Source organism: Streptopelia decaocto, assembly GCF_964273445.1.
Source record: "Streptopelia decaocto genome assembly, chromosome: 14".
NCBI classification, from domain to species: Eukaryota; Metazoa; Chordata; class Aves; order Columbiformes; family Columbidae; genus Streptopelia; species Streptopelia decaocto.
The window spans coordinates 6,154,791-6,694,499 of record NC_138669.1 but is presented as its reverse complement, the minus strand read 5'-3'; the positions used below and the strand labels follow the sequence as shown (position 1 = coordinate 6,694,499).

Sequence of the window (539,709 nt, the reverse complement as noted above, 5' to 3'; positions counted from 1 at the left end):
CACGAAGGGCAGCTCAGCACAGGGACGGGGTCTGGCAGGGCTGGAGGAAAGGGGGAGATGGCGTTAACAGGCTGGGAACCCCAAAACGATGAGCTGAGTGAGGGCAGGGAGAGGCAGGAGCTGGGCAGCCCAGCCCAGGGCAGGCAGCAGGGCTGAGATAAAGAATTTGTCCCCAGATTAACATCATTTGGTTTGACCAACGTTGTTCCCCAACCTGGATGAAGGACTGACTTTGCTGCAAAAACAAGCCCTGCAGAAACATGTTGAAATATTCACAGCATTTCACCTGGGCCTTTTTTGGAAGGGAAAGTTTCAGGCTTTGTTTTGGTACAACATTTCCAGACTGCGTCTTTGCACAGACAGTTAGTGGAGGGCTCCAGTAAAATCCTTCAAACCCCCAAACCAAAATGAGCCGCTTTCCTGCCTGTCAGAGAAGGTCTTTTTTAAAATAACAGGGGAGATTTGGGGGTTTTGCAGCCACACAGCTTTGTCACCCCGCAGTGCCCCCATCCTGCCCTGCACCCCTGCATCTCCCCACTGTCCCCACAGGGCTGTGGGTGCCCCAGAGACCCGACCCCGTGACTCAGGGCTGTCCCCCACACCAATACTGCCCTGTAAATAATAAATAGCAGCTTCACGGCTGCCAGGAGCTTCATTTCTATCTGCAGGCAGGAGCATCTTGTCCGCAAACCTTTCCTCTTTGCACTGCAGCCATTTTGCTTTCTTGCCATATCTAAAATTAAATCTGTTACGATTTTCTATTGCTCCTTTTTTTTTTCTTTTTCCCTTTTGCTTATATTTGCTGAGTGCATTCAACCACAGAGAGGAAAAATAAATAAATAAAGAAATGGGAAAAAAGAAGTCATCAGCATAATTCATGGCTCGCACAGTCATCGCGGGCTCCAGTTTCCAATCAGCGGCCCGGCTGCGGGAGGAGGGCTGGGGCTGGGGCTGGGGCTGGCGCGGATGCGGCTTCGCAAACCAGCAGCGATTCCCTCTTTGTTCTGGGATTGCTCTGCTTCAGGCAAACCAGCTACTGCATGGCCCATCCTGCACATCAGAACTGGTCCGAGGGGCTTTGTACCCCCAAAATAACAGAGGATGGAGCAGCCACTGAGCGGGTTTGCAGGCTCTGGACACAGCTGTCACTGTTATCCCAGGATAACGCTCTGGGAGACGTGGAAGTGTTGGGTCCCCCAGCCTGGATCTGGGCATCATGGCTGTGCCCTTTCCATCACCTGCGTGCACTGTCTGTGCAAAGACGCAGTCTGGAAATGTTTTCCTCCTCTTCCTGGGGCCCATATCTATCTAATTTACATGCTTGGACAGCTTCATCCCCCGCTGCCAAGCACCTTCTCAGGTATTCACAGCCGCAGCATGTGCCGAGTTGCCCCTGCTCTGCCTCCTCCTGCTCTGCACTTGGGGACGACAGGGATGCTCAGCACACCTGGTCCTGTGCCCCACGGCAATGTGCTGGTCTGCGAGGATGAGTTCTTGTCCATAACCTGCCCCTGCAACGAAGCTGTGACGCAAGAGGAGACATGATGGTTTCCTGTGAGCATGTGAAGAAAGGCAGCACCGCTGGCCCTGCCACTATTCTTCCTCTTCCTCCTCCTCTTCTTCCTCCTGCCCTTCCCAGCACAGCTCTTCCACACAGTACAGCCCTGTGCATGAAGTAAAGCTCCTCAGCATCTGCCCTACATTTGCTGTTCTTTTCAAGTCCATTCCTTGTCCTCCTCTCCTCCACTCAGCAAGGCCTGAACGTAGCAACTGTGGCTGCCTTTATATTGCATTATTTCCAAGTTTCTGTACCCCAAGCAGCCTGTGGCCAGCTGCTCTCCCAGCCTCTGTGTAACCTCCCGGGTGGCTGGGCTCCCCGGCATCTTCTTCTCACCCTCACCTTCGTCTTCAAGATGCAAAATCACACTTTGCACATACAGAAAATGAACGCCGTGGCACTTCTGCGCATGTGTGTGTGCACACGTGCATGTTCCCCACTGGCCCATGTGCCCGGGGTGGCCATCGAGATGCTGCAGGGACAAGTGAAGGTGACTGGGCACCATTTGCAGCCTTATAGCGAGGAGGTTTTGCAGGCACTGACGACGCTAACAGCCCTGCCAGGCAGCTGCCTTCCTGCCTGCTGCAGGTTGGCCGCTCCCCGGGCAGGCAGCTCGCTGGCTGGGAAGTAAAGCTGCCTCAATATGCCTCATTTTATACAAAGAAGGTGGGTTGTGCCTGTCCCTCCCACCCGCTGATCTCCCTCCGCTCCACCGATAATAATACCTTGCAATTACACAAAGCTTTCCCTGCTCTCCGCAGACATTAATTAAGCTCTTTCCCCGAAATGGAGACAAAGAGGGGAACTGTGGGGAAACTCCAAACTTGGGTTGAGTTTTTTTCACTTTGATTTTTCATGGCCATGCTATGGTGCCTCCTGATTCCCGGTGGCACTGTGTGAGCCACATGCCGGTGATGGTGGTGCAGGGTGGCCCCGACAGCAATGGCCACGCTGGGTTTTGCTCTCAAAATTTGAGATTGGGCAGAATTTGTTTGTTTTTCCATAATTTCCATGCAGTTACAGCCACACGGATGGTGGTGCTGCATGGTGGTGCTGGTTGCTGACACAGCTGTGCATTCCTGATGCAGGTGACTGACTCTGCCCTGTGGCACCTTCCCGGGTGCTGCTGGCTCTGCAGGGGTGACACCCCAAGCCTGGGAGCCAGGAAAACTGGACCGTGCTGCAGGCATCACCCTGGCCTCGCACCCAGCCTTGTCCCCAGGAGCAGCGGTGGCTTCGTAAGGGGACCCACAGCATCCTGGGGTCAGAGGGGGGGTGGATGGGCAGGACACCCTGACTGCACCCGGGAGGGCAGGATGACAGGCAGGATGACAGGCAGGACACTCTGGAGGAGAGGGTCACAAGCAGGAAAACTCGCCTGCATGAGGCACAGGGCAGGATGACAGGCAGGACAACCTGCCTGCAAACTGGAGGGCAGGATGATGGGCAGGACACCATGCGGGGCAGGATGACAGACAGGACACCCTGCCTGTAAACCGCGGTGCAGGACAACAGGCAAGACAACCTGGAGGAGAGGATGGCAGGCAAGAGACCCCGCCTGCCCATGACAGGGGCAAGGCGACAGGCAGGGCGTCCTGCCTGCACCCTGGAGCGCAGGACGATGAGCAGGACACCCTGCCCGCAGCCCGGACGGGCAGAGCAGCCCTGCCCGCCCCTTGGCGAGGTCGCGGGAGCAGACGGGAGGGCTGTGCTGTGCTGTGCTGCCCTGTCCGCACCGGGGACCGGGCAGCCCTGCCCGCACCTGCCCGGGCCGGGTCACACCGGGCCGGGGGGCGCTGCCCGGTCCCGCCCTCCCGGGGCGCTGCCCCCGCCCGCTCTCCCGCCCGGTCCCGGCCCCGTCGGCGGAGCCACGCGAGATCCGCGGGGCGCGGGGCCGGCGCGGGCCGGCGGCGGCGGGGCGGGCCGGGCGGGGCGGGGAGCGCGCATGAGCCGCGGCGGCGGCGGCGGGCGAGCGGGAGCGCGGCAGCGGAGCGCGGCGCCGCCGCGGGTGTGGGCGCGCCGGGGAGCCCCGCACGGCGGCCCGCAGCCGGGGGCGGCGGGCGGCACCGCCTGGCCGGCCGGGGGGCGCCCGGCCCTGCGCGCCCCGCACCGCGGCCCGCCGCCGCCGAGGTAAGCACCGAGCTGCGGCCCGGCCCCGCCGGCACCCCCGGCCCCGCCGCGGCGGGGACCCCCCGCGTCCCGCTCCGCCCGCCGCCGCGTCGCCATTTTGCCGCTCGCTCTTCCCCTCCCGGCGGTGCGGCCGGGCCGGGCCCTCCCCGCCGGCCCTCGCTGGGCCCCGGCCCGCGGGGCTGAGCCCCGGCTGTCTCCCGGGGATGGGGCGGCCGGGCCCGGGGACGCGACAGGCCGCGGGGCGGCCCGGCCGGGTGACAGGCGGCGGGGCGGCCCCCGCTCAGGCCCCGGGAGGTGACAGGCCCGGGCGGCCCTGCCCGCACGGTGATGGGTGGGTGGCAGCAAGGGTGACAGCGAGGTGGGCAAATGAGAGGACAGGGACAGCGGATGGCACAGCCGGGCCCGGGGAGCCGGCAGCAGGACTGGGCAGGGCAGAGCTGTCCGTGTGCGTTCACCCCAGCGATGCCCAGGACAGGGGGACACCCGGTCCCCACCTCAGCACTACGAGGTCTCCTTGTCTGCCAGGCGTGTGCGTGCGCTTCTCCGCTTTGCCTTTGTACCAGGGGACTGGTGAGGGAGGAGGGACTGGAAAACAGGCTTCGGACAAAAACTTTACACCATCAGAAAGCCTCGAACACCATCAAACAGCCTCGCCCGTGCCCAGAGCCACTTGGCCACAGCACGGTGGCCTCACACTGGGGGGCGAGGTGTTCGCCCCAGGAGAACCTCAGCAGAGCGGCCCCCTGCACTGGGTGTCCCTTGGCAGGGCTGCTTGGGACACCCCCAGAGCTGCACAGTCACCGGCCGTGCCTGGAGATGCAGGGACTTGCAGGGCTTCACCCACCATGTGGTTCCCTCAGAGGAAGCCTCCATCAAGGGTGATTCCTCTCCCTCCTGAGGAGGCGTCTCCTGCTGCTTCCTCTTCTTTATTCCCGGGAAGTTTCTCCCAGCTCGCTCGCCTTTTTGGTGTTTTTGGTACTTCATTGAGAAGTGGAGCAGATCGACAGCTGACTGGGCTGGCTGGCACATGGCACGGTGCATCTGTAGCAATGGCACCGGGCAGGAGTCCTGGCAGGAGAATTTGTGGTCAGGACGCACGGGTGACTTTCGACTTTGTAGCCATAAGGACATTGTGGTGCTGAGAAGGTCACAATTGTCCCTTGCTGCGTACGTGCTCCTGCAGACCCCATCCAAGGTCATGAACAAGGCACTTAAGCATGGAATTATTACTTCTTTTCCAGTTTTCACCCAATTTCCAAGCTGTGCCCAGCCCACAGAGCCCTACAGCTCCACAGGAGGGGTCTGTCGTGGAGGGAAGGAGCCTGTCAGGGGACAGGGACATCGCTGTCACTTGTCACACCTTGGTCAGGAGCAGTGCCTTTGGCGTGGGGGATTCCCAGGCTTCTCTCCCCCTTCCCGCAGCCTCGGGCTTCCTCTTCGCCCCCATTCCTGGCTTCAGCAGCTCAGCCTTTGCTCATCCCATGCTGGCTCCAGCGTTGACACAGGCTCTTTTTTTTTTGGAGCTGGAGGCTTTGACAATGCTGCTGTGAATGTCTAAGAAGTTACCTAAAAAGAGCTGGAGGCTTCATCAGCAAAGATGCTGCCAGTGCCAACCGTCCTGCATCGCATCCTTGCCCTGCTCGCCGGCAGGACCTGTCGAAATCTTCTCCCATTGCTAGTTGCAAAAGGGTTCTCGCCAAAAACATAACAAAAGTGTGGAAGGGTACAGGCTTTTGCCTGTTTTCAGCCTGTGTTGCTCAAAAACAAGTGAAAAGTTTGGACACTACAAAAAAAATATAATGGGCTGATTTCTGCTCTTTGGCTCTGGGGTCCCTGGGGTTATGTCAGTGGCCAGGGAGCAGAGTTTGGCTCTCGCTAAGTGGTTTATGGGATTTTTAGTTTTCATTTAGCCAAAAAAATAAGAAGGGGAAAAAAAATTCAAAGAAGTATTTGGTGTGGAAAAACAAAGGATGTTCAAAACCTGCTAAGCTGGCCAGAAAGGATCCCTTTGACGGGACAGACTTGATCCGATTAACCTTTGTGTGGGTGCGAACAACCACAGATGCATCACCAGCCGAATGTGTGCTGGAAGCTCTTGACAGGTCTTCTCGGAGCATCTGAGCTGCACAGTGCCCCTTCGTATGTGGAAAGTCCCTGGGGACACCTTGGAAAGGGCTGTTGGACCCTCATGAGGTGGCGCAGCCAGTGATGCGGGCACATGGGAGATGCTCCCGCGGCCTCCACTGTCCCTCTGGGCATGGGGACAGGTGGGATGAGTCTGGCTGCTCAGGGCATCCACTGTTGAGTTAAACGGTGCCAAATGTGATCCCGTGGAAGGAACTGGGAGCAACAAGTCAAATCTGTGTTTTAAAAAACACCTGTGTGTGGGAGAGAAGCGTTGAGCAAAGGTGAAGAAGGCACCGGTTGGCACGTCCCTTGGTCACACTGCCGGTGTCTGGTTGAGCAGCATCGTGTCATGACCAACGTGTGGAGGCCATGGTGGCCCAGGGGATCCCCCCCAGGGGGTTGATGCTCTTGTTGGGAGGTTTCAGGACTCCTTTCCCTGGCATCTCCTGACGCAGCTCCTGTCTTGGGATGTGCATTTGCTGTCCAGATGGGAGGAAGGTCCTTGAACCCAGGCTGGGAATAGCCCAATGTGTCCTGGCACCACCGAATGAGGGGTGTCCTGCTGCCCGCTTCTGTGGGGAGCGAGACTGGCCCTTCGGTGATAATTCCTGATGTTCATTATTTATAGAGAAGCCAAATTGAATTATTAATACGGAAAATTCAGATAACATTAACAATTCTCAGTTTATAACAGTTTCCCATTAATAAGGAAAATTGGAAATTTATCACTACATCTGTTCATTAAAACTCACTTTTTTTTTTTCCTTTTGGTGTCCTAAAGCTGAGAAATAAACGAAGAGGAAAAGCCATTTATTCGCTACTTCTCTGGGCAAAGTCAACCCAGAATTTTTAATAAAATCTTTGCCGTTATATATGGAGGGGAAACCAGCCTATAACGAAAGCAGCTTTTCACCCATGTCTATGGCGTTGCTTGACTGTAGAACAAATACTCAGGAACACGTCCCACTATTCTCTTTGTGGGAAGCTGCATGATGGTTTTCTGATTTCCCCCTCTCCCCAGCAGCTCTCCTTGCTTTCAGCATGTGTTTCTCCTGGCTCCAAGGAGAGAATTTTAACACCTCCCCTTCTTCTTTCAGAGATGGCGGATCCCTATACCTGTAAAGGTGGAAGGAAAACTGCCGGCTCCAACAAACCCGCTGCCAGCAAAGAAAGCAGGACGGAGACGAGGATAAACCCACCCGCAGAGCTGCCCAAGCTAGGTAAGGAACGGGGTTTTTCTTTCCGTGGAGGTGGATGGGGTGGAAAGGACAAGCTCAGGGGTTGGGGGGCGGCTGCCAAAACACGGGGGTGTGAGTGCATCTGGTCTCGGTGAGCCTTGGCTCCGTGTTTTGGGCCCAAAAGGCCCCAGAACCTTGGAGCTACAGAGAGCCAGTGCCTGGGAGCGGGAGGGGATGGATGGAGACGATCTCTCCCTTCCGAGGGGCGTGCGTCTGGCTTAACGAGATGGGTGTCTCACCGCCTATTTATCGTGTTGGTAGCTAAGTGGTACATCAAAGGCTGGAAAGGTTTAAATGAGTTCAGACCATCTGCTGCTTCCCATGTCGCTGCCCCCGGGATGGAGCCTTGTGAGTGTACAAGCCCCGGGGGACTCACTTGCTAAGGGCTGTCACACTGATAGATAGCTGATTTCTCTATCCGGGAACCTCCAGGCACGAGGAGATTTTTCTCCTGTCTGCTTATGTCGGGCAGGTCGCCCTTGTGAGCACCGACAGCCTTTCACTGAGAGCCCTGGGTGCTGCAGGGTGCCCCAGAGATGTGCCTCAGAGCAGGCACCCAAAATCGGCGGCTTGGCAGGGAAACCCCTATGCCCCAAGTGCTTCCCAAATGTTGCTCTTCCCTTGAGGCAGCTGAAGCCATAATTGCTAACAGAGGGGGAAGGTTATTGCTGAGGGGAATGAACTCCAGCTGTCCACAGTGTGGACGTACCTGAGTTCGGGAGAGTGCTTTTCCCTGCGCCACATCTTATCGGCACCTGTAAAAGTAGAAAAGCCCTTTTTTTCAGCCCTTCCTTTTCGTTTAGGTGGACTGAAAGTGATGGAGTGAAGGGCACTCTGTGATGAAGATATTTTGTTGCTCTCCCTGGGAAAGTGCTGGAGGTAGAAACATCTGCCAGGGTTCACTTCGTTGGGGTGAATTAGGCTTGGTGCAGATTGGGGAGACAGGGACTGCTTGTGCAGTGGCTTTGCTGGCCTCCCTCCAGTGCAGCAGCCTGGTTGGCACAGGGAGCATCCTTCCCAAGTCTGGTCTTGGTCCAGAGAAGCCTTGTGTCCATCAGCAACCCATCCCTGTTTGTAAAGAGCTCACTGTGCAAAGGGGCTGAGGGCTTTCTGTGCTCGACAGCCTGCCCAGGGCCCAGCGTCCTGACTTAGACACAGATTTCTTTTGCTAAGTAGTGTAGTTGTTGAAGGATTTCTTCCAACCCGAACAGAAGGATGGTTTTCCAAAGCAAGCCCAGCTGTGCTGCAACTGCTTGGTGTAAATGAAAGGAGAGGGGCTGGCAAACCTCAGGAGAAGCAGCTGTCTCTGGTGCGGGCATCTGTGGGTTGAATTGCAGGGAGTTGGCTTTGCCTTCCAAAGGGATTCTTCTCCTCACGCAGAGCTAGGGAGTCGGCTGGGCAGCAGCGTTGCTGGCACGGCAGCTCCTCCGGCATGGCTGGCTGGACAGCAGGTGACATGCGCTGTGTCTGTTTGCAGGAAATGCAACCAGTGACAAAACTGAAGGCAGGAAGAAAGGAAGACCCAAGGCTGAGAACCAGGCGCTGAAAGACATCCCTGTAAGACCCCGTGCGCTCTGATCCTGGTGCTGTCCCTGTCTTGCTCCCTCTGATGTGCCCTCTGCATATTGCTACACCGTGCGCTCCAGCCAGCCCTGCTCCGGGGTTAAACCTGCCTTCCCAGTGGTTTAATCATCAGAGCAACCTTGTCTTGGATTCAGTGAGATATTGGCCCTGAATCCCCTCTGTGTCAGCAGCCAAAAGCCTGGTGGGGAACCATACTCACCTTCCAGCCTCCCCTTCTGAGGGCTGTTCCCAGATGAGCTGGATTCTCTCGCAGCCACATCAGGTTTGGCTAATGATCCGGCAGCCCCAGCGAGGGGGTGATTTATTTCCCGCAGAGTTGTGCGGTTTAATTCCAACACAGTAGCGTGGACGACACACAGAGCAGTTTGTCATGAGAACGTGGACAGGGGCGATTTACTGACTAGATGAAATGTGGGGTGGTTAAATCACTCGGGTGACTTCTGGCCTGATTTATTCCCCACCCTGGCCAGGAGCATACATGTGCTCTGGGAGGCATGACAAGGTAAATTCTCAGGAGGAATCATTAGCCTGTAGAGCCTGAAGCGTCTGTTCCAGCAGCTCTTGCTGGAGCGAGCACCGCCGCACTGAAACACAGCCCTGGGGTCCACTTTGCAACTATGCGGTGGGATGGGGTGGACAGGAATGATCGGAGGTCCCACGTGGTCCCCCTGGTCCCTTCGGGATGCATCGGCGCACACCTGGGCATGCGATGCTCTTTGCTCAGCTTTGTCTCTTGTCTCTTCTGTTCCCAGCTGCCCCTGATGAACCAGTGGAAGGACGAATTCAAAGCCCACTCCAGGGTGAAATGTCCAAATTCAGGTTGCTGGCTGGAGTTCCCCAGCATTTATGGCTTGAAGTACCACTATCAGCGCTGCCAAGGGGTAAGGAGACCAGGGTCAACCTCCTCTAGAGTCTTAAGCACCAGGAAAAATGTGAAATTAGAATGGGGAGGGCACAGATGGGCCAGGGACATTTTATGAAGTGCTTATGAGAGGGACAGGGGTTCCTCCAGCTCAGTGTGAGCTCTGGCCTGGGAGGATCATGGACCATTGGTAACTGTTTGGAGTGACAAAAGGGTATTAGACATGATTTGTGTTTATGCCTGTGTCAGAAGAAGCCTGTCCCTTTTGTGGTCTAACACCCATGCCCGCTTGTCTCTCCCTGCTCCGCTCAGGGTGCAATCTCAGAGAAGCTGACCTATTCGTGTTCGTACTGTGAAGCCGCCTTCACCTCCAAAACCCAGCTAGAAAAGCATCGGCTCTGGAATCACTTGGACCGGCCAGTGCCAACCAGCAAAGCAGAAAACAAAGTGCCGAAGGCCATTGGGAAGAGCAGCGGCAAGAAAAGGTACCAGGCTGTGGCTGGGCCGCGGGGTGGCTGTGTAGGGACGGCTGGGAGAAGGGGAACATGCCTGCCCCCATTCCCAGGATCTGGGCTGGTGAGGGGGAAGAGGTGTCAGGACGTTTGTCTAACAACCCCTCATTAAACAAGCCCTCTGTGCTTTGCCCTAGAGCTGCTGAGAGTTCAGCTTGCCCCACCATCCATCCCAAACAGGCAAAGACGGAAAAAACCGTGGCCCGGGACCATGCCGAGAACGGCGAGTGCCTGACAGAGAGCCGGGAGAGCAAAGAGTTCCAGATCGCAGCGGCTGAGGCGATGGCAGCCGCCACCCCCACGGCCAAGTCCTCGAGCGGCAAGGACATGGCGCAGCAGGGGGGCAGCCAGGCCTCGCTGCAGGAGGAAGACCCTGAGAGGATGAAGCACAGTAAGATTAGAGCCCAGGGCTACGCTGGTTCGGGAGCATGGAGAGGGGTGTCCTGTGGGAAGGGAAGGGGCTTGCTCCAGCCAACACCTCTGCAAGTGTCTCTTGGAATATATCCAAGCCTTGTTTCAACATCCTGATAATTTGTCCACCATGTGCTTGCAGCAGTGAGTTCCACTGAGAGTTAAAAACTCCCGGTTAAACACTTATTTCTTTAGGAACTATAGGGTTGAAAATTGATGGAATTCCCAGCGGTGTAGCAAGCTGCAGCGTCAGCCCATCTGTCCTCACCGAGTGTGGCAGTTTAAACCAGGGTGGTTCTGACAAACCCCTTTTTGTGCAGTTTTGGGGCAGGGCTGGGAGGCTCACTCTGTGTGTCACCCCCACGGGGCCGGCAGGCAGGGCCATGATTGTCCCTATCACAGTGTGGCTTTGCACTGCTTGCAGCTCCACAGGGAGCCAGCACCAGCCACCTGGGCTGGGCAAACCTCGTGACTTTTGGGGTTAGACAGAGCCACAACTTCTACCCATTGAATTAACCCTGGATACCGTTATTTCTCCTGTTTTTTCTTGAGTGGGAAGCAGCGTCCTGTTACTGTTCGGTGGGGTGGCTGCTTCATGCAACAGCTCCTGTATTTCACAGTGGTAAAGGCCTCCTTGGGATGATCCCCCTTGCCCTGGGATTACTGAAGCCCCTCGACAGTACAGTTATTTGACCAAATCTCTCTCTCTGTTTCTCTCTTTTGAGTCAGGAAGGAAACAGAAAACTCCTAAGAAGTTTACGGGGGAGCAGCCGTCCATATCAGGGACATTTGGACTGAAAGGTAATATGGGGCTGACGCTGATCAGCTGTAGGGTTGTAGCTTCTCCCTGGGATGTTTCACAGGGAAGCCCCTTCCCCAAAAGCTCTCCCTGTGGTGGAGATAGATGCCTCAGAGCCTGGGGATGTCACACAGGAGGAGCTGGTGCCTTTGAGCATAGGAGTGTTTTAAAGGGAATGAAAGGCAGCAGGAGAGCTGGCACCGATACAACCCTGTCTGCTCTGCTCAGAAGCCTGTTGCTGGGAAATGAGGGAAGAAAAGAAGGGACTCAGGAATATCCAGCCCGTACCACAAGAGTAACGAGGTGCTGACACAAGCGAGACATGAGAAACGTCTCGTCATCCTCCCACCGTGCTGGGATGTCACAGTATTTCCAATTGCGTTGAGAAGGATTTCTGCTGCGTAGAAAGGCCAGGTGACGCACCCATCCCTCAGACTCGTCGCCCACATTTAGCAAAATGAGTTCCAGGGGGAAGAGATGTGTTACTGGGATGTTTTACTGAGAGGAAGCTCAGGAGTTGGCTGCTTCAGGCTGACAAAGCAAGAGCGAGCGGGCGCGTGGTTGCGCTCCATAAATACACTCAGAAAGGAGGGAGGAGACCTGGGGCATCCCTGGCACAAGAGCTGGATTCGGACTGGCTATGAAATGTGTTAAGTCAGGGAAATAAAAAGCAGGTTTCCAGGCACTGCAGGAGGCAGCACCTTCCGGTACAAGAGGGACTCAGGGGAGAGGCATTAATGGCTTTGAAGAAATTAAACACTTACTGAAGAGCAGGCTGGATGTGTTCTCTGCGGTTGCTTGTCCCCTGGCTCCTGGGAAGCTGGAGGTTGTTTCCCTTCCCCACAGAGGCACTGCCATAGACTGCAGTGTCTGCTGGGGGTTCCTCCAGAACAAGCTGGTCCCCTTGGACCAGCAGGAACATCACTTTTATATCCTGAATTTGCTGTTCCAATCCCCCCTTTTAGTTTCATGCAGAATGTCCTTTTGCCTCCCCCCCAGCTTGTCTTCCCCATAATCTGCCTTACTGGAAGCATCCAACCCTGCTTTGTCGTGGTGTTTCTGTAGTTCATAAACTGTCTGGGCTGGGGGAAGAGATTTTGTGTGTAAAACACCACAAGCTGTTATGTTATTGCTTGTCATAATTATGGACCTGGTCCTACACATAAAACCTTGGCAAGACCTACAGCCAACTCAGTGTCCCTGGTTTACAGCTAGAGATTTTTTTATCTGATAAATGCAAGTTGGTCTGATGGTATTAAAGTATTGAATAAAAGTCCCCTGTCCCTCCAGGTCTCGTCAAAGCAGAGGACAAGGCAAAAGCTCATCGAGCTAAGAAGCTGGAGGCAAACACCAACACAGAGGAGCTGAAAAAGAAACCTCTGGGAGCTGGTGTGAAGAAGGAAACAGTTGTGCATCTGCCAGCAGGTGAGGCTGGTACAGGCAGAGTGCAGGTAGAGTGCAGGCAGCAGCTCTGGGTGTAGCTCAGCTGCTCACCAGCTCAATCTTGGGCTCTGCTCCAAGCTGGCACAGTCCCCACCTTCACCCTGCAGTCCCCACCTTCACACCATGTCCCCACCTTCACCCATAGCTTGTGATCCGCGCACCCCTCTGAGTCCAGGGTGAGTTTTCTAGCAGATTTGCAAGCAGAAACAGCATAAAATCCGAGCACACAGCTCCTGCCCTTCCAAGGTTGTAGCCCAGATGTGGGAATGGCCACTGCTCCTATAACATTGGTGCAGCCACAAATGACATCCCAAAAGCATTTCTCTACCCTCGCTTCCCTGCCAGGACAGGCCACTGTGAGTGTTGGCAGTCGATAGCTAAATCCTGGTTCCATTTGGCTTCACTGTGACCACAATTTGGGTCAGCGGCTGGGATGATGGCATTTTTCTAACATCGTCTCCATTAATGACACCGGTGCGTAAGTCTGGGCATGATTATGTCCTTCCCAAGCTGCCAAGGTGCAGCCTATGCCCCAGTGCAGCGTGCTGGGAGCTGTGACAGCAGGAGGAATGCAGGATGTGCGAGATAAACACAGCTGCAATGCCCTGCACTGATTGCAAATACAAATAAATGACTCTCTGATCTCACAGCCAGGCAAAAGCATCCAAATAAACAGAGTTGATGGGTTTTATTCAGACTGGGCTTCCCTTGCTGGAAGACCAGTGCTGTTCTGCTGAGAACATGGTGTGAGCTCTGGACCTGAGAGCAGGTTTTGACCCCATGTATCTCTTTATTTTGGGTGTTTTTTAAAAGCAGTCACAGCCATTCAAATAAACATGCCTGGGAGCCAGCATGCCCCTTACTGCCTCTGTGTCTGCTGGGAAGAGGAGTGCCAGGAAAGCTTTCCAGGCACACGTCTGGATGGAGCCGAGACGCTCACCTTTGTTTCACTCCCGCTAATTGTTTTCTTTGGCAGGGGGAAGTTATTGCACGCAGGGCAAGATGAGGTGGCTGAGGGCATCATCATGTTTTAACTCCGAGTGTGCAGGATCCAGCAGGGTTGGAAAGATGAACCTTTTCCCCATGAAATGTCAGCAGGTCGGATAACTCCACATGAAGTGGCCCAGTGACCTGGTTTACTCAAGCAGCAGCAGGAGCTGCAAGTGCTGCATCATTTGGGTTTTTTTTTTAACATCAGGACTTTTCCCCACTTCAGTGCTTTTCAACGTAGCAAATCAAGGAGTAGACAGGGCCGCTCTCTGCTGAGCAGCCCGCGCAGGCTGTGGTCTCTACACCAAGGTGTAACGCCTCTCTCCTCTCCCTTGCCAGCAAACCCTGAGGACCAGTGGCAGCGGGAGATTAGTGAGAAGGGAGAAGTCTCCTGCCCAACCTGCAGCGTTATCAGCAGGAAAACTGTTGTGGGGCTCAAAAAGCATATGGACGTCTGCCAGAAGGTACGGGCTTGTCTTATTCAGTCATGTACATTGGATTTTGGTGCCTAATACCCCACAATTATGAATCCCTTTGTGGTCTGGGCCACTTCCCCCAGTGTCTCCAGCAGTCTTGGGTATTTCTAGTAGCTAAACAAATAGTTTTAAAGCTGAAGAGATTGTTGGGGTCATCTCTAATCTGGGCTCCTCCGGAGTCTTGGCTGTGGGGTTTCACTGTGTGCTGTCCTTTGCATCAGGCCAGATAAATTGTGGTTAATGAGAGCACGTCTCGGAGAGACACTGAGCTTGGATGTGCTTGGGCAGGCTGGCAGGATGCCGGAGTTCAGTAATGTGCAGTGAAAAATTCTCTCTCTGCCACACTGCCATCCATCAGAGCATGGGATTACGTCGCCATCCGTCACCTGGCACGGTGTGGAGCCGTCGCCACAGAAAGCCAACACGGCATCAATCCCTCCTGCTTTGAAAATATGTGGCTTGGCTTTAATTCCACATTCATTTTCTGTAAATGCCTTCTTAGCTTTTGCCTCACTATTTATACAGTGGTGGGAAGCTACTCTCCCTTTCAAACCCCATTCTACATCAATGCCGGGCAGAATCCTGCCTCCCCTGCCATCCTTCTGGCTCAGCGGATCTCGGCCATTGCTGCTCATCTCCTGTGCTCTGGAGCATCTCCCAGGCCAGGCTGGCTCCATGTGGGCTGCACAACCTGCTGAGCGGGATTCTCCAGGCCTGTCTTTCTCACTAGAAACAGACCGGTGGATGTTCAGCAGAGGAATCAGGACTCCAGCCCTAGGAGTGGGTGTCTTGTCACCCTTTTCACGTGAGGCACAGTCCTTGCTTTGCAGCATCCTTGCCAGAGCAGCCTGTGACCAGAGGGGACAGTCCCCAGCTCTGGGGGTGTGTCCACAGGTCTAGCTCTCAGCAGTTCATCTCCCAGATGAACTTCTAGTGTGTTTAGTGAGACTGTGCTGCTACAGGCACAGAGTTTCCCCACCAGAAGTGACCCTGGGGCACAGGCACCCTCTCAGCTTGGTCTCTGCTTTAATGACTGAAGTACTTCTTAGCTGGACAATGAGACAAGAGTATGCAGGCTCGTGAAACTCTTGTGAAACAAGGGAAATTGGCTTCTCTGTTCCTTGCTTGTCCCTGGGCAGTCTACTGTGTTTCATTCAGTTGGGGAAAGGAAATAAGGGATGGGCATGGATGCAATGTGCCTGAGGCACAAGGAGATGAGGGTGGGTGTATCTTCCCAGCCTCCCAGGTTAGGGCTTTTTGGAGTATGGACATGGCATGTTCTTCAGTGTTAACCATAGGAGGAAACCCCAAATTGGCTGGCATCTGATGAGTCAAGGAGCCTTAAGCATCCACCGTGTTAGGATCAAGCACTTGGGTCTGGAACAAGATCAACTGATGTGAGCACAGGTACCAGTGAGTCACTCCCAGCTGGCTGCAGTAAATTTATTCCTCATTTCTCCAGAGCTCCAGGATGAGGAGGGATTTGCAGCTCCATCTTCATTCCCTCTTCAGCTTCTAGTCCAGATTTGACAGAAGGGGGGAAGTGGTGAAGGTGGAGCAGGAATGGCCACGGCCATCCAGGCACCAGCTCCCTGTTGAGACACCCTGTCTCTCGGTGCCCAGAGAGTTCACCTCAGTCAATATGTTCTGGTACCTGCCCTAGCAAAAGTCATGGTCTGTTTACTCACGTTGCAAGTTCCCTTGTGTGCATTTAATGCATCTCCTCAGTTGCTCAGGAGGCCAAGTTGGGTCAAACAACAGAGCAACATGAGGCGGGAAGTATTCTGCTGTGATTGTGTCCAGCAGTGTCTTAATGTCAAACAGCCCAGGCACTCAGAAAGTGTTTTGTACACCAGCATCTGTCGTAGTTAATAGGGCTGCAGAGCACAGTCCGCTAACAGATTGGTAGATCAAAGCTGCTTCTCCTTTCTAACCGTTTAACAGGAAGACTAAGACACGAGGTCCAGATGTTTCCAGCCAGTGGGGCTTTAAATCTATATCCAAATTGATATATTATCCAAAAGTAGAGGCATGTGGGTTTGATAACAATATCCAGGACAACAGAGAGAAAGCTCGGAGCTGCAGGCCGGGGTTGGATGGGGACAGGGACGCTGCAGTGCGTGCTGGGTCCCACTGCAGGGTCCTGGAGCAGCAGCAGCCCCTGGAAAAATGAATAGTGAACCGTGGCCTCCGTGGTGATTTCCCTCTAATTCCCTCAGCTGCAGGACGCCTTGAAGTGTCAGCACTGCAAAAAGCAGTTCAAGTCCAAAGCTGGGCTGAATTACCACACCATGGCTGAACACGTCAGCAAGGTAAGAGAGCTGGGCTGCTCTCGTCCCACACCTGCTTTCTCAATGCAGAAGACGAAGCAATCGTTTTCTTTGTAAAGGAGGGATTCACAACACTGTCTTTGCAGCATTTCACATACTGCTCAGTCAGGCGTAGCCTTCCCCCTTCCCTGCCCTGCAAAGCTGTTCCTTCCCAGGCAGCTGGACAGGCTCACATTGATCATGGGGAATAGAGGACTGGAAAAATAAAACAAGATTTCAAGTGCTAGAACAAAGGAAGATTTAGTGAGGTGGATTTTGAGTGGCAAAGCTCTGCCTCCAAAACTGTTCTCACAAATCCGGGACTGATGGGTTCTGCCTTGCATGAATCTCAAAATCCTGTCTCTGTCTCTCCACCATGCATGTGAGGAGTAGCCACAAAATTTATCATGAGTAAAATCTGGCAGGCACCAATTTAGATGCTATTCTTAAAAATCCAGTCCCACACATGTCCAAGATACCAGGGCAGGGCATAACTGCATTTGTACATGTCCCATGCTTACCAGTTGTGACTTGTTCTATACCTGTTCATTAATCTCCTGCTCTTCAGTCTGGCTGGTGAATCCTCCGTCCAGGAGCTGCTCCTGGCTTTACCGGCTGGGCCTTTGGGTGCAAACACAGGAAAGGCACGAGCAGATCTGACACATAATGGCGAAGGCATTGGCATGTGGGAAAGCGGTGGGAAATCCAGCTCTCCTAAAGAGAGGTTCCCCCCAGCAAAGGGCAGAGCTTCACCAGCCACTGCTGCCACAGAGGACATGAGTAAATGGTTGACTCTGGTCGCTTCTGTTACTTCCTTGTTTCAAGCCTGTTCCTGTGGAAACCACTGGACTTGGTGAACAGGAGGAGCGGGAAAGGCTGAGGAAAGTGCTAAAGCAGATGGGAAAACTGAAATGCCCCAATGAGGTACGAGAACAATTCCTGTTCCTCATTCTGTGGGAAGGTAGAAGGAGCGAGTCCCAGTGCAGAGGGGGACACGTCCTCTCTGGGCATCCCATGACATATTCTCGACCCTTCTGCCCTAGCTCAGCCATCCCAGTCCCCGCCCCCATCCCCATCCCCGTGGTCCCTTGTGCCCAGTGATGGGCCGTCCTACAGGAGGGTGGACACAGGACTGGGCACGGCCAGCCCTGTCCTGAGTACAGTGCAAAACTAAACTAAACGGCACCAAAAAACAGCCATGAGCTGGTGGCAGACAAGTCATGAACAGGTAACAGCGGCGTGTGGCAGAGGTTTGTCCCCATGGATGCTTTGCTCTCCATGCAAGCAGTGCCTCCCCACCACCGTCCCCTCCCGCTGCCCACCGTGTGTCTGTGTGGGGGGCTCTGTCCGTGTGTCAGGGTGGGTAGTGCTGGGGACAGGGGCTGCTCCCCCCATCCCTCCATGGCCCTGTGGCACCTGTGCACAGTTCTTTGGGGGAGCGATCACCCGACAGTCCCCATCGCTCAGAGGGGACAGGATAGCGGAGAGGGCTCCTCAGGACGTGCTGCTCCCCGGAGCGATGTCACTCGACCATTTCAACGGGGGCACACCAAACCGCAGTCCTCCCCCACCCTCCCCTTCCCTCCATCTCCGCAGGGCTGCGTGGCCAACTTCTCCAGCCTGATGGGCTACCAATACCACCAGAAGCGCTGCGGGAAGCAGCTCCCCGAGGCTGACAAGCCCGTCTTCAGCTGTCCACACTGCGGCAAGAAGTACAAATCCAAGGCCGGCCACGACTACCACGTGCGGTCAGAACATGCGGCCCCGGTGAGCCCCCCGGCCACCCCTGCAGCCCCAGGAGCAGGGCCGCCCCCCCCCGGCAGTGACTGCAGAGCTGCGGAGCCGGTGGGCAGGACAGAGCTGAGCAAGGCAGGTGCAGACATGGGACCGATGTTATTTGCTCCCTCTCATCACGCTTGTGTTGTACGATGTGGTGCTGGGGGAGGGATGGGCTGCAGCCCCCTCTGGAAAACGCGGAGCTGCATTTGTGCGGTCGGCAGTGTTCCCCTTGCTAGTGCCTGTGGGTCTGTGCTCCAGCCCACCCTGCATCCGTGCTCTGCAGGGAAAAAAAGCATTGCTCAGGCTGCTCGCCAGTGCTGGGGTGGCAGGATCCATCCCTGGGGAGCATCCTTTTCTGTTCCGTTGAGCCATACTGACAGTGCATCTGACGCTAATCACTCCATAACTCTAAAAAGCAGAGGCGTTTATACGTGGGGGAGCACAGAAGAATGCAATCAGTGTAATGAACGGCTCTCTGCAGGGCTGGGGATGCCGGGGGTGCTCCCTTGTTCCCTTACTTGGGGACACAAAGCAGATGTGCAAACACAGAACCCAAACCCCAGCATCCCTGTCCTGGGATGGAGAGCTCAAGTCTCCCCCCTCATCACGCCTTTCTAACTGTGTCTCTCTTGCAGCCTCCTGAGGAGCCAGAGGTGAAGCCGGAGCCTGGCCCTGTAGAAGATTTTGAAAGGACCCCGAGCGGCCGCATCCGTCGGACGTCGGCCCAAGTGGCCGTTTTCCACCTTCAGGAGATAGCGGAGGACGAACTGGCCAAGGACTGGACCAAGCGGAGGATGAAGGACGATCTGGTGCCTGAAACAAAGCGGGTGAGAAGCTTTTATTTCTCTTTTTTTTTTTGGTTGCAAAATTTTTATTTCCCCAGTGCGTGGTAGTGGTGGTTTCCAGATGACTTCAGCTGCAGTGCGTTTATAACGTAAAAAAAGTCAAGCCCAAAGTAGCTGTTTCATTTCAAATACGGTGGGAGGAGAGGTGTGGTGCTCTCTTCTCCCTGCTCCCACCTCAGCTCTTGCATTCCTCTGCTCTCCTTGAATCGCTCCCCTTACTCGTGACTTTGGGTGTTTTCTGTTTGATTTGAGGGAGCAGCCAGGGCTCCCAGGTGTGAACAAGGGACCCACATCCAACCTAATGTACAAAAGCAGCGTAAAGGTCTCAGCCACTGGCATAGCTGATCCATGAAATACTGTTTGTAGTGGTGTTGGAGACATTTCTTCTGTTCACAGTCTAATTGTTTAAGTTTAATTGAGCCCTATAGTGGTGCTAAGAAACCGAGAGAATTGCTGCGAGCTTGGCAGGAACATGTTTGCATTGGAGATGAGCAGGGGGGAGTTGGACCGGCTCCCACGTGGCAAAACAAGGCTCTCGGTCTGAAGGACGGGGACCTCGTGCTGCTGTCCCCGGCTGTGCGGACTGTGTGTCACAGGGGGATTTTTTTTGGAGGAGGAGGAGGAGGTCAGTGCAGTGGGCAAATGGAGCTGTAGCTGCGGGTGCGTCTTGCGGTGACTGTCACGTTCCCTTGACAACACTCTCAAATATAGTCTGCTCAGTCTATGATGTTTTTTCTTGATGAGCGGTGCTGGTGGGAGGCAGGTTCTTCCCGGGGAGGCTGCTGGGAGCTGCTGACTCTACTCGCCTTGCGTCACTCAGGGCTGGTCAGTGTTGACAAGTTGCTTCAGTTCAGGGTGTGGAAAAACCTCCAGACTGCAAGTACCCAGTTTGAACCCATTACAGCCCCAAAAAAGCCCTTTCCTCAGACCTGGCTGCAGCTGCGTTCCAGGACAGGTCCGGGTCCAGCCCCAGGCAGCGCGGGAGGCTCGGAGGAGCACGCAGTGTCTCCATGTCCCCATGTGTGGTGGCCGTCCCTCTGAGGGACCTGACAACCTGGAGCAGCAGAAGGATGAACGCCAGAGAACCATGACCGGGACGGTGGGACTGGTGGTTCCCAGAAGAGTGGCAGAGAGGTGAGGTGTTGGCGACAGATCGCGGCTGTTCCTGCAGCGGCTCAGCAAGACGTGGGGATTCCCAGTGTCCTGCAGGGACAGACGCTTCCCAGCTCCCGTCTGTGACCAGAGACAGCTGGGTGCACCCAGACCTGCTGCAGCACGGGACCCACTTGTCCCCAAGCTCTCCAGTTGCCCACCACAGCCCCACCACTCAATGTGGACTTCAAGGGAGCTGATGAAGAAATCCACCCCTCCTCTCCATCACTTCCCCACAAGCAGCTCCTCAGCAAGCCCATAGGACACGGGGCTGCACGGCCCCGCACAGTCCTGTCCTGCCCTCAGGGCCACGTGGCAGCCGCTCCCAGCCAGAGAGGGACGTTGGGGTCAGATCTCGTTGGTGGCCCGCGGTGGGACGCGTTTGCTTTTCCCCAAGAGGATGGATTCCTTCGCACCAAAGCAATGGCATTAGAATAAACGATTGCTGCGCGATCCTAGGCCTTCATTCTGCGCTTAACCAAATCCAGCATTTCTAAATATACACTGGAGTCTTATTTTCTCGCTCCGATCTTTATTTGCCTCTGGATAAGCTGAAACAGATGGGGTGTTTCACAACGGCCGCTTGCTGGGGATGTCAGATGGGGAAGGGCACACCCCTGCTGCTTTTCTGGGAAAAATCCCCTTTCCAGAAGCTCTCTGAAGATGATGCTGATCCTCTGACATTCCTCTGGCCATCGCCAGCCTGTGAGCAGGAGCGAGAAGCCCGCAGGTTCCCAGCTTGGCAGTGGGCTCTAGGGTTGAGGGGATGATGCCCTTAGCCCTTTTGGAAGCTAGACTGAGGAAAACAGCCTCCTTGAGCAGAGGGAGAGGTGTGTAAGAGGTGAGAGGAGAGAAAACACCATGGAAATCCCACAGTTTCATGGTGCAGTGCTTTCCCTGTAGAGCTTGAGGTGATGGAGCTTGTTCCAAGGTGCTGCTGGAGGGCTCCTGCATCCCAGGCGGTCGCTGTGCTGCGCAGCGAGGGGGGCAGAGCACTTTTGTGGGGTGTGGGAGCCCACCCCTCACTCCCCACAGCTCGGGGTTGGGGTGTTACAGCCCCACTGAGGCTGAACATTGCCTCGGAGCCTGGGGGTCCAGAGCTGAGGACTGCCCTAGGCTGGGCATAAAGGAGAAAACCCCATCCTGGAGCCAGGATAAATTCCAAAGCAGAAGAGCCTGGCTTGGTTTGTCCCCCCAAAACAATGGCCCTGCGATCCGTGCAGGAGCCGCGCTGAGCCCTGCGGACTCGTGTCATGAGTGGGCCAATCAGGATCCCAGCTTCCGCTGCACAGCCGGCGGGACTTGCTCTGTCCCTCCTCGTGTTGCCGGGCAGTGCCGTGTCCCCGCTGCCCGCAGGCCCTGGCTGTGTTTTGGCTTCACCTCCCGGCCGGCATCAGCCGCGGTTCCGTTGGGGCGATGGCAGAGCAGCGCTGGGGACCTCGCTGGGGCTTCCAGGGGAGCTCGTTGGCCGGGGCCGAGGCAGCACGCATGGTTCCGATTTACCGCGATATATTTTGGGGAAGGGGAGAGCTGTCTAGGGAGCAGAGAGGATTGAAATATGAAAGTTAATTAAATAAAACTGCCAGTCAAAGAAAACAAGCCTTCCCATCCCAGCATCCTTCGAGTGTTCAGAAGAGATGGGCTGCGGCCAAAACCCAGTTGTAGTCGTTTAATGATCTGGCCATAAAGATTTTCACTTACAGGCTGTTTGAGGAAAATAAATGGAAAAAAATAAAATAAAATATTCCATGCCTGGGGCTGTCTCTTAATAGAGACATAAAGATGACTTTGACATTCCCAGAACCACAGCACCCTGGGCAGAGATGGGGTTTGTGTGTTATTGTGCAGGGATGGAGGGATGTTTCTCCGGAGTGGGAAGCCGGAGCAGCAGAGTCCCCATCTCTGAACATCCCCCCCGTCTCCTCCCCAGGGACACGCTGAGCGAGATGTTGTTGCTTGGGCTGCATGCAGTTACCATTAATGTTCGCTCATGCATGAGGTTGATTGGTTTTTAATTAAGGAGGCTGTTTGGCATCCCCGGCTCTCAGTATCAATGAGAAAAAGGGACTCCTGTGTTCTGCCCCGGAGGTGGCACTGCCTTCCCCGGGCTGGATGCACCATCCCAGCGCTTCAAAGGGCTCCGCTGGCATCTCCGCCGGCCGCCGAGCACAACAAATAGCTGCACGCTGGGGCTCAGGGGATTTTTCACATCCGTCCGTCCCAGCGCTGGCAGTGCTGTTTCGCAAGGCCCTTTGCCCCTCGCGCGGAGCCAGGGCTCCCGTCTCCTCCGGCCATGGGGGCCACGGGGGCTTGTGGATCTCTTAAATTTGGGTGGAAATGAACCGTTGCTGTCTGAGCCCTCAGTGGGAGCTCCCCTTTGCAGGGGGGTTTGTGGGAGCTGGACAAAGGCAAATCCATGGCTTTGTCAGCATGTTCAGGAAAAGTCACAGCTGGAAAAGAAACCCAGCCAGCCGCTTCCCCGCCGTGTCGGAACCACCAGCTCCGGGTTCTGGGGGCATGTTTCGAAATCAGGACTTCATTTTGCACCTCTCTGCATTCTCCCTGGCCAGCGCAGATGCATCGATGCTCAGGGGTGCCCACGGAAGGCAGCACGTGTTGGGGTACCTGTGCCTGTACTGTGCCCTGTGCTCAGGGCAGATCTGGGGCTTGGGACCCAAAGAACATCCACAGGTCCCAGCAGAGCTCACTGGATCGGGCTGGTAGTTGTGCCGAGGTGGTCGTGGGCAGAGCAGCCGCGTATCCCCTGCAGGGGGTGACAGGCAGGGACAGGTAGGGCCAGGGGGGACAGAGATGCTGCAGCCGCTTTTGCTTGTGCTGAACATGCAGAAATGGAGTTGGGCAGGCTGAGCCGCTATGCTAAACCTCAAAGTTGCTAATAAAGTGGTAATTAAAAGCACTTGGAAGGAGCAGCCCTGCCAGGAGGAGAGGCAGAGACACAAGAGCATTTCATTGTTCAGCGGGTTGTGCCCGCTCGCGGTGGACGGCAGCCACGGAGCCTCTTGGCATCCGTTCCCTCTGCCCAACGTCCCGGGTCATATGTTCTCCTGGTTATGAAACGTGGCAGAAGGGCCACGGTGACGTGATGCACTGAAAACGCCGGGTCCAGGCCTTGCTGTGCCATGGGGCACAGTCCCCTCTCCTGATTGCCAGTGCGTCCTGCTGTCACCTCCCAGTGGCACAGCAGCAGGAACAGCCACCTCCCCATTGTGCCATGCCCGGGGGAGGTGGCATCTCCAGGAGAAGCCTCCCAACTAGTTTTCAGCTCCAATTCACTTCTCCGGGGTGTAGGGGACAAGACCCACCAAGGCCCCGACTAGTGTGTGCTGCTCTGCTAATCGTCTTCTATTGTTTGCAGCTCAATTACACCCGACCAGGGCTTCCAAAGCTCAATCCGAGGCTGCTGGAAAACTGGAAGAACGAAGTGAAGGAGAAGGGCCACATCAACTGTCCCAACAACGTAAGCACTGTCTCTGTTTTTCTCCGGGACTACTGGTCTCAGTCTGCAGGAGGAGAGGGGAGTTTTTGGGGCAGAAATCCCCCCAAACCAGGTTCTTGTGCCCAGGACAAAGCCGGCAGTGCTGTTCAGACCCTCGTTTCACCTCCTCTCCCTGGGGTTGCTGCCATGCCTGGTTAAAGCGCATCCCACCTTTGGGACCCTCCTGCTGTGCTCAAGCCACCAGGCTTGGGGACCCGGCCCCCTTCTCCCCAGGTGCCCTCGGGCTGACAGTTCAGCATTGTCCACTTTGGGCTCAGGAGCTGCTTTTGGGAAGCTCGTGAGATCCAGACGCAGCAAAGGCTGCACGCCCTGTGCTCCAGAACCTTTTTGTGCAGAGAATCTGCTTTTCCCGGTGTAAAGCTGGGTCTGGTTTTAAGCCGTTCTTTTTAAAGCCCTGGGACAGGCAGAGACCTCGGGGATGTGGTGTGTGCGCTTCATCTCGCTGTAAAACGCAGCCTTGGCCCGAGCTGGCGGGAGGTGAACTCCACCCTCGCGCTGGGCCCTTGATTTATGGTCTGAGACAAAGCCTTGCTGATGGGAGTCTTGAGCGGGCTGTTAGCCCGAGGCCAGGGCAGGCGGGCTGGCTAATTAATGTCATACACAGGCACTTTGAAAAGACATTGCTCAGAAACTGGCCATGCCGCTGCCTGGGTGATTTCTCTTCTCTGTTAAGCATCTGCTGTGGCTCCAAGAACTCCTGTAGCCCAGCGGGACCTCCCGACTCCTCACAAATGTACATTTTCCACCGAGACATTGAGGGGAGACGTTTTTCAGCCCGTTGCAGAGGGAGGTGGCCACATGACTCCCATTAGCGCTAATAGGAAACGTGTGACCGGAGCCGTCGGCGGCTCGCAGAGCATTAACCTCATGCTGCTTTGCCGGGACCGGTGGCCTTGCTGACACAACGGGCTCCTGGCCCCAGCATGGATGAAGAGGAGGGGGGATCGTGGCAAACCCCGCTTTGTTTCTTCCCACAGTGCTGTGAAGCCATTTACTCCAGCGTCTCGGGGTTGAAAGCTCACCTGGCCAACTGCAACAAGGTAGGTCCCTCCTTTTACAACCTTCAGCTCCGAGGTGGGGTTGGGTTTTGGTTTTCCCTCCTCCCTGAATTGTTGGGAAGCGACAGGCCAAGGGACAATAGCATGGGTTAAAGGATCATGACACTGGGAGGAATGGCAGAGCCATCGAGTTGTCACCGCTCAGCCTGTTGTCACACCGTCGCGGTCTGGCCACTCTCCTCCAGCACCGTTCTCTTGGGCAGGACCAAACCCACAGCCGAGGGCAGCCGAGGGCAGCCGAAGGCAGAGGGGTCGAGCTGGGCAGATGTGACGTTGGGGATTTAGCGACCGCCCCAGCCTTGGAGGAAAGGTCGTGCACGCCAAGGGCCCAGACCTCTCACACACCATGTGCCTCAGGGACGGGGACAGGGGGACAGCAGGATTGAGTCCTGCCCCGCATCCTCCCATCTTGGCATCCCCGTCCTCCAGCAGCCCCTACCCAGCTTGGCCTCTGAGCGTGGCCAGTGCCTTGCACACAGCCGCTTCGAGCCAGGAGCCGGACGTTGGAGGCTGAACGTTCCCCCAGGCAGATGGGGATGCGGAACCTTCCTCCATCGATCTGGGCAGCCCAGCAGCTTCCTCAGCCAGAGGGATGCTGGTGCGGAGCTCCTGGGGCCGGAGCTGGGGCTGGAAGAGGCAGCCGGTCCGTGCGGAGACCCGCGCCCTCTCAGCAGAGCAGCGCTGCCGGCCGCAGCGAGCCCCGGTGGCCTTCGGCTGCCACAGGGGAGGGATCGGGAGCTCAGCGTAGGTCCCTCAGTTGGAACCGAGTAAGAGCTGGGAAAGCTTTATACCCTGAAACATTTCCAGCTGCAGCTTCCATTGAATGGAGCTTCCAGGAGGCAGCTCCAATACATACCCCGTGGTTATTAAAAACACAAACTCCCGCGCTCCTCCAGCATGAGCTGGAACATCAACCGCTAATGAGATCATTTAGAAAATGTGCTGCAGAGATCCGGCAGAAGAAGCTGGGTTTATGCAGGATAAAAGTGCAAACACAGGAGACAAGGGCAGTTCCCTCGCTAGCCTGCAGCACCGTCTCCCAGAGAAAATGGAGCTGTTTTCTGGCTGGTGTTGTGCACAGAAAACAGCTGGGGGTTTGCACAAGTGTTTTCTTTAACCGTAGAGCTGCACCCTCAGGTCCAGTGAGTCCGGTGTAGTATTGGGGTCAGTAATGGGGGAATTTGCTGCTTCACATACCCCCCACGCTGCCATGAGCAGGACTCTCACTCGTAGAGAGGGTTTAATTTCGCAATGGATATGTGTCACCAAACAGGCCATAAATCACACAGCCCCTCCAGAGCTGGCCTGTGATATCTGCTGTAAAATCCTGCAGAACTGATGGAAATACATCAAGCTTTACTGAGAGCAGAGGATGCTCCCAGGCAGCCCCCCATCCTCAGTGGCGATTGATGCACCAAGATGGTTTTTGCATGGGGATTTCTGAAGCCACATCCTGCCTGTCCCCACAGCGAGCGACCTGTCTAATGACTTAGAGCACGGAGCCAGCTATGGAGAAATTCCCAAGGAGCAGATCTATCGCCTGGAGGGGCCCATCCATAAACCCTTCATCAGTAGAGAGCACGTTATCTCCCGTGGGCCGTGAACTGCGGCAGAGCCGGGACATCAGTCATCCCCACAAGGCCCCTGGTGACAGAAATCCAGCAGTCGCTGCGTCTCTTTGACAGCGTAAAAGGAAAATTAGGTGAATCTGTTGGACATAAATTAGCTGGCAGTTCAGTCCCAGGAGGTCACAGATCTGCTGACAGTGAGGAAATGGGCAATCGGCCCCGTCAGCCTCCCGCACCCTCAGGGACACACACGGTGTCAGTGGTAACGAAACAGCCAGTGTTGGGGACGCACAGGCAGCAAAGCCTGTCACTTGCTGCCCTCCCAGCTCATGGGACCCTTTGATGCTGCAGCGGCACAGGTCAAAATTCAGAGCAGAAGATGTGGTTGTGAGTTCCTGGCCTGGGACCAAGGGCTGGCAGACGTCTGGTGGTTTAGAAATGAGCATTCATTTTTGGTTGCTTCAAGCATCAACCTCCCTTCACAGGGGGGAGCAGAGTGGAGGGAGCAGTTTTGGCTCTGCTGGGGGCTGCAGGAGGATGCTCTTATCTTGCAGGGGGACCACTCGGTGGGCAAGTACCGCTGCCTCCTGTGCCAGAAGGAGTTCAGCTCCGAAAGCGGCGTCAAGTACCACATCATCAAGGCTCACTCAGAGGTAAGGACACGGCTGGGGCTGGTCCAGGCTGGTTCCTGCTCCAATGTGCCTTGTCCTGGGGCTGTGAGGAGGGGCTGAGGGACCTGGGGGGTTCAGCTGGAGAACAGGAGCTGAGGGGAGACCGTCTGATCTCTGAACTGCCTGAAAGGAGCTTGGAGCCGGGGGGTCGGGCTCTGCTCCCAGGAACAAGCACCAGGAGCAGAGGAAACGGCCTCAAGTTGTGCTGGGGGAGGTTGAGGTTGGACGTTGGGAACAATTTCTTCCTGGAAAGGGCTGTTGGGCATTGGAACAGGCTGCCCAGGGCAGTGCTGGAGTCACCATCCCTGGAGGGGTTGAACAGACGCGGAGATGAGGTTCTCAGGGACATGGGTAGTGCCAGGGGTGGGGGAATGGTTGGAGTCCATGATCTTAAAGGTCATTTTCAACTAAAACGATTCTATGATTCTATGGTACATCTGTCTGCCGAGAGCAGAGCACAGAGCTCCCAGCAGCATCAGCAGTGCTGTGACACTCTGGGAGGGACCTCCCTGTCCCTCTTTGGGTCCCCAACACCCCAGGCAGTGGCAGCTTCTCAGTTTGACCAGTTTGTCCTTGGGAAGGTGATGCTGACGGGGCGTGGGGCGGTCCAGGCTGGGGCACGGGTTGTGTGTGTTGGTGTCAGTGCCCGGCCCCAGGATGGTCACTAACCCCAATGTCACCCCACGGACACAGAACTGGTTCCGAACCTCTGCAGAGGCCAGCCGGAAAAAGAAAAGCAGGGAACAGCTTTCTTCCAGCAAAGAGGAGAAAAACAAAAGCACAAGTGGGAAGAAAAGAGGGAGGAAACCCAAGGAGAGGCCTCCAGAAGTGTCCCTGAAGGGCAGAGAGAGCGTGGCCGCAAAGACTAATCACAAGAAAACGCTCGAGCACTGGGAAAGCTCCCGAGGCAGCCCCGATGGGGATGAGTGTGTCCCCAAGCCCCCGAGCCAGCGGAAGGGGGGAGCCAGCAAGATGCCCGAGAAATGAGCAGCTCAGAGACTTGTCTCCGAGGATTCGTTTACAGCCCAGGGTAACAGGGTGGGGGTCTCTCCCAGTTTTCTGTCCCCACCCCGTCCCATCTCTCCCCCTCCACCCTCCACTCACCCCCTTTTTACAAAAAAAAAAAAAAAAAGGAAAAAAAAGAGACAGAAAATACCAATTAATTAACCACTTTAAACAAGTCACGGACCTTGTTTCACACTGGAAAACAAACAGGATCGAGCAAGCTGGGCCGTTCTCCACCCCCTGCCCATGTACATACCCCCTGCCCACCCGCCCCAACCCGTGACTCCCCTTGTCCCTCCCTGCGCCAAACTGGGGACGCTTGAGCAAAAGAAAAGTGCAATAGCAGTGGGACCCCCTCAGATGGGGCCTCCCTGCCCCCCGGCAGCACCCGGCGGGTCCAGCACCCGCGTCCCTGCGCCCGGGGAGACGGTTCCAAAGATGTTGGAGGGGGACGGCAGAGGGGGTCTGGTTGTGTTTTCTCCACAGTCTTGGGCGGAGAGGGGCAATATTTTGGCTCTGTGGTGGTTGTGGCCGTGGTTTGTCTGGCAGCGTGAGGGACGAGCAAGGAACGGGGCTGGGGGCGGCTGCGAGAGGGGGGGTGGGAGCTGGGAGCACCGCTGGAAGTCAATGGGAGAGGTGGGGGGGTCAGGTTGGAGGTTTAACAGAAAGTTGTGGGAATGCCGGGAGGACCAGGAGCATCGCGGGGAGACCGCGGGGTGACGGGGCAGCTGTGCCCTGCTGCTCGGGTTGGCTTTGCAAACATAGCTGGATGTGATGGCAGCACCGCGGTGGCAGCGCCGTGGTGGCATCATCGTGGTGGCATCACGGTGATGGCAGCGCTGTGGTGGCATCGCCATGGTGGTGTTGCTGCAGTGGCAGTGCCGGGGTCAGGGTGAGCAGGCAGCCGTGGCGCTGGCAGAAAGGGCGATTCAGGGTCCCTGTCGCGCTCCATCCCAAAGGTGCCAGTTGCCCAGGAAGGACAAATGAGGTTTCGGTCCCCCGGCTGCGGGAGAGGACAGCGGAGCAGCATCAAGTGACAATCACAGTCCTGCTTTTGGGCACTTTGTACCCGCTTTGTCCCTCCAGGCTGGGACCCCCCCCACATGGACCCAAGGGCCCGGCCACCGTCCTGGGGATGGGACCCCCCGCTGTGCCAGCCCTTCCTTGTTCCCCTTCCCCGGTTTCTCTCCGTGTCTGTACTAAATCCATCCTCACACCTCGCTGCGGCCGGAGGGAACCATCCCCAGATCGGGATGCATCCCCAGACAAAAACCAGGCTACCTCGGTCCTTGGGAAACAGGCACATTTTCTCTCAGTAACGGAAAAACATAATTTGATTTCTTTTTCCCCTGTGCAGAGCTGGGAAGGTGCCGTCGAGGGGGTGAGGAGAAGCTTCTGCTTTTACTTTAGTCGATTAAAACCTCAGCCCTCTGTTTCCTTCACTGCTCTTCACCCGCCAGAGGCTCAGTATCGTTTCCCTGCTCCGAGGAGCCGCTCACTGATAATTAACATCGTTGCCCACGGGCCGGTCGTTAGGGTGCAGGGGGGTATGGCCATGGCTGAAGCCGGGGCAGCTTCTCGGTGGGAGCCAATGCTGTGGCCACCACCTGCATCACCCGCGAGCAGGACACGTGTCTGTGGGCAAGGGAACCTGCCCGAGTGCTGCAATTAATGAGAAAGCTTAATTAGCCACTGCAGCTCAGCCTGTTTGCCGCTTGCGCTTCATCCGATCTTTGTTTTGATGGTGTTGGGGGTACCGGTGCTGCCTCCCCACCAGGAACCGTGGGACCCGCGCTCCCCGAGCCGTCTCGGTCTTTGTCACGATGGGGACATGGGGACACCGTCCGGGATCAGGAAAGGGGGAGCAGGCAGAGCTGGGGACCTGGCGCAGGGTTTGGCACTGAAATCTCTGCGAAGGGGCAGAGGGAGCCGCTGGATCCCAAAATCTCACCCCACCGTGGGGGAAAGGCCTCGGCAAAGCTCCCAGCCCAGGGAGGGGGGACCCGGGTGGCCCTGGCTGCTGGTTTGGATGTTAATTGGCTTCTCATTGATTAAATTAACAGGCGGCTCTGTGTAGGGGTGAGCACCGGTGCAGGAGCTGCTCGGGGAGGGGAGACCTGGGGAAGGGCAGTTTTGGGGGGTCTGGGTTGAACCCCATCCTGCTGCCTCAGTAACAAATGTTCCCAAATGAGCGAGGGGCTGGAGCGGGGACAGCCGTGGTGGCCTCGCGAGGGTGACACCGTCCCAGAGGGGACTCTGAGGACGGTCTGGGGGCTCGGGGCAGGCGATGGGCTCAGGGCGGTGGGGATGGCGGTCCCAGTGCTGGGACTGTCCCTGTCACCCCCACCGCTGGAAGAGCTCGTCACGGCAGCGCCTCAGCATCCTGTCCCCTTCTGTCCCCTTACCCCGGGGTTTGGAGACACTCGGGTCCGGCAGCGCGGGCAGGAACTCCCCACGGTGACCGCGCTGTGCTGGTGAGGTTGGCTGTGCTGCGCTGGCTGTCACCGTCACTGTCACCGTCACCGTCACCGATGGAGCTGCCCCATCCCAGAGCGTCACCCGCGAACGTTGGGAGCGTTTTGTTCTTTTCTTTCTCTCCTGGTGCCACCCGTCCCACGGCATATCTGAATGTTTCTCGTCAATGCCAGTTATTAGTGCATAAGTGTATTTTGGGGAAAAAAAAGAAAATGGAAAAAAAATTAAAAAAAGAATTTTCAATTTATCACTTGTAACCATATATATAAATATATAAATATATATATTAAAAAGTGTTTATTTGCAAAAAATAAAATTGTTTTAACAGTAAACTATCTTATAATAAACTCCCAATTTGTGACGATCTGTTCTTTTTGTTAATCATTGACAAATCCTCAGTTGAGAGTACTGTAACAGCAGCTCTGAACAGCCGAGCGCCGCGGAGGGGTAACTCGATGTACTGTATGTATTGAAAACAGCTGTATCGAATAAATGTTTATTGATTTTTTATTATTACTACGATCACTGTTACTCTGCGGTGTGGCGGGAGGGTGGGATGCAGGACGGGCCTGGTTTGTCCATCCTCCCTTGTGGAAGGCTGGTGGGGGCTGAGGAAACATCCCGGGGGGACCCGGCTTTGTGCTGGGGATGGAGCTCGTGAGCTTCCCCCCAAAACCGAGGTGGGGGCCAGGGTAAGAACCCCCAGTGCCCACAGCCCAGTGCCCCCATCCTGCAGCAAAAACCCCCCACATCTGCCTGTCTCCCCAGTGTCTCCCAGCATCAGGGGCCACGTCCAGCTCAGGACCTTCCCCCGGGGGCTCTGCGGGACCCCCCCGGCCACCCCAGCGTGGGAATAAATCCGCCGCTGCTTCCTGATGTGTTTTTTGGCAGGGAACCCAAACAAGCAGCAGATTTACCCGCTCGCCCGTTCCTGACCGTTAACTCTGCGTTTCCCCACGGGCGGCTCGGCTCCCCAGGCTGTGATGGGGACCCCCAAATGTGGCACCACAAACGTCAACCCAGGGGACACCGAGTGAGAGAAGGAGGTGATGTCGAGCAGAACTGGATCCCCGCCGGTGTTGTCCCGGAGCCCCCACAGGGCCAGGGGCCCCCCCAGCCTCCGAGTGACCGTTTCAGAGCCCATGGGTCCCCAGCTCCCCCATCCCTGGCCCTGCAGCAGCTGCGGGTGGGGGTGCTGTGCGTGGCACCCTTGGTTGTTTGGGGTGGGGTGCTCCTGTGTGGCTGCCCCACAGCACCCACCCGTGCCCCAGAGCACCCACACACACCCCACAGCACCCACCCCAACACAAAGCACCCACCTACACCCCCAGCACCCACCTGCACCCCACAGCACCCGTATGCACGCCCTGTGCCCCCATACACCCCCCAGCATATGGAATAATTTAATTTATGTTGTGATTTTCTTATAAATAACAACACTGATGAAATAAACAGTGATTTCATTGGGGCCACAACTTTGCCATTTTGACTAATTTTTGCATCTAAGTAAAACATTATCATTCAGCTTGAATAGTGACGGACAGTTTAAAGAGGAGAGAATTGCCTGTGGCTCCAGCTGAGAGGCAGAAAACTCTCCAGGTCTTTCCAAAGCCTCCTCTTCCATTATAGGTCATGTCAGGAAGCCGCGGTTCCTTTATGGAGCTGAGCTTTATATAGGGAGAGAGTGCCCATCTCCTGATTTTTCCAATTCCAGTTTATAAACGTGCACAGAAGTTGCACAGGCTGGTTGGGGAATGTCCACAGAGCTGATGCGCAGAGAAGCTTTTCCTACTGCGCAGGTGTTTTTTTCTGTGTGAACCTGTTAAAGCTGAAAGAAATCCCTTTGTTTCAAGAATTATAACCCAGAAGCTTAACTTCTGCAAATATGAATCTGGAAATCATATTGCAGGCCATACAGGTGGGAAAGTGAGCTGGCTGTAATATTCTTATTTATTGGTTCTTTTCTGTATAATACAGTAAAACGTACCCCCCAGTGCCTCCATGCACCACTCAGCACCCACCCAAACAGAAAGCACCCACCTGCATCCCCAACACCCATGTGCACCCACAGCACCCACCTGCCCCCCACCGCACCTACCTGCCCCCCACAGCATCCCCCCCAACCCACAGCACCCACCGAAACACAAAGCACCCCCAGCGCCCCCAAACACTCCCCAGCACCCACCCGCACCCCACAGCACCCCCATCCACCCCCCTGCACCCCACAGCACCGCCACCCACCCCCCGCACCCGCTCCCCCGTCCCGGTCCCGCACTACAAGTCCCGGGAAGCCCCGCGGCAGCGCCGCCCTCGCCGCTTCCCCGCCCGCTCCCGCCTCTGCCGGCTCCGCCATGGCCGCGGCCCCGGCGGCCGAGGGGGCTCCGGAGGATCCGCACGACAGGTAACGACCCCCGGGCGCCCCCCGCTACAAACCGCCCCCGGGACGGGAGCGGGGCCGGCGGCTCCGGGGCGGCGCGATCCCGGTCGCGTCCCGCCGTGCCACTTCCGCGAGTGGGCCCGATCCCACCGCTCCTTCCCACCAACGCTTTGCCTTTTCCCATCCCAGCAACCAACGCTGCGGATCCTTCCCATCACGCAACCATTTATCCACTATTTTTACCAAACTGGGTATTATTTCTTGTTTAGCTGGTTTTTGGCTTTGGGTTTTTTTCCCTTCCTCTTCCTCCCTAATTTCACAGCCGATGAACCGCAGAGCCCTTTTGCAAACGCGCTGGCACATGCGTCAGCTCCAGCGACCACGAGGTGCTGGTGGAGTGGAAAACACTATCAAAAAATCCACACTAGATGGGCATTTTTTTCCCCCCACTCAGGTGTTTTCTCTGTTTTCCACTCCCTTTTTCACCACAATCCACAGGTGTGGAGGAGCATGACCGCTCCCAAACAGCAACACCTGGGAATTGGCTCTGGAGAATCACCAGAGTCTGGTTATGGGGTTGCGAGCATCCCTGGTTGTAGGGTACCAGGATCCGAGCATCCTCGCGGCACCAACTGACCCCCGCTCCACCGAAATTGGTGCCAAAACGCCACCTAAATAGGAAGCCGGCAGCTGCCCGTGACAACATTGCCTTTGCCCTTCCTGTGAGTGAGCGGTGGCAGCAGGGAGGATGAGGATGAGGATGAGGATGAGGATGAGGATGAGGCAGGGGAAGAAGGAGCCAGCTGAAGTAACGGGGAGATGAGTAACTGGGTTGTGTAACCAAGCGCCTTCCACCTCTGCGCGGCCTGACCCCGCGGCTCCTCCGCGGCCCTCGCTCAGTATAAATAGCAGCGAGGTAATTGGGTTTGAAGAGGGAAATGTTTGTCCTTTTGTCGTTAGGAATCGTCCTTCGTAGAGCTGAGGAGAGCGAGGGGGGTGTCGAGCTGCCCGTGATGCTCCATCCTGCGCCGGGCGGCTGTGCCCGGGGCAGCTCGGTGACAGAGCTCGGCGTGAGGACGGGGACAAGCGGCTGTGACGTTCCGTGGGTCGGCAGGAGGGACACGGCGCGGGGGGGGCACCCAGGAGCTGCTGGCACTGAGGTGGCAGGAGGGTGCCCCTGTCCCTTGGGTGTGTCCCTGCATCCCCTGGGTGTGTCCCTTGGGTGTGTCCCTGCATCCCCTGGGTGTGTCCCTTGGGTGTGTCCCTGCATCCCCTGGGTGTGTCCCTCTGTCCCTTGCGCGGGTCCTTCCATCCCAAGGCCTTTCCTTGTGCCCTCCCTGCACAAATCCCACCGCCAGCCCGTCTCACTCGCAGGGTGGTGGGATACGGCCCCGTCTCACCCTGGGTGGGGGGTTCCTGGTGCAGGTCCCCAGGATTTTTGCACCAGGCTGTTGCGGTGCAGCCGCATTCGGCTTAAGTTAAAGCTGCTGTAGGACATTAAAAGCCCAGCGGAGGGCTGGCTTATGCAGGTCTGGCCCAACAAAGACAGAGGGAAGCAGGTTTGGCCCATGGGTGCTGCTTGCAGGTGTGGAAGGCGGGAGGGGGACCCTCTCCTGCAGGACCAGGCACCCCTCTGCTGTGGGTTTGCTGTGTCTTGAGCTTTTTAATACAGATCCAGTGACGATATTCAGGTTACGGTGAGGAAACAGGGAAGAGGGACGTGCGATTCAGCTTCTGTCCTTAAGTCCCAAGGAGAACCCACCGAGCAGCTTTCCATCCCTGAAAGGCAAAGGGGACCCCGGCCCTTGTGCCCACTCTCTTGTTCCTCCCAATTTTAAGTCCTGCTCCTGGAGGCTGTGATTACAGAGGAGGGATTTGCGCTTAAAAATCATCTAGAAGGAAAAATAAAGTCCAAAACCCAGGAGTTTCGGCCTCTGCGAGAGCTCCGAAACCGGGAAGGGGATCGGGAAGCGGAAGCGACGTGCGGGGGCTGTGCTGGGCGGCTCGGGGTGCAGAGCGGGCGCAGGTGATTCCCGTCCCACCGGGGAGCTGAGACAGTTGCTTCCCTTGCTTGGACCTTTTAAACAAAGGCAGGAAAAAAGGCACCGGGGAGCGTGCGATAAGGAACAGCGTCGCCTGGGCGAGGGCTCCTCGCCGCCAAGTTCCTTGTCCCTTTTCTTTTTTGCTTCTTCAATGAGAAAGAATAGAAATCGCAGCGGAAGAGGATTTTATTTTTAAACTCCTGAAAGAGCTTTTACAGAGCAAGGGGAGTCCGTGCTGAAATCACAGGATGCAAAATGTTCCTTTGATCGTCGCTCGCTTTGCTGGCGTCGGGGCAGCAGCGCTGGGGACAGGTCACCTCTGAACCCCCCGTTCGGGTGCCAGAGCCTTGTCCCTGGTCTCTAGTAGTGTTGGCATCACTGAGACATGTTTTGGGGTGATGCTCTCCTCTGCTGGTGCCATTGCTGGGCAGGAGCAGGGGGGGCCGGTGCAGCCATGCCCGCTGCCCCCCATGTCTGGGGGTTGCTGAGGATGCAGCATGTGTCCCCCACTTCTGGAACAGCCCTGGTGCTTTGGGGAGGGGGAGGAAGGGCCCTTCTCCCCATCTCTAGCCCCATATCCAGATGTTGCTTGGTGCTGAGTGCAATGGGAGCATCCTCCCTGTCCCCCCGCTGCGGAGGTGGGTGCACTGAAGCCAAGTTCTCATCTCACTGTGCCGGGGGCTAGGGGCTCATTTGGTGATGGCAGGACCTTGTCACAATGAGCCACATCCCTGGCAGATCCTGTTGCTGCCTGCCTGTCCTTTGGGTGTCACCTCCGCCACCCACCCGCTCTCAGCAGCCGGTGCTGGGACGCCCCCACTGCAGTGCCCGGCTGTCCCCCCTGACTGGGCATGCTGCCCTTCAGCTGCCGCCCGTGTCCCCAGGGGTGGCTCGGTGCTGGGTGCCCCGGCTCCCACCCCCCCGGGGATGCTGGCTCTGGGAGAAGAGCTGGAATGGCCAGGGGGGCAGCTGGCGGGGGGGCCGAGCGGGCAGATCGCAGGGCCGAGCAGCCGGCGGGACGTTATTCTTAGCCACCCACAGCCCCGGGGTGTTGAGTTTCACCCACTTGTTTACTCCAGGCCGAGGGGACGGCAAGGGGCAGCTCGTCCCAGGGAAGCTGAGCGCCAGGGGGCTCCCAGCTGGACCCCCCCTCCCCGGCGGCTCCGGGATGGGGACACATCCTGCATCAACAGCCCCGGCACAGCCAGCAGCCCCCGGCCCCAGCCAGCTCCATCCACTGCAGACCCCTCCATCGCGCCCCGGCCCGCTCCCCGCTGGCACCCGGAGCTGCCGGGGCTCGCGGCCGCGCACTTACCGGGTGGTGTGAGAGCTGCTGCCCCGGTGATCCCCGGTGAGCGTCCATGTCCCGGTGAGCCCCCATGTCCCGGGCAGCCGAGCGAGCCCTGTTCTGGGGAACAGAGGTGTGGGGGGGGCCGGTGTTTATTGCCTGTGCAGGGGGGCGGTGAAGGGAGGTGTCACTTCACCTCCCCCAACCCCCCCGCTTTTTCTTTAATCAAGCCAGTGCTATTAATATCAGGTAATGAACGTAATCTCGAGGTTAAGTTATCCTCTTATGCGCGCTGACCGCTCCGCAGCTCCCAGCAAAAGACGCTCCCCCGCCAGCACTCTCCTCACCCTCCTCCATCCTCCCATCCCGAGCCCCCCGTGTCTGCTTGGGGGTCCCCGTCACCCCATCCCTGTGGTCCCCGTGCTGGGGGGACACTCCTGTGCATGGCTCAGAGCAGCGGGGTGTGCCCAGGGACCCCCACTGGCACTGCCCCCCTCTCACCACGGTAGTGACAGGGACAGGGTGACACCCTCTGCCCAGCGTCAGGGGGGAGATGAGCAGCCCCCCGGCCTTCTCCAGCGTCCGCATATCAGGCTGCTGGGCCCTGGGGCCGGATGGCGGGTGAGTTCCTCCTTTGCTGTGGTTTTTGGGTGGGTTTTTTACTTTTTCGTCACCTGTTTGCTTTCAGTCCCCACTTGCTGGAGCAAACCCGCCGTGTTCCCGGTGCCCGGCTGAGGCTGCGAAAGCACCGGCAGCAGCTGCAGGAAGGATCAGTGTCCTGGGGGACAGGGATGGAGCCGCGCGGGTGCCTCTTGGGGCTCAGCGGGTGGATTTTTGGGACTCGGTGGGTGGATTTTCAGGGCTGAGCCCTTGGTTGTGTTATTTACAGGGTGCCGAGGATGAGCTCTCATTTGCTTGCAAGTTCAGGTTTGGGGCTTTGCTGTTTTTCTTGCTGGCTGTGGGGGCTGTTGGGACATTTTGGGGAGCAGACCCCACCACTGGGCATCCCCGTGGGGTCAGGGTTCCTCCTGGCAGACTCCAGCGTGAGCTACAGGGAAGGCAAAGTGTCCCCAAAAGCTGGGGACAGTCTGCAGAGAGCTGGTGGCAGCTGAGTGCTCCAGGAAATGTTGGCATGAGGGGGGTTCCCAAGTCCAGGGTGATGTTTCCCTTCACATTTGCCTTGTGGCATCGCGCTGCTGAAATCCCAGGGTACGCTCTGCTGGGGAGGGCCTGCGTGGGACAAGAACCATCCTTTTGTCACAGCAGTGGCATTAACTTCAGCTATAAATAGAGAATTCCCTTCCTCTGGGTGCTTTACCTGGCAGGTAGGGGCATTGCATGGGCTTTGTCGCTGCCGCAGGGAGGTTTTTAAAAAGTGGCAGGAAGAAGTGGCAGGAGGAGATGGCTGCGAGGTGGCTGGGAGGAAAGTCCCTTCTTGGCAAAGGCAGCCACGGAAAACATCTCCAAAACTTGAAGTGTAACATTAGGAGAAAACGTCTGACCTTTGCAGGACGCTGGGGCAGCCCCAGAGCCCTCCCCACGGCCGTGCTTATCAGAGATAAATCACGGGAAACGCTGGTTTAATAGGTCTAGAATATCCACCTCTTGTGTCGATCCAGATGGTGCAGATAGATGTCTATAGAACCAGGATTTTGGTGAAAGTCTGGAAGTATTTGTCTGAGAAGAGGCGAAGCAGGGCAGCTCTTGGAGCAGGATTAACATGCTGCATCCAAGAGCAGCCCCAAGGGCGCCGGGGGGGGCGACTCTGTCCTGTCCCCACAGCTCCTCAATATGGAGCTGCTGGCTGGGTCCCTCTGGGCCAGCACCTCGGTGTACCCCAGGGTGCAGAGAGGTGACGCAGGGGGACACGGGATGTCACCTGTGGGCACAGCCTGTAATTCTGGGCTCAGCCAGAGATGTCGGGGTCCAAATCTCGTCCCTGCAGGAGCTGGGTTGTATTGATGCTGCACAAAGGTAGGACACCTTGCAGACATCAGCCTCTCGCTCAGGCTCCTCTCCAGCTCCAGAAAACAGAATTTTGCCAAACGCGGAGTCACTTTGGGAATTGTGGCCTCGTTCAGCATCGCAGCGTGCGGATCTTGGGCTGAGGCTGGCGCAGGAGAGCTGGGGTGTGTGCAGCACCGCAGGGCAGAGCATCCAGAACTGCTCGCCTGTCGCACCAGCGCGTATCCCCGGTGGAAAACGGGCTGAGCATCCCTGGGGAACGGCGCTGGCGGCGCGGCTGGCGGGTAACCGCGGCCCCAGGGACACAGATGAAAGGAGCCGTTTTGTTTTCTGGTAAACAACCGTGTCTTTGTCATCTCTTGCTTTTATCAAGCCAAAATGACTTTGTTTATACACCGTCGTGGTCGGCTGATGTCAGCCCCGCTCTGGGAATAGCATGCGGGGGGGTAATTGCTGCTGCAGCATCACTGGTGGGAGAGGAACCTGAAATACCCCATCTGGGTTTGCTTCTTTCCCAGTGGGTCTCACCTCCCAACTTCGCTTTTTAAAAGCAATTCTTAGGGTGTTTGTGGCCCTTGGCGGGCCACAGGCTGGCGTTGCCCGGTGCTGGCCCATGGGCTTGTGCTTTGGGACGGGTTTTGGTGGCTCCAGGCTCTGGTGGGGGGCCTGGGGGTTCGTAGGGCTGGTGTTGGTGTGAGATGTCCCAGTGCAGGGGCAGGAGCTGCACCCGCGTTTTGCTGGGAGGGGTTCGGCAAAGGCGGGTGCTTCGCTGCCTCCCGCTCCGCAGGGATGGGGTGCCGGGGATCCCCCCGTGCTCGGGGGGTTACCAGGTGGCTTTACGTACAGATGGCTGGTCTCAAATTCTGAGTTTTATCTAAAATGGTTCTAAAAAGGGCTGGGGGAGGGGAAGGGAATTAATCTTCATACCAAAACAGCTTAAAATCAACCCAAAATCTGTAAAGCCCTGCAGTTTAAGCCCTTTCAAGAGCAAGAAGAACAACCGAGAGGCAGCAAAGCCTGACCAGCCCAGCTGGGCTGTACCGGATGGTGTCGGGTTTGGGGACTTTGGTGCCCGGGGCTCTCTGAGCTTGCAGAGGTTTTGTTTCCAGCCCGGTGACGGCTGAGGAGGCAGCGTGAGGAGAGCCCTTCGCACGTCCCTCCAGCACAGGGAGGAGCGGGAGCTGGTATAAATAATCCCCGGTCCCCGTGCCGGCGGCTCGGCTGCAGCTTATCTCCTGGCCAGAGGCCACTTATCGCCTCCCAGCCGCTGCTCTCCTGCTGCCAAGCTCAAAAGGGCTCCGGAGCGTGGTTTTTTTTCTCCTCTCTCTCCCCAGGGCTGTGGCGGGAGAGGAGATAAGAGAGAGAATTTAGCAGCTCCCGGGTTTTGCTGTGCTCGGTGCTCGCTCAGCCTGCACGCTGAAGCCAATGTGAAGGGCTCTGGCCAGCTCAAAGGCTTTTCACTGGGGGTTTCAGCCCTCAGGGGTGGGAGATCTAGGGGTTTGGGAGGGAGTGGAGTGCTCAGGGTGGGCAGGGGCTGTGCAGAGGAAAGGGGTTGTGCATGCGGGGATGAGGATGGTCAAGCCATAGCCCGCATGTTTGGCTTCCATCCCCCAGAAATGTCCCTCGGCACGTCAGGGTGGATTATTGCCCATGGTAAAACATCCCTCAGTGCTTTTGAGAGCTTGCTGGGGTATTTATTTAATGTAAACATTCCCCAGGCAGGCAGGCTGTGGGAAGTGATGCTTGTGCTGCACCTTCTTCAGGTAAAACAGCTGGTGGTGCTGCAGCTGGGCTGTGGTTGCCTTACCCCTGCAGCCTGGGACCCCCCTGAGACCCCACTCCCGCACTCTGGGAACACTGGGGAAGGGCTCCCCACCACCAGTAACCCAGCTCCTTCCTCTCTCCATCCCCAGCAACAGCAGCGCCGAGTCCTTGGACCGGCTGTACCCCGCGGTGGGCTCCAGCAAGCCCCCCCGAAAGCGGACCACGAGCCAGTGCAAGTCAGAGCCCCCCCTGCTGCGGACCAGCAAGAGGACCATCTACACGGCTGGCCGGCCACCCTGGTACAACGAGCACGGGACGCAGTCCAAAGAGGCCTTCGTGATAGGTAGGGGATGGCAGCGTGTGTCCAGGCTCTGTCCCACCTCTGCACTTCAGCGGTGATGGGTGGCTTGGGCAGCATTGGTGCTGCCTCCGTGGGGGCTTCCCAGGAGATCTTGGGGGGATTCCTGCCCCACAACCTTCTTGGAAACTCGAGGTTGTCTCCGGGCTGTGGCTGTGAGCTGCTCAGCTCAGACAGGACCAGGGAGGGTCCCTGTGGTTAGTCCAGTGTTGACTGGGTGAGCCGTAGGACCGGGCAGAAGCTGAGGGTTTGCAGATGGGGTGGTGGATTATAGCAGGCACCGCCAGACACAATCTCTGCTTGTTGTTCTCTCAGCTCTTGTACTCATTGCCTGAGTTGTCACGAGTTCCCAGGGATTTAGTCTAGGCTGGTTCTCTTGCCAGCTCTCCCCTTGTTACACAACCATCTAACGAAGGGTTTCCCAGCTTTTGCTGTACACGTTGCTGGCAGTTGTTGTACACAGCGTTTGACATTTTCAAGGATAACATCTCTCTTGTAGAGCCTCCAACTTAGTGAAATAGGGCAGGACCTGGGCTCCAGCTTATGGCTGGACAGGCAGATCCTGGGTTTGGTGGCTTCATCCCCCTTTCCCTGGCAGGCCTAGGAGGAGGCAGCGCCTCTGGGAAGACCACGGTGGCCACCATGATCATTGAGGCTCTTGATGTCCCTTGGGTGGTTCTGCTGTCCATGGACTCCTTCTACAAGGTGAGGACATGCATAGTCCTGGCTCCTTGGGCTGCCATGGCCTTTGGCGTAACCCCATGATGGGGAAACGTGATGTTGATGAAGTGACAACCTCCTGGCTGCCCTGGACCCTTCTGGTGGCTCTTGTGGCAGGAGGATAGGTTTTTGGGCACGGCGGTGGGGAGGGAAGGACTAACCCCTTGTTTGCGGCAGGTGTTGACCAAGCAACAGCAGGAGCAGGCAGCCAGCAACGACTTCAACTTTGACCACCCCGACGCCTTCGACTTTGACCTCATCATCGCCACCCTGAAGAAGCTGAAGCAAGGCAAGAGTGTGAAGATCCCCATCTATGACTTCACCACCCACAGCCGGAAGAAGGAATGGGTATGGGACACAGAGGGACAAGGTGGGGGACTGCCAAGGCAGGAGAGGGGGAGCTGTTTGGGCCCCCCCAGCCCCTGCCTTTTGCAGGCAGACTCGGGCAGTCGCCCTTTGGTCTGTGTCTGGCTCAGGGTGCATATTTCAGGTGAGCAGCACTGCTGACGCAGTCACTGACAACCCAGAGAGATACCCAGGGCTGGGGCAGCTCTGAACACACATTCTGTGCTAACCACATCGATTCTGACTCCACAGAAAACCCTCTATGGCGCCAACGTGATTATCTTTGAAGGCATCATGGCATTCGCAGACAAGGAGCTCCTGAAGGTGAGGAAGGGTTTGGGGTCGGTTCCGGGAAAACCTGTCAGGGATGAGGGCTCCAGCTCCCCCTTCTACAGCCTCAGTCACAGCATGTGGTGAACAAAGAGTCCCGGGTGCCCTGGGGCTCCTGTGCACCACTGGACGGGACCCTGTCCTCCCACGTTGCTTCAGCATCTACAAACCAGCTCTCCATGGGAACAACGTCTGGTTCAGCCTTTCACGCAGCCATTTGTTCCCAGAGCCGAGTGGTGACCTGGTCCCCGGCAGTGCTGGTGTATAAATCTATCTAGAAATAGCCCCCCCTGCATGCTGCAGTGTGCATAGCCAGAAGCACAGTCTGTTGTCCCTCTGCTGCACAAGCCTGGGGTTCCTGGGCTGGACTCATGCAGCACTTCAGGCTTTCTTGGGAATTATTTGGATACATGAGAAGTGCTATAGGAGGGACTGAGCCATGCACAGACTTAGCCAAGCTTGGTCTAGAAAGTTTCCTTCCCTGCTAAGCAAGCGTTTTGGCTGCACTTTCCTGGAGCAATGATGACCTCCAGTGGGCAGCCAGATAAATCCTTCAGAGTTTCCTCTGACATCCCTGTGTCACTGTCACCCACAGGCCATGTCATGCACTGAGCTGCTGTGCCTGGATCCCCTCCAGCGTTAACCCAACAGTGCTCTGGTCTGTGTCACAGACATTAACTTCTCTGGGCTCCTCCTAGCTCTTGAATAACCAGATGTGGATGGGGCTGGGAGGGGCCAGAGAGGGGCCACAGAGATGATCCGAGGACTGGGAAGTTGCCACATGAGGAAAGGCTGAGAGAACGGGGCTTGTTCAGCCTTGAGAAAAGAGGCTGAGTGAAGAGCTCAGCACCGTGTTCAGTATTTACAGGGTGACTAAAGAATAGATGGAGATGCCCTTTTTGCAAGGAGTCCCATGGAAAAGATGAGGGGCAATGGGGACAAGTTGCTCCTGGGGAGGTTCTAATTGACACAAGAGGGAAATTTTTCCCAGTGAAAACAATCAGCCACTGGAATAATTTCCTCAGGGAACTGGTGGATTCCCCAACATTGGACACTTTTCAGATTCAGGACAAGGTGCTGGGCCAGCTTGGCTAGACCAGGCTTTTAACAAGAAAGGTTGGGCCAGGTGATCCTTGCGGTCCCTTCCAACCCAGTAGTCTGTGATCTGTGATCCAGTCAAAGTATTGGGGCTGCTTGGAAGTGGAGACAGTGTCTGGAGGTCTATGGGGACCTCCATACTCTATGGAGGTCTATGGGGACCCTCCTACTAAGGGGCAGGTGGCAGCAAGGGACTCACTATAGCATCTGTGCTGGCTGGCAGGTTCACGTTCAGGGATTGCAGGGGCAAAGTTCCCTCCAGGCCAGAGCCAAGCCGAGCTCTGTTAAACCAGTGCTATGCTGTGCACAGGGCTCAGCCTTCTGGCTGGGGTTGGTGGAGGAGGTCAGTTTGAGGGACACTTCCAACCTGGTGAGGTTTGTTCCTTCCCCTCTCCTTCCAGCTCCTTGATCTGAAGATATTTGTGGACACAGACTCGGACATCCGCTTGGTGCGTCGCCTGCGCAGGGACATCAGCGAGCGTGGCCGTGACATTGAGGGTGTCGTCAAGCAGTACAACAAGTTCGTCAAGCCCGCCTTCGACCAGTACATCCAGCCCACCATGCGGCTGGCTGACATCGTCGTGCCCCGAGGTACCTGCCCAGGGCATCCCCGACCTGCCCGAGGTCCTGAGCAGGACCTGAGAGACCCCGTCCCTCTGTCCCCAGCTCTGCTGGCCAGTCCCACCGCCCTCTGGCTGGCGAGGACAGAAAAGTGGCTGTCCCATGCCAAAGCAAAGGTCGCTCCAGTTGAGCATCCCCAAACACTGGCCATAAGCAGATTCCTCAGGGAAATTCTGAGCTTTTCCCTCAGCCCATCTCCTGCCCTACCAGCTCCTGCAGCTTAGTGATTTAAAAGCCAGAAGTGACCTGTAGATATGCAATAATAGATTACTAAGTAAGAATTGAACAGTAACAGGAATGTCTCCTGCTGGATGATGCTTTGCTAGGGAAGGGATTTTTGAACATAGTGGCAAGCTTGGGCAAGAAGGTTGGACTAGATGGACCTTTGAAGGTCCCTTCTGACCTAAACTATTCTGTGATTTTAAGAAATGTGTTTCAGGCCCTGCTGGCACTGTGGTTCTGACCGGGCTGTCTCTCTCTTTTGCTTTCGGTTCACTCCAGGGAGCGGGAACACGGTGGCTATCGACCTGATCGTGCAGCACGTCCACAGCCAGCTGGAAGAGGTGAGAGCTGCGGGCCCCGCGCGTGTCGCTGTGGGGACAGCTGTGCTGGTGCAGCAGTGGTGTCGCAGGCAGCCGAGCTCTGGGTGCCAGGGTGGCAGTGGCCCCGTGTCCCTCTGTGCTCCAGGCTCTGTGGGGCTGTCCCCATGGGCTCCTCCCAGCCCTGCTCCCTCTGTTTCGGTGAAGGCTGCTGCTCTTTCCCTGTGCCTGGGTAGTACCAGGCTCCTCTGCAAGCTGTGGTCCAGCAGCAGCTGCTTTCCCTGCCTGGGAGAGCAAATCATCTGGGCATAAACCAGCCGTCCTCCAGTGATCTGAGTGACGTGCCCTCCCGGGGCCAGCATCGCCCCAAACCCTGCGGTATTTCGTCTCTCTGGTTTCTCCTCCTCACCCCCGTGCAGGCGCTGCTGCAGGGTCTTTCCGGCCAAGAGCCCACTTTTCTGTGTTGGGTGCAGCCTGTGGATTTCAGAACCCAAAGTCTTGTCACGTTTGATGCCCCACTCCAGGCACAGGCTCCATCGCTTCCCCATCACTGGTTTTAACAAGTTGTCTTTGTGTGTCCTGGGCCAGCCCTGAGCAGTGGTTTGAGCCTGGCACCCTCCAATTGAGTGACACTGTTGCGTGTCACTGTTCCCTGAGCAGCACAGTCTCCTCCTGCCCATTTGTAGCTGTGATAAGTTGTGGAGATGCTCAGAGCAATGTCCTGGGAGGTAGAAGGAGCATGACCTGGAGATGGATGTGCTTGAAAGCCAAGGGCTCAGTTCCCATGGGCTTTTCTGAGCTCCCGGCTGGCAGGAGCTGCTTGGCCCTGGGATGGAGCTGGCACACGGTAGCATCGTGCCTCTTGTGCCCGCTCCGGAACAACTGCTCTGATGCAAAGGCATGATAGAAGTCTGGAAGTTCCCCGCTCTGCACAGTCAGGGCTTTCTGACTGCCCAGATTGGCGGCACTGAGCTCTGGCAGATCAGGAAGCTGGTTCTAAACCAGGAGCGAGGATCAGAGCCCTGGTATCAGCACTGGCACTGGGCTGAGGAGAGCACACAGCCATGGGCACAGGCCAGGAGGGGGAAATGGCTGTTTCTCCCAGGCCCTGGAGAGAATCTGGCCGGGAAAGCTCCTGGCTGGACACGAGCAAACACGGCAGCTCCTCGCCAGAGCACAGTGTGAGCCCGACGAGGTGCTGGCTGGAGGGGGGCTTTCATTACCTGGGGAGGGAAAGAAGGGGAAGAGGCTACGTGTGAATGCAGGGAAAATATTCCTATTTTTCCTTTTCTTTTATCTTGAAACGACCCTGGTGTTGACAATGCTTAATACCGGTTGCATTGTGTCTTTGTGTTGCTGCTGCAGCGTGAACTCAGTGTCAGGTAAGAGCCCCTAACCCTGTCCTGTCTGTGCAGCCCGAGGCATTTCCAATGCCAGGCACTGCTTGGCCTCACCCCGACCCGCAGGCCAGACCCACGGCTCACATAACGCTCGGCCACGTCACGTTCCAAAGCTGGCGAAAGGCCACCTTGTCCTGGCTTTGGGAGCTGTGGGGACAGGGATGTCACCCTTGAGGGTGCCACCAGCTTGAGCACAGAGCCCTGGAGCTGGGGCAGGGACAGGTTTGTTCGCCGGGGCCCCCTGATCTCCGCAAGAGGGGAGGTTTGTGTCCTGGGATTCTCTCGAATTTCCCTCCATAGAATCACAGAATCATTTTGGTTGCAATGGACCCTCAAGATGATCAAGTTACAACCATTCACCCAACCCTGGCACTGACCCATGTCCCTGAGAACCTCATCTGTTCAAGCCCTCCAGGGATGGTGACTCCACCACTGCCCTGGGCAGCCTGTTCCAATGCCCGACAGCCCTTTGGGGAAGAAATTATTGCCCAGATCCAACCTCAACCTCTCCTGGCGCAACTTGAGGCCGTTTCCTCTCATCCTGATGCTTGTTCCTGGGGAGCAGAGCCCGACCCCCCCTGGCTCCAAGCTCCTTTCAGGCAGTTCAGAGATCAGAAGGTCTCCCCTCAGCTGCTGTTCTCCAGCTGAACCCCCCAGGTCCCTCAGCCGCTCCCATCACACTTGTGCTCTGGCCCTTGTAAGACAAATGGTTGTTCAGAGCCACTCTCCATCCCTGATGATGAAACATCATTAAACACCAATTATTAGATTAAGCAAAGCAGCTCAGAAATGGCGAAAGGTACCCCCATTCCTACAGTAAGAAAATACTTATGCCCCATTCTAGTAGGATTTCTGATTTCTCAGTACCTGCACGGGGATGCTGTAGGGTATATATTGATTTACTTCACCTCCTCAGCACGTGGATCCAGGTGTGACTTTAGCTCTCTTGCTCCCATTAAGCAGCCAGAGAAGTTTCCAGGTGTTTTTCTAGGAAGCAAAGGGGATGCAGAACTGCAGATGGGTTTCCATTGAGACTTCTCTCATCAAATGGAGACACTTAACTCAAGTAATGTTACATTTGGCATACAAAAAGCTTTTCAAGTACCTCAGATGAACAGGAAAAGACTCTGCTTTATATATTTCTGTTTAAGCTATTTGTTTCCTAGACTAGGCAACTGAGTGATTTATTTTATTTCTGTTTGCTTGTGTATCACCATGGGGCCTGACATTTCCCTGCACACAGCATCAGCTTCCCCGTGTGTCTGGAGGGCCAGGTGGAAAGGTGCTCTTTAACCTGGAGAGAAGTCTGTTGCTGTAAAAAATTGCAGGAATAACACTAGAAAGTAGACTGATGTGTGCGTGTACATATGGATATATGCCCACATGTATGTGTGTATATATACACATATAACATTTCCTTTCTCTCCAGGGATTCTACTCTTTAATTGAAGTGGCACTTGGTACAAGTGATCTTTTTGTGCACCTTAAAAATCAAGTATTTAATAATATGTCAAGAAAGTATAATGCTAGCAGGTTTGGAAAGGTACCTCTGACCTCCAGAAACATCTCGCTGATAGCCACAACCACAGACATTTTTAGGTTCTGTTTAAGGCTTGTGGTTTCCATTTATGCCTTTGCCAGAAAGCCTGGAAAAAAATTTCCTGCAAAAAAATCTGTTTAGGCTCCTGGAGTCCCTGTGCTTTTCCTGCTGCTGCGGTTCCCATCGGCTCCTCTGCAGCTCTGCGCTCGCAAGAGAGCGAGATGGATGGAGAGATGTGATTCAAGCACAATGCGCTTGGAAAACAGGGCTTTTCACCTAAACCAGTTCTCCACCCTCCTGGCTTGAGCGGCTTCATCTAAATGTCACTGTTGTTGTTCTGATGTCACTGCCTTTTGGTGGCTGTGGGAATGCAGCGAGGCCTTTGTAGCTGGTAGAATCAAAGCTGGGTGCTGAGATCTGGCCCCAGTCCGAGCTGCTTCGCTGGTGCTGGTGCTCCCCGACTCTCAGTTTGTCAAATGGGTGAATTTGGAGGAGTTTAGAGAAAGTGGTGCTAGTTTCTGGACTTGCAAGCCTTGTTTTCGTCCTGTAACTGCTGGCTGCTGAGGGGCAGCGCTGCCTTCCCCTCCACTCCCTCGGAGCGCAGGTCAGACCTCAGCATCCTGCACTCGGGGTGGTTTGTGTCCAGCTCCCCCCGGGTTTGCGGTGTGTGTGCTGGAGATGCAGTTACGCACTGGCACTCTCTTCCCATCCATGCCCAGGTGAGTTTTTCTCCTCCAGCCCAGCAGCAGGAGCTGGACCAAGCCCATTTTCCATCCTGTTTTCCATCCCTTTTGCCACGCTATTTCAGCAACAAGCCCAGCTCTTGGAGCCTGTGCTCTTTTCAGCTCAATTCCCCTCACCAATCAATATTCCCCACCCCCAAGGTCTCGATCAGCTTGCCATGCCCTTTGCCAATTGTGTCTTTAAATATCAACCTGTGGCGCAGTTTAATAGCCCTTGTTTGAAATGTCAGCCATGAAAGCCAGCTGCTGTACGTGTTTGAAATGCCTTGACTGCATTTGCTCCTTTGTAGCTGGATGTCTCTTGTCTGCTTCCCGCTTGATAGCATGCTCAACAAAGAGCTGAGGATGTTCCCTGAAGCCTTCCTGAGAGATGCTCACCCCTTTCTCTCTCTTTTTCTTTCTTTCTTCTACTTTCTTTTTTTTTTTTCCTTTAAAGCTTTTGTTCGGGGGGGGGGGGAAATAAGTTTCCAAAGCGAGACGTTTTTCTTCACGTTCTCATGGCTGCTTGTCTGAATTTTGCACCATGGTCCTACCTGGCAGGGGGAGGGACAGGCAGCATTGCTCTCAGGGTTGGTGACAATGACCCTCTGTCCCTCCTGGCAGTGAAGGGCCATGGTTTCACCGCAGGTGACATCGGGGCGGCTGCCAGAGAGGCCAAACTCCTCTCTCTGCCTCTCCAAGGGCTGGTGATCCCAGGGCAGGTTCAGGTGAGCTCAGGGGAAGGAAGGTCTTCCCAGGAAGTTGTGATGTTTGGTTCAGAGCCGGGTTTCTGCTGCTGTTCCTGGTGTTTTCAGCTTTCCAGGTACTCCAAGGCTTGTGCAGATGCTCTCTCCAGTGTGCCAGGAGATGGGCAGCCCTGTGGGGTGGATGAAGTATTTGCAAGCCTGGCCTTGAGCGCCTGGGATTGTTGTGCTGGGATTGCAGCAGAGCCCTGGGCAAGGGCTGGGCATTTCCAGCTGCAGCAGATGTTGGGGTGTGGTACCACCTGGGACAGAGATGGGACAGTGTCCCTTGCTGTGACTCCAGGCCGGTGAGAGCAGATGGAGCTTGGTGGCATGAAGAGCAGCTGTGGTGTGACTTGATCACCACGGGAGGAGCCCTGGGGTTGGTACGGCCCAGGCACCGGGCAGCTCCAAGAGCCGTAGATCAATTAGGGCTTTTACCCCCCCACTTTGACTAATGATGGTGCTTTTTCCTTTGTTTCATGTGGTGTTTGTCCCACTCCCCTTAAACTCTCGTGTTTCCTGTCTTGTCTCCCTTGAACATCCCTCCCACCTGGTGACCAGAGGAAGCTGCGCTGGGATATGTGAGGAGACAATTCTAACGGCTGTGTTTTGGCTGTGACACTAATGCCGGGGAACGGGGATGAGGGCTGTGCCGTGTAAGCCGCGTTACTAACCCAAGCTGGGGTTTTTTGGGCAGACGGGGTCCTGCTTTGCAGGGGCTGTGCAGACCAAACCAGGGTGGGGGCTTGAGAAAGCATCTTCATCCCAACCCCAAAAATGGGATTTGCTGCTGTTCCCCCAGAAGGCACCTTGGGGACCGTCCCGTGCTGAGCAGCGCTGCAGTCAGACCTCCCCATCCCCACGCTGAGCACCAGCCCCTGCGCGGGTGTCACGGGAAGGTGCGGAAAGCTCGATGACAAAATGCTGACAGCGTTTCCAGGGTCCTGGTGACAGCTCGGTGTGCAGGGGAGGTGTTCCCAGGCACGCGGAGGGGCAGGAGCACTCGGTGGCATCTGTGGCAGGGAGCAGGAGCCGGGTGACACCGCATTCACCTGCAGCACCAGAGACCGGGGCAGGAGAGGGGCTGCCTGTCCCAGTGGTGTGGCGGGATGCTGTGACACGCACCTGGCAGTGACAGTGGGGAGAGGTGGCCGTGACAAGCCCAGGCGTGTGCTGTGGGTGGTGGGAGATGGCCCCCATGGGCTACGAGCCCCCCAGCTCCTCTGATCTGGGGCACAACCGTTTGTCACCTTGGCTCTGTTGGCGGCTGATCTCTGTCCCCCGCAGGAACAGGCGAGCAGACAGCCCTGTGCAGGCAGCAGCGTCTGCCAAAGGTAGAGCTCAGCTCTGTGTCATGAGGGATTAGGCTGGGCTGGTTGGCACCTGTGTCCCCAGGATGTGTCCTAGGTTCTGTCCCCAAGCCAGGTCTGGCAGGAGGAAGGACAGGGGGGCTGTTGGCAGCACAGCCCTGGCGTAGGAGCATCTCTGAAGGCAGCTAACCCGAGTTGCAGTGACTAACAGAGCTCGCTCACTTTACCAACGGCAGATCTGGGGCCTTGGGGGCTGCTTGTCTTAAATGGGCAGTGGGGTCTATGGGATCGCGCTGGGCTTGTCACCAAGCCTGTGATGGGAGCAAAACCTGTCCCACATGCTCTGCATGGCCACGAGCTGTCTCAGCTCTTGGGAGCATTCCCTGCATAGGGGTTTTTGCTGCTACGCAGGACTGGAGCTGGCAAAAGTGAGAAGGAGCCCTTAAGTACCCACAGGCCTTGGGAATGTCTCGTTTGGTGTTGGGTGGCCAAGACCAGGAGATGGCTATGTGGATGGAGGCCTCAAGTCATCTAGTCCTGCCCTCCTCCATTCCTACCCAGTCATCTTCTCTGTCTTCTTCTCCGCTTGTGTGCCTCTGTGTGTGCGTGTGCAATTAATCCAGGTTTCTGCTTGATTTGAGATCTTTATCACCTGGTGCTTTCATTTGTTTGCTCTCTTCTCCCCCTCCCAGCATCTCTCTGATGGGTTGCAGCCACTGGCACGTTTGTGAGCTTTCGAACCCTAGCCCTCCTCCCAGACAAAGTCTCTTGTCCATCCTGCCCAGCCTTGTGGAAGCCAGATAGATGTGACCTTCATCTCATTACTGCCGCTCTCAAAGAGAGAGAGGTGACTAATGGGGCTCCATTGTGCGCTTCCCTGTGAACGGTGTTCCCTTGATCCAAGAATAGCTCCCAGCCCCATTAGTTGTGTGGAGATGAGTCACACAAAGCCAGTCCTGTCCAGCCGTAAAGTCTTGAAGCTGTTCCCAATTTGGTGACGATCCGACTATTTCTGAATCCGACTATCTCGGCAATGGCCTCGTTGCAGCCCTCGCTGGGTGGCACAGCCGTCTCCATGACACTGCCCTGATTGACACGGGCCCGTCCCATTCCTGGTGACCTCTGGCACTTGTAGGACAGAGAAAACCACAGCGACTCCTCCTCACCCCGTGAGTTCAGGATCCATCCCCAGATCAGACTCTCAAGCAGCAGGAGGTTTTAATTTTGTTTTCTACTTTCTTCCCAACCAGAGGAAACTGATATGGGCCAACCGTGGGTTGCTGCCCAGCAGGAATGGCAGGTCCTTGGGCTGCGAGGTCCTCCTGGTCCCACCAACCATGCCCATTCGTGGGAGCAGGGCTGGCTGCTTGCTCGGCTGTGCTGGATGGCCCTGCTGTGCGTTTGCAGTGTGAGGTGACATCTGGGAGGACGGCTCTGGCCAGGTGCTGTGCTCTAGCCTCACCTGGAGACATTCTGACCATGTGTTTGGTTTTCAGGGCTGCCCTGGCCTCTGCCCACCAGTGCCACCCCCTTCCTCAGACGCTCAGCGTGCTGAAGAGCACCCCTCAAGTGCGGGGCATGCACACCATCATCAGGTAAAGCCCCTCCAGGGGTGGGATGGGGCTTGGCTCTCAAACCTCACTTGTGCCCCATCCCTACAGCTTGGGGACATGGGACAGGACAGACAGTGGTGGGCCTCTGGCTACAGGAGCTCTGCTCCATGGTCTTGCCAACAATTGTTCTTCTTTTTACCTGAGCCCCGTGCAAACCAGACCCCAACAGCCAGAGGGGGGCAGAGGCTCCCTCCTCCCCACAGCCCCACACTTCTGCCAGCATCTCCCAGGGCGCATCTTGGTCCAAAGCTCACAGTGGCTTTCTCTCCCCTCTAGAAACAAGGAGACCAGCAGAGATGAGTTCATTTTCTACTCCAAGAGGCTGATGCGGTTGCTGATTGAACACGCGCTCTCCCTGCTCCCCTTCCAGGTAGGTTTGGGTTTGCAGCTGGGAGGATGGGCACCAGGCACTGTGTTTGCTCTCTGATACCTGACCTGTAACTCCCAGGGAGCTTGGACAGTCCTGACACTGCTCCTCCAGCCTTCCCCGTGTACCAGCCCTTTCCTTCTTGGTTAAAATGGGACAGGGCTCCCTTGGGGCATTGAGCACTGACATGCCCCTGGGTGACCATTCTTTGTCCAGCCTCGGTTTCCAAGGGGTCAGAGCAGCCCACAGCTGCTCCCCGGTACCAGGGCTCTGGGAGACACATCACAGCCCTTGGTAATGCTCCTCTCCTGGTTTTTGTAGAGCTGCACAGTCCAGACCCCTCAGGGACAGGACTACGAAGGGAGGACGTACAGCGGGAAGCAAGTAAGTGGAAGCAATTAACTAATTAACCCTGTGCTGTGGGGCTACATTAAAAGGCCTGGCGATGCAGGGGGAGGACACCCCTGTTTTCTTGGGGCGAGGCCTGGGTTTGGTGCCTGCTGTCATGAATACAATACCCTGTATCATCAGGACAGACAGCAGGTCGGTAGCCAGGAATGCCACCAGCAGTGTCACTGTGCCACTGCTGCCCTCCCATTGAGAGAGGCAGCCTGAACTGGGAGCAGCACAACCCTCTTGGAAGGGATGCGCTTCAGGGTTGTCCATCAGGATCCCCCACTGTTGAGGCCCGATGTCACACTGGAGTGGTGTGTACATGTACCGTGCCTTCCCGGTCACCCTCACCGTGTGCTGCAGATCACTGGAGTGTCGATCCTGCGAGCAGGAGAGACGATGGAGCCAGCGCTGCGAGCGGTGTGCAAGGATGTGCGCATCGGGACCATCCTCATCCAGACCAACTGCAACACGGGCGAGCCGGAGGTAAAGACTGAACCCCCCAGGTCCCTCAGCTGCTCCCATCACACTTGTGCTCCAGCCCCTTCCCCAGCTCCTTTCCCTCCTCTGAACTCGCTCCAGCACCTCAAGGCCTTTCTTGGCATGAGGGTCCCAAAACTGACCCCAGGATTCAAGGTTTGACCTCCCTGCCCAGCACAGGACACGGTCACTGCCCTGGGCCTACTGGCCGCACTAGTGCTGGTACAAGCCAGGATGCTGGTGGCCTTTTTTGGCCACCTGGGCACACACTGGCTCACATGATACGTGAAAGTTCCTCCACCCCTCTAAGAGGAGGGTTGGGGTTGCTCCATTTGCCTGCAGCCTCTGAGCTGATCTCTCTCTGTCCTGCCCAGCTCCACTACCTGCGGCTGCCGAAGGACATCAGCGAAGACCACGTCATCCTGATGGACTGCACGGTCTCCACGGGCGCTGCAGCCATGATGGCAGTGCGGGTGCTGCTGGTACGAGGGTGTCGGGCAAGCTGCAGGGGTGGGTGGTTCCCCCCCAGTAACATCCAAAACACCAGCCGTGTCCATGCCAAGGGGCCTTGTGCTGAAACTGTCCCTTCCTTGTGTGGTAACAGCCTGGATTTAGTTGGTCTCTTGGTCCTGTGCCCAGTGATCCCAGTGGGCACAGAGAGGGGAGGAGGGGAAGTGGCTTCAGGAAGGCCCTCACTGGACATGGGCCACAACCTGCCTCAGATACCCTCACCCCAGCTGTCTCTGTGCCTTTCCCGTAGGATCATGATGTCCCAGAAGACAAGATCTTCCTCCTCTCCCTGCTCATGGCAGAGATGGGTGTCCACTCTGTCGCCTATGCTTTCCCCCGCGTGAAGATCATCACCACAGCTGTGGACAAGAAGGTGAACGACCTTTTCCGGATAATCCCCGGCATTGGTGAGTATCTGGGTAGGAACAACCTGTTTCAGGGGAGTTTTTGGTGCTTCTGGCCCACTCACCAAAAGAGGTGAAACCTTGGTTGAAACAGCAGCTTAGGCCTGACCTTATTTTACCTGGGGACCCACTGCCACTGCAGGGTCCTGCTCCCACGTGAGTGTTGAGATCGACATGCCCGCTCCGAGAGCCGTCATGCGGCCATAACCATGTTGGCAGAAGGAGCCATTCCACGTGCCCTGAGCCTCCTCTGGCCCCGGGTGGAGAAGCTGGGCTGGGACAGCTGGAGCAAAAACCTGCGCCCAACTCCTTCCATGAGCCACCACCTTCAACAAGCTCATCTGAAATGAGCTCACCGTGTTCTTCTGTCCTCACCTCCACTGTGTCAGGAAACACCCCTGCCACCGGGTGCTAAAACAGCCTCCGGGCTGCTCCAGTTTTGCTGCCGCATGAGTTTTCATGCTGTTCGAGCTGTCAGATAAAACCTGCTTTTGTTTCCTTGCCTGCTGGGGGGCGGGTGGGTTCCAGGGCTCCCTGCAGAGCTGCACTATGACTGCATCTCTCTTTTTCTCCCTGCAGGGAACTTTGGCGATCGGTACTTTGGGACGGACGCTCCTCCCGACTGGAGCGACGATGAAGATGCTCTCAGCACTTAGCTGGATGTGGAGATGCCACCAGCGCCAGGCAGCTTCAGCACCGCACCTTAACCCCTTCTGTCCATCGCAGAGATTTCACCTTCCTCATCACCAAGCACAGATATTTTTTTCAAATCATACATTGGAGATCTAGGGCATATTTTTTCAAAGAAAAACAAATCCTACTTTGACTTTGCGGACAGTCGTGTGTCCCAGCGTAGAGCGGAGTTAATTTATTTTAATTTAAATATTTGCCTATATAACTTATTGGAGATATTTTATAAAGAAAAATAATAAATTTTTTCTCTTTTTTTTCTGGAATGGAGCCATTCTTTGTCATGCCCCAGAGCTGCCCAGAAGAATTGCCTGGTCCAACCCTTCCTGGCCAAAGCCTGGTCTAGACAAGCTGGCCCAGCACCCTGTCCAGCTGAATCTTAAAAGTGTCCAGTGTCTGGGAACCCACCACTTCCGTGGGGAGATTATTACAGTGGCTGATTATTTTCGTTGGGAATAATGTCCCTCATGTCCAATCAGTATCTCCCCAGGAGCAACTTGTCCCCATCACCGCTCATCTTCTCCATGGGACTCCTTGTACAAAGGCCATCTGCATCTATTCTGTAGCCACCCTGTAAATACTGAACATTGTGGTGAGGTCTCCCCTCAGCCTCTTTTCTCAAGGCTGAACAAACCCTGTTCTCTCAGCCTTTCTTCACGTGGTGGCTTCCCAGTCCTTGGATCATCCTTGTGGCACTTCTCTGGATGCTCCCCAGCCTGTCCACATCTCTTTTGCACACCAGACTCTAAGCCCAAGGGAAGCGTTGGTGCCAGAGGAAGGGCAGCTCTTCATATCTCCAAGGAAGCTGAAGTTCACCTTGGGTCACATAATTCTTTAGCTTGAGAAACACCGAGGCCACTTAAACGCAGCTCAGCCAAACATCAGCTTGCCTGTGCTGAACCAGAGCTGCTCGCACCGTGGGAGGGGCGGGTCTCGTCACGCTCTCCAGGAAGCTGTGAGCAAGGCCAGCGCAACCTCAGCAGAAGAGGAGCTGCCAGCCCTGAGATGAATGTGGTCAGAGGAGGCTGTGACCGCTGGGGCTGAACACTGAGTATTTTCCTTCCCTGCATGACTCAAAGTACAAATGCAACATCCTTGTGCTGGAGGTAAATGGACCAAGAGGAGCAAACCTACCCCTTGGCTGGGCTCGGAGGGGTCAGGCAAGGCAGGCGCTGCCGGCAGCGGGGAGAACACGGCAGGAGGGAGATGTTCTGCCAGGTCCTTTCCGAAATGAGAGTCACCTGGTGTAACTCAGTGTGGGCTCAGGTGCGATGAGCCCAAAATAACTGCCACTGTTCTGCGGCATGTTGTATAAATTCTCAACTAAATTTAAAAGAAAACACACGCCCGAGTTCCTGCAAGCTCTCAGCGAAAGCTTGAGCCCTTGGCTTGAAAGCTGCGCTCAGAGCCAGCGCTGACACTTGATTAAAGTCTGCTAAAAATAGCTCCCTGCGTAGGTGGAAGGAGAGCTCATAAGCACAAACACAGGAGAACAGGCAGACACAGGGTTTTTGGCTGGGGTACCAGGTGAGCAGTGGTGGGACAAGGCACAGCAGCATTGCCAGACCCATGGAGGAGTATGTCTACACCCGGAGTCCTTCCTCGGGGCTGCAGCTGCCAGCGCAGGAGCTCAGTGCTGGAGGGGGGCAGTGTCTTCTTTTCCAGACCATGCTCAAGCCCATGAATGAATGCCGCCATCATCCTTCATGCATAAAGCTCCAGCAGACCATGTTTGAACAGTGTTCTTGGCCTCCTTGAGGAAGACAAGACCACAGGTGGGCCTTGTGCAAGGTTTGCCACCAGGGTCCACCGTGAGGGTGAAGATCCCACAACACTCCTGTGAGGAGAAGAGCCAAAGCCCCTTTTCTCCCCCAGTATCCTTCATCCCTATCCACACACCAAACCTCCTTGGTTGCAGCCTTTTTGTGCTCCAATAACAGCCCTCAATGGGTAACATGGAGGAAGTGTCTCAGGGAGGCATGTGGGCAGAGGAGCACTGGGTGCAGTGGGGTTTTGACCCACCACATCAAACATCAGAGGGTGTCCTGCACCCATGGCCCCAGTGAGCCTGTGACAGGCAAAGAGAGCAGCTGTAGGATACTCGGCCATGGAAGGGAAGACAAAAATTGGGGTGCAAAGGGTGTGGGGAGGAGGAGACATCACCAGAACCTCAGACTGACATGTCTGGTTTTGCAGCACTTCCAGGCTGCTGAAAGCCACCCACGCACCCAGGCAGTCCCCAGCACCCATGGCTGGTGGCTGGCAAACCCATGATGGCACAGCGGGCTGTGGCATGGCTCCCCTTGTCACCACAGGAAGGTCAAGGTGGGCCACACCCTGTCCCATGAGCACGGCCACAGGGACCACAATGCCCACCCAGTGCTCCCCGCATGGAAAAATGTTCCAGAGACCTTTGCATCCAGGACAACTTTAGCTTTTAACTCAGTACGTCAATAAGTTTCTTCAGCAGGTCCACATTTTTTCCTCAAATCCACATTTTTCCTCAGCAGATCTGCATCTTTCCCTAGTACATCCCTATTTTACCTCAGAAGATCTGCACCTTCCCTCAGCAGGTCCACATTTTCACTCAGCACATCCACATTTCACCCCGTCATTTCACCACACCGCCATGTTTTAGCTCGGCAAACTGGCTGTGCACCCACACCAACGCTTCCGCCAGCACGGGCAGTTCCCGCCACTCGAAAACATGGCGCCTTCCCCTCCTTCTCTGCGCCTTGTTTGAGGTGTCGATGGCAAATATAGCAGTGAACACCATGGCAGGCAACGCCCATGCTGGGCGGCCCCGTCCTTGCCGCCATTGCCCTTGTCCCCGGTGCCATCTTGGGTCCCCTCAGCCTCTCATGGCCATTGTCTGGAGGGTGCCCCAGGCTCCTCTCCCCCACCCCGCCATCGCGACGAGACTGAATATCTTTTGTTTGTGACAAACTTGCCCCGTCGGAAACACTGTGTGGGAGGCGGGCGGCTTCCCTCCCGCCTCTGCCTCTCTGCCCTCCCGGCCACGAGGCACGCGCGCTGCCGGGCGCCCGCCATGCTGGCCACTCACAGGCTGGGCTGGTGACGGAGAACAGAAAAAACGCTCTCTTTTTTGGCCAAGATATCAATCTAAGGCTCTCTTAGACACCCCCAGCCATGAGGCTGCATGGCAGCAGGGTGGCCGGTGCTGCAGCCCTCAGCAGCGCTGCTCTCCTCACCAGCACAAAAAGCCCCGCGGTGGTCACGCCATTTTTTTTAAGTGGAAAAAAGAGCAAATGTGGTGGTTTGTTGAGCTCTAGCATGGAGCCAGGCTGCCACGGCCGAGCACGGTGCCCCCCAGACCCTGACAAAGAGAGGTGGCAACCGCCATCACGCATCGCTCCAGCTCCAACACTGACCAGCCCAGCCAGGACCGCGCACAGGGACACCCTGCAGGACAGACACCCTGGGACAAACGCCCCCACTGTCCCCACAGCCCCCCCCCCGAAGCATGGGGATACTGGAGAAAGCGGAGGAAAAATAATAATATCCCTTTTTTCTCCTTATACACCCCAGCAATGCCATACTTGCAGCTCTCCTATTAAAGCAGCCCAAAAAGCTCCCAAAAGCATTCAATTTATTGCAAGCTGCCCCACCGCGGGGGGACCCCGGTCTCAGCAGCGCCTGCAGACCCAGCCCAGCACCAGGACTGGCTTTGCTTGATTTCCTTCCTGCCCAGCGTCCGGAGCGACCCAAACCGCAGCCGATCTGACCGGAGACTCTCAAACACCATCCCCTCACCACTAAAAATAAATCGGATCGGTTAAAAAGGAAAAGAAAAAAAAAAGACAACGAGAACAATATCTGCTTGACCATCAAAGAGAAAATACACTCATTTCAAGGCAGGAGCACCTGAGAGGAGAACTTTCGGGTTGTGTTTTCTCTTTCTGCAGCAGGTGGGCTTGGTTTTCTTTGAAACAGATTAAATATCTCATTGCTGCCAGCCCGAGGGAAACGCCTGAGGCACCTTTGGTGCCAGGTGCTGCCCGTTCATGGGCTTGGTGGGGCTGCAAAGCCACCCAGTGATCAATCAGGTCAGAACAAACGACTCATTTTCTTTCCAGCCTGCTACCTGCTTGTTTCCCATTTGCACAGAAAGAGGCAGAAGTTGTGGGCTGGAACGTGTGCGTTCACCCCACCACTCATCCCAGAACTCGGCAGTTGGTTGCAGGAGTGGGCTGCACGGGGAGCACCTGCAGCGGCCCTGCTGCTGCCTCCCAGCTCTGGACCTGGCAAAAAGGAAAAAAAGCTTAATTTCTATGTATAATAAACGAGGAAATTTGCTGCAAACAAAGGCTGGCGGAGGGGCTTGCATTAAAAACACGGCTCTGCTAACAGAGGTGTTTTTTCAGAAGTCGGTATCAAACAGCAATGGCAAACGGGGTATTTTTGAGCTGTTCTATGAAGAGTATTTGAGCACAGTGATCAGTCGATCACGTTACGCACTAAAGTGTTTACCCGGTGCCACTGGAAACTTTTTTGCCAACACCTTAAGTTAAATTCATGCCGCCTCTTGCCGAAAACAATTCTTGGTCAAGCTCGCTCACCTGTAAAACATCCGTAAAAATCAAAGACATCAAAAACACCCGTAAAAATCAAAGACATTTAAAAGACCTTATTCGACCTCGACAAATGCATGCTGAGGATTCATTTGACCCCAATGGCCCAGAGACTGAATAAATGCAACAAGAAGAGAATGAGCTGGGAAAGAGTTCGATAAAATTATTCAAAGCACAGGAGAAACCCAGGGTCCACGGGTCAAGCTGCCAGCACTCGGGATTTTACGGTGCAGCACTTTGGGAAGCTTCTTGTTTTGGGAAGCTTCTCATTTTGGGAAGCTTCTCCTGGTTTGGGGACTCGCCCACGAGCCCCACGGATGCGGGTGTCCCAGCCCTGTTCTGAGCAGGCTGGGTGCTGCAGAAGTTTGGGTAACGACGGTCACAGTTTTGCACACACACATTCGGCAGCTTTTAGCAGCCAGTCCAAGCTCAACTGCCTTTCTTTTCTCAGCTTTATCCCTAGTGTTTTATACGGTTCATTAGCCATAAAATTATAATGCGCCTTGCAACTTGATGCAACGTCCCTGAAACACGGCAGTGAGGGCTTCAGGAGTTGTTCAGATGCTGTTTCATTTCCCGGTGCCCAGCAAATATGTTTGCAAAGTTGTGATGTTTCATCTATCTTCCTTGCTGCCAGAAATGTTTTAATAGTAATTAATGGGAAATAATAGTGTTATATGTTAAAGATAACGTGCATAGCCTTAGGTACAAAAGCAGCAGCGTGCTTGCACACCGTAGCTGGGAAGGCAGGCAGCTGTTGAGAGAATCACGCTGCTTTACTGACCGTCATTTTTTCCCTCTGTGGCACCAGGAGCTGTGCTGGGGAAGGGCAGGTTCAGCGTGGAGCAGCGTTCCCAGTAGGCAGCAGCAGGTCGGCTGACGCCAAGGACACGGGTCTGTGCTGTGCCAGGATCTGCTGGGTGCATCCACCGCTGCCGAGCTCGGGCACTGCTCAGCGAGGCTCTGGGAAAAGCACAAAAGTTAAAACACAAAGTCAGAGCAGAGAAAGAAATATTGGATCCTGACCATTCCTTCTCTGTTTTTAATAGACTGAAAAAAACCCCAAATAAAGCAACAAAACAAAGAATGTGCAGGTGTCCTCCTCCCTTCCTTTCTCATGCGAACAATAGCTGTGACAAGAGAAAAGGGGGGGTTGAGCAGCGCAGCCATGCTATCGAGTTCGTTTTGGGTACCACCCAGACCCTGAGCAGGCTGAGCTGGGGCAAGTCCTTCACCTGACATGAATGTGGAGGAAAAAGAAAAGCCCCCAGAAGGTGAGACTGTGAGGGCAGAGTGTGTGGGGAAGGAGCTGGGCTCGCAGCCCGCAGACAGCCGTCCCGGGGTCTGCTGCAAGCCAGGGAGGTTTTACAGATGGATCCCACCACAGATAGGGATGCCAAGGCCACAGCCACCTGCCAGCGTTGCAGCTCTGCCCAGGGCTAACACAGTGTTTACACAGAGCTGGGCTGCAGCTCCACATCCCCTCTGTGTCGTGCAGGGTGTCCTGGAAAGGGACACTGAGAAAGGGATGTCCCATCCCAGGCAGCACACCCAACACAGGTCCTTGAGCCATCAGACTCCGCTAGTAACACCGCTCACCCGTTTTGCCCCGTTTCAACTTGGAAAGCAGCACGAGGGGCGTTTGACACGCTCTAAAGCAGGGCCCAGTGCAGAGCAGGATGAGACACGGGCAGCCCAGGGCACTGGTGAGGCCAAGGGAAAAACAGGGGCTGGAGCTGAGCAGGAGTTACTGGAGGCTCTGCAGCAGGCACTGGAAATGCCCTTTGCAGAGCTGTTGGGAATCACAGCTTCCCCCGCGGCTGCATGTCCCACTGTGTGCACAGGCTGCCCCAGCCCCCCCAAACACCCCGTGTCCCTCTGGAGCAAGGGACTCTGCTTCAGATGTGCCAGAGTCCTTTGGCAGTGTCTGTATTGTCATGGCAGGTGGTTTTCCACCTTTTCCTCTGCTCTGCTCTGTTCTACAGCCAAAACAGCTCTGCTGTGCCTGGCGAGGATTAACAAGAGATCAAAATAAATCATTTATCTCCAGATCTGCTCTCTTAGCAAGGGACACAATGACATGCCACAGCCCTCGGTCTGGGCAGGACAGAGCTTTGCCTGGTGCTCTGGCTCCGTTCAGAGAGGCAGCATTTAGGAAACACAGTTTTTTGGTTGGGTTGGGTGCAAATGAGGGTCTTCTCCTTGTTGAAACAGAGAAACGGGAGGTCTCTAGTTCCCAGGGGGGGACGCAGAGCAGCTTCACACCCAGGCTGGACCCGGGTACCAGAGGATGCTCTGCATCCCTCCTCCTCCCCTCTGTCTAACAGCACCGAGGCACTTTCTCATTTTCAAATGACTTGAGGGAACCACTAAAACGCAGAGATGGGTTTTTGTTGTTTTTTTGTTCTTTTTTTTTCTTCATCTCTCTTTGCCGCCCTGTCTGTCCAGCGTGTAATGGAAATTTTACCACCGACGCTCGTGATGAACAAACAGGAAGCCAGCAGAAAAGTGTGGCAATTCGCTGCGGCCCGGCTCCTCAGACTGACAAGAAAGGCCATAAAAGCCAGTGTGGGGGTGGCCGGGTGGGGTAGAGCAGGTGAGAAGGGATGGACAGACAGACAAGCGCTGCCTGGCTGCCCCGGGGACACGGCGGGTTGGCAGGTAAGGCGGGCGCTGCCCTGCACCTTCTCTTACTCCTTTCTGCAGAAATGATTTCTAATTATTCTTGGAAGTCCTCAGTGCATTTCTGCTCAGCTCCTTTTTGCAACGGCGGGAGGTCGGGGGGAGCCTGGCGCTTGTTCATTGCTCTGTCCCAAACTCACTAAAACTTCACTTTGCTCAGAGAAACCAAATCTGTTCGGCTTTTTCTTTGATGCAAAGCTTAAAAAACCCCAGAAGCCGACCACAGCTTTCCAATAGGGCTGTCTGAGAAGCTGAAGCTGTGGCTCTGCAACGCCCTTGGTTTCTGCCTGAAAGATTTCTCTTTCCTTTGCAAATCCAGAGTCGCTCCATTGAAACAGTCTGGGCTGCACGTGGGGCACCTAGAGGTGCAGCCGGCTCAGTCCACACCAGACATGTGCGAACGCGTTAGAAACCAAATTAAGCAAGAAATCAAGAAAGGGGCAGAAAATGGATCATAGATTCCTCTGTGCCTTTTGCTGACAGCTCTTCTAGGCCCACTCACCTCTCGCATGGAGCTTGTCGGTGACAAACTTGAAAAACTCTTCCCTTTCATTTTGTAGCTAGTTCACTCATTTAAACCGATGGGTTTTTAACACTCATTTTTCCACACTTAAGGGCGAATCAATCTGCCATCAGGCTGCCAGAAACAGCAGCCAGAGATCCCCCTTCCCCAGAAAAGTGGTTTCCAGCATCCCATAGTGTTTGGAAGCCCAGTCGGTCCCTTACCTGCAGAGATGGGCAGGAGATTTTTGTGCTGCTGAATTCCAAAATCCAGGGCAGCCCCCACAGAAACCTGCTCCGCCGTCTGCAGCCGCTGGAGATCCACTCCTCCCGGCCTCGAATGCTGATGGCCCAAGGAACCCCAGCAAGGGAAACGTGATTTGGAGATAATGAGGTGCTGGAAGATTTCCTGGGGTGCAGACAGACAATGTTTGCAGGAACAGGCAGCTCTCAACCATGGTTAAGCCAGAGTTAACCCCGCAGCCTGTGCCAAATCCAGACCCCTCCTGAGCTCAGCTTTTTGTCCCCAGCAGCCCTGAGCCCCAGTGTCCCCATTTAGCACCAGCTTTGGGTGATTTCAGCCCCCCAGGCTTCTGGAGCCCAGTGCTCTGCCCCACGCAGCCAGTCGCTCTGCAAGAGAGGAGCCGGGTTGCTCCACAGGCTCCTTCTCTGAGACCATCCCCAACTCATCACATGTGTTGAAATGCAGCCGATGCTTTTTTGAGCAGGTGTGCACCCTTCCCACTCCGTACACCCCCGTCGGGTGCTCACCGAGAGCTGCAGCATGCCAGGTGTGCGCTTCCTGTCTTTTAAAAACAAAAAAAATTCAAAGAAATCCAGCACTGGCTGTTAAACCCAAGGACGTGGCCATTCGGCAGGGCCACGGCTGCACGTCACCAGCCCGGGGACACATCTCCCCTCCAGCGCCCGCTTTGGGATGCTGAGACCAGAAACAGTGCTGGGTGCTGCCGTGAGCCACCCTGGTGATGTGCAATGATGGGAATCAAAATGAAGGGGAAAGCACAGAGGGTTTCAGCTCTGCCAGACACCCCTTTCACAGAATCATAGAGTCATTTTGGTTGGAACAGACCCTCAAGATCATCAAGTCCAATTGTTAACCCAACCCTGGTATTAGCGTGTGTCCCTAAACCTCTGCTGCCCCCCAGCACCGCTTTGGTAAGGAGCTGCTCCACGAGGACCCCCTGGGTCAAGCGGGATGGAGAGGAGCTGAAATGCCGCTCTGGGGGTGCAGAGCCAAGGGGCTGCTTCTCTGCTTTCTCCTCCACATTTCTCAAATGTTGGGGGGGTCTGGAGAAGGACGTGACGCGGGACACAGGACACGTGGCACAGGGTTCGGCGGCTGCCCAAGCGAGAGGCACCTCGAGGACTGTCTAACCTGAGAATGGTGAAATGTAAGGGTCAATCTCAGGTTCGTCAGCCCATGAGACGCCTTCTCCAGAGCGGGACAGGCAGCGCCGGCCCCCACCGACACCGAATACACACTTGAATCCCATCGCAGCTGTTTGCAGCCATGGTGAAGGACCAGGACAGGTGAGAAGCAAAGGGAGGAACGTGGCCGGCAAATCCCACCGGGTCCTTAGGAGAAGCTGCTGGAAGCTCGGCCTTGCTTTGGCACCGATGCTGTCACAGTTGGTGAAGCAGCGTCTGCCGCGTGTAACTCACTGTTCACAAGGCAGAAGGCTCCGAGTGCTAAATGTGCCTAATTAGGAGCCGCTCCGACTCCCACCGGCTGCGAGGCCGCCGGACGCAGCGAGCGCAGCCGAGGGGTGAATTTGGCATCTCTGAAAGCATCATTAACACGTCGCTCCTCACACTCCTGAGTGGAGGCAGAGGCAGTTACGTCCCTAAAAGTGACGATAATGAATCCCCAGGCAGCACACGGGGCCCTTCAGCACTGAATGTGTCAGTAATTTATGAAGGGAGCAGGAAAAAAATAAAATAAAATTCCAAGTTGAGCTTCCTAAACAAAACACAAGTACAAGATGCACTTACTGGATTCACTGTCTTTCCTACAATTACATGACTAATCCTAAAGCAAAATGGTCTAAAGCGTTCCCAGCCCCAGCGCTGACCATGGGGGTGGCAGAGGAACGGAGCGATATCTGCTCGCAGCCATGGGGCTGTCCCTGCCCAGAGCCGCTGCCACCCTCCTCCCAACCCAGAGTGGTCCCTAAAACCCCACAGGTGATGCTCTGGGCATCAGCCCCTCCTGCTGCCGCTCTGCCCCACAGCCCCTGGCCCTCCCTGGTGCTGCTTCTGCAGAGCAGCCGCTGGAGATGGGGCAAGAAAGAGGTTTGCAGAGAGGGCCCAGCCCCACATGGAGGGGAGCAGCTGAAATTGCTGCCACTGGGACATGTGCGTTGTTTTGGTTTCGGTTTTGTTTGTGTTTCTGTTTTTTTTTTTCCTCCTTCTCTTGAAATGTTCATTCCTTCAAGAGAGAATTTTAAGTTTAGAGGCAGCAGCACTTTTGCAAGATGAAGTGATTGCTGAGCTTCGAGTGCCCAATGATGGAAGCTCCAGTGGGGAGGGAGGAAAAGGCAAATGAATCACATGTATGAACCCCAATTTGCACCCAGAGGTGTGTGTCTGTGCTGGGCAACCAGGCCATGCAAAGAACCTGCCTTTTGTGCTCTGCCAAAAAGGAAAAATTGCACTCCAGAAGCACATCTACGCTTCTGAAGTGAAGTTTTCATCTGCATGATGCCAGGAGATGAATCACTCAGAGGAGCTGGGCAACTTCCAGAGGAGCCGCCAGCTCCGGAAGGGAAACTTTCCCTGGGAAATCTGCATTGTCTGATTGTCTCCTCCCCACATACCTCTGTGTCCCCCCAGGCTTTCATCCCTCTCACCCCCACATACCCCATGCACCACCCTAGACTCTCACCCCATGATCCCCTGTGTCCACTCAGACTCACGCCCCACATACCCCTGTGCCCCTCAGACTTTCATCCTCATACCCCCACGATCCCCCATGTCCCCAAAGACTCTCACTCCCGCGTGCCCCCCTGCACCCTCAGATTCTCACCCCTTTCACCCCACATGCCCCCATGCACCCTCAGACTCTCCCCATGATCCCTGTGTCCCCTCAGACTCTCACCCCATGTACTCTCGTGTCCCTCCAAAAACTCTCATCCTCTCACTGACCACATACCCCCACTTCCTCCCCAGACTCTCATCCCACATACCCCCATGTTCACCCCAAACTCTCACCCCACGCACGCCACTGTACCCCCCCCAAACTCTCACCCTCTCACTCCCACGTACCCCCGTGTTCCCCCCAAACTCTCACCCTCTCACTCCCACGTACCCCCGTGTTCCCCCCAAACTCTCACCCTCTCACTCCCACGTACCCTCACTTCCCCCCAGACTCTCACTCCACGCACCCCCATGTTCCCCCCCAAACTCTCACCCCTTTCACCCCGCACATCCCCGTGACCCTCTAAACTCTCACCCCTCGCACCCCACGTACCCCCGTGTCCCTCCGAAACTCTCATCCTCTCACCCCTGTCACCCCAAGACTCTCCCCCACGCACCCTCGTGTCCCCCCCCAAACTCTCACCCCCGTGTCCCCCCCAGACTCTCCCGCACACCCCCGTCCCCCGCTCCCGCTCCGCGGTTTCAGCACCCCGGACAGCTCCCGCCGCCCGGGCCCCGCTCCGGGCCCCGTCACGTGGGTTGGGGGGGCCGGGGGGGCCCGCGCCGCCCGGTATAGCGCGGTCACGTGGGTCCCGCCGCCGCCCCATATAACGCGGTGCCGGGCGGGCGGAGCGGCGGGTCCTGCCGGCGGAGCGGCGGCGAGCGGTGAGCGGGGAACCGGGGCACCCACCCCCGGGAGCCCCGGCACGGGGAGGGGAGTCCCAAGCCCCGGGGTGCGGGGGGTGTCCGGTCCCGAGGACACGGAGGGTCCCGTGGCCGGGGTGGGGGGGGCATCCCATTCCCGGGGACACGGAGGGTCCGAGAACCCGGGGTGTTCGTTTGTCCGTGAGGTCTCGTCCTATGTCCGGGGCACCCGGGTGGGGTTTGGGGGGTCCCAGTCGAGGAGCAGGGTGTCCCGTCCACGGGTGGGGGGTTCCAGCCCCCAAGGGGACCTGTCCCCAAGGGAGGGTCCTGTCCCAGGGGGAGGGGGTCCCCATGTGCAGGGGTGGGGGTCCCATCCCGGGGGTCTCCATCCCCAGGGGGTGTCATACCTGGGGTGGGGGTCTCTCCTGGTGTGAAGCCCCTTGGGTGCCCCCTGACCGCAGTGTGGGGGGATGTGGGGGTCCGGGCTGGGGTGGGGGGGGCTGTTGCAGGTGTCTGGCCCCGGAGTGGCTGCGATGCGGGTCAGGATGATTTCGGCTGCCTCCGTCCTCGTCCTGCTCTTCCTGCCCTCGGAGACCTGCTCACCCCTGCAGTGGCCCCGGGGCCCGTCCCGCAGGCTGACCCTGGCCCCCCAACCCACCTGGGAGCCCTGGCCAGGAGCCCCGCAGCCCCCGGATCCCCCCGCCAGCCCCGTGCCCCAAAGACTGTGCCAGCCTGGTGGGGCAGAGCCCACCCCAGCCTCCCGAACCCCACGAGGGCTGCAAACCGGCAAGAGGCGAGACGGCAAACCCAACTCGCTGGATCTCACCTTCCACCTCCTGCGCGAGTTCCTGGAGATGTCTCGGGAGGAGAGACTGGCCCAGAAGGCGCTCAGCAATAAGCTCTTGCTGCAGAGTATAGGAAAATGAGGGAGGGTCGTGGCAGAAGATGAAGTAGACCAACCCCATGACGAGCAGCCATGGCAGAGCGGAGAAGGGGGGGATGCTGCTGCCCAGCGGGGGGCTGGAGCCGTGCCCAAGGACCCTCCTCCTTGCCCGGCGGGTTCCCCATCGCTGCATCTCGCGTGTTGCTCTCGCTGTTGTACATTAAAGTCACCCTCGTACCTGCCGCGCTACTGTGCTCTTGCGCTTTGCCCCCGTCCTGGAGCTGCTTGGCCTCTATCACCACCCAAACCAGGTCTCCCCCAAAACACCGGAGCAATCCCAGATGCATCCCTGGGTGAAAGGGATGGTGGTCAGTCCTGCAGGAAGGTCTGGAGTTGGTTGGGATGTGGTGTGGGGTGATCGTGTCCCACCGCAGGCCATCAGCAGCCTGGGAGGGATCAGCACCACCCATGAGGGATCACCCTGCGCCCATCGCCATCACCCGAGAGTCGGCAGCATCACCCACACAGCCAGAAACCATCATCCCCAGGGACCCAAAGGTCCCTCCTCCTCCTCCTAGAGCTGTGCAAACAGCAGCTCCAGCACCAGCAACCAAAACTGTCCCAGAGAGCAGTCTTGGGTCCCTCAAACCAAGTTTGATCTCTGGTGGTGACACAGGACAAAGCTGCTCGCACTGCTAATGCACTGTAATCACTTTGTGGGCTGTTTTGTTTTTTTTCTGTAAAGCTACATTTTTCTCCTATTCTGAAAAAGGGTACAGAATACGTAAAAGCAGAAATTACTGCAAGGAAAGGGAGGAACAGTTTGTTAAACCAGAGGCGATCGCACCGCCTGAGGCAGCCGCAGCAGCTCGGAAGCATTTTTAACCCTCCCGGGAATGCTGGGGGGTCTGGAACTCGCTGAGCTGACACCCCCAGACCCAGTGTGAGGAGGAGGAGGAGGATTTGTGCTGCTTGCAGGGTGCTGGGCACCAGCGGCAGCCCCAGGCAGGACACAGGTGGGACAGGCGGGTGTGCGGGTCCGTCCCCAGGGGCTGCAGGGGACATTTCTCTGGGGACAGAGGCTGGGCAGGTGCTGGTGGCTCCTCCAGCCCCGTGAGGGATCCAGCACCGCCTGGGGGTGCAGTCCCGTGTCCTCCGCCTGTGGAGCCCTTCCAGGGCACAGACTATTTCACAGAATCGAGTTTGCTCTGACCCCAGGCTGGGAGCTGCACCCTGATACCCAGCTGGAGCTTTTCCTCCCCCAGCATCTCTGCGAGTGGCTCTGAAAGCCGCTGCTTCCCGGCATCACAGCAATTCTGCGCCTTTTAGTGTCACAGCCTGCAGTTTGGGACAAGGTTTAATGAAACTTGAGCTCAGTGATGCTCAGAGGCAGATGAGCATCCCTGTAAGAGCTTTCCTGACCGTGCACCAGCAGCAGGAGCGTAACAGACCCCCGGGGGGTCCTGGCCCCTCCCTCCTCACGCTGAGTCCTGCACTGGGGCACAGGCCCCCATCGCCTCCATCCCCCCCCCCCCCCAGAAACGCAGCTGCGGGCTCGGGAGCGGCCATTGCCCCGCTGGCTGTGTGACCAGGACACAAGGCTGAACCCGGCTTGGGGAAGGGTCCCAGGCCCCTGCAATGGGTTCGCTCTGCTGTGTCCCCTGGGGGAAGGAGGAAACATGACCCCAAAGCACAGAATCCTCAGTGTCCCCTCTCACCCGGTGGGACAAGGGGCTGGAGCAGGACCAGGGGCAGCCCCAGGGCTTCGCTGAGGCCGTACAGGTGACACTGGGACAAGTCCTGCTGGGGAGCATGTGCTGGGCTGAAACATGAGGGTTCTGTGCTTACCTCCCTCCAGCGCACTTCCATCAAATGCAGAATTAACCTCTCCAGGACTCGATCCCCGGGAAGCCGCGCGGGTCCCCACGGGCACAGGATCAGGTGTGCGCTGCCTCAGGCCCCACCTGGGCTCCCAAGCGAGTCTCGTACCAGCCTTCCTCTCACCTTTGCTTCTGTCTCTCCACCGGCAACACCAGGAGCAAAGCCGGTCTCCGATCATGGGGGCTGCCTGGGAAAGGGATGTTTTAACTGCAGACAGACAGATCTCCACTGTGGCCCCTTCCCCAGCACCCCGCAATCATTTCTCACCGCCTGGTAACACAGCTTGTATTCACACCCCGGGTACCTGCCACGGTAATGCTCAAAAACTGCTGGGGGCTCCTTGGGAGGGGCGGACAGGAACAGCCGCAGGGACCCCGAGCCCACCCGCGCCCCCCGGAGCCACCACGGGCCCCCCAGGGACAGCAGGACAGCGCCCAGGTGCCCCCAGCCCCGCGCAGACCCCGCTGCACCGTGTCCCTCCAACCCTCCTCCCCTCGGGAGATCCAGCAAAGAAGAAGCCGACGCGCGTTTCTGCGTTGAAAACATTTATTTTACAACAGTGGTTTCAGATAACTTAGCAATCTTTATTTTAGTTTATATTCAGACATACAAGACACAAATTACCATGCTAAAACATAAAATAATTCCTTCTGCCCTAACTGCGTGTATGTACAGGAGCTCAGTAGTATCGAGTGTTACAATCCACAGAGTTCAGACAGCCACATCTACTTACATACAATTCAAAGTATGGTCCTTTAGTAACATAACAAAATATATATATGTCTATATTATAATTGCTTTTCAGATGCATTTATACTTCAATTGTGGTTTCTTTTTTTTACCTTTTGTTTCACCCCCCACCCCGAGTTGCAGTACAGTGCAAATGCAAAACGCGGTTCCCTCCCGGCGCCCGCAGCTCCCAAAGGCTTCGTACAGAGGCCAACGCAACCAAACCCCGCCACGAATTACTGAGTTCAGGGCCTTGCTCACATGCAAAATGAATATAAACCGCCTTGGATGTCTGCGATAACACAACCCACCCAGCCCCAGGAAGGCGGGGACAGGCGGAAGGACAGAAGGACGGAATGAGGGTGATCAGCGTCCCGGAGAGGAAACGTCAAGCGTTTGGAACTTGGCAAACCTCAGAGTCCGTCTACCGTGACGGACACAAACAGAACTTAGACACGTCAGCGACAAAGGAATCCCCCAATACTGCCACATTTCTGCCGTGAAGCACAAAAGCCCGTGTTTTGGGTGAAAGGCCTGAGGAGGCTCTGCCCAGGGCAACCAGACACGGTTTGGTGGTACTTACATGTCCCCTGTGCCTGTACACAGATCCTGCCTAACTTCAGCTTTATGACTTGTAGTAACTCCAACTCCTTATGAATCTGACCTGCAAACGCTGTGAATTGAGTCACCGGGTCGTGCAAACAGGACACACCATTTAAGCGTCACCTCACTGGCGCGAGGAGGGCAGAGCTCGGTCACTTTTCCTTTCCCAACAGCATTTCCACCTCTCCTGCCCACTCCTTGATACAACAGGATCCTCCCACCCTTTCTGCCACCAGTGGTTTAACCTGCCAGATGCCGTTGGGGTTTTTCCTGCAGCTGAAAGGAAGCGGCACAATCCTGGACACACAAAACTCACACGTCCGGCTTGTCTGGCTGGGAATTCATAGCAGTACTTGGAGCCACACTTCATGGTTTTGCCACCAAAGGAAAAACAGCAGCAAGTACAAGGTGCACACCTGTTGTATAAATATATACATATGTGCATATATACATACAAACACACACGACGTTGCACCCCAAAGCCACAGCGCGGGTCGGGACCGGGCTCTGGGAGCTCACCGAGTCCCGCTTTGGAGAGCACAACGTGGTGAGAACTACTATCGGGAAAAGAAAAACCCAAATCTACGTGCTCTGTCCCACCTCTAGCGACGAGCGCATCAACCGCCGGTCAAACACCCCACGGAGCAGCCCACGCAAACCCCATTTCTCCAGAGAAAACCCTTGTCCTGCTGCGGAGGAAAGCAGGGCAGGGACAGCCCAGCTCGCACAATTCGAATAATGGCAACATTTTTGGAAAGGTACAACAAGCAACTCCTGCCAGACTGGAGTGAACCCCACGGCTGGCTGTGGGGACAGGGACAAGACACCAGCACTGGAAAATGAATGGCCGTTTTGTACAAGAGCTTCTTCTACACATATACATATATATATATATAAAACCACCAGAAATTCCCAGCAGCTGCCCTTTTAACAGCAAAATCAACTGTGCATGTAACGCTGGCACTGGATTTCCAAACAAAGGTTCGTCCTCCAGATTTATGGCACCTGGTGCGTGCCAACGCCACACACAGCTTCCCTCACACGGTTTCTTCTGGTATAGAGAGCGTCTTCACCCAAGGAAACAGGGATTTTGGTCTTGCCGAGTCCAGACGACACGTGGGCCGCCCAGCCCGGCACAGAGCTCGGTGCTCGCAGGACCGAACACTGAGATGTCCTGCACTTGGTTAGCTACCGGTTATGTTTCTCTCCAGATATTTTAAGCAGTTGTTGGTGTAATGATACAGCTACTAACTAGATGATTTCCACTATGATACAGAGAAGCGGCATCGAATGATTAAGCATGTTAAGTTTATACCGACCTGATGCTATAAACACCTGTACTGGGGCAGGGAGGACGTTTCAGCGCTCTAAGATTAATGCAGATTTAAACAGCATCCAGAATTATTAACACAAGGCGGGGGCTGCAGGAGGCAAATGCCGCCCTGACCTCCTCGCATAGGTCTCCTGTTAAACGTGACGCCGACATCCAGATGCATCAGGTGGGAAAAACCTGCAGCACAACCACATTTCCTAAATTGTCTGGAAATGCCAAGAACACCAAAGGGCACCGGACAGACAAAGGGCACAAACTAGTTGAGAAAAGCGGGTCCCTCTCTCAAGGAGTGCAAGAAATGCTCTGATATAACCCCCCAAAGCACACGGGTGTCCCTCCACACCAGATGACACAACCGCTTTGGGGACAGCAATGTCATTGCTGTCAGGCTCCTGCCCTGGTGACTCCTTCAGCATTCACAGGGTGACACGAAAGGGTCTGAAAACCCAGTTCCCTCCACCTCCCTATTTCTCCGTCCTGCTCGAGCCTTCCCCCTCCTCAGCGGGTCCTTCTGCTCACCCCAACCTCCAACAGCATCACATTTTAACAACACCATGAGCGCTAATATCTAAAGCAGTTTAAAAACATTACAAATATAAAAATAAGACTGAAAAGGTAACATGGTCCTAAAACATCACCGCGTGGGACCGGCAGAGATCTAGACCCTATCAGACGCCACTGAGGTTGACATAAACCCATCTATATACAGATAAATATTTAAGAATTTCCTACAAACACCACTAACAAAATGAAACTGGCATTTACGGGGTGGAACGCCCCTTCCTTCACTGGGAGTGAAGCGGACAACTGGCTGTATGTACTACAGTGCTCGGGGATTCCTCCATCCCCGGGAGGACGAGGGGTCCAGCACCAGCATCTCCTCCTGCCGCGGCTCCCGAGGGACCAACCAGCTCGGGAACGGAGCCAGTGGCCACCGACAGCAGCCAGAAGCTCTCCAGATCGGATCCTCCCCGCCAGGAGAAGCTACGAGTGCCAAGGAAAGTGGTGCTGAAGAGGCTCGATGGGCTGGATGGAGGTGTTCTCAGGCAACCCGTAAAAAAGTGATAGAAATTGTAAGAAACTAAGAAAAAAACCAAAACAAACTGAAAGCTCAAGTTTTAATTCTGGCAACACACTGAACAGAGAGCGACGGGGCCGAGGTTGCACTGCGGAAGGAAACATTCTGCAGGTCAGGCCGTGCTCAGGGCTGCTCGCCGACCTCCACAGGGTCAACCATGGTTTCCAACACAGCTTTGCGCTCGCTAGGCTTTGACTTGGCCATTTCCAAGCGCAACACATGTTATCGCGGGACACTCCTGCGCTTCACCCATGAGAGAACAAAATACGCGGGCAACAACCTGCTTGTCTGCCAATTACACAGGTTTTGGTTTAAAGAAGCAACGTTGAAACTGCCTTCTTACATAGTTCAAGAAAAAACACATTAATACATGATCTTAAATTCAGAGATTCTAGAGTGACGTGGAAAAACTTAAAGAGTTTCAAGCCCCATGAACATTCACCTAACAAAGCGTTTTCCCGTCATTCCTGTACTGGGATCTCAGCGTAGTTTCCCTCGTCGCACGTAACAGAGCACGGAGTCACTTACTGCTCACACACACCCGCAGACACAGCGAGGAGAGCAGTCTGGCTCAAACTCACACCTTGCTAAGCCAAGAACTAAACCAGCAAATTTACCCTTGATAAAAACACAGACAACAGTGTCATCTCTAATCCGCGTGCGCTGCCCGCCTTCCATTCCGATGGCGCGGCATCCCCGGAGCCACAACCTTTCTAGTTCAGTTGAAGCAGCCCAGAGGGGTTAAGAAATAAGATTATTATTCCAAACTTAAGACGGACAACCAGCATCAGGGGTCACAGCTGCTCAGCAGTGGAGCAACACCCGAAACAAGCGGCTTCGTGTCACCCGTCCAGCTGCACACACGGACACAGGAACGACAAACGACAGCACAAGGGAAACGGGCTCTTCCTCATCCCACCAAGTCCCCCGATCAACTGCGCTCATTTACAAAGCCAAAAAAAAAATCCCCTAATATTTATTTTATTTCTTTTTACCAAGAAGATAATTTGCACAGGTAAGGGCAATTTTAACCAGGCAGTTTTATGGGGAGAAAACCCAGACATTTGAGCATATTCCAGGGTGCAATTCAACATCACCAACAGGCTCCAGGCAAAATCTGCCAACATGACACTATTTTTTTTAAGCCTAAAAATTGCTTTTTATTCCAAGGGGTCAAACAAACACTTTAATTAAATAAGGACCTCGAGCCAAATCACACACGACTGTCCTGAAGCCACCCAAGAGACTTTTCCAGACAGGAAAGTTTGGAAAAGCATCTTCCACTAAACCACCAAGTTCCAGGTCTAAAAGGACTATTGATGAGGAAGAAGTGATTTAACTGAAAAAGTAACATTTCTGTTTAAATTTTTGGGACCTGAGGAGGTTTCAGAAGCTCATTTGCAATGAGCTCACGTGCAGGCACCGAACGAGTGCTGGTACTGACAGCTACAGGGAGATCTGATTTTACCAACACCCCTCACTTCTCATTGAGTTCAAAACATTTTCTTCTACCCAGCACGTTTAACACGGTTTCATGTCCGATTTTATGTGCTCCATCATTTCCAGCTCATGCAAAAATAGTGTGAAAATAGATTCAGAGCGGTTCTCTGGCAGAGTCCCCTTCATTTTCCTATGGTTTCCTCACAGATCAACAGTGATTTACCTTCAAAGCAAACACCGGGTGGGAGCTGCAAATAGCCTCACCAAAAATAGGTGAAAAGATACAAAGGACAGTAGAGGCGATGCGATATAAAACCATAAAGATCAAAATCAAACAGGCTGCAATTAACTGCTCAAAGTACCAAGTGTAGGTTCTCTGGTAGCTGTTCTAGATCCTGACTTTGCACCATCCAAAGCAAGATTATTAACAACAAAATGTACCAGCAGCTGCCTCAAACGCGTTTTTAACAGTTACATCTCAACAAACCACGGTCTCCAGAGCAGTGTTCGAACATGATTGGGTTTCAGAGTAGTACAGGAAACCTTCCCCATAGTTGTTCCGAAGGAAAAGAAAAACACTGGTGTAAACAAGTCTAAGTGCAAGACAATGTGCAAATTATACAATATAAACACAAAGGTGTTTTGCTCTTAAAATTCCATTTAAGTACTCCACAAACAAGGTCATGAGAAAAGTAAAGGGCTAGTGTATTATAAAAGCTTTAAAAACAGACATGTAATACCCCACTTGTCTATCAGAACCTCAAATTCTTAGAACAAATTTTTAAAAATCAGTATTTTTTTGGCATTTTGGCTGTTGCCAACTGTCTGCATTTTACTCGCTCAGTGAAAACCAGTTACGCAGTTTGACTTGAGATTCTTGCACATTCAAAAAAAGCTGCACTATTTGGTCGTTTGCATTTCAGGAAAATGACTGAACTCAAAGCAAACCGGAATTGTGCTCGACGTTACAATCCCACCGTCACAACCAAACGAGCCCGTTCACCGTTGGTTTTGCGGCAAACTGCAGTTTGCGGTTACACTGTCACACGTAAAGAGCTGTTCATCGATTCTCTGTTCAAAGATTGGAAACTCTCCCTTTGTCAAGGTAGATTTATTTAAGCTGCAAACCAGCATTAAAGAGAACACCAGCTCTGCAGGACTGGCAGTTTTTGGTTTTTGGCTTTGTAAACTTGCTTAGATAACAACGCAGGAATAGAAGGAGGAATAAAAGAACTGGTTTGTTGCACTCAAATGAAAATCATGAGCTTTTAAAGGTCTCCAACAGCTCAGCTGTAAGAAGAACGGTGGCTTCTGTGAAACTTTTTGGATCTCATTTTTAGGCCAGTACCACTGCTTAAAATGCAGAATGTCTCCATCACACTTATATTGTGACAACTCAATACGTTACACCACAGACATTTAATGTAACTTCATACATGCTATAAAAAAACAGGGGAACGAAAAAAAAAAGGAAACAAATAAGACCGTAGCTAAACTGCTTTAAATACTGCATGCTACAGCACTTCACGTATCGTCAAGATACGACACTGAAAGGTGACAAAAGGCTGAAGGGATTACAAAATATTGTCGGCAGGTTGGAAAGCTGCCTTCTTACTGTGGCAGAATTATTCCCCCTCCCCATTCTCTACTTCTAATGTTCATTATTCTAGTGTTGAGTTGGCCATGTATTTTTTTTTTTTTAATCTGTTCTAATGACAGTGTTTCCTTAATTAAATCCATCGGTGTGGTAGCTGGGGTGCGAGTCAGCTGTGAGCTGGGTCGTCTCTGTGGCTGATGCTGGCTGTATCACAATAGGTGCGTCTGAGGCCTCTGAAAAGCGAAGACAAAAGCCTTAGTGTGCCAAGGATAACAAAAAAAGCATCATATGTTTTGGTAAGTGCAAGTTACATCTTCCTACAACACTCTGATAATACCATTTTACACCCCTCTGAGAGCACAATGTTAATTTACTGTTTTTCAGCCTGCACATGATAGTGTTTTTGTATTTCCTTCTTCACGTAAGAGCAGCTTGTCCTCCCTCACCATTCAGCAACAGCCATTAAAAAAGTGATCACAGCACACACAAGGCTCTACAATTTTTTTAGATTACCAGTTTCATTCTATGGAAATAGCATTCTACCTTCAGGAGGGGTATTCGATACAGCTCCTGGGGCAGCAGTCCTGTCTCCTTTGTGCCTGATGCAGCCACAGCGGCTGCCCGACGCTCCCTGTCCCTTCCGCACCCACACGTCTGTGGCTGGTATGGGACTCAGTGACACGGGAAGGAAGCGCTGTACCACAGCTATTCCCTCTCCACCATCTACAACCCGAGACCTGCGCTGATCTCTGCAAAGCCGGTGCTGCTCCCCAACCAGCGCTGGGTCAGAGAATGATGGTCATTCTAGATACCTCACCACAGTGTTTTTTACCTACCCCTTTCATCTGACTGCAACTGTGCCTCCAAATCCTCTGGCGATACATAGTACTCCTGCTCTTCGCCCTCGGGAGGTTTGGGTTTACACTTCCCGCAGCAGCAGTTACAGCAGCAGCAGAGGCAGCAGCAGCAGTAGCAGCCTGTGATGATCCCGCAGAGCGCAAACAAGGCCTGCAGAGGACAGAGGACAAGGGAACACTCATCACCTGTGCCCACCAGGCCGTGACCACTCAGTCTGAGACCCATGGGAAACCAGAGAGCAAAAATACAGCAACGTAGAGACAGGACTTACTGGCTCCAGTATGATACTCCATCACCGAGACAGATTTAAAAATATGTGCAAAACTGGCTATGGTTCTCAACATTTTACACTGAGGTGAACGCTGCCAACCTGGCTTACTTGAAGAACTTTATGTTTAAGTGGACTATTCTGCTACATCAGGAAGAACATACAGGTCTAAGAAGTGTATCTGTATTAATACCCAGAGGTACGGTAGTTCAGGACAGACTGTAGTGTGTATCAGTGACCCTGGTGAGGATTGACGCCGGCTCTTCGATGTGCAGGTCAGGATGTCCCTGCAGCAGGGCCGGGAGCTGCCCAAGGCTGCAGAGCTCACCGCGCCGGAGCCCGGGTGCCACCCGCACCTGAGCAAGGCGGCTCAAAGCGAGGCGCTTATCACCGGGTGCTTATCGCAGAGACAATGGGCAAAATTTACATTTTCATACAGATCACTGTGTAATTGTTTGAAAAAATATCATTTTAAAATCAGCAAACCAGCACGGTGATAGAACTATTCCCTTACTGGGGGGAATCAAGAGATGGAGACAATGCTGGCAAAGGGTAGAAAAATGAACCCATGAAATGAAATGCCAAGACTGGGAACAGTTTTTAATCAGCCCTAAAGCACCATAAACATCATCATGTCACTAAATAAGTTGCTGCAGCTATGGTTTCCTATTCCAGTTTCCCAGTCACACTGTCTTTTACGTATTATTTTCTGTGCAAGCAGACTGCAAACAGATGAACTCCAAAAGCCTGGACAATTTCAGTATGAGAAATGCGTAACATACAGCCTTTTTGCACTTTTGAGTAAGTGTGGTGATTTAAAACCAAAGACAATTATGAAATGGAGACCTTTAGGAATTTTAAACGCCAATCCAGAGTGACTTCTCTTTGCACTTGTATTTACCTTTGCCCACCAGCTGGACAGCACGAAGTACGTGTTCACATTTTCTTCACCGAACTGCTCTGCTACATACAGACCCAGAGACCCATACTTATCATAAATGTTTCGCTTTGTGGCATCGGTCAATATTGCGTGTGCATTATTGATCTCTTTAAATTTTTCTGCTGCCTCTGGATTATCAGGGTTTTTATCAGGATGATATTTCAACGCAAGTTTCCTGCAGAAAGAATAAAAGATTGTTATAGATTAAAAAATGGGATTTATTTTTTGATTCCACAGCCTGTCAAGTCGAGGGAGACTTTCAAGTCCCAGTTGGTTTCCTTAATCTCTGATTCACCTTCCCTGATGATTCTTCCTTAGATGATAACAAAAGGCTGCAGCACTGTCTACCTTAGTTCACAGGATTGACTTCAGACTGCGGGATTTGGCCCTCAGAAATCCAAGAGAAAAAAGAAAGACATTGAAGAAAAGTACTACTTTTTTACCCCTCTAGCAATTTCCACCAGTAAGTTTTGCTCCTGCTAAAGCAAAGACCAAGCTAACAGGAAAAAAAGACACCACAAGTGTAAGATACAGTACCAAAGAAGAAATAAAAGCAAGCTGCCACAGTGTCTGAGCACAAAAATAGAAGAGACAATCACTTGTGGTTAATTCGCCAATTCCTGTGCAGGAACAAAGAACTTTTCAGTAGAATAGAAAAAGCTTCAGAGTTTCGAGATATCAGGAAATCGCAACATAAGCCCCTAATCATGCCGGATCTCTCACTGTTCACGGTCCCTGGAGGTCTCTGAACGCAGCACCAAAAACCAGATGCAGCATTGATAACTTTGACAGTTCTGACGTGGTCCAGGCTATTTACAGAAATAAATGGCCAAACACCTCCTTATATTAAGAAAAAATACAGTTTTGACATTTGAGCTCCCAAATAGAAAAATCACACAGAAATGTAAGCTAAGAGCTTTGCTCCACCAAAAACGGTGCTTGTCCTCCTACAGAAAACTACCACAAAGTCCGGTATATGACAAATACACCGGAAGCCTGCAGACTTTTACACGACAACTTTGAGGGAGGAAATATTTAGGGAAACATGAAGATTTGTATAAGCCCACATTTGGATGGGCATGCAAGTGTATCCCAGCATTGAAAAAAATAAATGGAGTGTACATTTGAAACACTCAGAGTGTAAATGATGCTGATTGGGGAAATAACGCCTAGGGTTGTTGCTGATGCTGCAGCCTCAGAGACCACTGAAATAATCACAGTTTTTATAATTAGAGAGAAGTCATATAAACCTACAAAGGGCTTAGCTATTATTTCCCAGTTACTAAGACTGGAAGATCACTGATTCAAACTTCCACTTGAAGGTTTTAGGAAGACACAGCTAATTTTTGAGAGTCTGTGGATTCAATTTAGTCAGAGATTTCACCATGTAGTTCCCATCAGTATTAAAATGGGACTTTGAAAGGGAAAAAGTTCTGGTGCATGTTAAAGACTAGAAGTAAAATCTTCCAACAAGAGTATCCTCAAGTACAGATCACTGCTGACCCCTAGTGCCATGTTCAATATATTGCCACTTGTCCAACAGTACAAGATCGTAGCTCATTCTCAGGGTAAAGAAGCAATTGCATTTAAGTAGATTTTGTGGGAATGTGGAAAACAAGCACGTTAAAGGACTCTCTTTTGGTTTCGTTTGGTCAATGCAGAGCCATTTCATACATGTAACGCTAAGAAAATGAAGTAAAAAAAATCGTATTTTAAAATAGAAATTCCGCATAGAATAAGGAGTTTTGAATGAATTTTTAGAAAAAAGTAATTGTTGACACTAGTTTTTGTTGTTATTTGTATCTTTAATCTGTACCTCACTGTGCTAGAACTGGAAATGATGGACAAAAGGGCAACACTGTCCGTGTGTGGTCTCTGTAGGTCAGACATAGGGCTACGTAACAAGAGGATTTTAACTCTGATCACACCATCTCCAAACTCCATTCAACTTCAGATAAAGACCTTTCAGAATGATACTGCATATTGGAGAATTTAACTTGCTAGAGATGAGATGTAAAAATTTAACAGCACTTACATACAACGTCCAGGCAGGTTTTTAAATCAATTTTAGCAAGAAACAACCATGTTTCACCTGTTTTTCTCATGTGATTGTTTTGCAAAAGGTTTAAATAAATCAACTTGAACCTACATGTAAATGTACCTGTTGAAGACAATTGAAGCTATTTGTGCTGTTGGGCACAGGTGTAAAACGTGAACCTTTACCTGTAGGACTTTTTGATATCATCTGAAGTGGCGTTCTTGTCCAAGCCCAGCACGTGGTACAAGGATTCTCCAGAGGTTGAGAGCGAGCGTTGCCTCTGGTCTGCCATGGCGGACTAACCTGAAAGGAGAACCAGCCCCTGCCAAGACAAAATGAACAAGAAATGCTTAAACGAAGAAGAACACAGACCTCACTCATGGAATCGGCCTCAAACTGGAGATTCCATGTGAAAAATCATCTTTTATTAGGTTTAAATGTGCTTTGAAAAGAAAAGGCTCTTAACATATGTAGAAGCTAAAAAGTTACAAAGCTCAGTGATTTACCAGTGAAAACAACGATTCTATTTTCAGCACAGCACTGGGCACTCTGGAATCACTCCTGGACATACTGGACCCCGTTCTTTCCAGAAACCCACGACCAACAGCCCAGGTACAGCTATAGACATGTACTACATACACAGCCCTGAAGCTACTGCATCTTCTTTCTTAGTCTTAACATTAAGATAACTAATTTGTGATAATATCTATATAAACAGTCTGACAACAGATGCCTTGTCATTACCGTGAGGCTGCCTTTTTGCACCACGCTTGCATAGGGGTGACTTACTTGCATTTTGAATTGCAGACATTCACATTTAAAAAAAAAACACACCAAACCTCCAGCACTGCCCAAAATCACAGCCTCCCATCTCATCGCTGACACCAGGTCCAGCAGAATCCTTTAGACAAACCCAGTTTGACTCCACACCCTGCTATGAGCGAGGGAACACCTGCCCACCGCAAGACCTCCCACCTCATAAATTAAAGTCATGGCTCAAACATTTAACACTTGTTTGAGTTAAAAATCACACTACTTGAACACAAATGAACCTCCTGCTCCAAACTGCGATGCGAAGACCACAGGGGCGTCCCCTGGGCCATGGCGGGGGTAGATGCGCTTGTGTCCGTCACGTCCCGAGCAGATTAGTGTTTGCAGAATGGCCGCAAGGATGAGCATCAAAGAGGAGACTATTGGCTATTTTTGGATTATGTCATTACAGTTGGCCTACACCAGATTACGTAGCCTTTGAAAAAGATATTTAAAGCACCAGACTTTTCTAATTTAACCCTTTCTCTTACATAACGATGTTAATAACTCCAAGGCTACCTGACAGAAATACTCTCACACTTGTGCTGCCCGGTTCTTGCTGCAACCTCATAGTGCCACAAAATCACAGTTCCATCGATTGTAGGCAGAAACAGACACAGACTTTACAACTTTCTTGCTCACCGCAGAGCCCACCATCAACTACTTTTCCGCATCTGGCCCCTCCAATTTCATATTAGATTAACGCTGGGCACAGTGTCCAGTTTTGTGGACTGGAATACACCAGCTAATCATCTCATTTCTCTCTTTGGCAGCTCAGGTAAGTTTAATTAAAGGTTACCTGATAAGGAAGCTATAAAGGTATTGCCTCAAACAATGGGGCATTATGAACATTTGTGTTGTTTAAAGGTCTGTAGTTCTATTTAGGCGTAACAAGTTTCCTTTAACACCAGTTCAACAGGCCCCTGGTGCTCAGGTGCTGCAGATCGCAGGTATACACTACGTTCTGCTTTGTAAAAGCTCCACCATAAAATTAGGGCAAATTTGCTTAATAAAAATAAATTCAGTATGATCCAGATGATGTCTGTCAGTCTGCAGGCTGCCTGTCACCAACACAGACAGGCAGAGGAGTAAAATTCCAACCTGCTGCAATCTGTTGTGACTTCAACCTGAACAGTTCAGGGTCTCTGGAGTTCGGTATAATGGGGCGTGTGCATTTACTCTTCAAAACCTGTATGAATGGACAAAACTGGTCTGGGCAAAAGCAGAGAGGACAAGGTGGTCACGGGGATTCATGTGGAAAGTTTCTTACTTAAGGGAACAGAAGAGTCTTATTACTAAGAACACAAACTCCGGCTTTTCAAACGGACAATAAAGGTGCAAGTTATTCAAGCTCAGAGCACTTCAGAAACCAGGACATTATCTACTCTACTGTTTCTGCAGGTGGCTCTAATTCACGGGACTGAAAGCTGCTCTGTATTTTTTAAAGCGGTGTATTCAGCAGCAACAAATCATCTGCTGCGTATTGCACCCAAGCAGGATGCCCCGAGGAGGTTTCTCTCAGAACTCCCAAGAAAGGTAATCCCTGGATTACACAGCACCGCTTTTAACCATCTGTGTCCCAGAAAATCCTGGTCAGCCAGCCTGCCCACAATATGCAATGGTTTTCGGCAGGACCAGGTAACTATAATTGGTACAACCATGATGAAAAGATGTAGATTAAACCCGGTAGGTTCTGTGGAACCCAGCCTTAACATTTTAAACACATTGGTGGTAAACTGGACCTTAGAAAGACAAATTTTCTCTCTAGCTTTCCAAAAGAATCCTATCAAGTTTCATGAAACTGGTGATATCTTGGTTTCTGCCAGGTCTGCTGACCCTTTTATAAGTTGTATTTAACTCATTAAAACGGCAAACTATTATTACAGCCATGAAAAATTAATAGTTCTCTGACATTTTAGGGAATTAAACACTCGCTGGACACCCCAGTGAACCCCAGCAGCAGAAAGGTGAAACAATCTTGCATCAAAATACCACTGCAGCAGTGCATTGGGGTGCAATCTTCAACAGAATTTTCATTTTCTTAATACTTGTTCTGTTCTTAATACTTGTTCTGTATTTTCTGTAAGTATAAGTTACTATATTAAAAAACAGAACCACCCCCTGAACGCACATGCCAACACACAGACCTTTACACACGTGCTGCTCACAACAACCTCAGTGAAGTGTTTTATCTTCAGTGTAGGGAATCTGGATGTTAACAGCTGTTCCAGAAAGTGAATGCCACTGTAATGGACAAAATCCACCACCTCCTGACTGGTAAAGGGTCCTTATCCACTAGACACAGGACAATGGAGAGTCATTACCCTTAACGGATGCTCTCTGTCCAAATTGAACAAGTCTGGTTGAAACCAGAAGAACAAAACAGCTTCTGAGTCCTACTGCACATCATTGGTAATGCAGAGAACTGAGACATCCCCAAAGGGGCAGGTAGGAAACAACGGGAACGAGAAATGGATGTTTCGCCAGCTCTTACAAAAGTTATGTCTAGTTGATGCTTTATTACACAACTTCAGGAAGCACTAGGGTATTTTAGGAAATATTTGCATTCTACAAATCTTTTCTTTTTACTGACTATGGTAAAATACGTCAGTTTAATCTAAGATGACTAGTTTTTCAGAGATTTCCAGTGCAGCAGACTAGCTGCAGGTGTTAAGATAAATTATTCAATCTCAACCAGTATTTACTAGTAAAAGTCTAAATAAAAACACCAAGCCAGAAACACTTTAGTAAATATTGATTTATCCCCAAAACAAAATAGCACCGCTGGCCTCCGCCTCCTGCCCGTGTGTCTCAGATTCATTTAGAGCCATTCTCACAATCTGCTATTTTTCTACAGTGAAAATTATATCCATCGAGAATTATATCCAAGATTGTACTATCAAGAAAAATACGAGGTGTTTTAAGCTTGGTTTTGTGAGGTACTAGAGATGTCTGTAAGAATCTTTGACCTTTGTTTCCTCAGCATTATTTTGTGTTTAAATGAGTGGATTTTATTTGACTTCAAGAAATTAAAAAGTACAGTACTTACCTGGTATCTAGTTCCAATATTCTCAGGCAAGTGGTAACAGCCTCCACACACCTCCAAAACTGAATCTCCTAACGACAAAACAAAAGCAAATAATTTGTTCACCAACTCATCTCTTCAGGGCTCATTGCAAAGTTATCATCCCATTATTTCATTACAATGGTCAGCTGGCATCCCAGAATATTTTTTAAAGTCTGCATTGATGTATTTTCACTATTCTTTCACTCAAATATCCCCTCGACATGAAAGTCCAGAATAAAACAGAAGGATTTTTGCTGTCCGAAATATTTTATACTACAGTAAGTCTCCACAATGTAAACACTTATCTTTAGAATTGATTAGCGGTCAAGGCATGTTACAAGCATCATAAAGAATAGATTCCAGGGCTCTCTGCTTCTATCTGTAGCTTCAGCCTCTTTTCCCAAACCTTTTACCATACAAAAGACCCACTCGTGTCTGAACTCAAGATACCGGTCGCACAGGAACGCTAACAAGCATTATTTAAGACTTCGGCCTTTTTCAGCTGAGGCGTTGGTGAGCTATCTGTACTTAGCACACGAGAAGCGTGTTTGCCAAGGCTGGGTAATCTGTGATGTTGTCAGAGAGGCTCCCAAAGCAGCTTAAGCCGGCGCGGAGCAGCAGGAGCGGCCGTGCGGAACCGCAGCGGCAGGCAGGACAAACCAACGGCGTTTTTAAAGAATTTCAATAGAAAAGCAGTACTGTCCGCACGGTGCCTTTCTTCACAAGGCCTGAACAGCGCTGTCACTGAGATGAAGACGTGCAAGCACGTGGAGCAGCCAAACGTCGCAACACCGTCCCTAACGCCACTCTACCGCGCATCGAAACGCCCGATTTATGGATTTCCACAGATGGAAATCTGGGAATGAAACGGGACAAGAAAGCAAAGTCCAACTGTACTTTGGAGATTTGATTCTACAGACTTGCCTTCAACAAAATGAGGTAAAGTTAGCATGTAACAGAATAAATGAAAATACGATGATGTGTGGATAGAAGCCTCACGTAGTTCAAATACAGTATTCCGGCCCAGGCCTCATCAAAACTCCTAAGAGAAGTCTTTATTTTTTATAGCACACATACACAATTCCCAGCCAAGTACAGAACTCAGAATATACAGAAAAGCATTTTTTTTTATATTAATACGGATGCAAGCAGCAATATTTTCTTCAGTCTCTCAACGATGCCAATGCAGGATTTCACTAACAGCGGAAAGCCTGATTTACACCTGGAGATAACTGAACAAGGCCAAAATAAAATCCAAAGGAAACAGCTACTTAGAAAAAACAAAGCACATGAGAAACCCATGTGTCTATTTGGCGTGACCCAGCACGCCAAACTGGGGTTCTACCCCCTGGTTTCTGGTGCAACTGGGAATTCTGATGTAGTGACTCAGGAATGTTTTGATCTGCCCATCCAATCCCATTATTCAGGCAGATCCACTGACCCAGAGCTCTACAGGACACCCTGCTCGGAACGACAGACAAACATCTCCCTCCTTAGGACAGGATGTTCACAGCACGAAAACAAAGGAGTGAAAAATGGAAGGAGGGATGTTGGAAAAGAAACATTAGCATTTAAAAAATCAGGATGAATGGATATTACCCACTTTCAAAAAACACAACTCAAAGAAAAAATGTCTGGGGGAAGGAAGAAGTAATTGTTTAAGAGGCAGAGAACACACATATAAGTATGAAATCAGAAGAAAAGGTTAAAGAATGACGAAGATAAAAGCATGCACAGCTACACAAATGGAAACTAAACTCAGCAACACATTAAAACGGTGACAAGTTTTGCAACACAAATGAAGAACACGCTTAGGAAGTTTGCCCGTTCCGTCAGTGTTTTGCTTGCACCAGGAACCTCATATGTCCTGCAAACATGGATCTGGTTTGTCCAATATTATATTTCTCTAACCAAAGGATCTAAACTACCTTTTCCTTACAGAAATCAGACATGTTCTCCGATCTATTCTTTTTGATAAAAAGCATTTCTGTTTGTTCAGTCGACCCCAACCTCCTCTGCCCGATGCAGAACCATTTTCATTAACAGTTCTACTGACAGAATTGCCATCATCCTGCAGCTGCTGCTGACAAAGACAAGTATCTTCAGGGCACCTCGCTTCATAATCCAGCTCCACCATACACCTGAGCTATATCATCAAGTACCTAAAGAATTAGTGCTGCAATTAAGGCAAATAGAATAAATAAATAGACAAAACAGAAACTCCCAAGTCTTTATTTCCACACCCTTACTTGCTCATGTCACTCACAAAATGAACCAGTACTGGAGAAATCATGTAAAAACGCTGATGGTAAAGCAAACTGGTTAATAAGTGCTCTCAGAAAACGACTATTTTAAAGTACTTCTCGTGAACATTCCTCTCGCTGTCTTAGGACAGTAATTTTTAACCTGTTAATTGAAGCACTATCACTTACTACTTAAACAAGCACCTAAGAGTGAATGTTTTGGTGTTGCTTTATATCTATCTATCTATCTATCTATCTATATCTATATATACACACATCAGAGCACAAAAGCCTTTTAACTAAATTTTGCTTTTAAGTCTGTGGCCCTTCAGTAAAGGCCACATGAGAAATCTGTCCACACAAACATCCTGTTTAAACACATAAATCCTGATGTAAAGCAAACACAGTATCCAGGGAATTCATTCCAATGCATACATCTTTCTCCCAGAAAAAAGAACTTTACTAAGGCCAAATTCATTTGCCTTGGGAACAGAAGACAGGCCTCCAACAGTGAAGACTGACGTTAAAATCTTCATTAAATTGAGGTTTTTTTTTTTAAAAACAGCAACGCAGAGCTTTTAAATAAATGAAATCTGGGACAACAGAACTTCTCTGCTAAATTCAAGTCTAAATTGCCATAACATCTGTTATTAATGTTCCACTGAAACTTGTGACAAACTTAACTACAGTGATACAGGTGTTGTTTCTCTAATGAGCTTTGCAGATTAAAATTTAGCCATTTAAGTCTGATTGAGCAGCCTGTTGTAAAGGCTTGTGACCTTGTACCCTACACAAGAGTCAGATTCAAACCTGCCAAAGAGGGGTTTCCAGAGTAAAGGAGGAAAAATATATAAAGTATTAGATCTACATTTTCTATCCTTAACCCTGAGTGTTTTAGTGGATTCCATATTGGGATTTCATTGCTCCATTTAATGCGTCACCAAAATTACATTATTGTTTATGGCACTACAGTAGTTTATATGGCGGAGTGAAAGTGTCACCAGCTGCTCACAGCTCTGAAAAACCTGCATCTGCTTCTCAGGTATTTTAAAATGTAGGAAAAACAGCAGCCCCGTTTGCTTGCCTCGTTATTGCTCTTAATTGTTTTTCTATCTAAATCTACGTGGCGTGTGACGGCTGTAACTTCTCATGGCATATCTAAAAATCCATTTTCTTCTAATTGCTCAACTGTATTTCCCCAGTTCTTGTGGACAGCGGGAGGAGATTTCACCATTTTGTTATTTCACTTCTCCACTGAAACTGCCAGAGAAAGGAACATTCTAATTTCCTTCTATAAAGAACAGAAAACGTGGGCTTCTACCACACAAAGACTTATTAGATCATAGAGAAACAAAAGCAAAACCAGCACAACAGATTTGTCTTCTTTTCAGGTACAACTGAACAATAATAAGAAATGGAAAAAAAAAACAACCAACCAAACAAAACCCCATAAAACAACAAACCACAAGGGGATGTTTCGCACCTGCCCCATTCAAATCCCCAGCACAAGGACATGTAGAAGCACAGAGGAAGACTTAAGATCTTCACAATAAAATCTGAACTAACCAGCACAAGCCTGTATAATTCAAACTTTCACTTCTTGTTTTGGCAGGAAAATACAAAAATCCTTTTCTTCTGGAGGGTGGGGAATGCTGGAGGGGTATGTAGCTTTATTGGAAACATTTTTGTTTCATTTTGGGCCAACTAAACCAGAGCCCAGGTCCAGAGTTAAACAAACTCAGCAGAAAGCACCTTGGACAGATGACACATTTATTCCCTAGAGATCAAACCCAGGTTTAAAATAGCAGCGAAGAAAGTCACTACCAATCCACTGCTAATGTCACCATATTCTTCTAGCACACCAAGAATCTACTAACCAGTGTACAACCCATACCTTTGGGTCGCTCTGGATTGCGAGGTGCTCAGGACCCATAACCTCATATCAAGACGCTGTCTCACCCGGCTCCTTTGGCCAGAAACATCCAAATAAATCACAAGGCCGGACTAAAAGCGGTTTTAGTTTAAACTGACATTTTCTTGCAGGAGATAAGCTTGTATTTTCTAACTACACAGTGTGGTTTCACCAACAAAAAGATTTATTTTATACTGCTCTTCCAGAAACACACTGGTATTTATTTCTACTGTTCTCTCCCTCTGCATATGTTTAATCTGCAAACTATGTGATGCAGTATGTTCACAGTTCTGCCATTCAGTCTGGCAATGGTATTTCATGGCTGCTTGGGAGAAAAAAAAGCCCATAATTTAGAAATAATAAGGCAACTGAGAATGGTATTTGTCCTACTGATTTTCCCACTAACTTCCTAGTGATTAACAAGAAAAGACGCAGCTTGAGTTCCAGACTGTAGCCTCGGTTTACAGACCTGGTACTTAAGGAAAACCCATGTTCTAGACTTCAATTGTAACTGAGTTTTCTAACACTATAATTGGGATAAGAAACAGAACATCTAAACACTTATAGATTCTATAAAGCAAGTTTTCAGGCTGGAGTGGCACTTCTGAGGACTTAGAACAACAAGGCCACTGTTACACTGAGGTGTAAATTCAATCACTGCCATTCCCAACGCATGTGCCATTTCCTTTCAGTGTAAAGGACAGAATTATCACATTTTGCCTCTTTTTCTAGCTCAAGCAATAACTGAGGAAGTCAGAAAACCCAGTAGTTTTGTGACTGTGACGCTTTTATTCCTCCCTCTGATCTCAACCAACCCTGGAGCGTGACAGACGTCTCTTCAGTCTGTCTGTACGCACAATGGGACGCTGCCAGTGCAACGGTAAATCCATGTTATTCTTACAGATATTCCCCAAAACATGAGTACATCTTCTGAAGATCCTTAAGGGGAACAGGATTAGCTGCAAAATAGCACCTTTCCTCATCTACACTTATTTTTAAATAATATTTTATACATCTACACATTGGAACAGCCTCAAAACAGCAAGGAAGGAAGAGTGAAAGTCATCACAGATAAATTTTAGCCTGCAAGAGGGACTGACTGGGCTTTATTCAGAAGATGTCAACAGGACAAGTCACTGGAAGAAACGTGGTTTTAAGATAAGATGCAGGAAACTGTGGTAAGGAGCTGCACATCACAGGACAACACAGAAGTTTTCATCATGCAAGACATTTCATTCAACGTATGTTCCATTTCAGGACCCGTAATAAAAAATAAAGTCGATTGTTGACCCTCTTATCCAAACCCCCCAGTGAAACAGTGAGGTCCACTTGGAAAATTATAACCGTGCACCTGCCCAACACCTTTTGATTAACTCCGCTCGCCTCATTTTCCTAAGGTAATTGTGAACAGCAAACATTGTGGCAAAGCAATTTTCAAAAGTGCAACCAGAAATTGGGAGCTTTGTAGGAAAAGAAAGAGTGAAACAGTTATTAAGGAAGATAAATACTTTCACTAATTACCACCCAGGCAACATATTTCTGTTCGATACGCATTTATTTTGCTGTGTGACAAAAACAGGCTATTCCAAGCAAGAACATCCCTCCCAGCATCAACGTTGGGGCCTTCAAAGTACAACTGACCGGTGAGCGATTTGTCAAACCAAACCCCGATGATGACGAAATAGTTTCTAATGAAAAGATACGGCTTATCGTCTATTTTTCTTTCACCACTCAGGTACCAGGATAACTCTGGTCCCTGATGGACCTGAACTAGAGCAGAATTTAAAACAAAATAACGTACTGCTTCAATTCCCTGTGCAGACACCAGATGATTTCACAAGGATCCCGGATGCCCTTTGTAAAGGCACATGAAGACCCATTAATTTTATCTCCCTTCCACCCGCTGTTATTACAGCGCCACGTGTCCGCCCAAAACAAAGTTACCCCGGTACCTGAATGAGATATTAACACCCATTTTGTGCACTGACCGCTCTTCTTGTGCTTCTAAATACTAAAAGCAGGAGCACCAACCTTTGCACTGGCATCATGGCTACACAGGAGAAAAATTCAGACATTTCTTAACATATTTTTTTTCAAATTGCCTTACTTGCATACAACCAACTAACAATAGATGTGACGTGAAATTATAAATATCTCTTTGGTGCAATCTAGTCTTGGCAGAATGAATTTCCTGAACTTGGCATCTTCCAGATTGCTGCAGACACTGTCACTGGGAGCTGCCACAAAAATGTCCAAGTGAGGCCTCCCGAGTCCTCTCCACAAGATCCTTTAAACCTCATTACACTTTTTACAGTCACTGTTCCCAAATCCTCCTGCCACAAGAAGCAGATTCATAAGGAAAATTCATTAATGCCCCACTTCAGGCAAAGGTCTGTATTACACACCGTGCACTGAACCGTCACACAGAACCACAAACTATTGCTGAGCATAAATAAGATTGCTAAGATATCACCACCACAGTAGCAGAAAATCCTGTTCTGATATAAAAATATGTAATGACACATGGAAGGGAAAAGAATATTTTTGTTTGCAACACAGCCAAAAATGTAAAGACATAAAAGGGGAAAAGCAAATGGAAAACCTGTGCAAGTTTGCAACTGAATGTCTGGCTGCTGTAATGACATCAGTAAACTCTGGACTGCAAAACATTAGCAACATATAGTTCCTATATATTTACTTTTCCTACGGATTGTCTTGTAAAAGCCACAAATGTTCTAGGATCCCAGTGCTGCCACCCAACACAACTCAGTAAGAGGCAGATGAAGCCAAGTGAGGATTGAGAAACCCTGGGCAAGACAGCAGGAGCAGGATGGGGTACGTCAGCGCTCCTGAGCTCTTATTACTTTATTTAATTTTATTTAACTTATTTAATTACTTATTTCTGATTTTAGGTATCATACCAACCTGTCCCCACTGGTATCAGGTACTGCCCGGCGCTGCAGTCAGATCTAAGGAACTGGTTACTTGTATCATTCATCTGGCAGAAGCCATCAGCCCACCACAAAAATACCAGTTAATGAAAGCATACTCGTGTCATGTCATAAAAAAATAAAGGTTCCTTAGCACTTCGGTATGAGGCAATTAAAGGCACTGGGTTTTTTGTTTGCTCAACCGTTTACCCCAAAAAGTTGAGATTGTGATACTGAAGGATATTAAAAAGACAAAAATCCCAACAATCTTTCATCGAAAACCTCTGTACTCGTTACAAAATACTTGAGCAGATTATGAAAGAGGAGATGGCAGCTGATAATTTGAATTTCCTTGGGCTCGCGCAGGAGCCGCCGGGCACCACGAACCTTCGGGTTTCTGCTACCGAGGGATGCACAAAAGGACAAAAAACGTGCTGAAATTCTACAGTTGGCCCTACAAGATGCTGGCACTGGAAGCGTCTCAGCGCCACTGAAGAAGGCAGAAAAGGACTCTAAAAAGGCACGTTTGAGTGCAATGCAGATACAAGGTGAGTGCAATTAGGAGAAGTTGCCAGGACATAAGAAATCTGAGCACAAGCCAAAGCCATCTTATTCATGTTCTCCTGAGAAAAACCCGCACACAACAATGCACTAGAAACCCCACAATAATTATTATTATTTAGCTATTCTATGCACACACACAAAGTTGTTACTATGTTGGTAGCTACTATCACTTCATTAAAAATATCTAAACAATGTTTTGAGGAGCGTTTGTTCTGGAATGTGGTTCTTTTATATCAGTTTACTCTGCCTGAAAAGGAAACAAAGTGCCTCCAAAGCTAAAACACGTTCTTTCTACCAACTGTGCTTCGTATGGTTTTATTGCACAAGGAAATACTTTAACTGAACTCCTAAGGAAATGTTATGATATAGAATGCTGGGTGGGATACTGGTGCTCAGCCCCATGTATAAGCTCCGCAGAAAAGTTCTGCCAATCTCTTCCCTCCCTAAACATATAGAAAAAAAATATTTATCTAGTTATTAACATTAATGATACTTTCAATAGAGAAAATACTGATGAAAAGAGGGAAATGCAGCAATCATCATGGGCCAGCTACAGTCCTGTTATCACATGTCATTTAACAGATCTGCAGAACCACCTCCCGTTCTTGAATGGTGCCCACTGCCCCAGAGAGGATATTCCAGCAACTGAAATCATAAATCAAAAAGTCATATCAGCGGCTTTCACATTTAGCCTAAAACATGACTTCTTAGGTAATCCCGTTAGGTTTGCATTAGTATTCCCTATCAAAACACTGAAACACAGGCAAAACCCCTTCCTGAAGCTCACAAAGAGAAGAAATATGATTATTAAGAGAGGAAATATGATGATTAACAGCATCATTGCTGACAGAGAGCACCTCCTAAACAGCATAACCTGCACAGTGGGCCAAAAGGCTCAAAAATCATCAGTCACACCGTTAGGTTCCAAGTCATGTTCTGGTACTGCTCAATTTTCTCCCCAAATACAATGATCCCAGGATCTCCGCTGACCTGCCAGATGCCTCCAGAGGGCACGATCAGAGAAGCTGGTCCGTACCACAGCTGGATTTCCATCGCTGCTCCCATCACGGGCTGCAAAACAAGGGCCTGGAAGGTCCGACCACCTCGGGGAACTTCACAGCCCAAGTCAGGTCGGTGACGGGGCCACCTCGGCCACAAACCACCTCAACTTATTGCAATAGAGCCACAAGACCAGGGACACCGACCAGTGCCCGACCAGGCGGCGGATCGCCGGGCGTTTGGGAAAGATTGAGCGCTTACGCTTTTTGGGAATGGTCAACATGGATATAAGGTCTTCACTAGGAGACAAGACACTGATAAAGATGGTTAAATATAGCACAGGGCTGCACTGTGAGGCTGGGAAACCTCTGCTTGGGTTTCACCAGCACTTTGAGCCTACAGCCTGCAATTTATCAATACATCGAAAATTCACCACGTCGCAGCATCTCCCCTTTCATTTAAATGCCAGGGACAATCACCAAGACGAAATAAAGGAGGGAGGGAAAGAAGCGTTTGTTTACGCTTATAAGAAGCTGTTTGACTGGAAATCTTGTCTCCAAACTCGGGGTTACCCCCAAAGCAGATTCTGCAGGGCCAGCATCATCAAGTTAGAGCACCACAAGAAAACCACAGGAAGCTGCTCAATAACAATAAACTTCTTTTCATCCTACACTCTATATATTAAAGCAAATTTCTCTTGGACTCCAGCTTTTGCTTCCCCTCTTCTCCCTCCCAGAGCACAGCGTACTCGAATTATTAGAGCTAATTCATTAATGCAAATGAATTTGGCATCTACTTATCAGGATCTCTTAGATTAGGACTCTACCATTTTATATCAAAAGAAAACCCAAAACGCAAACTCCGATCCTAAGCGGCCTGAAACCAACAGACGCCTTAGAACTGGAAAAAGCCCCTACCAAAAACATGGTCAAAAGAATAAAATGCACTCAAAGGTGGCTGCTGCTATTCAAGAATTTAAATAGGTACAAGCCTGGCACATTTCGAGAGGAAATCCTTTACGTTCACACACTTGAAAGCTTAATTTACCCAAAGAAAGGGGTGAACCAGCACCCGTCAGCCACTGGGTGAGTGCGGCCTGCAAGTTCTGCTTCAACAGCAGCAAACTCAGATGGTGTTTAAACACACACCGAACATTTCCAGTTTCTTCAGACAAGGCAGCGTGAGGGCACTACGCAGACGTCAGCCAGCAGAACTGTATTACTTCATACCCGTGTAAGATGATGTACCCAATTTATGCCGTTTTTTAAAGCTTTACTGCAGGAGGGAGAATATTAAGCACACACGGCTCTACAGAAGCATCTCGCAGCACATGAAAATGAATACCCCAATAAAAACAAACCGAAAAAAAGATAAAAACGTTTGTCTTTCTGTGTCATACAGATGGCTTTCACCTTGCTCTCCAAGGGAGAATCGGCTCCACCAGTGTAACACGCTCCGGTAATGAAAGTCAGCGGCATTGTGTCACTGTGCGCGTAACACCAGATATTGATAAGGCACAAAAGCAGAGCGAGGCGTTATCAGGGAATTCGCTGTCTCCGTTTCATCCAGTTCCAATCGGTATCACCACAACTGCCTGACTGGAATTCTTAATTCAGGAACCAAAAGACACCGCACAAATAAATAGAATTATGCTGCCTTTGCAAGTTTCCCATTAGAAAGGCTGGATTTACTTCCCTTTGCTAATACGTCAGTCATTAAGCACATCATAATCTGAGCGGGTAGAAATGATTTTTTTTTTTTTTTAATTAAGCAGAAGAACGTAAGGGAAGCAAAACTCATCCCAGATCCCTCCAGCGAAAACCAGTCATGGTGAATCACGGCTCGCACACCACACAAATGACTTTCATTTAGAATTCACCTTTCCAAGCCTTTTCTTTGGGTTTTTTTCCCCCTCAATCTCCACGGCCCCGAGGCCCCTGAACCGCCGCGGAGCAGCCGCGAGTGGGCGGCGGGAGGAGCGGGGCTCCCCGGGCCGGGGCCGGGAGGGGGTCACTGCGGGCGGGCAGGAGCACCGCACCCCCGGGGCTCCCCGCCCGCCTCACCCCAAAACCCCGCTCCGCGCCCCCCGTTCCCCGGTCGCCCCCCCGCCGGCAGCACCAGCTCCATCTTGGCCTCCCCCCGCGGGCCGGGCCCGCTGCGGCCCAGCCCCGCCGGCTCACCTGCGGCCCCGCGGGCGGGCGGGGGCCGGGCAGCCCCGGGGCGGGGGCGGCCCCACGGGGCAGGGCGGCTCCTCCCGGCGTCCAAGCGGCCCCCCAGTCGAGGCGGCCTCGCCTCAGCCGCTGCCACCGCCGCCGCCAGACACCGAGCGGGACCCGGCGACGGGCGGGGGAAGGGCCGGCGCACCGCGCCTGCGCACCGCCGGTACGCACCGCCTCCGCCGCCGCGGCCTGCGGGGACGCGCCCGCAGCGCGGTGCGCGCGTCCGGGGGTGCGCGGAGCGCGCAACGTGGGAGCGGAGGGGGTGGCGCTGGGTTGGCCGAAAGAGCGGGTAGCAAAAATGAGGCTTCCCTGACCGGGAATCGAACCCGGGCCGCGGCGGTGAGAGCGCCGAATCCTAACCACTAGACCACCAGGGAGCGATACATAATGGTGTCGCGCATTGCTCTTCCCGCGCTCTCGCCGGGACGGAACTGCAGCGAAACCAGAGATGAGACCAGTGAACCGTGTCTGAGCTGCAGACACAGAACTATAGAATGTAGAATCGTTTTGGTTGGAAGAGACCCTCAAGATCATCGAGTCCAACCGTTACCCCAGCACTGGCATTAAGCCATGTTCCTGAGAACCTCATCTCTGCGTCTTTTACCTCCTCGCTCTCTGCAACTGCCTGAAAGGAGCTTGGAGCCGGGGGGGTCGGGCTCTGCTCCCCAGGAACAAGCGACAGGATGAGAGGAAACGGCCTCCAGTTGTGCCAGGGGAGGTTGAGGTTGGATCTTGGGAACAATTTCTTCCCCAAAGGGCTGTGGGGCATTGGAACAGGCTGCCCAGGGCAGTGCTGGAGCCACCATCCCTGGAGGGGCTGAACAAACAGAGATGAGGTTCTCAGGGACGTGGGTAGTGCCAGGGTGGGGGTTTGCTGCCTCTCTGGACAGCGTCCAGGGGTGCTCAGTTCCCAGCGCTCATGCACATCGACCCTCGATTTTAAGCCAGGTCTGAGCAGACCTTCACCAGCTGCTCTGTTTCTGGGGGTGCTGCACTGCGTGTCCCGCCTGCTCTTGCATGCCCCAGGAACACGGTGCTGAGCCAGTTCCTTTTAACGAACAAACAAGCGCTTATAATTAGAGGAAAACAGGCTTTTTGAAGCTCAGAGCCTGATTGGTTTTCCCAGTTGCTCAGGTTTCCCGGCCGCTCCCCAGGGAACTCTGCTGTTTCCCACCGGCGGGGACGGGAGCAACGTGACGGTACTTGGGGGACAAATGTGCGTTTGGGACCCGCCAGCCCTCAGCTGAACACAGGTACAGCTCGGGGAACAGCCGACGTTCAGCATCTTGAAGAGGAACCATCAGACTGTAAATATTATGTGGTACATCATGAGAGAGCACCTGGAGAGCCGACAGATAGAACAGGAAGAGCTGCAGCCTCAAGCTGCTGCAGGCAGCTGGAATCCGACAAGTTCATAACAGAAGCAGATTTCAGTACCGTTAGGCAGACCAAGACAAGAACATTCACACGGTTTTCTCCCACAGGAACGCTTTATTGACAAGTTTCCTCAGTCTTTATCTGTAAAGAGAAACAGTTCAACAGCTGAGCTCCAGCAGTCCCCCTCTTGCTGGCTCTGTTCCTCGCAGGGAGGCCAGTTTCAGTCACACCAGTAGCACCAGTAAAGGACACTCTGCACTCCAGCTACTGCCCAGTCCATCCTAACGGCCCATACTGTGTCCCCAGGTCTGCAGGGGGAGGGGAGCAGGGGTGGGAAAACAGAGATTAATCAGCAAATACGTGTCAAAACTTGCTTCTCTATAGAAGGGTCCGGGAGAGTTCAGTCCCTCCAGGGTGATAAACCACTAAAACTACCCAGATATGTACATAAGCAAGTCTAAAGACCTGAGTAAGTCCCACTTCGCCTCTAAGGCATAGAATTGCTCACTCTAGGTATTTCTACGTGGAGGCACCTTGCCTAGAATAAGATCAGGCCTCTAGAAGAAAACTCAGAATTTTTCAGCTCCTGAGCAATGAAGTTGGACATAAAAGAAGTAAAATATCCAGCTCTGGGACTCTCTGTCAGTTTTGTAAATCAAGCTTAGAGTTGGGGCTTTTAACTGAAAAACGTATCCAGTCCCAGTCAGATGTACCGACAGAGAAGAGGGCAGAGCAGAGCCCGTCCAGCATCGTGTCCACGCTGCTGGACACAGCTCTGGCCTTCGGAACCCGGCCCTGCCGCCAGCAGCCCTCAGAAATTCCTCCTCCAAGAACGAAGGCATCAACCGAGAAGGGAGAAGCAAGTTTCATACACTCAGGAAAGGGAGTGCACCACTGAATTTAACACAATAACGGGCTCATAAGCATGCTGTACTACTGTGTGATGCAAACCTCCAGTGCTCAACATCCAGCTCTAGAATCCTTACAGTCTCCTCTATAGAAAAACAAAAAAATTGTAAGCAAGTAAAGCGTAAGGTGATGTAAGGCCTGCAATCCAGTTTCAGAGTTTCAGAGTCCAAAGAAGCGTTTCCCTAACATGATGCCAAAGCTTTTTTTTTCTTTTAAGCTTTATTTCTTTAAAGTTCATTGCATTTAAAAATAAAGATTTTTAGTTTTCTTTAAAGCTAGAGCATTAGTGTAACAACGAGGCAGCTGCTAAGTGAAGTTTCCCTTGTGGGAGCCCAGAAAAAAACCCAACTGTTTACCCCATTTACCAGACAGCTCCCACGAGAGCCAGAGAAACCAGTAACAGGAGAAGCCTGGGAGCTCCCAGCGTGGCGGCGTGACGTGCCCCAAACAGAGAACAGCGCCAGAAGCTGAAATGCCCATGCATGTGCCTTCTCCAATAACTGTCCTACTCATCGCAATTTATCTGTTGCAAGTTACATCAGACAAGGGAAAACTGTTTTCATTTGTACCAGTGGCATTTCTGAGCTACTTTAAGGAAACTCCATCTTACATGCTCTCCCGAAAGGACAGCAGTGATACATTTAATCTACAAACTTTAGTGTAAAATATTATCTGTGTACAAAACTTTGCATTCTCTTTATTTGACTTGGATCCAGCAGCAGTGTCTATGAATGGATGACAGGTCTCTCCAGCCTTGGCTCTCAGCCCCTTCTTGGGTTCATGTGTTGTTGCTGTGGTGAAGGTTGGGAGGGAGAGGGCTCGCTCTGACGGTTGTGCACAGCCGTGCAAAGCCCCAGTGCGGGTCTAGAAAGGAGCGTTGTCTTGTGGAGCTTTGTCTCCAGCCCCCGAGGGGGAGTGGAGGCCGTCAGTGCTGTTTTCCCTGCTGCCCACCACTCTGGACTGAAAGGAGAGAAGAGATTTAGGACAAGAAACCGGCACTCAATACCAAGCCAATTCCTCCTTGTCAATGCCACAAACTGTAGCAAAGACTTCGCGTATCTCAGAGCCCGTTTGACTGAATACTGGTCTACCAGAAAAACATTGCAGATATTCCAGTTACTGCATAAGGCTTCCCACTGTATGTTCACAAGACAAAGCAGGCTGTTACCTTTATGGTCCCAACTCTATCTTCAAATGACTTGAAGGTTGCAGAATTCCTTGAAGAAAGGAAAGAAACAAAGAACAAATCAAAATGAGCTAGTTAACCAAACCAAATCACGCAGTGTGACTGGGCTCTCTGGCTGCGCCCATGCGGTGGCAGCAGCACCCAGAACACCCCCAGCTCCTCACGGCACGAATCTCTCAGGCACACCAGACAAAAACACCCCATACAAACTCCAAAGGAAAACATTTATACCGAGTGCAATCCACACAACTGCTCAAGCCAAAACGTTGAGGGAAACAAGTCCTTGTTCAGCAGGGAAGTAGGGAAGAAACTAGCTTAGCTTTACAAGGCTTCCAACTAAAAACATGCCATCTTAAATAATGGAAAGGAAAAGCTGAAAAGGGTTTAATACAAAGGCTTCAGTTTCCCATATTGTGTCCTGCAGGCAGAAGGGGGAAGGGCCATGTGCCTGCACCTATGGGCAGGTTTATTACCACAGGAGTGATCGTTTGCAGCAGGCAACACTCATAAAAACCACAGTGTAATAAATTAATCAGAGGATTTTGTATTTCCAGCAAAGAAAACCAGGTCAATTGTTTGATAACCTGACAAGCTTCTTTGCTGGCAAATGATTCCAGGGAGCGCCTCTGCACCGAGCGCTCAGCTCAGGCCATTACTCATCCAGAGCTGCTCCCCCGGGCCAGGCTGCGGGAGCACTGGGAGATGACGAGCCTCATCTTGGCTATTTTTGTTCCAAAGAATCACTTTATATTTGCACCTGTAAAACAATCTCTGAGGAATAACCAAGAGGGCTCCTGTGGGCCTTGCCCAGACCTGGCAGGTGTTTCTGCTGCAGGGAGATCACGGTCTGATGCCCCAGAAGGTACGTGAAAAGGGCTCTGAGCTTCCAGGCTGGGGACGGAGGGTTCAGGTTGGGCTCCACCTCGGTATTAGCAGCGGCCATGCCACATGCTGCAAGAGGAGGACGGTAATCCCTGCCCTTCAGGGACCTCTGCAAGCTGCTAAGTTCAATCAGACTTCGGTATCATTGTGATGCCACACTTAGTCCAAGAACAACACAGGTGCTAATAACCATAAAAGGAGACTGATTAAAAAAAAAAACACCCCAAATTGCTCAGATTACCCCATACTCTGAGCAGGGTCTGCTTAAGAAGGGAACCAGTTGTATGAGTCAGAACCAAAACCCCAACAACGACGGAGTCAGCTGCACTCCCACCAACCCCACTCCGGAGATGGGTATTTGCTACGTTACCTCATGGCTGGCATACTTATCGAGTGGCGAATGGAGTAACTGCTACTCGGAAGCATTCAGAATAAGGAGGAAAAGGTTAAATGACAATTTTAGACAGATACCACGCAACAGCAGCGTACCCCTGGCTCTTAAGCCTTTCCTACCCACGTGCAGGCTGCTGGGGACAACCTGAGCGGGAAGATCCAGCCCTCCCCGATTTAACAGCTGCAGCACAGAACTTAGTTTTCCAGACACAGGACAGTAAGCATGAGTATTTAACTGCAAACTGCAACTGTGATACAAAAATCAATTACTGGGTAGTGGTTTGTGGACGGTTTCTCAATTTGTGTCAAAAGTGTAGGCAAGGCTTAAATAATCAGCTTCCCCTTGAAGGGCCTGGCATAGAAACGAGTGCTCTTTTAGCAGCCTGGAGGAGCATCTTACCTAAAAGAGTTGGAGAAGGGGTGAGCCCTGGGAGAAGCCATGTGCAGCAGAGAGAAAAAGGAACCAACAGTCAGACACTTGTGCGGATTAAACACTAAACGCAGAGCAACAGAGCTGGGACACGGTCACAGGATTGTGGGACAACAAAGCTGACTGCCCAGGAGGAAGCCTCTCAGTACAAATTACAGAAGCAAGCAAAACCAAACTCAAATAAGCCAAGCTAAGAGGTTTTTCAGAGGACAGTAACAGGACCTACAGCAACTCAGAGCTGAGGTGCTGGGGAGGGAAAGCAAAATGTTTTACCTACCCCTATCCATGGCCTTCACAGGGAATTGTTTTTTTAGAGCATGTTTTCCTAAACTGAGGCTTTTCCCAAGAGCTAGCGAATTTGGTAAAGACACCTCCTTCCCCCATTTCCCCCCATGAGATCTCATACAAAGCCAGCACTGCCAGGACTTGGCGCTGAGAACTTCTGGAACAGGAACCTGCACCAGATTCCTGCACTTTTCTTGCCAAGCCTGCAGATCCCGGAGTTCCCGCTCAGAGAAACACATCTCAGCATAATAACAAGTATCTAGATAAAGGATATAATGTTTACCCCACAATCTGCTTCACCATTTTTAGGTTTCAGGGCAAACTATCCCCTGCCAGGTGACTAGATTTCCATGCGTGACTTTGCAATGCAGTAGCATCTCAGTAGCCTGAAATAACAGACTGAGGTTCCCTTTTTCTACCAGTAACATTACCATGGTGCTCTAAAGGGGTTTCTCCTACCAGCAGCAGTGTTTTATTCCACTTAAATATAATTTTTGTCTCTGCAGCAGGAAGCAGTCATGGCAAGTTGGATCTGAAGTACTTGGCAAGGAGCACAAGGGCTTTTCCTTGCAGCCTGAGCAAAGACATTCAGCTTTGTGGTTTAATTTCCCCACACATCCAAGTCAGCTCTTCGGCAGGGGAGACTCCTTGTAATGCTGTCTTTGCATGCGAAATAAATTAACTTTCTTCTTACTTTTGCTTAAAGGAGAAGCACACAAATAACACATGTCCATGCACCATGCTACCCCCCATGCAACATGCAAGCACTGGTTCTTTGGTTCAGTACCTTGGCCTGGACCCAGCACCAACCCTATTCCTCCTTTCATAAGGATTTATAGTTTACATAAATTCAGGAATCTGCAGGCACCTTTGGGGCTCAGGCTAACATTTCATAATGAATTTGCTTGTAGTATTATGTACAGCAAACTTCAACATAAGGCATGAAATGTGTCAGGGGCCACAAAACCACAAAGCAAGCCGGTATCAACAGAAAGAACACACTTCCAATTTTGCTGTTTACTGTAAAGCACAGAAACAGAACATCTAAAAGCCAATTTACTTTTTATCTGTAAGTGGAGATAACAGAACAAGCTGAATTGGCCAAGATTTAAATAAATCCCACCCACTAATTAAGCTGCATTTCCTCCCCTCAAGGCAAGTGAAGAGAGCAGCAGCCTTAATATAGTTAGCTCACAGTTACTGCATTAACTTCACAATGTCTCCTTATAATCCACATTTAAACTTATTTTGACCAGAATACAGCAACCCTAAAGATTTAATGCAGGGACACATTACTTATATTTCACAGCATTCTGGTCCAAGTATTTTTAATGGCATTACGACTACATCCTCCCTGTATCAGAGGCGTTTGTCCCATTCATCACGCCTTCCTTGCATTTATCAACTAGCAAGGCTGACTAAACAAGGAAATCCCTTCTGTTATCTAACACTTCCAGTGATGGAAAATAAACCTGCTTTACAAGTAAGTTTGTAGTGTAAGAGGAAAAATGAGAGCACAGTAACAGTGCGGGTTTAACAGAGATCCTCTGGGAACAGAAATCGTCCCCACACGTTCAGAGAAGCGATCACAACAACACAGACTCCACTCGTTATCAGTTCTGATCACATCTCAGAACACGGTTCAGTTTCACCCGGCAAGGGCAGAAAGTGGGACAGTTCCTGCAAAAACTTATGCTCACAGTTAAATCTTACTCGGAATCAGAACTATCAAGACTCGAGTGCAGCACAGGAGACAGAAGTCTGTTCATACACACACAGAAAAACTTAGTCTTAAAAAAAATCATTACTGTGTTCCCCCACAGGGCCACATATGCAAAGCAAATCCTGCTGAAATAACTTTGGCAGGGATTCCCAAGTTGTAAGACTGAAGATGCCTGTATTTCATAATACATCACCCAGTCTATTAGCTATGAAAAGGAATGCAGGTGTTTAAACAGGTGACTAAAGCTGAGCAATTCCATTGCTGCAAAGCTCTGGCTTGAGTCAGCCGGGCCAGCATCCACAGCCAGTTTTCATGATGACTGTGAGCAGGAGCAACGGGCACGTTAATCTCTCAGCCCTGTGTCCCCTCCCTTCACCCAGGATGGCACAACCAGCTCTGCAGCTGCTTGGGGAACTGGATTCTCCCAACCAAAAGACAACAGGCAGGACTGAGCCTGTCAAAACGGCTTCTTCTGGTGGTACCGCAGGAGTTCCCCATTTGGTGCAAAAAGCCCTTTGGCACAACAGCCTGACCGGGCTGCACGCGTCAGGCACCAAGTTTACTTGACTATTGTCATTTTAGCAAAAATCTATTCCCACCACATCTTGTGCCCGTAGCTGTCTCCTGTGATTACATGTAAATCTCTTCTTCTACTAGATTAGGTAGTTTCCAAGAAAGAAAAATTAAGAGTTGAATACTGGAAAGGGTAGGAAGCCAGTGAGTCCTCTGCCAAATTCAGAGCAGTGAGCTACTGGAAACACCAAAAATTACCCTGCAGGAACACAGTAACTAACTCACTAAGGACAGAAATAGAATAAATCAGTACTATGTGATCAGAGGCCAGCCAGTTCTTACCACTTGGATACTCCCAGCCACAGCGGAATAGGAAATTCCCTACAAAGAATGACCCGTTCAATCCACAGTCTGGTACATCACATTACACACAAGTCCTAGGAATTCTTCCTTACTAGCCCAGACAGGTTATACATTCAGAATTAGCTCTCAGTTCCCAAGAAAAGTGTATTCAAGGTATTCAGCATGAAAAACTTGGACATCACCATGAATGGGGAAAGCAATCTTCAGCTGAAATTTTTGAAGATCAGGTAAATCATTGATTCCAACCTTCAACTGTGTGCAGCTGAGAAACTCGGTCTGAAAGAACCTCAGCAGCTTAAGGAATCTAGATGACCACCAACCACAAGATGACATTTTTGATGCTGTTATAATCTTCTGAATCGATTAATACCTCCCAATCTACATGACATAACTGTGCCTGGAACACATGCTGCCCTTCTCCATGGAAAGTTGGCACAGAGGGCTGGACACTGTAGGAAATGTGGCATCCAGAGTTTGCCTCATTTTAAAGCAGAACAGAGCACAGGAGTGATGACCCCTTTCCAATCCTAAACAGTAACACTGAAAAAACACACCTCCATCATCCAGTAATAAATGCAAATAGTAAGCTTTAATACTAGTTTCTTATATATGACATAAAAGCCGCAGTGAAACCATATGACAGTAAAAGAGGGAAGGTTGCTAAAAACGTTCTGTCAGTTCTCCTCAGCCAAATTAAAATTAAATGCCTTATTACAGGTTTTATCCTGTCAACAAGTCTTTAACAAGCATTTAATCTGTCCTAAACTACAACGTACAGGGCCACACAGAAGAGGTTAATCCACCAACAGCAATGTGCTGCCAAACAAGCACAAAAATGGAAAAAAGCCTAGTTATTGTGTAAAGGCTCATTGCTGTCTGAAACCCAGATCAAAGCACCAGAGCGCAAACCAAGAATCTTACCTCATGTCACCAAGTTTCCTGCTGATAACAGAACCCACATTGGAAAGGGCTGCTGAAGTCTTCTGTCCTGCCTGGGAAAGGGTTTCCTGGGTCTTCTTATAACTACATAGGAAAAAAAAAACAACCACATAAATTGAACTCATGAGTAGGATCTGAAAACAAGAAGCATCCCCTCCCCATTTTGGAAAAGGAACCCATATTGAGGGAAAGAAGCTGGGTTAGTGAGCTGCACTGACTTCCCTGATAAAGCCCCTTCCAGTCTTGCATATATTCAAAGACTTGATGTTTTGAAAAAGCCGCAAGTGTAGGATTAACCTTTCCATACGCTCACTTTACCATTTTGACCATACATTCTTAAATCTGACAAAAAAAGAAAACCAAAACCCCAATTTTCCATGTGGAAACTCTAAGACCACAGCATTGTAATCCCATTTGCTCTACAACCACCTTTTGGTTTCCTTTAGACAATAAGTCTAGGAACCTATTCCATAATATCTTTGCAGCCTTGAAGAAGTTACAGCATTTGCTGTAGTGTTAGGTTATAGAGGAAAGAGACAAGAGTGTATAGAGGAGAAATACAGGAATCAGCATTATCTCTCCAACTGCAATTTAGAAATAAATGAGTAGAGAAGTTTCCTATCAGTTACCATTAACCACAACACATATGAAGCCTGACAGTTTGTATTTGTCAGCTGATTACCTTTGAGTTTATACCAGAGCTGGAGAAGACAGAGACTGAAGAACCTTTGTTTCCTTCAGAGGAGACTCATCTCAGGAACAAGGATTCTTTGAGCCACTTTCATTAACTCATCCTCTCTAAGCTATTCCACACCTGGTGACTAATATCTAGATTTACAGCATTCTTCAAAATTATATATTTAAAAAAAAAAAGACTCAGGCAGAAAACCAATTTCAATAATTTAAGCCAAGTTCTCTCATTCCAAATATTTTTTGGTTTTGTTCTCGTTTAAGCCAAATATGTCTGAATCAAGGTACATGAAACTCACACAGAACAGGGCTAAACCACATCAGCTTTAGCTTCCCTCCTCCTGTTCCTGAAAGAAAATTCCTATAAAACTCACATTTTTCAAACCAATTCCTCTCGAATTCAGTGACTCCGGGAGAGCCTGAGCGTGCCCCAACAACAAGGCCTCAATGCAGTTTCTCCACAGCACAATCTTTTGCAAGAAGCTGTCATCTCAGGATGATTTAGGAGTGAGTTGGTCAGCATCACCACTGCCTTCCTGTCGCAACAATGGTGTTAGAACTCCAGGTCAAAGCCGCTTTGGAAGAGGAGGATCTCAATCCCCGCCTTAGCAGCCAGGCTGAGTCCTACCACGGGATTTGATTTACAGCTGCCTGAGAGAAACAACAAATCCTGCTCATCAAAATGTATTGTATTGCCTCTACTTTGCTCTGTACTCAGCTCTCTTAGAGCAGTGATGAGAGGAAAAGTTTACAGACCCAGAGGACACCACCACACCACACACACACTGCAAACTCCAGGTTTTCTGCCTGGCTTCAGCAGATAAAGGCCAGAGATTTCCCAGCTCTATTTTCCACACTTGGCAGCAGGACCGTTAAGACAACCAAAGATCCAGCACCCAAGGGCTGCTCCTTCTGCTTGCGTGTGCTCCTTTGCAATGCCAGCACAACTGCTCGTGATCTAGAGCAAGAAATACCAACTTGAAGAACACAAGAGACAGCAGCAGCCAGGTCAGGTCACCAGCCTAGTCCTGCACACACAGCTCCCCACACATACACCCCTCGACTGCTGCGAAACAGGAGGCAGAGCTGGGGAAACGCAGCTGCAATGAGCAGCTATTTAGCCCAGAACCACCATCGAACACAAGTGTGGAACTGCACCTGTGACACCCAGGTATCAGGTTATACAAGACTTTAATGCAACTTAACTATGCCCAGTCTTGACCTAGAAGCCACAACTGCCCTCCTGCAGGACACACAGCCAGGTCTACCATGGTTTACACTCACAATTGCTCCCTTTCTTCCCATTTATTTGCACCAGTACAAAGTGCAATAAAATAACCCAAATTTGAGATTAACGAATATGAGCTCTGATGAATACCTTGCTCTACTAACAGACAGCTGGCTGCAGCAGACGCTGCAGAAATGATCTCTGCCCTGTGCTGTTTTTCCTGCGGTATTCAAACATTTCATGCATCCCTCTCCTATAAACCCTTGCAGGGAGGAGCCTGACCTGCACCCTCAAATCCTCCTTTATCCATTAATACCAGCTTCCTCTCACTTGCTCTTACCCAGCAATCACCATTTGTGCTGTCTGACTAAGTACACAAACCATGGAAGTCATTGTGCGCCTGGTTACAGTGAAATCAGGGGCTGATTTCTGTCCTCGCTATGCACTGGCTGCAGGGGGCAAGTCTGGGGCTGGAACAGCAGCTGCCGGGAAATCCAGTGCAAAAGCACCACCAGGTCAGGAGTGAGGCCCATTCCCAGCTCAGTCAGGATACTTGTTAGTCATAAGGCAGAGAAGCTCAAACAACAGGAAGGAGAATGCATTTGCATTTAAAAAACCAGTATGAGTAAAACCTCATTCTTGGATTTCTTGAACATGACTGCTCAGATTTACTGACCTTCAGACAAGAAGAAGTAAAAATTGTTTGTTTTCTGAAATGTTGCTGGAATCTTCCCTGTCAAGCCCCCTCGCCTCTCTATTTTAATTAGCGTCTACCTTGCTAGTATGAACTGCCACTGTCTAGTGCCAAAGCAAGCAGGAAAACTAGCGTGCCACAGCTATTGAGGCCTTAAGTGCTCTACAAAAGCACGCTTCCGCCACATCTCTGGCACTTCTTTAGTACAGGGAAACAGAAATAACGCAAAGTTTTCCATGCTAGCAGGCACACCCAGGGAGGAACTCTGATTAGACGCTGCTGGAGTCAGTCACACTGTCAACAAGCGCAAAAAACAAGGTCATTCTATTTCACAAGAGAAATAGTGACAATTTGCATCTTCTTAATCTAGAAAACATACATGGAACACTGAAAGGAGGATGTCCATACTTTCAGGTTTTCTGATACTCTACTGCTCATCTTTCAACCCCTGAAGAAATCCACCTCTTCACACACCGCCAATAAAAAAACAGCTCAAAGGACGGCATTTCATACCCACTCCAGAGAAAAGGAAAAGCTGGCTTACCTAAGCCCTGTCTTAGCACCATTTAAATCAGTTCAGGAAACAATGACACTACCTGCCTGCTCCCACTGCATCATGCTAATGATTCCCCTCTGTCCTGTGGGAAAGACAATGGCCAATTTCCATAATTTAGGCCAGATGAGAATTTAATTTCAGGCATTTAATGAAAACATGGCTACAAGACCTTAACAGTCAAAAACTGCAGTTTAGCAGCTGTGAGGTTTAAGCTGTTCGGGGCCTCAACATGACAGAACAGCTGCCTTGGACCCTCCAGCTCTGTTTGTTCTCATCAGGTACCACAGGAAAAAGCTCCAGCTCCCTGCAGAGCACACTGAGGAAAACACCAAGAGGTCACTCTGGCTACTCCACAGCTTGCCAGCTGAAGTTATGACATGTGGCACACAGGTCTGAGCTGCCCAGTGGCTTCAGCCAGTTCTCCTCTGAGAGCATTTCAAGAGTATCACCTGGACCACAATGAAATAATTTAAATACTGACCTGAGGAAAAGCTCCCTCTCCCAGAAGAGGCATTTATCAGGTTAAAAAAGTGAAAGCTAGAGAAGATAAATGTTGAAATAGATCTAGTCAAAGCAGAGGGCTGGGAGCAGAGGCACAGAGCATTAGTGGCAGCAGACTGTCAGGAAAGCATTTGTTAATGCTGAAGGTTAAAACACTCACGCTTCTGATTGAGTTAATTTTTCATTCCAGTCCTCCAGTGTGCTGCTGGCTGAAAGATATCTACAAACACAATGGAGGTTAGACACGGCGCTGAGATTCACAACGGATGCTTCTTTTGATGCTTTCTACACTATTAATGTCTCTTTACACTTATGGTATCACAAGTTTTATTTCTGCCAGAAGGAAAAGCGCTGCTGTTTGAGGCGGGAAGTCATCTAAGCCCCAGTTTCTTTCTTACTTAAACGCTTTCAAACACTCAGCACAAGGAAACAAAGCCTGCGGTTCAGGTGTCAGGGACTGAAAGACTTTGCATATTCTGCTCTCTTCCTACACACTGTGTGGTGGATAGATACCAAAAATACAGAGCAGCAAACTGAGCCCAAGGCCAAAAGAAATATCTGACTGCCACACCCAAAGCCATGTTTTCCCACTATAGCACAACCTGGATGAACCGTTAAACTTAAGTTCCATTTTCTAATCTTTACAAGTCATGTTTGCCTACATACAAACCAGTACCTTAGGGGTTGTCAGAATTAGCACGGAGGCTACAGAACAAATACAAGTACTACAGAAAGCATCTGCCACCAGACAGCACACAGACGCACTCAGAGGTGACACAGCGCAGGCAGTTCATGTCACCCAGAAGTGTGACTCTCCCCAGTTAGCTCAGTGCCATCTTGCCTAACGATAGGATACTCCCAGTCCACATTTTCCTCTTAATTAAATAATAATCTCCTTCAGCACAAGACATGGGAGAGAATCTTCAGTGCAGAAAAGATTCAAGGTCTCCCTTTTATCTGCTATACAGCAGGAATCAAAATTATTCATGTCTAATATGAATAGAGGTCTAATACAACTAAAGAATATATTCTAGAGACAAAAGTAGTCAGATGTTTTTTGTCCACATTTGTCACCTGCTCGTATATATTGCAGAGACTAAAATTCATGACTTACTAGTGTTGACATCACATACATCAATGCAGAAGAGCCACTGCTTGGTGGCTTTCACCAGCTAATATACAGATTTGCATTTGCAGAGCCTGCATTTCCAGCTACAGCTAAATGCCTTCACGCACCTTTTCTCCCCTTCAGCCGTACAGAAAGGCAACAAACAATCTAACAGATTCCTACCACATCCCATGATAAGAAGAGAAATAGTTTCACAGTAAAGACAGAGGTTCACTAATAAGACATCAATTACAACAGACTAACCTACCAGTGACCAGCTAAATCGAAACTGTTGTTGATTTTTTTTGTTTGTTTAAATAAAATGTGGTCTGGTAACTGATCGGAATTTTTCTTCTGCAATAGCAAGACCATGAGGGAGATGACAGTAGTAACATTTGCTCATCTCCTCAGGAACTGAGGGGTGTTATAGCTGGAAGCCAGATGTGCTGCTGACAACAGTTCTGCCCCAGCAGCTCCCAACAGCCCCTGGCGCCGGCGAGAACAAGCGGCAGCACAGATCGGGGAACGCAGCGAGGAGCAGGGAGGGGGTGCTGAGGAGCCCCAGGCACTCACAAGTCAGACTGTGTCACTTTGTCATTCCACTCTCCAAGTTTCTCAGATGTTTTCACATAACTAGAAACAGAAAGTGTTAATGAATATAATTTAATATTCATTTTTTAAGAAGACAACGACACAGATTTCAGTTAGAAAGGAATAACAATGGGCAGGAGTGTCAGAGGGAAGATGGGGAAAAGGGAAAGAATAAACAAGGAGATGAACAGCTCAACGATCTGGTCTGTAGTAGCACCATCAGTAATGCCAAATCCCAGTTAAGTTACGTGAGACGTTTTAGACTGAACAATATCTCTATGGCCCTGAGAGCTGTTTACATCTGGGCACAACTGCAGGGTCACACTCACCGCTGACTCTCCTTTCTGTGCCGTCAGGCCCTGCAGCGACCGTACCTCTGACGCTGTTCAGGGGCAGTCAGGTTAATATCAGATCTTCTTTAGGCAGAGGGGCTATGCCTAATGTACACTAATATTACAGATTTTTTTCCTAGGAAGTGCAGCCTTTTTAATTTTCTATTACCCAGGAAACAGGTTCTGAACTAACACTACACGGGAGAGCTTTGAAACTTCTTGCACTTCTCTTTGAGCCCAAGTTCAGAACAAGGGAGCAGCTGCCAACGTCTCAAAGAATGAGCAGAAATGGGCAAATTGAACTAAGTGGCAATCTAGATCTCTAACACCATGGGAAAGAGCATCCAGCTACTATTTATCCAGATGGCAGATATGAAAGTTCCATTTATACTGACATAAAGACATGGACACATGAGAGCAATGAAATAAAAAGTGCTTTTACTCTGTACACCCATCAGAGCAAAATCCTCCAGCCCCTTGGAAGAGCCTTGGAATATGCTGCTGGGAAATAATTACTATAGAGTCATTTTACAATAAATGTGCATCACAAGCAACACTTACGCATTGGAGACTTGGACATCATGCCAGCTTTTAGACAGATTTTGCTTTAAGCCATCCAAGGGAGTCAGACCCAGCTTCCTCTTCAGCTCCCCGCAGTGCCGCTCCTTCGCGGCCAGAACTTGCCTGAGAGTACCAATTTCTTCTTCAACCTTAGAGAGAGGAGCAGAGGTTTGTCCTAAATCACACTTCAGTAAAATTCTGAACATTAAGCCAACTTTCTGCCTCACTCAAAACTAGCAAGATTTCATTAACGCGAATTTAAAGAATTGGCAGGAATGTCAGGAACGCACAGAATAATTCAAATGAACATAAAGGATGCTGGAATGGGTGGTCAGCTGATCAGACTTCAAAAGGGAAACATCCATCCAAGTCACTGTACTGGTGACTTAGTCGCCAAAATTAACAGAACTCATTCCTAGCATTGGAACTTCAACAGTAGATGCAAATCAGTTGCCGAATCTTATGAACTAAGGTTTCTGCTTTATGAGTCTTTTCCTCTGATGTCATTAAAGCAAAGAGTTTCTCCTCAGAAATCTTTCTTACATTTTCAAAGTACTCTGGAGTTGTTTCCATAGAGAGGATTCATTTCTACTTTAAGTGCAGCTCACTGAGATCTGTGTGACCACACAGAGGAGCAAAGTCCTCTCTTGCTAAAACTCACAAGTCAAAGAATCACCATAAGATTCTCAAATGAAAGGGCTACAGAAGAACAGCTGCAATTATCTTCAGCTAGAAGAATCTCAAATAGAAATTATAAACTGACCTTTAAACACCCAAAGGTGCCCAAAAATTAGGATGTTACATTACAAACTTTCATCTCTTCAAAGCATACAAGCACCAAAAATATTTACCTATGAAGGGTAATACATATTTAAGAGAAAAAGGTAGAAAAAGAAAGCATACGTGCTCCATTGTTTCAGCTTCCTAAGGAAAAACAAGTTTCTTTTACATACCACTTGCCTAAAGTGCTTTCTTTCCTTCAAATGGAGCTAAAAGCCTAGATTAAACTCACAGCATCAAAAGCCACTTATTTCCTTAGAGCTCTAAATTAAGTACTTCTGGGAAGGAGCACACAAAGTACCACAGTGTTTGAAGTATCTGCCAGCTTTGTGCATTTTAACAATCAGCTGAGAGATCCAAAGGTAACACCAAAGCAAAACTTGTAAGAAAACCCCAAGTCCTGCTCTGGTGGCACCACAGATTTGTGTTTGTTCCCTCCCAGCAGGACAGACCCGCACCCCACTGCCGAAGGCGAGCGCCGCGTTACCTTGGCAAGCTCGGATCTCAACTCCTCCTCCTCAGCCAGAGTCAGCCCTTCGGGCACGCACGTCCTGGCCGCAGCCGTGTTATCCACGGGAACATCTGTCATGGCATCCGACAGCAGACCTTTGTTGGGAGAGTTAAGGTTGATATCTGTCACAGACAAGGAGCAGAGGGCACACAGGATAAGCAGCCAGCAAGCAAAGCGCGTTATGCAAACCTGAGGGGAAAGGTGAAGAAAGGGGCTTCACCCAAAAGAGGAAGAGAAACCTCCAGTGGACTTTCCTCCGTGAGCATCTACCAGAAGTGACAGCGACACCGGGCTCTGCTCGACCCAAACAGCTGCTCTGCCCGGCGGCAGCTGCTCAACAGCCGCAGGGACCCTGCGGGCCCGGGGAGCCGAGCTCTGCGGAGGGGGGACGGGAGGAGCCGCCGGCGCCCTCCGCGGGGCCCCAGAACCGCAGCCCCTGGGCCCCTGTCCCCTCACGGCAGCGGCTCCTCCCGGGCCGCGTCCCCTCCCAGGGTCGCCCCGCCAAGGGCCGTCCCGCCCCCAGGACCCCCGCCAGAATGCGGCCGGAGGCGAAGGCCCGTCCCGCGGTGGAGGCACGGCCGTCCGCTCACCCTGGTTCGCGCTCTCCATGGCGCTGCGGGCCCGCTCCGCCGCCGCCGAAGAAGCCGCCGCCGTCGCCACCGCCCCCCCGTGACGCAATCAGCGCCGCGCCGCCCGCTTCCGGGGAGGGTCGCGGGGAGAGCGCGTCACCCGCCGCGTCGCCACGGCGAGGACGCCACGTTCCCCCTCCCGCCGCCTCCGCCCCCCCGGACCCGCCAGCGGAAACGGCGGCGGTGACGTCATGGGCTGGGTGACGTCACGGGGCGGGGCTCCGCTGTCCCGGGGTCAGCGGGGCCGCGGTGCCGTGTGCCCGGCGGAGGGAAGGGGGCAGCACCGGCACGGCCGCGGGTAGAGCTGGCCCCCGCCCGGCAGCCCCGCGTTCGGGCTCACCCGGGCGGGCAGGGGCCGCTGCTCCTCCCGCTGGGCTCATTAATTAACCCCGATAACTCACCATGATAATGAACCGTGCCGCATTGCCACCCGTCCCACCTATTGCCTTCCGCGGGTTTGGGGCTCCCAGGGTGGCTGCGGTGCCCAGGGCCTCCCCCAGCGCTCCCCGGTGCCCTCCCGCTGGAACAGGGACAGGACATCACCCGCTCCCAGATGTGCCCAAAAACCGGGCTCGCACCAGCTGCCCGCGTGCAGCTGGCAGCAGGGGCACCGAAAGGGGGAAGCGATACCGGGGGGATTCACCTTTCCCTGCTACGGGCTGGCAGAGCTCGGCCCCCACCACAAACGGGCAGCTCTTTGGAGGGGCTGGAAGCGCAGCAGGAGCCAAAACGCCCCGGCGGTGCCGCCTTCGCGTCTGCCTGGGTTTGAGAATCACGGCAGGGCGCAGGGGACCCCGCGCTGCTCCGCTCCCGTCCATTTCCCGACCCGCCGCGCTGGAAACCCCGCTGGGCTGGAGTCTCCTTTCCAGCTACTTTCGTTTTCAGAGCCGTTTCAACTCGGTCTCTGGGTTGCCCAGGATGGGACATGAAAAGGGAACCGAATATAAATGGGGAAATGGGCATGAATTTTTCAGAACCCTTTCCAACAGTTAGTGCCCGACAGCGCTCCTGGAAATGCCCTTTCTGGGGCACTGCCCATCACCGCCATCTGCCCTGGAAAGGATGGAGAGCGTTTTAACAGCTCAGATGTTTTGTGGGGGATTTTTTGAGGGGTTATTGTGAAGTTTGGAGCCTCGGTGCCGGTCTCATTTTGAAGCTGGGCTCGGGGAGCGGCCAAATGCTGCGCCCATGTGAAAAATCTGGATTTTTCCAGGCTCATCAGAGCCCAGAATCTTGAAAATCTGGCCCTGAGAGGTGGCTGCAGCAGGAGGAGCCGGGAGCGCTGCGGCTCGCAGGGAGCTGCGCTGGCCTCTGCCAGCTCTGCCGGGCCTGACCCTGCCAAGCCTAGCCTGGCCAAGCGGGGAGCCGGCTGTGCCTCCTGGGGACACACAGGATCATCCTCCAAAGACCCACCGTTCCAGCGGCTAATTTCGCTCTACCTTTTAATTACATGCATCATGCTGCCAATTTAATAATTCCCTTGAAGGGTGCTGGGAAGCTAGGAGCAATCCTGCATTTGGGGGGGGGGGGGGGAGAGAATTAAAGAAAAAAAAAATCCCCTTTGTGGAGCATCATTTATTTTGTTTGAAACTGCTGCAGCACCGCTGGGCTGGGCAGAAATTTGGGGGCTGCAGAGACGTTCGCTCATCCAGGGAGCTGTAGCTTCTCACCCGCCACGTTCCCCCGAGTTCCCCTTTTGCACCCGCTGGGCTTTTTGCTTGGTTGGGGCTTTTTTGTTTTTCCATTTGCTGGCAAAGACTGAAATGTCAGGCCTGGGGCCGGTTCCCTGCGCTGATCCCCTTCCAGCTGCTCTGTCTCCTGTGTGGAAGCAGCGGAGAGGGAGGGGGCAGCTTTGGCAGCGGGGGAGCACCTCTCTGGGGAGGCAAGTGGCATCTCCCCATGCCCAGCATCACTCTGTGTCCAAAAGCCTCCTGCCCCTGGGCAGCACATTATTTTCCAGCCCTGGCAGAGCCAGAGCTACAAATCTCGCCTGTTTCTCAGCAAAGCGAGGAATTGCGTGAACGGCCACGCAAACAGGAAGCGACACCCATGGGCGTCCTTGGCAGCTCCCAGGTCAGGGATGCTCTGGGTGAGCGCGGATGTTTCCCGGTCGCCGGTTCCCCCCGCCCGCGCCGGGCTCGGGCAGCGCTGCAGCTCAGTGTCTTTGCTCGGGAGCCGAGGTGATCTGGGCTCCGTGCCCCTGGTTACAGCAAGCCCTGACCTAGATTCCGCTGCCCGCTGCGGAGCCTCTGGGCTCTGCTCTCCCCATCGCTCCTCCCTGCACTGGAAAGGGCCCAGGGGAACCATCCTGGCTCCTACTTGTTGGGCCAGTGGCTATTAGAAGCCAGCGGCTATTAGAAGCCAGTGGCTATTAGCCCCCGCAGAACACCGGTGCCTGGGCTGGGACGGGGGGCTCAGCATCGCTGGGGGTGCAGTGGGGAGGGGTCACAGCTGGATGGCCTCCAGCGGAGTGGGGGTACAGACTGATCGTGCTGCCTGATGGCCATCCAGCATTTCGTCCATCCATCTGCCCATCCCTCTGTCTGTCCATCCCTGTGTCCACCCATTTGTGCATCCATCCATCCATCCATCCATCCATCCATTCATCCATCCGTCCAGTACCAAAGGGGACCTACAAGAAAGATGGAGAGGGAATTTTCACAAGGGCACGTAGTGACAGGACAAGGGGTGAGTGCTTCGAACTGACAGAGATTCAGGTGAATTAGGTGAGGTATAAGGAAGAAATTCTTGCTCGTGAGGGTGGTGAGGCCCTGGAACTGGCTGCCCAGAGAAGCTGTGAATGTCCCATCCCTGGTTCAAGGTCAAGTTGGAGGGGGCTCTGAGTAACCAGGTCTGGTGCAAGGTGTCCCTGCCCGTGGCAGGGGCTTTGAACTGGATGATCTTTAAAGGTCCCTCCTAACTCAAACCATTCTGTCATCCATGGCTCCACAGCAGAGGGAAAATGCAGCATTAAAATACAGCATGTACACCAGCCCCCACTCTTTGCTCCTGCTGTCTCAGGACATTGACAAACACAAAGGTGGAAGGTGGGAGCTGGGAGCACCAGGGGGTCCCCCATGAGCATCACTCCCCAGCCATCACCCCAGGGGCTGCTTGAGCCGTCCTTGTGCACCCCAAAAACTCCTTTTACTCTTCAGGTGAGACAGATCCGCTTTCCCTGTCCGCTAGGCAGGTTGGTGTTCCTCTTTCCCTGTCTACCGCCATCCCCTGCGTGCTGCAGGGCATCGCCTGCCTGGTGCTGCCTTCCGCTTTTCTCCAAACCCAAAATATCCCCTGGGTCATAGTGGGGGGACGTGGGGGGCGACGCTTCCTCTTTCGGAGCTGTCACTGGGAAAGGGACAGGGACTCTTGAGTGGGGCTGAACCACAGAGACATGGGTGCAGCTGCTGGAGGACAGATGGCAGGCATGGGGCTGGGGGGCCAGATCTGGATCATCCTCTGTAACCCTGCACCCCCACGTTGCCATCTCCTCGCCGATGCTGATGGTTTGGCACAGACACACTCCGTCCCATGGAGCAGCCAGGGTGGGCTGGGGTCCCAGCATCCCCCAGAGGTCCCCGCCCCCACCTCCCCGCCCTGAGCAAAAAGCCCCACACGCCCACAGGCTGCTCGAGGGCTTCCCACCCCGGTCCCAAACTTCTTCCTTGGAAAGTGTCGGTGACTCCCCAGCTGTGGTTGGGCTTCCACCTCCACAGCCAGAGCCCCCCCTGCTACCACCACAAATACCCTCAGGAGCCGTGGGATCGCTCCTGGCCAGGGCAGGTCGGACTCCTCTCTGCCTCTCCTCTTGGACCCTCCTGTGTCCTTTGGGGCTGGTTTTGGAGCCCATCATTGCACCCCCTGCCTGGAAACAGGTCCCTTAATTTCTCCTTCATTACCCTGGCTCGTTTGGCTGCTCTCAGCTCCGAAGCAGCTCCTGGGGCTGCCTGAGTCTCCCTGCCAGGCACCAGCACTGCCTCCCTGGCCACGACATTCCTCTCCGGTCCCCACCTCATCACCTATTGAACCAGCTCATTTCCACCCTTGTCACCAGGAATTCCCCTGGCAGTGTTTGGGGAAAAGTTGCTCGTCTTTGCACCCACAGTAGAGCCTAGGGGGCAGGAGGGGTCGCCCCACTCCAGCCCCACTGCAGCATCCACTGCCCACGAGCCCCTTTCCCGTGGCCAAGGCCCCCCCAGGGGGATGTGGAGGGGGAAGCCGCTGGTCTTGTGGCTTCCCACGCACTCACAGAACGATGTGCACGCTCATGGGGAGACGTGCTCTCTTGGGGACAGGGGACATGTGCAGCCTAAAGACCAAATGGGTGACAGAGCCGTGTCCCACCCCTTGGGCCCTGAGATCTGCAGCCTGGCTGGGGTCACAGGATGCTTCCCGGGGAGACGTGGGGTGCCAGAGCCGGGCTGTTGCCACAGCAGCTGTGACTGGCTCTGGGTGTCACCGTGGGGTGTCCCCGCTGGCACCCGGCATGCGTGGGAGCTTGGGAAGGATCCGGCCCTCCCGCCCTCGCTCCTGCTCCTGTCCGGAAACGGGCTGGCTGAAAATCCTCCTCCTCTCCACTTCTGACTGATTTTCCCCTGCCCTGCCCAGGGCTGCTCGGGGACCTGCTTCCCACCCTGCTAACCTCACCCTGGGATCCATCCAGCACCATCTGCTGCTTGGAAAAACCCTGTTCCCTAAGCTGCCCTAATCCCCGAATCCTATCTGCGTCCTGCAGACCGTGCGAGCCGCCGGTGAGGAGCATCTCCCCCGGCTCCCACATCTCCCCCGGCTCCCGCAGCCCCCACTCGCTGCCACTCTCCCGGCTTTTCTCTGCCTGTAGGGCCCGGGCTGGTTGGGTGCTGGGCAGCATCCGGCCAGCCCAGCCCCTGCGCTGCGGGAAAAGGCAAAATGCTTAGAGAGAAGAGGGAAGAAAATGAATAAATGATGCCCGACGTTTCTGCTTCCGTGCCCTCCTCTCCGCCTCGGAGAGCGGGACGAGCTCAGCACATTGCAGAGGGCTGGGGTGCAGGATGCAGCCCCGGGATGGGGAGGCAGCTGAGGGGTGAGACCCCCACCCAGGGCTGGGGGGCAGCTGGCAGGAGAAGAAAGGAGCTGGAGAAACATGGGGGAGGAGATGGGGGAATGAGCCAGCGGAGAAAGCGCCGCAGCAGACAGAGCCGGAGGCTCAGGAAGCCGGGGCTGGGGGAGCAGGGGGGCTGGGGGATCTCCCCACTCTCTCCCCGCCGAAGAAGCGCAGGGAAGAGCTTCCCGGAGGATGTGGGGAGCGGGGAGAGAGGAAGTGCCAGAGACAGCTGCACAACATCTGGCAGCAGCGTGGCCCCCCGGGACCCTGAGGCGGCCGAGCACGGGGGGGGGCTGAGCCAGCACGATGCTTCCTGCCACCCCCCCGCTGCCAGATGTGCACCCCGCTCCCCCCGCCAGCTGTGGCCCCCTGCACCCCCACCCTTCCTCCCGCCGGCCCCTTTCCTCCGGGACGTGCCCAACACCTGCTTCCAGTTCAGTCCCAGTTCACCGACACTCCCAGGACCCCGCGGTCCCCACAACGCCCAGGGGACACCCGGCCCTGTCACCTCTGGCGTCCCCATCCCTTGATGGACTTTCCGGCTCCCGCGGGGGGAGCTGGGGGGACCAGCAGCTCGTGTCCCCAAATGGTGAATGCTCCCCTCCGTGGCATAGCGGTGCCCTTGCGCAGTGCCAGGCGCCCACCAGCCCTGTCCCCATGTGGGGACCCGGCAGAACGGGTCAGGGGGTGCATGATCACCCATCACAGCCAGTGCTTCCCACCCAATTCCTCCTGCCCCAACTCCTCCTGGATGCAGACTGCCCCAAGCAGGATCTGCCCATGGCCCGGCCCCGGAAAATAGCTGGGTAAGGTTGAAAAGCGAGACAGGATTAGCCGCGGGCAGGGAAAATAGCCTCTCTCCTCCAAAATAGCTTCCCGGGATTAAAAATAGCCAGAGGTCCCAAAGCTGCCGCTGCGGGGGGATGCAGGCACCAGCTGGGCTGGGCCGCCCATTCTGCTCTGTGGGACAAATTAGGGGCATTATGGGGAGCTTAGGGCTCCTCGGAGCCATCTGGCCGCGGGCAGAGCCCTTCGGTGACGTCCCCGCTGCAGGATCAGGCCCGCTCCGGGTGGCCCCAACGAGCCCCAGGACGGGGACGGTCCCCAAATCCCGGTTACCCCCCTTCCCAGGCTAAGTCCCCAGGGATGCTCTGGGCTGTCCCGGGGCACAGAGCCGGGTTTTCCCCACGGGCAGGATCAGGCCCGGACGGGGACATGCGCAGGTCAAGCCCAACCTGGAGCTTTGGGGGTTGCCGACGCTGGAAACCCCCACCCTGGAACGATGCTGGGACACAGCTGGGACCTCCCGTCCCGGGCAGCCCAGGGAGTTTCTGCCCTGAGTTGCACCCTGCAGACTCGTGTTCCTTTCCCGGGAACTGGGGCAGGGCTGCTTCACCCCGAGACCTCCAGCTGAGCTGGAGTCAAACGGTTCTCCCTTCCCCCTGCTCGGGCAGGAGACCCCCGGCAGCCCCCGGCCGGGACCCACACGGGGCTTTGATCCCCGGGCACAGGGAGGTGGCCGCTGGCATCGCCACCTTGTCGGCTGTCGGAGGCAAAGGTGGCCTCGGTGACGAGGGACCAGGATCAAAAGCCACCAGCGAGCGCCCTGTCCAGCCTCGGGAGGGGAGCGGGAGCTGGGTTTGACATTTTCACCTCCACCTCCTGTTTTCTGCTCTCCTCCCGCCCGGCGCTTGGCAGCGGCTGCTCCGTCTCTCGGTGCTTTATTCCCGTGTTTCCGCTGGCCGGGAGCTCCGCGGAACGTGTCCCCGGGGGAGAAGGAGAGCGGGGACCTCCTCCCACTCGCACGGGGGGCGGGGGAGCGGGGACCGGCGGGGGTCCCCCAGGTAAAAAGATTTTAGCAGGAGCCTTGCAAAGAATAAATCCCCAGCTCCTGGACTCGCGGGAAGCGCAACTCGCCCGGCTCACGTTGCTACAGCAAGGAAGATGTGAGTGGGGGTGGCGAGTGGGGATGGCTGGCAGGGGACGGCAGTGTCCCAACCTCGAGTGGAGACAGCCACCTTTGGGGAGCAGAAAGTTGTGGGGGGCTCTCAGTGCCCCCCGGTTATCTACAGCTCCATCCGCTCCCCAGCCCCCCGCTGTCCCCGCCGGGCTTTAGCCAGCTGATCCCGCTCGCAGCCTCCCTAAGGCACTTACAGGGGTTAAAAACAGCAACTGTCCCAGCCCTGACCCCAGGGGACCCTCACACACTGTCCCCAGCTCCCTCGGGGCGCTGCCCCGCCCCGGCCCCACATGTGTCCCCCTGCGCCAGGAGGGTGATGGGTGTTACCCCCTGCTCACCCCGTCCCCTGCCAGCGGGGGTGCTGGGGGCAGACGTGGAGTGACCCCCCCCCCGCCACATTGCCTCCTCCCTGCACGGGGGAGAGCTGATGGGTGACGATAATAAAGGATGCTGGGCTGGGGAGCCCTGGGGGGGTCTGCTGTCTGACGCAAAGGGGGAGGGACAGAGGGTCCCCCAGCACCCAGTCACTGCTCCCCTCCCCAAGACTTTCTGCCTTCCCTAAAATCCTGCGCGGAGGCAGAGAGATGGAAGCGGGGCTCAGGCTGCCCTGCCTGCCCACATCCTTCCCAGCACATTCCTCTCCCTCCTTCATCTCTCCGGGGGTGCCCGGCCGCGCTCAGCGCCACAGCAGCCCAGGCTGGAGGAGACCTTGGCGTTTTCCCCTCTGTTAAAAATAGCATGAGATTTATTTTCTGGCAGCACGGAAAGCCCCCGGGGCGGCCGAGAGGAAGCAGCCGGGCTGGGGCAGACCGGGGCGGTGCGGGGGGGAGCGCAAAGGGCAGGAAATAACCCCCGGCAGCGGCCCTGGCGAGGGGAAAACGCTCAGATGCGAACAGTGTGTGGTTCATGTGGAAACTCCCAGGGCAGGAGCCACAGTGGCCCTGCGCATCCTGCGCTCCGGCCAAGCTGCCCCTCCGGCAGGGCTCAGCCCCCCCCGAACCTCCCCAGCACCCCGACCCCTCTGTACAAACGCCTGGGTTTGCCCTGACTGCAGTTCCATGACCCCACCACCCCACCTTCGTTACACAGACAGGAGGTGGGATGCTGTGGGAGCAGGAACCGCTGGGATGCTGAGGGAGCCCCTGGGGATGCAGTGGGAGCCCTCAAGATGCTGCAGGAGCCCTCAGGATGCTGCAGGAGACACTGGGATGCTGCGGGAGCCCCAAGATGCTGCAGGAGCCCCTGGGATGCTGTGGGAGTCCCCAGGATGCTGGCAGCTGGCAGGCAGGGGAGAGCAGGAAAGGGCCCTGTCTGCCCTGGAGAGCATTTCGCATCCCACCGCCCCCTGCCTCATCTCTCTTGGGTGCAGCCCAAACTGCTCCTGGACTGCTGGGCAGTTGGTTTCGGTCCCTGTCCCCCTGTCACGACCAAAGCGGGGCCATTCCTGGAGCAGAACAGGCGGCTGCCTGCACATAAACCACCTGGAGCTCTGTGCTGCCCACCTTTCACTCTTGGGGTGTCACCCACGGGCACCCGCCCACCTCCTGAAGATGCTTGCAGTGCCTCTGCCCACAACCACCCCCGCTTTAGGCAGGGGGACCCGGGGCTGGCCCCGTTCCTGGCCAGTGTTTCAGAGCATTCTGCCCTTCCCCTGCCCACACACCCACCCGGGCAGTGCAGGACCCCGGTTCCCCTGTCCCCCTCCCTCGGGATCCACTTTCCGTGCCGCTACCCCCCACAACCTCCTTCTCCTTCCCGGGAGCCGGTTCCTATTTCCTGGGGACATTTTGTTTCTTTTCCCCCTTGCCCAGCCGGGCCGTTATCAGCCTCACTTGATTTCCTCCCTGCCCACCCACCTGCTTATTTTAGCTGCTTCTTCCTTCCTCTCAGCTGCTTTCGGAGCAGAGTCTGGCCCTGCTCACCCCCCGGCACCCCCACCCGGCCCCGCCAGCCCCCTGCCCACCTGCATCCCCCAGCTGCTCCATCCCCTTGACACCCCAACAACCAGCCGCGGGCAGGGCAGCGATGCGGGTGCTGGGTGGGGGTGAAGCATCCGGGGGTGCCAGGCTGCGCTGCCCGTGGGCACAGTTCCCTGCCCACTCTATTTAAGGCAGGATCCTGCCATTGCTTCTTGGCTAATTGAAGCCTGTGGCTGCCCTTCTGGGCTCCTTGGCTCGCTGGCTGGTTTCTCTCCTCCACGCCTGAGCTGTTCGCTGGCATTGCCTGGCCTCTGCCTGAACCCTGCCTGCAGGCTCCGGCTGCCTGCGCCCCTGCCTGCATCGCCTTCTGATGCAAACTGGTTTGCGATGAAGCATCTTTCAGGGTGGGAAAGGGCTGGGTCACATCTCTGTGGCCTGCTTGTGCCTTGCCTGCATCCCCGCACCCTGCCCACATCCCGCATCCATCCCAGCACCCCCAGATAGGCATGGAGGGTTTCTCCCCTGGCCGACCTTCAGCTTTCAAATCCCATTTTCTATGTGAGGTTGTGATGCTCCATCACGGGAGGCTTGAGGAAGGGTTAGCAGCTGATATCAGCCTGCACTGACCCTGCCCAGGACCCCTCAAGACCGCCCCCAGCCCCTTTGGCCTGGCTCTCCCCCGCCCCCAGCTCCCAGCAGCCGCTGTCGCCATTCCCAGCGTGGCTGGGAGTGGGGGGGCCGTGGGGAGGGCTCCCAGCGTGGTGCTGCCAGCAGGGCCGGGAGATGCCGGCAGCTCGTTATTTATTTAAAGCAGCATCTTTGCGGGGAGCGCCTGTCCTGCAGGGAGGGATCCAGCTGCTGGGAGAGCTGCAGCCACCACTGGGGGGCTTTTATCCCCCCATGGGGTTGGGCGATGTCCCCCTGCCCAAGGGGAGGACACAGACCCCTTTGCAGCCACCTCTCCCCCAGCCTGGCACTGACTACCGAGCAGGATGGGGGGACATGCTGCCCAGCACCCCTGCTGTCCCCCTGACCGGTGAGCAGAGCTTGGCCTCGCCACTGCTGTGGCTCAGTCCCTCAGTGGTGACAGGGATGTGTGGCTCGGGCGCCGTTTCCAAGGTAACCCCAGATGAGCTCGGCCTCGGCATCCCTCCGTGCCCCCGCATCCCTCCGTGCCCCCGCACGCCGAGGAGCCTCTCGGGGCCTCGCTGCCGTGGGGACTTGGTGAGGACAGTGGTGGCTCGAGCTGAGGACTGGGACAGGGACAGGGTTGGGGACAGGGAGAGTACCAACCGCAGGGAGGAGGGATGGGAAGGGGAGAGGTGCAGGACATCCCTTCCCGTTCCCAGCACAGCTGTCCCCTGGGCACGCCTGTGTTCAACCCATCCTGGAGACAGGACCCCAGGGACCTCAAGGATCAGGTCAGGGTGTTCCTGTCCTCCCTCCTGGAAAACCTCCCAGGGAGAACACCATAAATAGGAGCTGTGGTTCCCCACCCAGCCGTGGGCACAGGGCCAGGGCCACGGGTGGGAGTGCACCCCGAGTCCTGGGGGGATACCCTGGTCAGAGTCACATCCATTGTCTGGGTGGGATGGGCTGAGTGAGCAGTGCTGGGGATGTGGGTGTTTTGGGGTTCCCACCCTAGGGAGGTGAGGGACAGGATGAGAGACCTGTGGGAAGCTCTGTCTTGTGTTAAACAAATCTTGCAGGGTGGGCAGGTGGGGCTGGAGCAGCCAGGGATGCTCCAGAGGGGATGCAGAGCAGGGTGGGGGCAGGATGCTCCCAAAGGGAAGTGGAGCTGTGGAGGAGATTATGCCAGACCCTTCTCTTCTGCATTGTGAGATCCTGGGGGGCTCAGGGGGCTGTGTGAGCCCAGATCCCCCACCCTGACACACCGGCTGCTGCGAGGAGGGGAAGCGGCTCTGCTGCCAGGACGCTGCCAGCCCCCCCGGCACTGTCTCCATCGCAGCATCCCTGCTCCATCTGCTCCCGCCGGCTCCTCCAGGCCCTCCTGTGCGCAGCCACCAGCAGCAGCTATTTCTTATTACAATGCGTTCCAGTCCATCGCCCCCAAGATCTGCATCCTTGGGACCTGTGTGACCAGGAATTCGATTCCTCCCTGTTAATGAGTTTATGCCAGCAAAGGGCTTTGAAGATGTAAAGCTCCGTGTAGGAGCCGAGCATCATTTTTGTTATTGATTTCACTGCCTGGCCCCTGAGACACAGTCAGAGGACACATACCTCTGGGTAAAGCCCCTCGAGTCCTTGGGGAGGCAGCAGGGAGGGATGTAACCCTGGTTTGGAGCAGAAAGAAATCCCTCCTGTGTAGACACACACCTCCGCAATGCTTCCCTTCCAAGATCAACCCCCCCACATGCAGCTTGCAGGACAGGAACCTTCTCTTTGGGATGAAGAAGCTGTTATGTGGCAAACCCCCACAACAGGGGCCAAGGGAAGTGATCTGAGCCCTGCCTGGCTACTAACAAACAAAAATGTCGTGGCTGGAAACAACAAATGGCTAATTACACTGTCTGCCACCAAGTGAAGATGAGAGAAAATTGCTCCAGGTTTATTATACTTGGCAAATTTCCTCTTTCAGTAAATAATTTCCATAGTCTAACAGGGTTCCTTTTATTAATTGAATTGATTTATTTTTAACTTTTTTTTTTCAAGACTTCAGATGCTTCTTTTCTCAGGAAAGAGTAAATAGCCCCATGCCATGTACCACATGCTGGGTATCTGTAGGAGATTATGCCAAATGGGGATATTCCACCTGTGCAGTGAAACTGAGATGGAGTCAGACCCGAAGGGAGCTGGGGGAGTGAGGCTGCAGAGGGACGAGCTGAAAACCCCCCTGTCCCCGGCTGGGGCCGAGCTCTGCCCTGGGCTGGGACTGTTCTGGGCAGAGTAGATTGAGCCTCCCCTGCAGTGCTGGTCCAGCTCTGGGTCCTCAGCACAGGACACACATGGACCTGCTGGAGAGGGGCCAGAGGAGCCACAGAAATGATCCAAGGCTGGAACAGCTCTGCTGGGAGCACAAGCTGAGAGAGTTGGGGTGTTCAGCCTGGAGAAGAGAAGCTCCAGGGAGACCTTATTGCAGCCTTTCTGTGCTTAAAAGAGGCTGGTAAGAAAGATGGGGACAGAGTTTTCAACAGGGCCCGTTGTGAGAGGACAAGCGGGGATGATTTTAACCTAAAGGAGGGAGATTCAGGCTGTACATGAGGAAGAAATTGTTGCCCCTGAGGGTGGTGAGAGCCTGGCCCAGGTTGCCCAGAGCGGTGGTGGTTGAACCATCCCTGGAGACATCCCAGGCGAGGCTGGATGGGGCTCTGAGCAACCTGAGCTGGTGAAGATGTCCCTGCTCATGGCAGGGGGGGCACTGGAGGAGCTGGAAAGGTCCCTCCAACTCGAACTGTTCTATAATTCTATGATCCCACCAGTGCCTGTGAGCCTGCGGTGGCCTGATGACATCCCACCGCACTGCCCAACCTCAGCCCACCTCAATCTGAGCCCTGGGGTCTGGGCACCACACAGGACCCTGTGCCATGGAGGACCCAGAGTGGTTGAGGTTGGGGTGAGGGTGGGGACCCCCTGCCCACCCCCCCATCACCACCCCAGGTGACAAACCCTGGGAAGGGCAGAGCCTGAAGCTGCTGAGATGCTCTGGGCCCCCCTGGGTTTCGGCAGCCCCAGGGAGGATTTCCTGCGCTGGCAAAGGGCACCGCCGCCCCTTGGCCCCCAGCTCTCCTGGCAATGGGATTTTCGGGAAACGCCTGCCCTGTTCCCCCCTCCTGGGGCCACCCACGGTCATTTCCCGCAGTGGGAGCTGCCCTGGGTGCGGGTCTCACATCTCCTTCCCAGCACTTGGCTGGGGAAACACTGTGTCGAGAGAAATCACCAGGAACGGTGAAGCCAAAGGCTGCGGGAGAATAAACCCCGGCTATGGGTGAGGGAAGGAAATGGGAAGGGCGATGCTGTGTCAGGGCTGGAGGGTGGGGAGAGGAACCAGGCTGCTCCCAGCTCCCCCACCAACTCACCCATAGCCCTGGGAAAAGCCACCTCGGTCCATAATTACGACAGACTAGAAATTGATAACGTGTTTTCAGCAATCACACGGATTGACCAGAGCGATCATCGCGTTTGCGCCGAGCCCTGAATCTCTCCTGACCATCCCCAGGATGGTGTGAAGCCCATCCTCACATACCCAAAATGTGTTGTTTGTTTTACACCATTTTCTACCTTATTGCTCTTGGGTGGAGGAGATGAGGCGGCGCTGCCCGCCTTGGTACCGAAAGTACCCAAAGGTGCTGCCCAGCAGAGCGCCCTTCCCACTGCCCCGATCCTACGGTGCAAACCTGCCGTTCCTCCAGATAAAGCAGGGAAACATGCTCGGATTTTCCCTGGTAGGATCTGACCCTCTGCTCAGCATCCCTCCCTGCCGGGTACCACAGCGGGATGCTTTTGGTGGTCCCAGGGCTACCAAGAGGGACTGGCAGAGATGCCATCATGGTGGTGAGCATGGCGAGGCTGTGCCTGTGATCTAGCATTGGGAAACGAGTAAAAAATGCAAGTTAAAAACAAGAAAAAGAAACCAAGCAAAGCCCCAGTTTTGGTTCCTGTTTTGGGGTCTCCAGCCAGTGCCCCAGGGGTTCGGTTTGGTGCGAAAGGTAAATGTCACCTCGGTGCTGCGGACACATCTCCTGGCGAGCCCCGTTCTCGGAAGGGGGGAGCGGGGGGTGCCCAGTGCTCGCTTGGTGTTTGGGGGATTTTTGGTGGAGTTCCCGTGGGTCCGTTCTCATGGGTTGTGGGCAGAGCTGCAGCCGCAGGCAGCGCAGGCACGGCTGCTCATGGGGTGCTGGGGCACAGCAGAGTTTTGGGGGTGGGGGGTGAACCCTGGCCAGTTCCCACGGGATGAGCATCCTCTCAGGTGCATGGGGGGGCCAGGCACTGCCCCATTTATCAAGGTCACGGCCGTGGGCAGCACAAAGCAGAGGCGATGTGACTATTTCTGAGAGCTGAGGGAACTTCACTGGCCTGATTCCCATAAATAAAACATGCTGGGAACAGCCCCTGTGCTGGCCTATTAATTCTGGACCCCAGAGGCCCGGCTCCGTGTGCAGCCCCCAGCTCAGCATCGCTGCCTCGCTGGAGCCTGCCCGGACTTGGGAAGGTGCAAACGCCCCCGATTTCCATGAAATGTCGCCTGCAGGTGCTTTGAGGGCACTTTATGGAATATTAATTTGTTTTCTGAGACACAGACCAGGTGGGAAGGATGCTGCTGGGGGACAGTGGATGGCCTCGGCTCGCTGCAGCCCCCAGCCCCGCTCCCCCATTTCGAGGAACCGGGGCTGTTTCCACTCATGTCCCAGTGAATCGGTGCTGGTGCCCCCTGGCACCTCCGTGCCCCCAGTGCTGCCAAAGCAGCTGAGCTCAAATCATCTGGTTCCTCCAGCCCCTCACCAAAGGCATTAGCAGAACAAGGGAGTTTAATTATCTGTATTTTCTTCTAGGAGGGCATGAACCCGTCTCTCTGTCGAATTTATCAATTGCTGCTAGATTTTCTCTCTTGCTTTCGATTTGCTTGTGATGGTGTTTTCTGCACCGGGAGCATCATGTCGGCAGCTCCCTCTGTGCACAGCACGGACACAGTAAATGTTCTTGCTCTTCCCTCCGCAGCGCCAGGTCCTGGGTGTTTCCTCTGCCACCACGGCATCCCCTCCAGTGCATCCCCCCACAGCAGCCCCCACACACAACGCTCACGTTGGATTCACATCTATTAACGGTTGTGGCGATGCCCAATACACAGTGGAGCAAAAACTGGAGAGCGGCCAGTGCCAGGGACTCGTGTCACCCCAGGGCTTTGCTGACATCCATGGCCCCACCAGTCATACCCAGAGATGAAGGGCCCCCATTTTCAAGTGACTCAGACTCACCCTTCCTTCCTCAGGAAAACCTGTGATCAGATAAAGCCATCAAACTATCTGCTGAGAATAAACAACTCGCATCTGCGCGGATGCAGGCGATACTCCTTCTCACCCCACACAGAAAGAGGAGGCAACGTGTCTGCTGCCCTCACCCCCTCCTTGGGAGAGACACCCCCAGCCCTGCGGGGAGACGTGGGGTTTGCTCACGTGTGTGCTGGGCTGGGAGCTGCTCTCCTGGTGTAACTGCCCTTGCTGGGGGTTGGGAAAGTCAAATTCCAGCTGGCACTGACACCGGCATTGGCACCGGCGCAGCGTCTCTCCATCGTCCCTTGTGCCACTCAGCTGCAGCCGTGCTGCGCCAGCAATAAATGCACAAAAAAGCAAAGGTGCCTATGAGGGTGGGCAGAGGAGGAGCAGAGGGGGCTGCATGTGGGGAGAAGGGAGGAGGAGGGAGGAAAATGTTTAAAAAACCCCACAACTGCTGGCAGATGGGCAGCTGCCCCCGCGAAGGTGCAGTGCTGGCAGGCAGAGGGGCTGGCGAGGAAAAGAGCAGAGGGAGGTGTGAAGATTCCCCTGCAAATTAAACCAAAACCACACTGCGTCTGCTGCTCGCTAACCCAAGCCCGGGCAGGGAAAACAGAGCAGGTTTGGGGTTTGCTTGCACCCCTAAGGGATCCTGCCCATGCCCAAGGGGTGCCCGGGGGCTCCAGGCCAGGGTGTTCCCACCCCATCTCGGGGTTGGCGTGACCCTGCTGGGACCAGGAGCCCATGTCTGCTGGGGCAGCTCTGCTCCCCTCGCCCCCAAAAACCATCAGAGGTCGGAGATGAAGGATCATGGTGCAGGGATCTGACCAGGGTGCAAGGGGAGGCACAACAGGGCCCTTGCACCATGCTGGGTCCATGCTGGACTGTGTTGGGTCCCGCAGTTGAGGGCAGGAATCAGAGCTTGGGGGTTTTGTGGCAATGCTGGGAGCAGATAATGCATCACAGCAAATAGAGTCCCAGAGGAGAAATAAAAGTGAGTGGGTTGAGTTTAGGAAAGAGCTGAGAAGAGAGCATGGATGTTTTTGGAGGGGTTTGGAACCACTAAATCTGGGGGAAAGGAAAAAAAAAGAAGAGAGCCAGGGTTCTACCAGGGCTGGGGACAGTGGAGGTCCTGCCCTTGCTTGGGAGCATCCCCAAACTGGCACAGCTCTGGCCAGGCCAGGTGTCAGGGCTCATCTGGACAGTGATAATTCTCCCATCTGATGGTTGAAATTGGGTCAGAAGTGATGGGCAGGCAAGGGAGCTCTTGCGTGGGGCTGAGCAGATGCGAGGATGAATGAGAGCAGAGGGGAGGCTGGATCCGTCACAGCTGGTGTCTCTGTACCAGGATCAGGCCCAGTGGGACAGGGACCCCCATCCCCCTTCCTCAGGCTGGACACGAGGAAGGAATTGTTGCCCTTGAGGGTGGTGAGAGTCTGGCCCAGGTTGCCCAGAGAGGTGGTGGATGCCCCATCCCTGGAGACATCCCAGACCAGGCTGGAAGGGGCTCTGAGCAACTGAGCTGGTGAAGATGTCTCTGCCCATGGCAGGGGTGGCACTGGGGGAGCTTTGAAGGTCCCTTCAACCCAAATTGTCCTGTGATTCGATGACTCTCCCCTGGACCCCCACACCCCTCTGGACCCACATCCCACTGGCTGCGGCCCTGAGCTCTGCCTGCCCGGCTGTCCCAGAGAGCCAGAAGAAGACGAAACATCCTCCTGATGTTTCGGGATGGCTCGGGGGGGAATTTCCACCACTGTTTGCCATGTGCTGCTGGAGCCAGCCCAGCCCCTGCTCAGGTGCTGCATCTCCTGGGCTGTAATTCCATCCCTGGGCTCCCACGATGGCTCCGGCCGGGTGACACGAGGGAAGTGACCAGGGCGCAGGTCTGAGCCCCCACCCATAGCTGCATCCGTCCAGCGTTTCCAGCCCAGCCGTATCTGGCGGGTCCCCCTGTGACCCCCCATTTTCCTCCTCTCCCCATCTCTCCCCACCCTGGCGGTGCTTCCTGCACAGGGCCAGGGCTGGGGGCTGTATTACCCCTCCCTGCCCATCCCATAGGAAATCCTGTGGGAGCCGAGGGCTGGGAACCGCGGCAGCACCGGGATTTCGGCTGCAGGTCACATCGCCAGCCAGGCTGCTCCTGGTGGAGGGGAAGAGCTGGGGTGAGCCAGGAGAAACCCGGGAGGAGAGAGCGGCGACCACCGTGACGTGCCCACAGCAGACACCCATCACCTGTACATGTGCCATTTACTCCAATAAGAGTTTTTTTGCACTTAAATGAGCCACTTTGCCGTTGGGAAGTCGGGAAGGGTGGGAGGAGAGGGCAGCCGTGGGCAGCATGGAGGGTTTTGGTCTCTTCTCCCAAGGAACAAGCACCAGGAGGAGAGGAAAAGGCCACAAGTTGCACCAGGGGCGGTTCGGGTGGGATCTTGGGAACAATTTCTTCCCAGAAAGGGCTGTCAGGCATTGGAACAGGCTGCCCAGGGCAGTGGTGGAGTCACCATCCCTGGAGGGGTTGAACAGATGTGGAGATGAGGTTCTCAGGGATGTGGGGTAATGCCAGGGGTGGGGGAACAGTTGGACTCCATGATCTTAAGGGTCTTTTCCAACCAAAATGATTCCATGATTCTGTGATTCAAGGATAAGATGCTGCCCACTGTGATGCTTGGCCACCCACATCACCCCAACAGCTCCCAGGTCTGTGGGAACCAGGACTCAGCACGGCCGCTCGCAGAATGGCTCGGTGATGGCAAATGCCATGAACTGCCTTTGATTAGCTTCTAATATAAACTAATTCATTGGTGGCCTCATCATTCCTCATGACAAGCAATTTAATATAAATTCAAATATCAGGCAAAATGTTTCTTATTTACTTACGAGCATTTTGTGAATGTTTTGCCAGGGTCCTCCTTGTTTTTTCTGTTATTATTTCAGACTGGGAAGCAACCGCAGAGATCTGTCGCTACCCATCCCCAGCTCAGCCCCAGGTGGGACCCCAAAATTTGGGCTCTCTGGGCAAATTCAGGACATGGGAGGTAAAACCAAAAGGAGGCACCAGAGCAGGAGCAAAACCAAGACGAGCTCTCCATCCCTCCTGAGCCGAGGGGGAACGGAGATGTGGTTAATTCACCCAGCCAGAAAGGGCCGGACTGTTCCCGCTGGAGTGTCAGCCCAAGCTCCACATAAATGAGAGCAAAACTCGACTTACCGAATTTAACCCAGCTAAACCCTGAATGCGGTCTGGATCGTCAGGCAAACTACCAATTGCCTGACTAAACCCCAAACCACACTTCCCAGACTTCAGCAGTTATATTTTCCCTGTTGCTTCTGCTTTTTTCAAGCGTAGGTCCGTTACACACGCTATTTATACAGATCGCATGAAACAAAGGACTCGCCTGCAGCCCTGCAATTTCTTTGGGTTCTGAAGAAAACTAAATCTTCGCAAACGGAGGGATATATTCCTGCTAAATCTCTCTCAGAGAGAGAGTAGTTTGAGAAGCTAAAAGGCTGTAAGTTAACTGAGAGCCAAACTGGACTTTGAAGGATGCCGGGACTACAGGAATGTCCCCGTTTGTGTCCATGGAAAAGAGAAATGGGTTTGCCTGTTTTAAAGGGGCGGGTGTGAGCCTCTGGGTAACAACTGGGAGAGGCTGCAGGCATGAAGGACCATGGGTCTGGAGGAAGAAAGATCAAAATTTATTCTAAACATGGTAAAGATGTGCTGTTGGCCTCAGCATGGCCCAGGCACTGGCTCTTCCCAGATGTACAGAGGTGAGTGCCAGAGAAGAGTTACAAAAAGAGTAGATCTGGTTAAAAGGTACCAACCAAAATGCAGAGTGGTGAGCTGCTCCAGATCCGCACCTGGGAAAAGAGGAACCTGCTGGAGGGATGAAGTACTGGAGTACTGTGATATAAAATACAGCAGAAAGTGGCCCCGGGAGGAGCCCAAGCTCACACAAAGGAAAGCAGAGATCCCTTATTGTGGGAGAGGGTGATGTTGGTGGAGCAAAAAGTGATTTGCTTGAGCACCAAAATGATCTGCGTTTCCTGGGTGGGAAACGAAAGGGCCCCAGGTTGGCTCCAGGCTTCCCATGGGGTCTGCAGAGCTGGAATTCGGGTGCTGGGTCACCCCAGCAGGGAGAGCAGGTGAGAGGTGACACAGCCGGGGCAGCACAATGGGGTCAGAGCAGTCAGGAGAAGGTCGGGGGACAGAGGTTGCTGCTGCCCCCGCTACATGCAGCCCCCACACCTTTGGTCCTCACCATTGTCTGCAGCCTCGGGTGAACCCCAATGAGCCCCCAGAGCCACAGGGAGCTGGGAGCGGGGCCCAAATTTGGCAGCCCAGCTGCCCCTCCACTGGAGAGGCTTTGCAAGGGAAGGTATTTTTGGAGCACTAAAGCTCAACTGTTTCTGACCGCGGCCAATCCCCCTCCAGAGCAGCACCAAAGGAGGTCAGTGGGATGCGGCTGCTCAAATATTTTGTCTGTGAACATCATCTCTCACCCCCTCAAGTATTTACAGACCTGAGAGCATTTCCTGCTGTTCCCCCCCATTGAATATTTGGTGTCTCTGCTTTCTCTAGCAGGATGATGCGGTGCGTCTCGGTGCTGAAGATGCGAAGCAGCACAATGTCTTTAGGCACACAAATGGCGGTGGATTTACCCGGGAAGCAGTGAAAGAGCAGCGCACAATAATGAGAAAAACTCTGCGGGGGTTGTGGTGGTGTGGAGATGGGGTGGAAAGAGGGAGTTTTATTCTCCAGGGTTTTTTTCTTGTAATCTTCATTCACCATATTTAGCCGGCTGGTGACTTGCCCTTGCTAGCTCATGGAGAATTCCCCCAAGTGTTTACTCCCACAACCTAGCAAATGCCTCAATACACATCACGGAAAAAATACAATCGACATCTTCACTCCCACTAGAGCAGGAATTCTAACTTGCCAGGCGCAGACTGGGAGTACATGCCTGTGAGAGAGACAAATGCCGCTTCATTAGCTTGCCTCAGATGTGGGTTACTCCTCAAATGACCTGGTCAGGGCCACGCACCCCCTCCCTCCTTCCTGCACCTCCAGAACCGCCTGACCTTTGATCGGAGCTGCAGGGACAGGAATGTGGGTCCCTTAACCCTTTCCTCCGACATCCGCGAGCGGCTCCGACCCGCTTCGCAGAGTTGCTGGTCCCAGGATGTTCCGGGATCCGGAGCTGCCGGAGGGGCAGGAGCAGAGCCCTGCGGGACAGCTTTTGTCCGGCTGTAGCGTGGAAGAACAAGCGCTGGTGATGGAGATCCATGGAAGCAAAACGGGGATTGCTGCAAGCAAAGCTCACAGACCAGAGAGCACTCAGGATTTGTTTTTGGTTTTGCACCTCCAGAGCAAAAAACTTTTGCAAGAAAAAAAAAATAACACTGACCAAAAGAAAATTAGGCCACTTGGGTTTTCTCAACATGCTTCCAAACTGACCACATAACAAGCACACAGAAGAAATCATTTTAATTTATCAAATGCAAAATCTCCTACAACTGAGGGAAGTATAATGTTGAGCAGAGCTGAAAAGAGGAGCCAGGATGAAAATGCTTCAGAATTACATATGATTTTGCAAACGGGACAGGGTATAAATACAACCCAGGCGGTTTTCCTCTCCCGCGGTTCCCCACTCCGGTCCCACCTTCCCCCGGCACAGGGGACAGCAGGACAGTGCCCTCGAGGTCTTTGAGGTTATCCAGCGAGCGATGCAGAGGTGCGGAGATGCAGAGCAGGTGACAAAATTCAGCGACATGCATGCAAGTCCGTGTGCGTTTAATTCGCACAGCCAGTGATGAAGATTGGCCACTGAGCATTGGCACGTGGCTTTGGCTCGGCTGTGCCGGTGACCGCGGGCGCGTATGGTCGCTTGCGTGCTCTTCATAACGAAAGGAAATGTGTCGAGGTGATTCCAAACTCTTGTGCTGCAGGGAAATGACTTTTTCCTGGTTCTCCAGGGGCTAAAAACTCTCAATGGTGTGATTAAAGCCCTCACCTCTGGTGGTCTCTGCCGTGATGAAATCTGTGATATGGTGACGTGCAAAGGACGTCGACTGCAGCTGGATACACGTGGTCTGTAACTCCCGATGTTTCTCCGAAGAGGTGCATCATTATGCACTCAACCTCACCTTTGTGAATCTTGTCTATGGTGCTTTGCACACCAAAAATCACACAAACTACCCTGATTTTTCCCCCAGCTCACCTTTTTTTCCTACTCTCTTTTTCCAAGCTGTTTCTTCTTTATGAAGATAAACCACCTCTCTCCTAAGGACAGGCTGAGCGATTGCAGGATTTACCCAAAACACAACACAAACTTGTAATTAAAGGAGGGAGAAGGCGATTGGCAAAAGAACATTAAACCTTTGCAAGTCTTCTGAAATCCTTTGTGCAGAGCAGCTTTGGGAAGCTGGGCCTGCCGCCACCCTCCCCCTCTCGGCACGTTCCCCAGGGCAGTGCCCAGGCTGCAGCTGCGGCTGCTCTGGGGGAGTCAGCCCTGACACACAAATAAATCCCACAGAAATAAATACTTTCTGCCAACAAAGACCTGAGGAAGAAAACCTGGGTAGGAGGAGGGAAGGGAACCTACGTGCTAAACCTGAGGGGCTCTGGGGTAGCAGGGGGAGCTCGGTCTCAAATACAGACGAGCGAGGAAAGGTATCCTACAGATTTTATGCAAAATAGCTATAGTTGCATAAAGATATACCTCCATTTTCAATCGGCCCCTGTCACCTTCGCATTTCAGTGTGGAGCCTAAAAAAAAAGAGAAAGACTTAAAGCACAGAAGGACTTAACACATGCAGGGAGTGGGGACATCTTCAAGTGAGAACCCGCTTGAGTATTTAGGAGGGAAAAGGGATTTTGGCTGTTTTATTCTGGTGCTCTTCACCCACAGGTGACAGAGACTAGAAAAAGATGTACACAATAAGGCGAATAAGGATCGTGCACGCAGAAAGAGCAGGGGGTAGTGGGAAACCTCGCCTGGTGACGATTTTGTGTTGCTTAAGTCTAAGAAATTGTGTTCTTTGTTGCATTAACAGACAACTTCTGCAAAGTCTTCATTTGCATTTTAATGGGAGTCTTTCTAGGAAGGTGCTGCTTGGACTCTGTCGCAATATAAAATAAAGAGGTAATTAAAAACATGCTGGAGCTAAAAAGACATTTCATTTTCATTAATCAGGTTTATTCATAGTCTTTTCAGAATTAAAGGTATTTAGGGTGTGTAGGAGGAAGTGGTGGGCAGGAAAGCACACGATGGAACATCTGTTTATTTAAATTACAGATTAAAAAGTGGAAAATACACTTTTTGTGCGGGGACATCCTAGAGATTAAAAGCACCTTGTAGAAATGCATTTGAATAAAAAGCAGGCATAAAGGTCAACACTGAGGTTTCAACAGCAGGTCTGCGCACTCGAAAGCCAGAGATGAAGAAAATACATAGGACGAGGGAAAGGAAACCACGAAGGAAATTTTTAAACCTTAGGCATGCAATTATCTGGGCAATTACCGCGATTACACACCTCAGTCAGTTAACTACGCAAACAAACGGCCGGCCCCCGTTTACTCATGTATTTCCTCAATTTTGGGCACAATCAGAGTATGCAAATGTTGATGGACAGTTGGAAAACATTTCATCTGCTGGTCCAGCTCCTGCTCTCACAGCCCAGCAGCCGCACAGATCTGCGGAGCGATTCCCTTGCTCGCCGCAGCCGCCGCTCGATCCGCGCTCCAGACCTATCCTGTCCTGTTAAGCTCCGTCCTTTGAAATATAGGGCAGTTTCTGTCAGATCCTTCAGCGCAACAGCCAAAAGGGCAAAATCCTGCCCTTTGCTGCACCAGAGGTTTTTTCACGCCCGGCTCTGAGGGGACCCCACGAGGAGCAGCTGTGACCCCGGGTTCTCAGTGCAGAACCGCGGTGTCCAGACCTCCGGCCATTAAACCACACGAGCACCCGCTGCCCAGTGAAGTCAAGGGAGCTCTGAAGCCCGCAGAGCTTTTGTATCTATTTTTCCAAGGGGTTGTGTGAAATACAAGTTATTTCTCAACAGAAAAGTCATGTTTTTGTCCCCACAAGGTGCCGGTGAGGCTGCACCGCGGCCCAGCCCCACCGGGAGCACAAAACCCCACGGGGAGCAACGCCCCCGCCCTTCATCCCAGCTGCTCCGCGCCCTGACCCGGGCGTGGCTCCCGGGGAGGCCCCGCGGGGACGCGCCCCTGCGAGGGGACACAACCGGCCGCCGCGGCGCGCACGCTCCCCGAGCCCGGCGCACCTGCCGCCATGTCAAGGGGAGGCAGGAGACGCCCGAATCACCCCGGACGGGCCCGGGACGGCGGCGAGTCCGGAGCGGCACCGAGAGCTGCCGCCGCCATCTCGCCCCCAGCCCCAGCCCTGTCACGGCACCGTCCCGTCGTGCCCCGCGCCCGGGCGCGCGCCCCCGCCCTCCCTCACTTCCGGTGTCCGGCAGTGGCAGAGCCGCCGCCGGCGCCCCCGCTCCCCCGGCGCAAGGGTGGTGGGGGGGGGAAGGGGCGGGGAAAAGGGGCGGTGCTTACGGAGGCCAGTGCCCGCCGCCACCCAATCACCGCCCGCCGCTGGAGGAGAAGGGGCGGGGAAAACGCCGGCACGCGCCGCGCGGTGCCGCCCCCCCGCCCGCCGCGGGCTCGCGCCCCGCGCGCCCGAGGGAGCGGCGGGAGCGCGCCCGGGCGCCCCCCCCCCCCCCCTCCCCGCTCTGCCGGCTTCTCCCCCCCCCTCCCCCTTTCCCCTTCCCTTCCCCACCCGGGAGCAGAGGCACGGAGTGACCGACGGAGCCACAGCTCCGGCCGCTCCGAGACCCCGCTCTCCTCCATGGGGCCCAGGTAAGCTGCGCCGCCCCCCCCGCCCCCTGAGGCGAGCGGGGGGTCGCCATGGCCGCCCGCCCCCTGAGGCGGCAGCGGCGGCAGCGCCGGGGCCGCCCCCATCCCCGCGGCCGCCCTGAGGCGAGGCGGGCAGGGTGGTGGGGAGCTTCCCCCCTCCCCGCTGCTCCCACACCGCCGCCTCATTAATTATCATCGTTATTATCACCCCCCTCCCCGGGCACCCTCCTCCGCCTGGGGCAGCGCCCGCGGGGGGAGCGGGGGCCGATCGCTCCGTGCCCGCGGAGGGGGCACGGTGCCTTCTTTGGGACGCGATGTCTTATTTGGTGTGGGTGGATGGCTTAACTTGGTAAGTGGGGGGGTTTAACCCCCCTCCCCCGGCCCTCCCCTCCCCTCGCTCCTCCGCCCGCCCCCCCCCCACCCCCCCGTAACCTCCAAAAGGGGAATTTTCCAGCTGGTAATTTCTGCTGCGTCAACACCCAGCTCAAGGGAGAGGAGAAGAGACAAGGGGGCATTTTAGCAGCAGCTCCACTTGCGAACAGCCAGCCCTCAATCCCGGCTCCTGCCTCAAACCCTTTCCGCCCCCAAAAAACCGGCATCCGTGCAACTTGGACCAAGAGTTTGTCAGGAGTGTGGTTCAAAACTGCTTGGAAAAAGGGATGAGGTAATAATACTGGTGAAGCATGTTGTATTTCTCTCTTTCTGCCTGTCTCTCTTTTTCTCTCTCTTTTTTTTTTTTTTTTTTTTTCTAAAGCCAGGCCTGTTTTGGGTTATTGTCTCCCCCTAAAGCCAGACATAGATCGCCTGGCCTTGCCTCCATTTTAATTGCAGGCTGAAATGGGGGAAGTGACCCTCTTTTTTTTTTTTAAAAAAAAAAAAAAGAAAAGAAAAAAGAAACCCAACAAACAAAAAACCCCTTGAAAAAATAACGCTGTTCCTTTGGGGGATATAAGTGATTTTTCATAAGGCTGTAAGAAGTGCAAAAGTGGCTGGAAATGTTTTCTGTCACGCTGGGAAACTAGTGGGGTGTCCCCCCCCGCCTCCCCAGAAGCAAGTGTTGGTGAAATTTGGCGGAGGGGAGAGGGAGAGGTGCTGGGAGAGCAGGGCTGGATCGCCTTTGTGTCTCTGTAAATAGACATGTCAGTTCCCAAAGTAATACAAGTAGTGGCTGATAACTCAATCCCAGATGACAAATAGAGAATGGAGCAGATTTTCAGGTCTGTGATAGTGGGAGGATTTTCTCTTCTGAAACGGAGGGGGGAAAAAAGAGCGTTGGTACCTCCTGAGAAGGTTCTTCAGCGGCGCGTTATTGTGAACTGAGCGTTCGGAAGAAATCTGGAGATACAAACCGATATTTATTTATTTTTACACCTGACAGGGGAAAGATAAACAAAGGAGAGTTTAACAGCTCTTTAATGAATTCCTCATGCTTTTTATTTTGCAATCTCAATGATTCATTTGGCAAGCCTTACAGGACCGGATTATTATCAGCATTGTTTAAAGCCATGCTAATTAGGAGATGTGTTTTGCAAACAGTGGTATTGTAGACACCTGTACCAAAGTTCTTGCGTGCATTTTCATTGCATCACTGGTATCATTTTTGCATTTAGTCCCTGTAATACAGATCTAGGGCTCAGTTCTTGAACTCGATCAAGTATTTATGACGTGTGGATTCTCTGTGTACATAGAGCAGCTCTGCTTCTAATGCATTAAATGTATTTGCTCTTAAAGGAGAGGGAGTATTTTTCTTTTTTTCTTTCTTTTCTTGTTTCTTTCTGTGGCAATTAAAAGGAAAAGCTATGTAATAAAGAAGAGTGAGAAAAATGTAATTTTGGGGAAGAAGCTTGCTGTGGCTGGATAGCTCTTCCACTTTTATCAATATCTTGCTTGAACATTTTATGTTTTTATACTACCTTTTAGTTAGAGTTAAAATTTGTCCTAAACTCCGTCTGGCTTCTCTCACTGTTTGTCAGGTTTTATATTTTGAAATCCTAAGTGATGGAAAAAAAAAAATATGGGTGGAGTGTATTATTAGTCACAATATTTTCAACATGTGGTGAGGAATTATCGCTTTAAGGTGTTTTTTTGGAAGTGACAAGAAATGGGTAGAAGAGTCTGCCCCGCTACAGAACAGGATTTAGGGGAGCTCTCAAACGGACGTTCCTGAAAAATGTGACGTGGCTGTGGGAAAATGGTACCAGAAAATCAGCAGGGTTTTTTTATGCAGCCTGTCCAGGAGTGGGAAACTCCCTCCCAGCTGAACTTCTCTTGTATGTTATCTTTGCTGTAATGGGGTCATTTTGGGTCTGGTACCAAAAAATGGGGTATTCTAATAACCATAGCATTAGGTGTTTATTTATATATTCTAAATGCTGCTTCATTCTTGAGCATGTAGGATCGAGCCTTTGCAAACATGACCTGTACACGGGGTTCTTGGAGATGGAAGAAAATGGGCCACGTTCTCCCCGTGGTCTTTGTTTTCTGGGACAGTTGTACAACAGTGGGTATGTTCTTTGCAAAAGGATTTTTTTTTTTAAATATAAGTAGAAGTGATTAGAGAAAAACCAGTTTAGCAGCCCCCCCTCCCCAGCAGTCCTGCATCTGAAGGAGAAATGCCTCATGTTTGAAAGATCTGTTATTTGCTGTTAATATGCCCATGTTTCCCTCGGTAATGTGCTGTGTTGCTGGGAGGTTGAGCATATCCTTTTTGTCTTTGCTATCCACTTGTGTGGATTTTTTTTTCCCTTTAGATATGTGTTTTTGAAGTTTCTAAGCAAAGTTTCCTGTCCTCCCAGCTGCAGGCGAACACCCAATCCAAACCACTGTCGCTTCAGAGCAGGATTATTTCATAAACAGCTCAACCTTTCCCAGGACATTTTTCCCCTTCGTGTTCTTGCCGCTTTTCCTGGCTGCTCCAGAGTGGTCTGTAACGCTCTCTACGCTCCCCCTAAATTGCTAAAAAGCTTTCACAGGGGTTTTCTTTGCTCCTGTGTGCTTAATTTAATGGGCAAACAAAAGGGCAAAGAGAGGGCTTAGCTGAAGTCTTTGAAGAGCTACCTGCAGCGGTAATGGTTATCCCATATGCAGTTATAATTCCCAGGAGCTGACGGTTCGTGGCCATTCCTGGCTGTGAACGTTGCCCTGAAAATTCAGACCCTTTTTGCAGAAAAGGATTAATACCGTGTTTATATTTTCCTTCTGACTCGCGACCGGCTTGAATATTTTTGAGTGTGAGGCTTACCTGTGTTTTATGTTTGTGATATTTGAAACTTGCAGTGTATTAATAGTGAAAGCAGGCGTGCGGTGGGTTGGGTGCAGATAGCAGGGGTCACATTAGGCGAGAGCGCGGGGACCTGCCAGGGCTGTCATTTGCTCTGCGTCAAGTCCTATGATCATGCTCCTCGCCTAAGGATCTCCGGGAGCATTTTTTGGAGACTTTGGTCAAGCACAGTGATGCTGTCAGGACTCCAGTGTTAAAAGTTTGTTGCTTCAAAACTTCGCTTTTATCACCCAGTGAAACGGAAAGTTCTTCTTCAGGACTTTCTATTTCACTAGGTGACACATTTGTGTTACAGCCCCCTTAAAAACAACCTTCAGCAGCTGGTTTTCTCATTCCCTCTAGATCTTTAGTCCTTTAGGCAGGATGAGAAATAAAGGCATGTGTCGCTTGTTGCGGGATTTCTTTCACTTGAGATGCAAGAGGAAAAAACCTCAGATTCGCAAACAGTTCAATAATCTTTTCATGCTGCCCTGGTGTGTTTGGGTGCACGGCCGTGCCCAGTTTGCAGGGGCAGCTGCGGTTCCCATCCCAAAGCCCTTGCACCAATGTGCTGGTGTCGTAACTGCCTTTCCCTTCTGTCAGACAGGGGTGCCAGGATTTACTCAGCTCTTCCAAAACATTTTCTATTATACTGATGAAAAATCATAGTTGTGCTAAAAATGCTTATTCTTCATAAATGCAAACTAGTGCAAAGTCCTCACTGAATTTCCTACGAGATATGGTAGAGTTCAGAGCCTTGTGGGGGGTTTTCTGTCCTTTACCAAGTAGCTGTGGTGCAGTTACTTTCTGAACAGTCTCTTTAACTTTCTTTCATCCCCACATGTTTAAGGAGCATCAGGCAGCTGTTGAAACGCTGGTTTTGAATAGCTTCCGAGTGGCAGGCAGGATGAGCTCCTTGACGGTAATTCTAATTAGATGGAAATGTGTTCCACTTTGCGGTGTTCTGTTGCACTAGGTGAGGATGTCCGTGTGCACTGGAGCAACGTGGCTGACAGAGGAGCAGGAGCTTTGCTGGCCGTCTGACAGGTAGATGCTGAATTAGAGCTGAAACTCACCTTTTCGCTTGGCTTTTTGGGGACGTGGCTTGCTTTTATTCCAGCCCGTACAGTGGTGATCCCTCCTGTCCTGGTGCTTGGCTTGGTATTTACTCAGGGAGAAAAACATTCTGCAGATGTTGCAGCTGCCTGGCGTTCACTTCGTAGCAAAACGGAGTTGGGGGCTCCTGTGATGGAGGGAGGCAACAAGGTGTCAGAAATATTCTACAAACACAGCTCTGTGCTTGTGTGTGGATTAAAATAAACTTGGTAACAAGAATGTCAGTGTGTGCCAGGAACTTGGCAGCTTAAGAACCCTACTTAGAAAAGTGAGTAGGGGTTTAGGTATTAAAGAATATGTTTATACTTAAATACCTGGTTGTCTTTCCTAATTATTTCCTCCTCATGTGTTGAACATACATCTTATTCCATCCAAGCAAGTTTGCTTCCTGGTGTTTCTCACCTTGTGATGAAGAACTGCGCAGAAGTTGATATTTGAGGCGGTTAGCTCGCTGTCTTTGAGGAAAGGGTTAAACAAAATTTGCACCTTTTGCACTAATACCCCATTGGAGGAAATGCCTTCCTGACTAGTGCCCAAATCATGCTCTGAAAGAAAAGAATCAATGGTCTGTATTAGCCATTAGGTGCTTAAAATACCCAAACCTGACACCAACTAGTTGAAGTGCTGATAAATGAAGTAGCCAGGATGCAGCTCCTAAAACTCCTGCCACTGCTGTATTGGGAGAACTAGGTGGTGGCTAAATATAAAATGAGCTTATTGCCTTCCTTCTTATTACCACTGTGGCCTTCTTGGCTTCATTCCACTTCTTTTTTTTCTTTTTCAATAATAGTTGATCAAATCTGGATTATGAGATTTATACTAAAAAATAAAAAGGGATGCTCACCCACAGCACTAAGTGCTTATGCCGCAAATTACACAAGCAAAATTAGATTGTTTGCAGAGCACCTCATATGCTATTTTAGTGTTGTATGGGTTGATTTTTTACTCTTTGATTATCCTGACTGTTTACGTGTCTTTTAGGTGCTCGTTCCCTCGGTTCCTCCCACAGCTACACTGCTCTGCAAAAATTACCTCATGATTCTTCTTCCTTCTTTGGCTCCCTCCCTTTTTACGTTCTGAGTTTGGGAACTTTAGCAAAGATCCCCTAATTAAAAAGCCCCAAACCAATGAGAAAGTTTTTGGGGAACCGTTCTTCGAGGCAGTTCCCAGTGTGATGTGCTTGCAGCTCTTTAATCCTCTTTTGTTTTTCGGCTGCTTTTTATGTTGTTTCTTTGTCTAATAAATGCACAAGAGCAGAGGTGTTTTTGCCTAGATTACTTTTGGGGCTCTGTTTGCTTTTAAGTGGAAGCTTAAGAACTTGCAGGAGTTAATGGCACTTGGACAGGTGTTGTGCTAGCCACAGGCACTGGGATTTTTTCAGGGTTTTTTAAATAAATTCTTGCCTTTTTTTCCCAATATCACCAGGCTTGTCAAGCCTGGTACCCTGTAAGATATTTACTTTTTAAGTGCTGTGTGGCTGTTCCACGTTCTGACTGCGTTCTGCGAGGTCTGTGGGATGGGTGGTGCTGGATCTGTTCTTGGTGCCGCCAGCTGAGAGAGCCGAGAACAAAAAGGGGGGAATGATGCGAGCAACTGTTTCTGTACCAGGATGAAGAGACGGGCACATGGACAGAGGTGGAAATTGTGGGGAAATGAGTGAGTGAAATGCAGAGGAAATACAAGGAAGTCTTACTGCGGGTGAGCATTTTAAACCGGAGCATGCAGCTGGTGCCCTGTAAGGAAAGGTGCATCCTCTTGTATTAGCAAATTGTTGGAATATTGTATTTTGGGCTGCGTCACTTTTACAGGCGTGGAAAATGAAATTTTTGCCTTCTGTTAGGTATCTGCATCTTTTTCTGTATCTTTGTGTGTTTTCTTTTTTTGAAATTTTTAAATTTTGAGGAACAAACTGCTTTACCCAGTACCGTTGTGCACGCTGCTCTGTAAAGTGAGGGTGACAGTGGCTGCCGAAGGCTGCGGTTCATTTGAGTTGGGTGGGAATAGAACTCAGAGATTTTACTTTTGTAGAATGTGGCCACATAATTTTCGTGTAACCTTAGGCAAGTATTTTAGTTTGGAGTCACTGTAACTGTGAGGTTGGATGAATAGTAACTCCATTTACAGTGTGTGCATGGCAGGTGTCACAGAAACATCAGCTGAAACTTTGTGATGTTGACTACGACAAACAATATTTGTTAAAATTGCTTGAAATCCTCATATAAAATATTGTTTTGTTTACAGTGACTTCTTCAAAGCACTTCTGTCTGGAAGCATAGTCAGAAGCTGTTAATGGTCTTAGAATTTGTATGTTAAACTCTTTATTTAGCTCAACATGAAGGCTAAATGATTTTTCCTTTATGCTTAGTTATAGAAATATATCAGAATATTTGTTGTTCAGAATGGCAAACAGGGTTGTAAATGTGCAGTTATTTTAACTGTTGCTTGTAATTATGTGACACTGAAGGTTTTTTGTTAAGTTAAAGTTTAGATATTAATTTCTGCCTCCTTTCTATTCCCAAATACAGGACATCGGATGAACCTTTTGGAGCTTCTTACCAGACACCGTTCTCCTCTATTCATTAAAGCATGCACTATCCAGCTGTGAAACATTGTGAAGTTTATTTTTGCTAACAGGAAACATTTTCAAATATCGGTAAGTTCTCAGCATTTGAAATGTTTTTATGATGTGCTAAGGGAAAGAGAAAGAGTAGCTGGAGATAAGATTGTTGTGAGGGCTTACAGTACTTTGTAAAATTTGACTTAACATTGTTAACAGGCTGGTTTAGAAACCTTACCCAACTGCAGAATTTGAAGAAATACCTCTGGCTGTTCTTTTGCTCCTGCCTTGTGGTCGGCTCTGCCTCCATTCATCACGGTCACTTGGTTCTCCCCTGTTCCATTAGCACAGAAAAACAGGTGCAGAGCTCAGAGCAAGAATTAAAAATGCAGAGAGATGCAAAATAGTTCAGGTCTCAGCTTTACCATTTTTACCAGACTATTCTGGCTCCTTTTGTGACTTCGGGACAGAGGTGTAAATGAGAGTCTTAACAGTAACAGTCCGAAGACTAAGTGAAAATACGTTATTACTTTTACACTTTGCTAACAAGTGATTTCCCACGTGTCTCTGTTGCTCTGTCTCCCTCCCTCACTTTATTTTTTAACTGTCTAAAGAACAGGACTGGAAAGACCTTGCCAAAACAATCGCTATGGAGAAGCAATCAGAATTAGAGAAAGGCAAGACTGGGCAGCCAGAAACAGAACTTGAGAGCAGAGCCACCGGTGTCTGCTTCACTTGGGTCATATTTGTTTGCAAGATTTTCGCAGTTCTGCTGGTTGCCATAAGAATGCTTGGATTTTCCCTATCACTTCGTTTGTTTACTAGATACGTTATTTCACCGTTTATAATGGCGTTAGTTTGAATTGGAAAAGCTTGCTTTATTTTTATCTTCTGATGTTTTCTTTCATAATCTGTTACAGTAGGTCAGTCTTGAAATCAACAGTGTTGATTTAAAGCTTATTTTCACTAAGTTAATCTGTCTATTGGAGGTGTCTGAAATACAGAAATCAGAAATATATGGCAAATACTTTGATGTAGTGACTAAGAGTATATAAACAACATAAAGTTTTTAATACAGTATAGTCAGAAATTTCAGATTAAGTTAAATGTTGCAAGTGTAGGGAATATGCTATTCTGAAGAAAATAAAGTGTTTTGCATAAGAAAAACAGGTGTACAAGATTATAGCAGATGTGCCCTCACAGGTAAAAAATGTTTGTGCTGATGAACTATTCCAATTCTTTATACCTTGTAATAATAAATGCTAATATTTCATCTGAGAAGTCTATCTGTGAAGGTCCCTCACTATACCTAAGTATCTATATTTTAGGCAGAATTTTCAAAATCTTTGGATTGTTCAGTCTCTTCACCAAGAATGCTGTCAGCCAGCAAAACTGGCCGTTAAATGTTTCAAGAGGAATTTTGCTTGAATATTCCATTGCAAACTTGATTTTGTGTTTTTTGAGGAGTTGCGTTGGTCGCTTTTTAACCTTGGTGTTTCATAGGTCAGATAAGGTGAATTAGTGCCCTTCAGGGCCACAAATGTCTCTTTAAAAAGTCATTAAAGTGAGAATGTTTTGAAAAGCTACCAAACAGGAAACACCGTTGTTTCAAGGATCTGTTTGAAGTTTTACTATCTAAAATTAGACTTTTTTTCTTTCCCCCCCCTGCCCCCATACTTTAAGAAGTACCTCTTGCTTGTGTTATCGCAAAAAGGTAACCAGGATTTAATTACCCCCAATGCATTGATGTGCTTTGAATTAACGTTTTGGGGGGTTCATTGTTATAAAAAGGGGTGTTATAACTGAGTTTGGAAGGAAAGCACTTAAATATGGATCACTGTTGTTCGATAGCCTTGTCATTTAATGCTAATAATTTTGTTTTATTGTAGTTCCGTCTTTCTCCCCCAAGAGCTGCCAGCGGTGCTGTGGAAAGGTGCAGAACAGGGCGCTACCTGTGCTGCCCTGGGGCTGTTGATGTCCTCAGCTGTTGTAGGAGAAACACTAGACCTGGAACCCAGTTTGTTACTGGTAAGAAGTAATTGCCCTGGATTGTTTTACATTTATTTTTTGATATTCAAATTTTCATGCTTTCTCTTCAACAAAATCACTAGAAATCTTTTCACTGCTCATTCCTTTAAGAACACTACAGCACAGTGGCCATCTCTTTTTTTTTTTTTCCCCTCCTGTTTTTATCTTTACAGTTTCTAAATTTCTAATTCTAATTGCCATTCTTCCAAAATGTGGCAGCTAACAGTTTTCCCTTTGCTTTCACTCGCAGACCTGGTTTTCTCTTGAAATTCTTCACCAGCTGTCACAGCTAATGAAGGTTAATAAGTTGATTTTTGTAAGATACTTTCAGAAATCCTTTCATTTGGTTGTCCTTCTGCAGCATGCAGCTTCTGCACCTTCTAGCTGGCCCCATAACCTCAGGTGGATGGTTTGACAGGTCAAAGGCCAGAGCCATGTCTCTGGTTTGAATTTCTGGAGTAAAGAGTGAAATGTGTAAGGAAGCTCCCTGTTATTTTATGTTCTGCTTATTGGATTTAGATTTTACTTGTGATTTGTGTTTGGGTTGCAGAAACAAAGCTTTGATATGGAAGACTAGAAGCCTGTAGAATTTTCCGTGTCATTATTTTTGCCAATATTGCCCATTGTTTAATTCCTAATTGCATCCAGATCGATGAATTTTCATGGTAGAAGCAATTGTAAAATGGTGATGTCTTTAATATGTTTCCTGACTAAATCTAACCTGGACAGACAGGGAGTTGAAATCTCTTCACCTGCTCTGGTATCTGTTGGTTCAAGCAAGTGATTTCTGTTCTACTGTGTTCCAGCTGCTGTCGGTGTAATGCTTGACCTGCTGCTGCTGTTTAACTTTGCTCATGGACTTTCTGGTTTGTAGCATGAGATGCTAAAAGGAGGTGTTGCTCTAATGCTCTGACTGGTGGGGTTGTGTTGGCTTGAAATTGGAGAAATTGTAGTGAATCCTCACCAGGCAGATTTTAATGAAATACTGGTAGAGGCTTGTGGTGGTTTCTGTTTTTCCCTACAGTCATTGAGAATTGAGCAGGCCTCTGAAATTGGTAATAAGAGTAAAACTAGGTTGGGTTTTCTTAAGTTCACTGAAAATCATCTGCCTCCCAAATTCTTGCCTGTTCTGTAGTTCTATAGTATTTCTCAACCTGAATGACAACACTTTCATTTTCTTCCTGCGACCCCTCCCCTGTAAGGATGAATGTGCGCTGTCGGGCTGTAATTAACCCTTCTCGGAAAAGCGATGTGCTGGTGTTTTCTGAAACCCTGAGCTGTGAGTCACCGCTTTGGCCCAAGGGTCCAGTTTGGTCTGTTTACAAACACCCGTCTGTTTGTCTTTGAACTCAAAGTCATAGTTGCAATGACCAACTTAAACAATGAATGATGGGTCTTGTGGATCGGAATAGGGTAGAAGAGTTCCCTTGTTTTTTGGCAACCATTCATTTTCACAAAGTGTTACTTGCATCTGCTTTGAACAAGGCTGAACGTACAAATATAATTTTGGGGTACCTAGTATCAAGAAATAAAAGCTCTTCTGTGATTTTGTGCTCTTCTTCCTCAAACACACTTGTAAACAAACACTGAACTTCTGGAGACTCCTACTTGTAACGCTCTTTGCAGGGAGTTGTTACCCATTAATATCCCAAGTCTTCTGCGTTTTCTCTCATTTAGGAGAATTAAGAACAGGTACTGTCCTTTTCGGTTGCTCAGGTTACATTGCGGTTTTTTGTTCTGAATTCTTTTTAGCGCAGGGCATGCGGATGGGAGTAATCCTCTGCATTTCTGTTGGCTTTAATGGGATAAAAGTGAAACTCATGCACACGCTGTGTCTCGTTGTTCAAGGAGGCGTCTCAAGCCCAATCTCACCTTACAGAGCTGCTTTGCAGAGGAATTTAAAAAATGCTGGAATGTCTTGGGAGTGGAGACATGGACGGGGCAGAGGGGAAGCAGAGAAGTGGGGCGTGTTTGTTGGTTTTTTGTATAATAAGCCATTGGAGTGAATTTGAGTTCTTCCTTAATCTGTTTTTAGTTTTCTCTGAAGGGTGAGGGGGAGGAAACAAGGCATTTTTGGTGAAATTCCAGTTGGCATGTTTTCTCTAGGGAGCATAGAGTGGCTGCTGGAGGAGGGCACTAGTGAATATTTTGGTACTCTGTAACTTGTGTCCTTAGTATTAAGTGTGGAAACATGTTTAGGACATTGTAACAGACTAAATGTCATGTAGCTTACATTTTTGGTTCATTTATGTTCTTATTCTGAGAGAGCAAAAAGTGAACAAACCAACCCTATCAGCAACAAAACCCAAAAAAACCCTCCAGCCCTTTTTGTTTGTTTGTTTTCCTTCCGAGCGAGGGGAGTTTATTTTTGTCCCCACTGATTCCCAGGGGACTACACTGCACAGGCTTTCATCTGTGTTCTCCAGTTTTTGTCTGTGGCTTTTTGTCAAAATTCAAATAATGCCCTGAGCTTCAGATGCAACACATCTGTACCCCTTAATTTTACTGGCATTAAGATTTTGGTCTGGAGACTTAGGATGGGTGTGTATTGCGAGGTTGGCTCTGGAAGTGTCGCTGGTTACTCTTTATACACCTGTCCAAGGGTAGATGAAGATTTTGTTTATTTAGACTCTCATTGTGTCATCAGGTGATATTTTCATGTTCAAATAACTGTACGGATAGTGCAAAATAAACAGTTTTCGCAGATGCTGTAGTTGTTGAACCAGGTTCATTCTAGCTAGGCTTAAGGGTTGTATAAATTATTAATGCTGACTTTAAGACCAGGTTTTTGACAACATGAAAAATGAAAAGCTGGCCTGTATCTTGACTGAAGTTTGCATGGAAGTGATTATTAAATCTGCTCGTTTTGTTCTTTTTGCTGTTACATGCCAGTGTTGTTTGTTTAAGCACAATTTTTTAGGGTTTTTTTTTTTGGAAAAGTAATAGACTTGAATCACTGTACTGTTTGCAAATTGACTTATGAAGAAAGCCTGATCTGCAACAATTTACTTTGTGTGGAACCCACCGATGATATTCCATGTGCTGTGGCCACGTGCTGCCATCGCAGGCCCAGGCCTAAAGGATTGGAGTAGGCTCTGAATTCTGGAACCCTTCAGTGTATTAACAAGACCTGAGATAAAACAAACAGTATATCGATCTTTGAGGTCTGTTTCTGAAAAATCTCCACAGTTTATTCCATCCTTCCACTAGAAGTTTGAAGGGCACTGCTTTTCTGAAGAAATCTTTCCACAGCATCTTTTAAGTGGAGATAAATATCGTTACCAGGAAAAGGGGAAAAAAACCCCAACAAGAAGCCACAAAACAGCATGTAAAATTGGAACACAAGAGCACTGGGTTTTGAAGCTTCCTGAATTTTTAACTACTAGCAAATTGCCTTAAATTTAACTTGGATTAATTCCCTAGTGATCCTTGACATTAAACGGATGTTCTGGTTTGACATGAGTAGACAGAAAACTAATTAATTCCTCTGAATTTGAGGCATATTTAATTTTCTCCCCCAAAGACCTCTCTTTTAAAAGGTAGCAGACCTTGAGACAGGGGGAAGATCAAGACATCTACAATAATAACTGCTGTTTTGGAAGATGTTAAATTTTATTGATGAGGCTGAGCATGGGAGTATCAACATAATTTCTCGTGCACCCGGAAGTGTTGTGATGTGCCCCCCATCAGTGGAACGGCGGCTGCTCTTTGATGGGCACCCTCCCCATTCATCTCTCTGTCCCTTTATACTTAAAATACTTTGGAACAAGGACAAGTTGTCTTCCCTTTGGGTAGAGGAATGTATATTCTCATTATTTTTGCTTGTTTTCTTACATTCATCATACTTTAGCATGCCAGATGTTTTTGCTTCCTTGTCCAAAAGGTACCTCCCCACCCTCTGCTCTTTCCCTGGTGTCCTTGGAAATGTGGGCCATGCACAAGGATGGGATGATCTGACTAACAAGGTTCATCCCCGGCTTGCCTGGAGGGCGATTCCTGTCAAGGGCTTGGTGGGCAGGAGGGAGGCCAGGGAGGGGTTGATTTTTGTTGTTATGTTTAGTAAAAATCCCTTGATTGGGAAATAAAGTCAGAGAAGAGCAGTTTCCTAAAGAGGCTGATGTGCTTCCTCACTCAGGAGGACCAGGTTATTCAATGCCTGAACCTCAAACTGGTCCAGTTTAAACCAACAGTAGTGAGAGGCAAATATGTTAATCTGGGTTTCTGGCGTAGGCACCTTAAACCCACTGAACTAAGCTGAAAATACATGAAATAGTAAAGAAATAAAATCCCAAGGAATTGGTGTAATTTCCAGTGAAAAACATTCCAGAAGAAAAGCTGCTGTTGCATAAATTCACAAAAGCAGGTGAAGACATTGACAAACACTCCTAATACTGATCTGCATTAAAATCAGGAAGAGAAAATTATCCTTGCAGGAGACTTTTTCTTTTTTTTTTTTTTTTAATTTTTCCCAGCCAGTTCCAGGGAGATGCTGCCTTGGAATGTGGATTTTGATACCTGTGAAGGAACAGCAGAAGGAAATTCCATTTCTGAAACATTAATTGTATGCTGGGAGGTTTTCTTGCGTTGGTCTCCGAATTGTGGATATGGCAGCTGTTGAAGACAGGATTGGTGATGGACAACTCACTTTATCCCATGTGGCAATTCGTATTTCCTGAGGGCACTAAGCTGACTCTTCAGCTCCTAAAAGTAGATGCAGCGGTGGTTTCTGGAATAAGGACAAAACTGAGCTGTCGTTCTGCCTTACGAGGCAGTTCTCTCAAACATGGAGACATTGGGATGCGGTGGCAGAGACTCCAGAGCCCGGGTTAGAGCTGCTGCCAGCACAACCTTGTCAAGCCAAACACCTGAAAAAATGATTTTAAAAAAATTTTTGTTTTTCCCGACTCTGATTCTTGGTTTGATTTTTATTTATTTGAGGTGCTGATGGCTTCTGTGTGAGAACTTGATTTGAGGTCTCCAGGAAGATTCCGGTGGTGAACAGGTGGTGCTGTTCAGATAGCATAGAGCTACACTGTTAATGACATCTTCCACTTGAAATTTTAAAAAAAAAAAGCATTAAAAAAAGGATTGGCTTCTTTGTGCATTCGATGTTCAATTCAACGGAAAAGCTGTACAGGTTTGAAACAGATGAACACGAGTTCAGCCCCTTTGTGTTGCAGGAAGATGCTCCTTCTTTTCTGAGGGAATCAAATGCTTCTCAATGACCAGGTCTTGCAAACGAGCGATTCTGCTGCTTGTGGATGCGGCAGCTCCGTCCCTGCGGAACCCGAGAAGCTCGTGCAGCCCATCTTGCTGAAGCTGAACTTGTGAATCAGCAGGTGTCTCTCCAGGAGAGAGGTCCTGCCGCACTGATTTCTGCGGGCTCAGAGGTGGTTTTCTAACCCCAACTGCAGCTGTTTTGCTGCTGTAGCTGATAACAACAGCAGAGCCTGGGGAAAAGGACTGAGGTCTCAGGGGTCTGTATTTCACAGTGAGGAACCCACTTGCCTGTGTCGGGAACCTCTGAATCGTGGCTGTCCCAGAACTGCCCGCTGCTCTGAGCTGGTCTGAGCAGATGGGACTGAATTTCTGTTTGAACTCGATGTTAGAAAGTTGCTTCAGGCTCACATCAGCCTCCTTACTGAGAGTGCTTATATTTAACCATATACGCTTTGAGACCACAAGGCCACAGAAGCACAGTGATTTTGGTTTTATCAGCAAACCCCAGTTGCCTAAATCCAGGCTTCTGATGTGTGCGCCTGCCCATAATTACACTCAGGATTTGGTCTTGTCAGCACATACCAGTTTTACAGTTGTATGTTGACATGTGGACCCAATTCAATTTTACAGTTGGAACTTCTTATATTGGAAGAAATACAAGTTTTTTGAGAGAAAGGAGTTCAGAAGTTCTGTGAATTTTTACCAGCTTGATGGATGCTTCGTTATTTTGGTCGTAAGCATCCCTTCTAAACATGAATGTTTATATGATTATTAGAATTTCTAATAACCCAGTATCTCAGGATGGTTGTAGGGTGAACTTGGAGTTATAAAGCCAAGGAAATAAAACATTTTATTGTAAAGTTAAAAATATTGTGCTTTTAAGTAGTTAAGACTCAAATAATGTAAATTTCATAGTTCTGATCTATTGCAAGTTTATTTGGGTGGGGACTTAGAATTTTGTGATCTGCGGTCCTGGATTTGCCTATTGCTCTTCTGACTTGAACCCGGTATTTATAGCCCTCAACAGCAATATAGTGAGGGAAATAGCTGCTTTCAGTTGGCTTTTGCTGTGGGAGGGTTTCAGATGCTCACTGTGCTACACATCGTGCGTGTTCCCTTGAGGAAAGTGTGCTCTTCAGTAGTTTGTCTCCGTCAGCACAGTTTCAAGTGTAGTACTTCTTTCAAAACCAACTTCATTAAACCCAAACAGTAAAAACCGACAGCTGTTTTACCCAAATAATTTAAGACAGGTTTTTCTGACAAGTCAGTAGTAATTTAAAGAAATGTTTCTCTGGGATGTTACGAGCCCCTGGAGGACTGAGCCTAAAATCTAGTCCCTTTTAACTTAAATTATTTGAAGTCTGGCAACAATAAGCTGCATCGTGTAATGAGTGTGCAGTCTTTCTAGGCAGTAGTTGCATTTTGTGACGTTCTTTCAAGATGAACCCAGTATTTAATTTGGTACAACGTGGGGTTTGTCCCAGTCTTTGAGAAACACATCCGTAAGGTTGTGTTGGGTTTTGTAATGCTGTCATTTCCTTCCCCACACAGGACTTGTGGAAGAGGAAGCACAAAGATTTCCAGATGAATAACCGAAAGGAAGATATGGAGATTGCTTCCCACTATCGTCATCTGCTGCGTGAGCTTAACGAGCAGAGACAACACGGCATCCTCTGCGACGTCTGCATTATCGTGGAGGGGAAAATATTTAAAGCTCACAAAAACGTTCTGCTCGGGAGCAGCCGCTACTTCAAAACGCTGTACTGCCAGGTACAGAAAACTTCCGACCAGGCCACGGTCACCCACCTGGACATTGTCACCGCGCAAGGCTTCAAAGCAATCATTGACTTCATGTATTCTGCACACCTGGCGCTGACCAGCAGGAACGTCATTGAGGTGATGTCAGCCGCCAGCTACCTGCAGATGACGGATATTGTACAGGCCTGTCACAACTTCATCAAAGCGGCTCTCGACATCAGCATAAAGTCGGACGCCTCGGACGACCTCGTCGATTACGAACTCGGAGCCCCTTCCAGCAGCAGCACGGATGCTCTGATTTCGGCCGTGGTGGCCGGCAGGAGCATTTCTCCCTGGTTAGCTCGGCGGACGAGCCCAGCGAACTCTTCTGGGGATTCAGCCATCGCCAGCTGCCACGAGGGAGGCAGCAGTTACGGAAAAGAGGATCAAGAACCAAAACCAGACAGCCACGAAGACGTGTCGTCCCAGTCTCTTTGGTCTAGTGACATGGGCTATGGGTCTTTACGGATCAAAGAGGAACAGGTCTCACCGTCTCATTATGGAGGGGGCGAACTGCATTCTGCGAAGGATAGTGCAATACAGAGCGCGTTCTCGGAACAGGGAGTCGGGGATGGCTGGCAGCCCTCCGGGCGCAGGAAGAACCGCAAAAATAAAGAAACTGTGCGGCACATCACGCAGCAAGTGGAGGACGACAGCCGGGCAAGTTCGCCAATGCCGTCTTTTCTACCTGCCTCAGGATGGCCGTACAGCAGTCGAGACCCGAGTAAGTCGTTCTTCCAATATTTTTGTGGTTGAAATTAAAAATGTTAATTAGATCTGTTTAGAATATGATGTTGTCAGTCACTGAAATAAATTAGCTTGCCGGAAACTGAAAAATGTAGAAACTTGTGTTGCAGACGATTCGAAAGAGCCAAGTGCTGGTCCTCAGCGTCACAGCAGCGCAGGCTGGTTCCCTGGGAAAGAAATGGATAGTTTTTGTTTTGGCCTTGAACATAACAATAGCCTAAATCACTCCCAAAACACCGTTCTAATTGTTGGAATTAATAAGAGAAAAGGTTGGACTAGTTTATAGCAGGTGTGCAAACTGGTGTCAAGGTTGAAGAATTTTTCCTGCCCAGTGTACTGGTGATGTAATCACACCACACACAGGTGTAATTTAATCTTAATAATACTACCTGTAGTACTTCCCGATATTCAGGTGTCCCTTTCTCATGTGTAAGAAATCCACCAGTGCTTGTTGCTGGTAATGGCAAGATAAATCTTTGGTATTCTTAAGAATAATGTGGGTTTTATGTACTAAGGCTTAAAATGTATTTTGATGTGTAACCACTTGTAGTCTGAGATGAGTGGCTGCTTTTAAAGTGTACAGCAAAATGTTTTATTGACTTCTTTTGAATCTTCAGTAGTTATTTTTCTGTCTCAAGAAAACTGTCCTGTTTGATTAATGAATCACTGGCAATTAATAGATTGAGGAATACTATTGATACAGGAGTTTGGGTGGTTTTTTCCTAAGGATTTCAAGGAGTGTGGTATTAAACTCCCTCGAGCTGACTGGAAGAACTGAGTCTGTGCTGTTAGACTGTTTCAGAGCATACCAGAGCCCAAGGCTGCCAAGAGAATGGTTTGTGAGATTATATACCCTTGTGTTGCCAAATTCAGATGAAAAGAGCAATATAAATAGCACTGCAAGTCTGAGGAGTCTTTATGGGCTGAAAAAGGATGTTTAAGTTGCTTATATACTGAAGTTTAAATGTGGTTTTCATTGAACGGGTAACTCTCTACAAATGTCTTTAGATTTATTATGTCTTACAGTTATCTGCTGCAGGAAGCTTGCATGTAATTATTCTAATTGGCTGATGATAAAATCTAAACAATGTCAGTAAGAAGGAAAATGTGAGATAACTTAAGATAACAGTGATTTATGGTCAATCCTGGTTTTATAATGCATGTATTTCAGGCTTGTTTGGAAGATTCAGCATGGGTTGCCTGTTACGCTATTCACACACAAATATTCTTTACTCTCATGACATCCCATAAAAACAATTCTCACCTGCACTGTCTGGGAGGTGTGTGGGGTTTGGACGGTGGATGAATCAAACCAGCCGTGTTGGAGGGACTGCAGAACAGACCTGCAGCCCTGGTCACGTTAACAAACTGCTTATAGACTGAATGTCTTTATTGAAAACGGTGCACAATATAGGAGGTTGTGTTACTGGAAGCTGATTGAAGTTTTGATCATTTCTTCCTAATTGTTAAGGAATTAAGAAGTGGCCTTTTTCTTACAGCTGTTGGCAGATGAGAGGAAGATGCTTTGGGCTGTTGACTCAGGCACTATTGAATTATTTGTTCCAAATCTCGACCTAAATGCGGTTTCCCGTCAAAGGGGTGTTTCTGATGATGGGAACGGGGAAGGTGAATGGCGGTGGCTGGGGGAGCAGTTTCAATATTCCACTAGTGCTGGTAAAGCAAAAGGAAAACTGAATATCAACATTTTTCATTGCCCAAAACGGGAGGAATGTCAGAACCGAAGAGGCACAGGGGCTGCTGAAAGTGTCTGTGCTGAGCAAGGGGATATTTGTGTGCTGAGCTGCTTATGGTTTCTCATGTGTGAGGTGAGCAGAGATTAAATTCTCCTTTCTGCCCAGCTGGAAAGGGACATTTCTCTGCACCATGGGGCTGAACTCATGGGATGGGTACGTATGGACTTCACAGCCCGGAGTGTCTCTGTGCACTTCCCCTGGACAGGAGGAGGTCTGCATGTATTTGAGGTCAAATTTTCTTGTCTTTGGGGGGATTATTTTGCTCTGGTCTCAAAGGATTTGAGATCTGTGCCTGTGCAGTTTCAGGTCACACTTAGACATCTTGCCAGCAGCCAGCCTATGTGTGCTTGGGGTGAAATCGGGCTTGGGCGCTTGGTGAGGTTTCTTCTCTTTCAGTGTGAAGTGAAACATCCCCGCTACCCGAAACCTTCGCTGTCCTGGTCCCCATGGGCAGTGTAGGGTCTCTGGGTCTCGCATTTGTATTTCTCATCTCCAGCAGGTGGGAGCACTCCCCTTGGGAACTGCTCTGTCTCGGGGGTCCCCAAGCTCCAGGGTTCTGCTCAGGTTGGTTTTTGGTACCCCAGGTTCTTCCCTCTCCTGCTGCAATTCAGAACTACTCTAAGGTGCTGCACACTTAGTTCCTATGCACGTAGAAAAATTGATTTTTCTTGCGTGAAAAGGGATACTGGCAGTTGTCTGCAGTGTGTAATGAGTATTTGGGATGTGTTCAACTTTCAGCTTGCAGTTGTCTTTGATTTAGTGGTGTCAGGCTTCATTCTTTAAGACAGACTTCATAGGCTAGGGCTCTTTTTCTGCCTTATTTATTTAGAAGTGTCCCCATCTTGTATCGTTCGTCACCAAGATGAAAAGGTACTCGCTTGCTGAGGAAATGGGTGTTGAATGTTCTCTCATAAGTAGCTAAGAGGAGGAATAGTTTCCTAGAACTCTTTGTTCTTTGAGGCTCATTCACTTTTCTGGCCCATTTGGCAATTTGAAGATACTGCTTGTTAATTCCTAGAGCCCTCCTTGTGGGATAACTTGGGTACCATTTGGAAGTGCCCTTGTACTGGTGGACTGACACAGACCTTCGGCAATGCAAAAGCTGACTTGGGAGAGTCCATCTGAAAAGCTCAGCGTCTTCCTTCATAATTGTGGCAGATCTTCGTTTTGTCCTGCCTGCACGCAGTGTTGCATTTCAGCATTTTGCAAGGTGGATCTTGCAAGTAACCCTTGCATCACCGTTTCAATTTGGTGATTATTTGAGGCAGTACAGTTCACAGATTAAAAATACTCCCCTTCTCCTGTGTTATACAGGATTACTCAATGTATGTTATATTGCAAAGAAACTCATGGCAGGCACTGAAACTTTGCTTTGGAAACAACTAACAGTTCATTCACGCTTGATAGTGGTGCTTCTTTCAGTGAGAAACGTTCTTATCGCTATGGGCAGGGTGTACTAAAGTGTTCTGGATACATAAGTAGGCTGTACTTAAATATGAATCAATAGCACTGCAAGAAGGCACGGAATTTTATTTAATTTTTTTTTATTATTATTGTTATTTTTAATTGAAAGGAGAAGAAGATTCTTTCCAAATCAGCTGTTTTCCAGATGCTGGTGGGTGCTGCTGAGAGTCTTTGGATTTGATCACACTACAGATTAAAATAAAAAAGGAGTGTCTGGAGTAATCTTGTTAATGGTAATGGAGCCTCATGGAAACAGCTGAGATTCTCAGTGTGTGCCATGAAGAGTGGATCTTCTTCCTCCAGGAAAGAATGATCAAATAAGACTTGCAATAGAATCCAGACCAGGTGGAGGTGGTAACTGAGGACATATTAAGCTCTTGTTTCTGCAGGGAGAAGCAGTCAAGCACACAGCTTGGTGGGGACCATCTTCCCATGCTAGTTTCAGTTTATTAATTTGGATTCTCTGTTTAGCATAAAACACATCAGGTTTTTTCTTTCTCATCCTGTTTGGGTTGTTGAGGATGTCGGTCTGTCATTCCTTGTATGAAACATTCATATATATGTTTTCCTCACCAAGCAAATTAACTTGGAACAGCGATTCTCCAACGTAAACTGAAGGATGGGCTTTTGTAAATAATGACTTTCTTCATAACTGAGCCAAGAAGAATTTCCTCCACAGACCTGCCAAAATAACAGGTCTGCCTTTTATTTTAACCTTTTTGCTTGTACTTCATAGGTTTTCCAAAGAACTATGCTGCAATTTGTTAGTGTTAATATCCCAGATGCTTACAAATTCAGAAGTAGTCTTATCATGAGCATCTTCATTTTCCTTAGGGTGCTGTTTCTTTAACATTGCTGGATAAAGATTTACAGATTACACATCCCGAGTGCCTGGACGGCAGGATTGGGTGGTATTTAAATGTTCTCACCAAAGAGGACAGTTCTCTTTACTAGAAAAGCTGTTCAGCTGGTAAATGTTGCTGGTTTTGCCTCTTTGTATAATGGAAAGCTCTGTCACTTGGTGGGGTATCTATTGGAGAATTTATTGATGCTTTTATTAATGTGTTAGTTCAAACACAGTAGTTATGACTCAGGAATTTATTTCTAAGGAAACACTCCCACACGTCTTCAGAGTGTTTGCACCCTAAAGCTGCGAGGGGATTTTTGTGTGCCAGTTCACTGTGAAGTCAAGCTGATCCTTTTCAAAACAGAACAGTCTTTTTAAAAGACGCTGCAGCTTGGGGACGTTTTGCTTCACTTTGGTTGTGTGTGGTGAAATTCTGTAAGAAGAGCCTCACAAGAGCCCAGACCTGCATGGGAGGGGCGGATGGGACTTCACCGGGTCCTTCTGGCTTTGCAGACTTCCAAGTTCCTTTAATATTTCCCCATCAAAACCTTTAATTGTGCCCAGGTTTCCTCCCTCGTGGCGAGGAGCTGTTCAAGCTCATCACTTTCCAATGATACCATGGGATTTCAGTGCCTGTGACCAGCTTCGGGTGATGTCTGGAGGCAGCTGGTGCCGTCAGCCTTTTCCTGCCCCCTCCTCTGCCTCTGTTTTTGGGGAGCAAATTGTGATCCTGGAGCCGCTGGTGAGCGCAGAGCCGAGTTGGGTTGTGTTGGGAGCTTGTATTTCACAAGGCTTCAGAGGGACGCAGGGAAGAGCACTCGGTAAATAATTCAGGTTCTCTGTATCACCACAGTTACAGGCTGACGAAAATATTAGGGTGCAGCTTTTGCAGGAATAGCTCTTTGGAGTTCCTGCTGTCAAAGGTTAGGTCGGGCTGTTGTCAAGTGTGGAGACTCAAATCATTGCTTCAGCCCCAGACACAGTCCCTGGCTCCCCCGAGCTGTGAAACGGTCCCACCCTGACCCAGCTTTAGCTCCGCTCGGGCTGTTTCCTCCCCACCCCACATTCCATGTTCCCAAAGCCGCCGCCTCCTCTTCCTCCTCCCTGTGGTACCAGCCCTGACTCTGTTAATCTGCTTTAACCCCAGAAATCAGAGGCATTTCCCCTCCTCAGTGCCCTGCTCGCTGTTTTATCTGCTCCCTGTGCCCAGGTTACACCACACTCACCTTTACACACACCTCCCATTTTCAATTTTTTTCCCCCTTTTTGTTTCTGTACCGAAATGACAAGTGAAAAATTGAGAAGGTTTTACAACTTTAACATTAAAAAAAATTCTACTTTGCAATCATCACCATTCAGGACTTTCACTTTCCAATTTGAAGTGTCCCTTTTCATGAAAACACAGGAGGAATTCATTCTTCAGACCCAGTGTCTAGGAATCAAACCCAAACCCTAACTTTGCTGTATTGTGCTCAGATACATATTTTTTTTTTCTACGTTTCTTACAGACGCTTATTTCGAAAGCTGAATATTGTTCTCGGGGATTTTCAAAGGTTGTCACTCGGCGTCCTGTCACAAGTACCAGTGTTCTTATTTAATGTGATGCTGGAGTGGTTTATTTCTGTCCTTCGTGTTCGTGTCTCTTCACGTGCAGATGTGCAGCAGAAAACAACCTCAGTCCTTTTACTGCCAGAGCTATCAGACTTAGGAAAAGAGGTTAAGCTTACAGGCAACCTTAATATTTTTAAAGTGGTAGTCTGTTTGGAGTTACTCTGTATATTTGGGAGAAAAACAGTGACTTACGGTATTTCTACACTGCCCAGTCATTCTTGCTCCTGCAAGGACCACTTTATTATTCTAATTTACAATAGTTTCAAAAATAGCTAACTTATCCAATGTAACTGTTTCCCCCTTCTTTAGCTTTGGTGTTTTGTTGTTTGCATGGATCAGCTTGGCCAGGTTTACTCTGTCACCCCATGAACAGGTGAGGGCAGGAACAAGCAGCCGGGTTTTGGGGCCAGGAGCTCCTTTTGCTGACACACCATGGAAAAATATCTGCAGAATTTGATTCAGTGGTAGAAAAACAAATATTACAGGGAAAGGATCAAAATTGATCTTTTTTTTCCAGATACATGGAGCAACAGAGGGAATTTTCCAGTTCATATTTGTACATCGATTACTGTTTTGGAGAAAACAAAGGTGGAGAGATATTTATGCTTTTAGAACACCACTGCAGAAATATTAATGTAAAAACAGATCATATTGGAGGAGAACAAGCTTGGTTTATTTTAGAAATGCTGTTCTAGAGGTATCGAGGAGAACAATTCTGTCAGTAATAGATCTGTGATGAACATCCTATGGCTGGAGGCTTGAAAAGCACATTCTGGTGGGACTGGGACCTGGAACAGAGGAGGGGGAAAGTGCAGCCTGAACGACACACATTCTTGGTTCCATAAGGATTCATTTAAAATATCTTGCAGTCTTTGACATACAGGCAGCTTTTCATTGTCATCTATGTCATGGTTAGATATCTGTGTTTGCCTGATAATTTCCTGAGTTATGAAATCAGAGCTTATTCTGCATGCTACGCACATTTATTATATCCATGTGTATACTACTATGTTTGTAAAATAGTGTTAATCAAAACCAATACAGCTCATGGCATCGACTCTCTGTGTAAATATTATGGTATGTGAGAGCACTGGCTTTTGCTTAACAAATAGTAAAGGTGTGAATTGCTTGTGAAGGCTTTCTGTGGGCAAGGAAACGCAAACTTCACGGGTATTTTTAGTAGCTGGTCAAAGATTGTCATTTTTCCACCAGCCCGATGCTCCTTTTTTCTTTATTCCCAAGAAAAAAACACTACAAAATCAAAGTGCTTTTTTCCCCCGTGAGTTTAAAAATTAATTATGCCTTTTGCACATAAGAAGATCAAGCCAAATCTTCCTAAACTTATACAAGAAACATCATCTCTGAAACACTAGATGAAATCTATTGTCGTGCAGATCTGTATAGAGACTTGACACAAATAAGTAGAAGAGCCTCAGAAAATTGAGTCTTTGTCTTCACCAAGTTTTCTCCAGCAGGGTTCATTTTGGGTCATAATTTGGTGGTGTCCTTGAAAGGAAAACCTTTGAGGTGGCTCCCACTTTCCCTTGGTGCCGAATTGCACCCCCACGCTCTCCTGCAGTTGTTCCGGTGAAACATCTGTGCAACCGAGTAGAGAACCGGATCGGGGAACTGACGGGGGTTTAAAAATAACTTTTATTTTAATAAACCAGATTTATTTTTAACATGATAGTAGTTCCTGTCTCAAGTTCAGCTCACAACTCTGTGTAGTCCTGGTGCAACTGGGGGATCAGCAGGGGAGGGGGCAGGAATGAGGATTTTGGGGGTGGGAGAAGGTGCTACTGTTGAGATCTCTGCTTTTTCTGCCTGTCCTGTTGTAAACAAAAACAATGACATTTGCCACCACACTAAAAGTGACACAGGAGGGTGAGGAATGATCTGCTGGAAGGTCATGGTGCCAGAAACAACATGAAGTCAGCAAAGACAAATGTTTGGGACAGAATAACCCCACACACCAGAACCGTTTCGGAGACACATGGAGATACCGTTGGCCAAAACTGTGATACTAGGCCCTTTGTTTCATTTGAAAATAAAAAATAATAATAAAAAAGAATTATTAATCCAAGTCAACAAACTAATAAAGCTTTTCTAAAGCTTCTGTGTTTCGGAAAGTAGGCTGGTGTAAAAGAATAACTGCAAAATAATTCTTTGCTAAAGAGCCTAATGAGCTCAGTGTTGTGGGGCAGCATTAATCCTGTGTTTAACTCGCTGTCCCAGGGCCGGTGTGAAAAATGAGCCGTGGAGGGGTGGACGGAGTCGCTGCAAACAGCAGCTCGTTTCCTAAGCCTGGTTTACACACTGTTGAAGCGCTGTAGTAAACAGTTTAGATTACTGGGCAGTGACGGATGCTTTTGATTCATATAATTCTTTGGCTGGATCGTGTTAAAAGAAGCTGTTTTCCAGAGAAAAGAGAGAAGTGGTTTTGGAGGCGCCCTGAAGAGGAACTTTGTCCGGTTTGGGGTTTTGCTGTAGTGAGAGTATTTTGGTACTTCTGTGACTAAGTGGATATTTATTTTGCCTTAATGTGTATTTGATTAGGTTACATCAGCTATAAATACTGGAAGCTCTAAAGGCTGTATTTCACTGTCTGTCTCTAATCTTGGCTTTTGAGGAACGTTTAATGTCTTGTTGCGGTTACAATTAATCTGCGTGTGTTTTGGCAATTAGCGGTGATGTGCAGCAGGCAGCGGCGGATTCTGGCAACTGTCAATCAGCATCTGTAATTGGCTCTGAAAAAGGAAAACAGAAGGTGATTTACTGCCTGCCCGGCTATTTGGCAACACCGTTTTGTGGACAAACAGCCTTTCTGGCACAAGGCGTTTGATTTGCTGTGATTTGCCGTGATGTGCCGTGCCGGCGCTGAGGGGCAGGGGAGCAGCGTTATCATGGTTTTGGTTTGATAAAGCCGTCTGTTATGTCACTGGTTTAATGGGCGAGAATTTTACTTTCTTTGCCGCCTTTTGAAACAGCTGCTGTTTTGTAAACTCTTGTAATTATGCTGAAATGTTTGTTTCTAAAGCAAGCTTCGTTACCATCTAGAAAAATGTGTATACCTGTTAATAGTGACGGAAGAGATGTAAAAATTCGAAGGAGTTGAATTCTCCTGATAATATGAGATTATATAAGTAAAACATAAGCAGAGGAGGGAAAAAGGTTTGATTTTCAAAGAGAGCAGCTCTGATAGTTCCTGTCGTTGCTGCTGTTTGCAGCTCCAGCCCTGGATATTCCCTGCACCTTGGGCTGTAGGAGTTACTCTGCTAATCATGTTTTTTTCTTCATTGTTTGCTTTGAGGCTTCTTGTTTTTTAAAGGAAGCGGGAAAAGTTAGCGGCAAGAGGTGCTGGCGTTACAGTCCTGCTTAGTAAAGTGGGTCTGAACCTGGTAAGGACCATTATGTGCTCTGGGCTGGGAGATGTGACCCCAGCTCTGCCGGCCGGACACCTCAGAGGAGTCACCGCGTCTTTCTCCACCACTTACCACCTCTGAAATGAGATAAATTAATGCTCTTCCTTGAGCTGTTTGCCAGGTTACAGAGGTAAGCGCTGCACCAGGGTCCTCGTTAGCGTCACCTGCCTCTTGCATTAACTATTTTTAAAGATAGTTTGAACCAGGAGGCAATAAAATGTTCAGGAACTGCAAAAAAGCCTCTTTTTCCGTCTGATAGCTCACTATCAATGTCTTTTCTTTGAATTTTTCCCTTCTACATCTCGATAGTACAAACGCTGCGAAGGTGGCTGTTTGTGGAGAAGCTTTAGCCCTGTTTGCCGGGTCCCCAGTTGGGGTTTGGGCACATCAGCTCTTTTCTGGACTCGGTAATTGCCATTAGTTTAAAGCACCTTAGAAACGGAGTAACAGGTCTCTTTGTAGAGGATGAGCAGAGAGAAGTGTAAGAGTCACTTTCCTTTATGTAAAATTACACAAATTACTGAAGCCTCTAAGAGAGTCGAAGTTCAAACAGAGAGACTCTAACTACACCTCTCAAAACCATAAAAGTAAACGGTGTTTTGACAGGGATGAATTAACCTTATTACAGCTTTTCATTTTCGTTTGGGTTGACTGATGTTTTTGTTAATAGTCTGTTACGTTTTTCTGCTGTTTCTGTTGTAAGGTGGCTTGGTGGCTTGTGTTTGTTTGTTTTATCAACTGTATCTCTTCTGTATAAAATGTATCCTGTGATATACACTGGGAGCCAGTGATTTCTCTCTATTATTCAAACAAATGACCCCAAGGAATTTATACTAATTATCAGTCTGCTGTTATAGGCTGTTTATTACTGGATTTTTCAAAGCCTTCTTATATGGAAGAAATGGAAGAATTTGGACTACCAGACTAAAATGATGAAAAAAACAGCACTTAAATGTTTGAAAGTAATGTCAGTACTAGCAGACTATCCTGAAATCTTTAAATAAATGAAGTTTAATCCAGTTGTTGGTTGTGGGGGAGGCTGTGCACGTCTGTCTCTCCATGGGGCACTGAGGTCTGGATGGGTCGGGGCAGAAGCGCAGGGTGCGGGGCGCACGGGCTGTGGAACAGCCCCAGCTGGGTGGGTTTGCTCTCTGCTGAGCCTCCGAGCGGCCACGTCCATCCGCAGACTTCTGGAAAAAGGGGGCAAGAAATGACACTCTTGTGAAAAGTGACAATAAGACCACAATAGGCAGTGGCAAGTTCTCAGTTATTCAGACCCATGTGTGCTGGTTTGACTGAAGATGAGTTAGTTTTCTTCATGCAGTTAGAAACCGTTTCATAGCTAGCACAGGCATTATTTGGACTTAGTTTGAGAACAAGAGAGAACACCCCAGCACAGAGTAAATGTTTTTAATTGCTCTGGTCTGAGAGCCGAGGACACTCTGAGCTCTGCCCACAGGTGTGAGGCAGCGCGGAAGGGGGATGGATGGACAGAGCTGGACTGACACCCAGACTGAGCAATAAGAATGTTCCAGCCCATTAGCGCCATGCTTCACATTTAAGGAGAGTCAGGGCCTTCCCGGATCTCCTGCTCTGTCTCTCTGGGGCGTTCTTGATACTACTTCTCTCACACGGAGCTGGTGGGGTTGTGGTTCAGGACGATTAGTTTGGCTATTTGCTGCTTTGCAAAGGCCTCTGAGCCTTTCTGCCGTTTTCCTTTTTTTCCCTGTTTGGGACCGGGGTGTGGTTTCCTGGGACTGGCTGCTCAGTGTGGACAGAGTTGGCAAGGAATTGCCTTGAGTATCTTTTATTTCTATTTTATATATATATATATTTACTAGTAGCGTATTAGTATTTTGTTATTTTATTAAACTGTGTTTATCTCAATCCAAGTTTATCCCTTTCGATTCTCTCCCCTATTGGGGCGGGGGGGAGGAGGTGAGTGAGCGGCTGTGTGGTTGTATTGTCCTCTCGGGTTAAACCACACACCGTGTTAGCCAGACACGCGCGGTCCGTGCGCCGCATCGCGGGGATGGGTCCGTTCGCATCTCTAACAGCGTCTCTGCTCGCGCAGGTGCTGACATGGCGGTGACGGAGCCCGGCGGCGCGGATGGCAGAGCGGAGCAGCTGGAGCCCTTCGGCGTTGCGGAGGACGGGCCGGCGGGAGGGGACGGCTACGGCCCGCAGCCCCACACCCCCGACAAGGAGGACGCGCTGCAGGCGGCCGCCGTCGCCAACCTGCGCGCCGCGCTCATGAGTAAGAACAGTTTGCTGTCGCTGAAAGCCGACATGCTGGGAGAGGATAGTTCTCTGCTGTTTGAGTACTTACCCAAAGGCACGCACTCTCTCTCCCGTAAGTTTGTGTTTTTTATATATTTTTTGTTTACTGGTACTTTAAGTGAAATCTTTAGTGAGAAGAAAATACAGGTCACTTGCTTGTTTCTTGTCACCAATGTGTTTATACCCAGTTTTAAGTCCTGCTTAATCCTGCTTCCCATAAAACACAGAAACCTCTGTCTGGTATCGATCCAACTTCATCATTAACTGCTGAAGCCGTGGAAAGAAGTATTCAGTGAGTGTAGCATTTCTCCTCAGATTTCTCTTTTACTTGTTTGCAAAATGGTACTTACAAATAACACACAAAGTATTTGAGTCCTTATGGCAGAAGAAGGAGCTGCAAAGGTTTTGAATTCATAATTGCCGGGTGTTGAAAGGAGGTTTGACTGTTGCTCCTGTGTCTGCAGAAACGCCTGTGATTTTGTAGATCGCGTGATCTTGACTCCTCACTATTTACTTTCAGACCTCTCGCTAAGTAATGAGCAGCTATTGATTGGTTTGCTATACTCGCTCATGGAAATGAGTGTTTTCCTCCTGGTGATCTGTTGGAGGTGGCTGATACGTACCATTATGTGTGGGTAGCTTATTTTTCAGCGTACTTTTGTATTTTGTTCATTGCAGTTGTAAAACAGTTTGATTCTCAGTGCACAAAGAAAGGGACGGGCAGGGGCCGGGATCCAGCTGCGACTGCCAGGGGGATTTATGCACCTTGTGACAGGACGTCAGCGGTGTCACCGTCTGTCACAACAAACTGGAGCAATGACAGGGCTGATCTCCATCCATCATCCTTCTCTTGGGTGGAGGATTTTAGATTTTGGTTAAATGCTGAAGGACCACTTGGCATAAAGACAAATGCATATAAGGCAGTCATAAAATTGGGCTAGAAATTAGAGTTTGCCTGACCAGCTGAGAAGTGGAGTTTGGGAACAGGCATGGTGTAGGCAGAGGACCAACTGGTTTAAGATAAAGCTTGATAGATGTAAAAGGGGGGTCAGTGATAGATCATCAAGGGGTGATGACTCAGGAGGTCCTTCCAGCCTGGATTTGAGGTCCCCGATTTCCAGTCCCCTCACTGTCACTTGCATTTAATTCAGCTGAGCTTTGGTTATCTCATGCTTATGGAAGCAAATTGTGTCAGAGGAGAAGGCAACTGCTGGCCCGCCCTGCGGCTCCCGTGCCGGGACGGGATGTGGCTGTGGCCTGCGAAGGGGACTTTTACAGAATCAGGAGTTAAGGGACATACTTTTATTTCATCTTACTCAGATTCACAGGTAGTAATTTATTTTAATCACTTGAAAAAGATGTTCTGATAGAAGACTCGCTTGCTTTTAAGTGGTGATTACTGAATACAGTAGGACATCAAGTTTAAGGAGGATTTTCAGCATATGAAACAACAGTAAAGCAAGTGGTAAGAAGATTCTGGAGATCTAAAAGCACAGTCTATGCTGGTGCGAGCTTTGTAGGTGTTTTTCACATTTCTCTTCAGACACAATTTGAGGATGTTGAGTCATTTTAAGTCCTGGGTTATATTAAAAAAAAAAAAGGTGGGGGGAGCAGGCAGCAGCACAGCGAGCGAGATTTTTATGTTTAAAAAAACAAAAGCAGCACAGTTTTAATCTGTCCGAATTGTAAAGGAAACACTAATTTCAATAATTTTAAGTGATCAATCTCTGTCGAGTTTCAGAAGTGTGAAGTGTGTCTCTACTGTTAACGGCTCTCACTGGCTCGTGTTGGTTCTCTCTTCCAAAGCACCACAGTAACTGACTCAAGGAGCCACGTTCACGTTTATTTTTCTTTTCTGGAGGAAAAGACTTAATGGAGGTTGACAGATCCCAACAGTATATTATAAATGTTTACAATTCTGATGAGCCATTTCTGAAGGGGATGTTACTCTCAGAGTTACTGCACACATTACAAGTTCTTATTTTTCTTCCATGTAGTTTGTACTGTTGTAAAAGTTAAGAGAGGATACCCCAAGGTTTGCGTTTTACCCCAAGTTCTTTTTTCCTAATTCACTGGATATTGTAATGATCGTATGAATTGTGAAATGACTTCACATTCCGCCGGTGGAAAGCAAAGCCAGGGATGTGTGTGGTGGGTGCTCTATCACTGGGATGTAAGTGCAGCGTTTTTAAAGTTAACTGCTTCAAACTAAATGTAAATATCTTGCCATTTGGGCAACACAGTCACCAGATAACCTGCAGCTCAAGGGCTCTGAGGATTTAGGACATTCATGGTGTGTGATCAAGAGTGACGTTCACATGCTTGTTAGAAGCCTAAAGAACATGCAGGTTTTTCAGAAAAAAAGTATGTGTCAGTTATTCATGGGTAACACTGAGGTCGTCTTGGGTCCAATTAATTATTGAACCTGCGTAGTTGGGTGTTGGGGTCGTTTTTCAGATAAGACAATAAATATAAGAAGGTCAGTTTATCGGGTTGTTCTTTGCTGATTTCCAGCTCAGCGATGCTGTTGGACTGAGCTCCCTGGGTTCATAACGTGTGTTTTATTTCACTGGTGATACTGAACTTTGGTACCGATGTTCTGTACGGTTACACCACATCTACAAGAGTCTCAAAGGCTTTAGTTGAATGTCCTTAGCTGGTTTTGCCAAGTGTAATCAAGAGAACGAGAATTTTAACGTTCATTAGAGAATGAGTTGGTTAGTTTACATCCTTGTTTTCTCTTTAAATAAAAAATCATTAAATTTTCAGATTTTGGGGCGACTCTTCCACATTTCAAACAGTACATTGCATACTTTTTTATAAGTCTAAGTTTGGCTTTTCCTGTTTACCCTGTTGCAACTGGAACTGTTTATAGAAGCAATTCCTCTGAAGGTTCTGGCCAAGTGATTACATGGTACACAGAGCCCTTTTCTTTGGGGCAAACCCGCTAATATGTTATTTTTAGTTGGTGGTTCAGTGGAGCCAATAATTTATACTCGCGCTGGATGTTTGAGGAACACATTTTACACAGTGCTCAACCTCGCCAAGAGGGAGTTAAAGCTGTTCAGTTTGGCGTGGAATTTTTGTACGTGGTAAACCAAGATTTAGGGGAGAATGGATGCAGTTCTAAACGAGATATTATAACCTTTGCCTTCTGTTTTCCACAGTAGTTTCTCTGTCAGAGAATACTATATCCATATAATACTGCTAAACCAGTGCATCATCTTCTGTACACAAAGCTGACTGAAGGAAAGCGCTTTTGATTTCTGATTTAAGAATTAAAATACTTTTCATTAAAATTCATTTCAATACAGTTTTAGGAGGGCAGAAGGTTTCTAGCAGTACCAGTCAGAATGGGACAAACCGTAAATCCAGGTGCTGTTTGCGTCCTTGTGTACAAACTCTGGGTCCTTTATGTGGGTTTCTCTTGTGTTACTTGCAGTTGTTGAAACCAAATAAATATTAATTATTGTTTTAAAAACTATCTGTGTACTTCGTGTTGTACCTTTGTGGCTCGCGTTGGGTGACGGAGTTTATTTTGTCTCCTTACTCTGTTTCATTGCTCGTTCATGAGCCTTCACTTCTCCTTTACCAAGTGCATAGTTTTGTGGGAACCTGTGTAATTCTGCAAAGGTGCTAATAAAGAATTAATCAAGCCAGACCCTGCTGGCTTCTCTTTACTGGTGTAAAATACTGATTGTTCGATGCCTCAAAGTTGTCTGGGTCCCAGTGTGTAGTGTCAGTGTAAACCGGGCAGTTTAAATCGGTTTGGGATGTTCAGGAAAAAAAGAGAACATGTGAATGGCAGGGCAGAATTCACTTTTTCCCCATTTCTTTCCTTTCTTGAATTTACAGGATTTTATTGTTTTGTTGTCATGTTGTTAAATGATAACGGCACCAGATGAGCACCACCAGGATGAAAACCTGACATACTGTTATCACACTTGAATAATAGAATTTAACCAAGTTAAGATTTCTGTCTGGGATCAAAGCAGAGGAAGGTAAATCAAACATCCAGCTTGTGGCACAAGAGCAGAGTTTCCTTCGATAGCTGGTAAATGTTGGGGTTGGGATTGTTCACGTCTCATAACCCTCGTGTGGGTTCCCTCGAATGCTTTCTCGTCACCCAGATCATGGTGCATTGTGTTCGGACGGGGGATAAACTTTGACTTGTTATTTGTAGCTGCATTGAAGAGTGTGTTTTTATGTGCATAAAGGTTTCAGACTCTTATGTGTTAGAAATAAAAAAGCCTTTAGGGCATAGAGTGCTTTCAATATGAATTTGTTTACTTTTATACCATATTTGCTTCTGATTTTGCCTGCTTGTTTTTAAATAATAATGACATGCTCAATATGTCATTCCAATATTCAGTCAAGGTGTTTGTTAAAGTTCATTTAACAATTCGTAACGTACGCTGAGCTTGATTTCACGGTCTGTATTTGTATGTAGATTTGCCATTGATCATCAGCACAGTGTCTGGAGTATCATTTACCGTGTGGCTGTTGCACAGCGTAGGCCAGAGGGTGTGATGATGTTATTCTTTTTAACTATGGTAGATTTTTAGAATGTACCAACTGTCAGGTATAATTGAATAGTTTTGTACAAATATTTGACCTTCCACGCTTGCTGGCTGTACAATGAAAGGAATGCTTTTCCCATCTTTTGTAAAGCACTTTGAGATCAAGGACTGGCAGCACTATATTGAATAAGACACCACGGTCACATCTCGAGATCTGAAGCTTTGACATAAATTTTCAAGAAAATTAGTAGTAGAATAAAGTTTGTGTGTTACTTAAAGATTGAATGTATGTGCTTGAGGTGGTGCTTCTCCAAGAGGTGTCTTTGCAAAACGCGATTGTTGGGGTTATTTGTGCATCTTCCTCCTGGTGGGCTCCGTAGTGACGGTGCCGTGCGATAGAACCCGCTACACACATCACGCATGAACGAGGCTTTTTGGGTGGGGGTCTGGTTTAAAATAAATAAAAGCAGCAAGCCTGGCATCCACGTCCTGCCGCTTCCCTCCAGGGCCAGCCGAGGAGCCGCGGCACCGCTGGGGCGCGGGCACCGCGTGAGATTCCTTTCCTGTGTTCCCCAGGGCCTGGCACCAACTCCGCTCCTTCCAGGGGCGACTGCGCTGGCAGAGTGGACGCCCCGGCCCCCCCGCTGCCGTCAGCACCCCCTGGCACCCGGAGCCCCCCCGCCAGCCACCCGGCTGGTGACGTGTCACCAGAACCCGGGACAGGAGGAGAGGGGCCTCCCCTGGCACAGGTAAGATGGGGGGGAGTGCAGAGATTTAAATGCAAAGCTACCTGTTTAATCAAATCATCCCCAGTTAGGAGTGCTTCAAAAGACTCTAATACCTTATACTTTGATCCGCTAGCTTCCTTTTTTTTTTCTTAAATATAGGTTATTTTAATACTAGAAGTTTGAGGTCAAGGCTGGTGCTGTCCTAATTTTATCCTTCCTGCCTTACCTCAACGAAACTTGTGTTGAAAAAACGCTGTTTTGTTTTGTTTAAATATACACGCCCTTTTTATTGTAAATCCCTTTGTTGGCAAAACATTGTGTACAAGAATACAGTAATGGCGTAAAGAGAACAGAGAGCCCAGTTGTCCATTGCCCTCTTCTGTTTTGCATTTGGGTTTCTTGTAACTGTCTAAATTCAGACAGAAGCAGGCTGGATTTCTGGATCACAGGAGTTTGCCATAAAAACCTTAACTTCTTGTAGCATTTCTTATTCTTAATATTTTTCAATGAGACTTTAGTCCCATTAAACAAATAGGTGAAAATGCAGATTTTTCCTTTGCAGTCACGTTAGAGCAGAGCGAGCTGGTCAGGGCAGAACTGCTGCCCCATGCAGAGTCGCCATCTGCCCCGCGCTGGCACATTGCGGGTGCTTTAGGAAAACAGAAAATAGAATTATCGTTTAGACCCGTAATGCCAGAGAGCATTGCGTAAATGGAACCATGCAGAAGGTGTTTGTTTTCTATGGGGTTTTTTATATGGAAAGAAAATGTAGCTGTGTAGAGCTAGGGGAAAATTTTCCATTTCTGTTGTGTCTGCTGGAGATTTTCTATCCAGTGTTTCCCGAGCGGGAGCTACTGATGCTTAGTGAGACTGAAAACTGAGTAGTCACCCAGGCCCTAACTACACATGTTCATTACTGTCTTTAAACACCAAGTCTTGCAAAATACAGCCTGGTTACCTTATCGTGGCTTCTTCCAAGTGAGGGTTTGTAAAGGCAGACGGGGCTGTGGGGTGAGAGCTGAGCATCCCTCTGAGGGCTGGGGCAGCGGTGGGAGTCGGCACTAACTGCGAGATGTGTCCCTCTAAACACCTTAACTTACAGGTGCTTTTCATTTACAGGCCACTTATGATGGAGTTTTAGCACTTTGGCCGTTTGATAACTCTGATTCAGGTAAGCAGAGAGAAAAGTATATTTTTTTAACTATCCTTATTTTATACCAGAAGACGCTGATTTGTACACGCATGTGTATGTTTCTGTTTTAGATACAAGCTTTCCAAGGTACGAAGACGTGGGACTCGCCGCTGCCGGCCTGTTCCTGGGCTCAGGAGCGCCGTGCGGGTTCTGCAGGCGGGATTTGGGGGAGCACGTCCACACACGCGCGCTCCCCACGCTGCTCCCCTTCGGCTCTGCCCTCGGCGTCGCTCCCGGACCTCTCGCCCGCGTCCAGTGCTCCCAGTGCCCCGCCAGCTTCACCCTCAAGTCCAACATGGACCGGCATGAGAAGACCGTCCACTTCAACTGTAAGAAGATGCGGTGTCCTAACTGTGCCAAGCTGTTCCAAGACAAGACAGACTTAAAGTGGCATCTTACGTCTGTGCACTCGAACGAGCGTGCTTTTGTGTGTCTGTTCTGTGGGAAGGGCCTTGGTACACAGACAAACCTGGCTAACCACAGGAAGGTGTGTTACCTAGGGGGATTGAGCTTTGGGATGGCACAGGACAAAACCACGATCCCGAGGACACGCCAGTGTACAAGGCACTTCTTTGAAACCAGGAAAAGCAAATTATTCCATTGTTCTCATGCTGGAAATAAACGTACCACGGGTGTGATGTAATAGAGTAACTCCCCAAAGCTGGTCAGGCTGGTGATGTGCTGGTTCGGACACGGTGTGACCGCAGCCACGGTGTGATTTTTGCGCAAAGGTGACTTTTGTCAGTCCATGTGATGGGCACTTTGGCTGTGTTATTGCTGTGATCATACTGTGTGCTCATACTGCCTTAAACGGGTTTTTATCAGTAGATCTCAAAGTGCTTTATAAAAGACATGGTGATGTTTTCTTCATATTCCCTGGGAAAATAACGTACCTCAGCTTCTGGAGCCTGTTAGCAATAGAATTAATAATAGAATTCAGTCTTGTGAATTCTGGTCTAGTGCCCTGTGCATCACACAATTTGGGCATTTCAGGGTTTTTCAGCTTGAGATTAGGAGCTGTGAAGGGACTGGGTTGCTTAGCCTTGTAAACTGTAAAGTCTGGTTTTCTATGGCATTTAAAGGAGAAAAACATGCTGCTAGTTCATGTGTGCAACAGGGTATATTATTTGGGCTTGAAAGTTGTCACAAGGCTTGTATATTTTATTGATATTTAAAAAATATACTGGAGTGTGGCTGTGGTTTCCAGGAATTCTATACGTTTTTCTGCCCCGTTTGTTTTCTATAATGTAATTAAGTTAGCCAGACTGAACGTGTGTTGTTGAAACTGAGGAGAGGAGGAGCTACATAGCAGATCTAACTGCAACCTCGGGTGCACGTACAAAATCAGTAGTAGCTGTTACTGGAGGGTAGAAGTCTTACTATAACTCCTACTTTATTAAATTAAATTCATTTATTTAAGATATTAAATATTCCCGTGCTCTTGCTATATGTTTACATGCAAAACCAGATTGTAGTAACTGTTAAAGGAGAGCGGTGTAATTCAGTGTAGTGCTTTCCAGCTGCGCTGTGTGCAGCACCGCTCGGCAGCAGCTTGAGCTCAGTGTTGTGGAGTTGTGTTCCGAACGTGCAAGAGAGAGGGCTGAGGAGACCAAAGCGACTTCTACAAACCATCTTCACCGTTCTTTGGGAAAGTTCTTCCTTTTAATATTGTTGCATCTCAGGGAGAGAAAATAAGACGCATTGGGGAAGCCGGAGTTTCCCTGCGTGGCTCAGCTCCTGCTGTTTGTTGAGCAGGGTGTAGTCAGAGTTGAGGATATATTCATATATAACCGGTGTAGCACACCTGTCAGATGCCAGTTTAATCGCCTCGTAATATCCTCTGCAAGCGGGGAAGGAGAAAGCTGGGGCCAATGTGGGTCTTGTTGGGAAATTCGGGAGCAGCACGGTGGGATTTGTCAGAACAGGAGGATTAAGATGCCAGCAAAAGTAACTTCAGCAAAATCACTTGTGCTAATGGTCTTGATCTTGTTAAAGATTATTTCTTAGGACCTTACTGCTGCTATACATAAGCTCTATAAAATATTGTCATTTAGACAAAAGATTATACCTATACCAACGTTGGTATGTTGCTCATTAAATACGTGTGCTTGCGGGTGCGTGTATCTGACAGTCCTGTGATAATGTTAACTCTGCAATACAGTTATTTTCCTAACAATGTTGTTATTTTTCAGGTGTTCACTTTTGTAGATACAAGAACTAAGTTTGGTGAAAAAATAGTTTTCAATAAACCTGTAGCTGCAAAAAATGTCCTGTGACTATTTTTAAATATAGGTGTACTAGGAGCTGTAAATCTGATTCCCAAGTGATTTAAGCGGAATGGGGGAGTATGGAGGACCTTGAAATCAGAAAGCATTGTGAATATGTTGTAGGAAATAAATGTATATGTTGGAATCGTGTGGCTGTTTGTGTGTGGCAGCGGCGGTGTGGGTTGTGCTTGGGTTCCAAGTCGCCCTTCGTCCATCGGGCAGTGAATGAGCCATCTGGTCCTTCAGGAAGTGACGGGATCAGGTACAATCTGGCGATGTCGGAAATAAGGGATTTTGTGGCATTGTCGTCTCTAATCGTGGGGTCTGGTTGCTGTCAGGGTCCCGTGTCAGTTTTCTTCCGGAGCCGGGTGGTTAAACCCAACTTGCTGAGCAGATTGTCCCGCTCCTTGGGACCTGCACATGGAGTGTGTTTGTGGGTTTTGGTGCTGAACGTGGCCGTGGGCTGGAGCAGGAGGGTGACACGGCCCCTCTTAACTCCCCTTCATCAGCTTGTATCTTGCTGACCTCGTCTGGACTCCGTAGTAATAGGTTTATAGAGAATAATAGGTTTATAGCTGAATAATGTTGAGTGTGTTTGTTGTGACCGTCCTGTTCCTCTGGCCAATCCTCAGTCTGCACCTTCACTGAGATGCTCCTGGCGCGTGCAATGATGTTCTTGCAATCACCCCATGAATAAAACCAAAGCACATGGCACTGTCAGGGTGTCGTGTTTGTGGTTTGCTGTTCATGCTACTTCTGCCTCGAGTAATTGTGTTAGAATTTTAGGTATTGATATTTAACGTATTTCATAGTAATAAATCAGAACCATAGCAGAACTAACCTCTTTGTTTGCTCTTTAACAAGCATTAGGAAGTGTGTCACAGACTCGTGAAGTGTTTGTGTACTGGCTTGTTCAAAAGCTTCTCTGATGGAGTTACTTGAAGTTACTCACTTTAAGAATTGAAGTGCAATAATATAGTATAAGGATTTAACAAAAATATTGCAGGTGGTTAAGAAGTGAGAGTGTTGTCTCTCGGTGAACTCAACAGCGAAATAGTAAACAACAAGACGGACCGTTTTGAGGCATTCCAAAAGTAACCCGCGTGTTTTCCCTGCTCTCTTGCAGTTAACGAGTTCACGGTCATCAGGAAGAAGTTCAAGTGCCCGTACTGCAGTTTCTCGGCCATGCACCAGTGCATCCTCAAGAGACACATGCGGTCGCACACGGGAGAGCGGCCGTATCCCTGCGAGATCTGCGGGAAGAAGTTCACCCGCCGGGAGCACATGAAGCGACACACCTTGGTAAGGGAACGGCCAGTGCTGCGGGATGGAAAAGGAGTTTATTTTTATTAGCTTGAATGACTCCGTGCAGAAAGTTTTAGAATAAGTTGCTCAGCAAGAATTCAGCACAAAGCTCCTCTGGTCTGGGGATGCTTAGTTATCAAAAATACGCTTACAGCTTGTTGAGGACGGATGCTCAAGCCCGAGGATGCTGCCTGGGGCCACCGGCTTTTCACAGCGTCTTGAGAAACAACATTCTGAGCCAAACTCGGATTTTTCTTTTCATGGCAGAATTAATTTGCCACCCCAAAGTGGTTCCTCAGATCTTGGTGTGGAGGTGATATTGTTGATATTGTGGGAGAGCAAATAGTTGCTGCGTAATCATTTCAGTAATGCACGACAGCGACTCCTGTTACCCCTTGAATTAAGCTTGTAAAGAAAACTCGAATATTTTCAAGCACTGGGGCTGGCAGCTGTGAGGCTCTAATGCAGTGAGATACTAAAAGAAAAATCACAGAGTGTTGACAGTTTGAGTGACTAAGAATTGATTTGTTCAGGTCATTTAAGTAACTTTTACCATATTTCTGTTATCTCTATATATCATATTATCTATTAAATTTTGAATGTAAAGAATATCTTACTGGAGGATATGAAATAATCTATTTGTGCACACACACAGGAGAGGGTTTATGTCTGTCTGAATCCCTGTGTGGCTTATTTTATGCCAGGAATTAAGCTAGTTTAGAAAACAGCAGCTGGATTACAAATTTTTAGTATAAATTCCTGAAAAAAGGGGCAGCCCTGCCAACACTGATTTGTTTTCATTTCCAAAGAGCCGTAAATGACTCAGAGGCAGCTTGAAATGGATGCGCTAAAGAAAAAAGTACGAGGATTTGGGGATTTTTTTTGGTACTGTTGTAAGACCCCAGAAAAATCCCAGTCTCGTTATTTATCTGACGTTTCTTTTTAAATGAAGCTACGAAAAGGGTTTGTTTTTTGGTTTTGTTTTTTCAGATACTGAGGGCCAACTGCCATGTCTGTGTTTAATACTTTACTAATTGGGCGATAAGGGAAATAAGATGCATTTCTGCTCAGCTCCATCCAGTAACATGGTTCACCTTGAAAACGCTGAGTAACATGTCGGTATTGGGCAAGAGGGAGGCAGATGATCGGGTTTTTAACGGATAGTTCAGTTATGCATTTTAGTACCTGTTTTATAGTTTCTTTTTTCATGTGGCTCTTTCAGCCCTTACCCTGCACCTTTGACCACCTTCTGTAACCATACTCAGCTTTTGATGCCTGGAAATCATTCTTCTCACAGTTAAAATGAGTGATACCTGTAGATCCCATTAGATGACTCTGAGCAGCCCCGTCCAACTGCTTTTATAAAAGCTTAGATGTGGTTTAAGAGGAAAAAACACAATGACTTTGCTGGATGCAGCTGAAGATCCATCACGGGCACGAGCTCAGAGCCACAGCACATCAGAGGAGCTGGCGGCACTTTGAGCGCGGCCTGAGCCGCTGTCCTGCGGTCCCAGGGGCTCAGATGGGTCAGTTTGTCCTCGTCCCAGAGACCTTCAGCCCCTCGGGTGGGTGTTGGGAACAGGGGACAGAGAACCCGGCTACAGGCGCAGGTGATGCCATGCTGGGAACCAGCCATGCCAGGCAGCCCATTTAGATTAAAAGGCACGTTTAACCAGCAAAACCTTTCCTACAGGTCGTTGTGAGCATGAAAAGAGTAAATGAGTTCAGGAAAGGCTGGGGCAGGGGCAACGCTGTTCTGTGCAAAACAGCTCGTTCAGGACAACCCCAAACTGCTGAACAGAGCTGGATCTGCTTCTACACCATTTCCCAAAGCATCCCCTGCTGGTGACAGGGCGCTGGCCAGGACGAGCTGCAGCTCAGCCCCGAAGTAGTGAGGCAGTTGGAGTAGATGCTTGTTGGAGGTCCCTTCCAACTGGACTATTCTACATATAAATAAAAAGAATATATATATATGTATTTAATCTTTTTAAAATATTCTATATTAATATAAATGAAAGTACCTGATGAGGCCGCTCACACTGGGATTCATTTCTTGCCGTGCTGGTTGACGTTTCCCTTGGGAGAGGAGCAGGTGAATGTTCAGAACAAGCTCCTTGCCTTCCACACGTGGCACAAGTAGCCAGCGACGGATTTCTCCTTCAATTGGGTGTTTTTGTGCTTCTCAGAGTGTGTAATTTTGCTCATTGTGTGGTGAAGTTTGAATCCTAACGTGATTTCTGGTTCCCTGCTGAGCATTTTCCCACTTATTCTGTAAGCACGAGAGCTCCGTCTGCCTGTTACTCCCAGACACAGAATGCAGCATGATTTATGGAATAGAAACATTTGTGACAGACCATTTTTCAGCCACCAAACTAGTCAGAAATCAGGTTAGAAGTACATTTGGCTGCATTTTTCGGAGGTACAGGATGCGTTAGTGGTGCTCCTGGTCTTTGGCTCTTGGCAGCAGTGGGATGAGGAGGGAGAACCCTGAATTAACATGTCATTAACACCAGTGCGATTGTGGGTTCTTCTGTTCTGGTCTGCAGAGAACTGGTGCTTTGGGGATGTGGGGCTTGTTTCCTCTTTAAGATGATGCTGTAACGCAACTATTGCACCCCAGAAAAACAAAAGGGAGGAAAACAATGAAGTGATAGAAGTTCCTCTCAGAATTCTTAGTTCATCACTAGGCAGTCTCAAAAAGATTTTCCATTGAATGACACTGTTACAGGGTTGAATTAATCTCGGTGGGTTTAAATTCAGCAATATAAGCCCGCAATGATCTCGGGCCGCGCTCGTGGGCTGCGGCAGCTTCACCTTTGCAGAAGGACAGGGCAGCGCGTCCTTCCCTGCAGCTCCCCATCCTCCCACCCGCCGTTAACTTCTCTGGTCATTCTCCTTTTCCAGGTCCACAGCAAAGACAAAAAGTACGTCTGCAAAGTGTGCAACCGCGTGTTCATGTCGGCGGCCAGCGTGGGGATCAAGCACGGCTCGCGGCGCCACGGGGTCTGCGCCGATTGCTCTGGCCGCGGCATCGCCGGCCACCTGGAGCACAACGGCGGGGACGGCTCTCCGGACGAGTGCTACCCCGGGGAGGGGCCCTACATGGAAGACCCGGACGACATCAAGGTGGAAGGAGACGAGGAGATGGGAGACGACGACGACATCAAGTGGAAGGACGACGTGGGAATGTCGCAGGATGACGTGATTTTGGATGATGACAAAGATGTCGACTCCCCGCAGGAGCAGGACAACTCTGGGGAGAACGACAAGGATTTTACCTGGATTTCTTAGGGATTTGTTTTGGTTTGGGTTTTTTTTTTGTTTCGCTCTGTTGTTTGTAGGGGGAGGGAGGGCGGGGGAGGAAGGAGTATGTTGGAAAAGCTAAGTAGCCTTGTTGTCGTCCATGTGTGCGAAATAACTCTTGTGTTTTCTGAACAAGTCCTTCTCTGTTCCACTCGGATCTCGTCTCAGCAGCGTTGGCACGACTGACTTCGCCCTCCCTTGTCCCCTCGCGAGTGTCCCCGAGCGCGGCCGCCGCTCCGGCCGGGCTGCACCCACCGCGCTGGAGCTTTCACAGGTGTGAGGGTTGGGTGACACATGAGCCCTCATTCCCTTCCCACCCTGAACCGAAGACCGGGGAGATTTTTGTGTCTGAAGCAGGTGGTTTTGGTGGTGTTTGGTTTTGGTTTGGTTTGTTTTTTTAACACCTTGTCTGTGTGCTAAAATCCCAGCAGCAGTAGAATTCCAAGCTATCGTTGTGAAAGCAAATCAATGGGTGTGTTGGAGGGCTTCCCCTGACCATACAGACCTTTTGCAAAGCTATTTAAAGAGAGTTTTTATTATTTTTTATGGAGCCAAATAGATCAAAAGGCAAGTCAGATTACAGCCTTACGAATTCTTTTCTTAGATTCTTAGCTTCCAAAAGGAATCGCCATCAAAAAAAGAACGTTCATGACCTCTCTTGGAACTACTGGCGTCTTACCCACGTCCCGTCTTCCAGCCTTGGTTCTCCGCGGTCGCCGAAACGCGCGTCGGTGCTTCCAGCAGCACCTTAGCTATAAAAGACACGGGTCATGCTCTGCCTGTCACTCTCCACAAATATCTTCACTTTTCTCCCTTTGCTCAGCTGCCTTTTTCTTAAATATATGCAAACCGTAGCAAAAACAAGGCATTTAGCATTTGCGGGATGAGCTGGGCAACGCGAGAAGCCGAGGTGAGGAGATCCCCCCTGGGGGGAATGTCACCGGTGTTGGTGGCACCACGGTGTCCCCTGGCACCTTGGTCTCCTTGCCAAGCTAAAAATCATCATTTATGACCGGTAGGCGTAACACCTGCTTAATTCCTGACAGAAACCTTCAGCTTCAGCTGCACTGGTTCCATGTAAGTTTTCAAATAGACCTTTTTTAAAGTAAGAACCAGGTTTCTCTCCAACGTCTCCTGAGAGACTGGGGGGCTGCTCCGGGTAGTTGGATTCTTCTCCGTATCGGCCACTGTTGCCTTCATACAGCTCCCCCGAAACGCCAACAGCAACAAAGCGCGTTGGACGCGTCTTGTTCCTGAGAAGCAGCTTCTTTTACCCTTCACCTCTTTGCTTCTGGTGCTTTTTTAAATAATAAAAAAGACAAACAGTGAAGACCTCACTCTTCCTTTGCCATGGAGCAATTTTATACCGTGTCTGTCTGTGGTGATGGTGCCTTGAAACCTGCCACAAAAGACACCCCGTTACCAGAAAGCCAGATGACTAAAGGTGCTATTTTTCATCCTTGCCGGGGTGCTGGTCCATAACAAAAAGCATCGCTCCACCCAGCAAAGGAAATAAGAAAATATATTGTACAATAAACCCCAGAAAAGCAAATAATCTATGAGGATTTAAGCCACTGGGTGCCAGGGTTCAGCAGAGTGTGGTGGCAGCCCCAGTTCTTTCACCAGGTCTTTTGTAATTCCCCGATTTAAGGCACATCCTGGGTTTGTGGCGTTGGGTTCATTGCAGACGTTCGCTGCCGTCTCTGGGTGCGTCGTCCCGGGTGTCAGAAACATGGGTTTTTTCCCTAAAATCTTCGCTTTGGCTCCACGAGGCCACGTGGGCACCGTCCGCTGGGATGGGAAAGTGAGGTGGGACTTGGCGCTTCCAGCCAGTGAGAGCAGAGAACCCTCTTCTTTAAGTACTTAAAGAGCAGAGCGGGAAGGTCATGTAGAAACACTTTGAATAAACTGTAAAAAAGAATATAAATCTGATTTTGCATTTAGCTTCTTGTAAAGCCCTCCTGCTGTATTTAAAAAGACATAAACTTGGGTATTTTACGATTGGACCTTTGTATATTCTTTTTTCCAGCACTCGTAGCGGGTGGGGGGGTCCCGGAGCGAGGTCGCTGTTTCGTTACCCCCACTTTTCCTGCTATTTATTGTCATTTATCCTGTAAATATGGAAGGGGGCAGGGGGTGTCTGAGGTCCTGAACTTGCAGCCTCACCTGTTACGTGTAGACAAATACATACAGTACTTAAAAGATAACCTGTAGCTTTGCTTTTTATATGTAAAAAGCTATTTAAAAAAGATTTAAAAGGCAAACTGTTGCAGAGCCCGTGTGTTCGGTGACATTCCGTCTCGCCCGTCCCCGTGCGAGGAGGAGCAGGCGATGGGCTCAACCCTCCTCTTCCTCCCGCCCGGGGGTGACTCCGCTGTTACAGCCAGAGCTTTGGGGTGTTCAGCTTTACTTGGCAATTCCTTTGGAAATATTCTAGTGGTTTTTGTTTCTTTCCTTTCTCCCAAAGGGCGGGCAGGAGGCTCTCGGGGCCGCTTGGAAGCTCTTTGAGCTGAGGATGCAAAAAAATAACTCAAAAGGAGAGAAAAGCAGAAAATCCACCTAAAAGCCGACTGTTACAATGTTACCGTTATAATCAGCACATGCTTCTATATTACTAACAAACACTATATATACCAAATAAAATCCTTCTAACACCGGCCGTGTATTCTAAGTGCTTTGTTTTGGTGGAGGTGTGTGCGGATTTGGAAATGCGGGAATTAGTCTTTAAACTTGTGCTCCGGCAGGCGCTTGGGTTCAGAAAAAAAGGAATTTGGGCTTTTTTTTAGTGCTGAAACTTTATAAAACTTGCCACGACCTCTGGGGCTCCTCCCGGACCTGCTGCCTATGCAAACGTGTGGAGATACAACCAAACCCGGCAATCCAGCCCCTTCTGTCCTGCGGTAGCTCGAGTAGCCTCTAGTGTCTTGTCTTTGTATTTCCCTTCAGGGCTTTGTATATTTCACTGAGGTTCCCTTTTTTAATTTTTTCTAAATATATATATATATATATGTGCGCGTGTATATATATACAGATTTAGTTTCCAAAAAAATAACTCCCTTCTAGGTGAAAAATTGATACACTCGGTCTCAATAACTTGTGATTAATTTGTTTTTTTAAGTCTTTGTATCTACTTGTAAATGTCCCTCCCTGGATTTCTCCATTATCCTCATGGTTTTAAATCCAAAAGTGTGCCAGGGGTACAAAAAGAGCGTTTGGAGCCGCTTTGTGACTGTCCCGCGCAGAACGGGGCGCGATGGCATCGACCTGTCCCTGTCCCCGAGGACACGGCGTCCCCGGGGGGCTGGGCTGGGATTAGAGAATATCGTCACAAACAGGGTTCTGGCGTGGCCTTCCGGCAATTTACTGCTAAAAAGTGTCATTTAAAAATCAGAAACCACCCATTTTTGTGTAGTTTAAAGTCACGCTAAAGCCTTGTGGTGACTTTATGGGGAGGCGAGGGGGGGATGTGTGCCATGAGGGTTTGCAAAGTGACTCTTCTTTTCCCTTTTTAATCAAGTAATTGGTGTTTTGGACTCCAAAAGGCTTCTATTCCGTGCGTTCTGTAGCGTTCGGTTCCTTCTCTGCACTCACGCCTTCCAACACTCCGCTGGTCCAAAGCGAAGCCGCCTTGGGGCTGGGGGTTTGGGGTCCTGACGGGACTCGGTTCGCGGGCTGAGCCCCCGGGCGCCCCCACCCCCACAACCCCCGTTTTGCACATCGCCCCTTAGGAAAGAAACTCCATGAAAATAATGCAAAAAACTGGAATTTTTTGCAATGTTACGAAAGATAACCTTATTTTAGCTCATTCTGTGACATGTGCAACTCCTAAGAAAGCCATACTTAATGGTTCTTTTTATTTTTTAGATTCCATTTTGTGTTCTGAATTTCTGCCTTTCTTTTCGGTTCTGCGTAGTGAGAGTGCTGTGTGTATGCTTTCATATATATTTATTTTTCAACGTGCTTTAAACCTGTCTACAAAAATCAACAAACAAACAAAAAAGGACAGTGTTTGAGGATTGTTGATTATTTTTTTTGCTGGGAATATTCTATATTATACTGACTTTATATTAATTATTATAAACCTGTGTTTGTATTGAAGATGTGTTTAATATTTGGGGGAGGTGGAGGAGGTTTGAGTACCCGGGAGTCAGGGGAGAACATGCTGTGTTGTACTGATTCTCTGTCCATGTAGTTCAGGTGAATAATGACCTTATTTTCTAGTTGCTCTCCGGTTCCTGGGCCGTGTGCCTGCGATTGCAGAGCTCGTGATGGGGTTTAGCTTAGACACACTTGCAAAAATCAATCCGTTTCAATAAATTGGGAAATTGCTGCTACAGTTTTGTCTCGGTGGTTTTTGTGGGTTTATTTGGCTGTGGGTTTTATTTGTTTTGAGGTTTTGGGGGGGGGGTATTTGGTTATTTAATATATATATTTTGTTCTCCTCCATCGTGCGCATAGGAATGGGCCGATGTCCCGGTGCCCTCCGGGGGTTGCAACCTGGGGTATTGTGGGGTCCCTGCTCCCCAAAATCCCCCCTGCCCCACCCCGGGGGTGTCGCTGCCTTTGCCTTTCCCCATCCCAACCCATCCCTGTGGCTCATCCCCCCCCGACCCGCTGTGTTGGCAGCTATTTCCTTATTTTTGGGGGGTTTATTAGAAATTAAACCACCCCCTTTTGCAGCGCTGCCAGGAGGCTGCACATCCCTGGGGACAGAGGGGGTGACAGCAGCGGGCCTGGGGCTGCCCCCCCCGCCTTTGCAGAGCCCGTCTGAAAAGCAACTAAAGAACAGGAATAATTAAAAAAAAAAAAAAAAAAAGAATCCAAATATTTATTTTCTTTTTCTGGATCCGACACATCACGTCCCCGGGGGCGAGCGGGGCCCGGCCTGGCACAGCCCGTCCCAGCCCATGGGGCCGAAGCGGTTTGACCCCCCGCGAGGGGGGACCCTGATGCGGAGGGGGGGACACCCGCTCTGGGACAGTCCTGGGTGGCAGCGCCACGTTCCCCCCCCCCATCCCCATCCCACTCGTCCTCGCTTGGGGAGAGGAGGGGGCGGCAGGACCCACCAAACGCAGTCCTGAGCTGCTGCCTGGGCAGGCGAGCGATGGGGCGAGAGGGGAGAAAGGGTTTGGGGAAAAAAGGGGTTTACATGGGGGAAAAAAAGGGGGATGAAGATAAAAAGCCCCTTAGAACCCCCCTGGGGCTGGAGCACGGCGCGGCCGCGGCACGGGGCTGCTGCGCTCTCAGGCCCTGGGCGAGATTTAAAAATACACATTTTTATATATTTTATTTAAAAAATAAAAACACACGAAGGGAAAAAAAGGGAAAAAAAACGAAGAAAAAACTTTTTTTTTTTTTTTTTTAAAAAAAAAAAAAAGAAACCTCTTTGTGCAGTTTGGCTTAGTGCAAATGGGCGCGTTCCTGCAGGCACTTCCCGGGCATCCCCGCCGGTACGGAAAATAGAGAAACACGGTACAAAGAGTAAAAACCCCCTCGGGGGGCGGGGGGGGCAGGTGCCACCTCTGCCCTGGGCACTGGGGTCCCCCTGGGGGGGCAGGAACGGACACCCCCTTTTCCGAGACTCCCCCCGGCCGCAGGCACAGCTTATGTGAGCGATGGGACCCCCGGCCCCGGGGGGTCCCCGACCCGGCACGGGGAGGGGGGAGCAGCCGGCCGCCCCGCCAGCCCCCGCCGCGGTGCCAGCGTGGGGGGCCGGGACACAGATTTAGCTTATTTTCATAGGAAAAAAAGTGGGGGGGCAAGCTCCGTGGTGGCGGGGGGTGGCTAGCTGTGTGCATAAAGCTTTCGGGGGGGCCGTTCCCTGAGTCCGGGGGGGCCCCGGGTTGGTGGTGGCGGCAGGCGGGGGCACGAAGGCACCTCGAGTGCAAAATGTGCAAAATGGCGGCGGCGCCTCAGTCGAGGAAGCGCTGACAGGCCTTCTTCCAGCGGCACGCCGTGCACCACAGCTCCCGGTTCTCCATGCCGTACACCTTGCGGCACTTCTTGGCCTCCCCCCGCGGCCTCCTGCGGGCAGAGGGGACATGTCACGGGGGGGACACGGGGACATGTCACAGGGGGGACACGGGGACAGGAGGGGACGGGGTGGGGGGTGGTGGTGGCTCACCTGGGCATGGAGGGCGGTTTGGGGGGTGGCGGGGCAGGTGTGGCGGGGGGCACTGGTGGCCGCGGGGGCGCCGGGCAGCCCTGGGGATAGAGAACACAGCCCTTGTCACGGCTCAGTGTCACCAGAGGGTGGTGGTGACGGCGGCAGCCCCCCCATCCCCATACCTGGTACGCGTGGTCGGTGTGGACGTGGCAGAGGCCGGGGGGAGCCGGGGGGGCACCCAGCACGGGGTCGGGGTTTGGCAGCGCCGGCGCCTCGGGGCCGGGGAAGGCGGGTGGCACCGAGGAGGTGGGTGACACGGGTGTCAGGCTGGAGAGCCCGTCCGTCAGCGAGTCCACGTCCACGTCCAGCTCCGTGTAGTAGAAGTCCTCCTCGCCGTCGCTCTGCTCCAGGTCGGCTTTGCGGCTGCGGGGACAGCGGGGTCTGGCTGGGGAGGTCGCTCCCCCCACGGCAGGACCCCGCAGGGGACACTGGGGGGGTCTGGGGTGCCCAGGGCGACCCCAAGCGCTTACCCAAGGTGCACGGTTCGGATGTGCTTCTGCATCCCTGAGGAGCTGCTGAGGACTTTGCCGCAGCTCTTCCACAAGCACTTGAACATCACCTTGGTGGAGTTCTGCAGGAGAGACACGTCAGGCTGGCAGCCCTGGCTCTGGTGTCATCCCCAGCGTCACCCCATCCCTAACCTCATCTCCAGCCCCAGTGTCATCCCCATCATCATCATCATCCCCATCCCCAACCTCACTGTCAACCCTTGGTTCATCCTCAATATCATCCTCATTGTCGTTCCCAACCTCATCCCCATCCCAAATCCCACTGTCACCCCCATCCTCAACATCATCCTCATCTCGATCCCCAAGCCCATCCCCAACCCCACCATCATCCCCATCCCTCAGCTCATCCTCCCCATTCCCACCCCTGACCTTGTCGCCACCATCACCCCTGTCCCCATCCCCATCCCACCTTCCTCTTCCGTGGGATGGGCTCTCCGAAGATGAAGTGGGTGCCGTCGGGCTCGTCGGGGCCCTCGTCCGGCAGCGGGGCGGGCAGGAAGGCGCTGGGGACGTGGCTGGAGAGCGGGGGCGAGGGGGTGGAGGGGGTGGAGCGGTCGCTGGGGGGGTCCCAGCTCCAGTCCCCGCTGGTGTTGCTGCTGCTGCTGCAGCTGGAGGACATGGCGGGCGCCTCCTTCCAGACGTCACCGCCAGGCTCTGGTGAGGAGGAGGAAGGTCAGGTCCTGCCATGGGACACGTGCCCAGGGGTGGGTGGGACAGGGACGTGCTCTTACCTGGGGCGGGGGTGGCTGGCGGGTGTCCGAGCACCAGCGGGCTGGTGGAGAGGCTGGTGAGCACCGCGGCTGCCATCACCTCATCGATGCCCGCCTTGCCCGAGAGCTTCCTGCCAGCGAGAGCAACGGGCTGAGGAGGGACAAGCCCCCCGGGACCCTTCATCCCCCTCCATTCCCCTCCATGGCACCAGTACCCCCCACCCATGGCGGTCAGGTCTGTGCACCCATGGGTGTTCCATCCCCCTCAGCACCCTGGGCCAGACTGGAAACCCTGCAGGGCAGCGGTGCAGGCAGCAGTACAGGCACCGGTGCAGGCAGCGGTGCAGGCAGCGGCGCAGGCAGCGGCGCAGGCAGCGGCACAGGCAGCGGTACAGGCAGCGGCGCAGGCAGGCAGCCAAAACTGCTGTTTGTCACTCCAGGGGACTCGGGGGGGAACCCTCTGAGTCTGTGGGCAGTGCCGCACCGGGGGGTACCGGCACCTGCATCCTGCCGCCGATGCCGAGAAACGTGGGGTTTTTGCTCGGCTGGGGCCAAACGACTTCCTCAAGTGGAAAAAAAAAAATAAAAAAGCTTATAAAAAAAAAAAATTTTAAAAAGCAGTAGCAAGAGGTCAGGAAAAACAGAAGCCATTTTGCAAATCTCCTGTGCTGCGGGGACGGAGAAACATGGCAATGCTCTGCGAGCCCTCGAGCGGCTGCGGTGCTCAGGTGCTCAGCACCGGCGAGGCCAAGCTCAGCTGTGGCACTTGGCTTCTCGCCGGGCAGAGCCCGCGGTGCTGCCGCGCACAGCCGGCCGGTCACAGCCCCAGCCCCCGGCACCGCGGACCAGCGGCCAAAGTCCTCCTGGAACAAACCTCCTGGCTTCCCGCGGCACAGCTGGTGCCGGCAGGAGGTTTTGGCAGGTTGTTTTGGCAGGTTGGTTGTTGTCGCCGTTCCCCACCGTGGTCCTACCTGTGTCGCGGCACGGGGATGTACGCGGAGTGCAGCGCCAGGCACCGCTCCAGCCCCACGTCCAGCACCCGCAGCATCGCTGCCCGCGACGCCAGCAGCTCCCCGGGTGGTGACAGCGGCTCCCCGGGGTGTGACAGCGGCTCCCCGGGGTGTGACAACCAGCCCTCGTCTCCCGCCGGCAGCCTCCGGCCGCTGAAGGGGAGCGGAGCCTGCAGGAGAGACGATGGTGGATCAGCAGGGATCCCCTGAGCAGCAGATCCCATGGGGATTCCCCCAAACTCGGCAGCACCTCCAGGCAGGGCTGCAGCATGACCCTGACATGCACTCAGTGGGTCCCTTTGTGGCAGATCCCCAGGATCCCCCTGTTGCTCTGCAGAGGCAAGAACAGCCAGGATCCCCCTGCGAGGCTGCACCAGCCAGTGGATCCCTCTGGGGCAGATCCACAGGGGAATCCGGGAGGGATCTCCGCAGAGCCAGGGAACCTGACAACCTCCCCCAGGGTGGCTCCAGGGCGGCAGCACCAAGCTGATCCCTCTCTGACATCACCCGGGATCCAGCGGGGATCCCATTGAACTCTCCCAAGACCAGGCCAGTCGGGGACAGCAGCACCCTCTGATTGAGTGCCAGCACCAAGGGGATCCCACTCTAGGCAGATCCCAGGTGATCTCCCTGGGGCTGGGGCTGCATGGGGATCCCCTGAGAAGCAGGGAGCAGATTCCTGGAAGATCCCAACTGGCTGGGATCCAGCAGGGATCCCCCTGGAGCTCTGCAGAGCAAGAAGCAGGTGGGATCTGCTCCAAGAGATCACTGTCCCCAGCTGTGTGGCAGCACTGAGCAGATCCAGGCGGATCCCAAGCAGATCCCCAGGAGTCAGGCTCTGAGTTCCACAGCAGCAGGCTGGGCTGCTCTGGGGCAGCAGTGCTGTCAGCATGTGCACTGGCTCTCAGCAGATCCCTCTCCAGCAGATCCCTTACCAGCAGATCCCTTGGGGCAGAGCTGGGATCCAGCCAGGATCCCCCCACAGCTCTGCAGAGCAGGGAGCAGACAGGGCTGCCCCCAGACAGCAGCAGTGGGTCAGCTGAGCAGATCCGTCTCCAGGGATTCCAAGAAGATTCCCCGGAGCTGGGATCCAGCAGAGATCACCCGAGCAGGCTGCTCCAAGGGAGGGGCGTCCGCGGTGCCAGCACGGAGCAGATCCCCCGGCCCTTGCCAAGCTGGGAGCACAGAAGGGAAGCCCAGGGAGTGGATCCCACCCAGGGAGTGGATCCCACCCCGGGATCCAGCAGGATCCCACCCCCCGCCTGCCCGAGCAGCCAAGCCGGGTGTGCAGCGGGGATCCCGCCGGGATCTCCCCAGCGCCGGGACGGATCCCTCTGCGGGCAGGTCCCAGGCTGGAGCCCCCGGGACTGGGACCCACCGGGGGGGACGCGCCAGCCCCAGCGGATCCCACCGGAGCGCGGGAGGAGCGGGGGTGTGCCCCCCTTCCCAGCCACCGCCCCCCCGAAGTTTGTCCCCGAGCGGCGCCATTTTAGCGGCGGGGAAAGTTTCGGGCGGGCCGCTGTCAGCTGTCACCGCCCCCCCCTCCCCCGGCTTCCCCCCCGGTCGCCGCCGCCGCCGCCCCCGGTACCTTCGGGGCGGTGCCGCCGCCGCAGCCGCCGCCGCCGCCGGGCTCTGGAGGAGGAGGCGGCGGAGGGTCGCGGCGGCGGCGGCGGGCGGCGGGCAGCGGCACCGCGGGCGGGCGCGGGGGCTCCATGCGGGAAGCGGCGGCGGCCGCGGCCGGGCCCGGCGGGGGAGCGCGCTCCGCCGCGCGCGGCCCGGTGTCGGCGCCGGCCAGGCCACGCCCCCCGCGCCCCCCGCCATTGGTCGAGACGCCCGGGTTGGAACGCGACCGCCGCTTTCTCCGCTTCTTATTGGCTCCGTCGCGCTGCCACTTTACGCGCCGCGACACGCCCCTGCCCGGACACGCCCCCGCCCGGACACGCCCCCGCCGGCAGCGGCCATCTTCGCGCGCCCCGCCCTCCCGCCGGCCCGCGCGCTGCCCGCGGGGCCCCCCAAACCCGACCCCCCCCAGCTCCATTCCCCACCCTCTGAACCGGCTGTTCAGGCCCCCCCGTTAGTTTTGGGGCTCGGAGACTGGCGGTAAAGTCGCTTCCCGCCCCCCCCGCCAAAGTCGGGGCTCCCCGAAAGTTGCAGAGTGTCCCCCAAAAGTTCTGGTTTTATTATTATAGGGCGGAATTAAGGGTTCGCCCCGAAAGTACGGGCCTTCCGCGAGCTCGGAGGATCCCCAAAACTTCTGCGACTCCTTCAAAGTCACAGGGTTGAAACTTACAGCATTGTAACTTGTGGGGTTCCCCCTAAGGTTGCGCCCCTCCCATAAATTACTGGGCTTTCCAGAAGTCATGGGGGTTCTCCAGAAGCTGCACGGCTCCCTACAAAGTTATGCACCCCAAAAGCGATAGGGGTCCCCCCAGAGTTTTAGAAGTTATAGGGCTCACCCACCAGCTATAGGGCTCCCCGATAGTTACACCGTCTTTGCCGGGGGAATAGCTGGAATTTTGGGGGTGGGAGAGTAGTTCCCAGAGGGAAAAGGATCCCCGGCCCCGCACGGGTTGGGTCAGTCCTGCCAAAAGCCACCGAGGACGGCAGGACTGGGTGGGGGGACCGGGGAGATCGGGGTACCGCGTGTTCGGGGTACCGGGTGTTGGGGGGACCGCAGTGCCCCGGCTGCCCCCCCTATCCTCCGCTCCCCGCCCGCCCCGGGCCCCGCTGCTGTTTGCTTCACCGACCCGCAGCCCGAAGGCCGGGACAGAGTCCGTGTGGCTGTCTGTCTGTCTGCCCCCCCGGCCTGTCCCCCCGGCAGCCCCGGGCTGGGGATTCCCGCGGTCCGGGCCCCGGGGGTGCTGGGGCCGGCGTCCCGGGAATCCCCCGCCCTGGGGGGGCTGGTCCCCCCAGGAGTCCCGCGGCGCTCGGCCACCCCTTGTCCCCTGCCCTCGGGGGTGGCTGGAGATGCCACCTCGGCCCTGCACCGGGCCCGGGCACTTTCGTAAGCGTGAAAAAAACCCGCCCCGACGTGCCCGGCCAGAGAGCGGGTGTCACCACGGCACGGCCACCCCGGGTCCCCTTGCACCCTGCGGGGGGAGCAGCCGGGGCACCCGCGGGTTCCCAAACCTGCCCCGGCTGTGCCAGTGCTGCCGGGGACCGGGAGCATCCCCGGCGGCTGGCGGGGCCGCGGGGGAGGAGGAGCGCGGAGCCGCCTTCATCCCCACCCCGCAGCTCTGGCCCCGCGGTCCTGGAGGAGTTAATCACCGGCGCCTCTTGCTCCCCCGGCGTGGTGAGAACCGGGACCCGGGCGGTGGCTCCGCCGGCCGCCCCCCGCTCCGGTTTAATCGTTAACGCCGGTCGAAGCGCTGAGCTGGCGGCTTCAGCAGCTCCAGAGTTGTGCAACTGCCGCCAGCATCGCCCGCCCCTCGCACACGGCTCCGGTGCCGCCAGCCCGACCCCTGCCCGGCCTGGGGGGCTCTGCAGCGTGACACCCCTGGGAGACGCCCCTGTGGTACCTGGACACCCTGGCCGGTGATGCTGCAGAGGGAGCTGGGGCCTTGCCCATCCTGCCTGGTGTGAATTTTGGGGTTGCCCTGTGTAGGGACAGGAATTGGATTTGATTATTCTTTTGGGTCCCTTTCAACTCAGGACATTCTATGATTCTGTGATTGCGAAGCTGCCTGCTCGGGGGTGCAGAGCTGCAGGGCCATAAGGGGAGCAGGGCCAAATGGGGTGCGACACTGCACAGGGTATGGGACTGTACAGGGGACGGAGCCACATGGGGTGCGGAGCCATTTGGGTGCAGATCCCTGTGCTGCACGCGGCCATAGAGCGTGCAGAGCCATTTGGGGTGCAGAGCCATACAGGGTGTGGATCCCCATAGTCTGCAGCACCGTATAGTGTGCAGAATGGTGTACAGCACTGTACAGCAGCATGCAGCGTGCCATGCAGTGTGCAACACCATGCAGTGTGCAACACCATGCAGCGTGCAATAAATAATGCAGCACTGTGCAGCACCCTGCAGAGCGCAGCACCAGACAGTGTGCGCTGGGCTTCTGCTCGCTCCCCCTTGTAGGAATGGCCCCTTGCAGCACCGTCCTCCATCTGCTCTGTCCCCTCGCAGCACCGTCCCCTCGCAGCGTGACGGGTAGCAGGGCCCCACATGGGCTCCCAGTCGGTGGGGAGGAGCAGGGACCCTGTAGCCTGGGGGCCCCAGCACCTGCTGTTCCAGGGACGAAGAGGGGTGCTCCCAGCCCTACCTGTTCCTCTTGCTCCGACACTGGCCCCAATCTTCCTGGCCGGACCACAAGACTCCAAGTGATGCTCCAGGATGGATCCTTCATTCACCATGCAGTTTCTGAGCCTCCAGCCAGGGCTCTGGGCACATTTTCCATCGCCCCGAGGACTGGGCAGTTTTCTCTCATTTAAATGTGAGTCTGGCTCTGCTGAGCCCTGTGGGCAGCACAGGAATCCCAGGCAAGCGGGCAGCCCTACACACAGCACTTTTCTGCTGCTGTTGGGGCAGATTTGGGAGATGCTTTGGCCACCCCCAGCTCAGTGAGAGCAGAAGTGTCCCTGGCACGGGGGCAGCCTCGTGGTGTGCTGAGCCTGCCTTTCCACACAGAAAGCAGCACAGTGGTATCCACATCCCAACCCCCAGGCAGCGCAGGGTCCATTTTGCCCCAGGAGTGATGCAGCTTTGGTTCCACAATGACACGATGATCCTGCACGAGGCCAGAGCAGCCCCAAAGCAGCTCCACAGGGATTCGGGTGGTGCAGGAGGGATGTGGCCCTGGGATGGGGTGGTAGAGACAGGGAGCAGGGGAAGGATGCGGCTGGAGCAGAGCAAGGGGAGCAGGAGGAGTGTGACAGCACGGGGACCAGCGGCCCCACGACATTGTCTATCGGGGCCCTTATCTGGCAGGGGGATGGGAGCAGTTGCCGGGGCTGCTCCTCTATCTCGAGCGGCTGTGGTTTGGCATCGAGTGTGAGACTGACAAAGCAGCATGAGCGCCTGAGCTGCCTCCCAGCTTTAACATCTTCAGCCTGCAGTGGGTTTTGCTGAGCACCTTGGTTATGTTTTTAATCTCTTTGCCTGCATCAATGGAGAGGCAAAGCTGCCGAAGGAAGGCACGTGGCTTCCTGCCTGCCTGCCGCATGGCGCAGCCAGCTCCGGCGAGCACCAGAGCACCGGGAGGCCGAGCAGCTTCAGCCAGACCCATGGGAAGCGGCTGTGCTGCGCCCCGAGGGGCTGCACTGCAACTGGGGCCACCCTCAGCGCAGCACCCGCATCCCTGTGCCTTCACATCTCACCCCCAGGTGCATCGCCTGGGGGCCACCGAGCACCCCTCGGGGCAGGGATGATGAACTCTTAGTGGGGAGAAGAGGAAAGTCTGAGCCTCCCCAGGGTCCGATGGCTCTGGGTGCACATCCAGCTCTCCCGAGCGTTTTCAGCACCCGTTAAGGCTGCAGCACCCCTGGGAGTGACACAGAGGCGAGCGAGCAGCAAGCGCCGTGCAAACCTACCCAGCTCCGACTCTGTCGCTGCACAGAGCTCCAGGATGAGCCACCCCATTTCAGCAGCTCTTGCTGGTTACACATCCCCAGCTCCGAGGTGCAAAACCATCCACGCAGGCGGGTGCAGCCACTCACAGTTCCGCTGCACCAGAATCGCTCTCCCAGCACTGCTGCCTTGCAGCAGCAGCACCTGCCACCAGAACTGGGGGTTTAGATCCAGTCTAAGATAGAGTTTTGTCCTGACAAGGATAATAATCCCCTCTCAGCCTTTTAATGGTGTTTGGGGGATGGCTGCTCACAGAGGCACCCTTGCATGTGTCCCAAAGGCGGGAGGGGGTGATGGGGGCGGGAGCGGCCTCACACCAAGACACAGGGCTGGTCCCTGGTCCCCATTACCAGGGACATTCAGTGATGGGAGCAAAGCTGTTCAAGGCTTTTGGGGGCTGGATGGGGCCCAGCTCCCCCCAAGGCAGAGACCCTCACTCATGGCATAAACCTGCTGAGAGGGACCTGCCCACAGCCCTGCCACCACCACCCCAAAACAGAACCAGTTCCAACCCCATTCCCATCCCAGTGGCAGTGCCAGCCCTGTCCCTCTGGACTCCTGTGTGGCACCAGCACCCAAAAACTGCCCATCTCAGGGCATCCTGGTGTGAACCTGCTGGCACTGGGGACGGGACAAGGACACTTAAAGAAAAGTAACATAAAATATATACAAAAAGCACTTACAGCGCCACAGCCACCCCAACAGGTGCTGGGCTCATGTGTGCCCGGCCCCAGGGGCTCAACCCCTGGGAAAGCCAGTGGGGTGGGACCACCGCAGGGCACAGACCCCACTCCAGGGGATGCTGTGGTTTGGCGATATAAACTTAAATGGGACCCCCTGGGACACAGACCCCGCTCCAGGGGATGCTATAGGTTGGTGATATAAACCTCCAGCCCATTGGCTGCTGTCCTGGTGGACGCTCGCCGGGACTCCCCCGCCCAAACATCACCCACACTTTCGTACAGGTTCTCGGGGGTGCAGGACTTCCCGGGCTTGTCCCGTTTCGCCGCCTTTTTCCAGTTAACGTCCACGGTCTCATAGTCCGGGTCGGGGCCGCGGCCCTGAGCAGTCCAGGCTCTATCGCTGATGGACTCGTAGCAGGGGTCTGGGGGGGCTGCTGGGGACCAGCACCCACCCGAAGCACCCTCCTCCCGCTGCGGGGGTGGCCACCCAGCCCCCAACTCCCTCGCAGCCCTCGGGGATGACGGCGGGACCTGGGTTTTCTTCTTGGTGGCTTTGCACACTGTCGAGTACATGTCTTCCAGCTGCAAAAGGAGGGTTGGGGTTCAGGGACAATCCTTGCCCACTGTGTGGTATCCCCATGCCCTTTTCCCCCCGGCTTTCCACAGCCCCCAGCAGGGTCTCAGCAGTGGATTTTCCACTGGGGATCCCATTTCTTGTGTGACTTGGTGAGCCTTTCGAAGGGCACAGAGACCAGCACTGTGGGCATCACTTGCCCTTGGGGTCTCAGCTCCATCCTGGCCCCAAAAAGCTCATCTGGAAACGCAACAGCCTGATTTACACTCTGCTCCAAACATGGACATCCTGTGGTCCCCCATTGTCCCATCCAGCGATTGCAGCACCGGTGCCATGCCCATCCCTGCCCCCCAAGAGCCATACCTTTGCCTGGGGGGCATCGCCTGTGCCGCCCCAGCACTGAGGGGCTGCAGGGGCTCCCGCCGCGGCCCCGTCCTGCTCCTCTGCAGGCACCGTCTTCTTCACCTTGTGGACACAGGCGTAATCGGCCGCCCCACGCCCGGCACGTGGACGGGATCCCTGGGTGCCAGTGGGCATGGGGGGCACCGGGGCATCCTCCCCCCCCACCGCCAGGCACTCGTACACGGTGTCAGGCACCAGCTTCCTTGGCGGGGTGAAGAGCAGGTTGGAGTAGGTCTGGTCAGGGGCTGGGGAGGTAACCGGGGACTCGGGGATGGGGATCTGGGGCAGCTCGCGGTGCAGGAGGACGCTGACGCCAGAGCTGTGCAGGGAGCCGGTGGCCGGGGGGGCCGTGGGACAGGGGAAATCCAGGCTGGCCGGCCGCTGGGCTGCGGGGAGACAGGGGGACATGGGGGATGCAGCAAGGACCAGCCCGTGCGGGCACCGTGGCACAGGTGTGCACGCTGGGATGCGCTCGCCGGGTGATGTGGGGACTGCAGGTGCCCGCCAAGGATCACCAGTCCCCACTGGTTCCCCCCACCCCCCCAGCTCAATGGCCACTCACCACCATTCCTCCCCTTCACCCGGTACAGCTCGTGCAGCTTTGTGTCCGACTTGCTGAGCGAGCGCAGTTGCGTCTGCCTGAGCAGGGACTGCGACAGGGGAACGAGCATCCTCAGCATTGCTGCCGGCAGCTCCCCAGCTGATCCTGCCCCCCCAGCAGGCACTTACCTCGTCCACCAGCTTCACCCCATCCGGAGGGACCTTCTTCCTCCTGCCCTTGCTGCAGGGAGAAGTGGAGCTGAGCCAAGCTGGGGAATGGACACCCCAGGACCCTGACCTGGCCAGGATGGGCATCGCCATGTGCCCCTCACCAGAGCAGCAGCACCCCCAAACCCACCACCCTGCTCCTTTGCCAGCCCTGCAGGAGGGTGGGGGGGTCTCGACTGCATTCTGCACCCCCTGAGCTGTGCCAGGCACCACTGGCATCGCCCCAGCATCACCCCTGGCATCCCCATCCTTCCCACAGCTGCCCCTGTGAGGCCATGTCCCTGTCCCCAGCTGGGACCAGCTCCTTTGGGTACAGGAGGATACTGGGGGGGCCCAGGGGCGCAGGGTCAGCCCAGGCAGGGTTGTGTTGGGGCTGCAGCTGGAGGTTCGGGACGAGCAGAGCAGCAGATGCCAGCGGTCCCAGCTCAGGATGGACACAGGCGGGGTCTCCCTGTGCAGTCCCCAATGCCACTGAGCGTCCCCAGCGCCAGGAGGGGAAGCAGAGGGGCGGCGGGCAGCACATACTATGTGCAGGCAGCACATACCGTCTGCAGGCAGTGCACAGGGCACCCAGGTAGACCAGGAGGCCGAGCAGGGCCAGGGCAGCGCCGGCGGGGAGGAGGGGGCTCTGTGCCAGCCCCCCACCCCCAGCCATGGGGGAGATGTGTCCAACACCGCTGTGGGACTGAGCTCTGCGGAGAGAAAACAGGAGTGGGGGTGCAGCGAGGGGCTACTGGGCTCACTATGGCACAAGTTGGTGCTCTGTGGTCCCCAGGGCTTGCTGGGACCCCCACAGCGCAGCCCCTGGGCTGGGGGGCTCTCCGGATGCTCTGGGGGGCATGTGCAGCAGGGTCCCATTTTCTGGCCCTCACTGCCCTCCCCAGGGTCACTGTGACAGCTCTGCAGGTCTGCCCCATAGCAGGTGCTCTGCCATCCACAGGGAGAAATCCCCAGTTTTGGTTCCTTTAGAAAAAAAGCAACAACCTAACAGGACTCACGCTCCCAAGCTGAAACTGAGATGTTGAAAAGAAGATACCCCAGGGGCCCTGAAAACCATCTGGGGACACCCCAAAAGTGCCAGTTTGCTTTCTGGGGACCTCAGGACATTGTCCTGGGCTGTGGGATGGGGGTGGCACTGCTCCCCAGCACTGGCTGTGGGGTGGCCCAGATTGGATGGGCAAACAGATGACTCAGCTTCCCGGAAACAGGGCGAGCTTCAGCCTCACAGCCGTCCCCCCTCCCTCCTCCTCCTCGCGCCCCAGGCTCCACACCCCGCACCAGGACATGGTCCTGCTGAGGGTCTCGCCCTCTCTCCCTCTGAGCCCCATGGGTTTGGCCCCAAACTCTGCGTCATGAGACCTGTGGAACCACTGGGGAGAAAATCCCGGGTGGGAGCGACGGCGATGCCGTCACCGCTGTCCCCATTTGCACGGCGATGTCCCGTGGGCCGAGCCCAGCCCTGCAAACCCCACCACTATAACTTCTGCTCTCACAGGAACCCGGGTCGCTCCCGACAGCATCCCATCACAATCCAGGATCACAACCAAGCACCAGTTCTGCCACCACAACCCTGGTTCTGCAGCCACTTGGTGCTGCGACAAAGAGCAAAAAATGCCTGACTTTTCAACCGCTTTCCTCTGCCTAAAGAAAAGCCGTGCCTTGCCCAAAGCCAGTCCCCTACCTGTGCCTTGTTCAAGGAAAAAGGTCCTTCCCTGCAAACAGCAGCCACAGCAAGGCCAGAGCAAGCGGCGCAGAGGTGCTGGGGAGCCCGACACAGAGAGATGCCGCTCCCAGCCCATCAGCATCCCACGCCTTTCCTGGGGGGCTCTGGTGACGCCCCACCCCATCATCCTTGTACCCGCTCAGCCCTCAGCGTGCTGCAAATCCAGAGCAAAACCCGGCCCCACTTCACCTGCACCAGCGTCAAGACGGCGGCTGCTGCTCCCGGCTCTGTGCACGCCCCGCTCCCCAAAAAGGCTGTGCTACTGGAGATCTGCACCAGCGTCCGGAAAACGTCAGAGACAAAGGGGGACGCAGGCTGGTCCCAGCCTGGGGACAAGCTGAAGAAGCCGCGGTAACCGATGCAGACGGGGCCAGCGGCAGAGTCCTAAGGCAGGACAGGGCTGGCACCGACACCCCGCAGCACCGAGCGCCGCTTACTCACCTGCTCACATCTCTTAGTCCGGGTGACAAAGATGAGCTGAGCTCTGGCGAGGAGCTGCCCTGCCCGGCGGAGCCTCGGGTGCTACAGCAGCCGTGGGGCGAGCGGGCGCTCTGTGCCCATCGGGGCGCCGGGCTCGCTCCCCCGCACCCCAATGCAGTGGCTTTGGCGCATCTTTCCCCAATAACCAGCAAGTCTGTGCCCACTTGTCGCACCTTTTTATCCGAGAACTTCCCACAGCTTTGGAAACTTCCCTGACTGAAGTCTGAACCCCCAGAGAGCAAGTATTTCAACATGGAAAGTGAGACAGAGAGGTTGTGGGGACTAACCGGGCTGGACAGACTGGCTGAGATCAGAGCTGGGAAGGGAAGGCTGTTTCCTCTCCAAAGATGTTTTAATTAGACAACTGCTTTTCTGTCTGCGCACACATTAATTACACAGACTACCTGCAACACGGGCTGTTGCTTTAGCTGGTCCTTGCTGAACTCGTTCAGCTCATTAGCGTGAGGGGATCGTGGGGTGCAGAGGTGGCTGTTTGGGGCAGAACCGAGCAGCTCGGGGTCCGGCAGACTGAGCTCTGATGGGGTGTGACAGCTGCGAGACGGCGTTATGTTGGAATCAAACTGAGCCTTCAGAGCACAGAGGCAGGAGCACACGGGGCAGCTCATCCCACACCGGGTGGATTTTACACCCCTGAATTTTTAAGATTGAAGAATGGAGAGACTTCTCTATTAATATAGAGAAATTCTTCTGACCTACTTTCGTGCAGGGGGTATGGGGCTGCTCCTGGGTTTTTGACGTGGACGAATTCCCGGTGCAGCTCTCTTGGGCTCAGCAGCCCCTGGGAGAAGCTGCTCTGGGGACACGTTGATTCTCTCAGAATTACCAATTTGAGATGAGAACCCAGCACCTGAAGCCACTCGGGCAGGACGGGGCTGTCTGCAAGGGAAAGTGTCCAACAGACCTTCTGACGGGTACACCTGCATTTCCTGCCAATAAAGTCATCTATCTGCTGGCCATGGGTTCTTCTCTGGGGCAGGAGACTTGGCAGACGGCATTTTGTAACGTGCCGCCCCACAAACCAAGGCGGCTTTGAAGACGAGAGCGTGTGACACCCACAGCCCCAGGAGGGGACGACTCCCCGTCGCGACACCAGCACGGGCGTGACAAACACAACGCGCTTGTGACTCCTACAGAAGGCACAAGTTTTCTCAGCTGGGTTTGATGAGAGCAAGATTAAATCCAGTGTAAAATGGAGCGCTGCTGCCAGCGCCTGGGCCCTGATTAATCTACCCAGATAAAACCACACACAGAGAAGAGCCTGTGAAACTACTAAAAATGTATTTGCAAGCTGATTTCCACCAGCGACTGTGAGCACGGCTGCAGCAAACACAGCTCGGGTACCCTGGGGAGTTGCACCAAAAGAAGCCCCAAGAAGCAGAAGTGGAGCTTTTTTTCTTTTCAAAGTGATGAAAAGCGAAAACCCCATAACAGTCAGTTAACAGCACCGAACCTGCCCCACACCATGGGATGCAATTAGTACATTTTAAGACTATTTCAAACATGGAGCAGGCACAAGATCTCACCCACTTGACTCACATTTCTACAGCAGGAGAGGCAGATTTCATCGCCAAACTCCTCGGGAGGTGTTTTGTTTAGGAAGGAGCAACTATATTTCTGAACACCAGACCCAAACGTCACAAAAGTTGGACACACGCTTCTAGTGGCGGTCCTGATGGCCACTCGTATGCTGGACTGGTTTCTGAGAAAATATAATTTTAAAGCCTTAAGGCAATGGACCCGCCTGTTCACACCGTGTGGCTTTGGCCGAGGCTGAAATCGTTTCAGCATTTTTTATTCTTCCCGCCCTTCCGTGATAGCTGGAAATGCACTCGCTGGGGCAGAGAAATGCCCTTGTCAGCTAAAAGAGCTTTTCAGCAGAGCCCACCGGCAGCAGGACAGCGGCCCAGCAGGACCCCGGGCAGCCAGGTTCCAAAATCCAGGAGGGGGGATTAAGAAAATGCAGGTTTTCTCCACAATCGCCTGCCTACCATAGTGGGTTTCTCGCCACAAATTCAGCACTTCTACATCATTTCAGGTTTACCGAAGACAGTGTTTCAACAGCCACGCTCTCTCAAGCCTCCTCACCTGCAGCCAGGAGTGCTGCAGTTCCGCAAGGGCTGTTCCACATGCAAACAAAAAAAATCTACTCCCCCTCCCACAAGACAACTGGAAATCTTTCTGTTGAAAAACCAATGCTCTGCACCTCCGAACTCGGCAATTCATTCACCAGGAAAGTAACCGGTTCCCACTCAGCCTCTAGGTTCAAGCCACGGGTCCCCAGCAGCATTGCCAGGATCAAGCACCTTTTCTTCCTTCTTCAGGCCAGATGCCTCCAGAGCCACAAAGCATTAAACGGCACAAATCTGGCAGCCAACAACATTTAACGCGGCCGATGCTTCCCCACGGCAGCGCAGGAATCCTGCCCGCACAGCCGCAGCAGCATTCCCAACAATGCTGCCCTTTCTATATAGATCCAGGGGTTTAAAGTATTTTTTCATCCCCTGGTTTAGTTGCAGACACTCAAGTTTGCCACCACCACTTACTTTGCAGAAGCTCAAAAGGTGATGAGTACGAAGAAGCGGAATCCGGTCATGTCTCTTCCTTGCCAGCCAACCTGGAGAATTCCGTTGCCTTTACCCGCAGAGCGACTCCTCATCAGGAGTTCCCGAACATTTCAAACATCCCGATCCGAGCTCTCCCGCTCCTCTTCAGCAGAGGGCTGAGCAGCCGCCGCGCAGCGCACACCGCAGCTCGCTTCCTGCAGACGCGGTTGCTGCACCCAGCACATCTGGGTTCCTCCCCGCCCGGGCTGCTGCCGCTGCCTCTGCGGCACCCGGCTCGCCAGAGCGGCCTCTGCGGCACCCGGCTCGCCAGAGCGGCCCCTGCTCCCCGCCCGGCTGGTTTGGGTGCCGGTTCCCTGCCCACAGGGATATAAAGGAAGAACGGGTTGCCACGTACCATCATTACCTTGCAAATGAACAACACCTTACAAAGAAGGAGGGGAAAAAATAAAAACCAGCTTTATTCACCAGGGATGTGAACTGTCCTGGGTGGGAGGCAGGAGCCATTCGGATCAGGGTCTGACAAGTGAGGCTGTGGAGATCCCAAGGAAGGGTCAATATACAACTTTGCCAAGGCACAGGGCTAATACACCCAATTCTTACAGAGACAATGATGTTAAACAGCGTCAGAGAACAAACCAAACCAAGACAGAGAGTGCCTGTGCTGAGCCAGGCACACGAATCCTCGTCAGCACTCGAGTGCGGGGAACACACAGTCACCTGCATGTGAAGGACACTGAGCTGGTTAACCCTACAGTTAAGCCCAGTGTGTGGAGAACACAAATTAGAACAATTAAGACAGTGCGATTAATTTAGTTACAACCCAACGGATGCTGAAGCGCTCGAGGCAGCTCACAGCACCTCTCACATCCACACTGAGCCACGGGGGCTTTCCAGGACTCACTTCAGCACCTTTCCTGCAGACATTCATCTTGTTCACTTTTCCTGCCGCTCTGGGTTTGCTGAGGTGTGTCTGCAGCCATGCGAAATCCCACAGGACATGAACAACTCTGATCGTATCTTCTTTCACCTCTTCTGGTGAGTTTGGCAGCCTGACCCTACGAGGAGGTGCAGCCCAGGCCAACAGCTTTAGAAGTTTCTTAGGAACAGATTAAAAAAAAGTGGCACCAAAGGAGCAAAACTTTTCATTAGAAAAATGACTCACAGAATAAAAGGAAATTGATTTCTTAGATAAAGAAAAATATGTGTCTTTAAGATACTGGCATGAAATCGCAAACAATTTTTTTTTTTTTTTTTAAAAGTACCTACAATACACAAGTCCAACCAGAACCAGAGTCTGATGAAACCACCATCTCCTCTGGGGCAAGGGCTGGCTGCCACCAATGCAGAATTTACCCTTGGGGAGAAGCCATCCCTCCTGGCCAAGGACTGTCCCACTGCAGGGAATGGGACTTGCTGCTGCCAGCAGAGCCTGGAGCTCTGCGGGGAGGGACTGCAGACACAGACCCCATCTCTGCATCCATGGGGGGCAACTCTCACCTGCATCTGCATCCTGAGGATTTTGAATCAAATGACCTGTGTTCAGTGAGCCACCCAGGGCAGAAACACTCGCATAACGGTGGCAAAAATCACCAGGTTCCCTGTGTGGTTGCTCCTGGCCAGGAGGTTTGGGAATCTGCTACTCTGCTTATTCCCCCACCTTTGGCTCTCACAGAATCACGCAGCTTCCCATACCAAGCAGCTGGGCTCCAGCACATCCTGGGGATGCTGTGACAGTCAAAGTGATGAAATTGGATGCTCGAGGCTGCTCGTACCCACCTCCACGCTGCCCGTTTTCTGCCTATTCTAGGGCTACAAGGAACCGCTCCCCCAAAAAATGGAGTTCTCAGATAAACCCCACAGCAAAAACCAGAAGGCAGAGAGCAGCTGTAGCAATTTGCCTTTGTTGTTTTCACCCAGCATGAGCCTTTTCTGCTTTGTTGGGATGTGCTGGGGACTCTGCCTCGCCTGCGATGGCAGTTGGTGGCAAACACAAGCCACAGGTGCCGGCAGGATGTGGGGCGCTGGGAGCCCCCCCAGCTGTTTTGTACCACCAGTGGTACCACCCGAGTAGCTACGTGCTCAGGATGGAGGTGCCACAGCAGTGACGGAGGGAAGAGTGTGCGAGAGAACAGAGAATCCTACTTCTTGGAGCTGGTCCTTCCACAAGGCCCAGGCTCACTGAACACTTTCAGGCTGGGTGGCTGTGCGCTCCTCGCCACAGAGCTCAGAACCACCTCCTTTTAGAAACTGCTGCTTTTCAGACCAGTTTTCAGGCTGGGCAGCCTGAAGCACCCAGAGGAGCAGGATGTCTCAGCCAGGCTCCAAGGCCACAGCTACAGGGACCATCCCCGCGGTCAAACGCTTTCGTCAGAGATCAGAACTCCGTCATCTTCTTGTGCGTGTCGGCTTTCTCCTGCTCCCGCTGCAGACTGGCCTCCTGCGCCTGCAGCTGCCCCAGCTGCTTGTGTGCATTTGCCAGCTTCTCCTCCAGCCGAGCTGCAGCAACGCTGTGTCTGGAAGCAAAAAGCATCACAGCAACGTCATCGTGCGTGATTGAGATCAAAGGCTTGTCAGCATCTCAGGAAGGTTTGCCCTTTCCTGTGGGATCGGTGCAAGTGACCTGCTGAAAGCCAGGAGGAACCTGATGCTCAGCACAACCTGGGCGAGAAAACGCCCTGCTGGGATGCTCGACAGCAGCGCTGCAGAGACAGGCATGACAAGGGTTCCAGAACCTTCCCTCAGAGAGCTCCTCTCTTTGCCACAGCTTCAACTCCAGTCAATGGACCCCAGATATGTCAGCCAGGGTCCACGCTGGTCCACAGCATGTGCTAAGGTCTCTCTCCTTCCTTCCCCTTCCATCTCATTCAGATATGTTCCAATTGTTCTTCTTCCCCGATTTCAAGCCCACCCCCTCCCAAAAGCTCATCCTGCAGCCCCCAAGAAGAATGTTTTCCTACCGTCCAAAGTTGCGTTCCAGGGCCTGCTGGATCCCTATGATATCCCTCTGCGTTTGTTCAATCTTCTCCGCTGTCTGGAGGAGTCGGACGCTCAGGGCCTTCCTGCTGCTCTTGCTGGCACGGTAGATCTCTTTGCTGCTCCTCGCAGGCAGTGCTGTCCCTCCAGCCTTCTCCCCAGCGCTCTTCCCGCGCAGTTTCTCATTCAAAAAGTCAAACACGTTGCGGGGAGGCTTACGGCCGCCCGCAGGGGACCGTCCGGAGCCGTTTCCCTTTGCTCGGCATTTCCCCGATTTGCCTGGGTCCAGCTTTCCCAGTTTCTTCTTCTGCAGCACCTCAGCGCACTGGTCCAGGGATTTCCCTCGAGGAAGCACCACAGCCTGCACCGGCTCCACTCGGCCATCGCAATTCTTCCCTAACCCTGAGGAGAGACAGCACGCAATTACTGCAAGTGAGGACATCCCCTCTGGAGGGACCTCCCACCACAAGCTCGCGCTGACAGTCACAAGCTCAGAACAAAACGGCTTTTGAGGTACAAAAGGCTGTAACCACCAGCCCAGTTGAGGGGAGCAGCAGAGTCCCCAGCACGGTGGATGCGGGTGCTGGGACAGGAACCTTCCAGAGCAGATCTGGGATGAAAAGCCTGAAGCCATCTGTCAGGCCGGTTTCTGTGAAACCAAGCTCAGTCTCACGTTCTCAGCTTCTCGAGCCAGATTCTTCTTAAAACTGGTTTGGTTCCTCTGGGGGAACCTGAGACAAACGCAGCTGGCCTCCCACAGCCCCCAAGGCTCTGTACAACTTGAGCAGCGAGAAGCTGGTTCAGCAGGCTTTGAAGTCTGTGTCTAGAGACAGGAGATGCTTTGACACAGACATCAGAAGCTTCAGAGATCAGTTCCCTTCTACCTGAAGCCTTTGAACATCTCAAAGGAGAGTTCTCATGGCTTTAATCATTAACTTGACCATGGTTCCAAATGCCTCCAGTACTACCAGACAGGGCCTGGTGCGCACATATGCCCGTACTTCAATTAAACAGCTATTCCTTCATAGAATCATTTTGGTTGTAAGAGACCCTCAAGATCATCAAGTCCAACCATAAACCTTCACTCCTTCTATCACTTCCAGGCAAGTGAGATCCATCACACAGCTCGAGCCTTATCGAACAGGCTCTTCAGCAAATAAAAGGTTTAGCTTCATCCAAAAAATCTCCATTTTCTTAACCAGCTGCAAGGTCCATCACCAGATGGAGGTGACGAGGCAGCTAGGCCCTCATACCACCAGGTCACCTTCTCCCCTTACCTTTCCCAAATTCGTATCCCATCCGAACAAGGAGTTTGGAGCCAATACCACGAGTATGGGCTTCCCAGCCCCCGAAAGAGGAGCTGCACGCGGGGGTCCATTCCCCGTTCTCTGGAACTCCCGAATCTATCACTGTGGCACAGAAGAGAAGAACCAGTGAAACACAGAAACAAAGCTGCTACCTAAAACCTTCATCTGGGGCACCCACACAGCATGAACACCCTGCATGAGGCAGAACGATATGTGTCCCCCACCCTAAAATCCTTCAGCAGCTCCTCCACCCATCCTTGGTTCCACTGAGCTGTCACCTTTTACAAAGGCTGCACAGTGAGTTACACAGTGAGAGACTTCCCTTGATTTAATGCACATTCCACTTCCTAGTTCCAGGCAGAATCATCCAGAAGTTTTTACAGTTCCTCTCCTTTCTTCTCGGATGGTCACACAGACCAACATGTGTCATCAGTGTAAAGTCTGGCACTGTGGCAGGTAGGATTTATGGGCCTCCAGCTCACGTCTCTGGTATGAGGCTCCTCTAGGCCACTGTACTAATTTTGTGTCATTAGAATCCAATGATCTCTATTAGGTTAAATTAAAGAGCTCCAGGACACATCTTTGTCTCTGTGACATAACTGTGGCACTAGCACAGGGACAGTGTTGTCTGTGCCACCCCAGAGAAGACATCGGCGCTCTGTGTCACCTTTCAGTAGTAAAACAAGGCACAGCAGTTCCTGTGACCCCATCGAGGGTCTCGCACTCTTGTGAAGCTACATGGAGCTCCTGGAGATGAGGAAATCTCCCAACCCACTCATTAGCTCAGCCAGTCACATAAGGAACCGCCTCAGAGCTCAGAACTCGGCTCTAAAACATCACACCCTCTTCCTTCTTGAGCTGGGCATTCCATGGAAACCTCCAACCTTCATTAGCCCAGTAATTTGCATAAAACAAATATTTTTGTTTGCAATTGCAACACAAGAGCTCATTACCATTCTCTGTCTTTCAGAAAGACACAGAGAGCTGATCTGCTCTTCAATCAGGGGTGAGACACTCACAGCAAAAGCCCCAGGAGGGCAACTCAGTAGGTCCCAGACCTGGATCACGAGTTGCATTCGCTCACACCATCCCCACTCTCACCTTTAGCGTAACCTGAATCATCGACGCTGTCCTCGTCAGACTCTGCAGACGAGGCACCGTCATCACTGCGCAGCGGGGGAATGACACTGTCTCCTTCCACCACAGCTTCCTTGAGCAGCAGGGAATCAAACTTCACTGTGTAGTAACCACTGTCGATGTCTACAGAAGGACAAGCGAGGACAAGAGCTCCAGTAAGGCTCCAGTAAGGTTCCAGTATGCAACCAGCCAAGTGCTTTCTAAAGCAGAGTTTGCTCCGACGGAATTGACAGGGGAGGGGGGAAAGGCCCAAGGAATGTGTGTTTTAAAAAATTCTGGTTCTATTTTGTGCTTTAGATTTCTGTCTGTGAGGGAAATGCACCCACTGCAATGAAAACCTATTTCCACAATGCCTGTGTTGACACTTAAAGGTTGATTTCTAAAAATGAAGTAAGATGGGATTAAAGAGAAGACTTGCTCCTCTCTGACCTAAGAATAGTCAAAGAAAGATGAAAGGAGAGACTAAACCCTCACTCCCTCCAGGACAAAGGGAAGGCTGTACCAGCAGCCACCTCCCCAGCTTTTGTTTAAAAAAGAGCAGATTATTGCTATTCTAACCTAATATGTATGTGAATTCCTGCAACACCTGCCTCTTCCCTGCCAGTGCAGTTAATGTTGTCATTTCCTTTCCATGTTCCTGCTCTTCCACCTCCTTTTTGTCAAACACAGTCTCCTATTTCCCAGCCTATTCTCTTCCCAAGCCCAAGAAAAAAATCAGAGCATTTTCTCAGCTACATCAAGATTTTCAGTTTAGGGATGCGCTTACATAGTCAACATTTTTTAACCAAAAATAGTTGAGCTTTATATTCACTTCACTGTCCTCCCAGAATCCCAGCAAAGCTCACTCCGGCACGACTCACCGGTTATTTTTGCCGCGTACCAGATCCCGTCGCTGTGTTTGGCCAGGCAGGCTGAGCCCACGCCCAGCGCGCTCAGGTCGGGCTCTTGGAACGGCTGAAGTTCCTCCACAGCGACCACCTGGCCGTGCGAAAACCTGCCGGGGGAGGCGGGAGAGGAATTATCTCCTTTGAATAAAACATTTTAAATAAAAATTCCTTCTCTCCTTAAAGGAAATGCAAACAAGTTGTCAGCGGTGGTGAATCTTCACCAGTAATTATGGAAGTTTTACTGTGTTTTCATCACACAAGTTATTCATTTTTCATCTCAAACGTATTAGTTAAGCCATGTAACAAAGTACACATCCCACCCCAGAAAATTAAGCTTTCCTTGCCAGTGACACATCCAGTAAAAAGTCTCACAGATCCTTTGAGATAAACCAGATCGCACAGACACACAGGTCCCTGGTCGAACCTCGTGCCCCAAGTGAAACCACCTTCAAAGACTGATCCAGTTGCTCAAGGGCTTTATCTAGTGAAGTTCTAAAGATCTTCAAAGATGGAGGCTCTACAACCTCTGTGCAACCGGAACGTGTGCGCTATTGATAGAGGAGCTTTGGTGGTTTATTTTAAAATAGTAATTAATTTAGTAATTCAACTGATTATGTAAAACCTCTCTAACTTTCCCCATGGGTTTTTCCATTTAATCTACAGAAAACAGCCAAACCACCACTTACCATAACACGTTCTAAAAACATAAAGGCAAAATGTCATTTGGTACAAAAGCCAAACACGGCACTTTCAGAGGAGCTTTTTCCCTTTGAACGAGGCCTTTAGCTACGGGACAGCCACAAGCCCCCTCCCACCCGTGTTTCTTTTTTACCGACAGTTCTCTTTAAATCTGCACTTGTCATCCAGGAAGAAAGGACACGGCTTGAGAGACTTGTGAGTGGGGTAGAGATACAGCACTCGGACCCCCGCGCTGCCGTCCTCCAGCTCCTCCATCCCCACGATCATGGCGTTATGGTACTCCAGGGTCCCCCACGAACTGTAGTAAGGGGCTTTCACCTTCATCCCGCTCAGTTCCTCCTCCTCCTCCTCCTCTCTGTCAGGGTCCTCCTCCTCTTCATTGTACTTTGATTCACCTTTGTCATCAGTTTCATCATCATCTTTTTTAGATATCACATCATTATTAGCTGAAAGTTTCTCATCAGTTCCCAGCTCAGCAATCGCTTCCTTAAAAGCCGCATATTCCTCATCTTGGGCAGAACTGTCTGGGGTGGTGCCTGACTCCAGACCTGCTAGGGAGGAGGAGGAGGCATTTGGATCTAAAGTAGCCAGGAGTTTGCTCTTTTTAACAGACACCAGGCTGGACTCGGTCAGTTCTATCAGCTGCTTTAAATCCTCCTGCAACTGAATCAAGTCCGACTGCTGCGAGGGGTCCAGGCCAGCCCCCAGCGCCAGCTCCACCTGCTGCAGCTGCGCGTTGTAGGTCTGGATGGCGGCTTCCAGACTCTCTTCATCCATCATCGGCAAAACAAAGGGCTGTTCAACTGCGTCCTGCCCGGAAACTCAGAACACATTCAAAGTGTTTACTTAAGACGAGCAACTGTTTGGACAACTAGCCCTTGTCCGCAGGAGCTACCATCTACCCCGCCGTCCCGCTACTTCCCTCGGGAGGGACCAGGCGATGCTCCTGCAGCGAATAGGCGGCGAAAGGCGATGGGAGAGAACGAGGAGAGACCGGGCCTGGCCCGGCCCGGCCCGGCCCGGCCCTGCCCTCCTCCACCACGACGCCCGCTCGAACCCACCGGGCCCACACACGGCACCACTCCTCCCTCAGCCCGGGCACTCACGACGCGGTCGTTCCACCTCGGGGCCGACAGCGACCTCCCTGCCCGTCCCTGCCTCGGCCACCCCGCTCACCCCTCAGCTCCCCCCTCTCTACTGTGCCGCCGCCATGACACCCCATCAACTTCCGGCCTCCCGCACTCCCGCTTCCGGCTTCTTCAGCCAACGCGTTACACTACTTCGGCAGCGAGACTCCCCACCCCTACTGCGCCTGCGCAGGCGTCTTCTCCTGGCGCTGAGCATTCTGGGACTTGTAGTCCACCGCCCCTGCCCGCAGCGCCCCCGCGGCGGAGCCGGAACTACGTTTCCCAGAGCGCCGCGCGAGGTATGGGCGGGCGGCCGGTGCGGCCGGGGAGCGGCGAGGCGCTGGCTGACGGGAGGTGTCTCCGGTTCCTGGTGAGGGGCCGCGGGTTGCGGGCTCTGTCCGCCGCTTTCCGCGCTCGGGGGACGGCAAGGGCCGCGGCGGGGCCCGTAGGGCACGGCTGGGCTTGGGCTGGGCCTGTGAGGCGCCGCGGGCCCGGGACGTGGCTCTAGGCCGTGAGGGGAAATGGCGCTGAGGGCCGGTTTCCCTGTCAGGCTGTGGCAGGGGACGGAATGAGGGGTCCCGGTTCCAGGGGAACGGACGGGCGGTTGGGCACACCCGGGGTCACTTGCCGGCCCGAAACGGGAGCGGACCGGGGGCTTTGTCCCCAGCCCACCGCCTCGGAGCCTCCCGGGGGCGGCGTGGGGCTGCGGCCCCTAAGGGCCGGGGCGGGGGGTCCCCTCCCCGGGGTACCTGCGCACTGAGCTGCCCTGTCCTCACCCCCGCTGTCCTCCGGCCTCAGGAATCGCTTGCTTCTGGTCTGGAACACTTTTTTTTTTCCCCTTCAGGGAAGAAGGGGCTGTTTCTCTGCACACTTGCTCAGAGACAGTTGCCTCTCAAAGTCTCCGCCTTGGGGTTCCCTGTGTCTGTATTTAAACAGAAGTGTTGTTGCAATGTTTTGTGAGTCAGACGGAGGACTCGGTACCGATGCTTCCTGCATCCCAGCAAATCCAACAATAAAAAGCGCGTCAGCTTCTGTGGTTGTTGGTATCGCTTTGTCTGATTCTTAGTCTTACGCTTTTGGCTTGTTAACTTACCTGTCATGTCTTCATGGCATTTTAAGATGACAGAAGACTTGCGTGGTGGATACCCTAACAGAAGGCTGTTGCTGGATAAGATTTAAATTAAGATAATTCAGGGCATTCGTGACCCTTTAGAATGTGCTGCACTCAGTTCAGCCATTTAAGATCCCACGATACTGTCAAATGGATCAGGAACAAGGAGGAGAGGACTGACCCATTCTGAGTATTTGTGTGAAGTTGGCTTCATTTTCTGTGCATCTAACATGCCACAACAGACATCCAAGCTCTTCTTTAGATCGCCTGTAAGCCCCAGAGCAGACAGGGTCGTTTTCAAGTGCGGGTTGAGTTTGTGGTGGACACTTCATGCAGGAACAGAGGTTAAGCTCTTTGGAAGATAATCCCTCCCTTGTATGCATTTGAAAATTTGATCTTGAGCTATTTACATGATTCCTCTTATATCTGTGATTTGTCCTTGGATTGCCTAAGTGTGAGAGTTACTGATAAAAGAACAACGTCACTTATTTATCTGGTGTTGGGAAAAACTTGTGTTGTGCAACGAGAGGCTTTTGGAAATGACCTGTTTGTTAATGATTTCCTGGTACTTGTTGCAGGAGCAGAATGTATACTCTGCTGTCTGGGCTCTATAAATACATGTTCCAGAGAGATGAGTACTGCATCTTGATCCTTGGCTTGGACAATGCTGGTAAAACCGTAAGTGCCGTTTATTGCCAGTTGTGTAGAGGACACACTCAATTCTAAACACCCTACAGAGAAAAAAACTTCCAAAGGGTCGACCTTTCTTTGACTGTATTGGGAGTTAGTTTAGTGATGTCACAGCAAAGAATCAACTTTTCCCTTGTAGTTAAATTTAGCAGAAGCTTTCAGGGATGGAGCCAAGGCTTGGGTAATCCCATAATCGCCTGTGAGCCCTTCTTTCCTTGCTAAAATCGGGAACAAGAAGTGTGGTTTGTTCCAAGGTTAGGGTAGAATCTCTTGGAACAGAATTTTGCAGACATGAAAAGGCTGGTTTGGGTTAGGATTGCCCCAGCCACTAAAATATTCAAGAGTAAATACTTTTTCTTGTTCCTTTTCAGACCTTCCTTGAACAAACTAAAACTCGATTTAACAAGAACTACAAAGGGATGAGTTTGTCCAAAATCACAACCACTGTAGGCTTAAACAGTAAGTAAATCTATTTGGGATTTTATCAGCTTTCCTGCAGTTAGACAGCAGATGGTTCTTGTTTGAAATATTCAAGAATTGACAAAGTCAAAATACTTCCTGGAAGTAGAAGTCACATCTCCCAACTCCCCGTGTCTCTTTGTAAGAGAATAAAATTAGCTTTCTTAGCTTATAATGAAAAAAACCACAAAGTCTTGAAAAACCATGTGTCCCATTTCAGTGCTGTGTTCAGAGGTTAAGCTAAATTTCACTGGAGTTCATTCATTGGCCTGATTCTGATATTATTGCACTGACACGACTGATATTAGTGGTCACTTCTGTTGTTGAAGGTAGCCACTGCGTGTGATTTGTTCCTCTAGAAAACTCTTGTACCCCAGATTTGTTAGGGGAGTGTGCAGGTGTTTGTGCTTTAACAAACACCCTTAGTTTTCAGGGAATCGTCTTTTCTTCTTTCCCTCTAGTTGGTACTATTGACGTTGGCAAAGCTCGGCTGATGTTCTGGGATCTTGGTGGGCAGGAGGAGCTGCAGTCTCTCTGGGACAAGGTTGGAGATGTATTTTTTTTTTTCTTTTAGCAATATTTTTGTCTCTTTTACAACCGAAGCAGTGTGATAATTTAGTTATTTTACAGGTGTACTGGTAACTCCAGTATTTAGCATCAACGCTTTTCCAGAGATTCAACTATATCTGTGCAAGATTAGCAAAGATAATGCTTAATATTTGCATTGTTGTTTAGAGACAGCAATTACCAACCCATATGTGAGGGTTATGCCAGTAGAGAGAAGCTTTTTGCAGGGACAGAGCAGCTTTTTCCCCTGTTGCATTCAGTAGGCCTGCAAACAGAACAGCCAACGCTTTGTGTGCCACTGTTCTTCTCAGACACAGACCGTGGAAACCACTGGCTCTAACTGGTTGATCTATTCCATGTGTATCAAAGTTTTACTCAATATAAAAAAAACAGTAAGAGGAACAAATGGTCCCAGCGGACAGATACACTGATATCTGTGGTTTCCTTTCAGTATTACGCTGAATCTCATGGGGTGATCTATGTTATTGACTCCACTGACGAGGAGAGGCTCTCAGAATCTAAAAGAGCTTTTGGTGAGTATGTTGTGTTTTACCTGTCTGGGGATTTCGTGATGTTTTGTGGCACAATTCCCTCATTACTGTCATGTCTGTTCCTGTGTCCTTGAAGGAAGCTGAGTGGCCTCTTGATGACACATCTGTTGTGCTTTTATGCTTTTTTGTTGGAATCTGTCATCCTGTCTGTGACACAGGACTCACTTTTGTTGCCTAAAATGGCCCTGAATCTATTTTTGTGCTTATGCTAATTATTTTGGAATTTTTATTCCTTATTCTTTACTTATCACCTTGTTAATTCTTAGTAACATGCTCATTGATCAAAATAATGTTTGGAGTTTGATCTGGAAAAAACTCTGTGAAGAAAACAGACCTGAGAGGTTGTATCAAATGAAACTGTAATGCAAGAAGGAGCCTCTTGCTTCATCTGTGTGTCTACGTAGTCTGTGTCAGGCATTTGCACAACTTTAGCATCCAGAAGTGGCTGAACCTCTCTGCTTTTGTTCCTGTGCTTTCTAGAGAAGATGATCACCAGCGAGGCTCTGGAGGGGGTTCCCATTCTGGTGTTAGCCAACAAGCAGGATGTAGAGGTAAGATTATTGCAACTTTAGTTCGTAAGTGAGCAAATAACCCTCGGAAAAGTGAGCTCTGCATTCATGTTAAATTTGTTTCATGTTCCTGGAGTGATCATGTGACACTTTCCCACTGCTGAAAATATTTGCTTTCAGTTTAGTTTTATTTTTTCCTTTCTTCTCCCTTTCCCAGTGGCATAAGTGAACTTACTACAGGTGTGTCCATCTCAGCTGTTCTGAACTTTTATGTAAGCAGAACAGACTATGTAGCTATCGTGGGTCTTGCTTATACTGTGGCTTGGTATCTTGATCTGTTTTTTCCTGTTTATTCAGAAAAAAAAACCCCAAAACCAAAAATGTTTAGTGCACTTTGTTTATGCTGCCCTACTGTTCCCTGGGAAGAGCACAACAATTGTGTGTGAAGCAGTATCTTCCTTTTCCCATAACAAGGTCTGTTCAGTGAAATGTTCTGTTTGTCCTAGAGCGTTCCATAAATGACAGTGATGAATGGCAAGGGAAATGTTTTCTCAATAGTATAATTTGAATTCTTTCTAGCATATCTAGAATGGCAAAGCTCTTTGTTTTGTATTTGACAAGTTCGTGAGAATTACAGGATGACTGTTTGGGCGCATGCAGGGCAGTCCTCATCTACCCCGGCCTGGAAAAAAGGGAAGACAGTCCCTAAAGTGGTTGTGGCATTTTCCACGTTTTCCTTCTTTCCACGCAATGTACCTGGAATTCCATTGCTGCAGTTGGGGTGATTAATCTCTAGATGGAGCCAGAGACATTCAGTAGAATCTGGAGTCCCAGCGCGGACAGCTGTGGACTGGATCTCTTTCAAAGTACGCAGAGACTTCCTGGCTGCTTCCCCTGGACTTTACACCTGGCTCAGTGAGTTTACTTGTGGGAAATACTTGAGACTTCCATAGAAATCACTTTGGCTTTAAAGAAGGATTTGGTTACGCTTCAGTGTACAATACAACAGATTCTTTGGGATGATCGTAAGATTATCTAGTCGTAGAAATTAAATAAATTGGGTTCCACTTAAAGATCAGCGAGAGATTAAGGGACAGGACTCTCAATTCATGGTCCTGACTTTGCTGTGAACTCTGATATGTGAGAAATCGACTGTCTTCTTGGTGTGGAATCCAGAATATGAACTCTTCTCTTAAGCAAGGTTTAGAAAACTAGAAGGCCTGTTTCTCTGCCATTGATCTAGCAGAATTTAAAACCTCTGGAAGAAAATTAAATATTACAGGTTTATCATTAGTAGAGGCTTTTCTGCTCTGGATCTCCAGACATATCCTTGTCATGGGGAATTCTCCCCAGCATCCCTCTGTTGATGTGGATGATGATAAGGGTGGGTAGGTGGTATGTTAACCTTGCTGGGACGTGCGGTTGAAACTCTGATTCCATCTTTAGAGGTCAGCACAACACTTGTGAAATATATCGCAGGTCCTACGTCTGACATAGATTTTTTAAGTTTACATTCCTCACAATAAGCTAACAAAAGGTCTGACTCAATGCCTGAAATGTCTGAAGTTGCATGAAATGTAGGAATTTCTTGGCCCTGATGCTAAATTCCTTGTAGAAAAGAATTCTGCTGTTTATAGGCACCACTGCCTTCGGGTAAATTGCATGCACTCAGCGCTGCCAAGCTCGAGCGGTGTTTGCCTGTATCAGGAGATGAAATACAGTCATAGACTGCAAAATACCAATTCTAATATTGTGACAATATTGTATGTGATTTTTTTTTTTTCACCAGGAGAATGCTCTGTGTTTAGCAGGGACTTCCAAACTGCATGATTTTTTAATAATTAAATGACTGCATCACATGTGTGTTGTGGGAGGGAATTTGTTTTGAAGTTTTTTTAAAGGAACTATTGCTGTGTAGGGGAATTAAATGTCTAATATCTAATTATAGACATGAATTATAGACATTACATTTGGGTAATGCTGTTCTGAGCCCTTCATAAAAGGAATTTGGTTGTGCGGGCAGGTGATTTCTCCCTAGGCTATGCCTTGAAGACCCTTCATGCAAAGATGGCTTAGATGCATTCTGGTGGGGAAGTTCAGATAGAAAAATGATTTGTCAAGTTGTGTGAGTTTCCTCTGAAATGTAAGGTAGATAATATCACTCCAGAAAGGTCATCTGTGGCTTTTATTATTGTAATTGGACACTGTTTATGTGATCACAAGTCCAGCTTCCCTAGTTTGCTCTTGGTTATGTGGTTTCAGTTGAGAAACAAAACACATCTATAAACAAATATTTTGTAATGCAGACATGGAGGTGGAGAAGAGGGAACTTGGAAGCTGCAGCTGACATTTTCTGCTGAGCGTGCGAGGCTCGGACGCTCCCTGGTTGAAGTGCTGGGTAATCTGCCTCGTCCGCAGCTGTAGGACAGGATTTCCAGCCAACGGCTCTGCTTTCAGCTCTGAAACAAGGATTCTCTGAACTGATAATTCAGTGATGTTGTCCCCTCTGCTGGTCACTGAACTCCATCCCCAGGGGAAAGAGATGTTCCCCGAAACGGGGATTTAACCTTCCTCCTGCCAAGTCTCATATACTGAAAAAGAGTAATGACATGAAAAATAGCTCAGATTACTGACATGCAGCTCTTCCTCCTCCCCAGTTGTTGAGTGATAGACCTGTCTAGAGCTTTGGTTTGAATCAAGAGGCAGCTGGACCTGTATTTCTTACTTGGCAGTGGACATCATACCCAAACTAAAGGAGCATCTTTTACAAACTTATAGAGAATTACTTTTTGCTAGTAATCTCTTGCCCATCTTCCAGACCTACTGGTCTGAATTCCAACTCCCAAGGTCAATCTGACTCCCTCTAAAGTTAGTGTTTGAGGTTTTTTTTAATGTATTTAACTATTTTTCCTGTGGATGACAGCTGATCTTTTCATTTGGCAGAAATCCTGAAGTAAGTTCTTAGGGTTCTGGTTCAATGAAGTAAGTAACATTTCTCGATACAGTTTCCAGCTCATTGATTGAAACTGCGAGTTGGAAATGCAGCTTAGGTCATAAGACAGTACATTAATCAAAAGTTGCACAACTAACGGATTCAAGGCCCTTCACAGTAGGAAATCACAAGTCTGGATTCAAGGGCACCGGTTGAATTGGGTGTCATTAAACTCCTCTCAAGCTGTTTCCTGAGAAACTTTCTTATTTATAAACACTGAAACCTGCTTATTTGTCACATTGTCATCCCCACAGTAGTTTCCTGTATTTAATTTCTCCAGAAGCAGTATTTTGCAAAAGGGATAGCTGGTGTCATTAATTTCCATCTTTCTGCTAAGTTAGGGTCCAGACTTTTACAAGACTGAATTCCTGTTTGCACGTAGTCTGTTCTTTCAGAGTGAACATCCTCTTGGACTAATTCTTGAGACTTACAGGGGTCCAATTTGGAATTTGAGTAAACACGTGCCCAAAATACGTGTGTGAGCCTCGTTGAAGGTCCAAAATATCTTTGCAGAGAGAGGAAGAAAGCTCGGCTTGCAGCCAGTTAAAGTGCTTAAATGGCTTGTCTGAGGTTTCTGAAGAAAAAGCAAGCACCGAGATGAAAGGTTTTAAAGGCTGGTGATTTTTCTTGTACCTGCCTCCTGTGTTCAGGGAGGAAGATGCAAGTCCAGACCTCGGTAGGGCAGGTTTGCTTTTGTTGTGTTTGTAAATGTATGAAGTTTTTCTGGTGACACTGTGATTTATATCAGGAAAGTAATCCACTGGTTTATTGGGGGGTTTGTGCATTTGCATATTTTAAAGCCACTTCTCAGCAATCTCTGAGCAGCCTTACAGGAGAACAAGACCTGATGGTGATCAAGAACAAACTGGCACCAGGCACCAGAAAATGTGCTGCGTTCAGTGCTGTCAGCATTTTCTCCTGCATGCAAAATGCAAACCAACAGAGCAGCTGTGCCTTTGATGTCAAGAAATGTGCTGAGAACTGGGGAAAAATCCCATCCAAGCTGCTTTCTGAAAGTGCATGTGCAGGGAGACGTGAGCCAGGCCATTGGCAAAGACTCAGCGACAGGATGGGGCCTGCCCAGGGCTCGGGCAGGTGCAGCGTTTCAAAAGGCTTTGCAAACAGATGCACTTTTGTGGTGTCCTGGTGGACAGACTTGTGTGTGACAACGGGGCAGGTTGGATGTAGGATCCTTGGATGTAGGATCCCGAGAGTGCACAGGCTGTGCTGGTTTTCATGACTCTGCTTAGACGTGTACACCTTGAGGGGCAGGGAGGGGTGGGAGTGTGCGTGTACTGCCTGAACATAGCGTTCTCTTTGGTGAAAAAAGAATATCTTCTTTTTTTTGGAAAGAAGTTAATTTGCTGTGTTAGTGGGTGAGGGGGTTTAACCTAACAGCGCTGTGCCATCCGGACTGATGCGAAAGGGGGAATGAGGGAATAACGTCACCATCTCTTGTTGCACAGAACACAAGCTCTTTTTTGGTTTCCCTTGCAGACTTGTCTGTCAATACCTGACATCAAGACAGCGTTTAGCGACTGCATTAACAAAATTGGGAAGAGAGACTGCCTGACACAGGCCTGCTCTGCCCTTACTGGGTGAGTACAAGAAGGGATGGTGTTTTGGTAAACTGTCAGCTGCAGAGCAGTGCTGTAGGATTTAATAGCCCCTGGAAGGAGCTGCGCTTCCCTCCCAGCAGCGACAAATCCTTGTTTATGAACCTTGGGCTTGCACTGGGTCAGGAACTTCATCTGTAAATCCTGCCTATGGAACATGATAAAACTGTACTGCTGGCTGAGAGCACATGGAGCTGTTGATTCTTGTGCTTTGTCATCCCTTCTCCTTACACAATGATCTTTGCAGTCCTTGGTTTGCTGCAGCTCCTGGCTTTTATGTAAGAAGTCAGTTGAAAATACAGCTGTTTGTGCCACTGCCAGAGAAATGAATACTGTTCCATTGATGGAGGCGTAATTATGCTCTTGCTTTCTTATTTTTTTGGTGTGCAGATAAGCTTTGTTATGTAGATAATATAACAATCTCCAAGAGTGTTCTTACACTGGGGATGCCTGTGATTTAAGACAAAATTACTAGAACAGACCAAACTCTGGGAGACTGTGATGTACACAGCTGCATGCCATGGCCTTGACCAACTCACGCGATTCTTGTTATCTTTGATCACTGTTGCAAAAATTTGGCTGTGCTTTCAGTTCTTTGAGTGAAAAGTGCTGTTTGGTGTAAGTCGAAAGTACCATTCCAGACAGCTGGAAATACTCCTGCCTGAGTTACTGCCTGTACGCAATCCAGAGCTTGGAGATTTCTCCTTTTTTTATGTAACAAGAAAGCTGTGTTGTTTTACAAGCTACTGCAAAGGATAAAAACAGCTTCTTAAACCAGGAGAGAAATCTCTGGTGTCTGCATTGCTAAGAATCAAATGCCCTTAAGCAGCTGAGTGACCACAACAACAATGGTTAAGCACTGACTGGAAGAGAAGTGTTAGATAATAATCTTACGAAATGCAGCCTTTTCATTTGTTGTGGGTTTTGTACAAACACTTCTAGGTTTGAACCGTGAGGAATTCCCTTACAAAATTTCAGTTTGAGTTTGCATTTAAAAAAAAGTAAAGAAATAGTGGAAGTCCTGGCTGGGACGCCGTGCAGAGCGGTGAGTCGGTGACTCGCATGGCAGCCCCGGTGCAGCTGATTGCAGAAAGTCAGAGCCAGGATTGGAAGATCTGATACAAGTAGCCTGAGGCTACTGAGGCAAAATAACCTCAGACCAGCTGACTGTTGAGTATTCTGATGCTTGCTCAGCCCAAGGTTTCCACAGAGTTGATGACTAACTAAATTGGATTAAGACTTGTACAGACACCAAAAAAATAAAGGATAGAGTTTACATACAGAGTTAAAAGAAATCAGATTCCCGTTATTTGCATGTATTAGAAACTAGAGTAGTAATGCCAATAAATAGGGTCGGGGCGGAACCCTTCACCTGCTCTTGTAGGGGCTCAGTTAGGGACTACGTGTGCCGTGGTTTTGTTCTTGGTTGTTTGGTAGGGTTTGTTTTTGTCTTTTTTTTAATCTTGTCTACTTATCTTATTTCCTTAGCAAAGGAGTGAACGAGGGAATTGAATGGATGGTGAAGTGTGTGGTGAGGAATATTCACAGGCCCCCAAGAAAGAAGGACATCACGTAAGAAAATCCAAGCCAGCCAAGGAACGGACAGTCATTTCCACACAGTTTTGTGTCCTCTTTAAAGGAAGGTGGTCCACTGGATTCCTGTTACACCCGATTCTTTCCTGAATTTGGAGACAAATATTCTCTTTCTGTGTCTAAAAAACCTGAGCAAAGGATTCCAAGTGGGTGGGGGGGTGGGAATCTCTTACATTAAGTATTAAGCCACTGGTCTGAGAACATAGACCAAGTGGCAGTCTACACTTTGCAGATGCAAAGGACTTAATTTTCTACTGTAATACTTTGTGATTCTTGATTAATTAGTCTAACAGGCTAGAGGCCAGTGACGTGAAGGAGCTCCTGAAGGAACCGTGTAGGTGAATGTGAGAGGGGAAGGAGAGCCTGGGGACGGTTGTCCCTTCTGCCAGAAGACTCCTTGCTGCTTCAGCCCCATGGTTGCTGTGGGTGGTGTTACTGGCCCTGTTATGCTGCTGTTTGTATAATGGGGAAGAGGCAGTGTTGATTATCACTTGATTTTCAGTCAGCACGTTGATTTGTAACTTTTACCTGTGGTAAATGCAGATATTGAAGCCAGCAGCTGCGCAGTGGTGCAGAGTTGGAGGTGGGTATATGAAGTGCAGAAGCACTGCCTTGCTCTGACTGCCAGTCTCTTGTGTGTTCTCATTAATTGTAAGAATAGTTGGTATCTTCTGTAACTGGAATTAATTGAGGCCCTCTGTGTGATCTCTCTAGGCTGAAAGCTGAACCTCCAGGCAGGGAGAAATCAGTATGCAATAAAGCTTCTTACTTTGAACTTCTCTTGCTGAAACAACTCATGTTCAGAAATAGTGCTACGCAGCTCTCTGTTTTTTTGAAAAGTGAGGAAGAACAGAAAGGCACCTCCCAAAGTCATACAGTGCTCACTTCTTACGTAGCCTACCCAGCCAGTAATTCTATTGACATATCACTAACACTTCTCCAAATATCTCTTGTTTTACATGTATTTTGCAGTGGTTTCGCAGTGAACGTTGCTCTTTGCATGTTGTAGTTACTGGTGACTGTTCTGCGCTGTTTGCTCACATAACTAAGGGAACATTATCCAAGCTCCATTTGAGCAAATTAGACAGTGTTTGTTTAAAGATAAGTTATTTGGCATCTATCAAAGAACTTTCTGCTAAATTTTCTGCATGCAACTCATCACAGATTTATTTTTTCTTTTATGAGGGAACAGAATTCATTCCCTCACATCTGGTCAAAGCGTGAGGGCAGCTGGACTGTGTCATTAGGAACATGAAGTCCATGGAAATAATTGCATGCTGGAGAGTGGAATCTTACTTCTTAGTAACACTAGGGTAGAAGGCGAGACAAACTGTCAGGTAAGATGTCAAATACTTTTCAAGTCCGTGCTGCTGTCAGAACAAGTGTTATAACACTGTACCTGAGTTTGAATTTGAGTGGTGCTGGTGTCAGCACCATATCCCCGAAGAATTAAACTGCACTAGATCTAACACAGACACCAGAGATGACACGAGGCTCCATCTCAGGTTTGTTACACGCGCTGTGGGTGCAGAGGGTCCCTCCAAGATCACTCACCTTTCTCTAGGTGCTGCATAGGGCTGAGGGTTTCAAGTGTGCAAAAGTGTTGGATGCCCAGTGGAAATGTCTCTCACTTGGCCAGCTCTGAGAGTCCGAGTGTTTTCAAGGTACCTCTGGGCTTGGTTTTTCTTTCAGTTGGCTGGGTTGGTGCTTAACAATTAAACTGAAGTTGTAAAACAGTTACTCGTGGACAACAATGCCTTATTGAAAGACAACACTTCAGTCAAGTAACTTGAAACGTCTGTTTAATGGGACACCAGGGGTTTTCCAAGTTTTCCACATGTTCTTCTCAGATCTCTCCCTCTTCACTAGGAGACCAGGGAGAAGAAAAAACAGTTGAGCTTGGGGCCATAGCTGTTGTCACAAGTTTCTGGACACAAAGACTGCTTTGTGGCACATACCAGCAGGAGGTCTTAAATGAAATGAAACGTTTTGACTTCAGTCAGAATTCCAAGTTCTCAAGAGTGGCAAAGTCCTTCACCCAAAAAGATGCATCAGCCGTCTTTACATAAGTATGAGCATCCTCTGATGTGCACAAAAAATCAGGGAGAATTACTCTGAAACCGGTAATGAAAAGTTTTACATCATTCAAAGTTAGCTTGAGAGCTGTAACAGCAGCTACGTGAGGGGGCAGACAGATGCAGCTGCTTGGCTGCCAAAGCCTGTTTAGGAAAGAGCGTCACAGTCAGATTTTCCAGCATTACAGATGAGGTGCACCTACCTGATACTGGGGAACGATTTACCAAGCGCTGGGGAAGCCCAGCAGGGAAGTGGTTGAGCCAATCGCTAAACTGATTTGGTGTGTCCTCCGTGCTGCAGCATGAGGGTGATGCAGGAATTGAGGCTCATCAGCCAACAGGTGCAAGATAAAGATCTCACTGTTCAAGAACAACCTGGGCCAGGCTCTCGCTGATCTTGCACCACGTGCAGTTACTTTATATGGAGCACAAAGACACTGGAGTGCTGCTCAGTCGGCTGGGTTTGGTTTGTATGTGCTCTGTATGGCAATAAATGCTGCACAGGGGCACTGCTGACTCCTTCAGCTGCTTTTATGGCAGCTTTGGTCACTATGAGCAGATCTGCTGTGCTAATGATGCCCAGTACTGACCAGTACAATAGAACCAAACTGACATGGAAAAGCTCCTGAAAAGGACTGGTAGTCAAGGCATAAACTCCACAAAAATTAATCCCGCTGGAATAGTCTGAGATGATATGTTGATAGCTATTTTATATTTCACTCTGTAATTTAATCAATAACTTATCATATTTTCAAACTTGTGCTTTACTTAAGTCCTTACAGGATGCACAGACTTCTATTTAAAATGGTTTCGCATTGCAAGTGCCCTCCCCTGCCAGACCTCCTACCAAAGTAAGGACATTTCTGAGGAGTTCAAACGTAATCAGGGCTTCCGACGGTCGCTACATGGGAGATGGGCCTGTTTTGCCTGTTCCTTGTTACAGCAATTAATTTATCTGAAGAGCTGCTTTATCCTCCCAAAGTAAAACAGATTCATCATCCACACTTAGTAATCACTTTTGTCATGCTTTACGCTGAGATAAAGCTAATCGTCGAGTGATCACGGTAGTTCTTCTGCTTGCCTTATTTGAACATTGGCAGAAGATGTAACTTTCTCTCACCCATCTGGAATTTCCCTGCTAGGCAAACACTTGGTAGCTGGTAGCAGCAGGAGGCAAGCGCATTCCTTAAAAAAAACACAAATCCCACTTCTAATGCTCTGCAGTGCTCTCTGAATTGCGGTGTGGTCCCCTTGGTGGCAATTTCTTCTTCATTTGGACACAGAATAACAGAGTTACAGGTGTTTCTGTTGGTACAATCTCATCCAACAGTACCGTGTTGGCCTTGCTGCCATGACCCCGTGGTCTCCTCAGTGATGCTGATGTCAGGTCTTATCCTGCTCACCGTGACATCCCGTTCCACACACCCGGGGGATGCACCAGGACAAACCTGACGCAGCTTCGAACCAAGGCCAGTGTCTTATTTAAGGCTTTGGCAGAACCACCTGTTCCAGAGCAAGGTGAAGACCCAAGCAGAGCGCACAAAGGGGGTATTTGCCCCCGCCATCCTTCCAACACTCTTAAACTAAAATTAGCCTCTAATAGAGAGGTGGATTTAATATCCTTTCCAGCTCTAGGGTTGTTTTATTCCTAATCAAGTCATTTTTAGTCTCTTCTTCCTTGTGATCCTACTTACAACGTACTGCCGGCACATTCTATAACATCATCTGCACAATAACACATGCAGTACATCCATCAGTTCATTAAGGCAAGGACCTGCCTTTGCACATCACCGATTGGGATCTCCAGCAGAAGGGCGCTTTTCTGCAAGTCTGGAACTTCGCTTCTCATCAGTGATGATGTTTCAGCGGTGCAGGAGGCTGCTGGGTTAGTCATGGTTTCCAGAAGTGTGTGTTCATTGTGGCTTTGGGAAGTGTAAGGTTACAACAGCCCTCAGCTGAAAAGCTGGACTAAAGTACTTCAGGGTTGCTGAATTGATTTTGGGCATTTCATTATTCTATTAACTGGTACCTTGCAACTTCTCTGCTGGCACATGGTGTTAGTTCAAGGAGAGAAAGTCTAGAGGGATCTGCTAAGAAAGGCAAAGAGTGGTCTTGACCATTATCCCTTTAAATTAAAAAACCATCTACATTAATCAGATTTTAACTGACCAGCAGCCACAGCAGCATCCACACATAAAGGAAAGTGGGTCCTGACTCAGCTTTTACCAAAAGAAGCACCACAGATTGAGTTTGTCTTCAGTCTTGGGGACATTTTCAGAGATGGAAAGACATTGCTCCCAGGTGTTTGTCTGCAGATTTCCCAAAAGTGATTTGGACAATTGAAAAAACCAGGCTGAGTTGCCTCCGCCACACAGACAGGTCACGGGCTGGATACCGGCTCAGAAATCCTTTCTGGCCCAGTTTTCTCTCAGAACTTGGCTGGAATGTCTCTCCAGGGAGCTCAGGGGCCGGGGAGAGCTGGGAATTGCTGCTGCCGTCCGCCCAGCCCTCCTCAGGACACAGGATGCGGGCAAACAAGAGCAGGTGCTTTTTCACTCTGGAATTTTTACAAGTTGGAAATCCCACACGCAGCCTTCCTGCTGTTCAACACGGTGTTTTGTTTGCCGGACCTCAGGCATTTCCCTCAGGGCAGCGGTGCCTTTTGGTTTTGTTGCTTGCGCTTTTGAAATCCCATAAAGAGTTGTTTTTCTGCTCCTCTGGTAAAAGCAGCTTGCATGACAACTCCTGGGGGGTTTCCATTAGTTTCTGTACGCACGCTTTGGCTTTTTTATACCCAAAACCACTTGAGGAGGATCCAGGTTCAGCTGGCAGTAGTACCTGCTCTACTACAACTCCATCTGCACAACCTAAATCTGATCACAAGCCTTTGCCCACAACACCCATTGCCGTGGAAGGGATACTGATTAAATTTTCTGATGAAAGAAAGAAACAAATTGGTTTTAAAAGCAGTCAGGCCCTTCCGTAGGAAAATGACCGAAAATGGGCCAGCACAGCGTGCAACATCACTGGGGAAAAAATGACCTAAATTTCTTCCATAAACGAGGTGCTCGTCAAGTGGAAACAAGAGGAGGAGGAACGTTTTGCAATGAATTACTCAGTTGTGGAATTCTGTCTGACATTTACTCTTAAGCACAAAAAAATCACTTGCTGGAGGCAGGAATCTCCTCATTCCTTCTCGCTTGCACTGTCTGAAAGCTGAAGGTCGACGATTGCAAACGAGTTTCCAAATTCCCATTTCGTTAGCAGTGCCCGCTGCTCATCACCACATCCCTCACATCCCTTTTTGCCACACGCTATCAAAAGTGATTGTGAAGATGAGGCTGTTGATACACTTGCTTTGGAACCCATAGGGTGAAGCTTCCCTTCCTTGAAACAAAAGCCATGCTGGATGAATACATAGTAAGCTTTACTAACAGTAGTAACTCATGAGTAATGACCTTTTTTGGTATGTGTCTGTAGATGGTATTGTGTTTCTACCACCCACACGTGCTCGTATGTGCATGTTCTCCATCCTGCTGTCTGCCCAGCTGCTCCTGGCCCTCGTGGCCATGGAGGAATCCAGTGTTTAACCCCGTTCCTCGCAGACGGGATCTGCTGCAGACGCTGTCCCAGGAGGGGGGACACGGGCGAGCAGCTACACATGGCTGCTGCACTCACCACTACAGCAAACAGCATCATCGTTTAGTAAAACTTCACGATTTGGAGCATACATCCCTCAGCTGAAGGGATGTCGAGCTAAAGTGTGGAGGAACTAAGTCCAACCTCTGGTCCAGTGCAGCCCTATGACTTCTATGTTCGGTATGTCCCACAAACACCACCCGAGGAGAAACGAAATTCACTGTACAATTAAGCGTATCCTCATATGTTTTCCCAAAACAGAAACATAGAGTTGTTCCTGTTGTGTTCCAGTTCAATTCATAGGCAGGAACTCCTCTGCTAGTTCTCAGAAATCAAATAACCCGATAGCACCTCGTCTGTAGATCTCCTTTAGCAACGCTTTTTGAGTCACACTCCCACAAAAAAAACAACAACAAAAAGGTTTTATAAGACAGTCATAAAGAGGAATAAGGAATTCATTGTTCCCAGAAACTGGTGTTGCAAACAGCGCCTCTCACCCCCTGCCCCTTTAGACAGCAACAGCCAGACCCAAACACACCCCAGCCCCTGTATTCACCCCCCTGGGGTCCCCGTCCTGTGATCAAAGTCACAGCTCAGACAGGTTTTTGTTTCGGGGGAACGAGGTGACCTGTGAGATACCGGGGGTGTCCTGCCCTGCTGAAAACTCCTCTGACACAAACAAAGCTCATTTTCACATGAGAAGTTTGCAGTTATGCACAGTACCCCTGTATCGCACACCCCGCCTTAGCAGCGGATCTTTGCCCTGGAGGTGCGAGCAGCCGGTCACCCGTGGAAGGGGAAGGACAACACCGAACCAAAAGCAGCTGATCCCACGCAGCCCCGGCCCCGCGAGGCTCAGCTCCCACACCCTCAGCGCGGTGGAAATTCCGACAGCTCATCCCCTGCCGTGGGATCACAGGATCACAGGATCACCCACGGCAGCCTGGGAACAGCTGCTGATCTCAAAGGGCAGCGGATCTGTGAGCAGAGATGCTGAATCACGGGCAAGGTGGTTCCTGCGCGACGTCATGTCAGCAAACAACACGTGAAAACGGGGGAAAAGAAGAACTTGGGTTTGGTCTTGCCAGAGCTGATTTGTTCTTTCAGGTTCAGAGTCCTGAAGTGGGGAATATACACTTGTACACTCCTATTCTTATCTGCCAAGTTTCCCAACTAAAGAGTCCTTGTCTTAACTTCTGGGAAGACCAAGAGAAATCCAATAAATGACCTCCTGAGCTCCAGCAGCGCAGAGACAGAAACAGAAACCAGAACCTGTGTGATCTGACTGAGGCTGACCAAGCACATCGAGCTGAGCTCCCAAACCTTTCTCTGATCCCTTATGCTTTATAGTCCAAAAGACCCTGAAATCCCCATGCCCGAGCCTGGGGGGCAGCACCCGGACCCCCCAGGTCCTCCTCGCTGAGCTCACATCCCGAGCACTTGCCGGGAAGTCGTCATTCCCCGCACTTCCATAGAAAAACCATCGAGTCTCCGGCTGCTCTCCCCCTGTCACAGCCCTGTCAGGGCACAGCTGGAGCTCTGCTTGCCCAGAGCACAGAAAGCCCCAAACCCAGCCCGGGACGCTGGCACTCAATGCCTCGGGTGCCCAATGCCGAGAGCGGTGACAAGGGACAAAACGCAAGGACCACAACCCTGACTCTCCCCCACATAAATACGGCATGACGAGGTCGTGATTTCCAACACTGCTTAGTCATTTCGGCACAGCAGGCTGTTCTGACCCTCTCCCTAAACATTGGGTAAGCTGGAAAATACCATTGTTTTTAAAGCAAACAAACAGTTGTTTTGGGAAAACTCCTCTTTTCCGTTGACCCAGATCATAATACATAAAGTGCTTGTGGTTCTAAAGAGCGAGGCTGTTGTGTAAGGTTGTTATAGCCTGGGTCATTCCAACCTCCCTGACCATGTTTCTCAGAAAACTGATGTAAGCGAAAAATCACTATAAGGTTTACTAATATATTTGATGTTTATCCAGGCTGAGCTGGCAGTGCCCAGACCTGAGCATTATAAGCTAAATACCCTGGGAGCAAATTCGGGGACCCGAACAACGGCTGAACAAACAGCAGAAATGTCCCTCAGACGTGACCCTGTTTTATGGACAAATTCCTCCAAGTGGCATATTAAAAAAATCTGCTTTTTGGAATGTGCCTGCTGCAAAGAGCTCTGAAGACCTTCAGAATGTGGAACACAGGCAGCTCATCACATTTTACAAGAGGGAAAGGAAGAACATATGGGGAAAAAGGGAGCACCCCCAGCCCCCCTGCACCCTGAGGCCAAACAGGGCTCAGGATTGGGGACCCTTCGGTCATCCGGCTGCCAAAGCGTTTGTGCTTCTTCACTAGAATCATATCGACAAACCGGTTTCCTTTTCATTAACGTTGTTCACTGAGGTTTTCACATTTTCATTAAAAGCACTTATCAGACACATCCTAGTTTTGATCGACACAAGGCAAAAATTCTCATTTCATTAAAAGAAATCCATCTCCTCACCTGATGTGCCAAGTGACGCAGACCCCGCGGGGCTGCCCAGTCCTCACCCCTCGTGTCCCGTGTCCAACTGGCCCAGACTGGGAACGGGTGGCTCCTGCTGTGTCCCCGCCTTTGCTTTTCAGGACGTCCCACGCTCAGAAGCTCCATGAACACAGATGGGATCAGGGATTATAACCTGAGGAGGGGAAGAAACGAGGGCATGAGGTGAGAACGGCACTGTCTGGTCCCACCCCGGTGACACCGAGCACAATGGACGATGCCAGAGCCGAGCTGGGGGCTGTGGCACAACCAGCAGCTTTCCCAGTGACACAGAAACCACAGAATAGAATAAGTTAAAAAAGATGTTTATCGACTCCAATGCTGCCAAAATGGAAAGTTGCCCAAATCGATTACATTTGCTGTCAGTTGGAGCTGTTCTGCTCCTTTAATGTTTGCTAAGATACTAAAGGAGTCCTGGGAAGAGTTTGTGGGTTTGTTTGTTTTAAGATTAGGATCCTAAAATGTGTATGGAAAAAAAACCACATTAAAAATTCCTTGAAAATTTAGTTTGACATAAAATATTTGAATAAAAATAATGACTGATCATGTCATTTTTATAATAACTTGTATTCCTTCCATAGAAATTTATCAGTTAGCTTATGGGAATTTTGCTTCCCTTTGCCTCCCGTGTTAAAAACAGAAAAAGAGGTCAAAACCAATGAGGGAACAAATGCCGCATACAACCACAATTTTAAGGTCATACGTTGTCAGACGTGTGCTGTGTGACACAGTGGCTCAGAGCACCTCGGTGACCATTTTCTGCAAAAACAGGGATGCGACTTCTGCTTGTATTGAGACGTCACCCCCGAAAGCCATGGGGTGCTCAGACAGAAATAAACAAAGACCTCCAGCAGCCCGGGAGGACTGGAAGAGAGTAATAACAGGGGGTGGGTGAAAACCAGCGCTGCAGCGTGGCGGCTCTGGGTCTGGCAGCATCCCCGGTGCTGTGGTGGTGGTTTGTTGTCCTGAGCATCAGCACCTGATTCCTCACCTGGATCAGGGTCCTCTCTCCGGTCACAGCGCTTGGCCCCCAGCTCGGGTACCCCAGCTGAGCCCTGTATGCTCCAGCTCCCGCTCCCGGGCACGGCTCGTTCTCGGTCCCATCGCCGGGTCCTGCAGCAGCGAGGGACGAGTCTCAGCAGGGGAAGCCTGAGCGTGCGACACCAGGATTGCAATCAGAAGAAAGAACCTGCGATTAGAAAGGAAAAAAACCCCAAGAGATGCACGATTCAAAAGAAAACAAAATTTGCACCTCCTTGGAACAGTGATGGGCAAATTCGAACAAGTTTGGTGCGTGTTAGCAGTCCCTGAGTCCTCTAGCACAGTGTCTGGGGGGCTCAGCCCAGCACCAAGCACCACGGGAGGGCAGGGGGTGAAGAACCACCTCCAGCAAAATAAAAATGGGGGGAATCTGCAGGCAGAAAGGTGAATCTACCTGTTGTTGGACTCGGTTGTAACCCCAGGGTGTTGTAAGCCCAGGGCTGAGGGTGACTGGAGGCTGTTTCAACATGGATTATGAGTCTGAGCATCCCCCTGCATCACTCCGCACGCCTCCAGAATTCCCCCCACCTTCATCCCGCAATCCCGGCTCTCTGCACCTGCAACTTCACTGCGTGAGCCGCCTACGCGTGACCTCACTAGAAAACCACCTCTGATTCCTTAAACTAACGCTGAACATTCACCTAACCCGGTTCCAAGCCCTGCGGCGCTGGCCCAGCACACGCCGTATTCTCCTCGTGTTAAAGCGTCAACGTGTCGGAACCGCCCTCGCGATGGGCAAGTCAGGTCTTGCCGAGGGGGGGGTTCGTGGGTTTGAGGAGCTGCTGCCACCTGAGTCACAGCCACACCTGCCCACGGAGTCACCCGTGGCACAGGCGGAACACCCAGCTGTGCCTCAGCGCTTGAATAAACGAGTGGGTGTCTTTTTCTTTGGTGGTTGTTGGTTTTTTTTCTCCCTGTTTCGACAGCGCTGTGTGGTAGGGAAGCCCAGCTCGGAACAGCTTGGGCTTTTTATGCAGTGCTCATTGCATTTGGGGAAATTATCTTCTGTGTAATAAATATCTGAGTCATCCCCGGGAGAGAGCTACATCCACATTTAGATGTTACTGTGTACTTGGCCTCAGCTGCAGCTGATGGGGAAAACAGCCATTTAAATTAGCTTGAAGACTGTTCCTCTTCTCTCTCCAGGCTTTGGAAACTTCAGTGAAAACCAAAAGGGGTTTTTATTCCCTTAAGTTATTTCACCTTATCAACTAATTAAACTTGTGATCAGCTTGAGGTTGGGCTGTGACCACTAGCCCTGGTTTGGGCTCTGGAGGCTTTTCCAGCAGAGCCCGTTCCCTGGAACCTCAGCGGGGCTCACGTGATGGGTGTTTGGACGCCGCGATAAAGGTCAATATGAACCAGATAAAGGTCAATATTGGGAGACACCAACACCCAAACATGCACCAAGGCACTGCCAGGACAAAACCACCTCGGCAGAGCAAGATAATGACATGCAGGCACTCATGAAAGGTCCTGAAAGAGCAAGTGACACTGGTGGCACCAAGCTGGGGAGCATCACCCGCCATCCCCAGCCCCTCTGTCCTGGTTGCACCGATGGGAACCTGGAGCACTGAGCTCCTCTGACCCGGGCTGGGAGATCCCGGGTGTCCAACATCCCCTCCTGCTGCAGCGAGCCCAGGTCTGTGGTCCCCACTGCACCCTGGCACAGGGGTGACAGACACCCATTGTGTCGCCTCCAAGGAGGGGCCAGACGTGTTTGACCCCCGCTCAGTGCTGGGAGGGCCACGGGGCTCAGCAGGGTGACACTTTTGGGGAGAGGACCCAGGGGGTTCCCCGCTCCCACACCAGCTGTGCTTGGGGGTGTTCGACCCCTGGGAGTCACAGCGGGGGGACGGCAGCTCCTGCAAACCTCGGGGTGGGACCAAACCTGCAAAAGCATCTGCTGCATCTGAAGGGACAAAGACCTGTCCAGGCTCATGTCCAGACGGGACAGAGCACTCACATGTCAAATAAATCGGTGATACCTGAGCATGGGGGAGTTTTGGTTCTTGTGCAGCCTCCTGTGTAGGATCTCAAGGCCAGGCTTGACAAAGCTGCAAGGGGATCACCAGGATTAGTCCTGGCTCAATGCAGAGGTACAAGTGAGGGGTTGCCTCCACTGCTTTCCAGCAACCTGCTTCTCTGTGTCCTTGGTTGAACTGACCCAGGGCAACATCAGGATCACTGAGCTGCTTTATCCCCAGAGCCCAAACCTGGGGTGAGCTGGTTGTAGGTCTGGGACCCCCAGATGAAATTCTGGGACTCCCAGTTGCAAGCCTGGGACTCCTAATTGCAAGTCTGGGATCCCCAGTTGCAGGTCTGCAGCACCAGAGAAGAGTGAGCAGACACCCAGGGACCCCAAAATAGCCAAAAGACAAGAGCTGCCCTCAGGACCAGCCCCATTCATCCGTCCCCCATGGACGAACAACTCATCATGGCAGCAGGACGAACCCGTGTCTGTGGGCAGCCAGGGGAGGTTAAAATCCCCTCTTGGATTTGGTCGCATCAGTCGTTCTTGCACAGGGGACACGTGGGGACACTTCCACAGAGCACGTGTTTTGGAGCTCTCAGCAGCTCCCAGCCGGGGTAACCCAGCCCTCTTTCCAACCACAAGCTATTCCTGGCAACTACCCAGCTACAAAAGTTATTAAAAAAGCCCAGTTCATTCAAGACAGAAGATGCAGGCTCTGTGTCATCAGGCTGGAAGATGCCTGAGAGGGTAACCCTTGTTGACTTCCCTAAGTGACATCTGCAAGGCTTAAAAATAAAACCCAACCCACTTGCCGTCAGCACGAGTCCTGCTGACTCAGCAGCCCCTGGGCAGCACCCAGCCTGGCCGTGGCCCACGGGCTGGTTTGGGTGCTGGTGGTGTCTGGTTTGGGTGCTGGTGGTGTCGCGTGGATGGGGGATGTTGTGTGGTCATGGGGTGGAGCACGCGCAGAAAGCGGGGAGGGATAAAGCAGAGCCAGGTGGTCTGGGATCGCACCACCTCTCTCCTCCAAATGAGACCAGGAAAGACCTCTGGTGACAGAGTATTGTATAATAAAATAACTTCTTTGGTTTCTTTCTTTAGAAAACATCTCTGACGCACAGTATAAAAACAGGTAGTTCAGAAATAAATTTCAAGCCAGCTGTACCAGTGACTTCAGGGCATCCTACAGGTGAAGTGTGTCTCAGTAGTCAGCTCCTTTCTCAAAACAGAGTATAACAAGCAAACGCAACTGAATCATCTGTCAGAAATACTGTTAAATATCCAAGAAAAACTCCGAACAAAACCAAACCCAGACAGTTTAAAACAAATCCAGACAGTTGTCTAAAAAGGAGGAGCTGGGTTCTTCCCCAGAAAAAATGACCCTGTCTACGTGTTTCTCTTCTGATAAATTATTGACCTTCACTGAGTGCTGGAAAATCAGCGGCTAAGCACCCAGGGAACCCCCGGGAGCTGCTGCAGCTGCTGGTGCAGGGATGTGGGCACTCACAGTGACCCCTCACTGCATCCCCACACAGCATCCCCCCTCCGCATCCCCCCACCACATCCCTCACTGCATCCTTTCACATCACCCCCCCCACTACATCCCTCACCGCATCCCATCCCGGAGGCAGCGACACGGCTGCAGGCAGGGCCGGACCCACCGCAGCACATCAGCCCTGCCCCATCGCTCGTTTCCACGCCACATTTCAAGTTACGTTCAGAAAAATTAATAAATTAGTGAAACCACAGAAGAAAAACACAAAACAAAACCCCCCCAAAAGTTCCGTTTGCGTTCTCAGTGCAGGAGGAAGCGCTGGCGGACCTTCTCCTCGATGGAGTGCAGCTTGGCAGCTCGCAGCGCTTCCAGCAGCCCCTTGCTGACCTCGGAGTTCCCTTCTTTGAGGCGGGTGAGGAAAGCCCTGAACTTCTCCTGCTCGGCCGCCCTGTTCTCCGGCACCTGCTTTCTCGGCGAGTGCTCCAGGATTTGCTGCAGGCGCTTCAGCTTCCGGATGGGGATGTTCTGGTATGCCACAAAGTCTATCATGGCTTGTTCACAGTCGTCATCTGCTGGAGCTGAGGGGAGAAAACCACCCAGAGGTCAGAGGGAAGGTGACCAGGGGACACCGGGACAGCAGGTCACAGCCCCATCGAGCCTCTCCATGGACATCTGCCCAGAGAGGTGGTGGGTACCTGATCCCTGGAGACATCCCAGGCCAGGCTGGATGTGGCTCTGAGCAACCTGATCTGGTGAAGATGTCCCTGCTCATGGCAGGGGTGGCACTGGATGAGCTGGGGTGGTCTCTTCAACCCAAACTGGTCAATAATTCCCTGATATTGTCCTCACCTGGGCAATGGTCTTGGGACACAGCTCAGACTGGGAGTCCCAACCGAATGAACCTTGATGGGTGACGTACCACTCGCAACCCATCTTCCAGATTGGGGAGGGTATTTTAGCTCACACAGCCACATACACCCATGAACAGGGGCTGGGAACCATCTGCCCATGCACACTCCAGTCCCTGCCCGGGATGCAGCGGCATCTCGCTTGCAGCAGCTCGTCCCTTCCCCAGGTCAGGGAACAGGCAGGTCCAAACAAGCATTTTGCAAGTGGAAAAAGTGAGGTTGGAAGGAAGAAGGAGGAGGAAAACAGCAAACGTGGCATTGTTAGTTGGCCAAAGCCCATCTCTGCCAGCCAGCTGCCCTGAAGGCTGGGTCCCAGCAGCAGCCCATCCTGCACAAGGCAGTTAAGAAACAACACGTGAAAGTTCCTGTAATTTTGAAAATAACAAATATACCTTTTCCATGGAGTAGAGGAAGAGGGAAACTCCAGAAAAACTGAAGTAATCACAGTAAGTATTTACACGTTATTTTTCCTGAAAGCTTCTGTTTTCCCACGCAGATTTTTCCATGTGGGGACAGGACAAGCCCCAGGCGCAGCCCAGATTGGGGCTTTTGGACAGACCCAGTCCCAGCTGGTTAAAGCTCTGCTGGAGCTCGCCCCATGCAAGGAATGAAGGCAGAAAGAGTTTTCCAGGCCAAACGATGACTCAGTGAGGAAGAAACCAGCCCGGTTTCATGCCATTGTAAACTGGCTATATGGGGCGGGTGAGGCTCTGCCTCTCCTGCAGGTTTGGGGTTTATATTGTGTTGTTGCTGTGCCTGCATGCCTGTGGAGTGAAATCACCATGAGCCGGTGTTAAAAATACCCCTGGGCTCCCATTGCTCACGGGCTCCTCTCACTCTATAAATAGGCAAAGCGCCGGTGTGCCCGCGGGCGCTCCTGCCTGCCGAAGGGCGGCACACGTGCCGCTGGCACCTGCCCGGCCCCCAGGACCGTGTCCCACTGACAGCAGATCTTCCTGCCTCCTCTCTCCGCTGGGATCGCGCTCCTGGCCTGAGTCAGGCTGGGTACGGAGAACAGTCCCGTGCTGGCGGGGAGAGGATGGAGGGGCAAGACCTGCTCTCGCATGCTGCTGGGGGGAAAAACCTTCTTGCTCCATCATCACAGAGAAGATTTTATTGAAGGTCTTCTACCAAGCTTTGTCCTGATAGAAAGAAGGTTTTTTTATACTGGAGCAACCTCTGCAGGGACGTGGGGGAGTCACCGCCGCTGGAGGTTTTCAGGACGTGGCTGGATGTGGTGCTGGGTAATCTCATCCACGCTCCCTTTCCCGTAAAAGCTTGGACTAAATGGAAAAGCTTGGACTAAATGAACTCCAAAAGCCCCTTCCAGCTGTTCTGTGCCTCTGTGGTTGATTATTTTTGGAAGTTCAAGGGTGCAGGTTCATTGCCACCCAGACTAGTCACGTTGAATGTGTATCTTGGCTGGATGCTCAAGATAGAGCAGGTGGTTCAGAGCAGCTGCCCTGCCTCACCTCAATGGACACCAGTCCATGAGATGGTTTTCAGTCCCTTTCTCACCCATGACTTGTTGGGGTGCACATTACACAGCACCCCTGGACCAGCCCATCGCTCTCCCCAGCTCCTTTGCCCTGTGCTTTTGCCAAGAAAGGTTGGATCAGATGATCCTTGAGGCCCCTTCCAACCTGGAGTTCTATAATTCTATGAATCTGGCAGCTCCTGCCCAACCTTCAGCCTCCACCGAGGCTCAGTACTACATTTGCACTACCACGATGGCACAACCGCCACCATATCTCTACTATTTCACCCGAAAGGTCAAAATCCACCCTACGCTCAGCTCCGATGAACCTCGGACTCTGCTCCACTCACCCTGCACAAAACAAGGCTGTGGCTGCAGTAAAACCTTCCTGTAACAGAGGCGGAAAGCCCGGGAGGAGCGAGCAGGAGGTGTGCCAGGGGCTGAGCCGGTGCCACCGCCCTTCACACCGCGGCTCTTCACGGGATTTCACCGCCGGCTCTTTGTTCTGGCTGCACATGGAGCCTGCGTGGGCTTCGGCTGAGCAGTGGCTGTTGTACCCTGTCTCCTGTCCCTGCCCTGCATGACTGACCTCGGAGGGGGAGGAGGGCAGGTGGTCTATATTTCATCCATCATCACCATTAATTATGGACCACCCCGTGCTTTTACAAGCTATTTCACTTCAGTTTGCGTCTAAGCAGAAAAAAAAAGGCACTGAAAAGTTGGATCTTCCCCTGGCAGCATCGTGGTCCCAGCATTCCCCCCAAACTGACCTGGTCCCTGGGTGCTGTTGCTCCTCCCCAGTCTGCAGGAGGTGCAGAGGGTGTCGTGGTACTTGTTGCCCGGCACGTTGGTCACCTTGTTCAGCTTGGAGCAGTTCTGGTGCTGCTGGCACGGCTCGGTGCTGGATTTGGAGGAGGAGAAGAAGCCGGGGGGGCAGGGGCTGCACTGGGTGTTCTTGAAGGGGGTACCTGTGATGGGGGGGGCAAGGGGACCATCAGCCTGGGGTGACAAGCTGGGAAGGGAGCAGGGGCAGGAGTTGGGGACAATGCTGGCAAAGAGTGCCAGACACCGCTGGAGCGCCAGGAGGATGTTTTGGAAATGAGCTCTGCCTGCAGCTCCCCTGGGAACCAGCGACTTGCAGGACAAACAGCAACACCTTTCCCCGGCATTTCCCAAACCGAAGCATTCGGCACGTGCTGATAAAACGTCTCCAGCCTCCAGACCCAGGAGGAGATCTCATCTGCTACCGAAAAGGGTCACGTTGTGGGCAGGAGACATCAGCAGGGATGATGTCCCCGCCGAGTGCCAAACCAGCCCTTTGATTCATAGCAGAGTCAGGAGGCTCCAGGCCAAGTGAAAGCAAAAGTTGCTGAGAAGGTGAAAGTTCTGCTGCGGGTCAGCCCCTGTTTCGCAGGGACGGTGCCACGGGGGCGGCATTGCAGCAGGAGGGGGAACAGCCCCACAGGAGCAGACCTCACACCCTTTTCATCTCCTCATCATTTACCTAGTTAAGAACGAGGTCTCTACATTGTCACAATGCACCATCCCCCACACAAGATACCATTTGTCAAAAAATAATAAGAAAAAAATTAGCTTCTCCTCAAACACCTCAGTTTGTTCACATGGCTCCTCGGTCTTCCAGCCAAATCTGAAGCTTAATTTCAAAGGGCTTCCCCACATTGTTGGGAGACCTAATTCACCATCATTGCATCACTGCATTTTGTAACCGTAACGTCCTACAGAAAAATTAAACCCCAAACCACAACTATCAGCGTCAGCTGAAGACAACAGGTACTTCTCCTGTGTCCTGTGAGCCTGGAGCTCTGCTGGGCCCACATGGAAACGCTTCAAAAGCCTCTGCACTTCAAAGCCCGGAGCAAGATAATGCTGGTTTTGCTGATGCTGCCTCAGCTGCAGTTTCCAGACAGAGCCTGGTCCTTGGCGATTCAGAGGGGAGCGAGAGGGAAACTCACTCGCACGCAACTTGTATTTTTAGAAAGTTTGCACATATCCCAACAGGGGCAACCAGGGGATCAGACAAATCTGTGCTCAGGGAACAATGGAAAAATAACTCCCCTAAAATCCCTCGTGACTTACGTCTCACCAGGGGATGGAGCCTTGAATTCATGAGTCTCCCCTAGATGTGAATTGAAACCAGGCTGACTTCATTGTTTGGGCACCTGCCCATGTATCCATTTCATGTTTTGGATACGGCCTCTCCAAATTGCTCAATAATAAACCTCAAAACCCAGCCCCAGAGCTACACACATTCACCAGCCCTGCCCTTGCATAATTAGCAGCCCTTTTTAGTTCTGATAATTTGCATTCCCCACTCCCTGGCTGCCTGAGAGAGGAGCAGGAGCCCTTTCTGAAAGCCCTGGCAGGGTGAGATGCTGCTCAGGGATGGGGAATAAATCACAGCCCAGCTCTGCCTGGTGAAGCATATACCCAGGACGGTCATGTCCCAGCTAAGGGTGATGCTGGGGGATTTCAAAGGCTTTCAAAGCAAAAATGGGGAAAAAACGAAAAAATCGCTCCTTGGAAGAGAGGCGGGGAGCAGTTTCACATGCCAGCAAGGACGGCACTGCACTGGTGTGCAGAAAGGGAGCAGGTCAGGCTATGGGCAATCATCAGCCACTGTATTTCTCCTTGTTTTTTAGCTCCAGCAGATATTTTGGGATGAAACAAGAGCCTCGCAGCATTCACACCGCTGGGGTACTCACCCAGGTTCTCCACGCCGAAGCCCGGCGGACACTCGGAGTGCGGGATGCAGAACTCCATCTCGGAGTAGTAGCCTTCCTGGCACTGGCAGACGCGGTTGTGGGTGGAATTGCACGGCTGCACCTCCACCTGTCTCTCCCCACAGATGACGTTGCAGTAGCGGCATTTCTCCAGGTAGTTCCAGTAGTGTGTGTAGTGCAGCTCGGGGCAGGGCGCGCACACCGTCTGCCTGTCCCTGCTGCAGTGCTGGGACACGAAGGTCCCCGGCGGGCACTGCTGGCAGGTCACCTTCTCGTGGGTCACAGCATCTTTCCACTGGTAGGTGGGTTGGGCGTTGGAGCCAAGCTCAGCCAGGAACAGGAGGAGAGGGGCAAACATCCACTGCAGCACAGAGGGAGCAAAGAGCCCTTAGCGCATCCTCTGGCAGAGGCAGAAGCAGCAAGAGCAGCTGTTGTGTTACGGAATTCATTACCATCGTAGGTGCAAGAAGTTATTCTCCCACCTCATGCTCTCCCCAGCCCCAGGGGCAAAGCAATGGGGGTACCAGGGACCAGCCGCTGCCCCCATGTGCTCCCATCACCCCCGGCTTGTTACCCCCGATTGACACAGTGTCTTTCCCAAACAATGCTTCTCAAACCCACTTGGTGGTGCCTTTGCAACCCTGTTTCCCTCTTTCAGCACTATAAGCAGCTCCAGCACATTCTCCCCCCTCTTTTCACCCCAGTCGGTTCCCCACTGTTCAGGGTAAGACCTTTGCATATCAAGAAGCAGACAGAAAGTTTTCCAAGCTAGAAAGAATTCTGAACTTTTTTTGGAAACCCAGGTACTCTGCACAGGACTAGAGAATCCCAGAGTCTTGTTTATCCTCCCTTTCCTTTCCAAACCACGTGTGCCCGACTTTCCTGTTACCTTGGCCAGATGCCTTAAACTGAGCGTGTGGCAGGACAGCATAGCACCAAGGGCTCCGAGTGCCGCAACCAGACACCTGGGGATGCAGAGAAGGTTCCTCAGAGGCTGGCGCTGGGGACAGCGGCTGTGTCACAGCTCTCCGCAGCAGCACCGATCCAGCCTTCCAGCCTCAAAGCAGAAAGAGAAGCGAGTAAGGGCTGTTAGAAAATACCGAGTGTTCTCCTCCGCCTTGCAAGCAGTCCCTCCGAGGGAGATGTCGGCTCTGCCCACCCAGGGCCAGGAGCAGAGTCTTATAGCCCGGCGAAGAACCCATGCAAGGCTGTGACACACTCATCGCCCCGACATGCGTAAGCGGGGGAGGAAAGTCACCCCCCAGCCCGGAGGCAGCAGAAGTGGGCGAGGTGATGGAGGAGTAGCCGAGGTCTCCCTCCCCAGTCCCATCTTATCCCATCCCGTCCCATTCTCCCTATGCCCCGGGACCGGCTGCCTCTTTCCCCATCCCACCCGCCCCGCGCTCCAGAGCCGCTCCCGCCCCGCGGTCTCACCGCTCCCGCCGCTCCGCTCCCCGCGCCCGCCGGCCCCTTTATAGCCCCGGCCCGCGGGAAAGACCCTCTTGCGCAAGCGGCCGGCGGCACCGCGGCCCCATCCCGCCCCCCGGCTCCATCCCGCCCCCCCGACCCGATCCTGGCTCCCCCCGCCACCCCGGCGCCATCCCGGCCCCTCACCCCCCCTCCCCTCCAGCCCTTCCCCTCCCGTTCCTGTTCTTGCCTATAAGCAGCGGAGCTCTCCTGGCCGGACAGTGTGTATTTACCTGCCGGCAGGTGGGATTTGCACAGCTGCAAGTTTAAGGTATGTTGAGGATTTTTTTTCTTTTTGGCTGGGGAAAGGCGGGGAAATTCCCCCGCGAACTCTCTGTACATGCTAAATAACTTCCCAGTAACAGCATTTGCCTCTCTGTTGGGGTACAGCATACCCCCCTCCCACACACCGGGAGCACTAACCCCGCTCAAACTGCCCAGGTTTTAGTGGTTAGGTAATGCATTTCTGAAGTTGGCTCAGAGCTTCAGTTTTCTCCTTTCAAGAGCACCGTAGGTGACACATTAACTCCAACTTCAACACTAAAACACTTAGAGGTACCTTTTGTGGGATAAGAGCATCCAGCAGGTGAGCAGGCCAGCGTTTGAACATCTTACAGGTGACACTTTGCTGTCAAACTCAAGGATTTCAATCTAAAGTGAACTGAGCCTCACAGGTGCACTGCTTGGTGCCTTTCCCAGCGCTGCTCGCTCTGCGCTGCCCCTGCTCAAATATATCACCTGTGTACTTTGTCCTTCTGCCCCACCTCACCAGGTTCCCTCTGGAGGCGAGAACATCTAAGGGCACAAATGCAAAGTGCTTTATGTGCTGGGAAAGCAGCAGACACTGGAGAACTCGCCGTCCCTCCGCTCCAGCTGCACCTGCAGGGTCTCCCCGTACCCCGGGCATGGGGGAAGAATGAGCACGGGATTCACCTTCCCTTTGGTGTAACAGCAGGAGAGCTCCTCAGCGAGCCCACGAAGAGCACAGTGCACTCCGTGCCCAAAAACGTGCCCTTTCCTTTCCTCACAGACACCCCCTCCTACAGAGAATGGAGCCACGGGTGGGGAAGGGGAAGACTGCAGTTCCAAAAAGCCAGTGGAGAAAATAGTTTCACTTTTATCTTGGTTTTAAACTTTCCAATCAATGGAAGAGAAGAAAACACATCTAAACAGAAATCGCATCCTAGCACCCTGAGCACTCAGCTGGGAAGTCTGATGGTGTTTGAGCTACGCCCCTGGTTAATGTCACAGATTTGCCATCTCCAGCTGCGGAAAGGCAAGAGACTGTGCTGTGACCTGCACGCTGTGATCCGCCCGTCACACAAACCACGCTGGTTCCAGGCCCCATGGCCTCGGCCCCGGCCCCCAGGCACCCCCTGCCAGGCAGGGCTCTGCTGTCCCTGCCTGGGGACCAGGGCAAAACCACTTGGGAGGTTTCTATCAGCACAGCACTGTCACCCATCCCATCTCAAGATAGAGACAACAACTACCCGCCAGCAAAGCCTTGCTGGTTCAGAACAAAAACACATCTGAAATCAGCAGCCAGTCCATAAACACACTTGCTTAATGCACACAACTTCTCAAGCACCTCTGTGTGCAGACACTGAAGGGTCTACAATATCCTCCCACAAACCATTTTCTGTGGAACTGCTGTTTACGGGCTGGCTGCTCCCAGGGCAGGCTCTGCTCCCTGCTCCGCAAACAGCAGCACCCGCACCCTCGCCTGCCCGTGCTGGGGCTCAAACACATTTCCCGCCATTGTCTGAGCTGCAAGAAAGGAATTGCACCGGGAATACAGCTGTTCAGAAGGAACACAGATGTTTTAATAAGCCAGCCAAACGTCCTCCAAAGAGGCTTCTCCAGCAGCTCTCACCATTTGCATTTCCCATTTTCATATATGTCTATTGGGCAGCTCAGGCTGCTGAGTAGTTATGAGTATCAACCACAAGACACAGAATCACAGAAAAAATTAGTTTGGAAAATTTTCTACTGTGTTCTGTGCTGGGAAGCCCAAGACGGCAATGAGTGGCGTCCTTGACATTTTATAGCTGTCACACACGTGACCGAGCTGTGGGTCTGCCCTGTCACCCTGGGCAGGAGCATCTTCCTCCTCAGCAAGAGCCGGGTTCCCTCTGTCCCATCTCTCAGCACCCAGTGCTCCCAAAAACTTCATTTTCACCCTTGTTCCCTCCATGAACAGTCACATCTGTTGGATTAATATTATCTTACTTACACAGGCTCCCGCTGCCAGTCGCTGGCTCTGCTCTCCTGTCCTGGATGGCCAATCTCTCAGGCTTTATTTCTAATACTAAAGATTAAAGCTAAAAGAGCTAAAACCACACAATTTACGAAGATAGAAAATCAAACCCAGTTTTCTGCTACCCAGTAGGAGAAGTAAAACCTGATGGTCAGAAGGAATTATTCACAGCTCCCTCCAGTAAGATCAGTTTCTACCCATCACAGTTAAAGAACTGCAGCTGGAGTGAAAGGGGCTCAGTATTTCCATCTGGGCTGCATTTATTTGCACTCTACACCAAACAGGCCATGGGCTGATTTTCACAGGCCACTCTCAGATAGATTTTAACTTTACTGCTGGTTTATCTCAACCACTTGTAGCTCCCCAAAGTAATCCTGATGAGGAGGATTAGTAACACCTTTTGACGTAACAGTTGTTACATCAAACTGGGGCTTTGCTTTGTCATCATGCATCATCTCAGTAATTAAATTACCTCCCAGCACTGCCCTGGGACTGAGGCACATCCTCTTGAGGATGTTTCTTTAGAGTGAAATGCCACCGCTCTGAATCAAGCGCGACATCCCTCCCGCAGCGCACCCGGCTGGGGAGGTGCGGATCTTCTGCCCCACATTTCGGAGCAGCCCCATTGTTGACACATCCAGACTTTTCCAAGAAGCTGAAACAGAGACTTTTGCAAACTTGTGAGTCTGTTGAAGTGACAAACAGTCACACTGTACTGTTTGTAAAAGGATTACTCAAAAGAGCTTATCTGAACAGCACCGTATCTACTTTATCTCCCTCAGTGTTTTGTTTAGATTGACAAACAAAAAGCACCGAAGAGCCCCCGCTCACACCTGCTGACAGGTGGAGGAACCCACAGCTGTACGAAGCCAACGTAGGTGGCACATCCTGGGTGGCAGCTCATGGGACTTCCAGTGTCCTCATAGTGGAAACTACTGGGATGGATGCACCACACCAGGAAACTCCAAGTCCACACCATACCCCAATGCAATATCAAATATTTTTGATCAAAACCTACAATGACAAAAAATTCTCAGTTTTATTCCTAGAGTGAGATGCCACATTAAGGGCAGAGAAACGGCTTCCCCAGGCAATCTCTGCCTTCCAGGGAGAGAAGAGTCTGGTGGAACAGTGACCCTCAATTCATCTTTTTTTTGCCTGTTCCACCCACCCAACAAACGCCCCGGGGTGGGTCTGGGGCTCACTGGGACCAGCAGCTCCTCACCGCTGACCAACCTGCAGCCGTGGCGTAGAGCAGGAATCCAGCATCATCCTCTCGTGGCTCTGATTGCACTTCCCCACCCAGGGCGTCGCTCCCCAGGAGCTTCGGGGTGTCCAGCAGCAGCACAGCTGTTCAGAACTGCTCTCGAAAACTCACGTTTCTCGCTAATATTCAGAGAAAAATCTGAAAAGCAAAGTAATTCCTCACCCTCTGGCAGTGGCCACCTCTCCAGGCAAAGACACAGTTCATCTCTTTCCTGATAAAAGAGGTGTCTGGGGGTTTTGTTTGTTTGTTTGTGTTTTGTTTGTTTGTTTTAAAATTTTAATTTGGACTATTTCTCAAATTCTCTCAAGTTTATTGAGGAAAAACAGTGGGAAAAGTTTTTTATTTTCCCAATGACACACCACTAAAAATTGGAGACAATAGTCATAGCACTGCAATGCAGGGACGATAAAGCCAGATTAATATCTACTTCCTTCATGCCCTGTAACTCATGTGTCATTTGCTTCCCAAAACCAGCAAGGAGTGTCCACGAGAGACTTTCCTCTCCCTGAACACTCAATAATTTGGATCAGTTCCTCTAACCACTTACAGCAATGTTGATATTTAGGAAGACAATAATTGTACCATAATTAATGAACCCTCTCTGCCTCGCTTTCTCGTGAGTTCAGCCGGTTTCAGGACAACACAAAGTCAGTATCCACAGCTGTCCCTGGGCACCCTGTTCTCCGAGGCTTCCCTGACGCAGGTTGGTTGCCGGGCAGGGTGCGAGGAAACCCACTTGAAACACTTTTGGGAGGACCCACTGGTGTCATGACCGATTCAGGGACACAGAAGCCTCTGAATGTTTCTTTGGAAGATGGGGAGTGGAAAGGGAAGGGATCCCACAGCAGCCTGCCCTGGGTCATGGGGCTGATAGAGCGTGTCTGCCGAGCCGGGCTGGAAATGGGAAAGGGCAGGAGCCTGGTGGCAGCTCAGACAACATGGGTGCCGGGCACCCACCTCACAGCGGGATGGACACCCTGGGATCCCCAACAGGGACACTAACAGGGGACAGGGCGACTGTTGGGGGATCTACAAGGGCAGAGACCTGGACACCCACCCTCAGGGGCAGAATTGTGCTCTCCCACCAGAGGAAGCACCTCTGGGTTTAGAGTAAAACCTGCTGAAGGACAACAACCTGTAAAAGACACTTTGCTCCTCACTGGTTGGGGCTGCAGCAGCTTGACTTTTGTATTTTTTAATCAATGGGCACAACCTCTCAGCAGACCTCCCCAGGATAGATAAGGAATGACAGAATCATTAAATTCTGTTGGTTATTACAACCACAGCTAAGTGATGAGCAGATAAGGCACAGACAAGGACAACCTCCTGCAGGGTGGCTGCTGCCCCTGCACCAGGACACGTTGGTGTCCGTCTGTCCTGCCCGAGGGACAGTGACAGCAGGGACCAACCTGCCAGGCTCGCTGCAGCGCAGAGAAAGCGGCAACAAACCCAGACCAACTCCCAGCTGGTTACACCTGCAAACAGGAGATGCACTGGGGGACACTGGGGTGTTCAGAGCTCGTCAGGGTGTGCTCAGCGAGCAAAGGAAGAGTAGATGTCCTCAGCGAGATGATCAGACTGCTGGGCAGTAGAAGGAACGTGTGAATGTCTTAGAGATATTGATATTTTAACAGTTCCCCTGCCCCGTCTTGCTGACAACGGAGCATTCCCAAGCAGGAACAGTGTCCAGAACCCAAACAGCAGCACAGACAAAGCACAGCTGGAAAAACTGCTCTAGTTGAGGGGAAAAAATTGATTGTAATTACATTTGTCCCAGCAAACCACACGTACCTTTTAGATGATTAAGTCTTGCTGGATTTTTGCAGTCCATAGCAGATGATTTCCATCAGGAAATCCTCCCCAAAGCCTTTCCCGCCTCTCGCAGCCGATGGCTCATCTCATCCCATCTCCTGAGCTGTGGTTTCCCTCCAGCGGCACAGGCGGAAGCTGCAGTTCTCCCAAGAGAGCACTGAATTCTCTTACCACTCAGTAACTTTGTGCTGTTTTGTGCTCCTGGTCTCCACTCTGCTCCTTTCCCGGGGTGAGGAAACACCGAGATTCCAAATGAGCGTCCAGCAGAAGCCGCAGGGACCTGGTCGGCAGCAGCTTCACCCCGCGCAGCGGATTCCGATGGCCCCGAAGCTGCCAAGTGCAGAGCAGCAGCGCTGGCCGGAGCTGCTTTCCCCGAGAGCAGCCTCTTCATTAAAAACTTCTGTCATGCAAGAGTTATTGCCAGGCTTGTTACAAAAGGGAAAAAGAACAAATAATGACAAAGAACACTCAGGGCACAACTTGGGAAGGTGCAGCCCCAACAAAAACCCCTTGACTAACAAATAAAACAAAATCCATTTCAGGTATGGAGTTGCTTTAGTTTTAAGACGCAAAACTGTCTTATAATACACATTTCTGACAAGATTTCGGTCCAGCAAAATGTGGCTTTTCCATCATTAAACACAACACAGTCAGCAGGCTGCAAAACTCGGAGTCCTGTGGAAGGACAAGAGTTAACAGCACAGCCATCCCAACCCCGCCGCTGCGCTTCTTTCCTGCTCGTTTTTACAACATACACACAGGGATTTTTCTGTGACGTTTCCACTTGTATTTCAAATATCCAGGGCTTTCTCCGTATTGTTCATTCTTGTTTTCAGAATCTAAGCCACTATCAGTAGTGCACTGAACACATTAAGGTAAAACTCATTCAGGTTTAAACATGTCAGAACATATGCCAGCCCAAAATTACCCTCATTCCTGTCTAAATCTTCATTATTTCTAATTATTACCTAATTAAGTATGGAAAGTTCCTGTTTCATTGCCATTTAAGAACACGCCTTTTCTTATTACTCAGACAGTCTGGCCACAGTGAACTTGCTATTTGACATTTTAATGCCCGAGAGCCACGATATCACACGCTGCTCAGCTGTTTGGATCTGAAAAAAGGAATTTCTCAATGAAGACCAATATCCCAGCAACTACGGCATTTGAAGTGCCACCGGTTTTGAATTCTATAACCAGGGGAAATAAGAACCTTTGAAATGTTGTTAAAATGCAGCTCACTTTTCAATTTTGAGTTACTAACGTAGAATTTTCCAAAATTCCATTAGTATGAAATCCAACTATAGGCTGAGGAAAAACAGCACTCCTGAAGTTAGTAAAGAATATATTCTCCCAGAGAATGCTGATAACATACGCTAGATGATGTGTCTGCCAGCATAGGAACCCACAGTTAATCAGCAAGTGAGAACACAATCCTTTGTTCATTTTTGTCAAACAAAAACATGTGTCAAAAATCCCACAGAACAAACCTCTCCACTTAGTCCTACCAGGGCCACTGGGACTCCATACTCCATGTTTTTATATCTGGTAAAGAAATTTAATAAACAACCACCAGGAAAAAAATAATCAAACAAAACCCAATTAAGACAAAGATGGTTTTATTTATAGTTTAACATACAGCAGCTACTGGAGATTTAAAATTGATACAGTTTTTCAGGTTAACCACTTATATCCACTACTCACAGAGAGTGGAAGTATTACAGAATTTTGTTTTAACCCATCTAACTTGATTTATTTTAAAGTTTCAAAGCAATTAGGTCCTTTTGCTTCCTGGAAAGCGAATGTCAGGTAACACAGGCACGATGGAAGTATCAGTACTGGGAAGAAAACAACACGTCCTTAGTGCACATTCCCAAGAATCCCAGCAGGGTGGAAGGAATGGGACTTCGGGGTGCACAGCAGGTGAAAGGGCGTTTCTGCTCCTTCCCTACAACTGGAATTTGCTTTTCAAAAGTCACCCTTGCAGCACCTTCTGCTGGTGCTGTGATTCCCCCTTCCCGGAGCGCGGGCGGTGAGGACGGGTGCTCTGGTCACCTTCTCCAGCGGGTTTGGCTCCCTGTGCCACCATCGCTGGGGTTTTCCAGGAGCTGACACTACCTGGGGGCCCATCAACACCAGCCACCTCTGGGATATAAAATTTCAGCCCAAGAGTGGCTACAGTAAAATTTACAGGCTAAAATAAGAAATTAACCTTATTTCCAACAAAGGCTGATATTCTGCTGTCCCGTGCCAGTGAGTCAAGAGAAAGAGCGAGACGTTCCAAACTCAATCACCTTTGTAGGAAGAGTTAATACGTGCTGGTGCACAGCACAGCATCCAGAGCCAAGGATCAAAGATACTTAAATAATCTTCATCCTGCTTCTGAGAGCCGGATCGCAGCAACTTCTTTCTGCTGATAGGAAGCGTTTGCCATTCCTGTTGGTGGGATTATGACCAGAAGAAGACTTGGATTAATCGCTGCTTCTTCACATCACTGTGGCACTTCGGGCACTTCTTCGCCATCTACACAAATGAATGAACAAAGAGATAATATATTAAATTTATCTATCAAGTTTGTAATTGTCTGGTATGAGCTATAAGCCACCTTAGTCATAAGCCACCTTAGTCATTTGACAGCCCCCAAGGTATCACAGCTGCTATTTTTAAATGCCGTGTTATCATGCAGTCACTTATTTAACTGCTAGTAATAAAAGGAGGAAAAATAAAACCTTCCAGTGAAGTAGCAACAAACTTTACAGCAGTTGTCTCAGATTAACTACAGCTTTGATGTATCTGGAAGACTAAAATCCAGGAACAAGGAAACTGAGCCCACAAGAGCCGTTGGGAAGCGACGATGTGCTCGTTAGCAGAGAAATCCCGTCAGCGGCCGAGTTCCCTGAACCGCCGCTGTCTCCTGCGCGGCCGGGAAGGAAACGGCTTCCTGGGTACATGGGACAGCGCTGACACACGTGGTTACGACCGAGAGATTCGCTGCGGAACCAAATACATTTATTTCTTCATCCTGCACACCTCTCCCGGTTAAAAGCAGAAGAGGGGGTATGTGAGGAAACCTCTTCTCCAGCCAGGTTTCAATTTGCTTCTTCCTTAATTTTCAATTTTAAAGTCTGGTCTTTAGCCGTTCGACCTGCAGGTGAACTCCCAACTGGTCTTTTTATATCCTGCAAATCACCAGTAAAGCTAAAATAGTTTATAGTTTACAAGTTTTAAGAAATTAATCTTTGAGAAAATTGCCAGCTCTTTAGCCTGAAACGCTGGTTACCTACGTTAGCGGCACCGCGCCGGCTTTCCCGCAGCGTGGAAGTTGATCTTTGTACAAAAAGACTGCAAAATAGGTTCAGGCACTAGTATTTTGATTCTGGCAACATTAATTGAAATACCAGAAATGGTGGGGGAGAGAAAAACTCACTTCACTGCCCAGTCATAGTGATTTGTCAAAGAGTTCTGAAAATCTCAAGCGTAATACAGAATTGTGAAATCTTATATTATTTGCCCATATTACTGATAGTCCAAATGAGAATAACTGCGTCTCTCTGGAATACTTGAAAAAAAGCGTGAATAAGTGATGTATTTAAACATTGAAAAGCAGCCACAGAGCTCTGTACAGAAAAGTGAAACCAGAAGCAGTTTATCCTGGCGCTGTCTCTGCAAAGCTTCCCCATAAGCACTGAAAATGGCCCAACACGCACTGCCACTAATCCCTCCAGTTTCCCTCCAGCTGCACGGAATTCTGCTCCTCCAAAACTTCCCAAAAGTTATTCACCGCCTCTCCCTGCCACTAAGCTATTTGGGAAAACCAACAAATTGGAAAAGAAATCACAGTTTGCAAACCCCAAGTCATTGCAGTTTGAATGACGGACTTCTTAGTCAGTCACCTTCTGAGCTGAAGAAACATTGTGAGTAACTTGTGAAAATAGAGATGAATTTTCCACTCCAGCCCTGTCAGCGGTGACCCGGCTCATGAAGCGCAGACACAAACACCGTGGTTGCTCATTTCCTGCAGCTGAAGGTACCTCAGACAGAAATCCAACTGTCTGTGCAGCCAGCGAGGGGTGGGAATGCGGATGGAGGCATCTAGAGATGGTTCCTCTGGGGCTGGTTTCAGAGAAACAGGGAATAATCTTCCTGTTTGCAATCCTGTGCTCTCAGCCAGCCTGTCCTTCCTTCTCATCTACACAACTACCAGAGAGGAGTTTTACCTCATCACCAGCCAGGAGAACTCTCTCTCCATCAGTCCTCAAGTAATATCCCAAATGACAAGATATTTAACTTTCCATTAACCAAATTACATGTGAATCGCATCACGAGCAAGTTAACATTACTGTAAACAGAGAACCACTCATCATTAGAGAGGGAGGTCAAACAAGGTAAGAAAAGGTGATGAGACCAGGTAGTTTCATGTTCTCCAGAAGAAAGGCTGTAGAATGTCCATCACACCAAGGCTTGAGAGTACCTGGACAGCACAGCAACAGGTCTCAGCTGGGGAGAAGATGGTTCTACACACCCACACCCAACAGGTTGTTGTTCAGAGCAAGAAAAGCCACACACAATCAAAACCACAAACAAACAAACCCCCACATTCTTAGAAATAAGGACTTGGATGTATGTTGTCTGTGGAGGAGGCGAACGGACCCCACTGCTGGTGGGTGCAGAAAGATGCTGATGAAGGACAGGGCATCCATGACGCATTTTCTTGAGAACTGTGGGAATATTTTGTTTGTCCTTTTTAAACAAGCGGGGCATTAAACTGAACTGGCAAGAAGAAGGTTCAAAGTGACAGCAAAACAAATGAGCGTTTGTTCACAGAACGTTTGGCTAAGCTGTGGAAGCACTTGCTGTAGGACATGGGTGACAAGTTCATTTGCGTTCAAAGGGAAGTGGATGATGAGATGGAAATGCAGCAGAGGTTTCTTAATATAGAATATACTAAGGAACCTCTGGCTCAGGGAGTTCTCGTGCTGCAAATAGCTCCGAGGCTGAGAGTTCTGCAAGAACCACCGCTCACGCCTGCCGTGTTCTTTTAGCCTTTCCTAGCCATTCTTTTTTTGGCCATCGCTGGAGATGGAACGCTGGGCTGGACAGACCTTTACTCTGACTCAGTAAATCTGCTATTATGTTCTGATTGTTTACTGAAAACTGTATCTGCCTTTCCCTATCTTTACGAATTCTAGGGCTGTGGTACACTGTCACAAAGCAAAGCGTTGATTCACCTTGCTAAGAACAACACAGATATTTTCTTTCCCATGCCATTGCCCGGTACAACATAGGATGAAGTTTCACCGTAACTAGCAGGGTTATTCAGGTAAGTGGCAAATATAGAAGTCATTATTACAAATGACCCACCGGGAATCACTCATTTCCCCAAATGCGGCTTTGTACTGGATATCTGAAGAGAACAAAAGAATACTTCCATTTGAAAGGGACCTACAGGGATCATCTAGTTCCACCAGCTTTGTTGCCTTCCTCTGGATGCATTCAAGTACCTGAATCTGAAATAAAGCCTAATCTAGATCAGACTATTTTAATCCTCAGTCTAAGAGATGCACAATCAGAAAAAGGCTAATTGAGAAAAAAAAAATCTAGGCTGGGCAAGTTCTGTGATCTATCTATGAACTATGAAAATGCACACTAACTCGGGGAGTAAGGAGAAAACCACATCTCAGAATTACCAATTCAATACAAAAAGCACAGAACAGGGCAGTACATACAACAGCATACAACAAGGTGACTCCACAGGTTGTTGCCTGCACAACTCCAGATGGGAACACATTTGGAGGAAGCTCAGCAGGAGCTGCAAAGGTGTAAAAAAGACACTGTAAGGCAGAGGTGCCTCTAGCACAATGCATGACATGGAAAGCAAAGAAACAAGTGGTAAATCTTCCACAAGGACTTAGGGGCTCTCTCTGTAAGCAGAGAGATTCTGTTTCCAGGGCTGTCAACGTGGTTCTCCTGAAAAGCACAATTATTTATTTTTCAGGAAAAAGTGAAGCCAGTAAACAAGATAACCTTTAAGAACTGCTCCCAGCACGTTTTGCAGCAAGTGAAGTCACATAATGGACATTTAAAAGGCACATCGTCCTCAGAATTGCAGTTAGAGCACTGGAATCTTCCTAGAACAGAGAGAGAGGGGCAGAAAGAGGGGGAGAGAAAGAGGGAGGAAATGACTAAATTCCAGTAACCACCTGTGAAATTCTCATGCATACGCATTTCCAGCGCAGCCCGGAAAACAATGACTATGAGCTGTATGAACTACCTTAGCCACGCAATACCCGGCCCTGTCACATTATTTCTTTTGCATTACCTCACTCAGCCTCTCAGTGCTTCAGATCCCCATTTAGAAACTGAGGTTTACAAGGAAGTCACAAAGAAAAATCTCTAAGTTCTCAGGAAAACTATTACATCATTGTAATAAAGACAATGAAGTACTTTGAGGAAACACATGCGAGTGACAGCATAAATTCTACTTTGCAAACCTCACTAATCATTATTACACCTAAGCAAATATAGACATGAACCAGTCATCACTTAAGTTATACAAATGAGAATTACGCTGATAACCTGTTATTTTTATCCCCTAGCATTAAAGAATTGCACCCAAAATCTCACATATACCTACCACATTCCGGCTCCAGCTCCAGGGGGAAGACAGGCACAGCTCCACAGCCCGTGGGGGCTCTCGTGTTACCAGTTTCTTCTGGTACTTTGGTCTTTGGCAATTCAGGTTTGCTTTCCTGGCTAAAGCAGAAAGCGGAAATCTTCTTCTGAATTTTCTCTGGTGCTTTATCCTTAGAAGTGGTTGCATCTTCTATAAGAAAAAAACGAAACCAGCATACAAAAATCACAGAATGCAGACCACCATACACAGACTGCACGAAACACAATTAGCAGTAAGTTCAGTAACTTCTCAACCACAATTTGAATAACTGTTTTTTTTATGCCATACTGCTTGGTAATGGAAGTTTCTGGCACTAACACACACTATTACTGAAAGGGACCCTTTATACTGAAGTAGTTCTGTGGAAATTCTTCCTAGACAGGGTGAATCTCAGTCTCACCTCAGATGCAAAAATTCTGCCTTCATGCATAATATATTTCACAGTTTAAAGACAACACTATAATTTTTTTGTTTCCTTGCACTTCCCCATTTCACATTGCCTTCTGCTTCCTTTTTTTTTTAACCACAACTTGAACACCGCCATTAGCTTTGATCTTCCTTCACACACCTCGTGCAGGGAGGCCCTGGCCCCCAGCTAAGGCTGTTGGACACCACCCCGTCATCATCATCATCAATAAATTGTAAACATCAGACAAATGTTCATTCCCCACCTTGTCCACGGCTGTTTTCTCCTCCAGCGCACCAGCTCTCCAGACTCTGGGGGTTCTCTGCACCTTGCACTGGCTGCTGCAGCTGCTTCTCTCCCCCGCCACAGCCCATTCCCGTCAAACCCTGACACAGCTCTTTGAACCGCTCTTTGTGATGAGGGCGAACAAACATGGAAAACCCTGTGCAAAAGAAAATACAAATGCATAGGAAAATAAACACCTGACCTTGGAAGGCTGCTTGCTTTGGAGGGGAGAAATTCTTCGGAAGCTGAGCAATATCAGTCATATTCCTCAGAATATCTTCAAAAACATAAAGTGTTCCACCAACCTGTTGATTTTATTACTATGAGGTTTTCTATGCCAGAGGACAGAGGAGTATTTGGTATGGAAAACAACCTCAAATTACTCCAAAATTCTTCTGTTCTCTACAGCTAAACATAAATACCTACTCTGGCCCTTCACCTGACAACTGATCCAGTGAAATTGGGCATAGACACAACATCTGAAAAGACTTCTCAAAAAGCCAGTTTCTTGTTACTGTTTGGTTGACAAGGATCCACAACATATACACAAGAATTCTAAACCAATCCCAATCATGACTTACTGCCAAGCATAGACAATTCTACCACTAAGTCGTCTGAGGTAAAAACCTTTGCTGAGGGAAGACACCAACTGTGGGTGACAAAGAATGCTCAGGGGAGATGATGAGTCACAGTGCCACACAGTTCATTTCCCTCCGGCTCTTCACTGTGTCAAGACTAAGCTCATTAGTTAATGCATCAGAAAAAATATTTTCTAAACATTTGTAGACCATAACATCTATTCAAAGTCAATGGAATACTTATTGTTATTTCCTAAAGACAACAAATGAAACAATATCAGCATTTCCCAGCATGTGCCAAATCCATCATTTCCCACAGGAGTTCACACCAGAGACATGGGAGAAGGTGGAACTGGGTGTTAAGTGGCCCAAGACAAGACATCTCCACCAAGGCAATCAAGATCTGCATATACTCTGCCTTCTTTTATTTTTTTTTAAATAATAAAGCCCAATTCAAAATTCTGAAAACCTGTAGCTTCTTAAATCATTAAACCCACGAGAGAAAAAAATAAACCACTTCTGAGAAAATAAATATCAGCTTGAAATTTTTAGAAGATTATGATGAATGATAAGGATACTAAATTATGCCACAGTTCCATAACTACTCTCAGGTAAAGCTCTGTAGCAGAACAGTGAACCAAAAGTGTGATTGTTATCCCCAAACCTGGAAGTGATAGAAGAGCTCAGCACCAGCATAACAACCAATGCTCAAACAAAACTGAGTCAGTTGTCAGCACTGGCCTTTCTAAAGAGCAATCACTGCTGGTAACTGAGGAGAGAAAAAGGCGATGGAATCATCTGACTGAAGTGAGCCTGACTGAAGGTTATGACTGGAATTACTGAGGTCTTATCTGATATTTTTAATGGGCAATTTCTAACTGAACAAACAGAAATCACACTTTAGAACCTTGAAATTTTTCCTCTTTGAATGACATTTGTTTAACACATCTTCCCTGTTGCTCCATTTATCTGGTTTGCAAAACCAAATGATGGGAGAGGCGACACTTACTAATGCTGAAAGTTCTTCCCAAAAGTGGAGAGTGACCAGTGAAATGTTATGACCAGTGAAAAGTCATTGCTCACATGAGCTCACAGCACCTACATCTTCTTTACAACTAAACGCAAATCCCTTACTTTGTAGGAGATGAAAGTCTTCTGGCCTCTCAGTGGTGAGGGCTGCGATCACCGATACCATTGCCTCATAGTTGTCTGTCTTCTTGTAGGCCAACAACGCTTGATAGAACTGGCTGTAGGTGCTTTTGTCCAACGCCCTTTTCACGTCGCTGAGGTAGGAAGCCCTGAGGACCTGGTGCTGATCCCTCCTTGAGCTTGAGGCTTTTTTAGCGTCTTTCCTTGGAGCCTGACCGGAATTCTGCCCTGGGAGACAAAGAACAGGGTGAGCAGGGCTTGGGGAGGACAGAGACATCGGGTCACTCCTTTGAATCTGCTTCTCTTTTCATTCGGAAGTGGGTTCTGGACCAGTTCAAAGTGTCAAAGCCAACACTCACTTCTGGAAATGACAACAGAGCAAATGAATTCTGGGGATCGCTCTTAACATATGGTGTTTTTTTTGTGTTTTTTTGTTTGTTTGTTTTGTTGGGTTGGTATTTTTTTTGTTTGTTTGTTTGTTTATCTTTTAAACAGAGAAATGTGTCAGATGGTCACTAGGGAATGAGCAAAAGGTGACACAGAGATCAGCAGTAAATCAGGGTTTGTGCTGCACTAAGGAGCAGAAGCACTGGAGATAGCTGAGCCAACTACAGTGGCCTGGCACATGGGCACAGACACTGCTGAGAGCAAGTTTAAAGAACAGATTTCTCACCCCTTATTAATAAAAGGAGAAAAGGGTGTGTGTGTGCGTATGTGCGGTTCCCAACAGGAAAACAAAGTCAAAAAAGAATGACTAACCTGAAATAACACAAGATAGCACAACAGCAAGATAGGAGCCTAACAGGAGGCAGGAGCAGCTACGAACATCCTGCTAAACTCCAACTGGAATTCTGTTCAAAATGTGATTCTTTGATTTCCAACATGTTGTAGAGGAAAAAGGTCTGTTTTGCATACTACAGGTATGCAAATATAGATGAACTACACAAGAAGAAACTGATTTAAATTAAGCAGCCACATCTTTAGATATTTAGATCTTTATTCTCCACTAAAGAGCTTTTAAATATGTTAAAGAAGATAATGACATTTTAAAAGATGGGCCTAGTTCAGTTTCCTGAAAGGGGAAAAACATGGGTGTGAATTTTATAATCAGTATCTTTTATTGCATAACATCCAGCATTCTGACACTGCCACAGGAGCACACTCAATGGAAAGAGTGAGAACAGAAACAATACTTGCATTCAGTGCTACTATTTTTAAATTACTTTTAGTGGGAACAAGTTTCTATGGAACTCCATCTCATGGACCTCAGGACAAAATAATTACCAAAGACTCTGTTTTGTTCAAGTGCTCTTAAAATACAAAATGAAGCAGGAATACAAATCAAAATAAACATGGATTCATAGATGAAAAACTTTTAAAACCTTCCAGGAAACATCACCTTTTTATTTATTTTTTTAAAAAAGAAAGGATTAGTCTTTGACTATTCTTTACCCTCTAAAAAAGACGTCTAAGCTGTCCAGATATCCTACTCGTTTCCTTCAGAGAAATACAAAAAATTCCCAGCTGTTCTCAGGAAGATCTGTAATCAAATAACAACTGAGCCTTTGACTTCAAAAATAAATACTGGACAGCATGAGGTCAGAGTGATGTGTACAGAAATTACACGCGATCGTGAGAGTACATTTCTAGTCTCTGTTTCTGCAGAAAAAACAGACTGGCCACATGAGGAGCGTAACATTACCAGTAACAAAACAAGAACTGTTTTCTTCTTCATACCTGGGTTCCTATTGACCTGATGTGACACTACACTCCTTAAAAAGCTCTTTCCCAAGCCCTGGACAAACAGAAGCCAAACAGCCTGGTGCTCAGCTTGCCCTTTCGCTCACTGACGAACACCAGCTCTGTCTCCAGGGCAAAGTTCTGCCTTTAATGGGTTTCTTTCATATCTACCTTGATGGAATTTGTTGGCTTTTGTGTGCTGTTTTGTACAATCCTTGCTGAAAATTCTGAATTACCATGGCTCCTACCTACAGACAGTGAGCCACTGCACTATGTGAGCGCAAAAAACATCAGCTCCCACCAGCAGAATTTACAGTCGGTGATGAAATAAAATATAAGGTGTTACATGAAGGGTACCTGCACCATTCAGTCCTGTTGCCAGGTGGAATCCTCCCCGGTTGAGGTGAAGCCCAGGGTTCAGCTGAGCACACGAGTCCGTTGAGAATGCGCTTTTCTGCTGATTCTGCTTTTCTTCTGTTAAATCAAACCAGCCTGTTAACAGTGAACTTAGGAAAGAACAAACATAGGATGGCACATTTCAAAGTGTGCCATTCTATGCTGAAAACACCTGAAGGCGTAGATGTATTTCCCTGATAAGAGGGGATGAGCTAACACCCTGCCTTTTTAGGATTTTAATGTTCTGGGCTTCAAAGATTTCGTGAGCTCTGTGAGGACATGATTATTGTCTATTCACAGTTCTAGTAGCACTATGTGGGTAGCAAAGAAGACACACACAAAGATTTTTAAATCCACAGACTAGATTCGTAATTGAAATAGACCTGTAAAATCCTCTTGAAATAAAATGGCACCATTACTAACTGCACAGTAACCAATGCTCAGGTGAGCCCATGCTCGTGAGAAGGCAGGCAAAGGGATCACGCAGAGACTTGGCTCCACATTGATTAAGCTAAATCACCTTCCATCCTTTTATTTCTATTTATTAGATGCATCTTGCTCTACAATTGGGTAATGTCAATTAAATGATCCAACTGCCTGCCCAGTGCTGGAACCAGCTCCTCACCCATGTTCCTGGCCAGTCTCTCCCTCTCCTCGCGCAGGAGGCTGTGCTCAGGTTTGTAGCCACAGCCCGCACCAGTCAGACTGCAACACGCCTCATCAAACTCCTTCTTATGCTGAGGTCGAACAAACTGGTAAAACTCTGTCATTAGAGAGAAAGAAAAGGGGGGAAAAAATAATAAAGTCACTCCACAACCGGTAACAAATGCCAGAGAAACATACAACAGCAGGACTTCTAGTTTAGGTAACATGAAGAAGTGTAGCTAAATAACTTAAAATCTAAATGTCATTATCTAATATACGCACATGAAGCACACTTATCAGCTATCATGCAAACTTCCACCCACATCATTACCAGTAGGTAATAACGGTAATTTTTTCCTGGTAAATATGAAGTAACTTACCTCTGGGTGCAACAGGTACTTGCAGCTCCCTCCTAAACCATGGGGTCAATATATCTGCCAGGCGGATACTCTGAATAGCTGATATACTGCTGATTTTACACCTCATCGCATTTACTTCCTATAAAATGCTTGCCAACCAAAAGCCAAAACCTCAAATGAACTTCAACTTTCAGGTGCCTGTCACTTTTAAAAACTAGACCTAGGCTTCAATTTGATGATTAAATATTTTCTTATTTATATAGTAAGCTCAGCAAACTGGGAAACTGACTGTGGCTACTATTAGTACTAAGTGTTCACACTGAGCTTTCCATTCCTTAACCTTAAAATTAACCTTAAACAATTTACACAATGCCTAACTATGCTTTTTTATTTTAGTAGATGAAAATGTCACAGAAAATATCTGTCCGTTTGCTCGCAAGTGGAGAGTGAAATTAAAGTTTCCAGAGAAAACACACCGTATAACTTAGAAGAACTGCTGGTAAGAATCCAGTTCCTGCTAATGCAGTTGTTAAAAGTCAAGAAAGTACCAGCTAAACCAGTAAACTACCCATGTCTACCCAGATCACTTGACTTTTATTTGCCATTATTTAAATAGAAAATTAGATACTCTGTCTACTTATTTTCTGCTTTTACACTGAACCCTTATGAACCCATCTATCTAACAATCACACTCCTGATCTTACCTCTTAAATCACAGGGAATAAGCTACGCTACTTTTAGGCAAAGTTTAAAATAACAAAAGCTTCCATGGAATGTGATTTTTTTTTTTTTCAGGCCCATGAAGGTGCAAACTGACATATGATAATTAGATTGAGAAGATTTTCTGTGTGATCTGGGGATATTAAGCGATGAATGCTAATGACTATCATCCCGATTGATCTGTACCTCAAATTTAAAACACCTACCTCTGAAATACTCAAGTCTAGTAAAAAGTAAAGGTCACGTCTTACAAAAATACTCAGGAAGTCGTTATACCTCGTAACAGAACATGCTTTTTCTCATCCTCTAGAAAGAGGGAGCTCATTTGAGACAACATGGCATGGAAGTCGTCTGTCTTCTTGTAGTGCTGAAGAGCCTTGGAGAAGAGGTCATAGTTCTGTTGGCTCAGGGTCTCCTTCACCGTTGCGATGTACAGCGTGGCTCGGGCCTTCTTGGGCTCCGGCGGGTCCGTTTTCTGCTCAGCTTGCTGCACAGACAGGAAGGCTTTTCAGTAAACATGACCTGAGGAGTCACTCTCACACGAATTCACATGGAAGCACCATATTTGCAATTCTGCAAGCACATAAAACAATTAATGCTGTCTGTTGAAAATCTGGTAGTCACTCCTGTAACCATGCTTTATTTCCCACAAAACCGAAACAGTTTCGGTGCCACAGAATAAGCACAAATTAACCGGACATGTCCCGTACACTGAAAAACAAATCTCTGAAGCAGGGGATAAAAAGAACAGAAGCATTTTGGTTCCTCTAAGGCATTTCCTGAAGACACTGCACACACGAGCAAGCTGGATTGCTCTCTCGTGTTGGGAAAACTTCACAAGCAGCAGGGACCTGCCATGGACTCAGAACAATCACTCCCTTGTGAAGCGTCTGTGCGGCACAGTGCACTCACACACTTGGAACATTTAAGCTCTTGGATCCTTGTCATGTGTCCTCCAGACAAAACCAGTATCACCAGAGCAACCCACCAGGGCACAAGTATACTATTAATTCTCCCAGATGATTATTCTATTTATTTCTAAACTATTAATCCCTCTAACATCTCTGAGCGTTCATGCCCCCATGTAAAAGTGATGCTATTTACCTCGTTGACAAAACAACTGCTTCAGAGGAATATTCCTCGAGAAGCAGCCAAGTTCCATTGCACAATTCTATTCTTAGGAGAAGGCTTAATAAGAGAAATGACATTTACTCCAAACCTTGAGATGACTCTGACTCATCATGACACCAGATAGCAAGGAACTGCAAACACAACCTCCTGCGATGACCGTGCTCCCTTCCTCACCTTGGACAGTATCGGCTTCTGGATCTGTGACTACTTTTAGCAGTTCCGTTTGCCAGGTGATCAGGAGGCTGACAGACAGACGGACAGGCAGGCAGCACCCTGGACAACTGCCAACTGTTCATACTCCGCACAGTCACCCAGGGGATTCTCAGGGATTTATTGGGACTCTTAACCATAATTGTGACTCGTAGCTGCATAATGAGTTAACTGAGTTTGGAGACAATCACGCACAACTGCAAACACCACAATGACCCACCGTGGGGAGTGGGATGTGATCGCTTACCCAAAATGGGCCTGTTACACCACTGGAGGCTCTACCGGCAGCTGGACTGGATGATCATTGTAGATCCCTTCCAACTGAACTATTCTACTCCAGTCAAAATAATGAAACCACCCACCACACCTGGGCAACGCTCACAGGTAGTCAATGCCAGAAAACAACTCTCTTCATCTATCAGCCCCACCTGGGCCTGTGTTTGATTGGATCTATGATGTCTAGATTTAAGAAAGAGCACAACAGAAACAGACTTCAGATGTGCATTGATGAATATTTATGATTTGGAGAAAAAACAATTGTTTTGGCATTGTCATCTGGCTGTCTGGAAATTTCCAATTCAAATTAAAGCAGTTTGCAGATCAAAGGGATGGTACAGGCAAACACATACTGTATTGCTGACCAGCTTTATTTTCTTCCTTCCTCCTTTCTGCTCATCCGTTAACCTCTTCTCATACTGAAGGGAAAGTGTTGACAGACGTTGGGCCTGTGGAGATTAAAAGAAAAGAAGAAAGGTCCAAAAAAAAAAAAAATGCTTTTCAAAGTGATTGTCCATTTAATTTAACAATTTCCGGCGGTAAAGTTTGTTAACCCAGTTTGTGACACCATTCAAGAAAGTGAAATAATCAAACTAAACTATTGCAACAGAGCCTGGGACACACACCTGTTTCTAGAAGGTAATCACTGGACAATTCAGAAAAAGAGATCAAAACAGAGGAAATTAAAGACAAAGTTGGTCTGGAGGGTCTGGAGGGTCTGATTAAGCAAAGCTGGACTTATAGCCCACAGTTTTGGGGTAGCCCTGGAATCGTACACATCAATCTGTGTAACTGGGGCCTCACATGCCCCTGCGCTTTCCTGCCTGGAGGTACTGCTGGAAGTACCTGGAAAAATCCTACCTGGAAAATCAGAATACAAGCAGCAAGTCAAACATTTATGATACATGCACTAAGTCAGAAAAAAAGATCAAAAGATCTTCTTATCCTAGACTATGTGAAGGCACCACCTTGAAGAGCAGGATCCAGAAGAAATAAGGCTTCTTGAAAGACAAGTTTCCATAAGTCCTGTCTCACAATGAAAATTGATTGAGGGGAACTGCCAAATCATTCTTTAAATGGATTGGGAGATGATTTCTTTTGATTTTTTGAGATGACAAAGACGACTTCTTTTTCACCACAAGCAAATTTTGTCAGAATGACAGCCGCTACATTTCCATTACTCAGGGAACAAGGGTGCAGTATAACCTTGATAAAAGAAAAAAAGGTAACACAGATATTATGACAGGCGGTGAAGAAAGATATGAACACACTAACCCCATTACCAGTCCAAATGCTTATTAAAAATCAGCTGAGTATTGGACTCTGAGCAAACACAGGCTCCCTCGGAGGCACTACAGGGCTCAGGACCACACTCCCAGACCTCTGGTGCCAGAAAGCACCAATTTAAGCACAGCACAGGATGATCCCCCAGCTCGCTGCAAGTCACAGGTGAGAAGTAACGCCAAATACAAACAGCAGACATGAGATGACTCACTGCCGAGCCGCTAGGATCATTAACTTAAATCAGACTTGAAATGCTGAAGACTGTCAAGAGCAGTGCAGCTGTGTTAACAAGATGCTGTAGCTGAGTTTCCAAGGCCCTGGAGATGGGCCAGGCTTTCCAAAGAATAAGTTCTGGTGTCTGCGTTGTGGTGGCCCATGGGTGATGGAGCCGATTTCTCAATCAGCTGCACACAAGCTAAATATTCACTGTACTTATTCGTTCAAGTTCGTACATTTCCTCTGTGTTGTACACTCCATCCAGCTCCCTTAGGCCTCCGTAGATATTCCCCAGATAATCTTTACACCTCCACACTCTTCCTTCAGCAGTTTGCTCCTGAGCAAACTACCTGGGGATGTTGCAATGACAGGAATTCCTGGAGTTCACAAGCTTGGCATCAGCCAAATCAAGTAAAACATTCCTGCTGATGGCAGCCAGGTAAGGGAGCTCCCCCCAACAACTGCAAACAGGGGCTTTCAGAAAGCAAGAACAAAGCTTCATCACCAATGGATTAAAAATACCAATCAAAGCGGAAAGAAAACAAACAGCACAGAAGAAGCTTTGTTGATCTTAACGCCACAGTGGATTTTTGTTTCAGATAAAATATTCTGCAAGACTGTGATACTCATTCTCTGAGGCAAAGATTTTAATCTGAAAGCTCAATTTCTAATTCACAAACCCTCCCCCCTGCCTTTTTAAAATTCAACATCTGGTCACATACCAAGTGCTGACACAGACTCCCCCGCAGGAGGAACTGTGTCTCTACCAACCTCTTCTTGGAGAGCTCTTTTCTCTCCAGACAGTGTGGTTAACTTCCAGGAGTCTGTATGATCAGCACAAGTATGTACCTGTTGGTCATCTACTTGAATGCAGCAAGGAAACTCTTCGACTAAGCTTAATTATGAGAACTTGCAGTGACTAGTGCCAATTACAGTGAGTTTTCCTTGAAAGAGGGTTGAACTGGGACTCTTACATCAACACCAAGCTCGTTTTGCTTTAGAGTCTGCAAGTTTTACCCATAGCAAGTATTTTGTTCCACCATTGCCGTTACCTTCTCCTCTCCCGACAAGTCACTCTCCTCCTTCTCTGCATCTTCGCTGCTCCTCTCGTTGCGCTCCAACGCGTCCAGGAGCCCAATACAACGTCGTCGAGGTGAGATCAGCTCTTGTTCATACTCCATGCACAGGCTGGGTGCTCCATCTCCATTTACTGGCATCACAGTGTAATACAGATGACAAATGAACATTTCACATCATCTTTTGCATTTTCTTTGACTTAGTAATATCTCAAAATCTTACATTGCAATCCAAAAGGATGTGTTTGTTTATTTAATTTTCCACATCTGGCAAAACTGCACTTATGACTTAGCAAGAAGGCTGCACTCCAAAACTGCTCAAGCATTTGTTACTACAACCTGGAGGACTTCTCTCAAACTTTTCCTTCAGTGATGGTTGTATTTAACCTCAAAATGGCTTAGGATCAATGGAAAAAAGGTTTTGCTGCAACAGTTGTCTGTGTTTAACTACTTTAGCTTTATGGATTTCCCGAAAAAACGTATTCCTGTTTTTAAGAGATCCTGGCATGAAAGAGAATTTAGTATTTTTAAACAAAAGGAGCTTTTTTAAAGCCTACAGTTTTACAGTATCAATACTTTTAAGACACAGTCATCTTCAGGTCCCAGGAATACATATTCTCCCTCATCAGGATCCAGGCATACTTGGCTTTAAATAGAAGCTACTTCTCGTAGACATTATCTTCAAAATCTATTTCCTCTATTTTGTTAAATGACTTCAGAGTCAGTTACTAGGAAAAGTCACTATTTGGAGCAGAATGGAAGTATATTAAGCTATAAATTACAAAGACAGTACGTGAAACTCTTTAGCCAAAACTATGATCACAGGTACAGTTTGATGTTACAGTTAATGCAACGCAAATGAAAATTTCTATCACAAGAGGCAACACAGGCTCTTCCCATCACCTCCAGTCACACATTCCAGCCCATCCTTGGAGACGGAGCTGCTGCTCACAGGGATGAAAGGTAAACTGGTTCCGCGAGCTCAGACTTGCTCTGCGGTTGCACAACAGATGGATTTGAATCAAGGGAAGAAGCATAAGCACATGGTTGGAAACAGAGGAAGAAAGAAGTGGCGGCCCAGGTAACCCCTTTCAATGACAACCTGCGCTCACACTGGCTTTGTTGTACTGTGAAATCACCTTCACACTCAGTCACAGCTGCATTAGAACCACAGTTTTAGACACAACTTCATTGTTTTGTTCCAAAATAGCAAGCACTCCAGAGTGGAACGTTCTGAAACATCTGACATGAGAAATACTTTCTTCTTTGGCATCAGCTAACCACAAATTTTAAAATACTGTTTTCTTCCAAGGTCAGTGACCTGTTTTCTTATTCAGATTACTGTGTAAGAGTCATTAGTGCAACAGCATGGAAGGAGGACACATGAAAGTCAGTGCTAGTCAGAAAAAGACTTCCAGCTCTTATTTTTTAAGCTCTGATATTCCACCAAACTCCTGTTCTGTGGGACACCTTTTCAGGCCCCATCTGCCTCTTCGCTCTGTAGTTGCAGCTGGTTCCTCTGTTTTCAGATGTGGTGCTGTGTCCCTTCTGATCACACTTTCACACCTGTCTATGAGCTCTCCTCGCTTTCTCTCCCATTCCAGTTTCCAGTCCCTTGCTCCCACTTCTTTGATTCAGTTTAAAACAAAAAAGTAGATCTGTGAGGGTTCAGACCTACCTTTTCTTTTCCTCTTCAAACTGGGAACATGGTCATCCAAGTTTTTGGCTTTTTGCAGGGAGAGGATCTGCTCAGATGAAGTAGATGGCACCGGATCGCTTTTACTTCGGGAAGCAGCTGAACCAGCAGGGCACTGTGGCAGGGGTGGGGGCATCTGCAAGCAGTTCACAAAGTGTTACAGTAGGCAAAATCTACTCTTCCATTTCACTTCTTTTGCAACCAAAAATCCCAGCAACAACCCAAAGATATATACTTTCTCCCTAATAAGCCTTGACAGCAAGATTGTTAAGTGTTCTGGATTTATGTGTTTTTGAAAAAAGGCTCAAATAACTAGGAAGTGACACAGATAAAGTGTAGTACACAGGCTCAGCACTAAGTGACCCGTGTTACAGGAAAAGGGTCATGATGCTGCTAAAGAACAACTGCTTCCTAACACTGTCCCTGCACCTTGGCTCCTTCTGACCAAGCACATTGTGCTGTGGTTCTTACTCACCATGAGACTCCCATTTATTATCAGAAAAGATCATTAAGTCATCCAGTATCATCTATCTGTAACTTATTATTTCAAACAACTTGTATTTGGCTAAAGCATCTTCCAGGAAGTCATCCAAGTCTGCATGTGAAATTTTAAGTGTGTATTTTAATCTCCAGTTTGGGGACAACTAATTCCCCATTTTGGTTTCCAGCCCATTTCTTGCTATGGACTTTCTCCAGTCAATTAGAAAGTCTTTTTACAATTTCACTTTTTAAACCAAAGAACTATTACTGAGAAAAAGAGTTCCTTAATGCTAAAAGAGAAGCCATATTAGTAAAGATGACCCAGAGATGAACTGTGATATTAACTGATGGGTTTGTCTCACTCTTTTAATCAGTCAGCTTAGATTTAAATTTATGGGTTCGACTGATTCTTCCACACAAAAACCCTCTCCCTGAGGGTGAGGTAGGAAGCTTTTTGATGCTAACATCAGTTCCAGTATTTGCATGCCACCCAATGAAAGCTATGTTTATTTAGGAGGGACTGGAAGTTTTTTTTGTGATCTAACCAAATGAGTTGTGCAGCATGAGAAAACATCCTGTCTCAGCTCACTCTGGGAAAAAGATGAGCCATAGGCCCTTTCCCAAAAAGCTTCCAGTGCTTAGAAGTGACAAGTGAATCCATCACACCTCTCACTTGGCTCAACATTTCCAGTTTCCAACACTATCAAGATTTTCTTTGTTTGGGTTTTTTGTTTTGTTTTTAAAGACACTTACAATTTCTTGAGCGACACGGAAGAAGAGGGAGACGCTCCTGACAGCGTGCCCGAAGTTGTCATAAACGTTCACGTACGGGCGAACCCAGGACGGCAGCTTGCTCCTCACGTCACCAGTTGTGAATCTGCATGCGATTGAAAAAGGGGAGAGTTATTTGCCAAGTTGGCCTAAATGAACTGAACGCATGCTGGATCAGGGTCCGAAAGGACAAGGGAGGAGCAGCAAGACAACAAGACTGAAGCAGTGCAGTGACTAACATGGGGCGATGTCTTCACTCAGGAGAAAAGGGCTTTGTTGATACCCTGTCCCACGTAATCAGCCAGTTCCTGTCTTTTGTCCACAAAATCTTTAACTGTGCGACAGCAGCATTGAACTGTGTCTTGCTCACTGGTCCCAGTCAAGTCTCAGCATTGAACACTATCAGTTAAACTATTGTTGCTTATTATATACATATTAATGGATAGCCATACAATATAATATTAACATATTAATATAGTTTATGTTGTTTTGGCAATATAATCTTTCCTCATTTTCATCCTCCTCTCAAAAAGCTGCAGTGCTGGTGACTGCCTTCCCAAATGAGAAACAGAAAAAATGCAAAGCCAGAAGTTATTATCACATAACTTCCAGTTAGCATTATAAACACGAATTTAACAAATCAGCTTATTTTGCTTTAATACCACTCGTCTCCTCCTGCGGCTCCAAGACAGTATATTTTGGCAGCAGAAGGTAATAAACTAGTTGCTTTCTTAAAGTAGTGCAATTGTGATAGAACCTGTTATATAAAATTAATCACTTACAAACTGTAGCCTTCTACAAACAGTATTGTCAGCAGATTTATATACAAAATACCAGTGCCCATGTTGGAAGAGAAAGATGCTGATGTAGATTTATGTTCTAGAGCGAAGGTTTCACCTGTGGTCACAGAGGAAGATGGCACCGTAGTCCTGGCGGTGCCGGATGACACGTCCAATGGCCTGATTGACAGCGCGGGACGCTTGCTGGCTGTACCACTCACGCCCAGACAAATACTGCAATAGGGGGAGGAAGAATTAACATTATTTACCAGGTAGAACGTATTCTCTGTGCTGTACAGTCAAGTATCTCTTTCTAAATAAATGAAAAAAAAAGTATTGAACAATATCTACTGACAAATCTCTGAAAGCCCAAGAAAAGCAAACAGAGTTGATTCAAATGTCACACCTGACTTACAGTGCACAGAAAACTCAAGTATTAATAGTAATATTCAGCTTGAGGGACTATTTGGTACATGATGCACTGACAGCCTTGGTACACAACAGACTCAACATACTAAGACCTAATGGCTTACCCTGCAGGACAATAAACTTAAATTTATAATGCCATTCTTATGTCTGAAGCAATAGAAAAAACAAACCCAAAGCCAAAGCAAAAGAAAACACCAAAAACAAACGCAGCCCCTACACCCCCAAACCATCACAACAAAAATCCCCACAGCAGCCAGCATAGGGAATTCTTCTTGCTTGCCCACTCCCTGGATGAAACAATTCCCTTAGGAAGACAGAGGGATAACATGCACACAAAGACTGGGACTCAAACTTTAATTATACTATTTTTTGAGCCAATATTAGATTGAGACTATGCCACTGGAAATGGAACCTAAAATACTTAAATTATTAAAAAAATTAAAAAGTGACTGTAGTTGTGACAAACTCCCACGATTTTTGTTATTCGTGATCCCATGAGACAGGGAGGATAACAAAATCCAAAAGCCACAGAGAGAAGAGGGAGAAACGATGATGTGAACCTGCAAACAGTGCCCAGTGAGGAGCTGCCAGCGTTACCTGTGTGCCCGCCCCACTGCTCCTCAGCTCGTCCAGGAACTGCATCTTCAGCACCACCCGGGGCTCCAGGCGCGGGGGGAACGGCAGCCCCGTGATGATGACACCTCGGCCGTTCATGTCGGCAAAGTCCAGGCCTTCGCTGGCCTGGAGAGACAGCGGCTTGTGTTCTCAACAGGATTTGAAGTGACATTTCAGAGCAATTCAGCAGTTATTGGCTTTTTTTCTCCATTAAATTAAATCCCTAGCCAAGTGTACTTTATGAATATGTTATGTATAGTTTCAACTAAACTTTTTGCTGTTATTACCAGGACTTTAAACTTTGCTTTTTCCCTGGGGACCCTGGACAAACCTGCTTCAGCCTACACCACTAATGCAGGTATATTATTCCCGGATAAGCAGAACAGCTGTATTCAGATGTCAGTCAATACCTCCAGTTAAAATAAACTAAACTAAAAAACACAACAACAATAAAAAACCATCACCACACAAACCTGACCTTCACGGCCCCAAAACAGGGAAGAAAATTCCGGTGAACTTTTAAAGACATTCCCAGCCTAAATACAACTACTGAAAGAACAAGAGGGACAGAATCTCCTCTTTATAAATAGGGCGGTATTTTTAGGTTTCTTTCAGGGAACAGAGAACACAACTTGCTAGAACCTACTGCCAGTGTAAAAGCTGAGGAACAACCTGGGAGGGAATATTGAAGCGATGGCTGGGAAAAAAGGTACTTTTAGAGCTTCTGACAACACAGCTCTTTCGGTTTATCTTAAACATTTCAAATTTTGCAGTCATACGATTAACTCTGTGACTACAACAAACTAAACATCCTCCAGTTGTGTGTTACTGCAAAGCACCATCTCTCCACAGACTCTGTTCTGCCCAGGGTAACACAATATTTAGGAAGGATGGGCACATTTGGTCCCACCCAACAAGAGCTGCATTTTTCTTCATTGATCTAACAGCCGCTTTGGAGACTGGGACTGCAGGTTCCAAGAAGTGGAATCTTCTCTTGGTGGGCAGTAACCAGCAACAAAAGGCTCCAAGAGTAATCATGATTTTGCAAATATTTCCAATATCATAAATCAATTTTTCAGCACTGGAAAATGTCAATGACAGGCCAAAGGACATGAAGTGAATCTAAATTCTTTGAAGCTGAGCAACATTTTTGGGTTTCAATGGGGTTGTTCTAACATGTTTGATTACAAATGCTTCTTTTATTTTTTTCAAAATGGTTGTTCTCATGGAATGGGTTTTCAGTGAGCAGCCAACAGGAAATATAAGTATGATGTTCATCTCCTTTAAAAGACTCCAAGGTGGATAAAAGTAGGAATGAGGCATATATGAGCTTGACCTAATTTTGAAAAGGTTTCACGGCACACTACACTCCTTGGTTTTTTTTTCTCCACATATAATTACAGTAATGTAACAGAAATTTACTGAGATCTAGAATGATTTGTTTTTCCATCAACTATATAATCCGATCTCAGATGAAACAAATTCGCGGTTGCATTACCTTCCCTCGGCATACTGCCAAAAACGCAGCTCCGTTGGACTTCGGACAGACAACTTTATCATAGTAGGCATCCATTACCTAAACATAAACTAGTTTAAGCAAGAGCAGGAATGGTATCATCCTTTGCATACACATAAATAAAAACCTGTACTAGTTAAGCTTTACTTGTACACCAAGGTCTAAATGTGATTCATTTGGCTCAGTATAATTTTATTTACTTTTACTCACTGCAAACGTAAGAAGCCATCTGCTTAGGAAATTGCCTGCATTACTGTGGACTCTAGAATGTATCTAGGTAAGCATAAAGGTTAAAGTCAGATACTTCTGATGAGAATGTAAAACACGGTCTGCCCTGTGCTTCTGCAGATCCTTGGTTAAAATAGGCAAACCAGGAAAGTAATTCAAGAACATTATTTACTCGAAGAAGCAAACAGAGCAGCTCTAAATAAACGAGCTGACACTGCACAATTCCTTAACACCCAAAGCAGGACAAGCTGGGAGGAAACGTTGTGCAGAACATTAAAAGCTGCTGACTGCTGAAGTGACAGTTTCCACCACCTCAGTTACCCAGTACATAAGTACATCAACTGCTGTTAAATCACTGGAATTCAAATGAAGACTTTACCCTGCAGAACTAGCCAAGGAAGCATAGGAAGGATGCGTAAAAGAACTATAATTCAAAGAAGCTCTAAGAGAGTCTTAATTTTATCCTAGGATAAAGTTTGGATATTTTACATGCAAACACGTTTTAGAGATAGTGTTTAAACATTAACGCAGTTTCTGGAAATGTTATAGGTAGGTAATACAAATAATCAACCTCTGCAAAGCTTCCTTTGTTCCTGGGTTCCACAAACATCGGCTTTACTTCTTCTATTCTTTTAGCAAAATCATGCTCCTGTGAAACATGATAATGAATGGTGATGTCAAATGAAGTGCCCACATTTACAGAAACGCTCAGGAGTGGTGAGCACAGACTTCCCCAGCACAGCCTGATCCTCTCTTGCCAAACAGAGGAAACGGAAGCAGAAACACACGATTCTGACACCACTTACGGCAGTTCCTTACAGTTGGTGCATCTCTCACATTATACAGACGACAGATTTGCTTTTTTTTCTTTCCAACCTACAAGTTCCCAACATCCACCTCCCAGACACCCGCTCCACAGTCCCACCTCTGTCCCTGCACCCACTGTGAAGGAAGAAGAGCATTTCAAACAGAATTGTTCTAACAAGTCTCATCAGCGACATTCAAGTCATGTGCACAGAGGTTACAGAAGTTATGGTTGCAACGGTTTCAAATTAAAAATAAGAAATGCTCATAGGGGGATTTTTTTTTCCCCAAAAACTGAAACACTCAGACCAGCTGTAATTTGGAGGTTTAATATAGAGAACTCTGGTGAAATCAAGTAACTCTGAGAGGAGACCAGACGAGATAATCAGATTCTTTCGGGTCTGGTTTCTACAACGCTGGATTCCAGCATATTGTGATCAAAATAAAAGAAGCCTGACCCAGGTTTTTACTTTCCAGATTTTATAATGTACTTATTAACAAAGAATTTTCAATAAGCGTGATTAGATAGCCCAAGTACAAACTGTCTGACATGTGTAACCAAACCACCTAGTAAAGGCAGAGCAATTAATGTACCCTCCAATATTCCAGGCTCTTATCCATGACGGGATACGATGGGAAGAACACCAAGAGTCCATGTGGTACAACCCGCACCAGGTTACCTGCAATGAGATAAGTGTGTAGCTGAGGGCATTTCATCTTGGGCTGGAGCACACAGGATGCAGAGGAAAAATAAACTAACAGCATGGGATCCTTCCCAAAGCTTTTCTGCTTTCTTGACATTAATGTTTGTACATTAGAAGCTGTTTCATTTTTTAGATCATTTCATAAGCTTGTCATCAAGGTAAAAGCTTTAATACAGATGCCTAACTAGCTTTCTAAAGTGTGGTGTTAACAGGATGAAAGATTGAGATACACCAAACACTACAGACAAAACAGATAAATCATCTGCTGTATTTTCCCCCTCTGTCCACTGCAGTCTGAACATCCAAATCCACAGACGAGGTACCGCAAGGTTGCTTTGCAGAGTTTTCCAGCCAAATAGTATTTACTTTAGCGAAAAAAAACCCATTAATCTGGTATTTTGTGAAAGTATTCTCTTAATTTCACCTTTTAGGCCAAGCTGAACACCTCAGAGCACTCTCCTCCATTTCCTTCAAACCCTTCCAGATTTTCCTTTCAATCACATCTCAGCCAAGCTACATAAATGCTCTTTTATTCTGTCCTCATGTGTTAAAGTTTTATAGTTCCATTATATTTGTCAAACATTACCAAAACAATAAATGCTGACGTAAGGCAGGATTGACACAATGCCTTTAACAATACAACAAGAAATTGCATTAACTTCTTGTGATCCTTAATTGCTCTGCAAGTGATGCTTTGCTGCACCATCTCTGTGCACTGATTTGCTAGTCTGCATCACTCTGACAGTGTTTAGGAACCACATTTTTGACTCAAACACAAACACCTGTTAATAAAAGTGAAGTCCTAACTTGGAAATACTAAACCGAACCAAACCCTTTTTCACACACAATTACAGGAGCAGCTGCCTGAGCAAACAGAAGCATCCAAATCCAGATAGCACTTGGATATGCAATGCAATCCTTTACCTTTCTCTATCTTATTACATCTTCTTTAGTATTTCTCCTAGGTTCCTAGAAATCCTGTGCAACAACCCATTTCTGAAATCCACACACTTCACTTACCAATTGTTTTCCCCAGAGAAGATAAATAATCCCCAGAAAACCTACAAAGAAGAAAAACCAAGTAACATCACTGTATTTCCTTTTCTGTTTTTCCTCTGATACTCATCTCAAATAGCGTGTCCATACCCCCCAGTGCTCTCCTTCCTGTGACATGTGCCCAGGCCAAGGACACAAAATTAGTAATAGCTTGACTACACATTACTATTAAATTCTTCTTATTAGCACTGAGGATGATTTAAGCTTTAATATTATCAAAATGTAACAAGAGGAAGTGGGCAGCCATCCGAGTTTTATGATTAATACCAGCAATTCAAAGGTGACAGTTCTGCCAGAAAAACCTGCAGGTACCGTCAAGCCTGACTAACATTACAACCATTCAAAATAATTATTGATGAACTAGGTGTGGTGAATTTGGTTACTATGGTTATTATTTACACGTGGCATCAGCCAAGTAAACCACTTTAGCTTCAACTGAAAAAGTACTGCTCTACATGAACGGTACTTATCCATTTCTTCCAGCCCTGACTGAAAAGCCACCTGATCTCTTGTGCCTTTATGCTTCTTTATAGTGCTCTGCCCTTTTGCATACACTGTTTTCCAAGGAAACTTATGCATGCATGGAAAACCAAAGAAGAACGTACTTATAAGAGCTACAAATACCCCTATCACCACAGAGACATTGTCAAAACACAGACACTGTGAATTCCCCTGTTCAAGAAAAACAGGTATTCTAGGCCTTAGGGGGTGGAATCTCCAGCATTCCTCCTTCGAAAGACAGTATCTGCAACAAAACACTGAAACAGGACACTAAGCTTTTAAAGTGAAAAATACAGTCTGAGGGGTTTCCAGACTGTTGCTTCTCTGTAAAAAAGAGTTACAACTGCTGAGTCCCTTTCCAGTTCCATGGAATATCTGGCATTTCTCCCTTTTTTCAGTAAAAGCTGTTTGAGATTTTTTTTAATTTATTTTTTCTGTGTTGCTAAAAAGAACAACTCTGGCGTGCAGCAGGCTAAACTAGAAAATTCTCTGCTTGAGGTTTGTCTATGCAGTTGAAATTGCAATAGATTTAAGGATGTGATTACACAAAAATGTGTATGCTACCAGAAGAAAGTTAAATGGAAGAACACGTGTTATCACACACCAGTAACTGCTCCTCATTTCAAAATACTAGAGAACTACTACACCCCTAACCACAGCACCAACATGCTGCTGCTCTCCAGTAACTTCAGAGAACTGGCAAGCACAGAACCTTCTGCCATGTGCTCAAAGCAAACTGCCTTTGCAAATTGTATACAGAGATGCCAATGAGACACAGTATTTTGCACAATGGAAATCAATCTACAGTGAAATCAAGTTGTGGCCTTCCTTGCTGGCAATATAGATGCACTGTCTGCTCTGAAGAACAGACATGGCCAAAATGATGAAAGCTCAGAGAAAAGCAAGAAAAATGATGATGAAAAGCTTGACAAACAGTTGGATGTATTTTCCTTAAGCAGGCAATGCAGAAGTGAAAGAGAGGCCAGTCACGGTGACAAGCTTTAAACATAAAAATAGTTGTAGCAAAGACAAGTTGTGTTTCAAAACAATTAAGTCTTCAGCAAAGAAATTTCGGATGGGGCTCTGTGTCAATGAGGGTGGGCTGCTCCCTAAGGGACGGGGAGCTGGTACCTGAGCGTGATATGAGGGCGCAGGGCAGGGGTCTGCAAGCAGAACCCAAAACATCAGAACACAAAACTTCAAAGGAGAATTCCACATGGAAGTTCATTACCTTCTTTCATAGGTAGAAGTAAGCACAGTTCCATCAGGTCCCTTAGGAATGATCCCAACCCAGAGCTGGTGTTTATCAATAACATGAGGATTCTCCAAGGAAACGGGAAAAGGGCTGAAGAAACACACAAGATCCCATTCATTACATGATTCCCTGCTGGCTACCAGTCCAGAACGCTCAGAAATCCTGAGGCAAAATCTAAAATCACGAGAACAGATTGCTATTTTTCAGTGACGGTTCTGTTCACACATGCAGGCACTTACATCTGCATCTCCATTGTAAACGATGAGAGCGGGGAGAGAGTCCCACTAGTCAGGATAATCGTCCTGACTCCCTGTCGAACAAGCTCGTGCATACTGTACCCAGGGCTGAAACACCAGTAGCTCAAGGTCTTTCCTGTATCAAACAAAGAGAAAACACTAAGAAGCGAGTCTGCAAGTAGAAATATTAGAATATGATGAGCATATAGCAAATTGCATCTGAACTGCTGAAAGTAAACCAGGCAGCATCTGAAGGTAAAAATCCAGATGTATGGCATGTTCTGCTTTGGTCCTCCCTACATTTAATTACTATGCCCATTCAAAATATAGTTTAAATAGTCATTACCCCCTCACACCTTAATTATACTTTTTATCAAGAGATGGTTATAGAAAAGACAGAGCATCAGATCTTTTTGTCATCAAGTGACAGGGAGATTGAGCAGATAAAACTACTCAGGCTTCATCCACAGATTCACTTCCTCCTGTCAAGGACAACTGGAGGGGGAAGCATGGCAGAGCTACAGAATGTTGGCATGAACAACAAATAACAGAAGTTACTATAAAAATATCTCCACCCCTGCTCTTGCTTGGAAAGATAAGACTCCCTTTTCCATCAGGAATTGCCAACGGCTTTTCATCTAAACTTTCCATTTTTCCCACAATCAACTGCCAAAGCTTCCAACTCCTGCTCAGCTCTCTTGGAGGATGTGGATATACGACGTGTGTGACACTGAAAACTTGGCATAGTGTGAATGACGAACAGAAAGGACATAAAGAAAAAAGGATAAGTCACACTAGCATGTATTTCATTCATTGCTCAGCTTACAGCTCTATCACCAGTGTCTTGAAATCTCAGCACATCTTTTCAGAGACAAAGGCAAAAGGGATGAAACAATCATCTACGCCAAGAACAAGAGCAGCCATATGAAACATCAGTTTGCTTCCGTTTCTGCTTTGCATGATTAGTTTCAATTTAAAAAATAGCATCCACATATCATGTACACGTCTTTTAAACGTACACATTCCATTCAAAGACTGTATTTCCAAAAAGGAGCTGACGGTTTTAGGAAATCCCCAGTAAGATGTGCCCAGTGAGTCACTTACTACTTAGAATTACAAGAGAAAATTTATTCTAAGCTAGTTTATCCTTCCATCTCACGTGGGCAAATCCATCCAGATGATGCCCAGATTCAAAAAGAATCACATTCCAAAATTTAGCAAATTCTGTATCTCTTTGATTCACACTAAGTCTCCAACATGGTAACTTAGAGCAAAGCAAAAGGAAGAGTGTTTGATCTTCACGCCACGCCATCCCAATTCAGTATCGCGTTCACAAGTGTTACCCGTGCACAGGACGCATGGTCAGGGCACTCATCTCATCAGCTGTTCCGAGCTTCTTACCAGTAATGTTTTTAGACAATTGAGTCATTTCCACAAAATCCTTTGAAAACAGCTTTTGTTAAAAGGTTTCCATTATTTCCATACAATCTGCTGTACCGCTGCAGGAAACCACAGACCTGAGCAGTCTTGCCTGGCCTCTGCCAGGCTCACACATAGCGCAAGTCTCAACAAACTGCTCATCTGTCGCATAGTTACTTGCAAATAGTGGTTTTATTTGAAAAGCAGCATTTGGCAGTGCTGTTTTAATGGATGGACTCAATGATCTTGAAGGGCTTTTCCAACCAATACGACTTTATGACACTATATCAGTATCTTTCTACTAAATCACCGAAGAATTCTGACTTTATTGCACTGGGATGGGGTATAAGTTCTCCAAATTATGCAACAAACCTAAAGTGTTTCTATTAGCCTTTTCCTTCACACATTTAGCAAAATCTACTCAGAATTATTCCTATAACTTCAAGCTCCAATTGAGCAATATCTCAGGAAAACAATATGCGCAGATGACCAGACAACACGCTTCTGTCCAGGAACAGAACTTATTGTGGAAACATTTAAGGGAATGTTACATGCAAACCCACTAAATTCATGGAAACTCATTCCTTGAAAAACGTTGCTTTTGTCCTTAAGAAAAGGACTTCTGTGAAACAAATAATTGCATTCTCAAGGGCATTGTACTGAGTAATTAAGTAGATAGTTATGAGGCAAGGTCTTTACAAAGATCCTTGGAAAGCATCCTGTTAAGGAGGCTTAGGTAAAGGGATCTGCATCTGTCTTCTCTAATAAGAATGGTTTGTTTTCCACCTAACTATTTCTTTTATATATATATATATATATATATATATATATATCTCAATATCAGAAAGAATGAATGTTGAAGAACAACAAAACCAAGCTCAGTGCTGCTTTATAGCAGCCTTAGGATAAGCCCTTGTTTCAGAAGCCAAGTTTCTTTTCTTCTAAGCAGGTTGTTTTGAAAGACAACTATACTGAGGTAGTCCCAGATACCAAGTTCTGCAGAGAATAAGGAACAAAATGGGTGGGAGGAAAGACAGGGAGAAATCTCAGTTGAACAAGGCTTGTAAAGTTGAGGCTGAAACTATCAAGAAGTGATAAGATGTCCTGTAAAACTTAGGAAGTTGCTCAAAAGAAGGTCACATCTCAGAGCAGGTACCAGTGTCCCGATGCTCCAGCCTGGCATTTTCTGGCTAAGAATTCACATTCTCAAGCGTTATTTCTCTGACACATTACATGAACCTTCTATACAGAGTTTCAGAGTGATCAAACCAATTATAGCTCACCCACTACATATGAGTAATTTCAGCAGAGATTAAGGACTTTCATGGAATTTACCCTTATAAAACCTTTGGCATACAGTTTCAGTACCATATCTGTACATTAATCTCCTCCTTGTAAAAAGCATTTACAGCCTTAGCAACACTAATTTTGTGTTTAACACAGTTATACAGGGAAATGTAGCTGATGCAAGGATAGTAGAACATTACATAAATCTCAACATCAGTCCTGAAGGAGGGTTTCCCCTTCTGGGCTGGTCTGAAGATTTTCTCTACATCAATACCAGCAGCTGTTCCACAATGGAGATCATTGCCTTGCACTGGGATAACTGTACTAGAACCCTAGCGGCACACAAAGCAGCACTGGTACAAAAATGAATCGTACTGAGATTGCTTGTGTCATGTCGCCTTTAGAAATAACTCCAGGACACCCTGTTTGCAGCAGTTAAATAATGCAGACTGCGATGTCTTCAACTGGCTTCTCTTATTTGAATCAAAAGGAGCAGCTGAGTAATTTTCAATCCAGCTTTTGCATGAGCCTCCCCAAGACGAGAGTCCTGTACCTTGTTTTTTTGCAGACGATGAATTCCAGAGATCTGTCCTTTGTTTCCTCTTCTGATTATTGCTATCCAGGTGAATATGGACCTGAAGGAAAACAGCGGCAGCATTTCTAGAGGTGGCTACAGAAATGACCTTGCACTTCACCCCTCAAAAAAGCTAGCACATTTCAAGAATAGCTAACATAATCAGTGTCACTTTTATAGTCTTAGTAAGGTCATATTATTTCCCCCTTATTTTGATTCCAGTCTTTCCTAATGTATCTAACAAGGAGCAAAGAATCACCTTTTAACCAGCCATTTTGAGTCAGTTTATGGGAGCAGCTTTTCATGGGCTGCCCTGAGCAGAGACAAAGAACCCAATTATTTGGGTATTGTCCACCAGAATAAAACACGCAGACTAGAAAAAAATCTTGTGTTAGAAAGGTTTGCTTCATTTGGCAACAAAAATAGTATCTAGCCTTAAACTAAATATGAAAGTTACCTTTAACTAAAAAAATAAATAAATCTGTTCCTAAAATTCATTATAGCATCACAGCCCATAAGTCCCAAACCCTAAATAAATTATAGAGACTTTGGGGAGAAAATTTAGTGGCTGTTTGTACTTGCTTGGTAATAAGGTAAAGTCAAGAGAACAGATTACTGGAAGAACACTCGATTTTTGCATAATACGCAGTATCAAAGTTCTCAGCAATTCACATTTGCTGCACTTCCCTAATTTCGTTTTACAGTTTCTTTAAAAATTACTGCATAGCTCCCCTTTTTCCTTGGGACCTAAACTAACCGCAGTTCCTTTGGGGTTTGTTTTCTGGAAGGACTTCCACGTCCTCCCTGTAATCAACACTGTTATCTGCTCTACTACCCACATCCTTCTGAAGCCTGGATACACTAAGCGCAGATGTTACACGCCAGCAAGGAAAAATGTAGAACACAAAGCATCTCATACCTTATAATATTTAGATATTGACCGATGTGGCATGAAACCTGTTGAGCCTTCTGGAGGATCAATGTTGAATACTGTCTAGAAAACAGATGTAAAAAAATAACAACTCTTAAATAATAACTGTTTCCAGCAAAATCCAGATCATATCTTTGCACTGAGCAGTATCTCCACAAAATTTACTGTTGTGATAACCTTAAATATATCTCCCTGCTGCTGTTATTAAATAAATGCAGAGAATCTTGAATAAACGCATTTTTTACAGGTAATCCCTGCTAACCACGTGGCTTTCTCATTGTCACAACTTTTTGAATTCCCTTAGTTTAACATTTCGGCCATAGTACCCTACAGTAATATTCTGCTTAAAAAACCAAAATCAGCATGTAATCACACCTTGCTGTCCATCCGTTAAGCGAAAAGCTTGTACCAGCTCTTTGCGCAGAGTTCTGCTTCCCCCCCCTTTCCTGTGTGTGGCGCATCGTGACTAAGGGTGCTGCCTTTTCAAACGTACAGCACTTTGATGCAACTTCAATGAAAACAGCTGTGGTTCTCAAATATTTATAACTTCTGTTAATTTGTCTAAACAAAATTAATTCAGGCATTTAAAAGGAATTGTCCAAGCTCATAAGGATACCAGCTAGTTGCAACAAGTTCTCCACCAGTCAGGAAAAAAGTACAATTCCTGGAAATATTAACTTCTGAAAAATAGCCAAAGACAGGCTATACAAAAAATATTTTAATAAGCGTTCTTCTGAAAGTAAAATATTATTAATAAGATCAGCTGGTTATAAATTAAGTCTTGATCACAAGGCCCTGTAACTAGAAAGCACCATGTTTAAGCAGCAAAGACTGCAACCAAGTCCTGCTGAAACATCTCACAAGAACAGATTATCATGTGGCAGATGATTTGCAGAACTGTCCACGTGCGTGTCCTCAGCAGCACAGGGACCTCAGCTTTCAGCAAACGCTCCTCTTCCAATTCAAATCACCTTTCACCGATCCACCCCCAGACCTTTATCTCCAGTCCTGTAGCGCACACAAACTGGTAGGCATCAGTCACTGGGAGCAGAAGACCTGGTTTCTCCTTCTGAATCATCTCTCAGCTTTGGAACCCTGGGAAACTATTTAAACTTAACTGAAATGAAGCAAACCTCACCTTCCCCACAAAAGGACAGTGACACTCGGCTTCCAGTGCAAATCATTTTGGAATCAGTGCACACAAATTGTTACTACTGTAGCAGAACACACACAGGTTTTGTTGAACCATTGCTTTAAAAATGAAATTCTGTGTACGCCGCTGTGAACGGACCCTCACACATCCACGCACTCAAGTCCACTGCCAGGAAAACGTTTAATTCAACATGATGCCCAGTAACTCAGGCCAAGATGATGCTTTGAAATCACCCAGTTCTGGGAATACAGTGAACATAACCCCAAACATCAGCAGATTTTCCAGTATGTAACACTACAGTGAAGATGCTATTTTGTTTGAACTTTAAGCTTTATCCTCTGAGTATCACTCAAGAATATTAGAGCTTGGGTCAAGTTCAGAGGGAAGCCAGAAACTGAATTTCAGGCCACTGGCCCGCTGTATCTTCTAATATTATGGGGGCCAGGTTCTTAATAATCAATGTTTTACAAGTGCACAACAGGGAGAGGACTGACAGCACCACACAGATACCCACAAGTGTCACATTCAGTTCCTGTGGCACTAAGATGATATTTACAGATCCCTTAATTTAATAATTAAATTCTGAAAATACAATTAAATTATCTTTTGCTTGCATTTTTCCCTTAGTCTGTCTGGTTATTTCATGAGGTCTCCTGTTCCCAAGCACTGCTGCTAGAAACAGCTCGATGATCCAGCTCCACCTGGTGGAGGCTAAAACCAGACAAATATACATCAAGCATGTCCAAAAAGGGACATCGAAATTATAAACGAACAGCCTGGGTAAAAACCAAAGTAGGCCATCCCATTAGGCAGCCGCTTTCTCCTCAAAAACCCATAAACTCCATCAGTGCTCAAGTGTACATACAACCAAAAACAAAATGGATCCAATGATTTCCAATATTTTTTAAACCAACTCGTCTTCCCCTCAGACACGTGTAGAAGCAGCATGTAGAATTTACCTGGATAATGTCTGAGAGCTTATGCAATCCAGATGTATTGACAAATATCCCAGTGCCTAGAGAGAATAACACACAATTGCATTTACAACACAAATACACATCCATTTGTCTGCTTAAAACAGTGACCCCAGAGGAGCAGCTAAAACAACGTAATGAATGACACTGATGATGAGAATTTGACTAAGGAAATAATAAACACGTGTACATGTTAAGCCAAAGCGTGAACAGCCTAAAAGGAGAAAGATGATGAAGAAAACAAAAAAAAAGGACAGATGTGTTCTCAAAGGACGCGCTGGCAGGAGTGACAGTCCATGTTCCAGTCTCCATGGACTGGGCTTCCTCTGTCCAATGCTTTTCCTGAAGACTCTGCAAGTACAAACTAACTAAATAACTTCCTTAGTGCTTGTGGAAGTTGGAGATTTTTCTTTGCATAAAGGCAAAATAAGAAAAAGCAGCTGATAGACAGTAGAACAGAAGCTTGCTAAATCAAAGAAAAATCACATTATGTGATTCCAAACACTCCTGTTCTGCAACTCGCATGGTCAGGGAAGAAATCAAAACACTAAAAGCACCATCAGCAAATGCCACCAAGCTCCACTCCACAAACCTTCTGCTTTTGGAGAAAAACAGCATTGTGTGCAACACGTGCACACGTCTGTATGCGCGGATATTGGTACCCACTCAGGTTTTTACACAAAGCAGTTCTTAAAACTAGTTCTGTTGCATCAACAGACATAAAGCATGTTTCCCAGCAGAGGACCTCGCAGCAAGTCTTAATAAAAAGACACGGGTCCTCAGAGTCAGATTTGAGCTTTTAAAAGTTTTATAATTGAAATCAAAACAAAGCAGCCTTTCTCCTCCTCCCTCCAAACAATGAAAACTTCTAATTGCTTACATTACAGAGCAAAGTCTGAGTGAAACAACTAGCAAATTTACACTTACGGCCTGAAAGAAACTGTAAAATCTGCTCTATTGACTCCAAGAGCGAGGATTTGGTCTGGAATGTTATTTGGGCCTCTGCAAACAGATCAAAGATGTAGCTGGAATTTACAGAGAAAAAGCACAAACGGGTAAATGCTGTCAATAATCACATGGACGCAATTACTATTATTCTTTTATAACAACAATTTCACCATATAGCAGCAAAACATGTTCTTGTCTCCATGAGAAAGAAAAATTTATAGGAATAAAAATAAGTATTTGGTTATATAGGCAGCAGATGATATTGACATGACAGAAAGCATACTGACCACATCCTTCACATTTCCCATGATTTCTTTACAGCATACGAAAGGTATTAATTTAGAAACAGATCTGCATGCAATTTCCACTATTTTCTTTATGATGTACAATGCGCATTAGTTTAGAAATAAGCACAGTGAAGAGCTTCTTCCCATTCAGAATATCTGACCGACATACAAACAGCATCAGATTTCTACTCTTGAAACACTTTAAGAGGGAGTTCCACCAGAAATAATTACTACAGAAAGTGGATTTAAGGAGACCCCAAACCTTGAATAAATACTATTCCCAGAAACTAGAACACTAGTACCAATCCCAACAGCAGACCCAGTTTCACCTGGGTCTAGAATTTGCTGTATTTTCAACATATTCATGAGAAGAAATTTACCTTCCCTCTTTGGTGACTCCAGCACCATTTGGTGGCAGCTCCACTGCATCAATAGCACTTTCTAGCTGAAGAAGAATTTCTTTAAGAGAACCAAGAGGGGAAAAAAAGTTAAGAGTTCACAGAAACTCACTGCTGGGACTCATCTAAACCTCTTTGTCAAATGTACTTTATTTCCAAGGCTGTCACCAAAGACAGCAACCTAGCTGTTATCTTGATCCCATAAGCAAACCAAAATTATCAAAAACAATTTCCTTGATAACATCTCTAAAAATTCATATTAAACTTTAAAGAAGTTTCATGACCTCAATTCCTAGATGAAGCCTGTGACACTCTTATAAAACACAGCTGTCAGCAAAATGTTAAACTCTCTATAAATGTGGAAAGTTGCTCTTGGAAATCTTTTGTAAACATGAGACATGTCAAGCTCTTGCTATTAAGTTTATGTAGCATCATGTTCTTGCAGCAGAATGACACAACAAATACATTTCCAGCATGCTGACAAGATGAGAAAACACAGGAACTTCTAGAAAAGAAGGAAGTGATCTATTTATCTGCCAAACTTCTCATCTTCTCAGGAAAACTGTAACTAAACATTCTACAAAATTCTCTGAATAAGAGACAATCCATGAATTTCTCAGCAATGTCTACAGAAACGCCACATGAGCCAGATTTCTAGTTGCTGACCTTTTAAAACTGTTTCAACAACCATTATCAACAATACAAAAAAATAACCTTACTCTTTATCTTTGCTATATCTTCAAGTTCCATGTTCAGTCCTGTTGGAGAAAGGAAAGATGTCAAAAGGATGTTTTGCATCTGTTCCATTCCTAGTTTCTTTATGCCTTTTCAAAAGTTACAGATATAAAGGCTAGAACTGTGTAAATGGAAAGACATCTTCTGTTTTCCACTCGTCTTTCTCTTTCATGACCCCTCAGGTCACCTTGATTTGGCCAAATCTTTTCATCTTTGTCTGGCAGTGATTACTAACTACCTACAATTTATCTATGGTTAAGAGCCGATTTTCCAGAAACTGCTTGGAAAAGTTATTTTCCAGTTCTTGCTCACAGCACTAATCCCAGCAAACAGTGGTTTGTGGTTCTCAACACACCTGAACTGGCCATTTCCATATTGAATTCTGCGTTTATTTCATTCTGTTGAACTACTTTGGCTTGTTCTTCCAGTACGACATTGATGGCGTCCAGCGCCGACGCCAAATCGTAGGGTGTCAGATCAAAAGATGACGACTCCTCACACAACTTCTCCTAAAACACCAGGAACAGAAGCATTACCAAGACTGCGCCGTGTGGTATCTGCTCATGATAAAGTCCAGACAACCAGGCTTGATTTCAATTCTAATCTCCAGCTCAGGCCAGAGGACACACCAGAACAAATATTGTTATAGAGAAGGAGGAAACACACTGAATTTCTATTAAAAAAAGTAATGGTTTGAACACTCACCAAACTAAATTTGACAAAACTCTCTATGACCTTGAAAAATAAGTTACATATTGTTTTGTCACAATTTTTTCATTCATGAAAAGCATCATCTTCCCTGAGGAATGAAGAGAAATATTAAGGACTAACCTACACAAAAATTTGACTGCCATAGCTATGAAGAGTTAAGTTATAAAGTAAAAAATGCTGAGCTAGCTGCATGCGTAAACAACCTAATCGGAAATAAGTCAATTTTCAGAGTAATTACTAAATTTGCACCTATTAATCTCGAACAGACAGTTCCATGGGAGAACTATTGCAAAACAAGTAGTTCTAGAATAGCTGTTCTGGTTCATTTCTGCTTGCAGGCACCAATTCATATTTTCAAAACACTACAAAAGGGGAAAAAAAAAAATCCAAAAATGATGACTGGATTTCCACCCATTTTTCAACAGAAAAAAAGGTTTTCTGATGAAAGGAGCGTGCACTGGAATCAACTCTGCAGCTCCGTCGAGTCAAACCCAGCACGCTCTCCAGTTCACGGACAGGAGAACGGGCCATCAGAAAATCAACTCTGCAGCTGTTCAGCAGAAATCCTGCTGGGAAGTTCTTCATGTGGCAGAAAAAAAGGACAGATTTCAAATGTTCCTTTGCATTCCATCATTTAGGCAAAGGGCTGCAATTCTGAGCCAACTAAGTAGAAGTTCTCATCATGCAGCACCTTTTTTTTCCCTTTATGAGTAAGAATCACATCTGCCATCTACTGCCCTTGGACAGCTGATGCAGCTGGGCTCCAGGAATGGCACTCTCATGATTTCTAACACCCTGGAAGAGAACTCTCCAAACAAGGATGTGAGCGTTCTCACTAATTTGGAAACCCACCCTTCAGGAAGAAACTGTCAGCCTGCAGAAAAATCACAGCAGTGTCCAAGGGCTGTTAATTAAACTACAATGCTTTAACTGTCACAGAAACAAGAAATATTCAAGATAATGAACATCAATGACTGCAATAGCTAAGTACAGATTTTACAGACTGTTTGTAATAGGGCACGGGTCTGTTTTTCTCTTTGGATGAAGTTTGAAAAATGGCAACAGACCAGAAACGACTCACCACGTTGTGAGCTTCGTCAAGTATCACCACAGTGCCCTTCAGGTCCAAGTTGTGTGCTCGCCGGCTCTAAAGACGAAAAGGAAAATGAGGGAATGGACAAAAAGACCAAAGACAAATAGAAATTTGGTGGACTGGGAAACTGGCTTGTGAGACAGATTTGGGTTTTCATGTATTTTGAATTGTATTCTCTAGAAATGAAGGGGATAAAAATGTATCATGTAAAAGTTTATGGAGATTACTACTGACTCGATGGACTCGATGATCTCTGAGGTCTTTTCCAACCCAGTCGATTCTGTGTTTCTGTGATTCTGTGACATTGTAATAAGGAAAAAAAAACACACCACCAAAACACCCCCAAGCAACAGTTATACCAGACTAGGATACACAGGTTTGTCAGAATTTCAGTCACTGTCCGTGAAGTACAGACAACTTATTACTAAACAACACGGGCATCACATTCTGCAAAGCTAATTTTATAAAAACAGAAAGGCCTCAAACAAAAAAAGAAAAAAGAAATTTCTTAACTGTGGGAAAGAACTTTACAGAGAACAAACACAAAAGGGCATCCTCTACAGGTCTGAATTTGAACTGGGTTTTGATTAGTGTTGAACTATACCACACAATTAATTCACTTGCTATGTATCCGTTCTTCACAGCTTATCTACTAAAAAACAACATGAGATAAATAGAAGAAGAATTGCATTTAAAAGCAAAGATAGATGTTACCTTTGAATCTAGTAAATAGTTGTAAGGCATAAAAATAATATCTGCTTGCTGCTTCAGGCTTCGAGAGAGATAATAAGGACAAGCTCTGTTTAAAAATAAAAAAGTAGTACAAACTATGAAGTAACACTTGCAGGAACATGACGAGTGCATTCGGCATTAACATACTACGTCTCATACTCTCAAGGGTTTCTAATCAGCTTTTTAAGGAGTTGGAACTGGCACATTTAATTTTAGGGCAGATGGTTACCTGTATTTACAGAAGTAAAAAGATGCATAGAAAACAATACTTAGCTGTGCCACTCTGCAAAACAGGGGAAAAAAAAGAAATTCAAGGAGAAAGAGTGGCATTCGGTACTGCAGCGTCATTTCAGCCCTTTAGGACACAAGTAAATGCTGCACTAAACTATTTTATCTCAACAAATCAGTCACCTCATCCTCTTGGATCTGAAACAAACCTGCAATATCATTTGTCAGGCCAGATTATATTGGCAGCCTCTGCTCACATGAGAAATAAAATCCTGGTGAGCCTGACCCTGATCCGATTCAGTCTTGACACAAGTCAGGACTGAAATTAATTGCTGTGTGATGAAAACTGCAGTAACAGAAGAAGTTAAGGCTTCAGTGCACACATTATTTTGTTGGAAGCCATCTCTGCAATATTTTTAGCTGCTCCACTTTGCCCTCATCATTGTGCTGCTCAAGCTCACACCAAGATATCAATAAAAATAAACAGATAAATTGTTTTCATAAGTAAAGGGGAAGGTTAGAAGGGAACATTTACCTGTGCTTGTTCCCATTTTTAACCAAGTCTTCGATATCCATGATTGATTCAATGAGTTCTTTCTCTGTACTCTTTTCTGCAAAAAATTACAACATTACAACCACAACCTCAGGTAAAAGTATCACATATTTTTTGTTGCCCCAATCATCAGTCACCCACTTCTTAACGTTTCACTTTAATGCAAAGCAGAACACACACACAGACAGACTCTGCCAACTCCTTCAAACTTCTCCACCCACCGAGCAAACCCCCCCTCCAAAAACCGGGGCTTTACTGCACAGTCAGACTCACCTTCCACATTGTTATAGAAATGACAAGCACGAGCCATCACTTTCATTCGGCACATGTAGATCTGTAAATTACAGTACATTTCAGAAAAGGGCAGCACAGCTTGTCAAGCACTGAAAAGTTCTATTTTGCCTCCAGTAGTGACACAATGTCCAAGTTCAGAATCACACCCCCGGTGTCGAATTGACCCCCCCCATGTTCTGGCTGTCGTGCTTTCCCGGCTCTGCTCTCACCTGCATGTGGTTGCTCTCCTGTCGTTTCACTTCAGGATGGATGCAAAGCTGCTCTCTGGAACCCAATACACAGATCTTTGGCCTGTTCAAAGAGAATACACAACACTGATGTTAAAAAATCAGGCAAAAGACAAGGATGCGGTTGTATGTGTATCATATATCAAAGGCAAAATATTCAGGAAAAATAGAGGAGCCCAAAATAAGGGTCAGAAACAAAAACAGTAAACAAGCTACTCTGTTTGTAACAGCCATATGCATTATTTGACTTTATGGTGCTGCATTTCTCCCAGTAGCAGTGGGTGGTAACAAGCAGTAGTTTATTGCAGGAGATAATTAGTAGCAGCTTACATCATGCACCATAAAATCTGGGTTCTGTTATGACAGTTCAGCCAAATAAACTGGGGACTGTCATCTACTACAGGCTATTCCAGAGCTGGCTGTGACTTTTACAGTAGGATAAGAACTACAAACATTTCCCATACTTTATTATTATTATTACAAGGCTTTATCTTTACAGGAAACAAACAAACAAACTATTACTGTCTGGCCAAAGAGCTCAGTCAACACACTGGCACCTCAACAGCTGAAAACTGTGACAGACATTGGTACAGCAAAAACACAAACTTCTTCATAGATTTACATCGGCATAAGGAATTCAACTTTGTAATGGCTTCCCGCTGCCTTAAAGAAATGCCCCAGAAAAGAAAACAAAAAGGTAATTTCAGAAGTAAATGTGTGAGGTCAAGAACTAAAACCAGACCAGATTCAGGAAATTCTATGGTCGAAGAATATAAAAGAAGCTGTGAATTATGAAAAACAAAAAACAAAGCAAAACAAACAAACAAACAAAAAACAACAAACAAAACCAAAACAAACCAAAACATACACCCCCCCAAACCAAACCAAACAACAAACCCAACAACAAAGAAACACAGGCTCTACACATGCACATTATGAAAACTACATTTCACTGGATATAATTTTTTATATATTCATCCACAAAAATTCAAGAAGTAACTAAACCAGGCAGTTTTCTCCACCTTTTCTTTGAACAGGAACATTATCCTAAATCATATTTACCTGTAGACTGTGTTCTTTAATTCATTAATGACCTGTGTAAGTTGTGAGTGAGTTCTGGAGGCATAAATTATTTTAGGAATGTCAGTGTAATAAGCTGCAAAAGAGAGGACAAAAAAGCAGGAAAACATTATTAGCACAGAAAGAAGAACTGGAAATATAATCGGCCTCCTTTCCCAGCTGGTTCTATGGCAAACAGTTGCAAGAAATTCTGTCGTCTAACTATTCACACACACAAAATGAGGTAAATGAGTTTCTAATGCTTTAAGAAAATATAAAAACATGGAAAACACCTTTAAAATCTATAAAAACATGTGAAGCTGTGTTTCAGCTGCTCAACAACAGCTCCAAGGCTTGTCTAACTACACGCTTACCTGGGATGTCTGCATCTGTGGCCGCGTTGCCCCAGGAGGACATGGGTCTCTCAGGAAAGAGCTCCATCCCGTTCATGCACTGGGCGATTTTGCGGGCTGAGATCGTGTCTTTGAAGTGCTCCCGCCAAGCCAGAGTGGAACAGAGCAGGCAGAGGGTCTTTCCTGTCCCTGTAGGGCTCTCCAGAATGCCATTTACCTTCTTTATTGAAGAGAAACAAAATGAAAAGGGGAAAAAGTGAGCAATTTGGAGATGTAACTACAACTGGTCTTTGTGCTGTACTGCATTTCCTTGGTAAAAAAGAGATCACTGCCTGGTAGACTCCACCATATAACAAAAACCACACATGTACCCCACGTAAGGCTGATATAAATGCACGACCTGTAGGACCCCCATCAGCTTAGTGAGGCTCAACCTAAAACCAAGAGCCAGACATTATGCTTTATTTAGCAGAGGAATTCTCCACTCTTAGAGCAACTAAAATGCATCACATTTCAGCATAAAACACATGAAAATATTAGAAGTTACTGGAAGGGAAAAAAAACCACAAAACAAAAAACAACAAACAAAACCAGAAAGTGACTCTTAGACTACAGAATGTGAGTTTCCTTTAGAACTGAGACTATTCCACATCAAAGTTTAGGCAGAAAATTATCCAAGCACTTCTAAACACTTAGTCCTACTGGATGTCACAATTTCAAAGTGCATAAAAACACTGTAACTTGCAGAAAAACTAGTGACTGGGCTTTCATGACAATTTCTGTTCAATTGTATTTAAAGAATATATATATATATATATGCACAATAGGCTTCCCTTAGGTCAGGGAAGATTTGGAAAAGGCAGCACAGGGACAAGGAAAAGTAAACTTGAATTGTCACAACCTCTTTTTATAGAAGTTATTTTTCACGGTTAGAAATAAAACGTAGTAAATGAACCCAAAGGGCTGGGGGCGGAGGCAGCACTCACCTTCTGCAGGCACTCCAGCACCTTGGCCATGTAGGCCTCCTGGCAGGGGTAGGGCTGGAACGGGAAATCCACCGCGATGCCGTTCAGCGTTATCCTGGGCATGTTCCCCTGGTACCTGCAAGGAACCCGCCGGCCCGCGGTCACCCTGGGCCCGGAGCTGCACCGCGGGCCCGCAGAAAGCTTGCACGGAAGGCCCGGGGTTCACATGCACTGCAGCCCGGGCAGAAGGCTCACGGGCATTCGGGGCCCGGCCATGGGGATGCCCAGGCCGCATCCCGGGACATTCCATCCGCTCCGGTGCGGCCCGGTCCGCGTTCCCGGGACATTCCATCCGCTCCGGTGCGGCCCGGTCCGCGTTCCCGGGACATCCCACCCGCTCCAGCCCGCCCGCACTCCCGGCCGCGGTTGCCATAGCAACAGGAGCAGCACAACAGCCGCCTCACCTCCCGCTCCGCCGTTCGGAATGCCCGCGCCTGTATCACGTGCCCTTCCGGCCGCCCCCTGACGCTTGTGCGTCACTTCCGGCGGGCTCTCTCGCGAGAGCTGCGGCGTTGCCAAGGGAACGGGGCGGTGGCTGCGGGAGCGGCCATGGCGGCGGGGCCTGGGCCTGGAGCACTTACCTGGATTGTAAATTGTCTTTAACCGTAGCCGAGGGGTTGCAGAGCATTGAGTTATTCCTTGGGATCTTCACAGCGCCACGCAAAATGTAACAGCTGATTTTTTTCGTTTTTCTGACTCTGAACTCTTTAACTTGACAACAGAACAGCTGTGCAAGAATAAGCTGCAGAAGAAATGACTTGGTAAAGGCTGTAAAACGAGAGTGTGGGATAAGGTGTTTGTAATGGAGAATAAAGGTTTAAAACTCATTATAAATACACGGGGTGATGTGTCACAATTTCCTGTAAATAGAAATTTGCAACATTGAGGAATAATATCAAGAGTGTATCAAATGGGATTATTTTAACTGTTATTTAAGGAACGTTGATTGAAGCAGCGTTACCGCCCAAGGGAGAGGAGCTGGAGGACGACCAGACCCCAGCTGGCAGGTCTGTCTCCGTCAGAGCGACACTGGTTTGCACAGACACGCTGCAGTAAATTAGCATTTTTTAGCATTGTTGAAAGCCTGAGTTACTGGAAGAAGCTCTTCCTATATCAAAAGACATCTAGGAATATTTGCAATGAGCTGGTGAAAGAAGCACGTGCTACAAGACCAACTTCTTTACTGATTCTTTATGAAAAGCTGTTGTTCCTGATGGTCTGCCTGCTCCGATGTCACGAGTGATGAAGGCAAGGGACATGTTTGCCAAATAATCACCACTTTCCGTCTTCAAAAAGAATACTGGGTGCTTTCTTATACTCCCTAGTAAAAATCAGTGAGAACTTGAAAATATATTCACATTTAAAACAAAGAAGAAATATTGCCTAGTGTAGCAGACGGAGACAGAATTAATTGTATGAACTTTATTTATATAATGGGTTATCTAGAAAGCGTGAACCATATTTGGGCTAAAGTGTATGATGTGTGGCATAGCCGCATAAATTCAGTTTTCTCACCATTTCTCATGCAGTGTCTTCTGTGGATAGTGTTAATATTATTCTGAATAAGACTTATTTTCTGTGAATTTTTTTTTTCTTTTTACATACAGTGTTGAAGGAATAGGATGGTCAGAGAGGGGGGAAAATAAGTAGGAAAAACTGAAATCTTTCTCTTTTTAACTGGATTTAGCAGGTGCTGCCTGTGGTCCTGCCCCAGCCACACCAGAGCACCAGCAGCTCTGGGAACCCGGATCTCCTGCAGCTGCTGGAATTGTTTGGGAGTGTCTGCATTGCAGCGTGCTGGCAGATTTGGGGTGTTTTCAGCCCAAAAGGATGCGCAGGGTTTGTGCAGCCACAGCGGGACGGGAGCAGCTGGTGGTGGGGACTGGGGGGTCCCTGGTACCAAATGTGTGTGGGATGCTCTAAAAGCACAGATGCTTTGGCCCCCAGTGACAACCACAGATGGAAATGGTAGAAATGATAGAAAACAGGGCAGAAAAGGAAAAGAGCTCCTGGTGTTTGGGGTGAGGACAAACACAGAGACAAAACATTGAATTCAAAGGCTCCGTTTTGTTTTTCCTCCTCTGCTTTTACAGCATTTCTCCCCCCCAGCCGCAGCCCCTTTTCTGCCCCAGTGCAGGTGCAAAAAACCAATGTACCTAAAAACGCCAAGCCTGGGATCCCCTCTGCCTAAACCACTGCATGGTTTGGGGTTTGGTTTTTACACCTCAGCCTAGCTAAGCCAGACCCCAGACCTGGCCCTGCGGGTGGACACCTCCTTGGAATGGATGGTTTAAAAATAAAATAAAAAAATAAAATAAAATAAAATAAAATAAAATAAAATAAAATAAAATAAAATATTTATTTGCTTATTTCTGCTTTCAGCCAGGGAAAAAGCAGATTTGCCTATCTAGACCAGACAAGAAAGGGAGCCAAGAGGAGGAAAAATCATCTTCAGCCGGAGCCTGGCTGGGTGTGTCTCCTGCCCCCCCACGGCAGCCGTGCCTGGGAGGGCTCAGCTGTCAAACCCACCCCGGGAAGGAGGCCTGATACGCTAATTCATATTCTGAACTAGTGACCCTGCTTCTCCTGCCCCCCCGCCCGTCTCCCCGTGGATGGCTGCAGCCCCCTCCAGCTGAGCCCGGCCCCCTCCCCGCAGCACTGCAGCACCCGCAGCTCCTGCAGCACCCGCTCGCTCCGCCGCAGCAGCAGCATGGCCAGCACCGTCTCAGGTAGGACACACAGCTCTTTTTTTCGGGGTTCTTGTCATCAATCCTCTTACAGAACCGTGAGGTTTTATTCTTTTCGTCGTTATTCTGAGTTGGTTTATTTTTTTCCTGCATTTCGGGGGAGTTCTCCGATGAGGAGGCAGCTGGTACGGCAGCATTGTTCCCTGTCCTCCCCCATACACACACACACACCCCTGTGATGCAAGATAGCAGGTGGGCTTTTTATTTTAATATGAATACACATGTGATAAACTTGCCAATTTAAAATGTTGCTGCCGTCACATTGTGCCATAAGAAGATGCTGCTGTATGCCAATTAATTATTATTTCTGTAACATGATACAGCATTTTTTTTTTATTCCCTAAGAAAAATGTGCATGCTGTGTAGCTGGGTGCAGAGAAACCAGCAATTGCTTTTTCTTTTGTAAAGATCATTTGCCTAAATGGGTGATGGAAAGAAAGACACAGACGAGACTGACAGTAACACCCTAGAAAATCCCCCCAAACACAAGCAGAATAACCTGGGTCGGTTCCTGCGTATTCTCGGGGCTCCTTATCCCGAGATTGCTCCCACAACTCACATCTCTTCGTTAGGAGATGCTACAGGGGAGCGGTCCTCTGATGGCGTTGGGTGGAATCCAGTGCTGCAAGGGAAGCCCTTCCTCCCTCCTGCAGCAGGACCGGGGATCGCAGCGGCTCGGCTGCAGGACCACAGGGCTGCTTCGGTTTTCCTGAAGATGCGTCTTGCCCCTTTTAACTGGGGAGGGGGGCTGCAGATGGCTGAAACTGGGATGTGGGTGAAGGAGAAAAAAAGGCTGAAATGGTACAATGAACAGTGGGTGGGTTTAAAGGGTCTTTTTCTTAAAAAAAAAGAAAAAAAAAGTTTTCTGTTGAGCTGTCTCTGAATTCTACATAAAGAAGGGCTGGGAAGAAGCTGAATCCTGGGGGTATGGCTGAGCAGGAGCCACAGCCTAACAGGAAAAGCGGGCAGTGCTTTGTGTCCCCCCGCAGGGAACCAGCCAGGGGACGGGGTGACACTTCTTCCTTCTTCCCCGGCCTTTGCCCATGTCCCCTGCTGTGCATTTTCTATTCCTTTCTCCTTTTAAAACACCAATAGATGGAGGGGAGAAGAGGACAGAGAGCTGGAGGGCATTGGGGGGGCTAAGGGTGCAGCTGGCGCTCAGTGGGCTTTGCATGCAATTAAAGACCATAAAGCAGCATTGTAAAAATGCGTCTCTATGACAGAAAATCTCTGGGTATTGTGTATATTTCTGCGAGTGTCCCTGTCTCGATGAACGTGTGCGCCAGTACCCACTCAGGGGGTCCCACCCATCTGCCGTCCTCTCCTCCGGAACAGGACTGGATCTTGTTTGCAGGTTTGGGGGGGAGCGGACGGCTCCATCTAAGCCAAGGTTGCATCAAACTTGAGATGGACGAGGTGGCGGATAAAACCTGCGCAGGCATAACGTGCGTTTTCCAGTCTCTGCATTCCCACCCTCCCAACGCACCACACGCCGATGGCACATTTCATCCTCCCAAAGATGCAGTTTTACTGCCAAGGGAGACTTAGGATCGTGAGGGATCGTGTGCTTCAAAGAAACCTCGCTTCCCTGTGGGTCAGATCAAGTAGAGAAAGAATTGCAAGGAGCAGAAAGTCATGGAAACCAGTGATGTGCAGGAGGGAAGAGAACAGGGAAATGTTGCGGAGGGAGGGAGCGGGGCTGAGCCTCGCCCTGCTGCCTTTGCAGCCCCCTGTCACCTATAGCGCCTATAGCAGGGACTGAGAGCAGCCTGGAAAGGCAGGAGGAAAAGGCAAGCAAATCCTTAAATTAAGGAAAAGAGTCTTGTTTGCTTGCTTTCTTATTTTCTTCTTTATCTGCAGCAAAAGGAAATCCGTGCTGAAGAGAGAGCAGCTGCAATTGTCTGCAGCTGATGCCCGGAGGCTCATCCCCCTTGGGAAGATTTCCTTGTGTTTGTTTAAACAAGCAAATCCCCGGGACGCAAAGAAATGGGGTTGGGTTCCCCCAGCCCAGCAGCCACCTCTGTGTTGTCCCTGCCGCCCCAGGTGTTGTCTCCTGGCCGAGACGGTTGGTTTTGGGGCTGGAGCAGCGGAATCGGCGGCACATGCTCAGTGCGGGCTGGGCTGCGGTGGTGGCCAGTGGCGGCCGTGCCGCTGGGCAGACCGGGCAGGGATGGAAACTCCAACCTCCTCCGCAGCATCAGCACTGGGCGTTGTGCTCCTGTGCAGCTCCGGAGGAGCCCGGCCAGACCCTGCAGAGCTGCTCCCCACCATTTTTAGGCATATGGGGTGAATGAAGAGACACAAGATTATGAAATTATGCAGGAAGGTGACCACCTCGTGACTGTCATTAGCATAATTTTTCTCCGAGGTTTGCGTGTCTGAGAAGGTGGAGCCAAGAGGAAACTGGCCATGGTCAATGTGCCCTGCTGGATCTTGAGGTTTTCTTCTCCTGTGCTGACCTGTGAGAGCCATCCGTGTAGGTCTGGGCTTTTCCCCCAAGCCCTTCTTCGTGTTGGTGGACACCACATGGTGTTCCCCAGTCCTGACACTTGTACTGCCTGTGCTGGAGGGGGTCACAGTCCTTTCTATCAACCTCTCCATCCCTCTGTTCTCAAGAAATCACTATTGTCTTTCTCTTCAGGTGTTGATGGAGTGTATGTGGTCTTAGAAATGTATGGTACTTTTATTGGGACTTCAGCTTTACAGGCCAAGAGAATCTATTGTAGGCATTTTTAATACACTTCTTAACAACATATCCAAATGAGGGGTCTAACTCCTTGGAAAATATTAGTTCTTTCTAAAATATAAATCATATCCTCTTTGATGGTACCATGTAGAGTCTGTGAGGATCCCCCAGATATCTCCAAAAGCCCTTTCTTGGAGTCTGTCAGTGTAGGTTCAGACCTGGTGAAGGGATTGTCTTACCAGATGAACACATTCTGCTTCTGCAAAGGAAAAGCTGAGATGTAGGGGAGTGATGTGGGAACTGGAAGGCTGCAGATGAGACCTTTGTGGCCGCAGTTTGGGCAGCAGGATGGATTCCAGCTTCAGGCTTTCTTGGGTGAACAGGGCTGATGATTCTTGATGACAATACCAAAACTTCTGTACCCCTACAGTAACTGGAAACAACATGGCCGGCTAATCCCTCCCAGTTGCCGTACTGACATGGGCTTTGTTCTTCGAGGTCTAAGCTTAACATTTGGAAAAAAAAAAGTCTCCTATGCAGAGGGGAGTTAAGCTGATGGTCAAATCTTTGGATATGATTTAGAAATACAAAAGAGCTGGAGAGCAACCAAACCCCATGTGCATGTGCTGTAGCACTTGGGGACATCCCAGCTGATGAATATGCTCAGCATATTTCCAAACAATCCTTTTATTCTTTCAGGCTACCTCTACATGTTCAGTGCTGTACTAGAAAATCTTGTGTTCTCTGAACATGTTTATACAAATAACACCACCGTGTAATGGGCAGGTACAATAATCCTCAGTTAATGCAAAGGAAACTAAGGTCCAAAGACCAAGTGACTGTGGTCACACAGTGTATTGGTACCCGGTACGTGGTGGCGTTGGACTCCGGTCATTGACTGTCCCATGAACTGCTGCCTGATTCGCTCTTTGTCTCACCTGAACGCATGTTTACCCCAAATTCACAGCCTCTCTGGGACACCTGCCTCCCTTTGGTTCCTTCCTCTGCTCTCTCAAGCAAAGCAAGCCGTGCTCCTCTCCTCCCCAACCATCAATCCCCACCCAGCCCAGGCTGCCGGCTCTCTGCTGCGCAGCTTGGACCCTTCTCGCTTGCTGAGCCCGTAGAAGAGGAGATTCCCCTGGTTATTTTCCCAGAAGCAGCCCACATGTTCCAGTGCTACAGCTTGAGTGGTTTGTTAATGCATTGGCCATGCAGAACGTGCAGGGATGTGGCGTACGCGAGATGCAGGTGGAACCTGGGAGGGAAGGAGCCAGGTGATGGGAACTGGTCCTGGGTGATGGGGACCAGTCCTGGGTGATGCGGACCGGTCCTGGGTGATGGGAACTGGTCCTGGGTGATGGTTTAGCAGACGTCTGACCAAAGGCAGAGGAACCCTCACATCTGCCTGTGCCCACAGATGGTTCCACAGGAGCCCGTGGTCAGTTCTGGGCCTCATATCTCCTGGTGAGCAGCTGAGATGGTGGGTGGCATCAGTGCGGGTACAACCACTGATCTGAAAAAAAACCCACTAGTGTTTTCTGGTTGTGTGAGCTCTCTTGCCGAGCTGATTTTGGAAGCTGGGGAGCAAGAAGATGAAGCACGTTAGATGAGGTGAAGGTCCGGCCGTTATTTGTACGGTAGGATCCGTGGCAGATGAGAGTGTCCCAGCCTGTTGTAGTCTCAAGGCTCATCAAGGGCTGTGGTTGCTTTTGTTGTGTACATGGCATTGCAGTCTTTGTGCTGAAGGACTCGGTTCCCTGGTTCTTTAGCTTCTCTACCTTCTGTTTGTGCTTTGACTGCGTCTATAATTGGACTGTTCTAATTTTTTCATGATGTGACATTCTTTATGGAAGCAATTTTTATTCTCCCAAGTTATCTTTGCAAACCAAATTATTTTCTTGCAGTAACCTTCCTTTGACCTTGCTGTCAGACATAGCACATCCAGTCTCATCCATTTAAATTAGCTGAATTCACATCAGTTACTCTTGCTGTGCCTCTGGTTTATTCTGAATGACTCCGTATCGGTGTTGTGCCTAAATGGCCTCACTCGGTTTCACTGGGCATCTTTAAACACCAAACAAAATGACAGGTTGCTCAAACAGTCTATGGTTTAATTTTACCTGGTTAGGAAGCAGAGAACAAAAGTTTCAATGGAGAATAGGTGGTGAGAGCCCCTGGCCAGGCACGTGGTGAGCAGGGAGATGGTTCCTGCTGCTCATGCACCTGTTTCCAGCTGCTCCCCCATCCCCAGCACTGTGGCCACTCGGGGAGCAGCTGGATGGTGTCTCCGGGGGTTTGCTTGGAGACAAACACTTTCCATGGATAAATGCTGTATATGGTGCTCATGCAAAGCAGGGGGAGATGGAAATGCAGTGTGTGCTGTACAGCGCTAGAGGGAGCAGAGGAAAGGGGACACGGGAGACGAAGCACCTGGGGGACCCCTGTGCACGGAAAAGCTAGATGAAAAATGTTAATAAAGATTAATTATTGCATAGACTGGGTGGTGGGAGTATAAACAGAGCAGGATCATACTGTGCCGATGACGGGGTGTAAATATTCAGAAATGCTGGGGGACTGACTGCACCTTGCAGCTCAGTAACTCCCTGAACTCTCATGAAGCCACTAAAATGCAAGGACAGGACTCTGAGATACCTTCTACAGGTTATTCTCTTCTTAGTTTGCAAAACTTAGGTTTTTGTAACGTTTCACCCCAGTTCTAATATGGAATGGAATGGAATGGAATGGAATGGAATGGAATGGAATGGAATGGAATGGAATGGAATGGAATGGAATAGAATAGAATAGAATAGAATAGAATAGAATAGAATAGAATAGAATAGAATAGAATAGAATAGAATGGAATAGAGAATAATATCTCAGTTGGAAGGGTTCTACAGGGCCCCAGGAAAAGGCCACACGGCACCTCCCCAACCCGTTAAAGCTGCCGCAGCTCAGTGAAGCAACGGCCCTTTGTCCTCTCGCTGCTTTTCATTTTAATTGACAGAGAGGGATGGTCAGTTTGCTCTGCAGGGCAAATCCCAATGGAATGGAGGCAGCTGTGACATCCCTCCGGAGAGGCATCGTCCAGTCATCATGAAACCATTCTGGGGAAACCCACTGAAGTTGAAGTAATGAAATATAAAGCACTGTGCACTGTAACAAGTGCTGGGAGACAGTTTAAGGAGTGGGACAGGGCTGTGGCACATCTGCTTAATGCTTTGTTTTACCCAAGACCAGATGTAATGGTAGAGCAGCGGCCTTGGTGTGCGATTCATTTCTGCTCAGTGATTATGTCTCTCATTTAGTCCAGGGGACCCTTCTCTGGGCTCCGGGCAGCACATTAGGAGATACGTGAGCTTTCTGCTGCCTGCCATGGCTTGGAGCACAATACAGCACTGCCAGAGGCTTCCAAAGACTTTGTTCATTAAGAGCAAAATCACAGCTGCTCTGCTCTGCGGCTGGCACTGCTGATGCAAACTGCTCCTGTTTGGTTTGCATTTAACAGCAGGACTGGGCAAAGTATTAAAATAAGAATGTGGAGCAAACTAAAAAAGATCTGAGCTGCAGAGAATGTCAGTTAGCAAAAGGGGGTGTTAATTAGGGTGAGGTTTTGTGCCAAGGAGGAGAAATAGGTGCAGGCATATGGAACCACTGTTTTCCCACCAGAGTGGCTGTGGGAAGGCAGAGGGATCTGAAAGCTGTTCCTGAGGGCGTGTGGTACACAGCATGGTGGTTTGTTTTGGTTCTGTTTTTTCAAAATTGTTCTGCTTCAAATGCTTTTTCATGTCACAAAGTTTGGGGGGTTTCCCGTTCCTGGCCCAGCGGAGGGTCTTGTTCTGAAGGTGGCGTTGGCAGCCAGGCTGCAGATTCGCCTCTGCTGGAGGGCGAAACAGGAGCCTGGTGACAAGGGGACAAACCAAGGCCAGGCACGAGGACGTGTGGGACATCCAGAGGCAGAGCCCAGGCCTGTGCCCTTGTACCTGCCAGCAGGTTTCCTCGTGTCTACTTGCTGCTTCTCTCCATGAAAATGAGCTGCCACTGCCGCCAGATTATCTTCTCATTGCTATTTCTTATTTTGCAGCCTACAAGGAGAAAATGAAGGAGCTGTCTCTGCTCTCCCTCATCTGCTCCTGTTTCCACACCCAGCCGCATCCCAACACCATCTACCAGTATGGAGGTACAGCCCCTGTCCCCCAGCACCCCCAGCACCCTTTGCCTGATGCTCGGGCAGGACACGTGGAGTTTGTCCCATCCCGGAGCAGCAGTCCCTGCTCCAGCCCGGGCTCTCTCTGTTTAGTCTCCTTTCACAGCTCATTTTATTAATGTAACCCACATTTTCCCGGATGGACGCTGCTCGCAGTGCCTGTCTGCTTTGTACTGGGGTGACACATGTTCTATTAACAGCAGTATGGCCTTTCTGTAATTATGCTGGGAATTTAAATGGGATGGATGAAGCTAATCGCTAATGGGGAAATTTTGGAGGTAGAACAAAGTCATCCAGGACAGGACATGGGAACACCCTAATTCCTGCGTTAAGTGCTCGGTGCCCTCAGGTGAACGAGTGTCACCGCAGAGTTCCTGATCTGTTTTTTTGTCCCCAAAAAGATATGGAGGTGAAGCAGCTGGATAAGAGGGCATCGGGCCAGAGCTTCGAAGTGATCCTGAAGTCTCCTTCAGATTTATCTCCTGAGAGCCCCATCCTCTCCTCCCCCCCCAAGAAGAAGGACCTGTCCCTGGAGGAGCTGCAGAGGAGGCTGGAGGCTGCAGAGGAGCGGAGGAAGGTAATGAGATGCCCCGTAGAAGCCGCGACTTTTCTGTGACGGGTACTCATTGCCCCAGACCCTAAAACTGGCTTAGTGAGAGCAATCTAAAATGCCTGGAAATGGTGTTCTTATATTTCTTATCATGTCAGGTGAGATACAGGAGTCACAGAGTGAGGTTCTGCAGCCTGGTTTAGGCAGGGAATTGGATTTGATGATAATCATTGTCCTCCTATTCTGAAAACGATGCAGAATGGGGTCCTCTCGGACCTCATCCCTGTGACCTGGCTTGGGGGACAATTCTTGCCAGCGAATACTGCAGGAGATGTAGCAGTTGGTCACAAACCCAACTTGACCTTCAAACCTAAATCCAGCCTAAGTGGTTTCTAACCTCTGGCTGTGCCGCATTGCACAGCGGGTGCTGCATAAAATGTCTTTTGGTCAAAGCTATTGAAAAGGGGAAAAATAGAATAAAGCAAGGTATAAATGTTATGAATTTTGGTGGGTAAGGGAAGAGCAAACTGAAGTAATTCAGAGAATGAGGGGAGACTCGGAGAGGGGTCTCTGCACCTCGATGCATCAGCTTGGTGTCACTGAGCGGCTGGGTAGTGTTGCATCACCTGCTACACCACACCCGGCAGATATTGACAGCAGCAAAAAGGTGTCAAAGCATTTTCCAAGGAAGAGCGTTATGGGCTGGAGAGGGGTGGCAGTGGGGTTTTGAGCAGAGATGGTCAGAAAGCCTCTCTGGGCTGGAAGAGCGTCTCCCGACATCTTGTCCCACAGACACAGGAGGCGCAGGTGCTGAAGCAGCTGGCGGAGAAGCGGGAACACGAGCGGGAGGTGCTGCACAAGGCGCTGGAGGAGAACAACAACTTCAGCCGCCTGGCCGAGGAGAAGCTCAACTACAAGATGGAGCTGAGCAGGGAGATCCGCGAAGCACATCTGGCTGCCCTGAGGGAGCGGCTCCGCGAGAAGGCGAGTGTGGTGCCTGGGGGGCCTGGGGGCTGGTCCCTGCGGGGATGCTGGTGCCCCGGGGGGGTTTGGGGTCTAGTCCATGCCGGGTCATCCCAGAGCAATGGGATCAGGGGAACAGGGGTTTTGTTGCTGGGCTGGGATGTGTCCTTCCAGATCAGTACAGAAAATACTGTCTGGCTGATAGAATCAAACCATAGAATCCTTTTGGTTGGAAAAGACCCTCAAGCTCATCGAGTCCAACCGTTAACCGACCCCTGTCACTAACCCATGTTCCTGAGAACCTCATCTCCGCACCTGTTCAACCCCTCCAGGGATGGTGACTCCACCACTGCCCTGGGCAGCCTATTCCCAGCCTGATCTAGATAAGTTCAAGCTCCAAGGCACAGGCTCAGGCTCGCTCTGTGCCCAGAAGCCGCACGGCCAAAGGGCTTTGCAGAGAGGAGCCATGAATGCGTTCGCCGCAGGTTTGCATCCCCTCTTGGCAAATCCTGTGAGCAGGAGCGAAGGAAGAAAAGGGTTCCAAAAGCAGAAGGTGTCAACGTGTATCTGTCGAGAGACATCAGCAGCTCTAGGCTGGCCCTAAAGATTTCCCCTTTGGTGTCATCTCTCCCATCTCTGTAGGAACTGCACGCAGCTGAGGTTCGCAGGAACAAGGAACAGCGGGAGGAGATCTCCGGATAAAGGGCTTTTCTACACATCTGGCACCTGATTCCTGTTAACAAACCAACCAATCGACCAACCAACACATTTCTTTTGTTTGTCTAGATGCAACATTCAGTTCTCCATCCCCCCGGTCCCCTGGTGTTCGTCCCCCAGCTACACGCTTCTCTATCTCTGCATCCTTAATCGTCAGTCCTTGTGGGGATTCACAGCTCATAGGGCCCTCTAAGCAGAATAGCAACTAGTTCACATGAAATAGAGAATCAATCAGTCGGTCCAACAGCTTCTTTGGAGGGTTTCTTCCTTTTTTTTTTTTTTTTTATTTTATTTAAATATTTCTTAAACTGATGTAAAAAAAAATAATTAAGATATTAATAAATTCAACCAGCAGTGTCACGGAGATACGGATTTCTTATCCGGAGCTTTTACTCCTCTTGGTGTTTGCTCTGAGCCAAATATCAGTTTCAGAATAATGGGAAGGAAGTGGAAATTTCTGTGTGAAGTGGAATAGGGAACAGCCCCAGTTTGCCGGTGGCAGGAGAGAGGGGACACGGGTGGCTCAGCGGTCACGGCGTGCAGACCTCCTGTCTCTTGGCTGCACCTGGAGCCAGCTCAGGCAGCGCCCCAAACTCCTCATTTTTGGATGATTGTTTGATAGATTTTGTGAAAGTAGAGGAGGGTCTCTACCCAGAGCTCGGTGCTGGAGGGTCCCCAGTAAGAAAGCAAATCCCATAGAGACAATGCATGATTGTGGAACAGCCTTGTAGTGGACAGAATAATCCTCTTTCCCTCTTTCCAAAGATGGATGTGACTCTTGGGTGCCGTTGCAGGGCAGAGACGGAGGCTGGTGCCCCGGAGCTCCTGGCAGGGAGGACATGCCAGCTGCTGCCTGCGATGTCCCCACGCTCACTCCTTGGCTACCCTTAGCTTTCCAAGGCCTATTTTTAAGAAAAAAATCACATCTCTTGATGGAGGTCGGGATGAGCAGAGAACAGGCGATCATGGCAGTACTGTCTGATCTGGATGGGTGACTGTCACAGCCTGTGGACATTTCAGCTTGTAATGTCACGGCTGATGGAGCAGCTGAGGTCCTGGTGGCCACCACGCCCTGTGAGGGGCTGTCACCCCCCGGTTACATCCACAGCCCCGCTCACCTCTGCCTTGGAAAACTAAGTGGAAAAGTTGCGTCTGGCAAGCAGGGAATGGGCACCTTCCTGCAAACGGGACACAGCACAGAGGAGTCACCCCGGAGCACGGTCCTGCAGACGGGTGGTGGAAGCTGCTGTCGTTAGAAGCAGAAGGTAATGAGAACTCCCTTCTGTCCAGTGCTTAGACATGACCAGGTGGTTATTTTTCTAACAGGCCAGTGCGGTGTTTCGGGGACAAGGCACAGGGTGCTGGGTGGTTTTTGGCACCACTCCCCCTTGGACCCTGGAATAAACCAAAGGGGCATCCAGGGCACCAAGACATTTCATTAGTGGCAATTAGTGTCCTCTGCATGCTGTGTCTCCAAAGAGCCATTCTGGGATGAGTGACTCCAGCGATGGATTTGGCAGGATTCTTTATATTTATCTATATAATTTAAGTGCATGGGGGTGCAGACAGGCTGCCTGGACCGTGCTCTGCATGGTGATGGCAGAGCTGGAGCAGACGAGGGGTTTTCATGGGGAATATCGATCCCCTTGCCTCTGGCAAAGAAATCAGTGCTGAGGCTTGTCAGAAGACACAGTTTTCTGCCTAACCTGTGCTTTAATTCAGTTGCTGATGGCTTGGAGTGAGCACCAGGCGGTTGCAGAAACCCCCTGGAAAGCCAAAGAGAGCAGCTGCTGGAGATCAGATCCTGGGGCTCTTTGCTCGTCTCCCCAGAAGTCCCGGCTGGATTTGGGAGAAATCCCTCGGTGGCCACGGGCTGGTGTTGGGGACACTCTGCTCCCCAAAGGACAGGCCACGTTTACTCCCAGACCCCTCTGCCTGGGCCGGGGGGGGAAAGGACTGTTAGAAAAGCCCCAGAGCGCTGTCAATGACAAAAAAAATAAATTATACAAATATTTAGGGTAAAGAGCATAAAGGAAACTGAGGGTTGAATTTCTTAACGGTAGCTAATGATCAGTTTTTAGTAGCAGCTGTCTTAGATAAGCATCTGTGTAGAGCGCAGCATCACCGCCAGCATCACCCCATCCATATAGTGACGAGAAACTTTAAAAAAAAAATTTAAAAGTAATTTAAATGAAATGTTTGTGCGTAAGAAATGGTTGAAACTGTCAAATGTCTGTGTCCCGCGTTGGTGGGATCTGAGAAGGTATCTGCGAGATGTTAACCCTGTCCTGCTTTCTGTGGTGCTGAGTGTTTGCTTGGTGTGTAATTCTGACCTGGAGCTTGTTGTAAATACTGTTTTTAGTACTATGATTATGATGATTATGATTATTATTATTATCAGAAATGTTGTACTGATGAGCAGGAGTTTAAAACAAGAGAAATGACCGTTTTCGCTCTCTCCTGGGGGCTCGAAGGAGCCGGCGGCCGGGCAGGGTGCGGGCAGGGTGCGGGCAGGGTGGGATGCTGGACCAGAGGGGCAAATCCAGCTGGAAAATGGGGAAGCAGGAGCTGGAGGCAGCCAAGTCCTGCAGGCAGGGCGGCGAGCGGGGGACGCTGCTCCTCGTGTCGGGCCGAGGGGTGTCCCGGGGTGATGCTGCAGTTCTGGCACCGAGAATTCGCTGTGAACCCCAAGCTCCTCGTGCGAGGGCTCCGGGCTGTTCCCCGCAGCAGCTGTGCGGTTTGGCGTGTGCCGAGGGTCGGTGGCAGGTTGTGCCGGTCGGAGCCGTCCTCCCCAAGCAGCTGCCGAGGCTCTGGACACGGCTCCTGCCTGGATCTTCCATCTCGGTCCATTGTGCTCCCCCTCCCCACAGACCAGCCTGGATCTCAGGTGGGGGTTTGTTCTTGCAATAGCTTTGCCTGGCAAAAAAACAACCCGCAGGAGAACAGCCCAGCACACAGTGCTCACGCAGGTGTGAGCACCAGGAAACTCATTATTCTCCCCATCGGGTCGGTGCTGTGAGGGCAGCAGAGGCAGCTGGAAAATGTGTCGCTGCAGGGGCAGCTCCCACGGCCGGGATGCGCAGGGAGGGTTTTGCACCGGTAGTGCCTGGTACCCGTGGCCGAGGTGCGTTGTGCCGCGGGAACGGCCTCACCCCTGCAGTCGGGTGCTTTGGGTGCAGCAGCGTGGGGTTTGCCCGGCACAGGCGAATGCAGCAGCTTGGCGTTTGTCCAGGGCCACTGGACGCTGTGCTTGCTTTGGCTGCTTGTCCCGGCTCCTGTGGTTTCGGCTGGACAAGGGGTGTCCCCCTGCTCACCCCCAAACCCACGGCACGGCCTGGGATCACCGTTATTTCATGCCTTTCCATGTCCCAGGGTTGCTAGTGGTTCTGTGCATCAGCATACTTAATGCCTCAATCAAGACTAATTGAGTATCCTCATTAACATCCTTACCCTCCCAGTCTCCCTCATTCTTGGACCCTGTTCCCAGGGCCACCTTCCCTGTGGCAGAGCTTGAGGTTCTCCATGGATTCCCATAGATAGTTATTAATCAAGATTTGTAACAACTGTTTGCAGCCCTGTTTTTGCAGCAGCAGGTGAGCGTGAGACTCGGTGCCTGGCAGGGACAGCATCCGCGGGGCAGCGGCAGCATCCCTGCCCGGACCACGAGCATCTGCAGTCGTGTGAGGGAGGGAAGACGAGATGGTGGTAACTTATTTTGTGCATGCATACACCTTTCAAAGAGCTCTCCTGGAGAAGGGGCCTCTGATCTGAGCGAGAAGCTAAAGCCAAATGAGTTTCCAGCTGGCAGCGGTGAGCAAAGCTGCATGAGAGCCGGGACAACTGGCCTCAGGTCCCAAATTAAAGCTCTGTGCTCACCTTGCCCCTTACAGCAAAGTGCTCAGCTCCACCTGGAAACTGGTGCCTTCGGGGATGCTGGCCCCTCAGGCTGCTTCTGGACTCAGTCTATTTCTTGTCTTATTATTTTTGAGTCATTAAAAAAACCTCGCTCTAGCCCAAACATGGGGTTACCTTTGCAGTGACCCCCCCGGGATGGTGGCAGCTCACCATTGCATGTATCCCACCTTTGGGATAGATCAGTATTGCTGTTCCTTCTATAAAATGCAAATTTCAGCCTGCTTGCTTTTGCTCAGGCCGGTGTGAGCCTGGGCCTGGCTCTGCAAAGCCGGTCTCACCGGGCTTGTCAGATCACATCCCGCTGCGTCGTTCCGTCCCTCGCGGTGGCTGCGCACACAAGCGCACCCGCGGAAGCGCTAAATGCACAGACACCCTCGCGCCGCCCGGGATGAGCCAGGGAACGGCTGTTACGGTTCTAGAGGTTTCTCCCATCTGTGCCCGGGATGAGAGCACAGTGAGACCAATAAACTCCACCTTTGTAGCCAGTGTCTTTAAGCAAAGCAGAAGAGGGGCCAGCGCCTGTGTTCGGGTGCTCCGCGGTCCCTGGGGTGCAGGATGCAGCTGCCCCCCCACCATGGGTGCGATGGGACCTGAGAGTGGAGGACAGCCGGGCATCCCCTCCCCGGCATCCCCCGTGCCTCAGTTTTCCCCTCCTTGTGACAAGGGGACACTGATGCTCCCCACCCCAAGGGGGACCAACGCACCTCCATCTCTAAAACACTCAGAAAATGGAAAGTACCAAAGTCCTGAGTCGTGGGACCCCCGGCCACCCTGGGGGGAACAAACGGAGGTTCGGGAGATGCTGTAACCTGGGGCTCAGCACCCGCAGGATTCACTCCCTGCCCACAGCCGAATCGCTGCTACTGCGGGTTGGGGGGGACTTTCCATCAATACCAGAGCCCCGGCCGCTGCCCTTCGGTCTCCCACGTGCGTTTCATTGTCAACTCGAGGTTGTTGTTGTGCAAGAGAAGTGATTATGGAAAAAAAAAAAAGAAAAAAAAAAAAAGAAATAAACTTGGTATGAAACCATACGTGTCCATCTCTCTCCATCAATGGATTGTTTTAGTTCTCTTTGTATTGTGAGAATACTAATAAAATGCATTAAATGGAAAATCGACCTAAAGATTTAACGAAGCAGACTTTAAGCATCTGTATGCTAAATGAGTACTTTGAATCCAGAGTAAAAGATGCAGAGATCTACAGTTTATCACCGTTCTCAGAGGGAAAAAAAATAATAAAATGCTTAAATGAGGGTATTGCCGACGTTCCTTGTGGCAGGAAAGGTGCAGGTACAAAAAGTCTTCACAGAGGGAGATCGAAAAAGATATGAGACAATTATAATAAATCCACTTCTGAAAAAACATGTGAGCTTCTTTTTTAAAAGAAACCCAGTGTTTGTTTAACGAGCTTTTCCTGACAAACGATCCAGCCTCCCCTGGGCTGGGCGTGGGGGGAGAGGGGACCCCAATCTGGGAGACCCGGCAGGGCCGGCGCTTCACGGCACATCCCGCGTAGAGAAAAATGCCCCCAGAATTGCACAGGAGAGCAGGGAGGTTTGTAACCCAGGGGGACACCCCAGGGATGGGTCCCCCGGCTCGGGGCTGAACCCAGGGCTGGGAAATGGGAATTTTAGGGGGCAGCTGGTGTGCGGGGCTGGGGTGTCGCCCTGTTGCTCATCCCACATGTGCACAGGATGTGCCGCCCCCACAAACAGGAGCTCTGGCTTCGCAGCGGCACCTCCCTGATTTCAGAGATACGGACCTGATGGCAAATGCAGCCTCGCTGACTTTGCTTCCGAGGTTCGCCATAAACCACCCATCCAGGCTCTTAACAAAAAAACTGATGTAATAAATTAAGCATTTGTCTTGGGAAGACAGGCACTCGGTGCCACAAAATTCAAGATACATTAGAGACCAAGCATGGTCACCCTCTAGTTAATTCAAGTCAGATCCTTCATCCTCCTGTGATCTGAAAGGGAAAACCAGCGGAATGGGATCTGCTGGGGAAGGAGGAGCAGCCGGCGTCGCTCCCACTGCCCTCCAGCACCGAGAGGGCAGAAAAACACCATCCTGGGCCCTTGGATCAGATTGTAGCACTCGGCAAAACGCTGCTCCCAAGATCAAAACCAGGCCAAGAAAGCAAAACGTCATAATTAACTCTTGGAAGAATCCCCACAAAGTCCTCAAGCCGTGTGTGAGCGAGGGGATGGGAGAGCAGCAGCTCTGGGGATGTAAATGCAAAAGCACACCTGGGCAGGCAAAAAAAACCCAAGAAGATTTTGCAGAGTAAAGGTTTGAAAAATAACAGGATGTTCTTATCTGCAGGCTCAGGAGCGCTAAGGCTGCGAGTCTGTGCACTGATAAAGGGACAGATGGAGCAGATAAGGTGCCGGGAGGTGAACTCCTCCAGCCGTGGGTGCTGGGAGTAGCTCAGGGACATTCCCATTGCCTGGAGCCTGGCAGCAAAAGCAGGATTTTGCAGGATTTTGCTTTCCAAGAGTCCACGGGCTGCTGGGAACAGCGGAGCAGGGCAGTCGCGGTGGATTTGCTGCCTTTTTACCAGCTTGCTGAGCACTGGTGACAGTGGCAAAGGGACATTTATCTGCTCTGTCCAGCCCCAGCAGGGTCCCGATGACACCGGTGACAGGGCAGGACCCCGGGGACCCACCGGCTGCAGCGATGGTGGAAACGCAGCCATGGAAAAGGGTGTCACCACTTCTAGCAGGTGAATTAACATTTCTGGTCCCCTTGGAGAAGGAAAAGAAATAGAATCCCTTGTGAGATATTACTCCAGTGAGTATTAGCTTGCCTGAACTGGAAAGTGAGAAGGACCATGAGCTGGCTGCTCGTTATCGGGCAGGGTTGGTCTGGATGGGGAGGATGGGAAAAGAAAAGAGTCTTGTGAAAGGTAAGTATTAAATAAACCACTACAAATCTATTGGACAGGTTCATTAGAAATTAATGTAAAAAATACAGCTCACTAGGCCAAATCCGTGTGCAATGGGCCAGCGACAGCACCAAAGGCAAGGCAGGAAAAGCCACTCGCCACGTGGCTGTGAAAAGCTGACAGAACTAAAACTCGTTGAGTGTGTTTCAAAAAGGGATTCAGAGCTTTTGAGGCCTCTGGTCTGGCTCCTCTTTTTTCAGAACGTGTTAACCACCCACTTGCACAAAAAGCACGATGTGCTAAGATCGCGTGAGAAACCCTCCCTGAAAAATCACTGCACGCCTTTCAAAGCTCACAGGGTAAGCCCAGAAATGGCACCAAATTACACCAACACCTGCAGGAGTTCAAGGTGGCCGAGGGAAACCCCGGAGAGCAGAACCGCGGGACAGTATTTAGTGCTGATTTGCAGCAGCGTGTGTCAGGTGCAGCAGCTCCGGGGTGGCTCCTGGGCTCTGCAATGGGCAGGAAATCCCCGACCCGGATCAACCAGCAGCAGCGCTGAGCACGTCGCGCCCCGCGCACCGTGAGCCCCTCTCCTTGCAGAGATAACGACACCTCTCAGTTGCTGAACGGCCGCTGCACAGAACACCCACCGAGGAGCCTGCAAAGCTCGGGGACAGCTTGGGGACACCGTAACAGAGCAAACCTGTGCAGAGCATTCCCGAGCTGCATGAAAAAACGGCTACTGAGCCTAAACACCTGCACAGACACGGCCACTTTCTCCTGCAGGTGCAAAGTTCACTTTTCTGTCTCTTCTTCTATAATTCATTGCTGATAAGGACAGTAAGAGAGTCCTCCAGAACTTGTCTCTCTCTTTAGTTTTTATTAGGTCTTATGAATGAGAGGCACAGCTGCACCGCAGAGCCCCGCAGGGCTGCAGCGTGCGCCGTAAACCAAGTGGAACATGGCCTGGGAAACAGCTCCCGCGGGGGCCAGTCCCAGCGGGCAGGAGGGGCTGGAAGGCCACTCACAGCACCTTGATGCTGAAACCCGGCAGCCCCCAGCCCGGCCAGGAGCCTGCACAGCCTGGCTGCTCGCTGGGGCACGAGCCTGAGCAACCAGCAGCCCATGTGTGCCCAACGCTGGGCAGAAACGCCTCGGGCTGTCTGGGCAACACCCCAAGATGCTGCGGGAACTGATATGCGCTGTACCCCCATGTCAAAGGCAGGTAGAGAAGGCCGCCTGGCCCTCTATAAAATATGTCCACAAGCACTGCTGTGCACCCCCAAACAGCACGCACACACATCCTGTCCGTGCAAACGCACCCACAGAGAGTGAGGGAAGAAATACACACCCAGCACCCCCCCTGCACCCGGCCTGGGGTGCACGTACAGCCTTGGGAGGCAGAGGGATGCACAGCGAGCCGCATTCACACCCCCAGGGCAGCCAGGGCCGGGGGCGTGCGGGAGCCCCGGGCACAGCTGGGGGCGCGGGGAGCAGGGACACGAATGGCGCGAGCAAGGGGAGGGCACCGGGCACCGGCCCCGGGGGGGCAGCACGGACCGGGGAGGCACGCGGGGACCCAGGGGAGGCCCGCAGGGCAGGAGGGGACCGAGAAGGGACCCGCGAGACTGGGGGATCCCCGCAGCAGCTCCCGGGGAAGCCCAGGGCCCTCAACCCGCGGTGCGCGCATGCGCGCTGCACCGGCCCGGCACTTATTTCACAGGCAGTTCGGGCCGCGGCGCCCCCGCGAAATAAGTCCTGGGCTCGGCCGTGCGCCTGCGCGGTAGCCGAGAGCCGCGCGCGGCGGAGCCCCGTTTCCCCCCCCTACCCCCACCCCACCACCCTCCCTCCCCGCACCCACCGCCCGCCCGCCGCCCAGCCGGAGCGGCCGCCGCCGGAGCCGGGCAGCGGGACCCCGGCCTGAGGTAAGCGCCGGGCCCGGCGTCATCCGCCGCGGGGCCTCCGCACGCGCCGTCCGGCCGCCGGGTCCCTGCGGAGCGTCAGGACGTTACGGCAGCGGCAGGAGACGGCGGCAGCGCCCGGCCGCCCGCCCCGCGTCCCCCCCGCCCCCCTCCTCCCTCCCTCCCGCGCGCCCGGCGCTGCCAGCGTGAGCGCGCCCACGCGCCCCCCCCTCCCCGCTCCCGCCGGCCTCGCGCCCGGCGCCGCCGGCGGGAGCGCGCGCGCCGCTCCGCCACCGCGGGAAGCGGGGGGACACCCCCGGTGTGCCCGCGCGGCGCCACGCGGGGCAGCGCGAGCTGCCCCCCCCAACCGCCATCGGGCCCCGGGGAGCCCTGCGCGAGGCGGCACCCCCGTGCGACCCCCCAGCCCCGGCACCCCCCCCCGTGCACCCCTCTGCAACCGCCCCCGCGTGCGCCCCCGGATGCGCAGCCACAGCCCCCCCGTGCACCCCGTGCAGCCCCTCCGCGCGCCGCTTTGCACCCCCCGCGCCCTCCATGCGCCCTCCCCGCAGTGCACCTCTGTGCGAGCCCCCGCCCGCTGTGCACGCACCCCTGCTGAAGCCCCTTCCCTCTCTGTGCACCCCTCCCTGCACACCCACCTTCAGCCCCCGTCTCTGTGCACCCCCCGTGCTGCCCCCGTGCACTCAGTGCTCCCCACACACCCCCTGTCCCCCAGCAGTTCCCCCCCCTGCTGTGGGACCCCAGTTCAGTGCGCCCCCAAATCTCTCCCTCCTTTCTCAGTGCTGCAATGCCATTTTTTTTCCTTTTTTTTCCCAACTCACCCACAAGTTTTTCGTGCAGCCGCTGGACCTTGCTCAGCGCCCCTGGGGTGCACAGAAACGGGGTGCTCCCTCGCCCCCCACTGCTGATGACTTCTCATGTTTTCAGCCCAGTTTTTATCCATCCTACACCGATTCCTGCCCGAGGTGTTTGCCCGTGGAGCGGGAGAATCCTGCGGTGCCGCCAGCCCCGGTGGGAGCTGGGGGGATGCCCGGAGCACCCCAAAACCGGGCACCGGGGCAGAGGCCATCGTGGGTAACACCCTGCAAGGAGGGTTTTACCCCAAAAATCAAGACAAGGGCATAGGGAAAGAGCAACCACAAAACTGCAGTAATTAAACTGAACTCAGCCAGGCATCTGCACTGTGTGTTGCAGCTTTGTTCCCCAACGTGCAGCACCAAGCAGGTTTTTAGCTTTTTTTTTTTTTTTTTAATTTTTTAGCTTGTTTTTATCCCGCTGGCTGGGGTGTCGTGCAACCTGAGCGCATAAGGATGTGTGGCTCCTTGTGCCTTTGCTTAACTAGGTTGTGTTTTGGTTTGATAGTTTGAAATACATTGGGGAACGCACCTTCAAACCATGTGTCTTCATCAAAGAGTTTCTGCTGAACGCCCCTGTGCCCACCACCCAACCTGCAGAGCTCCCGCTGAGTTTCCAGCCTCCTCTGGAGCACTTGGGGATTTGCTGGTCCCCATCTCCGGAGCGCGGATTCCCCGCAGCCCCCTCGCCCCCACTGCACTGATGCTCTTTCCGTGACCGATTTTAGCAGGAGATCTTTTGACGTGGAGCTTCTCGTTTCTCCGCAGGCAGCCGCTGACCGAGGGCTCTCCCGCCCGGCGATGGCGACTCCGGACGTCAGCGTGCACATGGAGGAGGTGGTGGTGGTGACAACCCCCGATGGCGCGGTGGACGGCAGCGGCGTGGAGGAGGTGAAGACGGTGCTGGTCACCACCAATCTGTCCCAGCATGGGTAAGAGATGGGGTTGGTGTACACCAGGGTGATGTGGTTAAAAACCCCCCACCCGTGGTTGTAATCAGCTGAGCTGGGGGGATTTAATCACCTCCATCACGCTCCTGTGTCACTTGTCACGCTGGGGACCTCGGTGGTGCCCAGGCAATCTCTGGTTCCTCGTTAGGGCCTCGCGGATGCCCCTCGGGGCTCTGGGCTCCCAGAGCAGAGCAGGTTCCACTTGGTCTGTTAAGGCTGAGTTACCACGGGTGCTTTTGAGCTGGTTTTACCCAGAATAAAAAGCAACGCAACAGTTTGGTTTGGGTGTTTTGGAGAAAATAAGATATCATTTGTGAGTGGATGCTGGAATGGACACCAATCCAGTTGGAACAGGACACCAGTAGCTTCTCTTTAATCTGCGATTGGAAAGACCTGTGCTTTGTGTGTCTGTATTTCTGATCAGCATCCTCAGTGCTGGTTTCTGGTAGAGACCTTTTTTCTCTCTGGAGTTTCCAGGCGAGGCAGGAGCGGAGGGGAAAGGAGACGCAAACCCCGCTGCTTTATCAGCACGCGCTTTCTTCTCTTCCTCCCATCTGGTTTCTGGATTCTCCCGGGGAGGAGGATGAGAGCCGTCCTCCCCCGGCTTCGTCATGGCAACCGGCGACGGCAGGACCGGCTTGGTGGGATGCGCTGGGGGGGGTTTGAGTTCTCCCGCTCCTGCATCTGCCTCGGTCTGTTCCTCGGGATGGGATGGGATGGGGGAGGCAGGGTGGAGAAAGTCGCCCTTTTTGTGGTTTTTCCTTCCTCCCCTCCAGTTACCCCTCCATGACAGACACAGACTTTAGTCGCTTGAATTTTTCATACGAGCTGTTGAAGTTGGTTGGTTTGTTTTTCCTCTGGGGTTTCAGCTGTGGGCTGGGTTACTTCTCTCAACCCAATCATGCCTTGCCGTCGTTTTTTGGAGCGATGCAGATGTGATGGAGCCCTGGGGGAAGTTCCGTTTCAGGTGCTGGTTTTCCGCTGGACTGTTTGCTCTTGCCAGGTCGGTGAGGGTTTGATCCAGTGGCAGAGCAGGGTCGGGGCTGGGGAGCACTGGGCTTTGCACCACGGGCACCCTGCTGAAGTGTTTTCACTCACCTTTCTCCAAATGCATCTGGAGAAATGCAAGAACCAAGCAGGAAAGCGATGAAGAAAAACCATGTTACGATTCTTCAATTTTTCTTGTGTCGAACTGATGTGTCTGTAATATCCACCCGCGTGCAAATGCGTTGGCTCCGAGTTTACCTTCTTGAATCCTTTTGCATTCACCATCACCTTGCCCTCCCGGGGTCTGGGCGGTTGGTTGCTGGAGTTGCAGTGGGACATCCCATGGTGCCTTCCCCGCACCCCGGGTGAGGCCGAGCTGCCGCCCACGCTGTTCCCTATCTGGAGCTGGCGCGGACAGGGATGCTTTGAAGCCGCAGTTCCGCCCCAGAGCTGTGCTGGGAGCCCAGGATGGAAAAACCAGTTGCTCTTGAATTTGCTTGTCCCCGTGGCACCGATGCTGGGAAATGTGGGTACCGGTGAGTCACTGGGACCGTTCTTTTAATTCACCTGACGTACCAAACTGGGGTAGATTTCAGATTTATTTTCTCTGTGCAGTCTTAGGAAGTTTATATATTTAAGTATGTTAAAAATCAGCTGTTTTTCCCCCTGCTGCCCCTGCAGCTGCAGTAATTAGACGTTGTCAGTAACAAATCAAATGCACATCCTAAAATGTGTTAGGGACGGTCCAGCACACTCCATGCTGAGTGCTGGCCATGCTGCACAGGTCGCATCCATCTGGGTACCAGCGTGGTTCCCACCCTTGCACGGGACCCTCTGATCACAGCCCTAAGCACCTTTCCTGTCTGAGCGTGCACCAAAGCTTGTTAAAGGCGTCCGGGGCTTTGTGTGCTGCAGTGAGAGAACCTGTGCTGTGTCTGGGCCAGCAGAGCACCAAGAGGTGCTGGAGATCTCCAGGGTGGGGAGGATGGAGGTGACCTTCACAGCCAGCAGAGAGCCGGCTGCTAGTTAATATTGTGGGTATGTTGAGTTGTAAGAGGCTCCGAGGTTGGTCTGTAGCTGATATTATATCTCTGCTCACAAATCCACCATTAGGGTTTGTCGAACCCCTTTATAGCGTGTTTGTGGCTCCTGGAGGTTCTGCTCCTGGGAGCATCCCGCGTACTGCGGGGTTCAGCAGGCCCGCTGCCCAGGCAGCAGCAGCAGCGTGTTTCACACATGTTTTTCCTGGGGAAATCTTCCCAGGCACAGCTGCCAGGAGCTGGCAGCCGCTTCTGAGCGAGGGGCCGTGCTGACAGCATCGCTCCCCGCCAGCTCCCAGCACGAGCTGCGCCGGAGGCGGCTCCATGGGGCTGGGATTAAAGGGGAGGCGAGGCAGAGCCTCTTCATCTCCATGTGGAAAAACAGAGCGGAGCCTCTCAAACCCAGAGCTGACTTCCAGCTCTTGTGGGAAAACATAGTCTGAGGGATTTTGTTTTTTTGAAGCAATGTCCCCGTGGGGCGTTGGGTGTGGGGGTGGCACGTCCATGTGGCCTAACTCTGCCTCTCCGACTCTCTTACCAGTGGGGACATAAATGAGGATACACTGGAGACCGAAAATGCGGCAGCTGCAGCTGCTGCTGCCTTCACAGCCTCCACACACCTGAAGGAAGCGGTCCTAGGTAGGTTCAGCCCGTGCTGGAGCCCCCTGGTTGTGCCAGGCCAGCTCTGCCACCCTGATGTGACAGAACCCTGTGGTGGTGGCAGCTGAGAGGGTCCAGACACTGCTGGGCAGAGCTACTGTCTGCCCTCAGGGATGCTGTCCCCAGCATCAGAGGATGCTCTCGCAGGAGTGCCAGGGATGCTCTTCCCTGGGATGACCAGGGATGCTCTCCCAGGGATGCTCTCCCCAGGATGACCACAGATGCTCTCCCCAGCATCCCAGGGAGCTGGGTGATGGGACAGGAGCTGGTGCTGCTGCCTGGGCAGCTGCTGCCCTCTCCTGGTGCCGGATGAGACCAGTGTCTGGCCATTGCCAGATCCTGCCCTTCCAGCTTGCCGTGGGGATGTCAGTTTTGCAGCAAACTCACCAGCTTTGGTTACAAATGAAAGTGAATTTAGTGAGCACACACTGTACACAGCTGGGCTGGAGTTGCCTTAAAACCAATTGTGCTCAGTAAGCAAAAGTGAATGTGTAATTACCTGAACAACATAATTCCTTTAATTTTTATCAAGAATTGGAATTTTTCAGCCCTGGCCACTGATTTCTCAGATTCCACACACTGAGCTGTGGCTGGATCAGTATAAATCTGCCTGTGCTGTTTTGCCTGAGGAATTTGGGTGCTCAGATGCTTTAGTAGCAAAGTGCAAGTGGATGGCGGCCACAAACCCCAACACACCCCACTGTACATCATCTATGTTTTTTCTTTTAATCCTGAGCTTCAAAACTGATTTACTACTGTATGAACCGGAGGCTGCGACTCATGTTTCTTTTTGATGTGTCCCTTCCTCTGTGCCCTGTGAGAAGTGAAGATGGCTGAAGATGAGGACAGTTTGGAGGCAGAGATTGTCTACCCCATCACCTGTGGGGACAGCAAAGCCAACCTCATCTGGAGGAAATTCGTGTGCCCCGGGATCAATGTGAAGTGTGTGCAGGTGAGAATAAAGTCCCTGACGCTGGGCTCCTGCCTTCTCCTGGTGTGGATGGGCTTTGGTTGGATGCTTTGCATCAGAACCACATTGTGATGGGACAGGAGGAGATTCTTGTTGTACCTCGTATTTGTCGTCTTGGCCATACTGTGTGGTCCTGGCTGGAGAGATGCTGCCTGAATTTAACTGCACTATTGGAGAGTTTGAGAAATTTGGGCACTTCCAGTGTCTGCTCAGTTTGAAAGTGGAGAATTTGTGGAGAAGTTTGTTGGTAGGGACCTGCTGAAGAGCTTCTGCTGTGTCCTGGATAACTTGTGGTTAAAATTTGCATGAATTTGGGAATGTACGGTGAGTGATGCTGTTGTATTAATGCGTGGACCTGCTGAGGGAGCATCTTCTCGGGGCTCTGCTGCAAGGGGCTTTCCAAAGGATGGTCCCTCATAGGGGAGATGGTCTTGTCCATCCCCAGGCAGAGGACAGCTACTGCTGCAGATAAAGCTGCTGCTGCCCAAAACTAGTCCTCTCCTTGTGCCAAGCCCGTGTACTTGTTCACAGAAGCAGTTTCTCGTGCAGTAATGATGACTGAGCTCTATGTTGGTCAACATGAGCACAGAAAAGAGGAGCCCTGGACTCGGGAAATCCTTGGAGATGGGCTGTAAAGCTGCTCTGTAGAGGACAACGTGGTTCTGCAGGTGCTTTTAGGTCAAGACACGGGTTCAGGCACCGCTGGATGTGTTGGGCAATCAAGGGGAAGAGCTGGCGCTGGTGTGGGTTCCAGCTCCAGCTGCTTTTCTGCACAGCGGGTGCACTGGGAGGGGGCAGAGGTTTCACCGATACCGACGCTTGGGCTCAGGAGCAGGAGGTCAAAGACCGAATGGCGCTTCTCCCCTTGCTGGCGCAGGGTGACGTGTGGCCCTGGACACAAACATCACCGAGGGCAGCGCGGCTTTCATTGGGAGTCTGCTCGTTAGTGGCAGCGTGAGCAGCTCATGGCGGTTAATGGTACTTTGCATAAGGTTTAGCTGTTTTAAATCATACTTTGCACAAGGTTTGGGTGTTTGTACTGATACTTTGCTCAAGGTTTAAGTGTTTTTCTCAGCTGTCCTGGGTGTTCAGCAAACTCCTCCGTGCTGCAAAGCCCTCCAAACCCTCAGCTTTGAGCAGCTGTTAACTCACCATGCCCAAAAGCAATATTTGGCTTTAATTTGTGTAATGTCAGTGTTGTCTGAGGCGGGGACGCGTGTGTCAGCCATCTGGCTGAGGCTGGGGTGCGGCTCCAGGGCTGGGCACTGGGAATGGCCACCCCGGCTCGGCTGCAGAGTCGTGCTCGTGGGACACGCATCGTTTCATGGCTTGTCACACTAACGTGGCGCTTCTGCCTCTTGCAGTTTGACGATCACCTCATCAGTCCCAAGGAGTTTGTGCACTTGGCGGGCAAGTCCACCCTGAAGGACTGGAAGCGGGCGATTCGCATGAATGGGATCATGCTCCGGTGGGTCCCCTCGTTTGTCCTGCACAGCGGCAGTGGAGGTTTCTTCTTTCTGGGGATAACTCTGGGGCCCCGAGCTTTTGACATGATTATTTTGCTGCTGAAGAGAGAAATGTGCTGCTGAACATTTGTCTTAATACCAGCCTAACTGGTCAGAAATTAAATCTGTTCCAGTTCTTTACTGCAGCTACATCATGATGGGCTTGATGGGTTTTTACCCCCATCCCAGCCCCCTGAAAGGCTTTGCCACCGCAGGAGGGTTGTGTGTTGTCGGGTTTGTGCATGTGACCAGCATGGTGCAGGCTCTGGATGCTGTTTTAATTAACTCTTAGTTAATGCTGCCTCTAGGACACAGGGGAACTTGTTAAGGGAAATTTGGGCTGTTGCCTTAACTCACTTGACTTTGGTTTTCATTGAGGACTCTGAGCAGTTCGGGGACACCAGGAGCAGCATCTTGCCGCGTCCCCACACTTGCTCCTTGTCTTGCAGGAAGATCATGGACTCGGGAGAGCTGGATTTCTACCAGCACACGAAGGTCTGTTCCAACACCTGCCGGAGCACCAAAATTGACCTGACGGGAGCCCGGGTGTCCCTGAGCAGCCAGACATCCACCGAATACATCCCCCTCACGCCCGCCTCTGCCGATGGTACGTCCAGCCCTTCCTCGCACCCCAGACGGGCTGGGAAGCCTTAAATCACAATGAATGCTGCACAACCAGCACCCCTGATGGGTTGTTTTTTCTTTTTGCTTTGAGGGTTGTTTTACCCTCTGCTTTCTCTCCCTGCCCTGATGCAGGGTGGCAGGGCAGGAGTCCTCCCCAGCTCTAACCTGGCTGCTTCCGGAATAACTCGGGGGGTTCCATTTAAGGCTTCCTGGCTGATTTATTATTGGGTTTGTCCAGTGAAACACTGAAGAGAACCAGGGAATACAACTTTCTTTTTAATCTTCACTCAACGTATGCAGTTCCTAAAACTGGATTTAAATGATGTTGCAGCTATGGAGCTGTAGCCCTAAATTTAATTTGACCTCTTTATGTTATTGAAAAGCTAATTCCTAAGTACTTCCATATTTCTTGACTCCTTTTGCTTCTGAGAGTTAAGAACACCCTCTGCAGCCCCCCAGAGAGCCCCACGCACCCCAGGGCTGTGGGGCAGAGCCCCTTGGCCGGAGCCGCCCTCGGCAGCAGGACACGGTGATGGTGAGGAAGCCGAGGCTGGGCAAAAAAAGCATTACCAAAACCAAAAATCAGACTGTAAATCGGTTTGACTTTTGCCCTGAGCAAAACTGGTGTGTATGCAGGGCGGAATGGGAGGGAAACACTGCTCCTGGGTGTGTGTTCTTGTGCAAGGGTTGCGGAAATAATCCCTGGGGTTTTGCACTGCAGCGTGGAAAAATAAGTATCGCTGGCACAGCAACCGCGCGCAGCCTCACCGGCCTCTTGGGCTTCTCTCTCTGTTCAGCTTTGAGAGTTACGTTCAAATAAAAGCGCTCTGTGCCATTAAAAAGAAGTCACAGCAGTGCAGCAAGGGAGCGTGTCCCTCAGAAACCGCCCTGGCAAATACAGAGAAAAATCAGGACTTGGGTTTTCTCTTTTCTTTTTTTTTTTTTTTTTTTTTTTTTTGCTATTGGTTGCAGTGAACGGATCCCCGGCTACGATTACCATAGAAACGTGCGAGGATGCCAGCGACTGGAGCAGCAGCATCGGAGGTAACGGCGGGGACCTGGATGGGGATGTGGGAAAGAGGGAGATGGGGGAGTGGGATGGGGAGCGGGACGGGGGGCAGGACCCCTCTTTCCGGAGCAGCCCTGCTCGAGCCTCCGCTCACCGGCATGCAGTGCTGCATTCTGTCCTGCCTGTGTGCGGTTCGAGCGCCGCATCGGTTTGGGATGGGATTGTTTTTAAGCCTGAAGATGTCAAAGCATCAGCCAAGTGCTCGGTGTGGCTCTAGGGGGGAAAAAAAATCAGAGGGGTCGTAAAATCCTTCTTGTTTCTCTCACGTGCTCTGAGCAGCAGGGTTCTCTGTAGCTTCGATGTTGTGTTGGTGTGACAGAGGGTGGGGAAACGTGTCCTTCTCCAGCTGCCCCTCCTGCGGGTCTGCACTCGGGCTGGGCTTTGCCCCAGCACCCCAGACCTGCAGCCCCAGGGGTGTCACCTTGCAGAGACCAGAGGGAACCCCAGCGCGGGTCACCACTAAAACCTCCCCTGAGGATGCTGAGCTTCTCTCTTTCTCTCCAGATGACACCTTTGCTTTCTGGAGAGGCCTGAAAGACACGGGTCTGCTGGAGGACATCATCCAGGAGTTCCAGCAGGAGCTGCTGGAGACCATGAAGGGTTTGCAGCAGCGAGCGCAGGAGCCCCCGCTGCAGCTGGGGGGTGAGGAACCGCGCATGGGCGCTCGGAGCTGTCTTGGGAGAGGGGTTTGGGGAGTTTTTTCCTCCCTGGAGATATCTGGATGGCACGTAGTTGATAATGCCTCAGTCCCATTGCTGGCTGCTCCCGGCCATGGTCGGGGACACTTTGGGTGGCCTCAGTTCTCTAGTTCCCTGTGCCTGGAGCTTCCCATCTGCTGGCTCTGGCTCGGGCCAAACACTTGGCTCGAGAGCTGAGGTGGAATTTAGGCCATCGGAATAACGATGCGGCAACCAGCTACCGTGCCAGCGGATCTCTTATCACCCCTGCTAAGGAGAGCACTGTTTACACACTGGTGACCTCTTGCACTTTCTCATGACTTCTCCCGTCTCCTCTTGCCCAGCCTCTCGTGTTACCCTCCCGCAGATTTTGGGTGTCTCAGCTGAATGCGTTCTCTGTCGCGTGGCTTTCTACCAAGCCTTAAGTAGTTTGTGTGGGTAATTTTCCTTTCCTCAAAGATCTGTGTCTTGTTTTTAAGATGCTGTTTTACTCAACAACGTGGTCCAGAACTTCGGTATGCTGGATCTGGTCAAGAAGGTCCTGGCCAGCCACAAGTGCCAGATGGATCGCTCACGGGAGCAGTACGCACGGGATTTGGCAGGTATGACCCCTGGGTCACGCCAGTGCCATTTCTTTCTGTGTAAGAAAGTGGGGTTTGTGTTAAATCTAAACCAGCGGTGGTGGAACCGGCTGCTGCTGCTCCTGGTGTCACCGCGGTCCCTGGGCAGCTGTCCCCGGGACTGAGCTGACCTTCCTGTCCCCCCAGCCCTGGAGCAGCAGTGTGATGAGCACCGCAAGCGAGCCAAGGAGCTGAAGCACAAATCACAGCATCTCAACAATGTCCTGATGACCCTCACGCCTGTCTCTGTCCCCGCGCCATTGAAACGTCCCAGGCTGACCAGGGCCACCTCCGGACCGGCTGCCATCACCTCCCAAGTCCTGTCCCAGCCGGCGCAGCTCGCCGTCACCCCCGGCGTCCCCGTCTCCCAACTCACCAACCTCCCTCTCGGCAAAGTGGTCTCAGCCCTCCCGCCCTCGGTGCTGGGGAAGAGCCCGGCACAGCCGCCCGCCGCCAGCTCCCCGGCCTCCCCGCTGCTGGGGGGGTACACGGTCTTGGCCTCCGCCGGCTCCACCTTCCCCGGGACGGTGGAGATTCACCCGGACGCTTCCAACCTGACGGTGCTGAGCACGGCGGCGGCGCAGGACGGCAGCACGGTGGTGAAGGTGGTGAGCCCCTTCCAGCTGCTCACACTGCCGGGACTTGGCACCGCCATCCAGAACGTGACACAAGTGGCTCCCGCTGGGAGCACGGTCGTGACCGTCCCCTCCGGTGCCACCGAGGCCGCTGGGGATGAGCAGGCGGCCGCCGCCATCGAGGTGACTGCAGTGGCCGACGAGGCGGAGCAGAAGTGAAAGGGGGGACTTGCCCGGAGGGGACGCTGGCCGTGCCGCTCGGGGGAACTGCCTTTTCTCTGCGCTGCGGGACGAGGAGCGGTGTAACAAGCTTAACGAGACTCAGCGGCTCGCATTGGCAACGAGGAGGTTCATGTCAGAGGGAAGGAGCATGAGGAGAGACACCTGGAGAAGGGAAAGGAAAAGATGCTCTGCCCTGTTTGGATGAGAGAAAAAAAGAAAAAAAGCTTAATTTTTTATAAAGCTTTCCTCCCCTGTTCTCTTGGAATAGTTATTCTGTTGTAGCTTGTCAGCCCGAGCTGGAGCAGCATCCGAGGAGCAGGGGTGCAGGGCAGGAGCAGCGGCAGTGACAGGCAAAGCAGGTGAAGCGCTGGGATGGCACCGGTCCGGCTGCCGAGGGTCCGGCTGCCAAGGATGGGGCTGCCAAGGGTCCAGTGGGACTTGACAGGACACATCCAGGAGCCCCGGGAGAGGGGACACCGGGGTGTGTGTGGGGTTCGAGTGCAGCGTGGGCACAAGGGGGGTGGCAGCAGCGAGTGGGAGCTCCTGTGGCAGCGGCCAGTGGGTCACCCAGGTCTGTGGGGGAGAGAAACCCAGAGGGCCACGCAGAGCTGTGATTTCTGAGAATTTCTAGTTTTTTTCAAAAAACAAGTCTGTTCTTTGGGATTATTTTTAAGCAAAGCCCTTTGGTTGTGAAGATCGTGCTGTGAGGCAAGATGAGCTGAATGGCCACACTCTGAGGAGCTTGCACTTCCTAACGAGGTGGGACGCTGGTGCAGGATCAGCCGGTCCCCAGCATCTCGTCAGGTCCTGCATCCCGCGGGTTGGAGCAGCCACTCACAACGGGGTGGTCGACACCCCAGTTTGACCATTCCACTGGCTGCGAGTCCCCCAGTTGCCCCGTTCGGGGCACACGCGGCCGCAGCCACAGTCACACCGTCAGGAGTTGAAGTGTTTGTTGGCGTTTCTACAAACTTGATCTGGCAGCTGCAGCGATGACAGGTCACTTTAATGAGCTAATAAATATTTTTTTGAACGAGCGCTGCTTGTTTATTGTGTTTCTGTGTCTGTTTGCAACGGCTGGGGTTGCAAAGTGGGGCTGAGTTGGGACAGGAAGGTGCTTTTAATAAATATAAATGCACGTGTACTCTGTGATCGCTGCTGTCCACACGTGTGCAAAGGTGGTCTGGCTCCTTTGGGGGCTGTGGCACAGTGTGACACTCTAACCCGTGTCCTGGGTGTTCGGGTGTCTGGGTTGGGATGTATCGCTGCCTTTGGGGAGTTTATTACCCACAAGGAAGATAAAGATGATATTTTGTTTGTCTGAATCTGCTGGCTGTGTATGGAGGTGCTGGTCCGGTAAAATACCAAGAGGAGTGAAACTTGGGGAAAATGCTGGGATTTGGTAAAGGAGGACAAGAACTGGGTTTTGCATTAGGAAAGGGTGATTCTTCTGTTGGAGGGAGGCAGAGAAACCCCTGGGCGCTGGTGCAGACCCTGCCAGAAGTGCGAGTCTGAGCGATTTCAGTGCTACCTCCATGGATGGGAGCAGCTTTATCCCAAATATCTTCATGCTATAAAAGGATATATTTTTTTTTGCAGCTGATGCTTTTAATTTCAGGAGCTGGAAAGGCAGGTGCTGCCCTGCAAGCCTGGTGGAGCCCAAGCTGGACGAGAGCAGTGCTTGTGTGGGACATCTTCCATCCCAGCTGTGGGACGGCGCTGCCCCAGCCACGTTCGGAGCCGCAGCCGTGCCGGTGTGTCCTGGTGTGGTCGGTCGTGCCGGTGTGTCCTGGTGTCGTCGGTGTGCACAGGGCTGCGGAGCCTGAAAAGCGGCTCCAAAGTCTGGTGGTCCATGGGACAGACCCAGCTGTGTCCAGTGCTGACAACTGCCGGCTCCTCGAGCTGCCTGTGTGGGAGTTACTATGTGCAATCAGGAGGAAAAATGATTAATTCCTCTAAGGCATTAGATTTGGTTTCATTTCACTGAACCTGCGGGTGATAAGGTGTCCTGCCTGATTGGAGGTTTTCCCTCCCAGGCTGCTGTTGAGATATCGCTGTCATTTCTCCTTCACTATCTTTGTACTTTGGACAGTGTGAGCGTGTCAGACCAAGGAAATACAAAGGGTTGTGATCACCCTGAGCCACCTCTTGCCTCTCCAGCCTGAGCGGCAGTGCTGAGCTGGACCTGGGGTTGTGTTTCCAGCCCAAAGCCCCCTGTTCTGCAGTGTGACCATGAGTGAAGGTCCCTCTATGGTCACAGGGACACTTTTCCCAGCAGAGCTGGGGGCTGGAAAGTGCATTGACCCTGCACTCGAGAGCTGAGGGCTGAGCATCCTGCACCAGCCCGCTCTGCTGGGGACATTGGAACAGGCTGCCCAGGGCAGTGGTGGAGTCACCATCCCTGGAGGGCTTGAACAGATGCTGAGGTGAGGTTCTCAGGGACATGGGGTAGTGCCAGGAGTGGGGGAACGGTTGAACTCGATGACCTTGAGGGTCTCTTCCAACCAAAACGATTTTATGATTCTCTGACTCTATACACCTTTACCTGTCCCAGAGACTACAGGTCGCTTTGTTGGCATAGTGTTCCCCGTGTGGGTGTACTTTGCCCTGCAAGGCAATGCTTCGTAGGGATGTAAACAGCTCTTGGGGCTATAAAGCTCCATGGGTGGCTGTGGGCTGGTGCAATCATCATCTCCCTTTGCAGCAGCTTTCAGGGCAGCTGGGCAGGGAGGTGCTGGCGCTGCAGCCCTGTGTTCCCAGAGAGACCAGCAGGGATGCTCTGGGCTGCCCCAGAGATGTGCTGGGCTCCCGAGGGCATTGCGGTGCGTTCCCCCGCTGCAGAGGCTGGTGGGGCCACTGGTAAATTGTGGTAGGGCTGAGGCTGAGGCTTGGGAAGGAAAAGCGAGGGGAAGTTGTCTACAGCAAGCTGTAAATAGAGCTATCGGTCAGCGTGTGGATAACGGGCTGTGGGCCGGATGCAGCAAGGATGTGGCCACAGGGGCTGGAGCAAGATGCTCTGGCCAGAGGGAACGTCCCACAGTGTGTGTGGTGGGTTTGTGTCTCGGTTCCCCAGCCCTGGCTTCAGCAGCAGGTGAAGCATTGCTTGTGGGGAGCATGTTCCACCTGCAGATCGGTGCAGGCTGTCCCTGTGGCACTGACCGCAGCACCGAGACCTGGGGCTCTGCGCTGAGGACACCCCAAGTGAGGCTGCGCCCACGGGCCGAGTGCTGCCACGAAGACCAGGGGGCTCCCGGGGCTGCAGCAGCGGCTGTTGTGAACCCCAGTGTGTCAATCTGAGCCTGGGATCCCTGCAGTGGGGTCGGGGCTCCCCCGTACCTGCTGCTGCTGCAGTGGCTGCACCCTCGGGGGCTCAGCCCTGACCCCCTTTCTCCCCAGTGTGTCCCGTGGGGAGCCAGGGCTGCTCCACTCCCAGCCACGAGTGGAGGACTTGCATCAGAGACAAGTTACATCAGGGCTGGGATGACTCACACCAAGTCAGTGTTTTTCTCCGGGTTGTGCGGCGATGGAGGCATGGCCACTTGCATTTTCTCCTCCTGGCATCAGTCCTGCAGCATTTGGGAAAGACTCGCGGTGCTCCTGCTGCCCGGGCATCCAACTGGCAGTGGTGCCAGCAGAGCCGTGCCCTGGTCCTGCCACTGCCCACGGGCTGTCGGGGTGTGGGAGGCTGCAAGAAATGTCCAGTTCCTCAGTCGCTGTGTTTCTCTGCGCTGGTTGGAGGTGTTACTGGGTCAGGAGATGCTCCAGCATCCCGGCGAGAGGCCCTCCCAGGTCCCAGCTTGTCCTTGCTGGTTGTGCAGTGGATGAACGTGGTGCCTGGGGTGGGGGGGCTGTGGCTGAGCCCGCCGGAGCAGCAGTGACAACACTGTGGAGAAAATCCTCCGTGGCTGTTGGTCAGGTCGCTGCAGGAATGGAAACCGAAACTCAAGGCTTTCAGCTGGGTGTTTGCTTATCTAAAATCAGCATATTCTGGGTTTCAGCGTTTCCCCACCCTGACACGGTGACACAGCTTCGCCTCCTCCCCGCTGGCAGCGCAGAGCCGTCCTCTGCTGCAGGAGATGGAGGAGCAGCACAGCCCGGCTTTTCCCCGGGGTTTCGGCTCCGTTTCTGTCGTCTTTTCCTGCATGCCGAGCACCACGAGAGGGTGAAAGCTCATTTCTGCCGGTGCTCTAGGGAAAATACCCACCTGTGAAATTAGGGTGTAGCATTGGTGCCAAGGCTGCTCTGGGGGCACTAGCCTGGCACTGGCATGCTGGGGGGGGGCTGTTGGGGGGTGTTTTGTTTCTGTTTTCACTGCTCTCTGCTGATGCCTGTGCTATTAGACACGCTGTGGTTTAGAGTCAGTGATGCTGGAGTGCTGCAGGAGGATGTTTGTGCTCACAGACAACACAAACCAGGGATGGGCTCCATCACTGTTGCTGTCCCAGTGTTTGTGCTTGCCCCCCCAGCTCGGGGTCTGGAGCTGGCACCTTCCTGAGCTCTTTGGCCTCGCTCAGCTCCAGGGCTGCATCTTCCCTGGGGAAGGGGCCGCTCTTTTCCTGCGCAGGGATGGGGCCCCGGCGCTGATAACGGTTCTCATGGCAGCTGCAAAGGGAAAGGCCAGGAAGCTCCTTCCCGGGCAGGGCAGGGGGCTCTGCAGGGGCAGCTCCTGAGGGGGCTGGTTCGCACAACCACCCACCACTCTGGTTGGTCCATCCAGCACCCGCAGGTCTGTGCAGCTCCGCACCCTCCCCGCAGTGAAAGCCCCTTTCCGTCGGGGCGCCCCCTGAGCCAGTCGATGGGTGCAAAGTGGGAAGGTAAAAACATCGTTCCTCTTCCTTCTTCCTTTGGTGTTGACAAACATGCCAGAAAACAGTCCCTGCCCCTCCTTTCTCCCCTGCTACTCTGCGGGCTGTTTTTTGTCTCCTCAGCATTTCCTCCTCCCGCTTGTTTCCGGGTCAGTTTTTATTTCCCTCTCTGACCCTGGCTTTGTGTCGGGGCACCTGTGCAGCATCACCGAGCAGAATGTGCCCATCCCTCGACGGAGGCACTTAACAACGTTGCAGTCAGCGGGGAAACTTTGCTTCCAGTGCCTGAAACCTCTTACAGTCACTCATAGTTGGAGATGTGTGAGTTTTGCCTGTTTGCTTCCCTGAGCTTGCAGCTGCCCGTTGGCATGAAGATGATTCTATTAGGTGGGAAGGCTGGGGCCGGGCAGCATAGCTGTGTTGAGCACAGTGTCTGCTCTGCAGGTTGGTTCTTTCCGAAGCCTCGTGTCCGGGCTGGTGAGCCCCATGCTGCAGTGTGGTCCTGGGGGGCTGTGGGGTTAGAGGAACCTCTTGAGGGGGGCTTTGGCCCCTCGGAGGGTCTTGGACTGCAGTGTTAGCAGAGTTCTCTGTGCACAGCACCCTCGATGTACAGCAGCACCAAACTGTGCAGGGGGAGGATGCTGACCCCGGGCCGTGCTGGGGCTGCACTGAGCTGCTGGGAGGCTGAGGAGCCCCCCAGGTGCTGAGCATCAGCTGATGGTGCTTATGTGATGGCACGTCCCTGCACCCCAGGGTGCGGGTTCTTGTCACCCAGGGTGTGGGTGCTGCCGCCCTGCACTGAGCCCATTGCAAATACCCTCGGAGCACACTCGCTGCCGGGGGGGAATTTTTTCTGTTTGTTTGTTTTTTGGCTCGAGGTTGAACTTTCTGCAGGCGGGTGCACTCATCGGACAGGGAAAGAAACGGAAAACGAAAGCGGTGCTGACGAACCGAAAGGAAACCAGCGCTCGCCCCTCCCCGGAGCCCTTTAAAAGCGGAGCCCGTCGGGCTGCGGGGGACCCGGCCGGGCTGCGACCACGGCTGCTGCTGAGTATTCGTTTTATTATTCCCCGGAGCAGCCGGTACCGCCGGTCTCGAGCCGGAATGCGGGCGAGCCCCGACCCTCGGCGGGTGAGCAGCGGCCGGTGGCCCCGGGAGGGTCCCTCCGCCGGGGGTCGGGCAGGACCGGGGGGGAAACTCGACCCCGTGATGTACGGGGGGAAACGGGACCGGGGTAGGAAGCGGGTACCCCGGGGGTGGGAAACGGGGACCCCCGGGGTGGGAGCACCCGTCCATTCGGTGCGGGAAGCGCTGCCGCCCGGTGCCGGTGCGGGCTCCCCCGGTGCCGGCGGGCGGGGCGGGGCCGCCGTGATGCAATTTCCGCGAAGTCCGGCCCCGGTTTGAATGCGGGGAGGCCCCAGAAACGAAACCGGTGGCGGTGGCGAGTCCCCGCGTCCCCCCGCCCGGCGGCGGCGGCGGCAGCAGCAGCAGCAGCGGTGAGAGCGGCGGGGTGGGCACCGGGACCGGGGGGCTGCGGAGCGACCGGGTGCTCCGGGGTGCTGCAGGGTGCGGAGTGCTGCCGGTGTCCCCGCAGAGCGCTTTAGGGTGCTGCAGGTAGCGGGTGCTCCCGGTGTCCCCGCCGAGCGCTTTGGGGTGCTGCAGGGCTCGGGGTGCTGCAGGGCAGTGCAGGATGCTCATCCCGCTCAGTCCCTGTCCCCACTCGCAGCAACCCTGCCCGTGCTGGGAGCCCCTTCGGAAGCGTGGGGAGGCACGGTCGGGGTGCAGGTTTTGGGGTGCAGGTTTTGGGCTGTCAGGGTGTGCGGTGCTGGCTCCTGTAAGACAATGCCCAGCAATTTTTCTGTCCCTGCTGCTGCTTCCGAGCTTCGGGTTCCTGGTCTGGGAGCTCCCAGGGAAGTTTTTACGGTTGGATAAAGCAAATGCAGGAGCTGGGGCTGCAGGTGCCTGGGGGCTGTGCACAAACTGGGGGTTCGTACCTGCTCACCCGCTTGGGCAGCGGTGGCATGGCTCTCACTTTGCAGCTGGCAGGACAGTGCTGGATCTCTAGGTAGGATGTGGAGTGAACTGTCTTGTTGAAAAAGGTTTGGGAAAGGAGGGGCCCTGGAACTTTTGAGGTTGGTTTTGCCCAGGAGGGAAATACTGGAGTGGTCATGGCCTCAGTGCAAACCAGAGGATAAGGGCAGGTGATGGGGAAGCACATGGCACGGGGCAGCATCTGCGGTGCCAAACTCTCCCATCCAGCCTGGCCGTGCCGTTTGCTTGCAGGGGGACGCTGGGCTGGTCTCTTGCTGCTGCTGTGAGCACTTGCAGCTGACAGGAAAAACTCTGGGTGCCCAGATCCGGTGCTTGGCAGGACCGATAACCAGGATGTGGGGCCGCGGTCCCCAAGGTCCACGGTCCCCCAGCTGTGCCATCGATCTGTCCCCATCCCCGTAGAGTGACCCATGTCACTTGCTGTGGTCAAGGAGTGCTTGGCTCATCCGCCCACAACATGTTGCCTCATTTCCTGTCAATAATTAATTGAGACAAGACCTGGCAAAAAGGCCACCATCCCCCGACTGGGCCAGGATGGCCGAAGGGCACAGAGCAGCAGGACTCAGCCGCGGAGGTGCGATGGGTGTTTCTCTGCCGCGGTCGTGTTCCGACTCGCCATTTCCAGGGGAATGTGATTATCCCTGGCGTCAGCGCAGCCTCGCGAGGCGCCTGCCGGGGGACGATGCTCGGACATCGTGTGGCCTGGCCCTGACCCGAAGCATCTTCCCGAGCGCGGAGGAGACGCGGTTGGCGAGGCGCTGGTGTGTTCGGTTTGGTTTGCAGCGAGGCTGGACCGGTGCTGGGCAGCGCTCGCCTGTGTCTGTGCTGGTGCCTGGTGAGGGTATGTGCACTTGGGAGAGAGGTAGATCCTCGCCCCAGCAGGGCCAGGAGTGGGTGCAGAGCTGGGCATGCACTAAACCAGCCTCCCCGTCTGCTAGAGGGACTTGTTTCACCCATCAGCGGGATGCAAGTGGCTTTAAACACCAGGCTGGGCTTTTCAGGGCCAGTGTAAAAAAAAAAGAAAAGGTTGTTTTTATTAAAATATACAAAATTCAGCTTGCAAATTGCAGTCTGTGGCTTGATAGTAAATATTGCTCTCGCAGCTCCACCTGCCTCAGGGCACTTGGATTTTGCCCTGTTGCTATCAGAGTTTTATCATGGGTAGGACTGCTATCTTGTGGTGTGTGTGTGTCCTGAGCTTCCTTGTGCCTCTGCCCGGGCCTGGAGTTCAAAAGTTCCTTTAGCTTTTTTCTTCTTTTCCTTTCTAGTCCAGTATAAGATCATTGCAGAAAGAAAAGGGCTTCAATTTGGCATCAGTGCCGGTGCTGTGCAGAGACTTTAAGAGGGGTTTGCCGTTCCCCTTCCTCTTCCCTCCCACCTCCAGACCCAGAGCATGTTTTGGCAGCTTGCTCAAAATCAAAGGCTTTCTTAAAAAAATAAACAGCAAGGGAGTTGACCCTTTAAAGGCAGAATGTTCCCTCTTAGCTTTTCCGAACTGGGATTTCCTGCTTTGGGGATGAATACCAGTAACAGCCTAGCTGTCCTGTATAGTTTTTATGGGTAGTTCAATGGTCTACCGGAGCGGCTCGGTGTCGGTGCCGCTGCAGGACGGGGTCTCCTCTGGGCCCTGTGGCTGTGGACGTGCTGGGACCGTGGAGCTCGTGGAGCCGAGTGCCAGCAATCAGGTTTCCTCCTCTCTCCTGTGCATTACTGAGGCATTTTGGAGTTTTCACAAGTGACAGTGTCGCACAAATCCCGAACCTGAGTGTCTGTCCCAGTAGGGTTTGTTCTAAGGAGGCGGCTGTGGGGTGTGGAGGGAGCAGCCTCAGGTCTGCAGCCCCGTAGCCTCACTGGGCATCAGTGGAGGATCCCTTTGTGCCACAGGAGACACAGCGTTCCACTCCACCTCCTGCTTTTTTATTGTTTAGAGGTTTTCTCCTCCATTTTTATTGTTTCCCAAGTTATTTCATTTCAGTGCAAAGCATTTTCTCTGCATCAATCAGCAGTCAGGTAGCACCAAAACCTCTGCTGCAGCCCCAATTTCTTTTTTGGTGGTAGAACCAGAGCAAAGAAAAAGCTCTTGGACCCTGTGCAGCAGCTGGGCTGCAGAAATGGTTTCCTTGCGATGACCGTGACCTTGTTACAGGCAGAGGATGGGGATGCCCTGGCTTTCCACTGGCCCCAGCCCCACTCTAGGTTGAGGATGCTCTTCCTTAGCACCGGTGCTGTGTTCACATCCCACAGCTCTGTTGGGCTTTGGTACCCACAGGACGCATGATGTGGGTGATGCTGCCTGGGCAGGACCACACTGGTCCCAGCAGATGTTGAAGATTTGGACAATTTCTAGCTAAGAGGCCAGGCAGAGCCATAGCAGGACCACGCTGCCCACCCAGCTACAAATCATGCTTTAAGTACAGGCTGCCAGTCTGCACGGGAGGGCTGCAGGTAAAGGTTTGGAAATGAAGGTGCAGAGATGAATCAAGGTGATTTTGCTCTCGATGCGGAGCTGATGACGTGGCACGGTGACCCGGATTGTGGCGGAGGGAGAGCCGGTGCTGCCATGGGGCTCTGCCATGGGGCTCTGCCGCGGAGCCTCGCAGCTGACTGAAACAGAAAGCATCAGTTCTGCCCAGTGCCAGGCTCGCTGCCAAACCTCAGGAGATAAACTGGAGTGGTATTTATCCACCAAGCACGTGTCCAACCTGACGCATGGCAGAGGAGTAGGACTCGGTGACTTCTTCTCTGCTGGGCAGCTGGCGGGTGCTGTGGCACCTGAATGGGATGCGAGGAGCTCGCTCACGGTGCTGGGAGAGCAGGCGATGCTGCGGCTGCTGCCTTCTGCAGCACTGGCTCTGTGTTTGCTGCCTGCAGCCTCAGCCGGGGCAATAGCTTCAGCATCCACCTACTCGCATCGAGCAGCCTGTTCATCCCGGCACAGGCAAAACAGTCTTAATTAGAAGTGAAACGTGTTTCTGCAGAAACAGTGGAAAGTTTCCCCCTGCTCCATTGGCGGACCACAGCCATCAATACGGCTCTTTCCGAGTGTCGCTGGAGCCCGTCTGTCGTGGCTGAGGTCCGGAGGCCCAGGTGGTTACTCGGCACGAGGCCGGTGGCTTCGCTTGGCAGCACTTGCTGCCCGTGGATCTGCCCTGGCATGTTCCCTTCACCCCAAACCACCAAACGCTGCAACATCATTCCCAGGGATGCTCCCGGACTCTGGTTACCCAGGAAACTGCTGGCAAATGCTGGAGCCGGTGGCCGGGGAGGGCAGGGAGCCATGAGTCACCTTTCTCACCGCTGAGCTGGAGCTCTCCCAGCCGGGTGTTTACCGCGGTGGCGGCTGGAGAAGATGCCAGTGGGTCCCTGTTCCAGCATGCCCATCTCCTGGCATTGGGTGCTGCATCTGAGGAACAAAGAGGGCGGTGGCTTTGTTAATTAATTGCAATTAATCTCTTGTGCCACAGGGGAAGATGGGCTGGGGTTTGGAGCTGGGTTTCTCCCACTCGATGGGGAGTGGTGATGGGGCTGCCCAGCCAGAGCTAGGGGGGAAAGAAGGAAAAAGAAAGAGAAAGTTGGCAGGAATGAACCGGGGTTGGGGAGGCACCGGCAGCGGGAAGAGGAAGTCAGATCGTCCGGCTGCGGTCTGGGAGGAGGTCGGTGGTTGCTGCAGGGACTGTGCTGGGACTCTCCCAGCGCAGCCGTCTCTCCTGCGTTGGGTGGTAAATGCCACCAGCTGCAGCACGGCGGGACCGAGCTGAGCCCGGCCCAGAGCCTGGTCCCTGGGAGCCCCTCTGGGTGAGCACATGGGGACAGACCCCAGGTGCTCAGGTGCTGACGGTGTCTTGGGGAATTTGGGTGGCGGGTGAGGCTCCGGCTGGTGAGCAGAACTGGGCTGTGCCGGCACCTCAGCGTGTGCCCAGCCAGGCACTGGCTGATGTTTCCTGCTAAGTCACTTGTTCCTCATTTCCTTGTCAGGTTTTGTGAACTCGCACCAATGACCGGCAGGTACGTAGTGAGTTAGGACACGACCGCTCCATGGCGCCTCCTGCCCCCAGCATCACCATCGCTTCATAGGAACTTCCCGCCGTTAATTGTCGCTCGACTCGAGCCGCCGCCAAGGATGCCGATGGCCAACGGCCCGGCTGTGCCGCTGGGCAACCTCCAGCAGCAGCTGGAGCTGCTCCTGGTCTGCTCCAAGTGCAGTGTGAAGGAGAACGAGACCATCTACCACGTGCGTGAGGTGGAGCACCGCTGCATGCACGAGATCCTGCTGGCACGTCGCCGCGGCCGCCGCGGCACAGCCTGGAGGAAGGTGTACCAGCGGCCTGGCTTCCCCACCCCGGCCCGCTACGCCATCTGCAGGTACTACACGGTGGGGCTGGGCTGCCTCAAGCATGGGAGCCAGTGCACGTTCGCCTGGAGCCCCGAGGAGGCCACAGTCTGGAACTTTGAGAGGGAGCAGCAGCTGAAGCGGTGGCAGCTGAAGGCTGCGGTGCTGCAAGCACAGCTGGGAGGTTGCTCTGCCAGCGCCCTCCCTGCGTCCAGCGCCGCCAGGGAGATTGCCAGTGAGTTCGGAGGCTGTTTCCAGGAGATCTGCAAGCCTTGCTTCTTTGGCTGCCCCCAGCGTGTGTCGGCGGGCGGGCAGGGCCAGCTGTGCGAGTGTCACCGCGGCTGGGACCCGCTGCTGGTGCACGTGGTGTCGGACAGCCGGCGCCAGCAGCAGTACACGGCCGTGCGGCCCTGCCCCAAGTTCATGGCCACCCTCAGCTACTGCCGGTTCGTGTCCAGGGGCCAGCCCTGCCGGCACGGCCCCCTGCGCTGCCAGTTTGCCCACAGCGACCTGGAGATGGCCGTCTGGGAAGCCGAGAGGGAGCAGGGCTTGGTTCGCTCCGACCTGCTGCTGCCAATCGCAGGGACCTGCAGCACCAGTGGCAAAGCAGCAGCGCCTGCACCCGTGCACTTCTACTGCCGGGTCTGCCTGGTGACATTCAGCTCGCAGGAGAGCTTTGAGAGCCACTGCTCCTCCGTGGAGCACAGGCACATGCTCTCGGCAGACACCTCCGTCCAGTGGGTCCATCGCGCGCCGCCACTCGGGCTCACCAAGTTCTCCCTGTGCAGCAGGTAAAGTGTCCCCTGGGCGTGCTGGGGACTGGGCAGGGCCTGCAGGCAGCTGCCAACCTCCCCATGGGCCCCCTGCTTCTCTCCCAACAGAGCAGAGATGTGCGAAATGGGGAAAAGCTGCACCAAGGCTCACTCTGCCGAGGAGCTGCAGGAGTGGATCCAGAGGATGAAGGTTGCCGCGAAGAAAAAGAAGCAAGCCCTGAAGGATGGGCTCTTGTCCTACCAGGACCGGCTCCTCGCTGAGTATCAAACGTGCTCCAACGAGGTGTTCATTGTGAGTTATGGGGTGGGAGCGCGTTGGTCCTGCGCATCGCGAGAAGCTGCTTGTGTAAGAGCTGGGGGACAGAGCACACTGCTCGCCGTCCTAACAGGGATGCAGAAAGGGGTGTTGTGTCCCTCCTCCTTCACCCCTTTCGAGATGGCAACCCGAGAGCCTGCTCGGGGCACCCAGCCATGCTGCTCTGCCAGGGGAACTTTCATTCCCTAAGGACACTGGTGGGTGAGGACCGAGCATGAGGATTTAGTCATAGAATGATAGAATCATTTTGGTTGGAAGAGACCCTTAAGATCATTGAGTCCAACCATTATTTACTGACAATCCCCTCTCTGGAGGACATAGCGTGAAGGCAAAGGATGAAGATGGCCCCGTGGAGGGTTCTGCAGTGTGTCCCTGGACTGTCACCTTCAGTCCCCCTCCTCTCATCCGTCCCCCACAGATGGCCGAGCACATTGAGGGCGTCAGAGTCATGTGTGAGCAGCCCCTGCACGTGCAGTCAGAGGACAGGAGGATGAAATACTGCTGGAAGTTCAAGGTCCACTCCCAGGTAAGCCCAGCTCTGCACAGTCCTTGTCCTTTGTGGTTTTTTGTTTTTTCAAATTATTATTTCTGCAAGGAGCAGAAGAATAGGGACTTGGGAACTTCCCAGTGAGGATATGTGGTGTATTTGGGACTGTGCGTAGGGGGTGCAGCCATAATGTCTCCTGTCTCATCTCATGCCGTGGGGCTGGGGTGCACTCGGCTGCTCTCAGCACCTCCCATGTATCATCACAAATGACAAGATTCAGACACTTCCCTGCCCAGGATTTCGTGGGTGTTGGGGACGAGAGTCAGGTCTAATTCTCCTCTCCAATGTAGGAGATTTCCCGTTTACAGCAAACAGGCTCAGTTGCTATAAAACTGAAACCTGAGGTTCTTTAAGACCTTGAAACAGTTGCTGTGAGGTCGCATGAGGAATAAGCTTCTTTCAGGAGAATTTCAAGAGCACTGTAGGTCCAGCATGGCGTTTGGTTCCTGCAGCAACTTTGGGTAGGACCTGCTGCTGGAAGGACCTCACGAGCTGTGGGCTGCCCTCACCATGTCTCTGTATTCTCCTCTGCTGGCAGATGCCTCTGAAGCATGTGGCGCTCCTGAAACAGGAACCTGGAGTCAATTTCTACCTCTCTGGGAATGGACTTTGCCGGGGCCTCCACTACCTTCGGGGGGAGCACGTGGCCACCCTGCCCTCCTCCCCACGCACGGCGCTGGTGGATGTCTGCATGGAGTGCTCCGCGCTGGGCGTCTTCGAGCAGTGGGTGGTGTTCGACTTCGGCAGCCGCCCCGTCCTTGTACAGAAGATCAAAGTGAAGGTGGGACGGCGGGAGACCCCTCAGCACATCCCCAGGGAGAACTTCCGCCCCGTCAACTTCTTGCGATGGGACAGAGGGAACCGGATTATCGTTCCCAGCGTGCCGAGGACCGGGGAAGATGTGGATCTGCTGGCCAAGTACAAACCTCCTGCGCTGGCGCTGGATTACCAGCGTGAGGGTGGCGCGACCGTTCCCATCACCCGTCTCAACTACCGCGAGAGGATGCACAGCTTCCTCTTCCGTGAGGAAGAAGCTGAGCAGGCTCTGGTTGCCAAGTAAGTTCCAGGCGTGGATCCCAAGGGGTTTCTCCTCACTGGGGACCACAGTCCCATTGCCGACCCTGGGACCAGGCTGCTGCTGAAGAGTCCATCTCTTCTGGGTTGGTCCTGGGGCACCTTCCCAGAAAGAAACATGGAAACGTTCCAAGAAAGGTGTTTTCCTGGGTAGGGGTAGGAGGGGAGGGGCTGGGGCTTGTTCTTCAGCCCTGGATTGCTGCTGAGCTGATGGGCAGCTTCTCTGCTGCTCACCGGGGTGTTTCCTCCTTTCAGACTCAACCTGCGTGTCCTCATCTCGCTGAGCCCCACGCTGCAGAGCCTCTCGGTGGGGATGAAGTTCGCTGTCTCCGGAGAGCTGTTTGCTGAAGTGTGTACCCCTTACAACCTCTCACCGGACACGGACGAGGGCTATCTGCTGAGCAGGTCTGCGCCCACAGCTTTCCTGGCACTTGACCCACCTGTCGACAATCAGGTTTATGAGGTTATTGTGGAGCATAAAGCCACCACGGAGAAGACCATCTGGCTACAGATACCAAAGAGATGCTGCTCAGAGCTGAACTTCAAGCCAAACACCTCCCACAAGGTGGAGATCCAGTTCCAAATTGACCAGCTGCTGTTCCGGCAGTGGCACCAGGCTGTGGACCGCCTGTTGGATGAGAAGCTGGTCCTACCAGATGTTGCCAGCTGCTCTGTCCCCTACTCCCTTGGGTCACCGCAGTGGGGGAACAGCAAGCAGAAACTGGCCATCTCCTTCATCACAGGCCAAGCCACCAGCAGCCGGCAGGTCCCACCGCTGCTCATCTATGGGCCTTTCGGCACAGGGAAGACATTCACCTTGGCCATGGCCACCATCGAGATCCTCAGGCAGCCCAACACGCGGGTGCTGATCTGCACCCACACCAACAGGTAGGTGGGGAGGGATGAGGGGAAGAGGCCACCGGGGCTATGGGCCAAGTGAGCTGCTCTGTTGGGATGGAATGGGGCCAGGGGGTGTGAGATGGGGCTTAGCCGCCCTTTGCTTAGTGTGCATTTCAATTACTTGTTTAAAGAAATTCTTGTTTATTTAATGTCTTAAACTGCTCTAGGACTTCCTGCTAGGAGGAAACCTGATGTGGGTGAAATCTTTGTGGAACAGCATATTCCTGATTCATTATAAAATGGGTATGGGGTTGGAGAGACATTTTGCTCTTTCAACCTTCACTGTGTACGGCAAGAAGGAGAAAGCTCTTGCCTGACTCTGCGGGGATAATACTGTGTTCTACTTGCCCTTGAAGACTCTTGTGCTCTGTGCACACGCCAGTTTTTTGACTCTTCCAAGGGAAGAGGAAATGTAGATTTGGTCTGACTGCCATTGAATCCGCCTTCAGAGAAACCAGGGCATGATTGTTAAAATTAGAGCAGTTACGCTGAAAAGAGTGTGCCCATCCTGCAGGTTGTTACTGCCTTCGTTTTTAATGTATAATAGATGGGTGGCTGCTAATCTGAGCCTCTTTCAGGCTCTCCGGTTGCACTGAAGCTTCTTCTGCAGATCTGGTGCCACCCACCTGGGCTGGGGATGTTCAGCTGTCAGAGGGGATGTCTGTGGGACTTGGCCCTAGAGAGAAGCAGGGACACAAATTTTGTTGGACACATTGCATTTCTCTGTATGGGCATGGAGAGATGCACTATTCCTGAGTATCAACTCCTATTTTAAGCCAGACCCTCAAAATAGGCTTGGAAATATCTCCTGTGATGAGTGTGTTCTCACACAAAACTGGGGGAGATTTTGGGGGTGTGTTGGCGAATAATCAGATAGTGGATTTGGATGATGGCCACAGAATTGGGAAAAACACAATTCCTTGATATTTTCCCCTTTTGTTCCCCTCCAGTGCTGCTGACATCTACATCCGGGAGTATTTCCATAACTACGTGACCAGCGGGCACCCATGGGCTGTTCCCTTGAGGATCATTTCCACTGACCGTCCCACCAACATGACGGATCCCACCACACAGATGTACTGTTGCCTCTCACCGGACCAGCGCTCCTTCCGCCACCCCACGCAGGCGGAGATCGACCGGCACCGCATCATTATTACCACTTCCATGTTATCCAAGAACCTGAGGGTTCCCCCAGGCTTCTTCACCCACATCATGATCGACGAGGCTGCTCAGATGCTGGAATGCGAAGCTTTGGTTCCGCTTGCCTACGCCACTTTTGAGACTCGGATTGTCCTCGCTGGGGACCACATGCAGATAACCCCAAAGCTGTTCTGTGTCGGGGACGGACAATCTGCTGATTACACCCTCTTAAACCGACTCTTTCAGTTTTACCAGAAAGAGAAGCACGAAGTGGCCATGAAGAGCAGGATCATTTTCAATGAGAACTACCGTTCCACTGCAGGCATCATTGAGTTTGTCTCCAAACACTTCTACATTGGCAAAGGCAACGCTATCCAAGCCAGTGGGAACATCCCGCCCCATCCCGAAATCTTCCCACTTGTCTTCTGCCACGTGTCTGGTGTGGCTGAACGGGATTTGTCCATGATTTCTTGGCACAACACCTCTGAGATAACACAAGTGATTGAGAAGGTGAAGGAGATCTATCAGAGGTGGCCAGACGAGTGGGGTGTCCGAGACCTGAAGAAGATCTGTGTGGTGTCCCACGGGATGCAGGTATGTGGGAGAACCACCCATTTGAGCACTCCCTGATCAATGCTGGACTCTATTGATGATAAACCTAGTAAAAATAGGGAATCTGGGGGCTCATATGCCACCCATGGTTTTTTAGAGGGTACACGTAGTACATCATGGGTGGTTGGCGCAGAGATGACTCATGCTGGGATGGGTTAATTGAAGTTTTTTTTGAGCATCCTCCAGGCAGGTTAACTGGGACAGCACTGGAAGAACTGGCTGAAGTCAGCCCGGGACCTGTGGCTGATGTCGAGTGACTTTTTTGGGGAACCTTCAGTTGAGAAGGGTGAGGGACCGTGGTGTCAGGTGGAGGGTGTTTCTGAGCGGAAACTATTCAGTTGTGCCCATTTCTTTCTTACCAGGTTTCTGCAACACGACAAGAGCTGAGGAAGAAGCAGCTACAAGATGTGGTGGTAGAAAACTATGAAAACTTGCCAGGTTTGTGTTTGGTGCAATAGTTAGTCACGTCTGGCTGTGCTTTGAGGTCTTCTGCATGCTGGGGAGAACTTTCCCACTCATGCTGGTGGACAGGAGGGTCTATTGCAGCTACAGCCGCTGTGTAATGAGCAAGGGGAGGAGATATCCGGTCAGTAGCAGAAGTGTTTCTGGCATCCTAATGTTGTCCCACTTGCTAAAATGCAACATACTGGCTGATCTTGTGGCAGAGTGTGTCTGGTGTGGGCAGAGCTCCCCTGCCCTTCCCATGGCTCTCCCACCACAGCCCCCATAGCGCCAATGGAGAGCGGATGCCTGGAAATCCTTCGGCTGCTTGGGAATTCTTTCATTTCATCTTTTCCTTAGCAAATAAGATTTCACACTGAATTAAATCTGCACCTAGCTGTCAACTCGTTTCAAATATATGGATGTTGCTTTGTAGGAGGGTGAAAACCCTTTGAGTGCAATCCCGGGAGCTTGAGCATGTGTGAATCATGTGAAGCCCCAAGTACCAGCAGGGGGGCCAGTAATAGGAGAGAATTGAAACCAGGATGGCCTGTGGGTACCAGTTGCTGAAAAAAAATCCCAGAACAGCTCACTAAAGGAGGAGTCTGCTGCTCTGGGTGAAGAGAGAGGGACAGGGCTGGGTTTATCCTCTAGGATGTAGTTTATGACTCATCCCTGCTTTTATTATTATTATTTGTTTTATTGTGCAGCTGGGACTCCTCGTGGTGAGAATAACCGACCCCTGGGGTGTTTCTATCCCCACACCCTTTCTTTGCAGTCTCTCCCCAGCTCTGCAGTCACCAGGGTGCCTCTGACTGTTTGTTGTTTGTCGGGCGATCAGCAGAGCTGTGCTCGAAGGGAGAGGGATTCCTGCCAATGGTCACTGCTCGTGCCCCTGCTAGACCCTAGGTTCACTGAGGGATTTGGGATTCACAGAAAACTCCACCCGTGTGTGTGAGGGGTAGCTGGCGGGGGCTGCTGGTGGCTCTGAGCACGTGGGGCTGCTCCATGGGCACCCACTGCTCCATTGCCTGGTTTCTATCTGGTCTCCACAGTGCCCATCCCTCCCTGGTGCCTGGGTGGTGGTGGCCTCGTGGTGTCCTCCTGGGGGTGGTGGGTGAAAGTGGCTGAATATGAGCCAGCATATGCCCAGGTGGCCAAAAAACCCACCAGCATCCTGGCTTGTACCAGCACTGGTGTGGCCAGCAGGACCAGGGCAGTGACTGGGTCAGTTTTGGGCCCCTTACTACAGGAAAGCCCTTGAGGTGCTGGAGCGAGTTCAGAGGAGGGAATGGAGCTGGGGAAGGGCCTGGAGCACAAGTGTGATGGGAGTGGCTGAGAGACCTGGGGGGTTCAGCTGGAGAACAGGAGCTGAGGGGAGACAGGGACACAAAGAAACAGCCTCAAGTTGTGCCAGGGGGGGTTGAGGTTGGATCTTGGGAACAATTTTGTCCTGGAAAGGGCTGTTGGGCATTGGAACAGGCTGCCCAGGGCAGTGGTGGAGTCACCATCCCTGGAGGGGTTGGACAGATGCGGAGGTGAGGTTCTCAGGGACATGAGGCTTTTCCAACCAAAATTGTTCTATGATTCTGTGATCCTGGTTCATGCTTGGAGGCCCTCACGAACCCAAGAGCTGCTTTATTTGCATCAGATGACTCCCATGACTCAACCAAGTGAGGTTACATCAGCCCACGGCCACATAACCCAGTGTAGATGGGCAGAGCACCAGGTGGCAGCCAGGCAGGGTCTTCCCCATTGGGTTCATGTGAGTGACATCTCCCTTGTCCCCTCTGGTGCAGGGCGGGAGTTCCGGGTCATCATCATCAGCACAGTCCACACCAGCAAGAGCCTGAGTGTCTCGGCCTCCCACCACCTCGAGTTCTTCAATGAAGCCAGAGTGCTCAACACCATAATGACCCGGGCCCAGTCACTGGTTGTCGCGGTGGGGGATGCCGTGGCCTTGTGCTCTCATGGCCAGTGCAGCAAGGTGTGGAAGCGCTTCATCCAGTGGTGCATCGAGAAGGGCAGCATCTTCCCGGAGAACCTGACCATGGCCCAGATCAAACAGGCAGCGTGTGACAAGGAGAGCTGGAGCAGGAGGAGCCCAGAGGCGGACGAGGAGGATAGTGACACGGATTCCTGGAGCTCTGAGGATGAGAGCATGAATCTTGATGATCCCATCCTGCAGGAGCTCTTAGATGAGAGCAAGAACATGCTGGTGACGGTGTCTGAGGAAGGGCTATTGAAAGTGAAGTCTGAGGCTTCAAGCCTGCGGGAGGACAGGCAGGAATACGTCAGCTTTTCTTCTCAGATGATGCAGGAGTATCTGCGCATGCACCCCAAAATGTATAAGAGATGCGAGCTGATCAAAGAATGGTTCGACAGAGCTTCTGCCTTCACCCTCAACAACTCACCTGCCATGAGCATTCAGATCAAAGGCCGAGTTCACTGTGGGACGGCCTTCACGGGGGACGAGGTGCTGGTGGAAATTCTGCAGGGCGGCACGGCCGACAGTGGCACCCACCGCCCGCAGGGGAAGGTGGTGGGCATCCTAAAGCGTGCCGACAGAGAGCGGACCTTCATCTGCATGATGGACGAATTCGATCCCCGGGTGATGATACCCATCGATCGCACCGTCACCAAAATATTTGTCCCAGGGCTAAAAGAGAAACCCAACGTCATTCCCATCCGCAGGCTTGTCAATGGGAAGTACAGGGTGGTCAGCTGCGAGAAGATCAGCCAGGAGACCAGGAGATGCCACCTCTTCTGTGTCCAGGTTATCTCCTGGCGGGAAGGGTTTTACTACCCTTTGGGGATAATAACGGAGATTCTGCATGCAGCATTGACTTTGGAAGAAGGCTTGAAGATCCTCGACTTGGAGTATGGTTTGGAGAAGACATACCCAGCTACTGTCACCAAGGAGTCAGCCAAATACACCTCCAGCAGCAAACTAAACCTCACCAAGGAAAACCTGAAGGACTGTCGGAGTTACGTGACCTTCACTGTCGACCCCCAAGGTGCCAGGGATTTGGACGATGCTATCAGCGTGAGGGATCTGGGGTGTCACTATGAGATTGGGATCCACATTGCAGACGTGGCCAGCATCATTCCCAAAGGCAGTGCCTTGGACCTGGAAGCAAAGAAACGGGGTGTCACCTACTACGCTCCCACCCAAGGGCCTCTGTGCATGTTCCCACCCCACATTAGCCAAGATGTCTGCAGCCTCCTGCCGCAGAAGGAACGTCGGGTGGTTTCCTTGTTTGTCACCGTAGAAAAGAAGACTGATGAGATATTGAAGAGGGTCTTCACCATCTCAGTGATCAGCTCAGACAGGCAGCTGTCCTATGAAGAGGCTGAGCTCTTCATTAAGGACCACTACAGGGGGGCAGCGGGGGCCCTTCGTTTCGATACCCTGGAGGACTGCATAGCTGTGGCCTATCACTTTTCCAGGATCCACCGCAAGTTGCGGCTGCAGGAGGACTGTTTCTATGACCAATTGGATGAGGGAAGCTCCCCAGGTAGCAGGGGATCCCATCAGATGATAGAAGAGTTAATGATCATGTTCAACAGCTTCGTGGCTGAGTTCCTCACCAACCAGGAGGACACCAGAAATGTCACTCCTCTCCGGTGCCAGTGTGAGCCAAACGCTCAGCAGTTGTCACTCATGAAAAACAAGTACAGCCACATCCTTCCTTTTTCCATCCATCTCTCACACCATCTGGGAGAGGTGCCTCCTGGACAAGACTCCTCCAAAAATGTGTTTAGTCTCAAGTTTAGTCTCATGGCCCCCATCTGGGAGCATCTGCAGTTAGCTGCTAAAGTTCGAGACTTCCACAAGATGCTCGACCTTATTGTTACGGATGACATCCACCCAAAGCTGGCCCCTGTGGCCCTGGAGTTCAGGAGGCTGCTCAGCCGCTCCTATTTCAGCCGCTCCAACTCCACCGTCCAGTCAAAAGCTGGTCATTACTCCCTGCATGTTGACTCCTACACCTGGGCTTCCTCTCCCATCCGCCGGTATATGGATGTTGTGGTCCAGCGGCACCTTCATTCTGTGCTCCGCAAGAAGCCTGTCATCTATTCTGTGGATGACATTGAGTTTCTCTGTCATGACTTCAACAGGAAGAATTTCAAGGCGACAATGTACGAGAAGAGGGCCCGCTGCCTGCAGATGGCCACCCAGCTGAAGGACCAAGTCCTGCAGAAGATGGCCTTCGTGGTAGACATCGAAGAGATGAACAAATATTTTAAAGCCCTGTTCCCACTGAACAAAGAGAGTCTTCCAGACCCCCAGATAATCAACTACAGGTCTCTTCAGCTGATAGAGCAGCCCGTGTTCATCCAGCAGCGGAGCAGCATCAGGCTGATGTGGAAGAGGAGGGTCTACTCTGCAGAGATGATGAAGGAGCACGACCTGCGTGAAGGACCTCTCCGTGACCGCAGCATCACCCTCTTTGACACGCAGACTTGGCAAGACGTGCTGGCAGCCGTCAGGAATGAGCAGTTTGAGACGGCGGCCTCCCTCCTGCAGAAGACCGAGAAGCTGTACCAGCGGCACATGGGCCGGGTGCGGAAGAGCCTGTGCTCACACTACATGGAGATCTCCCTGGAGCTGTGTGCTGGTGACACGCTGCAGTTCCAGCTCACCACCGACGTCTGCCGCGGCTTCCTGGTGCCCTTCGTCCAACTCTGGTGCGTGACGCCGGGTTTCGACGTCTGCCTGCAGCACACGGAAAAGCCCATTGACTGCTTCTCTGCATACGCCACCCTCCCGTCCAAGGACAAGTACAAGCACGCAGCGGAGTACAGCAAGGTGTGGATGCCGATGAGCGCCATGGAGTCTGCATCGTGTGCGGTGGCTGAAAATGACTCAATAGTCCTTCACGATGTCAAAATAACCTGGGCGAAGCAAAGGACAAGCAAAGGACAGCTGCAAGGGAACTTCCTCCTAAAGAAACACGTTTTGGAGGAATGCTCCATTGAAGTGGACTTCAACCACTGTTACTTGTGCATTCGCTTGGGTGGGCTGAAGCTTGGGAGCCTTCAAAGCGATGAGGAATGCCTTAGCCATGGTCTCCAGAACCTGTCTTTTGTTAACAAGGGTAGGTCAGAAAGCAAACTCGCAGTTGATCCAGATACCTACACCTGGGTGGCTCACGGGATCACTGAGGAGTTCAGCGAGAATGAGAAGTCTGACAGGACTGATCAGCAGACTATTAACTTCTACATCCACTATATGTCCATGAAGAACATCCCTGTGGAAATCTCCCAGGCCTCGGCCAGCTTTACGGTGGAGCTCATTCCAAAGATGCTGCCAGATGTGTAAGTGTTTGGTGGGTGCTGCTCTGCTTGACCTGTCCATGCAGAGCAACGCTTTCCATGGGTCTCCTCTGCTGCACCCAAAACTGCTCACTGGTGCAGCTGATCCCCGAAAAATCTGTCTTTTCCCAGCTCCCACTGCCCATACTGGTGGGCCATGGATGTTTGGTGGTGGCAGTGTCTCTCAGATCTGCTCTCCAGATGGTCTGTTGCTCTTCTGGTTGACCTTGAGAATGGGGAGATAGGGGAAGGTGTCGTGCTGAAATTTCTCGGGGCTTCTGTTTCTTCTGTGACTGAATTGCTGCACTATGGGTCACGAAAGGCAGCGGGAAGCACTGGATCGGGGTTTGCTCAGCAGACATGCTCCCCGATTTCTCAATCATTCCCCTGTGGTGTGGTGAAGCAAGATCTGCTCTTGTTAAAGCACTGCGAGTGCAAGCTTGCCCTTCTTTGTACACAGCATGGCCTGCTATGCAGCAACAACTGCTGCAGATTTTTCAGGGCAGAATATGCTTCTTTTTATATTGTGAGTTTTAGCAAAGAATTGGAAGCTAATCCAATGAAATGGGGTGGACCATAATAAAATGGGAGTTGGGACAGAAGTCATGCTCCTTGCTCTCAACAGGCTCAGCTCTTCAGACATTTAAGCAATAGTCCCAGATGCAAAAAAGCAGAGTAAGTGTTGTTTTGGTTCAAGTTCTTTGTGGAAGGATTTAATGCAACACCAAAGCAGAGAGAAAAAATAAACAAGACAGCTGCTCTATTGCAATGTTCCCTATTTTATGCTACATTCCATTCATTCTTATTTTTCCCTGTCTGTCAGACGGAAAGAGAAGGCAATTTGGAAGCTCAAGTATGCCTCCGAGCTTGCTCAAAGCATCGCCCTTGGCCATGAACCACCTCAAAAAGGTCAGTGCAAGTATTCTCCTTTCTTACCTGGTGGCTCCGTGCCTCTGGCTGGGCAGGTGCCGCCGCAGCTCGGTGGTTCTTGCCATGGGGGTGACGCTCCCAGAGCAGGAGATTCCACCCCAAGGGAGGAGAGGAGCTGCCTGGCAGCGAGAAGGTACCGGGGGTGCAGGATGCTCTGCTGGAGAGGGGCGCGGGGTATGTTTTAATCCCAAAACATCAAGGTTCATGGGCAGAACCTTTTGGCGTGGGACAAGGATTATTTGTAGGTGGTCTTGTAAATGGGCCACGATCAGTTGGTACCTGTTGCATCCTCCTGTGGAATCCCCTGCGTGCTGCTGTCAGTAACCTGCTCTAAACTTATTTTTTTGGCTCTTTGCCATAACAGTGACAACATCCAGAATCCTTCAGCAAAAATCCTTTAATCTGCCCAGCAGCCACAGGAAGCTCAACCAGAGTCAGAACCAGGCGATTCTGACTGCTCTGAGAAAACCCTTCACACTCATCCAAGGCCCACCAGGTAAGGCGGATGGATGGCATGAGCACACGTCTGCTTTGTTCTGAAAGGCAGGTTAGAACTTTCCATGGACCCTTGGTGAGACAGGAGAAGGTAGCATGGGTTGGCATCACCCACAGCTCCTCAAGGCAGTATCCTCTGTTCTTGATTTTATTTCATGACTGATCATCCAGATGCTGATGTAGAGCAAAGCAAGGGTGTTGAGGCTAAAGTGTTTTCAGGAACCATCTCCTTGCTTTTCTAGGCACGGGGAAAACTGTTGTTGGAACTCACATTGTCTATTGGTTCCATAAGCTGAATGAGGAGAGCGTCGAGAAGGAGCAAACACCACCCTTGCAAGAGGAAGATCTCAGCAGGAGAAAATGCATCTTGTACTGTGGCCCATCCAACAAGTCTGTTGATGTTGTTGCTGGTAACTATCGATTCTGGAGCACAAGTGTGATGGGAGCGATTGGGGGACCTGGGGGGTTCAGCTGGAGAACGGGAGCTGAGAGGAGACCTTCTGATCTGTGAACTGCCTGAAAGGAGCTTGGAGCCAGGGGGGTCGGGCTCTGCTCCCCAGGAACAAGTGATGAGAGGAAACGGCCTCAAGTTGTGCCAGGGGAGGCTGAGGTTGGAAATTTGGGGATAATTTCTTCCCAGAAGGGGCTGTTGGGCATTAGAACAGACTGCCCAGGGCAGTGATGGAGTCACCATCCCAGGAGGGATTGAACAGATGCGGAGATGAGGTTCTCAGGGACATGGGGTAGTGCCAGGGGTGGGGGAACAGTTGGACTCAATGATCTTGAGTCTGTTCCCACCAAAATGATTCCGTGATTCTAAGCCTTTGAAGCAGCTAGTGCTGGTAGGAAGGAGAACATGTGGCTGTGAGCAGAGGCTGGGGGACTGGAGGGCAGAAAGCACAGACTGGTCCCTGCAGCAGAGCCCTCGCACAGGACGGGACCGGTGACAGGGGCTGATGAGCAAGGGGTGGGAGAAAGGGTGAGTGCACCGCGAACCCCGGGCACCTCCGAGGGGATGAGGATTTTCAGCCTCACCGGTGCCTGTTGCTGTCTGACCTGTTCTCTTGCCCCAGAGATGCTGCTGAAGATGAAGAACCTGAAACCACTGCGGGTTTACGGGGAGGCCATTGAGACGATGGAATACCCGTACCCGGGGAGCAACCGGCACGTCTCCCGCAGAGCCCTGCGGGATGCAAAGCCAAATCGTGATCTCAGGTAGGACCTCATGGCCCACACGCTCCGAGAGTGCCGGGGAATGATGTTTTCTGTACCAGTAAAGCTGAACAAACCAGAACAAACGCAGTCTCCACTCGGTTGCTGTGGAGCAGTGCTATTAACCTGCTTTTTGCTTAATTTTCCCAAGTGAGGGTGTATACAAATGTAGCACCTAGTCAGGAAACCCAGGTTGCTGAAAACATCCAGATGTTTTCATCTCTCTTTTGAAGAGCCCTAACAGTCTCTGACTTCATTCCTGCTTGCAACTGCTGATGAAAAGTGCTTGTATTTTGTGTCCTCGAGGGTGAGCTAAGTCTTAGGTCTATAAAGATGGAAAAGTCTGGCTCTGACTGCTTTAGCTGACAGGGTTTCTCCACATGGGCAGATGTGATGTGCTTTGCTGTAGAAGAGATCACTTGGGTCTGTGTTGGGGGAAAATATTTATTTATTGACTCTTTATTTAGTGAAATAATCCTGCATCATCGCATTCGACGGCCACCCAACCCTTTGTACCAGGAGATCTGTAGCTTTGATGCCCGGATGAAGAAAGGAGAGCACATAACAGAAAAAGAAACAAAGAAGTGAGTAGAAATAGACCCTGAAGAGGGACGGCTGACGTTGGCCGCGTGAGGCACTGCCTGGAGGAGCACAGTGCAGAGGTTTGGGCTGCATTTGCTGGCTTTTGGCTGACACAAACTCGTAGGCAGCGTGACAGTCAGCGGATTTGTCCTGACTTGCACAAGCCAAGGGACTAGGTGAAAACATCACAACAGATTAATAAGTTGTGTGTTCGGAATGGTGATAAAAAGTTATTAGCTTGGGGTTAGTGGCTCAGTGCAGAGCCTCAGCGTCACTTCTGCTCTGGTGCTCAGGTCTGTCTGGATAAAAAGCCATATTATGGCTGTGAGACACTTGCATCCTCCCCCCTGAGCCCCTGGTGAGTTCAGGACAAAGCTCATTTCCTACAGCATCCGTCCAAAGCCCTTTTCTGGGAATATCAGCTCGTCCTGGGGAGGGAGGTGGAACCACGATCATTTTGGGAAAGTTTAGCCTCTGCCTGGTTCTGGCATGAGAAACCCAGGGAAGTTTCCCTTACGTTGTTTCTTCTCTGTCAACCACCAGGTACAAAAAGCAGTTGGTAGAGGCTCGTACATATGAGCTTTTGCGCCATGATGTCATCCTGTGCACGTGCTCAGCCGCGTCTGCCCCCTGCCTGGAGAAGCTCAATGTCCAGCAGATCATCATCGATGAGTGCGCCATGTCCACCGAGCCCGAGACCCTCATCCCCTTGGTCAGCCACCCCCGCGCGGCCAAGGTGAGCCCTCTCCAAATCTGCGTCTCTAGGATGGCCGCTCAGGGCTCTCGGACCTCTGCATGTCTTGCACTCCTTCCCATGCTGCTCTTCCCAGTGTTACCAAGTTTTAAGGTTGTTCTTGGTAGTATCTGTGTATCTGGTAGTATCTTGGTAGTATCTGTATCTTCAGGGAGTTGTTTTGAGGAATAGCTCTGCTGACTATAACTAAAATCTGCACCCATGCTGTGTCCTCCAGACTTGCTCTTGGCTTTTAATGGCAGGATGATGTGCCAGGGGAGGGTCAGTTGGACATTAGGAAAAGGTTCTTTACCCAGGGGGTGCTGGACACTGGAACAGGCTCCCCAGGGAGGTGTCACAGCTCTAAGCCTGACAGTGTTCAAGAGGAGACTGGACAACATCCTCAGACACATGGTGTGAACTGTGGGGTTGTGCTGTGCAGGGACAGGAGCTGGACTCGATGATCCTTGTGGGTCCCTTCCAGCTCAGGACATTCTATGATTCTTTATGCAAGAGAAACAAGTGATGGTGTGGCTGGATTTTTTGATGCTTCTTTACAGGGTGGGTGCCACGGCCACCAAAAAATGTGCTGACCCAGGTATAAAGCATTAACATGACAAGAAGCACAGAGCAGATCGTGGTAGGCTTTAGTACATTATCTCTTTCTCGTGTTAGATGGGAACAAAGCTCCCTGTTGTCTGGCTCAGGACTTTTATGTAATGCCCAACATGTTGAGGTTGCCATAACTGTAGCATAAATAAGAAGCAACACATGTCTGTGTAAAAATAACCTTTCAAATTGCTGCTTGCCTTCACCAGCACCACCTCTCTCACAGTTGAGGTGTCCACTGTTTCTTCCAGGTTGTTTTGCTTGGGGATCACAAACAGCTGCGGCCTGTGGTCAACAACGACTTCTGCAAGAGCCTTGGCATGGAGATTTCTCTCTTTGAGCGCTACCGCAAGCAGGCGTTCATGCTGGACACGCAGTACCGCATGGTGAGGCCCTCGAGTGGATTTTCTCTTCTCCGTCACAGAAAATGCTGCTATCAGGGCTTGCCTCAAGCCGCTGGGAAACAGATATTCTCCATTAGTGCTTTCACTTCCCTGGGTAATGAATAACGCGCTTGTGTTGTCCCAGCCACAGTGCAATAGTGTTGCAGGTGTAGTCTGCCCCGAAAAATGCTGCAGGTTGAGAAGCTCCATGGTTTTTGTTCACCTTTCTCCCCTTTTCTCCACCAGCACAAAGGGATTTGTGAGTTCCCATCCAAGGAGTTTTATGAAATGCGGTTGAAAACGTGTCCCCAGCTGATTCGTAAACCCAGCGTCTTCTACCACAAGGATAACGGCTGCTGCCCCATCATCTTCGGGCACGTGGAGGGGAAGGAGCAGACCCTCATGATTTCTACTGAGGAAGGAAATGAGAACTCCAAAGCCAACCCAGAAGAAGTGGAGCAGGCGGTGAGGAGGGTCTGGGGGAATTGCTGGAGATGCAAAAGGAGGAGGGTGTTAGGCAGGGGGGCTCTGGGGGTCATGGAGGGACAATGAGTATTGATATGGGATACAGATCAGTGGGTGCAGCATCTGCCTGGCATCTCCTTTGCAAGGAATGACTCTGGAATTTTTTGGGGTTAGTCACTGTAAGCTTGATGAGTAATTTCCAGCCTTTCTTGATAGTCTCCATAATAGATTTAGGGCAAAATGGATGCGTTGACTTGCTTGAACATATTTTGGAATGGAGCTTTTGTTTGGGGACCAAATTATTAATTATTTCACTTGGCTTTTGTTTGTAAGACTTATAGTGTAGAAAAGGGGATTCATCTCTTGAGAGTCATCTGCTACATCTAATAATGATGGGGCACAACTTTCATACACAAGGTTAGAGATGAATGTTTGTAAATGAGTGTGCAACCCAGATGGGATAGCTCTGCTCAGAAAAGAAGGATGTATTTTCAAATAATTGGAGTAGTCGACATTCTGTTTTATCTTTGGGAGGACATCCCGTGTAATTATGGGCTGGAAAAAGGCTGTGCAGGTACAGACATAAATAATGAAGTTATATAAGGAGTTGGACTTGATGATCCAGCTCAGGACATACTATGATTTTGGGGTCTGGAGCACACCACGGTGTAGGGAGGACCCAGGGCAGGGCACAGGGGACAGGCTGCGGGAGGGCTGGTCCCAGGTGAGCAGGATGCTGGTGTCCCCAGGTGAGGCTGGCGAAGCAGCTGACACTAGATGGCACCATCCGGCCGGAGAGCATCGCCATCCTGAGCCCCTACAACGCCCAGGTGTCTGAGATCGGCAAGAGCCTCCTGAAGGAGGGGATCCGCGGGGTGACCGTCTGCACCATCATGAAGAGTCAAGGTGAGGCTGGTGGGAGAGCGGGGCGTGGGTTCTGTCCTCTCCTGCCTTCCCGAGGAATCAAGCAACTTCTCCCAGAGGCAAATCCTATGCCAGGGTCACTTCAGCCATGGAGGAAGCACCCCTGGATTTCTGGGTGATTTGTTGTGGTAATAAATCTTTTGGAAACCTCTGGAGTGCCCAGGCAGGGTGAGGATGATGAAGATGGAGATTTCTTTTTCTGAGGAGTCCCATGGAAAAGACGAGGGGCAATGGGGACAAGTTGCTCCTGTGGAGGTTCCAGCTGGACATGAGGGAAATTTTTCACATTAAAATCAATCAGCCATTGGAATAATCTCCCCAAGGAAGTTGTGGATTCCCTGACATTGGACTCTTTTCAGATTCAGCTGGACAGTCCTGGGCCAGCTTGTCTAGACCGGGCTTTGGCCAAGAAAGGTTGGACCGGGTCATCCTTGTGGTCCTTTCCAGCCCAGTATTCTGTGACTTGGTGATGAGGACGGGAAGGTGGAGATGTCTGAAGGGCTGTTCAAAAACTGCCACAGCATGTGCTCTTTGGAGAGCAGTGACCAGGAGTCAGATATCCTCCAAAGCTGGAGAAACCCAAAGGGCGGTGGCAGTCTTGTGGGTCTTGCTGTGGAGAAATGATTGTCTTGTGGGGTGGAGGGGACGCCAAGCGCTTTCTTCTAAAAAAATCTGTTTCAATTCCATTTTCTAGGAAGCGAGTGGAGATATGTGATCCTGTCAACTGTACGCTCCTGCCCCCGGTCAGAGATTGATAGAAAGCCCACGAAGAGCTGGCAGAAGAAGTACCTGGGGTTTGTGACCGACCCAAACCAGGTCAATGTGGGCATCACGCGTGCTCGGGAAGGACTCTGCATTATAGGTGGGTCTGTGGGGAGCGTGCACAGGCTGGTGGGGGAGCAGGATGCTGGGATAAAGGAATGGAGATCCCAACTAGTACAGACCATGGTCTTGCTTTGTTCTTCTCCTCTTTAGGCTGTGGTTTGAAACTGCGCTATCTGGGCAATCTGTGCAAAGTGGAGGTTGTGAGTGGCTCATATGCAGAGTGTATAATTAGCTTTTCTCACCCTCTGGTTCAGACCACGTTGTTTCCATCACTTGCATGCTAGAGCTCTCTCCTAACAAAATTTGGCTGCTGATTTTCCTCCTAATCACGCAGGCATAGGCTGGGATGGGTAGGGAAGCTGCTCACAGATATGACAGCACTGCGAAGGGAGCTGGGATTTCACAGAGCTCTGGCTAAAGGAAATGTCCCTGCGAGTTATCCAGCACCATTAGGCTAGAAACGTTACACAAAGTGTCCGTGATGGTGTTGTTCAAGCTACTGACCCACTGCCCCCACCCCTGTGCCCCCAGGGAACCGGTACCTGCTGGAGTGCAACCCTTTGTGGAGGAGGTTGCTGCAGCATTACCAGCAGCACAACTGCTACACGGCAGCCCCGGGGATTTTTGTCAGGAAGACCTCAGCGCTCCGCTGACAGGGATGGCGTGTGCCTCGAGGAGCTCGTCCCTCTCTACCTGAACTGTGTGCCTTGGGAAGGACCAATCTTTCCATCAATCCCTGACTCATGGAGCCAAACGTGGTGGGGGAGCCGGGATCTCCGACAGCTCCGCTCAGCACGCGCTTGGGCATCGTGGGGTTTTCAATCAGTGCAACCGCGGATGGGAACTTTCAGCTCTAGCAAACCAAAGAGCATTGGGAATGGATGGATGTGACTCTATCGATGATGACAATACTATTATTTTAACTGCAAGATGCTCAGCGGAGCCGCCATCCTACCTGCCAGGGGACCAAATACTCAGTCCGTTCGCCGCGGGTGGAACGACCTGCATGGCACGAGCTGCAGGGACCAAAGCTTCTGAGTGCTGCCACTCGTTTTATAAACCAAGGCCAGGGAATTTTTAAGGCTTCTCGTTTCTCAAAGCAGAAAAACAAATGGTTTTGTTTCTTTCTGTTGTGTTTTTGGTATATTTTAAGTGGAGGAAGAAAGCAATGAGAGAACCGTGTACCACTCTTTGTCTAACCAAAGCGCTGTTCTCTGTGTAAATATCACAAAGCCAAGGCCAAGTTGATTTTGTAAATAGATTTACATATTATTTGTACAAAGGAGGTTGTTCTCACCAGTATAAAGTTAATGGAGACCAAGGACTGCTCCTGCCAGGAAACATTAGAATTTGTAAGCACATTTTAAACTGTTCTCAGTTTTAGTTGAAATCTTGTCCTCTAAGAGCCTCCCTTTCCTACCCTGTATTTTTTTAAAGCTGCTTCTAATTTATTAACTTTTAACTTTCTGACCCTGTTTCACAGTCTCATGGCCTGAGTTTTCAAGAGCAGTGATGGAACTCTGGTAGCTGCACTTCAGAATAGATGTGTATAATGTATTTTTTTAATTCGAAGTAGCCAAACTGCTGTGAACTGGAAGCACTCTGCTGAATCACCCAGCTGCTTTTTGAAGCGTGATGTTTTTGAGGGAGGGGTGTCCTTTGTCTCATTTCGGTTCTGAATGTATGAAGTGCCTGTTTTGGCTCTCCCAGGACCACACGCTTGGCTGTCTCCATGTTTGCGTGCGATGGAGCCAGGCTGCGGTCGCCGTGGGTTTGCACCACGTCTGTACTGTGCTGGGACACAAACCCTGGGACCTCATCACGCTGTGGCAGGGAGGAATTTCGTCCCGTGTTTGCAGCTGAAACTGCAGCCTGGCTCTTCCCAGCGTGAAGGAAAGTGCAATAAGAAAGCGTCGTGGCTGGAAAAGTCCTTATTTAGCGCTGTGTTTCTTCTCGTGACCCTGTGTTAGACTTGACTCAAGAACCTGTGGGGAAATTTCATTGTTCTCTTTTTTTTGATTTTAAACTACCTTCCTGCATTTCTGCATTTGGTGGATTTGAGCTGTGTGCTAGAGACCCCCCAGGCTTACTGTTGTCTTACTGAAGCATAATAATCATAATCATAGAACAGTTTGGGTTGGAAGGGACGGTTACAGCTCATGTCCTCCACCCCCCTGCAGTGGGCAGGGACATCTTGAACATATGGCTGGCAGTTCCATGAGGGACAGAAGCCCGTGGGAAATGCCTCCTCTTGGGGCTAAAGACACTTGATGAAAGCTGGTGAGATGTAAAGTTCATTGTTTCTCCTTGAAGTTGTCCTGTCTGGGATCTTAAAAGATTCTGCACCAGCCTGATTTCGCAAATATTAGTGCAATTCCAAAGTAAGTTTGTATGGGAATCATTTTTGTGGACTACTGAAATGCAATCGTGTGTCTCCAAGGTGATGTGGAGAATCGCCAAAGGTGCTGGAATTGCTGGGAGAAACACTTGAGCCTGGCACCAGCATTATTCTCACCAGGTCACCTTGGTCCCTTCAGAACCAGTGGGTCTCATTTTCAGGGTCTAATGTTAAGTCAAGAGTCTCTCCTGTGTTGTTTTTTGCTGGTTATTTCATTACCTGGGACACAAATGAGGAGCCTCCCCCAAGTATGGTGTCTTAGTCCAAGGCTGTTGTGTGGGGTTTGACCATGTGTTTGTATGGACCAAGAAAGGGGCCTCACAAAGCTTCTCTTTGCTCTCAGTGGGGAAAAAATATTTAGTGCTGCCCCTTGGAGGGTAAAGCCTGGACTGAGGCACTTTGCTTCCTCACCTCTGTGTTGCAAGACAATAAATGTATTTTTTTTCCTCTGATGATGCATTTTGTAAGCAGTGTTTAGAAAACGCTGCCCTGGACGACCCGAGCTGCCCGTGCAGCTGCAGGAGTCAGGGGTGGCAGAAAGTGCAATTAGTCAAACTGTACAGACTGTTAGTGACAGCAGAGTCTCGTGTGCTTGTCCTGATGCTCATGGATAATCACAGAAATTAATAGAGGAAAAAAGTTCTAAGTAGTCTGGTTTCATTTGTACACAGAGCTTTGAATTTACTTTTGAAAGGATTTTCTTTTCAAGCACATATTCTTAAAATACTTATAAAAACCAAACCTTTGGTAATTCCAGTAGGAAGCCACTGGCAGCACAAGGTGTCTGTCTGATCCCAGGCTCTACATTTTCTGCAGTTCAGAGAACATATTGCAGGACATGAATGTTGGTTCATCCAACAGCGTAATTTAATTTCCTTGGCACCAGCAAGAGCTGGAGACCAAGTGGAACAACAGGAACCTGCACACGTGAAATTACAGCCATCCAGAACTAGAACACCTCTACAGGCTGGCAGAGGAGGAGCCCATGGGACTGTTTGTTTGGACAGATCTGTGTAGGACAATCAATTTACTGCAATAAATTGTCATTTGGTTTTGGTTTTTTTAAATGGAAATGAAATAAGTGTCATGAAGTGTAAATTAAGGAACTTCAAATGTGGCAGGTTTTTATCTTTTGTATGTCTGTGACTTGCAGCAAACCTCAGATGTTGTTTTGGATACAAATATTTTTACCTGCTTCTACCGTTTTTAAGAACGAACCTCAACATTCCTGTTTTGATATTTAAGCCATAATTGTGAAAATGATTTGAATTTATTTAAATAATAAATTTTATTAATAAAAGGTCTGTTTATGTGATGGTATGCCTAGGGTCTGTGTGGGGCCACCTGTATTTGCCACAAATGTAGAAAAGAAAATGAGCATTAACTGCGGTGCATGGCAAGAAAGATTATTTTGTACACACTGGTTGTGCGCATGTATTGCCCTTCCCGGTTTGTTGGGAGGGTTTTCTTGGTTTTGTTGTTGTTTTGGTGTTTTTTTTTAATTGGAATGATCTTTTCACACGCAGTAGAGGGGCGAGCATGCAGTCATGCTTAGGTAACCAAAAGGTACAGGGTGTAGAGGGTGAAAGGAACCAGAGATGGAGTTAAGGTGGGGTGAGTAAAGAGCTGAGGATTCAGGTGTTTTAGAGGTAGGATGTGGGGAAAAAAATAACAGGGTGGCTGGAGAGCACCGGGTGCTGGGTGGATGCTGGAGATGCTTTTATCTCCCGCGCTTTCACCCAAGGGTCCTGTGACACCTCCTGCTTCTGGCTGCGCCCACCCGCGAGTCCGGGCACTGGGACCTCGGTGTTGAGTCCCAAACGCTGCCTGAGGATGTTGTTTTATGTGAGAAATTTGGAATGGGTTACTGCTCACCTGGAAAGATTTGGGAAAGATGCTTGTGAAATGGGTGAAAACAGAACAAGTTCAGTCTTGTGTAAATGTTTAAAAATAAGGTTCACCTTTAATTTTTCTCATTCATCTTTTTTAAATGGATAAAATGAGAAAAAAGTTCTTGTGTGTCACCTCATTCTTCCAGTGCACGAGTGTTTCCGTCCACATCTTCGTCAGCATCAGTTTTTGTCGTCAGGACAATGCGGTCGTACCATTTTCCAAAGACAAACATGTGCATGTTGGATCTTCTGATCGCAAATTCATAGGACCTGCCCGGCTGCAGACCCGACACGGCGCACGTGTTGGGAGTGACCAGCTGGATCCTACTGTATCCCGGTTCGTTCTGGCTCCCATCTGTCAGCAATTTAATGTGAAGTTCACATTGCTCGAGGTGTGACTCTTGATTTTCAGTAAACCACTTGAGCTTGGCCCAGTCCTTGTATGCATATGATTCGTTTCGATCAAAAATCAGTGGCATCTTTGTGCAGATAGAAAGCCTGATGTTGGGGAGTCTAGTGCCTCTAAGATTTGCGTGTGACACCAAATGGTGCTTGACATAGAGATTTCCCGGCGTTTGCAAGGAAAGGAGATTTTCCAGAAATGTGGAGAGCTGGGTCAGTCTCTGCATAATCAGGTTCCACTGGGAGAGGAAAGTTTTAATGTCGTAGTTCTTCAAGTAATAGTTCATCTCCTCCCGGCCACGTTTCAGCTGTTCCAGCAGCTCGGTTAAAAGCGTCAGCTGGATTTCAGTCTGGTCTTTTGCCACCTTCTTCATCTTCTGGAACTGGCAGGGGTCCACCAGCTGCAAAATGTCAGTGCGAAGCGTTACATGATTCTGGTCCCTCACATTCACATGTTTGGGCTCGATCTCCAGGTAAAAGCAGCTCTTCTTCAGAAGCTCCACTTTGTCCTGGTGGTGCTGGAGGTGGCGGAGGCTCAGGTTGGAGTGCAGGAACTGCAGGACAACGTTCCTCTTCTCCAGGTAGCTGTCCCAGTCGTCAGTGCCCGGCTGCTCCGCGCTGTGCGCGGTGTTCTCCGAACCGCCTTCCGCCTCGTCCAAAATCATAGCCATGATTCCAAAGCTCGGTTACTGTGTGAGAAAGCAGCAATAACATTTAGAACCGAGGGAAAAGCAGCTGTGAGAGGGTATAGTCATGGCTGTGACTCTTCTTGCTTAATTAAAGCTTAGCTTATAAATTTATAGATGGGGAAGAACTGTTAGACTAGATGGAGTGCCAGAGGAATTTTCCTTTATAGCTGCATGGTTTCCAATGTTCTGTAGAGTCTACTTTTATATATTCCGATGAACTGGTCTCTTTCTACCCCCTCTTGAGAGGCTCTACCTCGACTTAATAGATTCACTGTCAGGAACTATTCTCTGAATTACTCTGCCAAAATTTCTCCCTATCTTATTATCTTCTGTTTAATTCTAATTAGATGCCTTTGTACTCCTGTAAGCAATTTCTTTCCATTCCTCTACAGCTCCGGAGATCTGTATTTTTCTCTCTTTGCAATCTGCCAGGCTGTCGAGGTTTGAGACCCACCTTCCAAGCCAGTTCCTACCGCTCCGTAATCACCGTGGTGTTTCAAATGAACACTCTGGCCCCCGAGCGGGCAGGTGTGCAGCCGGCAGAGCCATGCGGATTGACAGTCGTCACCGGACGTTTGCAGTGACACATTGCTGTCCCTTTCTTTCGTTTTACTTTACATCACCACCTCGCTCCATGATATCTACTTGCTTTCTCATAGGGAAACGCTCAAGAGAATGAAACACACGTAAAGCTCCTGTGAGCAGATCACGGCTCGCTGTTAAGAAGGTGTTTAGGTCGTGGTGCTGTGCAAAACCGTATCTGCCGAGCCAAGGTGGAAGGTGTTTACTGGGTTTTAGCTGAAGTACCTGTGGCGCACACAGCTTTACGTACCAGGAACAGGAATTAGCTAAGTAAATGCCCGTGTCCCTGTTGTGATACTGTAATGAGAACCCAACTGAACACCGAGACGTGGCTTTCACGAGATGAACACACTTGATTTGAAAAAGAATTAAATACAGAATTTGAAACTAAGATTTTGCGAGCCCAGTCAGATGGTGATAATATGATGCAGCAACTGGTAACTTTCCTCTTTCTATGTAATTTTCTGATTATACTCAAGTTCTTGTAGTATCTAACTGGGACATTTTAATTCTCATACGTCTTGTAGAAGCTAGATGGTGATATCTAGTTGTCAAAGCAATATTCTTGGCTTCATTTTCCCTAAATACATAAGAGAACTAATAATACTTCCTTGTAGGAATGTCAGGTGTTTGTAAACCTCTCAGATATCTGGCTCCTTAGCTGCACTACAATTTATACCAATCCACTCATTCCCAGTGATTTCTTTTCCCAAGAGCTGTCAACTTAGAAAAACAAGCTGTATTTCCTCTCCACTTTTTCTGTTTTCCCCACAAATCAACCCAACCCAACGCGGTGCCAGCTCCTGGCAGGGACGCAGCAGGGACAGCACATGCAGCAGGTGACATTACCCCGATTTGGGAGCCATTTGGCTCCCTGGAACCGTCTGTTTGCCCACAGACGGAGCTGTGATTGTGCTTGTTTTCCCTGGTTTTATAGATATATACATTTTTCTTGCCAGAGAGGGCTGCGTTCCCAGCAGCACCACTCTGTTCACTGGCAGGTTGCAGTCACCCAAGCTGGGGGTTTGGAAGGGGACACCCAATGGGGGCCAGTGCCACCCCACATGGCTCAAACTCAGCTCCTGGCCCCAGGAAGGCCACAACAAGTCCTGACCCACCTTGTCGGCCCTGGGGAGCCCCAGCCCGGCCCAGCCCGGCTGTGCCCGTGGCCCCGCTGCCCACAGCCACCATGGTTGCCATGGTGATGCATTGTGGCATCTGCAGCCTGTTCTGGGGCGGGATGGGGACCGGGATGGGGACCGGGGGTCCCAGCTGCCCTCCCCACCGCCCAGGCCCAGGGACACACCAATAAACCCCTCAGGGGATGAGGCTCCAGGTCCCTGGGTGGACACGGGTGCTTTTGGGGAAGAGCGTCTGGAAAGCTGCCTGGCAGAAAACAGTCTGGGGTGTTGGTGACAGCATGTTCCCAGGTGGCCAAAAAGGCAAAAAATGCCACCAGCATCCTGGCTTGTAACAGAAATAAAGCAGCCAGCAGGCCCAGGGCAGTGGCCATCTCCTGTATTGGGCACTGGGGAGACCAAACCTCGAATCTTGGGATCAGTTTTCGGCCCCTCACGCCAAGGAAACCCTTGAGGTGCTGGAGCTAGTTGAGAGAAAGGAGCGGAGCTGGGGAAGGGGCTGGAGCACAAGTGTGATGGGAGCAGCTGAGGGACCTGGGGGGGTTCAGCTGGAGAACAGGAGCTGACGGGAGACCTTCTGATCTCTGAACTGCCTGAAAGGAGCTTGGAGCCAGGGGGGGTCGGGCTCTGCTCCCAGGAACAAGCGCCAGGAGCAGAGGAAACGGCCTCAAGTTGCGCCAGGGGAGGTTGAGGTTGGATCTTGGGAACAATTTCTTCCACAAAGGGCTGTTGAGCATTGGAACAGGCTGCCCAGGGCAGTGGTGGAGTCACCATCCCTGGAGAGGTTGAACAGACGCAGACATGAGGTTCTCAGGGACATGGGTAGTGCCAGGGGTGGGGAAACAGTTGGACTCGATGATCTTCAGGGTCTCTTCCAACCAAATGATTCTGTGATTCTACACTCCTGTGATTCTATAGTTCTATGATTCCTCTCCCTGCAGTCGGTTTCCACCACCCAGCTGGGCCCCCAGCACCCACCGACTTCTCCCCCAAGTCCCTGCTGTTCCCCGTGATGATTTTTGCTTTGTGGTGGTTAATGGGGACATACCTCAATTGTCTACAGAATTGTAGGTTCCAAAATAATTTGTAGCTTGTTCTCCGTAAATCTCAGTAATTCACTCCTCAGCCTCACCCTCTGGTCCCTGAGGAACTGGGGTACCTTCGCGTTGTCGACACCCACTGTCCACAAGGGGAGATGGTTGCTTCCTTGGGGAGAGGAGCCGCTGTCTTGTCTGACAGCTTAATGAGCGGTGTGGGTTTTTATAGCTGACAGCAGGCCAGCACACAATGCCCGGCTGCTGCAGTCACAGTGTGACACAGCGCTGAGGGGTTGATGACATCCCTGGGCTGGGCGTTCTGCCCTCCCAGGTGTGACATGGCTGTTGTCCCCAGCCCAGGGCTGTGCCCAGGTTCCCATAGTACGGAGGACACAGAGGAGAAGAGCAGAGGGGCCAAGGGCTCTGTGCAGCCTTAACAAGCTTAACAAGCACATTTAATTTCACACCCATCTTGTCCCCTTGCTGTTGCGATGGAGCTGTGGGAGCTCTAACCTGGCAAAAAGGCCATTTTCTGAGGTCTGTGGGGTTTGTGGTCATTGGAGAATCCAAAATATGGTTTCCAACGCTTTGCTTCTCTGCATGTGATGTTCCCATTGCTACTCTGGTGTTTCAGCTCCGCTCCACGGGGCTCGGCAGCGGCTCTGTGTTCTATGAGCCTCACTGAGCTGCTTTCTGGGGGCTGGTTTAAGGCACCCTGTGTCTGAAGATGCCTTCATATTCCCTATGATTAAATCTTTGGGTCAGGTCTTAGCCTTAATGCTGTCTTGTCTGCTTTAGCTGGTGCGTCTCTGCTAAGCTTTTTTAATTGAATGATAGGCAAGAGCCCTGAGCTTCGGCTTGAAATCAAGGGAGGAGGTGATCTGTCATTTTAAGAAATCAATGCATCTTCAGGAGGCAGCCGGAGCTTACCATTTCATTTCACAGCTGCCAAGAGATTAACTAGATGATTGTCAGGTGTGATTCTCTAACAGACAAGGAAGGTAACAAATGTGAGTGAAAGAAGGTTGATAGCTTTGCAGGGGGGCGGGGAGGGGAGAGATCAGTATTTGGTAATAACACCATGTTTCTGCAGGAAATTAATGTTCATGCTCATGTCATAGACCCCAGTGCTGTCCTTTGGGCCGTGTGTGCTGGGAGCTGGGCCTGTCCTTGTCCCTTGGCCATGGTGCTCTGGGGGTCTGAGGACACACAGATTGTCCCACGTAGGTCCGGCCAACCTCACCTCATCCATCCACAGCCTGTGCCTGGGAGGAGTTTAAAGCAAAGGCGAAGTCCTGGATTTGGCAAGATTTGCTCCTCATTTTGGTGGGATTAGGATGCCACCTGAGCACCTTGAGTGCAGCACGATGCATGTTTGGAAGCAGGTTTGTTGCTGCAGTTGTGCAGAGACTTTTGCTCTGAGCCTGCTTGTACTTCTCACTGTCACAAATGCTAACCTTCACCCCAAATTCAGCATGGAGGAGTGGAATCCCTTTGGCTGCCTTATCCAGAACAGCTGGCCAAGCTGCTCTCTTCATTTTAGGAATATGAGCATGAAGCTGCTGACAGTCTGCAGCTGCAATTTTACTGTTTTCAGTAGCTTTGTGTCAGGCATCAGTTCAACTGTAGGATTGTGTGGCTCTCTATGAATCTCTCTGCATTAATACCAATACAAACGTGTCTGAAACATTCAAACACCACGTACCCCTCTGCCCCCCGTGTGCCGAGCTGTCTCTGAGCAGAGCTGACAGCCGTTGTCTGCCACGTTTGTCATTCTGCCCTGTCCTCCTGCCCACAGCATCAAAATAAAGAACTTGTTAGTCCTGTCTTCGAGATCAAGACATAAGCAGACAATTGATTTTCCTCCCTCTTCTCATTAGTGAGCTCTGACACTTAATAAAACATATATTTCCACTCTCAGGGCAAGCAAAACACCCAGATAGTGCCTGTCAGAGAGAGCTGGGAGCGGGGATTCATCTTTATGGAAAATCAATAGCTGGAACAGAGAAATTGGCAGAACCCAAATTAAAAGTCGCTGGCAATTTCCATCTTCATATTTCATGTCTCCTGCATTTCTGAAACAGACATTTGCTGCAGGGGAAACCAACGCAGGGACAGGGAGGAGGATGGACCTCGTGCCTGGCTCTCCCTCGGCTGTTTCCAGCTGGGACCCGTGGGTGACAGTGTCGGGTTTGGGGCAGATTTTTGGGCAGTGCCTGGTTTGAGGTGATCCCTGTTCTGGGGACAGGGGGCTCAACACAAACCGTTCTGTAGAGGTTGTGTCCCCATGGCCGTTGATGGCAGCATCTCCAGATGTCCCAGCTCCTCCAGAGCTCCTGGCAGTGTCCCCCACATCCCCAGAGGGTACCAGACCTCCTCATGTGTCCCTGTCCCCTCGGCAGCTGCTTCCAATCCCACCATCACACAGGTGTGATGGATTTGCTCCCCACTTGCTCCACATTTCACTGGTGCCTCATCCACCTGAAATAAATGTTACGTTCCAGATATATCCCAGCTCTAAATCACTGCCACACATCAGGGCACTCTTTGCTCATCAGGCTGTGATTCAGAAGGTTCATTTTCAGAAGGAAGAGGGATGTATGTTTTCTAAGGAACCTGGGGGTTGGAAACTGCTCTCCTGAGATGCAAAAGCCCCAGCTAGACCAGGACAGGAAGGAGTTAATTATGTCCCCGAGGCAGCAATTAACTCCAGTTCATTACAGCCTGGGAGGGAGCCCCACCAAGGAGACCTGCAGAGTTTGGGGCAGCTGTTTGACTACAGCAGGCCAACAACTTTGTGGGCATTTATTTCTTGCCATTGAAGGCTCGGGGGACATTTCTCTATGTTCCCAAACACAGGGCCTGGGATTGGGGCATATCTGTGGAACAAGGAGGGATTTGGGCTCAGGTTTAAGGCAATGACCTGCTTGGGTTTGTGGAACAGGGGAAGTGAGCCCTGTGCTTTTTCCAGTGCCCAGAAGGGTTTTCAGAGTGGGAATGAGAATCTCTCACAGCCCTGGGATGCTCCACTTTCCCTGGTTAAACCAGGAGTGACCACAGGGCTGGATCCATGTGGGGGGAGCAGAGCTGGAGCTCAGAGCTGGCTCCTGGGCCAGGCTTTGTGGCTGCTCGAAGGATGCTGGTCCTGGGGGCTCATCCAGCCCTGGTGCTGGGGCCGCGGCGCTGCGTGCACTGGGTGATCTGGGGGCTGCAGGGGTCACTCCGGAGTGCTGACTGCGGCAGGACAGCGAGGCTGAAGCCGTGTCCGTGTCAGCTCATGTGTCGCTGCCGCTCGCAGGCTGGTCCCGGGGGACGCACAGGCTTTGGCAGCGCTAAGCGGGGGCGGAGGCGGATGCAATTCTGGAGAACAAGATTCCCTTGCAAAATCTGAAAAAAAAAAATAAAATAAATGAAAGTTCTCGGCTGAGAAGCTTGTTTAAAGATCTTACCTCTGCAGAGGAAATAAGGTCTTAATTCCCTCCCTTGCTGCTTGCCTCCCCAGCGGCGCAAAGGCCATTAACTCTGCCAGGAAACCAGCTGGAGAGGAGAAGTGGCTTTTGTTGGTGGAATCGAGACTGACCTGAGTGACTCTGGGTGATGCTGCTGCCTCTGCCACTGTGGTCTGGGCTGTGGGGAGGGCAGGTGGTGTGGGGTGGGCTGAAAGGAGCTTGGAGCCAGGGAGGGTCAGGCTCTGCTCCCAAGGAACAAGCAACAGGATGAGAGGAAATGGCCTCAAGTTCCACGGCAGAGATTGAAGTTGGATCTTGGGAACAATTTCTTCCACAAAGGGCTGTCGGGCATTGGAACAGGCTGCCCAGGGCAGTGGTGGAGTCACCATCCCTGGAAGGGTTGAACAGACAGAGCTGAGGTTCTCAGGTACGTGGGTTAGTGCCAGGGGTGGGGGAACGTTTGGACTCGATCATCTCGAGTGGCTTTTCCAACCACAATGACTCTATGACCCTGTGGTGCGTGGCAGAGCATTGGGACCGGGCTGTCCCTGTGCTCAGGACCCTCCAACTGTCCCACAACCAAACAGGGACAGAGGATAAGGAGGGGAGTCCGGGGACAGCAGAACCCCCGCTCACCAGCGTTCATACCCTCGTGTGTCATCGTCACCTCCATCCGCACGAGGAGCCTCGGCTGAGTCATCTCCCAGCTCGATGGAGTGTGTGGGCTTTGCCGCAGCTTTAGCTGTTCATCCTCTGCTTTGCCGGAGCCTGACACGGGGTAGAATAGAGCTATTCATCAACGTGGCGATGAGGCAGATGGATGCCCTGTGTCAATAAACCCGGTCTTGCTCTCCTCCTACCAGCTCGAGCAGCTGCCGTCTCTCAGGTCCAGCGGGGGCTGCATAAGTGGCTGCTGCTTGAGGAGCAAAAGAGCTCTTAACTAAGGACTTATAGTTTTGCACTGAATGGCTTAGAGCTGTAGCTGTAAAATGCAGTGTTGGGGCCTCTGTGGAGAGGCAGCTCTTGGAAATGTTCCTGACGCGGTTGGAAGGAGGGCAAGGGGCAGTGGAGCTGGTGGCAGCAGCTCTGACACGAAACCCCTCGGGGTGATGCTGGTGTGTGCCCAGTCGGGACCACGGTGGCCGTGCTGGCTGCTGGGGGTTCCCTTGCCTGTCCCACCCTGGCCATGGCCTTTGCCACGTGTCCCCTCCCGGTCCCCAGGGAGCGGCAGGGCAGGCGATGGCTCATGCTGGGGTACTTGTCAGCTCTCGAGTTGTTGAAGCATCCTCACAGAGCTCAGCAGCCTGCTTTGCATATGGAATCGCAGGTCTCTAGAGAGCAAATCTGGAGTGAGACATTTCTCCCGGTGACTGACACCATCTTCCCGCTAATGATGTTAAAAGCTTTTTGGCTGTATCGTGTGGTCACCTGCGCTTCCCAGCTCCTCACCGGAGCGTGGCAATGCACGTGTGAGCCGACCCAGCTCCCACCCCAGCTCTGGTGGATTTTGTCTTCATCACATTGGCAGGGGCCAAGCAAAGGAGAGCGATCGCAGGTCGCCCACGGCACATGCTGCAACTCCGGCCATGGACAAGCGTGTGATGCCACAAACCTGGAGGTCAGCAAAATGATTGTTGTGACAGGTGGAGTGTAAAGCAGAGGGAGAAGGAGCCTCCTGGGTGGTGCAGCAGCTTTTGCTGGCAGGTTTGGGGGTGACCGCGTGTTGGGGGGACAGTGCTGCGTCCAGGGCAGCAGGTTGAGGCAGCGTCTCTGCAGGCGAGGATGGAGCACGTGCCTCCGAGAAACCTTTCCCCTGCTGTGTCACCTCCTGTCCCTGCTCCGGCGGGATGCCAGTGATGCGCACCCAGGTAGGGCAGTGGGACCACCCCCCTGCTCCCCCAGCCTGCAGCAATGCTGCGAGCATCAGCCAGTGTCCGCACCGCGGCAGCAGCGTGGCACAGCCGCCCTGGGCAGCTGCACTTGTCACTGGGACAGGGACATTCTTGGGACTTGTCCTGCACCTGCTGCCAGTGCAACTGGAGCCAACCAGACCCCTTCCCCGCAGGTGGGATGCTCTGGGCACAGAGCCAGCGCCCCCAGCCCCGAGACACCCCAGTTGAAATGTAGCTCGGGCTCCCCTGGCTTGCGCGCTGGTGAACAGGGCAGCTCTGGCCCCTTGGCGTCACTCTGGCTGGGGACAACCAGCCCTGCTGGCCTCAAAACATCCAATTTGGGTCCCTGTCAGCAGTGATTAGGGTGCACAATGCTGACAGCCACATGGCCGGGGGTTCTGGGGCTGCTGGAGGAGCACTGGCCACCCAGCGCTGTGGCTGCCCCGGGTCACCTGAGGCCGTGGGGCTGTTACACAAGGGCTGGCGAGTGGCTGCATGGCCCCACATGCCGGGACACTGTGTGTCCCTCACTGGCTTGGTGGCCCCGATCTGTTTGACACCTGGGAAATCACTGGCTGCCATTACCTGCACGAAGGAGAACGTCTCATCACTGTGGGACACGGCTCAGCCAGCATGGATGTCACCATAGCACTGGGGGTCCCAGCTGGAAATGGGGCTATGGGGCTCCCGGCTGCTGTGACTGGCTTGGTTTTGGTTTGTACATCTGGGATTTGGGGTAGAGGATCTGTGCAAAGCAAGAAAATACCTGCAGCTTCTAAAGCAGAAGTCTGCAGGGCATTCTCCTGGCTGGGTGTGCTCATCCTCTGGCTCCCAAACAGGGACAGGAGGCATTTCTGCAGGCAGCATGTGGGCAGGGGCTACATTTGCTGTCCCATTCATCGCCAGGGCCTGCTGGACATGTGCAGGGAGAATGGGGCTAATTCTAATGCAGGGCGAGGAGAAACAGCTGCTGGTGTGGGCCAGGGAGCCACATTTGGTTGGCACTGCCCACTGTGCCTTGGTTTAGTGCCCCAAGTCCCTGGGGTTGGCCTGGGCTCAGCCAGACCTGCCCTCGGGATTGAGTGGGTACCACTTCAGGTACGGGGATCAACCATCACTGCTCAGGGACTCCCATTCCTTACAAACCCACTGCCAGGACAAACGCACAAAGCTTGTGTTTCAAGTTGTGTGTGGCTTTTCAACCCCATCAAATAGCTTTATTCACACAAACATATCTTAATTTACAAAGCCTCTGCCACTCATACACACTAGGGTATCCACAGTGTTCAAAGAACTTAAATAGAATGTCTCATACCAACCCAAGTAAACCAAGTACAAAAAATATTTATATAAAGTTCACACATAGGTCCTAGATTACCAGCTTCTGTGCAAAAATGAACAAACAAAAAAAAAACCCCAAAAAACAATACAGGTTCATTTACTAATGTAATTATCTCAGTTTGGAGTCTGGGTTTAAGCCTGAGCTCTGGTTTGCAGGGGCTGCAGGGAGCCCAGAGGGGTGCTGGGCTGGGGGTTCCCATCCCAGGGCTCACCCAGCACCACCAGGGTCCCTGCACCCCCTGGTGCTGCAGGGAAGCAGCTCTGAAAGCTGCTGGTGTTTGCTGAAGGCCCGGGATGGGGACACCAAACACTCCCTTGGGCCCCTGCGACCTCTTCCCCTAGTCTGGGCTTCACTTGGGCAGAGAAATGGGATTTGTCCCAGCACAGCTGGTGAGAGCAGCTCCCTGCACCTTCCAGATGTGCCCACCGCCCTGACACCCTGCTCTGATGTCCAAAATGCTTTTGGGTGCAGGATGCGCCCGGTGCCCAGCTGAGCAGCAGAGGAGCTGCCAGCACCTCTGTCCCCAATGCTGGCGACAGTTCCAGCAGCACGAGCATCCCTGGCCGATGGAGCCGGGGGCTCCGCTGCCCCGACACCGCCCCGGGAGCCGGGGGCTGCAGGAGCCTGGTGTAGCGCCCAGCCGGCTCCCACGGCACAGCCACGGTGCCAAAGGGGACCGGGACCCCCGGGCAGTGCGGTGTGAGGCTGGCGCAGCGCAGGCCGGGGAAGGGAGGAGGAAAGCAGCAGCGTGATTCCTGACCTGCAGAAAGCACAGGGAAACACATCCCAGCTTGTGCCCTGAAGCAGCTGCCCCACAACGTCCGGCAGGCTTAAACCCAGACTCAGTACTGCATATGAAAGAGACAGACAACGCACGCAACAGAGGATTTCCAAGACCATGGTAATGCTTGTTTTAAGTCTTATTGCTCCGGAAAGGCTCTGGGAGCCTCTGATATGTGAAGGAGCTGGGTCCTGAGGAGTAGAGGAAGACCACAGGGGTAACTCGGGTCTGTCACTAGCACTGCTGAACCTCACGCACAGCAGCAAGGGGACATGGGGGAGCTCATCGAACCCCTCTGGGCTGGAGCCACCGCTGCTCTCTCCTCCTCGGAGCCAGTGGAGTGGGCCCTGCTGCAGCCTGGTACACATAACACCGTTCCCAACCCTCCTGAGGCTTGGCTTGTTCCCCCACCCACCCCACATCCCGCTTGTAAACAGCATAGGCAGAAGTAAACAGTTTCATACAATCACTCCCCTGGCAGGGGGCCCTGGGGAGCAGCAGGGTTTCAGGAGGGGGTGCTTGGCTCCCCCCACACTGACCAGGACCCCCCAGCCCCTGGATGCTCAGCTTTGCTGTGGCCAGAAGAGACAGAGCCAGCCTGGCTTTAGGCCGGGCACTGGCAGCAGGCTCTGTGTTGCTTTTCTAAGCTTGAGTTTTCCCAGCAGCACATCCCAAAGCCACAAACACCGACAGCAGCAGCAGTTCAGCCTGCAGGGGCTGGAGGGGGGACACCCGACAGACCCAGCTGGGAAGAGAAACCCAAACATCTCCCATCCTGCAGCATGGGCACATTTGAGCTGTTCCCACCTTGTTTGAGAGGGAGAACTGGTCTGGGCCAAAGTAACGGGGAGGAGAGATGTGAGGGGCTGTAAACACAAGGCAGGTTCCCGTATAGTCCAGGGTGTCGAGCACAAACAGCAGCAAAATGATCAGGGAGAAACACTCTGAAAAGGACAAACTACTGAGGGGAACATCCATGCTGGCCACAGGCTGGCAGCCCCACATCTCGTCCTTGGAAGTATTTGCTAAATCCTAAGTAAGGCACTACGGTCTAACTCACTAACACCAAGCTGCTTCAAAAACACACCTGCAATGCAAAAGCTGAGCTGGAGATGTGTGGTTTGAGGGTGGCCTGAGCCAGCGATGGAGCAAGGGAGTGACCAGGCTGGCTCCTGTCCCTGGGGAGCGGGGTCCAGAAGCCAGCTGTGGGCAACGGTCCTACCTTCCATCCCCACATCCTGCCTTCCAGGCTTTTCTCCACACATGGAAATCTAAGAAGCTCCCTTCTCCTGGGGTATAACGCCAGTGGGGGGCCCTTCCAGTGGGAAAAGCCACATGAGCAGGGCTGGGAGGGTAAATCCCTCGTACCGCATACGTTCAGGCCAGGGTTGGGTTCTGACAGCTCTAACAGGAGCGAAGGTTCTGTCAGGTGGAGAAAACCGCCCGCAGCTCCTCAGCACAGCTGCCACAGGGATCTCCTGCTAATTAGAGACAAACGAGAGCAGCCCAAGCGCCGATCAAAGCCTCCAAGAGCACTCCACAGCCAGGGCACGCGCTAACAAACCCCAAAACTGCCCAGACCCCAGCAGCCAGCAGGAGGGAGTCTGTACAGTTGTGGTCCAGCTGTGGCCACAGCAGCATCCCCAGAAACAAAGAGAAGAGCAGCGTGGAAACTGGGGCTTGGCACCAAAATTGTGCTGTCCAAACCTTCACAAGTCACAGACTCCTGGTCTGGAGCTTCCTGGCACCATCCTCCTAAGAGGGACACGGCCTTCCTGCAGCGACAGCCTCAGCTTTGTGTCCTGGAATAGATGGAAAAGGAAAAAGAAACCCCTCCCTCCTTTCCCTGCCTTAGCCCACCTGAGTTTACGGCACTTGCAGTTATTCCTGTGAGCTCAAAGTCCATGGAAGAGATACAAGGAGGTGCTGCCAGTTCAGGAACCTTCCAGGGCTGACACAGGGAAAACTGCAGCCACACACAGATGTGGGGACATCCCCACAGTCAGGAACGAGGGTTCAGGGGAACCCTCCTTCTGTGAGGGCAGTTGGGGAGCGACGCTGCTCCCCAAAACACTGTGACGGGTTTAGTGTGATGAGGAATGTTTTAGGTGGTTCAGAACTGGCAGGGTGGAGGAGAGGTGGTGCTGTACATCACATTTACAGAGAGCAAAGCCTAAAGACCATCAACATGGGGTCGTCCCCGGAATATTAGTGTTGCTTTAAATATAGGCAAGGAAATCGAGTATTAGCTGCTCAGCGTGAGGTTCCAATCTCCTTACCTGAGCTGCACTGTGCTGTCACCAAACCCAAACAGCAGCATTGCCTTTTGCTTCCCAGAGATAGTTACCTAGCAGGGAAAAGTGTTTTGCCGAGGCCAAAACCCAGCCCATGAGCCGTTTAGGCCAAACCTCCTCCTCTCCCAAGTGTTTTTCCTAAGGACTGAACATTAAACACGTCAGCGCAGTGAACTGCTTTCCGTTTCTCTTGGCTGCAGATGATTCACCTGAAAACGTACCTACAGGCTCCCTGTTGTTCTCAGTAGAGAAAGACCATAACAAATGTCACTGGGCTCTGCAGAGGGATCTGGATAGACTGGAAAAATGGGCTGATTCCAATGGGATGAAGTTCAATAAGGCCAAGTGCCGGGTGCTGCACTTTGGTCACAACAACCCCCTGCAGCGCTCCAGGCTGGCACAGAGTGGCTGGAGAGCAGTCAGGCAGAAGGGGACCTGGGGGGACTGATTGACAGGAAGCTCAACATGAGCCATCAGTGTGCCCAGGTGGCCAAGAAGGCCAACGGTATCTTGTCCTGTATCCAAAATAGCGTGGTCAGCAGGACAAGAGCAGTGATCCTTCCCCTGTGCTCTGCATTGGTGAGGCCACACCTGGAGTATTGTGTTCAGTTCTGGGCCCCTCAGTTCAGGAAAGAGATTGAAGTGCTGGAGCAGGTCCAGAGAAGAGCAACACGACTGGTGAAGGGACTTGAACATAAGACCTATGGGGAGAGGCTGAGGCAGCTGGGGTTGTTTAGTCTGGAGAAGAGGAGGCTTAGAGCTGAGCTCAGCACTCTCTAGAACTACCTGAAGGGAAGTTATAGCCAGGTGGGGATTGGTCTCTTCTCCCAGGCAGTTAGCAATAGGACAAGGGGGCATGGGCTTAAACTCTGCCAGGGGAAATTTAGGCTGGACATTAGAAAGAAATTCTTTACAGAGAGAGTGGTCAGGCATTGGAATGGCTGCCCAGGGAGGTGGTGGACTCGCCGTCCCTGGAGGTTTTTAAACTGAGATTGGACATGGCACTTAGTGCCATGATCTAGTAAATGGACTAGAGTTAGACCAAGGGTTGGACTCAATGATCTCTGAGGTCTTTTCCAACCCAGTCGATTCTGTGATTCTGTGAAATCCAGCCAGGGAGGAGGAAGGTTCACCCACCGCAGCAGCAGACCTGCCTCACCAAATGCCTTTCCAGCCTGTTTCTGCTACTCTGTCCTAATTAACGCCAACTGCTCACGGCCTGGGCAGCATTTGCCTGTTCAGAAGCTGCCTGGCTATGACATCACTCATCTGCTTGCAACACGTGGTCCGAGACACTCACTTTTTCTAGAGCAAAGCCCTCCCACTGCAAAACCAGCAATAGCTCTACTCCTGCTTCCCCAAGCCAAAACAAGAGCTTTAAACCCAAAGCTGTGCCCAGCCAGATTCAGCACTAGTGCCTGACAGCAAACCTCACTGCTGGCTGCGATTCCCACCTCCTGATGGAACCAAATCTTCTCTAGAAACATCTACCGAGTCAAACAGCCACACAGGAGACACGGGGAGGGCTGGGCAGGGGCAGCTTTGCTCTCTGGATCTTGTTTAAAATAGTCTCACAAGCACAAGAGCTGCCAGCCTGCGCTCTTCCACAGGCCCCTGCAGCACCCCTGCTCCCCAGAACACCTCTTCCCAACAAAACAAAGTAACACCCAAAGATTTCACATTGCCAGAGATCCTGCGCACCAGGGATCTTCTGTGTCGTCTTCCCTCATCTTCAACATCTCTTGTTGCACGTAAATAATGGAGATTGTGGGTCCCTGGTAAATAAACCTGCAAGAAAAACAAGAAAGGACAAACAGAGGTCAGGTGTGTCCGTGGTTTTGTCCCAGTTACTACACTGTGACAATGTCCTGCCAGCCTTCCTGCTGCTACATGAGCCCAACTGCGGACAAAGTGAGTGGGATCGCTGGTTCAGTGCTCAGCGCAACTCTGCCCCGTGTTCCCAAACCTCGACTAAAGCAGCATTTGAGTGGCTGGGAGAACTCAGGATGAGCCCATGGGGCCCCAGACCAGGACTCCAAACAACTGCAAAGGTAACAGGGTCAGTGCTGGTTCACTTGGCTGCTGGATGCAAGGGCTGGAGGAGAGGAAGCCCAACTCCCGCAGCCTTCCCAGTGCTCCCAGTTACCCCAAGATGGGCATTGCCACATCCCTACTTCACAGTGTTTTATCTTGATCCAGGCACGTGGGCCTGGACCAGGTTTACAGCCGTTTATTTCCCAGGAACGAGTCACACAGCCCCGCATTGCCAAGGCTGGCACGCAGCCAGCCCGGGGCTGGTGACACAGCTCTGTCCCGCGGGACCCCCACAGCGACAGCCCGGCTGGACCAAGGACGAGCGTTACCACAGCAGAGCCCGGCCTTGAGGCTCCACACGCTGTGCCGGCGAGTGCCAGATGCCAGTCCTGCACCAGAGAGGTGGCACAAGCCGGGACACTGGGGACACCCCACGCCTCTTGCCCTGCACGTCTGCAGCAGCTCAGGCTTCTCACCTGCTTCTTGCAGAGCCACCTAAGACCCATTTCAGCACAGATGACAGCAGGGCAGGATGGGTTTGCAGAGAAAAAAAATGGGGGCTGGATTCAGCTCCCCGCCTCAGCAGGGACAGCTCCTGTCCCACTGGGAACACATGAGACACCAAGTGACAGCAATAGAGCAGTGGGAGAGACCTGATGAAGGAAAACTGCCTTGCCCAGCACATTACTCAAATCCCTCAGCTTGAGAAAATCTCATCAAATAAATCCCTGCCCAAAGAACACATTTCTGAAGGAAGAAGCTGCCCCTGCTGCTGGGGGCAGCAGCCAGGGCCACGGGCACGCTGCTCTGCAGGGGAGGGAAACCCATCAGAAAAAGCCTGTTTGAGAAAAGGCTTGTGAGTGGCACCCGAGCATCAGGTCAGGGGCAATCGCGCAAGGAATTTTCTGGAAGACTTCTCCTGTGGCGCAGCTTCATTAGCAAGTAGGGCAGTGATCCCGTGTGCGCTTCCCTGGAGTAGGAACATTTGCAGGGAAGAGCGTTGCTTGAGCAGCGCCGAGCTCGCAGCTCTGAGACCGCAGAGCTCACCCCACTGACGCACGTTGTTTCAGGGGCTTGTTCGAGAGCTTTTAATCCCTCCGCTGATGCCACTTTTAGTTTTAATCAGCTCGAATGTTCACTCAGCATCAGCAGGATGTGAACCAGCAGCCCACGGAGTCCTCGGCTGGGGAAGATGACACTCACGCGTGGGTCACGGCAGATGGGGGTGGCGATGTGCTCTGTGTGGTGGCAGAGGGAGGGAGATAACCCAACACCTTCTTGTGTTCATCCCATCAACTGCCCCTGAGTGGGAGCACAGGGTACAGGGGACAGAGCTGAGAGCCTCTGATATCTCCTAAATTCTTCCCTGTGCTCTGCATGTCTGTTTGTGACGCGCACCTTGGGAGCTCCCTGAAATCCAAGCGCAGCAGCCCCCCCGAGGAGGGACAGCGGGGCGACAGTGAGCAAACAAAACCACAAACACATGTGGCCAGAGGTGATGTGACCCAGCACATCCTCAGGGCCCTCCAGGCAGAACCACAGCTGCCCACAAAGATGTCACCACCCTGCGGGGTGACCCTGCAACGCTGCCCCTGCTGCTGCGGCCAAGGAGAGGAACCACCCTTGCTCTTGCTGTCCCACAGCTCGTTTCGACCGCAACAAGATTCACAAACCACTTTGAAACCAGCCTGCAGCCAAAATTAACACGATTTCAGAAATGAAACCACCATCCCTTTCCTTGACTTGCTCAGCTGATCCCATCCAGTTTCAGCTACTTTCAGCTGAAACGAGAATGATCAAAACCAGCGCCAGAGGAGGAGCGGTGCTGGAGTAAACCAGGCGAGAAGGCTGCACGTGTGCGCAGCAGCCATAGCAGGACTGAAGGCAAAGCTGCTGTGACACGAAAAAAATCGGCAGATGTCTATGGCAGAGTGAAGAGTAAGCAAAAATCTGATTTTCGGATCAGGGAGGGTTACAGTTTTCCAGGTTACGACACAACCCAAGGCTGAGCAGGGTCTGGAGCTGTCCTGGGGAACCCACGGCATGACCCAGCAGCCCTACAAACCACACACCCATGCCACAACTCAGCTGGAAGAGATTACCCGAGTTTCTCAGTCAACTTAAATTACCTGAGAGCAGAATTCAGGTCTTGCTCTAAATCCTACTTTAAGCTTCTCAAACCCGTTTCCAATTTTAGATTTGCATTTAATAACAGCCAGAGGTAGCCTGATTTGAATGCAATAAATACACAATGCACTAGAAAAACCCTACAGGAAAGCACACCAATAGCCACCCCACAGACACGCCAGAGGAACGTTCCCCACAGCACAACACTCAGGGTTTGCGGTGACCAAACGGCCGAGTGGCCACGCTATGCATGTCGGGTCGTGTTGTGTAAGTGCGTCCATCCCTGCTCAGCTGTGTCAGGGACAGAGCGATCGGTGCAGACTCACGGCTGCTCCAGCTGCATTTGGAGGGGTTTGCAGGAGGCAGCTGGGTTTTAAACAAACAGCCACAGGGCAGGACTGTCCCCTCACTGTTTGTTATCCCTGCATGTACAATTCTGCAGATATGCGCAGGATGAATTTTCCCCGGAGGGCACGGGCTGGTTGTGTAACTCAGCAGCAGCAGCGTGTCAGCGCAGAGCGATGGCAGATGGCAACAGCAAACCCCGACCCGACCCTCCGCCACGCAGCACCCGAGCTGCCCCGCGCCCGGCCCTGGGGCGCAAGGTGGGGTGTCCTGCTGAAAGGTGGGGTGTCCTGCTTCGGGGCACCTTGTCATACCCAGCTGAAGGGCTCACATTTCTGTACATTCACCCTCCCAGCCTAATCCCCATCCCACACTTACACTGGGACCAGTACCGAGCCCCAGGCGGAAGCCGTCGCATCAATTACTTGTGCTGGAAATCTTACGGGTGTTAAATATTTTGTGCCAGGGGCGGGGATGGTTTGTGAACCAGTTTGGACAAAACAGCAGTGACAGAATTAGACCGACCCAATGGGCCTTTCCATTTCTCTACTTCCTTTTCTCTGCGCCCAGCACAAAACTCACCTGGGATGGGCAGCATGTATTTTTACATAAGCTCAGGAACCCTCACGTGGACAGCGAGGAGGGTCTTTTTTTAGCAAAACCTGCCCAAGTGCCCCCACCTTCCCCACCACCCTGCTGCTGGAGCCTTGCTCTCTCTGGTTCTATGATTTAGGATCCCCAAAGCTGATGTCCAAAGGTGCTCATGGGTCTCTCTGCCCTGCACCAGCCTGTCTCGGCTCCACTGGACTTCTGGGCAGCAGCGGGACGTGCAGCTGTTAATTCTGTTTCCCACCTCTACTTTATTTTTTGCAGTGGAATAGGTGGGGGAAAAAAAACCTCAGAAGCAGTGCTCTGATGAGTCACTATAGAAATGGCTCTGGAAACATAAAAGACTCCTTTGTGTCACTACAAAGTGCATTATCGGGCTGGTACAGCGGACAGAATAATACAAAAACTGCGGATCACTTACCCAGCTGCAAAGCACAGTAGTGCCCTGCCCTGAATTTAAGCAGCACATGTAACCTGGTCCATTCTGGTTTCAAGCTCAAAGGCATCGGGTCGATCCTGCGGGTTAGCAGCCAACATGTCTTTCAGGAGCTGCTTGACTCCCTCAGACATGGAAGTCCTGCGTTTCTGAGGGATGTGCAGCTCCATCTTTGGGTTTTCTAGCAGCGCTTCCCCAACGGGCACAATCTCGGTCCCCTGCTTGATGTAGGTCCCCAGCAGCTCCTTCTTGGTCTCGGCGTCAATGAACGTGATCCTCTCAATCATGGCCCAGATGATGATGCCCAGGGCAAAGATGTCAGCCTTGGCGGTGTAGTGTCCCTCCCAGACCTCGGGTGCCATGTAGAAATCGGAGCCACACGCTGAAGACAGCCAGTACTTGTTCACATTCACATTTCTGTTCTCATGCCCGCCCTCCTTGCCCCGAGCAGTCAGGCCAGCGCAGACCTTACTGAGCCCGAAGTCGGCCACCTTGAGAACAGGGGTGCCCGACTTCTCAGTGATGAGGATATTGTCCGGTTTCAGGTCACGGTGCACGATGTGGTTCTTGTGCAGGAAGGCGATGGCGCTGGTCAGCTGCAGCATGAAGCTCGTGTTGGTGGCAGGGTCGGGTCTCCGGGACAGCACGTACTGGTTGAGGTCTCCCCCTTCGCAGAACTCCATGACGAACCAGAGGTAACATGGCTCATCCGCGTAGCCCAGGATTCTCTCGCCTAACCAAAAGGGACACAAGCAAAAGAGGGTTTTTCAGACATATTATAAAATGTACACACTTCCTGAGGGCAGGCAAGGAACTGGTCTGCTTTATGCAGATGGGAAAGGCCTTGGGAATGTGACTGGGACTTATCGCATGGTGAGGTACCAGCAGTGATGCTGATGCTGTTGTGGCTCCAAGAGCTTTAGGATCCCATTGGGTGCCACACACCAGCCCCACATTTCTCTGAGCCCAGGGCTGGCAGCCAGCTCAGGGACCTGTTCCCAAAGCGCAGATGTGCCAGTGAGACTGGGCTTGTGTCTCCTTGGGTGCTTGCAGGGAACCTGGAAGTGGAGGGTTATTTTCCTGTGCTACCGTTAGGCAATTCTCCCTGGGCTCTGAAAGCCAAAGCAGCAGCCACTAAAAGCACAATTAGCAGCAAGTCTGCAGGAAAAAATAAATCAGTTCTGTGTGAACAGCAGCTCTTCCACCTGAGCTCTGCCGCAGGAGGCAAAGACTGCCTTCTATTATACCTTACGCTTTACTGGTACAACCGCGAGTGGGGAGTAAATCACACCCTGCAAGGCTGGGCCAGCACAGCCTGGCTAAGAGCAGTCACACAAAAGCCTTGCAGTTCTCCTCAGACTCAAATTTGTGCATTTAAGCATTGTGTTTGTGCTAGGGGAGCTCTGCCACTTCGTACAGCTTCATTGAGTGCCAACGAGTCTTTAAGGAGAGGAAACCAGAGGCCCGAGTAGCAAACAATGTTTAAAAGCAACCTCAGCCATGCTTACAAACGTAACTATTGCCTTGCTCATTCGTGCTGCTATTCAGTATTATTACCCAAAGTTTCTCCCTTAACCAGAGGTCTCATTGAGCTCTTCTAGCTCAGAACATCTCAGGTCTGTTTCACTGCACCTCAGATTCACTCCACAGCCCCCTGCCAAGACAAACCACTCTCTTGTGTCCTGTTTATGTGCAACAGCATGACATCGGCCAACAGAATCAGCCAACGCCAGGGTGCAAATCCCATTGCCAGACCTCACATCACTTGCACAGAGCACCCAGGTGATGGGCAGAACCTGCACGCACAACCAGGGCATCACTTTACTCTAGGAATTAGATGGTTTTTATCCTTAAGCACTATAAGGGAGAAGCTGAAGGACATCACTCACCTCTGCCATAGTTAGCAAGTCACACAGATGAACTTGAGTGTTTAGAAAGCAGCTAAATAACTCCACCCATTTGACAAAGTTGGGTTTTGTTTTAGCAAAGCCCTGGAGAGCACATGGGAAAGCAAACTTCCAGCAGCAGGTAAAGCCAAGGACGACCCAGGACACCAAGGCCTGGGCTGCACGGCGCCCACAATGGTCAGCGATCAGTGTGGGTGGGAATATCGGTTATTTGGACAAACAGTCTGTAGCCATGGCTACTGCTATGGAAATGGAAATCTGGACAACAGAAGGATTTGGCTGCACCTCCCTGCCCTGGGCAGAAGAGGAAGGTCAGGGCTGGGGGATGGGAAGGACATAGGGCACTGGGTGGTCGTTGAGGGGCTGAGTGAGACCCCAAGGTGCTGGAGGGGGCTCAGCACACAATCCCAAGGGCCAGCAGGGAGCAGCACGGGACACCTTGGCTCTGGAGACCAAAACACCCACCAGGAAAAGCAGCTTCTCACCCTTTGGTGAGACTGGCATGACAGCATGGAAACACCAGCAGAGGCTGCTCGTCTCTGGAGCAGAGACCTCAGCACAGCCAGGACCTCCAGCTGCCACTGCCCTGGGTTTGCTGAACCCCAGGAATGTCACATCAGGGAACAGGGCTTTGATTCCCTGTCCCCTCAGCACCCCTGTAGCCCAAACATGGAGAGCAGGAGGGTTTGGCTCTTCTCAGCCAGCAACCACGACACGGAGCACATCACAGCCCTGAGCGTGTCACACATGGCCAGGAACACCAGGTGGGATGGTGACAGCAGGGACAAGCCAAGAGCCCCTTCCCACAGAGACCTGGCTCAAACACCGGCTCACCAGCAGCAGGGACCTGCCCGCTCCAACAAGCCAAGGTCTCATTTTTAGCATAAGGAGGGCTCTGGTATAAAACTTGGCCCCTGGGGCTCAGCAGGCACAGGGAGAACAGCACTGACCCGGCAGCACCGTGTGCTTCGCGCCGGGTGGAGCTGCCGGGAGAGGCTTAAGCCAAGAGTAATATTTCCTCATTTTCTTCCTATAATCTGAAAAGTGGTTTAGTTGTTAAATCATCTTCCTGCCTTCAAAACAAACAGCTTTAAACATAAGGAGCTGGCAAAGCTGCTTCCTAAAGATGAGATGTTTGCAAACTGAAGTCGAGCAGCCCAGAGCTGAAGAGATGCAGACGATGGGCCGGACTCACTCTCCATCACAGAGCAGCCCTGCCACAGCCTGTCCTGGGAGCTCGTTAACAGCTTGTTAATTTGCTTAGCACCACAGGGAAAAAGAAAAAAATAAATAAATCTAATGACAGCAGAAGCAGCATCCCACTGCTGCTATAACCTCTGACTTGCTCTGCACAAAGTGAAGACGAGAGTCGGCACATGCAGCCGAGGCACTGGGACTGACAGTAGCACGTGGGCAATGCCAGTGTGGCCCACAAGTGAGCTGGTGGCAAGTTGGTGGCCTCATGAGTGACACACTGGGAAGCAACACCTTATACCTGTTCACTTACCAAGGCAGTTCTGTCCCTGCTGTGGGCCAGGAACAAGAGGCCATGCACAAGCCACAAAGATGTGCGTGTGTCAGGGCTCAGTGCTGGGCTCCCAGCTTCTCTTTTGCACTCTGCCTTTAAATTTATTATAATATGCCAAATCTCATTAAAATGACGAAGGCTCAAGCTTCGCACTGTAGCTGAGACCTGACATCGCCTGCTATCCTGACAGTTGTGCTCCCGATACAGAAAGTCCCCGATTAATCCCCCCCCGCGCGCTGGCACAGCATCTGTGCCGGCCCGTAAATAGCCCGGCTGCGGTCGTGCAGAATGGCACGGCAGCGTGGCGACGTGCCGGCCACCGCGGTGCAGCAGCTCCGCGCACACAGCGGGCAGCGATGGAGAGCAAGCGGGCCTGGGAGGCTCACCTCACCCAGGCTTTTGTTCGGAAAAGATTTATCGGTGCCGTATCGGACCCAAAGCCTGGGGAGACGGTGAGTGCAGCCCCTGCTGAGCCTGGGGCCAGCAGACAGTGTAGTGCAGAGGGGAGAAGGAACACGCTGTATTTTGGGAAGCGAAACTGCTGCTCTGCCGTCTTGGGCTGCACAGCCCTTCCCACAGCAGGAACATTGGGGGGTTCTCTCCCTCCCTAGAGGTGAGGAACATCTATACCTACCCAAGCTGTCCCCAAGCCACACCAGCTCCTCTCAGGGTGCATATGGCAAAGGGGGGGGCAGGAAACCCCCAAACCTGCCAGGAGGAGCTTGACTTGCTCCAGCTGGACCCAGCAAAGGGAAGAGCCGGCTCCTGTACCAGGGAGCCACATCAGCGAGGGCACGTAAAGGAAGCACTCAGGCCATATAGAAAATAGGACAGTGCCCTTCGGGGTGGTTGTGCTGGAGTGTGAAGGGATCGGGGCCGCACAGGGCAGAGGGGGCAAGTCTGGACATGTCCCCCCGGAGCATGGAGGTGACAGGCAGGGCAGGAACGGTATGAGAGCCAGAGGTTTCCCCTGAGGATGGGTCTTAGCAGCTCTGCACAAAGTCTGTGCCTGGCACAGGGTTTGGAGGCTGCTGAGCTCCCCAGAGTGTACGGGAGCCCTGACACACAAGTTTGGGGAAGGAGGGGCTGGGGTGAGCTGGCTCTGGTTGTGACAGGCTGGGGGGCACGGGGGCATCGAGGACACAGAGCTCCGGTATTTTTCCACATCTTCACATGGCAGAGCTGGATCTGACAAGCAGCCAAGGAAGCAGAGGGAGGGAGCAAGCATTTCGGAGATGTCACTATCACAGTTATCAGCTCTGGCAGGAGAAGGTGACCCCTGACAGCCCCGTGATGCTGCTGAGGGACCCCAGGGGAAAAAGGGGGTGGCAGCTTCCAGGGCTGCCCCCACTTGGGAGGGGAACAAGACAGGAGAGGACAGAGAACAGTCCCAAAGCTGTAAGAGCTCGAGGAAGCGGGAAGGACTCCGTAACCAGCTGCACCCTTGGGGGGCTCAGAGTAGACAGGACTGGGGCAGAGAGGGGGAGATGTCCCCTCGGTGTGACTGGGCAGAGATGGGTGAAGGTCCCCAATGGACGCACATGGGCTGAGGGGCAGGTCAAGGTGGCGCAGGGAGCCCCAGGACAGGGTGTAACAGAGGGGTTAACACTGGAAGGGGATGCAGGGAAGGGCAGCACACAGGGGTCTGAGCCTGGACGTGACAATGGGGTCCCTCAGGACAAGGAACACGGGGCTGGGGTGCTGCAGAGGTGCAGGGCACAGAGGGACCCCATGGGTAGGGCATCGAGCTGCAACACACAGGGTGGGGCTCATGGAAGGATGTCCCTGGGAACAGCACACAGGGGACAGGGAGCGAGCGGAGGGGACACCCAAGCAGGGCCCAAGGGGACAGCACGGGGCAGGGCCCAGGGCGGGTGACCCCGGGCAGAGGTCCCAGGGAGTGCTGGGGGCAGCAGAGGGACCCTGGGGAGCCCTGCAGGGACAGGACCAAGGTGGGGGGTGGCAGCACCCCTGGGACAGGCACTGCTGCAGTGCAGAGGGACCCCAAGAGTGACAGAGGAGATCGGGACAACCGGGGGTGCAGTGGCGGGAGCTGGGGGGTGGCTATACTGTCAAAGTGGTGAGTTAAGGTGGAGGGAAGGGTGGAGGGGGAGCTTGTGGGAGGTCCTCTGAGGGCAGGTGATGCCGAGGGGGGATTTGAGCAACGGGGCAATGCTGGGGGGCAGAGGGGCTGCAAAGGGGGAAGGGGATGACACTAGCATGGGGTATCCCAGGAGTTCCCTGGTGTGGGGACGCTGATGACAACAGGGGGGGTGACAGCCTCAGGGGGTGGGTGACACTGAGGTGGAGGGCACCCAGGGAGGATGACACAGGGGTGCACGGGAGGGCTCCGGGGGTTCCCGGGTGCACAGGAGGGCGCCGGGGGTTCCCGGGCCGGTACCTTTGAGGGAGGTCTCGACGAGGCGCAGGTAGAGCTGGCTGCGCTTGTTGCCGTGGCTCATGCGCTGGCCCAGGCCGTGCCGCTGCAGGACGCACTCCTCGAAGCGCACCACGTTGGGGTGCTGCCGCCGGAGGCTGGTCAGGGCCCAGAACTCGGCCAGCGCCAGCTCCACATTCTCCGGGGCGTCACAACGGATCCGTTTCACCGCCAACCGGGCGCCGCTGCGGCCCGACACCGCCTCGTACACCACGCCGTAGGCCCCGCGGCCGATCTCGGCCAGCAGGCTGTACCGCGGGGCGCCGCCGCCGCTGCCACCCGGACCGGGCCCCGCCACCGTCGCCGCCATCGGGCCCCGGCGCGCCGCCCGCCGCCGCCGCCGCGTCGCCCTTTGTGTCCCGCAGCGGCCACTGTCCGCCGCCTCCATGGCGTCGCCGCGGGGGGGGCCGCGCGCCCGCCGCTGCCGCCGCCCCCCCCCACCTTCCCCGGCCCCGCGCGCCGGGGAGCGCCGCGCGGGCAAAGGGGCACGCGCCGCCGCGTCGGAGGGCGGAAAAGCGCGCCCTGCCGGCCCCTTTAAGCGCTCGGCCAATCGCGGCGGCGCGGGACGAACCACGCCGGCCGCGGGGGGGATTAAACGAGAGCCGCGCCGGGATCCGGCCTTCCCCCGGTGGTGGGATGGGCCTCAGTGGCGGCGGCCCGTGTCCGCCCCCACCCCGTGCCAGGTAGCCGGGGCACCGCTAAAATGCCTCAGCGTGGTGGGGGCTCAGCGCGCCGGCCGGTTCCTCCGCTCCCCCCGCCGCCGTGGTACGCGCCGTCCCGGTGTAAACAGGCCGGTCATCGAGGCGGCGGCAGCCGGCGGCAGCCCCGGCCTGGCCCAGGGTCCTCTCCCCGCCGGGCACGGCACAGGGGAAGCGATGCGGTGCGGGCCCGTGGGGCTCACCTGGGCCGCGGCGGCTCCGGGCCGGGCGCTGCGCGGCGGCGTGTGAGCGAACGAACGAACGAACGAGCGAGCGAGCGGGAGGGACGGCGGGATAAGAACGGGGCCGCGCGCCCTGACGTAAACCCCTTATGTAACGGCGGGAATGACCCGCCCCCCCGGGACGGTTCGGTGCCCTGGGGAGGGGGGTCGGTGCACCGCAGGGCCGCGCAGCGCTTGTCGGTGCATCGGGAGGGGATGGTGTTCCGGTGGCCGTGCAGCGGGAGAAGGGCCCCGGTGCACCGGCGGTAGCCGCGCAGTGCGGGGGGTGTTGGTGCACCGGGGCTGTGCAGCCGCACCGGTAGGGCGGGTTCGGGGCGGTTCAAAACACCAGCAGCATTAGGGTCTCCTCCCGGGTGCCTCATTCGCCCTCCGGTGACAGTCCGACCCCGCTCCCGGCGGTTCACCGGGGGCTTTCCAGCTGGAGTTCTCCGGGAAAGTAGCTGAGATCCCAGAGGACATCATCCCGCTGCCCCAGGGCTGGGCAGGTGCTGGTGCAGCGGGGGTTTTCGTGGCCCCATGGGGTGGCCCAGCACATGTCGGTGCCCCTGGGATGGGAAATGCATGAGTCACCAAAAGCAGGGCACAGTAACTGCCATCCACTGGGACCCTGAGGGGTGGCAGGGGCCAGGGGGAGCCCCAGGGCTCAGTGTGACCCCCCGGGGTAGCCACATGCCCACACAGGGGTCGATGTCCCACACACTGTCCCCAAACTCCTCTTCACCCCCTGGCCGTGGGCTTCATGAGCATCCTTTCCCTCTGGGCAGTGCAGGGGGACAAATCCTGGCACTGGGCTGCTGGGTCCGGTGCTGCCGGGGGTGGCAGCCAGTGAGTTCCAGGGTTCGGGCCATCACACACTGCCGTGCCACTCCCGATAGGCAACCAAATCCCATAATAGTTTTGTTTCCAGTTGCTTCTCCTCCCATATTCCTGTCCCCCGCATGGGTGACATCTGCCAGCGGCCAAGGAGAGCATCTGCAGAGCTGGTTTATGGTGGAGCTCAAGAAATTACTGCTTTCTTGACTCACTTCTGAGACATGTGCCGTCACCATCATGCAGCTCACAGCAGCTCCGGGCTGTGTCACGGCTGCCTCCCCTGGGGGGATGGAGACCCCCGAAGCCACTGGCACCCAGGGCTTGTTGTATGGGGCAGGTGATGCTCTTGTGTTGGCATGGCCAAGGCCGCAGCTCCTGCCAGTGCTTTAAACTCAACTTGCTCTTAAATGAAGCCACTTCACCTCCTGGCTGCAGGGGCAGTGCCACAGGCTCATGCTCCCGGTGCCGCGCGGCAGCCTGGTGCGGCATGTGCCGGTGGCAGGGCCGATGGCAGCGGTGTGACTCGCTGTGTTTGTGTGGGCTCCACTTCTTGTACTGGCGTCGAGTGGCCACTTGTGCCGCCTGCCCACGCAGGGGGGTCACCGTGTGCTCACGGTGACCTCGAGCTGCCGCGGCGTGACGCACACAGGGCCTGTATTGGCTCCTGGTCCCACATCACCGTTCAGCTGGATGCCACATCCCCCGCGGCGGTGACCTGGCCCTGCCCTGCCCTGCCTGGTGCCTGCCCCACAGCGCAGTGCTGCAGCTGCCTGAGGTTGGCTCCAGTGCTGTCGTGGTCAATCAGAAGCTGCATGGCTCCCCTGGGAGCAGACCCCCGAGCTTAGCCCCCTGCAGTTCTCCCCACAGAGCTGTTGGGGCCTCTTATGACCCCCAAAATGTGTCTGGCACATCCCTCGCCCCGTGGCCCCCTCCCCACAGGCTGCCCTGTGCCTGCTAAAAGGCCACTTACCCTCCACCTGTGACATCGCTTTAGGGCCAGTGGGGGAGAGGGAACGTTTTAGGAGTTTTTGGAAAAGTCCTGGCACTGAATAGGATGAAGCTGATGGTGCTGGAGGAACCACTGCTGTCCCATGCGATGCTCCTGCTGGCAGTGCTGGGTCACAGTCCCGCTGCTTGGGGACAGCCCAGGTGAGGGGCAGAGTTCATCCCCATACCCGAGGATGATTTACCCTGCGCAGGGATGGGGAGCTGGGTGCTCTCGAGGTACCAGGTCTGGGGGTGTTGGGGCAGAGCCGCGCAGCTGCTGCTGCCGCGGGTGACGTTAAGTGCCATCAACTCCCACTTGCTTTCGCGGGAGCTCATCCCCCTCCTCGCCAAACCTGCTTTTCACTCATGTACTTAGGAAAACTTAACTTTTCTATTACTGCACATTTCTCTTACCCAGGTGCTTAATTACCATTGTCCCAGGGAAATGTCAGTGTGACTCACAGACAGTTTCCCATTAGGAAGCGACAGATGAGTATTAATTAAACTTGCTGGTGGGTGGGCTCGCTCCCAGCTCCTTTCCCAGGGGGACCCTGTAACCCCTCGTGCCTGCCTGGCCCACAGCCAGCCCTGGAGAGGACCCTCTGTCCTGGTTCAGTGCATCAGTTGCACACGTAGAAAATTAGACAGTGACTTTGCTGCAGGTATGGGAGTAACTCGACCTCCCCCTTGGAGCAAAGGGAGTCAGCCCTGAGGAAGGAACCTGATTACAAATGTTTTTTTTCCTCCGCTCGTGGGGTTTGCTCCATCTCCAGCAGCTCATCTCCCCCTGGTGCAATTACCCTGCGTGGGAAGGTGGCTGCACCCTGGGCCGGGCGGCTCTGCAGGCAGCTCTGCTTTTGGGGGGGAGCTGGGGGCAGCTGGGGCCACACTGGTCCCCTCCACAGTCGCACTGGCCTTTGGGGTGATGCTGTTGCTCCTACCCGGAGATGTGACTCCCCAATGGAGCCATTTGTGTTAACGGCAGGTTGAACCGAGGAGGCCGCGCTTCAGGGACGGACTTCATGGTCTGGGAGTGCTATTTGATAGAAATAAAGGGTTTGGTGTGAGAAATGCTCCTCCCCGCCGTGTCTGCGGTGCCCGCAAGAAGATGAGTCCCAGCAGCGAGGGTTAAACCTGCGCAGGGATGCCTGCAGCCCTGGCCGAGGGTGCCTGTGGTGCTTTGCAGCTGCTTTTTGTTCTTCTCAGCTTTGTTCTGCGCCTGCACAGCCCAGCATGGGGCTGCCCTGGCTGCCCTCTGCCTGTGCCCCCATGGGAACCCGAGCTCTGTCCCCCCTCGCTACAGCACTGCCACCTCCTGGGATGGGTCCCACATTGGATGTCCCCTCTGTCAGCCCTGGGGAGATGCAGGATGCTCTGCCCTTGCCTTGTCCTCACCTTGTGTCCCTCCGTGCTGGCTCAGTCTCAGCCCAGATGAGCTAAAATCCACCTTCAGGCAAAAACTGGGGAGTCTCACGTGCTTCCTGGGGAACAGAGCCTGGTGGCACCCCAAACATGGGTGCTAGTGGAGGTGGCCGCCAGCCTTGGGGACAGGGGAGCAGGGGCAGCTGGTGCAGGCTGCTGGTGCTCGGTGGAAGGTCCTGGCCGTGCCGGTGGCCCCTGTGTCCCTCACCAGCACCGGGAGGGCGGAGGGGGGGCAGCGGGTCCGGCAGCTGATGTTGGAGCGGGGAGAAAGGCAGGTTGCTGGGAAACATCCCTCTTGAGCTCCGATAAAAATAGCTCCGGCTTCAAGGTGAGAGGACGGGCTGCGCTGCTGTGGGGATATGGGGGACGGGATGGGCTGGTCTGGCCCCCAGGTCTGTGTCTCGGCCCCTCTGCCCCATGGCAGGTCATGGTGCAGGGGGATGGTGGTAAATGGGCTTGGGGAGTGCCCTGGTATTGCCTATTTCACCCCCAAATTTGGCTTAGAAATGTACGAAAAGGAGTCAGGGCTGAGTGGGGAAGGGATAGAGTGTGTCTGTGCCCCCCACCCTGCTGCCCCTTTGGCTCATCTCTTTGGGTTTGTCCCCAGAAGGAAGAGGGACAGGGCAGGGGGAAGCAAAGCAGGTCTGAGCCCTGTCGGTGCGGAGTTTCCCTGGGGACACTTCGCTGCCCAGCTGCAGCCGGGCTGGGTGGGCTGGGGGGACATGATCCTTCCCTAGGGTGTGAAGACCCTCTCGCTCTTCCCGGAGGTTTCGGACAGGCTCACTCTCCCAGCAACACCACAAGGTCCATGCATCTCCCCAGCCTGCTCCCCAGGCTGGGGGGCTCGGGGCTTCACTCCCCCCTCCTTCTTGGCCAGGATTTGAATTTGGTGCCCGGGAGGGATTCACACACCCAACAGCCAAACTCCTGCAGCATGCAGCTGTGGGGAGACAGACCCCTTCCCCTCCCTGTATTTGGGATGCGCATTTCGAGGTCAAGGACCAAGGCTGGCCCAACGGGGTCCCCGAGGGACACAGCCAGCAGTGGTGCAGCGGTGGGACGTGCACTCCGGTCCCAAGGGCTGACCGGGGGTTGCAGGGGCTCTGGCACGGCGGGAGAGACGGCTGAGGACTTGGCGAGGATGCTGCGAGGATGCTGCGAGGATGCTGCGAGGATGCTGCGGGGCTGATCATTCGCAGCCTCCCTCACCCCGATTGGCTCCACCGCCGCAGGAGGAGGCTCCATGGCCATAAAAGCGGGGTCGGAGCCGGGGGGTGCTGAGTCCGGCAGGCACCCCGGGCACCGCTGCAGGGCCACCAGCCAGCGTGGCCTTGCCACCGCCACCGATGACCAGCTCAGCGTGACACCCGTGGAGGGACACCCAGCACCCAACACCCGTCCTGACTTGGCGACGCGGGTGCTCAGCGGGACGGGGAGCAGCAGCAGGTAGGGCTGCCGGGGTCACCATCCCGCTGCCATCATGCGGGCACAGCCGGGGCATCGCTCCTGCTCACCAAAGAGTGACTCTGGTTAAAAACATCCCGAGAGCGGCTCACGGTTGGGCTTGTTGTGTTATTTTGAGGGGCTCCTCTCGTCCCTCGAGTGGTTTCATAGCCAGTGAGCTGCCACCCAGAGCTTTGCTGGGGTTCATTTTGACACTGATGCTACGTCTGTCACCCTTGTGGTGGGGACATCTGGGGCTTGGAGGGCAAAGGGAGCGGGGGAAAGGATGGGGGGAGTTTTCTGTCTCCCTGCACTTGGCTCGAGCAGTGCCAGTGGCCACAGTACTGGGTTTTGCTACAGTTTTATTCCAAAAGTCACTGGGGTTTTTGAGAAGCCTTGTCCTGAACATGTTTCCAGGTGATTTTTAAAGGCAAGGAAAGGAACGGCCAGAAGGTGATTCTTCTTCTCCACCAGAAATCTCTGCAGGGTCCTTACCTGCCTGGGTTAGCCCTGGGTGGGAGGAGAGATGTGCTCACATCTGCTCGCCTCCCTCATGAGAAATAATCACAGGTTAATTGTAACAAGGGCTCAGTCTCTGAGCCGCCTGGCACACACTGTCCCTGTTCCCCCCTCTATAAACGGCTTGGGGCTTTGCCATGCATGAGCAAAGCCTGGGCACCGAAAACTCGAGTGGAAACAGGGCAGGGGACAATGGGACCTCGGCACAGGTAGGACACGCTGCTGGTGGCTGTGGCAGCCAGCGCTGGTATTGTCACACACTGCCAGGGTCCCATCGAGGTGATTCTGCAGGAGCGACGGCACCGGAGCACAAGCTCCTCCAGGTAACACGGCATCGGGCTCTCACTCTGCTTTCTTCCTCCTCCCTTTGCGTGCTGCTGCTTCTCGCTTTTATCCAAAGCCTTTTGTTTTTTTCCCCTTTTCGTGCCCCAGTCTTGCCAGTCCTGCAGCAGGAGCAGGCAGAGCGCTGGGGGACAGCGGTGACACCGCCTGGACAAGGTACATTTGCAGCGGGGTGTCCTGGGGTGTCCGTGTCTGCGCTGTGCTCCAGAGAGCTACGGCTCCCCTGGGTGCCACCAAGCCCCTGATTCTTTGGCTGCAGCAGCACACGGTGCTGCCGGCAAGAGAAATGGGTGGGAAAAGGGAGGGTGGAAAAAGGAAAAAGGTTGTTCTTGGGAGCTTCATTCCCCTCGGTGCTGCAGCTGGCACCTACCTGTGTGGCTGGCGAGTCCTGGCTCATCAGTGCCGTCTTGGTGGCAGTGAGGTGATAAGGGACCATCACCCGTCACAGCAGGAGTGCTGGCCGAGGTCCCCCCGTGCCCACCCTGCTGGGGCGAGCCGGGGCGATGCACTCGGGGCTGCACAGAGCCCGTGTGCAGCACAGCCCAGGAATGCAGACGGCTTGACACACAACGGTGCAGATCATTCAAATTAAATTTTAATCTGGCATGAATTAATACCATGGCATTAACATTTCTTCATCAGTACCAATTACGGTACATTAGCAGATACTGCTGGAGAATACAATAGTCTCTGATATGCGTCATTAATGTGTAACAGATCCCTCTGGGTCATGCCTTTCCACCCCAGATAAAAACAACCAAGGAGGCAGGCAGGTGCTTGCTCCCCTTCGGGCTCAGCTCTTGCTCCCAGGGCCATCATGGTCCCGGTGGCACCGCAGGACTGTGGCACAGTAGCTGGGACCACTACTGGCCCCTGCAGCCTGGTCCAGGGGTTCCAGAGCAGCTGTGGGCGCTGCCACCAGCACAGCTACCCTGCCGGCCCTTGCATGGCGTGTTCAGCCCTTGGGAGGCTCCGGCACAGCTCCTGGCCAGCTGCAGGATGGCGAGCATGACGTGCAGGTGGGCTTGTAGCCCAAATCCGGCTTTTTCCCTCTCCCTCCTGCTGCAGCAGCCCAGCAGAAGTGGCAGGTGGGAGTGAAGGAAACGTGTGGGGTGCAGAACCTGGGGTGAGTCTGTGCTGGGTGACAGCGTCTCCCTGTCCCCTTTCTGCTGGTGGCTCCAATCGCGCTGCTTCTCTTCCCCAAGGCCAAGGGAAAGAGCTGGTGAATCATCCCCTCTGCACCAGGCAAACGCAGCCATCGCCATAGTGCACAGAAACCCAACGCTAAAGAAAACAAAAGGGGCTTTTCTTTCTGTAGGTTCAGAAGGAACGATGGAGGAGATGGATCAGGATGAGATGGATGGGGATGGGGATGAGGATGATGGAATGGTGGTCCCGACCCTGGGGACCTGGGTGGCCCTGGCAGTCTGGCTGCATCTCAGGGCTTGTGCCAAGGACCTGGCTGCAGCTGGGGTAAGAGATCGCATCCCATGGCCACTCCTGTCCCCTTCTCATCCTGGGACCTGGGCGCAGCTCCCGGAGGTGAGTTGTGGTCACAGGTCACGATGCACATCCCCAGGAGCATTGGTAGGTGCCCTGTGCCAAAGGTGCCAGCAGGGCAGTGACAGGGTCCCTGGGGCTGGCGCAGGGAAGGTGACATGCTCTGTGCTATCTCCCCCTCCCCAGGCAGTGGCTGCGGGCGACATGGCGTGGCGGGCACTGGAGCTGCTGCTCTGTCTCTCCCTGGCCTCAGTGGCATCTGCTGACTGCGTCACCCAGTGCTCCCTCTGCGCTGCCCGGACCCACGGCACTGAGAGCAGCATCCAGCCCCTGGTGAGTGCCAGCCCCATGCCGGGGGGTCACAGCGGGGGGACAGTGGGGGTGCACGGGTGGTGGTCATGGGCACCCCAGGGTGCTGGGAATGTCCAAGATTCGGCTCCTCGCTGAGCTTGGCAGCACGGCGGGTGCAGACCCCTGGGCTGGGGAGGGGGTGCCCCCCCGGGCAGGCAGTGGGGGAAGGCAGAGGGTGACACCAATGGGTGCCCCATGGCCGCTGTCTTGCAGATGTGCCTGCGGGAATGCCAGGGCTCCTCGCCACCCGGCCCCGAGTGGGAGACGTGCAGGAAGGCGCTGGCGCTCCTGGCCCCGCTGGTGGCCATGGCCGAAGGGACAGACGCGTCCCCTGGGGAGGCGGAGGAGGACGAGGCAGAGCCGGAGCCGGAGCAGGGTCCTGGGGAGCCGCCAGCCAAGCGCTACGGGGGCTTCATGAAGAAGCTGTCCAAGGGGAAGCTGCTTGCCCTCCTGCGCGAGAACGCCCACAGCAAGGGCGGCCTCAGCAAGAAATTTGGGGGTTTTGGCCGCAAACTGGGGGAGCGGGCGGCCCCCCAAGACTACCCAGGGCTGGGGCCAGTGGGCGATGGGGACGAGGAGCCCACGGGTGCCGGGGCCGCGGGGCAGGAGCTGGCGGAGCTGCACAAGCGTTACGGTGGCTTCATGCGCCGGATCCGGCCCAAGCTCAAGTGGGACAATCAGAAGCGCTACGGGGGTTTCCTGCGGCGGCAGTTCAAGGTGACCACGCGCTCAGACGAGGAGCCCAGCGCCTACTCAGGGGAGGTCTTGGACCTATAGAGCTGGGTGTGGGACAGGTGGCACCTCTGTCACCCCCAGCCCCATCCCCTGCCCAGCCCGGTATCACCCCTGCCTCGTTCCCCCAGCAGACCACGGGTCCCTGTCCCCAGCTGTCCCTCTTTGGTTCACCTGCCCACCCCTTAGGGACCCTGTGCATCAAGGGGACAGTGCCACCCCTCCGGCTGCGGGTCCAGCCCCCGGGTCCCCAGGGCAAATTGCAGAGAGGTTGCGCATCTTCCACCCTCCTGCGGCCACAGAAGTGCAGCTGGGACTGAAAACCATTGCAGCTGAGCTATGGGGCAACAGCTGCTGAGCACCGGGAGGGATGAGCTGGGGCAGGATGAGGCCCCCCGGGCTGGGTGACAGCTCAACAGCCGGCATGGCCGCGGGAGAGGCGGCGGGACAGAGCTGGCACCGCGGCACTGTCACTGGGACACTGTCACCAGCAACCAGCTGAGCACACCCTGACTCCCCTCCCGCTCGCTGTGCCCCCCCGTCTCTGCAACCACTGGTTCCCCCAGGCTCCCCCTCCTGAGAACAACCCCCGAGGCAGGATTGGACCCGCAACCGGCCCCCTCTCCCCCCCGCAGTCAATAAAAGGCAGATGCCAATGAAGCCGAAGCCGTGCCAGGTGCTGGGTGTCGGCTTTGTCCATGCTCTGGGGTGGATCCAGCTCTCAGAATGAGAGTCCATGCACCCATAAGGGGTGCTGGGGGGTTTTGGGTGCCCAAGGTTGGGGTGCCAGCTGTGAAACCCGCTCACAGCACATGGTGGTACCTGCCCTAGGTACCACAGGGGTGTGGGAGCCCCCGCACCCCATTGCTGCTGCCCCTGGAGCCACGTCCTGGGGGTGACAGTGCGTCCCCAGCCCCGCAAGGATGCTCAGCGCAGATGGGGTGCAAGCAGGGTGCTGGCTGGGGACCTGCTCTCCCTGCAGCACCCAGGGGATGCTCCCCTGGGAACCACAGCAGCTCCACTGGCTGGGAAGGGACAGCCGTGCCCAGGGCACTTTGAGGACACCATGTCCCCGCCGGCAGCAGCTCGGTGCTGAGAAAGCCCAGCCCGGGCAGCAAATTCCCTTTTGAACTTGTCCTTTGTAGCCTCCATGTGGTTTGTCACCATGGGAAGCCTTACGCCACAGCTCCTGGCCCTGGCGGGACACTGTGTGACAGACACAGCCGAGCCACCAGCTGCGGGGGGACAGGGGGGAGGTCACTGCAGAGCACTGGCACACTCAGCTCACCCGTGGCAGGGGCTGCTGCCAGCACCCCAGCTTAGGCACCCCAGTTCCAGCTCATCTCCCATGGACAGGGCACCCAAAGATGCAGCAGGTCTGTCCTCAGCCCCAGGGGACCATCACCATTGTCCCCATCCCAGCCTCAACCTGCTGCCATCATCCTCCTCTTCCTCACTCCCCGTGCAGCGCCCTGCAGGGCTGTGCAGATGAGCCCCCCCTCCCAACACATTGACCCCCACCCCACACACACCCCCCAGCGCAGGGGATGAGGTGACCATCCTGAGCACAGGGACACTCTGACGTGCGGGAGCAGCACAGGACTTTTCACTTTTATTATAAAAATATCTTGCAAGCAAAAAGAAAAAAAGTCTGTACAAGCAGCCACATCATTCTCAAAGCATCACCAGCCCCCCCAGCTCCCCACCAGCAGCCTGGGGGGCAGCCCCACACATGCCCCCCACTGCAAGGCCACCTGGTGCTGCAGGAGCCAGCGTAGGGTGGTGGCCCCACGTGGTGGCCCAAGGAGGGGACACATGGAAGACACTTGTCCCCATGGGTGGGCTGGCGGGAGCCTGCCTGGCCCCCATGGCAGAGCTGGGGGCGGTGAAAGTCTCTTAAACTCTGCAGGGTTTAGGGATCTTTACTGAGGCCTCGGTCTTAATTTTGCACATCTTATTCTAGTGTTAAGTACACAGCAGCACACCCACGCACAACACAAAACATCAGGTTTGAGCTCTAAAAATTAACAGTTACATGTCAAACAGTCAAAACATGTTACACGGTACCTGCGGGGAGCTCCCGGGGGGGCCGGGCTGGCAGGGGCACCCCCACGCGTTGTACAAGCCTGGGGCAGCGCTGGTGGGTCCCAGTGTGGGGCAAGGCTGAGCAGAGGAAGATGAGGAGGAGGATGCTCGGTGCTGGGGACACGGAGCCTTCCCTGGGCGGCAGGAAGGGGGTCAGTCTGCAGTGGGGGGCTCGGCTCACCGGCTGCCCAGCCTCGTTGGCCTTGGAGCGAGACCGAGGTCCCGCAGAAGGGACACTTGGGAAGAGAGAGGCGGACACTCACGTCCTTGCTTTAAAGCGAGTCTGTTTTCCAGGCGCCGGCAGCACAGAGCCCCGGAAGGCAGTGTGGAGATCCCTGTGGGTCCCTGCGGGGTCGGGGTGGCTCTGGGAGCCCAGGCAGGCAGCACCATCCCCATGGGAGCCAGCGTGGAGACACTGTCCCTAACCCCTCACTCAGCTGGAGCTTTTCAAGGAGCCGCTGGTTTAACTCCCGTGGCCGTGGGGGATCCCGAAGGGATGGAGCCATCACCCTTGGGAGCAAACCGCCTCCAAAAATCAGGTCTCTGGATGGGAGCTGACCCCCACGGGCTGCATTTCCACCCCAAACTGTGGGTACCGCAGCGCATCTTCACATCACCCTCAGCGCTTCCAAGGAAATCCTCCCGGGGAGGAGTGGGACAGCTCCCCACAGGGGGACGGGGGTCCCGGCAGCCCCTGTTCATTTCCTGGGGATCTGGACGCTGGCGTATTCGGAACTGGGCTCCTCGGGGCGCGGGGCTGGCCGCCTGGGCGCCTTGCTGAGATGCACCATGTCCAGGTCGGCATAGGTGAGATTGTCATCGTTGGCGGGCGCCGGGCTGGTCTGGATGCTGGCGTACTCCGACTGCTGGCTCAGCTCCACCATCCGCCGGATGGTCTTCCTCTCCCTCTCCCTCTCAAAGTTCAGGTCCACGTACGTCAGGTTGTTTGGGTCGGATTCCTGTGCAAGACACCAAAAGTTTGTCCTCCAGGATAAGCAAGGAGCTCTCCACCATGTGCATCAACCCAAAGCCCCACTGAATCACAGGATGGCTGGGGTTGAAGTGACCTCTGGAGATCATCTAGTCCACTGCTGTCACTGGCGTCAGAGCCACCATCACTATGCAAGAGCCATCACTGCAGCCACCCTGTCACCCCATCCTGGGAGGGACAGGCAGGGACCAGCCTGCCCAGCGCTGCCCACGTGGGAGGCAACAGAGGCTGGGTGGGACAGACAGATTGCTGCTGATCACGACTTGACTCCTAACTGCGTCACCAAATGCAAAAATAACTCTGCAAAGAGCCTGGCTGGCTATGGCACAGCTGGGTCTGCAGGCAGCACCAGCCCGGCACTGCCGGGAGGTGGAGGAGGAGGAGCAGGAGAGAGGGTGAAGGCAGAAAAGATGGTGGGAAGTGGCTACACCTCATCCCTGGGGCGGCTTCTCCCTCTCCAGCCACAGTGTGGAGACACTGAGATGTTTCACAGGGGAACCACCACCCTCCACTGGAGGCACCAAGATGTTTCACAGGGGAACCATCACCCTCCACAGGAGACAACGAGATGTTTCCTGCAGGAACCACCCTCCCCCTCTCCCTCCCTGGCGCCTGCGGCTGAGCAACACACCTGGGTAGTGGCCTCGCTGCTCTTCTCCGGCTCATGCAACCTGAAAGGTGGAACAAACTGAGTCAGATCAAGCACCTTGTTGCCTCTTCCCTAGTGATGGAGGAGCTGGGGCTTCAGAAGCAAAACAAGGTCCTTGCAGGAGCCCCGAGCAGGATGAGTCCTCAGCAAGGGAGCATCTGCTCACATGCTGCTCCAGCCACATCCCTGCAGGCTGTAGACCTGGCGCCCACCCACGGCTGCAGCCTCACCAAAAGCCGAACATTTGGGTGCAATATCAACATGGGAGCAGAACCACAACTGGGAGATGGGCAGAGCCCATGCTCCCGCCTTCCCCTTCACAAGCTTTTGGGGATCCAGCTCCATCCCCATCCCAAGGGACCCCATTTTCGGGCTGGAGGTCACACAGTGACGAGAGGAGATCAGCACTTACCTGGCAGACGGCGAGCTTTTACCTGCCGGGAGAGAAAGAGTTTAGCAAATAAATACTGGAGGAACCGTTTCAGCAGGCACGCAAGCCCCCACGCAGAGTCTGCCGAGGGCAGATACACATCTTTTCCCAGAGGCAAGTGGCTGCAGTTTGCTGGAGTTTCACTCAATTTACTGCACATCTATTCCTGGCAGAGGGCAGGAGCTGCAGGGGGGTGTCAGGTGTTTTAGGTATGAGGAATAAAGAGCACATTCAACTCTGCTCCTGCCCTGCCAGGCATTGGCATGTGGTGGCAGCAGGCAGAGGTTTCTCTGCAGCCTGCAAACAACACGGTCAGCTCTGCTCCGTCCTCCCCTTTCAGCAGGAGCTGCAGCAGCACAACTGTGAATCGTGTCCAAGCATGGATGCAAGAGAGGGACGGAGAAGGGGGTTGGGAGCTCTTGGTTTCCTTACCATTGCTCTGCTTTGCACGGATGAGGTACAGAATTGCAGCCACCAGCAGTGCCAGCATGGTGCAGACCACCCCCACCACGCTATAGACGAGGGGCAAATAGCCTGAAACATGAATAGAAAAGGTCACCAAGGGCCTGAAAACTCTGGTACTGAGACCCTGAATCCTGACAGCTGGGGTTGGCTTGGTGACACCTGAAGTACTGAGGACAAGAGCTTGGTACACACCAGCATCAAACCCTGAGCCCCCCAGTATGGAGATTTTTTGTCCTTGAACCAGATTCTGGTGGGACTTTGAGCTTTCTGAGGGGGTGACATCCTAAAGCCTCACCCCAGCAGCTGTCACACAGCGTTACCTTGCTGGGGTAAGTCCTCTGGTTCCTCCTTGGACAGCAGGACAATCTGCAGGGTGGCCATACTGGTGATGGGGTCCTGGGCATCGTGCACCACACGGCAGGTGAACACAGACCCGTTCTTCTCCTCCGTCGCCTGGACCTCCAACAGGCTCTTCAGCTCAAAAAAGCCCTGGGGGGTCTCCGTCACCCGGGAGACGTTCTGCACCTTCAGCTCCGTCCCGTTCTCCAGCCAGGTGACGGTCACGTCTCTTGGGTAAAACTTGTTCACACGGCAGGTGAAGTTCACGGTCTGGTTCACCTTAACGGGGCTTGATGGGTCCATGACCACCTGGACTCTGGGGGACACTGGGAAGAGAAGCAGCACCAGCTAACAGGGTCCCCCCACCCTGCTGCCCATGGGGTGCCCCACGCCCCCCGGGACTGGACACCCCGGGGGCCGGTGCCCCCAGCCCTCACCTCGCAGGGCTCTGCTGAGCGGGTAGGTCCCATCCAATGGCTTCTCCAGTGTGGGGTGCTGCACTCTGCAGATGAGCTGCGAGTGGATGTCGCCCTCCTGCAGCGTCACCGTCACGGTGCTGGACATGTTGAAGGAGAATTTCATCTGCCCGGGGGTGATCTGGGGTGGCTGAGGCTTGATTAGGGGCTCCTTGCCCTTGAGCCATGTCACGCTGATGTCTTTGGGGAAGAACCCTCCGGATGTGCAGGTGAAAGGCAGCGACTGCCCCGGCCCCGCTCTGCGGTCGGGCCCGGACACAACTGGGGCGCTGGGTTTGGCTGCAGGGAGAAGCGTGGGGCTGTAGAGCGGGATCTGCCACCCCCCGGCCCCAGGGCTGCAGGGAGAGGGGTTCCCATGGGGACACAGATGTGCCCAGGGGACCCTCTCCTGGTGATGGCCCCAGAGCCCCTTCCCCGTCCCCGCTCACCCTGAGCACAGTCGCCTGGGCTGGGATGGGCTGGGGGGCTATGCCCAGCAGGGCTGGATCCCCCGGGAGCTCTGGGAGCCCCACTCACCCTGCACGGACACCTCTGTGCCACTTCCACGCTGAAGGACCTCTCCACCGCCCAGCGATTTTCTGAACTTCACGCAGTAATAGGTGCCGGAGTCCTCAGGCTGAACATCCCTGATGTGGATGGTGAAGTCTGTGTTGGACTCATCCACTGCTCTCGTCACACGGGGGAAGGAGCCCGTCTGCTCGTAAACAGTCATGTTCCCGCTGTCCAAGCCCTTCAGCCACTTCACGGGGCCAGGGGGACTGCCTTCAGATATGGTGCAGTTCAGGGTGAGCGTCTCCCCGGCTGCCACCGACACCTTGTCCTGGGGCTGTCGCAGCTGGAAGCCTGGATCCTCCTGGGCACCCACACCTGGATGAAAATAGACCGAGTGTCACCCCACACCGCACACCAGCTCCCCACTGCCCTCCCGGCCATGGGACGGGCTGAAGACACAGCTCCAGGCAGATGGTGAGGGGGACCATGGGTGACAGGGCTGTGCCAGCGCTGGGGAGCAGCTACGGTTCCGGCAGTGGGCACAGAGCTCTGTCTGCACGTCTTGGCCCGAATGCCGGCTGGAGCTTTGCTAGGTGGAGCACATCGTGCTCTGCACAGCTGAAAAACGGAGCAGAGCCCAGCTGGCTGTGCTGCCTGCACGCCGTGCTGCCTCCCACGGCCACTCGGTTTGTCAGTCAGGAGAAAACAGGGGCACAAAATAGAAAGTGCTCCAAAAAACAAGCTCCCCTCACTGGTACCACGTTTTCTACATTGAATCTCTCCTGTTTCTGCACTGAATCCCAGCCCCAATTCATGCCAGCAGAGCACCGGCATGAGCCGACGCCGGTGCCGCTTGGGCAGACGCCATTCCTGCTTGTCACCGACAGAGGAGAGCCGTCCCCTTCACAGCATCTCCGTAACCAGGTTCCCTAATCCAGAGGCCGTGCTTCACCTTGCCTCACGAACAGAGCACCGCTATCCCCAGCGCTCCCGCACCCATGGGTGCCAGTGCACCCAGGAGCCCTGCGGGAACCAGCGATGCTGCTGCTCTCCAAAACCAGCCGGAGCAGCAGAGACGGCCGCCCCGCAGCCTCCACGGCTCCTCGAGGGGTTCATCGTGGCAGTATTTGTCACGCCAATACAGTTATTGCAAATGAACTGAATGAGATTTCAATACAGGTCATTGCTTAAAGGAACACTTTTGGGAGAACCACCTAAGTCACCTGCCACAATTCCAGAGCTGCACACAAATCAGTGTCATGGTCACACAGGGGCCGTGGTGTTTGAGCAGGTAACTCCTGCTGCAGCCGTGCAGGAAGTGTATGGACAAGCACGGATGGCCGGACAGTTGCAGCCGCACCCCACATCTCATGGCAGAAAACCCCAGGGCACGGGCTCCTGCGAAGGCTGCCCTTTGTACCCGCAGCCCCCGCGCCACACTGTCCCCAGGATGGGACAAAGTCCTTGGCTGGACACTCCCGGGGGGACCTGCTGCAGGACAAGCTGCTCTGAGCCCTCCCAGCCACATCTGGCTCCCACGGAGGATATTTGGCAGCTGTTAATCCCCTTGGACTTCCAGCAGTATTTGATGAACCCACAGATGTTCTCACCGTTTGCACAATGGCCAGAGTTACCAGGAGCTCTGTTCCTCCAGATTCCTCAAGTTAAAGGCTGTTTGTCTGCTGCATCCCCAGCACAGGCTGCTGCTCGCACCTGAAACCTTCAGCCCGTGGCGTGTCCCTTGGAAGCCACGACAAGGCTTTGCGGCAGCAGCACTTGACACCAAGATAAGTTTGTCCCAGAAGACACGCATGGAAGAACAGGAACTTGGTTTGTGTCACGTCCAAGCGGGATGTTCAGGCTGAGCCTTGGACATTTCCCAGCAGTCTGGGCTCCTGCGAGGTGAGCCCGTGTTTCTGGGGTGACACCCGAATCGGGGGGAGCAGAGGCCCTGCCTGGAGTGGGGGCTGGTGCCCCCATGTGCAGAGCTCAGCGGTGCCACAGGGTGGTGCGCCCACAGCTCCACTGCTGTGGCATGTCCTGAGCTTCTCCATCGCCCTCTGCCCCCAGACCTTTCGCAAGAAGTGGTTGAGAAACACACAGAGGAAGTTTGAAAACACAGAAGCACCGTTTGCTTCTCTCTGAGCCCCCACCCAGGGACGTGACACGGGGATCAGGCTGCTATGGGCATGGGGACCATCACCCCCAGGAACCCACCGCACAGACCCCCAGCCCCTTTACACGCCCAGAGCAGCCGCGTTGCTAATTGCTCCCTCTGCCCAGATCAACAAATGAAGCAATCCTGTGTAAAAGCAATTTCTGCCGGGCTGTCACCTTGCTCTCCATATCCCCTTGAGGGTCCCCTGTGCCAGGGAGAGCTGCCCTGCTCGGAGGGCCCAGCGCCTCTTCCTCATCCTCCCTCTCTCCATCTGCCCGTCTCCCTGCAAGGCATGAGCTATGCCAGAGGGGACAGAGCCAGGGCAGCAACTGCTTTGGGTCCTGGAGTCGACCCCAACACCTGAGCAATGTCAGGTTGAGCGGAACCAGCATTGCCCAACTCCAAAGCACATTTCTTGGTTCCAGTGATGGGGTCTCAGAGCTGCATCTGCAAAAGCACCGGGTGGTTAAACCGAGCACGGCTGGGCTGCACATCACCGCGGCCGCGGCACAAGGCTCCTGCCTTCCTTGGGGTCATGGGGATTGATCTGTGCAGGTGGCAGGGCTGCCTCTGAGAGCCTGGCTCTGCAGATGGGCTGTGTGCATGTTGCACCGCCAAGCCCGCATCACCTCCTCACCGGGCAGTGGCATCTGAGCACTGTGCCCGCTCCCCACGCCAAGGGATTTGCAGGGATTTTGCTCCCAGAGCAGCACCAGGAGCAAAGGGCTTCATGCTGCCGCTGGTGGCTCTTGCCAGGAGGCTTCACTGGCAGCTCTCGGTCATTGCAGAAAACACCATGTGGCTCTAGGTGGCCTCTCAGGACCAAAGCGTGGCTTTGGGGTATTTTTCCGTGTTCTGTTGTGAGCTGCCATGCTACTTTAGAGACTTCCACGCACAGGTCTGCTTGGGCAGCACTCTCCAGAGGGCACATCCCAAGTCTGCAGATGTGTTATACCTGAGCCTCAACCAAAACGTGCCCCATTAACACCCATTCAGACCTCCCAACTGCTCCACCTGCACCCAACAACCCCCCGGCCGGACCACCCTGACCCCCACAGGCTCAAACACCTTCAAACGCCAGCAGCAGCGTGCAGAGTGATGTCCCTGCCCCCCTGATTGGGAAAACACAAAGGGGAAGTTGAGAGAAAACCTCAGAATATGCAAGTTAGAAAATGCAAAGTTTCCACTGAAGCTCCTTTGCTCCCTTCCCCTGAAGGCAGCTTCTCCCTGCACCCAGCAGACAATGTTTCTCCTCCTTCCCCTTTTTGGGTCCTCACCCCAAGGAGCAGTGGGGCCAGGACCCCCAGCTGAGCCTCCTCCCAGACGGGGTTTTCCAGCAGCGTGTACAAGCCCTGCACACTCATGTGTTTGTGCACCAGGAGTGGGATGCTGAGACCTTCATGCTGCAAACACACGAGACACACCACGATTTCTCACCACAAGCACCAGTTCTGTGCAGACCTGCCTCCCCACCCTGGCACAGTCACGGTGCCACCCTATGATGCTGTTTTCTTAGACTTTGATTTCAAACCATGTACAGTCAGAGCACGATCCTTTCACCACTGAGATCAAGGGGAGTTCAGGTGCCCTGACCCTGTAATCTGCTCTATCCTACATTCCAGAATTAGCAAAGGCTTTTAGAGCCCTGAAAATCATCACCTGACAGTTCCCACGTAGGTAGGGACACCCTTGGAATGCAGCCCCAGAGCATTTCCAGCCCAGAGCAGAAGCACCAGCACAGGCATCGTGCTGTGCTTGGTCTGGCAGAGCCTCCCTCCTGTTATCCAGTTTCATTTAAGAGCAAAATAATCCCCAGCTCTCCCACCATGGTGCAAGTTTTCCATTTCGGTGACACATTTTTTCTGTATTCCACCTTTTGAAGTATTTGATACCGAACAGATTGCGAGAGGCTGGGGTTTAATTCAGGAGTGGCTGCCTGGATGCTTCCTGGTAAAAATAGATTATTCTTCCGAAGGAGCCGGGTAAGGAGCTCCAGGACGGCGAGGGGAGGGCTGGCTGCTCCAGAGCAGCTGGTCACCGGCATCCTGAGCCCCGCAGTCACTCGCTGGAGGGATGGGCCGACAGGCAAGAGAAACCCCAAAATAATCCCGCTGGAATTTCACCTGCAGTAGGGCTGTCCATGGGGGAAAATAACAGGTGCTGCCTATAAAAAGGGCCTGGAATCTGCAGTTTGGGGGAAGACAAGAAGAGAGACTCAGGGATAGCTGTCGAGCAGCTTGGGGACGGTGACAGTAAAGGCCACATTTTACATACGTGACATCAGAGGAGGCCTTGGATCACATGTAGCCACCATTTGTGAGCTTTCCTCCTACAGCATTAGCAGAAATTCAGCTTGAAAGCCAGAGCCCCACAACAAAACAGATTTCCTCTTTAGAGGAGGCTCCTATAAGCTCAGCTGAAACCCTCCGTCAAGAAAAGCCTGCACGGAAGGGATGTGTGCGGTGCAGATTTTGTAACGGGGCTTTGCAATTTGGCTTCCCAGCATCTGGCTCCTCTCTACCCTACAGGAAGGTCTCTGGCCGGACCTTCCCTTTCCCCTTTGCTTCTGCAGAAGCGCTGTTGGAGCAGTCGCCTGAGCCAGCTCTTCTGGAGTTCAGGCTTAGTCTGGGCTGTGGCCCAGGTGGGGTTCAGCGCAGGGTCTCCACCATATGGAAAAAAAAAATATCTGCATTGCTTGCACCTGAAATCAGGGATGCAAAACCACCTTGCAACCCAGGGCTTTCTGCCCCAGGTTGGTTCTTTTCCTAGAGCTGGCTTGGAAAACCAGAGTTCTTACTCCAAGGCCATGTTTGATTAAACTCCAGAGCCATTCTTTCATGGCAGGAAATCACAGCGGTTCACTGAGAGCTGTACTTGCCGCCAAAGCCTTCTTGGCTTTCAACAATTGGGAGTTTTCAGCTTGGGGCCAACACTTCTCAGTTGTGATCAAGCAACTCACAGCAAGGAGTGTTGTGCCGAAAGCATTTGCTTTCTGCTCAAGTTTGCGCCCAACTCTCTGCCCAAGTAAAGCTTTGACGGTAAATATTTCTGCTGGGCCTGGAAGAGGATGGTTTTCCCCCGTGCGGGATGGTGTTTCACCCGCATGGGAGCCTGGGCTGGGCTGTTTGCAGCAGGATCTGGCCGGAAGGCGTGAAATTTGGGCAGATCAGGCAAAAAGCTCAGCAGCAAGAAGCTCCTGAGGGTGCCTGGCTATTGCCACGGGAGGTTTGCACAAAAAGCCCCATCCCTCCCCAGCAGCACAGACAGTGTTGGCGGGAAGGAGAGCGATTCCTGAGCAATATCACCCAAGATGAAGAGCACCAAAACGAAACATCCTAGAAAGAAAACATCCTTGAAAGCAACAACCACCACAGGGCTCTGTTCCTGGTCGAGCGAGAAGCCTCCCACAGCCAGCGAGGGAAGGGAAACAGACGCGGAGCAGCTCCCATCACCTTCTCCTGCTGCGGCCACAGCTTTTCAGAGGGACTGGTGGCGCCACAAGCCCTGGGGATGGCTGGGACAGCGGGGGTGGCAGCAGGAGCCCGGGGTGACCCAGAGCCAGTGTCAGCAGCAGGTCTGGATGGTGCAAGGTGCCTGGGAGGATGGTGCAATCCCACCACTTTGTGCTCAACAGTTGTGTTGAGCAGCAAGAACTGCACACGGTCATGGTGAAAGCAAGGGGGGAGCAAGAAAAACAAGTTCCCAGCAGAGGAGGCAGAAGCCTGGCCAGGGCCCCCCCGACCCGCTCTGCCATGGTTCCCATCTCTGAGCAGCCTCCGAGTGGGAATTTTGGCTGCTTGCAGAGATTTGCCTCTCGCATAGCTGGCAGGGAGTGCTAGCAAATGGGTGGAAACAACATGCCTCTTCACGTCCCTGCCTGAATCCCTCATCTCCCTGGAAAGGGGAATGTCTGCCTGGAAGTTTTGCTTCGAGAGGAGCAGCCGAGCAAGGGCCCCGCTGCCATCGCTCTAGGTCATCGCACGGAAAGGTCAAACCAACCGTGCGCGGCGAGACGGCATCATGTCGCGTTCAGGAGGTGTGCGGCAGAGGGGCAGCAGAGAGGAGAGACGGGCATGGAGGGGAAAGGGAAGGAAAAAAACAACGAAAAAAGGCCAAAACACAAGACAGCAGCAGAGTGGCGGGGGGGCATGGCTTACCTGGGCAGCCGAGCAGGGCGAGCAGCACCAGGCAGGGCAGCGGCCAGCGGGCACGGCCGGGGCTGCGGGGAAGCGGCTCCATCGTCGGCTCTTTCTGGGGAGCAGAGATTAGAGTGGCCTCAGAGCGCGGCTCCGGCTGCGAGCTGGAGTTGGGGTTTTTTTTAATATTTTTTTGGTGTTAAAAATTAAAAAAAAAGGCAAGCAGAATTGCCGCTGGAGAAGAAAATCGCTCTTCCCAGCCCTAAAATGAGGAAGGAGGGCTGGGCTCCCGCCTCTCCCCCCACCTCCCCGGCTGCGGGCGGCGAGCACGGCCCCACGCGCGGCCCCGCCGCCCCCCGCGGGCACCGCGCTGGCCGGGCCCCGGGCTCGGGCTCCGCCGCGGCGGGGCCCCGGACGGGCGCATGCCCCGGTGCGGCGGAGCGGAGCCGAGCGGAGCCGCCCCCGCCGCCGCGCCGCCTCCCGCCGCTGTTGCCTTGGTACCGTGGCGGGATGGGGCCGGGCCCGGCTCCGAGACCCCCCCCGCGGCTCCGGTTCAAGGCCGGTGCCGGGGGCGAAGGCAGCCCAGCAAAGTTCTAAGGTCGGCTCGGGGCGCTGCTGCCTTAAGGTGGGCTGGGGGGACACCCGGGCACGGCTGCAAGGAGCCCCGGGGGTCAGAGCGGTGCCCAGTTCCCCGCGGGGAGCAGGAAGCACCCAGGGCCGGTGGAGGAAGCAGCTGGGGCAGAGGAAGGATGGTTCAGTGGCCCCGGGGCTGTGGGGAGGGTGACAGGAGTGTCCCCCACTCGCCACGGGCTTCCTGCACAGCCACAACATGCAGTCCAGCATCTCTGTGCTGGAATGGGGGTGCTGGGGGAACACAGCTTCAGGGGGTCCTGAACATGTAGGGCGTTTTGTGCCACCCAAGGGATCCCATGGGACCAGCAGCTGAGCTGGAACAGCGTGCAGCGGAGGTACAAGCAGCATTTTGGAGGTGCCACATGGACAGGCCAGCTCAGCCCGCAGGGGTCTGAGCAGGGAAGGGGCTCTGATGCAGCACAGACAGCTGGAGGCAGGGTGGGAAAGGAGAGACCTGCAGTCCTCTCTGCAAGGGGTCCTGGAGACACAGGGGCATCCCAGGATGTCCCCTCAGCAGGATGGGGGTGGCCCCATGGCATCACCTCAGTAGGATGGGAGCGTCCCCATGAGATCCCCTCAGGACAGGGGCACAGGGAGAGGCAAGAGCCTGAGGATGAGGCTGTGATGGGAGATGAGGTGTGGGAGGGCACAGAGGAGGACGAGGGTGTCTGCCCATGAGCATCCCTGGGATGCATGTCCCTGCACCGCCCTGCCACAAAGTCCCTCCTTGCAGGGGGAGGAGGGGGGCACAAGGACACATTCTCCACTGCCTGTGCCTGCTGAAGCTTCTCCCACCAGTCACGAGCAGTTCAGCAAGGCCAGGAACCAGCTTGTTCCACTGCATCCTGGGTGGTCACAGTCACCGGCAGCCAGACGTGACACAGGTCCCAAACCCCCCCACTTTCCCCTCCACCTGCCCAAAGGACGGGGCAGATGTTCTGCACACCAAGGGCTCCCAGCCCCAGCAGCACCCAGCACCACAGCATCCCAGATCACACCCACCTGCTCTCCCTCACCAAACCAGATCCCAAGGGCAGCACTGGGTGCCATACCAAGGACCAGCTTCCCCCTCCCTCCCCAGGCAGCCGCCAGGGCTGTCGGCTTTATTTAGAGCTTCGCACAAACAAACAGCAAAGATATCTGAAGTGACTTGGCACCATCAATCTGTGCACGGCATCATCCTGCACCCATTCTCGTCCCCACCAGCCTTCCCCTCGGCCCCAGCTACACATCCAGCCTTAATTTAGCTCCTCTTGCTGCTGGGACTGGCCACCCCAGGCTTCTGCACTGCAGCTCCCTCCGGAACCCCCCCCAGGGCAGCTGGAGACCGCACTCCCGTCCTGTGGCCAGTGCTGCTCCTGCTGTAAAATAATTCGTGGCTCCTGGGGAGCCCAGTGCAGCCGTTGTTTTTACTTCCCCTTCACACAGCTGGCAAGAGTATGAGCAAGCAGCAGAGACCCAGAGGAGCCGTCAGGTTTGGCCTTTTGCACATGCAGCATGGGAGGAAATAAATAAATCACTTTGCACAGGGATGGGATACGGGATGAGCAGGGGTTTGTGAAAAACTTGCAGCTACACCGCCACAGGCAGAGCATCCCAACCAAGCCTGGGAACAGGTACCCACGGGGCAAGCGGGCACCCAGCACAGGGGAGGTGCTGGTGGGACACGCTGCAGCCGTTCGCAGCCTCTCTCCTGGTTATTTTTAAATGGAATCACAGTTCCTGGAGGCCTGGCTGACTTCAGCCTGTCTGGGCTGTTCTCCTGCTCAGCATTGAAGGTTCAGACAACCTGTTTTGAGGCGATTACAAAAGTGGAGACAGCCCGTACGCAAGCAGCCGCCACAGAGCGCTTGGGAAGGAAAGTTAAGAGCTTAAAAAAGCTCTTGCAAGAGAAGGTAACGGCGGCAGAGCAGATGGTGCAGCGCGAGCTTCCCGGGAAGAGCTGCTATTGCTCCCTATTAGGAAGCATATGGGCAGGTTCAGCTGCCTCCCCCTGCCCACAGCCCTGCCGCTTGCATTGCAGGGGCTTGCTGGAACACAGGGGGGGTGGGAGGATCCCCCCAAGGAGAGCAGCTCCTGCCCCATGGGCTGGCAATGAACCCGGGGGAGAGGAGTGCTCTGCTCCTTTGCTTGCCTGAGACAGAGAGCGAGTGCAGCATTTTGGGAGGCAAAACACCACCATTAGTAGGCTCTTTCTGCACTGAACACCCACGGCGAGCAGGAGGCTGCTGCGCGGGTTGGCAGGGCAGGCAGCGCTGCCAGACTCCCTGCGGGCAGCCGGGCTGTGCTCCTGCAGCATCCTCATCCTTCAGCTCCAAACTGCTGCTCCCACAGGATGGATTTCGGAGCCTGGGTCTCCCTAGCCCCCAGGAGCCATGCAGCAGCTGCTGGGGGGGGACCAGGACAGCGTTTCAGGAGAGCTTTTCAAGAATAGGTTGATTTTCACAGCTTTGAGGCACAGTGAGGAACTCGCATCACGCTGCCAGCACCCTTTTGGGGAAGGCACGTGCTTACCCACCCCCGTGGGGTTGGGTGCTGGGGGAGGCTCAGCCAAGCAGGGCTCTGGTCCTCATCCCAGGGAAAAGGCTCCAGCCTGAGTTGTCACCACTCCCAACAGGTCAAGAGGCCCAATGTGCCTTTGGATTTCCCCATTTTGGATTTCCTGCTGGGCAGCAGCAGCGGCTGCACAAGTGGCTTCATCCCCAGGGACCCCCAGCTGGGGCAGTAGCACGCCAGCTCCAGGAGGAACCCTCTTGTCTGAGCCCACAGCATCCAAGGGAGCAATTACAGCCTCGCCTCGGCAATCCCAGCTGAAAATCTTGCCATGCTGGTTTTGCCCAGACTGCTGTTCCATACCCTGATTAGCAGCCTGTCTGATCCCCTCCCAGCACCCACAGCCCAGGGGCACAAGCAGTCCCTGCTTCTGCTGGAAGGGGATTTGCAGGTGATGGAGATGGGAGAGGTTTCAGTTCCTGCCCTGCAGTGCCAAACCTGGGCCTGTTAATGAGCCATGTTTCACTAACGACAGAATTAACTGCAGCTCGGGATTCCCGCTCCCCAGATCAATACGGTACAGTGGGAACATTACCCGTGACCAGAACTCAGCGGCTGAAGTGCTTGTGGGGTCAGTTCAACCTCAAAACCCATACCTGCAGGGATAGCTTACAGATAAACTTAGGAAAAACACCAATGTGTTGGACATCAGCCTAGAAAACACCCTAATACCAGCATCCAGCCGTGCTGTTCTGGGGCTGTGGGTGCAGGACCATGCCAAAGCATCTGCAGAAAACCTTCCTTATAATCCAAATTAACCCATCACACTCCCCATCAAGGCATTCAGGGTTGCAGAGACTTGCTGCCCCAGGGAAGCTGAAACACCCACTTGTATCCTGCCTGGCACAGGCCCAGCACCCCAAGAGATGCTGCTTTCACACCCTGTTTTGTTATGGCGAGCTGTGAGACCACATCAGAGCACCGTGCCCAGCACAGCACCCACATGAGGGCTGCTCCACTGCACACAAACCCGCACCAGAGAACAACATGAGCACGCTCACCCCGGCTGTCCTCCAGCTCCAAAGCCAAATTTCAAGACCCCCCCCAACCTACAAGCCAGGTGGACACATTCTCTAGCCCCCCCACCTCACCCCACCACCCCTGGGGCTTCAGAGTCAGCACCCCCACAGGGCTTCCGGCTGGGAGAAAAACACACAAATGTCTCCTAAAGTAGGTAGCACCAATTACACTGCTGATATTTAGGGCTTCCATCACAACAAATGGAGCTTCAGCTTCATTAGGTACCATGCCAATTTAATCCAAGACATCCAGTACAGAAGGAGCTTAAATTAGTTTATCTGATGTTAACTTATAACAAGCAATATGTTAACATGAGGATGGAAAGAAGTGACCCACAGCCTGTAAGCGTGGAACAGCACACAGGGCAGCTGTGACCCCAGAAAGGGGTGAAGGCAGGAGCACCCCAGCCCTGCAAACACTGATTTATGAAATTGGGGGGTGTATCATACCTGTCTGCTCACTGCCTGCCCCTGATGCAGCACCCTCCACCTTACAGCTGGAAATAGGGGCACCCAGCCACCCCCTTGTGTAGGAGAGGCCCTGGGGGGCAGTTAATGAGGTGCAGGTGCTTCATTAAGTCTGTGATTACCAGCAGAATGGCAGGGTGGGTTGGGGAGGCTGCTGTGTCCTTTTGCTTGAAGGGGGGCACATGGGAACTGTCTCTAATTGCTTTGGTCAAGCTTATGCCATGTGATTTAGGGCTGAGCTGAGACATCTTGGGTCCTCGGCTGAGCTCTCCAGCCCCGGCGGTACAGATGGTGCCGGGGGCGAGCGGGAGGAGCTGCTCCCGGCGCGGGGGATTTTCCGGGGATGCCACCTCCGCATGCACCAGCCGGACCTGCCGCCTGTCCCCGCAGGGAGCCGGCTTCCTAATTGCAGCCCACTTAATTTTATTGGCACTTGAGTGCTCTGCCGGGATCAGCTGGTCCCTTCTGAGTGCATAAAATGACTTTCAGGAAGGAGGAGGGAGGGATGTGGTGCTGCTGGCTGCACTGGACCTAATGAGGGTGCAATGGTGTGCCAGGTGCCCTCATGCTGTCACACATCGTCACCCTGGGCTATGGCAGAGCCTGGCCAGCATCAAACCATCCGTCACCATCCTGTGATGGATGCACACATCCACTGAACAAAAAGAGAAGCCCATAGGCTGCAGCAGGGACAATATCTGCACCATGGTTCCCCCATCCCTGGGCCACACGATGCTCCAGGGCTGCTCCTGTGTGGCAGCGGCACCTGCGGTGTGCTGCAGGGTGGGTAACTGGGCCAGGCTTCCTTAACACTGCCCTGCATGCTTCCAACACGGGGAATTCCTCCTGGTTGTGTCAGAGCAGGAAAGGTGGTTTATATCCTGTGCCTGGCCTGGAAACAGCCCCAGCCGAGCTGGAGGCAATGGGCAGCGGGACAGGGGTTCAGGGTGAAAAACTGCTGACGGGCTGGGAAAACTGCTGCTGCCAGGAAGGACAGACGTGGCAGGGCCGGTGCTGCTGCCCAGTCAGCGGCCGTGAGCACTGGGAGGGCTGTGACAACCTTTGCTCGCAGGCAGGATCCTGCCCCTTGCTCTGGAGGAGGATTTGCTCCCGTGGGTGTTGGGGGGAGCAAAGCCAGGGGTTCCTGGTGTGGGATGCAGCCCACACTCCCCCAGCTGTCCCCTGCTCTTAACTGGGGGCTGCTGGGTCCCAGGGGTAGCTGGGGACTGTATGGGACACCCTGAAGGGCCGAGGATGCCGGGTGCTGCAGGTGGGTGGGGATGCACATGGGAACAGCAGGTGCTTTGAGCCACACAGCATAATGCTGGAGAAGACCTTGCTCTCCCCTTGGCAGTACCGCTAGGACCATGGCCTGGCCGAGAAAGGAGCGATATCATCTCAGTTTTCTTCTGCCTTCTTTTTTTTCCGTATCCTCTCAAAGTTCTCTGTTGATTGCAAATTGTTATCATGAAAGCGCATCCCATGCTGCAAGAGCAGATAATGCTCTGTGCGCTCCCGGGCGCGGCGGCTGTAACTCCTTGAAGGCTGGGCTGCTGCTGAGTCCCACCGCAGCTGCAGATGAAAATAAAAACGCTAACGTGGGGGGATTTATCATGTTAAGCAATCTCAGCCCATCACTTCCTGCTCGGCAGGGCTCTTGCTGGAGGCACCGGGGAGGTTGCAGGACCGTGCAGCCCAGGCTGGGCACAGGGATTTGTGTGGCTGGACCTTGGTGCTCACACCTCAGAGCCGAGAGATGCCCCAGGTGGGGCTGAGCTGGGGCGCATGGGGTGCGGGACACCTGGTGTCACCCCACATTTCCCCTGAGCAAGCACTATGAATGGCTGTTTGGACAGATAACGGTGCGGCCGGCAGCAAGGGCTTTTATCAAGGTTATTTGTGAAAGGGCCGTATCTAGCACATCACAGTGGAAACGGCGATTGCGCAGCGCCTGGGGTGCGGGGGGGACGTGTCCCCCAAAAACCGGCCAGACCCAGCCCTAGAGGGGGTCCTGCTGTCATGCCCAGCCCCCAGCACCACCAGTGCTGCCCCCAGCCCTGACACTGGGCTGTCCCTGTGGTGGCCATCACTGTGGTGGCTGTCCCCACGCTGTCCCCACAGCAGCCTCACAGCTCCGGGGCCACGTGTCGGGGATTAAGGCTCTTTGCTTTATCCCCATTGGGACCAGACACATCCATGCACCTGACACAGTGCTCCCAGTTCCACAGAGCCGGTGCCATACTGGTCCTGCTGCTGTGAGCTCAAGGAAAATGCTTCTGCAAGAGATTTGTGTTGGTTTGTCTTGGTTTTTTTTTTCTTTTTTTTTTTTTTGGAAGCTGAAGGGCAATCCCAGCTCTGTAAAGTCCCCCCATGCTCCTGGTGACAGCATCAGTCCCAAGGATCTGGCCTGGCCCCGATGAGGAGCTGCTAATGAGCACAGTGAGATGCTGCCATCCTGCCCAGAGCTCGGTCTGCGGAGGGGGATCAGGGGGTTTGCGGTCTGTCTGGTGTCTAACAGGTTTAGAAAATATTGCCTGGGATTATCCACCAGCAGCAGTGACCAGAGAGGTCTGAGCCGAGACACACATCAGCACGAGCTGATGGCTGCTGGGGGGTCATGTGTGTGCATGTGGTTTATATGCACGCATGTACACACGTCCATGTGTTTGCATGCATTTGCATGTGTGCAAACACACGTATGCAGCAGCAGCAGCTCTGGGGCAGGGTTGTGGGTGCAAACGGTGCTGCTGGCCAGGGGTGCTGAGCTGTGTGTGGCCCCCGGCAGCTACCAGCCCTGTGCAGGGTCTGGGGTGCCGGGAGGAACCCCGAGCGCCGGTGGCAAAAGCATCTGCCCCACGACGCACACGAGGGATGCTCCAGCCTTCCCTTCGTTGCAGCCCATTACCGGCAGCTCCCGCCTGCCAGCATTAATGATATCCACCCAATTAGCCGCTGCGAGCTCTGCCTAGCCCCAAGGATTAGCGAACGAAATCATCATCCCGAGGCGTAAGCAGTTAACACGGCTAATTAGTCATGGTGTGAATCCTAACCCAAACACTAACCCGGGCACAGGCAGCACTGTGGGCAGGGGGCTGCTGCCCACCCAAGCCCCCCTCGGCTGCTGGGAGCTGTTTACGGCGAATTTACTGGGCTCGGGGATGCGTTATTTTTACACGTTGCCATAGTTACCGCTACCATTATAAAATTAAGCCTTGAACCTTGCAGAAGAAATGGATCTGTCAGAAGTGATTATTTTAGCGCCTGTGTTGTTGGTCCTGCCGCACTGCCCACCCCACGGCCAAGCCCCACCGGGGTGATGGGCTACCAGGAGATGGGGCTCTGGGCAATGGGGTCCCGCGTGACGGGGTTCTGGGTGATGGGGTTCCAGGTGATGGGGGTCCCCACTGAACGCTTGGCAGGGGCCACGTCCTGCTCAGGGCACATTGCTGACCGAGGCGCCGGGCAGGCTGCCGCAGCACCGGGCTGGCCTGGCCCCACCACGCCAGGAGCCACGGCGCCGGCACAGCCCCTCCGCACTGGCAGCACCGTCGAGCACGTCTGGGGCAAACAAAAGCGCACTGAGAGCGAGCTTTCAGCCCGCGCCATGGCTCCCCGCTGCAGCGCTTGCTTTCCCCCTTCTCCTGCCTCGCTGCAGATTTTTTCCTTTCCCTGCACTGCTGCTCACAGGGACAGGACTTGGGGCGCTGCCAGAGCTGTGGCCAAGCGTGGCTGAGCTGTGAGGCTGCTCAGTGCTGGGGGGAGCAGGGAGCCCAGGGACCCCACAGAGTCCTGCCCATGCTGCCCCTGCACCCCCAGAGTTCCCCGGAGGGTTCCCCATTCCGAGCAGCAGCTCCCAGCGCTTTTCCCCAGATGAACGTCCCGAGCACCCCTGGGAGCATGCAGAGCGCTGGGGGCACGATGAACGCATGGGTGTCGGGGGACCAGGACCACCCCAATGTGTCCCCATCAATTGATCCAGCATGAGGAGCCTGGGGACCCCCAGTGCAGACAGGACACCCCTCGTGCCACCCCAGGACCCTCTCAGGCACTGGCAGGACCAAGCCCAGCAGCTCTATTTGCCGTACCCGTGCCAGCTCTGCAGTGCGATTGTCCCTGACCAATGTCCCGGCAAACACCGAAAGCACAAAGCGAGTCTTTCTTAAGCGCTGGTTGTTCCTGTTCGTCCCACGGCCCTGGAAATCCCTCTTTAATCATTGCCAGAGTCTTGGCCTCCACAACATCCTGCAGCGAAGGACCGCACGGGCCAAAGGAGTGCTGGGCGCAAAGAATTTCCTTTTGTCACCACATTTGAAATGTGTTTGACACCTTCATTTTCCCCTTTGAGATGGGGAATGGCCAGAGGGCAACCCCTGAGCTGCCCCACATCCCCTCAGCTCCAGGGATTTAATGAAAATGAGAGGTTCCCGGCAGCCTTGGCTGCAACAGCACAACCTCCTGTTAGACACCAGAGAATCCACATGGACACGCAGCATCCCTCAGGCTCCTTCATCTCTCTGAGGCTTGAAGCCCTGGACCACAGCCTGGGGGTCCTGGTTCATGTCCCCGTGGCCACAGGGCAGTGCCCGGGAGTCCCCTCCTCCCTGAACACCCCGGGGGTCCTGCAGGGCTCCCCAGTGCCGTGGGGTGAGTGTCCCATGATGCGGGTTTCACTGAGTGCTTGGGGGGCTGGAGAGCCCTTGCTGCATCAGGCCCCCGGGGGAAGGACAAGGCTGGCAGTGAGTCTGCGGCACCAAAACTGTTCCTATGACAACCCCAAATCCCAGACCTGTTTATTCCCTTTAATAAAAATCCACAATAACCATGAAACCTGGGAATGAGATTGAATAAGTAAGACACGAAATAAATCAGTGGCAGTGTAAAGCATGTCACCGTTTTGCTCCAGCTTCTTTCCTTGCTTTCCAAGGAACAGTCTGAGAAACGGGGAGCTGCGAAGGGGCAAGCTGGCAGGGTTGGAATTGGTGGAAGCAGGATCCAGCCATGCAGCACCCCGGGGCTTCTCCCTCCAGTTCTCTCTCCGGGCAGGAGCACAGCCCAGGGCAGTCAGTGGGCACAGGTGAGACCCACACGGCATTTCCTGGGGACACTCAAAGTGTCACTGAGACCCTCTCGCCCTTTCCAACCCCCTCAAAGCACCCCAGCTGCTCCTCATGCTGCTCTGCATCCATGTCCTGGCACAGCATCCCCCATGGCATCGCCCAGTCCCCATGGCATCGCCTGATCCCCATGGCATCGCCTCATCCCCAGGGCATCACCTGATCCCCATGGCATCACCTGGTCCCCATGGCATCGCCTCATCCCCAGGGCATCACCTGATCCCCATGGCATCACCTGGTCCCCATGGCATCGCCTCATCCCCATGGCATCGCCTCATCCCCAGGGCATCACCTGATCCCCATGGCATCACCTGATCCCTATGGCATCGCCTGATCCCCATGGCATCACCTGGTCCCCATGGCGTCGCCTGGTCCCCATGGCATCACCTGATCCCCATGGCAACACCTGATCCCCATGGCATCACCGGATCCCCACGGCATCGCCTGGTCCCCATGGCATCACCGAGTGCCAGTGGCACTTCTCCTTGCTCAGCCCTGACTCCAGCACAAGCTCAGCTTGTCCCACTGCCCCCGAGCGCTGCAGCACCCTGCTGCCCCCCAGGAAGCTCAGGAGACACCCACAGCTTCAGCCAGCCCCATGCACTACCTGAGACCATGCTCCTCCTTGTTGTTAATTAAACCATTGATTCCCCGCCCCTCACTGCTGGGACCAGCCTCCTCCGTCAATCACGTTCTTTCAACTAATTGCTCTCAGTTATTCCTTGGTTTCCATCAGAGGCTCATGCTCCCCATTGGCTCTTGGCACAGCCTGTGCCTCCCGTGCTGGATCACTGGCAAGGCACAGCGTGGCACAGCATCACACAGCACGGCACGGCATGGCACGGCACACACCACTGCCCCGGCACAGCACGGCACGCTCCGCCGCCCCGGCAGGCCCTGCCAGCCCTCTCGCCTCGGCACGTCCAGGAGCCGTTTCCCACCTCCCGGGGCCGGGAGCGGAGCAGACGCTGAGGCAGCCCCTGAGCATCCCCCGGCCTTTCTCCAGCTCCTGATTTCTTCCCCTCCCCAGGGCAGAAGTCCATGCAGACCCCCAATGGCACAGCCCAGCTCATCCCCATGCTCGGCTTTGCCATCCCACAGGGTCCTAACACCGGGCTTACAGACCACACAGAGGAAAAGAGCGACTAAGACCGCCGCTTCTGTTCCGCACCGTGACCCTGCCCTTGCTCAGCCCCGGCTGTGGGCAGGAGCCCCCGGTGGGTCCCGGCCCCTGTGTTGCCCCACGCCCCCAGCCACCGCAGCTCTCGCCCAGGCACAAGCACCCGCAATTCTCACTCGAGCACGCAGCAGGTGGTTCAGTGGAGCGTGACATGCAGCAGCACCAAGAAACCACCCGGATGAGCAGTGAATCCCCAGCCCCGGTGTCACCAGCGCTGCCCCCGGCGCGAGCTGCTCCCCGGCACGTTCCTACCTTGTGTCCACGCTCGGGCGCCTGTTTGTGCTTTCACTGCCAGCACACCCCGGGCTGCTGGCTTAAAGGATTTTCCTATAATAACCACCAAATCCCTCCCCTGGGCAGTTAAGCTGTAAACCTGGGCCCTTTCCTAGGTGCACAGCGCTCCACGGTGCTCTGCTCGCTCGCTGCTTTGCATATGCTCATATCAAACTGGTTTCCCCCCATCCTGACCCAGCCCAGTGCTTAAAAAGCCTTAAATCCCCTTGAATTTCATTTCCCCTTGCCTGCGAGGTCTATCCCCGGTTTCGGTCTCACCCACATATTTTACATACTCCTGCCCGTAATCCTGACGTGAGCTTTTCCGCGAGCTTTGGTGTCCTCCCCATGCAGCGGCTGAGCAACCCCGTGTCGGGGCAGCCACGGTGCAGCCATGGCTCTGCTCAGGAGCTGGTGCTGCCGGGGGCTTCACACCGGTGCCCCCACACCCGTCACTGCTGCTGGGGCTGGTGCAGAGGGGACCGAGCTGGGGATGGGCGCTGAGGGCGGTGGTGCTGGAGCCCTGCCCTGGCAAACCCCCACCACCACTGTGCCCACGGGGTGCTGGGTGCCCCTGAGCAAGAAATGACCCAAAAGTGTCCCCAGGGCACGTCCCCTGCTTATTCACTCGTGCAATTCACTCACTTATTCACTCACTAATTTCGGAAGTGGGTCTTCTCCCCCCAGAACAATCCCCTCCCCGAGCAGATCTCTGCCAGCACACAATGCTCCCCAGGGTCCACATGCACTATTTCATGCTGTCTTGTTTCACTTCTCTTTTTTGTTTTCACAGTAAAAAAGTAGATAAAGTTAGAAACCAGCAACTGCAGCAGCTTTCAAGGTTACAGGCAGCAGCAGCGGCAGAAACACCAGGTTCCTCTGCCTGAAAAGCACGTTTCGCCTCAGCTCATGCCCACAAAAGGTGTTTGCAGGTGGTGGCACACGGTGCGGTGGCACACAGTGCTGCCACAGGTGGGTACAGGTGCGCATGTCGTGCCAGCGTGTGCCCGGTGTTGCGGCGGTGCCCGGTGCGGAGCACACAAGCTGCGGCTCCCTGTCCCCACCATGCTCCGTCCTTGGCCACCAGCCTGCTGCCCTTGGAGGGGGACACCCAGCACGCGTGCATGGAGCAGGGGATGTGCATGGAGCAGATGTGCATGCAGCAGATGTGCAGGGACTGGCTGGGGATGGAGCAGGAGATGTGCACAGCTCAGGGAAGAAGGGGTGTGGGGGCTCGCAGGCTGATGCCAGCTGCCCTGATTTTACCACAGCACCAGCAGCCCCATCCCCAAATACCAGCTCCTCTAGGAGGGCAGGGAAAGTCAGACAAGAGCTTTTCCTCGGCCCATGAGCTGCAGCAAAGTGGCCCCAAAGGCTGTTCCCCAGAGCTGCCCTGTGTGTGATTAGACTATGCAGGTTTGGGGGGAGCTGGGCAGCTCAGCATGACCCTGCAGCAGCACAGGGTGTGTGGGCACAGAGCTGTGGAGGGGACACATCCCCCCAGACCCCACGGGACCAGCACTACGGCTCTTGCTCTGAACACAGTGGGACTGGACAGCATGGTTGTTTGCTGCCTTTAATGAGGATGAGCTTGGTGCAGCAACAAGAAAGCGCACATCATGGAGCTGCTGAGCTGGGAAGGTGCTGCTGGTGGCCGGTGCCAGTGGGACAGGTGTGCCTGAAGCCCTCCTGGAGCCATCAGCACTGCATGGCTTGCACAAAGCAGAGGTGCTGAGCCCCACGGCCTGATCTTGTGCTCAAGATGGCCACTGTGTCCTGGGAGAGCTGCTGCTGAGCCCCGGAGCAGCAGGTCCAGCCCTGAGCCTCACCCTGCCCAGCACTGCCACCAAGACAGGAATTAATCAGATTCACTTCTTTATTGCACCCTGTAGAAATGTCCCTGCTTCCTCCCTGAAAATGGGCTCTTTGGCCTCCCGGGCTGCGGTGCCACACATCACTTGGCATCTACCCTGATGCTGGCGTACTCGGAGCAGGCTGTGCCGGGGCTCCTGCCGCGCCGCGGGGCCGCAGGCAGGGGCTGCAGATCAGCGTAGTGGATTTCGTTGTCCTCCTTGCTGCTTTGCTGCAGAAGTGCACACAAATAGTGAATATTGTCACTAGAAACATCTTGCAAAAACATAACCCAAATGGCAGGTTCAAGGTGGGACGACGGTGACACAGATGCGTGAGTGGCCCCACACCACGACCCGGAGCATGCCAGCACCAAGCGCAGGTGGCCACTGCTCACCCAAGGGCCACCCCGGCCCCGGAGCCACGCGGAGTCCCTGCGAGCTGGGGCATCGCAGTAGGATGCTCTTCCCCACATTCACAGCTTATACTTACCTTGCTGGGCAGATCTGAGGCCTCTGCATCCAGGACTTCGCTGCTGGGCAGAGGAAGGATGGTCATTAGTGCTAAAGGAACCCGGGTGCCCTTCCCAACCAGCACAGCCCTCCTCAGTTCTCCTCCCAAATTTTAGCTGGGGTCTGTGACACATGGCCATACGTAACACCCACGCTGAAGGCAGAGGGACAAGGTGATTTCTGTGCACCTGGGCTGGGCTCAGACACTGCGGTGAGGGACTGCAGGGAGCCCTCCATGCTGGGCACTGCCCAGGCACCCTCCCATATACACATAGAACAGTGATGCACCTGTGAGCAAAGGGCATTTTCTGGGGAAAAACACAGCTCCAGATGGAGGGGAGACCAGGATAAAGCAGGTTGACAACAAACATGGTTCATTCATCTCATGGTGCAGAAGAGGCAGTGGGTACAAACCTGAGGGTGCTGGGGGGGGTCCCTGCACAGCACCGCAGCGTCGGGGGTGAGAAGCTGCCCACGGCCACCGGCTTGTCCAGGCACCGTCTCTCCGTCTCGCCTCTGCGCTTCCTCCTGTACACGAGAAAGGCGACAAAGAGGCCGAGGAGGAGGAAGCAGAGGACGACAGCTGCAGCCACCGTGCCGGGAGCAAGGGATGTCTCTGTGGAGACAGGGCGGGAGAGAGCGATGGGCATGGGGCAGCACAGACCCCACTGTGGGCAAGGCAGGGCTGTGGGACAGACCCTCAGGAGCTGCGTCCTGCGAGGCTGCACTCACCATACAGGGACACCTCTGTGCCACTTCCACGCTCAAGGACCTCTTCACCGCCCAGCGATTTTCTGAACTTCACACAGTAATAGGTGCCAGAGTCCTCGGGCTGAACATCCCTGATGCGGATGGTGAAGTCTGTGTTGGACCCATTCACTGCCCTTGTCACACGGGGGAAGGAGCCCGTCTGCTCATAAACAGTCACATTCCCGCTGCCCAAGCCCTTCAGCCACTTCACGGGGCCAGGGGGACTGCGTTCAGATACGGTGCAGGTCAGGGTGAGTGTCCCCCCGGCTGCCACCGACACCTTGTCCTGGGGCTGTCGCAGCTGGAAGCCTGGATCCACCTGGGCACCCACACCTGGGCATAGTGACAGGAGGGTAGGGGCTGAGGGATGGAGCGAGGTGAGCGCTTGCTCCACTCATCCCAAGCGGCACAGGCAGAGCGGCCCCAGTTTGCTCCCAGTTTGCAGCTGAGAAATATCCCTGAATATGGCAGAGACCAACCACAGGCACTACGTGTGGGAGACCCGATTAAAAATGAACAAGGGGCAAATTTGCATCCTAGGCCACATCCTTAACACAAGGCGATGTGGGCGCTTGGATTCTGGGTAGGTACAGGGCAGCCAAGGGGAATTCCTGGCAGGAAAAACTCCCTAGTGCTGTTAAACATTAACGCTCTGCCAGCTTTGTACAACGGGAGCCAAAATCACTGGGCCCCTGCGAGGAAGCGGGTTCAGAGCCTGGGGCTGTGCTCAGCAGCCAGGAGCGGGCTCTGAGCGGGGATGTGCACCCCGGAGCCGAGCAGAGCCCCCAAACCCTCCTGCCCAAAGCCCCCGGCTACCTCCGGTACCAACCCGGCAGGGATCGGCTCCGCACACGCGGGGCTCGGTTCTGCACACCCGGGGCTCGGTAGTGTATATCCCGCCCGCTTTGCCCCCAGCATCCCCGCGCAGCCCAAAAGGGGTTCGGAGGAGGAAAGCCCCCCCACCCCTCCCGGTGTCTCTTTTTGCCGGCCCGACCCGTTAGCGATCCGTGGCGGCGGGAGGGCCTCCCCCGCGCCGTGACCCACCCCCGGGCAGCAGCGGCCGGCGGGGCAGGGACGCGGGGGGCTGGCGGGGGCTGGCCGGGGAGCAGCAGCCGCCGTCCCGCTCCGTACTCACCGCAGAGCCGCAGCGGGACGAGGCTGAGCGGCCCGAGCAGGAGCGGAGCCGCCGCAGCGACCGGGCGAGCCATGGGCACTGCCCCAGCTGGGGCTGCGGCGGCGGGACGGGGGAAGGAGAAGCTGCGCAGGAAACGGTAGGCGAGCGGCCGGGAACGCCTTCGGTGCCTGCCCCGGGGCGGGCGGGGGCAGCGGCGGAGCCGTCCGGGAGCTCCGCGGGACCCAGCCCCGACGGGACCATCGCATCACCCCGAGCGCGGGGGCTGCGCTGGGCGCGGGGCAGGAGCGCGGCTCGGACCCCCCTGCTCCGGGAGCCGCAGCGGTGGCTGCGGGGGGCTCAGGGGAAGCCCCGGCCGAGCTCTGGGCCATTGGAGACGCCTGCCCGTGTCATGACCCTGCTGGCAATGCTGGGTGTCCCCGCAACACCCTGGGGTGCCGAGCCGTGGGCTGGTCACGCGTGCAAGAGCAGGCCAGATCGGGACCCCTGCCTCTGGCTGCCCGGTGCTGGTGGCCGTGGCTGTGGCACACGTCTGTGGGGAGAGTGGGAGTGACATCCCTGGTGAGAACCAGCCTCATGACATGTAAACACCATAGGAACCAGTGGGACTTCTGCAAGGGGTCTGTGGCTGGTGATGAACCACTTCCTTCCCCTTTGCCAGGCGATAGCCCAGCACTAGTTGAGCTTAGCTGAGCTGAGCCGAGCTGAGGTGAGCCAAGCCGAGCCGTTGGGAAGGCGCTGTGGGACTCATGATGGCTCCAGTGACACAGGCGCTGCCGCTTGCCTGCCTGATGCTGCTCTTGCTCCAGCGAGCCCCGGGTAAGTGGGGACCCACACAGCCCCACATCGCTGTCAGGGCCACCCTTCCCCCACAGGAGTCTGGGGCTCTTCTCTCACTGCCTCCCAGATTGCTTTTATCCCCAGCCAAAGACTTTTATTTACTCCAGCACGTCCCGGGGGCCCCGGGCCCTCCCCATCCTGCAGTCCCCAGCAGTGCCAGCTGCTCCACGGGATGAGGAATGGGGATATCTCTCTGTCCCCTGCTTTGGGCTCAGGGCTGGGGGTCTGGCAATGCCCTGTGCTGTGCTGCAGCTCCAGGGATCAGCCCCAAACCCTCCCATCACTATGCCCAGGTGTGGGTGCCCAGGTGGATCCAGGCTTCCAGCTGCGACAGCCCCAGGACAAGGTGTCGGTGGCAGCCGGGGAGACGCTCACCCTGACCTGCACCATATCTGAACGCAGTCCCCCTGGCCCCGTGAAGTGGCTGAAGGGCTTGGGCAGCGGGAGCGTGACTGTTTATGAGCAGACGGGCTCCTTCCCCCGTGCGACAAGGGCAGTGAATGGGTCCATCACAGACTTCACCATCCACATCAGGGATGTTCAGCCCGAGGACTCCGGCACCTATTACTGTGTGAAGTTCAGAAAATCGCTGGGCGGTGAAGAGGTCCTTCAGCGTGGAAGTGGCACAGAGGTGTCCGTGCAGGGTGAGTGGGGCTCCCAGAGCTCCCGGGGGATCCAGCCCTGCTGGGCATAGCCCCCCAGCCCATCCCAGTCCAGGCGACTGTGCTCAGGGTGAGCGGGGATGGGGAAGGGGCTCTGGGGCCATCACCAGGAGAGGGTCCCCTGGGCACATCTGTGTCCCCATGGGAACCCCTCTCCCTGCAGCCCTGGGGCCGGGGGGTGGCAGATCCCGCTCTACAGCCCCACGCTTCTCCCTGCAGCCAAACCCAGCACCCCAGTTGTGTCCGGGCCCGACCGCAGAGCGGGGCCGGGGCAGTCGCTGCCTTTCACCTGCACATCCGGAGGGTTCTTCCCCAAAGACATCAGCGTGACATGGCTCAAGGGCAAGGCCCTGATCACGTCTCAGCCACCCCAGATCACCCCCGGGCAGATGAAATTCTCCTTCAACATGTCCAGCACCGTGACGGTGACGCTGCAGGACGGCGACATCCGCTCGCAGCTCATCTGCAGAGTGCAGCACCCCACACTGGAGAAGCCATTGGACGGGACCTACCCGCTCAGCAGAGCCCTGCGAGGTGAGGGCTGGGGGCACCGGCCCCCGGGGTGTCCAGTCCCGGGGGGCGTGGGGCACCCCATGGGCAGCAGGGTGGGGGGACCCTGTTAGCTGGTGCTGCTTCTCTTCCCAGTGTCCCCCAGAGTCCAGGTGGTCATGGACCCATCAAGCCCCGTTAAGGTGAACCAGACCGTGAACTTCTCCTGCCATGTGAAGAGCTTTTACCCAAGAGACGTGACCGTCACCTGGCTGGAGAACGGGATGGAGCTGAAGGGGCAGAACGGCTTCTGGGTGGTGGAGACCCCCCAGGGCTTTTTCGAGCTGAGGAGCCTGTTGGAGGTCCAGGCGACGGAGGAGAAGAACGGGTCTGTGTTCACCTGCCGTGTGGTGCACGATGCCCAGGACCCCGTCACCAGTATGGCCACCCTGCAGATTGTCCCGCTGTCCCAAACAGGTAACGGTGTGTGAGAGTTACTGGGTCCCTGCCGTGGCAGGGGGATGTGGGGTCCCTGTCCTCAAGCGCCGGCCACTAACGTCCCCTGTCCCCACTGCAGGTGTGAACCTTCTGGCCAGCCCCGTCCTGTGGCTTGGCATCCTGCTGGAGAAGGGGCTCCTCGGCGGCCTGCTCATCTTCCTCTTCAAGCGTGCGAGGGCATGAGAGAGAAACGCTGGGGCTGCCGCTTGTTTGTCTGAACCTTTGTCTTGTGTACCTGGAAATAAACGCGCCGGGATGCACAGGCTGCCATGGGATGCTCTGCGCCGCCGGTCCCCCTGCCCGGCCCTGCCCGCAGCCCGCACCGAGGCTGCGCACAGCGGGGCTGCTCTCCGCACACCCGGTGCTCCGCTCTGCACAGCGGGAGCTCGCTGCTGCACACCCGGTGCCTGGTTCTCACACGCGGGGCTGGTCTCTGCACACCCGGAGCTCGGTGCTGCACACCCGGGGCTGGCGTCCGCACACCCGGTGCCCGGTTCCCCACACCCTGTCCCCGGTTCCCCGCACCCGGTGCCCGGTTCCCCGCACCCGGTGCCCGGTTCCCCGCACCCGGTGCCCGGTTCCGCGCACCCGGTGCTCGGTTCCGCGCACCCGGTGCTCGGTTCCGCGCAGCGCCTCACACCGCCGGGCCGCCAGGGGTCGCTGTGCGCTGCGCCCGGCGGTGTTTCCGCCCGGGGTGGGTTGGGCGGTGCACGCGTGGCGGGGCGGGCGCGGCGCCCGGCGGGTTTACGGCGCTGCACCGCGGCAAGATGGCGGACAGGGAGGAGGCGCTGAGGGAGTTCGTGGCCGTGACCGGCGTCGAGGAGGAGCGAGCGCGGTTCTTCCTGGAGTCCGCCGGCTGGGACCTCCAGGTAGCGCCGCCGCCTCTCCGCTCTCTTCCGCTCTCCTGGGGCCCGGCCCGCTGAGGGGACTCGGCGGGGTCGCGGGCCTGGAGGCCGCGGCGGGGGAGGAGGAGGCGCCGGGCCGGGAGCTCGGGCCTCGCCGGGCTGTGGGGAGCGGGCTCGGCTGCGGCCGCGGCTGCGAGAGCTGGTTGGGGTCGCGGCCCGTCTCGGTTCTATCCTTAATTTGGACGTGGCTCATTTCCAACCAGGGCCGAGGAACCGGCGGGTTCGGGGATTTTCTGGGTTTCTGTCGGTTTTCCGTGGGCCTTCACGAGGTTGTTAGTGCTGCGGTGTTTGTGCCGCCGTCAGTTAAGCCTCGGCACCCCGAGAACAGGGGGGCGATCGGCCCTCACGCTGACCTGTGCCGTCTCCTTCAAACAACCTGCCTGTGGTTAATTAACTCCCAGTCCACTCATGTCTGTTGCAAAAGCAGCTGATTCAGAACAGTAATTTTAGCATAACCCCTATAGAAATGGTGCAGATTAAAAGCTTACAGTTGGGTGTACCTGCCCTGGTGACTGTCCTGCCATAACAAAGCCAAACATTGGGAATTGGTAAAGCCTCATCTTTGCTGTGACCTCCAAAGGGGAAATGACACAAAATGGCTCCAACGTGACAGAAGCTTCATTTGTGTTTGTGGCCTGTTTTTGCCTTTATTCTGGAATATTTGCTCTCTTCCTGAGAAGCTCCTGTGGTTTTCCTTTGCAGATCGCACTTGCTAGTTTCTATGAGGACGGGGGTGACGAGGACATTCTGACTCTTCCCCAGCCCACACCAAGTTCTGTATCCAGAAGCTCCACATCCAGGTGAGGAGGGAACTTCCCCTCAGGCCGGTCTGTTTATCAGTGGCTAGTAAACATGACAGTGGAAACCATTTGTGTGAAAATGCAGGCTCTGTATGAAGCATTGCTGGATATTAATTTTCAGGAGAAATAACTCTGCGTTAGGTCTGCTTTACCTCGAGTGGCTCTCTAGAAATAGTGGAAACCTCAGCATTTATAACCCGTGAGAGTACATGTTATTGCACAACTAATCCAAAGATCAGTTAAGGCAGCTTGCCTTATGACTCAGGAAAAACTGGATTTGTTTTTTGAGCTTAGAAGACAATCAATTGGTGGTGCTTTCATTTGAGCAGATTGTATCTCCATGGGAAAAATTTCTGATTTTCTGTGACACCTGATCTGATCAAGTTGAGCACTTTACAAAAATAAGTTCATTTTGCATTACCAGATCCCTGTGCAGTAGGGAAATACCACCCAGGTTTAAAGAGAAGGGGTTACTGACTGTATCTTGAAGGAAAAGCTCTCAGTTCAGACGTTGGTCTGTACTGGAGGGGAACCCTGTTCCAGTTTGGATCACAGGCAGAAACCACCAGTGGGGAGGGATGTGGGGCTGGAGGAGGATGCTGTGCAGGTTTGAGTGTGTCAGCTCTGTGAAAGGGAACAAAATCCAGACGTGAGCAGGGCTGGTGACTGACCAACCGTGCTGTGCTGCAGCCGCTGCCAGAGCCGCTGCCAGAGCCGCTCCTGTTTGCTGCGGCTGTAGCCAGCAGAGAGGTGCAAGAGCTCGGTTCATCCCGGTCAAACCAGCACTGACCCGTCATTTCATAGAGTGATGAATCAGAACCAAAAAGTAGAACAGAGACAACCGAGCTGCTGCGTGCAGGAGCTTTTGTGTATGTGGTTGGAACATGTCACAGGGCTGACGTGCTACTCTGGTTGATTTTGCAGTGACCACAGAGTAACATCGTTTCGAGACCTTGTTCATGCACAGGAGGAGGATGATGAAGAGGAAGAGGGACAGCGGTGAGTTTTTAGTTAAAGACTTAAAACCTCCGTGTGCATCCCTGCCCTTTTGTGATGGCTTACCACTTGTGCAGAGGTTGGTTTTCTTTAAGTTGATACAAAATTGCTGTAGTGAAAAATCTCAGGTGGCACAGAAAGGTTGGTCAGTGTGAAGTCTGCGTACACGCACGTGCTCAGCGGGGCTGCGTAACACCAGTTTGCATCATGGAACCGTGCGATTGAGAGAAAGCCTGAGGTAGGCTGTGGAAGTTGTAGGTCAAGAACAGAAAAAAAAGCTCAGATCATCACTTGTGTCCATAGAGAACAGTGCGGGAATAATGCAGGGATTGTTTTGATTTCTGCTTGAGGTTTTGGTTGTGGTTTTGTTTGGGTTTGTGGGGGTTTTTTTGGTTGGGGTTTTTTTAGGTGCTGCTTAAGGGTAATGTAGTGGAGTGTGGAGGTGGAAGGAGGAATTTAGGTTCCCTTTCCGAGGGGATCATGGCATAGTAGTGGGAAAGCTGTCTGTGGTGTCAGCTGCAAGTAGTTAAATACCCTCGAGGTTAAGGGCAAGGGAAATGGGGTGGAACTGAGGGATGCCGAGGTGGCTCAGCCGAGCTGAGCTGCACGCTCTCCTGCAGCCAGACCCAAGCTTGCTCTGTGGTGTGACCCAGCTGGAAGCTGATGAACCCAATCTTCCAGAAGTGCTTCATTGCACTTCACTGACTGCCTTCGTTGCTTCCAGTTCAGATCCGTCCCATGCGTGGTGATCTCTGTGTGGCACGACCATGTGCCTTCCCTCAAAATACTGGTTGGGTGTTGCCCACCTTCCACCTGACAGGTCATAGACTTGCTGGAAGCCTTGTTGAGCTTGGTATTATAGCTGGTACTAGCACATGAAACTGAGCCTTAGTATGGGTTGTTTCTCTTGCTATGGATGAGAGGATTATTATCATGTTATTGAGGTAATTTTGCAGTAACTGACATAAAGCCAAAGCTTCTGCAGTACAGGAACTTGTAGGTGGCTACAGCAGGAGATAATATTGGTAGCAGCTGAGCACAAGCACAGGTGTCTCTTCCAGTAGTAGCAAATATTTGTAGATCCAAGCTGTTCCATTAAACTGTACAAAAATGAACTGAATCCTGATGTAAAGCTAACGTATCCTATCAGGTGTGCACTGGTTTTGGCAGGACAAAGTTAATTTTCTCCACAGGAGCTGGTGTGCTGGAAACAGGGTTGATAACCCAGGGATGTTTTTGTTATCACTGAATGGTGCTTGCACAGCGTCAAGGCCTTTTCTGCTTCCCACCCTGCCAGTGAGCGGGCTGGGGGTGCACAAGGACTTCGGGGTGACATGAATATGACAGCTGACCCCACTGACCAAGGGATATTCCACACTATGTGGCAATAAAATTTGGGGGTAAGGTTGTCAGGGGGGCTGCTGCTTGGGGACTGGCTGGGCATCCATTGGTTGGTGCTGACCAATTGTTTTCATTTGCATCATTTGTCTTGTCTTGTTTTATTTCTTCCTCTGTCTTATTTTCCTTTTTGTTACAATTTATTATTATTATTTATTTCAATTATTTAGCTGTTTCTATCTCAACCCACAAGTTTTCTCACTTTTACCTTTCCAATTCTCTTCCCCCCATCCTGCTGGAGGGGAGTGAGCGAGCGGCTGTGTGGTGCTTGGCTGCTGGCCGTGGCTAAACCACCACAACATGTGTCTCCTGGAGAAGCTGCGGTCCAGCCTCACGCAGGAGCCATGTGCTTTCTGTCAGGTTTTACGCCGGCGGCTCAGAGAGGAGCGGACAGCAGATTGTTGGTCCTCCGAGGAAGAAGAGTCCCAACGAGCTGGTGGAGGATCTGTTCAAAGGAGCAAAGGAGCACGGGGCAGTGGCGGTTGACCGGACGGCCAAGAGCGGCGGCGAGAGCAGCAAACCTAAAGTGAGGAGCGAGAGTTCTCCTTCCTTCTGTTCCCTGTGTCAATCATCACCTGTGTGCGGCTCCCACCATGACAGCGATTTGGCGCTGTGGAGTCCAGAATTCTCTTAAAAGAACAGCTCAGTCTGGGCTCCTCTCTCAGTGAAGCTCCAAGTCCTGTGTCACAGCGGCAAGAAAAGCTGCTCTCTTATGCCATATTTATTAACTTGTTCAAGCTGGTGACTGTGCCTGCAGGACAGCACATGTTGCCGGTGCCACGAAGCCCCCATGCTCACCAGTAACGGTGTTGGGGAGGGGGCAGCAAGCTGGCCAGGGTCTGTGTCACTGTGTAATCTCTGCCTGTCCTCTATCCTGCAGCCTTTCGCGGGGGGAGGCTATCGCCTCGGGGCCACTCCGGAGGAGGAGTCCGCTTACGTGGCAGGAGAGAGGAGATCCAACTCTGCCCAGGACGTGAGTATCTGTTCCATTTTGGAGATGTCACCTGAGGGATTTATCTGCTAGAGCTATGCAGCTTGTGAGCCCACAGAGTTCTAAAGCTTGATAGAAATTTGAGAGGACAGAAGTGTGGTAAATCCTGCTTCTCTTGAGTTTTCTGATTAGAGAAGGGTAGATGTGTTGGTCTTGGATAAGGAGCTTTCTTTGTTAAGAATCTGAGTGTTCCTTAGAAGCGTGGATTGTGAAAAATAGTGTGCAAAGAGCACTGGGTGATTAACTCTTCTTTATCCACTGAGTAGATGTGGAGCTCACAGCATTGCTGCAAGTTTTTCTCGTGCTTCCTTTGTCAGCAAATACGCATCTAGGCCTTGGTCAGAGCTTAGTTTGGGCTCCTCGCCCAGCACACACTTGGCTTTTGAACCATATTTATCACAAAGGGTTCTGTGGTGCCACCTTCTAGGCACTGGTGTATGACCATTACAATAGCCAGTGCTTTAGGTTTTTCTCTCAGCTCAGAGGAACCTGGCTGGAACACTTTGTGCAGCTCAAAATTCCTCTTCCAGTCAGGAACTTTTCACTTTGTGTCCAGTTATTGTCCTTACCAAGCTGCTTCAGTGAGGCTGATAGTTTTTGGGGGGCTGCTGCAGGTCCATGTTGTGCTGAAGCTCTGGAAGAGTGGATTCAGTCTGGACAGTGGAGAACTGAGGAGCTACCAGGATCCGTCCAACGCCCAGTTTCTTGATGATATCCGCAGAGGGTACGTAGCGAGAGGGGTGAGAACAAACAGCTGTTTTCTGAAACAAGCATTTGTGGAACTCAGGATGCTGAATCAGTGGCACATTTCAGCTGAGATTTCGTAAAAGAGCTGGATTCTTAGTATGGAAACCATGGGAGGGCAGACTTGAACATTTACTGCAGATAAGTGGGAAGTGGCTTTAGTTTGTAGGAGGCCTTGGGAGTTCAAAATGTGAACAAACAGACATTTATATTTGGGCTGAGAATTTCTCATGCATCACATCACTCCAGGTAAAGGCCAGGGAAAAGTAACCTTTAATTTGTGCCTCTTAGTGGGGAAGCGTACATCTGCCCTCCTAATTAAGACAGAGCTCGCTGTGATTCCTCGAGTTCCAGACGTCTGCGGTTCGCACTTTTTCTCCGCGGTTTCCTGGCCTGTTTCCCGAGGCAGCTGCCTGAGGCCACTCTCTTTGCAGGGAAGTCCCGGCAGAGCTGCGCAGGTTGGCACGGGGCGGGCAAGTGAACCTGGACATGGAGGATCACCGTGATGAGGAGTATGTGAAACCCAAAAGTGTCTTTAAAGCTTTCACTGGAGAAGGACAGAAGCTGGGCAGGTGAGGAGACAGCAGTGCTGGTTTGCTGCCTGTATGAGGTAAAAGTCGCTCCAGGGTTTTGCTGGGTTGATCCTTTTGATTCATTGTTCTGAAGAACAGGCACTCTGTGCCTGTGGTGCAGGATCTGTTCCTCCAAGAGAGGAAATGAGGCTGTGAGCTGGCCCAGCCTGTCCACGGCAGGAGGCACATCCTGAGTTTGGAACCACCATAGTGTGTCACGTAGAAGCAGTGTTTCCGAGTTACGCTGCCCTTTTAAGAGCTCCTCGTGTCTCCCTGTTCCCAGCACCGTGCCGCAAGTGATGGGCACCAGCTCGCCGGCCCAGCAGGCAGCCAACGAAGCCAAAGCCAGTTCTGCCATTGCCATTGATGAGTCACAGCCCGTTACCAACATCCAAATCCGACTCGCGGATGGTGGGCGACTGGTCCAGAAGTTCAACCACAATCACAGGTACAAATAAAACTGGAAATAACAGGTTACTAACTGGGAAAGCCTGGATGACACTGCAAACTGTGCACAGATGGAGCAGATGTTAGAATCCTGGCTAGCCTGCTAAAGGGACCTCTGGGGATCCTTCTCTGTAGGTGATGATGAACACAATTGTTGTGGGGTTTTAAGGCAGCTATTAACTGTCGGAAGGGTAGGATTTGCTTTCCAAATAGTGATGGATTATAGCCAGTGATGCTGCGCTTGGGAGCTTCAGTATTATCAGTGGAACTTTCCTTAATGTCACCTATATAAAAAAAAAACAAAACAATCTCTTCTAAGGGCTTTAGAAACTGTCAGATAATTAGGAACTTGGCTTGGTTGTTCTGACTCTCCGTTCAGACCTTCCTGCTGGCTGAACGGAGCGCCAAGGGGTGCGCATACAGCAGCGGGTTCCCTTGGATGAGCAAAGCTGGTTTATACACCCTGCGGCCTTGTCAGACTTCTCCTGAAGTCCTTCTCGCCTCCCTGGTCTCAGAGTGTGGCCATTTGGTTATACTTACCTGTCCAGTTTTTGTAAGAGAATCAAGAGTGATGCAGTAAGTTACAAAAACCTTCTTTGGTGATCAGGCGCAGGAAATGGATGCGGTGTCATTGTTGTGGCTGCTCGTGGGAGTTGAGCTCATCCTGGTTATGCCGTGTGTGATGAGCTCAGTCACTCGCAGCAGCCAGTGTCAACCAATTTGTTAATCTCTTCATCTTGAAGGGTTCAGCAGCCTTCAGGTAGCCGCCTGACAACACAAATGTTCCTGTTGGGCGCCTTGAAAGAACATTTAGCTGAAAATCTTTATAGAGCAGCTTACAGAGGAGCTTACAGAGGAGCAGGTTAAATCGGAATTGTCCTGGCCATGGCTTCTGCTGTTTGCTGAAGAAAAAGTACAGCGGCTGCAGCATTGAGTGCTCTGGGAAGGGTGATTTTGGGCTGTTGCCACGTGCTTTCATGGGATGTTCAGTAACAGGATTCCCCCGTGTGTCTGATCCCTTTGGACAGGGTCCGCGACATCCGGCTCTTCATAGTGGACGCCCGGCCAGCCATGGCAGCCACCAGCTTCGTCCTCATGACCACCTTCCCCAACAAAGAGCTCACTGACGAGAACCAGACCCTGAAGGAAGCCAACCTGCTCAACGCCGTCATCGTGCAGCGGTTGACATAGAGGAACACGCCTCTGGCCACCTGCAGCGCGCACCTGTCGTCTGGTCCTGTGCGTACGCCCGCGCCGCACAGGCTCGCATCTCCTCCTAGCTCTGGGTTCTTAGGTCTTGGTTGGACTTTTTTTCTCTTTAGTTGCATTTCCCTTTTTTTTTTTTTGTGAGGATGATCAGTGGACTTTAAAATAAATAAATGAAACGAATCCGTTTTGAAAGGAGCTGCAGCCTATTGTGCCACAAATTCTCCCAGGAGATTTGAGTTACTTTTGTGGATTGTGTTACTGTGCTGTAGAGGGAAGGTAAAAGGGGGAAGGGAGCTCCCGGGGAGCAGTTTCCATCCAGCCAACTGACTGCTCATCTCAGTCTCTTCACTCTTCCCTCTCCTCCAGGGACTGCTGCAGAGTACTCCCTTTATTTTCGCACATTAAATATAAAATATATGAGAACGGGTGATCTGATGGTCAGGACAATGGTTACGCCACTGTAAAAGTGTCGTGGTGGAAGTCTGTGTGAAACAGCTCTTGCTCAGTGTGGGGAAAACACCGATGTGTGTGCAGGTACAAGGTTTAATGCTCTTCCTGGGCTTTTCTGGAAAGTTCTGACTGTCCTTCCCTCAGCAGGACTCTCGGGGTGTTCACTGCTCTGCCTGCAGTTTTAATTTGCTGTATTGCGTTTCTCTGAGAAACCCAACTCGCTGCTGACTTCTTTCCAGGAAGGCACAGAGCTGAATCAGCTTCAAGTGACTGAAAGTAAAAGGCAAACAGAGTTTATCTTACTGGAAAGCAAGTTTTATTTTAAGAGGTGAATTACTGAGGTGATGGCAACACCTCAGGTGGAACAACTCAAGGCTGTAGCATCCTTTTGATTTATTTCCTCTGCTCTGCTGAGGACTAACACAGCCAAACACCTGGAGTTCTCCAGCTTTGGTCTGTTCTGTTTGTGTTTTGGGCTCGCGTCTCCATATCTGTCCTTTGAACAGAATCCTGTGGGTGAATTCGTTATCCCTGCGTGGGACAGGCAGCGCTGCTGTAGCGGCACCACTTGCTGTCTGGTGTTGTGCCACGGTGCTCTGCACCGACCTGCGGTGGTTCTGCTGCCCCGGCCTTCGGAGCCGAACCGTGAGCCATCGGCTGCCGGGAACCGCTGTGCTCTGTGTCCCCACTCAGCTCTCTGAGGTCCCGGGTCCCTACCGTGGTGCCAGCGCAGGAGCAGCCATGGGGACACACGGGCTGGGGAGGGACGGCAGGTTGGGCAGGTTTGGCACGAGGAACTCGCTTGGCTGCCTGCGCTAATCCAAACCCAGACCTTGGCAAGGGCATTCGGACAGCAGTTCCTCAGCTGAGAGCTGAATTAACTTCCATTTCTCATTACTAAATGGATAAATAATGTACGTAGCAGCAAATTTGTAAATTATTGTGAAAATTAACATTAAAAGCCCGCAAAATAGGAAAACAGTGTTTGACCCTTTCTAATAGCGGCTGCCATCTGTTTTTGTATTTTGGATGATGTACATGTGGGTGTCTCTTCTTACTGCTTTGGGTTGCAACGCTGAGCTGTCTTCAGCTGAATGAGATTAAAAATCTCACTGTATTTTTAAAGATGATTTTTTTTCTGCCAGGCGAACTGGGGATTTGCCTGCCTGTATCACCGCATGTCGGTATTGTGAGCACTTAGTCACCTGTGTGACCCAGTACGGAGAGAATTTGGAACGGGAATTTCCCTCAGAGCTAAAAATAGTCACAGCTGCCTCGTGGGAAGTCACTAATTTGTAATTGTTCATCAGGGGAGTTTTGTATCCTGATCTCCATGTGCGCCACTTTGGGGACCTGGGACATGTCCCAGCATGCTGGGCAGGATACGCTGCTAGAGCCAGAGGGCAAGTTTATCTACAGAGCGTAGATCGTTTGTCTCCTGTGGTTGGCTGGTGGCATCAGGACCATGGTGGTGACCAGCTGGTGGCTGTGGTGTTTGGCTGGATGAGACAGACACATTGGTGGCCCCAGATTAAACAAGGGTTGACAGCCAAACAGCAACTTATCACCCTGCCGACCCCAACAGTTTTGTTGTGTAGATTCTGCCCAGCGCTGGGAAGTGTCGCATCCAGGTTTCCTCTCAGCTCTGACTGCCAGTGGGACGGAAAAGTGATAAATTCAGCTGGGTTCTGGGTTTGGAGACATTTCTCCACCAAGAAAAGGGGGTTTTCCCAGAGCCAGAGGGTGGCACTGCTGCAGAGATGCCACTTGTCACCTCGGAGCTTCTGCTGAGGAACCTGCAGCTCCCGCTGTCTGCGGGGACCTGCACCTGCTGCCCCAGCCCCTCGGGGACTCCGCTGCACACTTTGCCTTCTCTGATCTCCGGTTTGTGGTTTTCTGTAAGCAGTGAACCGTTCTTATCTCCTGGCGAGCAGGATCAGCTCTGCCTGCCGCTCTCTGAAGTGTGTCTGAGTGGAGCACCAAGGTGGTGTCAGCAACCATGACAGGTGTATCTGCTCCCAAAGCTGACAGAAGAGCCTGTAAAATGAACTGGAAGCAACGTATGTGGAATCTCCCAAATTAAACTGTCTCCTCCTGGGAGCTGGTGGAACATTTTACTATAAAATAAGCTGTAAAGCAAAAGTGACAGCCAGGCTAATTAACAGGGAAGGGATGAAAAACCAGGACAGGAAAAAGTGGGGTGGTAGAAGGAGACGCCTTGGTTTGTAAAGAAAATCACCTTCCTTGTCAGCTGTGCAGCTCTTTGGTGTTTGCTGCACTACTGCACGAAAGTAAATGCTCGTTTCTGATGCTCCTGTAGTTTGTGATGCTTGGTAGCGAGCTTGACTTTCTCTCTAGTAAAATCTCCTTCCTTTATCATTCCATTTCTTTGTTTTAACAGAGTCACAGTCTGAGATGGGGCTTTTCTAAAACTGACAGTTATGCTCACAAAAGTGTGTCTTTTCTCCTCCTTTGCCTGGAGAAGCGTTTCACTTTGAAAATGTTATTTTTTTCTCCCATCATTCCCCCCCTGGGGACTCTTGCCCGTCTTCCCGCTCCCCCACATGCTGGTACAAGGCACCGCTCCACGTGCCATCGGGAAAATCGCTTCTTTTCAGTTTCTGTGTGATAAGATACCGCCCAGTTTTGTGGCTGCGCTGGCCCATCAGGGGCTGATGTCCCACTGCATCCGACTGTTTTTCTCCAAGCACTGTATTTTAACAGTTTTCCCTTCCTCAGATGGGTAATCGTAGGATTTCCTTGGATTTTTTTTTCCTTCTTAGACACTTCTTTGTTTCCTCTTCTTCCTTTCCACGTGTCCTTGTTGCTAAGACCGAGTTCCTGTGTTTTCTGATAGCATTTTGTGCCATTTCCTGGGAACTTCACCTCCCCTTTGCCATGGGAGGTTTCCTGGTCCATGTTTTTTACCCAGCTCAGGGTTTGCTATCCCAGGGCCTTTGGCCAAGGAGTTTTTCAGTGATCCTGGTGTAGGAACATTCATTTTTAGTTACCTTCAGCTGCTTATTTGGGTAAAACAAGGCAAACAGCACAAAGCAGTTAGCTGGTTGGGTTGTTTCAGCACAAAACTCAGGTAGATCAACTACCAGATAAATGGAAGCAGTGACAAGAGATAAGGAGCAAGAAATCTCAGAGGGGACAACAGCAGCTGGAAGAGGGTGAGTGTAAATTTTGGCCTGTTTTCTTTTTGCCTTTGGTTATATGCAGTTATGTTTAATTTAGTCTTTGTGCCTCATTGCTGGACAACACTCAGTCTTTCCAGAAGGACAAAGCGGCCTTCATGCTCTGGCTTCTTTTTGGGTGGGTCTCCAGCTCCCTGGTGTGTTTAAAGGGACGTCAGTCTGCTCCTGGGCAGGTTGGTCAGAGGGTTTTCCTCTGAAAGCAGCACTGCTGTACTGAGCCTTTGTTGTCAGGAAAAAGCACCTTGAGTTGATCTTTCTGATTCTGTAGTTACAGCAGAAAACTGACTTGGGAGATCGGTGTCACAGTCATGTTAAACAAGATGCTGGTGTGTTTCTTCAAAGCCCATCACCACAAGGGGACCTGCGATATCTCATTAATCCCTGGGCAGGGGCTGGTGTCTTTTCGGGGGTTTGCTCTTCCAGGTCAGCCTGTGTGAAGATTTGCTGGGCTGTGAGAGCATGACCATGCTTCTCTCTTACCGATTCTGAACATCGCGTTTCTGTTGGTGAACCAGAACGTTTATAGATGGAGACTGGTAATTTTAAATGACGCATCTAATTAAGCAACCAAGTTGTTTTCCTTACCAGGTTGTGTGTTTCCATTGGCGTGTGGTAGACGCGCGCTGTCATCCCAGGAAGGGTGACAGTCACTCTGGCAGAGCTGGGAACACAGAGCCCACACGCCTCAGCCGGTCCTGCTGCCAGATGTGCTGTTCTGGTGACACAGCTGCATCCCCTGTGAAATAAAAGCCTTTGGCTCCTCTTGAGACTCAGACCTGACTTCTCCAAGCTACCCAGTTCTGCACCTTCACAGCAACAACGAACATGCACATGGGTGCTCGGCCTGGCGTGAAGGGAATTGGCTGCTGCGCACACTGAATTGCACACAGCTGCAGCTCCTCACCTACAGTCCTTGTTAATGATGTTCATGATCCTCCTGCCAGCTTTTGTGGCGTATTTTAAGCAGTTTCACTTTCTTTTCGGAAGGAAAAGATGTCTGCTGAGAGTGCGGCTGCAGATCTCCTCTCGCTCCGGTCCCTAATGCCCGTGCCCTGCCCGGTGGCACAAACGCACACGGTGGCGGGTGGCCCTGGGCTCTGGGGGGTGTCTGACCCTGCAGACTGCTTGGGGACTTTGGTGGCCGCTCCAAAAGCACTGACCAGGATCCGGCGATGCCCATGGAACACGAAGCGAACGCTGTCAGAACTGAGGGAGCAGCCCGGCTGCCCACAGGATCCTGCCGAGAGCAACAGAAAGGGCAGGAAAATCCCTCCTAGTTACCTGTCAGCAAAAGTGTTTTTCCAAGTGAGTCCCACATTTCCCAATTACACACTTCTGCCGAGAGTAGTACAATAATAATTATGCAACAGGTCCACATCTTTGGCAGCTGAACAGCTCCTGTGTCACGCACCTCTCCATTTACTAATTTATCATTTTCTGACTTATTTACTACATTCCTAAATGCTTATCTTATTTGCTGTTCTGTCTTGTCTGTGCTGAGCTTGTCTGTCCCAGCGCTGGGAGTTCCGGAATGGATTCCAGATGTTCTTATTTACTCAGGTACGTGTCATGACTCCTCATTAAATTAACTCTTTATTGGCTTAGGGGCCGTACAGTAGCATCCACCCCTCTCCTCCAGTCCCATGCCTCTTGGTGGCCATTGAAGTCACAACTCAGGTTCCCCAGGAGAAGGAGCTGTGCTGCAGGGAGCACTAGAGCTGCTGCCCGTCCAGGAGGGCTCAGACGTTGGAGGACTTGCTAGTGGAATGTATCCAAATGCTGCCACTTGCTTCTGTGTCAAAAAATTCCCATTTACTGGCTTTAAACATTTTTTTTAAAAGGGCTGAACAGCTGGTTGCTGGGTCATAGAACCTGTGGAAAAGCTGATCAGCTGGCACGGCTCGGGGTTTGTATCACGCATTCCTGGGCTGATAAGATCTTCTGTTCTGCAGCAGAGGGGGGTCTTGGGAAAGGGACTGTTCCCGTGCAGAGAGCAAACTCCAACATGACCTCGTTTCATAAACTGCAGAGGTTTGGCTTCTCTGAGCCTTTCGCTGAGTATTTGTGCAACAGCAAAGCAGGCACAGCTGCAGCGCTGCGGAGTGCTTTCCCTGTTCTTCCAGAACCGATTTCTGTGCCGCTGATAGCGAACGGTCAGCGCAGCGATGGGCGAGGCATCGCCCTTTGGCTGCAGACCCTTGGTGCCCACAGCGTATGGCAAGCTGTTTTGGTGATGTTGCAGGCCCTGGCACAGGGTATTATCAAAAGACTCATTGCTTGCAGCAGGTAGCCCAGCGCAGAGCCCTGATTAACAGCGAGATTGGTGCTTTTCACCAAAATCTGCCTTTCCAGCTCCATGCTGACCCCCGCTCTTGAGCAGAGGGGGGGTGAGCTCCCCATGCTGCACCAGCCGTCGTGAGAGCTCATCCCGACCCACCAGTAATGCCAGCTCCTGTAGAGCACCGTGCAACGCGACACAAGGCACTGGGCGGCTCTGAGGCGAGCAGAAAGCAACTTTCCTCGTGCCGAAGGGAACTGCACACTGAACGAAGCCAGGAGCGAGAGCTCACAGCTGCCCGGGGCGGTAATTGCTGCTCACCTCTGGGCTCTCTACTGTGTGCAGAAAATGCAGCTGTTTGCACCTGGGGAGTAAATGAGAGCCAAAGAGCCAGAGAATTAAGTGCTGAGTACAATTTCCAAAGGTACTTTGCGTCTGTCCAAATGTAGCTGTGTGTGGTGAGTGGGTGCAAAACGGCCTAGAAAAAAAAAACACAGGTTTTTAATATTTCCTTTTGAATTTCCCCTTTCCTCTTGGGTGGGGAGAGATGTATTTTGCTTTCTTATAGAGATGTATGCTAAGATCTGCTGGTGGGAGACAGGGATTTGGCTCCCTCTGCACCGGCTGTGGTCTGGCGTGAGTGATATTTGTTATCTGGGTTGTCAGTAAAATAGCAGTGAAGAGAGATGCCGCTGACTCAGTTGTACTGTGGCTTATTAACCAAGTTCTGACTCAGCCCTGCGAAATTCAGGTATTTTAGATTAACCCCCCACTGGAGGCTGAGCTGAAGATGACGCAGTTTTTCACCAGCGTTGTGATGAACCTCGCAGTTCACGGTGCTCGTGTTCCCCAGGGTGCTGCAGAGACGCTGACACGGATTTAACACTCCCGGGGCTCTCGGTGACCTGGGGGCAGAGTGAGGAGAGGGTTTGGTCTCTGTTCTTCTGCCCTGGCTGCTGCACATAAGTTCAGTCTTGGAGGGTTGAGGTTGATCTGGCTCAAGAAGCGTATTCTTGAGCAGCCGAGCCAAAGCGACGGGCAGCAGGCAGGGCAGCTGTGCCATCCCTCTTCTGCCACACTTTGTGCCCTCTGAGGCTGATTTCTCCCCGTCTTTGCTTTGCCAAGGGCTCGTGCCAGTGCTGGGCTGTGCGCTGTGAGCACTGGGAACTCGGCTGCTCCCACACAGCCGGCACTGAGTAACTGGGCTCCTGCCACTCTTAATGCGTGAGTAATTGTCGGTTTGTGACGCCGAGGCTGCTGGGCTCTGTGGACGATGAAGGTTCTGCAAAAGGGGACTGAGAAAAGCACGTTTCTGGTCCCCAGGCTAAAACAGACAGTGTGGGGTCTGCATTGCCACGGGAGATGTCTCGGGAGCTCACAGGCTGTGAGAGGCTGTTAATTGCAGATGTCACTTAACAGAGAAAGGAAAATGCATCCCACGCTGCTCCAAGTGACACCGTCATGGGCGAGGGCAGTGCCAACACCTCGCAGCCGTCAAAGTAAAGGGGCAGGGGCGTTCTGCAGGCCCAAAAAGGGAGCCAGAGCTGGGAGAAAGGTTCCTGCTGCCCTCTTCTTGCCCGCTCCAGTGCTCTGTTTGCTCACTCTGGGTTTGACAGGCTGCTTCTTTGCAGCTGGTGGCTGCTGGTGCTGAGGCAGGAGCCCCGGGGTGGCTGGAGCGTGTTCCTGCAGTGGTCTGGAGCTCAGGCCAAGGATTTCTTCTCCGCACCCCTAAGATCTCGGTGCGGCAGCAGCCCTGGGATGGGGAGGAGGTGCGGGACCAGCCTGAGCTTTGAAGAGCACTGGGTTTCTCTGCTTGACTGCAGAGAGCCAGGGAGCTCCTGAGTATCCGCTGCCCTGTGAGCGCTGCCAGTTCTGCCTCCATGGGCAGGGTCTGGCCGCGCTCCTCCCTCAGCACCAGTCATTTCCCCTCCATGAGCCACCCCTGGGGCCCCACAGATGTTGTATCTTCTCTTGTCAAATCTCCATCCGGCTCTGGTCTGTGCCTGCGCTCTGCTCTCTGACATACGAGGCGACATCTTGCTCACCAAGGGCGAGGAAGGTTCTGCGTCCCCACCACATGCCACTGCAGGACACGTCTGCAGTCATGCATCCAGGTGCTCACGATGATGCTGTGCTGCATAGGTCCACCCAAGAAGGAGCTCTCCCACAGAGGAGAGTCCCCAGAGAGGTAAGATCAGTGTCCCAGGTGTTTCTTTCTCACTCGCAGAACTGCGCTTCCCGGTGCACGCGAACCCTCGCGAGCACGCGCGCCCACGCAGAGCCTGCCCGGCTCCAGCAGCCGCGGCTGCGGGGGTGTTTCCAAGCACTGATGACTCAAGCTTGAGAACACGCTGTTAAAGCACAGCTCCGCGTTTTGTTGTTGTTGCTGACTTCTCAGAGAAGCAGGCACAGAGACGTGCAGAGCGCCGTCCTACCTGCTGAGAGCACAAAGGGAACAAAAGCTGTCACAAAACCTTACAGCCGGGAGAAATGCCTTTGTAATTTTAGAAGCAGAATTGTAGTGGAAACGAGATGTTGTATAAGTGCTCCTCAGCGGTGCTGCAAGCCTAATGCTTCAGCCATCCCTGCGGGATGAGGTTGGGCTGCAATTTGAAAGATGAGAGACCCAGCTCCCACTGTGTGCAGTAAAAGGTAGAAAGTGAAGTGGGAGCAGCAGCTGGGAGGCACAAGCTGCAAAGGTGACTTGGCAGGGGACAGGTGACCTGGCAGGGGACAGCAGGCGCTCTGCTCTGGGGGTGCAGGGGGAGACTGGGCCTTCCAGCTGGGTGAGCACAGCAGCGTCAGTGCTTTTTGCGTGGCGTGGGCTGTGGAGGAGTTATTGCTAATCGCTGCACAAGGGAAAGGCACTTGGTGCCTTCTGGAATGCTGTTTTGTTGGGATTGTGTCTGTGTTTTCCGAAGCTGCTCTCTAGGACTGTCACAATGAAGGTCTGTCCTCCCTTGAGGGTGACGTTAGTGACACAGCAAGTCATCTCCAGCCCAAACTTGCCCCCTCACCTCACAAGAGATGAGGGCAAGTGGGAATCTGAAGCGATCCCTGACTCAGCTTCCTTGTTACCCAGCCATGATGTGACCCCGCAGCCTGTTCCTCAGCCCAGCTCCTGCACAGCTCCGTCTGTGCCCAGCGTCCATGCCCGCTCCGCTCTTCTGCAGGGCTCTTGCTGGAGGAGCTCGCAGACTTTTATCGCCATGTCTGGTCCAGGCCCGTCGCCCGGGGTGGCCGTTTGCCCATCATGAACAGGGGAACCTTTTGCGTCTCTCCAGAAATGGCTGTGCATTTTTGGGGTGCAGGACAGCAACCTGCCTGCCACATCTTAGCAGTGCCAGAGCTGCTCAGTGATCAGAAAAGCTGAAATGTGGTGTAGACCAGGAACCTGAGATGCTGACAAGTGCATCAGCCCCGAGCATCACCCAAGGCAGCCTGTGCTGAGGTGGGAGGGCAGCACCTGTGACCCCACCACTGCTTACCCCATCCCCCCTCTAGCCCTGGTTTGCTGGTGGGAGTGTGGAAAGCAGAGCCTGGACAAGCTATCTGGTTCCTACATGCTCTCACCCTGCGCTCTGCAGCGTGCTCCCGGCCCTACGTGATGCCGAGGTGCATCGCACTAGAAAGCGAGTTCGTTTTGGTGCTGGGAGGAAGGCAGTGCTGTAGGTTGCTGCTGGGACCTTGCCAGATACTTGAGGCTTGGTATGGTATTTATTAAACCTAATCACATCCAAATAAAAGAGAGGCTTTGCCACCAGCCCTTTTCCTGTGTGCTGAAATGTTCCTTGTGCTGTTCCTGTTCATCTATAGAAATCCCCTGGGCTCTGGCCTTTGCAGTCTCTTTCCTTGAACTGCCTCCATTACAGTCATGTTACACCTGATGCAATTTATACTTTTTAATATTAAAGAACCTGAACCACTGGATTGTGGCTCAATAGAACAGGAAAGGAGAACGTTAGACCAGCTCAACAGATAGCTCTGTGTCTGCTGTTAGATATGGATCTCGTTAGCAGCCTGTGATCTCATGCAAGCATGTCTCCAGGAGAACCAAGGTGAAACGCCGGGGATGTGACCCTGGTGACAAGCCCAAGACCAGCACATGAGGCAGCTGCCCGCTGACTGGCTCTTGCCTTGGGGCTCTGGCTGCTGCAGGAGTGGACATGGGCTGGGGAGAGGAGAGCGGCTGTCGGCATGCCCAGAACCTCAGGGCGGCTCTCAAAGAGACCCCGGAGGCTTGTGAAGAATATGGAACTGCTGAGCGGGATCTCAGGAGCCCCGAGGGCAGGTTGGGCACAGGGCCCTGCACCCTGACCCACTGAGATCACCAGCAGACGGGGAAGCACCCTGTGGCACCTTGTGTGTGGATATCAGGTCGAGGGATGCCCAGCTAAAGGCCAGGTACGTGTCTTGAGGGGGTTATGACATGAGTCAGGGTTTAAATGTCCCTCGGAGAATGCAGCAGGTGGCCGAGCAGCGGCTGGAGCTGAGCTGGCAGCCAGCACTGTGGATCTGCTCTCAGGTGGGTTTGTTCCCCGGTGTCTCGGCTCCAGGACAGGCCAGGACTGACGCTCTGCGGAAAGGTTTGCTACGCCATCGGGGGCATTCCCTACCAGATGACAGGCAACACGCTTGGGCTTTTCTTCCAAATCTTCCTGTTGGATGTTGTGCAGGTGAGCAGCCACATGAGATGGGGTTATCTGCAAAGGGGCTTGGCTTAGGCTCAGCAGACTGGGCAAGAGTAGACTTTGGTGGGTGGCCCAAGCCCTTGGAAATGCTTGTCAGAATTAGGCGTTCACACCAGATCAAAATCTTGTGATGAAAATATTGTTGGTGGGCATGGACGAGATGTTTCTGACCCATTTCAGTGCTCAGAGCGGTCTCCAGGAGATGCAGATAAAGTGTTGGCTAGAGCGAGCTGATTCATGCTGGCTGCTCACAGCTTTTTGCCAGGACTTCTTTTCGAGCTGTGGTTTCCATTTCCCCCCAGCTGGAGCCAATCCATGCCTCTTTGATCCTTTTCCTTGGAAGAGCCTGGGATGCGGTTACTGACCCTGCTATCGGCTTCCTGGTCAGCAAGAGCCCAAGGAGAAAATATGGCAAGCTGGTCCCATGGTGAGTGTCCAGGCTGGAGTCTTGGGAGGGTCTGTGGGCTCAAATTCCCTCAGTGCTGGCACAAAAAGGCAGCTGGGGCGCCTCACTGGGAATTTAATGTGTTTGTGGCTTATGGAGAATTACAAAAGCTTAACATCGCAAGGACACTAAAGATAACATCGTTTGCAGTGGGGTCCATGTGTTGTTGCAGCAGCAGAGGAGTGTTCTGCAAACCTGCACACTTGCTGCTTCCAAGTCCTTGTGGTTTTGGGACTGTGGGGTTCAGTGCTCTGAGTCTTGCATAGTGGCACATACAGAGTTTGGTCGTCAGCTGTGCCAGGAGATTCTCAGGCTCCAACCATGGGCAGATCTCGCACACAGAGAGTAACTGCTGCCCCAAGGTTCTGCTGCAGGGCAAGGACTCAAAGAAGCTAAGCACGAGAATAGGAAATGCTTGACAACTTAGACATTAGCTCTTGTTTCAGTGTTTGTATCTAGCCCTCCCAGGCTGAGCAATGGACACTCACTAGAGCAAAGGTGTTTCCTCTCACAGATCTTGGTCTTTCTGGGCTGGGGAAGACGCTGTTCTGTACCTCAGCTTGTGCAGTGACAAGCGTGACCACCTTATCTGCAGGTCACATCTGACCAGCTCTGCCTCCTCCCCAGGATCGCAGGCTCCATGCCGTTCGGGGTGCTCTGCTACTGTCTGACGTGGTCTACCCTCTCGGATGCCACCCCTGCCTCCCTGAAATTCCTGTGGTACCTGTTCATGTACAGCTTCTTCCAGACTTGCATGACTGTAAGGAACACGGTGCCTGAGGCTCTGTCTGACACATCATCCTGTACTGCAAGGGACCGGGACAGGGTCAGCTGGGCTGTCCCTGCCTCTCCAGGAAGGGACAGGGAGCGGTGGGGGTGCAGGATGGCAGAGACCAGCCCTGCAGGGTTGGTGGGATGGAACAATGTGTTTTAATGCTGGGGATTCAGCTGGACTGCCTGTATGTGCTGATGTGAACTTCCCCGTCACTGGTTTGTGGGAACACAGCAAATCACAGCAGAAAAGGGTGAAAAGCCACCAGTGCACAGGGGTGACACAGGTGGCATCCTTACCTGCTGTGTGTACGGACGAGTGGGGGTCACAAGCAGCAAACCAGGGAAGAAGCAGCCAGGGCTGCTTGAACTGTTCTCTCCCTAGTGTCACCACGTGCCGTACTCATCCCTGACAATGTTCCTGGGAGGAACCCAGAGAGACCGTGACTCAGCCACTGCCTACAGTGAGTGTGGGTGCCCCTGCAGCCCTGGCTGCCCGCGCTCCCGGGAGGCCCCCCCAAAGGAGAGGTGAATGAGTTCCTCTGGCTCTGAACAGCCTGCAGAGTGCATGGGGTAAACCAGGGATGAAACCAGTCATCCTCTGCAAAGAATTTATCTGCAGAAACACTTCTTAGATTTGCATCATCCCTAGGAGAGTCAGGACCCAGATTTATTAGTTTCAAACATCAAGAGTATTTACTGCTGAAAAAATCAGAGCAAGTAGAAATAGCAGGTCTCTTCTTCTGGGGCAGCTCTGGATGTTAGTGTCTCAAATTCCATTCCCAAAGTTGGTCTTACCCTGAGGGATGTGTCCCTTCAGCCAGGGAGTGGGACCGAGGTTTCTCTCCTGGTCATCCTGGCAGGAATGGGAATGGAGGTGTTCAGCACGCTCCTCGGGTCAGGAATCCAGGGGCAGATTGTGGGCAGTTACCATGCCCGCATGATGAACGGCTGTTCCGTGTCCAACGAGACCCTGCACAACACCAGCACCCACAGCCTCACGGACTCTCTGGAGAACACGGTAAGGGCTGACCCGTCTGCCCCGCTCCTCCCGTGGTACCCGCCTTGTCACTGGAACCAGCTCTTGTTTTCCAGCGTAGGGCCTACATATTGGCATCCCTGGTCCTAGGCTCGATCTGTTGCCTGTCCTGTCTGATTCTCATCTTTGGAGTCAGGGAGCAGCCTGGTAAAGTCCATTTAAGATTAAATTTGGAGGGTGCCCAGTGGCAGCGGATGGTGAGGATGTTACAGGGAAGGTGTGAGGCAGAAGGAGATGGGCTCCTGTGAGGGGATGGCTCTCGGGGTGTGTGGCTCATGGATGCTGAGCCCCTCGGTCTGTGCTGGCAGCATCTTGCTCCTACAGAGGAGAGGGGAGATGCTCTGGAGAAAGGATGGCTCCTCCGCATGGAGCCATGGGCTGGGACAAGGTCTGCAGCTCACTGCAGTTCACTGCTTCACAGTGGATGGGTCTCACCAACACGCAGCCTGTGGAGCTACACAGACCAGCCCGCATGTGCAGTAAAAAGAAGTAAAATCCTGCCTGTGGTTCACACCATGGCTGTTGTCTCTGCCCCAAGATGACAGACTCCGACAGCTCCTCACCCAGCCGAGCTGCATCCCAGGCACAGTGGTGCGATTCCGCAGTGCCTTCCGTCTATCACGCTTGTTCTGGCAACTCCAGTGCCAGTGCTGCTGTCTCTTCTCTCAGGGCCCCTCAGCCCCCTGGGGAAGGTTGAGCTGCCCTTCACCAGCTGCCTGAGGATGATGGTGGGACACAAGCCCTACACTCAGCTGTTGTCTGGCTTCCTCTTTGCGTCCCTGGCCTTCCAGGTGAGAGACCCGCCGCTGCAGGAGGGATGAGATCCCTTGGGGGATGAGATGTCCAGGCAAGTTATCTAAACAGCGAACTTGGTCCCCCAGCCACGAACATCTCCCCATTGCTTTCCCAGATCACACAGGGGATCTTTGCCTTCTTCTGTACTCACGCCGCAGGGCTGGAAGGGAAGTTCCAGCATTTAGTGCTTATCATGTTGGTAAGTGAGCCCCAAGGAGATCTTCCTGCTGGAGAGTTGATCCCTGGATCACCCCAGCCCTTGAGCACAGGCAGCTCAGCCTCGGGGAGTCACACGCTGCTGCAAGGATGTGACCCAGGCGGAGACTGGCAGTCCTGAGGGACATTGCTGAGACTTCCATTTGGTTTTCTCTTCAGGTCACAGCTTCCCTCTCTATTCCCTTTTGGCAGTGGTTTTTGGGGAGATTTGGAAAGAAAACAGCAGCGTCACTGGGCCTGGCGGTGAGTTTGCCTGCAGCTGTGGGCTGAGAAGCCCTGCGAGGGGACAGCCTTGTCCCCAGCTGCTCACAGTGTCCGGGGAGGAGAGCTGGGGACAGCTAAGGGTGGCCCTGAGCGCAGTGTCCTCTGCACCACAGGTGAACAGGAGTAAGCCAGTAGTTGATGGCAGCTCTGCAATTCTTGCGTCTGGCCACTGCTTGTGGCTCCAGAGCTGTGCAGTTAGGTGCAGGGAGGCTGAGGGACTGTCCCTGGGACATCTCGAGACACCTTCCTTGCAGCCAAAGCAGACCCAGCTTCCCAGTTTAATCACTCAGCTCCACTGGCCTCCACAGCTGTCCCTCCTTTACTCATGAGGAAGGTTTTGCTCCCCATGTCAGCCTGTCCAGGGCCTCCACACTGCACTGTGCCAGGGACAGGAGCAGTTCTGCTTATGGAACGTGTGGGGAAGAGGGGACCATGGTTTGTGGGGGGCAGATGGGTACAAGCTACCTGTGAGCAGCAGAAAGGGCCCATGTGCTTTTGTTTTTTCTCTTCCTCTCTCCGCTGCAGCTGATCATCCCAGCCCTGGTGGCCGTCACCCAGGTGACACGTAACTTCCTGGCCTTCGTCTTCCCGGTGATGGTGGCAGGCTGCAGCATGGCCGTGCTCTACCTTCTACCGTGGTGAGCAGTCACCTCCAACACGCTTCTCAGGTGGAGAGGAGGGGAAGGTTATCGGGAAAGCACCACCCGTGATGTGCCAAGGCTGCCTGTTTGCTCCATACAGCAGCTTTTGGGCTGTAGAGGGATGTGGAGGTGGGACTGGGAGGGATGTGGTTGTGACCCGCAGTCCCACAGCAGCATCGTTCAATGTGCGTTCGGGTTGGCAGCAGGATGCCAGGCGTTGTGCAAGGCGCTGTTTGCCTTCTCTTTTTCTGGGGCAGCTGCCGCACCCTCTGTAAGACGCTCTCTGCCTGTTTGCCAACGGCAGAGGACAGGCTCAAAACGGTCCCCAGCGGGGTTCTGCATGGGGTTTGTCTTTCTCCGCTGCTTGGGGAGGCCTGGGAGTGTTTGCAGACAAGTTCAGCAGGGGTGTCACCAATGTGTCTGTGGGGCTGTCTGTCCCCAGGTCCATGCTTCCTGATGCGGTGGACGACTTCATGCTAAGGAACCCTGGCTGCCTCAACCTGGAGGCTCTCTTCTACTCCTTTTATGTCTTCTTCAACAAGTTTGCAGGTGGCCTGGCTGTGGGGATATCGACGCTGAGTTTGCAGTAAGCCCCAAACGCCTCCTCCCCTGCTCTGTCCGCCCAGCACAGGCACTTCCTGCTGTTGTTTTCTAGAGATGCTGGAATGAGCATCAGGGGTATCCAAATCTTTACGTCTGACATCTACCAAGAACGCAAACAGCAGAAATGAGTGGAAATTCCCCAAAACTGGGCCTCTGATAGCAGACCCTAGAGCAGAGTGATAGAGGTGCCTGTGTCCCTTTCTGTAGTGACCCAGTGGGACTGGAGCCAGAAAAACTGTTCTCCTCTTTAGTTTTGCAGGTTACCATGCTGGAGACTGCACCTACAACCCCTCCGTCGTCCTCACCCTGCAGCTTCTCATGGCCCCCATCCCAATAAGCCTCCTGCTCATTGCCATAATCATCTTCTGCCTTCATCCTATCGATGAGGAAAGGAGGAAGCAGATGAAAATGGAGCTGGAGGCAATGGGGTAAGCCTGAGCTCCCTGAAGGTCACCCAGCATTACTCTGGGTGTCTGCCTTGGTCCAGCCCTGACTTTGGGGGTGTTTGAGGCTGCTGACCTCACACCAGACTTCTCATCTTCCTTTTAACAGGCACCAGCTACAGCGCGGCAACCGAGAATAAACACAGGGCCGAAGCGGGTGAGTTTATTGGGAAGGACACGGACTTGCTGTGCTGTCAGGATGTGCTGCTGTCAGGGAAAGTCGTTGTCGCTTCCTGTTGATTCCTGTTCCCACATCCCAATGGCTGGTTTTGCTTCCTGACCCCCTCCCTGCCGCAGCCCCAGCCCTGCCGCCTCGCCGGAGCTGCGTTCTCCAGGGCTTGGCCTCACTGGGCTTTTGGCAGGTCCCGACAGCTCCAGGCACGGCAGATCCATGTTCTCCTCTGGGAGAGCCCATGATGCCGCAAGAAGGGCCCCGCCAGCCTCGGAGCGGGGATCCCACACGCTGGGCACAAGCGTGTCACTTAACCTCGTGGGAAAGCATCCACAAAGAACAGAGAGATTGTTTTTGAGAATAAACTATTTTTGACCAGTTTATAGAGAAAATACTGCCTGGATAGTACATGTCTTTGTGCTTAGACTGCCCTTTCACAGGGAAAGGGTTAGAATTTCTTTGAATAAAGGTGAAGTTCAGGCTCACAGAATCACACAGCTGGCGGTGTTTTAAAGCATGTGCAGTCACAATGACACCGGGCGGCAGCCAGCTCTGTCCATCTGCTGGGCCTTGTCACCTGAGTCACTCTGGGGAGAAACCAGGACTTCTTGGTGCACGAGGCTGCAGGAATGAGCTGCACTGCCTCCGGCCAGGCAGCTGGGGGGGTTTCTCGCAGCCTGTCCTGGTTTTTGCCAGGTCTGCAGGTAACGACAGAAGTGTCAAATGATCGCCAAGAAGAGCTGAGTTGGTTTTAAATCATAGCCCAGAGCTGGATCTGCCACAGCAGCATCTTGCAAGGGCGGCTCAGCACCCCCACATCTCTCCTGGCAACGGTGAGGGGGCAGTGGGGGGAAGAGAGGAGGAATTGGCCATGTCGTAGCTGGCGGCGCTGAGCTGCGTTCAGTCCTGTGTTCAGCAAAGTAAGGCTGGTTATTTTTAGGGCTAGAGCTGTCTCTGCCCGTCGGCTGACCTTGCAGCTCTCCGGTCTGGTGCACACCAACAGGATCTGAGCAAATTGCTCCCCAGTTGTGCGCTGAGTTAATTTGAAGCCTGAAGTCTTGTGGTGCAACTTTGCGATCGATGGGGTAGATTGTATTTTAGAGCTGCGTCAGGGCACCTGCAGCACCATCACAGTGGTCTGGATCCAGAACAGTTTCTCAGCCACACAAAGGGCCTCCTTTTTATCCTCTTTTTTTCTTCTTTTGTTGTTTTGTTTTCTGGGGTGTGAAGGATGTTCCTTGGGATCGCCTGACTGAGCCCATGGTCAGGTGTTGGGATGCACTGCCCTCTGCCACTGTGCTGCTTTCAGCCTCACTGCCTGCGGATTTATGAACAAACAAGCGCCTTTGAGCATCGAGGAAATGCTCTGATTGCTGAGAGTTTGGAGTCCGGAAGAAAGCATGAATTATCTCCACAGACACAAGCTCCTTGGGACGGATCTGACCTTGTGCAGAGCAGGGAGCTGCTGCCGTGCTCGCTAGCCCCGCTGCTGCCCGGGGTCCTGCGTCTTGATATCAAATAATGTCCTGTTTATTATTTACACTATTAAATATGAATGGTGGTTGCACTTTTCCCTCTTGGTATTTCTTATTTTGTGAGTTCTGCCAGGAGATTATCCAGAGGGTGGAGAGCGGTTTGGGCAGAACTCATGCGATTTCCAGCCTCTGTGCTTCCTCCAGGATTTAGACACCAGAATTTGACCTGACCCAGCTGGACCCTGGGCAGTGCAGTATGGTGGAGCCTGGCTGAGCTCCTGGCCCCTGTTGAAGGGTGGGCTGTTGCAGTGACCTGCCTTGCTGGTGAGATGAGCAGGTTATGCCAAGGAGTAAAAAACAAAACAAAAACCAAACACCCCACCCAGGGCAAGAGCCACAGTGGTTGACATGTGCGTGTCTGCGCAAGGCACCGGCTTTAGTGTGGGCTCACAGCGAGCAGGACTTTCCCCTTTCAGATCCCGGTTTCTCACCAGCCCAGCTCTTCACAGAGCCAGCGTTCATCGGGAGGGACACAAGCGGGTCCCTTTTCCTCCCCCGTTAATCTTCCTCTGGGCCTCGCACATCTGCCCTGCTGACAAGTGTGTTTGTGGAAGGTCAGGGACCACCGGCACCACCTGCGTGTCACAGATTTAACACAAAAAAATAATGCTATGGCATCAAGTGAGGAAAAAAAAAAAACCCACATTGGTATTTCAGTTTTTAAAGGATGCAAGCGAGGAACAGAAGCAATTAAAACTGACCTGTTATTTTAAGATTCTCAACCTCCTCTGTCCCATTTTAATGCACTTGCTGAAAGTACTGGCTTTGTATCAGTCCCTTGGCTGTCCTTGGAACTTCTGTTCCCTTGTGGACACTCAAGTTCATGTCCTTGAAGCAGGGAAATAGGACACTTTGAGGCAAAAATCCTGTGCCCGGAGCAATTCTTTTTTTTTGACCAAAAGAAAAAAAGAAAGTAGTTGCAGTTGCTCCCAGAAGAAAGTCATTTTGAATGTGAGATTGTTCAAACCTGCGTGTGCTCTGCTGAGTGTGCCCAGTAACGCTGTGAGGAGCAGCGTTAATATCTATAAAATATTATCTTGGATGGTCTCTGACTGCCATCATTGCATGTAGCCAACACTCTCAGTTTAGGCACAGCCCAGGTTTAGGAACTGTGGAAATAACTGAAAGTGGTGTCTGGAGCTGCTGTGACACTCTGGGGGCTCGGGGGACACGGGCCTGCACGGCGGCCTGGGCGGGCCCGCAGCTGCCAGGCCGCGGCTTCTCGGGCCTATAAATGGCGGAGAAGTGGGCAAAGCCAGCACGGCCCGAGCCCGGGGGGTTCCTCGGGTGACACTGCGGGGCCCGGTGGCAGCGGGAGGGCTGGGGGGCGGCCGGGGGGGACCCTGGACCGCTCCCTCACTGCGGGCCCCGCGTTTCCCTGGCAACGGCGCGGTGCCAAGATGGCGGCCAGGCCGGGCAGGAAGGAGCCGGGGGCTGGGGGGGCAGCGCGCGGAAGATGGCGGCGGCGGGGGCCGGGGGCGGGGCCGCTCTAGGCGGCGGGCGGGCGGGCTCTATGGCGGCGGCGGCTGCGCACACGTGGCCCCTCCTCCCTCGGGCTGCGGGCGCTGCGGGTGCGCGAGCGGCACCGGCACCGGCACCGGCATGGGCGTGCATGTGGAGACCATCGCCCCCGGCGACGGTGAGCCCCGGCCAGCCCTCCCCTCCTCCTCGCTCCCCTCCCCGCCGGACCGGTCCTGTCCCGGTGCCGATCCCGGTGCCGGTCCCGGTGCGGGTCCCGGTTCCGGTGGGCTGATCGGTGCGTGTCTCCCCGCAGGGCGGACGTTCCCCAAGCGCGGCCAGACCTGCGTGGTGCATTACACGGGTGAGTGCCGCCCGCCGTGGGGCCTGCAGGGCGGGGCTGCCCCGCCGACACCGGGAGGGTCCCCCCGCCCGGCCCGGTACCGAGGGACGCGATGGGGGAGCGGGGTCTGTCCCCCGCCCGGTGCCCTGGCAGCCTGCGGGGACCCCGGGCCTGGCCGGTGTGGGCGGCCCGGCTGGGCCACGGCGCTCCCGGGGGAGCCGGGGACCCGTCCCGCCCCGTGGGGCCGGGGGCTGGAGGTTTCCTGGGGAAGGGGGTCCCGGCTGTGCCCCGTGGCCGTGGGGTGGTCCCCATGGGAGCCGTTTCTCCCACGGCCCTATCTATGGGGCGGCTTTCCCGTGGGTGCAGCCCTCTTTTTTTAGGGGTGCACCGGGAGACAGCCCAAGGGGTGGGCAGGGGCACCTCTGGCAGGCGGGACACCCCCCACCTGCACCGGGAGGCCCTGGGGGGGTCCCAGGGCGGCAGCCGAGCCAAGAGCCCCCACGCTGGGTGCTCCCGTGGGACACCAGTGTCACCCCCCCCGAGATTCGGGGTTCACTGTATCAGAGCAGGGTCCCTGCACCCACAGCGCTGTCCCTGCTGCCCCAGCCCCTTCTCCCTCCTGGGGTGACACTGAGGTGCCCGTGGGGCAGACCCAGACCCACAACCCACCCCAGGATGTTTTTAGGGTGGGCAGCGGGGGCACCGGTCCTGGGGGGACCTCAGTGTGGGTAGCGCAGGTGCTGTTAGGGGTCGGGGTGTACGATGAGAGTCATACTCTAACCATGTCCTCCAGCAGACTTCTCTGAGCTTGATGGCAAAGAACCCAACCTTGGGACCCTCAAAAATGTCACCCCGGGGGTCTCCTCTCCCCCTCAGCTGCCCTTCGAGCAGCTCCAGCTCAGCAGGGTGGCTGCTGTGCTCCGGGGTAAAAACGAGTTGACCCATTTGTGGCTGTTTCTGCTAATAACCGATTCCACTTTCCGCCCTCCCCTTGCCCGTGGCGGGGGCCGGGAGTGCCCCTCACTGCGGAGCGGGGCCCGGCACAGCCGGGCGGCCGTCCAGCCCATCTGCTGCTCCTCCATCTCCCCCGACCTTCCCCTTCCCTCAGGAAGCGGCTCGGGCTCCCCCGGCCGCCCCATTTCCTCCGGTGGAAGAACAAAGGGAGGCTGGCAGGGCGTCAAGTGCTCCCGGGGGGCCAGCCCCGCCGCCCGCCTGCCCTCCCGGCTGCGCTCTCCCGTGCCCGCGGTGCTGCCGGGGCTCTGCCGCCCGCCCCGGCCCCCGCCTGGCACAGCTCCCGCCTTCGCGTCCCCGTCTTTGGGCAAAGTGCTCCATGGTGCTCTTACTCCTGACAGACCCTCCCCAGCAGCGATCCGCTGCGCGTGGGAGCGGTTCTCTGGTTTCCTTTTCTTTTAAAATTGTTTTTGTTGTTATTATTGTCTCCTTTTGGCCTTTACCCCCCCAGTTCCTCTGCAGGCAGCTTCTGCCCCCCCACCTCGGCAGGCAGCAGAAATCAAACCCCTCCAGGCCCTGGTGCCCGTGTCGGCAGCGCAGGTCCCGGCAGCCTGTCCTGCCAGAGGCCAGAAAACAGCAGAACGGTAGAAACCTTTGATTCCCGGCCTTGTCATGGTGCTCACGGAGCCCAGAGCGGTGTCAGGGGTGGCAGCAGAGCGTGGTGCTGGGGGTGCCACGCTCCAAGCTCCTTCAGCTCTGTCCCCAGCCGCCCTCTGCTCCTGCACCGAAACCTGCTGATGCTGGGGAGATCCAGCCCGTGCTGCACTGTGGTGGGTGCACGGCGATTCAGCTCTTGCTCTGCTGGGTTATGGATGTGCAGTGACTCGGTTAAAAACAACAACAACAAAAAAGCCCAAAATATTTGGGGAAGTAAACCCCAGTGGCCTAAAGGTGAAGGGGCATTTGGAGCTGTCTGACGGCTGCTTCTGTGTGTACCCAGGCTCCTGCTCAGTGTTTTTTGGCCCTACTGAGAGCAACTGCTTTGTCCCAGAGGTGAGGGACAGACAGACAGATGGCCCCAGTGCAGCAGGGCTGTGCTGGGGATGGAGGGGACAACAGAGCATCTTCCGGGTCCCTGGTTGCTCATGCTGGGCTTGCAGAGGTGGAGGCACTTGGGGCGAGCTTTGGGAATTGGACCCTTTCTGCTTCCTTTGGTCCCGGGTCCCTGTTTTGTGCAGGAGGTCGTGTCTGAAGCTGTGGGGAGCAGGGACAGTGCAGTGGGGTGTCCGAAACAGCCTGTGATGTGAAATCTGTCACAAAGGGCTGTTAAAGAAACTAAATCAAGGATGAAGCTCCATGATGTATTCGGGACTGCTCAGAGCAACTGGTGCGGGGCAGGAGGGCTGTGCAGAAGTGAGCAGATGGGGGTGGGGGTTGGGGGCCAGCAGCCCTGACCCCCCTAGATCTGTCTCCCTGGGGACCACGGTCCTTCCCAGCGCCCGGGCGTTGCCGCAGGCTGCGGGCAGCCTCAGCTGCTGGCTCGTGGTGCTGCCCATGCGGCACCCGGGGCAGTGGGTCCCCCCCTTGCCACGTCTGGGTGCTGCCACGCTTGAGCAGCCGCAGCAAACACTCTGCGTTTGCGAGGTGTTCCCTACCAAGGTATGTGGCTGCCCAGCGGTTGTGGAAGCTCAGCGCCTTCTCCCAAAGCCCCCAGTGCTTGGCAGAGCCCCCTCCTGTGTCCAGATGGGGGAGTGATGGGCAGCGCTGGTGCAGGCAGCTCTGGCGCTGGGGTGTAAAGCATCTGGCAGAGGGTGCTGGTGGAGGAGGGTTGATCCTCAGCTGGACAGCCCTGTCCTGGTGCAGGGGGTTGGAGCTGCCTGGGTGCCCCACGGCTTTCGGGAAGGGTTTCTCATCCTCTCCCTTCCTGTTTTGGGAAGCTAGGGGTGGAGGGGGCACGGGTGGGGCTCCACATCCCACCGGCAAAACCCCAACATACAGGTTTGTCTCCAGGGCTGCCCCTGCCTGCTCCAACACCGCTCTCTGACACCTCTGCCCATCCCGGGGGCAGGGGGACTGGAGCCAAATCGCACGTTGCAGCCGGCATCTCCCGGCTGCTGCCTGCCAAGTGTGGCAGAGACCTGGCAGAGCTGCGCTGCCGCCCGTCCCCAGCCAGGGCTGCTCTTGGGAGCCCCCTGCTCCATCCCCGACTGCCGCAGCTTCCTGCTCTTCCTCACCCCGGTTCCTCCGAGGCCCCCCGTGTCCATATAGCCCAGCCAAGACCTCCAGGGTGGTCAGATCTTTCACTTGGGGTAGGCGGGTCCATAACCAACCTCCATGGGCTCTGCCGTCCTCATGGGGCCAGTGTTGGCCATGGGCAAGGAGCTGTGCTGGGGGCGGTTGCTCCTCCAGGGGCCTTGGCCGGGCAACTGCTTTTGCCAGTGGATGCTTTGCCTCCGTAATAGCTTTGAGATCTCGTTATCTCCATGCTCAGGGATGAGGAAATGGTTGCTCGTGCTTGTCCAGAGCTGGAGAAATCTCCCGGGAGCCTCATGGGCAGAGGAAGCGCCAGAGACGAGGACGCCGTCTCCGAGGCATCAGAGCCGCTTTGTTTTCTCTGCCGGCGTGGTTGGGGGAGCACGGCAGCCCCGTGCTGGGCACAGGGACAAGCTCCTGTGTGCGATCTGCACCTTCCTGGTGCAGGGCAGCCCGAGGGATCGATCCCCTGGGTGCTGCAGCCAGTTCTGTCCCTTGGTCCCTCTGTTCTGTGACCAGGGCGCTGCCAGCTCCAAATGCCTTCCTGAGGCCAGACCTGGGCAGGTGAGCTCGGCGCAGGGACAGGCAGTGCCACCCGCTCCTGCACGGGCTCTGCAGCACCTCGCGTACCGCTAACGGTGCACTTACATTCGCCCAAATGGGGCATTAACTGCAATTCAGGCGGGTGCCCTGCAGGTCCCTGTTTGCTGTGACAAACAGGGTTGTGCTGCCTTGTCCTTGGGGGTTTTTCCTCTGTGGGTGCAGGCATGAGATGTCCCCCTGTCCCTCTGCAGCCGCCCCAGCTCGTTGCAGCGCCCGAGGGCTCGGCACTGAGCTCGGGGTCAGCTCGTGTCACAGCCCAGCAGTGCTGCCTGTGCCAGCCGGAATGGCCCGTCCCATGTCCCCGCTGCCAGCGTCCCCGCTGGGCAGGAGCAAAGCCAGCGCTGGGGAGCGGGGAGCGCTGCCAGACAGAGCTGGAAGCAGGTTCAGCAACAAGAGGTTTACCCAGGAAAGGAGGAAATGAGAAAACTCCGGATTTACTATTCCAAAGTCCAGGGTTGCAGCCTGACCGGCTGAGCTGGTGCCGATGCTCAGAGTCCTGGAACGGAGATTTATTTTTTCCCCCATGAAATTAAAAGCTTAATTTTACTCACTGACTGAATCATGGGGCCGCTGGCCCCCACCTCCTACATCTTCCTGCCAGCCAAGAGGTTTTGGTGCTTGTTGCCTCTGCAAAGGTGATGTATTTTTTCCTATTCTTTCCGTTCGGTGCCTCCCATCACCCTCGTGGTTTGTGTGCCGTTCGCTCTGGCCGCTGTCACGACATGAGCCGAGGCTGAGATGCCCCGAGGCATCTTTTGCACAAATGCATTTTCTCTTGCTCATGGGGTGAAGGAGGGTTTATTAATCGCTCTTATTGCAGGGCTGCATTAATACGGAGCTGGAGCTGCCTTATAGGAGCAGCAACTCCGCCATCCGGCGGAGTTGCTGCTCCTATAAGGCAGCTCCAGCTCCGAGATTCCCCAAGAAGGTCAGGCAGGGAGCAAGGGAGGGGAGGAAATTCTTCTTTTGCTCGTGTTAGGGAGTTATATTTAGCCCTGGGGATATCAGCCTGGCTCAGCCCTCACCATACAGCATGTGCAGGGGGGAACGGGAGCTACCCCGGGCACTTGTGTCCAGCGCTTGGTGCTGCTGCTCCCCATCATCGTTCCCGGATCCGGGAGCAATTTGGCAGCGGGATGCTGGGGGGCACGGGGAGATCTGAAGCTGAGATGGGGGCACCGGAGCCCTGAGTGGTGGTTTTGGGTGCCTGAGGATGGAAGGCTGCCCGTGGCGAGGAACGCGAGGGGTGTTTGCTGGTGGAATGGGAAGCGCCAGCTTGATCCTGCTGCCTGTGAAACATCTGGCAGTGGTGCCGTGAGGTGGGGAAGAGTTTTTTTCCCCTTCCCTTCCTTCTGCTCCCCCTTTTCCATCCTTGGGAGCCCAGAGGAGCGCTCGTCTCTAGGTCGAAACAGCAATCCTGCCCTGTTCCATGGCTGGTCCTGCCTGGCTGGATGATGCTCTGGGGGGGTTTCTGGTGGGGTTTTTCCCCTCCATGCCACCCTGTCAGGTGTTTCCGCAGGGCAAAGGAGGCTGAGCTGCAACATGTCTTTGACTCAGGGCTATGTGAGCTCTCCCAGGGTGACTGTCACCGGCTCAGGCTGCCAGGTCACAGGCGTGCGTGTGTCCCCTGTGTCACCATCATCTCCATCCCTCTCTTCCCAGGTATGCTGGAGGATGGGAAGAAGTTCGATTCCTCCCGCGACAGGAACAAGCCCTTCAAGTTCGTGATGGGGAAGCAGGAGGTGATCCGCGGCTGGGAGGAAGGAGTCGCTCAGGTGCCTCTCGCCGTCTCCCGTGCGGGGCTGGGGAGCTGCGGCGTGGGCAGAAATGGCTGCATGCAGCTCGTTCTCTATTTTATTTTATTATTTTTTCTTTAATTCCCCTGTGTTTTCCGCCCCTCCGCCCCCTCGGCGCTGGGAGGTGTGGGTGTGAATATCGCCTTCTGCGTTGCCACCTGCCAGATGGCAGGAATGGAGCAGGGCCGGGCCCCGGGAACACCTACGGCACGTCGGTGACTCAGCAGTGACATTTCTGCGCTGAGTCAGCTCTGAGCGGCGGCGTGGGGAGCGCTTGGGCCCCCAGCTCCCCAGGGAGCCCACACGGAGGGAGGCCCGGTGGGCACGGCACGGCTGCGGTGCCCACGCGAGTGACACCGGCCAGCGCCCTGTGCCGCTGGGGACGCAGCACGGGGGTACTGGTGGCTTTAGGGAATGGTCCGGCCCTCCCTGCCTGTCCTAAAAACACTCATGTGAGGAGCATCCCAACCCCTGCCGCTGTTGTAGCCCATGCTCCCTGAATTTCCCTCCTGATGTTCTTCCCTTTCCTCTTCTGTCCCCTTTAGTTTGTGTAGCTTGGGTCCCTGCTCTTGCCCAGTGTAGGGATGGGATTGGGAACAGGTCTGTGTCCCTCTCACTGTCACTCACCTGGTGACTCTGCCCATCTTCTGATACCCCCATGTTTCTTCCCCTGCTGCAGATGAGCGTTGGTCAGCGGGCAAAGATGACCATCTCCCCAGATTATGCCTACGGCTCCACTGGCCACCCCGGGATCATCCCACCCAACGCCACTCTAATTTTTGACGTGGAGCTCATGAAATTGGAATGACCTACCCCAGCACCCCGGCCTCGGGTAAGGGGGGTGCCAGCGGGGGGATGCTGGGGTTTGGGGGACACTCATGGCCCCAGCTCTGGTCCCAGGTGGGTGTGAGGAGGCGGGATGGGGTGGTGGCAGTGGGGGGTTTGAGAAGGATGGTACGGGCAGGATGGGGCTGTGCTCCCGCTCATTTGGGGCTTGACTTTGTTAAACGGTGCAGTTTGCCGTAAGCACGGCCCGTCCCCTGCCTGTTTCCTCCGCAGGCAGCAAGGAGGCAGCAAGCAGGCAAGGAGCAGGCAGGGAGCAGGCAGGGAACAGGCAGCTCTCTGATGCTGCTTCTCCTCTCTCCCAGCAGGTTTGGCACATGGAGGAACCCAGAATCTCAGCTTCAAGAAGAGTGCACATGACTTTGTACGGAGCTTTTCCCGATCGTCCACTACACTCATTGTATAACCTGACACCCGATTGAATGCCTTTGGTCACTAAGCTTTGCCTCTGACTCTTCCTCCTTGTATTGTGTTTTTATGTCTTTTTAAACTATACACCGTAAACCTCAACTCTTTTTGGGTCAAGTTCTTAATCTTATTTTTGTTCCAGGTGTAGACTACGTTTTACCAGTAGCGCAGACAGGCTGCCCTTAGATAGGACTCATTGGAGCAAAAGGAAACCCGGTAGTTACTCATTTTGGTGCAGATCTCTCGGTGTTTTCAAACCAGGAATTGCTGCTGCTGCAAAAGCCATAGCAGAGTGAGACTGAATGGATGCGGAGAGCGAAGTAGCGTTAGGATGGTGTGTAGGTCCCTGCCTGGCAGGGGGGGCTGTGGGGCCTGGCCCCGCTCCCTGGGGGGTCACTCCGGGGAAGAGGGGGCTGCTCTGCCCCTGCTTCACTCTGCCATCTCACAGTGAACCTGCCTTCCCCCCACCCCAGCCCCGTTTGCCTTTCTGGAGATGGGTTTACATCAGAGCCCCCCCACGCCCTGAAAATTCAGTAGCTTGCATTGAGCTTTCTTTAGCTATAAAGAAAAACAGCAAAAGAAGGGAGAGGGGCTGGTGGGGAGTCAGCTCAAAGAAAATGCCCCATCCCCTCCTCCCGGAAAGGAACCATCAGAGCCCAGTTGTCCCCAGTCTGAGCAGACCTGACCGTTCTCTCCTGACACCTGATGCTGGTCATCGCCGCTTGCCTGGTCTCACAACGATGCAAAGCTTCCCCCGCTGCTGTCCCACCTGCCCCCTCACCCCGCCTAGTCATTTGGTAAGAGAAATTGCCGCCGTTCACTTCCTTTTCCACCGCATAAAGGTATCAAGTTTTATTATTGCAATAAAAACGCTTTATGCTGGCTTTTCTCAGCCCGGTGTCTCGGAGGTTTTTCGCTCGCCTGGTCTGTCGCTCAGCACAGCTGGTGCCGTTCTGGGCCCTTGGGGTGCTATGGATGCTGTGCTGGGCTCTTGAGGTGCTGCGGGTGCTCTGCTGGGCTTTCGGTGTGCTGTGGGTGCTGTGCTGGGGTTTTGGGTGCTGTGGCAGCAGGACACAGCTTCTGGCTATGCTGGCTTGGGGTGTTGCTTGGTTGCTTGGCCCTGGCACAGAGGGACACCTGGGGCTCACTGGGATCTGTGGGAAGGTGATGGAGGCCTGCTGGAATTTGCGTAATTAATTGCCTTACCATAACCTCTTAAGCATTGCCCTCTCAGCCTCTGGCCGTTGTGGCTGACTCAGCCTGAACTGGGAGCGGGAAGGACAGACAGACAGACAGACAGACATGTGCTCCCTGTGTCCCCCCAGCTCCAGAGCTGCATGTCGATGTCTCTGTGTATTTATTTCGGTCCCCTTTGGAGGTTGGATGCTTAAATGTGTGACACTGCACATGCAGCAGCCGGTATTTGCAGGCCAGGTCACCACGGACCTGAAAAGCCTCTTGGGGCTTTTTTTGGTGCTTTTCTCAATTATTCCCCCTGTGCCTGGTTGGTGGGACCCCCTGAGCCCCCGCTCCTGCCCTGTGCTGCTGCAGCTTGGCTGCAGGCATCCGGCTCCTCTGCAATGGCCTTTGCTCCACGGTCGATAACGTGGCCATGATTGATAACGTGGTTGTGATCGATAATGTGTCAAGTCCCAGCCCCTGAGCGGGTTTGTTTGGGGCAAAGTTTGTATTTAATGGAGGGCGCTGGGGAAGGCACTGGGGGCAACAGCAGCTGTGGGGCTCCAGCCCCTATTTGGGGAGCCCAAGGTGTGCACGGGGTCGTGGGATTTGGGACAGGCTGTGCAGTTATTAGCACTGCCCATAATTGCTACTCAATTAAGCAGAGCAGGGAGCCGCTGGGGTGCCAGCACCGCACTCTGCCCTTTGCTGCAGCCACTTCTGGGCGGAAACTCGGGATGAGTTTGGGTTTCTCTTCCTGCAAAGCTTTTTGCTTTAATCATTAACGGGTGCCAGGCGGTGCCGTGGCTTCTGGCTGGAGATGAGCCAGGGCTGGGGGGAGCTTGGGGCCAGCGGCCCCCTTGGCCATGCAGCCCCTGCTGTTCCAGGCAGGGATGAGGGTTTGGGACCGGCACAGACCCTGGGGTGGATCCTTCTCGGGCTGCTGTAGAATGTGTCCCTGCTCCTGGCTGTGATTGTCACCATGGGGCTGCTCCCATCCCGGGCTGGCTGAGGGATCCGTCAGGCTGAAAATAGCACCAGTAAATAAAACGCTTCCTCCCAGTCTGGCACCGGGAGCCAGGACGTGCCCGGCTGCTGCTCCACAGCAGGGCTGGCCCCATGCCAGCAAGCTCCTGGGCTGAGGCCACCAGCTCTGGGCTCAGCTGGGTGCCCGCAGGAGGGGACACGGTGGCCCGTGGCCTCCCTGGCACTGTCAGCGGGATGTGGCAGGTGGGTGCTGGGTCCCGGGGTGACACGCCGATGTGCCTGGCAGTGGGATGCCCGTGTCCACCCTGTGCCCTGACTCAGTTGAGTGCCGCACTCACCGTGTTTCCACCCGCGGCGCGGGACTCCCACGGGGTTGTCACACCTGGCGCGTGCCCTGGGGACAGCGGTGACAGCTGGAAGGGTGCGGGACACGGCATCACCCTCACAGCCACGTCAGCCCCACGTGCCTGGGCAGTGGAGGCATCAGGAGGAGCCACCCACGCAGCGCTGCTCACCGTGGGGCACCCGCTCTGCCCCCCACCAGCACCCCCAGTCCCCAGTTTGGGACACACCCTCTGCCTACCCCACCCCCTGGCCCCCCTCCAGCAGTCCCAGTCCCCAGTTTGGGGCACCCAGCTGCAGTGGCCCAGGCTGGGACATAAGGGCTGCGGTGGGGACAAGTGATGTGCTGGTGCCGGCAGGGTTGGTGACAAAATGGGAGGGAGGGGGGGGCTCAGCCCCATCCCTGCTCCCCCAGGATGCCCGAACCCACAGAAAACCATCCCAATCCCTGTCTATCCCTGCAGTGCCAGGGCCCTTTGCAGCTTTGTGTTCACCTTCCTCTTCCTCTTCCTCACCTGTGCCCTACCTGTGGGGGTGGCAGTCACCTGAGGCTGCCTGGCCCCTCCCTGAGCCAGGCAGGGCTATAAAAGCCCTGGGGCCAGGCGGAGGGTGACACAGAGTGACACAGGGAGCCGGGAGCTGCTAGCAGGTGAGTACCAGGGAGCTGGGCTGGGAACGGGGGGTCTCCCCATTCCAGGGGTGCTGCTGGGAGCAGGGGGATGCTGCGGTCCCTGGGCTGTGTACAGGACCCTGCCCAGTCCCCATGGGGCTCGGAGCTGGGGCTGGATTTGGCCTCTGTGCCCCAAGGTTTGGGCGATGTGTTTTGGGGCACACAGTGATGCAGGGCTGGACTTTGCCATGGTCACAGTGCAGGGCATTGGGGCATAGGGGGGACTGATGGGGGTTTAAAGGCAGTGAGGAGCAGTCAGGGGGCTGTTCCCATGGAACATCCCACTGTCACGTCTGGGGAACAATGAAATGCCCCCATGGGAAGCAGGACCTGCCACCAGCCAAACAATGCCCAGGGTACCTATGTCCCAGCTCCTGGGAAGTGGCACAGGTGATGGCCCTTGTGACATGTCCTTGAGTCACCCCAGAGGCCCTGGGTGACAGCCCATCTCTGTCACACGGAGCCAGGCATGTGGGCCAGGAGGGATGCTCAGGGAGAGGCTCCCGAGCCCTGAACCACCTTATCCCCATCCCCAGGCTCGGCAGCAACCATGGCGACGCTTTACCCCTCGCTGGAGGACATGAAGGGCCACCAGATCCTGCAGGTCGGTGTCAGCGGTGTTACAGGGGGGTGAGCAGAGCCCAATGGGGTCCCACCCGCACAGGATCCCGGGGGCTGGGGACACAGCCTGCAGCACAGCCCATCTCTCAGCAGGCGCAGGCAGCAGCCGCGGTGAGGACACCTGCCACCACGGTGGCTGCAGAGAAGCCGAAGCTCCCCTCTGACACCGGTAACGTGGCTGCCGCCAGCTGCCCCTGCCCGGGGGCTGCCTACGGGCAAGGGGAGCGATGGTCACTGTGCAGGGGGCTCAGATGAGACCCCACAGCTCAGTGCGTGGGTTGGGGATGGGATTTGGGGGTTTCTTTCCACTGGCCTGGGGTGTTCCTGGGAGGGAGGTGATGGTGGTGGCTTGGGAACCACAGGCGCTGAGGCCACTCTCGGTGTGTCCCACAGCGCCACCTGTGCTGTACCCCAACCTGGCCGAGCTGGAGAACTACATGGGGCTGGCTCTCTCCAGCAAGGAGCTCCAGAAGAACCTGCTCCCTGAAGGCAGCACCGTAGGTGTTGGGGCTGGCGGCTCCCCCTGCCCTGTGCGGGTCCCCATGTCACAGCATCGCTGGGAGGGGGTAACTCTGGGGCCCCGTCCTGCCCGGGGAAGGGACCAGCATCCCCCGAGGGCTGATGTGCCCCATGTCCCCCCTAGTCTTGCTGATCCCCCCCTCCCTGGCAGGAGCTGGCCACTGCCGAGCCACCCCCGGGCCAGCTGGTTGCCCCCCTGAGCGGGAACAACGCGGGGCTGCGGCGGGCAGAGATCAAACCGGGCGTGCGGGAGATCCACCTCTGCAAGGATGAGCGGGGCAAGACGGGGCTGCACCTCAAAAACGTCGACCAGGTGAGGGGCTGGGCCGGTGTGGGGCTGTGCACAGCACGGCATGGTACAGCTCAGCATGGTACAGCATAGGGGTGTTGATTGACAGTGGCTGAACATGAACCAGCATGTGCCCAGGTGGCCTAGAGGCCACCAGCATCCTGGCTTGTACCAGCACTGGTGTGGCCAGCAGGACCAGGGCATTGACCGTCCCTGTGCTGGGCACTGAGGAGGCCAAGCCTCGAATCCTGGGGTCAATTTTGGGCCCCTCAAGACAAGAAAGGCCTTGAGGTGCTGGAGTGAGTTCAGAGGAGAGAATGGAGCTGGGGAAGGGGCTGGAGCACAAGTGTGATGGGAGCAGCTGAGGGACCTGGGGGGTTCAGCTGGAGAACAGGAGCTGAGGAGAGACAGGGACACAAAGAAACGGCCTCAAGTTGTGCCAGGGGAGGTTGAGGTTGGATCTGGGGAACAATTTCTTCCCCAAAGGGCTGTCGGGCATTGGAACAGGCTGCCCAGGGCAGTGGTGGAGTCACCATCCCTGGAGGGGTTGAACAGACATGGAGATGAGGTTCTCAGGGACATGGGGTAGTACTGGGGTAGGGGAAGGGTTGGACTCGATGATCTTGAGGGTCATTTCCAACCAAAATGATTCTGTGATTCAATGACATGGCAGGGCAGGGCACAGCATGGCACAAGCGTGACAGCACAGAGCAGCGTGACATGGCACGGTGCACCATGGCATGGCAATGTGTGGCATTAAGTGGCACAGCATGTCACAATGTGACACGGCACAGTATGACGTGGTGCCTAACATGGCATGGCTGCCCAGTACCCGTGTGCCATCACTCCCTCCGTGTCCCCAGGGCATCTTCGTGCAGCTGGTGAAGGCCAACTCGCCGGCGGCGCTGGTGGGGCTGCGTTTCGGTGACCAGATCCTGCAGATCGACGGCAAGAACTGCACGGGCTGGAGCAGCGACAAGGCGCAGCGGGCGCTGAAAAAGGCGTCCCCGGAGAAAATTGTCATGGTGGTGCGGGACAGGTGAGCAGGCAGGTGATGCTGGTGACACTGCCAGTGACATTGCCAGCACTGACCGCATTCTCCCTGCAGGCCTTTCCAGCGCACTGTCACCCTGCACAAGGACAGCGATGGCCAAATCGGTGTCGTGGTGAAGAAGGGGAAGATCGTGGCGCTGGCCAAGGACAGCTCCGCCGCCCGCAACGGGCTCCTCGTCCACCACTACATCTGCGAGGTGAACGGCCAGAACGTCATCGGCATGAAGGTGGGGGCTGCGCACAGTCGGGGGTGCTCGGGATGGGGCCAGGGGAGCTACGAGGGACTGCTGGGGGGTGGGAGAGCTTGACCCCCCCCGGACCTCCCTGCTCTCTCCCACAGGATAAACAGCTCTCAGAGGTGCTGGCGGGGGCCGGGAATGTCATCACGCTGACCATCATCCCCACTGTCATCTATGAGCACATGGTCAAACGGTGAGACCGCGGGGCCGTGGTGGCCCCCCCCCACCCCACTGTTGTCCCACAGGGACCCCTCCAGGCGCCCCCCTGGGTGTCCCCACTGAGCACCTGTCCCTGTCCCCAGGCTCTCGCCGGGGCTGATGAAGTCGGCCATGGACCACTCCATCCCTGACCTGTGATGCCATCGCTGCCGTCCCAGGGGCTGGCGCTGGAGCTCGGAGGGGCTGCTGAAGGTACCTCCCAGCACCCCCAAAAGAAGCTGTTTTAGCACAAAACCCCTTGACTCTACAGAGGCTGGTGGCTGCTGGGTGGCACGAGGGGACCCCCCCAGCGGGGATGTCCTCACCTCCCCCTCATCAGCAGGGATGGGGCACATGCCTCCCCCTGTCCCGGGGTCCCCATGTCCCCCCGTGTCCCCAGTTGGGCCAGGCCCCTTGGGGCAGACGCCAAAGGCTGGTTCCAGCCACAGCAGACACAGACCCAGCGACATTTATTACATCCACCACAGACAGCGCGTACAGGACAGGGGCAACAAGAAAAGGGGGGTTACAGCTTTTTCAGTTCTGTATTTTAAAAATATATTATATAGATTTGTCTTTCAAATATAGTCGTTACATTTATTTCTTGGCAAAGCTTTGGATAGTCTAACAGACGTGTACACAGATCCACAAATACATTGCACAAGAGGCGTACGTACATCCCAGCTCCGCTCACAGCGCCCGCCCTGGCTGCTTTGCCACCGTTTCTCCCGAGATATTACACCTGGCAGCCGGTGCTGCTGCCTCCACCACCCCCCGTGCGGGACAGGGGATGCAGGGAAGCGCGGGGGATGGGGGACATGGTGGGTGTCGGCACGTGGAGCATCACCAGGTCCCCCCGGCCGGCAGCACCCGTGGGTGGTGGAGTGGGGTTGGGGGGGAAACACCGTTAGTTCAAGTCACGAAGAAGCCACAGACATTCGTGGGGGCGGGAGCACCGCGCACCCGGGGGGAGCCCCAAGTCTCACACCTTGCCAGCCCCCGCTGAGCAATCATTGCTGTCTTTGCTTTTTAAATAAAAAGGCATTATTATTTTTTTTTTCCGGAGGCCACCAGCAAAGTGGGGACTCGGCTGGGCTGGGGCAGGCGAAGGCGCTCGGCCCTGCCCGCACCCCTTGCTGCCCCCGGCAAAGGCATCCTGGAGCGCTGGCGCAGGACGGCATCACCGGCATCACCGCTGCCGACACCGCCAGAGCTCCCAGTCCCACTGCGCGGCAGCCAGAGCCAGGGCTGGGGGTTCCACCTCCTCGCTGCTGCCTCAGCCCCCCAACACCAGGGCTTCAGTCTGTACCAAAAAAAAAAGTGAACATAGTGCAAAGCAAAGGGAGGGACTGAGGCTCCCCTGGGGCCGCCCGGTGCCACCAGAGCCACACCGGGGCTCTGTCCCAGTGTGGGAGGCATCTCCCACCCATGGGCGTTTTGGAGAGGGATTGAGGGAGGGGGACACTGGACTGGGCTGGGACGAAGGTGTGCGATGGGGTCCCACTGTCCCCTGAACCTGACCCTGTGTCTGGGCAGGTTCCCTCCGTCCTCCCAGACTTCGCTGTCGTGGTGCAACCAGCACCCACTGTGCCCGCCCCCCCCGGCTCTCCTTGCTGCCAGGGGCTCCTCACCATCACCCATCCCTGGCAGGACAGGAACAGACTGCAGAGAAGGGGGAGAGCCCCCCTGGGGGTGCAGCCCCCCCAGCAGCCAGGGCCTCTGCAGCAGCTGTGTCCGTGGGGCAGGGGGTCGCAGCGTGGTGCTCAGTGCCATGTACCCCATCAGCGCTTGACACCGTTCTTCCAGCAATGGTCCTTTCCCTCCTCTGCGACAAAGGAGCTAGGGGGGGACAGCACATCCCCACACCCCCATAGACTCCCCCTGGCCCCTTCCCATTCTTCCCGGGGCTGTATAATGAGCCAGAGCTGACGAAGGACCCCGGGAGGGGGGACATGCCGGGGCTTTACAATCAGCAGTCGGGTCCGTGGGGGCGGGTGGGGGGCACTGGGGGGGTGTCAGGGCTGGGTGCTGCCCCCAGGGTTGGCAACGGGGCGACAGCCCATCCTGCGGATGGAGTGGAGCGCGACGGTGCAGCAGCCGCGCAGCAGCGAGCTGATGTTGTAGATGGGCTGGCCCTGCCGGCGCTGCGAGCGGCACAGCCAGGCCACCGTGGGCACGGCCGGCACCACCACCGCCAGCAGATCCACGATGAAGTGGCGGCTCCAGTAGCTCTTGGCCGGGGCGGCCTCGCAGCCGGTGGACTCCGTCGCCTCCTCCTCCGCCGCGCAGGCGATGGCCACCGAGGGGCTGGCACTGGGGGGCTGCCGCACCGCTGGGTTGCAGGGGGCTCCCCCCTCGGCCCCGCCACCCGCTGCTGCGGCGTCAGGCTCAGCCACCAGCAGGTCCGTGGCCCCAGTGGGGTTGGAGAGCTCGGGGACGGGCATCATGTCTTCCATTTCGGAGACCCAGACTGAGGTGGGGCTGCCCAAGCTGCAAGCCTGGGACTTCATCACCTTCTCCAGGATGGTGTCCAGGTCGGGCTGGCAGGGCACGAAGTCCGTCTGGATGGCCCGTTCCTGCATGCAGCTGGCCTGCACCCCCGCCTCCACGCCCCCCCGCAGCCCCAGCAGCTTCTCATAGGTGGTGCTGGGGGGCAGGCGGGCGCTGGGGTCGTTCCCCCCCTCCAGTGGGTCCGTATGGCCAGGAGCATCCTCTGCCCCCACAAAGCCACTGTCGGCCCCCTCGTCCAGCGAGATGGTCTGTGAGCCCCCCACGTTGCGGTCCCCGGCCCCCTGGTCGCTCAGCTTGGTGTAGGTGGAGCTGCGGGTGAGGGACCGGGCTGGGGACCCCCCAGCAGACTCACCGGCCCCCTCCTCCTTCAGCGCCCCATTCTGTGCCACCTCCATGCTGTGCAGCAGCGTCTCTAACTTCTTATTCTGGATGTTGATATCCACAAAATACTTCTGGAGCCCCTTGTCTTTCTCCAGGAGGTTGTTCTTCACCGTGTCGATGACCTGCTTCAGCTGCTTGATCTCCTTGCGGGCTTCCTTCAGCGCCAGCTGGGCCTCCACGCGATGGCACTCCTCCTCGATCCAGTCCTCCTGCATCCGTGACAGCTGCGTCTTCAGGTCCTCGATCTCAGCATCCCTGCGAGAGATGGGGAGGGAACGGCTGCTGTGCTGAGGGGGCTGCAGGGACAGCCGCATCCTCACCTGCCCCACACTGAGCCAGCCAGATCTCCCAGTGACAAGCGCAGCTGGATCCAGGGATGGATCCAGGGGCTTGGGGACCCTCGGGAGGGATGCTCAGGGACCCTCCAAAGAGATGCTTGGTCTCTTCCTGGAGGGGACACAGAGCCCAGGGCTGTGTGGGGACAGGCAGGTGCCCTGGGTGGGTGCGTGGCAGCTGGCATGCCGGCGAGGACGTGCCTAAGCCCGAGAGGAGCAGATGGGGATTAGCCACTCTCTGACGCTGAAATTCAGAAAAAACGTGGCAGAGACTTAACCGGGGGGGCAGGGGAGGGTGCAGCCACCACAGGTGGGACACATGGGTGCTGTGGCCCCCAAATTATGACTCCCCAGTTGGACGGGCGGCAATGCCAGCATACTGCACGCCTGCAATGCCGCTGCAAAGCCGTGAACCTGGTGCCAGGGCACAAGCCCGAGGATGAGACACAGCTCTGGGAACTGAGAGCGCCCAGAAGGACCAGTCCCACATGGGAGGTGCCACCGCGGGTGTTGGTGGCTGGCGCTGGGACCCTGCCCAGTGGCTCCCATGCCCAGGACTGTGCCCACTGTCCCCACGCTCACCTGTCCTGCAGCCGCTCCTGCGTGTCCTTCAGGCGAGCCTTCAGGTGCCGGATGCAAACCTCCTTCTGCTGCAGCGGCGTCAGGTACTGCTCCGGCGTTGGCGGCTTGATCCCATGGTTGTCGCTGCAGAGGTTGTACTTGGCCGAGCGCCTGCGGGGACATGGCTGTCACCCACCCGCCGCTGCTGGCACTGGCACGGGTGAGCAGGGGCTGGCCAGGGAACAGGGCTGGGTGGCACAGAGAGCTGAGTGCCACACGAAACGCTCCAGCATGGCAGCAGGGTGGCCCAAGACCCCCATGTGTGGTGACGGGCAGCACCAGCAGCCTCCAGCCAGAGATAGGAGCATCACGTTTGGAGTGGCCAGGCAGCATCGTGACCTTGCAATGCCCCTCAAGTCCTCCCACATGTGATGCCACCTCCGGGAGCTGGCAGGCGGCTGGGGACAGCCCCGGTGCCCATCCCACAGTGTGGCGCCTGGCTGTTCATGCCCCAGCTCGCTGGGACATCCCTGCGGAGCAGCGGGGCTGACACCAGCTCTTGCCAAACCTTGGACAGGCAGCACAAGGGGATGGAAACAAAGCTCTTGTCCAGCGTGCCTTGGGTCCCCGAGGACCCAGCATGTCCCTTGGGGTGCAGCAGCAGGGGGACATGTGCAGCGTGCAAGCCACAGCCACGGCAGGACAGAGGGACAGGGCACCGAGCTGGCAGGCGGGGAGACGGGGAAGACAGGACAACAGCGGCAGAGAGGTCTGGAGGAGGACGGTGGGGTCTTGGCGAGACACACCAGCAGCTCCGCCGGCTCCGGCACCACGGGCACAGCCTCGCTCCGCCGGCCCCTGCGCTCCTGTCCCCAGCCAGGCACCGGCAGCCGGGTGATGGGTTACCTTGGGGTGGGGCTGCTGTCGCTGCCCTTGTAGGAGCCTGAATTGCTGCTGCTGCTCAGCGAGGAGGTGCCGTAGGTGTCCCTCCCGGGGGGCGAGGGGCGCCTGGAGGCAGGGAGAAGAGGCTGTGTCTCAGGCCGAGTGGCTGAGGGTGCTGAAGACTTAAAGAAGGAGGCAAAGCCACTCCGTCCATACAGCCCGCGGCTGCCAAACCACCACACCGAGGAGGACACACAAGACAAAAGGACAAAACAAACAGCAGGGATCAAAATGGCACGGACACAGTGGTGGGGTGCAAAGGCAGGGCTGGGGGCTGCCCACCCACTCCCCCCACTGCTGTGGCATCCCCGCACCCCGAGCACCGGGAGCCCCTTGGGAGCCCCCGGCAGAGCACCGACAGCCGGGCAGAGCTGCCTCTTTTCTCTGCCCACGCTGCTGGCGGCAGCCGGTACCTAAATAACAGCATCCCAGGTCATGGAGACATTTGGAGGGGAATAAATGCTTCTTTTTCCTTCTTTCTCTCTTTTTTTTTTATCCTCCTGATCTTTAACTCAGCAAGAGGTTTTTCAAGGGCTACACCTCCCAGCATCACCGCCCCCACGCCAGCACCCCTCAGGGCTGGGTCCCCCCACCACCACCTGCCTTTGCCCGGACGGACAGAGGGGTCGGTCCCGGCAGCAGGACGGACAGGGGGACAGTGGGTGCAGCACTTTGGGGCTGCATGCCAGACAGAGAAGTGCTGTGCAGTGAGCAGAGACATGCAATCCCCCAAAAGTGGGGCTGGGGGTTGGTGCTGAAAAGTGGCAGCTGGTGGGTGGGTGATCGGTCCCTCCCTGCTGCCAGAGGTGCCAGGTGGGCGCTGGTGATCAGTCCTGGGGGTGAGAGGCCAAAGCATATTCACCTTCGTGATCCGGTGGACGAGCGTCTGCTCCCCGGCAGAGACATCGCCGCGGTGCCGCGGGTCCTGGGCGCGGGGAAACTGCGGGTGAAACAACAGAGAGAGGGCGTGAAGGCACAGAAAGGGCCCGGGGAGACGGGAACCATGCGAAGGGGTGAGCCCCTGCACTGGGCATCGGTTCAGACCCTGGAGCCACCTGTGTGCGGACAGATGTGGCCTGTATCCCCTGCACATCTGGGATGTGCTCCCTGCCTGCCTCCCACAGGCCAGAAACGCTGAGATGCCGCAGGGCAAGGGATTTCTCCACTTCCAAGGCAAAGGCACCTGCTCACATTTGTGCTGCCCACCCTCCCTCCCAGCTGGCAGTTTCCCACAACCTGCTCCTGCTCCATCCCCTTGGTCCAAAGCCCCTTTCCTGCCAGTCTCCAAGCACGGGACAAGCTTTCCCATGACCCCAGGTCCCTGCTCCCACACAGGGACACAGGGCACCTGCAGTGGTGACAACACTCGGGGCAGAGATGGCACGAGGGCTCTGACACCCAGCCCCAGACCCCGCTGAGTTCCCCCAGCACAGGCTGGGCACCTCTTTTTCCTTCATTAAGTCAGAATCACCCGTTCAGCAGTGACATTGGGTGAGGAAGCCCAGATCCCCGCACGATGCGGCAGCAGCAGCTAATCCCTCAGGAAACACAGAGCCTCGCTCCTGCAAATAAATAGGCCAGAGCCAGGGGCTGGCAGCAGCCGGCAGAGGAGGCAGCAGCTCAGGGAGAGCTCTGGAAAGGACCTACTCGGCACATCCATCCTGCCAAGCATCCCATGGCACCGCCACCACGTCCCACCACGGTCACAGGCTGCTGGGGACGGCCGGGGACACCGCTCAGGCTCCTTCCCCATCCCCAAGCCCATTCACCATGCCAGTATTGTCCCAGATTTTGGCAGCTCCAGCCCAGAGCAACGGGAGCGATGGGACCAGCCAGCAGATAATCGACGGGTGACGGGAAATGCCAAGTGCTGCTCAGCCCCGGTCCAGGACAAGACGGGGAGGCAGGAGAGAAGGGGGGGCACGGCCAGCTCACCCTGATGCAGCCTTTCGCATTTGCCATGCCAGGGCTGGGTTTTTCCAGGCTACCTCCTGCCTGATGCTCAAAGCTCGCGGTACCAGCCCAGGCCTCTGCTCTGCCCGGGATGCGCTGCTCCCTGACCCTCACACCAGGGCACTGCAGAGCCCAGAGCAGAGGAGCTGGCGATGCGCGGCCGCGGTGCCCCACGCCGGGGGGTGCCAGCACCCCTGGGATGCAGTGATCAAGATTTAGGGGTTCCTGGGATGGACACAGCGGGGAGGAGCCGGGCAGGGGGAGGCAGCACTCTGCCGTGCCGGATAACGGCTCCAAAGCCAGCAGCGAGCGCAGCCGGTGCTGCGGGTTTTGCTCATGCAGCAGCGTGAATCAGCATCCAGCGCAGGAGCCGAGCGCGGCCCTGGCGCCCGCGGGAGCATCCTGCGGGAGCATCCTCCGGCAGCACCACGCGGGGCTGCGGCACAGCCGGCTCCGGCTGTGGGGTCCCGCACAGCAGGGACCCCGTCCCTCCTCCCCACACCGCAGGGTGCTCCCCGAGCGGCTCCTGGGCAGGGCTGTGCGGAGATTTGTGGTCCATTCCCGCAGAGAGGAAAGGAAAAAGCGTTCAAAGCTGAATAACCACCTCCCTGAGCACGCTGCACGCCTGCAAACAAGAAAACAGCAGTCACAGGGGCCAGGAAACACAGGGGAGTGATCAAGAGCAGGTCACTAAAATCTAGAAACCATCTAATAGATGGGGCTTGGAGCAGGAGCCAAAGCAAAGCTGCAAGGACAAGCAGAAATGAAGAAATGCCATAAAAACAAGGATGGTGCTGGCACAACTGCCCATGTCTGGCCCCACACAGGGAAGGCGGCTCCTGTTCAACACGGGGACAAAACCCCAAAAACGAACACCGAGAGCCTCAGCAGCAGGAGAGGAACCCTCCTCCACCTTATTTTCACCTTTGCAGAGTGAGGAACATGGGAAATGTCTTGCAGGACACAGAGAAATGCAGGAGAATCCCTGGCCTGTGGGTTGGTCATTACAGAGCTGACCAAAGCAGTCTGTACGCCAGAGGAGAGGACGTGTACCCGGTACAGGCTCCAGCGAGACCTCAAGCAGCATGAACCTGGCACCAGAACCCGGTGCTGAACCCGACACCACAGGCGGCAAACGCTGCTCCCACAGCCAAAGAGCTCATCTCCGCACCATGATCCGTCTGGGACACACAGTCCCAGCCCCGCAGTGCAGCCCAGGTGTGCAATAATGCAGATTTTGACAGCCACGGCCCATGCTAGTGCACAGACACAGGGGCAAGGTCCAGGCGATTTGGGGAACATCAGCTTGTCCCTGAGCCAGGGGGACAGTGCTCAGTGCAGTGTCTTTGCTGCTGCTCCTGCTGCCCAGGGGTGCTGGTACAGGGCAGGGTCTGACAGTTCAACTTACACCAGATACAGAGATCACACTGCAAACCATCTATATTTTTTCTAGCAACTTGCAAATCACCCCCAAAACGCAGCTTGGGGGACAGGCAGGATGAACGCTGCCTGTTGCAAGGGTGAGCGCTCCCTCCTGCAGCCACAAAAAAGCCCCGTGAATTTCCCAGCCCGTCATGGAACGGAAAGGCAGCTCTCCTGAAAACAACAGCACAAAACAGCGCTTATTGTGGGCAACAGCATCAGCCCGGGGAATTCACGCTCAATAAAAGCGATGGTTCTTGGTAAGGAAACAGCCGGAGTCACAGCACAAGGAGCCGACACCGCACAGGGGGGAGCGCAGCAGAAGCCCCCAGTGCTGGAGACACCCCACACTGCCACCACCCAGGTGGGGACACCACGGGGCTCTGGGCGGCCCTGAGCTGCATCCCATTATGGTACCCAGCTGCAGCAGGGATCTGGGGCACCATCACCCCACCGTGATGGCGATACAAAGCCAGACAGGTGACAGAGCAGTGACAGAGCACACTGAGGCTCAGCCCAGTGCCCCAGGAGAGCATTTCCCCAAGAATTGTAGTTCAGCCATCATTTTGGGATTGCCGAGCTGCCTCTTTGCTTTGAATGCTGATGCTTCCCCACTTGGCATTGGATCCCCCAACAGGCAGACAAGGCTGGGCAGGAATCACTCCTCCCAGAAGCTTCTTCCACAGGAAAACGGGGCCACAAGACCCTGGACAGCCCCTCGCCACCGGCTCGGCGAGGCCGCTGATGGCTCTTCAGCCTCTTCCTCCGGAGGTTTCGCCACCGCAGGCTCTCTCGCTCCCAGGGCGCCTCTCTGCTCCACGTCTGCAGGGTTCAGAAGGAACCAGCTGCTGCGCTGGCCCGGGCTGCCCCACCAGCTCATCCTGACCTGCGGGGACACGCAGGAGCCAGCAGGTCCGGCTGGCAGCCCCGACCCTTGGCACGCAGTCGCTCACCGCGTTCCCCCAGTTTTATCACTCGCTGCTGCTTTTGTCGGGGCTCCTGTCACCCTGCACGCTGCCAGATTCCCTTATTTCCCTTGACGCATCCTGCATTAGGAGCGTTTTGCAATGGTGGCACCAAGCCCAAGCATCTAAGAGCAGCTTCGATTCCACAGAAACCTCGGGAGAAGAACCACGCCTGGCACACGCCGGCAGGCGCCTTCCCTGCGGGTCCTTTCCTGGGTTTTCAGCCTCCCAGTACTAACAAGATTAAAAGCAGACAGCAAAGTGGGGGAGGAAATCACAGCTTCATTTTTCCAGGGAACAAAAAGGGCTCCCAAGGAGACATCCCTGCCTTTCTGACACCGGCTCTGCTCTTTCCTTCACACTTAAAATAAGCAAAGCACTGAACACAGCAAACAAGCAGCCACCTGATCTGGGAGAGAGCGCTGTGTCCCCAAAACAACGGCAATGCCGGGATCGGTTTGTGTTTAGAAGGGACTGGGATGCAGTGGGTGGCACTGGGAAGGAGCAGGATTGGCAGCAGGGTTGGCAGAGCCTGGCCGAGGGGGGTCAGTGCCGCGGGCACCATCTGAACTGCCAGAGGCCAACACCGGCTGCCCAGCACAGTGGTGACCGTGCATGTGCTCCTCTTGCCACCGGGGAGTTTTGGGGAGGCAGGGGCTGATTTGCTCCTTCCCAGGAGATTCCAAGGGAGCAGCGATATCTCCAGGGGCTGGGAAACTGCTCCAGCAGAGACGGGCTCATCCCAAGGCAAATAGCGCTTCACCTGGTTCCGGATGGCGGGAGATGCTCCAGTTCACGCCAGAGCAGAGCGCTTGGGGCAGGAGCAGGGACAAAACACACAGGATGTTTATGCAACAGCACCAGAAAAATCAATTTTGCTAAGAGTTGTTGTATCACGTAACGAAACGCAGGAGCATCTCCTTTTATTCTCTTGTTTGTTATAAAATGCTGAGTTGACACCCAGAGATTACAGGAAAATAGAGACCATTCGAAAAGATCGGGTTATGCAGCTCATCACTTTTCCAGCTGACCTGGCTGCAGCGTCAAACAGGGAGGTGGCAATTCCTGGCCCTCATTAGCTAAAAATCAGGTGCCTGACCAGAGGGAAGAGGCTGGTCTCTTGCTGGGGCCTCTGCAGGCAAAGGGAAAAGAGCTCTCTGACAAATGCTGTAGCAGCAGAGTGGGAGCAGCACAGCCGGGATGCAGAGCCCGCAGTCCCACCCGAGCCTGGGGGGTTGGCAGGTTGGGATCACACCCCATAACCCACCCTGTGCTGCCGCTGCACTGGGCAGCCCAGCTGAGGACCCATAAGCAGAAAGAGGAGCCCGTTCCTTCAGGACACACAGGCAAAAAGATGGAAGAGAAATCCAGCTTCCAGCACAACAGCTGCTCCTCCCTCCGCAGCCCCGCACGGTGGCACCAGGTCTCCCCAGACCACCGCCCACCATAGACCAGGGCTGGGAGCTACGACGGTCACAGGGGATCAGTCCCCACACCCCTGGCATGGCCTACTCAAACATGTCGCATCTCCCGCCCCAGCTGCTGCAACGCTGCCGAGGCATTGCCCCTCCTGACCCCCCACCAGGGACCTCCGCAGCCCCACACACCGGGATTTGCACCTTTTTTTGCACAAGGTCACAGCACAACACACCCACTGCCCGGAGAGGGAGGATGCTCGTATTTTAAGCCCCAAAAACACAGAGCAGCAGGTTTCTGTGCGACAATCAGGCAGCACTGACCTTGCGGGGAGGAGAGAAAAGGAGCACCCGGCTCATCAATCAGCTCCTGGATTTTCTGTGTCCCTTCGGAGATGGAGCATTAAGCCATTAAATAATAAAATCTCAATTGCACAGCGGCTCCTGCAACGCCTATGGTGCCGAGAGACACATTTGGATGCTGGATGAGCAGATGTAGGTCTGGTGCATGCAGGGAGGGTCCAGCGCATGTGATGTGGGTCTAGTGCATGCAGGGAGGGTCTGGTGCGTGTGGTGAATGTCTGGTGCACGTGATGTGGGTCTGGTGCATGTGCTGTGTTCCGATGCATGCTCTGTGGGTCCAGTGCATGCAATATGGGTCCAGTGCTTGTGATGCAGGTCCGGCGTGCATGATGTGGGTCCAGGCGCACGCAGTGTGGGTCTGGTACATGCAATGTGGGTCTGGTGAGTGTGCCATGGGTCCGGTGCATGCAATGCAGGTCCGGCGCACGCACTGCGGGTCTGGCGGGTGTGACGCGGGGCCGGTGCACTCCGTGGGGTCCGGCGCGTGTGCTGCGGGCCCGATGTCTGACCCACCCCACGCACCCTCTGCCCCCCCTCGCCCCGCGATGGGGAGCGGCGCTGGCAGCCCCGTGCTGCGGGTCCACCCCCTCCGGAGTCCGCAGCCCAAAGGATGAGTCACGGCGGCCCCGCCGCCCCCCGCCCCGCTCCCCGCTCACCTGCGCGGGGCCCCGCCGGTGTCCGGGGCGGCAGCGACAGCGGGGGGGGCTCAGCGACCTGGCGGGAAAGGGAGGGAGAGAGCGGGCGGTGAGCGGCGGCGGCTGCGCGGAGCGGGGCGCGGTGCGACCCCCCCAGGCCCCCCGACCCCTCCCCCCGTTTCCATCACCTGCGCCGGCCTCCATGGGTGCGATGGGGCGGCCGGGGAGCGCGGCGGCGGAGGGATGGATGGAGGGAGGGAGGGAGGGATGAAGACAGGGAGAGAGGGAGGGACGGAGGGATGAGCCTCGCAGCTGCGTAATTTGCCTCCCTCCTCTGCGCTCTTAAAGCGACGGCGGCGCGGGTGCCCCCCCAGCCGGGTTTCCCCCTGTTTCTATGGCAACTCCCCTCTGCCGGGGCGCAGCCCAGCAAAAAATTACAAAAAAAGACAAAAACCAGCCGGTTTTGGAGGTTGGTCCCCGGCGGCGGAGCCCGCGGGCCGGGTCGCGCTGGGCTCCTCTCCCCGCGTAACCCCGGAGGAGGAGGAGGGAGGCGGCGGTGGAACCCGGGCCAGCTCCGCGCTGCGGACACGCGGCCCTCGGAGTCCCGTCCCCCCCCGCCCCCGGTTGTAATTTTCACCTAATTAGTCCAATTCTGAGGACATCCGTGCGCCTAATTAATGACGCACTTTCATAAAGGAAAATAAATAAATAAATGGGAGCGTTTGCCGCAATTAACTACCTACGGTCAGTCCGGCGGCTGCCAGGCCGGGGTTGAAGAGCGGCAACTGTCAGCACAGCGGGTTCGCTCCGAGCCCTCCGCGCTCGCTTGGGGGGAAATCACGCAGTGATCGCTGGCACGGCGCGGCTGGGCTCTCAAGCGCAGTCTGGTTACTCATGGTTCTACCTACACATCTTCTGTTATCTGTCGAACTTAACCTTTGCTAATTATTGAATGAGCAGACGTCTAGGGGGAGGCTGCTAGGCGCTTACTGGAAGGCACTGGGTAAGGTGTTGGGGTCCCTGTGGCAAGGAGTGGGGCAGGGGTTGGCTGCAGCGCCCCTCCAGAGCTGGGGAGAAGGTAACACATAGCTGTGTGATGTATATACACGTAATGTCCCACCTGTGTGACATATGTACACGTAATGTCCCACCTGTGTGACATATGTACATGTAACATCCCACCTGTGTGACATATATACATGTAACATCCCACCTATGTGACATATGTACATGTAACATCCCACCTGTGTGACATATGTACATGTAACATCCCACCTATGTGACATATATACATGTAACATCCCACCTGTGTGACATATGTACATGTAACATCCCACCTATGTGACATATGTACACGTAATGTCCCACCTGTGTGACATATGTACGTGTAACACGTGCATGCACACGCAGAGAACTCATCGTGTGACACCAGGTGCTGCCCAGGCCCTTGCAGGCTCCTGTTGTGTCTCCCCTGCGGTTATTTTGGGGCTCCAACAAACCTGTTTTGCAAATAAGTGAGAGGTTTTCTTCTTGGACTATTTCCTGCAAGATTTGTTCCTGCTTTATTGCGACACGCAGACGGATTTCAATGCGCCTGTGTCCTGCCTCTCATCCCTCCCTGCCCGCCTCCTGCCTCCTTTGTTCCCTCTCTCCCGGTGAATCCGCGGCTCGGCCTCTCTCCTTGAGAGGAAAATTAACGAGTTATCGCCTCTGCTGCGCTGGAGCTGCTTGGACCATGTGGCAGCGGCAGCCGTGGCAAAGGCAGCAGCTCTGGTGCGAGATGCGGAGTCATTTCCAATGGCTCTGGGGGAAGAAAAATGGTTTTCTTTGCCTCCACAGCACTCAGCTTCCCAGAGCACAGACCCAGGGGCTCCCGGGATTCGCACCGGGGAGGGAGGGAGAGATTCTCGCTTGCCGATTGCAAGACTTGGAGAGCCAAACCCTTTCCTCACCCTGGGCTGGTACCAAACCACCAGGCCTGGCCCCAGAGAGGGAAACGAGCTGCTCTTGGTTACAGCCTTGGCCTCTCACTCCTGTTTGCTTCAGAAAACGAAAATATCTTTTTCTTTTTTCTTTTTTTTCTGCAGAAAATCAAAAGGTTTTTACCAAACAGGGTCACTCACACACAGAAAAGTAACCCCTTGGAGAAGAGTACCCAAGGCTTCTTATCACTCATTTTATGAACAACCGAAATAACCTCCACAACCAGCCAGGCCAACCCCCAGCCCTGCCCATCCCACGTGGGGCCTCCAGTCAGTTTAAAGCCTTTTTGCTCCTCAGAACAGGCCCCTCAGAATCAGCTCCTCGCGTTCCCAAAACCGTGCACACCAAAATAAACCAGCACCCGGCAGGAGCAGCACGTGTCAGCAGGGACAGACACGCGGGTGCAGCTGAGGCGAGCGAACGCATGGAAAGCCAGGATGACCACAGCATCCAGCCTTTCACGTTTTAAGAAAAATCACCAAAAACCCAGACTCTGAGAAGGCAAACCCACAGGATGGCTCAGGTGGCTGCTGGTTTTGATCCTTCAGAACAAACACTGACGAGCTGAGGAAACATCGTCTTGTGGTTTTTATTGATTTCACATTAAGAGACTTGAACGCAGCCCGACGCTGCAACACCTGGTGCTGAACACACACGACCCAGCAGGTCTGGTGCAACTGAAAAACACTACTGCAAAATGACAGTAAAAGCATTAAAACTTGTCCTAAATTAGCTAAAAAAGCAAAGAACTAATAATATTTCAGTTTAACATCCGTTTTTAAATAGGTCTACACATAAATAAGTGTTAGGCTTTAAGTGAACACGCTCCATGAAATCAAAGCTTGCAGGATTTCTGGGAAAGCGGATTTCTTCCTAAAATTCACGTGGCTCTGCCAGGGAGAGCGTAACCTCTCTGCCTGAACACACAGAAACAATGCTGGGGACCTTCCTAGACCTTAAAGTATCAAATAATGAACATTTTTTGAAAGGAATAGTGTGAAATAGAATAAAGTTTTTGATGAAGAGAGCTTAACAGCCTTCTCTTCCTAACAGCGTTAAGAAATTAACACACGAGCTCTGTATAATTTAATAATTTAACCTCCAAAATTGATCTCTAATAAAGGTTTTAAAGGACTTCCATAAAATCCCTCCCAATCTAAATCTGTCATGTAGAATATGTATTTTAGCGATATTTTATTGACAGAACAAGTAACTGCTCGTTGTATAAACATATATATAAAAGGTAAATGTGTTGTGACCTGTGTGACCACCATGGAGGTGGCACAAGGTTCCTGGCTATGGCAGAGGTGCTGGGTGGGAAAGAGCTCAGCACAGTCACCACGGTCTGATGAGACGTTCAGTCATTTTTCCAGGAAATATCTTTGCGGAAGGACTTAGCCTAAGATTTATTTTTATGACCTTATCCGAATACCGTGCGATTGCAGTGGGTGTGGAACATGCGGCCGAGGGTGGCGGTGATGTCGGCAAAGGGAGCGCCCTGGCTGAGCTCAAGCACCGACTGCTTCTTCAGAACGAGGAAGATGTAGAACTTGACGGCAGCTTCTTTCCGGCTGTTTCTCTGACAGAGCTCCCGCAAACTGAAATAGCGCGCGCCCGATCTCTGCAGGTGCTGCGTGAGGGAAGGAGAAGATCGGCCAGGTCAGCTTGGCTGCCAGTAAAACCAGATCCCATCAAGTCTGAACTCCGAGAGCTGCTCAGAGTGAGGATTTTCTGCCTGAACACCTTGAACAGAACCTTATCTTGGCATTTGCATTTATATAAGTGGCTCTGAACATCTTATTGCCATAATATTGCAAGCACATACATATGTTACTAGAACTACATGTGCCCGTAGTTCCACTGACTTCAATGGAACCGTGCTGAGGTGTGAGATGAAGCACATCTGGAATGGTTTGCATGACTCAAAACAATAAAAATCATTGCGCACCCTGTTCTTTGAGTAGGGAGCACCAGCTGTATCATGGACAATTTCAGTCTCCGCTAAACACGTGTTATTATTTCTTGTTTTTTAATGGCTACACTTAGATGTAAGTGTTTATTTATGGGCATTGCACAGAACCATTGAAATACATTCACATAAAATCCAGTACTGGTACCTGTAAAGTTTTTAATAACTGAAGAGTTCTTTTGTTCCACCTTATTTCTTCACTGTCTTTATCCTTCCTCGTTTGCTCCTTGAGGGGAAACAGAACAGAAGGTTAGACAGCCTGTGGAAAAGTCACACACCATGATGATAAAAAGGACAAGAACTGTGTGGCCCAATTGAAAATCCAGCTAGACTGGGCGTTTTGATGGCCATACTGGGGATGTCTGGGACACCCGACACCCCTGCAGTCGCACCAGGCTTCGTGAAGCAGAGGAAATAATGTTATTATGATGTTGACTGGCAAAATATGTACTAAAGATGACATCAGTACACCAAAATTCACTTTATTTTTAGTATGTCTGAGAAAGAGCACAGCTCTGTTGTGCAACAAGCCGGAGCTGCCAGGTTCGGGCACACGTACCTTTGTCAGCTCGGCTCGCTGGGTTTCGGCTTCTTGGTCCAGTGAATTGTTGAGCAGCGCGGAGCTCTCAGAGCCAGCCCTGCCGTCCTGCTGGAGAACAGCAAGGATCGCCAACAGGCATTACAATTTATCCATGAGATGTAACTCGCAATTACATAAGTCTGCTCAAAGAATTTATTCTAATAAATTTTTCCAAAATTATTTTGTAGTTACTGTTTCTACCACGTTTCTCCTCACAGAGGAAAGGACTTTGCTGTAGGATTTATCCTACAGCTGGTTCTACACTGATGGACTCAGTTCTACATTTTCTGCCGTTGTTAGGTCCAATTTTATCATTCTTTTTCAACTTTAATGAGCCTCATATTCTCTAAAGAATCCCCTTTCACATTACCCTAAATAAAGATGGCAGAAACAGACCATTTATTGCTTGAGTATTTCCTCAACTGGAGACACAAAAGATATTTTTTATCCTTTATAAAGACGATTATATTTATCTCTTGAGTACACAGAGGCTATACTTCATATTAAGTTTCCGTTTATACTTAGTCATTAGACTGTAATCTATACTGATTAATAAACATTTTAATTAATTGTTCAATTCATGGTGAGACTCTTCCAAAGTGCTTATAAATAAGCTTTCATGACACAAGCTACTTAATGCTCTATCGGCTGTCTCTAACATCCTTTTCAAACATCTATTAGTAATTCCTTGTTGTGTTTTAAATTGGACCCTGGCATAGAATGACACCAATAAATACATTTAAATCTCTAAAACTGAAGGAAACCGCTCACTATAGCTTCACCACAGTTATCGTGGGTTTCATTTCTCTTATTTTGTGATGTCAACATAAACGAATCATTTCTAATTTCAGTCTCTGAATGAGCTGACTCCTGCGGATAACTTGGCTCTTCTACTATCAGCATCTCTGTATTAACAGAAAAAACAAGGTTTAAGAGGAAATTACGGTGAATCTCTGTCCTTAAAATATAATAATCATAATTGAAAAGCAAAAATCACACCCTTGTCTAGCAATCTTTGAGCTCAAGAGCCAGAATGAGTAAATATAGATCAAACATCATTCCCAATAGGGCCCCAGAAGAAGAAGAACCTTCCCAGAGAGTTTTTCCTTTTCTAAAAGTTGAGCTTTCTGGGCTTGCAGGAGGTGGTTTTGGTGATTAATTCCTGGGGCAGCCACACAGTTTAGATTTCTGGGGGAGCAAAGGAGTGAAGGCAGATCCATCACCTCCTCGGGACATCTGAAATGGATCATTTCTTCTTGCTTGGTATTAGCCAAAACACAATTTTCAAGATGCAAATAGAAGTAATTTACATTAATTTGGAAATTTAGAGAGCAGTCTGATTAAACTCAGAATAAGTGGGAAGTTTTATTTTTTTTCTTTAAAAAAAACCACCCAAATCTGCAATTTGGTAGACAATTAGAGAAACCAAAGTTGAAACCAAAAATCCCTCCTTATGCCAGAAGGAAGAAAAAGACTCACACTTCACTTCTGATCTAAGGAACAAAAGAACAGCAAAGTACTTATAAAAACAAACAAACAAAAATTAAAAATAATTCACTATTTCCTTAACATTTAACTTTTTTGGCCTTCAGTTTGCAGAACACTGCACACAAACACCATGCACATGTCTCTGAAACGTTATCTAAAATAGAAAATACTTTGTAATGGCTAATTCTGCAACAACAGAATTGAAATATTACCTGTGGTATCTTGTTCTTTTCTTGTTTCTTCCACTTCAGATTCCCTCTGTATTCCATTTCTTTTCATCTCAAATCTGTGACTCTTGAAGCATCTCTCAAACAACTAAACCAAATAATTTTTATTGGTTTGCTTTCAGAAAATCATGTCAGATTATTTGCAAACATCAACACGAAGGTACAAATATGAGCTGTATATTAATTACTGCAACCTAGAATTTAGAGATTTGAATTAGGTCATTCTGAAAATCTGCATTATTTTTTTAAGGAGCCTCCTGCAGCTTCAACTTTGTCAGCAAACTCCATGAAAAAATGTCTTAGGGACAGTTCAGATTATTTTTCCTTGAAGCCAAACAGTAAGGAGGGATGAAAGCAAGAAACATCTGGGGTTATTGTGGGTGTGGATTTCTCTCCCCAGGTCCTGGTGTGTGGTTTTTATTCTCATAAAGGAGCTGTAATACTGCAGCTCGACTCTAAGGGGTGAAGCTGCTCTAGGGAACCTGATCAGCTGCACAGATCTCTCCAAGCTGCACAGCAGAGGAAACAGCGCAGGGAGCACTAGGTTGCTGTGCGGAGCTCTCACCACAGCTCCTGCATCATCTGTGTGCACATCCATGCCTTTTTTATCTTATCAGCAGCTCTAGACTTATAACTTCTTTGAATGATCTGTCAGAAAATACTTGGGGACTGGAGAGGCTTTGATAAGCATGTTGCCATGAAACAAATACATTTTTCTTGTGTAAAAGGAAGCTTTAAAGTCCACAGCCACAGGAACGGGTGGTCTGGCCCAGCTTCTCGCCAAAATGAGTGATCAGGACTCTCCTGGTCCTCTGACAGGCCAGTCCCTGCCTGCTCCCCAGCTGGAGCTTAGTCTCCAATTGGGAAAGTACAAAAGAAATCGGCATACCATCTTTGTAAACCATTAATGAAATAATAATAATAATAAACAACCTTTGAAGTAACTGTAAAGAAAGATACAGTCTTGTACTGATTGCAGAGAAGAAACAAAATAGAAAATAATAAAGTAGAAAGTTGCAAAGAATTTGACAGAAATCTAAAAAGTTGTGTATTAGTGTCCAGTGTGAAATGAAACATCAGCTCTCAAGTTTCTATGTCATTTTTTACTGGTTGTTGGGGTGCTGGGGATTAAAGTAATGAGCTCTAGAGATGGTCTTGCTGGTGAAGCAATTAGTGGCAAGTATGCAAATAATCATCAGGTTTCCAGCTGAACCACACTGCAAAGCAACACATTCAATGATGCACCTGCAGCTTGCGAGGAGCTCACGTGCGACCAGGTCTGCAAAGTCTCTCCAGTTCAACCCTGCATGTGCAACAGTCCCACCATCTCTACAGTGACATAAAAGCCACGAGGACTTGAGCTTTACCTTCTGCAGCTCCGCGTGCACCACAGGCTGTGCAGCATGGGACAGGAGGTTTTCCACGCCGCCCGATTTCTTCCACATCATCGTTTTTTTTGTTGGGGGTGCAAGGTCTAACGTAGTAAGGATGTCTGTGCAGTTGTTTAGTTGCTTGTATATGGTGCTGCAGCTGAGCTCCTTTTCTACATCCACAAGCAACTTCCTCTTCCTTTTCTTTTTTTTCCTCTGGGTGACAGCTAAAGAGAGCAAGTATTGAAAAAAAAAAGTCCAATAAGGTCTGTTCACAGAACACGTAAGCACCAAAAAGAGCACTGTGAATCAGACAGACAGGCTGCTGACCTGAAGCATCACACAGACTTGAAAATCAAAGTACAAGTATATGGGCCATTGCTCCCAAAGTTTTCATAAAGTGTCCCCTTTGTATTCTTGTACAGGAAATTCACATATGTTTAATTGCGGAAGACATATGACTGTTGTACTGAAGAACCGGGAACATGAGGACTTAATGAGAACACATGATATACCAACACAACTGAATAAGCTGTCTTTAATCCGTCAGGAAGTTAATTGTTCCAAGAACTGCTGATGTACTCAACAGGTTTCATCACCTCATAGTTCATATCTGTACTTGTCAGTTTAATCCTTTAGCAATTTAATGAAGACGTACACAGTAAGTGCAGAAGAGAGGCACGGGTTGGTTATGCCATAACTTCCTGAATATTATTTTGACAGGCTGGAAAATTCCGATATTCTAAATAATAGTGTCAAGACAAACTTGTTTATTTGCTGACAGTCACCTACGCAACATTTGTATTTACCCACAGAAGAAATGAAACATTTTTCTTTTTGGATCTTATTAAAGTTCACAAACAAATTTTTATAGATACCTGGAAGTTTTAAGATTGTTAGTTTACACATAAAAATCACAGATGTGTCACCAGCAATAGAAGCTCTTCAGATGAAACTTCAGTAACACTCATCAACAGGCCAGGCTGGCAGTACCAGAACTGCACAGCAGCAAAGCTTGGTTTGGAAAGAAAATGTAAGGAGAGGTTTGGGCAGATCAGAGAAATAACCTGATATTGGTTTTGTGCAACAGTTGCTGTAAAATGGAACTCTGACAGGAGGAGCAGATGAAATCTAAAGTGAGAGTAATCTGTCTTGCAAATATTTTCACTAACAAGAAGAAAAGCAAACATAGTAACACAAACATTTAGCAAGAAACTGGTCAAGTTCTGACCTGTATCATCAACTGGCTCGAGTACAAATTCTTCATTTTCTTTCAAGAAAAGTACCGTTTCATTCATTGGATGGTTGACTTTCTTAATGGTGGTGTCTGCGCAGCTGGACTCAACTATAAGAAAACACAGCAAATAACACAACAAAAACAGTTTACAAGATGGAATAATGTCTCAATCTCATGACATAGAATGGTATCAGACAAAAATTATCAGAATTAGAAAACTCTGATTTTGTCTATAATCTCACAATGAACCAGCACTAACTGGCACTGCTGCTGCTCCTGTTCTGCGTGGCCTGGTTTCCTTGGCTGACACTAAAACCTGTATGAGAACTGATTTGGAGGAAAACCCACCTGACAAAACATGTTTAGGGGGAAAATTGGTTAGTTTCAGCATGTATCTGTTTCTGGTTCCAGGGAACTGCATGGCAGTGTGGACATTTCTCTCAATGTGAACAGGACTAGCGCAAGGAGGAGCAAGTGCCGCTGGGTGCCTTTAAAGCTGTTCCAGACTACTCAGTTTTAAAGTAACCATGTGATGGGGGTATAAGGGTTTAAGATAGAAAAAAAAAATCCAGAAGCACTTTTTGAAGATTAACTTCATTGATATCAAACCAAAAGAAGACCATCAACACCTTTATGTACTAGTAAAGTGTCATGTGTTGCTGAAATAAGAAGCCAGAAATGCTCATAGGTAAAGTTCAAAATCATGGCAGACTCTTTTTCAGTTTCTTTTCCCCTACAAAAGTGGTATCGTGCTGCCTAAGCAGCAGGGTGGATCAACAGCGTGTCCAATGGGGGAGCACACAAAAGGGTTTGTAAGCAACGCCAAGTTACACATCTGGAATCCCTAGATCAAATGAAATGATACCTAAATGGTCAGTGAAGCACATTAGAAAAAAGCAAAAGACACGACCAAAGGAAAAAGGCACAAGGTATTGTAGGAAGGAACATGAGTAACTTTAGGCATTAACAGAGAACAGAGAGTTCGTGTGAGGAACATAGAGCGGACGCTGCAAACTCACAGGCTGTGCTGTTTTCTGGCAGATCCTGTGGCAAAGGACATTCTTCCTCCATATCAATAATGTCTTTATTCAGGTCATTTTGCTCATCCCTCAACAGCATTTCTTAAATACAAAATGCATAATTTTAATCATTTGGAGCCTTAGTAGTAATGAAGTAGCCTTAATAATATTAATATTAATATTAGTATTAATGTTAATATTAATATAGAATTATTAATATCATGTCAATAGAATATGTTGTATTATATTATATGATCTATAATATATATTATAATATTAATAGTATTAATATATTTTTATATTGTTTAAAAGGTACAAATCTATAAAGGTTTGTGTAAATACTCTAAGCCATAAAGATGTAGAAGTGACTTTGCTGCCTTTGTTACTACAAAGATTAAAATGCTGCAGTATTTCACCTCTGAAAAGATAAACTAAATTGTTAAACCTTAAGTATAAATTGAATGTTTTTAATTCTAAAAAACTGAAATATTTCCTTTAATATAATTTTACTTGGCAATGTCTAAGTGATCATAGATTTAGCAACAAGTAGGAAAAAACAAGAAAGTATGAAACCAACAAGAAATAAAGAATTTATGTTTGGAAACAATCACTTGTTTGTCTTCCTGCCAGAATAAAAATATCTGGCAAGAAACTAATTCTGTTTATCTGTGACAAACCCTACCAATCATATCGACGGCATCTCCCTCATCTCCAAAACAGTCGTGCTCAAAGCAGAAAGTGTCCTCGTGCAGCGCAGGCTTGTCTCCACTCACACTCGCAGAGTTGCAATCCGCTCTGAGACTGTTGCTGCTCGTTAAGGTGCTGTCGTCAAAGCTCTGTTTTCTCAGAGCATCTGGTTCTTCATCTGGATAAACACAGAATTTCTGATGCTTCATCTGCATAAATTTTTGAAACAAATATTCATCCATTTCTTAACTTTTCAACTAATTTTAAAGGAGTGTAAGATATCCCATACCTCAAAAGCAATAAATAATAAACTATGGTAGCTAATTGACTAAAAAGCAGAAAATGTTGGGTTTGATACTCAGTCTCCAATATCAGATTACTTAGGCAGAGTACTTACACAAAAATTTAAGCATAAGACAGTATGACAGGCCAATCAGCAAAAGTATGAAGCAAATGCATTTTTAATAACAGCTTTTTAACAAGTGGAAAGTACTCAGACTGTACAAAATGTTGCTTAAGACACACTTTTCCTTATGGAATATTGCTAATTTTGCAACTTCTCTCACCAAAGGTTCTATCACAGAGAAGTATATTGCTTTCGTAATCCTCTGTAAATGTGATGTCTTCAGCTTTGCTCTGATTCAAGGTAAAATGTTCAGCAACATCAATGGCCCTGATGAAAAAAAATTATACAAAATATACAAAATAGCCTGGCCCAAAGAGCAACGGAGCAGAAATGAAATGCAGCCACACAATGCAACAGGACAACATTGTGAGGTCACTACCCAAACTTCTGCAGTCTTACAACAGGATTTATACTTTTATGTCTGCTCTTGAGGCCAGCAAGTTGTTTGCAGGCTTCACTGACACAATTTTAAATTAGAAAATCCCGAAGTCTGAGTTCAGTACATTATTTCATTGTAAAGGTCTGTTGATTAAACAGATTTGGATGAACTCTACAAAAGCACAGCTCCTGTGAGTGTAGCCTTGGAAAGCCACCTCAGAACTCAGGAGAATTCACTTATCAAATCAAGGTATTCCATCTGAGTCTTGATCAGATAACAGCAAGAATACTTTTTACTTCTGAAAATCCTAAAATAATTAGTATTTAAACTAGGGAAGTATTTACTTTATATCAGGTAGCGGTGTTTCAAAATCATGAAATTCTTCAGGTAATGTGATGGACTGATAAGCAGCCTCAAAGTTTTCTGCTGGAAGGTCAACAAGTCCTAAAAGACAACAAAACAAAGCAAGTGTCAATAAAATAAAAGTAATGTTTTCCTAAATACATATAATAAGACAATAAACCTGTCAGGAAGGGCTGCCATTCTAAATAACAGAAAGGTAAAACTTGGGCACTTTGTCAACAGGACTCCGAAGTGGAATTAAAATCCTTAATTTACCTGTGATTTAGAAGCCATGTTTTTACAGACAGATACAGAAGAATATGCTGCTACAGGACCTGAAGTACTGTAAATATATTGGGTTTATGAACAGCTCCTTTAAGTCCCTGGAAGATTCTCACAGCTGACATTTAGCCTGGAGTCGTTCATACCACTTCAAATGAATCATTGCATTTTTTCTTTCTTTCCAGTGTCCGTACAGTGCTGTTCTCCAGCATCAAATAATTATGAAGCGAGACTGCAAATACTCAGTGATCAGAATCCTGGAGTAATTCGGGTGAGAAGGGATTCCTGAAGGTAATTTAATCCAACCATTTGCTCAAAACAGGATTCATTTCTACTTTCACTTTTGACTGTTTCTGCTGATGTAGATTCTGCAGCGTCCCCGGACAGTCTGGTTCAGCATTTTACCACTTCCACTGAGATTTTCCCCCCTTTATATCTAGTTGGAGCCTCCCTCGTCGCAGTTGTGACTGTTGTGTCTTTTTCTTGTGCAGTGCAGTCCTCTGTAAGCCACTACCATATCTCATCAAAATAGATAGCACTGGGTACTTATCTTAAGTGTTTCTTCTAGAGATTTCCAAATATTTACAAATATTAACTAACTAATCATGTTCATATCCTTGAGAATAACATAGAGTGGGTATTCACTATTCTGCAAACAGACCAAGTCACAAAGTGTGTGAAGACTGGGAATAGATGCTGGTGTCCTGTTCTTGGCCAACAGTGCCTCCCTGTTTGGTGTCTAAGTACAACAAATGTGGAGCCTGTTGGAAAAGGACCCAGTCATCTCTGTTCCTTCTTGCTGGCTACATGGCTCGAGCTCAAAACACTCTGTCAGACCTGGCACTAACACACTGTTGGGCATGTTGTTGATGTCAACAGAAATTAAAATTAATTATCTAGCAATGGAGGCTGAATTCAAGCGTCTTCTCCTAAGACTACTGAAGATACTGCTTCCCTTAAAGGAGTCAAAGACCTGAAATGCCATTACATTAAGCCAGACTAAACATCAGCAGTAGGCAGTAGTATGTTCAGTTTCCTTTGAGACCAATAACATGTATTTAACAGCAATATCCAAAATTACATTTTAAAACAAGAGCTGTAAAGGAGACAGATGGAAAAATGCTGAATTCAGGACATACCTGGGCGAAAGGCTGTCTTCATTTTTGTCAAAGCTTCACTACAGTCTGCCAAGAGGTACTTCGCTTTCCTGTGGTAAATCCGCACCACTCCCAGGAGTAAGTGTCCAGAGGTTCGCAGAGCTATTGTAAACTTTCAGGATGTAAAAAAGTTGTTCAGGAGTTAGTATTTTTGGCAAAAACATTAACGTGAAAACATGGAAGAGTCATAACAGAGTTCCAGTAACATACACCAATGCAGAGCTATACAAAAATCAACAGGATTTTGTACTGATACAGGGGATCATAGAAATGAATTTTCAGAGCCAGGAACTTCTAGTTGCTTCTGCTCCTAAACGTCAGCATGCTGAAGCACGAGCCCTGAATTGATGGTCTTATTTTATCTAAAACACCTCAGCTGACTGCCAGCGAACAGTGTAACATGTCCTGAAACAGAAAGTAGCTGCACACATCCTAGTATTTGACACTTTGGTTATTTAGGTGAGCAGACGCCACACCTGTGCCCTTATTTATGCAAATAAAAGCCATAACTGTCCATTTATTCATGCAATGTCTTCCTGCACTAAGCCAAACATCAAACAGGTCTTTTCATGGAGAAAATTTTAAAAATCTGCTTGCACCAGCTGAAAGCCTTGGATCTCCTGAGCCATCAATCAGTGACCATGCAAAGCATTCCTCACTGTTCCCTTGCATGTGATTGCAGCCAAGGCCAAGGACTGAGCCATGGCCACTAGCCCGCCTGAGTCACCGTCCCTGTGACACACAGGGACTCCAGCCTCCGGGGCTGCTCACAGAGTCTCTCATAAGTGCAGCGTAGGCTTAGTTACAGATTTATTGGCTTATAATGGGGGACATGGAAGAAGTCCACTGAAAGTGGTTACAATATGTCAAAAGTTATTTATTATAAGATCAGCAACAGCATTCTCCTCAAATAGTCTGTGTACAATTTCACGGCAGTTTTCTTAGTCCCTTGACTTTGGTTGAACAGCTGACTTTTCAATCTTTTTCTGGCTATTTCCTCAAAACCAGCATTTCCCAAATTCTGCTGAACAACACCCCCAGCCGGTACTCAAAGCCTCTGAAGAAAGACCGGCACTGATGGGCTCGTGCTGCCTCATGAGCAGCTCAAACCCTCGCCCCGTGGTTCCTCGGGCAGCGCTGCCCACAGAGCCCTCCCTGGAGCTCTGTTGGTGTGTGGAGAAACACATTTTAATATCTTGTGGTAACATTTTCTTACACTGTACCTAAATGCAGTCCACAGATCTCCAGGAGTAACACAGCAAGTAAAATGTTTATATTACTGTCATTTAATGGGATGGAGCTTTTATCTGAATGAGATCTGAATAAAATCAGAGTAGGAATTTACCTCACACTGATTTTGAAATAGCCACAATTTTTTCTTATTACCAAAGACTTCACAATATCAAGTCCTGTTCCCTACTGAAGGTGAACACCTCTGCCCCAGAACGTACCAGAAGCCACCTTCTCATGCCATCGCATACCTTTGGCGAGATGATCTTTTCAACAGTAGTCTCTAAATTGCACTCAAATATATGAGCTTTGGTGAGCTTCTTCTCCCAGTGGGCAGCAAGCCATATTTTGGCCAATGGCCCGCGCTTGTTGATGAGCAAATGCATGTAGAACATGGCGCCGGGGCTGAGGCTCAGGGGCCGACGCTGCTTCTGCCTCCCGGGCTCTTCCCCCTCCCACGGGAGAGGGGTCTTGGGGCGGGGAGAGGGATTTAGGGGGACCCTGAGGGGATGGGGAACCAGGGGGTGCTCAGGGGATGAGAGGATTTGGCGGGGCCCTGAAGGGACAGGGCAGTGGGTTTTAATGGGGCCTGAGAGGATGAGGGGACCCAGCCAGGCCTTGAGGGGACAGGGGGAATTATGGGGACCTGAGGGGCACCCAGCTGGGTGCTGAGGGGACAGGGGGATTTAGCGGGACCCTGAGGGCATGGGAGGATTTAGTGGGACCCTGAGAGGACAGGGGGATTTAGTGGGACCCTGAGAGGACAGGGGGATTTAGTGGGACCCTGAGGGGACAGGGTGGGAGGGGTTAGTGAGGTTTGAGGGGATGGGGGACCCAGCCAGGCCCTGAGGGGACAAGGCGATTTCTGGGGACCCGAGGGGACAGGGTGGCACAGCTGGGTGCTGGGTGGATGAGGGGGATTTAGCGGGATCTGAGGGGATGTGGGACCCAGGCAGGCGCTGAGGCAATGGAGGGGGATTTAGCGGGATCCTGAAGGGATGGAGGGACCCAGCCAGGACTGAGGGAACGGAGGGGGATTTAGAGGGATCCCGAGGAGATGAGGGGACCCGGCCAGGCCCTGAGGGGATTGCAGGGGGATTTAGCGGGCGCTGAGGGGCCGGGGGGGATTTAGCGGCACCGCAGGGGATGGGGGGACCCAGGCGGGCGCTGAGGGGCCGCGGGAATTCAGCGGGTCCCGGGGGCGGCGAGCGGCGGGTCCCCTGGCGGCCGTTCCTGCGCGCTCCTGCCGAGGGCGCGCGGGGCGCGCGGCGGCGGGAGCGCGCGGCGAGCGCGGGCCGGTCCCGTCCCTGCAGCGGCCCCGCGGCTGCTCCCGGGGGTCCCGGGCTGCGCGGCCTCGCTGTCCCCTCGCGCCGGCTCCGTGTGCCTGGGGCGGGGGGTCCTGGAGAAGCCCCTTGCTGTCTGCGGGGGCAGCGCGGCCGCTCCCGGTCACCGGCTCGGTTTGCACGGAGCCCCGGGTGCGGGCGGCTGCACGGCTGCGGGGCGGGGGGTTCCCATCGCGTTCCTGGGGTGCACAGGGAGCGTGCGTGCATCTCCAGGAGCACGGTGCTCACCCCATTGCAGGTTCCTGTGGATGGAGAGCACGCCAGCACGCTCCTGCTCCTCCTCCCGACCTCTTTCGCCCTTGACATTTTAGAAGCCCGCCCTGGGGGCACCACCCCATCGCTTTCTCTGCAGCTCCAAACACGTTTGATAAAAGTGTGTTGGTGAGGGGATTTTGCAGAAGGGAGAAGACATTTAAAAAATTGAGCTTCAGACGTGATCTCTGTGCAGAGGGATAAGGGGAAAGGTGTGCAGCCACCTGCCCACATCAGCCACAGCCACCACTGAGAGGAAAAGGCAGCGTGTTTACACACTTACATATCACCAGCCAGAAAAGAAAAGAAAAAAAAATAAATGAGTTTTTCAGCCCTCTACCTCATGCTTTCCGTGTTTTGCTTTATATTCAGGCAGAGCACAGCAAGTCTCCTGGTGCTCCTGAGCCACAGCCCAGCACATCAGCTGTTGCTGTATCACAGGGCACCTGTGGTTTTCCCATTCCCATGTTGCCCGGTGTCAGCCGAAGATAATTAGACCTCAATTAACACCAGGAAAGTTTTGAGCCTCTTCCCAGTGTGGCCCTGCTGCTGGTGTTAGTGGAAGGCAGGGCTCTGTTCGTCCAGCTGTCTTTGGGCAGAGTGGGTACCCTGGGCTGGGGTGTCACTGAGGAGGGAGAGGGGTTTCTGCTGTAAAACACCCTTGGAGTGATGCATCCCCAATGGGGACCTGGAGGACCCCCCCACAAGCCCCGGAGCAGACATCTGCTGCCTTTGCAAGGGCACTAAACCTGCTCTGGCACCCAGCACCCTGCAAGAAGGAAATGACCTGCACCAGTGCCCGGCTGGGCCAGCACCAGCCCTGCCTGGCGCCAAGGCTGATGTCCAGCCCCAGGGTGCAGATCCAGCCCAGCGTGGCTGGTGGCAACAGCTCCCAGGGGGCAGTTTGCAGGGCCAGAAACCCCCTGGGTAGCCGACGCTGTGTGTGCAACCTCATGGGCATGGGGACACCGGAGTGGCATATCCGTGCCTATGCTGGGATGGGAGGCTGTGATGTGCCAGCAGTCTCTGGTCCTGTAAACCCGCCAGTGTGGAGCCAGCGGCTGCTCCCAAATTCCGGGCTGCTTGTTCCCTGACCTCTGAGTCCCCTTGAGCTGTGCTGGCTGCGGGCGCTCGCTCTGCTGCGGGATGCTGTGAATACTAAGGAGGCAGGAATGAAACTTCACCTCCGCGGCAGTGTTGGGTCAGGGTCCGCACTGACAGTGGGCACGGGGCTGTGCTGCACAGGGGGTGTGCTGTGGGGGTCTGGAGGGACACAGACACGTTCACAGTCCTCCCGGCTCCTTCCCATTCACACAGTGTCCTCTGCTGGCTTGCGGCTCCTATTTGCTGTGCCTTTCATCCTCATTTAACCATTTTGGCTGGGCAGCAGCATGTCCCTGTCCCCAGCAGCCCTGTCCTGTTCCCTCACCCTGCTCTGTCTCCCAGACACCCCTCTCTTTTCTTCCCTCTCTCCTTTTCCATTTCTTTCCAAGCCCTCAGTCTCTCCCCTCCAGCACTCCTGCAGATTCATTGTGAATTTTGGCAGTGCTGTCTCTGACCTTGTCTGTCTCTCTCCTCTCTTTGCTCCTGTGCTGGCAGTATAAATCTTCCCTGTCTCAATCTCTCCTCCCCTTACATCGGTGCCAGCGCCTCGGGGACAGAGCGGCCCCTGCCAGCCCCCAGCCCCAGGCTCAGACGGCTCAGGACCAGGCTGGAGAAGGTTTTTGGGCTGCCCACCCCACACCCTCCAGCCCTTTTGAGACCTGAGGCTGCCTCTCAGCTCCCACCCAGCAAAGGCAGAGGGACCCCGAGACAGCACAGCAAAGCAGCAATGCGTGCAGGATGCATCCCTCCACCTCAGTCTTTGCAGGCACCCTCTGGGGCATGTGTGTGGGTTTGGGGTGCAGGAGGAGTTCCCCAGGCAGCACAGCACCCTGACCACAGGGCAGAGCACGGCACAGACCCCAGGTACCCCTGGGTGCATCCTCAGCTGCAGGATTTGGGTGCTTGACCTCTGCTCAGGCACAGCCCAGTGGTGTTTTGCCTTTTCCCAAGGAATTTGGTGATGTGAGAGGCAGCGGTGCCTGGTGCCGGCACTCTCTTCCTGCCCTGCTCCTGTTGCCCAGCTGTTCGCAGGGATGCACTCGCTTGCTCCAGATCCATCTTTTCCTGCTGATTCGGAACAATCTGTGTCCCATGACCTACTTGTCTCCAAGCATCTTCTGCCTTCCTGCCGAGTGGGTTGGTTCTGAAGCCTCTAAATGTGGTTAACGTGTCAGGATGCACTTACATTTATTTTTAATTCTGCTTCTTTCTTGGCCCACTTCTGGATGCATCCCTGGGGATGCTATGCTGGGAAACCTCTGCATTTCAACACAGCGCAATGAGAGGAGATGGGAGCAGTGAGCGGGCAGGTCGCAGCATGCACAACCTTCACTGCAAACTAAAAAAGTAATAAAATCATGTGTATGCCTGCCCCTGACATGGCAAAAGGTGATGATGGGAGACCCCAGCCCACCCCACAGCCCCTGGCCATGCTCAGGGTCTGGAGGCACTGTTGGTTGGGTCCATTTTGGGTAATGCCATGAGACCCCCAAGGGTGCCAGACACAACGTGAGCACATCGCAGCAGGGAGCTGGGGAACCTGCAAACCCATTTTGCCAAGCTAAACAACAATTAAAATAGACAGAAAACTTTTTGGGGGCACTTGGAGAACAATTTTTTTTAAATGCATCAAAATGGCTAAAAATTATCTAGAGGTTACTTTATAAGAGAAACTTTGGAGAGTCAGGGCATGGGGAGCTTGGGGCACCAGCCACGTGTCCCTGCAGCCCTGGCACTGCAAATTCACCCAGTACTGGTATCAGCACATCATCTAGTGCGATCACGGGTGAGCTTGTGAAGATGCCGGAGGCATGCGAAAGTGCTGAAGGGAATGACAATGTGATGGACAAATCTTCCCGGCAGCTTTCAGCAGCCCACCCGCTATCGCTCAGGATTTACATCCACAACCCCATCTCCAGGCACCGCTCCAAATGCGGAAATAGCACACGGCTGATTAACAAACGAGCTGAAAGCGTGCGGCTGCCAGCAGGTCACTGCTGGGGCTCAGGCCCCGCTCCAGTTTCAGGTCAGCGAGAAGCCAAGTGCAGGCGCTAACAGAAGTGCTCTGAAAAAATGAATAAATCGCACAGTGAGAGGGGGGAGCGCAGGGGGGTTCTGTGCTATGGGCCTGTGGTGGGACCATGGCCGTGGGAATGGCTGTGGGCAGTGGGCACTGTCATGGGCTTTTCTGTCCCAGGCTGGAGCATCTTGTGTCTGGCCCAAACCCATGTCAAGCCCTGAATGTTTCCCCCGGGATTTGGGGGCTCAGCCCTTGCAGGGGATCTCAGCAGGTGGGTGGCTGGGCTGGGGGTCTCCCTGCTGCATTCAGGGCTGGAGGTTGCAGGGACTTGAGGTCCAGAGCCCAGCTCTGCCCAGGGTCCCCGACAGGGACAGCTGGTTGTAGGGTGCCCAGCCAGCACCCCAAGGGCACATCCCCGTGCTGTCCCCTGTGCAAAACCCACCGTGCTGCCCTGTCCTCTCCACCTGTGCCCCCCCAAACACCCCGGGGTGCCCACAGAGGGTCCCGACGCTGTCGGGGGGTGCACAGAGGGGCTCCGGTTGCAGGCGGGGGTTGCACAGAAGTGCCGGTGTGCAACCGGGTGTGTGTGCATGTGTGTGTCCCCCGGGGCAGCCCGGTGAATGTGTGTGTGTGTGTGCGCGTGTGTGCGTGTGTGTGCGTGCGGCACTGTGCGCGCCCCCGGGGCCGGCAGCTCGGGGCACCCACCGCCCGCCCCGCCCGCCGCCGCGGCACCGGCACCGGGCCGGGGAGCAGGGGAGGCGGCGGGGGTAGGCAGCTCGGCGCGGGGCGGGCAGACAGAGGAGGGAGCGGAGAAACGGGAGCGGAGCCCGGTGCGGGGAACGGGGGAAGCGGGCGGGGAGCGGCTGGGTGCGGGAACCGGGGAGGCATCGCACTCCGGGGGACTGGAGGGGTAGCCTGGCGGTGGAAGCGGGTCCGGGAGGGGCAGCCCGGCAGGGTCACAGGGACACGGGTCCCCGGGGGGGGTCAGCCCGGTTCGGGGAGGCGAGTTGCGCGGCGGGAGCCCGGTTCGGGGAGGGGGAGAGCCGGGGCGGGACCTGGTTCAAAGAGGCAGGTGTCGGCTCCAGAAGGAGAGCAGCCCGGTGCGGCAACCCGGGTACGGGAGACAGCCCGGTTCGGGAACCCAGCACCAGGGAGGGGGGACAACCCACTGCGGGGACCCAGGACTGGGGGTAGCCCGGTTCGGGTAGGCGGGATCCCGGGAGGGGGAGCAACCCAGTTCGGGGACCTGAGCGGTGGGGTTGGCAGCCCGGTCCGGGGAAGCGGCTCCGGGGAAGGGGGACAGCCCGGTTCGGGGACCCGGCTCCGGAGAAGGGGGACAGGGCGGTCCGAGGGATAAGCTCCGGGAAGGGGAGGTATCCCCGTCCAGCTCCGCCGCTCACCTCTGGCCGCGCAGGCCGGCGGCGGCTCCATGGCGTCCCCGCGGGCGGCGGAGCTGCAGAGCCCGGGCGAGACGGCGGCGGCGGCGGGCGGGGCCGGCCCGGCGGGTCCCGGTGCGGGCCCGGGGCTGGCGCTGGCGCTGGGCTGCGCGCTGAGCGGCGCGGCGCTGGTGGTGCTGGCGGGGGCCGTTCCGCGGGCGGCGCGTCCCGACCCGGCGGTGCCGGCGCGGCAGATGGAGCGGCTGGAGGCGCGGGCAGCCCGGCTCCGCGCCCGCCTCGACCGCTGCACCGTGGCCGGGCTGGCGTTGCTGGCCCTGGGCGGGCTCCTGCTCGCCGCCCTGCTGTTGGCCGCCGCCGCCGCCCGCCGCCGTGCCCGGGCCGCCCGCCGCACCGGCGGTACCTACGGCTCAGTGCGCCTGCGGATGCGGAGGGTGTCGACCGAGGGGACGCGGGCACTGCTGGAGAGCCAGCTGAGCCCCCCGCCCCAGCCCCCCGAAGAGCCAGGCTCCTAGCCCTGCACTCTCCGGGGACTCTGTGCGGCTGGCAGGAGCAGGGCTCTCCTCACCACACTCTGGTGTCAATGCTGCCCGGCGAGGCTTCGCCCACACCTGCCCGGCAGCCTTCAGCCACCTTCCTCACCACCCCGGACCTTTCTGGGATGGAGGTCCCGTCCGTCAGCACTGGAGCGATGTGGTTTTGGGATGCCCCGCTGGACTGCACAGCCTCTGCCTGGGTTGTTCCCTACCACCAGCACCAGGGCAGCGCGGCTGTCTAACACCCCACTTGCCTCCCTGGCACCTTCCCAGATGGAGTCTTGCCCTCCAGCATCGTGGCAATGGCACCTTCGAGACACCTGTGGGATTTCGGTGCCATGGCCAGTCGCAGCTTGGGCTGGATGTGAGGCCGAGCTCCTCTTGCAGCCAGCTTGTTCCCAGCCTGGCGCCGGCTGCTCCTCTTCGGGATGGAGCTTCTCATTTTCTGCCATCAGTGACCTTTCTTAGCAATAGTTTCTTGTAAAACTCTGTGATGTAGACTTGGCGCTTGCACCGCTCTGGGCAGAAGAGGAGACAGCAAGTGTGACCACTGACCATGCAGCGGGGTCCAGCCCCCCCAGCCCTCGCACCCCACCAGCCCCACTCCAGAGAGCAGGACGAAGGCCAGGACACATGCCCGCACTGTGCCAAGCATCCCGCTCCCACCAGCAACCCCAGAATGGCCTCCTCAAAAATCATGGTGCTCTGTCCGGAGGAGAAAGGACGATTCCCAATACCTTGAAACAATGTGGTTCTTCTGTTCCTGGGTTAGACGGGGAGCTCTGCCCGACGGGCAGCCCACGCGCGAGCCTTTGTGCTGATCGCGAGGGCCATTGTCTGCGGTGTGAAGGTAAAATCGCATCTCGGGAATTAAACATGAAGCATCATTAAAGCACAATGTTCTGTGGAAAGAAAAATCGGTATGAGCAGGATGCTGAGAAAGGGAAATAATTATCCCATAGGAAAACGCAGACCCACAAAAGGTGGTGTTTATCATGAACTGCCACCAGGCTTGAATCCATCCCATAAATGACTCACTTCAAATGTTTTCAGGCAGAGACAAATCTCTCCAGACAGCCTGACACAAGAGGAAAGTAATTTTTACACATGGGGCAATTGCCTGGGTCAGGTTTTCTTTCAGGGCTTCCAGTGTCTCCCTCAGATGTCAGGGATCGCATCCTCTGCCTGCTGTTTTCATTTCTAACATTAATTTCATTTCTAATGCTTTGCAGCCGATTCCTCCTGTTGCTGCAAAGGGCCATGCGTCCTTCTCCCCATCACTCTGCCACCCGTCCAGGCTCTGTATTTATTGTAGGTTCCCACAGGAATTAGGTGCTGGTGGGTGGGTTAGAGGCAGCTTTGAGATACCCCAGAAAAAGTCCTCCCCATCCCTGGAGGTGCAGCAAAGCCAGCCTGATGGGAGAGCATTTCACCCCTATGTGCCATTTCTGGATCCAGTTTCTGTGGGAGAAGCTGGTTTTGCTGGAGGAGGCCAGAGGTGCAGGATGGACACTGGCTAGTGCCAGGGGTGAGCAAAGAGGGAACGGCCCAGCACGCCCATCCCAGTCCCATGGAACGGTGGCTGCTTTGTGTTCCCGTCTGTGCAATATGCGCTGGTTCCTCCCTTGCGCTGTGCATGGGACACGTGGGATCCCAGGGACGGAGCATCATCTGCAGGGTAATTAGCAGTGCTGGGGGCTCTGCCTTTGGGAGCGCGTGGGGCAGGTGCCGCCGCGCTGGGCGGGCTGGCAGATGGCCCGAAGGACTCTCCAGGGATCTGAAGCCATTACCGATAATCCAGCCGTGGAAACCCCTCACCAGTGCTGCAGGAGGAGGGGAGGCTGTGCCTGTGCCAAAACCGCACGCGCCAGCCCCTGCCGCTCCTCACGGCCTCACCAGAAAATTAACTCGAGGTGTGTGGCTTGATGCGCTCCCTTGCATGTTAATGCTTTTCAACACTTATGTTTGCAGCAGCCGTGCCAGGGATGGGGACACATGGCCGGGGACCGTCCATCCTGCTGGCAGGACACCCGGCCTTCGCAGCCACCATGGTATGAGCCTGCAGTGAGGATGGCTGCGCCCAAACCGCACTGGGGAAAGGGGCTGGTGCCTGTGGATGGACAGAGGAACAAGCTCAGGATCGTGGGTCCCCAGGAGCCACCTCAGCTCCGCAGCCGCTCTTCAGTGTGAGCTGAGCCAGCTGCAGGGACAGTCTCCTGTCCCCACCATCCCCTGACGCACAGAGGAGGATCCTCGCCTCCTTTTCCCCATCTTCTCTGGAGCACGGACAGCACAGCCCTGGGAGCTGCACAGCTCCAGCACGGGCCCACAGTGGTCACGGCTCCACGCCAGGCACTTGCCCGCTCTGACACCCTCTCCTTCCCACCTGCTCCCCAGCTGCACCGTGAACCCGCTGGGGCTGTGCGCTGCAGACAAAAGCTTGTTTATCAGGGCCCGCGCAGCCTCTCCTGGCGCTGGCTCGCTTTAATTAGCCCCATCAAAGCCGGCTGCGCCTCTCCCTCCTGAAAGGTTGCAGAACATGATTAATTCAGGCGCAGAAAGCAGCCACCTCCTGCAGAGAGGCCCCTCTGATAAGGCCAAAGCCGTTTTCCTCTTTCAATCCTGCACAGCAGGGCTGGGGGCTCCGTTCTCCTGGGGCAAAGCTGGGGACAGGCCCGGGTTGTCCCAGGAGCTGGAGAGGACCAGCAGGAGCCATGGCCTCACCAAGCCCTGGGTCCCTCTCCCCATTCCACCCGTGCTGCGAGCACAGCAGTCTGCTCCACTCACGGGTACCGAAAAGCCCAGGGACATCCAGCGGGGATGGCCCGTTCCTGCCAGCTCTGGGCTCACACCAGCTCGGCCAAACAAAACACAGGGGTCACAGGATGCTCCAGCTGCCCCAGTGCAGAATTTCTACGACCAGTCCTCCCCGCTCCCACCTGTGCGCAGCCCAGAGTTACACACACCATAACTCATCTTTATCAGCTGCCTTTGTAGGCAAAGGGGGTTTAAAAGGAAAAAGCCTTTGGGAAGAGAGAGACAGAGTGATCGCTTCCCCCAGTTTTATTTATGCCAGCACGGCTGTGTGTAGCGTTTCAACAGCATTCGATACCCTGGAGAGCCAATTACCGCGAGGAGCACAGCCGGAGCCAGGCCGGGCTCTTCTCCCCTTCATTTTCTTAATACAGTCACATCATCTCAGGAAAGTGCTGCTGCTCTGGGGAAGGTACAAAGCGGGTTCCCAGGGCAGGCGCAGGCTGGGCAGAGTTCTGGGTCTTCCGTTCTCATGGTGGGGAGCAAGGGTGGCACCCCCAGCAAGCACCAACACAAAGCTGCTGTCAGGTTTTTATTTCAGTCTCATGAATATCCTTCCAAGAAATCAAACCATGAGAAGAAAAAAATAGTAGTGATCCCCAACAGAACACATAATCTACAGCCCCAAAACTGACAGGGGGCAGGGGGGCTGTGGGGAAGGGAGGAGGTTTCCACAAAGCTCAGGAGCCTAAGCCCCACAGATCTCACCTGTCCTCCCCGCGCTGTTGGGCAGAGCTCAGCCAGGCAGAGCCACACCAGCCTTGTGCAGCAGGACTGATGGGCGGGGAAACAATATTCCTATAAACCCCTTTTGCAAAGCGAACCCCACAGCCGAGCGAGTCCCCCATGAGCACCCCAGCTCGGTGCCGGGCCCAGCTCCACTGTGCCCAGGAATTCAAGGCTGGGGCCAACGCTGGAGCCAAGGCTGGAGTCTGCGGGTTGTGCAGGTACGGAGCACCCTCCCTCCTGCCCCAGCCCTGCACAGTGCCAGCATAGCCCTCAAGATGCTGCCTGTGGGGCTTCACATGCCCCCAGAATAAAAACCAACACCTGCAGGGGAAAGAGGGGGCAAGGTGGGGCCAGGAATTCGCTATCTGTCCCTTCTCACGCACATTAAGGCTTTACTCTTGGTGTTCTTTAGAGCCAGTGGGCTGAGCCCTGTGGAAGCTGCTCTCAGCCCTGCCGGGCTCTGCGCATGGAGACCCGTGGGATGAGCCTTCTCATCCTTCACGCTGATCAACCCTTTGCTTGGATGAAGAGCAGGAGAGAAACCACCTCTGCACAGGGAGCGCCTCTGACTGCTGCCTCCAGCAGTTGACTGCAGCTCCCAGCATGGCAGTGGGGAGAAGCCGGCTCCCTCCTCAGCACCGGCCCCTGGCGCAGCCCGGGCAGCAAAGGCAGAGCCACCCCAGAGCAGAGGAGGAAACCCCACAGCTCCCAGACTGTTCTTGGGGTGCCAGGACTCATCCCAAACAGCCAGGCACCCTCAGAGGAGCATGGAAAGAAACGGATCTACTGCCCCCTCTTCTGTTCTGCACACAGTGAAACCTTTATAGTTGGTCTGATGCAAGAAGGTGGCCCCGAATCAGGGGGAAGAAAAACGCTGCTGAAAAGATCGAAGTCCACCAAACAGAGAGCGAAGAGGTGAAAGCGTTCCTGCTTCCCAGAAGCCTGCTCTGGCTGCAGCCAGGAGGAGCGTGTGGTGACTCCTCACATGAACATGTCATCATAGCCTGGAGGGGGAAGGTGGTCGGGATCTGGCCTGGAAAGAAATTCAGAGCAGAGTGAAAGCAGGAGCGAGAGCTCAGTCCCGCAGCAACAGGGACGAGGGGGCCAGCTGGGGACACAGGCACAGCCGAACACCTACCCAGCTCTGCCAGCTCCCAATGGGCCAAAGGGGTCGAATCTGGCGCCGGGGGGAACGGCTCCTGGGGGAAGGCGGCCGGGGATGCCCGATGATGGGTCAATGCCACGCGGCGGGAAGCCAGATCGGAGAGGATCCACGATCATTCCCCCGCTCCGACCTCTGGGGAGAGGAAAGGCAGAGGAGGTGAGATTGGCACTGGTGAGAGAGAAGCAGAGCGTGTCCCTTTGCCAGACCTCTGCTGCAGAGACGCTGAGCACAGGAACATGGGGTGAAGTCGACCCACGGCACATGGGAAGGAAAGCACCCCCAATCCACCGCAACATGGGCCATGACAAGCCGGTGGGGCGACATCACGGCAGCAAGACAGAGAGACCTTCACATGTGTCTGTGTCAGAGTGCTGGGGTAAACCTGATCCTTGTTCCCCAGAGGCTGTGACAGGAAGGGACCCAACTGCAGCACATGCTGCTCCTGCCCAGGGCTGGCACAGCCCCTAGCCTTGCCTGTGCCACATCACAAGGCCAGGGACAGGCCGCAAATCACGGCTCACCATCATGCCAAGGTGGGAGTTTCACTGCTGCAGAGCCCGTGCCTGAGTCCAGGCAGCAGCAAACACCCAGGTGTGGGGCACAGCAGTGCCAGCACACCCCAAAGCCTGGCTGGAGATGCACTGGGAGCACCAGACCCTTGGCTGCCTTCCCCAGAGCCAGTGTCAAAACAGACACTAGCAGCAGCAGAGATGCAGCTTCTCCCTTCCTCGGCTCCTGCAAGGAGCCACTTCGGGCATCAGCAATGGCTGGTGAGTCCTAGTGGCTGCTCAGTGTCCTCTGGACCCACTGGCCCCCTCTGCAAGCTCCTACTCCTGTCCCTGCTCTCCCTGCCCTGCGCAGTGTTGCAAGAGCCCCCGTCTGGGGCCCCGCCAGCAGTCCCAAAGCACTGCCTGGAAGTCGTTCACTGCCCATGGCGGCTCCTCGGAGCTGCCCCACGCTGCGAGCACCATTCCTCATGGCTGGCTTTGTGCAAACCCGGCTGTAGCCTCTGGACACCGCTGCCATCATACAAGTCATTAACATGGGCGCTAATGAGTTCCATGACAGCAGGCTGGCTGCCCAATGGGCCCTGGGACAGCCAGGCCCCATGAAGATACGCCTGGGAGTCTAGGGCTCCAGCCCCGGTGCTGGCAGGTGTCAGCACACAAATCTGCTGCCACTTACCATCTTTTTTTGTCATTTACAGAGAAACTTCTGATGAACAGCTGGAGGCAGTAAGAGAAACAGGGTCATGTACCCCCCAGTGAACCCCTCTCCTTGTGTTACTGGGTTTCCTTCCAGCCACCCAGGCTCTGGGTTTCTCCTCCCAGCCAGGCACGATGCTTTTAGCTGGTCCTTTTCTAGCCAAACCCACGGAGAAACAAGTCTTTCAAGAGGGGAAAAAATGCGATCCCCACAGGAGAGTGGTTCCAGAGAGGACTCCCCTGGGCTGCAGGATGCTCTGCAATGACTCCAATAGCTGGTTTTTGTCTGACTATGTGCTTTTAACTGGAATGGAAGATGACAGGTTCTCCTTGCCCAACCAAACCAAAGATGCAGAGATCTATCCGTGAAGATCAGAGTCCAGACAGCCCTGCTTCTGCCCAGGCTTTCTCTTGAGTGCCTCAGACAGCCAGGGGCTCACAAGCAGGACTCAGGAATCTGTGGACTCAGCTTTAAGCCTCCCCTTTTCCAGACTGCTGGGCTGTAGATGCAGCAGCTGGTAACATTTTAAATTAGAGGCTTAGATTCACTTAACGATGTATTCAGCTTTGATTTAGTGAAGGAATTACTGCATGTTAAATGAATACAAGCTGATTATTAAACAGACGCAGATTGCAACCTATCATCTATGCAAGAGACAGGATCTTATTACGATATTAGAACCATATTGAGGTTTAGCAACTGTCAATTGGTCTCTTGCAATAGGCACTGAGCAACTGTCCCACCACCGTCCACGTTCAGAGATGCTTTGCTGGATGCCTGAGCCAGGCAGACTCCAGCTGTTCCAGGTCCCCAGCCACCACCAAACACCCCATAGGCAGAGCAGAGGATGCTCCCCGAGCATGCAAAGCACAGCCTCTCCTACCATACTCACCCAAAAGGGTCCAGGTCTTCCCCACCAACAGCAAAGGGGCTCGCGGGAGAAGGCCTGAAACAAAGAACACAGCGCAACATCCAGAGAAGGGAGAAGGGCTGAGTGGAGTGAGCAGGAATGAGCAGGCAGGGCCGTCTCTGCTCACGGATGCTCTGCCCCAGCAGGCGCTGCAGCACCCAAAAGGCTCTGGGACCTGTGGGACACTGCATGAGCGGGCAGGAGTGTCCCCCGCTCTGCGGTGCGGCTGGCTGTGGACATGGGTGCGTGCTGCAGGCTTGCAGGAAGCTTGCCGAGATAAACGGGCCCTGCTGTGCACGCTGCTCCGGCTGGAGCTGGCTGTGGACGCCAGGAGTTTCCAGGCCAGGGGCTCCCTGAGCAGTACTGGGCTAGGCCGGGCTCTCCAGCATGTCCCAGTCAGACACAATGACAGTCTCGCTTCCAGGATCGTGAGGACAGTGGGGCAGTGAGCCTGCAGCCAGCTGTCACATCTCCCTGCCAATACTATGTGTCAACACCACCATTTCCGAGCCGTGCCCAGCTCCAGCCTGTCTGCCCCAGCATTCCCAGGGAGCATCTCGCACTCTCAGCAGCAGCAGACAGAGGTGGTGTTACAAAAGCAAAAGGTGACACGTAAGTCAGAAGTTACGGCTGGTCCCCAAGATATGGTAGAGCCACTGTGGTGTCTCACTTCCAACCAAAGGGGATTACAGCTCGTGAGGAAAGAGAGGGGGAGCCTGCCTGCTGCGTATGAGCGGCAGCTGGGCATCAAGGGGCCAGGCAGGGATGGTGAAGCAGATCTCACAGAGAACCATCAGCAGCTCTTCACTCACCAGGATGGTGCCCTCGTGCCTGCTGGCTGCCGGGGAGGAACCCGGAGAGGGTCGGAATCCCGGGACGAGTCTGGATCCTTCTTCTCAGTCTCAGGCTCCTTTTTGGCTTTTTCTGCAGGGGCCCCGAGGGGAGCGATGATGCCTGAAGCAATCCTTGTCCTCAGCTCCTCAGTGTTCTTGTACACTCTGTGGGGAGGAAGGCGAGGCCACAGGTTGGGGAGGCTGTGGCAGCCAGGTGCGAGGTGCTGGACAGGCTGCGAGAGGGATGGTGAGGGGACAGACATGCCCAAAGTGTCCCAGACACAAAACGTGTCCCCAGCCGACAGCAGGGAGGGGACAGGAAGGGGTAACAGTACACAGTGGCACCAAACCCTGACCCTATTTAAGAGGGCAAAGGTGCCACCCAGCCCAGGGGACTCCCTTGCTATGGCCATGACCAAATGAGTTCTGCACGGGAGGACATGGCAGCACCGGCCTTTAGCGAGGCCACAGGGTGTCTGGGCCACAGCTGAATGTGTCCAGGCCACCAGGCAGTGTCCACCCAGTCCAGACAGGCTGGCAGCACTCTGGAAATAACAGTGCTGCCCATTCCCAGGTGGGGTGGCTCTCCCTGGGGCTCCAACCATTTCTTAAATCCCTCTTGCCCAGCAGCGGCGCAGAGGGAGGCAGAGGAGGGAGCTCTGGATGCATCTCAGGGCTGACTGGACTGCCCCTGGGGTTTGTACTGGGGAGGAGAGTCCTCCAGGCTCGTCCTAACATGGTCTCTGCCTCCCTCCCCACGCTGCTGGGACATTTTCTCCTGCAGAAAATGCTGGGGAACTGAGATTACTTGTGGAAATCGTCCAGGTGCTCCGGGTTGATGTAGTCGGCCACTGACAAGGTCACATCTGCCACCTTCTGAGAACTGCGATCCTGGGAAAAGACAGGTGAAATATGGAGTCAGCAGCAGGGCAGAGCAGGGAATGAGGGAAGGAGCAGGTGTAACTACAGCCAGGGGCTTGGACATGAGGAATGGGCTTGCCTGCTTCCTGCCACGTCCCTGTGCTGCGCCCGAATCCCCAGGAGCACACAAACTCCAGTGTAGAGCAAGGCTCTCCCTGCTCGCTCCCCAAATCGGGGCTGCCAAGGGTGAAAGTGAAAACACCCTGGGCAGGTGCTTGTGGGGGACAGAAGAAAACATCTGCAGAAAAATCCTGAGCTGGGAAGGGGACACAAAAGGGGCAACTCCATAGCCAGAGCATGCAATGCAAACCACATCACTGCACCAATGCAGCTGGTGTTTGACCAGCTTCACATCTGCTGCTGCACAGGCAGATCTGCAGCCCCAAACATCCCCCAGGTCTGCCCCACCCTGAGGGACAAACACCACTGCAAGGCAGAACAAGCAACAACAAAAATTTAAGAAATGGGCCCTGTTTTGAGTGGCAGCAGCCACTGCACCTGAAGGATCCCAAGCTGCAGGGACCCGGTGGGTGCTCACCATGACGTTGAGGATCATACTGTCTTCCACCATGATGGCCTTCAGCAGCAGCTCACGGGCATCATCCGTGGACTTGTAGCGCAGCGTATACACCTCTTTGTTGGCTTCCCAGCCGGCGGGGAGCAGCTCTGACTTCCTTTCATCAGGACCTGGCTGCAATAGGACAGACATGCTGCTGAGACCCTGCCCAGTAACCTAGCACACCATGGGGCCAGGGGGACCTGTCTTGGCTGCACAGTGAGATCCAGGAGGGGATCTAGGTCCCCGGGAGGGGATCTCTGAGTGCTTTCAAGGTTTCAGCTGCAGGAGCAGGGCTTTATTCTCTACAGGCAGGCCCGGCCAGTCTGACACAGGGTCCCTGCGCTGGAACAGGAGCAACACAATCACCCTTTGCTGAGCAGGAGGAGAGAACAGAGACCCAGACTGGGGCATGATGCTCTTCCCTGCCTGGCACCTCCCAGCTCCCCAGCACGGGACAGAGCTGTCTGGGGCAGGGAAAAGGCTGTCGTCCTGGTTGTCCCAGGCCCACAGCAGTGCTGCTGGGGGGCACTGCCCCACACTGTCTCCTCCCCTGGGACTCGGGGATTTGTCTGCGAAGACACTGTGCTGTCCCCCCCCACCGCCCCCCAGCACTGCACCAGGCTCCCAACCCACCAGACCCCCACCTTAGCGCTGGGTCCAGCACCACACTGGCCCCCTCCCTGCGCTGGCACTGGACACCCCTCCAGCACAGAGAGCCCCCCTGGCACCACATTTGCCCCCCCAATGCTGCACTGGACACCCACCTTTTGGTACTGAATTACCCCCCAGAACCGCAGCAGCCCCATTCCTCCAGCACTGCCACCCCCGACCTCCCAACAGCCCCCGAGGCTCCCAGCACCGCAGCCCCTCGCTCCGTCTCCCCCCAGCAGCACTGAGGCCCCTCAGACCCCGCACGGCTCCTTCCGCTTGCCCCCCAGGCAGCGGGCGCCGGGCTCGACCGAGCGGCGCCGGCGAGCGGCGGTAGGAAAGCCCGGGGATTAACCGCGGCCTACTCGGCCTCCGCGGCAGAGGAGCTCGCCGGGGCCCGGCGCGGCCCGTACCTGGTCTCCGGCGCCGAGGCAGCGGTAGCCGTGCCGCACCAGCTCCCAGTGGACGCCGCAGATGAGCGCGTCCTGCGGGCGGGACACGGCGGCCCGCGCCCAGGCGTACAGCGCCTCCAGCCCCGCCATGGCCGCGCCGCACCGAGCAGGCGCGGGTGGGCCGGGAACCGCCCGGGCAAGGCCGGCAGGGCCGCGCCGGGGCCGCTGCGGGCAGCGGAGCAACGCAGCGGGCAGCCCGGGCCGCTCCTCACTAGAGGGCCCCCGTCCGCTGCGCACGGCCGGCGCCGGAGGCGAGTTCCCCCGAGGGGTTTAGCGCTTCTCCCCGCAGCGGGAGGGCCGGGCCGGGCCCAGGGGCCTCCGCCCGCCGGCAGCCCCGTGCGGGGCCGGTCACCCAGCGGCAGCCCGGGGGTGGGCTCTGCCCGACCCCCTGCCCTGGCTCTTCTCGGCAGGAAAGCGTTCGGTCCGGGGCAGGGTGTGTGTGCGCTGCCGTTACGAGCCTTCTCGCCCGTACCGGAGACACCAAACCACAGAATGGCCATTGGCAGGAGTATTTCATTCCTTGCACAGCTCATTTCTCTGGGTCACAGTATTTGTAACACCTAAATTCTGTTAAAGCTGCCACTGGAAGGTACTCGGGGGCTTTTGTTTTCCTGCCCCTGAGCCAGAGCTCTCTGTGCTGGTGGGAGCCTGTGGCTCAGGATGGAGCAGCCCCATGCCGGGGAACACCATCATCTGCTGCTTTCCCAATCCGAGCTCCAGCTCCTTGGGGACGCTCCTCTTGACTTCATTATGCGTCAATTAATTAACTCGCACCGTCTGCTCTTTCCATTTCCCCCTCAAGAAGTCACTGAGGCTGAACAATCGACCACAGACCGACAGCCCCCACGCCTCCGCGCTGCCCGTTCGCACGAACCGTTGCCGCGCTGGCTGGGGAGCTGCCCCATCTCCCAGTATTCCGGCTCCAAGGAAAACGGCCGCAGCTTGAAAGCCGAGTGAGCTGCACTGGCTCTGCCGGACTCGGCAGGAAAGCGACTGCTGATTTTCCATGGGGCTGGAATTTCAGCACGGGAGCTTTGCAAGAGGCATGGGATGGGGATGTGATGAGAACAGCAGGAAATGCCTCAGCTGGAGCTTTTCCAGCGCTGGGCTTGTGATTCACAGCAGCAGGCAGCGTTTCCACCCCACAGCTCGCTCCCGGCGGCAGCAGCCACAGTTGCAGGCTTTGACGGCATCCACATTTCACTTTCCCGACACAGCCTGTCCCTGGGCGAGCGAGGGGGGCACCAGTAGCTTCATTCGAATCACCCCTCCCGAGGCAGGATTTGAAATCGTGGGTCTTCCTCCAGAAACCTGATCCTAAATCCTGTATCCCAGCACCACTAACATGGTTCCCCTGCCTGTCTGTGGCCTCGCCACAGGTGCAGGAGCACGTGAGTGTTTGGGATCAGCAACCACGGGAGCCGGCGGTGCCTCAGCGGGGCAAGAGGCAACAGGAATTGCACACAAACTGTGCCAAGTGCTTGCCAAGCTTTTGTTTTTCCATCCAACTTGCTGCCATCCCTGTTCACCCTCTCACCCATTGCCACGTGCTCCCATCCAGCCATTGGCTTGTCCTCCTGTGGCTTCACCTCTGCTCATCCTGAATTTATTTTCCCTTCTCCGTGTCGCGCTGGCTGCCTCAGACCACACACAATGGGTGACTTGTGGTGCCAAGACCCCCTGGCTCGATCATCCCCTCCATGGGCACATCACGGGGTACAGTGGGATGCCTCCATGTGTCCCCTCCCCACGGGACCCTCCTCGGAGCTGGGACCCTGCTGTACCTGAGCCCACGGCCCCAGGGCTGGCTGCCGCTACATCAAAGCTGCCTGCGGTGCCTCGCCGTGCTGGCCTGGCTCCCCATCGGCTCCTTTGCTCCAGCGTCTCGCTCACTCTGTGGCTCGCTGATGATGAAAACCTCTGGCCACATGAAAGCAGCTCCCCTCGCGCGAGCTGGGGTCTGCAGGCGACGTGGGAGGCAGCGGGCAGCACGGCCCCAGCTGGCGTGCAGCAGCCAAGTCAGTAACGAGGTGACGAGAATTACAGAACCAGCTCATTAGTGCTGCAAGGCAAGTGCGTCACGTTGGCTGCCGGGCACACCGGTGCCGTCGTCGGAGCAGGCAGAGCCAAGCCAGGAGAGGAGCGATGCTGTGAGAGCTGGGTGATGCTGTGAGAGCGAGTGAATCCCCAGAGCAGCTGGAGCCCCGGACTCCTCCACACGTTCATGAGGATGTGAACCTGGCTCTTGGAGCAGACAGCACTGACCGTCCTAACCGTGGAAATGCAGGAGAAGCTGCATGTGGCCTTTTTCCTCCCTCTTTCATGAGGGAATGGGATCGGTGTGGCCATGCGGCTCACTGCAGAGGACAGGGACGGTATCCCGGGGTGGCAGTGGCTGAAGCCGCCCCAGCAGGGCTGTGGTGCTTGGAGCAGGTAGAGGCTGCATCACCTCCGTCAGACAAACCGCAGCCTCCCCTGACCTTCATACTTTCCTGCTGCCTCACTGCTCGCGGTGGACGAGCCCACGGTGGTGTTGTAATGAGCAGAAGAGGAAACAGATTTCCCAACCGCCCGCCCCGCTGGCAGCCCGTGAGCCCTCCGTGCTGGGAACGGCAGCTGCCACAGCCGTGCCGTGCGATGTGCACCAGGTATGGCCTGGCAGGAGGCAGCAGAGAGGGCCGTGGATTATCCCCGGCTGGTGTTCAGGTGTCACAGGCTGTTTGAGAGCATCACCCCTGCCTCGGGGTCAGCTCGCTGTTGTCCTTGCCCATGGATGGGAAAGCCCATCCAAGCTACCCCAGCACAGCTGGATCCTCTGGCAGAGCCTCCCGCATGCTCTGCTGAACCGCCAGGGGCTTAGTGACACATAAAGAGCCACCTGAAGGTGACCGAAATCGCCACGCTAAGGGACCCGGGGTGGAACAGGGCATTGCTGGCTCCTGATTTCACCCCTCAATTTCATGGGGCTTCCGTCATTGCTGTGAGAGGGGACGCAGTCACTCCATGAAAATTTGGCCTCCTCTTCATTTCCCCCAAGTTTAATTCCAGGGAAAGATGACACCAAGGCAGGAGAAAGGGGGTTTTTCTCCAGGGGAGAAATTCAAACCACATGCGGACGGGCTCACCGCAGTAGCAGGAGGAGGGACTGGGGCTGCGAGAGAGTGGGCGCCCGTCAGCGAGGCCAAATGTAAAGTCAATTAGCACTTTCAGGGATCAGAACATGCTCGAGTGCTGTGCTTCGAGCAGGGATAATCCCCATCGGAGCGAGGCTGCCAATAGGCTTTGAAAATAATGAGGAAGGCCAGAGCCCCTGTGTTTCCCAGAAAAGCCCATTAGCTCTGCAGTGGAAACCTCGCTAGCAGGGAGCACGATGCACAAACACTGTCGTGACTCACCAACTGGATGCAGCGAAACTCAATTTTTCGGAGGTCAACACGCTCGAGTCCTGATGAGCTTTACCCTCTGCGGGGCTCCTGCGCTCCCTTCGCCTGCCTGAATTCAGGGGATGCCCGACACGCCTGAGAGTAGCGGGGGGCAGTTTCATGGGATGTGTGTCATCCAGAGACACCGACACCTTCCTAAGGGGCAGTGGTGATGGGGAAACTGAGGCACAGAGTGCTTGAACCACCTGTGCCAGCAGCCTGGAGGGCAGCAGCAACCTCGCACCCCCTGACTGGAGCCTGCCCCCCACCAGCCCCATCCCTGCAGTCCGTGTGGACACTGCTGTCCCCGCTCCCTCTCGGGGGACCTCAGATGTGAATCCGAACGGCCCTGGACAGCCTTGGAGGAACAAAAACAAGGCCATCAATCACCCTTGCTTCACTCCCACCCCAGTCTGCAGACTGAGCCGGGTTGCATTGTGCGGAGCCGGAGGGACCCCACATCAAAGTGGGAACCAGACGGGCAGCGCCCTGCCCACGAGCTGCCTGTCTGCGCTGCCTGCGCGGGCCCTGCCTGCACCCGCTGCCCGCGGCCAGGCGGCCAAGCTGGGATGCAAAAGTGCTCCTCGCTCGGGGTACCACGGGGGATGCCCGAGGCCAGTCAGCTGCAGAAAGCATCAAAGACAAGAGTGAGCAGATGCCGCCCTGGGGCCAGGATCCTGCTCCACCATCCCAGGAGCATCTTCTCTCTGCGGGGAAGAGGAGGAGGAGGAAGACGAGCCGGTCCCATCCTGAGCTCGTCCTGGAGCACTTCAGAGGCTGCGCGAAGCTGGCGGGGCCACGGGGCCAGCACAGCGTGCTCCCGCAGCGCAGCCCCCGCTATCCTCACAAGACCCTTTTCCTTTGCAGTTCCTTCCATGACACACGGCGGTCGCTTCCCCCAGGCTGCTGCTCCGCCGCTGCTGCAGACAGTACATTCATTTTTTGGATGGCGTTCGCAGCTCCCCGGCGTTTCTCCCCATCCCAGGCACGAACGGATGGTATGAGGCAATGTTCTCGGGGAGTATCGGCTTCCCAGTGCTGTTGGGTAAGCGCTCGCCTTTCTTCTGAGCAGCTGATGGTGAATATCCCCCCGGTGGAACGAGCCAACGTGCTGCCTGTGCAGAAGTGTAACAGCAATTTGGGTGCAAAACTCAAAATATTTCTCCACTAGCAAAGAGTTGGTGTGGCTCTGTGCTGTGACCCTCAGCACGGGACAGAGCAGGGAGAACCACATCTGCCTGCGCAGGGAGCCACGCTGAGCGCCAGTGACCAGCCCCACCACCCACAGCCCACCCTGTGCCCCAAAACAGGTCTGTGCTCCTCTCTGGCCCTGCTCCTGGGCTTGCCACGAGGCCACCGACACCACAGCATCGCTGGTGCAGCCGGGAAAAAGCCATCGGGGCACCTGGAGAGTAGCCACCTGGCAGCCCAGAGACACTGAGCCCTGTCGGGAAGGGGATGGAGGCAGCAAAATCCCATCTCACGGGGGTTATCACCGGGGTTGAGGGTGGCGGTGCAGCCTGTGCCACCAGCGTTCACCATTCCCGAGGGCATGCAGACCAGCACTGCGGGAGCAGCTCTGCCGTCACAGCCGGCCGTGCACGTGTGCCCATGGCAGCCCATAATGGCCATTTTTTCCAGTTTGCTAATTAAGACACAGAATAAAAGTCACTAAAATGTGAGGCTGGGTGTTTAAAAGGAAAATTCTCCTCCAGGTGCCGGGTTTATTAAAAGAAGGTGAAAAAACCAAGGACGAGAGGCAGGACCACAAGCTGGACAAAGAACAGATGGGGAAGGAGACACTTTTGTGGGGTCAGATGGTGTTGGGTGCGCGTTGGGGAGCGGTGAGGACAGGGGCTGCAGTGACCGCTGTGTCCCCATGGCCCCCAGGAAACCATGCCCTGGGCATCGCTGTGGGGCAGGAGGTCCCCAGTTCACCCTGCGTGCCCGGAGCATCCTCTGGTGAGGTGACACCCCGGCAGGGCTGATCCACATCCTTTGAAGGTTTCCCCATTAACTGGTCGGAAACTGCCCCAAATTGGGCAGGATCCCGGCTGGGAAAGTGGAACAGACTCTCAGCATCACCACCAGAGCTGGAGAAACACAAGGAAGATACACTCAGACGGGGGCCGCGGTTTGATGTGATGCTTGGGGCGGCAAAACCGCCCCCCAGCTCCTGCCAGCCCCCTGGGGGAGCAGGGCCCAGGCTGGGGGTGGCAGAGCCCCCGGCCCCCCACACCACCCACCTCCGACGGGTGCCTGCGCACAGGCGCGGCATTTGCACTTACACATGTAAAGCATTAGGACTTGTTTAGAAGCCCTTTATTGTCATATTTTGTTCTTTATTTCCTACAAATTAAATTTGCTGAGGGATATGTGTGGATTGTGAAATTATTTTGAGAATAGTTCCTCTGGGTTTTTTAATTTCCTTTGTATTAAATTTTTACAGCGTTTAAAAGACTATGAAAAATTTTAAATTTAAAAAAAAAAAAAAAAGGTTGGACAGAATCCCAGGGAAGAAAAGAGAAGAGCCTGAGAAGGTGACCAGCCGCTGCCACTTCTGTTATCGCAGGTGCCGGGGACTGTCTGCCACAAATGTCCCTTCCTGGTGCCCTCTGTCCCAGCCCTGCCACTCACCAGGGAACTGGGGCTGGGAGAGACGTGGCGGGACCTGCCACCCCACGACTACCGAGGCTGTTCCCACCATTTGCACACGCTGGCCGTTCCCTTCCCTTTACTCCCGCTGCTGGATTGGGGCAGAGACGCTCACACGAGGCTGGGGGGGACCCGGCACCCATATTTCCAACCTAGAGCAATTGTTCGGTGCTGACACGAAAACCCGTAGCCAGGCTAGCAAACCACCCTCCCTGTGAGCAATTTCCAATGCGATAATCTTCCCAATTACTCCCCTGAGCTGCCACTGGTGCGGAAAGCTGAGCTGGCCCCCACAAAGGGCTCCACATCTTGGAAGCATTAGGGACCCCTTTCACTGCCGGGGCGCACGGCGTGGCGGCGATGGCTGGTGCGGACCCACCCTCCCACCCCTCCGTCCCTGCACTGGGTGTTTCCAGCTTGTTAAAATCACAGACACATTCTTCATCTCTTTATTTCTGCCACTGTCATCGTCATTGTTTCAGGCTGGTGCAAATTGGGAACTGGCCGTGCACTGACGCTGCTGCTCCGCTCCACCCGGGAGCCGCCTGCGGCCCCTGGACACACAGGAGGGCCCCGCTCTGGGGATGGGGACAGGGAACGGCGTGGCACCGGCCTCCTGCCACTGCTCCATGGGGAAATGTGGACCCAGGTCCATGGCACTGGCCATCATGGGACCCCTGCACACCGACTCATGGGGATGCAGGGATGCGGGGATGCGGGGTTGTTGGGACACATACAGGGATGTGGGGATGTTGAGATGCAGGGATGCAAGTCCTGACCTGATGGCCCCTCTGACCAGCACATCCCTCTGTCCATGCAGACCTACTCCCCAGCACCAGGGTGCTGAGGACTCCTCAGCTCAGCCCAGCTCAGCTTGGTTCAGCTCAGCCCAGCTCAGCTTGGTTCAGCTCAGCTCCGCTCAGCTCCTCTGGCCCCTCTGAGGAACTTGGCAGAGTGACGGGAGCGGATTACCGAGCCGAGCAGAGCCCAGCTCTTGATCTGTTCTAGGAAAAGGGAGGCCACACCAAGAACTTTCTGAAATTCCTTCCCAAATCCTTGGCCGAAAGCCGCTGCCTCTTTGCCGAGGCATTTAGACCTGGCAGCGCAGTGGCTCGAGCCCTGGCCTGGCGATGCCATCCTGTCCTTCCCAGCACTCTGGTTTAGGGAGCTGGAGCCCTTGCCATGGCTTGGTGTCCCCGTCCCATACGCCTCTGCAGGTGTCCAGGCACGGAGCCACCCCAACAGACACCTCCCGGCCCCTCTTTGTCACCGGAGATGCAGGGTGATGGTTTCTCTGGGCTAAGGGATGCCCAGCATCGCTCTCCCCACCACACTCCGGCAAATTCCTTTCACATGAACAGGAAATAAAAGTTCTCTGCTTCTCTTTGTTTTTTTTTTCAGGAAAAAATATGTTTAAAAAAATCAAATAATATCCTATTTGTTTGTGGTCTCAGTGGTCTCCAGTTGTTTGGTTGAGTCTGGAACTCAATGCAATGCTGTTGGGATGATCATGGACTGTGTACACTCCAAATCCGCTGCAAATCCAGGGCACCCAGCCCTGCCATCAGCTGCATGAGCTGGGGCTCGTCCCCACGTGGGGACAGATGGATGTCCCCACGTCTCCACCGAAACTGGGTGCTGCTCCCACTCTGTCTGGGCTGGCTGAGGGTGTAGGGGGTGCCTGCTGGGAGCTCCGGCTTTGCTGTGTGGTCTTCCAGGGGGGGCTCAAATTAGCAAAGCAACATTGCTAAAGAGCTGAAAACATCAGCAACCTCTAATTAGCCCCTTTCCCCAGGGGAGGAGACATTTTGCACTCAGGGGAGGCTGTGCCACACATCACTCTTTCATCACAATATGATGGTATTTTCCCCAAAATGATTTGAACCAGCTGAGCTCCCAATGGCAAGTGCCACCATGTCAGGACCCCAGACATCCCCCGCCCTGGGTGTCACCTCCACTGCGCTCATGGGACCTCTGTTCTTGGGGATGTCTGAGAAAGCCGAACCAAAGCCCAGCACAGAGTCATCCCTCCTTCTGCAAAGAGGTGACGTGAGTTTTGTCCCTGTCCCCAAGGGGCTGTGCCTACTCTGAGCATCACCAGGTGCTTTTGGAGTGGGTTTGCCCTCTGCACCCTGGAGCACCCCTGGGTTGGTGGGGGGGGACATGGCAGGAGGGTCCCTCTGCCTGCAGGAAGGTGCTGGAGCTTCACCCCCATGATGGGTGACAGCTCTGTGCTGCCGGACAAACAGCCAGGGGACAGCCAGGATGGACGGAGCAACTGGGACACGGATGCTGAGTCATAGTGTCCCCTCTGAGCTGGGACAGAGCTGTGCCCCTGGGTGACAAGCCATAAATCCCCAAGCCATGGGGAGGAGAGAAGGCACGCTGTGCGTGCGGGCCTGGGAAGAGGCCGGGGTATTTGGAAATGTACTTTTTCTGCCTATATTTTTCCTTCATTTAATCATTTTTTTGCTCAAATTCTCAAGTGAACAATTCTTTCCATGTGCTGTAGCTCTGTGCCCAGCCATGGGCACTGGGGACCAGCCGGGGTCCGTGTCCCCGCATCCAGATGCTCAGGGACCAGAGCGAGGGTCGGGGCAGCATCAGCCCCTCTTGAAGCCCCCAGGCTGGGCTTTGGCTCCGCTCGCCCACCCCGATCCCTTTTTCTTCTCACTCCTGGTGCTTTTTGGGATGATGTTGAAGCTTCGAGATCAGAGCTGCCCACAACCCAACAGTGTTTGAAACTGCTCAGGCTTTGTCTTTATTCCAGCTCCTGAAAATTTAATTTGTTAGTGGCATAAACAGGATATAAAAGGCTGAGAAAAGAAAAAAAAAAGAAGGAGAGGGGAACATTTTTCTCCATGGCTTTGTTGGTGATGGAGGAAGCGACCTGTGGGACCACATCCCCGCACTTGGGTTCATTAGTGAAACTCCTCCCTAATGGCAAACAGACCCTGGGGAGCAGCTCCATCCAGCATCCTGGGACAGCTCCTGACCCTCAGGGTTTGGTGGACACACAGGTTGGCCCTTCGCAACTTCTGCCCTTTCCTTCTTTTTTCTTTTTTTCATCGTGTTCTCCAAAATCCGCGGTGGTTTATGGTGCTCTTTGACCTAACTCGCCTGCCAGGTGGTAATAATTTTCCTGAATGTCGGCTAAATAGAATTATCACTCTATTTTCACTTCAGAATATTAAAGATTTTTGTCCCTCCTGTTATTAATTCTGGGAAAAGCCTTTGTGAGTTACTGTGACACACGGCCGCCGGTCCCTCGGTGGTGATGGGCTCCCGTCCGTGTGTCCTTGGGGCACTGGGAGCCTCTGCGGGGCCAGTGACCACGGTCTGTGCCACGTCCCTGGGCTGTGCTGGAGGGACAGGAGGCTTTGCCCATGGGACACAGGGACCAGGAGCTGGGATGTCACTGGGGTGAGGATGGAGCATGGGGCTGGGGGGGCGAGGAGGGACTTGTGTCCCCATGGGACACTCAAAACCCTGTTCCTGTGGATGGAGCAGGATGCGCTGGGGACAGGGGATGTGCCAGGTGGCTCTGCTGCTGCTGATGAGGGACACTGGCAGATGTCCCTCATCATTTACAGCAATGGTGGAGCAGGTGCTCTTTTTCAGTCAGCTGCATGAAATCCAGTCTTCCATCCGTGTGCCGATGCAGCACAGACCATCAAAGGATGGACTTGTCAACAGCCCTCAGGACACACCATTTCTCTCTGGCTCACTGCCAGGAGCACACCTGAGCAGTTTTGGTCAGGACAGGTGGGAGCAGAGGAGCTGTTGGCTTCGGTCATGGCACAAGTCAAATCCAGTCGGTACATGAGGGTTTGCTGAACAGGGTCCAAGTTCATCCACCGCCAGCAGGACCCACGGCGGTGACCAGAGCTGACACAGGGAGGCTGGATTTCAAGCAAACTGGTTTAAAACAAAGCTCTGGCACAGAGACATGCCGGCACAGACATGCCAGCACAGCCTGTGGCAGCTGAGTGGCAGCCAGGCGATGCCGACACCAATGCTCTCAGCCCTGGCGTCTGCTGGGACGCAGGTACAGCCACACACCCAGGATTTGTCACCAGATGGGCACCCAGACGAGCACCCGCTTGCCTCCCCGAGGCACCGTCGGCCCCTGCACCACGTCCCCTCACCGGTGGCACGTGCACCGGGAGCCGCGGCTGCCAGGGGAATGAATTTCCCCATCCAGGAGCTGACCCAAAGCCTTTGTCTTCTGCTGAATTCCAGCAAGTAAGAGTCATCCCAAGGAGTCAGAGGATTTACCCTCCTGGGGAATTATGTGCAAGAGGGAACCACGTAGTCACAGTAGAATTATTTGGAAAAGGACGGGAGTTCTGAGTGCTGTCTCACGTGGAGCCAGGAACATCCATCTGACTGATGCTTCCATCTGTCTTTCTCAATAGTTTCCTGAAATAGTGCAAATATTAAAAGAAATTCAACTGGAATTTGGCGTGAATGATTCTTAGGAGAGCAGAACAGGGACAGCTATTAAAATACCACTGGCTTGTGCCCATCCTGTAACAAACACATGATTTGCACTGCTAGAAAAGCAGGAGCCAGCTGATAGCTGTGAGGAGGATGCTCCGCGGTCACCAATGCTCTGGCTTTGCTGCGGGACTGGTGCCGGCTGTGCTGGGGCTGAGGGACATGGTGACAGCACCCTCCTCCCCTGGGGAATCCTGGCTCCCAAAATAATCTGCAGAAATGCTGCAATTTCAGGTTTCCAGGCTGTCTGAAGCCTGGTCCTGCTATGGGAGTTGGTGGGCTGGGGAGGAGAGAATGGCTGCAATGGCAGGAAGAGATTTCTGAGCCGTTTTTTCACCATGTCTCATTTCCACGAAGAGCTCTCCTGTTTTTGCTTTTAGTTTCAGCTCCTGTCAGCTCCCCCAGGGAACCCGCCGGTGCTGCGGAGTGGGAGGCTGGTTTATGGCCTGGTTCAGCATCGGGGATTTCTCACAATCATCTTTGCTCTTGTTTTGTCCGGCCAGCGCTGCTGCTCTTCAGGGGACAAGCAGAGGTGGCAGTTTCCATGACACATGCGGGATGGAGATTGATGCTGGCTGCGAGGACGGAGGTTGGTGTGAGCCCTCGCCCATGGGGATGCTGGAGCTGGGGAGTTTTCTGAAGAGACCCTGTTCCCAACACCCACCTGCTGCTGGGGAGGGAGTGAATAAAACCTTCAACAATCCCAAACCCCACATCTATCTCCTTTCACCTTCTCTGGTGAATACGAAGATCTCAGCACATTGGTTCACAAGCACATCCTCCCTCCTCCCAGAGCTCATCCAGTTCCACCATCCTCATCCCCTGGCTCCCTGCGATCGATGCCCAAACCCCACATCTCCCTGAGAAATCCCAACTCAGCCAGAACCACCAGCCCTGGTACAGCGGACGAGCCCCGGTGTTGGCAATGCCGTTCCCGCAGCCCGGCGGTGAGCCCGGCAGTGCCGGCCGGCGCCGAGCCCGTCCCGCGCGAGCCGCCGTGCTGGTTCTCCCGCCCTGACATCTGTACGGAAATTGGAAGGCGGCGCTGACATGTGTCACTAATAATGAGGGAACAAGTGCCAACGGCGGCGGCTGTCCCCACCACCTAGAGCAGGCTGGCCAGTCTTGGCTGGGCAAATCACAGCTGGGAAGTAGGAGTATTGTTTCAATTATTGCCATTATATAAAGTCAAGCCATTCAATATATTCTGCCTCAAAGAGGCTCGACTAAAGAGATAAAATAAACACTGGAAATCTGCTCCGGTGGCATGGAGCAGGAATCTGCTTTTGACACCAAACCTTCCCTCCCACCTTGCCTCTCGCCTTCCCCCTCCTCCCACTGCCCCTTGGCCCTCGGCACCGCTCGACACCGATTCCGTCTTTGGGTTTTGCTTCTGTTTTGGCATTCGGAGTGCTCGGAGGCTGCGCAGCCACCGCGGGGGCCGGAGTGGAGCTGGAGGAGCTGCACCGGTGGGAAGGAGTGGGAGCCCCAGTGCTCTCCCCAAGAGGAAGGATGTGATTTAAGGCAAATCTCCACTCCATTCCTGGGGGTGCCACATCCCCCCAAGAGCAGCAGGACCGGCAGGTGGCACAGACCCAGGACGAGCAAAGGCACAGTGGGAGGACGAGGAAGAGGAGGAGGAGAGCAAGAGCGCTGGCATACAGGGAGCAGCGCCCAGCTGCACCGCGTTCCTGCACCAACACCAAATCTGCAGTTTGACCTTTCCCAGCACGTTTCCCACTGAGCTCGAAGCTGTGTCCCCTCTGGAGTGGGAGTCATGGGCAGCGTCACCGCTGGGGACGTGGGTGACAGAGGTGGCACCATGGGTGGCACCATGGGTGCCTGGTGATGGCTATGGTGCAGTGTTAGGTGGAGCCGGCATTTCATAAGTGTGGGGGAAAGGGCCTCTGCCGAGCTGGCCTGGGGAGCGGCTGTGACTTTCCATGCCTGTGGGAAGCGGACTGCCACCGTCCAAGCATCTGGGCTTGTTATGATGGGAGAGGAATGCCAAATATTTTTCTTCCTTATCCACTACCATTCGCTCAAACCCGCCCCTGATCAAACCCACATTCACCGCCTGGGATGCACGAGGGCGCCTGCTCCGGAGCAGATTTCCCTCCCGGCAGCTGCGGGAAGCTCCTTGTACCTGGGGGGAAAACCTTGGGCCAGGGGCTCCCTCCGTCCCACTGCCCCTTGCTGTCCCCTTCCCCTACTGCCATTCAGTGCCAGCCATTTCATTTTCACTTTGCCGCCTTGTCCAGGAGCAACTCTGTACCAGCATCACTGTGCCAGCATTTCTAGTGCCGGTATCCCTGTGCCAGCATCCCTGTGCCAGCATCCCTGGCTGACCTGCAGCTCTGTCAGGGTCACACTGTCCCCTCCAAAGCCCCAGGCACCCCAAAAGCAGCCCCTCATGCCACGAGTGTGTAGCCGGGATGCCGGCCATGCTGGGAAGCGGGCGGTGCTGCCTTGGAGGGTCACCAAATTTTTTTTTTCAAAGATGAAAGCGTGCTCAAGTGTCAAACAAACTTTCCATATTATCTTCCTGGACACTCTCTCCCGGATTCTTTTGGAAGACAGAAGAGGAACATTGCATTCCCTCCCCGCTGCTGTGGGGGGCTTCTCCCCGGCATTACCCATGAGTCACCACGGTTGCCGCCCCGGCACAGCCAGCAGAGCTTCCCGCCCCCACCCCGGTGCCCCGAAACACCTCCCAACACAACAGAGAGGTCACAGACATCTGATTAATCAACAGACAACACATCATCCCTTTCCATCGCAGTTTTCAGAGGTGTAGTCATAAATAGCCAGATTAAGGCAAATGAGAGGATTTCTCTGCTCCCTCGGGGCCACCCAGCACCCACTGGCGAGGAGCCGGGACCGGCAGCTCCGCGGCCTTGGCAAAGGCTCCGCTATTGCACAGCCCAGCGATGAGATGAGCAAATTGCCACGTGCCGTCCCCAAGGACCCGGCACTAATGAGAGCTGACTAATTAGCGCGCTCCTCCTGCGAGGGGCTCGCCCTGGCAGGGCTCGCGCCGACATCCGCCGGCTCGTGCCAGCAGCCGGAGGCAGGACCAGGGACGAGGCGCTTCCCTGGCCCGCGCACAGCGTTTTCCTTCCAGGCCTGGACAATGACAGTTCCTGATCGGCTCCGGGGAGCTGGGCTGGCCCTGCTGCGGCGCCAGGAGCTGCCACCAGCTCCGCCAGGCTGCCACCCAGCCGGGCACCCGCGGCCACGGGCACCTGTCACCGGCAGCGCTGGCACAGCCACCTGCAACCATGATTTCTAGATACTCCAGAATCTCCACTGCCATTCTCATATCCCTATTTTTCTCAGCTCCTGTGCCATATGGTGCCACCCTGCCCATGCCCACGCAGGCCCCCTAGCCCATGCAGATCCGTACTGGGGATGCCGTGTTGTGGCCTTGGCTGTTTATGGAGAGTAAGGCTGAGCCAGATGCTGAAAACCTGCATTTTATGGGTAATTTTTCAATTTCTTTCACATTGGCATTAAAAAAAAATCCTAAAGCGAACCCAACCATCATTACTCGTGGTTTCCTACAGCGAGGGCAAAGGGGTCTGAAACAGCTCCTTTGTTGTTTGAATCATTAACTCTTTGGGAATGAAACTCAGTGGGGCTGGATGGGAGTGGCAGGGAGAGGGAGAGCAGGAGGGGGGAATTCCAGGGGGAGCAGGGGATGGTAGCCCCAATGTTTCCCCTAGGCATGGCCAGATGCCCCAGGACACTGAGGGGCACATCTACCGCAGCCCTGCGGGCGACCCGCCCCAGTGCAATGAGTTTGCTGGTGCTCAGCAATTCCCCAATGCGTTCGTCCCTCCCAAGTACAGCAGACCCAGAGCATTCCAGGTGGGAATGTGCCCTCCCCGGCCGTCCTCAGCCTTGTCTGCAGGAACAAAGCCCATAAAATTGGTGCAGACTGCAAGAGTGGAGCAGACAGAAACTCTCCCTTGGTTGAGTGGAAGCCATCAGGACCGAGGTCCAAACACAAATCTCTCCCTGGAGCGAGTGGGGACACAGCAGCTGGCAGAGCCACTGAGCACAGCTCAAGAAACGCTGGGTTTGCCCACAAAAGATGGAAAACAGTTCTTGGCCCTTTTATTTCCTTGTGCCTGCAGCCAGCTGGGATGGCAAAGGGGTCAGCACCTGTCTCAGGGGTGCTCAGGGGGCAGGAGTGTCCTACCCCCCTGCGGGTACTTTGGGGAGCCCTGCATGGGGCAAGAGGGTGGGCGCCTGTGTGGGAGCCGGGAAGGGCTCAGTGCAGCTCAGCTCAGTTTAGCTGAGCTTGGCTCAGCGCAGCTCAGTTTAGCACAGCTCAGCTCGGCTCGGCACTGCTCGGGTTGGCTCAGTGCAGCTGGGCACAGCTCCGCTCAGCTCGGCTCAGGTCGGCTGGGCTCAGCTCAGGTCGGCTGGGCTCGGCTCACTTCAGCTCGGCTCAGCTCGGCTGAGCTCAGCGCAGCTCCTGCAGCTCGGAGGGAGGTGAGTTAGGAAGCGCTCGGAAAATCAGAGTCAGATGCGATCCCGGGGACAGCGAGGGCAGATCCGCAGCCGCCGCCGGAGCTGCCGGGGACTCTCCGCGGCTCCCGGCCCGGGGGGCTCAGCCCGGCCCGGGGGTCTGACCAGCGGGGTTGCCGCGGCCGGAGCGGGGCTGAGCCGAGTGGGGCTGAGCCGGGGGGCCGAGCCCGGGGTGGGGGCGGCGCAGGCAGCGTCACCCACCTGGCTCCACCCCCCCCAAAAGTGGCAGGGGCTTCGCCGTGACCCCGGCGCTGGGATGGCAGCGGGACAGTCGCACCGCGGCGGGACAGCGGGACGGTCCCCAGCCGAGGTGGCGGCTGGAGCGCTCCGGCGGGGGGAGACTCCAGCCAGTTTGTTTGCGAGTCGCTTTGTTGCTGCTGGGGGATATTTTATTATTATTACTATTTTGAAGTGCGGGGGGTGGCGAGGGGGGGCTGGCACCGGCTATAAAGGCAGAGCTCCCCGGAGCAGCCAACGCTTCCCCGGCACCATGAGCGCTGCCCTGGCCTGACACCCCCGCGTCCCCGGGGGTCCCGGCTGATGGCACCGTGGAGCGCGGCTGCATCCCGGGGTGGGATGGTGTGAGCCCAGAGCTGCTCTCCTCTCCACCACCCACCGTCCCTCGGCTGGAGCTGGACTCGCCAGCCGCTTGGATGATTTGATTTCTACCCTGCCTGAAATCACTCCTGCCCAGATGCAGTGGATAATATTCATGTTGCTGTTATTCATCAGCTCCATGGAAATGCTCATGCAGAACCGATGGAAGAAGCAAGGTACGGTGCGTGTGGCCGGCTCATCCTGCTCAGGTGCTGTGAGGCAGCTTGGGGACATGGGGCTGCTGGCCCCTGCCTGCCCTGCCAGTGGGGCTGCTGGTGCTGCCTGCATGGAGAGGGCAGGAGGTGTGAATCGGGGCTGATCGACACCTGGGGCTGGAAGAAGCCAGGAACCAGCATCCCCAGCCTGGCTGCATTCCCCTCTGGGTGCACGGCCCGGGCTGGATCAGCAGGATGTGGAGGAGGCCATGCCCAGCCCCATGGCACTGCTTGTCCCATGGCAGTGCTGCCCTCAGGGCTGGCAGGGAACAGAGGGACAGTGGCTGGCACTGGGATGAGCTGTACAAACCCCAGGAGCAGTGAGTGCAGTGGGGATAGTACAGAATGAGCTGGTTTTCCAATATTTTTCTCCTTTGCTTCACACATTAAGTGTGTGGGGAATAAAACCTCCTGGAAGGGTGCTCAGAGCCACCGCAGGCATTGCCTTTCCCCTTCCCCATCCTCCCCTGAGCAAAGGCACCAGCCAAGCCACTGCTCAGTGCCAGGGCAGGGTGTGCACTGGGGCTGTGCCGAGGTACCCGCACCCTCTGCTGGGCACCGGCTCGTGTCCCCCCACTGAGCAGAGCCAGCCGGCTGTGGGAGTGGGGCCGAGGCTGCTGCTTGGCTCTGCACTGGGACCAGGTTGTTTTTGGAACTGGCATGTGCCAGGGTAGAGACAGGACCTGTCAGGACCAAGGATCTTGGAGGCTGGAGCCTGGACAGTTTCCCTGTGGCTAATGCATGTTAAAGATGTGTGGAGCCAGCAAGCACACATGATTATGTCGTGGCGAGGCTGGCTGTTGAAACCCCCCGATCAGAAACAGCCAGGCACCCAGGGGGCTGTGGGTGCCGCGGTGCCAGGGCTCTGGCTGCTGCCGTTCCATGCAGAGCAGCCCGATGCTGCGGGATGCACGGGGGCAAGAGGTCCTGGCAGCACCCAGGAGTCTGGTCACAACTCCCCGCCTGGAATGTGTGTTGTATCTCCTGTATAACCAGCGCAGAAGGGCCAGCATCGCCTCTGGTGGCTGGGAGCTGAGAGAAGATGCTGCAGCACCCTACAGCCACCCCAGGAGTTGCCTCCAGCCGTGTCCTGCTGCCACAGAGGGACTGTCTGGGGGGCTCCCGGTGCCTGCAGAGCCCGCAGCGGCAGAGCTGGGCTGGGAACAGGCAGCAATGGGTGATGCCACGCTGGCATCCAGCACCCCCATACCCTCTATGCCCCCTGCCCGGTGCCCATCCCAGCTCAGCCCTGCACCCCAGGTCTGAAATCAGCACTCGTCAGGGGGAGGCAAACCCATCAGGTGTCCCTACTTTTGCCAGCACCACTGTGTTGGTGTCAGCCAGGTCCCGTTCCGTGGCACAGCCAGCTCTGCATCAGCTCCCCAGGGTTGCTCCCCGCGGCAGAGCTGGTGATGGGAACGACTCTGCATCGGCTGGTGGCAGCGCGGGGTCCCGCAGCCTGCACAGGGCTCCTCACCTTCCCTGCCCCGGCTGGGGCTTGGAGAGAGCGCGGCAAAAAAAAAATCATCAAAAAGAATGAGGGAAGGGAAAGAGGCTCGTAAATCCCTGGGTCTCCAGGGAAGCGGCTCCAGCTGCAGCCAGGAACACAAATGTTGTCAGCGTTTGGTAAATATGTAACGGAGACCATAACAACTTAATGGATCCAAGGTGCTTTGTTAGCACGCTCCCAGCAGTTGCAGCCCTAATGAAGCCTCCCGGCCGCAACACACGGTGCAGCTGCCTCCTTAGGCCTTGGCTTTGTGCAAAAAATCACCTTCATGCAGTAAGGTCTGCTGGCAGATGAAGCCTGAGCCCCGAATAGGCAGTGCTGGCACTGCTGGCACTGTCACCACTGCGCAGAGCTGGTCCCTGCACCCAGCAAACGCTTCCCAACGCGGCCGGGCATAGCAGAGGCGTCGGTCACCTGCACGTAGGAGCTTGGTGGCCACTTACAGAGATGCCCAGCCAGGCTGGGGGTGCAGCAGGACACGGGGTGCAGGTAACCCCCAGAGCTGGGGGCTCAGCTGCTGCGGTCCCAAAGTGTCTCTGTGTCAGGAGCATGTCTCTGGGCTTCATCTCCCTGGGCACAGGGAGGCAGCTCAGGGAGGAGGAGCGAGTGGCAGGGGCTGGGGGGTGGCGCCCTGTCCTTGTCCCTGGGAGCAGAGCCCACCTTGGGATGGGCACTGTCACGCAGGTCGCAAGCACAGCAAAGGCAGCCAGGGAGGCGGCGAGGGTCTTGAGCAACCAGACAGATCCTTATCTTGGCTCCTCTTGAACTTTCCCGAAAGGCTCCTTGTCCCCTGACACTTAACAGGCATCAACTAATTAATCCAGGTCAGAGCAGATTGCTGCCCACTGATGAGCTGCTGCCCAGCTCCTGTTCAGATGCTTCCCACGGGATGGGCACAGTTGGCGCAGAGACAGGGACAGGCTGGCACCCCTGGACACAGGGTGAACCCCTGGACCTGGTGCCCAGGGTGACAGAGGTGACAGCGCCCAAGCTGAGTGCAGCGGGGAGCGATATCTCTGTGCACCTCTTGCTGCCAGCCCGCGGAGAACCGGGGATTTAGGGAGCGGAGGAAGGTGGGAGGTAACTGCAGTGAGATGGGATGCTGCTGTCACCTCCTTGGGTGGCAGAGGGGCTGCCACGGGGCTGAGACTGTCCCCAAAGCCTCGACTGTGCCATGCAGGTGTGACACAGCCGCTCTCCATCGTTTGTCCCCACAGCGAGCGCCGGGCTGCTGGAGAACTGCACGGGCTGCGTCCTGTGCTCAGAGGACAATGGCTGCATCACCTGCCACCACCGGCTGTTCCTGCTCATCTGGAGGGACGGCATCCGCCAGTACGGGATGTGCGTCCACACCTGCCCCCCTGGCTACTTCGGCGTGCGGGGACTGGAGGTCAACAGATGCACAAGTACGTCCTACACCAGCTGGGGGCCCCCGGCTTGTCCCCGTGTCCCTGTGTCCCCTCACCACCCCACGGGTCCCAGCACTGTGGGAAGGGCCGTGGCTGCGTTTCCTGCAGCATCCCTGGTGAGGGCAGCTGGGCCAAGGGGCTGCTTCCCTTTTTACCCAGAGCTGCAGCCCGGACCCCGCACATTTGCCAAGGGCTTTGGGTGCCCGGCGAGTACCGGGGCTGCTGGCTCTTTCCATGCCGGCTCTCGGCTGGCGCAGCTGACCAGCCCTCCTTCCCGGCAGAGTGCAGGTCTCCCAGCTGCGAGAGCTGTTTCAGCAGAGACTTCTGCATGAAGTGCAAAGACAAGTTTTACTTGCACAAGGGCCAGTGCTTTCGGCAGTGCCCCCCCAGCACCGCGGCACAGCCCGGCACTCGCGAGTGCCAAGGTAAGCAGCACCCATACCCACGCCCTTGGTCCCTGGGGACATGCTGGGTGCTGCTCGGTCACCATCTCGCCTTGCACCCCTGTTCCCCACAGAGACGTGCATGCCAGGGCCCTGGAGCCAGTGGAGCGCCTGCACCCACGAGGGCCGGACCTGCGGCTGCAAGTGGGGTGTGGAGACGCGGGTGCGGGAGGTGCTGGGGGCTGCCCAGGAAGAGGGGGCTGCCTGCCCCGCACTGGAGACCAGGAGGTGCCGCATGAAGAAGCACTGCCCAGGAGGTGAGCACCCCCTGCCCGCCACCCCAGGGGTGGCTTCGTGCCCCTCCGAAGCGCTCCCCATGGTGTGCCATGGGAGGGGGTGGTGGCAGCAGCCCGGCGGTGGCTGGAGAGCCTGGTGTCATGTCCCAGGCATGTTGAGGCTGGTGGCTGTAACCATGCAGTTCTGGAGAAAGCCGCCGTCCCAGGCACATGTGCTGAGCAGCCCCTGGGACTGCCTGGAACGGGCCAGTGTCCCCTTCTGCCACCCGGCTGGGACAGGCGCTGGCGTCAGCCACCGTGGGGGGACAGGACCGCCGGGCTCCGACAAAGGGAAAGGCACAGCTGGGGCTTTGTGACTCCCAGTTGTGAATAACCAGGGTTGAAACCCCTGAGCCCCCAAAATACCATCAGCGCTTGCAGAGCTGGAGGGCATCACCCGAGGGATTTCTGGTTGCCAAAGCATTGGGGAACACCGCCAGGGCAGGGTTGCTCTCCATGGCTCGGGCACGGGTGCGTGGCTGGCAATGGGAACCAGGAGGTGGCTGATGTCATTTCTGGATACAGGCGGCTGGACCGAAGCTCTTCTAATAAATCTCCACTCCAGAACTGGCAGAAAGGGGGAATCGCATGAGATACGGAGCTGTAGGGCCTGGAAGGAGATCTGAGCCGCCAGCCCTGGCCGAGCAGGGCTTTGCCGTGCGGAGCTGCGTGCTCGCCGTGTGCCGAGGGACGCCGTGTGCCGAGGGACGTGCCGGCCGGCACTGCCAGCGTGGCGGTGGCCAAGGGCGGCAGAGGAAAGGACTGGGAGGGATAGAAAAGGGATGGAGAAAGGGGGGCAGTAACAGGAGGCGTGTACGCTGGGCAGAGGCCACGGAGCCAGGAGAGCAGCTCCATCTCAGCACCATCACTCATAAATCATATTTTCCCGCTGACAGCAGAGAGGAGCTGATTTCCATCCCCGCCTTGGCCCCAATTCACAGCTTCAGGGCGCCAGGTGGCATCGTTTTTGGGGATGTTCCCCTCCCTGCTGGGCTGTGCCGGCTCCGGACCCAGAGAGCTGGTGACAGTTTGATGTGGCAAGTTTGGCATGGGATGAGGACAGGCGGCTCCGGAGCGCGGTGTCCTGCGGCACAGTGCCGGGCGGATGCCTGCGGCGCCGGGTCTGGCACATGGCGGGTCCTGCCGTCACCGCAGCGCTGGCGCTTCGCTGTGTCCCATCTCATGGGGTGTCTGGGAAGGCAATAGCACCCTGGCAAAGCGCTCAGCCTACCACTCTGCCTGCAGCCTCGAGGCCATGGTGATGGGCTCAGGGAATGGCGGGGCTCCTCACTCTAGCTGCTGCCTGGGACAAGCTCTGGAGCCGTGTCTGGCCCTGAGATGGCAGAGGGAAATCCATCCATGCCCCACGAGCAGCCCCCGTTGTCCCATCGGCCTGGGCAGCTCCTCCGTGTCTGGCAGCTCCGGGTGTCCCCGCCGCGGCACAGCCTGCGTCTGCCCTCGCTCCCGGCTCCTGCCTGCCCGACCAAGTGCTGCCTTATGGGATCCAGATGCTGGAGGAGGACGGCGAGTTCACTTGATGCAGCCGAGACAAGCCGGGGAAGGACCCGAGCGTGTGATGAGAGATTTGTGCCACCACGTCTGAGCTGTCCTCGGGCAGCTGGAAAGGAGAAGAACCCGCGCTTGGCCAGGGCACAAACCCCCTTGCGCTGCTGTAAATCTGCCTTGTGTGTCTGCTGCGCTCTCCAGACACTCGGCATTCGTGCTGTGCCCTCTCCGTGGTGGGTGGCAACTGTCTGGAGATCAGAGCCGAAAAACAGAGCCGGGCAGGAAAAGAGCTGGAGCCCTCAGAAAGGATTGGTGACACCAGCCCTGGCACACACCACACCGGCCGGTCGCTGTCCCTATACCCCTCATGAGGGGACAGCGGCACTGGGCACCCCTGTGTCACCCATCTGGGGGTGAGCAGAGTGCATAGTGGGCACAGGAGGAGAAGTGGAGGCAGAGCTGCAGGTTTTTGTGCAGCTGTCCCACTCCCCAGCACGGGCTCTTCTCCCCGTCAGAGCTCGTGGCACAGCAGAGCTCATCCTGGGTCCCTGTTCAGTGACAACACCAGCCAGAAGAGCTGGGAGCTGGAGGGTGCTCGGGCCAGCCCCTTGGGGTGTGCAGAGATTTGGGTCCCAAGACCTTATTGGGGTTGTGCTGCCTGAGCCAGGAGCATTCCTAGGCAGAGCATCCCCACCCACGCATGGCCACCCCACCTCCCACCGTACCCAAACCCTCCTGGGGAACCTGCTGGGTACCGCAGGAGCCCGCAGCGGTGGGCAGCACCGGCTGGTCCAGAGGGAGGCATGGCCCTGCACCACGGCAGAGCCCAACATCACCACAGCATCACTTTGGGGTGTTGGTGCAGCCGCCGTCCGGTTCCAACACTCCCAGTCCTCGCTCAGAGAGAATCTGGGGGATCTCCGGGCAGCCTCCCCAGTTTGGTTGAGGTGGCCCCAGCCCATTCCTGTACATTTGGGAGGTATCAGGATTTAAAGTCCAGCCATGGGAGCCAGGGGGTCAATGCATCAGTGTTCCTGGCCTTCCCGCAGACCCATGCTGCTGTTTGGTGACCTGGAGGGGGGCTCTACGGTCCCCCAAATCAAGAAGCGGGTCCTGTGCTAACACCCGGGACAGGATGCGGGATCCGCATCCCATGGATGGGGCTCGGGGTGGATGCTGCTGCCCAGCTGACAAGCGAGCCCTCCTTTTCTCCTCCTTTTCTTCTCTTCCAGAGAAAACTGAACCCAAAAATAAAGGCAAAAAGCGGCAGAAGAAGCCGAAGACAGAACCGCACGTGGGTACCTAGCGAAACCAGCACGTGAGCCGGGGAATAGCGGTGGGAGCCGGTTGGGAGCTCTCTGTGCCACTGGCCGGTGGCATGAAGTGGTCCCAACCAGCTCCCACCGTGCTACCCCGGCCACATCGCCCTTGTTTTTCCATCCACAAAAAAAAAAAAACCATTGCACAATTTTCTCCCCCCCTCCCATTTCTTTTGAGACAATTTATGGCCTGTAAAACATTTCCTTTTCAGAAAATCTAATTTGCAGTGTCCAAAGCAATGCCTCGGGGCTCGGGGAGGGGGTGGCTTCTTGTATTTGTTTTTTCCCTCTCCCCCAGCCTTCTCAGTCCCTTCCCTTGCTCTGGATGGATGGGATGGGGGTTGATCCTCGGGGTTGGACCCCATCTCTGCTTGGGTACTGTCCCCCAGGGCTGAGAGATGCTCTGTCCCCATGGGGCCCCGTTTGCACAGGGGTGCTGCAGTGCATAGGGTGCCACCAAGCTGCTCTGGGTGCTGGATAAGGTCCCCCATCCTCAACCACTGTCACAGAGAGCGGTGGGACCCCCAGAGTTCAGACTCCATTGGGGATGATGACATCAGTCATGGTAGTGCAGTCTGGTGCTCAATGGCACAACCGTGCACCAAATCCTGCTGTCCTCAGGCTCACAGAAGGGCTGGAGGAACTTCTCTCCCCACCTGATGTGGGCGCAGGGATTTGGGGTGGCTCTGGCTGGGTTTGGTCCAGGACAGGGGGTGCACACCCTGCAGCTGCTGGAGCCCAGGCAGGGGATGCTGCTGCCTGCTGCATCCTCCGGCCAGGACCCACCGCAGCCCCTGCTAAATGTCACCGGGGCCAAATTGCTGCCCCAGCCACAGGCATCTCTGTATTTGGGGGTGTTCTGGGTCAGATACCCCGTCCCTGCACCAGGCAGGGGGAGGCCAGGTCAGGAGGGTTGTCAGGGATGCACAGACCCTGCAGGGCGAGAGCGCTGGGGCTGACACTGAGCTGCCACAGCAGCTCCTCCATTCGCTTAATACCTAATAAATGTATTAAAACTCCACCGTCCCTCTCACCTCCCTGTTTTCCTCATGTCCGTGAGGCGCTGCCGGAAGGGGACAGGGGACAGGGACACTGGCTGTGGCCATGGCATCACCCCTGCATCCCCCTGCGTGGCACTGGGCATGGTAGCCCAGCTCTGCGCCAGCTCATGGCACTGCTGGGGGTGCAGGAGCAGCTGAGTCTCTCCGATGTCCCCACACACAGCTGTCCCCAGCCCCTGAAGGGGACGGGAACAGCAGCCATCAGCATCGGTCCCCTCCATCCCACAACCTACAGCCTGTGCCCAGTGTGTGACTCCCAACATGGGGGGTCACCCTGCCTGGGCCCCTGGTACCGGAGGAGTCTGGGGAAAGGTTTTAGGGGACCCAACCTGGATCTACCCCAGCACACTGGCAGCCACCGTGACCCTTGGCTGGTGACACACAGCCGTCCCAACCCCCGCCAGGCCCCCAGCCCAGGAACTGGGCACCCCGAGCCCTGCGCAGGGTCTGGCTGGGACGCAGCCCCTGTCCCGGTCCCCACGGGTTCGTCCTGTGGCCAGAGAAGTCAAACCCAGGCCTGGCTCCCGCCAGCGTTATAAATAGCCAGGACGTGGGGCGGGAGCTCTGCTGCCCGGGGGGGGTGTCCCGGGGGCAGCGTGTCCCAGTGGGTGCTGGTTGGGGGGTGCTGGGGCTGGGGGGTGGGCAGCTCGTCCCTGCTGCCCCGGGAGGTGCAATGAGCTGTGCAGAGAACAGTCGGGGGGTGCAGCCAGGGGGGCACGAGGGCTGCGTTTGTGTGTGTGCGAGAATTTATAGATCACGTGTGAAACTTGATCTCCCCGCAGTGGGCCTGGAGGAGAGAAAAAAGATAGAAGTATTGTTTTTAAAGATTTTTTTCCTTTGTTTTTCTTTTTCTTTTTTTTTTTTTCTTTCCCCTCTCCCCCTGCGAGGGCTGCGGCCGCCTGGCGATAAAAGGCCGGGGCAGCCAGAGCCGGCTCAGAGGGAGGAAATGCCGAAATCGCAGCATTTCGACTTGGCGGCGAGAACCCACTGACCCATCCCGGCACAGAGCAGCATCGCGGCCACCCGGGAGGTGCCAGCGCATCCCCAGCCACGGCACCCAGCTGTCACCCCCCCTGGCGCCGCGGGGACCCCTGCGCCATGCGGGTGCTCAGCATCAGCCTTGTGGCTTTGACCTTGGCCACGACAATTCGGTGCGCAGCTGCAGCCCAGCGCCGGGCGCTGGAGGGGAGCGGCCGCCGGCGGTACCACCGGGTGCAGCATGGGCACTGCAGCTACACCTTTGTGCTGCCTGAGGCCGACCCCCTGCCCTGCCCGGGCTCCCCCGGCCCCGCCAACGCGCTGCTGCAGCGGGACTCACCGGCCAGCACCGCGGTCACCAGCCACGGGGCCACCCAGCGCCTGCGGCACCTGGAGAGGATCCTGGAGAACAGCACCCAGTGGCTGCTGAAGGTAGGGTGCGGGGCGGGGGGGACAGGGGGCTGTCCCCAGCACCCAAGTGTGCAGCATCCCCGTACCAGGTTCCCGCTTCAGCTCTGCCTGCTCTAGGCTGCTGGCGGCAGAGCCGAGTGCTGCGGGGCTTGTGCCCCCCCAAGCAGCTGCACTGCAGCTGGACTGCATCTCCTCTGCAGGTTTGCACCCCAGGCCTGATCCTGCCCTGTTTGCACCAGGCGCTGTATCAGCAGAGGGGATGGGTGCTGTGGGTGCTGCGGGTGCTGCAGCTCACTGGTGCTTGCGGCTGCAGCTGTGTCCTCTGCCATCCCCACTGTGACTGTCCCCTGCCATCCCTGCCGCGACCGTCCCCCTGCCATCCCTGCTGTGACTGTCCCACTGCAGCTCCTCCCAGTCCCAGCAGGGCTGTGCCAGGCAGACCTTGGGGCTCAGAGTCACCCGTTCTGGGTCAGGATGCGGTTTTGCTCAAAAGCTCCTGGGAAGGGTTTTGGCAAGCGGCAGAGCGAGGGACCTAAGGGAAGGGGCCACCAAAACCTCTCCAGCTTCATTGTTTTCCCATTTCTGGGCTTTGCAAAAGCTCCAGGCACTTTGAGTGGGACCCGCGGCTCCCGGGCAGCCCCACAGCACATGGGTGAGTGGTAGGGTGCGGGGTAGGGACAGTGGGTGCCTCAGCAGAAGGGCTGTGTGCCCAGGGGGCTGTCCCCCACCCCAGCTCTCCCCATCCCCGCCGCCCACAGCAGGAAGCACCATTTCCTTCCCGAGGGCTCGCACTGCAGCCCCCATCTGCTGAGTGCAGCCGCCTGCGTCAGACCCAGGAATAGCTCCCGGACGCCTCATCCCAGGGGACACCTCCCCGGGGGGCTGTAAACCCCACAGCCCAGCGAGGCAGCAGCACCAAGCCCCTGGTGTTGATAAGAGGGCGAGTGGCTCGTCCCCAGCTGTCACTGAGCCTCCAGCCGAGCGGCATTGCCAGCACAGCTGCAGGCACGTCCAGGACCCGCGTGTCTTTGCACCCCAGTTTCCCAGGTGATGTCACCAACTGAGCAGGGCCATCAGTGCTGTGACATGGTGTGTGCCAAGTCCCCACAGTGCCAAACACACCCACCTCATCCCATCCCATCCATCCCAACCCATCCTATCCCACCCGATCCCCATCCCATCCTATCTCCCTCTCCATTTAGAGGCAGTTTGCAGCTATTTTTTTTCGCTGTTCTTTGGCTTTCCTAATTTAACCAGAGCTGCCCAGTGAGGCTTGTTTTGGTCGGACTCCAGGCCTGAACAAACAAACTTGGGCTCAAAGGAGGCATCGGATTCGGGGACAGATTGTAAACAACATCGTATCCCTGTCTGTGCTGTTCTGACCCGGGGAGCCCTGCCAGGTGCTGGAGTGCAGGTCCATACCTTCTATATGCACCCCCATGGCCAGGAGGGACAGGGACACAGTGAGAAAACAGTGCATGGGGACATGTGGCTTCTGCTTACCGTCCCATCAGCTGTTCCCACCTCAGGAAGAATTAATTTTAGTTCAAACACAAACATTTGATGGTGCTGCTGGGTCTTCGGGCGAGCTTGGAGCCGTAGCAGCGTGGCAGCTCTGGGGTGCCCGTGGCACAGGGGCTGGTGCTGCTCACCCCGGCATGGGTGCAGAGGTGCAGGCAGCAGGTGGGGGGCTTTCCCCACCTCTGGCCCTGGGGCTCCCCTGGCTGGTGCTTTCAGGTTGCTTAGAAATGCCGGGGCAGGATGGAGATAGGGACAGGGGAGGGATGTGACTGCAAGAAGGTGGCACAGGACCATCCGGATGTGGCAATGGGTCCCTGGCACTGGGACAGCGGGGTGGCCAGGGTCCTTCCTGCTCCCAGGCAGTGTTTTGGGGTGACCCACATCACCATGGTTGTCCCCCCCAAGTCACTGTGCCCTTTGTCACCCACGGGGCAAAGGGAGGGCGATCCCAGTTTCCCAGTCCTCTGCACAGAGCCTGTCCCACTTGGGTCCCCTGTGCCACCCATGGCTGGGGACACTGTGTCCCCCTCCAGCTGCAGCTGCTCACAGGAGCTGAGGCTCCATCGCTGGCTGCACTCAGCTCTCCCTGTGCCAGCCTGACCTTTTCCATGGGTATGTGCTGCCCTCAGGCTCCGAGATATGTTTATTTAAAAAAAAAAAAAAAAAAGGCAGGATTGAGGGGGAGAAAAGGCCTCCCCAAGCCCTGTGAAGCAACAAGATTAACGACGTGGTTAAAGGGAAACTCTCCAGCAATCACTCAGCTCGGGGAAATGTTTTCCAGACGTGGCTCTCCGACCTTTCCCTGCTTCCTCCCTGCTAGCACGTTCCGCAAGGGAAAATCCCTGGTGAATTGGGGTGCAGCCGCGCTGGCCAGGGACCCGCTGGTCTCTCATGGGTGCTTGTGGTGGGGTGATGGTTTCACTGCTGTCCGGGTTTGGGGAGGGTGGAACAGGGCCCTGCTGCAACCAGTGAGATTTCGTTATGTGCAAACAAGTGCAGAGCAGAGCCCTGTGCCCTGGCCCACTGCCAGACCCGCTCCTGTGCCGAGCATCCTGCGCCGCTCTGTGTCGAGCATCCCGCACCGATCTGGTGCTGAGCATCCTGCACCGCTCTGTGTCAAGCATCCCGCACCAATCTGGTGCTGAGCATCCTGCGCCACTCTGTGTCGAGCATCCCGCACCGATCTGGTGCTGAGCATCCTGCACCGCTCTGTGTCGAGCATCCCGCACCGATCCTATGCTGAGCATCTCAGCACCTTGGCTGCTGGCTGTGCCATCCAGAAGAGCATCATCCCACCGTGACTGGGCCCACCTGGGCCACAACCCCAAGAAATGCGCAGGGACGTGGGGCTCTGTGGGCACTGGCTCGGGGTCGTGCCAGAAGCAGAATCAGAGCAGTTTGGGGACAGTGGGATCTGTGGGGTGCCCCGTGCTGCTTTCCCAGAGTGGGCGGCTGTGTGGCCCCTCCTGCTCCCCCCAGCCCCCACTGAGAGACCGTGCCCCTGCCGAGGCCATCGCCCTGGGGAGGGGCCGAATGGGAACCTCATGGTGTGGCCACCAGAAATAGAAAAGCCTTTGGGAAAGGCAGCTCCCCACGGGCTGGGAAAGCGGAAGCGACATCTCTGCAGCGTCTGCAGCCCCGAGCGCTTCTTCCCAGCTCCAAGTGCTTCCCCGGCAGCACCGGGGGCCGGACGCCCACTCACCTTCCCCAGCTGACAGTGGCCCCGCATCCTCCATGTCCCCAAGTCCTGGGAAACCAGTGCTGGGGCTGGCAGCGGAGCCAATGCTGATGCAGGTGGCGACGCCAACACTGACGCCGGCCACCCCCTGCCCAGCTGCTCGGCACAAGGCCACCCTGGCTGGGCACGTGCAAACCCATGCCGGGTCCTGGCAACCGGCTGGCACCAAAGAGCAGGAATCTTGGCAGCTGGTGCTGAGGGGCTCCCCGGCAGCAGCGCAGCCCATGGACAACTCGCTCTGTCCTCCCAATGATCCTCATACGGCCCCGAGATGGGTTGTGCTGTGCTGAACCCCACAGGGGTGTGCCTGGGGGCTGTGCTGAGCTCAGTTCAGGTGCCAAAGGAAGACGCAGTGAGGTCCCCAAATGACCTGCCATGCCCCTGCTCCCCTCTGCAGCTGGAGAGCTACATCCAGAGGAGCGTGCGGCCAGAGCTGGCACAGCTGCGACAGACGGCGGTGCAGAACCAGACCGCAGCCATGCTGGAGATGGGCAGCACCCTCCTCAACCAGAGCGCCCAGCAGAGCCGCAAGCTCACTGACGTGGAGGCGCAGGTAGGGGGTGGCCAGGGCATGTGGCACATATGTCCCCACGTCCTTACCACCCCTGGGACCATGGCGAGTGGCATGGTTTCTCTGCTGCTAAAAGGGGTGCACGGTTTAATGCACCGGTGTGCAGAGGTACCAGGATTGTGAGCCGGGGAGATGCAAGCCCAGTGAAACCGGGGACATGGTGTGGCCCCGGCTGGTCACACCAATGCTCCCCTGCGCTCCCGGGGCAGGTGCTGAACCAGACATCACGCATCGAGCTGCAGCTGCAGGAGAACTCCCTGTCCACCACCCAGCTGGAGAAGCAGCTGCTGCTGCAGACCAACGAGATCCACAAGCTGCAGAACAGGAACAAGTAGGGCCTGGGGCAGCTCGGGGACCCACGCAGCCCGTACACCCCAGTGGGGAGGCTGGTATCTCCCACCCCAGGAGCACAACTGCATTTGGGGGTGCTTGAACCCGTCCCAGGGCTGGCTGGGGTCCCTGCGGGGTTGCAGAGCCCCAGCACAGCCCTGTGGGCTTTGTTTTCCCTTGGTTAAGCACATAGTGTGGGATGCAATTCGGTGGGTGTGGGAGAGGACAGGGACAGCTCTGGGTCCCCACAGATCCGCTGGGTCCTCTCTGCCACCCTGCTCCCTGCACAGCCCCCCCATCACCGCTGCCCCCCATTCCAGCATCCTGGAGGTGCGAGTGCTGGCGATGGAGACGCAGCAGCAGGCGGAGCTGGCGGGGGCTCGCTCGGAGAAGGAGCAGCTGCAGCGGGTGCTGAGCCGGCAGAGCGGGGCCATCGCCGAGCTGGAGAAGTCACTGGCGGCCACCAGCACCAACGCCAGCCTGCTCCAGCGCCAGCAGCTCCAGCTGCTCGAGGCAGTGCAGAGCCTGGTGCGCCTCGTCACCCAGGGCAGAGGTGAGCCGGGGTGTGCAGGCAGGGCGCAGGCAGGGTGTAGGCAGCGATATTGCTCCTCACCCTCCCGAGAGGGTGCTGGGGCGCTGTGCCAGCCCCTATGCTCGGCTCAGGCATAGGTGAATTCACCCTAAAAATGAACCCTGTGTCACATCCATGAAGCACCTCTGAGCCCACAGGGGAAGGTCCCTGGCCCAACACCATCTCCAGCCTGGCAAATCCCCCAGCTTAGGCTGGCGCAGCCCCGGTGCAGCCTGGCTGCCACCCCCAGCCCTGGAGATGGTGCAGAAGGAAGAAAAAGAATCAAAATCATCCCTGGGCACCAAAACATCCAAAGGGAGAGGGGAAGAACAGCAAAGCCATGCAGGGCTGGGGGTCTGGGGGATTTCTGCCATCTCACCGTCCTGTCCGTCGCAGCAGCAGGGCAGGAGCAGCTGTTCCAGGACTGTGCTGAGCTGCGCCGGGCAGGCACCCACGCCAGCGGCGTCTACACCCTGCACATCACCAACCTCAGCGAGCCCAAAAAGGTGAGCACAGACCAGAGAGGGCTCCCAGTGCAGCACCCCAGGCTGCTGGTGACCCCTGTGCCACCCAGTGCCACCCAGTGACACAGACCAGCGCGGGTATCCCTGTCTCATGGCACATCCCAACCCCTCTGGCCGGGGACAGTGCTCCACACGCCATCTGACCATGGGGCTGGGTTGTCCTGGGAGTGCAGAGGGATGAGGGCAGCAGCTGCTGCGTGAGGGCAGGGCTTGCACAGGGGGGATAAAACTGATTTTAAACGCACCCACAGCCGTGTGCACCAGCCCCTGCCCTCAGCCGCAGGGGGAGGAGAGACACCCCCCAGCCAGGCGCTGGGCTCGGCACATGATCAGCAAGCTCTAACACCCATGCAGCACCCATGCAGCTGAGCTGCCCAGCACGGCGGGGATGCCCCCAGCTGCTCCCCCAGCCCGCCCCTTCTCTCCCTGCTGCAGGCGTACTGCGACATGGAGACGGACCGAGGGGGATGGACGGTCATCCAGCTTCGTGCCAACGGCAGCCTCAGCTTCCAGAGGGGCTGGAGGGAGTATAAGCAGGTCTGCACCCACCTGAGGAGGGGGGAGCCCTGAGAGCACCCCTGGCACCCCACACTCACCCACCCTTCTGCTGCCCCAGGGCTTTGGGGATGCAGCAGGCGAGTACTGGCTGGGTAACGAGGCCGTGCACCTCCTGACAAGCCAAGCGCCCTATACCCTGCGCATCGAGCTGCAGGACTGGGAGGGCAGCCAGGTCTATGCCCACTATGGGAAATTCCAGCTGGGGAATGAGCGGCAGCGTTACAGGTAGGAGAGGCACCGTGGCAGCATGAAATCACATCAACTCAGCGGGATTTCCCATCCAGCCAGCCTGGCATGGTGCAGCTCACTGCTGGGGCAGGTGGGGGTGACACAGCTGTAGCTACTGGGCACTCCCAGGGGTGCCGGACATTCCCAGGATATTGCACTCATGTCCAGGCAGGGACACTGAGCTCCTACCACTGGGCTGGTGAGGACGGCGTGTCCAGGAGGGGTGGGAGGCAGCTGGGTGGTTTGGTGCTGCGCTGGAGATGGGGGGAGATCCTGAGATCCCCTGCACTGTGTGTGCACCGCGCCCCAGCAAAGAGCACCAGAGGAGCCTCAGGGGGTCCCCTCTGCCACAGCACAGCATGACCCCCACCCCTGGGGACCCCTAGGACAGGCAGCCCTCAGCCATGCTGGAGCTGCAGGGTCTCTGCATCCCTGCATCCCTCCCTGCTGGCCCTCGCTCAGCTCGTGGCATCCCATGGCCTTCGACCCCTCCCAAGCAGGGCTGGGGAGCTGTGTGACCCCCCAGGCACTGACAGTGGCCACGCTGGGTGGCAGGCTGTCACTGCAGGACTACAGTGGGACGGCCGGGCAGCAGAGCGGGATGGCACCGCAGGGCACCCGCTTCAGCACCCGTGACGCTGACAACGACAACTGCCTCTGCAAGTGTGCCCAGATGCTGTCAGGAGGTGAGCAGAGGGTGGGACACCCACATAGCACCCATGGGTGCCGACCTGGGATGCCACCCTGCCCCTCTGCTCCCTCCTGGCAGGCTGGTGGTTCGACGCCTGTGGTCTCTCCAACCTGAACGGCATCTACTACCCGGCACAGCACAACATCCGCAAGCTCAACGGCATCCGCTGGCACCACTTCCAGGGGCCCAGCTACTCCCTGAAGGGCACCCGCATGATGATACGACCTGCCAGCTTCTAGCGTGCCAGCGCTCAGGGCGGCACCGCCACTCGTGCCAGCCTGGCACAGAGGGAGGGCTCCGGGAGAGGGGACAGTTGGGGGACACTGAGCCCTCCTGGCCACTGCAGGGAAGCTTTTCCCCCAGTTATATTTTTCACTCTTGTTTGTCCTGCGTTCCGGGAACCTGTGCACCGCGGAGAGGGACCGTGGCACCACAGCCGTGCCGGAGGGACCCACAGGTGGTGACAAGGGGCTCTGTAGGAGCTGGCGGGAGGGCTCTGCTTCGAACCCAAGCCAGCCCCACCACAATGGGCTTCGGCACACGGAAAGCACCCAATCTGCCCCCAGCTTCTCTCCCCATCCTTCTGCAGGTGCCGCTGGGTTTTGCCCCAGGGATGGGGGTCCGAGACTCCCTGGAACCCACTGCACATTCAGCCGGGCTCCAAGACGCAGTGGGGGCTTGGCCTTTTCCATATGTTTTTTGATTTGCAAAGCCCCCGCCATCTCGCTTTCCCTGCAGGACTGTGGGGCTGGGGGAAGAATGGGGATCCCCAGGAATGCGAGGAGGACACAGGCTGCCCCCTCCCACATGCATGTCCCAAGCCACTGTCCCCATGCACAGACACTGCTCCTCGTGGGATGGAGCCAGGTGTCTCCAGCCCCTGAGGTGGACAGGAGGAGCAGGGGGTGTCTTTGGGTACCCTGGGGGAACCAGTTCCAGGCTGGGATGGCTGGTGGCCCCGTGCTGGAAGGTGGTTGCTGTGGGCACTGGGCTGGCAGAGCCCGGGGACGGGCAGGATGGGGCTGGGGGTCACAGCTGGGGAGGGGGCTGTCATTTGAGATGGGGCTGGGGGGGCGGGAGATGGTGGGAAATGTTCAGGGCGCTGGCGGGGGCAGAGATCTGAGCTGGGCTGGGGGAGGGAGGAGACAGGGGTGCAGGAGGGGGAAGTGGGGTTTGGGGTCAAGACCCCTGTCCAGGGTTGCATTGACACGTCACACCCCTCTGGTGGTACTTTTGGAAGCCGCCTGGGCAGAGCGGGGCACAGAGCAGCTGGATCCCACCGCTTCCCCCCCCGGCTGCTGCAGCTTGGGCTGGAGGCACTTTTATTTTTGTACTAAGAGATATTTATTTTCCAAGCATCAGCGAGGCAGGAGCAGGCAGGGGCATCCCTGCGCCCCCCTGCCCCCGAGCAGGGACCTGTCCCCCGGCTTCAGCAACACAGACAAAAGCAGGAGCTGGTGTTTGACAGGCAGAGGGACCGCAGGACGGGGCAGGACAAACAGACCTCGGGCATCCCTGGGGGACCCCTGAGCCCCGCGCAGCTCAGTGCATGGGTGAGCCCACAAGAGGGCAGGGCTTGGTGACACCCAGTCACAGCCTGTCCTGTCACCCTTCTGTTCATCTGCAGTCCCTGTCCCCCCTCCCTGTGGGGCCCGTTGTCATTGGAGTTCACCTGCAGCCAGGTGACAGCTCCCTGCAGCACCTTCACCCCTGAGGGACAGGGGTACCCCACTGGGTCCCCAGCTCACCTATTCCACTGGGCACCAGGAAGCCCTGGGGACTGGTGACAGTAGTGGCAGCCTCTGGGACACCCAGGTACCCCAGTGTCCCCCTCCCAAAAACGGGTCCCTCTCGCCACAAGCAGGCATTTGCTGGGTGGGTGACGGCAGAGACCCTGCAGAGCCAAGGAGCAGAGCGGTTCAGGGATCCCCCACTGCCACCCAACCCAGTTCCCCCTGCACCTCCCGGGGACAGGGACAGTGCCCCGGGGTGGGGCAAGGGACAGAGGAACGGGCTGCCCCGGCATCGGGACAGCAAGTGGTGGCACCAGCTGTGCCCACGGCAACAACGAGGCTCCCAACACCCTCTTCTCACCTCGGTCCCGAGGCGTTCGCTAATTAACAGTGATTAAAGCACGTGATGCTGCTGGCACCTCCGGAAGCTGCTCATGAACGGGGCTGTGCGGAATAATTAAAAAATGGAAAATAGAGGCGGGGGGGCTGCCCGGGAACCTCGCCCCGCCCCCAGCGAGCAGCACTGCAGGCGGCAACAGCCCCGGCGGCTGCACCTGGGCCGGGGGCTCCGTGCCAGGGGGTCGGCCCCACCCGGGGCTGGGCCGGACTCCCCTGGGCGCTGCTGGTTCCTCTGCGTGCTGCCTGCAGCTCCTGCCTGCACACGGGGCACCCACGGGGCACCCACGGGGCTCTCCGGCACGGAGGGCTGAGAGCGAGGGACACCCCCAGCTGTCCCTCCTCTCTGGAAATAACAGACGGGCTCAGCTGCGGCTCTCACCGAAACCGGAGCCGCCGAGAGGCAGCTGCCAGGGACGGCGACAGGAACACGCACAGCGGGAGCACTCCCGGGGGACAGTGTCAGGTCCCTGCGGCTGTGCCGGGGGTACGTGCAGGCAGGGCCGGGGTGCAGGGTCAGCTGAAGGCTCCTGCCTCTGGAACACGGCTCCTCTTGTCCCTGCAGCTCCGTGCGCACACACACGCACATGGACACACGTGCATACAAACGTGTGTGCATTAACACATGGACACACAAGCATGCACACACATGAACACGCATGCACACATAAACTTGCATGCACACATAAACTTGCATGCACATGAACATACATGCACACAAACATGCATGTACGCTTGTACATGCATGCACACAAATACATGTGCACAATAGGACACACATGCACATGATCACGCACACCCACATGAACACAGACGGCTTTGGGCGCCCATGCAGTTCGAGGGATGTCAGGATCAAGTGCACGCTGGCTGCCCAGCCCTGTGCTCAGCAGGGGTCTGGGGAGGCCCCCTCCCTTGGCAATAGCAGCAAATTGAGACCAAGCCCTGGCCACACCGGGCTGAGGAATCCAGCAGCGCAGCCAGTCGCAACACCAGTGGGGATCTGGTTCCTGCAGAGCTTCCCCCAGGGCAAAGCCTGTCCCTGAGTGTCCCTGTCCCTGGTTTCCAGCTCCCTGGGGAGGCACCCGGTGCCTCATGTGCTGTCATTAAGGGTTCCGTGGGTATGTGCCTCCTCCCCAGCCCGCTCTGTCAGCCTGACTTGTGGGCTAGGTGATGTTCCCGTGTCCTGCCCACCCTGTCCTGCCTGCTGCATCCTGCACAGCCGGACCTGCCTGTACCCCCGTGGGAGTCGCATGGATCCTGCACCCTGGGCAGTGGACGTGCACGCTGCAGGAGCCAGGCTGGGGTGGGAAATCCTTCATCCCCATGAAGGCTTTTTTGGGGAGCCCAAGTGCTGGATGGGAGCCCCAGGCAGGGGAGCCCCAGTGCTGCCCTCACCAGCAGCTTCTGAGCCGGGGGAAGCTCTGGCTGGAGCGGGATGAGGCAGCAGCAGCTCTGCTCCCTTCAATAATGGAACCCGCAGCCTTGGGGCAGGTGGCTGGACCTTGTCACCCACCTGTCACACCATGGTGCATGTGGCATTTGCCGAAGATTGCCCGTGCCAGGCAGGCTGAGTTCCTGCACACGTGGAACCATTTGCAGCCACGGCCCCACCAACATGACTGGAGCCGGGGGGTGGGAGAGCAGCAGCAGGCCCGGTGTCCTGGTGGGGTTCCCTGGTTGCAGGTACTGGTGGCTTTGGTGCCACCTTCCCCAGCAGCCACCTGCCCCCATGAGATGCAGCAGCACGGTGAGGAGCAGGAGGACCTCACCGGCACAGGCATGGGCTGTGGTGCCGTGTGAGGCTGCCTGGGGATTCCACACGGGTGTTTTTCATCTTCAAAGCACTCCCTGCTCCCACTTTTATCCTCGTGCCTCCCCAGCCTGCCTGGGAGGTCTTGATATCGCTGCCCCATCTCGCAGCCCCGCAGGAGCCGGGACTTGGCCAAGCTCTGTGCCGGAGAGGGGCAAGGAGGGAGGGGGCCTGCACGGTTGACTCGGCGCTGGCTGTGGCGCAGAGGGGAATCCCGCCGGCCAGGGCTCTGCCGGGACCTGCCAGACCCAACCGCCACCCCTACCGTGCCTGCCGGGCCCCGCGCTGGCACACCACGGCACAGCACCCATCGCTCCCACCAGCACCCGTTGCTCCCGCCAGCCCCCGCCTCTTGGCACCGCCAGCCCCTGCCGAGCCCCAGAAGGTGCCAGCACGCCGGGGTCCCTGCCCCATCCCAATCCACACCACCTCGAGAGATGGCAGCCCACATAGCTTCCAAAACACAGAGATTTACTACAACCGGTCGCATTATTATTTTTTACAGATAAAACATCAGAAAAAAAACAGTAGAAATTAGGAAGAGACCAACAACTATCGTCTTCATAAATAGCAGGGCCCGGTGTGGAAGGGCTGTGTGCCCGCTGGCACCGGGAGGGGACACAAGCGCTCACAGACACTCTCACACACACGCAGCCTGGGGCTGCCCAAGGAGGGGTCGGGTTTGTCCCCCACAAAGCACCCCACTGCTCCCAGACCACCGGCATTAAGATGGGGGCTGCCAGGAAACGGCCCCCACCCCAGGCAGCGTAGCTGTGTCCCTGCTCCTTGCAGGGAGGGAGTCCCAGGAAGTGCTGGTAGGGACAGGGCAGGCAGGAGCCTCTGGCAGCACAGGCAGGACGACCACACACAGGGTCCTGCAGGAGCGGGCGAGGGGACAGTGTTGGGGACCAGCCATGCACATGGAGACACACATGTCCTCTGCCCTGCTCACGAGAACCTGGCTCGCAGTGCCGGTGCAGGGGTCTGATGGAGCCAGAGCCAGCAGGAAGGATGCTCAGCCACCACACCGGTGCCACCGTGGCCAAGGGGACAGGGAAGCAAGTGGGGAGATGAGTTCAAGGGTCCTGTCACCGCCGAGATGTCCCTGTGCCTCCTGGGGCACAGCCAGCACTCCATGTCCAGTATCTCCTGCTCGTGAGCAACTCGTCCCCGGCACTGGCCACCACTATGGTACTGCTACACATTGGAGACCTGCTGTGGGTCCCTGGCCTGGCGCAGCCCATACAGCCACTTGATGACGCGGGCGTTGCGCTCGATGACGGAGATGCCGTAGGGGACACGCTCAGCCGGCCGCCCCTCCGGCGTGGCGACGCTGGGCGGCGAGCGGTCACCCTCCGAGCTGGCCGTGCTCACGCTGTGAAACTTGAGGGACACGATGTCGGAGCTGGCGCGGGCAAAGCGCTCGGCACCCATGTCCTGCACCTCCTCGGGGTCGAGGCCACAGTAGTTGAAGAAGCGTTCCAGGTCAGCAGTGGCCCGCGAGAGCCGGTCGCTCAGGTCCGACTTGGAGCGGTGCAGCAGCGGCTGACGGCGGGCACTCTCAGGGCGGGCGGGCGAGATCTGCGCAGGGGTTACAGCCCGCCCCCCCAGGATAGGGGACATGGGCACCGGTGTCACCTGGCCCTGCGGAGCCCCGCAGGGACGGACGTCCACTCTCCGCACGGCTACGCTGCCGGTGGGCTTGGTGGTGGCAGGGCTCTCTGGTGGTTTGTTGGCACTCTGTGCCCTGCCACCCAATGCTGCCGGTGCCTCCACCCTCCACTTGTGCTCCCGGCCCAGCGAGCTCTCTGCTTTGGGGAGAGGGCTGTCGCAGAGGTTGATGAGGTTGTTGAGGATCTCCAGGTTAAGCGAGGTCTTCGTGCCGCTGGCCTCGGCGCAGAGCGGCCCCGGGGGTGTCCTGCGGCTGGGGGTGAGCACGGCCCGGCACACCCCCGGGGTGAAGAGGGGCTGCTTGAGTAGCGGTGGCTTCACCGGCTCCTGCTTGGTGCTGGCAACTTGCTGGCTCTTCACGTACTTGGCCTTGTCAGCCTCCAGCCTTTCCACAGCGCTGGGCTTCCCGGCACCTGGTTCGGCTCGCCGGCGGAAATACGCAGGGCCCTTGCTAAGGATGCGGACGGGCATGGCCGAGGTGAAGGGTGCCGTCACCGTCACCCCCTTCATGGCGTCACTGGCTTGCAGAGCCTCAATGGGCATCCTCTGCAGTGGCACCGGGGCGCGGGGTGGGTGGCCACCACGGGCAGCGAGGGGCTCACACACTGTCACCTGCAAAGAGGGGCTGGGGTGAGGGGTGAGGGGTGAGGGCTGGCAGGCGCTGCCTGCTCGCTGCCTGCTCCCTGCCTGCACCCCGGCCCCTCGAGCAGACAAAGGCTGCGTGGGGCTGTGCGGTACTGCGCCGTCTGCGCTGGCCGCGCCAGGATTCCTATTTGAAGGCAGGGACCACGCCCCCGCCTCCGCCATGGCCTCCCCGAAACGTCACCCAGCCAATCCGCGCAGCAAGCCCGCTTCAAACTGCACCCGGGCCAATGGCGCCGGCGCGGAGGGCACCCCGGCAAGGGGCTCCCCGGCGAGCCAGGGTGGGATGGAGAGGGGTGGCGGTGCCCCGGTGCCCCTTGCCGATGCTCTGCCCACATCACCAGTGCCGAGGGGAGCGTCGCCCACATCCAGGGCTGCAATTCCTGCACCCGGAGGAGCGTTGCCAACAGCGAGGGGTGCATTGTCTGTACCCAAGGCTGCATCACCTGCCCCAATCACCCAGCACCCTGCCCAGCTGGGGGATCCGAGGCTCCGCTCCCTGCTTCCCCCTTGGCTCTCCATCCCCTCGCAGGCTCTGAGACTGCTTCCGGGCTCCCCGCTCCCACCCCTGAGCTCCTTGGAAAGCACTGGTGGGGTGCTGCGCTGCAGGCACCCCATGTCCTTGGGCCCCCGCCAACCCCAACTAGCAGAGCTCCCGCCCCTGTGGTCACACAGAGGCACTGTCCCACCCAAAACGCAGGAGGAGCCCAAACCAGCCCTGCACCCCTCTGCAGCCCCCGCCCAGGCTGGGCACAGCCAGAGGGGTCCCAGTGCACAGAGGGACTCAGCGTGCATAGGGGGGATATGTGGGGTCTGACCTGCCCCCACATCCCCCTCCCTCTCCATCCCCTTCCCTGAGCTGCTCTGAGAACCCTTCTGGGGGTCCCCATCTCGGGGGACAGGTGAGCCCCGGGGGGGTGACAGCAAGCCCTGGCACTCACCGGGTGCAACAGTGGGGGCCAGGGTGCCACAGCCCTGCTCCCTCCCGTGGTGGCCCCGAGCAGGCTGCCGTCACTGTCACCGTCAGCCGCCCGCCTGCGCACACAACTTCCTGGGTGCAACCCAGGGCCCGTCTCAGCGTCAGGAACCAGCCCCAGCACCCACAGCACCACGCAATGGCCGTACCGAGCCATGGCAGCGCCGTCTGCCAGCCCACGTGCGCCGGTGTGTCGGCCCCAGCCCCCCCAAATCAGCACCCCAGTGGGGTCCCTCCACCCCAACAGGGTCCCCACACAGTAGCCGCCACAACACATGGTGCATTGACCTGATGCACTGTGATGGGCGTGCAGCTTGGGGGAAGCTGGCTGTCCCTGTCCTTGTCCCCTGCCCGGGGGGACATGCTGTCTTCTGACCTGGAAAGTGTCTGTGGGGGGCCAGCCAGGCGCAGGGACAGCTGGAGACGGTCCCAGTGCCAGCACAGACACTCCTACCAGAGACCGGGGGCAGCTGGTCAAGAGCCTCACTGACCCAGCATCAGGGACGTGTCCCCACATCCAGTGCTGGAGCTCAGCTCAGTGCCAGAGGCTCAGCCCCGTGGCCAAGCCATGGAGGGGATGGCTCTGGGGGCGCAGGGACAAGGATCCAGGCACCTCCAGCACAGCCAGCCATGGCCAGTGTGGGCTCCCCCCCACCTGGCTGGGCACAACCTGCTGCTCCACATTCCTGTGGTGCTGAGCCTGCCCTGGCATGGCCACGCTGAGCTGAGCCAGGCTGAGCTGAGCTGAGCTGGGCTGAGCTGCCCTCCAAACAGCCCGAAGAACACAGTGGCGTTGTCCTATGCCCCTGGCCGGAGAGCAGAGATGTGAGTGCCAGGGCTGACAGCCCTTCTCATGCCCAGCAATGCCTGGCCGCAGCTCTGGCTCTGCTCCCTCCTGGCACAAGCAGCCCAGCCAGGCTTGCTCCGGCACGCCGGGTCACCTCCTGCTGGGTGGCAGCCGTCCCGGACAGCGGGTCACCCAGCCCCACGCTGCCGCACAGGATGGGCACAGAACCAGCACCACCTCCACCACCCACCTGGATCAGCCCTGCGACGTGAGAGCCTCCCTGGCACAGTCCAGCTGCCACGCTGCTTCTCCCAACACTTGTCCTGGGGGTGTCCCGATATCCCTGTGCCTCCTCCTCCCCAGCGACGTCCTCCCGTTCTCCCGGTGGGACAGCGGCTGGTGCGGTGCTGGAGCGGCTCCCTGCCACGGCTGCTCCCGCTGAGTCAGCACCGGGTGAGGACACGCTGCGAGACAGCTCAGCGCTCACATGGGATGAAAAGCATGGGGCATTCCCCCATGCCAGGCTGCGTCACACAGTGTGAAGGTGTCCGGTGACGTCCCGGCACAGGTGCCGGTTCAGCCTGTGGTGCCGGCTGGGCAGCGCGGATGCACATCCTGGGGTGCACACGCTGCCAAAGCCAAAACACCCCTGGATGTCCCCTGCCCGCTGTGGGCAGAGGGTCCTGGTGCCCCTCTGGGCTCAGAGAGAGGGGAACATTCCCAGCCCTCCCGCGGGCACAGAGCTGCCACCTGGCTCCCTGTGTGCCACCGGCAGAGCCAGCAGGGCCTGCTCTGGTTTGCAAAAATCACCTTGATTTCCCACGCACCCGGCAGCAACCCTCTGCAATAAACCAAACACGCAGCAAAATAAAATAACCCTGTTGGCACGAAGGGAGGTGACAGACCGGAGAAGGGCCACTGACCCTGCAGCCGCGTGGAACGGGCAGCTCCTGCCTGTAGTGTGGGCAGATCCTGCAGCAACGTCCAGCTTGGTGTGCAGGGGCTGAGTGTTTGGCCCACGCAGCTTGGTTAGAACCCAGTGTTTTTCAAACTGCTCTTGGAAGCGAGACAAGGAGCTGACGGAGAGAGAAGAGCTGAGTGAAGCGCATGGAAAACTGCCAGTGCCCTGCTCAGGCAATGGCAAAGGTGGATCCACACCACGAGCTCGGCTGGAAAAACACTGCCTGGTGTGGTGAGAGATAGCAGAGCTGCGAGCACCTGCCTGGTCACGCCACGTCCCCCCACTGTCCTGAGGCTGTGCGGGGTGCAGGAAGCAGGGTGCAGGCAGCTGGGTGCAGGAAGCAGGGTGCAGGCAGTGGGATGCAGGCAGCGGCTGCAGGCAGCTGCCCGGACATGTCTGGGCATCCGGGTGATTTTGGAGTCAGGCAGCGCCCCAGAGCCTCACCCTCCCTGGGAGCATGCCAGGACTGGTTTGGGGAGGGCTGCCCCACCGCGGGAGTGCTCCCCCAGCACCCGGCTCAGCACCTCTGCCATTGCGCTGGACTCACAGGGACAGAGCAGGGACGGGGGAATGGTGTTTGGAAACAGAGGGACAGGCGGGTGCTGGCACCAGCTTTGCCTTCACCTCCCACGGGTGCTTGGCGCTGGGCCCCTCCTCGTGCTGTTTCAAGGACCTCCTGGGAGGTAAATGCCGCCAATGAGCAAAAAACTCAAAAAACTCACTCAAAGGCCAAATCCTCCCCGGGGGTAAGTGCTGGGTGGAGGCAGCTGCAGGTGCCCGGGGGCGAGCAGCAGGGCAGGTGCCCAGTGCAACTCAGGCAGCCCCAAGCAGAGGTGCCCCCAGAGACCGCCCTAACACCCTTGTCTTGGTGGGGGCTAATTCCTGGTGTTTCATTATAGCCCCTCACCATGCTGGGCCTGCAGCCAGCTTTGCAGCAGGAGAATCACCCCTGAGCCACATGCCCCAAGCTTGAACAAGCCGCTGCCTTCTCCTGCCTCAGTTTCCCCAGCTGTGGGCTCTGCAGAGCAGCTCTGCAGGCAGAGGCAGCTTTCCAAGGGACACGGGGACTCAGGGAGGCTCTCGCTGGGCCCAGCATCACCTTGCTCAGCTGGGAGCTGGGGAGGTGACAGATGGGGACGTGCCGGGTGCGAGGCCTTTGTCTGTGCGGCGGCACACGGCAGCACAGACCCGCAGATGGCGGCTGCTGGCTGGGCCAGGCCCGCAGCCCGCGGCCAGGCGAGCGCCAGGCCCTGGGGATCCGGTCCTTTGTCAGGGTCTCACCTCCAGCAGCCGCCCCTTCCCGGCCGCCCCCCACCAGCCTTTCAACTTTCAACTTGACCTGCTCCTTTCACATGGAAATGGAATGCAAATAGGGCCAGGGGGGCTGACAGGGGCCAGCGGCTGTGACCTGTCACTGGGTCCCCAAGTCTGGGGGGATCATTCCCACTTGTCTGGGGCAGACGGTGGTCCCTGGGGTGAGGGGGTGCCTCTTTTTCCCCTGCAATGGAGCAGTAGCCCAGGAGCAACCATCCCCACAGCTCCCTGCTGGAAGCAGATAATGGGAGTGGCTCTTGCCATGCTGAGCTCGCTAACAGACCCCGACTCTCCCTGGCTGGTGACCCCCCCGTAGCCTCCCATGGCCCAGGCACCCCCCAACACAGGCAGTGCGCCCACCCCAGGACCCCCCTGCCCAGCCTGCCCTGTGCTGGCTGCAGTTAGGGACAGGCCCCCAGACCTGGCTGGGTGGGGAGGGGGCTCCTGGTCACCGGAGCCCAGCAAAGTCCCACGGCCGGGGGCTGCTCGGCTACCAAATGTTGCCATCTGCCCCAGGGGCCTTTGCTCGCATCTGCTGGGGGTGCGGAGGGGCGAGGGGCCAGGGGGGCAGGGGGAGTGGGGGGCTGGGGGCTCAGCTGCAGCATGGGGAGGGGGCAGAGGGGGCACAGCCATCTCCCACCACGCAGGCAGCACATGTCGGGCAGATCTGGGTGAGGAGCCTGAAGCAGCAGCACAACGGTCCCACACCCAGCAACCCCCGAGCTCCCCTGTGCTGCAGATGGTTGCCTTTGGGAAGGGTCTCACCAGCCTTGCTGCTCCTTTGTGCTGCCAAATTAAACACAGGACAATCCCTATCCCTATGTCTGTCCTCAACCCCATGGGTGCCCAGGGACCGCAGCTGTCCTGGGACCAGCCCAAGCCCCACTACCTGGTTTCTCCCAGTGTTCTGGATGTGCTCCATCCCTCCCAGGTCGCCCTGGGCACCTGTACTGGTTTTGGCTGGGATAGAGTTGATTTTCTCCATAGGAGCTGGTATGGGGCTGGTTTAGATTTATGCCAAAAACAATGCTGATAACCCAGGGATGTTTTCGTTATCACTGAGTGGTGCTTGCACAGCATCAAGGCCTTTTCTGCTCCTCACCCTGCCAGTGAGCGGGCTGGGGGTGCACAAGGATTTGGGGGTGACACAGATGGGACAGCTGACCCCGCTGAGCAAGGGATGTCCTATCCATAGGGTGTCCTGCACAGCAATAAAAGCCGGGGAAGAAGGAGGAAGAGGCAGACATTTGCAGTGATGGCCTTTGCTGGAGCCCTGGGGATGGCACCTGCCCCAGGCAGCAGTGCAGGAATTCCCGGTTTTGCTTCGCTTGTGCACACAGCTTTTGCTTTCCCTGTGAAACTTTATTTTAAGCCACCAGTTTTTTCCCTTTTACCCTTCCCATTCTCTCCCCATCTCACTGGGGAGGGTGAGCAAGCAGGTGGCGGGTGCTGAGCTGCTTGCTGGGGTTAAACCATGGCCATACCTCAAGCTGTGCCCCATCATGGGCAGCCAGCTGTGCCAGCACCGTCCCTGCAGTGCCAGGGACACAGGAACAACCTTGTCCCCACTGCACTTGACAGCCCCAGGTGCCCCATGGTCAGGGCAGGGATGTCCAAGGGGGGATAGC

General features: G+C 53.2%; 32 protein-coding genes and 2 long non-coding RNA genes across 77 annotated transcripts; 17 read left to right on the top strand and 17 right to left on the bottom strand.

Annotated features, from left to right (window-relative positions):
• Window positions 1–3,591: 3,591 nt before the first annotated feature.
• Window positions 3,592–31,022, top strand: ZNF512B (zinc finger protein 512B). The gene is made up of 17 exons (XM_082065169.1): window positions 3,592–3,688; window positions 6,913–7,035; window positions 8,531–8,610; window positions 9,390–9,518; window positions 9,812–9,984; window positions 10,149–10,402; window positions 11,152–11,223; window positions 12,512–12,646; window positions 13,994–14,118; window positions 16,350–16,442; window positions 17,265–17,363; window positions 18,036–18,308; window positions 18,854–19,045; window positions 23,592–23,693; window positions 24,710–24,772; window positions 26,913–27,011; window positions 27,723–31,022. Exons 2-17 carry the CDS (start codon window positions 6,915–6,917, stop codon window positions 28,014–28,016), a joined length of 2,304 nt encoding a protein of 767 aa, XP_081921295.1. The 5' UTR covers window positions 3,592–3,688; window positions 6,913–6,914; the 3' UTR covers window positions 28,017–31,022.
• Window positions 30,547–36,364, bottom strand: LOC309445910. The gene is made up of 3 exons (XR_014185379.1): window positions 36,244–36,364; window positions 32,074–32,337; window positions 30,547–30,658 (listed from the first exon to the last, which is right to left on the bottom strand). It is a non-coding gene; the product is annotated as an uncharacterized lncRNA (long non-coding RNA).
• On the top strand, window positions 32,838–54,397 carry UCKL1 (uridine-cytidine kinase 1 like 1). Of its 4 annotated transcripts, none has more exons than XM_082065172.1 (15): window positions 32,838–32,910; window positions 40,095–40,288; window positions 40,902–41,008; window positions 41,201–41,371; window positions 41,621–41,692; window positions 43,198–43,387; window positions 43,919–43,980; window positions 48,926–48,945; window positions 51,171–51,269; window positions 51,564–51,657; window positions 51,976–52,038; window positions 52,411–52,533; window positions 52,902–53,009; window positions 53,288–53,444; window positions 54,021–54,397. In XM_082065172.1, exons 1-15 carry the CDS (start codon window positions 32,861–32,863, stop codon window positions 54,095–54,097), a joined length of 1,587 nt encoding a protein of 528 aa, XP_081921298.1. In that variant the 5' UTR covers window positions 32,838–32,860; the 3' UTR covers window positions 54,098–54,397. The 4 variants fall into 4 exon arrangements, with proteins under 4 accessions (XP_081921298.1, XP_081921299.1, XP_081921296.1 ...); XM_082065173.1 differs by lacking the exon at window positions 32,838–32,910 and adding an exon at window positions 35,878–36,297; XM_082065170.1 differs by lacking the exon at window positions 32,838–32,910 and adding an exon at window positions 36,651–36,837.
• An 11,300-nt stretch (window positions 54,398–65,697) lies between these two features.
• LOC309446075 (corticoliberin-like) lies at window positions 65,698–66,699 on the top strand. The gene is made up of 2 exons (XM_082065476.1): window positions 65,698–65,728; window positions 66,217–66,699. Exon 2 carries the CDS (start codon window positions 66,241–66,243, stop codon window positions 66,631–66,633), a length of 393 nt encoding a protein of 130 aa, XP_081921602.1. The 5' UTR covers window positions 65,698–65,728; window positions 66,217–66,240; the 3' UTR covers window positions 66,634–66,699.
• An 8,315-nt stretch (window positions 66,700–75,014) lies between these two features.
• Window positions 75,015–94,247, bottom strand: DNAJC5 (DnaJ heat shock protein family (Hsp40) member C5). Its single transcript, XM_082065404.1, has 6 exons — window positions 94,061–94,247; window positions 83,215–83,282; window positions 79,541–79,677; window positions 77,279–77,492; window positions 76,088–76,259; window positions 75,015–75,484 (listed from the first exon to the last, which is right to left on the bottom strand). The coding sequence occupies exons 3-6, from the start codon at window positions 79,645–79,647 to the stop codon at window positions 75,381–75,383; spliced, it is 597 nt and encodes a 198-aa protein (XP_081921530.1). The 5' UTR covers window positions 79,648–79,677; window positions 83,215–83,282; window positions 94,061–94,247; the 3' UTR covers window positions 75,015–75,380.
• A 1,565-nt stretch (window positions 94,248–95,812) lies between these two features.
• TPD52L2 (TPD52 like 2) lies at window positions 95,813–135,127 on the bottom strand. 11 transcript variants are annotated; one of them, XM_082065652.1, is made up of 9 exons: window positions 135,072–135,127; window positions 111,242–111,309; window positions 110,628–110,773; window positions 109,361–109,509; window positions 108,450–108,509; window positions 106,929–106,988; window positions 103,082–103,183; window positions 97,554–97,602; window positions 95,813–97,345 (listed from the first exon to the last, which is right to left on the bottom strand). In XM_082065652.1, the coding sequence occupies exons 1-9, from the start codon at window positions 135,110–135,112 to the stop codon at window positions 97,250–97,252; spliced, it is 771 nt and encodes a 256-aa protein (XP_081921778.1). In that variant the 5' UTR covers window positions 135,113–135,127; the 3' UTR covers window positions 95,813–97,249. The 11 variants fall into 11 exon arrangements, with proteins under 11 accessions (XP_081921778.1, XP_081921781.1, XP_081921782.1 ...); XM_082065655.1 differs by having other exon boundaries at window positions 110,628–110,746; XM_082065658.1 differs by lacking the exons at window positions 95,813–97,345; window positions 97,554–97,602 and adding exons at window positions 97,609–98,865; window positions 99,247–99,273 and having other exon boundaries at window positions 135,072–135,119.
• Window positions 133,460–134,579, bottom strand: LOC309446088. The gene is made up of 2 exons (XR_014185408.1): window positions 134,480–134,579; window positions 133,460–133,968 (listed from the first exon to the last, which is right to left on the bottom strand). It is a non-coding gene; the product is annotated as an uncharacterized lncRNA (long non-coding RNA).
• On the top strand, window positions 134,931–180,812 carry ZBTB46 (zinc finger and BTB domain containing 46). Of its 7 annotated transcripts, XM_082065648.1 has the most exons (13): window positions 135,276–135,408; window positions 135,514–135,723; window positions 139,295–139,365; window positions 141,043–141,132; window positions 141,960–142,087; window positions 143,881–144,019; window positions 150,791–151,760; window positions 162,956–163,234; window positions 168,258–168,430; window positions 169,529–169,580; window positions 169,673–169,930; window positions 172,995–173,170; window positions 176,078–180,812. In XM_082065648.1, exons 6-13 carry the CDS (start codon window positions 143,966–143,968, stop codon window positions 176,462–176,464), a joined length of 2,349 nt encoding a protein of 782 aa, XP_081921774.1. In that variant the 5' UTR covers window positions 135,276–135,408; window positions 135,514–135,723; window positions 139,295–139,365; window positions 141,043–141,132; window positions 141,960–142,087; window positions 143,881–143,965; the 3' UTR covers window positions 176,465–180,812. The 7 variants fall into 7 exon arrangements, with proteins under 7 accessions (XP_081921772.1, XP_081921773.1, XP_081921774.1 ...); XM_082065649.1 differs by lacking the exon at window positions 139,295–139,365; XM_082065646.1 differs by lacking the exons at window positions 135,276–135,408; window positions 139,295–139,365; window positions 141,043–141,132 and adding an exon at window positions 134,931–135,062 and having other exon boundaries at window positions 135,543–135,723.
• A 392-nt stretch (window positions 180,813–181,204) lies between these two features.
• SLC2A4RG (SLC2A4 regulator) lies at window positions 181,205–186,588 on the bottom strand. Its single transcript, XM_082065556.1, has 8 exons — window positions 186,460–186,588; window positions 184,833–185,041; window positions 183,883–183,992; window positions 183,561–183,805; window positions 183,113–183,213; window positions 182,765–183,005; window positions 182,601–182,680; window positions 181,205–182,500 (listed from the first exon to the last, which is right to left on the bottom strand). The coding sequence occupies exons 1-8, from the start codon at window positions 186,583–186,585 to the stop codon at window positions 182,389–182,391; spliced, it is 1,224 nt and encodes a 407-aa protein (XP_081921682.1). The 5' UTR covers window positions 186,586–186,588; the 3' UTR covers window positions 181,205–182,388.
• Window positions 186,589–190,368: 3,780 nt separating this feature from the next.
• On the bottom strand, window positions 190,369–197,782 carry LIME1 (Lck interacting transmembrane adaptor 1). The gene is made up of 6 exons (XM_082065474.1): window positions 197,632–197,782; window positions 193,410–193,556; window positions 192,826–192,877; window positions 192,659–192,746; window positions 192,058–192,482; window positions 190,369–191,702 (listed from the first exon to the last, which is right to left on the bottom strand). Exons 2-6 carry the CDS (start codon window positions 193,517–193,519, stop codon window positions 191,304–191,306), a joined length of 1,074 nt encoding a protein of 357 aa, XP_081921600.1. The 5' UTR covers window positions 193,520–193,556; window positions 197,632–197,782; the 3' UTR covers window positions 190,369–191,303.
• A 303-nt stretch (window positions 197,783–198,085) lies between these two features.
• Window positions 198,086–205,670, bottom strand: ZGPAT (zinc finger CCCH-type and G-patch domain containing). 2 transcript variants are annotated; one of them, XM_082065741.1, is made up of 7 exons: window positions 205,558–205,670; window positions 204,789–205,476; window positions 203,930–204,063; window positions 203,034–203,192; window positions 201,903–202,034; window positions 200,610–201,027; window positions 198,086–200,165 (listed from the first exon to the last, which is right to left on the bottom strand). In XM_082065741.1, the coding sequence occupies exons 2-7, from the start codon at window positions 205,433–205,435 to the stop codon at window positions 200,027–200,029; spliced, it is 1,629 nt and encodes a 542-aa protein (XP_081921867.1). In that variant the 5' UTR covers window positions 205,436–205,476; window positions 205,558–205,670; the 3' UTR covers window positions 198,086–200,026. The 2 variants fall into 2 exon arrangements, with proteins under 2 accessions (XP_081921867.1, XP_081921866.1); XM_082065740.1 differs by lacking the exon at window positions 205,558–205,670 and having other exon boundaries at window positions 204,789–205,444.
• Window positions 205,596–216,015, top strand: ARFRP1 (ARF related protein 1; the record flags this gene model as incomplete). The annotated part of the gene is made up of 8 exons (XM_082065742.1): window positions 205,596–206,152; window positions 207,472–207,571; window positions 207,955–208,042; window positions 208,504–208,586; window positions 209,061–209,142; window positions 209,641–209,711; window positions 214,159–214,259; window positions 215,766–216,015. 8 exons carry the CDS (start codon window positions 205,596–205,598, stop codon window positions 215,851–215,853), a joined length of 1,170 nt encoding a protein of 389 aa, XP_081921868.1. The 3' UTR covers window positions 215,854–216,015.
• A 12,739-nt stretch (window positions 216,016–228,754) lies between these two features.
• On the bottom strand, window positions 228,755–238,789 carry TNFRSF6B (TNF receptor superfamily member 6b). Of its 2 annotated transcripts, none has more exons than XM_082065568.1 (5): window positions 238,729–238,789; window positions 234,658–234,825; window positions 233,751–234,129; window positions 231,798–231,995; window positions 228,755–229,220 (listed from the first exon to the last, which is right to left on the bottom strand). In XM_082065568.1, exons 2-5 carry the CDS (start codon window positions 234,697–234,699, stop codon window positions 228,943–228,945), a joined length of 897 nt encoding a protein of 298 aa, XP_081921694.1. In that variant the 5' UTR covers window positions 234,700–234,825; window positions 238,729–238,789; the 3' UTR covers window positions 228,755–228,942. The 2 variants fall into 2 exon arrangements, with proteins under 2 accessions (XP_081921694.1, XP_081921695.1); XM_082065569.1 differs by lacking the exon at window positions 238,729–238,789 and adding an exon at window positions 234,869–234,997 and having other exon boundaries at window positions 234,658–234,733.
• A 3,400-nt stretch (window positions 238,790–242,189) lies between these two features.
• On the bottom strand, window positions 242,190–284,222 carry RTEL1 (regulator of telomere elongation helicase 1). 7 transcript variants are annotated; one of them, XM_082065162.1, is made up of 36 exons: window positions 284,171–284,222; window positions 283,728–283,842; window positions 282,763–282,961; window positions 282,392–282,485; window positions 281,312–281,393; window positions 281,082–281,142; window positions 280,791–280,866; window positions 280,010–280,094; window positions 279,284–279,349; window positions 277,847–278,000; window positions 277,476–277,514; window positions 276,739–276,817; window positions 276,051–276,148; window positions 275,109–275,164; window positions 272,985–273,059; window positions 272,045–272,126; window positions 268,789–268,921; window positions 268,526–268,639; window positions 266,758–266,798; window positions 265,628–265,713; window positions 264,801–264,878; window positions 263,984–264,061; window positions 262,468–262,611; window positions 261,560–261,675; window positions 260,645–260,768; window positions 259,394–259,547; window positions 257,692–257,849; window positions 255,493–255,588; window positions 253,799–254,009; window positions 252,424–252,561; window positions 251,760–251,876; window positions 249,648–249,890; window positions 247,916–248,092; window positions 247,206–247,394; window positions 246,596–246,699; window positions 242,190–243,094 (listed from the first exon to the last, which is right to left on the bottom strand). In XM_082065162.1, the coding sequence occupies exons 2-36, from the start codon at window positions 283,827–283,829 to the stop codon at window positions 243,020–243,022; spliced, it is 3,924 nt and encodes a 1,307-aa protein (XP_081921288.1). In that variant the 5' UTR covers window positions 283,830–283,842; window positions 284,171–284,222; the 3' UTR covers window positions 242,190–243,019. The 7 variants fall into 7 exon arrangements, with proteins under 7 accessions (XP_081921288.1, XP_081921290.1, XP_081921289.1 ...); XM_082065164.1 differs by having other exon boundaries at window positions 246,596–246,695; XM_082065163.1 differs by having other exon boundaries at window positions 279,287–279,349.
• Window positions 284,223–293,267: 9,045 nt separating this feature from the next.
• On the top strand, window positions 293,268–295,618 carry STMN3 (stathmin 3; the record flags this gene model as incomplete). Its single annotated transcript, XM_082065453.1, has 4 exons — window positions 293,268–293,376; window positions 293,805–293,980; window positions 294,746–294,937; window positions 295,559–295,618. The coding sequence occupies exons 1-4, from the start codon at window positions 293,295–293,297 to the stop codon at window positions 295,616–295,618; spliced, it is 510 nt and encodes a 169-aa protein (XP_081921579.1). The 5' UTR covers window positions 293,268–293,294.
• Window positions 295,619–304,066: 8,448 nt separating this feature from the next.
• Window positions 304,067–316,147, top strand: GMEB2 (glucocorticoid modulatory element binding protein 2). Of its 4 annotated transcripts, none has more exons than XM_082065380.1 (10): window positions 304,067–304,362; window positions 305,979–306,142; window positions 308,729–308,826; window positions 309,672–309,799; window positions 311,182–311,285; window positions 311,772–311,929; window positions 312,919–312,990; window positions 313,520–313,657; window positions 314,172–314,294; window positions 314,460–316,147. In XM_082065380.1, exons 2-10 carry the CDS (start codon window positions 306,012–306,014, stop codon window positions 315,104–315,106), a joined length of 1,599 nt encoding a protein of 532 aa, XP_081921506.1. In that variant the 5' UTR covers window positions 304,067–304,362; window positions 305,979–306,011; the 3' UTR covers window positions 315,107–316,147. The 4 variants fall into 4 exon arrangements, with proteins under 4 accessions (XP_081921506.1, XP_081921507.1, XP_081921505.1 ...); XM_082065381.1 differs by lacking the exon at window positions 304,067–304,362 and adding an exon at window positions 304,692–304,748; XM_082065379.1 differs by lacking the exons at window positions 304,067–304,362; window positions 313,520–313,657 and having other exon boundaries at window positions 305,985–306,142.
• Window positions 316,148–320,915: 4,768 nt separating this feature from the next.
• HELZ2 (helicase with zinc finger 2) lies at window positions 320,916–348,327 on the top strand. The gene is made up of 20 exons (XM_082065077.1): window positions 320,916–321,045; window positions 325,942–327,087; window positions 327,178–327,361; window positions 327,804–327,911; window positions 328,471–328,988; window positions 329,262–329,894; window positions 330,857–331,640; window positions 332,021–332,096; window positions 333,899–337,421; window positions 338,242–338,327; window positions 338,713–338,844; window positions 339,086–339,253; window positions 339,917–340,058; window positions 340,523–340,639; window positions 341,181–341,373; window positions 342,231–342,365; window positions 342,609–342,827; window positions 343,577–343,733; window positions 344,446–344,613; window positions 345,108–348,327. Exons 2-20 carry the CDS (start codon window positions 326,087–326,089, stop codon window positions 345,227–345,229), a joined length of 8,466 nt encoding a protein of 2,821 aa, XP_081921203.1. The 5' UTR covers window positions 320,916–321,045; window positions 325,942–326,086; the 3' UTR covers window positions 345,230–348,327.
• A 673-nt stretch (window positions 348,328–349,000) lies between these two features.
• On the bottom strand, window positions 349,001–349,939 carry FNDC11 (fibronectin type III domain containing 11; the record flags this gene model as incomplete). The annotated part of the gene is made up of 1 exon (XM_082065779.1): window positions 349,001–349,939. One exon carries the CDS (start codon window positions 349,937–349,939, stop codon window positions 349,001–349,003), a length of 939 nt encoding a protein of 312 aa, XP_081921905.1.
• A 10,677-nt stretch (window positions 349,940–360,616) lies between these two features.
• On the bottom strand, window positions 360,617–374,299 carry STK35 (serine/threonine kinase 35). 6 transcript variants are annotated; one of them, XR_014185399.1, is made up of 4 exons: window positions 373,861–374,284; window positions 368,010–368,757; window positions 361,267–364,261; window positions 360,617–361,123 (listed from the first exon to the last, which is right to left on the bottom strand). XR_014185399.1 is itself a non-coding variant. In XM_082065394.1 (3 exons), the coding sequence occupies exons 1-2, from the start codon at window positions 374,282–374,284 to the stop codon at window positions 368,045–368,047; spliced, it is 1,137 nt and encodes a 378-aa protein (XP_081921520.1). In that variant the 5' UTR covers window positions 374,285–374,299; the 3' UTR covers window positions 360,617–364,261; window positions 368,010–368,044. The 6 variants fall into 6 exon arrangements, 1 of the variants encoding a protein (XP_081921520.1); XR_014185400.1 differs by having other exon boundaries at window positions 360,617–362,145; window positions 362,459–364,261; XR_014185401.1 differs by having other exon boundaries at window positions 360,617–361,981; window positions 362,459–364,261.
• A 5,914-nt stretch (window positions 374,300–380,213) lies between these two features.
• Window positions 380,214–383,458, top strand: PDYN (prodynorphin). Its single transcript, XM_082065109.1, has 4 exons — window positions 380,214–380,343; window positions 381,681–381,904; window positions 382,049–382,195; window positions 382,427–383,458. The coding sequence occupies exons 2-4, from the start codon at window positions 381,695–381,697 to the stop codon at window positions 382,988–382,990; spliced, it is 921 nt and encodes a 306-aa protein (XP_081921235.1). The 5' UTR covers window positions 380,214–380,343; window positions 381,681–381,694; the 3' UTR covers window positions 382,991–383,458.
• A 1,071-nt stretch (window positions 383,459–384,529) lies between these two features.
• On the bottom strand, window positions 384,530–395,855 carry LOC309445985 (tyrosine-protein phosphatase non-receptor type substrate 1-like). Its single transcript, XM_082065317.1, has 8 exons — window positions 395,188–395,855; window positions 388,897–389,247; window positions 388,342–388,659; window positions 387,886–388,230; window positions 387,533–387,634; window positions 387,083–387,104; window positions 386,653–386,692; window positions 384,530–385,989 (listed from the first exon to the last, which is right to left on the bottom strand). Exons 1-8 carry the CDS (start codon window positions 395,267–395,269, stop codon window positions 385,729–385,731), a joined length of 1,521 nt encoding a protein of 506 aa, XP_081921443.1. The 5' UTR covers window positions 395,270–395,855; the 3' UTR covers window positions 384,530–385,728.
• A 12,420-nt stretch (window positions 395,856–408,275) lies between these two features.
• LOC309445987 (signal-regulatory protein beta-1-like) lies at window positions 408,276–411,160 on the bottom strand. 4 transcript variants are annotated; one of them, XM_082065319.1, is made up of 5 exons: window positions 410,655–411,160; window positions 409,502–409,611; window positions 409,184–409,385; window positions 408,750–408,792; window positions 408,276–408,489 (listed from the first exon to the last, which is right to left on the bottom strand). In XM_082065319.1, the coding sequence occupies exons 1-5, from the start codon at window positions 411,020–411,022 to the stop codon at window positions 408,361–408,363; spliced, it is 852 nt and encodes a 283-aa protein (XP_081921445.1). In that variant the 5' UTR covers window positions 411,023–411,160; the 3' UTR covers window positions 408,276–408,360. The 4 variants fall into 4 exon arrangements, with proteins under 4 accessions (XP_081921445.1, XP_081921446.1, XP_081921447.1 ...); XM_082065320.1 differs by having other exon boundaries at window positions 408,750–408,789; XM_082065321.1 differs by having other exon boundaries at window positions 409,502–409,879; window positions 410,655–411,159.
• A 126-nt stretch (window positions 411,161–411,286) lies between these two features.
• On the top strand, window positions 411,287–413,400 carry LOC309445986 (tyrosine-protein phosphatase non-receptor type substrate 1-like). The gene is made up of 5 exons (XM_082065318.1): window positions 411,287–411,470; window positions 411,785–412,135; window positions 412,373–412,687; window positions 412,799–413,119; window positions 413,220–413,400. The coding sequence occupies exons 1-5, from the start codon at window positions 411,401–411,403 to the stop codon at window positions 413,321–413,323; spliced, it is 1,161 nt and encodes a 386-aa protein (XP_081921444.1). The 5' UTR covers window positions 411,287–411,400; the 3' UTR covers window positions 413,324–413,400.
• Window positions 413,401–413,864: 464 nt separating this feature from the next.
• On the top strand, window positions 413,865–421,397 carry NSFL1C (NSFL1 cofactor). The gene is made up of 9 exons (XM_082065829.1): window positions 413,865–414,009; window positions 414,748–414,845; window positions 415,770–415,844; window positions 417,600–417,765; window positions 418,120–418,212; window positions 418,845–418,954; window positions 419,409–419,546; window positions 419,830–419,994; window positions 421,022–421,397. The coding sequence occupies exons 1-9, from the start codon at window positions 413,908–413,910 to the stop codon at window positions 421,182–421,184; spliced, it is 1,110 nt and encodes a 369-aa protein (XP_081921955.1). The 5' UTR covers window positions 413,865–413,907; the 3' UTR covers window positions 421,185–421,397.
• Window positions 421,398–429,189: 7,792 nt separating this feature from the next.
• On the top strand, window positions 429,190–438,783 carry LOC309446252 (sodium-dependent lysophosphatidylcholine symporter 1-like). 2 transcript variants are annotated; one of them, XM_082065816.1, is made up of 15 exons: window positions 429,191–429,318; window positions 431,681–431,806; window positions 432,124–432,248; window positions 432,894–433,026; window positions 433,423–433,501; window positions 433,901–434,058; window positions 434,133–434,223; window positions 434,746–434,867; window positions 434,987–435,070; window positions 435,247–435,330; window positions 435,877–435,989; window positions 436,435–436,578; window positions 436,847–437,023; window positions 437,148–437,195; window positions 438,441–438,783. In XM_082065816.1, the coding sequence occupies exons 1-14, from the start codon at window positions 429,208–429,210 to the stop codon at window positions 437,176–437,178; spliced, it is 1,578 nt and encodes a 525-aa protein (XP_081921942.1). In that variant the 5' UTR covers window positions 429,191–429,207; the 3' UTR covers window positions 437,179–437,195; window positions 438,441–438,783. The 2 variants fall into 2 exon arrangements, with proteins under 2 accessions (XP_081921943.1, XP_081921942.1); XM_082065817.1 differs by lacking the exon at window positions 431,681–431,806 and having other exon boundaries at window positions 429,190–429,318.
• A 1,491-nt stretch (window positions 438,784–440,274) lies between these two features.
• On the top strand, window positions 440,275–448,292 carry FKBP1A (FKBP prolyl isomerase 1A). 2 transcript variants are annotated; one of them, XM_082065432.1, is made up of 5 exons: window positions 440,275–440,384; window positions 440,520–440,567; window positions 446,016–446,128; window positions 446,829–446,981; window positions 447,301–448,292. In XM_082065432.1, the coding sequence occupies exons 1-4, from the start codon at window positions 440,348–440,350 to the stop codon at window positions 446,955–446,957; spliced, it is 327 nt and encodes a 108-aa protein (XP_081921558.1). In that variant the 5' UTR covers window positions 440,275–440,347; the 3' UTR covers window positions 446,958–446,981; window positions 447,301–448,292. The 2 variants fall into 2 exon arrangements, with proteins under 2 accessions (XP_081921558.1, XP_081921559.1); XM_082065433.1 differs by having other exon boundaries at window positions 447,298–448,292.
• Window positions 448,293–451,128: 2,836 nt separating this feature from the next.
• Window positions 451,129–454,073, top strand: SDCBP2 (syndecan binding protein 2; the record flags this gene model as incomplete). Of its 2 annotated transcripts, none has more annotated exons than XM_082065377.1 (8): window positions 451,129–451,182; window positions 451,293–451,368; window positions 451,593–451,696; window positions 451,870–452,031; window positions 452,871–453,046; window positions 453,116–453,287; window positions 453,401–453,492; window positions 453,602–454,073. In XM_082065377.1, 8 exons carry the CDS (start codon window positions 451,129–451,131, stop codon window positions 453,654–453,656), a joined length of 891 nt encoding a protein of 296 aa, XP_081921503.1. In that variant the 3' UTR covers window positions 453,657–454,073. The 2 variants fall into 2 exon arrangements, with proteins under 2 accessions (XP_081921503.1, XP_081921502.1); XM_082065376.1 differs by having other exon boundaries at window positions 451,293–451,373; window positions 451,562–451,696.
• A 1,439-nt stretch (window positions 454,074–455,512) lies between these two features.
• On the bottom strand, window positions 455,513–464,342 carry SNPH (syntaphilin; the record flags this gene model as incomplete). The annotated part of the gene is made up of 5 exons (XM_082065375.1): window positions 455,513–456,644; window positions 457,307–457,456; window positions 458,192–458,349; window positions 459,090–459,167; window positions 464,307–464,342. 5 exons carry the CDS (start codon window positions 464,340–464,342, stop codon window positions 455,513–455,515), a joined length of 1,554 nt encoding a protein of 517 aa, XP_081921501.1.
• Window positions 464,343–467,554: 3,212 nt separating this feature from the next.
• RAD21L1 (RAD21 cohesin complex component like 1) lies at window positions 467,555–479,731 on the bottom strand (the record flags this gene model as incomplete). The annotated part of the gene is made up of 13 exons (XM_082065682.1): window positions 467,555–468,593; window positions 469,081–469,158; window positions 469,492–469,578; window positions 470,284–470,417; window positions 471,213–471,315; window positions 472,595–472,824; window positions 473,829–473,942; window positions 474,854–474,955; window positions 475,536–475,718; window positions 476,107–476,213; window positions 476,670–476,769; window positions 478,089–478,218; window positions 479,588–479,731. The coding sequence occupies 13 exons, from the start codon at window positions 479,729–479,731 to the stop codon at window positions 468,384–468,386; spliced, it is 1,722 nt and encodes a 573-aa protein (XP_081921808.1). The 3' UTR covers window positions 467,555–468,383.
• Window positions 479,732–485,461: 5,730 nt separating this feature from the next.
• On the top strand, window positions 485,462–486,865 carry TMEM74B (transmembrane protein 74B). The gene has a single exon (XM_082065555.1). It carries the CDS (start codon window positions 485,485–485,487, stop codon window positions 485,962–485,964), a length of 480 nt encoding a protein of 159 aa, XP_081921681.1. The 5' UTR covers window positions 485,462–485,484; the 3' UTR covers window positions 485,965–486,865.
• A 2,453-nt stretch (window positions 486,866–489,318) lies between these two features.
• On the bottom strand, window positions 489,319–496,597 carry PSMF1 (proteasome inhibitor subunit 1). The gene is made up of 7 exons (XM_082065076.1): window positions 496,184–496,597; window positions 495,102–495,254; window positions 494,451–494,533; window positions 493,622–493,807; window positions 492,792–492,845; window positions 490,667–490,825; window positions 489,319–490,561 (listed from the first exon to the last, which is right to left on the bottom strand). The coding sequence occupies exons 1-7, from the start codon at window positions 496,310–496,312 to the stop codon at window positions 490,510–490,512; spliced, it is 816 nt and encodes a 271-aa protein (XP_081921202.1). The 5' UTR covers window positions 496,313–496,597; the 3' UTR covers window positions 489,319–490,509.
• Window positions 496,598–512,029: 15,432 nt separating this feature from the next.
• Window positions 512,030–518,716, top strand: RSPO4 (R-spondin 4; the record flags this gene model as incomplete). The annotated part of the gene is made up of 5 exons (XM_082065431.1): window positions 512,030–512,108; window positions 514,875–515,063; window positions 515,348–515,491; window positions 515,584–515,766; window positions 518,523–518,716. 5 exons carry the CDS (start codon window positions 512,030–512,032, stop codon window positions 518,594–518,596), a joined length of 669 nt encoding a protein of 222 aa, XP_081921557.1. The 3' UTR covers window positions 518,597–518,716.
• Window positions 518,717–520,484: 1,768 nt separating this feature from the next.
• On the top strand, window positions 520,485–528,821 carry ANGPT4 (angiopoietin 4). Of its 2 annotated transcripts, none has more exons than XM_082065293.1 (9): window positions 520,485–521,080; window positions 524,716–524,871; window positions 525,099–525,220; window positions 525,540–525,772; window positions 526,190–526,296; window positions 526,750–526,851; window positions 526,931–527,097; window positions 527,656–527,786; window positions 527,870–528,821. In XM_082065293.1, the coding sequence occupies exons 1-9, from the start codon at window positions 520,769–520,771 to the stop codon at window positions 528,028–528,030; spliced, it is 1,491 nt and encodes a 496-aa protein (XP_081921419.1). In that variant the 5' UTR covers window positions 520,485–520,768; the 3' UTR covers window positions 528,031–528,821. The 2 variants fall into 2 exon arrangements, with proteins under 2 accessions (XP_081921419.1, XP_081921418.1); XM_082065292.1 differs by having other exon boundaries at window positions 526,187–526,296.
• A 3,373-nt stretch (window positions 528,822–532,194) lies between these two features.
• Window positions 532,195–536,185, bottom strand: FAM110A (family with sequence similarity 110 member A). 2 transcript variants are annotated; one of them, XM_082065680.1, is made up of 2 exons: window positions 536,057–536,185; window positions 532,195–534,013 (listed from the first exon to the last, which is right to left on the bottom strand). In XM_082065680.1, the coding sequence occupies exon 2, from the start codon at window positions 533,942–533,944 to the stop codon at window positions 532,928–532,930; it is 1,017 nt and encodes a 338-aa protein (XP_081921806.1). In that variant the 5' UTR covers window positions 533,945–534,013; window positions 536,057–536,185; the 3' UTR covers window positions 532,195–532,927. The 2 variants fall into 2 exon arrangements, with proteins under 2 accessions (XP_081921806.1, XP_081921807.1); XM_082065681.1 differs by lacking the exon at window positions 536,057–536,185 and adding an exon at window positions 534,985–535,151.
• Window positions 536,186–539,709: the final 3,524 nt, after the last annotated feature.

Excerpts from the sequence above, each read along its gene's own strand:
- DNAJC5 (XM_082065404.1), bottom strand. The coding sequence starts at position 79,647 with ATGGCAGACCAGAGGCAACGCTCGCTCTCAACCTCTGGAGAATCCTTG. Across the intron at positions 76,260-77,278 it reads TGTCCAGCTGGTGGGCAAAG|GCCTTGTTTGCGCTCTGCGG; the intron begins GTAAATACAAGT and ends TGTCCTCTGCAG. Across the intron at positions 75,485-76,087 it reads GTTGCAGTCAGATGAAAGGG|AGGCCTCAGACGCACCTATT; the intron begins GTAGGTAAAAAA and ends TTCGCTTTTCAG.
- ZGPAT (XM_082065741.1), bottom strand. The coding sequence starts at position 205,435 with ATGATGGATGAAGAGAGTCTGGAAGCCGCCATCCAGACCTACAACGCG. Across the intron at positions 203,193-203,929 it reads GTACGCGGCAAAAATAACCG|ACATCGACAGTGGTTACTAC; the intron begins GTGAGTCGTGCC and ends GTCCTTCTGTAG. Across the intron at positions 201,028-201,902 it reads GGGATACGAATTTGGGAAAG|GGTTAGGGAAGAATTGCGAT; the intron begins GTAAGGGGAGAA and ends GTCTCTCCTCAG.
- SLC2A4RG (XM_082065556.1), bottom strand. The coding sequence starts at position 186,585 with ATGGAGCCCCCGCGCCCGCCCGCGGTGCCGCTGCCCGCCGCCCGCCGC. Across the intron at positions 183,993-184,832 it reads ATCCCCGTGCCGCGACACAG|GAAGCTCTCGGGCAAGGCGG; the intron begins GTAGGACCACGG and ends TCTCGCTGGCAG. Across the intron at positions 182,681-182,764 it reads ACACCGACCACGCGTACCAG|GGCTGCCCGGCGCCCCCGCG; the intron begins GTATGGGGATGG and ends CTCTATCCCCAG.
- LOC309445985 (XM_082065317.1), bottom strand. The coding sequence starts at position 395,269 with ATGGAGCCGCTTCCCCGCAGCCCCGGCCGTGCCCGCTGGCCGCTGCCC. Across the intron at positions 387,635-387,885 it reads AGAGGACTTACCCCAGCAAG|GCTATTTGCCCCTCGTCTAT; the intron begins GTAACGCTGTGT and ends TTCATGTTTCAG. Across the intron at positions 386,693-387,082 it reads AAAAGCTCGCCGTCTGCCAG|GTTGCATGAGCCGGAGAAGA; the intron begins GTAAGTGCTGAT and ends TCCACCTTTCAG.
- PDYN (XM_082065109.1), top strand. The coding sequence starts at position 381,695 with ATGGAGGAGATGGATCAGGATGAGATGGATGGGGATGGGGATGAGGAT. Across the intron at positions 381,905-382,048 it reads CCTGGGCGCAGCTCCCGGAG|GCAGTGGCTGCGGGCGACAT; the intron begins GTGAGTTGTGGT and ends CCCCCTCCCCAG. Across the intron at positions 382,196-382,426 it reads AGAGCAGCATCCAGCCCCTG|ATGTGCCTGCGGGAATGCCA; the intron begins GTGAGTGCCAGC and ends GCTGTCTTGCAG.
- GMEB2 (XM_082065380.1), top strand. The coding sequence starts at position 306,012 with ATGGCGACTCCGGACGTCAGCGTGCACATGGAGGAGGTGGTGGTGGTG. Across the intron at positions 308,827-309,671 it reads CCTGAAGGAAGCGGTCCTAG|TGAAGATGGCTGAAGATGAG; the intron begins GTAGGTTCAGCC and ends CCCTGTGAGAAG. Across the intron at positions 313,658-314,171 it reads GCCCCCGCTGCAGCTGGGGG|ATGCTGTTTTACTCAACAAC; the intron begins GTGAGGAACCGC and ends CTTGTTTTTAAG.
- LOC309445987 (XM_082065319.1), bottom strand. The coding sequence starts at position 411,022 with ATGGCCCAGAGCTCGGCCGGGGCTTCCCCTGAGCCCCCCGCAGCCACC. Across the intron at positions 409,612-410,654 it reads CGTCCCGCTGCGGCTCTGCG|GGATGTTCAGCCCGAGGACT; the intron begins GTGAGTACGGAG and ends CATCCGCATCAG. Across the intron at positions 409,386-409,501 it reads CACAGAGGTGTCCCTGTATG|AGACATCCCTTGCTCCCGGC; the intron begins GTGAGTGCAGCC and ends CTGTCTCCACAG.
- FAM110A (XM_082065680.1), bottom strand. The coding sequence starts at position 533,944 with ATGCCCATTGAGGCTCTGCAAGCCAGTGACGCCATGAAGGGGGTGACG.
- HELZ2 (XM_082065077.1), top strand. The coding sequence starts at position 326,087 with ATGCCGATGGCCAACGGCCCGGCTGTGCCGCTGGGCAACCTCCAGCAG. Across the intron at positions 329,895-330,856 it reads ATCTGCACCCACACCAACAG|TGCTGCTGACATCTACATCC; the intron begins GTAGGTGGGGAG and ends GTTCCCCTCCAG. Across the intron at positions 342,366-342,608 it reads TGGACACGCAGTACCGCATG|CACAAAGGGATTTGTGAGTT; the intron begins GTGAGGCCCTCG and ends TTTCTCCACCAG.
- NSFL1C (XM_082065829.1), top strand. The coding sequence starts at position 413,908 with ATGGCGGACAGGGAGGAGGCGCTGAGGGAGTTCGTGGCCGTGACCGGC. Across the intron at positions 415,845-417,599 it reads GAAGAGGAAGAGGGACAGCG|GTTTTACGCCGGCGGCTCAG; the intron begins GTGAGTTTTTAG and ends GCTTTCTGTCAG. Across the intron at positions 418,213-418,844 it reads GATCCAACTCTGCCCAGGAC|GTCCATGTTGTGCTGAAGCT; the intron begins GTGAGTATCTGT and ends GGGCTGCTGCAG.
- STK35 (XM_082065394.1), bottom strand. The coding sequence starts at position 374,284 with ATGGAGGCGGCGGACAGTGGCCGCTGCGGGACACAAAGGGCGACGCGG. Across the intron at positions 368,758-373,860 it reads CGTCGAGACCTCCCTCAAAG|GCGAGAGAATCCTGGGCTAC; the intron begins GTACCGGCCCGG and ends CCTTTTGGTTAG.
- LOC309446075 (XM_082065476.1), top strand. The coding sequence starts at position 66,241 with ATGCGGGTCAGGATGATTTCGGCTGCCTCCGTCCTCGTCCTGCTCTTC.
- ANGPT4 (XM_082065292.1), top strand. The coding sequence starts at position 520,769 with ATGCGGGTGCTCAGCATCAGCCTTGTGGCTTTGACCTTGGCCACGACA. Across the intron at positions 524,872-525,098 it reads TCACTGACGTGGAGGCGCAG|GTGCTGAACCAGACATCACG; the intron begins GTAGGGGGTGGC and ends CTCCCGGGGCAG. Across the intron at positions 526,297-526,749 it reads ACCTCAGCGAGCCCAAAAAG|GCGTACTGCGACATGGAGAC; the intron begins GTGAGCACAGAC and ends TCCCTGCTGCAG.
- TNFRSF6B (XM_082065568.1), bottom strand. The coding sequence starts at position 234,699 with ATGCTGTCCTGCCACACGCTCAGTTTAAGGCATCTGGCCAAG. Across the intron at positions 234,130-234,657 it reads GTTTAAGGCATCTGGCCAAG|TGGATGTTTGCCCCTCTCCT; the intron begins GTAACAGGAAAG and ends TCTGTGCTGCAG. Across the intron at positions 229,221-231,797 it reads CAACAGCACCCAGGGACCAG|CTCCAGCAGATGACGACTGT; the intron begins GTCAGTTTGGGG and ends TTCTCCCCTCAG.
- ZNF512B (XM_082065169.1), top strand. The coding sequence starts at position 6,915 with ATGGCGGATCCCTATACCTGTAAAGGTGGAAGGAAAACTGCCGGCTCC. Across the intron at positions 7,036-8,530 it reads CGCAGAGCTGCCCAAGCTAG|GAAATGCAACCAGTGACAAA; the intron begins GTAAGGAACGGG and ends GTCTGTTTGCAG. Across the intron at positions 9,519-9,811 it reads ACTATCAGCGCTGCCAAGGG|GGTGCAATCTCAGAGAAGCT; the intron begins GTAAGGAGACCA and ends TGCTCCGCTCAG.
- TMEM74B (XM_082065555.1), top strand. The coding sequence starts at position 485,485 with ATGGCGTCCCCGCGGGCGGCGGAGCTGCAGAGCCCGGGCGAGACGGCG.
- LOC309446252 (XM_082065816.1), top strand. The coding sequence starts at position 429,208 with ATGCCACTGCAGGACACGTCTGCAGTCATGCATCCAGGTGCTCACGAT. Across the intron at positions 429,319-431,680 it reads AGAGGAGAGTCCCCAGAGAG|CTCCAGGACAGGCCAGGACT; the intron begins GTAAGATCAGTG and ends CCGGTGTCTCGG. Across the intron at positions 431,807-432,123 it reads TCCTGTTGGATGTTGTGCAG|CTGGAGCCAATCCATGCCTC; the intron begins GTGAGCAGCCAC and ends ATTTCCCCCCAG.
- FKBP1A (XM_082065432.1), top strand. The coding sequence starts at position 440,348 with ATGGGCGTGCATGTGGAGACCATCGCCCCCGGCGACG. Across the intron at positions 440,385-440,519 it reads GACCATCGCCCCCGGCGACG|GGCGGACGTTCCCCAAGCGC; the intron begins GTGAGCCCCGGC and ends GTCTCCCCGCAG. Across the intron at positions 440,568-446,015 it reads CTGCGTGGTGCATTACACGG|GTATGCTGGAGGATGGGAAG; the intron begins GTGAGTGCCGCC and ends CTCTCTTCCCAG.
- ZBTB46 (XM_082065646.1), top strand. The coding sequence starts at position 143,966 with ATGTCCTCAGCTGTTGTAGGAGAAACACTAGACCTGGAACCCAGTTTG. Across the intron at positions 168,431-169,528 it reads AGGGGCCTCCCCTGGCACAG|GCCACTTATGATGGAGTTTT; the intron begins GTAAGATGGGGG and ends TTTCATTTACAG. Across the intron at positions 169,581-169,672 it reads GTTTGATAACTCTGATTCAG|ATACAAGCTTTCCAAGGTAC; the intron begins GTAAGCAGAGAG and ends TTTCTGTTTTAG.
- PSMF1 (XM_082065076.1), bottom strand. The coding sequence starts at position 496,312 with ATGGCGGGGCTGGAGGCGCTGTACGCCTGGGCGCGGGCCGCCGTGTCC. Across the intron at positions 495,255-496,183 it reads GCCTCGGCGCCGGAGACCAG|CCAGGTCCTGATGAAAGGAA; the intron begins GTACGGGCCGCG and ends GTCCTATTGCAG. Across the intron at positions 490,826-492,791 it reads GAAGACCTGGACCCTTTTGG|AGGTCGGAGCGGGGGAATGA; the intron begins GTGAGTATGGTA and ends TCCTCTCCCCAG.
- UCKL1 (XM_082065170.1), top strand. The coding sequence starts at position 36,770 with ATGAGCAGCCCCCCGGCCTTCTCCAGCGTCCGCATATCAGGCTGCTGG. Across the intron at positions 41,693-43,197 it reads CAGACAAGGAGCTCCTGAAG|CTCCTTGATCTGAAGATATT; the intron begins GTGAGGAAGGGT and ends CTCTCCTTCCAG. Across the intron at positions 48,946-51,170 it reads AGGAAGCTGCGCTGGGATAT|GGCTGCCCTGGCCTCTGCCC; the intron begins GTGAGGAGACAA and ends TTTGGTTTTCAG.
- TPD52L2 (XM_082065652.1), bottom strand. The coding sequence starts at position 135,112 with ATGGCGACCCCCCGCTCGCCTCAGGGGGCGGGGGGGGCGGC. Across the intron at positions 109,510-110,627 it reads TGAGATCCGAGCTTGCCAAG|GTTGAAGAAGAAATTGGTAC; the intron begins GTAACGCGGCGC and ends CCTCTCTCTAAG. Across the intron at positions 108,510-109,360 it reads GATGTCCAAGTCTCCAATGC|TTATGTGAAAACATCTGAGA; the intron begins GTAAGTGTTGCT and ends TTCTGTTTCTAG.
- LIME1 (XM_082065474.1), bottom strand. The coding sequence starts at position 193,519 with ATGGCTGGGGGTGGGGGGCTGGCACAGAGCCCCCTCCTCCCCGCCGGC. Across the intron at positions 192,483-192,658 it reads GGTGAAGGGGAGGAATGGTG|CCCAGCGGCCGGCCAGCCTG; the intron begins GTGAGTGGCCAT and ends GTCTCCCCGCAG. Across the intron at positions 191,703-192,057 it reads GCGATGCCCCCCAGGCAAAG|CTGGAAGACATGTACTCGAC; the intron begins GTATGGCTCTTG and ends CTCCTTTTGCAG.
- RTEL1 (XM_082065162.1), bottom strand. The coding sequence starts at position 283,829 with ATGCCCAGGATAACGCTGAACGGCATCGCGGTGGATTTCCCGTTCCAG. Across the intron at positions 275,165-276,050 it reads TTTACAGTTTCTTTCAGGCC|GCACTGGGATATTTGTCAAT; the intron begins GTAAGTGTAAAT and ends TATTCTCTCTAG. Across the intron at positions 268,922-272,044 it reads ATCGTCTGCAAAAAAACAAG|GAAAGACCTTGAGCTACTGG; the intron begins GTACAGGACTCT and ends TGTTTGATACAG.
- LOC309445986 (XM_082065318.1), top strand. The coding sequence starts at position 411,401 with ATGATGGCTCCAGTGACACAGGCGCTGCCGCTTGCCTGCCTGATGCTG. Across the intron at positions 411,471-411,784 it reads CTTGCTCCAGCGAGCCCCGG|GTGTGGGTGCCCAGGTGGAT; the intron begins GTAAGTGGGGAC and ends CACTATGCCCAG. Across the intron at positions 412,136-412,372 it reads CACAGAGGTGTCCGTGCAGG|CCAAACCCAGCACCCCAGTT; the intron begins GTGAGTGGGGCT and ends TTCTCCCTGCAG.